The sequence below is a fragment of the Typopeltis vanoorti genome, chromosome 18 (genome assembly GCF_054136105.1).
Source record: "Typopeltis vanoorti isolate ZY-2024b chromosome 18, IOZ_Tvanoo_1.0, whole genome shotgun sequence".
NCBI classification, from domain to species: Eukaryota; Metazoa; Arthropoda; class Arachnida; order Uropygi; family Thelyphonidae; genus Typopeltis; species Typopeltis vanoorti.
In genome coordinates, this window is record NC_143566.1 from 95,477,116 (window position 1) to 96,053,831 (window position 576,716).

Below are 576,716 nucleotides of genomic sequence, written 5' to 3' on the forward strand. Positions count from 1 at the left end.
ATTTTCTATTTTTTTTTAATGTTTAGAATTTAGATTTGAATTTTCCGTTTGACTGAAAGTTACATACAGTTAAGAAAATGCTGAAAATGTCATTTATTACTTTTTTATTATTTATATATTTTTAAACTGATGTACTCAAAAAGCTTTAATAATTATGTTTTAATTTAGCAATAACCCGAGAAGAAATTATAGGCCCCGAGACGTGTCTTGGGATTAATAATCCTTCAAGTTATTATTATTATTATTACAGTAATACCAGTCTTATGACGCTTCGCTTTACGACGATCCGCTTATACGACGCTTTTCAATTATAACCAGCGCCCATTTATAACAGGGGAGGGGATGGAAAGTTCTGATGAACATCCAGAATAAAAATCACTTAATTTTATGTCTTCTCATATATTCTAAATAATAATAATAATAATAATAATAATAATAATAATAATAATAATAATAATAATAATAATAATAATAATAATAATAATAAACATATTATTACAATTTGATGAAACACGGGGGATTAAAGGAGTTTATGATATGTTCTTTGTTGTGATTATATCAGTTGCTTTAATGTCATTTTTGTTCTAGGTGTTTATCAAACATTCCAATGCAGAGTCGCTAATACGACGGATTTAGCAACAAGCTGCTCCCGTGAAACAATCGCTGCGCGTTTCCGTGAGTGTTTATTTAGAACGTTCGTTGTCATTACATCTGTTTGTGTTTCGGTGTTTCGCTGGTTGTGAATTACAAATTGTTTATACATAGTATTTTATTTTTTAGTTTATAATGTCATAGCTTTGATAAAATTCCAAGTATTGTTGCTATTGCTTCCAGCGAAAAGTCGCGTAACCTATTACATTACCTACTAAGAATAAGATGATTAAATTTGCTGACAATAGCATATCACAGAGAGGCCGTTGATAAGCTTACCTCCCACTAATGCTGTTACATTCGTTAAAAACAAAGTTAAAGTTCTTAGTCAAGTGAAAAGTGTGACACTAGTTATTACTACAGTTATCCGTAAACGTGACAATCTTATTGAAGAAATGGGAAAACTGTTGGGTTGATGTGTAAACAGGTCAATGTATTCCTTTAAGCCATGCGATTGAGAATAAATTTTTCGTTTCTGAAAATTATTCTAGATATTTCTTTTCCATAAACGAATGGTTTATTTACGTCATTTACGCACATATATGACTTCTTAAAATGTTATTTAGCCATTACATGAAAAATCGGATACTTATTAATCCAATAATTACCCTTTAATAACTTTATAATATGGTTCAATGAAGTTCCTCCCCCGTCTTTCTATCTACTAGACTCTCCAATGGAATTCCAGCGACTAGAAACCACTTCAATCGTCTCTGAATCATCACCGTGAAGGAATTCAGGTAGAACCGCATAAACTTACGCCTTATTCTGCATGTTCCACACGAAGTGTTTATACGGTTGTTGCAACACTACTGCTATTTGGAATCCTCTGAGAAAAAATTCTTTCCCTTGTTGCACAAACCAGTCCTCAGTTGCAGATATAACTTCATCATCTGTGGTAAATTTTGTTCCTTTCAAATATTTCTTTAAATTTGGGAATAACAAATAGCCAGATGGGGCCAGGTCTTGCGAATACGGTGGGCGAGGCAGATATTGAAACCCAAGTTGTGCATTGTCTGTTAAGCTTCATGAGCAGTGTGAGCAGGTGCATTGTTCTGCAAAACCAACGCCTCTTCTCAGTTTCCTGAGGCGTTTTTTTTTTTTTTTTTCAATACTCCCTTCAGTTCCTTCAGTGCTGTTGAGTAAACTGATGCTGTAAGAGTGACACCTTTTTCGAGGTACTTGGTAAGGATTATCCCATCCATATCCCAAAATACAAAGGCAAGAATCTTCCCTGCTGACTTTTGGGTTCGGAACTTCTTTGTCTGTGGAGAACCTTTGTATCTCCATTCCATTAACTATTGTATGTTCTCTGGGTCATAGTGATGAAGCCATGTTTCATAAACAGTCACAATAAGAGCCAAAATATTTGTACCTGATTTCTCAAAATGACCAAAAAATCCCTTAATAGGAAAATAGATGACAGCACACGTTTTCTCTTTTGGTCGGTATTCAAACATTTGGGGATCCACTTTGCTGAGACTTTTTGTATGTCCAGATTTTGGTGGATAATGAGCATAACGCATTCTCTGGATATCCCTATAGTCTTTGCAATGTTTATGACTGGTATTTGACTATCATCAAGGATCATGGCATGCACTGCATCGATGTTTTCATGTGTGATCGCTGTGGAAGGTCTTCCTGACCTGGGAGCATCTGTTGTCTCAGGATGTCCAGTTTTAAACTTGGCCACCCATCTGGCAATTGTTGGTTATGCTGGGAACAGTCCCCTAAAGTCACACAAAATTTGGTGAATCTGTTGGGGACTTTTCATGCAGCACGAAAAACCTGATGATTACCCACTAATCTGTGTCTTCGAATTTCTTCAAATCTTTGACATGTCTTGCTATATATCCTAAATAAAAAGAATAAATTATTACAATTTGAGGAAATATGGGTGTTAAAGGATTTTCAGATATGCTGTTCTTGTAGTGACTTTCCTCTTCTGAGATATTTCGCCCCCATACCCAACTTACCGATATCTATCGGATAGCCAATCTCCAGTCGAGCGCACTAGTGTATTATCTAAAACCATCTGGTCCACTTTAATTACCAGCTTGATACCAGCAATCTATCAAAGGATTTAGCAAAATCTAAATATACCACCGTGTATGCATCCCATTTTCCTAATTCACCTGTCTCCCTGTTATATGAAATAACTAGATTGCTAAAACCATGATTTTCCTTTAGCAAACCTATGCGTTCATCAAAGAGAATATTATTATCATCAACCTAATTCTGACTCCTGGTCATCACTACCCTCTCTAATAAATTAAACACATCCCAAGAAAAACATTGGCCTGTAATTCGAAGTCATAGTCTTATCGCCTACTTTATGAAGAGAAACAATTCTCTCCTTTTTCCACTCCTTTGGAACCTGGAAAAATCTGAGACCTGTTAAAGATGTAAAATAAAGCTGTTGTTAACTCCTTGAAATATTCCCTCAAGACACACGGAGATATATGAACATGACCTACATCCTGATTGACATCGAGTTTACTCAAATCCTCACGTATACCTCCATTCACCATCAATGTTTTTCCTCCCTCCCCACTGACCTCAAACTTTGCAGGATGTATTTTCACGAGGATGAAATACTGTTCATTTAACATCTCTGTTATATCTGCCTCAGTGGTTACCATTCACTGCAACCAGTATAACGAGTTAACGACCCTTCATATCCAAAACAAAAAACTGCCAAGCATATCTTCACTCTACATGGCTTATAATTCATTTTTCGGTGAATTGTATTTTAGACGAATTGTGATTTTTCGTTGAATTGTTGTTTTTCGATCAATTTGCGTTTCGATAAATTGTGTTTTCGATTAACTGCTGATTGGTGAATTGTCTTTCGATTAATTGCTTTTTCGATTAACTCTTGTTCGGTGAACTGATTTTCGATGATTTGTTTATTCAATGAATTGTTTTTTCAATAAATTGCCATTCGATAAATTGTCGTTCGTTAAATTGTTTTCGGTGAACTATGTGGACATCGTATTTCACCTGGTCCAGCAGCCTTTCCTCTCTTCATTTTAGCCATCATTTTCACCACTTCTCCTCTGTCAGCTCCCCCTTTCTCAGACAGCCTTCCCTTTTCCCTATTCATCAACTTCTCAAAGTACTTCTTCCTCCTGATCTGAATACATTTTGATTTTCTTAATATAATTCAATCTGCTTCACTTTGGAAATATCTTTCATTGCTTTACTGCAATATTTAGCCAACCTGTAAACCTACTAATGTCCTTCAGTCGTTTCTAATTCATCATACAAATTTTATATGCCTTTGTTTTTGCTTGCGCCACTACTTGTTGCTTCTTTCTTCTTTTATATATATAGTTCACGATCTTCACCCCCCTGAGAGGCATCCCAAATTTTCTTTGCTGCTTTCTTCCTTTGTATCGCTGCTTGTACATTTTACATTTTATTTCGACCACCAGTCTTTCCCTGTTTTCTCTTATGGAATGGAAATGCTGCCACTGCTCGTTCAAAATTCACCTTCAGGCTGGCGATGCCGGGGTGTCGTTTATTGCAGACTACTCTCTGAAACTCCACCCACCATTTGAAGTCCAAAGGATTCAAATCAAGACTTCCAGACTGCCATTATCTGATCGGGCACATCCGTCTTCAACCATTGTTGTGTGGTCCTCGCCTTCTATGCAAGGGCTGAGTCCTGTTGGAAGGTCCACTGCCTACCGTAAATAAAGTTGTTGTTCAGGGACCATACTACACATTCAAGGCATGGTGTCGTAATACACTTTGGCAGAGGTTTCAGGTTTTGGATACCCCCCTAATACGTCTTCTTTAACCAAACCATTACTAACGCAGAGTTTTGACCTCTCCGAATCCTGGGTGCTATGCAACCATCCAGGGCATATACCATGGATGGTCGCACAGCATGGTTAAACGACTCTTCATTGGTGAAAACCCCTGCCGCATAATTTGTGATGTAGGAAGTGTCCAGTAGAACGACGATAGGCTCTTACCTCCAGATCATCAGTTAATACACGTGACATCGTTCTCTGCGAAACAGTGATCTCTCATGACATCGCTTTCTGCGTTCTCACAGGATTACTGCGGAGGCGTGCCTTCACAGCCCTGGAAAGCTGTTTTTTCCCCTAACGTAGTGTAGTCGACATGTTCTTTTGTATCGTTATAATGGTTAATAGTCCGATATACAAACGTCCTACTGAATCCAAGCATTTTCAGCATGTTGAGAATAACAGATGGCTGCATTCTAACCTAACCTTGTGAAGTACTCTTACAGCTACACGGTTCTCATAATCTCTCCACTGTATGTTAACCTGTACAGCTAGACTATTTTCTCTCTCTAATGAACACGCGAATGTTGGCTGTGCACAGCGCCACTAACGGAATCGAGGTCGCGCATTTCTGTGGGCAATGCAGAAATTGTAACAGTACTTATGGCAAGGCTGGGTATAAATATTAATCAGTTATTTAGAAGCTACATGTAATTATTATTATTATTATTATTATGTGACACCTCCAGGGAGTCCAAAGACTCATTGAGGGAGAGTGTGCCAACAGCATCGAAGATTGAAATCCCTTCCAGCTACTAACCACGCTCAAACTTGCTTAACTTTTTTCGTGCGCTATTAGTGGCAGAGGCTCTGCCAATCATAATAGGCATTGTATGCGATGGGGCATGTAGGTAATCAATTACTTCCTGGCTGGGTTATTACTGGGAGGAAAATACAAAATACGTATACTCAAACGACTAGAAAATCTACTCGCCACAAGACAGTAGATTTTTCCAGCCTGCGAATATATAAATAGATAAATAGATTTATTGGAAATTAATGATTAAGTGACAAACTTGTTTCTAGGATCTTAACTACATCGATTTTCAGGTACCCATTATTTAGTGTGTGTGTGTGTGTGTGTGTGGGTATGAGAAAATACGAAACTCCCCTCATCGCAGTCGGAATTTATATCCTTTATTCCTTATAGAATGATATGTAGTGAAGCATCTCGCAGGTCATTCTTCATTATTATTATTATTTGACACCTCCAGGGAGTCCAAGGACTCATCGAGGGAGAGCACCTACTCTACAACTCTATCTCCACTACTCAATCCGCTAACTGACCGCAATTACACCAACGCCATCTACCGCCAATCAACACCACTACTATTTCAACAGACACTCACAAACATCCATGTCCATGGCAGGATTCGAACCCACAGCCTTTTGGCTGGAGAGCAAATACGCTAACCACTCGGCCAGCAACCTGAAAATTTCATACATTCTCAGGAATGTATGAAATTCTTATCTTTCTTTATGTGTGTGTGTGTACGTATCAGAAGAGTATCTTTTTTTTTTGTTCATAACCTCCTCGACATTACAGCATCTCTTTTTAGCTTGTTTCTATCCATCATGAGCAACATTTCCCCACCTATTTTGCATTTTACTCTTTTCTGTAAACCTTCAACATCCATAAAACAATAATCATATGATGCACTATATACAACAATGTTTCAGTTGCCGTTTAATGATTCACAGCTGTTTGTGATATGCTTATTTTTATCTGCCAATATAGCTCAGATATGGGAATTTTGAAAATAAGGTAATAAAACGTGAAAACGAATCTTTCGAGGGAAGGCAGTGGAACAAGGAAGAGAGCATTAGCATATTTTGCTTTCTCATTCAATCACTAGATGGAATCATGTAAATTTAATATGGCCACATCATCGGTTGCAAGACAACAGCATGATTCAAAACAAGTTGATATCTAGTGGCTTGCAGTGTAATCTATTTTTGGTGTGTTCAGGATACCGCACTTGTAAGAAGTCCATTGCTAGTTGGTAGAACTGTATGGAGTAAAACAGGTGTGAATTGCTGACGTTTGTCTGTAACTTTTTCACTCTATGAAAAATCCACTAGTGATCTGTCATTTAGAATTTCTTGCTCTGCGATATCGCTTCATCCTGGATGGCCAAATGGTAAGCGTATTGGCTCTCTTACCCATAGGTTGCGAGTTCGAATGCTGCATGGGTGGATGTTTGGGGTTGTCTTTAGGTTGGAGGTGTTTCATCGAGTAGTTTATTGGAGACATGAAAATAAAAAAATCGAAAAAAGTTTCATGTTTGGTCTATAGCAGGGCTTCCAGATTATGTAATGTAACGATCTTAAAGTAACGTCAATTCTTTCTCCCTTTCTTAAGTGTTAATTTTCTAACATTACTTTTAAAACTTACACACTTATAAGTTTGGGTATGTTTCAAATTCTATGTACCTTAATAAATATCTCCTTTCTACTGTAAATTGTATTTTAATTCTGATTCCATTGCATTCTCTATATTATGCCTATATTTTTATTTATTTATTATTCCAAATTCATTCACTTTGTAATCCCATTGTTTTTATTGCATTTAGATCTCGAATTTTTTTAAATTATTTTTTTCTTCTGCCTATCCACTAGATTCTGTAAATTGCATCTTCTCAACCTTTCATTATATTCAACATTCCAGAGATCAGAAAGTCAGTCACCTCTGGACCCTTTCCAACATCTCTTCGTCCTTTTGAAAACCATGTGACCAAATTTGGGTGCAGTATTCCATGTGGCATAATCAAAGGCTTATACAATGGAACAAGAGAATCTCCTTACTTCTACAAGTCAGCATCCTCTGCATCATTCCCAGAATTCTTTGTGTTGTCCTCACAATTTTGGCAATGTGTCCCCTAAATTTTAGATCTTTATCCGCTATCACCCCAAGATCCCTTATTTCCTCCACCTCCAAAAATATATCCCCACCATGCATAAATTCTACATTCCGTCTGTTTCCCAAATTTTAAAACCTTACATTTTGCAACACTGAACTTGCATCCCCATTTCCGTGCCCATTCACACAATTTATTCAAGTCTTCTTGTAAGGTGACATCTTCTGTACTCTTCATAGTTTATCACAACTTTGCATCATCTGCAAACAACTGAATATCCTCATTCAAATCTTTGCTAATATCATTAACATACAAGTTAAACAGCAATGGCTCTAAAATTCACTCTAGTTTGACTATTAACTTTTCATGTAGTAATCTATGAAAAGCCTTTGTGAAACTAAGTATACTACTGTTTATCCCTCTCCTCTGTTCAAGGAAGCCGTCACCTTATTGTAATAAGTAATCGGATTACTAAAACATGACCTCCCCTTAGCAAATTCATGCTGTCCATCAAAGACAATACCATTGCTGTCAACCCAATTCTGAATCCTAGTTCTCACCAACTTGTTCAACAACTTAACCACAATACTTGACACACAGATAGGCCTATAATTTTAAATTTAACTTTTACTTTTTAATATAAAAGAATATGTGAAATAAGCATATTCACTCCCAATTTTGTTTTAAATAGTAGTACTTAATCGGGCAAAAAAAGGCAAATGAATAAATAAATAATTCATGACGTAAGCAGATTTTTTTTTTAAAATATAAAATGATTGAATTCCCATATTTGTATGGGAATCAATATAAACATCCTGAAATCAATATAAACATATTCCATCAGTTAATTCTTTGAGAGATCACTCGTAGAGTGATAATCAAGCATATTTTCATGGGCATTGAACTTAAAAGTCATTTTATACCTAAAAGATGAGTTGAAGAAATAATACTTATAATGATAAAAAAGTGAGAACTCTGTGTGTGCGTGTATGTGTTCAGGAAATAAGCAAATATATTTATATATCACAGTAGATAATTTCTCTGTATAATGCAGCTGAAATAATTTCTTACTAGCAAGGTTGCTGAGGTCCTTATTGTGCAGTTGATCTATCAGCCCATTCACAGTACTAACACAAGTTTATAACTTTCCCTGCTTGGGAGTCACATAAAAAAAATTCAGATGTTCTATATAACCTTCCCTGGGTGGGAGTCACATAAAAAAAATTCAGATGTTCTATACTGATAATGTTAGCTTCCACACCGTAAACTCTATTACTGTAATAGCAAATAGTTTTATTTCACTCTTTTGAAGATTTAACTAGGTGTGTATCTAGTTAAATGTGTACTCAAAAGCACACATGAGCTTAACCAATAAATTGTAATTTTGTCCAACAGTTTCCATATGGAAAATATGCCAATCATCATGTAATCTAAGATGGAACTTGTTTTTCTATCAAACTCTTTTTTTCTTTTTTTTTTCCTTTTAAGCACTTTGAGGCCCCCCAATAAGCAGGCTGAGTTTCATCAAGCAACGACAATAACAAAACATCTGTGTGTCCACAGTGGAAATAAAATCCACAACCATCTGGTTGGATAGTGGGTATTTTATTCACTTTGTCAACAAGGCTCACTAGTCTCAAAGTTGCTTATTTAACTTTTAAACTTGCTAGCTTTTTTTTTTTTTTTTTTTTTGGCTGAACCAGAACAATGAGTTAGGTGTTAAAATTATTGGAAATCATCACTGTGAAATGGATAAAAATAACTAATATTTTTATTTCTTGGATTCTAGTAATTATACATAACACCATTCTGGCATGCAGTGCTTGTTATATAACAGTTTTATGATCTTAGCTCTTCCACATTAATGGAATGAGATACTCATTCTGAAATATCTGTTATACTAGATAATTAGAAGTGTTAAATAGCTACTTTATTTCATTTACTGTGCTAATGTGTTTTTATAATGTCAAAATCACAAGTGCCACTTGTGATTTTGACATTATAAAAACTAATAGAATGAACCTCAATGAATCTTTATCAATAGTCATCCTGTGTTCTTTGCCAGTGATAGAACACATTCTTTTGAACACATTCATACAATTCATATGTAAACAAACCCACTCGCCTATGTACTTTGTTGCAAAACATTGTCATAGTATACATAAACGAATGAATTTATGTTTCCACTTATACGTCAGTCCACAAACATCAATACAGTAAGACAATTGATCATTCAAGGTCAAATGTCGCAACAGTGAAGTTTCACACTTATGTTTGCATACGTTCAGTAGTGAGACCAACTGTAAAAATTAAACAAATAAATTGGATATAGTTCCTAATTTATTCTCATAAAATTTTAATGATCAACAAGTTTCCTTTAAGCTATAATAAGTGACTCTGGTTTCCTTGATTTCTACTTCTCCAACACAGAAAATTTCCTCATATTTTTGATATATTTAAAAGATATTGCAGTAACATTTAGTACTCTCATGTGAAAAGCTTTCCATATCTTTATCCTTTTTTTGTTTTGCCATACATGAAAACAAGTAACTACAATTGCATTTTATTATTAAATTTTATTTCATATAAAGACTTTTTACACACACACACATGTATGTATTTATGTATGTATTTATATATATATATATACACACACACACACATACTGTATATATACAATGTTTTGAGAACTGAAAGTGACATAGCTATTTAAATAATAAAAAAACAACAACTAATAAGCACTAATACAATTAACGTGTTTTTACAGAACATCAGCTGTCAGCCAAAATATATCCTTTTCTTTCCTCCTTGTCCCAACTGAAAAGAAACAAAATACTTTCAAAAATATATATATATTAAAAACTTTAAAAATATGAAAATTTGCAAAATACTCTATAGGGTGAATTTTGATAATACATATGCATTCACTGTTAACAAATGCTTTAAGCCAAGACAAAAAATTCTAATATTACAGTAGGTCACAATAAGTTACACAGTATCTTGCTTTCCTTTTAGCTAGGTATAATTATAGTCCATTACAGTTAAACTCCAAAGTAGCTCTTGCCAAATCCAAAGTTTATGTTGGTAAACTAATCAGAGATCAGAACCAGTGAATGTTTTTTGAAAGAGTGGATGAACAGTCTTTTAAGCTATATAAAACAATGCCTGCAGTGGGAACTTTAAGTTGTCCGAACATTCACTGATATAATGTAATGTCAATCTGCAGCAGACAACTGAAGTTCCAGGTGTAATTCAAAAATTCTTGGGTTAATACTTAAATTCAATTTCCTGGTTTTGAATTTCTACATTACTCTATATAAAAAGTTGCATGTTTTCAAAATTGACTTCTCAATCCCATGATTAGAACGTTAAAATATTTTTGATCTATTAGTCAGTCAGTTACATCACTTATATATATTTATAAGCATCACAAGTTGCTTAATGATTAACAAACATGATTATTTACAAAAGACTCTGAAATTACAAATGTTCAGCATAGTGAAACAAAAATAGAGCACTTATTCTAAACCACTACCTGTCAGGATAGATAAAAGACTTAAAATTTACAGAATTAGATTATGATAGATATTACACAGCAAAGATTAACAATGAAGCATGCATGCGATGTTGTAAGAGATCATCCTTCTTATTATCTCAGCCATACGGCTGGTGGCAGTAGCTATATGCTACCATACCGAGGGAGATGATTATGAGCAAGGTAGTTTCCCGTTGTCTTCCTTGCCATGGTATATTTTATGACTATAGCCATGTGTGTTCACGGGGCTGGTTTGCCTGTTTTGAGGGATGAAAAACCCAAGTTACCAGGAGAAAAAAATCCTCCACCACCGTATAAGACTGGTTAACTCGCTTTTAGCCGAAAGAGACCAGATAAAGATTCCTCATGTCACTGAAGGGAATCGAACCCAAGTCTTTCCAACCAAAGGGCTTTGTCTATACTGAGCTACGGAGGCTCCAAGAGATCATGTACCATTAGTTAATTTCTTGACACTTGCCATTCAACCATATTTCCTTTCATCATCATCATCTCTTCTCATCCATCCATCCATCCTAGGATATGGTGAGTCCCACCTACTGAGGAGGTTTACAACTAATTAGTACAGCTGGGTCATACTCATTGCTGCATCCTGTAAGGGCAGTGTTAATGACTGTAGTCCATGAGTGTTCATGGGACCAATTTGCCTGTTCTGGGGATAAAAACTCCAAGTTTCCAGGTGAAAAAATCTCCTACCTCCATATGAGGCCGGCTAACTCACCTTTCATCAAGAGACCAGATAAAGAATCCTCATGTCACTGACAGGAATTGAACCCAGGTCTTTCCAACCAAAGGGCTTCGTCTATATTATTATTACCCGACTGAGCTATTGGAGGATTTAATATTTCCTTTGCCTTCTTATATTTCAGAGTTATTTCTTTATTTAATTAACTATATTTACTTAGATCTTTATCTTATTATTATCATGATGATGATTATTACCCTAAGACCCCCATGGAGTCAAAGACTCATAGAGGAGGATCTTTTGTCATACACACAGTTCATCATACTGCATCTAAAACATATTTAAATGTTTAACATATTCAAATGGCAGATGATATAGATGATGATGGTAGTAAAGGTTTGATATAGTGGGGACAGTTGTAAAGTAGGTGTCCTCCCCTTGATGAGTCTTCAGACTCCTTGGAGGCATCACAAAATAATAATAATAATAATAAAATAACATTTTGCAACATTGAACATCCACACTCTCGTGCCCATTCACTCAATCTATTTGTGTCTCTTCTTGTAAGGCCACCACATCTGCTCTACTCTTCATAGTTCCTCCCAACTTTGCATCATCTACAAACAACTGAATATCCTCATCCAAATCTTCCCCAATATCATTAACATTCAGGTTAAACAGAAATGGCCCTAAAACATATCCCTCGGGCACACCACTAGTGACTTTCCTCTTCTGGGATATTGCTCCACCATACACAACTTGCTGATAGCTATCAGATAGCCAATCTGATCCAATGCGCTAATGTAATATCCAACTTCATCTGCTCTAGTTTAACTATCAACTTATAATGTGGTAATCTATCAAAAGACTTTGCAAAATCCAAGTATACTACTGCATACCCTCTCCTCTGCCAATGATGCCATCACCTTACTGTAATAAGTAAGCAGATCTGTAATAATTATTTATTTATAATAAGTACTTACTTATTGTAATAAGTAATCAAATGCTGAAACATTTGCCATAATTAATGACCTTACACAACTTGTTCAGATGCCAACCAGAATACCAGATAACCCAAACCACTCCCCAAACACCCTAGATCTCTTCCTCACCAATGACCCCTCCAAATACAGTGAAAGTAGTGAGTCCCATGAGCAATTCTGACACAATCTAGTGCTCATCTCCTCCCCAATGTAACAATGCTTACACAGACACTCCCATACAAGAGTATTTTGGCATTATAACAGTGCCAAGTGGGACAGCCTCTGCAACTTCTGTGCCATATTCCCATGGTTCGACTATTGCTTCTGGCCTTCCAACCAAACATATGCACAAACTTATTCCCAAAGTAATCCTCACTGACATGAAAACATACATTCCACACAGTACTCTGAACTGCCATTCCCTAACGAAATCCTGGTTCTCCAAAAGATGTGCCAAGGCTGTACAGATGAAACACCAGACATACCACAACTGGCTGAAATCAAGAACCCCATCCTCCTTTAAAGCTTATACCGAAGCCCAAAATAGATGCAAAAAAAAACAATCAATGCTTCCAAAACAGAGTTCGAAAGAGCAAAAAGCAGGAAACTAGCAGCCTGTAAAAACAGCAGCCGAGCTTTTCGGTCTCTCGCCAAAGCAATTGAACATAAATTCTACCCAACACTATTCCTGCCCTTGTCATACCCAGATGGCTCTATTGCATCATCACCCACAGAAAAAAGCCAATCTTCTGGCTTCACACTCTGCTTCCAATGCATGCATAACTAACAATGGTAAATGTCCCCCCAACCATTCCAGACACCCAACATACAATGCCCCCTATCCTTTTGCCAGGATGAGATCAAAAAAATACTGTCCAAATTAGACACAAAAACGTCTCCTGGCCTTGATGGTATTCCTCCAATTGTCCTGAAAGTTTGCGCACCAGAACTGACTCCTATCCTATGTCGCCTATATATACTCTCTTACTCTACTGGAATTTATCAAGAAACTGGAAATTGGCCTATATTCAGCCCATTCCCAAGAAGTTGACAAGTCACTGCCATCCAACTACCGCCCTATTTCGCTTACCTCAGTCCTGTCAAAAGTAATGGAAAAAATCATCAATTCCCAACTCCTACACTACCTTGAAGATACCCACCTAATAAATGCTCGCCAGTATGGATTCCGTCGCTGCCGATCAACAGGAGATCTGCTCACATATGACACCCATCTCTGGACAAATGCCATGGAGAAGTTTGGTGAATCTCAAGTGGTTGCACTTGATATCTCCAAAGCCTTTGACCGGGTCTGGCACAAACGCTAAGAAAAACCACCAAACTTGGATTGCCAGCTTTCTGTCTGGATGCACACTGTGTGTGCATCCAGACAGAAAGCTGGACACACCTATCCTCTATCCTCCTCCTCCCTATCCTCTGATCATTCAATTAATGCTGGGGTTCCATAAGGTTCTGTCCTCTCACCAACCCTCTTCTTACTATATATCAACGATCTACTTCAATTGACCTCCAACCCAATACACAGTTTTGCAGATGACAGCACACTATACTCCTTGCTTGCATTTGATAAACCTTACCCTACACAACATAAACCACCACCACCACCCTCAATTCCGATCTCCAAGCCATCCTACAATGGGGTTCGGATAACCTCATCAATTTCAATGCTAATAAAACCCAGTTTTGTACTATTTCCCATAAAAAAGAACCATTTTTTCCTAGTATCTTTTTTGATGATACCCAAATTTCCTGACAGTTTGAGATCTCTCTTCTTGGAATTATCCTCACATCAAACCTCTCCTGGCATAAACATATCACAACCATTGCATCCTCAGCTTCAAAAAAGCTAGGATTTCTCTTTTGCTCAAGACGTTACTTCACTCCTGAACAGCTGTTAACATTATACAAATCACAAATCTGCCCAGATATTGAATACTGCTCCCACATATGGGGCCCGTAAAAGCTCTCTGAAAATTCTTGACTCATACAGAGGAGAGAAATTAGACTTATTAACAGCTCATCTCTTACCAACTCTCTTTCCCCACTTTCACACAGATGTATGGTTTCTCCAGTATGTATATTCTACAAATATTTCCATGGGAAATGCTCATCTGAAATAACATCTATAATTCCTCCACTCAGTTCTAAGCTTGTTGGAACACATGCAACCTGCTCAACATCCCTTCACAGTACACCTAGAAACAAAGAGAACAAGTTTCCTTTCCTCCTACTTCATCTCTGCAACTACTGCACTGTGGAACAGTTTCCCACCTGCTATGTTTCCCAAGGAATACAATTTACAGTCATTTAAAATCAAATGTAAACAAGTTCTTCCTTTCCCAACCCATTACTCATACATGCTACTAATGTACTATAGGTTGATCAACCAACCTCTTGTGTATGAGCACTCATCGTCGTCGTCCGGTAGCATCCTCTAGCAAGAGGGATGCAGCAGATGAGCAGCTCTTCTCCATTTCTCTCTGTCTGTTGCTTCCATCATTCTTAAACCAGTCCATTCCACGATGTCATTAAACCACTCTCTAGTTGGTCTTCCACGTCTTCTCTTCCCATCGACTTTCCCTTGTAATATAGTTCTTGTCAGGTGTCCCAAAGAACCACTCAGAAGATGTCCTGCAAATCTAGTCTTTCTTTGCATAATATTCTTTAACAGCGTTCTTTCCATCCCAACTCGTCTTAAAACTTCTTGATTTGATATTCTTTCTGTATAGCTAGTCTTTTCCATCGTTCTATAACACCACATTTCCAATGCATTAATTCTTTCCATATCTCTCTTTCTTAGTGTCCATGACTCACTTCCATAACTTGCAATACTCCAACCTGTTGCTTTAACTATTCCAATTTTAATGCCTATTTTAGTGTTCTTGTTTATTAAAATTCTCTTCATTTCCATAAATGCCGATTTAGCTTTGCCTATTCTATTTCTAATGTCCAACTCTGAAGTTCCTTTCTCTGAGATCCAGCTACCTAAATATTGAAATCTTTCCACTTCTTCTAAAATCTTTCGTTCACATCATATTTTTACATTATCTCCTATTTTTCTACCCATTATCATTATCTTGGTCTTTTTTGTGTTAATTCTTAGTCCATACTCTTTACAAGAGTTTTCAATTCTTTGAATAATTTGTTGTAACCCATTTTCACTTTCTGCCATCAATACTACATCATCCACATATCTTAAGTTATTAATGATTCTTCCGTTTATTTTTTATTCCTTCTTCTACATCTTCAAGTGCCTCTCTAAACATTTATTCACTATAAAAGTTAAACAATAATGGTGATAACGTGCATCCTTGTCTGACTCCTCTCTCTCTCCACCGGGAATTCTCCTGTTTCCTCTCCATTTACACATACTGACGCTATTTGTGACCAATATAATCTCTTTAAAATTTCCAAGTCATAAGAGTCAATATGAGTATTTTCTAGAATGTCAAAAAGCCTTTCATGTTTCACTGTATCAAATGTCTTTTCAAAATCTAGAAATCGCCAAAACAACTTTCCACCATGGTTTAGTGTTTTCTTCCCAATAATTCTTAGACAAGTTATAGCCTCTCTACTTCCTCTGTTGGTTCTGAATCCAAACTGTTCCTCATTCATTTCTTTTTCTATTTTATATTTAATTCTCTCTAAAATTATTTGCACCAGAATTTTTGCTGTGTGAGTTATAAGACTTATCGTTCTAAAGTTGTTACAGTCTAAAACTCCCATCTTTTTTGGAATGGGGATAAAAATTGATCTTCGAAACTAATCTGGTAATTCTTGTCCTTCATAAATTCCATTAATAATTTGCCATAACACTTCCATACCTTTTTCACCTATATTCCTTATAAGTTCTATCTGTATACCATCTATTCCAGGGGATTTTCCTTCTTTCAGCTTTTGAATTGCTAGATTCAATTCCTCTCTCATGATGCACAGTTTCTGCCCATTATATTCATTCCTTTGATTTTCTCCTCTTTCCCTGTCTTCATAAAGTTTACTTACATATTCTTCCCATCACTGTAATATCTTCTCTTTTTCTATCAGAATTTCACCTCTTTCATTCTTGATTGCTCCAGTCCTTAGCATCTTTCTCCTTCCTGTCATCATATTAATGTTTTTATAAACACCTTTTATGTCCTTTCTTTCTGCCTTTGCTGTTGTATCTTTACTTATTTCATCTAACCATTCTTCCTTTTTCCTTCTTATCTCTCTTTGTATCCCTCTACTCAAGTCTTTATACTGCTTTTTTTTTCTCCTCTGTTTTACTATTAACTAACGTTCTTCTTTGTGTTATTTTCTGTCATCCATGGTTTCTTTCTTTTCTCTCTTTCCTCCTCTTTTTTAGCTAAATGTAATTCTGTAGCAGTAATTATGCTTTCCTTCAGAATCTTCCATTTTTCATTTGCATCATCATTTTCTTGTATATTTCTCTTGTTCATTTCTTCCTCTACTTTCTTTGAGAATTCATTTGCCATACTTGGTATCTTCAACTGCTCCATGTTCCATGATTTGTTCCATTTCCCTGTAGTTACCTTTTGTAGATTAATCCTTATCTTAGTTGACAACAATATGTGATCTGTATCACAGTCTGCTCCTGGATATGTTGTCACATCTTTTATTTGTATGAGCACTACATTAAAAAAAAAAATTAGTAAAACACGACCTCCCTTTATCAAATCCATGCGGTCTGTCAAAGATAATACCATTGTTTTCAACCCAATTCTGGACCCTGGTTCTCACCAGCCTCTCCAACACTCTAACCACAAGAACTGACACACACACACACATACACACAGATAGGCCTATGATTTGATGCTTGAGTTCTGTACAATCTTCCCTTCCTTCTGCGTCTTTGGAACTTGACCTGGTGCATACACATTAAACAAATGTGTCAAGGCAGATGCCAACTCCCTGAAACATTCCTTCAAAAATACGTGGATCCCACAGTCTTATTAACATCAAGTTTGCTTAATTCCCCATATAACTCTTGCTCACTTACAGTCAGTCTCTCCCCATCAACTGCTTTCAAGCTCTGCATGATGTCACATCCACAAGAATGAAAGACCTTTATGAACTGGTCATGAACTATATCCTCTGCAGCAGTTGTAGTTATACTATTTTCTCCAATCTTCAATCAGTGTCATCCTACCATAATCATTCATTTTTTTTTTTTTTTTTTTTTCCTGGCTACTTATCGAAAGAACACGCTAGGATTTGTTTTGGCTTTATTAGCTAACTGCTGCTCATACTGAACTTTTGCTACCCTTAGAACAGTCACCCTCTTTGCCTGTTCTATGTAATCCTCATGGAATTCATCATCATCATCATCAAATTCCTGCCATGTACCCTCAAGGGGTGTACAAGATATGATAGTACTACATGAAAAAATTACATCATTATTAACTTCCTATCTACAATTTTCCTCCAAATCAGTCTGTTACTTGTCAAAACTCCAACATTATCAGATCTTATATTTCTATCATCTAAGGCACTTTGTACCGTATCAATCCACCTATATCTTGGTCTTCCTCTGGGTCGTTTTCCTGCCAACCTGGCAAAGAACACTTGTTTTGCTAATCTTTCCTCTCCCATTCTATTTAAGTGACCATAACACCTGAGATTAGCTCTGCTAACGCATTCCTGGATGCTGACAATGCCAAGTTCTTTCCTAATATCCTCATTTTTAATATGATATTGCTATTGATGCCATCTGTTCACGCCTCTAATCTTTCTCAGGACTCAGAGAGCTGGGTCAGAAGTAAAACATTTGACCAAAGACTAGAGACTGCAGATATCAGATCCATAAGTTAAAACTGGTTTGAACACCGTCTTGTATACAGCTAATTTAGTGTTCCGACTAATTTCTCTCTTATTCCATATGAATTTATTCAATTGACTTCCCACCATACTAGCTTTGCTGATTCTGTTGTCTATTTCTTCACTAAAAATCTTCACTAAAAATCGTGCCTAAGTAGCTGAAACGTTTTACTTGTTCCACAGGTTCTCCATTCACAACACAGTCGACATTTTCAATGATTCTGCCTATTTTCATTGTCTTTGTCTTTTTATTGCTGACCTTCATACCATATCTATTACAACAGTTATTCAATTTAGTCAGAGAATCTTGCAGACTTGTAGCGGATTTATTTAAAAGTAAAACATCATCCGCATAAAGCAAAAGAGCTGACATTAAGATCTCCAATTTTGATATCATGTTTAATACCACTTTCCTTCATAATGTGATCCATATAGATAATGAATAACAGAGGGGATAATGTACATCTTTGTCTCACACCAGATTTAACATTAAACCATCTTCCTATACTTCCTTCAATTCTAACTGCTGACTTACAACTCAAATAAAGACTAAGTATTGCTTGATATAATGCCTCATTGACATCATATAACTGTAGCATATTGAATAGCTTCTCTCTTGGCACTTTGTCATATGCCTTTTCCAGATCGACAAAACTTAAATACAGATCTGAATCCAGCTTGTTCTTCACCCAGCTTTTCTTCCACAATTCTTCTCAACTATTTCTCAAGTATACTTGCATAGATCTTGCCAGGAACACTCAGTAGGGAAATACCTCTGTAATTCTCACATTCAGCTTTATTTCCCTTTTTATATATGGGCACTATGAGAGCTCTACTCCAATCATCAGGAATTCGTCCCTCTGAGGCTTTCTGAACTATGCAGTGCAGCCACTGTAAGACTTTTATACCACCATACTTCAGCATTTCTGGTCGAATATCATCTACTCCTGCTGCCTTTCCACATTTCAAGCCTTTGACGGCTTTTTCTACCTCAAGTATGGATATGTATTCCTGACTGCATGCCTGGTCAGTGTTTTTTACCACTGTGCTGTCATCACTACTTGTTTCATTTAGCATTTTTTCAAAGTAATTACTCCATACTTCAAGGATATCTTTTTCCCCTGTTTTCATGTCACCTTTATCATCTCTATCTCCTTTTACAGCACTCTTTCCTCCATTCCTAAGCTTCTTCAACAACCTCCGGAATATTTTGCCACCTTCTTGATATTTATTTTCTATATTCTTGCCAAAGTCCTTCCATGACTTTTGTTTAGCTAGTTTTACAGAGTGTTTCGCTTTCTTACATTTGTCTCTGTATTCTCTAAGAGCAAAAGCTGACTTATTTGCCAGGAACTTTTGATATGCTTTCTTCTTTAACTTCCTGTGTCCACCAGGGAGTTCTGATTTTTTTTATCCTTGCAGACAACCTCACCACATGCCTCTCTGGCAGAATCAGTCAATGTTTTCTTCAGCGTTTGCCACTGAATCTCCAAGGTTTGATTCCTGTTCTCAAAATCTTTAATTTTTTTTTTCAATAATCTTTCTGTATTTTAGTCTACAGTTCACATCTGAGAGCTGCTCAACTTTTATTTGCTTTAAAACTTTCTTACATGTTATTCTTTTCAATATGTAATTCAATTTTATCCTGCTCAAGACTAAATAGTGATCACTTCCAATTTCAAATCCTCTGTACACTCTGGTGTCCTGCACCAGAGAGAAAACATCACTATCAACAATAACATAATCAATGAGACTTTTCTTATTCCTTGCCTCTTCTCTCCATGTGAATTTGTGCACATTTTTATGTTGGAACATGGTGTTAGTAATAACCAGTCCATGTCCTGAGCAGAAATTCAACAGATATTTGCCATTATTATTAGCTTTGCTCTTCTCTCCAAATTTTCCCAAAATATTTTTGTATGTCTCACAATCATTTCCTACTCTGCTATTTAGATCCCCAACAAGGACCAACTTTTCATTTTTCATTGTGTCAGTTGCTTTTTCTAAAGCCTCAAAAAATTCCTCCAGTTCTACCTTAGTAGAACCTTCTGTGGGACCATAGGCACAAATAAGTCTCATTGTCCAGTTCCCCATTCTCATATTTGCCCACATTACTCTACTTGAGACTGACTGCCATTCAAGAAGATTAGCCTCGTATTTTGTGTTGAATACTATGGCTACTCCTTCTTTTCCTTGATTGTCATTGCCTGAATATAACATTTTGTATTTATTGCTCAGAAAGATCTCAATAGTTTTTGTCTTTTTTGTTTCAGTCACCCCTATTATGTCGATGTGGTACTTATCTAATTCCTCAGCTAGCTCCATTTCTTTGCCATTCAGGCTTCTTATGTTGATAGTACCGATCTTTAACTCTGGTGATGTTGAGTTGGGGTTTGTTTTCAGATTTGTTCCAGTAGCTGACTTTTTGCTGTTCGCCCTGGTTCCCCTGGCGAAAACAACGGGGTCCTTGTTTAACCGGGCGACACCCCAGCCGGCATGAAATTTTGTCATGTTGTACCATCATTTTTTATTTTGGTCATGGAACTGATTATTACAATTCTTCTTATGTTGGTTCCATAATGCCTTTTTCCTCTGTATCGCATGCTTAATCTCTTCAGTCATCATTTCACACCTATGTTATTTAACCTTGTGACCCTTGGAATACACTTAGACATTGCTTCTACTAGATAGTTAGTTCTTGAATATCCCCCAATCTGCATTGATCTCTTTTCCAGCTAACTCCTCCTTTCATGCTACACCTGCAAGCTGTCTCCTGAGCTCCTCATAATTACCTGCCTTGTAGTTCCACATATACTCTTTCTTCACAGAGGTCCTCATATCAACTGGAGGGTGATTTGACATCTCATTAATAATATCATCCTCTGATGAGATGATCAAATGCAAGGCCCTCAACCATGTCATTACCTACATGGTTGAGGGCCTCTACCTGGAGGTGAGGAAATGCAAATCCAAACTACAGCTGGCAAAATAGCTTCAAACTTCACTTGTGAATTAACAGTCATACAAGCAGCTTTCAAGTATTATCTTTCTAATCCCATAGTAAACATTACAGAAGGAATAACCATCTACAGTGACTCAAAATCTGCACGAGGCATAAACAAATGGAAAAACAAAACTCACACAGGAATTTCATGAAAAAATAAAAAATTTAAATTTGAAAAATAAGAACTGTATGCTGCAATGGATACCAGCCCATGTAAATATTGAAGACAATGAGAGAGCAGACAGACTAGCGCCAAAGAAGCAGCATACTTACCTCAGAAATTAGACCCATTATCACTAACTGATGCTAAATCTGTTGCATAAAAAAGATTGGTTAAACAAACTATCAAGATGGAGAATGAAATCAGCGAAATTAATGAAAATAGAATAATAACCACAATCATCACCACACTAAGGAGGGAACATTTTAAAGGCATGAAAATTCATCTGGAGTACCAGAAGCTATGAAATATGTAAGAACTATCCAGGAGTCAAACTATTACCTGCCCATATCTATTATTGTCCAGCAATTGCTGCTATTCTACAAAAAATTAACAATAACCCTATAGAAAAGCTGCTCTGCGAACGTTCAACAGATTGCCAACACAGTTCTACAGGCCCACGATCATATCTGGAAGCTCTTCGACAGACTTGACAACAACAACAACAATCTCGTCATCCCAGTTTATATTGCCATAATTAAAATCACCTAGAACAATCATCCTTTTCTTATTTGCTTGGTTTTAATTAATTTGATTATACATTTCATGGTCACTACCATCCACATTACCAGGTCTATAACAACATCCAACTAAGTATATCATTCTATTCACCTCTATCTCACACCATACTGCCTCAAAACATCGGCTACTATTCGGCTCTTGTATCTCTACTTTGTATGGACATAACTCTTACTCTATCATCAATAGCACTCTCCCCTCCCTTTTTACCCTTTCTATCTCTGTGAAATACATCATACCCTTCCATCTCTATTCCTGTCAGGATGTTATCCTCATCCAACCATTCTCACTTATTCAAACAATTCTTGGATGAAGAGACTCAGTTAATGGAACCATTTCATTTGCCTTGTTTCTTAACTTCTAGCATTTGTACACTAACATAACAGCCCATTCCTGGATCTATAACAAGTTTCCCTGACATCACTTATTAGATGTGATTTCTCCATATTAAACTCGAGCCATTTCTTTTTTTTTTCCCTTATTCATCTTAGAACATTCTTAAAATCCAACTATTTTCCCTCGATCTCAGGTCAACCCCTTCAATTTTTGTTTACGCACACACATTCATGTCCTCTCGGAGAATCATCCTTTCTCATGCTGTGTTCCCCTGCCCAACCTGAGCCTCCCAGTTTCCCTGTTTGTCTTGCACACATGTTCTCTCATTCTCTATACTCATGCTACCCACTTTTTCATTCATAACTACCACTTCAATCTCACCTTTTTTTTTTTTACTCTCCCGCTCTTTCACATCATGTCTTACTTGATCAGATTCATTTTCAGCACTCGTTTCTCTACCTTCCAGCAATAGCAGCAGTCTTTCCAAATGACTCAATACCAAAAGCACTCAAATGCAGTCCATCACTCTTATACAGTTCAATTCGTTCATCAAACTCATTTCACACATTAACAAACTGCACTCCTTTCTCCTTATACATTTCTGCTAAGACATGTATAAGGAGAAAGATACACTCTTCACTCACCACATTTCATCATACCTGTCATACCTGGGCAACACACTGATTATCATTCCTATCACACAATTTTCTTTTATTTCTTCTCAACAACCTCCTGATATCCAATCTTATGTGTTACTTGTTCCCAATTGTCATTTGTCCCCTAAAAACTCTTTTGCTCACTTATTCCTCATATCCAACACCTCAATCCCTCTATTCCTTTTTACCTGCAGGAAAACTGAATAGAATGATTGTATCTTCTTGTTTACCACATCTCTAATAATCGACTTCCTGTATAATGCCACTCATGGTTCTTTTGTTACCTCTTTCATATCGATATCATTCATTTCTATCATTTTCACTCTTCCATGCATATCTTGAATTCTCTTAATTTCATTCCACATCCGTTTCATCTCTTGCCTCATCTTAACCAACTCAGCTGTCAAATCTTGCATCACATTTTTGCTCTCATTCACTCTCTCAATTTTATTGCCAGCCATACACGTTCGTTCGCTGTCAACAGCGCATGCCACCTTACCTTTAATTGCCCTCTGTTTTTCAACTTCTGCTACATTTGAATTGCTCATTCGCTTTTTACCAATTTTCTACTGCTCTTTTACACTGTCCCTATTTGCTATCAAATGAGCACTCATCATTATCGTGGTATTCTTGCTATTAATTTCAGTCACCAATACATTACCACTCAACAAATCCTCATTCCGATCACTCCTCTCACACAACCTCCTTCCATCCACCTGAAATATCCATAATTTACCTACACAATCAAATGAATGCATATTGCACATCTCAGTCATTTCACGAAATGACTGAAATCTTCCTGCAAAAACAAAGCTGCCACCATCTTTCCTTTGCTGGTTACTATACTCCTGCTCTAAGTTTAATGATTTTGTAAACAATCTTAAACAAGCCCACACACACTAGAAACACTGCAAGCAAACAGCTTTTACAACAACTCTTACTCATAATACACACTTATTTACAATTAATTATTCCAAAAAACTTATCTGAAATGGGAGCCTTCTTTGCATAAACCTTAAAAGGAAACACCACCTGGTGCCTTGATATCCTGAATGCCTCCAGTTAATCTATCTGTAATATCATATCTATCCTACTCACATCTTTCACTGCTTTATATCCACCTCAATGATGCACACACTTGCAAAGTGATCACTCAGTAATTCAACTATTTTTCCTTCTATCACCTCCCTACCATTGGTATTCATTCAACTTATTTTTCTACACTCATTTTTTGAAATGAGTAATGAAAAGTGAAAGAACTCTTTTGGGATTTGGTTGGTTCTACTAATTTCTTCTCATAATCTAATTTTGCCTTTCCCACCATGCTAGTCATACTTCTTGCCTCTGTATTGTACTGCCCACGAAGCTGATGACCTTTCTCCTTATGCCTTCCACAATATTTTACTTCTTTTGTTACTTTTTGTAAATTCTGCTTAATGATGCTATTCATCCATTTAGCACCCACCTGATTTACAATCTTAACCTTAAGTATGCTATCCGATACTGCTTTCATTAAATATCCTTAGCACTCACCTGATTTACCATCTTAACCTTGGGTATGCTATCTGATACTGCTTTCATTAAATACCCCTTAAGTATTTCCCATGAATGTATGTACACCATTTGACATCTTTCTATAGTCGTTTCTTATGCCATGGAAAACCTCCTAAGTTTTTCATAATCATCAGCTTCATAGTTCCACATATAGCCATTCTTAGTTGAAAAGTCTTCATATTTAAGGCATTTCCAAGTTCCCAATCCAAGGCAAAGTGATTAGCTTAGTAATGGACAAATTTTCTGACACTGTCACTAGATCAACTACACTCAAACGTCTGGTACCTTCCATCAAATACTGTTTAAGGTAATCATCTCTCAATACTATATATTCCATTTCTTCCCCCTACCTCATGTCTTGTCCTCCTTTAAATTTATGTCCCCATGACTGAAGTCCTCCGTAATGATGAATATTTCTTTTTGTTCCCCTAGCCTATTCCAGAACCAACTATATATATTTTATTCTCACAAAAGATAGTTTCATATGTAGTGGCTCTCTCAATTTTACTTGTCTTTGGTTTTTTAATTTTTTATGTGACACCTACAGTACATTACATTAGTTCTATGGACAAACTAATTTTTTTTTTACTATTTTTAGATTGTTTAAAATTTATTTACATAATCTGGAAATCTTGCTCTATACCAAACATGGGACTTGTCACAGACGTCTTTGTATGTTAAGGGGTTAATGATTTCGTTTTGTATACAATTCCCTAAATAACGAACATGAATTTCATTGTTTTTTATGCGTTCTACATGTTTTTGTAATGTACTGTCAAATTGTTTCAAAAATTTTCCATTATTATTTGTATAGAAAGCATCTGAATTTCCTCTGAACGCTAGGTTTTCTTTTGCAAGAAATTTAGTAACCGATATCATGCATTTTAGAACATGCATCCAGTGTTCTTGTTCTTTTTTGAGTAATTTTAGCTGAATGTTGATCAATTGTAGTTTCATTTTTAAATGCTTTTCCAAATCAATCCATTTTTCAAAATTATTAAAATGTTCTTGAGATTTTTCATGGTGCTGAAGAACTTGGGACATATATTTCCAATCATTATTTCCTTCCGAAATTAAGCTCATAGTTGGAATATTAGAAAATAATTTGCAGCAGAAACAAAATACTACATTTTTTGAATTTGAGTAAATTAACTAAGATCTTTTAATGGTTTCTCCATTACTCAAAATCCTATTATAATGCTATACATGAAAACTTCTATTATGTTCATCACGTGAAAAAAGTCTCTTTTGATTCAGAAGGAGGATCTCATTTTCTAATATATCAATTATTGAATTGGACAAGTTTGGCCATAAAGCTGGATCATCAAAAAGCTCTTAATTTAGTGTTGAGGTATTTGTATTTGAAGTCGAAGCTATTGATTGTTTCTCAAGAGCCTGATTATCATCTAAACACAAATTCGAATTTTCAGACTCATTGTCAGTGGGAGAATCCACAGGAACGTCGCTATCACCGATTCTTTCTGATAATTTCAAAAATTTCCGCAATTGATTTTCTTGCTGAGCTCAAATAACTTCTCGTTCTGCTTGTCTTTTCTCAATTTTCTCAATGAAATTGGATCTAAATGTTTCTGTCCCAGGGATTATCAAAATAAAAATAATTATTTGGAGCTTATATAATTAGAGTAAAATATAATTATCTTTATAAATATGTATATATAAATTTAATATTTTTTAAATATATGATATATCCAATTTAATTTTTTTTTTCATTTTTTCTGATTCCAGTATAATTGTAACATAAGCTCTGTAAGTTTTCCACCCTTTTACTTTTCCGCCTGCGGCATTCACCCATTCTGCCCCTGCTTCGCACCGGGCTTGCCTTTGATCTAAAAAAGTCAAATGATAAATGCAGAGAATCCACAAATTGTCTCAAGAGAGTGCATGTTGAAGTACCTCATAACAAAGACGATTCAAACTTTCAGCGTAATTCAAAATTTTTGGGAGGAAGGAGAAACATATATGGGAAATATATGAGTTTTGAATTACTTCAACCTTAGCATCTTGTCTGTCTTGCTCCCACTGACGAGACCTCAATAAAGGTCAAAACCAGCTTGGGTAGTGTGCTTTGTATTATGGGATAGTAAGGGAAGTGAAATAAAATAATCAGCCTCTATATACAAGTAGCTTAATCGTGAAGAAACTTCATGTGCAAACTTTGTTTGCTTACACTTGGATAAAGAATTACACCAAGAATATAATTTCTTGGCATCTTTTAACTTACAGCACTAGGGATGTTGCATAACACTGACATGTAAGAAAAATTAAATGATGGAATAACAACTTACATTGGAAGCATTATTTAATATCAGCAAAATTTTGGCCACTTACAACCATTCTCAATGCTCATTTATTTTATCTCTTGATAAAATAAATCAGAATAACATTTGAAATTAAAGCGTGTGTTATAATGCATGATATTAACTGTAAGAGGAGAGAGGTTTATCTATAAACTATTAGAATTTATGGGAACAAAATAATTAACAAAAAATAAATAACTTGGCACAATAATGAGGAATATTGTTAAGGATAACTTCCAATAATTGGGAAAACCTTATGTAGTCATTTTCATAATTTTTGGGAGGAAGTTTGGCAGGTAGATATGGGCTTCACAGTTTTCATTAATAGTCTTCCTAATAAGAAATAACTTGATGCAAAAATTTTTGTTTTTATTATTATTATTTTCCTGACTCCCATTTATTATTTTCCCCCATGAAGTCACCGGACTCATTATGGGAGGTCAATATTAGTGAACACAAAGTCTATCATATCACTTCTTAAACTCATCCTTAATCTGCATGTTCACCATCAGGAGCGAATGCTGATCTTGAAATTCACGCTTGCTCTTGTTATCATTCAGGGAGTGAGAGGTGTGATTGAAGTCAGATTAGAGGAATAATGAATTACTGACCATTTAAAATTATATATTTAGAAATTCATGTACATTTAATCATACAAATACAACATTTATTTTACAAATGATATTCTGTCTTTTTCAATTTAGCTACTTGAATACAAATTCTACTATACGGTTCTTCTTTATGAACTGGTCAATAACATCATTATAAAAAGTGGGTTGTAACTTAATTTTCCCAAGCAACACACACACTTGCAAAGGCTGGCTGAAGCTCACTGGCTAGAGCTACTTTGACTGCGTATGGCCTGTGTTTAAGCAACAGAGTGAGATGACATGAAATGGCTATGCATGCGCATGAAATCACAGTGCTGCTGCGAGGACCTGGAAGCTCCTACAACCGAGCAAGCAAAGGTAGCTTTGACTAGACAAGCAAGCATCGGCCTTTAATGCACAATGCAAAGCTCAATTATTGCCGCATAAGTTTAAGATGTCTTCTGTCTACAAAAATAAAAGCCTAAATGGAATGCTTATAAATGCATGCATTTATTAACAAATAAATATTACTTCTTTCTCAATTAATGAGCTTGCGCAGCAAGCATGGAAAATTCGATCCTGCTCACCACCTCAGGCAATGCATTCCATGCTACTGCCAGTCTTCATGCAAAAAACTGCTCCTTACTCTTTTACTCACCACCTCCTTTTGCAACTTACAGGGATGGCCTCTTATCTTTGTTCCTTTCCCTTTTACCATATGAAAAATCTCCTCGGTGTTAATACAACAATAGCCCTTCAACAGCTTAAATGTCTCAATCATATTCCCCCCCCCCCATTTGCACAAAGAACTTGTACAATGTTGATTATCCTCATAATCAACATTGAGCAGTCCTGACATCATTTTTGTTATTCGTCACTGCCATCTCCAATGTTACTTCATCAACTTCAAATCCTGGAGACCAGATCTGAGCACAGATCTGGATGTAGTCTGATCAAAGCTTCATACAATGGGACAGCACATTTTTATCTCTCATGGTCAATGTTCTCCTGAACATTGCCGCAATTCTCTGAGAAGTCTTCAAAACCTTTGCAAAATGACCTCAGAACTATAAATCTTTATCCATTATCATCCCAAAATCCCTTACTTCCTCCACTTCTTCCAATACAACTCTATCGAGTGAGTATGAAGCACACCATCTGTGGATCCCAAATATTAAAACCTTACATTTAGTTGCATTAAACTAACATTTTCATGCCTTTGTCTACTCTTCCAGTTATTCAAATCCTCTTAAAGAGCCAAAACATCAGCACTACTACTCATAACTCTTCAAATCCCAGAGATTTCAAAACCTAAGCTTCACATCATCTGCAAACAACTGAACATCTCCCTGTAGTTCTGCATAAAGATTTAACAGCAATGGTCCCAGGACTGAACACCCTGTGGAACTGCACTTGTAACCTTCCTACTCCCTGATAATGCTCCCCTATATACAACTCTCTGATATCTATCAGACAGCCAGTCATCAATCCAATTCACTAACCTGATATCCAAACCCACATAATGCAACATAAAAATCAACTTGTCATGTGGCACGCTGTCAAATGCCTTACCAAATCCTTGCTCTTGTTACTCTATTGTAAACGATAACTAGATTACTAACAAGAGCATCCTTTTAACAAATGCATGTTGGCCAGTAAAAATAACATTACTCTCATCTGCCCAATTCTGTATATGAGTTTTTACCAATTTCTCCCAAATCTTAACTACAGAGGAAATAAAAATAGGCCTAGAGTTTGATGCTTCCACTCTACCACCACCCTTATGCAATGGTACTATCTTATTCTTCTTCCACTCTCCAGGAACTTGCCTTATTGCAAGACTTTCATTAAACAGCCAAATCAACTGTACAGTCAGTTCCATAGCACATTTCTTTAATTCCATCTAGTCTGCCTGCCTTATTGACATTTAGCATACTCATTATTCAGAATACGTCCTCTTCGTTCACTTCTAACACTTCACCACTCGTTATCCTTCTAGGAATAAAGCCTGTAGTACCAGGATGGAACACCCTAATAAAGTGATCATTAAATAGCTCAACTATATCATCTGCTTGGTCATCTGATTCCCATCTCCACCCAAAAAGATAAACCATCCACTATCATTTTCCCTCCTGCTCACCTCATAGCCAAAAAACTCCTTGAATTGCAATGCTGGTCTCCTCTTATATTCTAAATTTTCACTCCTTACAATACTAGTCACTTTCCTAGCCTGAGCCTCATATTCCTCATACAACTGTTCTCCATGTCTCTCTCTTTATATGGCTTCCATAGTCTCTTTTTCCTTCTGCAATTTTCCCCTTTTATTCGTGTTGTCATCCATTTGATTCCAAATTGCTTTTCATTTTTCACTCGAGGTATACAATCTGTCATTGCTGTCAACAGTTTTTTCTTAATTTTCTCCCATGCACTAATGATCCCTTTTCCTTCAAATTCTTTCATCCATTGTACTGCTGCAAACAGGTTTCTAAGTTGATAGTCACCTGCCTTATAATTCTAACACATAACTTCCTATTCATCCTCCAAGTCATGACTACATGATCACTGTCACCAACATGTCATTTCAGTCACAATCAGATTCTCTGATGCTATGACCAAATCCAGAACTCTCGATCCTTGTGTTCCCTCCACCAAATGCTGCCTAACCATAATGATCATTTGCTTTGCACTTATCAAACCAATTTGCCTAAACATTTCCTGCTCATCACTATCTATATTCCCTGGTCTGTAGGGAATATAGATAGTGATGAGCCTCAATCTACTGAAGTCACACTTCCCCCCTGATATATTTGAACTATTCAAATTCACAATACATGCAGGATATTTCACATGGAAAGGGAAAATATACAAACAAATTGATGGGACAGCCATGGGCACCCCCCTTTCTCCCCCTAGCCAACTTTTACATAGAACACCTGGAAAAACAAGCAATCAATACAGCCACTCTCAAACCAACACTTTGGCTACGCTATGTTGATGATGTGCTTGCTATTTGGCCACATGGCCCTGAGACATTGAAAACATTCTTAGCACATTTAAATAGCCAACATACAAAAATCCACTTTACTATGGAACTGGAAGCCAACAACTGTCTGCCCTTCCTGGATACACTCATCACACGTCTCCCAGATGGTTCCTTATCATTTTCAGTTTTTAGAAAACCCACACATACAGGCAGATACTTACACAAACAATCACACCACCATCCTTCTCAACAATATGGCATATTAAAAATGCTAACCCATAGAGCGAGAGCAATCTGTTCCAATGACAAGGCTCTTACTGATGAACTGACTCACTTACGCCACACCTTCTTGGCCAACGGCTACAATCCACATAAAATAAACAAAATACTAAACACTCCTAAGAAACCCCTCCCACCATCCACCACAGAGAACTACAACAAAACAGTCACCATCCCTTACATTAAAGGCACATCCAAAAAGATCTCAAGAATTCTCAATAAACATAAACTACGCACTACATTCAGACCATGTAGCAAATTAGCCACCCTCATCCGCTCACCCAAGGACAGCATTCCTCCTTTATCACATCCAGGAGTCTACCAAGTACCCTGCTCATGCAATCAAGCCTACTACAGTCAAACAGGAAGAACTGTGAATATCCGCATCAGCGAACATAAACGATACATCTGGAATTATCATTATGGGAAGTCGGGCCTAGCAGACCATGCTCTGGATACCCCTGCACATAGGATCAACTGGAAAAACACAAAAGTACTACACAGAAACCCATATAAATCAGAGAGATTGTTCTTAGAGGCGACAGAAGCCCTAAAACACACTCCAAATCTCAACAAATATGGCTGTATTAACTTGCCGAAGATCTGGGAGACAGTCATATTAAGAAAAAACTAGCACTTTTCTAGGACTCTAGTAATACATGATAGGTTTTTTTTTTTTTTTTTTTTTTCAAGATAGAGGGCACCAAAATCAGGACTTTAGTCTTTGTGTTGCTGCTACAATTTTGTTTAAGTACACCATGTTGTTTTAGTCTCGCGTATTGTGACAAACAGTGTTTTTGTGCTCTGAAGATGCTGGTTATAATACCAGCAAAATATCAGCATCAAGTTAATAAATTAATTATTTACTTAGTTTCTGTGTTCTATTATACCGTTAAAATAATAAACAACATGTTCGACGAACACATAAGTCTGTCCACACGTTTATCATAATTGTTCTTGAATTCATTCACACTGTTTGCACATGCAATATCCAATGGCATTCCATTCCAATCACACACCACTCTATGACAGAAAATTTCGTCCCCTTCTTAGCAGCACTCATTCTCAGCTTCCAAGGAAGCCTTCTTGTCCTTTCATAAAATAAAAAAAATTCCATCTTCTGAAAACCTGTATGACCCATTCAGAAGTTTGTTAGTCTCAAAAATATATCACTCCTCTTTCTCCTGTTTGTCAGTGTCTGAAGTTTATAAATTCTCAATCTGTCTTCATAATCAGTATTAAACAATCCTGATATCATTTTTAACACTCTCCTTTGAACTGTCTCGACTTTATCAGAATCACAATGTAAACCATGAGACCAAACCTGTGCATAATAATCCAAGTAAGTCCATGTATCGTCAAGACCTTGTAAAGCGGCAAAATGACATCCTTATCTTTATATGTCAAAGTCTGTTTCAGCGTTGCAATGATCTTTTGAGTTGTATTTGGAATCTTTACTACATGGCTTCAACTTCCTATCTAATAACAATCCAAGATCCCTAGCCTGATCAGTTTCTTTTAATCATGGCAAAGTGCATGATATAATTGCTACACATGGAGACAATACTCAGATCGTAAAATCATAACTAAATACCACAATTATACAAAAAAAAAAAAAAAAATTCAATGTCAATTCAAATAGTGCAAACTTAAAAACTAGTATTATCATGAAATAAACACACCAATATCTTTCCTTATTACTAATACTTATCTTTTTTTCAACAGTTCATGTCACTTCATCTTTGCACACTAGCAGCACCTTCCATCACTCAATGAATTCTCTATCTAGTAAAGGGTGGCTGGCCAGACTTGACCTATCAGACTCATAAGCAAAGCAAGATATAACCTTGATGTTCTTCTAAATGAATCTGATTAGACCGACCAGTCTACCCATTACAAGAAATGCCACACAAGCACAGAATTCTATATACTCTAGGATACGAAATCCTTAATAGAGCCTAGAAATGAAATTTAATTTTCCAAACTGGATGGAAAGAAACTTAGAAATTAATCTAGAAAAGTAGCCTTGCTAGTTTTTCCAAACACACACACCCTTGACATATAGAATGGAAATTCTAGAAGATTCATGTAGAGGAGGAGTTGGATGATTGTCATAATTAATAATTACTCTGTCAATTAGTTTTGTGCACTGTAGCCATTGGCAATGACGGCAGCTCTGATAAAGGACACTTCATTATTCAAAAAGAATCAGTTGAACATAAAATGTGTGCACAATGTACCAAGATTTTAATAATTAGTATGGTTATTATTACCAACACCAGACCTCCATGGAGTCAAAAGACTTATCGTGGGCGGAAAACAACATTACAAACAACGCCCATCAAACTGTGCCTTAAACTCACTCAGTGTATCTGCATTCACCACAATGTCAGGCAAAGCATTACACTGACCAACCATTCTCCATGCAGAACCTACTTTTTATGACCCTGCTCATACCCTCCTTATACAACTTCCAGTTATGCCCCCTTTTTCTACCCCTAACTTAATACATCAATTCTGAGCTGGATGATGATGTGACACAGTACTGATATTCTTTTCAGTATGTGTTATGTTTCTGTATACAGAAAACTGCAGACTGTCATTAAGTTGTCGCAAGATAAGAATATCTAGAAATTGGAGGCCAAGGTTGTCTTCTACTTCCATGATAAATTTCATTCTAGGTTGGACTGAATCAGTTTTTTTCAGAAATTTAATAAGTTCAGACAAGGAACTCTTCCTTGTCTGAACTCTTCGCAGCAAATACATCATTAACATATCAAAGCCAGATGGAAGGCTTTAGGAGAAAAGATGTTAAGAATATGTTGTTTGAAACATTCCATTTAGTAGTTGGCCAAGGTCAGAGAAATAGGAGACAGACCTATTGCAGTTCTTTCAGTATATTTTTAAATTTTTTTTGGAAAGAAAAATAATCTTTGTTTATAGCAAAGTTTAATTTTACAATGACAGAAGGAAAATCATGACATAATAATCCTAATGTATCTCTTCCATCTCCAAGAGCTAAAACACCAAACTAATTAACAAAGTAGTTAATATTATACTTGCCAAGAAAACATATTCTTATTTAATCTTTTATCCAAGTGCAGCATCCAATCCTTCTCTAGAAGAAACTTCTAGAATTCTAGAACTTTAGCTATCTTTTCAGAAGTACCATAGATATAGGGAATGGGAATAGTTTTGTTATGATCTGCTATGTCAGTTGCAGGAAGGACAGGATAGACATGCACTATTTTGTGTATATTTTATGAGAGTTGTAGCCATTAGCTAAAAAAAGGGTTACATACATCACTGAGTTCTATGGCAAAAGATGTGTTATTAACACATTTATGCCAGCAGTATTTGGCACATGTTGCACTGACTGTGGGAACTTGCTTTCCATATGTATGTCCCTTCTACAGTGGACAGGTGAATTTTCACAAAGATGATATGGTATGTTAGTTGCTGCTTAACAGTATAATTTTATATGTGAAATTAGCATTTGTGAACTTTTTTTAATCATATCGAAAATCTCAAATGGAATTTGAACTGATTTCAAGTAAACGAATTTAAACTGAGGGATAACAAAATAGAAAAAAAATTTATTATTTGAATGTGCAACTAGTTTTGTCTTAGAATACTTCATCAGGTGTGTAACATGAAAAGAGAAAATGAAAAATATACATTACAAGAGAACATCAGCTATAAAAGTTACAAACAGATTGCTGACATTTGAAGGCATTCTGGATATCATAGTAACAATTGGAGTAGTTATAGCTTAGGCTAGTATTAAGATGAACCAGACTGAGGACAATTTCTGTCAATTCAATATTTTTTTCTCTCTTTCTCTCTCTCTCTCGAGCTCATCATAGCATCTAAAGTTTGCTGATTTATTCCAGATCACTGGGTGAGTGATAGTCTTCATCGTCAGGCTTAGCGGAATTAAGAATGCAATTAGAGAGCAATAGATTTCCACTAAATATGTTTTAAGCTGTCATGTTTAGGTTTTCTTGTACGAAGTAAGGAGTGAAAGAATGTGGATTTTATATTTTTTAAGAATTTTGGCTAACTTTGGTGAAATGGAGATGATATACAGAAGAGATATAAAACCTTTTCCATCATTACTGTCTTCAATACACTGAGCAGGTGGATTAAAGAGCAACTTATGAAAGTCTGGTTCTTCTGAAAGGTTGTTAGAAGAAACTTTAATTCTTTGGTAATCTCTTCACCGAGGAAGGAACAAGCACATTTATTTAGTGTAGAAATGATGCCAAGCCTTTGGAGCAGATAATGATGAGATTGTATATGAGGATATCTGTGGATTTTCTATGAATAGAGATCTTTAGTTTTTTCTGACACAGGTATAAGTTTGACATCCAGGAACAGGAGAGAGTTCAGGAAGACATTTAGCAAATTAGGACTATGGATCCAAATTAGGTCAGAAGTGACAAAAGAAACGTTGGCTGAGTTAGCATATCCATTCCCCTGCCAAAAGGCTGCGAGTTCAAATCCTGCCATGGGAATGGATGTTTAGAGTTGTAGAGTAGGAGCTCCTCCCTCGATGAGTCTTTGGACTCCTTGGAGGTGTCATGTAATAATAATAATGTTTGTGAATGTATCTGCCTATATGAGTGGGTTTCCTCTATACTGAAAAAGCACATTACAATTAGGCAGGCAAGTGATCGAGGCATCAGAAAAGAAACACAAGGATTCTTAAATGTGAGCATTTTAAATTTAAAAAATATGAAGTATTTAAAGATTTGTTTAAAGATTTGGTTCAATTGAGAAAAAGTCTTCTTCATAGAAGTTGATTATTATAGGAAAAGTGATAGCTAAATTATATCAACTATTAAACATAATACAAACTAAGGGTATGTATTTATAACTCAGTTAAAATTTTTACTCTACCTTAGAGTCTCAAGATATTTTAGTGCTGTTTGAAATGAACTCAGACTGTAACCTTCTTCACCTAGTTTAAACCTAAAAAAAAAAAAAAAGATATTCATGTTCACAAAATCTTATTTAATTATTGAAAATTGCCAATTACACTTTAAACATGAAAAATGTTTTTTTTTTTTACATATTTTTTTCATACCTTATGTTTCTTCAAAAAGTATACAAATCATTTTAAGAAAGGATTATACATTTCATTACAAAATTACTGGCACTGTGTTTGATTTTAGTCATTATACTATTATTTTTGTTTACCTACTGCCAGGAGTAGAACGAATAACGGTGAATATAAAATCACAGAAGAAGCAAAAATGAATGCATATGAAGACATATGAAGTCAATTTTCAAATAAAAAGTTGAACAGATTGCTATACATCATGGTTTTTTTTAAATAACATTCAGGCTAAAAGAAAGTGAATGAATTAAGAAAAATCCTTTTCCAGCTGACTATATTAATAGCTAGAATTTGCCTAATATCCTAATCAAACTATATGGAAGTATATAAAACTATATAAACTAGGATGGTGTTTAAGAAAACTGAAATGTGGAAGTATTAGCTGGAGTTAGATCATATTATCCTGAAATGCTTAAAACTTTTATTTCTGCATCTTTAAGCATTTCAGGATAATATGATCTAACTCCAGCTAATACTGGAGTTAGATCATATTATCCTGAAATTAGCCATCTTTGAAAGCTTCTCATGGCTTTCATTTTATAATACAGTGACAGCTGAATTGGATAAAGGTAATGGGTTTACTATTGCTGGATTTTGCAAAAGCAAAACTTGTGCCATATAAATTTATTCAAATGGCTCCTGTCTCTACCAATTTCATTTATATTCTGTTATCTACTTCCATGGTTAAATTGTGTCAATTGTTTCATATTCTTACTATTAAGTGTGTCATTGATGTTTGTTCTTACTCATTATATGGATATATTATCCTTTATTTTCTCCTGTTTTTCATCACTTATCTTTTTAATGGATATCACATTTTCATGCTAAATTTATAACAGTCGTTATTTATTATTATTATTATTTTCTTGGCCATCTCCAGGGAGTCAAAGACCCATTGGAGAAGCCCATACTAACTAATATTAACACAATACCTATCATACTTCTCCTTGAACTCATTCACTAATGAGCCATTCACGACTAACTCTGATAACCTTCAACTCACAGTAAAAAATCTATTCCTCATACTCTTGGTAATCACACTCTTATTTATCTCCTTGATTCATTTCCACCTCAGGATGTTCTCTCACATCCTGTTATGTATTGAAAAAATACATAACAGGATGTATATACATCCTGTTATGCGTTTTTAATAACATATATGTTTCTTTCCATCATTTCCCCTCTTTTCTGCCTATTACCTATCATTTCCCCTCTTTTCTGCCTTCATAATCCGCAGACCTTCAATCTGTCCTTATAGGGAGAATTCCATAAATTACAAGCTTTGTCATTTATCACTGCATCCTTTCCACCATCTTCACATCCACAGTGAAACTAGGCAACCAGATCTGTGTGAAGTAATCTAAATGTGGCCTTATTAAAGCCTTCAAAAAGAAAAATATTAACCTCCCATCCTTCATCAATGTATTCAGCACCCAAGTAATCTGAAGAGCTGTGTTTGACTACTTTGTAGTATGCCCTCTAAACTTCACCTTCTGTATGCAATCACACCCAAATCTCTGGCCTAATTAATTTTCTTTTGCCCATTTCCATCAATGTAGTATTCAATTTATGATAATTTCTTCCCAAAATGCATGACCTCACCTTTTCAGCACTAAACTGGTATCCACCTCTTTAAGTTATTTTACAGGATCTCTATATCATTAACTATCACTCTTCCTAACTAAACATTCACCGTAAACCACAGTAATTAAATTTTTAATAAGTAAAGATTTTGTCCTAAGTCTGGCCGTCCACTAATGGAAGATGAAATAAATCCTCCATACACCTTAGCACCTCCGTAGTGCAATTGGAAGAATGACTACATTGCACCTTTCAATTGGAAAAGGCCTAAGTTTGATTCTCGTCATGATGGGAGGAATCTTTATATGGAGGCAGTAGGGTTTTTTCTCCAGGAAACTCGGGTTTTTCCTCCCGCATACAGACAAATAGGCCCTTCAGAACACATGCAATTTACAGACAAAAAAAACACTAGCTGTGGTGTTGGCCAATAGATGGCGCTGTTGTTGATGATTGGTAGTAGAGGTTCGGTCTACTACCTGCGATGAGGCTTCGGACTCCTTGGAGGTTTCACGAATAATAATAATAATAATAAATGTATTAGCACGAGGTTATAAGTTTGCTATTTTGCCTAAATGTATTCCATATCTAGATTCCATGCACAACATTGAAAGACACATCGGCCAAAGACTTCATTTCGAAATAGCCAAAGTAATCTATAATGCCAAACCTTTGGACTTCAACATCCCACCATCAGAACTGAAAGCTCTAAACTCCTTAAAACGAAATAAAAACATATTTATCACCAGAGCTGACAAGCGAAATACCACTATTGTCTTAGATACTAATTCATATGACTGGAAAATGAATTTATTACTTCGAGATTGAAATAAATACACCCAAGTTGATTATGATCCTACAAAAAGACAGTTCAAAAAACTTAAGTTACTCAACGAAACCACTTCCTTAGATCAAGAAACTATAAAAAATCTCAGAACATACCATGCTAGGACTCCTAGAATATATGGTTCACATAAACTATGCAAAACTAACATTCCACTCAGACCCACTGTGGATTCTATAAGCAGCCCGACTTACACATTATCAAGATTTTTTTCTAACTTTCTCCATCCTCTCACAGGTCATTCAGCTTCATCAATTAAAAATTCCACAGAGTTTCACACAAAAATAAAAGGCATTCAATTGTCAGAAACAGACATGCTAATTAGCTTTGACACTGTCTCCCTCTTCAATAATATGCCCCATTAGGAGAAAATAGAATTGTTAACTCAAAAATTCCATCTGATATTGTGGAATTATTCAAATTTGTTATTACATCCAGATACTTCACATGGAAAGAAAAAAATTATAAGCAAGAGGAAGGAACTGCAATGCGCTCTCCCTTATAACTAAACTTAGCCAACCTTTTTCTGGAACACTTTGAAGAAAACATTTTCACACTTGAACCAAAACCAAAAATTTCGCTACGATATGTTGATGACGTCTTTGCAGTCTGGAGTCATTCTGAACAAGAATTAAACTCATTTTTAGATAAGATCAACAATTTTCATCCTTACATGAAATTCACACTAGAAAAAGATATCATCACAAGGTATCTCCTTTCTTGTTTTACACATCCAACAAAAACAGGATGGTTCCATCTCCACTTTTGTCTATCGTAAACCAATGTTTTCGTGTCATTACATCCATAATTCATCGGTTCACCATCCATCTCAAAAATATGGTATCATAAAATCATTAGCATCCAGAGCAAACAAATATTGTTGCTCTGAAGAATCTTTAAACCAAAAAAAGGAAATCATCAAAACACAGCATACTAAATGAGTACAATCCAAAAGCATTAAAAAAATCATCAGCCACTTCCCTACGCATCAACCTAGACAAGAACAAGCCAGTAGGACTCCCATACCATATGTCAAAGGTATCTCTGAATGTCTGTCAAAAATTATGAAGAAATACAAACTTGCTTCTACCTATAAACCAATCAACCAGATCTACAATTTGCTACCTTCTCCTAAAGACAAACTCTCACCTTTGATGCTATCTTGTATTTACGAAGTTCCATGTTCTTGTAAGATCTCTTACTATGGACAAACAGGAAAATCCATTAGTAAACGCATCTCTGAACATCAAAAACCATATACGTATTATCAACCCACACAAATCTGGTCTCACACAACATGGAGTTGAAAACCCAAACCATAGGATTCAACGGAAAAACACCAAACTTCTACATAGATCCTAATATAAACATCAGAATTCATATAAAGAAAGTGCTGAAGCCCTACATCACAGACCAATTTAAACTGTAATGACATTCTTACTATCCCTAAAATCTGGGACATTGTCATCCTCAATTGTATAAAATAAATTTACGTATGTTATTTTTTATTTTACTGTAATTCTAATTATATTGGATTTTATCAGATATACAGGTATCTCTCGATTAATGTGGTTAATTAATCCTTCGATGTTACCGCGTATATCAAAATCGCATTAATCAAATCTAATAACGAATGGTAAAAATTACAATTTGTCCATGATCGATTACTGTATTAATAATTTGTTTTGTTTTATATGGTACTCTTTTAGGAAAAGATAAAAAATGAATGCAAAATAAATGTTTACTAAATACTTGCACCTACATTATTTACTGCAAATTTTGTATCAAAAGAAGTTATCAAGAGTCGTTTGAACAGTTTAGTTTTTTTCTTATTGACATAAATTCTATGATAACAAGCAAAATGACTCTCCAGACCTTGGCAAACAAGCAATAAAACATAAAGAAAAAACACGGCAAATATAATACATGATGGTACAAATTAAGAGGGGGGGGGGTAATGAGAGGAGACCTCCACATAGCCTTTCAAGGAATGCGGAGAACCGACCAGGGCTTCTGACCTAATGTCCAATCCTCACCTTCTCGTGGTGCACCCTGTTGGGTATCTACCCGGATACTGAACGAACGAGGATGGGCTGGCAATTTGGGATTTAGCTGACTAAATTGTATTCTTATTGGCTTAAACCAATATAGAAAATGATGGTACAACAAGACAAAATTTCATGCCGGCTGGGGCATTGCCTGGTTAAACAAGGCCCCCATTGTTTTCGCCAGGGAACCAGGGGGAACAGTGAAAAGTCAGCTACTAGAACAAATCTGAAAGCACACCCCAACTTAACATCACCAGAGTTAAAGATCAGTACTATCAACATAAGAAGCCTGAATGGCAAAGAAATGGAGCTAGCTGAAGAATTAGATACCAGATCGACATAATAGGGGTGACTGAAACAACAACAACAAAAAAAAAACTGGTAAGATCTTTCTGAGCAATAAATACAAAATGTTATATTCAGGCAATGACAATCAAGGAAAAGAAGGAGTAGCCATAGTATTCAACACAAAATACGAGGCTAATCTTCTTGAATGGCAGGCAGTCTCAAGTAGAGTGATGTGGGCAAATATGATAAAGATGATGATTGATGATAGCTGATGAGTTGCAGCCAAGGAGTATAGAAGTTGAACTGCAGGATAGAGAAAAGGGCACATCTGAGGCTGTTTGGTGTGAGAGAGAGTCTAGCAGAACAAAATATACAATTGGGTGCTGCTATAGACCAGGTGATGGAATAGATGGTGGGGATAGTATGCATAGGCAAATAGAAGAAATGAGTGGAAGGAGGGTAATTATTATGGGTGATTTCAATTATGGTAACATTGACTGGAAAGAGGAGAGGGCACACGAGAGGAAGGAATTGGATTTTATGCAGTTATTAAGGGACAACTATCTGCGACAGCATGTAGTGGAAAATACCAGGGAGCAGAGAGTGCTTGACCTAGTAATTGCATCTGAGAATGTTGCTGTAACGAACATGACCATGTTGCCACCAATTGGTGAGTGATCATAAGGTCATGACTTGGGAGGTGGCTAAAGGAGTGGAATTTACAATTAAGACAGGGTACATGTGGAATTACTGGGCTGGTAAGTATGACAAGCTTAGGAGTGTGCTTGGCTCAGTGCCATGGCATGTAAAACTGCAAGGGCTGGATGTTGATAGTGCATGGGAGGTGGTTAAGAAGTGTTTGCAGGAGGCAATGGTTGACTGTATACCAAGAGTCCGAATAATAAATCAAGTAGGGGTTAAATGGATGAATAATACTATTAAGCTTGAGCTGCAAAAAAAGAAACAATTGTGGAGAAAATTTAAGGAGAAAGGTAACCAGTAGGCACAGGAACAGTATAAAGCTCAGCCCAGGATGGTAACAAGGGTTGTAAGAAAAGCAAAAGCGGATTGCGAAAGAAAATTGGCCATGCAGGCTAAAGAGAATCCCAAACAGTTTTTTCAATATGTTGCAAGTAAAAGGAAAAATGTTCATGGCAGAATGATTTTAAAAAATGCTGAGGGTAGGGAGGTAACCGAATCAGTCGACATAGTGGAATTACTGAGCGAGCACTTTGCAAGAGTATATCATCCAGGTGGTGACATTGCAGGAATGGAAGAATCATCAGCTTATACTGGAATTGTGATGAATGAAGTAGAGGTAACTAGTCTATTACAGAACCTCAATGTCAATACATCTGTGGGATTGGATGGTATACCAGCTCGTGTCGTACGTGAAGCTGCTAAAGAACTGTCAGTGCGCTTGACCATTTTGTTTAATTTGAGCCTCAGGTCTGGGTCAGTCGCAAGGGGTTGGAAAGAGGGGAAAATAGTTCTGCTGTATAAAGATGGTTTCAAGGCTGCTGTTGAAAATTACCGGCCAATCAGCATAACAGGAATCATTATCAAGGTCTTGGAGAAAATAGTTAAGAGGAAAATACAAGATTGGATAGATGAAAATGGGATACTGTATCGGGGACAGCATGGTTTTGTGAAGGGTAGGTCATGCCTCAGCAACTTGCTCACGTATTATAACACAGTGACGGCTGAACTGGATAAGGGTAATGGGTTTACAGTGATTCTACTGGACCTTGCTAAGGCCTTTGACAGGATACCACACGGAATTCTAATCAGTAAATTGCAGCATATGGGGATGGATATAGGGTTGGTGAGATGGATAGGAGGGTGGTTGACGGAGAGATATCAGAGAGTGGTTTACTCAGGAGTAGAGTCCACAAGATGGCCCATGTCTAGTGGTGTGCCACAAGGATCTGTTCTTGGACCACTGCTGTTTAATTTGTTCATTAATGATATAGGAAAAGATCTGAGGGGAACAGTTCATTTGTTTGCAGATGATGCAAAGTTGGGTAGGGCAATAGTGAATGCAAATGATGTCAAAATTTTGCAAGATGATTTGGATAGATTGGAGGTCTGGGCTAAGGAGAATGGATGTCGATTTAATGTGGCAAAATGTAAGGTTATACATTTTGGGGTGAAAAGATTAGCAGCAGTTTACTGCATTGGTGGGACTGTACTCCAGGAAATTGATGACACACGAGATTTAGGAGTGTTGGTGGATAAGGAGTTGAAGTTTAGGGGGGGCACATTGCAAAAGTGGCCAAATCAACTCATCAAATCACTTGGTTGCTGAAGAATCCGTTGACAAGCAGAGATAAGCAGGTTATTGTTCCTCTGTATTGAGCCTTAATAAGATCCTATCTCGAATACTGTGCCCAGATTTGGTCACCTAGGTTTCTTCATGATGGGGAGGAGGTTGAGAGGATCCAGAGGCGAGTGACCAAGATGATAGCAGGTCTATGGAATGAACCTTACGAGAACAGTTTGAGGATTTGAGGGTTGCAAAAATTGGTTGATAGGCGGAGGAGGGGAGATATGATTGAGACATTCAAATTACTGAAGGGTTTCTATAAGATTAATCCAGAAGATATTTTTGAGAACAGGGCTGGTTGTGGGAGGACTAGGGGACATCCATGGAAACTGGGCAAAAGTGTGGTTACTAAGGGTGTTAGAGCTGGGTTCTTTACTTTTAAAGTGGTGAATGAGTGGAATGGGATGCCAGAGTCTGTGGTGGATGCTGTGACAGTGAATGAGTTTAAGGCGAGGTATGATAGATACTGTATGAATGTCGAATAGTTGTGATGAATATGATTTGGGGCCTCCCTCAATGAGTCTAAGGGTTCCCTGGAGTTACCCGTAATAATAATAATAATAATATCAGAATGGGGAATTGGACAATGAGACTTACTTTTGCCTACAGTCACACATAAGGTTCTACTAAGGTAGAAGTGGAGGATTGTTTTGATGCTTTAGAAAAAGAAACTGACACAATGAAAAAGGAAAAGTTGTTCCTTGTTGGGGATCTAAATAGCAGAGTAGGAAATGATTGTCAGCCATACAAAAATATTTTGGGAAAATTTGGAGTAAAGAGCAAAGCTAATAATATGGCAAATACCTGTTGGATTTCTGCTCAGGACACGGAATGGTTATTACTAACACCATGTTTCAACATAAAAATGTGCACAAATTCACATGGAGAGACGAGGCAAGGAATAAAAAAAGTTTCATTGACTATGTTATCGTTGATAGTGATGTTTTCTTCCTGGTGCAGGACACCAGAGTGTACAGAGGATTTGAAATTGGAAGTGATCACTATTTAGTCTTGAGCAGGATAAAATTGAATTTCATATTGAAAAGAATAACATGTAAGAAAGTTTTAAAGCGAATAAAAGTTGAGCAGCTCTCAGATGTGAACTGTAGACTAACATATACAAAGATTATTGAAGAAACAAAGAAAGAGTTTGAGAACAGGAACCAAACCTTGGAGATTCAGTGGCACACCTTGAAGAAAACCTTGATTGATTCAACCAGAGAGGCATGTGGTGAGGTTGTCTGCAAGGATAGAAAAATCAGAACTCCATGGTGGACACAGGAAGTTAAAGTGGCAGTGAAGGAAAAGAAGAAAACATAACAAAAGTTCCTGGCAAATAAGTCAGCTTTTGCTCTTAGAGAATATAGAGACAAATGTAAGAAAGAGAAACACTGTAAAACTAGTTAAACAAAAGTCATGGGAGGACTTTGCCAAGAACATAGAAAATAAATATCAAGAAGGTGGCAAAATATTCTGGAGGTTGTTGAAGAAGCTTAGAAATGGAGGAAAGAGTGCTATAAAAGGAGTTAGAGATGATAAAGGTGACATGAAAACAGGAGAAAAATATATCCTTGAAGTATGGAGTAATTACTTCGAGAAATTGCTAAATGAAACAAGCAGTGATAGCACAGTGGTAAAAAATACTCAACAGGCATATAGTCAGGAATACATATCCATATTTGAAGTAGAAAAAGCCATCAAAGGCTTGAAATGTGGAAAGGCACCAGGAGTAGATGATATTTTGATCAGAAATGTTTAAGTATGGTGGTATACAAGTCTTACAGTGGCTGCACTGCATAGTTCAGAAGGCATGGACAGAGGGACGAATTCCCGATGATTGGAGTAGAGCTCTAATACTACCCCAACAAGTAAAACATTTCATCTACTTAGGCACGATTTTTTGTGAAGATGGTAAATTAAATATAGAAATAGATAACAGAATCACAAAGCTGGTATGGTTGGAAGTCAATTGAATAAATTCATATGGAATAAGAGAGAAATTAGCCAGAACACTAAGTTAGATGTATACAAGACAGTGTTCAAACCAGTTTTAACTTATGGATGTGAGAGCTGGGTCAGAAGTAAAACACTTGACCAAAGACTAGAGACCGCAGGTAAGAGAGTCCTGAGAAAGATTAGAGGCGTAAATAGATAGCATCAATGGCAATATCATATTAAAAATGAGGATATTACGAAAGAACTTGATGTTGTCAGCATCCAGGAATGCGTTAGCAGAGCTAATCTCAGGTGGTATGGTCACTTAAACAGAATGGGTGAGGAAAGATTAGCAAAACAAGTGTTCTTTGCCTGGTTGGCAGGAAAATGACCCAGAGGAAGACCAAGATATAGGTTGATTGATATGGTACAAAGTGCCTTAGACGATAGAAATATAAGATCTGATAATGTTGGAGTTTTGACAAGTAACAGACTGATTTGGAGGAAAATTGTAGATAGGAAGTTAGTAATGATGTAAATTTTTCATGTAGTACTATCATATCCTGTACACCCCTTGAGGGTACATGGCAGGAATTTGATGATGATGATGATGATGACAAATTAAGTGGATATTAAATCCAACATTAATTCATAGCCGAATGTAGAAACTACAAGAGTTTCATGCCGAATATATAGAAACTCAAAGTTTCGGCAGATGCCAGCATAAGCAAACTTATGGGCAACTCGTAGTAAAGGTGGATTAAGATCCAGATCACTTTCCTTAGTATTTTCCATAATGTAAAGCACATCTCCTAGAGGACATGTATGATAAATAAGCCTTTGGCTCTCTATTTCAGTAATACATGATGGTTTATTTATTTTCAGTTACAATCTAGAAATTACTGAACAAAAAATAAAAAAAAAACAACTAAACTATACTATACTGACATCAAAGGCCATGGTATCTCTCAGATACAATTTATTGTCAATATCACAAACCTTTACATAACATGTGTTAAACCAAACTGCAAAAAACAGTGCGGAATATCATAACATATGAATGCATAGCTATTTATGACCTCCAAGCTATACACTGAATTGTGTAAGAATATTTATATTAAACATTTTGCATGTACCTGTCAGATCAGCTGCGAGCTCCACAGGGTTAAAAGCGCGTTAATCAAAACTCTTGCCGCAACTAATTTTGCCACATTAAGCAAGGGATACTTGTATTTTAATTTAATTCTATAACACGCTACTACACACATAGTGGGATTCCATTGTAATTGCGGTCTAACTGTTTGTTATTCCTAGTACTGTTTGCAATAACTGTACTGATGATGTCCTAAGATACTTAAGATGAAATATTTACTTATTATAAATGTAATTACTGTGGTTTACGTGTGAATGTTTAGTTATGAATACTCCACAGGTTTCAAAATAGAATAGAGTATTCACTCTTCTTAGTTTTTCATCACTGCCAAACAAATAGGTATTTTCCTTTAAATCATTTCCTATATCACTGATGTAGAAAGAGCAGTGGCCTGAGTAGAGAGCTCTTCAGTATGCTATGAGTTATCCATCTGCTATCTTCTGAATTCATCTTCTTCATAGACTACTCTTTAATGCCTGTCCATCAGCAACTCTTACATATATCACCAGCTTCATATCTGCCCTCCATTTGTTCCAATTTATATAACAGCATTCCTTGTGTTACCTGTCAAAAGCCTTAGCAAAGTTGCAGTGTCATTATGTAGCCATTTCCTTTATTATTATTATGGGCTACTCCATGGAGTGTTTAGACTTACTGAGAGAGGCCCTAAACATCATGCCGACATTCACACAATATCTATTATACTTTGCTTTGAATTCATTCAGAGTCATGGCACCCATGGACTCTGGAAACCTATTCCACTCATTCACCAACATCCAAGCCAAAATTCTAGTCCTGACATCCCTGATAACTACAAGCTTGCTCAGTTTCCAAGGATGGCCTCTAGTTCTCCCATGGCCAGACCTGTTTTGAAAAATTTTCTATGTATTAATCTTGTAAAAATCCTTCAGTAATTTGTATGTCTCAATCATATCACCCGTTTTTCACTTGTCAACCAATTTCTGTGAGTCACAAATCTTCAACCTGTCTTCATAATGTTCATTCCATAGACCTGATACCATCGTGGTCACTTGCCTCTGTATCATCTCCACATCAAAGAAACCCAAGAAACCCAGGTGACCAGTTCTGCATGTAGTAGTTAAGATTGGATCTTACCAAGACTATAAAGATAATCTATTTGTCTCTGCTCATTAGGGTATTCTTCAGTAACCAAGTAATCCAATGAACTGCTTAGCCACTTTTGCAATATGCCCTCTAAACTTTAACTTGCTATCTGCTAACATCCACAAATCCCTGGCTTCATCGATTTATTTAACCATGGAAGTAGATAAAAGAATATAAATAAGATTAGTAGAGCCAGGAGCCATTTGAGTAAATTTATATGGTACAAGTTAGAATTATATAGGATGATATTCAAACCTTTAACATATGGATCTAATAGTGGAGTTGCATAAGGATCAAAAGCAGATAACTGCAAGATCTTCACATAGCCTAAAGTAATGGAAGAGCTTGGTACAAGATAATGAATTATAATTTTGAGAAGTGGTGAAACAAGAAAAGGTTACTACCAAATATGGATATATGTGGAAGTATAAAGCAGGTAATTATAGGTAGCTCTATAGTCAGTTAGCATCAGTCAGTTAAGCAAGGGATACCTGTATTTTAATTTAATTCTATAACACGCTACTACACACACAGTGTGTAGTAGCGTGTTATAGAATATGTTGGGTAGATGAGCTATAGAATATGTTGGGTAGATGTCAGTATGTTGGGTAGATGAGCTGAGCAGAAAAGATGTTGACAGTGCATGGAAATTCAGAAAAAAAAAAAAAAAAAAATCAGCTAACGCCTTTTTATTCCCGTATACGGGAGTAGGCGAGGCCATTTAGCCCTATCTAACTTTTGGAGACTGAGTGGGCAGTTCAATCTCCACTGGTACCCAATCAGAGACACATTGCCCAAGGCTATCACTAATTAAGCGGTACGCAGTGAAGAGAGACGGCTCAAATGTGCTGCCATCTCGTGGTCCCTAACCCTAACACAATATATTTATGTTTGAAATAATGTGGGTTCTACGGTCGATTTTCTTGAGTTTACAGGACGAAAAACCCGAGTTTCCGGGAGGAAAAACCTGCTTGCCTGTGCCAGAGATCGACTAACTCGGGAACCGGTCGAAAAAAGGCTTAGAAAAATTTCCTCTAGTCGCCGACTAGACTCGAAACCAAGTCTTCCTTCGTGCAGCCAAGCGCGGCGGTTTGCAAACGCCACATCCGCTGAGCTACACAGGATTGCATGGAAATTCACAAGGCAGTATCTGACACAAGCAATATAACTGCATACTAAGAATTATGCGAGTAAATAGAGTAGGAGTAAAACTGATGAACAGTGAAATCAAGTAAGCTGTGTTGGAAAAGGAAATGTTTTGGAGGAGATACAAGACAGTTGGTGTGGATCCAATCCATGAAGAGTATAAAGTGCAAATTAAGAAGGTGACAAGTATGGTAAAGAAAGAAAAGGCACAGAATGAGAGGAGATTGGCTGGTCAGCCCAAGTTAACTAAAGGGAATTTTTCAGCTTTATGGCAAGCAAGAGAAAGAATAAATATGGCAGGCTGACACAGGTGGATAGTCATAGCAGCAGAATAACAGTTGCAAAGGAATATAGTGGAATTATTGAACAAGCACTTTATCAGTGTATATTATACTGGTGTAAATGATGCAGTGCAATATATGGAAGGGAAGCAAGTATTAGGAGAAATGGAAGTGAAAGAAGGTGTATCAGGTGTTGATTGGGTTAGATGTTAATAGAGCTGTGGGAATGAATGGCATATCACCATGTATTCTTAAGGAATGTGCAAAACAGTTAGCTATGCCCTTGACCTAGTTATTTAATGGAAGTCTTCATCTAAAAATTGGTGAAGAATTCATCATAAAATATTAATATCAGAATCACTTATGTTTAATATTTTTATTTATAAATTTTTTTGGCTAATTGTTTTATAGCCATTGTCAATACAGTTATAGGAAAACTCTAGAAAGAACCACAATTTAATTGAAAGAACGTGATATTATGTGCACTATGGGCTGCAAGAGAATAGCTCCATCTGCATTAATAGATAATTAAAATAAATTACAATAAATTAATTTAGTTAATTATTTTTAAATATACACAAAATTTAATTACAATTAAGGAACTCATGAATGGTATTAGTTAATATAACTTCCCAAAATTGAGAAAGGTTTTAGGCATTCACTTTTGTTCAGATTTCAGTTGTGAATGTGCTTCACAGCTTTCTTTGTAGAGTCTTTCCAGAAGGAAATAACCTTTGTAACAATTTGGTTTTGTTCCACTGAATCCTGTGCTCTGTGCACATAATATCACATGCTTTCAATTAAATTTGTGTTCATTTTAGAGTTTTCCTATAACTGTATTCACAATGGCTATGAAACTTAGCCAAAAAAATTTACAAATAAAAATAATTTAAACGAAAGTGATTCCAGTGTTAATATTTTATGATGAATAATGAAAGTCTTGTAGTGGGTGGGGTTACTAAGGAGTATAAAGAAGGTAAAATAGTGCCACTCCACAAGCATGGCTCTAGGACAGAAGTTTCAAATTATACACCAGTCTGTATAACTGCAGTTGTGGTCAAGGTGTTGGAGAGATTAGTTAGGAATAAAATACAGATCGGAGTTGATGGACATAGCATTCTTTATGATGGTCAGCATGGATCCGTAAAGGGTAGATCATGTTTTAGAAATTTACTTGCATTTTATGATAAGGTAATGAGTGTTAGATGAGGGAAAATCATATACAGTGATATTCTTGGACTTTTCAAAAACATTTGATAGATTACCACATAAGTTGGTGTGCAAGCTGCAGAGGATGGAAATAGATAGTATACTGATTAGATGGATTGGCTCTTTGAATGATACCAGCAAGTTATGTAGGATGGAGCAGTGTTCTCAAAAAAGGAGGGTAACCAGTGGAATTCCCCAGGGTTCTGTTCTTGGACCCCTGCTGTTTAACTTGTTTGTAAATGATATATGCACTGACTGGGGATCTTCAGTTGTTTGATGATGCAAAGTTGGGGAGAATTATAAGTAGCATTGGCGATGCTAATTTCCCTCAGGAAGATTTGAATAGACTTTACTTGGACAAAGGAGTGGGGTTGTAGATTTTAATATTAATAAGTGCAAGATGTTGCATTTTGGAGTGCAGAAATATAAGGCTGTGTACTATATTGATGGTGCCATACTGTGGGAAGTGGATGAGATTTGAGATTTGGTTAACAGTAGACTGAAGTTTAGAGGACATATTGCAAGTGTTGCGAAAACTGCACATCGCAGTGATGCTATAATAAGAAGTACTCTTACATGTAGGGATAAGTGGTTGTGCCACTGTATAAAGCACTGGTCAGACCACACTTGGACTATTATGCTCAAAATCTGGTCACTTGGTTTTCAGTGTGATGTGATAAAATTGGAGAGGATCCAGAGACAAGTGACTAAGACAATATCAGGCCTATGGAATGGAGAGAGGTTGAAGAAATGTGATTGCGGTTTGGTGGATGGGAGGAAAAGAGGTAATATTAACAACACAAGAATGTGTGTTGTTAATACAAGGAGTGTTAAGGATATTAAGATTCAATATGATATGTTGTCAGTTGAATGAACCTCCCATGATGAGTCAGCCAACTCCATGGAAGGTGTAATAATATTATTATTATTATTAGTGACACCTCCAAGGAGTCCGAAGACTTATTGCGGGAGGACACCCACTGTACAACTCTCCATCTCCACCACTACCGAACCGCTACTACCAATCAATTACATCGGTGCCATCTACTGCCCACAACCACCACAAGTATTTTTTTTTAATGTTGGGCCCACATACGAGAGGTTGGCTGTTCAACCTATAGTACTTTAGTACCATATATGGGTAGCGGGATGGGAGAGGAGGAACTTGTTAACATTCGATTTAAAAGCCTGTATATTGTATTCCTTGGGAAATACATCAGGGGGGAGATTGTTCCACAGTACAGCAGTAGCAGGGATGAAGGAGGAGGAAAAGAAACTTGTTCTGTGGGTTTCGAGGTGTACTGTGAAGGGATGTTGGGAGGTGACTATACGTGTTCCAATGGGTTTAGTAGAGAGTGGGAGAATTATTGATGTTGTTTCAGATGAGCATTTTCCATGAAAATATTTGTAGAATATAGAAATTGCAGAGACTAAGCGTCTATGTGAGAGTGGGGGGGGGATGAGTCAGTAAGAGATGGATCATTTTTTATCAGTCTAATTGCTCTCCTCTGCATTAAGGCAAGCATTTTGAGGGAGCTTTTAGGAGCCCCACTCCAAATGTGAGAACAGTATTCGACTGGGTGGATTTGCGATTTGTATAAGGTTAACAGTTGTTTTGAAGTGAAGTAGCGTCTTGAGCGAAATAGAAAGCCTAGTTTTTTGGAAGCTGAGGATGCAATGGTTGTGATGTGTTTATGCCAGGAGAGGCCTGATGTCATGGTAATTCCGAGAAGAGAGATTTCATCTTTTTCATCTGGGAATTTGAGTGTAATCAAAAATAATACTGGGAGAAAAAGGTTCTTTTTTGTGTGAAATAAGACAGAACTGGGTTTTACTAGCGTTGAAGTTGACGAGGTTATCTGAGCCCCATCGGAGGATATTTTGAAGGTCTGCATTAAGGGAAGTTGTGGTTGATGTTCTGTGGGTTGAAGTGAGTTGTACAGGGTGAGGTTTATCAAATGTAAGGGAGGAGTGCAATGTGCTGTCATCTGCAAAACTGTGTATTGGGTTGGAGGTCAACTGAAGTAGGTCATTGATGTACAGAAGGAAGAGGGTCGGTGAGAGAACTGAACCTTGTGGGACCCCGGCATTTCTTGGATAGTGGGAGGATAGGGAGCCATCTAACATCACACATAGTGTGCATCTAGACAGATAGTTGGAAATCCATCTGCAGAAGTCCTGAGACAGTCCAAATGATGGGAGTTTGCTTAATAAGCCTTTGTGCCAGACCCGGTCAAAGGCTGTAGAAATATCAAGTGCAACTACTTGGGATTCGCCAAATTTTTCCATGGCATATGTCCACAGATGGGTAATATATGTCAGCAGGTCACCTGTTGATCGGCATCAGCGGAATCCATACTGGTGGTCATTTAATAGCTGGGTGCCTTCAAGGTATAGTAGGAGTTGAGGATTAATGGTTTTCTCCATCACTTTAGATAGGATTGAGGTGAGTGAGATAGGGTGGTAGTTAGATGGCAGCGATTTGTCACTCTTTTTGGGAATGGGTTGAATACAGGCCAATTTCCAGGCTTTGGGATATATATATATACCGGTGGAGTAGGAGAGTGTGTTTAGACAGCATAGAATATGAGTCAGTTCTGCTGCATAGACTTTCAGGACAATTGGAGGAATGCCATCAGGGCCGGGGGCTTTTTTTGTGTCTAATTTTGACAACAGGTTTATGATCTCTTTCTGGCAAAAGGATACAGGGGGCATTGTGTGTTGGGCAGTTGGAATGACTGGGGGGACACTTGCCATTGTCGGTCATGCGTGCATTGGAGGCAAAGTGTGAGGCCAGGAGATTACCTTTTTTTGTGGGTGATGTTGCTATTGAGCCATTTGGGTATGATAGTGGGGGGGGGGGATGTTGATGTAGTGGATATGCAAGGGTCTGTGGAGAATGGCTTTGATCGCTGGGGTCTTGCACATTTCATATGCAGTGCCTGTATACTGGTATCCTTGGTGGCTGCTAGTAGCGTCACTTGGTTTTTGCACTAGTTTAGTTTGTTTGTAGTCTATGGTCCAGCTATTGTCTCCATTCTGGTGTTTTTTTCCTAGCTGTTTTCGAAGTTGGTGTCTTTGTTCCCTTTGTTCAAAGGTTAAGTCAGGTCGAGCACGTACAACGATTGGGGGGCTACTGTCCTTTAGCTTGCTATTTATCGGCGTTATTAATTTTGACGAGACGTGGATAATTCGTTCCGTCCTTTCTTCTGTTTACGGGACCAAATCAGTGACATTTGATGATGTTTCCGGGATCGAAGTTGCATTCGCATGCTAGTTTGCTAACTTTTTCTTTTAGAGATTTACCGTTTTCCTCCGGGAAGTTCAAAATAACTGCATTGAGTCTCCTGTTTTCGGCTTCGAGCGACAAGTGTACTGTTGATGTGATTAAATCACAGACTTCGTTAGCGGGTACAGATGCACTTGTGATCGGCCACTGATCATCGAATATCTCGAGCTTTGTTTCCAACTTTCGGATTTTGGACAAGAAAGTATTGATCATGTTACTGAGGTGTTGTTCAAGATCTTCGACTCATTTGCCTATGTTTAGCAGCTGTTTAACGGAGGGGAGGCATATTGAACAGAAAAAAGGCTGGTTCAGTTCGATAAGTAACTTGAGCACTGAATCCTCTACTTTCGTACAGGAAGTATGTAGCCAGTTGCGGCAGAAGTCGCACGATATGCCTTTTTTCCTTTCGGTAATTTCAGTTTCGTGCGGCACTTCATATTGTCTTTCAGTTTGTTGGCTATCGGCTGCGCTACGCTGACGGGACTTGAAGTAATTTTTCGTTGCTGGCTTTGTTAGCGCCATCTTTATTTTGCATGGTTGGCATATCGGGCACTTTCACGTGGCTGTTTTTTTTGAATAATAACTAATATGAAGTACTATGGGTACTTACGAGTTGTGTAGAAGTAGCTGGCTCCTTGGTACTCTCTGTATTCCGTTTACTGGTTGTTTTGCACAAAAGAGATACTTGCAATTGCGCTAAAACTCGGGAGCACAAGTTTAACAAAACTTATTCACAGGCGCCGCCTAACGGAAAGTATTTTTTGTCTGAAAATTGCGTGTGTTCTGAAGAGCCGATTTGTCTGTGTGAGGGATGAAAAACCCTGCTACCTCTGTATGAGACCATAATGATATTGATAATGATGATAATTTTTTGCTGGGGTATTTCCCAGTTAAACACTGCTCTTGGTATTTTTGTCAGAACCACGATAAAAAATTCAACTACTGAAACAAACTCAAATGAATTGAAGATATTTACCATCAACATAAGAAACTTCAGTGGAAAAGAGGCGGAGGCAGTGCAAGAATTTTTACAAAAATACCGTGTTGATATATTTAGGTGTTACTGAGACAAACAAGATTAAAGCAGTGAGAGATATAAACAGCAACTACGTGATGCTGCGCTCAGGCAATAATGACAAGGAAAAGGAAGGAAGAGTTTTAGTGTTAAATATTAAACATAACTTTGAATGGGGTATTTCAAGTACACCGATGTGGGCAGATTTCAAAATGGGAAACTGGACAATGAAGCTTATTTCTATCTATGGTATCAAAGAATGCTCTACAAGGGAAGAAATATATTTTTTTTTTCAGTTATTAGAGAGGGTATCCAACGAAAAGGAAATGAAGACTTAAACAGAAGAGTAGGGAACGAATGCAAAAATACAGAAATATTTGAGGAAAATTTGGAAAAAAGAGTAAAGCTAATAAATAGTAATGGTAAGCATTACTATTACAATGGTGCTGCATCTCAGTTTAGGAGTTGAGCTAGTCATTAAAAACAACATGTTTTGACATAAAAATTGATACGGAGTGAGTATGCAAGAAATAAGTTGAAAGTTTATTTTTCACTAAGTTAGACTATAATAAATTTAGTTTAATCCTTTATCTCAGTGAGAGCAAGCCAAACTTTGTTTGCTCTCACTGGGATAAAGGATTAAACTAAATTTATTATATGCAAGAAATAAGTCTTATTGACTGTATTATTATTGAAAGCGATACCATCATACTGGTCTAGGCTACAAGCATATACAGGGGATCTGAAGCAAAGAGTGACTGTTATTTAGGTTTGAGTAGGATTGGATAAAAATGAGATCACATAAAAAGAATTAGCTTGTATATACATAAAAAATCATGTGTGAAAAGAATCAAAGTCATTTAGCTTTCCAAAGCTTATAACATTCACTTCATCAGCAGCTCCTGCATAATTCTATGGTATGATTAAATCATTCACCAATACTATTATTAATATGATTATCCTAAGACCCCCATGGAGCCAAGGACTCATCTAGGAGATCCCTTTGACACACACACACACACATCTCATCATACAGTGCTTCAAATACATTCAAATTCTCTGCGGACACCACATTTTCAGGCAATACATTCTAATCACTCACAACTCTCCATGCAAAAAAACCTGTTTCTCACTCCCTTGCTCACACCCTCTTTATACAGCTTCCAGGGATGACCTCTTGTTCTTTCCTGATCTCTCACCAATTTATGAAAACCTCTTCAATGTTAACCCTATAACAGCCCCTTAACAAATTGTACTTATCCACTAAACTCTATAAATTGCATCTTCTCAACTTTTCTTCATATTCAACATTCCAGAGATCAGAAACTACCTTAGTCAATTGCCTCTGGATTCTTTCCAACATCTCTTCATCCTTTTGAAAACCAGATGACCAAATCTGTCCATAGCAGTCCATATGTGGTCTAATCAAAGCCAGAACCGGCTAACTTCTATAAGCCACTGTCCACCGCATTATTCCCAGAATTTGTTGTGTTGTCCTCACAATTTTGGCAATTCCTTTAAATTTTAGATCCTTATCCACCATCACCCAAGATCTTTTATTTCCATCTCCTACAATATTCTCCAACAAGAATAAATTGTATATCCCATCTTTTAAATTTTGGTAAAATTAAATTTGGTATTTAATTTTCCAAAATTAAATACCAAATTTTAAAACTACATTTTGCAACACTGAATTGGCATCCCCTTCCTGTGCCTGTTTACTCAGTTTATTCAAGTCTTGTAAGGCCACAACATAGTTCATCCCAACTGTGCATTATCTGTAAACATTGAACATCCCCATTCAAGTCTTCTCCAATATCATTAACACATATGTTAAACAGCAATGACCCTAAAACAGACCTGAAGCACAACACTAGTGACTTCCTTCTTCTGGGATATTGCTTCCCCATACACATCTTGCTGACATCTATCAGATAGTCATTCTCCAATCCAATGAACCAGGTCTAATATCTAACCCCATCCACTTCAGTTTGACCATCAACTTATCATGCAGTAATCTATCAAAAGCCTTTGTGAAATCTAAGTACACTACTGTGTATCTATCTGTCTTGCCCAATGCATCTGTGACCTTACTGTAATAAGTAAGTAGATTACTAAAACATGATCTTCCTTTAGAAAATCTATGCTGTCTATCAAAGATAATACAACTGTTGTCAACCCAATTCTGGATCCCACCAGCCTTTCAACTATCAAGACTATTAACTCATCTATCAAAAGCCTTTGTAAATTCTAAGTACACTACTATGTATCCATCTCCCTTGTTCATTGCAGATGTCACCTCATTGTAATAAGTAGATTACTAACACCTGACCTTCATTTAGAAAATCTGTGCTGTCCATCAAAAATAATACCATTGTTGTCAATCCAATTCTGGATCCTTGTTCTCATCAGATTAGCATTCCAGAGATCCAGCCTCTCCAACACTTTAAGCACTATACTGATATGCAGATTGGCCTATAATTTGATTCTTGAGTTCTGTCACCTTTCTTATAAAGCAGTACAATCATGCCTTCTTCTACTCCTTTGGAACTTGACCTAATGTAGGACTCATATTAAATATTCTCGTAGACAGGCTTATACATTGGTTATGCATTATTAAAACACTTAAGGAATTGAACAACGTAGTTAAGGATATAAATTAAATTATACTTTAATAAATATTTTCCGATATTTCGGCAATGTCACATTGCCATCTTCTAAAGGAACTTACAAAAAAAGCACGTGCACGTAGGCACTACAAACACAGTAACTGGGAATGAAGAGATGAAGCTATTGTTCTCCTAAAAGTCCTGATGGTGCCCTCTAGCGGGCTAAGTAGGTGTTCTTGGCCGTTGGGCTGAAGGTCTGCTGATGTAAGCCTCCCAAATTTGGGGCAGTCGCATACAACCAAATTTGTTGAGGTTTGGAGAATTTCTTAGGGCTGAGGCTGATTCCATAAATAGTCTTTCGTATTTGTATTTGCTACGGTGTATTACTGTAGCTTTCTTCCACCGTATTCTGTGGAATATTCATATTAAATATTTTACTTAATCACATATACTCATGTGTATATGCATATACACATATAAAGTGCTGCTGATGACAGCAGGGGAATTAAGTCCACATAATGTAGACCTCAAAGAGGGGAAATAGTGAAAATGGTTATGAAGCTGTGTGATTGAAACTTGGAGGTTGAGAGGAAGACATATTTAGTTGGATGTCTATAGGCCTGGGAATGTGGAAGATGGTGATGAAGAAATGCATAAACAATTTGGATTAGGGAACATAGGAAGGGTAATTATTATGAATAATTTTAATTATAACAGTATAGATTGGAATGAAGAGATGGCATTTGGAAATAAGGAAAATGAATTTCTTGAGTTCTTGAGAGATAACTATCTCATGCAACATGTGAAGGAGCGCACTTGAGGATCAAGAGTTCTAGATCTAATCATTTCATCAAAGGATGCAATTGTGAGAGCGGTTTCACACTTTCTTCCAGTTGGTGAAAGTGATCATGAAGTGATCACCTTGGTTGTGGCTATCATATCCAGACATTTATGAGGAAAAGATATATGTGAATTTATAAGGCTGGTGATTATGACAAGCTTAGGAGGCAGCTTGGAGCTATAACATGGAATGGGGAGCTGAGCGGTAAGGAAATAAATGATGCATCGCATCATTTATTTCCTTATTAATTAACAAAATACATAACAGCATAAATTTAGGGACACAAAAACACACGTGTTGAACAGATTATTTTATTAATTAATTTATTAATGTAATATGTTAATTAATTAAAAAACAAATTAATTAATTAATTTTATTAATTGACATAACTTCCCTTTTCACCAATGTCCCAATCAATGACATGATCTTGCTCCTACAGAACATATTTCCACATGACATCACGGCCCTCTTTGCCCACGTACTCTGCTCCGGATATTTCGTGTGGCAAAACAATTTTTACCTTCATAAAGAAGGTACAGCCATGGGCTCACCACTTTCTCCCCCAATAGCTAACTTTTATATGGAAGACTTTGAGCAACGTGCTCTAGAGACAGCATGTCTAAAGCCCAAAATTTGGCTCAGATACGTCGACGATATTTTCGCCATTTGGCCCCACGGCCGTGAAGCTCTAAATACTTTCCTTAGCCACCTAAACAAACAACACAAACGTATCCAATTCACCATTGAAATGGAAAAAAACAACTCTCTTCCTTTCCTAGACACACTTGTCACACGCCTTCCCTCTGGCTGTCTCTCCTTCTCAGTTTACCGCAAACCTACACACACACACACACAGGCCAATACATACACAAAAATTCTTACCACCACCCAACACAAAAACTAGGTGTCATAAGCACCCTTAAACACAGAGCCCCAACTACCTGTTCTAATGAACAGGCTCTAAACCAGGAATACAAAATCATCAACCAAACATTTATCAAAAAAGGATACAGTAAAAAAACTATTCACAAGATTCTCCATAAAGATACCAGTAAGAACAAAAAAGATTTCAAGAATGCTATTGCCATTCCTTATGTTAGAGGCATTTCTGAAAAAACAGACAGAACACTTTGCAAATACAACATTAAAACCACCTTTAAACCCCCAAACAAGTTAAGACACCTACTCAGTTCTTCTAAAGATCCTCTTTCACACCTAGCCCACCCAGGGGTATACAAAATACAATGCGCATGCAACATACCATACATAGGGGAAACAGGGCGAACCATCCCAATCGGACAAGACGAACACAAACAACAAATTAAATACCTCCATTTTGGTAAAACCAGCCTTTCTGACCATGCACTCCAAACATACTACAGAATTGAATGGAAAAATACCAAGTCCCTACACTGCACCAAAACCTGGTTTGAGAGAAAATTTAAAGAGTCATGTGAAATGCTCAAACACAACCCAAATCTCAACAAAAATGATGGCCTAACCATTTCAAGAATGTGGAGGACCCATCTACAACCTGTATAACAACCTAAACTAGCCATAGAAAAGATCCCACTACAAGAAGACAACCTGGTGAAGTGTTTGTAACATTCAACAGCAACTGAAAGAAATCATATTATAACAATCAGAACTGTACAAATCCAGAATATTAATACATGAGGACTTTAACAGTTTATTGTAGTTGTATTTATTTATTTTATTTTATTTACTTATTTATTTTATTTATTTTTTATTTATTTATTTTTTATCACTAGAGGTCAGGCTAGGGAAAAGGATTAACTAACTACGTAGATTCAGTTTACCGGTATACAGGGCATGAGCATGTAGCTTGGTTCCTTATACACTTGTATTCTTCTGATGATGACCTCGATACAGGGGTCGAAATGTCAAGTTTTATTTTATTAGTAATTAATAAAATAATCTGTTCAACACGTGTGTTTTTGTGTCCCTAAATTTACAAATATGAGTGCTGATTACCGTGTAACCTCAGATTGTATATAGAGTGCATATACAATCCATTAAGCCTCTAACATGATATCCTCACAGCACTTAAGTCTCTACACACGGATATTGGGATGGGCTTAACTTGGAGCTATAACATGGAATGAGGAGTTCAGCGGTAAGGAAATAAATGCTGCATTAGAACTGACAAAGAAATACATAACAGCATCAATGCGTGAATGTAGTCCAAAGGCCAAAAGACTGAACAAGGTAGGTGTAAAATGGATGAATGTGGAGGTTAAGCATGAAATCTGGATGTTTGCAGATGATGCAAAATTGGGGAGAGCAATGTAGAGTCAAGTGGATGTTATGGCTTACAAGAGGACTTGAATAGATTGCATGAATGGGCAGGTAAGTGTAGCAGTTCAGTGTTGCATAGTGTAAGGTTTGAGATTTGGTAAGCAACAATGGGAATTGAAGTATACCCTTGATGGGGAACGTTAAAGGAAGTAGAGGAGATGAGAGATCTAGGAGTGATGGTGGACAATGACCTGAAATTCAAGGGCCACATTGCACAAGTTGTGAAGATGTCGTATCGGATAATGGCAATGATGCGGAGGACTCTGACATGCAGAAATAGAGGTTATGACCATTGTATAAGATCTTGATCAGGCCTCATATGGATTGCACAGATTTGGTCGCTGGGGTTTCATGGTGACGAGGATATGTTGGAAAGTGTCTAGAGAAGATTCACAAAGGTGGTCAGCGGTCTTTGGAATGTGGAGTATGAGGGCAGATTGAAAAAATGTTAGTTGCAGAGCCTTGTGAATAGGAGGAAGAGGGGGGGGGATATGATTGAGACATATGACCTATTCAGGGGTTGTTATCAGGTTGACATGGAAGAGTTTTTTCATAAAATAGGAGAGGGGCATAGAACAAGAGGCCATCACTGGAGGCTGTATAAAGAGGGTGTGAGCAGAGGAGTAAGGAATAGGTTCTTTACATGGAGAGTGGTTGGTGAGTGGAATGCATTGCCTGAGTTTGTTGTGAATGTAGACACATTGAATTAGTTTAAAGCACGGATGGATGAGCATTGTGGGCAATAGTGTGTACTTTCGATGATGGGTCTCTGACTAAATGGAGGTCATATGTTAATAATAATAATAAGATACTCATTTCACTCATACACAAGACTCATATTAAATCATTAATTTTACTATGCTGACCACCACAGATATATGGTATCCATAAATTCATAAATTAAATACTTTCATCGGGAGTTAATAGTATGGATAGTCCTACTTACCACCATACTCAACTGTTAGCAAAATCATTGTTCCCTTCCTCATAGAAAACTCCTGTTTTATAAAAAATTAAATTTATTTCAAAATTAGTTTTAAAACCTTCACCCTCAAAATTTCAGACATCATGACTGGATTTGACATTACCTCTGTTTACTAATGTACCACTTAATAGAACCTTGATTTTATTAAGTCTCATTCTTGACAATCAATGATTGCAATTCTCCATTCTTACTGGTTAGTTTATATGGAAGGGAAAAACGTGCAAGCAACTATATGAGACTGGTGCACTCTTTCCTTTTACATAAGTGTTAATGTATAGACAAGTATACTGTGTAAAACAGAGACCACGGTCCATGATATAACCACACTCAAATCTTTAGTTGGATGCACTTTTTAAAGATGTGGTTGTTATTTGGTACATATTTATATGAATTTTTAGAGCATTTAAAGTTAAATCAAAAAATTCTCTTCACTACAGAGAAGAATCAAATAAACATATCAATAAATAAATAAAAGAAACAAATAATCTCATATGGTAAAAGAGCGTTCGGCCAAACTGGCTATTCCTATGACTAGGCTATATAATTTGAACCTCAGAACAGGGAAGATTCTACAGGAATGGAAAGAATATATGGTAATCCTGCTGCACAAGGGTCACGCAAAGACTGAAATTATTGATCTATCCATATCTCTGGAGTGGTAGTGAAGATTTTGGAAAAGTTTATTTTCCAAAATCTTCACTATATTTCTGCATAAGTTGAGTCTTAATCAACTTATGCAGAGTTGACAGAATTTATACTTCACAATGAGCAGCAAGGGGAAGGAGCATTTTGAGCAACTTACTCACATTCAGTAATAATGTTATTGTTGAATTATACAAAGGAAATAGATACACCATGATATTTTTTTTGACTTTCTAAGGTTTTTGACAGAACAATATAAGACAGTTGCATAAACTGGAGAATATGGATTGGATTATAAAATATTAGCATGGATAAGAGAATGACTGACTCAATGATCGATATCAAAATGTAATATATATGGAATGTAAGTGTAAAATTTAAGATAACTAGTGGTGTACCGCAAGGATCAGTCCTTGTTTCATTGTTATTCAATCTTTATATTAATGACATTGGGAAAGATTTGACAGGAGACATACAACTATTTGCTGACAATGTAAAAATAGGGAGGTTAAAAGGGAGGCCAGCCTGGTTGGATCTGCTCTCCAGCCAAAAGGCTGCAGGTTCGAATCCTGCTGTGGGCATGGATGTTTGCAATTATCTGTGGAAATACTAGTGGTAGTGGTCGGTGATAGAAGGTGTTGGTGTAGTTACAGTCAGTTGGTGGGTTGAGTGAGAAAGAGTTGTAGAGTAGATGCCCTACTTCGATGAGTCTTTGGACTCCCTGAAGGTGTCTAATAATAATAAATAATAATAATAAAATCAGGAATGACGCTGATATGCAGTACTCTTGCAGAATAATTTGAATAGGCTGGAATTGTGGGCATGTGAAAATGATGTCAGTTTAATGTTAGTAAAGTCATGCACTTTGAAATGGTGAGATATCCATTGTCATTATATTAGTCATGCACTTTGATATGGTGAGATATCCAGTGTCATTATATTGGTGGAATTATGCAAGAAGAAACTGATCAGGCTAGGGATCTTGGAATTTTAACATATAGAAAGTTGAAGTTCAAGGTCCATATAGCAAAAATTATAAATATAATAATAATAATAATTATTATTATTATTATTATTAGGTGACACCTCCAGGGAGTCCAAAGACTCATCGAGGGAGAGTGTGCCAACAGCATCGAATGACTGACCAGTTCCAAATACTAACTGTGCTCAAACTTGCTTAACTTTATCCGTGAGCCATTAGTAGCAGAGGCTCTACTAATCGACCAACCCTTCAGAGGATAATTGCAATGTTGAAATGAACTTTGACATGTAAAGATAAGAAAGTCATTTTGCCTCTTTATAAGGCTCTGATAAGACCACACTTGGATTATTGTGTGCAGGTCTGGAACTTTCTTTTTAATCAGCTGACCTTCTAATGGCTCAAAAAATTCCTTTACTCTTCCCTACTACTCCAGAATGTGCTGTGGGATCATAGGCACATATTCTAACTGTCCAATTTTCCATTTTGAAATTTGAACACTGTTCTACTTGAAACTGGCTCCCATTCAAGAAGTTTACCTTCATGTTTAGTGTTTAAGAATATAGCTTGCCTAAGTAAATCATCTTATTATTTAAAAGAATCTAATATGATAGGTATTATTTCTAGGAAAATTACCATGTTACTCCTCTAAAAATAAACTATTATTTTAATTTTCATTTAAATTAAGGGGATATTAAATCCGACATTGTTTTAAAACCGAATACGAAACTCAAAGATTGGAATCAGAGAGTTTCAAAAACTTTCTGAAACTCTCTGATTCCAATCTTTGAGTTTCGTATTCGGTTTTAAAACAATGTGGGATTTAATATCCCCTTAATTTAAATGATGTTTATATTGCCGAAATGAAGTCTATTGGCTCTTTATATTTAAGTAACTATTATTTTAATTCTACTATTATTTACTATTAAAAAACTTAATAAATAAATAATTACTTAAGTATAAAGAGCTAATAAGCTTCATTTCGGCAATGAAAACATTACTTAAATTAAGGGGATATTAAATCCCAATAGTTTTAAAACCGAATAAGAAACTCAAAGATTGGAATCAGAGAGTTTCTTGCCGAATATAGTAAACTATATAAAGTATCGGCGACACTAGCGTTAGCAAATGCAAGTGATCCTAGTACATAGTACAATACCAGGCGACTCGTAGCAAAGGTGGTAAAGTTCTGATCACTATTCTTAGGTATTTTCCATAATGTAAAAACACATTTCCTAGGAAATGTATGCTGTTATTACATTATGGAGGGAGGTCACTACCCAGACCGGTTTCAGCCTTTTTTGAGGCTTCATCAGTGAGTAGCTAGACCTAATACCAAAGTGTATAGTGAAAAGAACTTATATACTCTGCAAACGAGTTATCCAAACAGGTGCAACCATTAAGTTACTTAAGTATAAAGAGCTAATAAGCTTCATTTCGGCAATGAAAACATTACTTAAATTAAGGGGATATTAAATCCCACATAGTTTTGAAACCGAATAAGAAACTCAAAGATTGGAATCAGAGAGTTTCTGGCCGAATATAGTAAACTATATAAAGTATCGGCGACACTAGCGTTATAATTACTAATTAAATAATTATTTAATATTAAATAATTACTATTATTTTTTAGAAATGTGACGAAAACTCAATAAATGTTCACTGACCCTACATAATCTCCGAGAGTTGGAAGCTCCACAACATAAAAATTAGGTCATGACTCTGACCAATAGGAGACAACACAAATACCAAAAACAGAAACACCTAATAGACATGACATAGCACCACTTCCCCATGAGTTCTGAAGATGACAGTTGTCAAAACGGCTCACACCCCATCACTCCCACCCCTGACTTTATCCCTTAAATCCCTCCTCTTCCCCCCAAAAATAATTTCTGTCTTCAGATCCTTCTCTCACCCCCCTCCCAAAATGCTCTCTACCCATCCTTAATAATAATAATAATATTATACTAATATTAAAAAACCCAGGTTTTTTCAAATAAATCCCCACATTCCCCCCTCCCCCTTTCTTTAATAGCTTAACAGCATATGAAGGCACATCACCAGAATAAGGAGACAGAAAACAACTTCCAAAAGATATGTCCAAAATTTTTCCTATATTTATTCTTCCTATATTAGTTTTATAACACTTCTGTAATGCCCTAGAATTATGGGTAAAGAGCCATTTACATTGTAAAAAAAGGGTCACTCCTAAACAAAAGTAGGCTATATTAGCCATTAAAATAATACAATCTAATATGGTTCAGTTTTCTTAGCATCAGCAACAATACCACCCAAAGTACTTTTCTAATTTTTCTGGATCATCAAATTTCTAGTTATCTGATGAAAATAATTTGGCCTTATACAACCACCTAACATCCAAGCCAACTAGTAACAATATATCCAAGAACAATCTAACAACAAATATCCAACAAAAATTCAAGATAACTAGTAACAATACTTAAAAAAAAAATTATATAGTTGGTTAAGGTAGAACTCAAGATCATCTCTGGAAGCATGCTAAGGATGTGGTTAGGAAACATGTGAGATCCAGGTTCTTTTCACAATGTGTGTAGAATGGGCTACCATTTGATTATCTGATAAAGGAGAGATATATATGAGTGACTAAAGAAGTACTGTCTCAGTAAGTCCTTGGAGTCCCTGGAGGAAAATGCATATTAATAATAATTATTATAATTATACTTTTAGTTTTAATATATCTGCATTATCTAATAGTGAAATAAACATACAGAGGAGAATAAATAAAATAAAAAACATGAATAAAAGAATAATTTTATTCATGATTTTGTTTTTAATTTTAATTTAATTTTATAAATAAGCAATCTTAATTTTACTATTAATCAAATAAGCTTTGGACTAACAATGTCATATGGTGTTAATTTCATTTCTAACTGTGTAACTTACCTTTCCTCAACCAACTGTTCCATAGCTTGACATTCAGACATCATCTGGGGCAATCCTGTCTGGATTAAGATAAAACTCAGTACCGGCAAAAGCTCATCAGCCCCTCTAGTAAATGAGATATGAATACTGACAATAAAAAATATCTGATTAATCATACATAAATAAACATTTTTTATTTTTGTAATCATATGCACAATTATATTATCTTCTTCTTTAGCCTATTTAATATTGAATGCTAGATATAGGCCTTCCCTTAGCTTTCTAATTGTTCCTGTTCATGCTCACCATCTCACATCAAACTTTTGTAGATCATCCCCCAATTTTTTCTCTCTCTCTCTCTTTTTCTATATGGATTCCATCCACAAAAGGTTTATTTATAAGCTCTAGTATAATTTTATACTATTGGTAGGCTAAGCATTTTTTCTATTTATATTGGTTTTATATATATATATATATATATGTAGAAAGTATTTTTACCTTGGGTATAATTATGTTAAAGATACCAAGCAATTTTACACCTGGTTTTACTCCATTTTTCCCAAGTAAGCAAATAAACAAAAATGTCAAGTTTGCGCCTGCAAGTGATGCAAGACTAGCTGATCCTACAGGTAGTGCAAGACCAAGGCAACTCGTGGTAAAGGTGGTACAAGCTCTGATCACTAATCTTAATATTTACCCTTAATGCCAAAACACATCTCCAAGAAGGGGATGTATGATGTTTTGTATTAAAGGCAAGGGGGAACTACCGAGACCGGTTTCGACCTTTTTTGAGGTTTCATCAGTGGGAGCTAGGCTAGAAATACCAAGATTTAGTAATACAGAGCTTGTAAGTATTTTACCAAAACAAGTTACCATAAGTTGGCCCCTTGCCTTTAATACAAAACATCATACATCCCCTTCTTGGAGATGTGTTTTGGCATTAAGGGTGAATATTAAGATTAGTGATCGGAGCTTGTTCCACCTCTACCACGAGTTTCCTTGGTCTTGCACTACCTGTAGGATCAGCTAGTCTTGCATCACTTGCAGGTGCAAACTTGACATTTTTGTTTGTTTGCTTACTTGGGAAAAATGGTGTAAAACCAGGTTTAAAATTGCTTGGTATCTTTAACATATATATATATATATGTAGAGGTTCGGTGTAGTGGTGGAGACAGAGAGTTGTACAATAGGTGTCCTACCACGATGAGCCTTCGGACTCCTTGGAGGTGTCATGAATAATAATAATAATAATAATATATATATATGGAGGCATAGGGCTTACCACTTTATCCTCAATGCAGTGGCAGTTAAGTGAATAGAAAATCCTCGACACCGCAAGGTAAGAGGAGGGAAGGAATAATAATAAGTATATATATCTACTCTATACTATAAAATGATAAGCTGAAATTGGAAATGGATGTGACGTCGGCTTGAAATGGATGTAGGCTGTAACGTTTTTGTGTAACATTTTTTGTAATGTTTTATGTAACATTTTTGTGTAATGTTTTTATCAAGTTATTTGAAATTTGAAACTCAGGAGCTACCCTGAGTGTCGAGTCATCGGAATTCAAGGAGAACCAGCCTACCGGTCCAGAACACAGGTGGGTTGGGCGCCGTAAGTGCCGGGGGGGGGGGGGAGCCCCCTAGTGTATGTATACATATATATATATATATATATATGCACGGAGGTTCATTTACTCGGTTGTTAAACATATTTTTTAAAAGAATTGAATGACATAAACCGAGAGAAAAGGAAAAAGGTTTAATAGTATCACACGACTAGAGCTCGCTTTGGGACACGGAGCTCATTCTCTTCTTGACGACCCAGATGAACTTCGTAAAGAAATCAATTTTCTTAGATCTACTTTCAGACTAAATGGTTATTCTCAAAAAATTACTAAAAAATTCCTTTTTAATCCTCCTAGTTGCCATACTGAAGAAATGAATAATGTTAAAGGCAATATATCTATACCATACATAAGCACAGTTTCTCAAAAAATATAACATTAGAACTTTATTTACTCCGCTTCCTAAGATCCGCTCTCTAGTGAGCTGTCCAAAGCCTAGCCATCACAATCTAAAATATCCTGGTGTGTATAAGATATGGTGTGACTGTGACATTCCTTACTTTGGCCAGACGGATAAGTCTATTGAATTGCGTATGGAGGAGCACAGGAGGGACATCACTTACAAGAGAACACGTGCCAGTGCTTTATCCAGCCATATCCATTTTTCAGCCGATTCTGATGATGAAAACCATAGTCATACAATCCTTTGGGATAGATCTAACAACATTTTCCGTTGCCATGACGAATTGGAGAAAAAAATTGTAGAATCTAGAGAAATCATCCTCAACCCTGTACATTTAAATAATAATTTAAGCTATAACCTCCTAGACTGTCATTCTGCTGTGATTAAATACTGGTGCTCACAAGATGCTATATGCACGCACTTACCCAACAATGTGGCCAACAAAGGAACAGCTTTGAATACGTTAACTACAACGTTTTCACGTTGAATATGTATAGTGAATTTCCTGTGCTGTTCACAGTTTTTATCTTCAATGTTTAATGTTTTTTCTTTTCTTTTATAAAAACACCTGAAGAAGGCTGTAAAAAGCTGAAACTAGTCATGTGATACTATTAAACCTATTTCCTTTTCTCTCGGTTTATGTCATTCAATTCTTTAAAAAAAAAAAAATATATATATATATATGTTAAAGATACCAAGTTATTTTAAATATAAACCTGGTTTTTTACTCCATTTCCCAAGTAAGCAAACAGACAAGTCAGTCAAGTTTGCACCTGCAAGTGTTGCAAGTCTAGCTGACCCTGCACATAGTGCAAGTCCAAGGCAACTCGTGGTAAAGGTAGAATAAGCTCTGATCACTATTCTTAATATTTACCCTTAATGCAAAGCACATCTCCTGGAGGAGATGTACGATGCTATGTATTAAAGGCAAGGGGCCACTACCCAGACCGGTTTCGACCTTTATTGATGTCTCATCAATGGGAGCTAGGGTTGATGAGACAAACAGGGAAATGGGAAAGCTCAGCGTAGACAGGGGAACAGAGTGTGAGAAAGGTTGATGCTCCAAGAGGATGTGAATGTGTGTGTGTGTGTTAAGAAAAAGGGAAGAGGGGTGACCTGCGATCAAGGAAAATAGTTGGATTTGAAGAAGGTTCTAAGGTGAATAAGGAAAAAAAGAAATGGCTCAAGTTAAGTATGGAGAAGTCACATCTAATAAGTGGTGTCAGGGAAACTTGTTATAGATCCATGATTGAGCTGTTATGTTAGTGTACAAATGCTAGAAGTTAAGAAAGAAGGCAAATGAAATGGTTGCATTTATTGAGTCTGTTCACCCAAGAATTGTTGGAATACGTGAGACATGGTTGGATGAGGATAACATCCTGACAGGAATAGAGATGAAAGGGTATGATGTGTTTCATGAAGATAGAAAGGGTAAAAAGGAAGGAGGGAGTGCTATTGATGATAGAGTAAGAGTTATGTCCATACAAGGTAGAGATGCAAGAGCCAAATAGTAGCCGATGTTTTGAGGCAGTATGGTGTGAGATAGAGGTGAATAGAATGATATACTTAGTTGGATGTTGTTATAGACTTGGTAATGTAAATGAAACGTATAATCAAATTAGCTAAGCAAATAAGATGAGTTTATCAAGTTTTTGAGAGACAACTACCTCAGTAATTATGAAATAGAGGGTATGCAAGGATTGAGGGTCTTGGATATGATCATCTCATCAGAGTATGTAATTATAAATGAGGTGTCAAATCACCCTCGAACTGGTGAGAGTGACCATGAAGTGATTATCTGAGTGGTTGCCAGCAGTATGAGGACCTCTATGAAGAAAGAGTATGTGGGGCTACAAGACTGGTGATTATGAGAAGCTCAGGAAAACAGCTTGCAGGAGTAGCAAGGAATGAGTTGTCTGGAAGGGAGATCAATGTTGTTTGGGTGATATTCAAGAACTATCTAGTAGTATTCCAAGAATCAGAAGGTTAAATAAAGTAGGTGTGAAATGGATGAATGAAGAGATTAAACATGCAATACAGAGGAAAAAGGCATTGTGGAGGCAAAATAAGAGGAGTGGTAATAATCAATTCCATGAGGATTACAAAGAACAGGCAAGGCGGGTGACTTCATTGGTAAGGGTAGCAAAAGTTCAGTATAAAAGTTCAATATGCAGCCATAAATAAAAAAAAGGATGAATATGGAAGGATGACATTGATCGGAGAAAATGGTAAAAGTATAAGAACTGCTGCAAACGATATAGTTGAGATAGTTCAGGAACAATTCATAAAAGTCTTTCATTTCATTTTGATTCTTTTCATTCCTGTGAATGTGACATCATTGAGAGTTCAAGAGCAGTTGATGATGAGGAGATTGATTGTAAGTGTGCAAAAGGTATATGAGGAACTGAGGAAATTTATTGTAAATAAGGCTGTGGGACTTGATAATATTTCACTAGGTATTTTGAAGGAATGTGCCATGGAGTTGGCATCTGCCTTGATTTTTTTTTAATGTGAATCTTGCCATGGGACAACTTCCAAAGGAGGGAAAGGAAGGCAAGATTGTACTAATTCATAGGGAAGTGACAGAACTCAAGCATCAAATTATAGGCCATCTGTGTATTAGTTTCTGTGGTTAAAGTGTTGGAAGGCAGATGTTGTAAAGACTCCAGAGGTAACTGACTAAGGTAGTTTTCTGATCTCTGAAATGGTGAATATGAAGAAAGGTTGAGAAGATGCAATTTACAGAGTCTAATGGACAGGAGGAAGAGGGGTGATATGATAGAGATGTACAAGCTGGTAAGGGGTTGTTAAAGGATCAGTGTTGAAGAGATTTTTCATAAAATGGTGGAAGATCAGGGGAGAACAAGAGGGTTTGAAGAAGGGAGTGAGAGACAGGTTTTTTGCATACAGAGTTGTGAATGATTGGAATGCATTGCCTGAGAGTGTGTGATTTGTGCAGAGAATTGGAATGTGTTTAAGGCACGATATGATGAGCTGTGTTTATGACAAAGGGACCTTCTAGATGAGTATTTGATTGCATGGGGTCTTAGGATAAAATAATAATAATAATTAATCTCTATCTATACAGAAGTGCATTGTGTAGTGTCTGACCACAGATGCGAGACCCTTCGATAATTCTGTTCATGGCAGATGAAGGCACATTCATTCCAATAATAGGGTAATCAGTAATAAGTGTTTATTATTATATGTCAGAAAATTTTAAGTATAAAGTACGTGATTTCGCGTGTTGGTGATGAATTCGTACATTGTCTTATTTCTTTCTCCCCTTCAATATGAATTGAATTGTTGGCATTGTGCCAGCCAGGGTCCTCGCATGTGTGGTTGGACAGTAATACCTTGCTATGTGCCCTGCCCTTTGAATTTCAGATCACAGTTTGCCATCTTCCCAAATTCCAAATCTTAATCACCTCATGGAGAGCAGTTCCACACACACAGTACTTATATTTCTGCACCTCAAAGAGAAAACCAACTTCTCTAACACCTTAAACATAACCCCAGGTACACAGACTGTCCTATAATTTGGAACCTTAGTCTTATTCTCCCACCCTCTCTCTCTCTCTCTCTTTGTGAAATGGAACAATTTTACTCTTTCCACTCCTTTGAAATTTACCCTGTTGCAAGACTCGTTTTAAACAGGGTATGGCTGGAATGTTACTGCAGCAGAAGGAACAGAAGAACTATTAAATAAGCACCTTCTCACATTATTTAATACTTGTGAAAATAGCATTACATGTACAACAAATACAAGAAAAGGAAGATATAATTATGAGAATAGAAATTAAAAAGACAAGGGATTTGAAACATTACATAAAATTGATGTTAATATGTGTATGATTGAAGAAGATACCTGTTATATATACACAAAGATTGAGCTTCCATGCCTTCTACATAAGTTTGCTTATGCATCTCAACAACAAATCACTATTACGGCAGTCCCCCCCTGTCCACAGGTTCACTATCCACGGTTTCAGTCATCCTTGGTCAAGCTCAGTCCGAAAATATCAAATCTAAAATTCCATAAAAAAACAATTTATAATTACATCAACAATGTGGATATTAAAAATCCAACATTATTTCAGAGACGAATATTTGCAGAAACCATGAAAGTTTCGTAAGCTGATTTGAGAGCTTATGAAAATACAATCCTTGGTATTTCTCAGTTGCTTTAACTTGCATTACTTGACTTAAGTAGCTAAAGCAACTCAGGGATGCTAAGGATTGTATTCTTGTAAGCTCTCAGAACAAATTATGAAACTTTCCTACAAGCATTCTGCTTTGAAATAATGTTGGATCTAATATCCACTTTGCCTATGTAATTTTACATCACTGAAATGAAGCCATTATGACTCCTTCTTTTAGTAATAGACAATTCATAAGTTTTGAATTGTGTGCCATTCTGAGTAGTTCTCGGTTATCAGATCGAATGTCATGTTTATTGCCGTGCTTGTGTTCAAGTAACCCTTATTTTACCTAATAATGACCCCATTTTACTCAATAATCGCGCAAGAGTAGCGATGCTGGCAATTCAGATATGCCAAAGAGAAGCCTCAAGTGCTTCCTTTTTTAAGTGAAAAAGGTGAAAGTTCTTGACTTCATAAAATACTAAATAAATAACAATAATAAAAAACATATGCTGAGGTTGCTAAGATTCCATTCACATTCAGATAACTTTTATTACAATATGTTTTATAATTATTCTATTTTATTATTAGTTGTTGTGGTTAATCTCTTACTGTGCCTAATTTCTACATTAAACTTTATCATAAGTATATATGTATAGGCTAAAAACATACTATATATAGGGTTTGATACTATCTGTGGGGTGTCTTGGAATGTCCCCCCCCCCCCATGGATAAGACTCATTGTGGGAGGTACCCACTATTACACACAAAGCTCATCAAACTATGCCTTAAATAGATTCAATATGTTTATATTCTCACCACACTAAGGCAATGCATTTCACTCACCAACTACTCTCTCCATTCAAAGAACCATCTCCTAGTGTTAAATTCTGAATGAAAGGAATTATAATATAATAGTGTTTCATTCAGGATTTAACACAGTCATCCATTCCCTGAGCCAAATTTGCTCATCAGACAAATAGTAAATTATTCACTTTACTGATATATATTCCATAATTATAAAATGATTGTGTGTTCTAGTAGTGTTAGTTATTTATCCTGTACTAATTCTTTGTAGAGTATATATATATATCCTATGTAAACTATGCACGGAAACTCGGAACTTAGTCTGTTTATGTAAACTATTGTGAAGGACATAGCCAATATAGCAGAAATTAAGTGCTGTATGAAATTACGAAGTTATCCGCCAGCACACATTTTGGCGCTAGTTACTATGCTGAACTAACGAAGATTCATGAAGCAGATTTTGGTGCAAAGAAGGAAGAAGGAGACATGCGCTGTTGAATAAGCGGAAATACGAGGCACGAAGGAGACAACCAGGGTTAAAAAGACAAAGGAGCTCTGTTTTTTCTTACTCTTTCACGGGCTCTTGTTCGTATCGTGATTCTAATTCCCTCATCTTGTAATTGTGAAAGACGAGAAGCATGACAGGGATTGCAAAGGAAACCTGAAGGATAGACAATTTTAGAGCGAAGCAAGCATGAATTCCTGAGCCAACAAGAGCATTAGGGTGAATCTCGATCCTATCGAACTAAAGTGACCTAAGAGAGAAAGCTATTGAGAATCAAGGAAGTGTTTTCCAGAACACGTGATAATAGGCAAAGTATATCAACCATCCCAGTAAGGAAATCCTTTCTATGTCTTTTGTGAATGTAATTATAATAAAGGAGAAGTGTATTGCCTTAATGACAGTTCAAGTTTGAATGTGTGACATCTTGAAGCTTGTTCCAAGAGAACGTGATATAAGTTAGAAACTGACTTACTAAGATTTACTGTAATAGATTGAGAGGACTTTAGAATTCCTTGGTGTGTATTTAGCGATAAGTGCTTTATATATCATGAACGGCTAAGCAGAGTTGACAATTGAAGTATATTGAACAGATAACTTTTGTCTAAAGGTGTGCTTAGAAGCTTATAACTCTAAGAAGGGTAGAAATCTATACATTAAGAATTTAATCGTGCTGAGTATATTCTACTGTGAAGTTACTATTGTCTTAATAAGAACTTCTTTATTTCATGATCATTTTAATTATATTTAGATCTTCTTTGATTAATGTAAATTCATGTATTAGTGTATTAAATGTTTTTATTTAAATTGAATCTTGTGCTTGCCTGAGTTCATTTCATTGCACCACTCATTTTAACACTTCGGATCTAAGTGAGAACTCTATTTAATGTGAAAGTAAGGAAAGATTAGAGAACCACGACTGCTATATAACTTAATGGTAATTTGATTAAGGAAAGTTCTGTCTTAATTAGATTACTGTAGCATTGCACTTGCTGATGATTGATTCCTTAACATTATTCTTACAATCATGGACACAGAGTGGTGCAGTTAAATATAAATTTTCTTTGTGTTCATAAATGGAATCAATCAGCAGAAAAAATTAGGGAATTACCAACTTCGTCGATAACCTCCCTTATTGTTTTAACTCTTGTACAGTATTACCCATATAGAGATTAGGCCTAGACTGTCTTGTGACTGAATACCAAAAATAAATTGGGAAAATTTATTTTTCCAAATAAATTTTCTAGGCAAAAAAGAAAACTGCACTAGGCAAAAAAGAAAACACAACGAAGAAGAAAGACATCACAACACTAGATCTCTCATGTCCTCTACTCTGCTCATATCCTCCTTATACAGTTTCCAGGAATGACCTCATTCTATAAAGAATTGTTTCAATGTTAACCTGATAACAACCTCTGATTAATTATGTGTCTCAATCATATTTCTACTCTCTCCTCCTCCTATTAACGTGGCTTTGTAATTTACATTCTTTCAATCCATCTTCCTACTCCACATTCCAAACACTACTTGTGAATCTTCTCTGGAAACTTTCTAACTTATCCTAGTCACCATCAAAACTGGATGACCAAATCTATATACAATGATCCATGTGAGGCATGATCAAGACCTTATACAATGGCATCATAAAGTCATTATTTCTTCATGTCAAAGACCTCCACATCATAGCCATTATGCAATGTGATGCCTTTACAACTTGCACAATGTGGATCCTAAATTTCAGGTCTTTTAGGTCTAAATTTCTTTTTGACCACCACTCCCAGATCTGTAATAATTTCTTCTACTTCCTTAAAAGTTTCCCCACCAAGTGTACACTTTGTATACCATCGGATGCAAAGATACGTATCAGAAAGTTGTATATGGGGGTACGAAATCCCGTAAGAGGAAGGTCACTAGCGGTGTACCGCAGGGTTCAGTTTTGAGATCACTGTTGTTTATTTTGTATATCAATGATACTGGTATGGGTTTAACTAGTGATATGCAGCTGTTTGTAAATGATATGAAATTGGGGAGAGAGAGATGCAAAGTCAAGCATATGTTATGGCCTGCAGCAGGAACTGAATAGATTGCATGAATGGGCAGGTAAGCGGAACTGTCAGTTCAATGTTGCAAAGTGTAAGGTTTTGAAATATGGTAAGCAACGATGGAATGCAAAGTATACACTTGGGGGGGGGGAACTTTAAAGGAGGTAGAGGACATGAGAGATCTAAGAGTGGTAGTGGTGGACAAGGATCGGAAATTCAGGAGCTACACTACACAAGTTGTGAAGGCATGACATTGGATAATGGCAATGATGTGGAGGACCCTGACTGCAGAAATAGAGAGGTTATGATGCCATCGTATAATGACTTGATCAGGCCTCATATGGATTATTGTGTGCAGATCTGGTTTGCTGGGTTTACATGTTGACAATGATATGTTGGAAAGAGTACAGAGAAGATCCACAAAGGTTGTCAGTGGTTTTTGGAATGTGGAGTACAAGGACAGATTGAGAGATTAATTGAGAGTAAATTTCAAAGCCTCGTGAATAGGATTAGGAGGAAGAGGTGGAGGATATGAGAGAGAGATATAAGCTAGTTGGGGATTGTTATCAGCTTGACATGGAAGAAATTTTTCATAGAATGAGAGATGGGGGGGGGATAGAACAAGAGGCCATTGCTGGAAGGTATGAGAGTGTGAGCAGGGAGTGAGAGGGAGTGAGGAACAGGTTCTTTGCATGAAGAGTGGTTGGTAAGTGGAATGCATTGCCTGAGTATGTTGCGAACATGGACACAATGAATCATTTTAAGGCACAGTTGGATAAGCATTGTGTGCAATAGTGTGTACCTCCCATAATGAGTCTCTAACTCCATGGAAGTTGGGTGTTAATAATAATAAAAATAAATATCTTTTGGTTAGTTCCCACATTTTATTATATAAAAATGAATATGAAATACTTTCAAAATTGCTATGAATTTTCTTCTACTCATTCTACTAAAGAAATTAAATGTTGCTTATAAGTTAAGGATATAATAATTTGATTGATACCAGGTAAGATAGAAACTTAAAGACTTTCAAAAATTACCTGAGATTTTATGATAATATGATGTTTGGCATGGGAGTTGACTTGGCTTGCACAACTTAAAAGAGAAGACTAGCCCAGGAGTCCATAAGGACACTTATGGACTCCTGGGCTAGTCTTCCTTTTCCTAAACCTAAAACCACTTTAATAAGTGGTTTTAGGTTTCAGTGGTCTGGCTGCTATTTTTAACCATTGGTTCTCATCAGATACCAAATGAGAACCAAATGTTTAAACCACCCTAGTTTCAAAAACTTGGAATGGGCAACCTTAGAAAGGATTCTGTCCAGTAGATGTAAACTAATCAGTGCCCAAAAGGGCCACTGTCTGGAATCTGGAAAACTTTACCAGAAAACCAAGCTGAGATCAAGCAATTCAATTTGTTCAAGTTGCAAACTTCTAGTAACTCTTGAGTGACCTAAAAGGATACTCTCTCAAGGAGCTCAAAAACTGGATCGCTTATGAATCTCTGAGCTTTGTTTAATTACTGATCTGAACTTCATCCTGGCACAACCTGAGGCAAGTACCATCACTGCATCAAAGCTTCACTCAGCAAAACGGCAGACACTACCAGAGTGCATGGCCTACAGTTCTTTTTGGAGATCAAGCAGAAAGTTTAAGAGAGCAAGAACTCATCAGATAAATTCAATAATTCAAAGCCCATTCAATAACACCTGAAAATGGAATCAAGACCAAGCTATTCAATTTGTTCAAATTGACAACTACCAAACTCTTTAGTTCCTGAGTGATCTCTAAAATGCTACTTTCTGAAGTAACTACAAAACTGGATTTCTTATGTACCTTTGTGATCCATTCGATCACTGATCCAAATTTTGGCATAGCATAACCTGAGATCAGTACCAACACCACATCAGGCTTTCGGTTGGAGAAGCGGCAGAGCAACTGCTAGAATGTACAAGCCTATTGTTCTTTCTGGAGACCAGGCAGGAAGCTTAAAAGAGCAAGAACCCACATTTAATGCTGCCGGAAAACTGACCCGAGACCATGCAGAAACCTAAAAAGGGGTCAACGCTCTCTGTTCAATACCACAGCAATCCTATGTCAGAAAGTTATATTATTCATAAGTGAACTCTCATCTCAGTAGGTACATAAATAAATTATTGACATAGAGCTAAGAGGCTTCAATCTGGCAAGGTAAATTATAGATTATAAGGATATTATTAATCCATTGATGTTATAACCTTTTACAAGTTCTACGTTAAAAAAAGTTTTAAAACGTTTGCAGTTTCTATCTTGTCTAGCTATCATTAAAGCCTCTTAGGCTTTTTATTTCAATAATGTTACTAATTTTAATTTAGGAAACAATTAAAAAAAAAAATCAAACTCACAATAATTGTTTTCCCAAAACGTCATCATCTTGCCAAACTTTTTCTCCACACAGCTTCTGAGATATGTGAACTAATAAATAAACAATAAAATTAAAAAAAAAAAAAAAATATATATATATATATATATATCGGCATTCATATTTACTTGGCAGATAATGTTATAGTATCTCAGCATTAAACTTTATTCTTTTTTATTCTCGGTATTATAGTCATTCAAACTAATATATTTTTCATAACATTATCTACCGAGTAAATATGAACGTCGATATCAATTCTCCTGATGACGATGATTTAAATTTGCTCATCAAAGAATATCAGAAGAATCTCAGGACCATTGGATTATTCATCAACAGACTAGTCTTTCTTAAAAGATGCAAGTGCCATTCAGTCATTCCCCATTTCTTAATTTTAAGGAATCTATTAAAACAGCTAGAGCTCAAAGAATTTACCACAGAGCTAAACTGGAGCTTTTATCTGAACGTATTGTTGACACCAAACATAGTCTAGCTTCTTATTTCTCTAAGAAGACTTCCCTAGAAATCTGTTTAAATAATTCTCTGGACACTTCAACTTGGAACAATTTAAAAGACATTAGTATTCTAAAGGCTTCAAAAGCCCAGAACACAAATAAAATTAATCTCATCAGAAAATTTGATGCTCTAAAATGTATACAGGATTTTAGGTCTCTCATCCCATCATACTTCTACCTATTTAAAAAAAGTTGTCATAAATGATTCTTCCCATTCCCTTTCATCAGCAGAAGAAACTGTACTTGCTAAAGGTCTCAATTTTGTTATCGCTCCTACTTCCATACCTAAAGAACTATTCCTAATTAAGATAGAAAAAGTAGCATCCTCGCTTACAAATCAAGAAGCAAACCTTCTACATATGGAAGCTATATTCACCATAAATCATGCAAGATCCCCAACTGACAACATTTCTCATTCTGAAAGATCAGCTATTAAAATCTTAAAGAAAAATAATGATATTATAATTCTTCCTGAGACAAAGGGAATGCTACTGTCATCTTAGACAAAACTGAATATCATAACAAAATTTTGGAACTACTAGAAACTGACACTTACTCTGAACTAAATAGTGACCCTACAAGAGAATTGCACAATAGAACCAACAATTTACTGAAAACCACCTCAGAGTTACCAAGAAACAATCGTCTTTCCCTCAGATCGATTCATCCGCTAATCCCACGATTATATGGACTCCCAAAGATCCTAAAATTGAACTCTCCACTTAGATCAATTGTTGAAGGTATAAACTCCTCTACTTACAACCTATCTAAATACCTCGCATCTTTCTTGAAAAACCTATCTGGTGATTCCTTCTCTCATATAAAAAATTCAGCTGATTTCGTGTCCAAAATCAAAGATGTCAAACTCAACAAATCAGATTTAATGGCAAGTTTCGATATAGTTTCTCTTCACGAATGTACCTACTCAAGAGGTCCTCCTCCATCTTCTCCAGAACAAACTATCCAAGAAATTCTTTTTCTTACTCTCTGACTGTGTAAATTTAGGATACTTCAAATTCGAAAATAAGATTTATAAACAGAACTCGGGATTGGCTATGGGCAGTCCGCTCTCTTCAATTCTTGCTGATATATTCCTTAAGGACTTCGAAGAAAAGGCGATTAATTCCTCAACACTGAAATCCAAAATCTGGTACCATTATATAGATGATGTATTCCTCATTTGGGAACACGGTTTAAACAACCTCAATATTTTTCTAGACCATCTCAACAAGTTTCATGAGAAAATCAATTTCACCTATGAACTGGAATCCAACAACTGTCATCCCTTTTTGGACTTAAAACTCACAAGATGCACTGAAAATATCAAAATCTCTATTTTTAGAAAACCCATACACACAGCCCTTCATGCTTCTTCCCATCACCACCCTCTGCAAAAATTTGTTATTATTTCAACCCTGGCACATCGATCCAGATCTTTATTAACAGACGAAACAGAGATTGAAAATGAACTTAGTTTACTAAAAAGGACTTTTGTTAACAATGGTTTCTCTCTTAAGAAGATTGATAAATTTATCTCTCACTGTCGTTCACCTACTACTGAAGATTCTTCTTCCCCAAGAGCATTTATATCTTTGCCATACATCAGCTCTCTCTCCCCAAAACTGGCAAAAATTCTTAAGAAATTCAACATTAGAACTTGTTTCACTACATTTCCAAAACTTCGCTCCATACTAAGTAGACCTAAAGTAAAACATCTCCCTCTTTGGTATCCAGGAGTCTACAAGATCATGCCCCCACAAAAGTTTGGAATCATTTTGGCGCTTGGACTGATCAGGCTTGTTCCTTCTTTATGAGGAGGAGGAACTGAACAAAAAACTTAATTTCCTCAGAACTACAGTTCAACTGAATGGCTATTTACAAAAAACTATTAACAAATTCCTATTTAATCCAGTTCCTCACCATCAGCTCCATCTCTCTCAAATTGGCTAAGGTTCTTCGAAAGTACAACACATGGACTTTAATCACACCTCTACAGAAACTCCGCTCCTTACTAAGCAGACCTAAACCTGGGCATAACAATCTCAAGTATCCTGGTGTGTACCAGATTTGGTACAGTTGTGATAAGCCATACTTTTGCCAGACAGAGCTATGCATCGAGGAATATCAGAGAGAGAGAGACATAGGTTACAGGAGAATGCAAGTCGGTGCTCTGTCTAGCCATGTTCTGTTTTCCGCAAATTCTAATGAAGAGAACCACACCCTTCCAGTACTATGGGACAAGTCTACTAATATTTTCCATTGTTCCAATGAATCAGAGAGAAGAATAGTAGAATCTAAAGAAATCATTCTCAATCCTGTACATCTCAATAACAACCTAAGTTATAACCTGTCTGACTGTCACTGTGCTGCTACACAATATTGGTGTACATGAGATTGTGAGCACATGCATACACCCAACAATGAAGTCAGAGAGCTAATGTTTTTAAATACACAAATGTTAACGCATTAACGTTGAAATGCATATGCTAACCTTTTTTGTACTGCTTAGAGTTATTTCCTTTATGGTTCTGATTGGTCGTTTCTTTTATTTTTTTTTGCACCTGAAGAAGTCTGTTAAAGATGAAACAACTAGTCGTGCAATTAAAATTTGTTTTATTTCTTATGTCGGTTTCCCAGTCATTTAATCCTAAAACACACACACACACACACATATATATATAGAGAGAGATTATCTATTAACATTTTATTATTATTATTTTGTGACACCTCCAAGGAGTCCAAAGATTCATTGAGGAGGGCACCTACTCAACAACTCTCCATCTCCACCACTTAATCCACCAAACCACCATCATTTTAATATACAAGAAGGCCATAATTAAAGAGGAGGTGTTCAGAGGAGCCCTGTAGCAAAAAATGTTTGATGAAATTCAACCAAACTTATCTAAGTACATTCTGTAACACGAGGTTCTGATTTACAGAAAAAAAAGTACAAAATTCTGCCACTAGGTGACATTTGGTGCTATTAGCATGTGGTTTGGGATTAATTAAACAGTAATGGCTAGAAGAGACATAAATTTTTTTTTTTTTCGTGTTTGTATAACTTATAAATGTGGTTCAAAATATTCTTCTTTCACATGTTCTAAGAACTGCAATCTGTGACATTTTCTGCAGTGGAATGCAACAGATCTGCACTGATTTACCTCACACGCTGTGTTATTCTGTCTTTCAAAGTTGCTAAATCAGGAACATGTCCCTACAACCAAAAGTCACAAGGATTGAGATCAAGCAAACAAGGTGGTAATACAGTGGGAAAAGCACGAACAATCGCTCTGTGTTCTATGAAGTTTGCGTAACATTTGCTGTACCAACAATCCAATGTGAGATGGTGCTCCATCCTGCATGAATATGGTAGAGTCAAGGCATCTTTGCTGCTGCAGTTGTGGAACAACTATGTTGCACAGCATCACTCAATACCTAACAAAAAGATGGTAAAAGTCACTGATCTTGCTGGGTGAAGTTCTTGGAAAGAGTATGGACCGATAATAAGCAATGCACTGAAACTGCACCACAGTGTGACTTCAAGTGAGTGTAAAGGGGTCTGTGGAACATGAGGGTTATTCATAGCCCAAATGCAGTAATTGTGTGAATTAACACTACAGTTCAGATAAAAATGTGCCTTGTCACTCCCCAAGATCTTTCACACCATACAACATCCACCTCCATTCAAGCTGAGAATGTCAGTGCAAACTACAGTTGAGTTTCTGTATTACAGCAAAGCTTAGTATCAGAGATCTTGTAGGAGAAAAAACCTCAAGCATTTTCCACACAGTTGAGTATGGAATGTCCAGTTGCCTTATTGATTTGATACTGAGTACTACTGGACCCTTATGCATTATTTATTCCTTGTTTCATGACAGCAGTTGCAACTTCATCAACTTGTTGAGGAATAAAAGATTTCACTGCTAAAGATCTGGTATTTTCAAATTGTAAAATCATTTTTCTAAGATTTGTTATTGTTATCGGTCCTTTTCTACTATCCTTCAAATGGCAGACTTGTTGAAGTGTAGCATTAGCATTACTGCATTGTTGATAATAAATCTTGACTAGCAATGTACATCTGGTTCGATGAGATCCATAGCACATCAGCCTTATCAGAATGACGTGAATCTGTTTCACTTTTCCTTATATCCACCAACTCGTCAGTAGAAACAGTGAGATTATGCAAATATCGCATGCATATACAGAAATCTCTCGATTAATGCGCTCTTTAAAACAGGTGCATTAATTGAAAATGCACTAATCAAATATAATAACCTATGGGAAAAAGTATAATTCGTTCCTCAAATTTCTTTTTTGACCCTTAATTGTTTTTTTTAATAAAAGAATTACGGTATGTCTCAGGGCCTAGTTAAAGGAAAACCATGAAGCTGAAAGACCATAGAACATATTCAGAATATGAATTTATTATTCTACTTCTTAACAAAGAATTCTGCTAACGTAGTGTGGCGGACAGTCTGTTTTTTTCTTCTTTTTTTTCCCTATAGAACTGACTCTATGGCCCTATTGTCTCTTCTAGTACTTCTGCAAATTTTACTGCTTCTCTCTTTATCGGGGTCAGCCTCTAAGCATTGTGGCTTAAAAAATTTCTGTGAAATCTCTTTGGGCTTGTCAGTGATTAAATTTTCTTCATATTCTTCAAGATCTTCCCGCTGTGCATCTAAATTTAGCAGGACGGAATCACTCAATTTCTCAGAATGAGATTTAATTAACTTAGATTCATCTGAAAAGCCTCTAAAATCATTTGCACAATGTGGAAGAATCTGCTTCCAAACAGCTTGCATATTGCTAGCAGTAATTTCATTTGACTTTGCGATTTTATAATCAGGCTGAGATTTCTCTGATTTGGCCAGAAAAGTCTTGGAAGGCATTCACTTTCAAGAAAAGCCAGTTTCATTGACATTAAATATTTGTTGGTCACAATAGTCCCCTTCTTCCATAATTTTCTTCAAAATCACTGGATAATTTGCGGCCACCTCCTTATCTGCACTTGCAGCTTTGCCTGTGATTAGAACATTATATAGGCTATTGCTCTTTTTTGAAATGCTCAAATCACCCAGCACTAACGTGGAATTCTTCTTATTTTCCATCATTAATAGCCCTTTCTTTCAAAAGGCTACAAACAGATTTAATCCTTTCGATTTAGTGCTTAGCGGAATCCGTTTTTGGTTACAATCTTCAATTCATGTAGAAAGAAGTCTCTCTAATTCAATCATTATAATACTTTGATTTCGAGTGCATGCATGATGAATTTGAAGCAGCCTTAATTTTCTCTTTGTATTCAGCAGCTTTGCTTAAATTTGTTCTTATAGTTGATTTATCCATTTTTCTGTTCTTGTCCTATCTTTACTATGGACTCGCTTGTTAATTCTTCATTTTTTTTTATTATTTCAAGTTTTTCTTCCAATGAGATTTTTTTTCGAATCATTTTCACACTTCCACGTTTTTGCTCACTAATTCTTTTACTCACGATGAAAGGTTGGGAAAATACTTTAAAATAAAACAAAGTAAGGAAAACAGTTGCAAAGGAGGCACGAGATATGATCAGCAAAATGCTATGTAAAGCAGACGACATAAATTTTGGCAAGAAATTTGGAGAACATAGTGTACATGGAAATAGTGTAGTATGCGATTAAAAAATAACTTTATAAAATGTTTTAAATCAGTAACTAAACTATTTCATCCTGGTGAGTGATTTTTTAAAATAGTTAGCCATAAAAAATGTATAGAGAGAAAATTTTTAAAATCTGTAACGTTTATTTTTAAGATGTATGTATACATCTTAAAAATAAAGGTGCACTAATCGAATTTGGGTATCAAAAAAAAAATGACGCACTAATCGAAAATGCACTAATTGGAGGCGCATTAATCGAGGGATTGCTGTAGCACCAAATGTCCCTTGGTGGAAGAATTGTGTATTGTTTTGTAAATAAAAGACGCATGTTCCAGAGTGTTCTCACACCAAGTTTTGTTGAATTTTGTCAATACATTTTTCGCTACAGGGCTCTGAACACCCCTCTTTAATTATTGCAACTCTGTTTATCAAAATAATAATATATTAAAGTTAATTTCAATCTTGAAGGATTTTTAGTAAATTTGAAGTGGCTGAAGAAGATAAAGGGTCACACTGTTAAAATTGATGAAAATGACTTTTTTTATGAAAAAGTAAAATGGTTACTGTTCCACTATATCAGGCCACATAACGATGCTGTGTACATTTTTAGTTTTTCAGGGATATAATGATATCTCAGAAACAGTCTAAAGAGACTAAGGCAGTGTAGGTTTTTGGAATGTATGAAGACAAACTGAAGTAGAACAACAAACATAATGATTTTATGATAATATCACCTAAGAAATTTATCCAAACACCATGTTCCACACTCAAATATCTCACAGCAACATTCAATCTACAAATTAGACAAAATCAGCACACATTTAAATATAAAATTTGCTTATCTTGCTGCAGCCAACATGATGACTGGTGTTTAAATCAACATGAAAACAAAGATGGAATGTCAAATTTACTTTTGGTAGGGATTTATTGTTGGAGGTGGAAGAAATAAGAGATCTTCAGGTGATGATGGTAGTTCATCATCAAATTCCTGACATGTACCCTCAGAAAGGTGTATAGGATATGATAGTACTATATGAAAAATTTACATTATTACAAACTTCCTATCTACAATTTTCTTCCAAATCGTTACCTGTCAAGACTCCAAAATTATCAGCTTTCATATTTCTATCTTCTAGGCACTTTTTATCATATCAATCCACCTCTCTCGTGCTATTCCTCAGCATCTTTTTCCTGCCAACCTGAAAAGATTAGCAAAACATTTGTTTTGCTAATCTTTCCTCTTTCATTCTGCTTGAGTGACTATACCACCTTGAGATAGCTCTGCTACCACGTTCCTGGATGCTAACAATGTCAAGTTCTTTCCTAATATTCTCATTTTTAATATGATATTGCCATTAATGCCATCTTCACATCCCTAATCTTTTTCAGACCTCTCATATCTGCAGTCTCTAGTCTTTAGTCAAGTGTTTTACTTCTAACCCATCTCTCAAATCCATAAGTTAAAAGTGGTTTGAACACTGTCTTGTATACAGTTAATTTAGTGTTTTGACTAATTTCTCTCTTATTCCATATAAATTTATTCAGCTGACTTCTTAACATACCAGCTTTATTGATTCTGTTGTCTATTTCCATGTTTAATTTATCATCTTCACTAAAAATTGTACCTAAGTAGCTGAAATGTTTTATAGGTTCTCCATTCACAATGCAGTTGATATTTTCAGTGTTTCTGCCTATTTTCATTGTTTTTGTCTTGTTACTGCTGACCTTCACACCACATCTATTATAACAGTTATTCAATTTAGTCAGGGAATCTTGCAGACTTGTAGCGGATTAATTTAGAAGTATAACATCATCTGCATAAAGCTGACATTAACATCTCCAATTCTGATATCAGGTTTAATACCACTTTCCTTCATAATGTGATCCATACAGATGAATGAATAACAGAGGGGATAATGTACATCCTTATCTGACACCAGATTTAACATTAAACCACCTTCCTGTACTTCCTTCAATTCTAACTGCTGACTTACAACTCAAATAAAGACTAAGGAACTAAAATTTAGAGGATGCATTGCCAATTTTGGCAATGCATCCTCTAATGTTTATCTCTATCATCCTCTATGCTTCCTATAATGCTGTGCATTATGGAAAGGGTCACTACCCAGGCAGGTTTTGACCCAGAAGTGAACAAAGGTTGAAGTAATGCAGAAGTCATATTTCCATATACAAGTAGCCACAAGGTGTGTGACTGAATGATAATGAACGTGTCATAGCAACTCTAAAAGTGGACGAGATGTCAATATGCCTGAATCTACGTCAGAAGGTGAAGTTGCATCAGATTTTAGTGATTTGAAAACATCTACAAGGAATATAGGTGTTACATCAAAAATGCATTCCCCTCAACAGAGCAGCCATTCAGCAAATGCTTGAAATTTCTTTAACAGAGTAAAAGAAAAAAATAATGAAGGAGAAGAAATGTTTAATTCAAGTTCGCATTATTACTAAAATACTCTTGATTAGAGATAGATGTTGAAAGTTTTTCCACTTGGTTTTACTATAAGTTAAAGATGCCAAGAAATTATATTCTTGGTTTAATCCTTTATCCAAGTAATGACTACTGCATTACTTCAACCTTGGTCTGGCTGCCACTGATGAGACCTCAATAAAGGTCAAAACTAATCTGGATAGTGACCCTTCCCATAATGCATAGTATTATACATGTCCATAACGATATGTGTTTTGCATTATGGGATTCTAAGGGAAGTATAATGTAAAGTTATTAGCGTCTATATACGAGTTGACCAGTTGTGAAGTTACTTTATGTGCAAACTTTGTTTGCTTACACTTGGATAAAGGATTAAACCAAGAATATAATTTCTTGGCACATTTAATTCATTCTCCGTATTGCATGATGCTTTATTGCTTCAATCCAATCAGAATTACCATAATTAAAATCACCCACAACGATCACCCTTCTCTTGCTTGCTAAGTCAATTTGCATATACATTTCTTTCTCTGCATACTCTTCATAGCCCCTGGCCTATTGCAGCATCCAGTTTAATCTCATTTTACCAATTACTACTTTGCACCATAAAATTTCAAAACCACTGCTACTATTTTCCCCTTGAATTTTCACCAGCCAACTTGGAAGCCTACTAAAGGATTGCCATTAAATTAGATCCAGTACACTATCCAGCAGGTGGTCTGCAGAATAACCACTTTAAAGTTGTATCCTAGAAAAGAAGAAATATTAGGTTTCTCCATGGTGGCGATATAATCTGAAAACATCACTCATATAGGATGGAAGAAATGAGGTAAAATAAACCAGGTCTCTGCCACAGAACCCAAGCATGGTTTCTAGCAACTTCAAGCTTCAAATAAACAAAATGGTAATCTCATTCCTGTTGGCTGATTGATATATATCCAGCTGCCAGTGGCAGCTCATCTATAAGGGATACAGGGCTGCATTGAATGCAGCTCCAGAATTGCGTATACTAGCCAGTACTACTCGCTAGTATACCCAACGCTGGCATTGCATTCAATGCAGCCCTTATGGACGAGCCACCACTGCCAGCTGCTAACAGGCTCAACTAATGTAAAGTTGTAGGTAGAGGGGCTGATTGTTGCAGATTTCACTAAAGTTCATTGCGCTTTGAATGGGACAGAACATCAGTGTTTTAGACTTCTGAGCATCAGCCCTAGGCTCTGCAATTGTGCAATCTATCTTGGCTATACTGAGAAAAATACTATCTCCCTTTTAAACTCTTGACCTCATTTACTTACAAATCACTCACAACCAACTGTTACAACTCATTAAACCAATTTACCACTCTACAAGGGAAAAAAAATATAGTCATCCTGCCCTTACTACCTGCATTTACATATATGTTTCCATCATATCCTCTATTTTATGTCAGCTAAATTTTGTAATCCACAAACCTTCAGTCTCTTCTCCTAGAGAGCATTCCATAAAAAATCACCATTTGATAACTTGCTTCTGTATCCTCCTCAGAATACGAAACCATCCAGACAGCCCATCAGTCCAGACATGGCTGTAATTTCCTTATCTAGACATGTTCATCAATATTCTTGTAGTCCAATGACCGCTTTTAACCATTATACGTGTTATATTGGCAGTCCATTTAAATCATCCTGCAGGATTTTCATACATACTTCATTAACTCTCTATGACTCTTTTGTTCTGTACTGTTCACCTCATGCTATGAGCTATTCCAAACTTTTGTAATTTTTCTTTAAATGTTAATTTCTTTTCAGTTCAATTTTCCAAATAGTGAGATCATTTTCTAACTGCACACAGATAAGCAGGAAGAGATGGTGAGACATCTGCTATCACCAGTGATCTCAAACAAATTGTTTGCAAGCCTATGAATATACTAGATAACTGTTAATAAACACTTCCCAAATACTCTAGATCTCTTCCTCACTTGTAACTCTCCTAAGTATACTGTGGGTGTTATCTGTTCTCTGTGCATTTCGGATTCACAATCCAGTGTGGATTTATTCTCTTGAGGAACAACATTCACACCACCACTCTTATCCATGTGTTGTCCGTCATTATGAAAATGACTTTTGTGACTTTTACATCTCATTTCCTTAGTTGGATTATTGTTTCAGTCTTTTAATCCAAACATTTGCATTTAGCATGTCACTGAAGCAATTCTTATATTGGTATGGAAACATTTTTCATATTTTAAATTTCTGTACTCTGAGATGTCTGCCAGGGATTTCTGCAACTGACTTTCATCAAAATCTTCATCTTCCTTTTCTGTTTATATAGCAGCCCAAAATCCCTGCAAGCAAACTATTAGTACCACCAAAACTAATTTGAAAGGACTAAAAGCAGGAAACTTGAATCATGTTTGATTGGCAGTTATGCTTTCTAGTCTCTTATTATTGGCCATAACTTTTATTCAACCCTGCTTCCACTTCTTTTGTACTCAAATATTTTGCAGCATTGCTATCCACTGGAAAAGCTAATCTCTTGACTTCTTACTTTTTTTTAAATTCTTACAGAGACAATCTTGATAAATGTTCTCCAACCATTCAATGTTTACCTTCCATTTTTTGTCAGAAAGAGATCAGAGGTGTGTTCCTCAGCACAAGGTTCAAGCAGAAAAAAAAAAAAAGGAAACAAAACAAAAAGTTCAGTGCAGTAGTGACCATAACAATCATAGATATTTAACAAAAATAAATGTTCTCGGTATTCTGTGTTGAACGGTAAATGTAATAATACATATTCACTGTACATATATATATAAAAAAAAAAAACATATATTCAGATAACCCTCGCATAACGTGGATGTTAGGTTCCACAAAAATGCCGCATTATGCAAGACTCAGATCACATAGAAAAAGTACGGTTAGGTTCTGAAATCTTTTTTTTTTTAAGATTATATAAACAATGACATATCCAACAAAAATATATTTTTATTTAATTCAGGTAATTCATGTAAGTTAAGAAAACATATAAACTATGAAACAAATACATAGTATAAAATTATAAACTGTATGTAAACTTCATTGTACATAATATATAAATGTTTTAGGCAAAATAAAATAAATGTATATTTTAATCGTCATCACTCTCTTCAAAACTAACATTTTGTAGATGTTCTTTATTTACGAGTGGCTGGACGTTGTCATCACTTGAAATCTCTTGGACATCATTAGTATAATTCTCATTGCATACTCTGGCTGGTTTAATACCATGTTTACCACTATGCTGCAATTTTTTATTAAGTTCATAATACGGAGCTAAACAAATATCCAATTGTAATTAAGGGGGTACAAAATCCCTTGTTGTTCAACTGCCAGTAAGCAAAACTCTAAAATTGAGAACTACGAATCTATGAGTTTCATATATACCGAAAAAAACTATCGGCGAATCCAAGTGTAAATGACCACTTGGTAGTACAACACCAAGGCAACTCGAAGCAAAGGTGGAGCAAGATCCCTCACTATGGTTTGTTTCGTGAATTTTCCACAGCACTCCATTGAGAGATCGATATCCATAAAATAACTTTCCTGCCAAGTCCAATCCTTCTGCTAATTTCTTTAAACTAATTCTTTAACAGATTCATCACAATCAGAATCTTCGGCAGAACTTTCCTCGCCATTTGGTTTGACGTCATCTATTAATTGTACCAGTTCCTCCTCATTTAAATATATTTCCCCATCAATTAATTCACTATTGAAGAGATTGAAGCACTTATGAAGAAGTTCGCGAAGGTTGAGTCTCATGTGCTGATCGAAACTGAATGTATCTTTAGTCTTGTTCAATTGTTACCTTGGCAGTTTACAGCGGGTGGGTTTATCCCTATTAACAAACGCGTATATCGCAAAAGTGCTCTAAGTGACCATTACTATAAAAATAAATTTTTTTACATAAAAAAGCATTACATATTGTATGTAACTCAACAAAAAATAAAGTGCTCAGCTTGAGATTAACACACTTATGATTTTTAATACGCTTTCCTGGCAGAAAATGAAGACAATTTTCTACAATAAATACTTTATACGGTAATGCCATTAAATTATTAAGATAATTTAATGGCAATCCTAAAGGTTATTTCCCCTAATATAAATTCACTACTTAGAACTACATGCACGATATGGGCAGACGCAAATTTAACGAAGATAAAATTTGATTTTTAAGTCACATGTTGAAAAATATATGAAAAGATAAAGAGTTACAACAGTTTACAGACCATCTTATATCGAAACCGCATTGTGTAAGTACCGTGTTCAACAAGGGTTATTACAATTTGTAGACCGCGTTATATCGAAACCACGCTGTATAAGTACCATGTTATAAGAGAGTTACCTATATATGTGTGTGTGTGTGTGTGTGTGTTGTGTGTATGATGAATTATTGACTCGGTTGAAATACATATTGTGAAAAGAGTTGAAAGACTTAAACCGAGAGTTAGGTAAAAGGGGGTTTAATAGTAAAACACGACTAGTTTCGGCTTATAACAGCCTTCATCAGGTGACATTATAAAAGAAAAAACACTAAACACTGAAGGTTAAAAATACTATGAACAACATAGAGAGTCTCTATACATAATTAGTATGAAAATGTTTTAGTTGTATTTAAAGGCTGTTCTTTCGTTTGTTGAATTGTTAGGAGAGTGCATGCTTGCAGCATCACGTGAATGCCAGTACATGATTACAGCTGAATGACTATCTGGGAGATTGTAGCTCAAGTTATTATTTAGATGTTCAGGGTTGAGGATGATTTCCCTAGATTTTTCTCTCCAATTCATCATGGCAATGAAAGATGTTAGTAGATCTGTCCCAGCAGACTGTATGACTTGGGGTTTCATCATTACGATTAGCCGAGGAAAGGATATGGCTTGATAAGGCACTGGCCCGCTGTCTCTTGTAAGCAATGTCCCTCATTTGTTCCTCCATGTGTAATTCAATAGATTTGTCTGCCTAGCCAAAATAAGGAATATCACAATCACACCAAATTTTGTACATGCCAGGAAATTTAAGATGATGATGACATGGTTTTGGGTGGCTTATTAAGGAACGGAATTTTGGAAGTGGAGTAAACAAAGTTCTGATATTGTATTTTTTAGATCCTTGGCTAATTTTTTGTGAAATTGAACTTATGTAAGGAATAGATATATTGCCTTTAAAAGTATTTATTTCTTCTATGTGATGACTAGGAGGATTAAGAAGGAATTTTTCAATAATTCTTTTAGAATATCCCTTACGTATGAAAGTAGTTTTGAGATAGTTGATTTCTTTTTGAAGTTCATTTGGGTCATCAAGAAGAGAGCGAGCTCAATGTTCCAAGGTAGAAATTATTCCAAGTTTTTGGGGAGGGAAGTGATGGGACTGACTATGAAGATATCTGTTGGTATGTGTAGGCTTTCTATACATTGAAATTTTAAGTTTACCAGAAGACTGGGTCAGTTTCACATCTAGGAAAGGCAGGGAACTATCAGTTTCAAGCTCTGCTGTGAACTTTATACTTGGGTGACGACGACTATTGAGATGTTCCAGGAAATTCATTAAGGAATCATGTCCATGGCTCCAAATGAGGAAAAAGTCATCCATATAACGTTTCCAAACTTTAGGTGTTAAAGCAAAGGAAGATTAACCTTGGCTTCAAAATCCTCCAAATAAATATTTGCAAGAACAGGGGATAAAGGATTACCCATCGCAAGACCATGATTCTGCTTGTATATAGTATCTTGGAATCTAAAGTAACCGGACTTGATGCAATGGGTAAGTAAGGCCAACATTACATTTTTTTGGATAACTTGTCCTTGATTACTTTTATGACTTTATCTGTTGGGATATTAGTGAACAAGGAAATTATGTCAAAGCTAGCTATGATTTCATCTTCATTAACTGTCACATCCTTAACTGTATGAAGCAAAGTCTGCTGAGTTATTGATAAAGGATGAGGACTTGCCTGAAAAACATGAGGTATTTTGCAAGATGTTTAGAAAGTTTGTACATAAGAGAATCAATACCTTCCACAATGGGACACAGTGGGATGTTTTCCTTATGGATTTTTGGAGCTCCATATATGCGCGGAATAAGAGGATGGAGAGAGCGTAGAGACAGGCGAACATTTCGAGATACGACTTCTATTGAATTACACATGGAGGAATACATGAGGGACATTGCTTACAAGAGACAGCTAGCCAATGCCTTATCAACCTCGGCTAATCCTAATGATGAAACCCCAAGTACAGTAGGCTGGGACAGATCTACTAACATCTTTCATTGCCACGATGAATTGGAGAGAAAAATCTTAGAATCTAGGGAAATCATCCTCAACATCTAAATAATAACTTGAGCTACAACCTCCCAGATAGTCATTCAGCTGTAATCATGTACTGGCATTCACATGATGCTGCAAGCACACACTCTCCTAACAATGCAACAAATGAAAGAACAGCCTTTAAATACAACTACGTTTTCATACTAATTATGTATAGAGACTCTCTATGTTGTTCATAGTTTTTTTAACCTTCAGTGTTTAGTGTTTTTTCTTTTATAATGTCACCTGATGAAGGCTGTTATAAGCCGAAACTAGTCGTCATCATCATCATCATCATCAAATTCCTGCCATGTACCCTCAAGGGGTGTACAGGATATGACAGTACTACATGAAAAAATTACATCATTACTAACTTCCTATCTACAATTTTCCTCCAAATCAGTCTGTTACTTGTCAAGACTCCAACATTATCAGATCTTATATTTCTATCGTCTAAGGCACTTTGTACCGTATCAATCCACCTATATCTTGGTCTTCCTCTGGGTCGTTTTCCTGCCAACCTGGCAGAGAACACTTGTTTTGCTAATCTTTCCTCTCCCATTCTATTTAAGTGACCATACCATCTGAGATTAGCTCTGCTAACGCATTCCTGGATGCTGACAATGTCAAGTTCTTTCCTAATATCCTCATTTTTAATATGATATTGCCATTGATGCCATCTGTTCACGCCTCTAATCTTTCTCAGGACTCTCATATCTGCGGTCTCTAGTCTTTGGTCAAGTGTTTAACTTCTGACCCAGCTCTCAGATCCATAAGTTAAAATTGGTTTGAACACAGTCTTGTATACAGCTAATTTAGTGTTCCGACTAATTTCTTTCTTATTCCATATGAATTTATTCAATTGACTTCCCACGATACCAGCTTTGCTGATTCTGTTGTCTATTTCTATATTTAATTTACCATCTTCAGTAAAAATTGTGCCTAAGTAGCTGAAATGTTTTACTTGTTCCACAGGTTCTCCATTCACAACACAGTTGACATTTTCAATGATTCTGCCTATTTTCATCGTCTTTGTCTTTTTATTGCTGATCTTCATACCATATCTATTACAACAGCTATTCAATTTAGTCAGAGAATCTTGCAGACTTGTAGCGGATTTATTTAGAAGTATAACATCATCTGCATAAAACAAAGAGCTGACATTAACATCTCCAATTTTGATATCAGGTTTAATACCACATTCCTTCATAATGTGATCCATATAGATAATGAATAACAGAGGGGATAATGTACATCTTTGTCTCACACCAGATTTAACATTAAACCATCTTCCTGTACTTCCTTCAATTCTAACTGCTGAATCACAACTCAAATAAAGACTAAGTATTGCTTGATATAATGCCCCACTGACACCATATAACTGCAGCATATTGAATAGCTTCTCTCTTGGCACCTTGTCATATGCCTTTTCCAAATCGACAAAACTTAAATACAGATCTTTCTTATATTCCCATGCTTTCTCGACTATTTGTCGTAAAGTGAAGATCTGATTCTGACAGCCTCTATTTGGCCTGAATCCAGCTTGTTCTTCACCAAGCTTTTCTTCCACAATTCTTCTCAACCGTTTCTCAAGTATACTTGCATAGATCTTGCCAGGAACACTCAGTAGGGAAATACCTCTGTAATTCTCACATTCAGTTTTATTTCCCTTTTTATATATGGGTACTATGAGAGCTCTACTCCAATCATCGGGAATTCGTCCCTCTGTCCAGGCTTTCTGAACTATGCAGTGCAGCCACTGTAAGACTCTTATACCACCATACTTCAGCATTTCTGGTCGTATATCATCTACTCCTGAAATTGGAAGTGATCACTATTTAGTCTTGAGCAGGATAAAATTGAATTTCATATTGAAAAGAATAACATGTAAGAAAGCCTTTCCACATTTCAAGCTTTTGATGGCTTTTTCTACTTCATGTATGGATATGTATTCCTGACTGCATGCCTGGTCAGTGTTTTTTATCACTGTGCTGTCATCACTGCTTGTTTCATTTAGCAGTTTTTCAAAGTAATTACTCCATACTTCAAGGATATCTTTTTCTCCTGTTTTCATTTCACCTTTATCATCTCTAATTCCTTTTACAGCACTCTTTCCTCCATTCCTAAGCTTCTTCAACAACCTCCAGAATATTTTGCCACCTTCTTGATATTTATTTTCTATATTCTTGCCAAAGTCCTCCCATGACTTTTGTTTAGCTAGTTTTACACACTGTTTAGCTTTCTTACATTTGTCTCTGTATTCTGTAAGAGTAAAAGCTGACTTATTTGCCAGGAACTTTTGATATGCTTTCTTCTTTTCCTTCACTGCCTCTTTAACTTCCTGTGTCCACCAGGGAGTTCTGATTTTTTTATCTTTGCACACAACCTCACCACATGCCTCTCTGGCAGAATCAATCAAATGTTTCCTTCAGAGTTTGCCACTGAATCTCCAAGGTTTGGTTCCTGTTCTCAAACTCTTTCATTTTCTTTTCAATAATATTTCTGTATTTTAGTCTACAGTTCACATCTGAGAGCTGCTCAACTTTTATTCGCTTTAAAACTTTCTTACATGTTATTCTTTTCAATATGAAATTCAATTTTATCCTGCTCAAGACTAAATAGTGATCACTTCCAATTTCAAATCCTCTCTACACTCTGGTGTCCTGCACCAGGGAGAAAACATCACTATCAACAATAACATAGTCAATGAGACTTTTCTTATTCCTAGCCTCTTCTCTCCATGTGAATTTGTGCACATTTTTATGTTGGAACATGGTGTTAGTAATAACCAGTCCATGTCCTGAGCAGAAATCCAACAGATATTTGCATTATTATTAGCTTTGCTCTTTTCTCCAAATTTTCCCAAAATATTTTTGTATGTCTCACAATCATTTCCTACTCTACTATTTAGATCCCCAACAAGGACAAACTTTTCCTTTTTCATTGTGTCAGTTGCTTTTTCTAAAGCCTCAAAAAATTCCTCCACTTCTACCTTAGTAGAACCTTCTGTGGGACCATAGGCACAAATAAGTCTCATTGTCCAGTTCCCCATTCTCATATTTGCCCACATTACTCTACTTGAGACTGACTGCCATTCAAGAAGATTAGCCTCGTATTTTGTGTTGAATACTATGGCTACTCCTTCTTTTCCTTGACTAGCCGAAACTAGTCGTGTTTTACTATTAAACCCCATTTTACCTAACTCTCAGTTTAAGTCATTCAACTCTTTTCACAATATATATATATATATATATATATATATATATATATATATATATATATATATATATATATATATATATTAAGGATACCAAGTAATTTTATAAACTTGGTTTTTTTGTAAAAAGTGTCACACACACACATATATATATATTATTTATCAAAAACGAATGTACTCAGTATTTTGTATACTGAATTTATGTGATCAAAAAAAAGGTAATAATGTTTCAATTGTATATATATATGTAAATACACTGTATAATAATAAACTTTGATATACTGAAAAAAATTACCATTCAGGACCCGAAAATGTTTATAAGGGAAGAGTATTAAAGAAGCTATCAAACAGTATCAAAGGACCTTATAAGATGAGTGTTGTGACTCCATGGAGTGACAAGCCTCATCTTGTAAGGTCCTTTGATACTGTTTGATAGCAGCTTTGAACTTTACAACTACCTCTCAATAGTTTAAATGTCTCAATCATATCACCTCTCCTTCTTTTATCTACCAAACTTTGCACTCCACATTTCTTCAATCTATCTTTATAACTAACATTATACAGTTCTGCTATCATTAGCTATCTGCCTCTGTACTCTTTCCAAGGTTAATTTACCCTTTTTAAATCCTGGGAACCAAATCTGAGCATAGCAGTCCAAGTGTGGTCTGATCAGGACTTTACACAATGGAATCACAACTCTTCTATCTCTGCTGTTCAGTGTCCTCCTCGGTATTGCACAGCAATAATCTAAGTTATCTTCAACACCTTTGCAATATATCCTCTAAACTTCAGATTTTTATCAATCATTATCTCAAGATCCTTTGCCTCCCCCACTTCCTCCAATATAGTTCCTCAAACAGAGTATGCAGCTTCCCATTGATGTATCCCTTTACATTAAGCTGAATTAAATTGCATACCCATTCATCTGGCCATCTGTCCAGCTTATTCAAATCTTCCTGAAGGACTCCTATCTGCAATATTCCCAACTTCACATCATCTGCAAACAACTGAATATCCCACTGCAATCCATTGACAATGTCACTGATATAAAGGTTAAACAATATAGGTCCCAGTACTGAACCCTGTGGAATACCACTTGTAACCATTTTGCTTCTTTGACACTGTTCATTTATACAATTCTTTGACAGCCAATCTCCAATTCAATTCACTAACCTTACAACAAAAACCATGTGCTCTTAAATATCAACTTATCATGTGGCACCTCATGCCTTTACCTCATCAACCACTCTTGTTACCTCATTATAAAAGGCAAACAGATTACTAAAAGAAGAGTGCTGCTTAAACAAAACCATGCTGACCCTCACAGATAACATTATCCCAATCTGCCCAATGCTGTATATGATCTCTCACTAATTACATATAAGGAGAGGAGCTCTCCACTCTACTCCTTATATATATATATATATATATATACAGGGTGTTCGGGATAAATTTGACAGTTTCGTAAGGAAAAAGAAAATCTTCTTTGTATCTATTAAATTTAATGAATTGACAAAAAAACATTACAGGCAGAGTTAATTACAATACTATCAACAAGATTTACTCAAAATAACCACCATTAGCATCGATCACAGCTTCAATTCTGCTTCGGAACCTCGAACAAGCTGATGCTACAGTCTCCCTGGGAAGGGCCGCAAAAACTGTTTTAATTTTATCCATTAACTGGGCTTTTGTATTACTGGAAGTGCGATTGGTGTCTTTTTCAACTGCGCCCCATACAAAATAATCCATGGGGTTAAGGTCTGGGGAGTTTGGAGGCCAAACATTTGGACTGGTGAAGTCGTAGAAATTTTCAGACAACCATTTTTGACTTTTCCCAGAGGTGTGGCAAGGGGCCGAATCCTGCTGCCATACATACGGCCTACCATTGGCTACCCTTGTTATCCAGGGCTTGACTACAGTTAGCAACTCCACGAACAAAGCCCGAATTCCAATGCCAGGGTTCTTCAACACCTGTTCCTGCAGATTTGCGAGGAATTCTGCTGTACGAACGCAATCAGATCGTCTGCTAGGGATCTTTCTTCTTGCTACATCCTCGTAGTCACCATTGCAAGTCTCTAGTTCATGCCTGATTGTTTTTACTGTATTCAGGGAGCATTGGGCAGCAGTCGTAATATCCTTATTTTGATGGCGGGCACGAATCATCATGATACAAGTTATTCTCTTCCATGATTCAGGTGGGTTCCAGCTATCCATCCTTTCTGACATCTTGTATATGAATGAAGAAGGGTCCAAACTTTTAAATGAAGAGAAGTGTGTGTTAATACATGTAACTTACGGAAAAATATAATTAATTATAAATATGTCAAATTTATCCCGAACACCCTGTATATATATCTATATATATCTTTAATATCTTTTTCATCTGCAGTTCCCTTTTGATATTGTTTGTCATCCACTTTGCATCAAATTGTGTTATGTTTTTCATTTGCAGTATACAACTTGCCACTGCTGATAATAAATATTTCTTCACCAGTTCCCAATCACTGATGATATTGAGGGAGGCAGCATCAGAGTGCATACCCAGGTCAGGAGGATAAACTGAATAGGGATTGAGTGCATGACTAGCAATATAAAGAAAGCATTGTGGGAGGAATATAAACAACAAGGTGATCAGCATTCCCATGAGTAATATAAAGCACAAGCAAGAAAGGTAACTAGTATGGTAAGGAAGGTTAAATCAGATTTTGAGAGAAAATTAGCTAAGCAGGCCAAAGCAAATCCAAGAGTTTTTTTTTTTTTACTATACAGCAAGTAAGAGAAAGAATAATTACGAAAAGATAACTTTACTCAGTGCTGATGGTAGGAAAGAGACAGAAGCAGAAGAAATAGTTCAGTTACTAAGTGACCACTTTGCAAAGGTATATCATCCAGGTGGTGACTTTTATAGTTACTGAGGTGAAAGAGACTGATGTGAGCATTGAGGTAGATAAACTGGAGGTACTCAGTAAACTTGAAAAATATCAATGTGAATACAGCAGTGGACCTGGATGGTAAGTCAGCTCATGTGCTACAAGAATGTGCTAGTGAACTGGCAGTGCCTCTGATGAGGTTGTTTAATTTAAGTCTCAGCTGTTGCAATGCTCCAAGGGAGTGGAAAGTGGGTAAGATAGTTCCATTCCATAAAGGTGGCTCCAGACTAGAAGTAGCAAATTACAGACTAATTAGTATTTTTGGAGTGGTGGTTACAGTATTGGAAAAGTTGGTTACAAGTAAAATTCAGGAATGGGTGGATAGGAATATGATACTCTATAGGGGGCAGCATGACTTTGTAAAAGGTAGGTCCTGCCTCAATCAAAATTTTTTACTTTGATAGAGACAGAGCATGCATTTTAAAAGAAATTTTTAGTTCATTAAATGTGGTCTGATCAGGGCTTTACACAATGGAATAACAACTCTTTTATCTCTGCAGGTCAGCACCCTTCTCAGCATTGCAGCAATCCTCTGGGTTACCTTCACCATTTTTGCAATATGTTTCCTGAATTTCAGGTTTCTATCAACCATCACTCCCGGATCCCTCACCTTCTTCAGTACAGTTCCTCAAGCAGAGTATGTAGTCTCCCATCAATGTATCCCAAACTGATACACCCATTCATTTACCCATCTGTCTAGTTTATTCAAATCCTCTTGCAGGCCTCGCATCTAAATTATTACCATTACTAATAACCATTGACAATGTCATTGATATAAAGGTTAAACTATACAGGTACCAGTACTGGGACCTGACTTGTAACATTCTGCCTCCTATCAGACAGCCTATCCTGAATCCAGTTCACTAACCCGACATCTAAACCCATGTACTTCAACTTAAATGTCAGCTTATCATGTGGTACCCTGTCAAATGCCTTTGTACAATCCAAAAAAATGCCAGAATATGCCTTTCCCTCATCAACTTCTCTTGTCACTTTATTATAAAAGGCAATCATATTACTAAAGCTAGAGTGCCCCCCCCCCCCTAACAAATCCATGTTGACTCTCACAGATAACATTACCCTCATTTGCCTAATGCTGTATATCTCATTAATTTCTCTATGATCTTAAAAGACAACTACTGATGAAACACAAATTGGTCTATAATTTGACATTTCCAGTCTATTACCACCCTTATACAATGGCACTATCTTACCCTCCTTCCACTCCTTGGGTATCTTTCCTTTCTCCAGACTTTTATTGAAAAGCCAGGTCAAAGGAGCTGTCGTTCTTTAGAACAATCTTTAAACCCGTGGAGAAATCTCGTCCAGTCCAATTTCTTTACTGACATCCAGAATACTCAGTATTTGAAACACACTCTCTTCTTGCATTTCTAAACCTCAATCCTGGTCTATCCCTCTAGCATCAAAACCTACTTCTCTGGGATGAAATACTTCAATAAAGTGTTCTTTGAACAACTCCACTGCATCCTTTGCCTAAGTCACTATAGTTCCATTTTTATCCAACAATGTCATTCTTCCACAATTATTTCTACATTTACTGGCCACATAGCGAAAAAATTCATTAGGATTTTCTCTTTTCATATTCCAGTTTTTCCTTCCTTACCACATTCCTAGCTGGAGTCTTATATTCTTCATTCTTACCTGCTGTCCTGCCATCTCTCCATCTCTGGTTCCAGCACTCTCTTGCATTTTTTTTTTTCATTTCCTCTCTTTTACTGGTTTAGCTATTCTGTCCACTTCCATTATTCCCATAACTCTGTTATGTTCGCCCTTGAAACTTAGATGTTGTTATTATTACTGCACAGGCATCTCCATGGAGTCCTAAGATTCACTGTGGGAGACTCAAAAACACAATATTTATTACACCTCTACTTGAAACCATTAAGAGACAAAGCAGTCAAACAACTGACTCAGGCAACCCATTTCATTCATTCATTCACCACTCCTCAAGCAAAAAATCTAGTCCTCACACTCCCCTAACCACAATTTTACTCAACTTCCAGGGATGACCTCTTGTTCTTCCCCCCTAACCAACTGCTGAAACATTTCCCCTTTATCAATCCTATAAAACCCTTTAAGTAACTTAAATGTTTCTATCATATCCTCCCCCCCATTTTTTTTTTTTACCTATCAACCAACTTTTGCAATCCACAAACCCTCAATTTATCCTCATAGGGAGCATTCTACAGAGCACTTACCATCTTGGTCACTTACCTCTGGATCCTCTACACCAATTCCTCATCCTCAAGAAACCCAGGTGACCAGACCTGAGCACAGTAATCTAGATATGGTCGAATCAAAGCTTTATAAAGATATCTTTAAAGATATAAAGATGCATTTTGGAGTTCAGAAACATAGGGCTGTATACTATATCGGTGCAATACTGCAGGAAGTGGATGAGATCACAGATTTGGGAGTGATGGTTGAGAGTAGACTGAAGTTTCTAAGGCATATTGCTAGTGTTGCAATGATAAGAAGTACTCTAACATGTAGGGATAAGGAAGTGGTTGTGCCACTGTATAAAACAATGGTCAGACCGCACTTGGACTATTGTGCTCAGATCTGGTCACTTGGTTTTCAATGTGATGATGTGGAAACATTGCAGAGGATCCAGAGGTGAGTGACTAAGACAACATCGGGACTTTGGAATGCTGGCTATGGAGAGGGGTTGAAGAAATGTGGATTGCAGAGTTTAGTGGATAGGAGGAAGAGAGGCGATATGATAGAGACATTTAAGTCAGTGAGAGGATTAATCAGATTTTTTTCAGATTAATCCAGAGGGATTAATCTGATAAAAATCTGATTAATAAAAAGAGTAAAAGGTGAGAGGAAAAGAACCAGAGGTCATCCCTGGAAGTTATGTAAAAGTGTGGTGAAGAGGGATGTGAGGAGTAGATTTTTTACATGGAGAATTGTAAGTGAATTGAATGCATTACCAGAATGTGTTGTTAATGCAAGGAATGTTAAGCATTTTAAGATTCTTTATGATAAATATGTTGTCAGTTGAATGAACCTACCAAGATGAGTCTGCCGACTCCATGGAGGGTGCAATAATAATAATAATAATAAATGATAACTCTCTTTTCTCTGCTTATTAGTGTGGTCTTCAATAACCAAGTAATCCTGTGAGTTACTCTGGCCACTTTAGCAATATGCCCTCTAAACTTCAGCTCTCCATCTACTACTACCTACCTCCCAATCTCTGGCTTCATCAATTTCCTGGAGTACAGTTTCATCCATGAGATACATAGCTTGTAAGCAAGCTGTCTATATCACCTTCATTAAATATTATCCAACCCAACTTTGCATCATCAGCAAAGAACTGAATATCTGCTTTGAAATTATTTCCTATATCATTTATCTACAAATTAAACAATCATGATCCAAGGACAGAGTCCTGTGGTATATAACTAGTTGCCTTCTCCTCCTCTGTATGCTACTTTTATGGTATCTGTCCATCAACCACCAATCCTGTCTGATGCCTTTGCAGGATCCAGCAGCAGCATCGTGTAGCCATTCCTTTTATCCAACTCAGTTAGCACTCTATAAAAAGTTAGATTGCTAAGGCATGACTGACTCTTCACAACACCTTGCTTCCCCCTCATAGCATATCATATTCTTATCCACCCATTCCTGAATTCTCTTTTTGACTAACTTTTCGAGTACTTTTACCACCACTCCTGAGACACTGACTTGTCTTTAATTGATACTACAAACTTAAATCCTCCTTTATGCAAAAGAATTAATTTGCCCTCTTTCCACTCTCTTGGGGCTCTGCCAGAGATGAGATGTAAATCAAACAGTCTAGGCAAAAGCATTGCCAATTCCCCCTGCACATTCTCATAAAACACGAGCTGATATCCCATCCAATCGCACAGCTGTATTTTCATTCAGATTCTGTAATATACTATGTGCTTCCAATTCTTCAGTTGTGCTCACATCAGTCCATGTTACTTCTGTCATATCTTCATTTGGATGATATATGCTTGCAAAATGATCACTCAATAGCTCAACAATTTCATCTGCCTCCATTACTTCTCTACTATCTGCACTCATTAAAGTCATTCTTTCTCCACTTGCCACAAAATTAAAAAAACTTTTGAATTTCCTTTTGCCTGTTCATCTGATTTTGCGTTCCTTACCATCCTTTCTTGCCTAATCCTTGTACTATTCATGAGTTAGCTAGTCGACTTTCTCCATGTATACCTTGCACAACATTTTCTTTGTTTGCAGTCCATGGTTAGCAATAGTACTCATCCATCTAGCACCTACATGATTTACCCTCCTGACCATGGATATACATGTGACATTACTTCCTCCAGATATCTCTTAACTATCCTTCATGTACTGTGAACATACTTCTCTTGCAGATCTTTATGCCATTGTGCTGCTTCAAGCTGCCTTCTAAATGTATCATAATCACCTGCTTAGTAGTTCCACGTATACCTCTTTTTAACTGGAATTTCCACGTTTTGCTGCTTCCCAAGTCAAGACCATATGATCTCTTTCCCTAATCGGAGGCATTGTAACCACCTTAGTTATGGACAGGTTCTCTAATCCTATAACAAGATCCAACACTCTTGCACTGTGAGTCCTCTCCGTCACATTCTGCCTTTAGATAATTCTCAGTAAGTATAAATTCCATTTCCTTCCTGCCATGTGATCTTTTCTCCTTCCAATCTATGTCTCTGAAGTTGAAGTTCCCCATAATAATTACTCAACTCTTGCATTCATTTTACTAATCTGCTGATGCATGTCTTCCACATCATTCCTGGTGCCCGTGGCCTATAACAGCAATCAGTAGTATATATTTTGTTCCATTGGCCTCAATCTCACATCTCACACCTGATTGACTGAGAAAAGAAATGCCATCTGCATGAGTGATCCCTACTCTTGTTGGCTGCAATTCATCTGCTGTCATCAGCAGCATCCCACCCCTTGTATGGTCTACTCTATCCTCCGTGTAACTACATCATCTGCTGCTAGCCAAGTCTCACTGATACCTATAATGTTTGGCTAGATTGCACAAACCACTGCCAAAAACTCCCCCCTCTTGTTTCTGATACTTCTGGCATTAGTATATAGAAACTGCAGCATCCCTAATCTCATCTAAACTGCCTTAATATCTTTAGTTTTCCTGACTTTGTGCTTCCACACTCTCAGTGAACAAAGATCTCTCTAGACACCTAACTGAATTCCATTTAAGTGCAGTCTATCAGTATTGTACAAATCTTTATGCCTATCAAACTCAGTCCATAAATCCACAAACTCTACATCATTCCTTCTGCACAATGTGTATTGATTCATTAGCTATCATCGTTCTCCATAGCAATACTAATATTATTAATGTTTGCACAAGGGAAACAAATTTTGTAGTGCTTTTGTGAAGTATTCCCCTTATCATAGACTCACTGTAAAAAACATTATCTCCTGACACTCTTTCTCTCCTTTGTTCTTGCAATTTTCTTTTTGGCTTCAGACTTCTTGCTTTTTTTCTGTTCTCAGTTCGACTAATCTCTTACTGTTTCTGCAGCATTGCACTTTGTCCTGTGAAGGAATACATGAAAGCAAGCTATTTCTCTGTTCGTATCTTCTACATTCTCTTGAACTTTCGGCACTGCAACTTTTGCATATGCCATCTTACTGCTACTTTCAGTCACCTCATTTATATTCTCTTTCACATTTCTTTTATCATCATTTAAACCTAGAACTCTATTCATTCCAGTACTTTTGTTTTCATGGCTTTCAGTACTAATTTCCTTTACTTCTCTCGCTTCTGGCAAGTCTCGCATTTTTGGCTCGTGAAACATCTGTGACACACACTCTCTCTCTCTCCACTGTCACTATCATACCATAATCCATTTTCTTGTGGCAGTGAATACATAACGCGCACACTACATTTCCCAAAATCCCCCCCTTGTCAAACTCCCCAACCATGTCTTGGCTGCCATTGTTTTCATTTGCATTAGTGCCATGAATAACACAGTTTATCTATCATACATAGTATATAAATATATCAAAAATAAACACACTCATACACAACACTACAGTCACTAATTATTAAAATATTATTAAAGAAATATTAAAACAATGACTTATCTTTGAACTTGCTATCACGCATTCTGTCCAGTATGTGCCACCTGGCAATATCATCTTCAGCATGAGAGAGGTATTTCACTACTTAAAAGTTACATGACATTATTATTATTATTATTATTATTATACTTCCATAGAGACAAGGACTCATCACAGAGGCCACTCTAAACTACATGATCCACTATCTACACTACACAATCCACTGTACTTATACCATCTCTACTACATACTACACAGTATTTGTATTTGTTATCTGCATGCATTCTCTGGCCAGTTTGTCTGTTTTATGAAAAGAAAATCACCTGATATCTTGTAATCTATATAATGAGAGTTGAATCCAGATCTCTATCCATCAAAGGGCATATGCCCAATTGTGCTCTACCAAGAGGTCAATATTATATTTAGTTTTTAATCAGTCTCATTGGCCTCGCACGAGGGTAATCTGAAAAGTTCTCGGCCTAACAATGAAAAAACGAATTTATAATTTCAAAATTATTTTTATTTTTCAACATAATCTCCCTTAAGAATAATACATTTATTCCAGTGATGCTCAAGTGCCATTATCCAGTCCCTGTAGTGGTTCTCAGTAAGATCTGCAAAATACCCCTCTACAGCTGCAATCACCTGTTGATTCCAAGAAAAATGCTGACCAGCGAGGAAGAGATATGAGTCAGAGGGAGCCAAATCTGGTGAATAAGTGGATGTTCCAACAATTCATAGTGCAGATCCCTTAATTTTCCCATTGGCAACTTTTGTGGGCAGGCGCATTGTCCTGATAAAAGATGATTTTTTTCTTCTGCAAACTGGGTCTTTTCTCAAGTCTAGTCAGTTAAAAGATCAGAATAATATTCCCTGGTTATTGTTTTACCCTTTTCAAGATAATTAATAAACAAAATGCCTTTGGAATCCCAAAACACTGATACCATGATATTTCCTGCTGATAGAACCAACTTTCTTCTTTGGCATGGAACAACCAGCTTCTGTCCGTTGTTTTGTCTGCTGCTTGGATTCCGCTGTTTGGTTGATATATCTAAGCAAAATGAGCACTCATTAGCTTCCAACACTCGAGTACCATCTGTATTCAATAAAGTTATTCTTTCACATTCATTCTTTCTTTTGCTTGTGGCAAAACGATAAAATTCTTTTAGATTGCCTTTAGCTTGCATGGCCAATTTCTTCTCATACTCCGATTTAGCTTTCCACACAACTAGTTACTTTTATGGCCTGAGCTTTATATATTTCATAATCCCTCTCACTCTTATTCTCATGATATTCTTTCCACATTATCTTCTTCTTGTGGATCTCTTGCTTAATAAGGTTGCCCATCCATTTCATTCCCAACTTATATATTTTTTGAACCTAGGGATATATTCAGATACTGCCTCATTTAAGCACTTTGGAAAAATTCCCATAATTGCTGACACTTATCTCATTCAGTAACTCATACCATGGGAGCAAAGATAGTATTCTCCTAAGTTGATCATAATTTCCAGCTTTGTAGTTCAGCATGTAACCTGATTTAACTGGAATATCAATATAATTAGATACTTCCCAAGAAAGCATAGCATGATCACTGTCACCAACTGGTGGTAAAATAGCGATATTCTTAACAGAGACTCCTTCTGACACTATGAGCAAAACAAACACTCTTTGACCTCGAGTTCCTTCTTTCACATGATGCTTGAGAAAGTTGTCTTGCAACAATTCAATAAATTCCCTTTCTTTCTTATCATGAGATTTCTCTTCTACCCAATCAATGTTTGGAAAATTAAAGTCACCCATAATGATAACTCGTTTGGTACCCATAAGGCTAAACTGGCGATGCATTTCTTCAAACTCAAACTCACTGCTATGTGGGACATTGTTACCATCATTGTTTTCCTGTGTTTCTACCCTAACTGGACTTAAGTCATCTGATATCATCAGTAGTGCTCCTCCTTGATTCCATTTACCATATCTGATTCTGATAGCCAGGTTTCACTAATGCCACCAATCTTAGGCCATATTGTATTCAAAAAAGCAATGAACTCAACCCCTTTGTTTCTGATGCTCCTTGCATTTATATATAGACATAATAAATTAGCACCTAGACTATTCTTATAATTAGATATGCAATCTATTTGGGTCTTGTTCTAGAATTTTCTCTTTTCCCTCCTCAGACATACTTAAAAGGTTCAAACCCAAAGCATATTTTCCCACCACTTCGTCACATACATAACCATGTTCGAAAACATTCATATCTTTATCATATTTGCATACTATAGCTAAATTTTCACACACATGATTTAGTTTCTAGTTTCCCTGACTCTCTGCATTAGGTCTCATACCAAGAAGTAATTTCTCCAGGCTGCTGATGCCAAATGAATTCAAGTGCAAGTCATTCCTCTTATACAAATCTTTTCTGCCATCAAACACACTCCACACATCTAAAATCTCGCATATATTTCTTCTATACAGCCTGCACATGAAATCATTTGCTATCACCACCCTTTTTCTTAACTCGGTACTGTCATATCTGGGTAGCAATCCCACAATTTTTACTCTCACATTTCTTTCTTGCTTCTTCCAATAGATCTTTCTTATCTTCTCTCATACTATATTTGTCACTATTTAAATTATTAGTACCTACCAGAACTACCATCTCTTTTACTTTTCTTTTTTGATTTTCAATTACATTTGATATATTTTTAATTTTTGTCCCTGGGAAACTAAAAGTGGTGACTCCCACAGTACTTTCCTGCCTGTTCTTGTTCTGATCCTTTATCTTATCCTGTCTAAGTTTAGTCAAACATTGTCCCACCTTTTCCAATTCACTGGTCAATTTTGTAATAATTTCTTTCAATCGAGATATTTCTAATGTCAACTTAACCTCAGATAAATTATCATCATCACTGCAGCAGTACTTTTGTTCATCAGGACAAATGCTCTCCTCAGTAGAAAAACTTGAGCTTTAGACACTGCCTTGTTGTGACGAGTTTTTGGCACCATTTTGAAGAGTAGTAAAAACTAATAATATTTCTGCAATTATGTTATAAAATGCTGTAGTACAATAATTGCACTAAAACTAAAAACTACAATAATATACTAAACATACACAATTAAATCTAAGAAAACACTTAATAAATCAACAAAAATCACAGATCTTTCAGGAGCTTTCTAACAGCACAATAATAAACATCTATAATATCTATAATAGCAAAAACATTTTACTGTTGAAACTTACCCAAAGTTCTAAATTTAGAAAACAGTGACTGAAGATACAGACTCCGTAACTGATGAATAGTACCTGTAATGGTCTGAATGTTAACATCATAAAATACTAGAGGAATTCCAAATGTTTCTGGACCTGCAGTATGAAACTTTCTCATTGCATTTTCTAAATACAGTTCAGACTTCATGTTTGATAATCTGTTGAAAATAAAAAATAAAAAAAAGTGAAAAAAAAATCAACAAAAAATATGGAAGTTCTGATGTAAGGAGAACCCAATGAATCCAACTTTATTTGAGTATGCTGATATATATCTTAGATTTCATGATTATATGTTTTATTCAAACAATTGAAGTTGGTCACTAGAGAACAATTATAAGAGGGCTGTTGTTTGAAGTTCTCTAGCAAGGTAAGTCAACTTTTGATTAATGTTTGTTGACATTTTGTAGATTTTTAGTTGAATTTCATTTTCTGATAGTTGGAACTGATAGGCAATACTTGATTGATTTCAAGATGGTCTGCTAGATTAATTTGTGTGTGTGTTCTTTTGTTTGTAGTGAATAAGACAATGGTTGTAAGAGTGAAGCTGTTGCATCAGCCACTAAAGGAATGACTGTAAAGTAGATTTTTGTTTGACTTCTAACAAGGGGTGTTTAAGGGTCAAAGCTGTGTAACTGGGAGGAGACCTCTACGTAGTCTTTTAAGGAATATGGAGAACCAACCAGGGCTTCTGACCTAATGTTCAATCCTCACATTCTCAGGGTGCACCCTGTTAGGTATCTCCTGGATAGTGAATGAACAAGGATGGGATGGCAATTTGGGATTTAGCTGACCAAATTGTATTCTTATTGGTTTAAACCACAAAATAAAATGTGGTACAACATGACAGAATTTCATGCTGGCTGGGGCATCACCCAGTTAAACAAGGCTCCCGTTGTTTTTGTCAGAGAACCAGGGTGAACAGTGAAAAGTCAGGTACTGGAATTTAGGCATTCAGCTATTGAACTCAGGTATTAGGCAGCTGGAGTAGATGATATTTGACCAGAAATGCTCAAGTATGGAGGTATAACAGTCTTACAGTGGCTGCACTGCATAGTTCAGAAGGCCTGGACAGAGGGACAAATTCCAGATGATTGGATTGGAGTTCTTATAGTACCCATATATAAAAAGGGAAATAAAACTGAATGTGAGAATTGCAGAGCTATTTCCCAAATGAGTGTTCCTGGTAAGATTTATGCAAGTATACTTGACAAACGGTTGAGAAGGATTGTGGAAGGGTCAAATAGAGGCTGTCAAGATCAGATTTTCACTTTATGACAAATAGTTGCGAAATCATGGAAATATAATAAAGATCTGTATTTAAGTTTTGTTGATCTGGAAAAGGCATATGACACGATGCCAAGAGAAAAGCTATTCAAAACACTATAGTTGCATGCAGCGCAGGCAACTGGCCTTTTTCTGGTGTGTGCTATTAATGTTTGGCGCCTTTCCAAAAATTTTTTTTTGAATAAAGTGTGAATAAAACGAACAGGAAATGAAAAACAAATGAATACCACTTCACATGGATTAGTTCTGCTTATACAAATTTTTTTTACAAGGAACTCAACAATTAATCATAAGTTGATTTCTGATACATCAAGAAATAAAGAATTATTTTAGGTATATTTTCGTAAATTTTAATAAAAAATTACAGTGATATAATCGGGTCCAGGATACAATTTGAGAAGTTATTTGTTCATTTCCAGGAAGATCTGAAGGGACCCGAACGGAAGACGATGTACATTCATAATTATGTGTACCATTCTGTACCATTCGTTGTTCGTTTAAACTCTTATCTCATATTTTTTGACATCTTTTAGGCACCTTTTCTTCTGTGGCACCTGTGTATATTGCAAACTTCATACACGCCATCAGCCAGCCCTCGTTGCATGGCAATGGGGCATTATATCAAGCAATACTAATCTTTATTTGAGTTGTAAGTCAGCAGTTAGAATTGAAGGAAGTACAGGAAGAAGTTTAATGTTAAATCTGGTGTCAGACAAGGATGTACATTATTCCCTCTGTTATTCATTATCTATATCGATCACATTATGAAGGAAAGTGGTGTTAATGTCAGGTCTTTACTTTATGCATATGATGTTATACTTCTAAATAAATCCATTACAAGTCTGCAAGATTCACTGACTAAATTGAATAATTGTTGTAATAGATATGGTATGAAGGTCAGCAATAAAAAGACAAAGACAATGAAAATAGGCAGAATCGTTGAAAATATCAACTGCATTGTGAATGGAGAACCTATAGAACAAGTAACACATTTCAGCTGCTTTAGGTACGATTTTTAGTGAAGATGGTAAATTAAATATGGAAATAGACAACAGAATCAACAAAGCTGGTATGGTAGGAAGTCAACTGAATAAATTTATATGGAATAAGAGAAATTAGCTGTATACAAGACAATTTTCTTATGGATCTGAGAGCTGGGTTAGAAATAAAACACTTAACCAAAGACTAGTGATCGCAGATATTAGAGTCCTGAGAAAGATTAGGGGCATGAAAAGATGGCATCAATGGCAATATCATATTAAAAATGCAGATATCAGGAAAGAACTTGACATTGTTAGCATCCAAGAATGTGTTAGTAGAGGTAATGGTCAGGTGGTGTGGTCACTTAAACAAAATGGAAGAGGAAAGATTAGCAAAACAAGTGTTCTCTGCCAGGTTGGCAGGAAAAAGACCCAGAGGAAGACCAAGATATAGGTGGATTGATATGGTAAAAAGTGTTCCTGGATGATAGAAATATAAGATCTGATAATGTTGGAGTCTTGACAAGTAACAGACTGATTTGGAGGAAAATTGTAGATAGGAAGTTAGTAATGATATAAATTTTTCATGTAGTACTATCATATCCTGTACACCCCTTGAGGGTACATGTCAGGAATTTGATTTTGATGATGTCTTCTAGCAACATGAGATGAATTTGGGTTAATGTCTGGCAATATTTTATAGATATATTAGCTGATTTTCATTTTGTGATAGATGGGATTAATCAAATATACAATGTTTGACTGAGACTAAAATTATTCACTAGGTTTGTTTGTGTTTGTTTGTGTTTGTGTGTGTGTTTGTGTGCACATGTGCATACAGAGGAAGTGTGGTGCATAAGCATGTGAGCAGTAGTAGCAAGAAGAAATTTGAGCAGAAGACCATGAGTTCCTGGTACAAAAATGCGTGTGACTGGCAGGCATGACAGCAAGCTGGAATGATAATGAGAAAGATATAGAAGACTTGAATGATGAGTTGGTCAAGATAAGGCAAGTGATGTGAAGAATGTGCAAAGGAAACAATGAGATTTAATGACATCAGAAAGTTGAATGGAAGAGGTCAGAAGAATTAGATGAAGGATAGCCATTAGAAAGAGGTAATGAATGATTCAAGATTCATGTTGAAGGTTGATCAACCTTCCTCCCAACTTTTGGGAGGAACATTGATAAACGCAATCTTAAGACTCAAGCAGGGTGAATGAAGTTTTGAATATGATGAGTAAGCAAGCGAGAGAGAGAGAGAGAGAGAGAGAGAGAAGAGGGTAGTGGTTATAGGAACAAATTATATGGTTGGACAGAAGGAGAGTACGAGACTGGACATCAGACCTCATTGAGGAGGTAAAACAATGTGAAAGAAAATGTAGTTTGCAATGTAGTCAAGGTATGACAGTGATGAACTAAGATGGCATGCAAAGATCGTGAATGGTTTGTTGAAAGAGTTGTTTGAGAATCTGTGGGATAATTTCAGAACTGAAAGAACTGTATAAGAGCAGCTTGTACTCAATTTGGTGTGAGTCAGCTGGATAGGCTATTACTGAATGAGACAGAGAGATGACATAAGTAAAGAGATCTGAGAAAGTAAGAGGTGATGTGGAAGAATATCAGAGACGAAAAATCTCTGCCAATAATCCTATGACATATCTTGGCCGCTTTTGCATATATTCTCTGAACTTCAACACTAACATCGCAAAAATCCTTATCTTCATCAATTTCCTGGAGTACAGTTTCATCTGTGTGGCACAGCTTGTAATCTTTTCATTCCAAAATGAATAACCTCACTTTTTCATATTAAATTGACATTAAATTATCTTTTGCCCATATCATCAGTCTATTTCAGTATACAGGTAATGGACAAAAAAATGGAAACACTGAGCTATCGAGACATGTTATCAGTAGTTGCAATACAGCATCTATGATGCACCAAACACAGATGCAATTGATATGCAAACATACTCTTGATATTCCTACGTGTGTAAAAAGGCAAACAGAGGCCTGCTGCCATTTACTGCATGTTAGAATGGAATCCAGAGAGGACCTCAGTGACTTTGAAAGGAATGTGATTGCTGGGCCAAGCTGGCAGATGCATCTGTCACCAGAACAACTGAAATTGCACATGTTAGTTGAGAAACAGTCACTACGGTTATGTTAGCAAGGCAGTCAAAAGGACAAACATCATCAGCAAAATGCCATAGTGGACAAAAGTGCTTACTGCAAGAGAGGGACATTCGAGCATTAGTGCGCTGTACTACGAAAAACAAGCAGGCTACTGCTGAGCAACTGTGTGAAATTCAACACGCATTGTGAAAAACCCATTTCAACAAAAAACTCTGTGCCAGGAATTACACCAGTGGCAGCTCATGACTTGAAATCGTGGGGATGCTGCAACTTTCGAAATATATATACACACTGTAAGTACACTGTATACGTGTTTGGATAAAATATCAAAATTATGGTAAAAATTTAAAAAAAAATTAAACATGGAAAAATATTGTTTATTATCGATAAAATTATACAGTTTAGTATAATTCAAAATTACTTAAAAATAAAATCCATTCCTTTAATTGTAATTAAAGGAATGGATTTACAATTTTTGGACATTACAATTAAATCCTTTAATTGTAATGTCCAAATATTTAAAGAGACGGAGTAAACACGATAAGCACTACGAACACTCTACTACTGGCACAAACTACATATAAACAACGGTAGAACTGCGTGAAGGACAGTGCCCCATTACATTAATATGTCGCATCTCACTATGATGTGCATATGCTTGCGCGCATAGCAAATTACACTGTGGTAAACAATGCTGCTAGCGTCCTTCGTCCTCCTAAGTGCTACAAGATGGATTTTTATTATTTTTTATACAAAAAAAGAGAATTGTATAGGATTGTTGATGATAAAATTAAATATGACAGGCAAATATAAATAAATTAATAAATATATTTATATATCGAGAAAAATTGGCGGTGCTGCAGTTCTGCAGTGCCTATGCACGAGCCACCCCTGAATTACACAGAGTTAGATATAATGGTTGGGTTGCCTTACAGAGGCCTTTGATCACTCCACTGACGAATATCAATGCATCCATGGTGCAAAGATCACAAGCAGTGGACTACACAACAGTTGAGGGATGTGATATGTTCCATGAACCTATGTTCACACTTTTTGCTGCAAACGGACAAATATGTGTGTGGCATCAGCTGAAAGAAGCTTACTTTGTTTCCAATTGTGAAAAGTTTTGGGTTCTATAATCTGGGGTGCATTTTCATGGCATGGTTGGGTCCACTTGTATTAGAAGGCAAACTGGATGTTGCACATTATCTTTCAATTATAAGTGATCATCTTCATTCTGTGTTGCCACACTTTTCTCCTACACAGCCAGCCAAGTTTCAACAGGATAATGCTCCCATTCATCAAGCAAATGTGATCACCCAGTGATTTGCGGAACATGATGATGAGGTTTTCTATCTGCCATGGACGTCCCAATCACCAGACTTAAATCCTATAGAACATTTATGGAACATTTTGGAGCAAGCTCTCATGTAATGTTTCCCCACCAACAAAGAAGAAAGGAGAATTGATCCAGTTTCTGTTGAACGAATGGTGCAAAATTCCTCCTGTTAAGTTCCAAGTCTCTCCCACCATGCACCCTTTCACAGTCTCTATTCTGTCTTCCTATGTGCCCGTTCAAGTCTCCTCCGACAATCACCATCTCATTTTCTTCCAATTCCCTCATTTCTTCATCTAACATGTTCCAGAACTCATCTTTTTCCTCTGCTGTACAACCAACTTGCGGGGTATATACACATAATACGACCACCTGCTCTTCTCCAAGACCCAATTTCATTCGCATGATCCTGTCGTCCCCAACATCTTGTATTGAATACCTCTATTTGATTTTGTCACTTGAGAAAGTGTGTTCCCAAAATTTTGGTCATTCTTTGGCCTATATCCATCCTATATATCCTGCCTTTGTATTTTCACACTCTCACTGAACAAGGCTTTCAAGTCCTTCCATCCATAGGTCTATAAATGTTTGGTTCTGTAAAGGCCCCCACATAGGCAGAGAATTTCTTTCATATGGTCCTCTTCATTTTCCTGATTTATGACCATTACACTTTTAACAGTATCACATTACTAACATTATCTTGTAGAAGGTTTTTGTCTTGGTTACAAAGTATATTTTACTTGGCAAGAAGTTATATTCCTGTTTTTAAATAATAAATTTAAAGATTATATTCCTGTTTTAATTTTTTCCCAAGAATAAACAAACAAAATTTGCATGTGAAGTAGCTTCACAACTAGTGTACTTGTATGTGTAGAGGTTGTCAACTTCACATCAATTGCATCAGTCTGGGTAGCGACCTCTTCCATAATTTTTGAAATATGGGATACTGATGCAAATGATGTAAAGTCAAAAGCATCTATATATAAGTAGACTACTCCTAAAGATACTTCACATGCAAATATCATTTGTTTACAGTTGGATAAAGGATTAAAACAATAATATAATTCTTTGTCAAGTATCATACATTATCACTAATCTAACTTCTGTCAATATTTTCTATTCAACTATCATATATTTTACTGTTTTCACACAACTGGCACTCACTCTAAAAACACATGCTACGAATTCACTTCCTATTCTTGCTTTCCTACACCAAAACTTTCACCTTCTGCAATAAATACATCTCACCCAGACATACGCTGCACGTAACAAAATCTCGAGCATTAAATTTTCCTAAGAAAAATGCATTGGCTGTCATTGTTCTATTATGCACTGATGACATACTGACAGTATGTACTTTAATACAAAATAGACAACAATTTCTTAAATCTAAACAAATTAATTGACTATTTTGACTTACATGCTGGTAACTCATTATGGGGTTTAATGGAATAAATAAACAACACATTTAATCACTCCTATATTTCCTTTCAAACATCCTCTCCAAGCAAACATTAATTGTCAAGCTTGGCTGCCCAGAAGAAATCTCTTTAACAATCAACTCCTCTCTCTCTCTCTCTCTCTCTATAAATTACACAGAAACAGTAGCATAATAATCACTAGTCGACAAGAGTAATTCTACTGTGGTCATCAATGCCAGTGAATATAATCAGAAAATGAATATCTTGCTGGGAGACGGCACTACTTACAAACCACTAGATTATGATCCCACTAATTCTCAAAATAAAACATTAAAAAAGCTTCTTAAAAATGTCACATCTTGGACTCCTAAAATAGTTAAAAACCTCAAACCATTTAGTTCCCCACCCCCATATATATGGACTGCCCAAAATTCATAAACTTAGTAACCTTCTCTACCCCATATTAGATGCTACTGACTATCACTCTTTTAAGTTAGCCAAAAGCCAAACAGTTAACTAAACCTTTAACCCTACTTACAGGTCATTCTTCTTCTTATATTAAAAATTCCAATCATTTCAAATCATCATCTTCATCAAATTCCTGACATGTACCCACAAGTGGTGTACAGGATATGATAGTACTACATGAAAAATTTACATCATTACTAACTTCCTATCTACAATTTTCCTCCAAAATCAGTCTGTTACTTGTCAAGATTCCAACATTATCAGATCTCATATTTCTATCGTCTAAGGCACTTTGTACCGTATCAAAACAAATGTTCTCTGCCAGGTTGGCAGAGAACATTAGTTTTGCTAATCTTTCCTCGCTCATTCTGTTTAAGTGACCATACCACCTGAGATTAGCTCTGCTAACGCATTCCTCAATGCTGACAATGTAAAGTTCTTCCCCAATATCCTCATTTTTAATATGATATTGCCAATGATGCCATCTGTTCATTCCCCTAATCTTTCTCAGGACTCTCATATCTGCGGTCTCTAGTCTTTGGTCAAGTGTTTTACTTCTGACCCAGCTCTCAGATCCATAAGTTAAAACTGGTTTGAACACTGTCTTGTACACAGCTAATTTAGTGTTCCGACTAATTTCACTCTTATTCCGTATGAATTTATTCGATTGACTTCCCACCATACCAGCTTTGCTGATTCTGTTGTCTATTTCCATATTTAATTTGCCATCTTCAGTAAAAATCGTGCCTAAGTAGCTGAAATGTTTTACTTGTTCCACAGGTTCCCTGTTCACAACACAGTTGACATTTTCAACATTTCTACCTATTTTCATTGTCTTTGTCTTTTTAATGCTGACCTTCATACCATATCTATTACAACAGTTATTCAATTTAGTCAGAGAATCTTGCAGACTTGTAGTGGATTTATTTAGAAGTATAACATCGTCTGCATAAAGCAAAGAGCTGACATTACACCACGTTCCTTCATAATGTGATCCATATAGATAATGAATAACAGAGGGGATAATGTACATCCTTCTCTCACACCAGATTTAACATTAAACCATCTCCCTGTACTTCCTTCAATTCTTACTGCTGACTTACAACTCAAATAAAGACTAAGTATTACTTGATATAATGCCCCATTGACACCATATAACTGTAGCGTATTGAATAGCTTCTCTCTTGGCACCTTGTCATATGCCTTTTCCAGATCAACAAAACTTAAATACAAATCTTTGTTATATTCCCATGCTTTCTCAACTATTTGACATAAAGTGAATATCTGATCCTGACAAAATGCAAGTAGTCCTAGTACATCCTAGAAACCCTCTGATTCCAATCTTTGAGTTTCTTATTCAGTTTTAAAACAATGTGGGATTTAATATCCCCTTAATTTAAATAATGTTTATATCGCTGAAATGAAGCTGGCTTTTTATATTTAAGTAACTTAATGGTTGCACCTTTTTGACAACTCGTATAGCAGAGTATATAAGTTCTTTTCGCTATACCCTTTGGTATCTATTTGGTCTAGCTACTCACTGATGAAGCCTCAAAAAATGCTGAAACCGGTCTGGGTAGTGATCTCCCACCATAATGTAAGAACAGCATACATTTCCTAGGAAATGTGTTTTTACATTATGGAAAATACCAAGAATATCGATCAGAACTTTACCACCTTTGCTGCGAGTTGTCCGAGATTGTATAAAGGTGGTAAAGTTCTGATCGATATTCTTGGTACTAGGACTACCTGCATTAGCTCACGCTAGTAATCGCCGATATTTTATAGTTTACTATATTCTGCATGAAACTCTCTCATTCCAATCATTAAGTTTTTTATTCGGTTTTAAAACAATGTGGGATTTAATATCCCCTTAATTTAAATAACCTCCAGAATATTTTGCCACCTTCTTGATATTTCTTTTCTATGTTCTTGCCAAAGTCCTCACATGACTTTTGTTTAGCTAGTGTTACACAGTGTTTCATTTTCTTACATTTGTCTCTGTATTCTCTAAGAGCAAAAAGCTGACTTATTTGCCAGGAACTTTTGATATTCTTTCTTCTTTTCCTTCACGGTCTCTTTAACTTCCTGTGTTCACCATGGAGTTCTGATTCTTCTATCCTTGCAGACAACCTCACCACATGCCTCTCTGGCTGAATCAATCAGGGTTTTCTTCAAGGCTTGCCACTGAATCTGCACGGTTTTGTTTCTGTTCTCAAACTCTTTCATTTTTTCTACAATAATCTTTGTGTATTTTAGTCGACAGTTCACATCTGAGAGCTGCTCAACTTTTATTCGCTTTAAAACTTTCTTACATGTTATTCTTCTCAATATGAAATTCAATTTTATCCTGCTCAAGACTAAATAGTGATCGCTTCCAATTTCAAATCCTCTGTACACTCTGGTGTCCTGCACCAGGGAGAAAATATCACTATCAACAATAACATAATAATAATATTATTACCCAGGTAAGATAGTACAACACCATATTCAGTCCTGAAGATATTTTCAGGTGCAAACTTTGCTTGCACTCACTTGGATAAAGGATTAAACCAAATTTATTATAGTCTAACCAAGTGAAAAATAAACTTTCAACAACAATAACATAGTCAATGAGACTTTTCTTATTCCTTGTCTCTTCTCTCCATGTGAATTTGTGCACATTTTTATGTTGGAACATGGTGTTAGTAATAACCAATTCATGTCCTGAGCGGAAATCCAACAGGTATTTGCTGTTATTATTAGCTTTGCTCTTTTCTCCAAATTTTCCCAAAATATTTTTGTATATCTGACAATCATTTCCTAGTCTCTTATTTAGATCCCCAACAAGGACCAACTTTTCCTTTTTCATTGTGTCAGTTGCTTTTTCAAAAGCATCAAAAAATTCCTCCATGTCTACCTTAGTAGAACCTTGTGTGGGACCATAGGCACAAATAAGTCTCATTGTCCAATTCCCCATTCTGATATTTGTCCACATCACTCTACTTGAGATTGCCTGCCATCCTAGGAGATTAGCCTCGTATTTTGTGTTGAATACTATGGCTACTCCTTCTTTTCCTTGATTGTCATTGCCTGAATATAACATTCTGTATTTATTGCTCTGAAAGATCTCATCAGTTTTGGTCTTTTTTGTTTCAGTCATCCCTATTATGTTGATCTGGTACTTATCTAATTCCTCAGCTAGCTCCATTTCTTTGCCATTCAGGCTTCTTACGTTGATAGTACCGATCTTTAACTCTGGTGATGTTGAGTTTGGGTTTGTTTTCAGATTTGTTCCAGTAGCTGACTTTTTGCTGTTTGACCTGGTTCCCTGGCGAAAACAACGGGGTCCTTGTTTAACCAGGCAATGCCCCAGCCGGCATGAAATTTTGTCATGTTGTACAATCATTTTCTATATTCATTTAAGTCAATAAGAATACAATTTGGTCAGCTAAATTCCAAATTGCCACCCCATCCTCGTTTGTTCAGTATCCAGATAGATACCCAACAGGGTGCACCACGAGAAGGTGAGGATTGGACATTAGGTCAGAAGCCCTGGTCGGTTCTCCGCATTCCTTTAAAGGCTATGTGGAGGTCTCCTCTCAGTTGTACAGCTTTGACCCTTAAGCACCCCATCATTTCAAATCTTTAATCCAAAATTTAGTTTTAAACAATAATGATATCAGGATTAGCTTTGAAGTCACATCCCTTTTTACCAATATCCCTCTTTCTGAAAATTTAAATTTGTTAAAAAATGTTTTCTCCACAGACATAATTGATCTTTTTAATTTTACTATTCATTCTGGCTACTTGGAAGATACTATTTATAAACAAATTGAGGTCACTGATATGAGCTGTCCCTTCGCCCCCCCCCCCCCACAGCTATTTATTATATGGAGCATTTTGAAAAACTTGCTCTTAATACTGGGTAGTGACTTTTGCTATTCTCAAATCTTCTATCTGATTAAGATACATTGATGATATGTTCTCTATTTGGCCACATGGCTCAAACACGTTCCTCTCCTTCTCCTTCCTCTTCCATCCCAACAGACAGTATCCCAGATTCCAGTTCACAATAGAAAAAGAAAATAATGATAGACTACCTTTTCTAAATACTCTAATCACAAGTCTTCCCAATGCAAACTTTCATTTTCAGTTTACAGAAACCCACCCACACAGGTAGATACACAAACTTTCATCCCCAATTTAAACAATATGATGTTATCAAAACCCTTGTTAACACGTTCAAGTTGGGAAGGTCAAGTTGCATGTTTATCTCTGACAGGATTTCTCCTTATCTTTTGTGTGCCACTTCCCTGTTGTGTAGGTGGGCTGATCTGATGCAAAGTTTTCACGCTGTATTAGTTGCAAGCCTTTTGGTAGAATTTTACTGCCACTTTCTTGTGTGCTTCTCCTGTATCGGGTGGCCTCACTGACACAAAGTTTATATGGCATGTTTATTTCAACTCTTTCGTTAGAATTTTATTTGAGGTTGGCATTTGTAATCTGTCTTAATGATATCAAAAATTTCAAATGCAATCAAACAAACATTTATTTCATGTAATTGAAAATTTGGACAAATGTTAGGTCAATTGTTTTTACTTAGATGCTGTGTTCTGCAGTACAACAAATGGTTTTGCTTGAGTCTATGGAGCATAGTTTCTGTGGGAGGAGAAATGTTTCATTAGGTAGCCATTTTTATACCAGTGGTCTCTAATTTGCACTATTTATTGACAAATATATTACACAGACTGCAAATGTCTCTGTACCTTATTCAGTGATACAACAAAACTACTACTTTTTCTTGTAGCTGTTAGTGAATTATATTTATAATAAATTTAGTTTAATTCTTTATCCAAGTGTAAGCAAACAAAGTTTGTGCCTGAAGTATCTTCAGGCCTGAGGCAACTCATGGTAAAGGTGGACCAAGCTCTCATCACTCCTTGTCATAGTATCTCCCATACTGCAAAACACATCTTGAACCCGGTCTGGGCCACTACCCAGACAGGGTTCGACCTTTATTGAGATCTCGTCAGTGGGAACCTGACCCAGAGGTGGTGATACCAAGGTGGAAGCAATGGAGAAGTCATATATATTTACCTATACAAGTTGCCAAAAGGTGTCTCACCTTATTATTAAATTACTCTGGGTTTAGAGAAAGATGTTGGAAGTTTTTTTCACCTGGTTAGACTATAATAAATTTAGCTTAATCCTTTATCCCAGTGTAAGTAAACAAAGTTTGTGCCTGAAGTATCTTCAGGACTGAGGCAATTCGTGCAGCTTTGGGGCACCTTTTCCACAAGTTGCCTCAGTCCTGAAGATACATCAGCCGCAAACTTTGTTTGCTTACACTTGGATAAATGATTAAACTAAATTTATTATAGTCTAACCAAGTGAAAAAACTTCCAACATCTTTTTCTAAATCCAGAGTAATTTAATAATAAGGTGAGACACCTTCTGGCAACTCGTATAAGTAAATATGACTTCTCCATTGCTTTCACCTTGGTATCACAACCTCTGGGTCTGGCTCCCACTGACGAGACTTCAATAAAGGTCATAACCGGTCTGGGTAGTTACGCTTCCCTTACTGCAGAGCATTATACATGTCAGCAAGGAGATGTGCTCATTATGGGAGATACTAAGACAAGGAGTGATGAGAGCTCGGTCTACCTTTACCACCAGTTGCCTCAGTCCAGAAGATACTTCAGGTGCAAACTTTGTTTGCTTACCTAGTGGGCTGTTAGCGATTTATATTTCGCAAACAAATCCCTTTCCATCTATTTGTAAGTATTTTTTTTTTTAAATTATGTCCATCATAAATGCAAATATGAAAGTATAGAGTTTATAAAATCATATATTCTTCACTCCACCCCGAGATACTTATAACACAAACACACATATAATATTACGGATGCAAATACTCATTTATTCATACTCCATTTTACAGTACTGAAAGTAATTTTATTCATGCCTAATCTTTCCCTTCTTTATATTTGCTATTCTTTACATCTTTTAGTAAATTAAGTATAGTAACTAATAATGAAATATATCATTCCCTTTAATTATTGTGTTTTAATATATTCTGAAAAGAACATTCCTTTTCACCTATCCCCCCCCCCTCTCCTTAATGTGAGATTAGTTACAATTGAAGAAACCATTATGAAAAGTCCGACAACATGTGCAGGAATGAAATTGCTGGTAAATCATCTTCCTTTGACAGATGATTGGATTCGTAGCATGCGATCTGCAATCGCCTTGACCTGACTGTTAATAGAGCCTCAAATCTCTGTTCTACCAAGGCTGATTTTACTGCTGAACTCTCTTTTAAATTTATCAGACTTTCCTGTCCAATGGCTACAATGCCAAAAAGTTCAACAAATTAATTGTTCCTCCTATCCCTCACAACATGCTGACTATAGTCATGCTATCACTGTTCCTTATATCCAGGGCACCTCAGATAAAACAGCCAGAACTCTAAAAAAGTACAATCTCTGCAAGCCTTTAAAAACCTTATCTAAAGCTGACTATCCACATCTGCTCTCCCAAGGATCCTCTACCTCCTTTATTGGTTCCAGGTGTTTACAATGTTCCTTGTTCCTGCATCTTATGGTCAAACTGGGAGATCTGCTAACATCTGCTTAAAAGAACATAAAAAATATATCTGTCCCCATAAATGTCAGTCTGGGCTTGCTGACCATTCCTTGGATACTTAGAATGGGATTCAACCAAAAAATAAAAATTGGAAAGACTTTTTTTTAGAATCAGCAGCAGAATTAAAAACCAGCCTAATCTTGAATAAATATAGTTGTATAAAATGATTTGGGAAAATTGAATTCTCAGGCTTCCCTGCCAAACACAGCTAAGGCTAGCCAAAAGCACCCATAGAAAGCCCCCTCCTCCCCATAGGAGTTTAGGCTTTCAGTCTAATCTTTTTTGCAATTTTGATATTGTTTCCCTGATAATGTCTCAATGACTGCAATGAAATATAGGAGTCATTAAAAGAATTTAAACTTTAAACTATCTTTTAAAAAGGTAATAGAGATGACCTTAAAAACTATAGAGGTATCAGTATACTAAATTCCTGTACTTCTTACATATAGAATAATCTTAAATAGCAAACTAATGAAATATTCCAAAAACTTTATTTTAGAAGTACAGAATAGATTTAGAAAAGGATGATCATGTATAGACCCCAGCCTTTTGCCTAAAATTAATAATAGAGAAAAGAAGAGAATACAATTTATAAACACATATTGCATTTATTGACTTTGAAAAAGCATTTGACAAAGTTAAAAGAAACATATTACTTAACATATTAAAAGAAAGACAAATACCAAATAATATCCTAAAAGCTATCACAAGTACATATGAAAATAATCAAATACAAATAAGATTAAATCACGAGCTATCATATACGAGAGAGATAAACCAAGGGGTCCAACAGGGATATCCTCTGATATCCTCTCTCAGCAACTCTTTTTAATATTTACTTAAATGAAATAATAATAAAATGGAATAAAAATTTACATCAAGGAATTAAACTTTCTCCTACAGTGAACTTAAACACTCTCCTTTTTGCCGATGACCAAATAATAATTACAAATTCTGAAGATAACTTACAGAAAGCTATTTTAGATCTAAATGAGATAGTCAAAGATTATGGTATGATAATAACAACAGAAAAATCAAAAACTATGGCTCTTAAAGGACAAGATCCAGCAAGAACTAAAATAGTAATAGATAACAAGATCTTAGAACAGGTGAATTCATTTAACTACCTAGGATGTATGATCACAGATGAAAATGAAAAAAATATAAACGTAAAAATTGCAAAATATTTAAAAATAACAGGTGTAATTAACTCTATATTTAAACCAAACCTAGTTCAAAAACAAACCAGACTAAAAGTACAATACATTAGCCCTACCAGTCTTAATGTATGGAAGCAAAATCTGGACAATAAAACAAAAAAGACAAACAAAGATTAATAACAGCAGAAATGAAGTTTATGAGAAAAAATGCACAGTATACCCTATTTGATCACAAAAGAAACAAAGAAATTATGAAAGAATTAAACCAAGAACCAGTAATAGAAAAAATTAAAAAATATAAACATAAATGGATGGAACACATTCAAAGAATGAAAATAGAAAGATTACCAAAATAAGCCTTAAAGTACAAGCCATTAGGAAAAAGAAAACCAGGACGGACGTACTCTTAAACGATGACTTCTAAGGCTGGAACAAGCCATACTAGGCCTAAATCCTTTTTACGCATAATGATGATTAAACATGCTGTTTAATTATTTATATGTGCTGTATTTATTCCATTAAAGCCCATAATTAGTAACTAAATCAATCTGTCACACATACTCATAATAAAACAAAATACCACAAATGAACCTAATATTATTAATTAAAATATGAAAAATTTACTTAGCTTTCTATACTGATCTAAACATTAAACAGTACATGTCACCCTCCCCATGATACCCCTTATAATCCTCTCTAACTTTGTTTTAGCAAATATTATTGCCCATATATATCATAATATATGGACAATAATATACAACTTAAGTTATTCTTGCTTAACATACAAGTTAAGCAAGAATAGCATAAGAATAGAACTGTGTGGTAACCTGTTGGTCATCCTCCAACAGGTTACCACACATCATCCTCAACTCACCACTCCCATACATTACTTCCTCTGATACCTGTCATTCAGCTATTCTCCTATCCATATCACAAGCCTATTTTGCATTCCTGAGTTTGTATAACTGTTATGGACTAAATGATTAATGAGGGCATTATTTATGTATAATGCCCAGCCATTATGAATAATGACAAACAAAATCAGGCACTGTAATAAATTTCACATTGTTTATCATAATTTATCACATCGACAGGTCAATATGAATACTGCTCTCATCTGGTCAGGCAAAATGATAATAATGGTACCTTTTTTGGCAGTATTAGAAGTGGTAGGGGCTGGGGAGGAGAGATTCTTCGGATTTCTTTTTGTCGGGAGATGTGAAGGGAACTATGCCCAGGTCACTCAAATTTTTACAAAATCAGCGTATTTGACAATGATAGAAAAAGTGAAAGAGTCAAAAACCAAAGTGGCTTGGCCCATAACATATAAACATCATATACGGATATTGTAATACTTTTTTTTGTAAGTTTTATTTTTTGAAAATCAAATTGCTCAAAAGGAATGTAGCTTTATTCATAATGTCTGGTCAATTTAATAAATTAATCAATATTTATCAGGCTGCATGGCCATTTTGGTCATTATTTATAATGGCCAGCATTATAAATGACCTATGAATAATGACCTATTAGTCACTTGGCCCATAACATAACGACTTCCAGCATAGAATCATGTCAAATGCCTTGGCAAAATCCAGAAGTATCATTTTATATCCATTTATTTATCAAAATCTGCTGTTTCACTGTTATAAATGCTACCCAATAGAGGAGTTATATAATTCAGGAATTATTAAATGAAAACCTACCTTTAGCAAAGACATGCTGTCCTCTATAGAGGATGAAAATGCTATCTTCCCACTACTGGATGTGAGTCCTAATTAGCTTCTCCTACCTTTTTAATGACTAATCCTGAGATACTAACTGATCTTTAATTGGCTGCTTCAGTCCTAGTTCAACCCTTGTTTAATGAAATTCTCCTGCCCTCCTTCCACTATTAGAAATTATGTTAATGCTGTTATCATAAGAGAGACTTCAAGGAAACTGGGACACACTGGAGGCCACACATTACCTACACCAGCTGTCATATGTGCTTTCTTTCTAAAAACTGAGAAATGAAGACTATCCCTGGTTGACAAAATAATAGGAGATCTAAAAAATCAATCTGTTCTCTGCTAACTCAAGAGTGAACTGGACATAATGGTGAAAAGTGTTGATCTTATTGATGAACTCCTGTAGAATTGTACAGGATCCATGACAAACCACATAAACATTAGGACACTATTCAGTATCCATTGTTGAAGTCATTCCATGAAGAAGTTAGCTAGTGTGAGAGAAAGAGGACTACTCATTGATGTACCTTCACTAACTAACTACTTCATGGAACAATTTGAAGAATGGATACTGAATAGCATCCTTCTTAAACCATCCTCATGATACAGATATGTTGATGATGATTTCATAGTTTGGCATGGACCCTCCACACTTTTCACCATCATATGCAATTCACTCTTGAGTTAGAAGAGAACAATCGGATTGATTTTTTAGAGATCTCCTATTACTTTATCGACCAGATAGTAGCTTTCATTTCTCAGTTTTTAGAAAGAAAACACATACTGGAATTTACATTCATCCTCTTTCACACCATCAAAATTGCCAAAAATATGGCACAATTAAGACTCAGATACATTGAACATACTCTCTTTAATCCACTGAAATGCTGCTCTTCCAAGAAATAAATCACATTAAGTCCACCTTCCTTACTAATAGCTTTCCTGATTCATGTGTCAATAAGATAATTCATAATTATAGAGTTTTCCTGTCACCTACCTCTCATTGTGACAGTGATACAGAGGTGGTCTGTTTCGTGCCACCATTCTCTATGTTGAAGGTTTATTAGACACATTCACAAGAATATAATAATTTTATTATTTATTACTGCAAATATTTTGACCAGAAACTAACTACTCATCATCAGTGCATCAGAATAATCACAAGGTGAAGCTAGAACAAAGAATGCTAATCCTATTTACAGAGCTGAGCTATGTGCAATGCCACCTAGTGGGCAGTTACAATAAAATAACAATAAAACCCAAATTTAAAATTAACTAATTTGAAAAATAATTAAATGAAATTAGATAATGAAATGACACACATTATTATATTAAATTAAATGTAAAAAATAATTAATTTTTCTGAATCTGTACAGAGTCCCTACCCATATATTGCAGGCATCTCTGAGATGACTGCTAAGATCATTAAAAGATACAACTTAGTTCCTACATTTTTCCCTATTAACAAAATTTCTTCTTGGTTACCATCCACAAAAGATAAATAGCCCTCTCTCTCTCTCTCTCTCTCCTGGTGATTACCAAGTTCATGTGTGAGTGCCTCCATTCATACTTTGGGTAAACTAATTTGAAAAATAATTAAATGAAATTAGATAATGAAATGACACACAGTATTATATTAAATTAAATGTAAAAAAGAATTAATTTTTCTGAACCTGTACAGAGCCCTACCCATACATTGCAGGCATCTCCGAGACAAGTTGTGTATGGGGATGTGATATCCAGGAAAAGGAAAGTCACTAGTGGAGTGCCTCAGGGGTCTGTTTTAGGGCCATTACTGTTTAACTTGTATATTAATGATATTGGCGAAGATTTGGATGGAGATATTCAGTTGTTTGCAGAATGCAAAGGTGGGACGAACCATAAAGAATAGTGAAGATGTTGTGGCCTTCCAAGAAGACTTGGATAAATTGAGTGATTGGGCAGGGAAATGGGGATGTGAGTTCAATGTTGCAAAATGTAAGGTTTCAAATTTGGAAAACAAAGAGGGGATGCAGAATTTATGCTTGGTGAGAATATATTGTTGGAAGTAGAGGAAATAAGAGATCTGGGGGTGATAGTGGATAAGGATCTAAAATTTAGGGGACACATTGCCAAAATTGTGAAGACAACACAAAGACTTCTGGGAATGATGTGGAGGACACTGACGTGTAGAAGTAGGGAGATTCTTGTTCCATTGTATAAGGCTTACATTAGCCCACACATGGACTATTGTGCCCAGATTTGGTCACCTGGTTTTAAGAAGGATGAAGAGATGTTGGAAAAGGTCCAAAGGCGACTGACTAAGGTAGTTTCTGACCTCTGGAATGTCGAGTATGAGGAAAGATTGAAAAGATGTAATTTACAGAGTCTAGTGGAGAGAAGGAAGAGGGGAGATATGATAGAGACCTACAAGTTGGTAAGGGGTTGTTATAGGATCAATGGTGAGAAGTTCTACAGAGAATAGTGAGAGATCAGGGGAGAACCAGAGGTTGTCCCTGGAAACTGTATAAAGAGGGTGTGAGTGGGGGAGTGAGAGGCAGGTTTTTTTCTTACAGAGTTGTGAATGATTGGAATGCCTTGCCTGAGAGTGTGGTGTCTGCAAGGAGTTTGAGTGTGTTTAAGACACGGTATGATGAGCTGTGTGTGTGTGATAAAAGGACCTCCCAGACGAGTCTTTTACTCCATGAGATCTTGGGGTAATAATAATAATAATAAACAGGACATTCTGTTGAAAAATGACTACACCAATCTTATATTAACAACAATAAACCTGATTATTCTGGCCTTCTTCAGCATGGAGTGGACATTGACCACAATAACCTATGGTCCAAGACTTGCATTTTACATCAGTGAAGGTTTAGATTTGAGTAGTTATTTAAAGAGAGTGCTGAGGCACTTATATCCCATCCAAATTTAAATCAGAATGACTGTCTCTCTATTGTCAAGATTTGGGAGAATCTCATCCTCATAAATGGCAAACAATAGTGCATCCCCCCAATAATTAATTTAAAAAAAATTACTTTAATAAAATGCTGTCATTTCATTATCTAATTCAATTTAATTTTATTTCAAATCAGTCCTGAAGATACTTCAAGTGCAAATTTTGTTTGCTTACACTTGGATAAAGGAATAAACTAAATTTATTATAGTCTAACCAAGTGGAAAATAAACTTCCAACATCTTTCTCTAAATCCAGAGTAATCTAATAATAAGATGGTACACCTTTTGGCCACTCGTATAGGTAAATATGACCTCTCCATTGCTTCTGCCTTAGCATCACCACCTCTAGGTCTGGCTCCCACCGACGAGATCTCAATAAAGGTCGAAACCGGTCTGGGTAGTGGCCCTTCCCTTAATGCATAGCATTATACATGTCAGCAAGGAGATGTGCTTTGCATTATGTAAGATACTGAGATAAGGAGTGATGAGAGCATGGTCCACCTTTACCACGAGTTGCTTCAGTCCTGAAGATACTTCAGGCACAAACTTTGTTTGCTTATACTTGGATAAAGGATTAAACTAAATTTATTATTTCAAATCACTTAATTTTAAGTTTGGGCTTTATTGTTATCTTATTTTATTGTAACCATTCACCAGATGGCATCTGGCCCTATTTAGAATTAACATTTTTTGTTCTAGCATCACTTTGTAATTATGCTAATACATATCAAAATATTTGCAGTAATAAAATAATAAAATTATTATATTCTTGTGAATACATGTGTGTAATAAATGTTATAAGTCACAAATGCCATAAAAAATTATGTTAAAGGTGTCTCCAAAGGTATTTTATTTTATTTATTTTTTGATACTGATTCTATATATGAGAGGCAGAAAGACCTATAAACACATCAATGGCATTGTAAGTTTTTCTACTTGATTATACTATAAATTAAAGATACCAAGAGATTATTATATTCTTGGTTTAATCCTTTATCCAAGTGTAAGCAAACAACTTTGTGCCTGAACTATGAAATCATTAGCTTCTTTTACGAGTTGCCCCAGTCCTGAAAATAGTTCAGGTGCAAACTTGTTTGCTTACACTTGGATAAAGGATTAAGCCAATAATATAATTTCTTGGCATCTTTAATTTATAGTATAACCAAGTGGAACAGTTTACAACAACTATCTCTAATTCAAAGTATTTTAATAATAAGGTGTGACACCTTTTGGCTACTCGTATATGAAAATATGACTTCTGCATTACTTCAACTTTGGTATTATCCTCTGATGACCTCTGAGTCTGGTTCCCACTGATGTGATTTTACATTAAGATGGTTGCTGCACAGGGAGATCACCTCTGAGTCTGGTTCCCACTGATGTGCTTTGATATTGAGATGGTTGCTGCATATGGATATGAGAGGCTCTGCTTGGGGGGAGGGGTTTGCCTGTCTCTGAGTAGGCCATTGCTGGGTGGTGAGCCTGCCATTGGGCAGAGTCAGTGCTGAGGATTCCTCTCCGTGGTAGGGTGGGCCTGTCACTGAGTGGAACCACTGCTGAGTACAATGATCGGAGAGGTGACCTCTATAATGTATCTAGAAGGAGAACTGGTCAAAAAGAGATCCAGAGTATTTGGAGAGGGAAGAGGGTTATCAGGAATTCGAGTGGATAGATGTATGATTTGTGTTAGGTCATTATTTATAGCAAAGAATTCTGCTTCTTGTCCTGCTTAGTTGGCGGTGTTGGAGTAGGGGAGGCAGTTGGAATTGTGGACATTGAGGTTGCCCAGGAAGATGATCTCACTATTTGGATTGCAGGTGGCCGAGTTTCATGGAAAGGAACGTGCTTGGAGACAGTAAACACCTATCAGTGTTTGAAGAGTGGTAAATACAACAAATGAATATTACTAAATAGGGCAAGGAAACCTTGAACCAGAGAAGGTCAAAAGCAGGGGATTCTAAATTAATCATTCTCTGGCAGACTGTGTCAGATTTCACAAAGACACAGGGCCAAACTACTTAGATTTGTTGGCCTATCAACAAGATATATACTTTTCTAGGTGCTAAAGATAAACTTCCACCTTTAGCCCACCCTGGAGTGTATGAAATTCCTTGCCAGTATGAATTATCATAATTTGGTCAAAGATATTTGTGTTAGATCAATATGGGTTGAATAGGGGACGAAGGCTTTTATACCAGTGAAAATAATTTCTGTGACTCATTTGCAGCAGGTGTTAGGGTCAGGTGAGTGGAAGCAGTAGACTATGTTAAGTTCCACTGACCAATTTTAAATAGAAATGATGAACTTAAATTATCCCTCTTATGGGAAATAGTTCTCCATAAATTCCAGAATTAATTTAAATTAATATTTTATTTAAACTTTTTTTTTTTTAAACAAAATCTCTTCTTAAAGTTAATTTTGACCATGATGCTCTACATCATGCACATGAAGTTTGTACATTTCATTGTTGAATATACTGGTTTCTGTTCTTGTTGTTTAATTTGAAAGTCATACAGAATATGCCCTTGAAACTAGGATGAAAATTTTATACCAATAAAATATATACATAAGTTAAATCAGTCTTATGTTTATAAATTATCATTAAGAACACATGAAGTGTTCTTAACTTGACATAGTACTTAACTTAATGAATTTAATAATGTATGTTAGCCAGCCTGGTTGGCTGAGTGGTTAGGATATCTGCTCTCCTGACAAAAGGCTGCAGGGTCAAATCCTGCCACGGGCATGGATGTTTGTGATTGTCTGTGAAAATACTAGTGGTGATGGGCAGCAGATGGCATTAGTGTAGTTGCAGTTCATTGGTGGATTGAGTGGTGGAGACAGAGAACTGTAGAGTAGGTGCCCTCCTTCGATGAGTCTGTGGTCTCACTGGAGGTGTCAGGTAATAATAATATGTTTAACTTTTATTCATTCCAGAATTAGCTTCAGGATGGTGTGCTAGAGTATGCTAAAGATATGAGAAAGTCTGTCATGTCTACAAAATTGAGGGTGTTCTCAGGCCTGCATGTTTTGCAAAATAATAATGACCCCAGGATTCTGTGAAGTATCAGCTTGTAACAAAATTGCACAAATTATCAGTCATTTATATAAAATACTGAAATAAGATTGTACATAAATAAGTAATATATTCATATATGCATGAATCAGCATACCTGAATAATATAAAGAGAGACTCCCATAGGAATTCCAGAAGGTAACACAATACTGTCTGATAGCACACACTCTCAAAATTACTCGTAAAATCATCATATACTTGTTGCAACATCTCTAATAAAGTTTCAGATAAACAACGAATATCTTTCACAATATCCTTCAGAATATCTTGTATATGTTTGTGCTTAATGTTTCTGTCAGAAAAAACCACATTACTTTGTTGGGCATCATAAAGCTGAGGCTCTTCACTGCTGGGTAATGATGATAATTTTGAATCTTGAAAATGACTAGAGATTTCATCACTCTTATAAAATGAATGTGTCTCATCTTTGTTACCTTCAACAATAATGAGAAAGAAAAAAAAAAGCTAAGGTTTATTTTCAATAATAATAAAAAAATATATAACTATATTCATCTATATATAAAAAAATAGTAAACATATAGATAGATACCAATGATTTTGCTTTATTTAATTGGGCATTGTTTCAGTTTATTTAACATAGCATATAAGTAAGCTAGTAAAACATCATCATCATACCGCGCGGTTAGCCTAGTGGCTTTGCGCTTCGCAACCATATGACTGGGGAAGGAGTGTCCCAAGTTCGATTCCTGTTGTAGACGTGAGGAATTTGAGGATCTTCCTCAGGCATAGCCAAGTTAGCCGGTCTTGGGCACGGTCAGTAGGGTTTTTTTCCGCCAGTTTATCTGGCGTTTTTCATCCCGCAAACAGGCAAACCGGCCCCGTGAACATACACCTCTACAATCAAAAATATATCCCCCCCCCCCAGCGGCAGACCAGGCGACGGGTCGGTTGGGAGTAGTACTAACAAGTAGTCGCATCTAAGTAACACGCGGACCCTGCATAGGAAGCAGGAATAACGCGAAGAAGAAGAAGAAGAAGAAGTAAAACATCATCATCATCATAACACTAATTAAGGGTATAGACAATATTGGTCTGTTCCGGTCTCATTATCCATCCAATATCTTTTTTTGAGGTCTACCCTGCCTTTCAATTGGCTTATATATTAGTATTTGTTTAGGATGTCAGGTGTTGGCCATTTGGTTAACATGTTCAATCCATTTTTGTTTATAGCTGTTTAGTTTTTCTTTTATTTTGTTTTTAAAACATGATCTCCCTATAACAAACCCATGCGGATAACCACAGAAAATATTGCTGTTATCAACCCATTTCTGTATCCTACTTCTCATCACAACTTCAGATATACAGATTAGCCTATAATTTGAAGCTACAGCCTTATCATCACCTTTACGCAGTGGAACATTTTACCCTCCTTCCATTCCTTTGGAACCTGTGCTGTTGTAAAACTCTTAAGAGTTTTACAATGATTAAGACGAGTGGTGATATGTCATCAAATCCTATCACCTTATTGACATCAAGGTTATTTATTTCCTTGACTACTTCCTGCTCACTCACAATTAAGCCATCCTCTCCTATGTGATCTACATTTAAGTTCCTCATGATTCCACTCTGATCAGGATAAAACATCCTTATAAATTGATCACTGAATACCTCAACAATGTCTTTTGCAGCAGTTACCATTCTACCATTTTCATTCATTAACATCATCTTACTGTGAGCATTCTTCCTTCTATTTGCTACATACCTAAAAAACTCCTTAGGTTTTTTCTTTGCCTGAGTTGCCAATTTCTGCTCATATTGCACTTTTGTTTTCCTTACTAACCGAGTCACTCTCCTGGCTTGTTCTTTATAATCTTCATGTAACTGATTATTACCTTCCTCCAAAGTACCTTCTTTTTCCAGATTTCATGCTTAAGCCCCTCAATTTATCCATTTTACACCTACCTTATTCAGCCTTTTGCCCTTTGGAATACATTCACACATTGTTGCTGTTATGTATTTCTTTGTCAATTCCCAAGCAGCATTTATTTTTTTACCGCTCAACTCCTTATTCCGTGCTATAGCTCCAAGCTGGCTCCTAAGATTGTCATAATCGCCAGCCTTACAATTTCACATATATCCTTTCCTCACAGAAGTCGCATATGGCTAGCCACAACCCAGGTGATCACTCTCACCAACTGGAGAAAGTGCAAAAATCCCATCATTAGGTGGGAGATGAATGTCATCACCCGGTGTGAGACTACGGTACTGCTTACTTGATTTTTGAAGTGGCATGAAAAAGTTCCATGTTTGGCCTCTAGAATGGGTTTCTGGAATATGTAAAAAATAAATAAAAACAATAGAAAAAATTCTCAGCTCACCCACAGTATGAATGTGCTATAGGCTTATTATTATTATTATTACGTAACACCTCCAGAGAGTCCAAAGACACATTGAGGGAGGGCACCTACTCTACAACTCTGCCTCCACCACTCAATCCACCAATGACAACAAACCGAAACTACTATTATCACCATCTACACCAATTCCATTTACAGCCCATCATTACCACTAGTACTTTCATAGACAATCACAAACATTCATGCTCATGGCAAGATTTGAACCCACAGTCTTTTTTTTGGAGAGCGGATATGCTGACCACTTGGCCAACCAGGCCAGCAAATAAACCTTTTGTGGTTGGGAGCCTCATAAAAAAAATAAAAATAATAAATAAATAAAAGCAAAATTACCACTCTGAAGTCCGCAATTAATTTTCAGACTCTTAAATTAAGTTTCCACTTTATTTGAAACATGTCTGTGGGCTGTGTTGTTTCTTTTTTTTTTTTTTTTTTTTTTTTTTTTGCATTTTTTTTTTTTTACTTTTATTAAGTGGATTATACAGGGTTATTCAGAAGTCCATAAAACATTTTAAAACATTCACCACTGATAAATTTGCACAACAGATACTATATTTTTTTACTCTAAAATAAAGGTAAACTGCCCAATTTTTTTTACATACCTCACAAATGCTCAATGTATCCACCTTTCCTGATGTGGCAGACATCTAGTCGATAATGCATTTTGTTCCACATGTGTTCGAAAATGTCATGGTCAATCAGTGTAAGAGCCATGACACCGATCGACTGAAGTTCCATGAGATTAGCAGGGAGTGGAAGTACATAAAAAAAAGTATCCTTCACAAATCCCCACAAGAAAGAGTCACATGGGGGTTAAATCCAATGACCAGGGTGGCATCACATTAATGCATCACCTGTTCAATGTTGTGGCAAGATTTCGTTGAGGTACCTTCACACTTCAATGTGGTAATGAGTCGGACAGCTGTCTTATTGAAAGATGTAATCATCACTGTCTTCATTAAGCTGTGGAATAAGCCAGTTCTCCAACATATTCATGTATGTCATCCCTGTGATGGTGGGTTCTGAGAAGAAAAATGGCCCATACACCTTCAAAATTGTGCAAAAGGCACTGCGATTTGCACAATTGGGATTTTCAGTCCTAAAGATTCACACATTGTGCTGATTCATCTCCCCCCCCCCACTCACAAAAAGTTGCTTAGTCGCTAAAGATGAGTGACTTCGCAAAACTGTCAACTTTAAACCTCTTCTGTACAGAAATTAAGATGCACTTCTTTGTCATTATAATGCTGAAGGCCTGATGCAGCTGAAGCTTGAAGGGTTTAATCTTTAGTCTCCTATGAAGAATTTCCCACACTGTTGGTTGCGAGAGCCCTTCTAAACTTGCACGTGTAGTGGACTTCTGTGGGCTGCATGCATAGGCTTCTCTAACATGATCCACAGTTTCTTTATTTGGCTGTGGACATCCTGGCCAAGAAGTGGTGCACAGGCAGCCTTCATCCTGGAATTTCTCATACCACTTCTTGATACTGTTGTGCACAGGTGGTTCCATCTGGAATTCTGCTTGAAATCGTCACTGCACTGTCAGAACAAATGCGGTTCTTGTATATTCTAATACACAAAATGACTTCTCACACTTACTCAGGGCCATCTTTACTACTTTTGCCTCCTAGCAGCAAACCACGGCAACTACACACAGGCGGTTTCCTCAAACAAACTTGAAGAGTTTGTCATTCTTTTGTTTTTAAAACTTACCACTATCTGTTACATAGTTTACTTGTGGCAAATGTTTAAAATGCTTCACACACTTCTGAATAACCCTTAACCTAAGTCTGATGAGGCTTAACTGGTATCAAAATTTTTTCCTTAAGATGAACAAGCTGATTATCTGCTTACAGAAACAGAGATATAGATATACAATACATTTAGGAATATCAAAATAAATTTTCAATTTTCTTATTTTTCTTAATTCTGTTTACGCTTATTCCAGATTAGCTTTCCTGAAATAGCATCATGATCTTCTGAAAATATTAAATAAAGATTTAAGAGATTAACAGGTATTACTGAGTGAGTCATCAGCAAGTAACTGTATGTCCGATGTCAAATCTTTCCTTGAGGCAAACCCAGAGGGGGGGCCCTTCCCCCACAAGGAAAAAATAAAAAAGAACACTGGAAAAATTTCCAAAAATCTTTTCCTAATTAAAATTCATTTTTTTAAATTTATGTTGTGTCATGTCTTCTATTTCTATACTACTTATGAATTAGCGATCATTGTAGATGCTCAGTCATAGGTCATATGTGATGCGCAGTGTGTATTCTCAAATCGTCTACTCAACCCTTCCCCCAAGATTAAACCCTGTGCTACTTCCCCCTCCCCTCCCATACACCACTTTTTGATATCTGTCATTCAGCCATCCTCTTATCCATGTCAATAGTTTATATGCAGTACATTTTTGAATGCCAAAATAAGTTTTCAATTTTCTTATTTTTCTTTATTCTGTTTAAACTTATTACCAGATTAGCTTACCTGAAATAGCATCATGATCTTCTGAAATTATTAAATAAACATTTATGGAGTAATTACTTTGAAAAATTGCTAAATGAAACAAGCAGTGATAGCACAGTGGTAAAAAACACTCAACAGTCAGGAATACATATCCATACTTGAAGTAGAAAAAGCCATCAAAGGCTTGAAATGTGGAAAGGCAGCAGGAGTAGATGATATTCGACCAGAAATGCTGAACTATGGTGGCATAAAAGACTTGCGGTGGCTGCACTGCATAGTTCAGAAAGCCTGGATAGAGGAACGAATTCCCGAAAATACACAAAGATTATCGCAGAAAAAATGAAAGAGTTTGAGAACAGGAACCAAACCTTGGAGATTCAGTGACAAGCCTTGAAGAAAACCCTGATTGATTCCGCCAGAGAGGCATGTGGTGAGGTTGTCTGCAAAGATGAAAAAATCAGGACTCCATGGTGGACACAAGAGGTAGTGAAGGAAAAGAAGAAATCACATCAAAAGTTCCTGGCAAATGTTAGCTTTTGCTCTTAGAGAATACAGAGACAAATGTAAGAAAGCGAAACACTGTGTAAAACTAGCTAAACAAAAGTCATGGGAGAACTTGGGCAAGAACATATAAAATAAATATCAAGAAGGTGGTAAGATATTCTGAAGGTTGTTGAAGAAGCTTAGAAATGGAGGAAAGAGCTGCTGTAAAAGGAGTTAGAGATGATAAAGTTTACATGAAAACAGGAGAAAAATATATTCTTGAAGTATGGAGTAATTACTTCGAGAAATTGCTAAATGAAACAAGCAGTGATAGCACAGTGGTAAAAAGCACCCAACAGGCATACACTCAGGAATACATATCCATACTTGAAGTAGAAAAAACCATCAAAGGCTCGAAATGTGGAAAGGCAGCAGGAGTAGATGATATTCAACCAGAAATACTGAACTATGGTGGTATAAAAGTCTTACAGTGGCTGCACTGCATAGTTCAGAAAGCCTGGAGAGAGAGACGAATTCCTGATGATTGGAGTAGAGCTCTAATAGTGCCCATATATAAAAAGGGAAATAAAACCGAATGCAAGAATTACAGAGGTATTTCTCTACTGAGTGTTCCTGGTAAGATATATGCAAGTATACTTGAGAAACAGTTGAGAAGAATTGTGGAAGAAAAGGCTTGGTGAAGAACAAACTGGATTCAGGCCAAATAGAGGCTGTCAGGATCAGATCTTCACTTTACGACAAATAGTCGAGAAAGCATGGGAACATAACAAAGATCTATATTTAAGTTTTGCTGATCTGAAAGTCATATGACAAGGTTCCAAGAGAGAAGCTATTCAATATGCTACAGTTATATGGTGTCAATGGGACATTATATCAAGCAATACTTAGTCTGTATTTGAGTTGTAAGTCAGCAGTTAGAATTGAAGGAAGTACAGGAAGATGGTTTAATGTTAAATCTGGTGTGAGACAAAGATGTACATTATCCCCTCTGTTATTCATTATCTATATGGATCACATTATGAAGGAAAGTGGTATTAAGCATGATATCAGAATTGGAGATGTTAATGTCAGCTCTTTGCTTTATGCGGATGATGTTATACTTCTAAATAAATCCGCTACAAGTTTGCAAGATTCCCTGACTAAATTGGATAACTGTTGTAATAGATATGGTATGAAGGTCAGCATTAAAAAGACAAAGACAATGAAAATAGGTAGAATTGTTGAAAATGTCAACTGTGTTGTGAACGGGGAACCACCTGTGGAACAAGTAAAACATTTCAGCTACTTAGGCACAATTTTTAGTGAAGATGGTAAATTAAATATGGATATAGACAACAGAATCAACAAAGCTGGTATGGTAGGAAGTCAAATGAACAAATTCATATGGAATAAGAGAGAAATTAGTCAGAACACTAAATTAGCTGTATAAAAGACAGTGTTCAAACCAGTTTTAACTTATGGATCTGAGAGCTGGGTCAGAAGTAAAACACTTGACCGAAGACTAGAGACTGCAGATATCAGAGTCCTGAGAAAGATTAGAGGCGTGAACAGATGGCATCAATGGCAATATCATATTAAAAATGAGGATATTAGGAAAGAACATGACATTGTCAGCATCCAGAAATGCATTAGCAGAGCTAATTTCAGGTGGTATGGTCACTTAAACAGAATGGGCAAGGAAAGATTAGCAAAACAAGTGTTCTCTGCCAAGTTGGCAGGAAAACGACCCAGAGGAAGACTAAGATATAGGGGATTGATACGGTACAATGTGCCTTAGACAATAGAAATATAAGATCTGATAATGATAATATTGGAGTCTTGACAAGAAATAGACTGATTTGGAGGAAAATTGTAGATAGAAAGTTAGTAATGGTGTAAATTTTTCATGTGGTACTATCATATCCTGTAGACCCCTTGAGGGTACATGTCAGGAATTTGATGATGATGATGACATCGGTTCCAAACTGATGGTACGCATACCCCTGGGGGTACATGCTAGGCCATTCAGGGGTACCCAAAAAATAATCAGTAATGGCAGAAAAATAAGTAAAGTAAACAAAATGCAAAACGTTAGTTATGGAACAATAAAGGTTAAGTTTTAATCACTGCTAATGGAGACACTTCAAAACTAGCTCACATTAGCAAATGATGATTGGTGAGGGCATGGCTATGAACCCCTCTCCCAAACCACTCTTCTACCAATCATTATGCACAGCTCATGCGTTCACCCATCCTACTTTCCAGAACAATAGCATGTTACTAAGAAATGACCTTTGTGATAACGAACCTTCCATTGACCTCCATTTGCGACAACTAGAACTTCTCCAAAAATATAAATACATCTATAGCCAGACTGTTTGATCAGTTCAGTTATTGAGTGAGTATAAGTAAGTTCGTTGTCTTTAATTGTGATTCTTTTCAAGTAGTTTTTTATTTAATGTTTAACGTAGTTTCGATTATTATTGTCAGTGATTTTTCAGCATGTCAGTTATGGATCAGTGGTTGAAAACAGGAAGGGTTAAAAAACTAAAACTTGATGTGGATTATAACCCGTCGCCAAGTGCTTCTCAACACGTGTCTGCAGCTATGAGTACACCCACACTGGGAGATAGTAAAAAGGCATGTGCCTGAGGTACTACCCAGAAGAAAAGGAAATACTGTGAAGAGTATATAAAATATGGGTTTTTCATTTGTAGGGGATGGTGACTGTCCTAACCCTTTGTGTGTTGTGTGTTGGGAAGTATCATCTCTACTCATGTGACATTTAGAAACTAAACATCCTATGTATAAAAACAAATACATTATTTTCAGTGCTTAGAAAAAGTATCCAAATGTAACTTCATACATGACGTCAGGAAAGAAAGACAATGAGAATGCAGTTGGGGCTTCCTACTGTATTGCTTATCACATAACTAAATGTGGTAAAAACCACACCATAGTAGAAGATTTAATTTCTCCTTGTATTAAGGATGCCATTTTTTTGTATGTTTGGGGAAGAACGCCGGCAAAATTGATACTATATCTTTTTCAAACAATACAATGTCTCGAAGAATTCAGGATATGTCTGATGATGTTGAAGCTGCAGTAGTAGATAGAATTAAAAAAGTAAATTCTTTTCCATCCAGGTTGATGAAAGTGTAGCGATTTAAATGATGAAATTATTTAAATATAGTGATGAAAGTGATTTATCTATTTTGCTCGTCATTGTAAGGTACTTGACAGAAAATGAAATTGAAGAAACCTGTTGTGTTTTTACCCATTGACAGAGCATACCGCAAGCGAAGATATTTTAATGTGATCATGGTTATTTCATTGAAAAGGACATTAATTGGTCAAATTGTTGTGGTGTATACACTGACGGAGTTAAGTCCATGTCAGGTTGTTTTATAGGTCTACATGGCTGAGTTAAAGAAGTAGCTCCCCATGTATCATGGAATCACTGCTGCATTCATAAACAAACTCTTGCATCCAAGCCTCTTCCTAGTGAACTGAAAGACATTCTTGATGAGGCTGTAAAAGTTGTAAATTTTATTAAGTCACAACCACAAAACTCCAGATTGTTTAAAGTGCTGTGTGAAGAAATGAACAGCCTTCATAGCACATTACTTTTGCATATGGAGATAAGGTGGCTGGCTATCTCGTGGTAAAGTACTTAAACAGCTATGATAAATTTAGTTTAACCCTTTATCGTTTCCATCTTGCTCCAAAGTCTTGCATATTTATCAGAATATTTTTCTAGAAATAAACAAACTCAACTTGGGACTTCAAAACAACTCAATCACTATATTCAAGGTAACCGACAAAATTAAGTAAATAATTAAAAAAACTGGACTTTCGGAAAGCATGTATTGAAAAAGTTCAGCCTGAGGTTTTTGAAACTCTGCAAAACTTCTTATCTGAGAATGACTTGCACCTATCCAAAAACATAAAATAGATTATTTTAAGTCACTTGGAAGGTCTCAAAGTGTTCTTTTATAATTACTTCCCTCAACATGGAAAAGAAAACAATTGGATTGCACATTCCTTCAATGAAGAATTCTTCAGAAGCTAAACTATCAATCAATGAAAAAGAGCAGTTAATCGAACTTTCAACCGACTGGTCTTTAAATTATGATTTTTCAAGGAGAGCATCTTATTACCTTCTGGGTAGATGTCAGTGAGGAATACAAACAGCTCAGTGAGAAGGCTCTCAAATACAGGTTTCTGGAAGTCCAGATTTAAGACTGTATCTTACACCTTTTGAGCCTGATTTCAAGAAATTAAGTGTACCAAAGTGAGCTCAATGATCTCACCAACAATGTTTCAATCGGCTAGTGATCTGTATACCAATTATTACATACTTTTCAGATAAAACAAATAAATATTATCATCATCATCATCATCAAATTCCTGCCATGTACCCTCAAGGGGGTGTACAGGATATGACAGTACTACATGAAAAAATTACATCATTACTAACTTCCTATCTACAATTTTCCTCCAAATCAGTCTGTTACTTGTCAAGACGCCAACATTATCAGATCTCATATTTCTATCGTCTAAGGCACTTTCTACCGTATCAATCCACCTATATCTTGGTCTTCCTCTGAGTCGTTTTCCTGTCAAACTGGCAGAGAACACTTGTTTTGCTAATCTTTCTCTCCCATTCTATTTAAGTGACCATACCACCTGAGATTAGCTCTGCTAACGCATTCCTGGATGCTGACAATGTCAAGTTCTTTCCTAATATCCTCGTTTTTAATATGATATTGCCATTGATGCCATCTGTTCACGCCTCTAATCTTTCTCAGGACTCTCATATCTGCGGTCTCTAGTCTTTGGTGAAGTGTTTTACATCTGACCCAGCTTTCAGATCCATAAGTTAAAACTGGTTTGAACACTGTCTTGTATACAGCTAATTTAGTGTTCCGACTAATCTCTCTCTTATTCCATATGAATTTATTCAATTGACTTCCCAACATACCAGCTTTGCTGATTCTGTTGTCTATTTCTATATTTAATTTACAATTTTTAGTAAAAATCATGCTCAAGTAGCTGAAATGTTTTACTTATTCCACAGGTTCTCCATTCACAACACAGTTGACATTTCCAATGATTCTGCCTATTTTCATTGTCTTTGTCTTTTTATTGCTGACCTTCATACCATATCTATTACAACAGCTATTCAATTTAGTCAGAGAATCTTGCAGACTTGTAGCGGATTTATTTAGAAGTATAACATCATCCGCATAAAGCAAAGAGCTGACATTAACATCTCCAATTTTGATATCAGGTTTAATACCACTTTCCTTCATAATGTGATCCATATAGATAATGAATAACAGAGGGGATAATGTACATCCTTGTCTCACACCAGATTTAACATTAAACCATCTTCCTGTACTTCCTTCAATTCTAACTGCTGACTGACAACTCAAATAAAGACTAAGTATTGCTTGATATAATGCCCCATTGACACCATATAACTGCAACGTATTGAATAGCTTCTCTCTTGGCACCTTATCATATGCCTTTTCCAAATCGACAAAACTTAAATACAGATCTTTGTTATATTCCCTTGTTTTCTCGACTATCTGTCGTAAAGTGAAAATCTGATCCTGACAGCTTCTATTTGGCCTGAATCCAGCTTGTTCTTCACCAAGCTTTTCTTCCACAATTCTTCTCAACCGTTTCTCAAGTATACTTGCATAGATCTTGCCAGGAACACTCAGTAGGGAAATACCTCTGTAATTCTCACATTCAGTTTTATTTCCCTTTTTATATATGGGTACTATGAGAGCTCTACTCCAATCATCGGGAATTCGTCCATCTGTCCAGGCTTTCTGAACTATGCAGTGCAGCCACTGTAAGACTTTTATACCACCATACTTCAGCATTTCTGGTTGAATATCATCTACGCCTGCTGCCTTTCCACATTTCAAGCCTTTGATGGCTTTTTCTACTTCAAGTATGGATATGTATTCTTGACTGCATGCCTGGTCAGTGTTTTTTATCACTGTGCTGTCATCACTGCTTGTTTCATTTAGCAGTTTTTCAAAGTAATTACTCCATACTTCAAGGATATCTTTTTCTCCTGTTTTCATGTCACCTTTATCATCTCTAACTCCTTTTACAGCACTCTTTCCTCCATTCCTAAGTTTCTTCAACAACCTCCAGAATATTTTGCCACCTTCTTGATATTTATTTTCTATATTCTTGCCAAAGTCCTCCCATGACTTTTGTTTAGCTAGTTTTACACACTGTTTAGCTTTCTTACATTTGTCTCTGTATTCTTTAAGAGTAGCAGCTGACTTATTTGCCAGGAACTTTTGATATGCTTTCTTCTTTTCCTTCACTGCCTCTTTAACTTCCTGTGTCCACCAGGGAGTTCTGATTTTTTTATCCTTGCGCACAACCTCACCACATGCCTCTCTGGCAGAATCAATCAATGTTTTCTTCAGAGTTTGCCACTGAATCTCCAAGGTTTGATTCCTGTTCTCAAACTCTTTCATTTTCTTTTCAATAATCTTTCTGTATTTTAGTCTACAGTTCACATCTGAGAGCTGCTCAACTTTTATTTGCTTTAAAACTTTCTTACATGTTATTCTTTTCAATATGAAATTCAATTTTATCCTGCTCAAGACTAAATAGTGATCACTTCCAATTTCAAATCCTCTGTACACTCTGGTGTTCTGCACCAGGGAGAAAACATCACTATCAACAATAACATAGTCAATGAGACTTTTCTTATTCCTAGCCTCTTCTCTCCATGTGAATTTGTGCACATTTTTATGTTGGAACATGGTGTTAGTAATAACCAGTCCATGTCCTGAGCAGAAATCCAACAGATATTTGCCATTATTGTTAGCTTTGCTCTTTTCTCCAAATTTTCCCAAAATATTTTTGTATGTCTCACAATCATTTCCTACTCTGCTATTTAGATCCCCAACAAGGACCAACTTTTCCTTTTTCATTGTGTTAGTTGCTTTTTCTAAAGCCTCAAAAAATTCCTCCACTTCTACCTTAGTAGAACCTTCTGTGGGACCATAGGCACAAATAAGTCTCATTGCCCAGTTCCCCATTCTCATATTTGCCCACATTACTCTACTTGAGACTGACTGCCATTCAAGAAGATTAGCCTCGTATTTTGTATTGAATATTATGGCTACTCCTTCTTTTCCTTGATTGTCATTGCCTGAATATAACATTTTGTATTTATTGCTCAGAAAGATCTCACTAATTTTGGTCTTTCTTGTTTTAGTCACCCCTATTATGTTGATCTGGTACTTATCTAATACCTCAGCTAGCTCCATTTCTTTGCCATTCAGGCTTCTTACGTTGATAGTACCGATCTTTAACTCTGGTGATGTTGAGTTGGGGTTTGTTTTCAGATTTGTTCCAGTAGCTGACTTTTTGCTGTTCGCCCTGGTTCCCTGGCGAAAACAACGGGGGCCTTGTTTAACCGGGTGACGCCCCAGCCAGCATGAAATTTTGTCATGTTGTACCATCATTTTTTTATTTTGGTTTAACCAATAAGAATACAATTTGGTCGGCTAAATCCCAAATTGCCAGCCCATCCTCGTTCGTTCAGTATCAAAGTAGATACCCAACAGGGTGCACCACGAGAAGGTGAGGATTCGACATTAGGTCAGAAGCCCTGGTCGGTTGTCCGCATTCCTTTAAAGGCTATGTCGAGGTCTCCTCTCAGTTATACAGCTTTGACCCTAAAGCACCCCAATAAATATTATTAATAATAATAAATCAAAAGTTTGTTAAATATTTGATCATCATTATCAATATTTAACATGAAGCTATACTTATTTCTTTGTTACGAATATTGTAAAATTAAATCTGTGGTTTGTACTTTTAGTGTAGTAATGTTTCTTTCCCAACTCATTATTTCCACTATTTTACATTAAGATAGGCACTGAACAAAAGTGGAAGCTTTTAAAAACAGCTATTTTAAAAACAAGGTGTACTAATTTATAGAAATGGGTTTAAAAGGTATATGTCGTCATCCAGTAGCATCCTCTAGCAAGAGAGTTGTAGTAGATGAGCAGCTCTTCTCCATTTCTCTTTGTTTGTTGCCAGCGTCATTCTTAAACCAGTCCATTCCACGATGTCTCTGAACCACTCTCTATTTGGTCTTCCATGTCTTCTCTTCCCCTCACCCTTGTAATATAGTTCTTGTCAGGTGTCCCGAAGAACCTCTCAGAAGATGTCCTGCAAATCTGGTCTTTCTTTGCATAATATTTTTGAGCAGTGTTCTTCCCATCTCAACCCTTCTTAAAACTTCTTGATTTGATAATCTCTCAGTATAGCTAATCTTTTCCATCTTTTTATAACACCACATTTCCAATGCGTTAATTCTTTCCATATCTCTCTTTCTGAGTGTTCATGACTCACTTCCATAACTTGAAATACTCCAAACTGTTGCTTTAACTATTCCAACTCTAACACCTATTTTAATATAATAAAAGGGGTACACAAGTGGAAAAAGGTTGGGAACCACTGGTTTAAGAGATTAACAGGTATGGGTTAGTCATCAGCAAATAACTGTATGTCCCATGTCAAATCCTTCATTGAGGCACACCACTGGTTACCTTGACTCTTTCAGATACCCCCCACCACCACCACACACACACTACCTTTTGATATCTGTCATTCAGCCATTCCTCTTATCCATGCCAATGGTTTATAATCAAATCCTATATTCTCTAATTTATGCAACAATATTCCATGCTGTATTCTGTCAAAAGCCTTAGCAAAATTAAAAAAAAAAAAAAGTATCATGGTGTATCCATTCTCCTTGTCTAACTCAGTGGTAACATTATTATAGAATGTGAGCAAGTTGCTAAAACATGACCTTCCCTTAGTAAAACCCATGCTGTTCATTGCAAAGTAGAGATTCTCTGTCTACCCAGTTCTGTATGCGAATCTTACCCAAACTTTCCAAATCTTCACCACCACCACCACTCTTAAGATACTGTTTGGTCAATAGTTATGGACACTCCTATGGAATCTTCCCTGTTCTGAGACTCAAATTATATAGCTTGGTCAAGAGAATAGCCAGTTCAGCTGAATACTCTTTTAGCATCTGTTCTGATACCCCATCAGTTATTATTACTGCAGAATTCTTATTTACTTTGTGCAAAAGCTCTAGTATTTCCTCCTCATATGCTGGAGTGGTAGCGGTGAGTTCAATGTTGTATATAAGAAGTTGATAACTTTTAACAATGGCTGCTCATTAGTTGTACAAACCCTTCTGCATCAGTCACCCACATACCATATGCATTAAGTAGAGTTCATCATCATCATCATCATCAGCATGCATATCAAGGATTTAGACCTAGCATGGCCTGCTCTGGCCTAAGAAGTCATCGTTGAATCGTTTAAGAGGAAGTCTTGGTTTTCTTTTTCCTAATGGCTTGTATTTTAAGGCTTGTTTTGGTATTCTTTCTGTTTTCATTCTTTGAACGTGTTCCATCCATTTATGTTTATATTTTTTAATTTTTTCTATTACTGGTTCCTGGTTTAATTCTTTCATAATTTCTTCATTTCTTTTGTAGAGTTATTAAGTAGAGTTATTCTTTCAAATTCTTTCTTTCTTTTACTTGCAGCATAATGATAGAATTCTTTTGGGTTGTCATTAACTAGAATAGCCAGTTTCTTTTCATACTCAGACTTAGCTTTCCATACAATGCTTGTGACTCTTCTAGCCTGCTGCTTATGATTATCATAACAGACATCATCCTTATGCACACGATATTCTTTCCACATCATCTCTTTCTTATGAATCTCTTGTTTAATTAGACTATAATCCATTTCACTCCTACTCTACTTTCACTCCTACTCAAACTCTAGGGACACATTCTGATGTCACATCATTTTAAGTATTTTTTAAATATTTCCCATGAACTGTCAATATCCTTCCCATCCAATCATCCAATAACTGACACCATGATAGAACCCAGCATACCCCCCCCCCTCACGTTGTCATAATTTCCTGCTTTTTGTAGTTCAGCATGTAATCTTTTCTGAATGAAACATTCACAGGTACTTCCCAAGTGGGTACTGTATGATCACTTTCACCAACTAGAGGCAGATTAGTTACGTCTTTACCTGAACTCCCCCCCCCCCACACACACACTACTAACACACTTTGACCTCTAGTTCCTTCTATCAAATGCTTCTTGAGGAAGTTGTCTCGCAACAGCTCAATAAATTCAGTTCATTCTTCTAATGTGATTTCACAGCTATCCATTCAATGTTCAGATAATAAAAGTCCCCCATATCATTACTCTTTATGCACCGATTGCATTTATTTGCTGATACCTTTCTTTGTCACTAGCAACTGATCCATGTGTTGAGGCTTACGTACTGTGAGGACATCATGTTGGAGGCTTAATGGAATATACTCTAATCCAAAGTATTTTAATAATAAGGTGTGACACCTTTTGGCACTCATATTGGAAAATATGACTTCTGCATTACTTTAAACTTGGTATCTCACCTCCGGGTCTGGCTCCCACTGATGAGACCTCAATAAAGGTCGAAACTGGTCTGGGTAGTGACCCTTCCCATAATGCATAGCATTATACATGTCTGCAAGGAGATGAGCTTTGCATTATGGGATACTAAGGCAGGTGATGTAAAGTCATATCACCTTAGCCACGAGTTGCCCCAGTCCTGAAAGATACTTAAGGTGCAAACTTTGTTTGCTTACACTTTATTATTATTATTCAGGCCTCCATGGAGTCAAAAGACTCATCGCAGGAGGTCCTTCCTAGAAAACACAAAGTCTATCAAGACTTATTGCAGTAGGTCCCTTCTAGGAAACACAAAGTCTATCATACTACTCATTAAACTCACTGTTCTCGCTCTCACCACACTATAAGGCAATGCATTCCATAGTTCAACCACCCTTCATGCAAAAAAACCACCCCTCACCCTCTTGCTCACAGTCTCCTTCCATAACTTCCAGGGATCGCCTCTTGTCATCACTCCTTCCCACTGTTCAACCAAGTGAAAGAACTCCCCAGTATCAACCCTGTAACAACCTCTCAACAGTTTAAAAGTCTCAATCGTATCGCCACTCCTTCTATTCGCCAGACTCTGCAGTCCACATTCCCGCAGCCGATCCTCATAATTAACATTGTTCACTCCTGAAACCATCTTTGTTATCTGCCTTTGTACCCTTTCCACAGTTAATTTATCCCCTTCAAATCCTGGGGACCAAATCTGGGAACAATAGTCTAAGTGTGGTCTGATCAGGATCTTATACAACGGAATGATAACTCTTTTATCTCTGCAGGTCAGCTTCCTTCTTATTATTGCAGCAATCCTCTGTGTTACCTTCACCACCTTTGCAATATGTCTCCTGAATTTCAGGTTTCTATCAATCATCAATCCCAGATCTCTTATCTCCGCTACTTCCTCCAATATAGCTCCTCCAATAGAGGAGCTATATGCGTCGTCCCAAACCTCAAGACTTTAAATTTTGCTGCATTAAACTGACACCCCTAGTCATTTGCCTATCTGTCTGGCTTATTCAAATCCTCTTGCAGTGCTTCCACATCTGCACTATTACTAATAATCCTTCCCAGCTTCACATCATCTGCAAACAACTGAATATCCCCCCCTGCAATCCACTGACAATGTCATTGATATAAATGTTAAGCAATACAGGTCCCAGTACTGAGCCCTGTGGAACCCCACTTATAATCCTCTGCCTCCTTGAAAATGCCCCACCGTACACAACTCTCTGACACCTATTGAACAGCCAATCTTGAGTCCAGTTGACCAACCTGACATCCAAACCCATGTGCTGCAGCTTAAATATCAGTTTATCATGTGGCAACCGGTCAAATGCCTTCGCTAAGTCCAAGAAAATGGCAGTATATGCTTTTTCCTCATCTACTGCTCTTGTAACTTTATTATAAAAGGCTAGCATATTACTAAAACAAGAGCACCCTTAACAAATCTATGTTGACTCTCACAGATAACATTACCCTCATCTGCCCCAATGCTGTATACAGTCCCTCACTAATTTCTCCAAGATCTTAACAACTACTGATGACACACAAACTGGCCTATAATTAAGACACTTTCAGTCTGCTACCGCCCTTATGCAATGGCACTATCTTACCTTCCTTCCTTCCATTCCCTGGGCACCTTTTCTGTAGCCAGACTTTCATTGAAAACCCAGGTCAAAGGAGCTGTCAGTTCTTTAGCACATTTTCTCAAAACTCTTGGTGAAATACCATCCAACTTTACTGACATCCAGAGTACTCAGTATTTGGAACACACTCTCCACCTGCACCTCTAAACCTCGAACCTGCCCTATCCCTCTAGTATTAAAATTTACTCCTCAAGGATGAAATACTCCAATAAAGTGTTCATTGAATAATTCCACTATGTCCTCTGGATCAGTCACACTATTTCCATTTTTATCCCACAATGTCATTCTTCCACAATCATTTCTTCTCCTACTGGCCACATAGCTAAAAAATTCCCTAGGATTTTCTTTGGATCTTAGGGCCAATCTCTTCTCATATTCCAGTTTTGCCTTTCTTACCATACTAGTCACTCTCCTGGCCTGTGTCTTATATTCTTCATGCATCTGCTCTTCACCTGTCTCCTTATATCTCTTCCATAGCTTCTTCTTCACATGCAGTTCCTGTTTAATACTGTTTATCATCAACTTTATTCCAAATTGTGTTCTCTTCTTCACTTGTGGAATACAGTTTACTATTGCTGCTAACAAATATTGCTTCACAATTTCCCAAGCACTAATGACATCCCGGCCTTCCAATTCCTCCTCAAGTTGATGTCTAAGACTATTATAATCACCTGCCTTATAATTCCACATACGTTCCCATCTCTTTGATACTCCTGCATGTCTATTCATCTTCCAAGTCAAAACCATATGGTCACTGTCTCCAACTGGTGGGAGAGATGCCATCTCAGTTATTATCAACTCTTCTGATGCCATGACCAAATCCAAAACTCTTGTTCTCTCTATTACATGTTACCTAAAACATTTGTTCCTCAAGAATTCTAGAAATTCCATTCCCTTATCGCTACATGCATCTCCCCAATTTATACTGCTGTAGTTAAAATCTCCCATAATAATCATTCTTCTTGCACTTTCCAAGCTCAACTGTCTAAACATCTCCTGGTCCCCACCCTCTGTGCTCCTTGGTTTGTAGCAACAAACTAAATATCCCGTCTTGCCCACCTCTACCTCACACCATATGCTTTCAAAATCATTATTGTTACTGTCTTCCAAAGCCTCCACTCTTAGAGGACATAAGTCATCACTTATCATAAGCAGTACTCCACCACCACACTTTCCCTTCCTATCCTGTCGAAAAACACTGCACCCTGCTACTTCTGTTCCTGTTATTATATCCTCTTCTGTCAATCAGGTTTCTGTGATCTCAATCTTTGGCCAGGCTGATGCTATCAGCACCACCAATTCCTCTCCTTTATTCCAGATACTCCTGGCATTAGTGTAAAGCATAAAAATGCCACTGTTTCTATATCCAACATTATCCCCTCTAGACTCCACTGAGCTCAGCGTTACCTGATGTCGTACCCCTTCTCCCAAGTACCCATTCCCACAAAAGGCCATCTCTGCTACCATCCACCCTGGGCATTCTAGTTTCTCCTGCATTGACACACCGACTCGTTCAGAACAGCAATCTCTCCAGATGCCTACGTCCTTCCTCATTCAAATGCAGGCGGTCTCTCGCACACAATTCCTTTCTGTCCTCAAATGTCCTTCAAGCATCCACATATTCCAATCCTCTCTTCTGACACATTCTAGGATAATGGATTAAACCAAGTATATAATTTCTTGGTATCTTTAATTTTTAATGGAATATATACAGCACTTAGAAAGGATTAAAACTGATTCTAATACTTCCAATATTTCATCTCAGTCACTGAGACATCTTCAGGGATTACAAAAAAAAACTAATGTAATGCGCACTTAAATACAACACGGTACTAAGCCAAACATATGGGTGACTCTAAAGTCCTATCTATTATAAAGATAGGACTTTATCTTTATATTTAGGACTTTACTATAAAGGCGATTGGTGGCTTAGAATGTAGAATGTAAGGTGGGATCTCTGATAACTAATGTTTCCAAATTTTTGGAAGTTTAATGCAACCATATTTATTTAGATTTGGTTGATTTCTGAGTGCTGCTGCAGATTCTAAAAATAGTCTTTCCTTTTTGAATTTACTGTGATGGAGCATGGTTGTTGTTTTTTTAGGAGATCCTGTGGGTTGTATCCAGTGGTGTGTTGGTAAATTTTTAACAACTGGCTCGCTTTATGTTTAACAACCGACTCGCTTTATGAAAAATTTGATTCTTCACAAAGTTCTATTGTATCTTCAGATGATCTTTGTTTCTGCTTCTTCAATTTTTGTCCTTTTAATGTTTAAGAAGTTTCGTTCTATTTCATTTTTTCAACTAATGGCTATCCATTTTTTCGACCGCAAAACTCTAACCCTGATTAAAATTATTTTAATTATTAAAAAAATAAATAAAAAATAAAAATAAAAACATATATTAAAGAAAATTTTCCTATATTACCTACAACTTACCTATTATCAAATGAAATCCTGAACAAAAAAAAATGTAACACTAATATCACTCGTAGTCGATCAAATGACCAGAGACTATAGCCGTCGCGACGAATTTTTGTATTCATCGATAGTGCACCAATGTTGCATTTCCAAGAACTTAATGTTGCAAGTTCTTGGAAATTTGCTGAAAAATAAGGCATTATTGTTTATTCAAATACCCAGTTTGGGAGTGTTTTGATAACGTGTCTGTGTTTTAATGAATACAGACATTGTTTAGTAAATAAAATCGTTTCCAAATTCCCGTTCATAAATTGAGTTTGTGTTTTGTGAATTCTCCTTTATGCATTTATTTTTGATAATAATAATAATAATAATAATATATGTAAGTGTTTATTATGCAATTTCAAAATATTTACGAGAAAAAGTATATACCACCATTCATCATCTATCCTTTCATAAAAGAATTTTAATAACTGGCTCGCCCGACTTAAAAACATTAACAACCGGCTCGCTAAATTTGAAAAATTTTAACAACCGGGTCACACGAGCCGGTCCCAATGCACCACTGGTTGTATCCAAAACATGGTCTGCCAGGCCAGACTGACTATAGTCATGATTGCAGATATGATTTGTGTTCTTCTAAGCAGATGGTTGCTGGGCTACCTGTCTATCCAAAGCATAGTATGCCAGCTTGCAGGAACAGGTTACTTTATAAACTCCAGCCACTGAGAGAGGAGGGAGCTGATATTTAGTAGAACAGATAAGGGTAGCAAGTTTGTGGTGGGGATTAAATGATGTGTGAAGGTTGTACTTTTTTTGGCTATTTTTTCTGATATGCCATGGATGTAGGGTATAGTGATGGCATTTCTGAACTCCTTCTGAAGAGATGGCTGGGGAAGGAACTGATTATTTTTTTAATACTGCAATCGCTGTAGCCATTGGAGAGGAAGGTGTTGTGTATGTGGTCAAGTTTGGTTGAAAGGGCAGGTCCACTGGAACAAAGATTGTGGGCTCTCTTGGTCAGAGTTTTAATAATGTCACATTGTTGAGCGAGGTGGTGGTGGGAGAGTTTATGAATGTATCTGCCTCTGTGCATAAGTTTTCTATGTGAAGGAAAGTTTACCATTAGAAAGGCATGTAACTAAGGTGTCTAGGAAGGGTAAAGTATTGTTATTTTTTCCTTTTTTCATCGTAAACTGGATTCTTGGATGTAGGCTGTTGAGGTGACTGAGGCAGGAGTCTAATGTGTCTGGGTCATGAGACCAAATAAAGAACACATCATCTAAGTATCTTAGCCAGATAGAAGGTTTGAGAGGGGCTGAGTATATAGCTCATTTTTCAAAATATTCCATATAAAAATTGGCAAGAGGGGTGAGAAGGGGGGGGACCTATGGCAATTCCCTCTATCTGTTTGTAAATTTCACTCTTCCAAGAAAAATAATCAGAATTGATGGCAAAGGAAAAGAGATTTATGTCAGAAGGAAAAATTTTTTAAGAGTGTTAAGGTGTCACTTAAGGGAATATTGGTAAACAGTGAGGTGATATGTCAAAGCTTACCAATATGTCTATTTTTTTTTTTTAAAGTTAGATTTTCTATCAGGGTTTGAAAATGGGTAGAGTTTTTTATATAATATGTGGTAAGTCCAGAAAGGGGGGTTCAGAGAGTTAGCCAGCTGCTTTGACAGTTTGTAGCACAGTGCGTTAGCGGCATCTACTATAAGTCAGGGGGGAATTAGGTTTGTGGATTTTTGGTAAACTGCATATTCAGGGAGACGAGAAAAGAAAGGTTCGAGTTTTTTTGTAATGTCCAGAGGTCAGAAGGATACTTTTAAAGTATCCTGTAACTTGTGTTTTTGTGGGATCGTATTCTAGTGGAATGTAGGTAGTGCGATCTTGGAGGATAATCTCCATTTTTCGATTATATTCCGTGGCATTAAGGACTCTCATCTAGTTCCTTACTCACGCAGATATTGTTACACATGCTTGATAGATCTGAACTGGATGAGCACAGAATAGTTCTCACTTAATCATTTCCATAATAATAACCATTCCCATCATTAACACAGTATATTGCTGCACATATTGTCACCTGATTTTCAAAAGGATGATGTTGGAGAGGTTCCAGATGTAATTGACCAAAATAATTTCTGATCTCTGGAGTGTTAAATATGAAGAAAGGCTGAGACAATGCAATTTGAAGTCTAGTGGATAGGAGGAAGAGGAATGACACAATAGAGATGTACAAGTTGGTTGTTATAGGATTAAAGTTGAAGATGTTTTTGTTCCTCTTGTATTGCTCCTCATGTTCTCCCCCAGTCTTCATAAAGGGAGACTGGGGGAAAACAAGAGGAGCTGTATAAAGGCAGGTGTGGGCCAAGGAAATAAAAAGCAGGTTTTTTTGCATGGAGAGTTTTGAATGATTGGAATCCATTGCCTGAGAGTGTGGTGTCTGTAGAAAATTTGAATGTTTAAATCATGGTATTATAAAAGGGACCTCCTAGATGAATGACACGATGTCTGTAACTCCATGTGGTCTTAGAATATTAATAATATTAATGATAATAACAATAATAAATATTTCTTCACAAGTTCTCAAGCACTGATGATATCTTGCCCTTCCAATTCATCCATCCATCAAACTACCTATAAGCTGATTTCTAAAACTTTGAAAGTTTATTTTTCACTTGGTTAGAGTATAATAAATTTAGTTTAATCCTTTATCCAAGTGTGAGCAAACAAAGTTTGCGCCTGAAAGTATCTTCAGGACTGGATTAAGGTGGTACAACACCAGGGCAACTCATTGCAAAGGTGGAGCAAGCTACCAACACTTCTATCTCAGTATCTCCTATAATGCAAAACACATATCCTTGCGGATATGTCTAATGTTATGCATTAAGGGAAGGGCCGCTACCCAGACTAGTTTCGACCTTTATTGAGGTCTCTTCAGTGGGAGCCAGGCCCAAGTGGAGATATCAGGCAGAAGCATTAGCAGGTCATCTCTACCTATAGGAATTGACAATTGGTGTGCCACCCTTTTTTAATAATTTACTCTGGATTTAGAGAAAGATGTTGAAAGTTTATTTTTCACTTGGTTAGAGTATAATAAATTTAGTTTAATCCTTTATCCAAGTGTGAGCAAACAAAGTTTGTGCCTGAAAGTATATTCAGGACTGGGTTAAGGTGGTACAACACCAGGGCAACTCGTTGCAAAGGTGGAGCAAGATACCAACACTCCTATCTCGGTATCTCCTATAATGCAAAACACATCTACTTGCGGATATGTCTAATGTTATGCATTAAGGAAGGGCCGCTACCCAGACTAGTTTCGACCTTTATTGAGGTCTCTTCAGTGGGAGCCAGACCCAGAAGTGGAGATACCAGGCAGAAGCAATGGTGAGCTTTCTCCACCTTTGCAATGATATCTCCACTTGGGCCTGGCTCCCACTGAAGAGACCTCAATAAGGTGGATTCCAGTAGCAGAATAGACGAACCAAAGAGAGAGCTTCATTCCTGCCGCCCAGAACCTCTTCGTGTGGACAATATTACAGCTCGGATTCAGATCATGCAAACGTATGAGAGAGCTCCAGGCTCACCTTCTACAGAAGTACCTCGGCATTGGTAAGACCTTTTCTCTTATTATTGGCTCTTTTACCCATTCCTTCTGGTGTCTCTTCGCTTGTTGTGAGGGACACCGGGCGTTTCCCCGACTTCGCCCCCTTTGCTCCCACCCCTTCTACAGCCAGTAGTTAGGTTTTCCCCCAACAATGCCGTTCTTTTGCATCGAGGTCAAGCGGCTCCCAGATGAGCGGACGTTAGTGAAAGCTCTGATTGATACAGTAGGGGCAGAAAACATATACGGTTTCACACCGTACTCAAAAGAAAGATTCCAAATTGTAGTAAAAAATGACCAAACAAGAAGCAAATTATTGGAGGGTTTTCCCTGTGCGGGACAAACGTTTAAACCTTATTTAATAGGGAGTTTACGAAAAACGTTAAGAATAACTAGATTCCCTTGGAATAACTGGAGAACGAAGACAACGTCAAGAAATTTTTTAGCCAATGGGGCGATATTATTAATATCAAAGCATTTGAACATCCAGATTACAAAGGCTGGAAAACAGGCGATGTTGAAGTACAGATGGATATGAAAAAGGAAGTTCCCAACTTCATTTTAGTGGGCCAAACAAGGATCATGGTCAACTACCCGGGTGTTAAAAGATTATGTTTCCGATGTGACTCTGAGGGTCACCTAGGGGCAGAAAGCCCAAAACTACAGTGCAGAAATTGCAAATCAACAAAGCACAAAATAGTAAACTGCACAGAAGCTTGTCTTAAATGTGGGGACTTGAACCATAAAGTGGACACGTGCTCGCACAGAACACTCTCAGAAGCAGATGGAGGGACCATAATACCGATCAGGGCTATACCCCTCGGTAAACCTGAGGTATCATCAGGGAGCGATTTTCCAGAGCTCCGGCAACAGACTGAAAAGGAAACAGCAGAAAACACAACCTCCATGAAACACGTAACGGGTAAGACACCCAGGGCAACCCGCCACATCAAAGAAATAACAGCCAACTTCGAAACCTGCAGCAAAGAGGAAGAAGTTGTAACAACCAGCGCCCCAACAAAGCGCACAAGAGAGGCAGAAACAGAAGAGGCAAAAAAGGCTAAACAAAGCAGCCTACTCTCGTCAGAAGATGAAATGGACAACATCCAAACTACAAGCCAACGCGAAGGCACCCAGCCCCTTGAGGAGGTGGTAACAAAGACAGGAAAACTATCCCCAGTAGCGGACCAACTTGCAGAACCCCATTCACATATCTGCAGCACGGACATTTATAGCGTCACAGAAATGGAATTTCAAAACGACCTCGTTATGGATATTCCAAACAGCTCCGATAGTGAATCACAGGTGGACCATGTAGAGCAACAAACAGACAACACCCCCCCTTCCTCCAAACACCAACATGGATTTTAAAATTGCCACTTTAAACACCAGAGGTTTACGCAACCCCTTCGCACAAAGCACTGTCTGGAAACTAATGTTAAGGTACAAAATTAATATCCTCCTGATTCAAGAAACCCATTTTTATAAGCACTGGGACGTGGAGAACTTCTCGAGAAGCTACCCAGTCACCAGCTACTGGTGCTTTGGGGATGCTCACTCGCAAGGGGTGGGGATACTAATTCGCCCCCCAATCGTGGGGGAGTTCTTCAACGTCCAGAAGGACGCCATGGGACGTCTAATAACGGTGGACTGGAAGTACGGTGGCCGTACCATCCGGCTTGCTGCAGTATACGCCCCAAACAGCCCACACCACAGAAGCGGTTTCTTCTCTGCCCTTGAAAACTACCTCTTGGGAGCAGAATACCTAATAGTAGCCGGGGACTGGAATTGTGTGGAAGACACACGTTTGGACAAAGTAGGCGGGAACGCAAACTCCAGAACCGCCGCTCTAAAAAGATGCTGTGTAAATTTTGATCTCATCGATGTCTGGAGGAGGAATAACCCATCGAAGGTAGAAACAACGTGCTGCCGCGGCCAGATATCGACGAGACTAGATAGGGTGTATGTGTCCCAAAACTTGGAACAGTATGTTCAAAGGACACGTCACACCACAGCACACAACATGTCAACAGACCACAAATTAGTCATTTTAAAAATTACACTCCCAGAGGTTATGGAAACAGCTAGAGGTCCTTGGAGGCTTCCGCCTACCTTTCCCAGTCTTTTTAGTGACCAGCTACAGAAACTCTGTGATGAATGGACAAACACCAACTGGGACTGGGAAAACTGGCTGCACTTTAAGTGGCAGGCTAAGGAACTGTTTCAAAAATGTGGGCGCGAAAGGGTCTACCAACAACGTAAATGGCTGAGGGATCTCTACAGGGAACTCGGCTGGTACCGGTCAAGTGAACGGAGCGGAGTTCCCTGCGGACATCTTATCAGACAGGTAGAAATAGAGCTGCGGCAGAGTAGAGTCGATGACCTCGACTTTCGCACGAGACTCTATCTCAGAAATTTGGAAACACCCTCCGCCACATTCTACAATTAACAACGGATGGCAGCAAATGATGAAAGAACAATTTTACCAGATCGAGGAGAAAGGCCAGATTCTAAATTCAACCCATGAAATACTCCGTCATTTTCACCAGCAGTATCTTGGCATCTTCGCTGACCAGCAGGGCACGGATGACTTCAGTGAGTGGGACGTCAAACGTTTTCCCAAGCATCTTAGCACCCTGCATGACAGGCCAATAACTGCAGCTGAAATAAAAACTACATGCAAAATGGTGAAGACAAAAAAGACCCAAGGGCCAAATGGACTGGGGATAGAATTCTATAGATCTATCTGGGACCTTGTACTGCCAGCACTAGTAAAGATCTTTAACGAATTCCTCACTTCGGGAAACATCCCCGAGGAATTCGCTAAGAGCTATACAATCTTTATCCCCAAAAAAGACCGAGATCGGACCTTGTCAAATAACTGGCGTCCTATCTCCTTAACTAACCTAGACTATAAACTTTTCGCAAAAATTATCTATACACGCATTAAGGGCGGAATAGAAAACATAATAACAAGTTCACAGGTCTATGGAATCCCAGGTAGATCTATGGAATTTAATCTCTTCCTGCTAAGAGACCTAGTCAGACTGGCCAAGGAAAAAAAATACCCCCTGGCACTTCTCTCCACTGACCTGGAAAAAGTGTTCGACAGCGTCACAAAATGCACACCCAGAGGGGGGAGCAGCCCCCCCCCCCCCAAAAAAAAAAGAAAAAGGAAAAAACACTACAAAATTTTCCAAAAATCATTTCCTAATTAAAATTAAATTTTTTTTTATTTATTTTGTGTCATGTCTTCTATTTCTATACTACTTATGAATTAGTGATCATTGCAGATGCTCAGTCATAGGTCATATGCAATGCGTAGTGTGTATTCTCAAATCGGCTACTCAACCTGCCCCCCCCCCCCCAAGATTAAATCCTGAGTGCACTACTGATCTTCGCTCTCTGTTTTCTTCCTTACAACTTCAAGCATGAACCTTAGATTTCTTGCCACTTGATTCACACTGCCTCTCAAGTCATTCGTGCCCACCATCACAATCATCTCATCCACCATTTCACCTTACTTAATTTCCATAGTTGCACTATCTATCATTCCTTCAGGTAAACACTCCTCTGGCATTCTAACTATGGATCATCTAGTCTCCATGCATCACACCTCTTACCATTTCTTCCTTGCTTACCTGCATCCCTCACTCACTCTCTCTGCCCTCTGACACTATCTTTCCTTAATCCCCCACTTACCTGTTGTTCTGTCATCTCTCCATTCCTGGTTCCTGCACTGCCTTGCTTTTTTCTCATTCCTTCTCTTTTACTGGTTCTCTTATTCTCTCACCTTCTATCATTCCCATAACTCTCTCTCACTAGTATACTCCGATTCACTTCACATTCATTGTTTCCACTCTCCTAATCTCTTCTTTCATACTTCTTAACTTGTTCCTGATATATTCCACTTCTTTCAGCACATCTGTCTCTCTCTCTGCAAGCTAATTACTCTCACTCTACATTCATCCTCCCAATCAACAACATCTTTGAAAACTTCATGATCTTTCAAACCTAGTACACTCCCCACTTGTGTATTTTCATTCATATTCAACCTGTTTTCCTCACCCTCGACCATGCTACTCATCTCTCTCTCTCAGTCAGTAATCACCTGTTTCTGGTAATGCTATTATGCTAATTTCTAAATCACAAAGTTCTCATTTTCTACATTTTATACAGACATGCACTCTGCACTCCTCCCTCTCTCTCTCACCTGCCACATCTCTAACTGCCAGGATGCACACCTGCCATAAGCACTGCATACCACAAAACATTTTGCACAGCATACTGTAGTATGCTGTGCAAAATGTAGTCCTTAAATGGAGATGAACTTGGTGACAAGCCATTGGCAAACTGAATTGTGGCTGCTGGCATTATTCAAACACTGCACAAAGAATACTACAAACTATACTGAAATATTATGTTCAAATATTAAGTACAAATTCTCCAACTGCAAACTACCTACAGACTATATGCTCTCTCTCTCTCTAGCTTAGATTTCCTGTAAAGTTAAAGTAAAAAAAAAGTAATAAATTATAACAAAAACATATTTTTTTCACTCCTCTCTCGTAACATGTCTGACTATAACCTCAGCCTCTAATGGTTTGTTTCCTTGTTCTAATTTCTAATTTTAATATTTTATTGGAATGTCACTTTTGTTGCATTTCACATACAGTTTCTTTCAAAGTGGAATAACAATTTTCTCTAAAATTTTTTAAAATATTTTTTAATCTTTTTGAAAGTAAAATAGCAAACTTAGATCTGTTTGGATTTTTGTAAGCTTTTGCTAACATTATTAGCACCAAGCAATATTTCTTACAAAATAACTGCGAATGGTGCAAATTCAAAATTAATTTAATTTTAAGCCAAAGATCATGATTTTCTCTGCTCTTTATCTCAGGATCTTCTGTTGTTTTGCTCTAGTGCATCTTCATTATCATCATCTAACTATTCTAGTACATCTTGTATCATGTCTAATTAAATCTAATTATTTTAACAGCATTTAGTCAGCATTCCCATCATCGGTATTCCCTCTCATTTTTCCGACCCACATGTACATGAAAAACTTTTTGTATGCAACTTTTCAGTGTCAGACTCAACATCTGTGGCAGCCTGTGCTCACAATAGTGAAAGTCATAAGCATCACCCTTTTTTTACAATAATATTTGCATTGTCATTTATACATTTGTTTAGCCACTCAAATTTAAACAAACTTCCAGTTCTTTTCCATTATAATTTTGATAGATAGTGACATTCTGTGGACTTATGCAAACAACAATGGATTTTTCTAACTATGCAGATTTAAGCAAATTAATTTAATGCTCACAATTTTACAGGTTATAGATAGATGAAAAAAAAAGGGCAACAAAACATTCTGTCTTTGAAGTTATAATATAAAGCCAGTTTCTACACTCTCCCCATTTGAAACAATTTAGGTGTAAAATGAAATAATCAAATTTTCAGCCATGTACATCCAATGGAAAATCACAATTATTAATTTGAATCATGCTGTGGGTTGCTAGAAATATTTGCATGCCATTAGAAGAATGTAATGACCATTTCCCAGGATCATCATATTCTTCCACACTCATATCTGATATCCTACATCCAATAAGCATAATAAAGCTTCAGATGTTTCTTCTGTCTCATAAAATTTGCTGATTTCATGAATGCAATTTTCTTTATCTTTTAATGGGCAGGCAAGAGCTGCATTTATTGTTTCTGAGTTGTGAATTTCATATGAACAACTGTCTTTTTCATTCTCATTGTTTTCATGAGTAATTAAATCTTCATCTAGTAAAAAAAAAGTTGGAATTTTACATAACCTGTTGAAATTGAGGATAGGATGAGAATAACTTTCTTGCTCATTTTCAATTTTATGATCAATAATTAAATCTCCATAAAATAAAGAATTTGTAGTGTCCTTAAACGTGTGGACAGACTTATGTGTTCGTCGAACATGTTGTTTATTATTTTAACGGTATAATAGAACACAGAAACTAAGTAAATAATTAATTTATTAACTTGATGCTGATATTTCGCTGGTATTATAACCAGCATCTTCAGAGCACAAAAACACTGTTTGTCACAATACGTGAGACTAAAACAACATGGTGTACTTAAACAAAATTGTAGCAGCAACACAAAGACTTTGAAAACATTCTTAGCACATTTAAATAGCCAACATCCAAAAATCCACTTTACTATGGAACTGGAAGCCAACAACTGTCTGCCCTTCCTGGATACACTCATCACACGTCTCCCAGATGGTTCCTTATCATTTTCAGTTTTCAGAAAACCCACACATACAGGCAGATACTTACACAAACAATCACACCATCATCCTTCTCAACAATATGGCATATTAAAAATGCTAACCCATAGAGCGAGAGCAATCTGTTCAAATGACAAGGCTCTTACTGCTGAACTGACTCACTTACGCCACACCTTCTTGGCCAACGGCTACAATCCACAAAAAATAAACAAAATATTAAACACTCCTAAGAAACCCCTCCCACCATCCACCACAGAGAACTACAACAAAACAGTCACCATCCCTTACATTAAAGGCACATCTGAAAAGATCTCAAGAATTCTCAATAAACATAAACTACGCACTACATTCAGACCATGTAGCAAATTAGTCACCCTCATCCGCTCACCCAAGGACATCATTCCTCCTTTATCATATCCAGGAGTCTACTAAGTACCCTGCTCATGCAATCAAGCCTACTACGGTCAAACAGGAAGAACTGTGAATATCCGCATCAGCGAACATAAACGATACGTCCGGAAATATCATTATGGGAAGTCGGGCCTAGCAGACCATGCTCTGGATACCCCTGCACACAGGATCAACTGGAAAAACACAAAAGTACTACACAGAAACCCATATAAATCAGAGAGATTATTCTTAGAGGCGACAGAAACCCTAGAACACACTCCAAATCTCAACAAATATGGCTGTATTAACTTGCCGAAGATCTGGGAGACAGTCATATTAAGAAAAAACTAGCACTTTTCTAGGACTCTAGTAATATATGATAGCGTTTTTTTTTTTTTTTTTTTTTTTTTTTTTTTTTTTTTTTTTCAGATAGAGGGCGCCAAATCAGGACTCTAGTCTTTGTGTTGCTGCTACAATTTTGTTTAAGTACACCATGTTGTTTTAGTCTCGCATATTGTGACAAACAGTGTTTTTGTGCTCTGAAGATGCTGGTTATAATACCAGCGAAATATCAGCATCAAGTTAATAAATTAATTATTTACTTAGTTTCTGTGTTCTATTATACCGTTAAAATAATAAACAACAATTTGTAGTGTCCTGTTCATGAATTTTATGTAAGTCATACTTGAGAGATGACTATCACTTTCATTATTTCAGTTGTAGAAAGTGTTTTCATTTGGTTGCAAATTAAATTAAGCTTACCAAGAAATTATATTCTTGTTTAATCCTTTATCCAAGTATAAGCAAATCAACTTTTTTTGCCCGAAGCATCTTCATGACTAGGCTACTTGTATATAGGAATGTGAGATTAAAGATACCGAGAAATTATATACTTGGTTTAATCCATTATCCAAGTGTAGGCGAACAAGTTTGCACCTGAACTATTTTTCAGGATATGGCAATTCGTATATAGAAGCTTATAACTTCACATCACTTGCCTTGGTATCCCATAATGCCAAGCACACATCCTTACAGGTATGTATAATGCTATACATTATCGGAAGGATCACTACCTAGACCAGTTTCATCCTTTATTAAGGTCTCGTCGGTGGGAGCCAGACCCAAGCAGAACACAGAATGTTGCTGACTTGATGGGTGAAGCATAAATGCTTTTCATATCCCCCTTTGTCTGCGGGGGAGTTCTTTGAGTGGAGAGTTATTGAGCGTTAAGCTTACCCAGGAAGGGCAGTGAGATTAGCAGTGGTCAGCTGAGCATAAAATTGACTTGGGTCTTTTGTATTTGTAGAATTCTGTTTCATTGTAGTCTGAAGCTTGCTTGATCAGTGGGTTTGGATGACTGTTTGTCTTGGTGAAGAACTTTGCTGCTAGATTATGGAGGAGGGATGCGATGAAGGGAGTATTGACTTCTCGGTGAATCTGGGAGTTTCTGATAAACCGTGGGGGCATCCAGAATCATTCTCAGGCATTTGTTCTGTATCCTCTGCAGTTTTTGAATATTTATATTCAAGGTGTGGCTCCATGTAGGAGATGCGTAAGTGATGACTGGGCATATTACCATCTTGTATATGAGTAGTTTGTTCTGGATATCCAGTTTACTTCTTCTGTTGATCATGAAGTAGAACTGGGCAATTGCTTTGGATGTCTTTGAGCCTATGTGTTTTATATGATTGGTGAATTGGAGTTTTTTGTCAAGCATGACACCGAGCTATTTGACTTCATTCTGCCATGGGATCTTGACACCTAGCAGGTGTATGTGTTCCTTGATCTTAAACTTCTTTTTGGTGAACAGGATGGCTGAACTCTTCAGTGGGTTTGTTTGGATCATCCAGTCCATCAGCCATTTCTCTAATGTGTGAATACTGTTTTGGAGTCTTTTGATAGCTAGTTTGAGACTGAGAGATCTTGCTAATAAAGTGGTATCATCCGCATATAATGCTGTGATTGTTGAACTTGGATTTTGTGGAATATCAGCTATGTAAATAGAAAACAGCAGGGGAGCCAGAAGAGAACCCTGCGGCAAACCTGCCAGGATCTTGCGTCTGGCTCATACGTTTATTTTTACTTGCATGAATCTGTCTTTAAGGTAATATGTATGACTTTAAAAATCATAGATATGTAATATCTATGATTTTTATTAGATTAGTTGGCATGTTAAATTTGATGAGTTTGTAGAGAAGACCCTGGTGCCACACCTTGTCAAAAGCCTTCACAGCATCTATAAAGACCGCAGCAGTGTGGTGGTTCCAGTTGAAACCTGTGATGATAAATTCAACCAGTCGGTGTATCTGATGTGTGGTGCTATGGTTTTTTCTGAATCTGAACTGCTCATTAGGGATAATACCTAGTTTATCTGTTGCTGATTGAAGCCTTGTAAGGATGACTTTTTCTGCAACCTTACCTAGGCTGGACAGTAGGCTGATAGTCTGTAGCTTTCAGGGAGTTGAGGGTTTTTTCCAATATTTTGGATTGGTGTGATGTCAGTCGTTTTCCATGCTAAGGGAAAATATTTGAATCTGATTATTGCATTGATAATATTGACTAGGTGCACAATGGCTTTTCTGGGGAGTAATTCGATTGTTTTGTTTGTGATTCCATCTGAAACTGGAACCTTGTTGTTATTCAAGTGGGTTATGATATTTATAACTTCTGCTGGAGAGGTGAGTTCTGCCTTCTCCTTTTATTCTGTTATAACCTGCCTGACTCTGTGAATCTTGTAGATTAGACTGATGTTTAAATTCTTGTAAGAGGGGTTACACTGAGTTTCCAAATTGTCAACCAAAGCTTCTGCTTTTTCTTGGTCAGTGTGAGCTGCTCCTTTCTTGGTCTGAATTGGGGGTATGAGTTGCCTTTTAGTGCAGAGGGTTCTCAAGAATTTCCAGATGGAGTTATCCTCTGGGTTCAGATTGTTCAGTTTGGTTTCCCAATCTTGATTTCGATGTTTTTGTAGAGCTTCCTGGACTTGTCTATTTAAATCATTCAGAGTTGTTTTATCTTGTGGGGCTTTTGTGTTATGGTACCTCTTTCTGGCTCTGTTTTTCAGCCTGATCAGGTCCATAATTTCCTCAGGGATCCGACCACTGGAATGAAAAACTGTGGTTTGTGCGACTGAAGTTAGTGATTTTTTAATTTGGTAAGTGAGGTTGTTGACAGCTATATCTATCTCCTCTTTGTTATGGATAATGGATGTTGGGTCAATGTAGTCTGAGAGAGTTTTGGAGAGCTTTTCCCATGATATAAAGGAGCGTGGAGGAGAGAATTGTTCTTGTGTATACTGAGCTTGAGCAGAATGGGGTTGTGATCAGATGATAATTCGTTTAGCGTTTCCAGTTGGTATTGGTATCTGATGTTTCTAAGGACTGTGATGTCCAGTACGTCTGATCTTCCATTTGGACTGTGATGAGTGGGCTCTGTGGGTCTGGCTATAACAACAGAATTTTGCATTGAGTAATAGTTTAGGATGAAATCTCCAGCCATGATGATGGAGTCTGTGGAGCCAAGAATGGAATCCAAGTCAGATATCAGTAATGGAATTCTGGGTGGGTTGTATACTGCATAGATTTTGATACTGCCAGCATTGTTTGTATGGACTTCAAAGTCTGTTATCTCTAGGTTCTTGGTTTGTGGATTGGTCAGTACATTGTGGCTTATATAGTTTTTAATGAATATGGTTGTGCCTTCTCCACTGGCAGTGAGTCTGTCTGTTTTGTACGTTGCGTAGTTATGTAATTTAGGGTTATTAGCTGGTCTGAGATGTGATTCATTTACTAGAATTATATCAAGAGCATATCTGTGAGTGAACTCTTGTAATTCAAGGATTTTGTTGTTCAATCCATTTGCATTCCATGCAGTTATGGTAAGGGATTAAGGAGTTAAGCTTATATTTCCTATTGCTCATGATTGAGGGCTGTCAGAATGGAATGGGTACCTTGAAGGAATTTCTTCATGGAGGATGGTGTAGGATTTGTTTTGCTGAATTCCTGAAGCATGTTAGCTAGTGAGGCAGTTAGAAATGATGTAAGGTTGGAGTTTGTAAATTCGTTGGAGGAAGTATTCTTGGATCGTGCAGCCTCGGCATATGTTTTGGTCCTGGTTTTAGGCTGATTTTCCTTTCTGAGCTGTCAAGGTGGAGATTATTTGAACTGGATAGCGATCTGTACAGTTGCCCAGGGTGTCACTGCTGGGTGATGGATGAGCGGTTTTGGGAGGCCCGCAGTTCTTTGGGTGTGCTATGCATCCTTTATAGTTGGCGGGGTGAGGACCTCCGCAGTTTGCACACTTAGCTGGCGTAGATCTTGGCTTGGTGCATATGATGGCCTTCACCAGATTTTAAGAACCTGAAGTTGGCCCAGCATAGCTGTCCAGCAGAGTGTCAGCAGGACAGTGCCTTTTGGCACTGTCCTGCTGACGCTCTCTTTCTTAAAGGTTCCATTAGTAATTCTGAGGCCACAGACAGCAGTCAGCTCATATATTTTCTTCTGGGTGTTATCAATCTCCACGAGTACTAAAGGCATTGGCCTTTTATCAGACCTGAGCATCCTACTTACTTTGATTGGGGTCAGGCTTTGGTTGCTTAAATCAGCTGAGATTTCTTCTGGAGTGATTCCTTCTGCGACTCCTTCTGTGGTCTTTTCATTCAGTAAAGCAAATGTATGGTAAGGAAGATTTTTGGTGTCTAGTAGCCTTGTCATCTGCCTGTAGTCAGTGATGGTGGCTGGTTGGATTTTGACTCCCTCATCTAAGTTTTTTGCTCAGGAGTATGATGTTTTGCTCCCTGAGGGCTGATATGACAGAAATCCATTTCTCCTTGTCCCAGAGAATAACTGGGGGGACCTTCTCCGAGTTTTTCAGAAGCATCCTGTGTGGGTGAGTCATCCTCCATAAGATCGGCTGCTGTTCTTCTCCATTTGTTGGAGTGCTCTTCTTGTGAGTTGTTATGACGGGGGATTTTAGATAGTGGAACAGTTATGAATTCCCCTTGGGTTTCTTCATCCTCTACTTCTGGATCATTTGTTTGGGCGTACAGGTTAAATTAACCCAGCCAGTCAGTCTCAAACTTTGCCATGATAAGTTTTAAAACTTCTAATGACTCCTCCTTGTTTAGAGTCTTAATCTGTTCCCTGATACCTTCCATACCAATCGGGAGTCTCCTGGAGTTATATAAGGGCTACGAAAAAAAAAAAACCTCAACAACATGGGACAGTGAGCCTACGATTCAGTTGCTTTTAGTAATTAATCAACAATGGCGATCAGGCCTATTGAATCACCCAATTACAGTCCACTTACCTGTGATGTTAACTTGCTGTTCTTGTATATAATTTAAAAACTATAATCGCATCTTTGCTAGTTAATCTAGCAGCTACACTACAAAACCAGACTTTCACATCATACTTGCATTACCGTAGTAGTCGACTTTAAATATCCTCGATCATTTACCTCCTGATCACATCACATCACATCACTCACTCCCAGTGATACCAAGGGTTGAAGTAATGCAGAAGTCATATTCCCATATACGAGTTGCCAAAAGGTGTCACACTTTATCATTAAAATACTCTGGATTAGAGATAGTTGTTGGAAGTTTTTCCACTTGGTTATACTATAAATTAAAAATACCAAAAAATTTGCTCCAGTCCTGAAAATTAGTTCAGGTGCAAACTTATTAGTTCAGGTGCAAACTACACTTGGATAATGGATTAAACCAAGTATAACCAAGTGCAAATAGAAACACTTCCAACAACTATCTCTAATCCAGAGTATTTTAGTAATAAGGTATGACACCTTTTGGCAACTTGTATATGAAAATATGACTTCTGCATTACTTCAACCTTGGTATCACCTTAGGATCTGGTTCCCACTGATGAGACCTCAATAAAGGTCGAAACTGGTTTGGGTAGTGACCCTTCCCATAATGCACAGTATTATACATACCCATAAAGATATGTCCTTTGTATTATGGGATACTAAGGCAAGTGATGTGAAGTGAGCGCAGTTAGTAGTTGGAAGGGGATTAATCGTTCGATGCTGTTGGCACACTCTACCTCGATGAGTCTTTGGACTACCTGGAGGTGTCACATAATAATAATAATAATAATAATAATAATAATATACAAGTTGCCACAGTCCTGAAAAATAGTTCACGTGCAAACTTGTTTGCCTACACTTGGATAATGGATTAAACCAAATATATAATTTCTTGGTATCTTTAATTTATAGTTATAACCAAGTGGAAAAACTTCCAACAGGAATGTGAGATGTTAGTATATGGGGATGTGAGTTTAATATAGCAAAGTGTGAAGTTTTAAAATTTGGGAAGCATAGATAGGATGCAGAGTATAGGATTGGTGGAGATATTTTAGAAGAGGTGGAGGAGATGAAGATCTGAGAGTGATGGTGGATAGCGACTTGAAATTTTGTGGACATTTTGCTAAAATTGTGAGGACAACACAACAGATTATGGGAATGATGTGGAGAACAATGACTTGTAGAAGTAAAGATGTTATGATTCCATTGTACAAGGCTTTGATCAAATTGCATATGGATTACTGTGCACAGATTTGGTTGCCTGGTTTTCAATAGGATGTTGAGTTGTTGGAGAGGGTTCAAAGAGACTGACTAAGTCGATTTCTGGTCTCTGGAATGTGAAATATGAAAACAGATTGAGAGAATGCAAATTACAGAGACTTAATGGATAGAAGGAAGAGGGAAAACATGATCAAGACATAAGTTGGTAGGGGTAATTACTTGATTAACGTGAATGAGATTTTTCATAGAATATCTGGAGACAGGTGAAGAACAAGACGCCATCCCCCAGAAGCTGTATAAGATAGGTGTGAGCAAGGGGGATGAGGAGTACATTTTTGCATAGTGTGTGGTTGGTGATTGGAATGTATTGCCTGAGAGTGCATTTAAGTCATGTTATTATGAGCTGTGCATGTGAGAGTGGAACTTCCCATGGAGGTCTGCTGATAATCATCATCATAATAATAACATAGAGGCTGATGATTTCATCAATTGCCTTAGTATCCCGTAATGCAAAGCACACATCCTTGTAGACATGCATTATAAGAAGGGTCACTACCCAGAGTAGTTTTGACCTTTATTGGGTCTCTTTAGTGGGAGCTGGACTAAGAAGAGATACCTAGGTTGAATTAATGCAGAAATCATATATTTCATATTATTATTAATGTTATTATTAAAGGGACTACTAAGGCAGATTTGAGGTCATCAGCCTCTAAGAGTTTTTTAATTTAGTCATAAATTAAATTAAACTTGACAAGAAATTATATCTTGTTTAATCCTTTATCCAAGTGTAAGCAAACAAAGTTTGCTTACACTTGGCATCTTCATGAGTGGGCTAAGCTTGGCGAGTTTAATTTAATTTATAACCAAGTGAAAAAAATCTTTAATCCACAGAATTTCAAATAAGGTGGCAGACCTTTTTATGATTGGTATATGATTTCATCATATACCAATCATAAAAATATATGAATTTCGAAATATATGACTTCTGCATTAATTCAATTTAGGTATGTCTTCTGGATTTGGCTCCCAGATGCATTAGAGATACCAAGCCGAAACAGTCTAGGTAGCGACCCTTTCCATAATGCATAGTATTATACACACCTGACAGGATGCGTTCTTTGCATTATGGGATAATAATAATGTGAAGTTATCAGCCTCTATATACAGGGTGTTCGGGATAAATTTGACAGTTTCGTAAGGAAAAAGAAAATCTTCTTTGTATCTATTAAATTTAATGAATTGACAAAAAAACATTACAGGCAGAGTTAATTACAATACTATCAACAAGATTTACTCAAAATAACCACCATTAGCATCGATCACAGCTTCAATTCTGCTTCGGAACCTCGAACAAGCTGATGCTACAGTCTCCCTGGGAAGGGCCGCAAAAACTGTTTTAATTTTATCCATTAACTGGGCTTTTGTATTACTGGAAGTGCGATTGGTGTCTTTTTCAACTGCGCCCCATACAAAATAATCCATGGGGTTAAGGTCTGGGGAGTTTGGAGGCCAAACATTTGGACTGGTGAAGTCGTAGAAATTTTCAGACAACCATTTTTGACTTTTCCCAGAGGTGTGGCAAGGGGCCGAATCCTGCTGCCATACATACGGCCTACCATTGGCTACCCTTGTTATCCAGGGCTTGACTACAGTTAGCAACTCCACGAACAAAGCCCAAATTCCAATGCCAGGGTTCTTCAACACCTGTTCCTGCAGATTTGCGAGGAATTCTGCTGTACGAACGCAATCAGATCGTCTGCTAGGGATCTTTCTTCTTGCTACATCCTCGTAGTCACCATTGCAAGTCTCTAGTTCATGCCTGATTGTTTTTACTGTATTCAGGGAGCATTGGGCAGCAGTCGTAATATCCTTATTTTGATGGCGGGCACGAATCATCATGATACAAGTTATTCTCTTCCATGATTCAGGTGGGTTCCAGCTATCCATCCTTTCTGACATCTTGTATATGAATGAAGAAGGGTCCAAACTTTTAAATGAAGAGAAGTGTGTGTTAATACATGTAACTTACGGAAAAATATAATTAATTATAAATATGTCAAATTTATCCCGAACACCCTGTATAAGTAGCCTAGTCATGAAGATACTTCATGAAAAACTTTAATTTAATTATTGGCAAGTTTCATTTAATTATTTTCAGTTTTTAAAAATTTAAGCAGACTGCCTTTATAAAGATTTTCTATTTCTTTTTCCTTTTCAGCTTTCCTGTTTTACTAGCTCCACTTTCATATTTTTTATTTATCACAATATCAACATGTATATTTTAGTCATGTTATTATTAGCTGTACATGTGAGAGTGGAACTTCCCATGATGAGTCTCTTTCTATGGAGGTCCTGATAATCATCATCATAATAATAATATAGAGGCTGATGACTTCATCATGTACTCATTCAAAGTATCGATGCAATATTGATGAAAATATATTTTCATAAAGAAATATAAATTAAAGAAAATTAAAAAAATTGAAAACTTGTTTTTGATATAAAGGGTCCCTATTTGCTCAGGTATGAGTATGATACTGGCATCATCTCCCTATATCCTTCACATGCAAACCAAATTGCACATGAAATATCTTTATGACTAATTAATTTGTATGTATTGACTTCACATTAATTTGTGAAGTCTTCTGTACACAGTGGAAGCAGATATCAATGTTCCTGTGGCTGACACAAGGTCAGATCACAAGCAGATAATAGTATATACACTCACCCACTGAGGTTGTAACCTCAGTGGGTGAGTGTATATACTATTTTAAATTGGCCTTCTTTTACATTATCTCTGGGATGCTGGACTGTTGGAATTGGTTCCACAGTCTGTGAACTATGGAATGACTCAATGGCTTGCCACCTGAATTCATCAGTTAAATTATGTTTTGTAGCCATATCCAAGAACTTTGCCATCATGAAATGTCTTGTTCCGCTTCAGTCCCAAAACACTCCAAAATGTTAGCTTTTTATGCTGTGGCTCATTTGCATATATAGCACTGACAGTGCCACTCATCTGTATACAATAACTACACTCAGCATCACTTTTACAGAATGTACTGACTTTCATGTTATTTTCCTTTTCTCCCTGAGGTATCATGATTTTTCTCTTTGTTCCTTAATTTATGAAAGCCAGTGCATCTATAATGTAATTCATAAATAGTAATTTTTAAGAAAGAGTTGGCACCTCTGAAATAACTGTTATAATATGCTTCTATGCAGACCTATTTGCCTATACTTGGTTTGAACAGAGATGTAAGCAATAAGTAAAATGTGATCTACTGTAATTAAACAAACAAAAAAAAAGTCTAAAATAAAGTCATTAATTTACAAATAATTGAGCATCAGTTAGATGCTTCCATACACAGTGAAGAACAATGAGACACTGCACTCTTTAATTGGAAAAGACCTGCGATCAATTCTTGTCATGATGAGAGGTATCTTTACATGAACTTTTTCAATTGAAGGAGGTGAGTTAGCCAATATCATACAGTGGTAGTAGGTTTTTTCCTCAACGAAACTATTTTTTTAATCTTGTATGTAGATAAACTGGGCAGAGAACATACATAATTAAAAGAACAAAAATACTTACTAATATAAAGAGCCAAACAAAAGGCTTCAGTTCGGTGATGCAAAATTATATCAGTAAATGGATATTAGATCCATTTCAAAGCTGAATGTAGAAACTATGAAAGTTTCATAAAAATAAGTTGACCAGAGAGCTTACAGGAATACACTCACCAGAATTCAGGAGTTGCCTTAGTGCAGACTACTTAGAAAACATAAATGCTGCCCAAGTGTCTATATATTTTCTTTCTATTAGTCCATTTTGATAAGTATATATAAATTAGTAAATACTTTACACACTGACCGAGAGTTCGCTTACGAAAAATACACCTCTCCAACATTTCAAGAGTTTTTGCTCTCTTTAGATTTCTGCCTGGTCTCTGAGGAGAATCAACCAGTTCGAAACAGATGTCAGGTCAGTGAAACCTTATCAAAATAGACTAATAGAAACCTTATCAAAATAGACTAATAGAAAGTGAATATAGAGACGCTTGAGCATTTATGTTTTCTAAGTAGCCCATGCTAAGGCAACTCTTGAATGCCAGTGAGCGTATTCCCATAAGCTCTCTTGTCAACTTATTTTTACAATTGAGCCGATGTAGAAACTTTCATAGTTTCTACATCGGCTCATTATATAAATAAAGTGGATCTAATATCCACTTTACTTATATAATAAAGACAAAAATACTATTAGTGGATGTAGATAATGGCATAACGTAAAGATGGAGGATTGATTATTGCTGCCAATGGGACTCTCTGGAGGTGTTATGTAATAACAAAAATATAATAGTAATCTGAATTGTTTCTCGACTTTCTTGCTAATTAAATGCTAAATTTAATAAGAAACAATGCCACCTGAATTTCTATTTACAACTTTTAATTTAATAGGATATTGCAATATTTTTGTTATTTCAGAAGAAAAAAAAAAGCAGAGCATACTACACAGAAGCATAATAACACAAATGTGATTACTTATGGGAATTTTTGTTATATTTTCCCAAGTTACCTTTCATTTGAGTGTTTTCGTCATCTGTGGAATTTTTTTGCCATTCTGCCCACAAGTCACCTGGAAGCATTATAGTAAGACTTGAATGCATATTTAGGACTTCTTGAAGTCTCGTTTTGATTGTTAGTAATTCATCTGTTAGCCATTTTGCTAAAGGATAATCAGCAGTTCTGAAAATATAGGCCAATTTAAAATTAACAATAAAGAATGCAGAAATGTAAAATGAAGCTAAAATATAAAATTAAAAAAAATTATAAATTAACAAAGTATATAAGAATATCATTAACAGTATAAAACAAACTGAAATTGTAAAAAATGAAATGAAAAAATATAATTTTTTAAATATTTTTTTTCATAGATTAGTCACCTGGATGGGAAACTAGTTGTCTGATAAATATCAACAAGTTGTATATGGAGGAATAACATCCCAGAAGAGAAAAAAAAAAGTCATTAGTGGTGTGCCGCAAGAGTCTATTGTACAGCTGTTGGTTTTTAATTTGCATGTAAATGATATAGGAAAGGGCTTCAATGGTGATATACTGTTGTTTCCAGATGATGTGAAACTGTGAAGAACAATGAGGAATAAAATGGTTGTGGCCTTACAAGAGAGCTTCAGCAGAGTGAGTGAATGGTCAAATGAGTAGGCTACTAGGTTTACATAGCAAAGGTGAAGGTTTTGAAATCACTTCAATATCGGAATACCATAAGTAGGCATAATAATAACAAACTATAAAAATGCAGGAAAACTCATTAAAACTTATTTATTAGTAGAATTTTTGCCTAAATGTCATAGGCATCTTCAGTACAAAATTACAGGCCAGCAATCAAACAATAATAGACAATTCTAAAAAAGCACCATCTTAGTAGCTAATGTAATATAACTATAATGGTCAATAATTTCCTAACTTAAAAAATAAATAAAAACAAAAATAAATTATTATTGTTATTACACTTGGTTGTCAACTTACGACCGACTTCCGTTCTGGCTGACAGGTCATAAGGCGATCTGGTTGAATACTGTTAATAAATATATGTCAGCCATATATTTATTAACAGTATTCTTTAACTTTTCTGATCTTTTTATCATCTTTATAATTTATTTTTATAATCTTTTAAATTTATAATTATGTATATTGTACATAATGTGAAAAATAATACTGTACATAAAAAAAACACAAAAATACAATCTAAAATGAATGTAAAAATTAATACAAATGAAATTTACAAAATCAATTTTTAATCTTTGCTTGTGCTAGGTTGTGGATCGTCAGGGTCATGTTCTTGGGTTGGAGTAGGAGATGTTCTCTTGATGAGGAACATGCTGAGTTTTGTTTGAACAGTTTGTTTCTTTTTTTCTTCATATATCTCACGATAACAACGAACAGTATCTTGAATGATACGGTCAACCTTTGTGAATTGTTCGACATTAAGGTCCATTGCTTCGAAACTGGTGAGAGCTTTATTCAGTTGCAAAAAAGAATCTGATAAACTCTTTGCAGTGAATTTCTTTTCTGGCTCATCTTCTTCCGTCTCGCTTTTTCTTCTGACACTTTCTGTGCTTCCAATTCAATCAATTCTTCAATCCAAAAGTTCTTTTATTTCACAATATAGCAAATCCTCTACGTCTTCTATTTCACAATCTCATTTAAGATTTTTTGCAAGTTTAACTATTTTTTCTGTAATCACCAGTTCCTCTCCTTTTTCAAATCCTTCAAATGTATTCGCATAACATTTTAGACACTTTTTCCAAATTCCCGACATACAATTCTTTGTTACACATTCCCATGCGGTCGAAATATTCTTGATACACCGAAGAATGTTGTACTGCTTCCAAAAGTCTCGCAAAGATAAATCAGCATCAGAATCTATCACTTCGATGGCTTGTGCGAATGTCGTTCTGAGGTAGTGAGCCTTGAATGCTGAAATAGCACCCTGATCCATGGATTGAATGAGAGCGGTTGTGTTAAGTGGCATAAAAACCACTCTAACATCATGTTGAAGGTCATCCAGATGAGGAGGGCGGCCAGTGGCATTGTCATTAATCAATAAAATCTTGAAAGGGATACCTCTCTCTGCACAATATTCACGAGCCTCGGAATAAAGCAGTTCATGAACCAGTCTTCGAACAGTGCTTGAGTTATCCAAGCTTTAGGGTTTGAACAGTAGTAAATGGGCAGTGCGTGCTTGTTGATGCATGAGGGTTTTCTGAATGATAAATGAGAAAAGGCTTCAGCTTAAAACCCATGGCATTCCCACCAAGCAACAAAGTCAACCGATCCTTAAAAGCTTTGAATCCTGGCATCCTTTTTTGCTTCTTGGTGTATGTACGTACAATTAGGCATGCGTTTCCATTGCAAGCCAGTTTCATCTACGTTACATATATGTTCCGGTAGATAACCTTCTTCTTTGATTAAAGAGTCGAAACTATCAATGAATTTTTGGGCTTCATCTTCATCTGCATTTCCTGCTTCTCCTGTGACGCATATATTATGCAAAGCAAATCTTTTTTTAAAATGCTTAAACCATCCAGTACTAACCTAAAAATCTTTTGCATAATCATCTCCGGCATGTGATTTTAAACTCTGAAACAGACTTCTAGCCTTCGCTTGCACTGTGCAAAGGCTCATGGGTGAATTTTTCTGTATTAAATCTTCCATCCACATAAACAACAATTTCTCCATTTCATGGATGGGTCCCTGTCGTTGTTTAGTTAAAATTGTAGACTTCATAGGTGCAGAACCTTTCACAGCTTCCCGAATTCTTTCTTTGTCCTTAAGTATCGTTGATACCGTGGAATGTGATAACTTCAAGTCACGTGCTATCATATTCACTTTCTTTCTGCCTTCATACTTCTGGATAACTTTCATTTTAACTTTAAATCAATAGTTTTCCTTGACTTCCTAGCTGTAGATGAAGGCATTTTCCTTTTACTAGAAATTTCATGGGTAATATTTCAGTAGAATTTTAATTAATACACCACATGCAACAGATGCTTGAAAGCAACTGGGTGTATGTGAGAGATAGTGATCATACACAAGTTATCGTACGATAACTATCGTATCCCATAGTTATCGTAAGCGCAGCTGCCTGATTTATTATTAATTTATTCTTTTTTTTTTTTTTTTTTTTTTGTGGTCATAAGTGCGGATGGTCATAAGTCGACAACCAGGTGTATTATTATTGACATCTGCCCTCCATGGAGTCAGAGACTCAATATGGGAGGTGAACACTATCACACACAAAACTCATCTAACTGTACCTTAAACTGATTCAATGTATGTACATTCACGACACACTCAGGCAATGCATTCCACTTGCCAACCACTCTCCATGCAAAAAAAAAAAAACAACTCACTCTTCTGCTCACACCCTCCTGTATAAGGATATAGTTTCCAGGGGTGACCTCTTGTTCTATCCCCTCCCCTTTCCCATTCTCTGAAAAATCTCTTCCATGTCAACCTGATAACAACCCCTGACTAGCTTATATGTCAATCATAATCCCCTTCCTCCTATTTACAGGGTTTTGCAATTAACATTCTCTCTATCTGTCTTTGTACTCCATTTTCCAAAGAACACTGACCACCTTCGTGAATCTTCTCTAGATGCTTTTTAACAAATCCTCATCTCCATGAAAACCCAATGACCAAATCTGTGCACAATAATACATATGTGGTCTCATCAAGGCCTAATACAATGACATCATAACCTCTTTATTTCTGCATGTCAAGGTCCTCCACATCATTGCCATTATCTGATATGATGTCTTCACAACTTGTGCAATGTAGTCCCTGAATTTCAGGTCCTTGTCCACCACCACTCCCAGATCGCTTTTCTCCTCTATCTCCTTTAAAGTTTCCCCAAGTGTATACTTTGCATTCCATTGGCTGTTCACCAAATTTCGAAACCTTACACTTTGCAATATTGAACTGACAGTTCTGTAACTGTTGCCAACTCAAACAATCTATTCAAGTCCTCCAGTAAAGTCTCATCTGCTTGACTCTGCATTGTTCTCCCTAATTTTACATCATCTGCAAACAGTTGCATATCACCAATTAAACCAATCCCAATATCATTAATATACAAATTGAACAATGGCCCCAATACAGAACCCTGCAGCACACACAACTAGGGGATTTCCTCATTTGGGATACTGCACCCTCATATACAACTTTCTGATATCTATCTGACAGCCAGTCACCAATCCAACTCAACAGTCTGTTATCCACTCCCTTTCATTTCAGTTTATTTAAGACCTTCTTTTGGGGCAGTCTGTCAAAAGCTTTTGCAAAATCTAAGTATATGACTGTATATGTGTCTCTCTTATCCAACATGTTTGTCACCTTGTTATAACACCTTGTTATAAATTGCCAGCCCATTCTCGTTTGTTCAGTATCCAGATAGATACCCAACAGGGTGCACCACGAGAAGGTGAGGACTGGACATTAGGTGAGAAGCCCTGGTAGGTTCTCTGCATTCCTTTAAAGGCTATGTGGAGGTCTCCTCTCAGTTATGCAGCTTTGACCCTTAAGCACCCCCTGTACATCCCTTGAGGGTATATATCAGGAATTTGATGATGATGATGATGATAATCAAAACAAAGTAAAATAATATGGTGATACACATTTTTACTTCTTCTCTATGGGAAATAAATGACTTTTGCATTAATTTAATCTCAGTATCTAGGGTCTGACTCCCACTAATGAGACCTCAGTAACGGCTGAAACTGGTATTATTATTATTATTGTTCCGGGCAACTCCAAGGAGTCGACAGACTCATCGATGGAGGCCCTAATATCATGTCAAGAACAACTATTCGACATTGACACAGTATCTATCATACCCTGCCTTGAACTCATTCACGGTCGTAGCACCCACAACAGACTCTGGAAGCTTATTCTACTCATTCACCACTCTCCAAGTAAAAAACCTAGCTCTAACACCCTTGTCAACCACGCTCTTGCCCAGCTTCCATGCATGGCCCCTAGTCCTCCCACCACCAGTCATATTTTCAAAAATATCTTCTGGATCAATCTTATAAAAACCCTTCAGTAATTTGAATGTCTCAATCATATCACCCCTCCTTCGCCTATCGTCCAATTTCTGCAACCCACAAATCTTCAACCTATTCTCATAAGGTTCATTCCACAGACCTGCTATCATCTTGGTCACTCGTCTCTGGACCCTCTCCACTTCCTCCCCATCACGAAGAAACCCTGGTGCCCATAGCTGGGCACAGAAGTCCAGATGAGGTCTTATCAAGGCTCGATACAGAGGAACAACAACTTGTTCGTCTCTGCATGTTAAAGTATTTTTCAGAAGCCAAGTGATTTGATGAGCTGATTTAGTCACTTTTGCAATGTGCCCCCTAAACTTCAATTCCCTATCCACCAACACTCCCAAATCACTGGCTTCATCAATCTCCTGGAGTACGGTTCCACCAATGCGATATACTGCTGCTTATATCGCATTGGTGGAATAATCTAAAGAGAATCCTAAAAAACTGTTTAGGATTCTCTTTAGCCTGCATGGCCAATGTTCTTTTGTAATCCTTTTTTGCTTTTCTTACCACACTCGTTACCCTTCTGGCCTGCGCTTTATACCGTTCATGTGCCTGCCGGTCACCTTTCTCCTTAAATTCCCTCCGTAGTTGTTTCTTTTTTTGCAGCTCAAGCTGTGTATGGGTAGTGATCCTTCCTCACGCACTTTTAAAAGAAAGTGTGTTTTACATTATGGGATAGTAATGCAACTGATGTAAAGTTATCAGCCTCTAAATACAGGTAGCCTAGTTGTGAAGATATTTTGTGCACAAACTTTGTTTGCTTACATTTGGATAAAGGATTAAACAAGAATATAATTTATTCGTGCACAGATCTGGTTGTTTAGGTATTTTAAGAATCAGAGAGTGGTGGGATAACAGCAGCAAAACATGTTATTTAAGAGATTTTACAAGATTGATGGAAAATAATTTTTTTTTTCTTTTCTCTTTTTTTTGAGTCAGTGACTGGAGAGAACAACAGATTACACCTAGAAGTTGCATAGGAGTGTGGTTGGTATAGGTGTGACAACTTGATTTTGCTTGTAGTGGTAAATGTGTAGAATAGACTGCCAAAGGTGTTTGTCAGAGCTCTGCTAGTGAAAGAGTTTAAAAAAAAAAAGCACAACAGACATTGTGTGAATAATGGTGAATGTGGCATCCTGTGAAGAGCTTTCAGGCATTTTGGAGATGCCCAAAATCTAAAGTAATTCTACTGAATATATATGAAAACAAAGTATACACATTATTCAAGAACGCAGAAAAATGCAATTGAAGAACAAAATCCTTAACAAAATATTTGAACCCAAGCAGGATTAAACTAGAGAAATAGAGAAGAATACATAATACAGAATTGAGAAATAATATAATGATTACGACATATTTAAATTACTAAGACAAAAAAGCTATGGTCGGTTGAAAATGCTGTGAGGGCTAAGAATGACAGATGCATGGCTGAAGAGGCTGGAAAAAAAGATGCTCAACTGGATTGCAAAATTAGAGAAAGTGAGAGGACAGATCATGAAAACAACATATGAAAGTAGTTAAGGGGTAGTGTTCATTACATCATTATTCACTACAAAGATGCATAAGAGATAAATACAGTATAATTCATTTACAAATTATGCTGTGCATGCTTCAGAGAGGGAGAGAGAAAGTGCTTTTCAGAAATCTTAGCGATTAAAGCAGACATATAGACAGGTTTGGATATTTGGCTGTTTTGTTATTGTTGTTTTGAATTATAGATGAAGCAACTAAGTCTATGAGACCAATACATTATGTTCATTAATTAGTGTGTGTGTGGTCTTCTGGCCAGTTTTCTCTTTTGATGAAAAACTTAAGTTTCTAGGAGGAAAAAACCATGCCACCTCTATACATAGACAGTGGCACTTATTCATCTTAGGTTTAGTGGCATCAATCACAATACCACAGTAACACAATAAGTATTTAGCTGCTAATATTTCATTATATTTCAAAGCAGTATCTTTAAAGCACAAACAAACAATTTGTTGTAGTTCATAGGCATGCAGTCAGGTAATAGCAGAAACAATTCAAAATTGTAATTGACATAAGAAAAAGAATTATTGTCTGATTTTGGCATCAATTATTATTGAATAAAAAAGTTTCACATCTGTTAAGTTGAGGATGGCTTTAATACTGCCTCTGCCTCCCAAACTTTTACAAATTAATGCAGCCATCCTTGTTAAGGTTTAGAGAGTATGTGATTGCTATTGTTAACTCCAAAACTCATCACTCTGACTTATAACATCTATGTAGCACTATAGTTTTTCTTCCACCTAATCCTGTGTGATAGTGTCTGAAGCATGGTTTATCAGTCTAATCATAATAATAATAATAATAGCAGCAAATATACTTCTTATATTCTCCAAGGCAGATGTTAATCTTCCTGTCTATAATAGGCCCTACACATAAGCAAACAAAGTTTGCACATGAAGTATCTTCATTGCTAGACTACTTGCATATAATATAAAGGCTGTTGGATTCACATCTCAATCAGTATCCCGTAGCACAGTTCCTTTCAGATGTGTATAAGTAAAATACACTATCTAACTAAAAAAACTTTCTACAACCATCTCTGATCTAGAGTATTTTAATAATATGGTGTTACATTTTATTACCACTTGCATTTGATTTAACCTTAGTATCATTTTGGGCCTATTTCCTACTGATGAAACCTCAATAAAGATCTCCCTGAGTTAAGTCTGGCTCCCACCAATGACATCTTGAAATTTCAGCAAGATAATTATTTAGTGTTTTATTTATTTATTTTTAAACCAGTGCTAGTGGTAGTTTTTTCTCCCTCTCCCACTAGCATGGGATTATCTAAGTAAATATTAATAAGATTGCTGGTAGTAGAGTTAATATCTGCATTATGGAATTACTTTTGGCTGTATCACAGCCACAATAATTTTATAGTAGCTCAGCTATATCATTTGCTGATGGTATATAGAATTGTTTCTATATCAAGAGATTATTTTAGAGAAAGGTTGCTACCTGAAATTCCGGTAGCAACCTTGGAACATATTGCAAAAGTGGTGAAGGTAACCCAGAGGATTGTTGCAATACTGGGAAGGACGCTGACCTGCAGAGATAAAAGAGTTATTGTTCCATATATTGTTCTCAAATTTGGTCCCCAGGATTTGAAGGGGATAAATTAACTGTGGAAAACAGATGAGGATAACGAAGATGGTATCAGGACTGTACAATGTTAGTTATAGGGATTGGCTGAGGGAATGTGGACTACAGAGTTTGGTGGATAGAAGAAGGAGAGGTGATGTGATTGAGACTTTTAAACTGTTGAGAGGTGGTTACAGGGTTGACACTGGGGAGTTCTTTCACTTGGTGGAACAGTGGGAAGGAGTGATGACAAGAGGCCACCCCTGGAAGTTACGAAAGGAAACTGTTTGCAAGAGGGTGAGGAGTGGTTTCTTTGCATGGAAGGTGGTTGAACCGTGGAATGCATTGCCTGATAGAGTGGTGAGCAAGAATGGTCAATGAGTTCAAGGAGTGGTATGATAGACTGTTTCCTATGATGAGTCTTTTGACTCCTAGATAATAATAATAATAATAAAATGCAAGTTTTTAGTGCTTTTTTTTCCTGAGGTAATGGTACTAATTTCTCCAAGGGTGCAAACTCTAGGAATTGAAATTCCAAGATATGAAGAGGTGAAACAAGTGACTAAGATTTTACAAGAGACAGTAGAGCCTAGCAAGATTTATTCTTTTATGCAGTATGGCAGAGTTTTCTTTATTCTTTTATGCAGTATGACATACAAAAGGGATTTGGGGGATTTTTCCAAGCGAAAATCCCAAACGGTTTTCTGGTGACGTCACCTTCACAATGAACATGAAGAGGCCCATATCAAAATTTGCCCCACATCAATACAACTGAGTCATGGTGAACTATTCCAGGGTGCAGAAACAGTGCCTGCCTCTGTGCAGTTTATATGATCACTTTGATGGCAACTACCCCAAGGCTAAATGTTTTAACTGTATGAAAATTAGACATATTACTAATAAGTGTCTTCTTCTTCTTCTTCATCATCAGAAATGCAAATGTTCTGAACACCACATTAATACTTGTCCATTTAAAACTTTTGCCAAAAGAGTGCGAGTGCTGGTAGAGCCTATTAGAACAGCATGTATATTAGAGAGGAATAAAGAAAAGTTCCCTGATCTTCCAATTTAGTCTAATAAAAATGACACTGTTAAACAAACTATACTTAGCAAAATCACAAAACGCATGCAACATTATAAGCCAGAAATTAGCCCCAAAATTCCAGAACAGCAGGAGCCACTTTCCCTGTCAAATACAGATACAAGACCAAATGCAAAGAAATGAAACTGTTCATGATGAATGTTTTTTTCGACTGCTATATTACAACATAAGATGACAGAAAAATTGGGTTTAATAGGTTGGAGATTTTGATATAAACTATTGGCCTACTAGTTTCACCACCCCAGCTGGTGGCTTCTTCTGGGCCAGATAAATCTACACATAACAGCTTAAAAATCAGCTTAAGTTATGAATTAATACATAACTGAAATATCAAATTCATAGGAACAGTTACACAAATGCGTGGAGCATGGATGTTAGTAAAAGTTCCTTGGAACTTGAAAATGAAGGGAAATTACCTTTATTGGACATATTAATTACAAAACAAACAGATGACAGCATTGGTCTTAATGTATACTGCAAGCTGACCCACACAGGTGTTACATGTATTTCACCTCATCACACCATATTTGACAAAAATTAAGCATTATGCATATGCTAAAAAACAGGGCAACCCCTATCATAAGAGAGGACAGAGTATTAACAGACGAATTATATTTTATTCTCCAAACATTAACAAACAATGGATATCCAAAATAAATAACAAAAAGAATACTTTTCTCTAACCCTTCTCAACACAAATCAAAAATCCAAGAAACTCATCACAGGATTTCTATTTCCATTCCTTTTGATGGCACACTTTTCACAAAAAATTGCCAACCTGCTAAGGCCTCACGACATTGGAGTTGCCTTCAAACCAATAAAGACAATACTCAACATGTTACATTCACCTAAAGACAAGAATCCTTTCAATAAACACCCTGGAGTTTACAACATTCCTTTTTCTTGTAGCCTGAATTACATTGGACAAACTTCTAGAAGTCTAGAAATAAGACAAAAGGAGCACATCGGAGATGTAAACAAAAACAGAGAGAACAATTCTGGTTTAGCTTTCCATTTTTTCAACATTAACCACAACGCTGAATGGGATAAAACTACTATGGCATACATAGAAGAGGACTACAACTCCTGCAACATAAAAGAAGCAGCTCACAAGGCCCTGAACAGAAACCAAGGGATGATTCTTTGTGATATCTGGAAATCACTCATAAGAGCTCTCAACACATCAGAGATCAACTTCACAGCCAATTATAGGACGCACCTGCTTAACAATGACTGGCCAAGAGCTAACATTCAGGCTCCATGCATTTATGTAACGGTTCCTATGAATTTGATATATTTTCATCTTTCAGTTATATATTAATTCGGAACTTAAGCTCGTTTTTGTTTTTAAGCTGTTATGTGTAGATTTATCTGGCCCAGAAGAGGCCACCAGCTAATGTGGCGAAACTAGTAGGCTACTAGTTTGTATCAAAATCTCCAAACCTATTAAACCCAATTTTTCTCATCTTATGAAATGAATCTGTTATACAAGGAGAGATCTGAGAACAGGAAAGGAAAAAGTAAATAAGACATCTAACAGTATCTAGACAAGCTCATCAAATAGAAAAGATGAATTAATAAAAAAAAAATGAGGATAAATAGAGGAAATTACAAAACAAACATTAGCATGAAACAAAATCAAAAAGGAGAAGAAATGAGAAAACAATGTAAAAATGGAGATGGTTGTGGATCATCAAATGAAGATTTCTCAGGCTTAGAGGAGTTTATAGGCTATGAGGAATCATCTCATGCTGAAAAAAGGGAAAGAGAGGGATACAATTAAAGAAAAGATGCAAAGTTTTCTCAGTATGATGACCATCTATACAAAAAAAAAACAAAAAAACTAGCTTCCAAATCAAGAACAGTAGCCATGAAACTGACATACTGGTAAGCAAATGAAAAAAAAAAAAAAATTGAAGACTTCATCTGATTCATTCAAAAATCTAAAAGTTAAAGATTACCAGTCACTTCCTAATCATATCATTTCCTTTATACCTTACCTCATAAATGTAAGGGAATTCTGCAGTCCAGTTAAACATGAAGCTATACGGAAATGTACTCTATGCCATAATATCAGGTTTTTGTTTCTCCACTACATACTTGTTGAAAGTTTTTCCACTGGTTATACTATAAATTAAAGATGCCAAGAAATTACATTCTTGGTTTAATCCTTTATCCAAGTGTACACAAACAAAGTTTATGTCTGAAGTAACTTCACGATAGGCAACTCGTATACAGAAGCTAATGGCTTCACAACACTTGCCTTAGTATCCCATAATGCAAAGCACATATCTTTACAGACATGTATAATGCTATGCATTATGGGAAGTGACTCTTCCTATAATAACCGGATGTGGAGAGTCACTACCTAGTGACTCTCCGCATCCGGTTTCAACCTTTACCGAGGTCTCATCAATGGGAGCAAGACCCAGAAGTGATACCAAGGTTGAAGTAGCCTCTATATACGAGTTGTCCAGACATGAATTTACTCTGCATGCAAACTTTGTTTGCTTATCACTTGGATAATGGATTAAACAAAGAATATAATTTCTTGGCATCTTTAATTTATAGTATAAACAAGTAGGAAATCTTATAACATCTATCTCTAATACAGAGTATTTTAATAATTAGGTGTGACACCTTTTGGCTACTTGTATATAGAAATATGACTTCTGCATTCTTTCAACACAGCATAGTATCAGCAGAGAATTTGAATGAGATTAAGGGATGGTATGATGACTTATGTATATGATAAAAGGTCCTCCTAGATGAGTCTGTGACTCCATGTGGTTTTAGGATAATAATAGTAATAATTCCTGAAGATACTGTCAGCCATAAAGACAGTGTGACATGTCAGAATAACATACAGTTTTAATAAATGAAAAATAAACAAGTCAAACCCAGTTAATTATCAAAGATGATATAAACTACTCATAGCAAAAGACTTAAAAAGACATCCGATTCTTTTTTATTCTTCCCGTTCTAATTAAACTTTTTAATTCTTTTCTCTTTATAGATCACATATTGAGTCAATTTGTAGCATGGCATACCATTATCATTCCAAAACCTAATAGAGATCATACATTAATCAACAGCTGGAAGCCTATTTCTCTATCTTATATTGACTACAAGATATTTTATCACATGATCAATAAAGACAAAAAGTAGGAATGAGATACATAATCAAAAGCACACCAGTGAGTTAAAGTTCTAGGCTTAGAGTAGAATTTAATCTACTTTTGTAATTTGTTTTTGTCTACTACTAATGTGTTTTTGCTACATAATCTACTTTGCCTAGTTAATGTAGTAAAGCAGTCAATGGCAGTACTCCTGGTGGATCTTACTCAAGCATTTGATAATGTCCAGCATCCCTTTTTGTTCCACATCCTCTAGCAAACTGGTGCAGGCAAATGGTTGGTATTTATCATTAAATGAGCCTATGGCAATACAACTGCTCCCTCCCCCACCTCCTAGTTACTGGGTTCCAATCAAACCCAGTAAAAATTCAAAAAGGAGTCAAGAAAGAATCTTAGTCCACTGCTCTTTGCTTTGCCTCTTGATCCTTTTCAGGAGGGTGTTTTATACCATCCTTATCTCCCTCTTCGTTTTTCCATGTTTAAATTTTAAGACTAAGAAATGTCTTAAAACTCATTACCAGATCAATATACTCATCAATAAGACCATGAAAGGTTCTTACCGTAAAGTTATCAATATTACTTCTTTTGCAATACCTGGATCTGACATAAGACTTTTTTTCAGTTCATCTGGCCACTTCTGCAGAATTAACAAAAATAAATAAATAAAACTCATTTATAGGCAGGAATTTTCATTATTTTGATCAAAGAAAATATATTAATTTCTGAAAAATAATGCAATGTACAAGAACAGAGATGCATCTCACATTAATTCATATCATGAGAACAAATCATTTGAGAGCAGCAGCATGGGTTTGTTAGGAGGAGATCTTGCTTCACTAACTTAATTACATTATTATTATTATTATTACGGGATACTACATGTATACTACGGGATACTATCCAACATTTGCACAATATCTATCATACTTCGCTTTGAACTCATTCACAGTCATGGCACCCACAACAGACTGTGGCAAACTATTCTGATCTCGCCACTCTCAGTTTCCAAGGATGGCCCTAGTTCTCCCACCACTCTTTCACCTCAAAATACATAACTTTACACTTTGCCGTATTAAATGACATCCATTCTTCTTTCCCCAGTCTACCAATCTATACAAATCATCCTGCGAAATTCTGACATCATCTGAACCGTTCTGAAATATTCCCTCTCAATTAATCTCATTAAAACCTTTCACTAATTTGTATACCTCAATCATATCACCCCCTTTCCACCTATCAATCAGTTTCTGTAACCCACAAATCTTCAACTTGTTCTCGTAAGGTTCATTCTATGGACTGAACCTTACGATCCATCTGCTACTATCTTGGTCACTCGCCTCTGGATCCTCTCCACTTCCTCCTCCTCATCACCAAGAAACCCTGGTGCCCAGATCTGCATACAGTTGTCAAGATGGGGTCTTATCAAGGCCCAATAAAGAGGAACAATAGTCTGCTTGTCTCTGTTCGTCAAAGTATTCTTCAGTAACCAAGTGATCTGATGAGTTGCTTTAGTCACTTTTGCTATGTGCCCCCTAATTTTAACTCTCTATCCATTAACACTCCCAAGTCTCTGGCTTTGTCAATTTCCTGAAGTACAGTTCCACCAATGTGGTATACAGTGGCAATCTTTTCACCCCAAAATGCATAACTTTACACTTTGCTATTAAAATGATATCCATTCTTCTTTCCCCAGTCTACTAATCTATACAAATCATCCTGAAAAAAAAAATGATGAAATTTCTTTCATCTGAATTAACTATTACTCTACCCAACTTTGCATCATCGGCAAATAACTGAACAGTTCCTCCAGATCCTTTCCTTTATCGCTAATGTACAAATTAAACCTAGAACAGAACCCTGTGGCACACCACTAGTTACAGGCCTTCTTTTGGACTCTACTCCTGAATAAACTACACTCTGATATCTCTCTATCAACCACTCACTTATCCATCCCACCAACCCTATATCCATCCTCATGTGCTGCAGTTTACTGATTTTACTGATTAGAATTCCATGTGGTATCCTGTCAAAAGCCTTTGCAAAGTCCAGCAGTATCACTATAAATCCATTAACTTTATCTAACTCAGCTGTCACTGTATTATAAAACATGGGCAAGTTACTGAGGCATGATCTACCCTTCACAAAACCATGCTGTTCCCCTATACAGTACCAGTTTCTATCTATCCATTTCTGTATTTTGCTCTTGACCAACTTCTATAATCCTTTAAATTAAGGATACCAAAAAATTATATACTTGGTTTAATCCTTTATTCAAGTCTAAGCACACAAAGTTTGCACATGAGTTATTTTCAGGACTAAGGCAACTCGTATATAGAAGCTAATTTTCGTTTATGAAAATATGACTTCTGCATTACTTCAACCTTAGTATCACCTCTGGAGGTCTGGCTTCCGCTGATGAGACCTCAATAAAGGTCTCATCAGTGGAAGCCAGACCCCCAAAGGCCTGGGTAGTGACCCTTTCCATAATGCATAGCATTATACATACCCGTAATGATATGTGCTTTGCATTATGGGATACTAAGGCAGGTGATGTGAAGTTATAAGCTTCTATATAAGAGTTGCCCCAGTCCTGAAAAATAGTTCAGGTGCAAACTTATTTGCCTACACTTGGATAATGGATTAAACCAAGTATATAATTTCTTGATATCTTTAATTTATAGTATAACCAAGTGGAAAAACTTCCAACTACTATCTCTAATCTAGAGTATTTTAATAATAAGGAGGGACACATTTTGACTGCTTGTATATAAAAAGTAATGCAAAAATAATGCAGTAATTGCAGTTCAACCTTAGTATCACCTCTGGGGATATGGCTCCAATATGAGACCTCAATAAAGATTGAAAGCAGCTTAAGTATAAAGAGCTAATAAGCTTCATTTCGGCAATGAAAACATTACTTAAATTAAGGGGATATTAAATCCCACATAGTTTTAAAACCGAAAAAGAAACTCAAAGATTGGAATCAGAGAGTTTCTTGCCGAATATAGTAAACTATAAAGTATCGGCAACACTAGCGTTAGCCAATGCAAGTGATCCTAGTACGTAGTACAATACCGGGCAACTCATTGCAAAGGTGGGGGAAGTTCAGATCACTATTCTTAGGTATTTTCCATAATGTAAAAACACATTTCCTAGGAAATGTATGCTGTCATTACATTATGGAGGGAGGTCACTACCCAGACCGGTTTCAGCCTTTTTTGAGGCTTCATCAGTGAGTAGCTCTCTAATTCCAATCTTTGAGTTTCTTTTTCGGTTTTAAAACTATGTGGGATTTAATATCCCCTTAATTTAAGTAATTGAAAGCAGCATTCTAGGAGATCAAATTTATCACTAAATTATGTAGATCACCAACATTATGTAATATTCACCAAAGGGAGAAAAATTCCGTGTATTCTTGCTATGAGAGGTTTTTAAATAGTGTCATCCTCTTAATTCAATGTGGTCTTATAGTCAATTGCAGGGATGACTGGAGAGCAATCCCAGGCAGAGAAAGCCAACTCAAGGCAGTTAACCCAGATGGGGCTAACCACCTGGGTATCAGTCATCTTCGCATTTTAGTTTCAATTGGTCTTCTGATTGTTCATCTATATGAGATTGGCTAAAAAGGTAAACTGACAGCTCTAGGCTATAATGAAGATATAAAAGATCTGAGGCCTTTTCTCTATCTCTCATGCTATCTATCTGTCTTTCTTTCTCCTAATACCCTCAGGCTCTCTTGCACCCCTATACTAACTACTCCAGGCCTATGATGAGCAACCCTTTACTTTTTCACCTCAATAAAGGTCGAAAATGGTCTGGTAGTGGCCCTTCCCATAATGCATTATGGGAAGCATTATACATGTCTGCAAGGATATGTGTTTTGCATTATGGGATACTAAGGTAAGTGATGTGAAGTCATTAGCTTCTATATACCAGTTGCCCCGGTCCTGAAGATATTTTCAGGTGCAAACTTTGTTTGCTTACACTTGGATAAAGGATTAAACTAAATTTATTATAGTCTAACCAAGTGCAAAATAAACTTCCAACATCTTTTTATAGCTTAATACTCAAGCATTTCTGAGTGATTATCATCCATTCCAGCTGCCTTTTTGCATTTTAAGATTTTGATGGTAGAAGACTGTTCAAATAAACAAGCAGTGACAGAACCATACTAGAAAATTTTCAAGAGAAATGCAAAGAGAAGTGCATATCAATGATTGAGGTATAAAAAGCCATTGATATGTACTCCTCTTTGCATTTCTCTTGAAAATTTCTAGTACAGTTCTGTCACTGTTTGTTTATTTCAACAGTCTTTCAAAGTAATTACTCCAGACATCCAGACATTTTTCATGCCACCATTATCATCTTTGATTCCTTTTACAGTACTCTTTCTTCCATTTCTAGGTTTCTTAAATAGCCTCCAGAACACTTTGCCACACTTAGTGCCTCCGTACGGCAATTGGAAGAACGACAATACATTACACCCTTCAATTGGAATAGCCTAAGTTCAATTCTCGTCATGACAGAAGGAATCTTTATGTGGACTTTTTTCAATTGAAGGTAAGTTAGCCGATCTCATACGGAGGTAGCAGGGTTTTTTTCTCCCGGAAACTCAAGTTTTTCATCCTGCATACAGACAAATCGGCCCTTCAGAACACACTCAGTTACAGACAAAAATACTAGTTGTGGTGGTGGGCGGTAGATGCCGTTGATGGAAACAATTGGTAGTAGAGGTTTGGTGTAGTGGTGGAGACAGTTGTATAGTAGGTGTCCTCCCGCAATGAGTCTTCGGACTCCTTGGAGGTGTCACAAATAATAATAATATTAATTCCTGATATTTATTTTCTATATTCTTACCAGTCTTCCCACGACTTTTTGTTTAGCTACTTTCACACATAGCTTAGCTCTCTTACATTTTCCTCTGTGTTCTTTTAGGGTATTGGTTAACTTATTTGCTAGGAACTTTTGGTATGCTTTCCTCTTTTCCAGGACTGCTTCTTTAACTTCTTGTGTCCACCATAGCATTCTTATTTTTCTATCTTTGCAGACAACTTCATCACATACCTCCCTAGCTTAATAAATCAATGTCTTCTTCAGAGTTTCCTACTGAGATTTCAAAGTTTCGTTCATGTTTTCTTCAATAATGTTCTTTTAATTAAGTCTACAATTTACTTGTAAGAACTATTCAACTTTAATTACTTTTAAAACTTTCTTACATATTGTTCTTTTTAATGTGATATCCATTTTAATCCTGCTTAGTACTAATAATCACTTCCAATTTCAAATCCTCTGTACACTCTTTTCTTGAACGAGCATGATGATATCACCATCAACAATGACATAGCCAATGAGGATTTTGTTATTTCTTGTGTCTTCTCTCCATGTGAACTTGTGCACATATTTATGTTGAAACATGGTGTTAGTAATGACTAGTCTGTATCCTGAGTAGAAGTCCAGTAAATACTTACCTACAGAGGACAGTGAGCTCTCTATGGGGTGCAGTGTCTCAAAAAGAGAAAAGTTACCAAGTTGGATAGCACAGGATTCAGTTTGTGGGTGATGCCTGAGAGAAGATATTCATTTTTTTTTATATCTGATTCACACATGAAAGGCCAGATACCCTATAGCACATTAGTTCCATGTGCAGACAAGAGGAATAGAAAAAAGGAAGAATCTGTTCATGTTTTGCTTGAAAAGCTGAGGGTTGTAATCTATGGGAAAGGCAGAGTGGTGGAGACTGTTCCAAAGGACAGACATAGATGGAATGAAAGAGAAGGCAGTGAAGTTAGTTCGGTGAGTTTCAATATTGACTGTAAAAGAGTGTTGGGTAGCAGTGCCTCTTGTTTTAATGATTTTAGAGGAGAATGAGGGAATAATAGTAGCCAATTCAGCAGAGTACATCCATGAAAGTATCTGCAGAAGAGGCACACGGCAGAAACTGAATGTTTATAAGAGAGGGATTGAAGTCGTATGTGTGAGAGAGAGGGATCGTTAATTAGCAGGAGTGCCATCTTCTCGACAGAATCAAGCGATTTTAGAGAGGATTTTGGTACATCACCCCAAATATAGGAACAATATTCAATGGCTTGGTGGATTTGGGCTCTGTATAGAGTTAGCAGGAGTGAAGTAATGTCTTGTGCGAAAAAGTACACCCAGTGTTTCGGCAGCTGCAGAAGTCATATGGTTGTACCAGGAAAGATCTAAAGTGCAAGTCAGTCCATGAAGAGAGATCTGATCATGCTTGAATATCTCAGTTTTACTGAAGGTAAGGGGGAAGCATGTGAGCTGTTTCTTGCAAGAGATCAGACAGGACTGAATTTTGGTGACACTGAAGTTTACAAGGTTGTCCTTGCCCCACTGAGATATAGCTAGAAGATCTGAATTCAGGTTTGCTGGTTATAATAGATCTTGAGGATTCTAAATACTTGAGCACTACAAGGTTCGTTGAATGAAAAAGAGAAATAGGGTGTACTGTCATTAGCAAAGCTATGGATAGGATTTGAAGTCTAAAATAGCAAGTCATTTATATTCAAAAGGAAGAGAGTGGGTGAAAGAACAGAACCACGAGATGCTTCTGCATTGGTGGGGAAATCTGAGGAGAGTAAACTGTCCACTATAACACATAGTGAACAATCAGTGAGAAAGATGGCAATCCAGTTGCAGAGCGAGGAAGGCAGGCCATAGGATGGCAGTTTGCTAAGCAGGCCCCTATGCCAAATCTAATTGAATGCCTTTGAAATGTCGAGGGCAATCACCTGAGTTTCTCCAAAATTTCTCCACAGCTTGAGTCCAGAGGAGAGTGCTGAAAGGAAGAAGATCAGCTGTAGATCGCAAGTGATGAAATCCATATTGCTGGTCACTGATTTGCTGGTGTGACTCTAGGTGGTTCAAGAGTTAGTTGTTGATGACCTTCTCTATAGCTTTAGAGAGAAGAGAAATGAGACCAACTGAATAGTAGTCGGTTGACTTTTATCACCTTGCTTTGAGATGGGTTGGATGTGGACCTATTTCCATGTTGTAGGTAGATAACAGTTGAACAGGATATTTTGAAGCGGTGATGCAGGTTCTGGGTCACAATTTTTTAACACAATAGGTGGGATACCATTAAGACCAGATGTCCTGTTTGTGTCCAGGTTATTTAGGATTCTTCAGATTTCTTTTTGTTAGAAGATTATGGGTGACATGAAAGGTACTGTTCTTGGTAGAGTGGAGGGAACTTTTCCCCAGTCTTCAATGCAGGAACTGGAAGAGAAAAGTGATGCCAGTAAGCTAGCCTTGTCTTTAGGTGAGGTAACTACAGTACCATCTGGATGTGAGAATGCTGGAAACCTGGGTGGGCAGGAGTTGTGCCCAATGGACTTGGCAAGGAACTAGGAGTGAATGCCAATTGGGCAGGAGGCAAGTTTGCCATATTTAGCCCTTTCAAAGTCTGACTTGGACTTAGTGATGATTCTTTTACAACTGTTGCGAGCTGCAGTGTAGGTAGAGTGGGTAGCTGGAATTTTGGTCTTGAGCTATTCATGGTAAGCAGAGGTTTTTTATTTTACACAGTTATCACACTCTTTTGAGAACCAAGACTTGGATGGTGACTGAGTATTTGAAGTAGCATGAAGGATGAAAGCCTTCGTTCCTGTGAGGATGACTTTTGTTATTCGGTTTGAGCAGGTGTTTGGATCAGAGAAGCTGAAGTAGTACTTGGACCATGAGAAGGAGGAACAGAAGTCAAGGAGGTCCTCCCAGTTGGCACTCTTATAGTGCCAAAAACATGAGACTATGAACTGGTGAATGAAGGTAGTTCTGTGGCAAAAAAGACTTGTATGAGGTTGTGGTCTGAGTTACCAAAAGGAGAACCAACAACCAAAGTACCTGGAAGGGGAACTTATTAGGATGAGGTCAAGTGTGTTGGCAATTTGAAGGGGGAGGGGTTGTCAGGTATTCTGATCGGAAGACTGATGATCTGAGACAGGTCATTGCTGATAGAAAACGCATAAGCATTTCCAGTTTCACCAATCAGCCTGCTGATCGGTGAAACTGGAGAAGGCGAGCCCATATGAGTTGTGGATATTGAAATCCCCAAGATGGATGACCTCACTAGTGGAGTATTCCCACTGCAGAAAGTTGAGCTTTAAAGAGAGATAGTTGAAGAGGTCACAGTGGTTGATGGAGTTTGTAAAGTGACGGAGGGAGTATTTGAAAAGATCAGGTTGGTTTGGTAGAGAAATTTTGAGCCAAATGTGGTGGAAAGAGTTGTGTAATGTGTAATTTGGGCAGTTGAGATGGACAGTGGTTATTGCGGCTGCTAGTTGGGGTTCTGGTAGGAATGGTACTTCTGGTTTAGATGATAGTAGGTGGTGTGCACATTGTTTATACTGCTGTTAAGGCCACAGATATTGGTGAAGTGGATGTGGAAACTTTTTTTTGGTAAGAATTAATATTGGTGGGTTGTTTTATTGGATTTCTGTTGTTTTTTTATGATTCTTTTGGTTGATTTGTAATGTTTTTTATGATTGGTTTTTAGATGTTTTTTTATATTTGGATTTCTTTTTTGTTTTTTGATGTTTTTTTAACTATTTTTTGTGGAAGAATTTTTGTGATCTGCAGTTAAATAGCATTTCTTTGGGTTGTGGTCCATTATATTTGATTAGGAAGAGATAAAGAGAAAGTGGGGCAAACAGTGCGATGCGACAGACTTGCAGACATACTACTCACACAGAGGGAACTCGGTCTTCTGTCCATATGTGGCCTTGACTTTCTTATCAATTTTCTAATTACTCGGTAACACTTCAGAAGTTTTTTGGCAACATTTGAGAAATTATAATTGCAAACAAAATATCTTCTGGAATTCAGCCAATGAAAAACACCATATAACCACTTACATACACCATATGATAATCAAACAAAGGAAACTTATTAGAGTTTCCTACTTACAGGCATATAAATTTTATATATATATATATTGTTGTGCAGAATAGAATTACTTTGGTATTTGTAAAGAACTACACAAATGACATCCCATTAATTAGAGATAAATATAACAAGGAAGAAAATAACTGCAAACAATCATAAAATGATGTGTTTCAAAATAGCATTCTTGTCAGTTACACTTCTTATTACACAGCAATTGTACTGTAGACATAATTTTGTTTTGCTTAGTTCTGCTACTGAAATTAAAAGATATGATGCCAAAATTTAGCAGAGATCTTAAACGGAAAATTTTAAAAAATTCCATCTGGTCAGAAAGGAATTACTGTCATTGTTTTGAATTTTCCAGCAATAATTCTGCCATTTCAAATGAGGTATCTAATCTTCTTCCACTTGGTGAGATTGACCATGATATGATCACCATGTGGGGACCAGCCATACTTCTCTGAGGAAAAGATACATATATGTGGAACTACAAGGCAAGTGATTATGCAAACCTTGGCCTGGAGCTATAGTATGGAATGAGTAGTTAAGTTAAAAAGAGATAAATGCTGCTGGGAGTAAATACTGATCTAGATCTATTTAACAGTATTAATTTCTGTATGTAATTCGAAGGTCAAAAGGCTAAACAAGATAATTTCTAATTTCTTGGTAACACTTCAGATAAACAGGATAGATGTAAAATGGATAGAAATATAAAAATGGGGAGATAAGAAAGCAATCTGGAAGAAGAAGAAAAAAAAAGCATTATGAAGGTGACACAAGATGAATAATGGTAATAATCAATTGCATGGGAAGCACAAAGCAGATGACTCAGTTGGTAAGAATAGCAAAAGTGCAGTATGAGCAGAAAAAAGCTAATTACGTCAAGAAGAATCCTAGAGAATTCTGGTAAGTAGAAGAAAGAATGATTATGGTAAGATGATGTTAATGGGTGAAAATGATGCTACAGAGGATACAATTGAGGTATTCCATGTTAGGCCATATTACCCTCATAAGCATGAGAAGCTTAAATGTAGAAGGAATGGGAAAGATAGAGACTGATCAGGAGCAAGTAGGAGGAATTAAGTAAAGTTGATATCAATAAGGCAATAGGACTGCATGTTTTAAGGGAATGTTCCAGAGGGTTAACAACAGCTTTGACATACTTTTTTAACATGAGTCTTGCAAAAGGGCAAATCCCAAGGAGTAGAAAGAGAGTAAAAAATTGTTCCATTTCACGATGGTGATGATGAGACAGGCTACAAATTATAGATGTCTGGAGTTGTAGTTAAGGTGTTAGTGAGGACTATGATGCTGAATTTGGTGCATAATTAGGTGTGTCAGTGTGATATACTTAGATTTTTTCAAGGCCTTTGATAAAATGCCACACAAAATTTTTGTAACTAAATTGGAATGACTAGAGTTAGAAACCAGATGAGTGAGTTAGGTGACTGGTTATCAAAGGGATATTGGAAAGTTGTGTTTGGAGAAGTATCCCAAAGGGGGAGAGTGATGCATCTTTGTTTAACTTGTATGTTAATGATATTGGAAGAGGTTTAATTGGAGATATGCAGTTAGCAGATGATGAAAAAGCTGGGGAGAACTATGAGAAATGAAGCAGATGTGACCTAACAGGAGGATATGAAATGACTATAAGTGGGCATGTGAGTGAAAAATGTTGCAAAGCATGAGGTTTTGCAATTTAGCAGACAAGGATAGGATGTAAAATATACAGTTGGGGGAAATTTTGAAGAAGGTGGAAAAGATATGAGAGATCTGGGAGTGATAGTGGACAGGGACTGGAAGTTTAGGGGATCACATCACTTAAGCTGAGAATTCATCATAGTCATCACATCAGATTATGGCAATGATGAGGAAAACTTTGATATGCTGAAGTAAAGAGGTTATGATTTTCCACTGATGAATTATTGTGCACAGATTTGACTACCTGGTTTTCATGGGGTGAAGATATATTAGAAAGGATCCAGAGTGATTGACTAAAGTAGCTTCAGGTCTTTGGAATGTGGAGTATGAAGAAATATGGAGAGAATGCCATTTATAGAACCTCCTGAATAGGAGGAGGGGAAGGGAGGGGACGTGACTGAGACATAAGTTAATGTGGAAAAGATTTTTTCAGATCGGGGAGAGAGGGGGGGGGAGAGAGAGAGAACAACAGGCCATTCCTGGAAGATGTAAGGAGGACATGTGCAAGGAAATGTGGAGAAGGTTCTTTGCATAGAGAGCAGTTAACAAGTGGAATGTATTGCCTGAGAGTGTGAGGAGGGGAAGATTCTCTTGTAACGAGGCTTTTGACTCCACAGAAGTCCAATATTATTAATAATAATACCAAGAAAACATAATTTTGTCATGCTCTCACCCAGCACATTCTTTTAGTTCATGGAATCACTATACAATATTCTTACTCTCTCTCTCTCTTTCTCTGAACCTTTCATACTTGTTTTCCCTTTTATCTTTTTTTTTTTCTGTACTCATCCCATGCACTGTCCCATGGATGACTCCATGCAAATGCCCTATTTATCTCATTATGGCTACCTCTTTAATCTCCTGAATCTTCCATCATTTCTTTTATGCTATCATTGGTATTTTGTTCACTATTGATTACTTTTCAAATGCAATCGCATTGATATTCTTTCTGATGTTCACATTTTGTTTCAAAATAGGTACGTAAGCTGTCATGTTTGTAGAAATGAAAGACAAAAACTATGTACAATAACTTGAATAATTATGTTCCATTGTCAATGTACTGAAGATACCTTAGATACTAAGGCAAAATTTTACATCTATTAAAATTATTCTAAGTAAGTTTTAGTTTCTGTCTACAATTTCCAAACACTCACATTTTTGTGTCTTTTATGGATACGATTGCTTTTTTCTCATTATTATTATAACTTCTGGCACTTATTTTTGGAAACTTTGATATTCTCTCTGCTATTCTTGCTTTCCATCCATAAATCTTCCTTTATCTTCAGTAACAAAAGCATTTCTCACACAAACATATCATTAAATCTGCAATGTTAAACTTTCAAAATAATGATATGATATGATAGTCATCTGATATAATGACTGTCTTGTCTCTCATTGTTCTGTTCTACATCATATAACTGATATATATTAGTGCCATATAAATGCACCATGTTCAAACAACATACAACAATATGATATAAGCTAACACACAATTCAAATATACCAATAAAAAAAAAAAATACAAATGAACACAGTCTCATTATTATTTCAGAAACATTAGTTATCTTTCTCCAGCAAGCTAAATGGCAAACCATAAGCAAAACATGGTAATAAAAGTCAGTAAAACAGTGAGGTATTTAAATATTAACGATCTATAGTCTATGATCATGTATGCTTACCTTTTTATCTTCATAATGTAGAATTTTGGCATACAGTTGATGTTTTTCTTTTGCAGTGTACTTACTGTTTTCTCCGAAATCTGAAAATGTTCTAAATGCACAATGTGAAAAAAGGTGTGAGAAATTAATGTAAGAGCATATGTAAAAAATCTGATTTATAGAAAGAAAATAATATAATTGTGAAGTATAATGCATTAAATTCTGCAATTAATCTTGTGATTCCATGGAGACTTTGAAATAATACTTTCTTTCTTTCCTAATCCTCTTCTTCTACCTTTTACAGTACCAAGGTTTTTTATCCTTACAATTACAACTGTCTCAAGGATAAGGTGGCTGGCCTTATGCCTTCTGGTGTGCATATGTCTGTAGATGTGTGTGTTCACAGAGCCAGATTGCCTGTTCAGGGGGGAATCAAAAATCCGAGTTTCCGGGTGCAAAAACCCCCTACCTCTGTATGAGACCAGATAACTCAAAAAAAAAAAAAAGAAAAAAAAAGAAAGAGATAAGATAAAGGTTCCTCATGTCACTGATGGAAATCAAATCCAGGTCTTTCTGACCAAAAGGTTTTGTCTATAATGACTGAACTACAGCCTCGGAAATAATACTATTAATATCAAATATTTTGTGTGAGATATCAGAAGCATTTTCCCTCCCCTGTTTTTAGGAGTATCTGAAAAGGCTGAAAATATCAGTTTAATGTGGCTAAATGTAAAGTCCTCTGTAATGTAAGTTAAATGTAAGATACTCTACTCCTCCAGGTTGGGGGGGGGGGGGGTTTGCATAAGGCTGGTTACCTTACCAAGTAAAAAATGTCTACAATTCAGATGCTTCAACTAGAAAATTCATCAGAGAGAAACAACGAAAAATGACAAAGGATAAAGACAAATGAATAGGAATCTTGGACATTTGAAAAGTAGGCCACATGGAATGTATGAAGCACAACAAAGGAATTAGAATTAGCAAAACAACGAAAAACTAAAAATATTAATATAGCCATGATAACAAAAACAAAAAAAAGAAATTAAAGGGAACAAAAGCTATAGCTATAGATGAGAGCAGTATCAAAGAAGCAGAAGGTTACAAGTGGGAGTTCCACAGGACTCAGTACTGGGACTTATATTGTTTAACTTTTATATCAATGACATTGTCAATGGATGTCAAGGGGATATGCAATTGTTTGCAGATGATGTAAGGCTGGGAAGGATTATTATTAATAGTGCAAATGTGGCAGTTCTTCAAGAGAATTTGAATAAAATGGACAGATGGGCAAATGAATGGGTATGCAAGTTTAATTCAGCTAAATGTAAAGTCTTTAAGTTTGTAATGCATCAATGAGAGGCTGCATACTCTCTTGGAGGAACTGTACTGGAAGAAGTGGGGTAGGCAAGGGATCTTGGGGTGATGACTGATAGAAACCTGAGATTCAGAGAACACATTGTTGCAAAGGTGGTGAAGGTAACCCAGAGGATTGCTACAATGCTGAGAAGAACAATGACCTGCAAAGATAAAAGAGTTGTCATTCCATTGTATAAAACCCTGATCAAACCACACCTGAACTACTGTAATCAAATTTGGTCCCCAGTATTTGAAGGGAATAAATTAACAGTGGAAAGAGTGCGTGCAGAGGAGGACAACAAAGATGATATCAGGAGTGTACAGTGTTGGTAATGAGGATAGGCTGAGGGATCAAAAATAGGTTGTGGACTGCAAAGTTTGGTAGATAGAAGAAGGAGAGGTGATATGATTGAGACATTTAAACTGTTGAGAGGAAATTACAGGGTTGACAGTGGGGAGTTCTTTTGTTTGGTGGAACAAAGGGAAGGGGCAAGGACAAGGGGCCAAATCTGGAAGTTGTCAAAGGAAATCATGAGCAAGAGGGTGAGGTGTGGTTTCTTTGCATAGAGGGTGGTTGAACCGTGGAATGCATTGTCTGATATAGTTGTGAGAGCATGAATGGTGAATGAGTTCGAGGAGTGATATGATAGACTTCGTGTTTTCTACAGTGGGCCTCACACAATGTATCTTGTGACTCCATGGAGGTCCTGAATCATCATCATAATAATAAATTTTGGTTGTAACTTTAGATGATCATAAGTTAGGGAGTACCTATATAGAATGTTGCAAAGTACTTTTCATTTTTAATCTAGTTATATATTAAATCATGTAATGTAACATTTGTAAAGCCTTGTAACTTCTGTATGAGTATTTCTGATTAAATATCATCTGTTCCAATTACCTTTTCACACTTCAGGTTTCTAAGGCTTTTTCTATGACAATCAGGAGTACTCAATAATATCTGTCATTATTTATCTCATTTAACAATCTTTCAAAGTAATTTACTCTATATTCCCAATATCTTCAGTTTTTATGTCATTTTAATCAACATATTCCTTTTACTCTCCTCCATTTCTAAACTTTTCAACAGTCTCCAGAACATTTTGCTACCTTTGTGATATTTATTATTATTATTATTATGTGACACCTCCAAGGAGTCCATAGACTCATTGAGGGAGGGCACCTACTCTACAACTGTACACCACTTAATCCACCAACTACAGCAAACCGCTGCTACCATAATTTCCTACACCAACACCATCTACTGCCCACCACCACCACCACCATTATTTATGTTCTATATTCTTAAGTCCTCCCATGACTTTTGTTTAGCTACTTTTACACAATGCTTAGCTTTCTTCCATTTTTTTTTCTGTATTCTCTCAGGGCATCAGCTACTTGCTAGGAAATTTCAATATGCTTTCATCTTCTCCAGGATTGAGTTCACCATAAAATTCGGATATTTCTGTTCTTGCAAACAAGCACAACATATCTCCCTAGCTGAATCAATTAGTATTTTCTTCACAGTTTGTCACTGAAATTCCAAGGTCTGATTCTTGTTTTCAATAATCATTTTCATTTTTTCTCCAATAATGTTTGTATATTTGAGTCTACAGTTCACCTCTCAAAGACACTCAACTATGATTCATTTTAAAACTTTCTTAGATATTTTTAATATGATATTAATTTTTATCTTGCTCAATTTCAGATTCCCCAGTAGCGAAAAACTGACCGTACTTCTTGTGTATCTTCTTTTCATGTGAATTTGAGCATATCTTTATGGTTGAACATGGTGTTAGTGATAACTAGTCCATGTCCTGAACAGAAATCCAGCAAGTCCCATCATTATTAGATTGATACTTTTTTCCAGATTTTTCAAAAACATTTCTATATATTTGGTATTCATTTCACACTGAGTTGTTTAGATCTTTAACAAAGACCAAGCTGCCTTCTCTAATGACTTGAAAAATTCCTCCACAGGCACAATAAATGTCATCATCTAACTCTTTATCTTCAAATTATTATAAGTAGTAGCAGTATCTTCCTCAGATAACCTCAGTAGAAGCTTTGAGGAAAACAACAGATACACCACCTGAACAAACAAACAAACAAATTTATTAAAAATGAATGTACTCAGCAATTAGTATACTGAATTTTTGTTGTGAAAAAATGTAACAATAATGTTTTCCTAATATATACATATCTTCTTCAAATAACTTCAGCAAAAGCTTTGAGGAAGACAATAGATACTCCACCCAAACAACAAACAAATTTATCAAAAACAAATATACTCAGTAATTTCTATGCTGAATTTTTGTTGTGATAAAAAATGTAACAATAGTGTTTTAATAATATATCTGTAAATATGCTGTATACTAACAAACTTTAATCTTGATATTGAATTATTATTATCATTATTATTAAATTATATGTGTAAAATAAATAATATATAAAAATGGGATTTCAATAAAAAATTATTGAAATATAAATTCAAATGATAAAATGCAGAAAAAAATTATGTATACTCATAAAATTATTCCATACCAATATCATTAAAATGAAAAAGATCTCTCTTAGCACTGTTAAAAATACAAAGCAATTTTAAACCTGGTTTTACTCCATTTCCCAAGTAAGCAAACAGACAAACAAGTCAAGTTTGCGCCTGCAAGTGATGCAAGTCTAGCTGATCCTACAGGTAGTGCAAGACCAAGACAACTCGTGGTAAAGGTGGCATAAGCTCTGATCACTAATCTTAATATTTACCCTTAATACCAAAACACATCTCCAAGAAGGGGATGCATGATGCTTTGTATAAAAGGCAAGGGGCCACTATCCAGACCGGTTTCGACCTTTATTGAGGTCTCATCAGTGGGAACTAGGCTAGAAATACCAAGATTTAGTAATACAGAGCTTATAAGTATTTTACCAGAACAAGTTGCCATAAGGAGATATAAATGTAGAAAGTATTTTATCTTGGGTATAATAAATGTTAAAAATACCAAGCAATTTTAAACCTGGTTTTACTCCATTTCCCAATTAAGCAAACAGACAAACAAGCACCTGCAAGTGATGTAAGTCTAGCTGATCCTACAGGTAGTGCAAGACCAAGGCAACTCGTGGTAAAGGTGGCATAAGCACTGATCACTAATCTTAATATTTACCCTTAATGCCAAAACACATCTCCAAGAAGGGGATGCATGATGTTTTGTATTAAAGGCAAGGGGCCACTACCCAGACCGGTTTTGACCTTTATTGAGGTCTCATCAGTGGGAGCTAGGCTAGAAATACCAAGATTTAGTAATACAGAGCTTATAAGTATTTTACCAGAACAAGTTGCCATAAGGTGTTTTAAACTTATTAAATAAAAATCTCTGGAGGAGATATAAATGTAGAAAGTATTTTACCTTGGGTATAATAAATGTTAAAAATACCAAGCAATTTTAAACCTGGTTTCATTTCCCAAGTAAGCAAACAGACAAACAAGTCAAGTTTGCACCTGCAAGTGATGCAAGGTCTTGCACTACCTGTAGGATCAGCTAGACTTGCATCACTTGCAGGCGCAAACTTGACTTGTTTGTCTGTTTGCTTACTTGGGAAATGAAACCAGGTTTAAAATTGCTTGGTATTTTTAACATTTATTATACCCAAGGTAAAATACTTTCTACATTTATATCTCCTCCAGAGATTTTTATTTAATAAGTTTAAAACACCTTATGGCAACTTGTTCTGGTAAAATACTTATAAGCTCTGTATTACTAAATCTTGGTATTTCTAGCCTAGTTCCCACTGATGAGACCTCAATAAAGGTCGAAACCGGTCTGGGTAGTGGCCCCTTGCCTTTTATACAAAACATCATGCATCCCCTTCTTGGAGATGTGTTTTGGCATTAAGGGTAAATATTAAGATTAGTGATCAGAGCTTATGCCACCTTTACCACGAGTTGCCTTGGTCTTGCACTACCTATAGGATCAGCTAGACTTGCATCACTTGCAGGCGCAAACTTGACTTGCTTGTCTGTTTGCTTACTTGGGAAATGGAGTAAAACCAGGTTTAAAATTGCTTGGTATTTTTAACATTTATTATACCCAAGGTAAAATACTTTCTCTCTTAGCACATTAAATGAACCAAAAATTAAAGATGCCAAGAAATTATATTCTTGGTTTCATCCTTTATTCAAGTGTAAGCAAAGTTTGCACGCAAAGAAACTTCATGACTGGGCTACTTGTATATAAAGGCTAATGACTCCACATCAGTTGCCTTAGTACACCATAATGGAAGGTGCATATCCTTAAGGACAAGTATAATGCTATGCATTATGGGAAGGGCCACTATTCAGACCAGGTTTGACCTTTATCGAGGTTTCATCAGTGGGAGCTGGACTCAGAAGAGATACCAAGGTACAGACACAGAACGTTACCGGTTTGATGGGTAAAGCATGCATGCTCTTCATATTCCCCAGTGTCTGAGAGGGAAGTTCTTTGAGTGGAGAGTTATTGAGCTTTAAGCTAACCCTGGAAGGGCAGTGAGATTAGCTATGTTCAGCTGAGCATAGAATTGACTTGGGCCTTTTGTATTTTTAGAATTCTGCTTCATTGTAGTCTGAAGTTTGCTTGATCAATGGGTTTGGATGATTGCTTGTCTTGGTGAAGAACGTTTCTGCTAGATCATGAAGGATTGATGTGATGTAGGGAACATTGACTTCTATGTGAATCTGGGAGTTTCTAATGAACCATGGGGTGTCCAGAATCATTCTCCGGCATTTATTCTGTATCCTCTGCAGTTTTTGAATGTCTGTATCCGAGGTATGGCTCCATGCAAGAGATGCGTAAGTGATGACTGGGCATATTAACATCCTGTATATGAGTAGTTTGTTCCAAGTATCCAGTTTGCTTCTTCTGTTGATCATGAGGTAGAGTTGCTGATTACTATGGATGTCTTCGAGTTTATGTGTTTTATGTGACTGGTGAATTGAAGTTTTTTGTCAAGCATCAAGCCGAGATATTTGACTTCAGTCTGCCATGGAATCTTGACTCCTAGCAGCTGTATGTCCTCCTTGGTCTGGACCTTCTTTTTGGATAATAGTATGGCTGAACTCTTCTGGGGGTTTGCTTCGATCCTCCAGTCCATCAGCCACTTCTCCAATGCATGAATACTACTTTGGAATTTTCTGATATCCAGTTTGGGGCTAAGAGATCTTGCTAATCATTATCATCTGCATATAACGTAGTGATTGTTGAACTTGGGTTTTGAGGGATATTAGCTATGTAGATAGAAAACAGCAGGGGGGGCCAGAAGCCAGACACCTGCTAGGATCTTGCATCTTACCCCAAATCTATATCCCCATACAGACCAAGAAAGGAACTGCTCACATAGATAAAGTTGAAGCTCTAATTGACAGCTTGGAAACTCAATGTAACCCCCTCTTATGAAAATCTGAACATCAACCTTATCCACAAGATTCACCGCCGAGTCAAGCAGGTCTTAAGACAACAAAAGGGCAACTCAGAACCTATCGCACTCACTTCTCCAGCAGAAGTTACAATATCATAACCCATCTGAACAACAACAACAAGGCTCCAGGTCAAGATGGAATCACAAACAGAATAATCAAACTACTCCCCACTCATCTAGTCAACATAATCAATGCCATCCTCAGATTCAAGCATTTTCCCATAACTTGGAAGAAGGCAGATATCACACCAATCAAAAAGATTGGAAAGAACTCTCAACTCCCCGAAAGCTACAGACCTATCAGTCTTCCATCCAGCCTTGAAAAGGTTGCGGAAAAAGTGATCCTTACAAGGTTTCAATCATTACTAAATCACTTAAGGAATTGACAATGTAGATACAAATATAAATTAAATTACACTTTAATAAATATTTCCGCTATTTTGGCAACGTCACGTTGCCATCTTCAAAAGGCACGTGCATGTAGGCACTACAACACAGTAACTGAGAATGAAGTGATGAAGCTATTGTTCTCAAGCTATTGTCCTTAAGTGATTTAGTAATGCATAACCAATGTATAAGCCTGTCTATGAGAATTACCATCATCCACAGAGATGCGATCGCACGGAAGGCCCAGCAACACGGTAAAATGAAGTTGAAGTTGTCTAGACAATTAAATCGTCTAACTTTCCTAAAATGCTGCCGGGATAATCAAGTAATCCCGAATTGTGTAAAATTCAAGAACCGTTTTGTTTCACAAAAAGCTGTCCGTATATATAACCATGCCAGCTACGCTTTGCTGCGGGAACAAATCGCCGCTACGCAGTTTCTCTTAGCAGACATTAACAAAGCTATTCGTGCGTTTGAAGAAGAGCTTACATGCACTTTATATCACGAGCTTTGGTCAATTTTACATGACGTCTCATGTACCGCTGCAGACAAAGAATTTGAAAAAATACAAGGTCGACATGAAAAAATTCGAAAAATTAAAAAAGAACTCAACAGTCAATCAAAAACTTCCTACCAACACCGCAATCAACCTTTCTTCAGTCACCCTGAAGCCTGAAGCACTCAACACGCTTTCACGTGGCTACAACTTCGCCATTGCTCCCAGAAAAATACCTAGTGAGGATATTATGATCCAGATCGAACGCAGAATCCACCACCTTCCAAATCAAATCGCCAACAGTGTAAGACTGGATGTAGCTTGTGTCCTCTCCAAAGCAAGACCACCAAAAACCAGCATATCCAACAAGGAATTTAAAGCTCTGCAGGAAATGAGGAATAATAAAGAAATAGTTATCACCAAAACAGATAAGGGAAATGCAACTGTAGTACTTAACCAAAAGGACTACACAGGTAAGCTTAATGCTCTTCTATTAGATCGGGCTACTTACCTCCCTATCGAATACAATCCCACCAACTCACAAATCAGAAAACTTCACAGGCTCCTTAAGAAAGTAATTTCTTGGCCTGTAGCAGTTACCAACAGATTAAAGCCGTTTAACTCTATACCCCCCCCCCCCCGTATTTATGGACTCCCAAAAATACATAAAGAAAATGTGCCATTACGTCCCATAGTGGATGGCATTGATTCCCCCATATACAAATTAGCTAAACATTTGGCCAAAGCACTCACACACACTATACTGGCAACACACCATCACACACAAAAAACTCAGCCCACTTCAAAGCCAGCATAGAAAACCTTACACTCCAACATACTGATATAATGGTCAGCCTTGACGTCTCCTCCTTATTCACAAATGTCCCACTCAAGGAAACTTCTGAGCTAATCCAAGCTAAATTTTCTCCCAATATCAAGATATCTCAGCCCTATTTCAGTTCACAATGAACTCAGGCTATTTCGTTTGGCAGGGAAAATTCTACAAACAAATAGAGGGGACAGCCATGGGTTCACTACTCTCCCCACCCTTGGCCAATTTCTTTATGGAGACCTTTGAAGCCTTAGCCTCTGCCCCACAAAAACTAACCATATGGCTTTGCTACACTGATGATGTGTTCTCTACTTGGCCAAATGGCTCTGATACACTCCTCTCCTTCTTAACACACTTAAACAAACAATCAACACCCCAGAATCTCTCCCTGGAAAAAGAGGAAAACAACAGCTTCCCTTTCCTAGACACACTAGTCAGCCATCAGCCTGATGTTTATAGAAAATCCACCCATACAAGCAGGTACAATCACCAACAATCCCCCTCCCCTCACAACAACATGGAGTGGTGAAAACACTATACAACAGGGCTAAACTAATCTGTTCTAACAATATGGCCCTAAACATTGAACTAAATCACATCCTCAACACTTTCTCAGTCAATGGCCATCCCCCCCCAAAAAATCCAAAAAATATTGAAAGCTACAAACCACGACCCCCCCCTCCACAACAAGGATTATTCTAAATCCATCACCATTCCCTACATCCGAGGCACCTCAGAAAAAATTACCAGAATCTTAAAAAAACATGACTTGACCTCCTGTTACAGACCATACAGAAAACTAGCATCCCTTATCTACTCCACTAAAGACCAACCACTTCCCCTAGACCTACCTGGTGTATACCAGGTCCCTTGCAGCTGTAAACTGTCTTACTTTGGCCAAACAGGCAGGACAGCAAATATCAGAATTTTGGAACACAAGGACTACATCTGTTTTCAAAAGTACAGCCATTCTGGTCTTGTAGACCATGTTCTGGATACACGCCACAGAATACGGTGGAAGAAAGCTACAGTAATACACCGTAGCAAATACAAATTCAAAAGACTATTTATGGAATCAGCCTCAGCCCTAAGAAACTCTCCAAACCTCAACAAATTTGGTTGTATGAAACCGCCCAAAATTTGGGAGCACTACATCAGCAGATCTTCAGCCCAACAGCCAAGAACACCTACTTAGCCTGCTAGAGGGCACCATCAGGACTTTCAGGAGAACAATAGCTTCATCACTTCATTCTCAGTTACTGAGTTGTAGTGTCTATGTGCACGTGCCTTTTTTATAAGTTCCTTTTGAAGATGGCAATGTGACGTTGCCGAAATATCGGAAATATTTATTAAAGTGTAATTTAATTTATATTCGTATCTACGTTGTCAATTCCTTAAGTGATTTAGTAATGCATAACCAATGTATAAGCCTGTCTACAAGAAGGCTTCAATCAGCAAGAGATAAATTAGGTATTATTCCAAATGAGCAGTTCAAATTCAGAAAATACTACAGTACTGTACAACAAATACACTGAATGGTCAAATATATCACAACAGATTTCAACTGGAATCTCCACACAACTGAGGTCTTTATAGATGCTGTGAAGGCTTTTGATAAGGTGGCATCAGAGTCTTCTGTACACACTCATCAAATTCAATATACCAATTAATTTAATAAAAATAATTGACACATACCTCAAAGAAAGTGGCCCCAGTCCAGCATGCACGTTTGAAAGAGAAGGATGGTGAGAAAGAAAGCCGAAAAAATGTTAAAAAATCAGGAAAAAAGAAAACGAGCAATTTGAAAACCATAACGGATGTTAAAAGGGACAAAAGTGAGGCGAGCGTGGAGGAAAGAAACGAAATTGAGAGAACGAATTAAAGTAGAAATGGTGTGACGCAGAAATCGCAAGTGAAAAAAATCGAAAGAATAAATGATAGTGAAAAAAGAATGAATGATGGCGAAGGTTGGATGCATGTTGGACTGAAAGTACTGAAACAAAGAAAGATGAATGAGAGTAAAAGTGAGAAGAATGATAGCGAAAGTTAAACGCATGTTAGTCTGAAAGTACGGAAACAAAGAAAGATAAATGAGAGTGAAAGTGAGAAGAATGATAATGAAAGTTGGACGTATGTTGGACCGAAAGTACAGAAACAAAGAAGGATGCATGAGAGGGAAAGTGAGAAGAGGGGGGGTCGAGAGTTAGAAAGTTAGAAAGATTTAATGATAGAGAGAATGTATTGCAAGATTCGGAAAGTGAATTGGATTGGATGAGGCAAGAAATGAAATGGATGCGGAATGAAATTAAGAGAATTCAGGTCAAAACTATTAAAATAAATCATGATGGCATGAAAGAGATAACGAAAGATGAGCGAGTGGCTTTGTATGGTGACTCCATTATTAAAGGTGTGCTAGAGGATAAAATGCACAAGATATGTTTTCCAGGCAGTAAAATGAGTAGAGTGATTGAGGCATTAGATATGAGGCGGGAGCGAGCAAAAGAGTTAATTGCATTAATTGGTACAAATGATTTGAGAGAGAACAAAGAGCATGTCAGAATGAATGTCAGGAGGCTGCTTGGAAAGATAAAAGAGAATAGTGTGACAGGAAGGGTAGTCTGTGTGTTGCCAAGGTATGATTGTGGTGAAATGAGGCGGAGAGCAAGGATTATGAATGATATTCTGGCTGAAATGTGTGAGGAGATGGGAGTACAATTTGTTAATGTGTGGGATGAGTTTGAGGGATGAAGTGAGCTGTATGGGAGCGATAGACTGTATTTGAGTGGTTAAGGTGTGAGTCGCTTGGAGAGACTGCTGCTGGAAGGTAGAGAAGTGAATAGAGAGAATGAATCAGATCGAGAGGAGAGTGATGTGGAAGAGCAGGAGAGTAAGACAGGAGAGATTGAAGAAGTGGAAATGACTGGGAAAGTGAGTGGTATGAGTATAGAAAATGAGAGAATGAGTGTGCAAGAGGAGCAGGGAAACAGGGAGGCTCAGGGTGGACAGGGGTACACAGCGTGAGAAAGGTGGATGCTCCAAGAGGAGTTGAGAGCATGTGTAGGAAAGAAATAGGATGACCAGGGATCAAAAGGAAACAGATGAAATTGAAAAGGATTCTAAAATGAAGAAGCAGAAAGGGAAATGGCCCCAGTCCAGCATGGAGAGATCACATCGAGTGAGTGGTATCAGTGGAACTAGCTGCAGATCCAGAAATGAGCTGTCGTGTTTGTATACCAATGCTAGAAGTATAAGAAACAAGGCGGACGAAATGGTTGCACTAAATGCGTCTGTTCACCCAAAGATTGTCAGAATAAGTGAGACATGGTTAGATGAGGACGACATCCTGACAGGAATAAAGATGGAAGGGTATGACATGTTTCGTGAGGATAGAAGGGGTAAAAAGGGAGGGGGAGTGCTATTGATGATAGAGAAAGAGTTATGTCCATACAAGGTAGAGATGCAAGAGGGAAATAGGGACAGTGGTTTTGAGGCAGTATGGTGTGAGATAGAGGTGAATAGAATCCAATACTTGGTGGGATGTTGTTATAGACCTGGTAATGTGGATGGTGGTGATAGTGAAATGTATAGTCAAATAAGCCAAGCAAATAAGAAAAGGGTGATCATTATGGGTGATTTTAATTATGGCAATATAGACTAGAATAAAGAGATAACAACTGGAAGTAAAGAAAATGAGTTTCTTGAGTTTTTGAGGGATAACTACCTCAGACAGTATGTAACAGAGGGCACACGAGGATTAAGGGTCTTGGATTTGGTCATCTCATCAGAGGATGTAATTATGAATGAGGTGTCAAATCATCTACCAATTGGTGAAAGTGACCATGAGGTGATTACCTGGGTGGTTGCCAGCAGTGCAAGGACTCCTGTGAAAAAAGGGTATATGTGGAACTACAAGGGGGGGGGGGGGGATGATTATGAAGAGCTCAGGAGACAGCTTGAGGGTGTAGTGTGGAATGAGGAGTTAGCTGGAAAAGAGATCAATGCAGCTTGGGGGATTTTCAAAAACTATTTAGTAGATGCAATGTCTAAATGAATTCAAAGGGTGAGAAGGTTAAATAAGGTAGGTGTGAGATGGATGAATAAAGAGATTAAGCATGCGATACATAGAAAAAGGGCACTGTGGAGGCAGCATAAGAGAAGTAGAAGTAACCAATTTCATGAGGTCTACAAAGACCAGGCAAGGAGGGTGACTTGGTTGGTGAGAGTAGCTGAACAGAGGTATGAACAGCAGTTAGCTAATGAAGCCAAAAAGAATCCTAGGGAGTTCTCTCGATATGTAGCCAGCAAAAGAAAGAATGATTATGGAAGGATGACATTGATTGGAGGAAATGGTATAAAGATAGCTGTTGCAGAATGTGTGGTGGAGATACTTAATGAGCAGTTCATAAAGATCTTTCAATCTTGTGAATGTGATTTCATGGAGAGATTGAGAGCAGTTGATGATGGAGAGGAGAGACTGACTGTAAGTGAGCAAGAGGTGTTTGGGGAGTTGAGTAAACTAGATGTAAATAATGCTATGGGACTTGATAATATATCACTGCGTATTCTGAAGAAATGTGCCAGAGAGTTGACACCTGCCTTGACATATTTTTTAATACGAGTCTTGCACTTGGTCAAGTTCCTAAAGAGTGGAAGGAGGGCAAGATTGTGCCATTTCATAAAGGAGGTGATCGAACTCAAGCATCAAACTATAGGCCTATCTGTGTGTCAGTTGTTGTGGTTAAGTTGTTGGAGAAGCTTGTGAGAACTAGGATCCAGAGTTAGGTTGACAACAATGGTATAATCTTTGATGGACAGCATGGATTTGCTAAAGGGAAGTCACGTTTTAGTAATCTACTTACTTATTACAATAAAGTGACTGCTTCCTTAGACAGAGGAGAAGGATACACAGTAATATACTTGGGTTTCACAAAGGCTTTTGATAGAGTACCTCATGATAAGTTGACAGTCAAACTAGAACAGATGGGGTTTGATATTAGATTAGTGTATTGGATTGGAGACTGGCTATCTGATAGGTATCAACAAGTTGTGTATGGGGGTGCGATATCCAGGAAAAGGAAAGTCACTAGTGGAGTGCCTCAGGGGTCTGTTTTAGGGCCATTACTATTTAACTTGTATATTAATGATATTGGCAAAGATTTGGATGGAGATATTCAGTTGCTTGCAAATGATGCAAAGTTGGGACGAACCATAAAGAGTAGTGAAGATGTTGTGGCTTTGCAAGAAGACTTGAATAAATTGAGTGATTGGGCAAGCAAATGGGGATGTGAGTTCAATGTTGCAAAATGTAAGGTTTTAAAATTTGAAAAACAAAGATGGGATGCAGAATTTATGCTTGCTGAGAATATATTGTTGGAGGTAGAGGAAATAAGAGATCTGGGGGTGATAGTGGATAAGGATCTAAAATTTAGGGGACACATTGCCAAAATTGTGAAGACAACACAAAGACTTCTGGGAATGATGCAGAGGACACTGAAGTGTAGAAGTAGGGAGATTCTTGTTCCATTGTATAAGGCTTTGATTAGACCACACATGGACTATTGTGCCCAAATTTGGTCACCGGGTTTTCAGAAGGATGAAGAGATGTTGGAAAGGGTCTAAAGGCGACTGACCAAGATAGTTTCTGACCTCTGGAATGCTGAGTATGAGGAAAGACTGAGAAGATGTAATTTGCAGAGTCTGGTGGAGAGAAGGAAGAGGGGAGATATGAAAGAGACCTACAAGTTGGTAAGGGGTTGTTATAAGATCAATGGTGGAGAAGTTCTACGGAGAATAATGGGAGATCAGGGGAGAACCAGAGGTCATCCCGGGAAACTGTATAAAGAGGGTGTGAGTAGGGGAGTGAGAGGCAGGTTTTTGTCGTGCAGAGTTGTGAATGATTGGAATGCCTTGCCTGAGAGTGTGGTGTCTGCAAAGAGTTTGAGTGTGTTTAAAACATGGTATGATGAGATGTGTGTGTGATAAAAGGACCTCCCAGATGAGTCTTTGACTCCATGAGGTCTTGGGAAATAATAATAATAATAATAATAATAAGTCATTAGCCTCTATATATGTGCCTTGCATTATGGGATACTAAAGCAATTGATAAGAAGTCATTAGCCTCTATATATAAGTGGCCCAGTTGTAAAGTTACTTCAAGCACAAACTTTCTTTGCTTTCTTAAATAAATATATATAAACATATAATATATAAAAACATAAATAAATAAATTAATTTATAGTACTGTATAAGCAAGTGAAAAACTTTCAACAAATTAAATGAACCAATGTAAATATTTATATGAAAAAAATGTAAAACAGATTACTATTATTATTATTATTATTATTATTATTATTAATATTTATGCATATTTATATATAACATTATTTACTCAACATTCTGTACTGAATATATATTTGGTGAACAGAAAATGTGATATTATTATATTTTAATTGTATATTTATAAATATTATGTAAATATCATGAAAATAATAAACTTTATCATTGGGAGAAAAAAATTATTTACTATATGTTTTGTAATAAACAGAAAATATGATGTGTTAATTGTAGCTCAGTGGATGTGGCGTTTACACACCACGGCGATTGGCCACACGAAGGAAGACTTGGTTTCGAGTCTAGTCGGCGACTAGAGGAAATTTTTCTAAGTCTTTTTTCGACCGGTTCCCGAGTTAGTCGATCTCTGGCATGGGCAAGCAGGTTTTTCCTCCCGGAAACTCAGGTTTTTCGTCCCGTAGACTCAAGAAAATCGACCGTAGAACCCACACTATTTCAGACATTAAATAAATTGTCTTAGGGTTAGAGACCATGAGATGGCGGCACATTTGAGCCGTCTCTCTCTTCACTGTGTACCGCTTAATTAGTGATAGCCTTGGGCCATCTATCTCTGATTGGTACCAGTGGAGATTGAACTGCCCACTCAGTCTCCAAAAGTTAGATGGGGCTAAATGGCCTCGCCTACTCCCGTATACGGAATAAAAAGGCGTTAGCTGGTTTTTTTTATTTTTTTTTTATTATATACTCTGTATGATCATATTTTATTTATTTATTTTTTATTAGGATTTCTAATTAAGAAAACAGTTGAATTTATAGAATTTAATTATACAGATGAAAGAATAATAGAAATCACACTTAAAAACAAACTCCAAACTTAAAATCAGGATCATCCAAATATATGCTCCCACCTTGTTCCACACTAATGAAGAGATAGAAGCATTTTATGCCTCATTGTAGCACACTCTAGACAAAAAAAGAAATACTAATCAAAACTTTACTATAGTAATGGGCGATTTTAATGCCCAAGTAGGTCTGCCCTCCCCCCAAATAGACACAATAGGACCATACATATATGGTACAAGCAGCAACTCAGGAATGGCTCTTACAGAATTCTCTATCAGTAACAAGCTTTACATTATGAATAGAGTTTTTATAATACATATACATAGCATATATTATATACTGTGTAATAATAAAGAAATAGTCCAAGATACCTCAGTACTAAATCAAGTAAAAATAGGAAGCATCCACCAACTGGTGAGAGCCAAAATTAAAATAAATCCCAAATTTGAAAGAATAAAATGGCTAAACTACAAAAAATCAAGAAGTTTTGACTAAAACCTATTGAAAACAAAAAGAAGGATTACGAAGAAAAACTCAATCAAAAACTAAACTTAATAAACATATTTGAAGAAAACATAAATAAAATAAGCAAAAACCTAATGAAAGTAATAATCTCAGCAGCCAACAAGTTCAAAAGCAACAAACAACAAAGAGACCATAAACTTTCAGAAGAAACCTTACAACTACTAAAAAAGAGACGAAATATGAAATGACAAAAACTTAACTTCTAAAATAGAATATGCAGAACCATGCAAAACAATAAGGAAAAAGATGAGAAATGAAATAAGAGCTAATGACACTACAAAAATAAAAGAAACAATTGAAAACAATAAAAATACTAAGAAACCATTTATCAGTTGGTAAAAGTCAAATAACTGCAATAAAAGATAAGAATGGAAACTACAATAAGGAACCTAGAACAAATCCCAAACAGACTAGAAGAATTTTATAAAAACACTAAGTGATTCTTCAATAGATAAATCATGTTAATAACTCTTAAATAACACTTCCCCATCACATATGGAATTCATCCCTCCATTCACCTCAGATGAAATAAAACAAGCATTAAAACAATGAAAAATGGAAAATGTCCTGGTGAAGACCTAATTCACATAGAATTAATTAAATGGGGAGGAAACAACATAATTCACCATATCACAAACTTACTAAATCTATGCCTAGACAAATGAAAAATACCAGAAAGCTGGAAAAATGCCACTCTGATACTGTTATTTAAAAAAGAAGACAAAGAAGAAGTAAAGAACTATAGAGCAATTAGTATTCTCTCTAATCTGTATAAAATTCTCACAAAAGCAATAACAAACAGGTTAACCATTCTTCTAGAATCAAATCAACCTGCAGAACAAGCAGGATTCCGTTAAGGCTTTAACATAAGAATTGAATTGATCATATTCATGCAGCAAAAAAACAAATAATAGAAAAAGCAGAAGAAAACCAATTGCCTCTCTGTTTAGCCTTTACTGATTATGAAAAAACATTTGATTCCATCAAAACTAATGCAATAATCAAAACACTCCAGAATCAAAAAGTTCCTGGAGAATATATGGACCTCCTCCAGGAAATATACCACACTGCAACAGCAACAATCCAACTTCACACAAGTAGCAATAAAATATCAATTGAAAAAGGTGTTCGACAAGGAGACTATCACCCAAAATCTTTACAGGAGTCCTTCAAGAAATATTTAATAATATAAACTGGACAAACCTTGGTATAAAAATTAATAACAGAAACTTAGCACACCTAAGATATGCAGATGATATCATAATTTTTGCAAACACTCCAGAAGACCTTAATATAATGATAGAAGACCTATATCATGAAAGCAGAAAAGTTGGTCTAAATATAAACAGAGAAAAAAACTAAAATCATGTTTAATCATTTTGTAACACTAAAAAACATAATAGAAAACAATTTCTTGGAAAGAGTCTCTTCATATACATATTTAGGTCATCTCATTGATCTAAACTAGGGGTCTTCAACGCATGGCCCACGGAGCTCTTTGGCGTGGCCAGCTGGCCATTTTGAAAAAATAACTACCTACCATTAAAACGTGATTAAATAAAAAATAATTTCAATAATGCTCGCAGTCACTAAGCAATACTGCGGTATTTAGAATTGTAAGATGCTTTCCAGATGCACAAGGAACGCTGTGCATTAGGATTTTATCCTAACACATGCTGTGCATGTGCTAGGATAAAATCCTATAAAAATAAATATTAAATAGACATGCTTCTTCAGCCATCTAATGGTGCCAAGCGGTACTTAAGTACTAGTACTAATGTTGCAGGTAGATGGCTAAAGTAGTAGTTCGTTTGAGTGCACTGTCTAGTGCCTTCCAGATACATCTCGAAGGTTCTCAATACTTCGTTATTTTCATATAAATACAAGAGGATTTCATCCACAGTCAGTCAGTCAGTCGTGAACAGTGTGATATTCGTGTATAAGCGCACACACAGGTTCATCGTGTCAGCCATAGCCTACCGTGGTTTTATATTGCCCAACTTTTTTCATTAGTGTGAGACATATTCAATGGATAAAAACTGTTATACAGCATTTTGGATCATTTTTGGGTTCACCTTCTATCACTATGGCATGTACGAGTAAAAAGCGAAAATCAAGTGATTTGTGTTGGGTTTTTAATGAAAAGTGGATCAATTTGTACGTTTTTTGTGCCAATGAGTTAAAGTAAGTTATGTAATAGCTGAAAAAATTGCTAAAAAATCAAAAGTCTTCTTGGACGGTGATTAGCCAGTGTGTTTAATTTGTCATGAGTCAGTGGCAGTATCAAAAGAATACAATATAAAACGACACTATGAGACAAAGCATGCGTCCAATTTCAATCACCTTCCAGGGCGGCTTCGTGTGGACAAAGTGAACCGTCTCCAAATTGATTTAAAATGCCAGAAGGGTAAGTTTAAAAGGCAGAGGGAAGAGAGCGAAGCATGCGTTAAAGTAAGTTATGTAATAGCTGAAAAAATTGCTAAAAACTCAAAAGCCTTCTTGGACAGCAAGTTTGTGAAAGAGTGTCTCATCGCAGCAGGGGATATTCTGTGTCCAAATAATAAGGATTCCCTAATCTTTGCCGGCATGCTTTGAAGATATGTACTTTGGTAGGAAACATTTATGTGAGCAGTTCTTCTCCAGAATGAAGCATGTAAAGTCCAAGAAGAACTCAGATTATGGACCAACATCTCAAAAATACTCTGGGCATAGCAACTTCCAACACTGATGCCAACATCGACAAGCTGGTCAAGGAAAATCATTGCCAAGTTGCCCACTGACATTGTAAAAAATGAATGTTTTCTTCATTAAGTTATCTTTTTTCAAGTACTGATTGTATTTACTTATCATGAACCCAACTCCTACCTACACTCTTAAAGCTGAGTTTGTTTATTTTTATAGACTTTTAAGTAAAGTATTAAATGCACAGTGTACCGTGGGCCTCATTGAAATGAGGCTTGTGGGCTTCGTTGAAATTTTTAATGCGGCCTGCACTGTCTGAAAGGTTGAAGACCCCTGATCTAAACTGTGGACTCCAAAAGGAAATAAATAGGAGAGTTCAAGTTGCCTGGAGTGCATTCAGAAAACTGAAAAGCATTTTTGAAAACAATGATGTCCCACTCTGTTTAAAAATTATTATTATTATTATTATTATTATTATTCAGGCCTCCATGGAGTCAAAAGACTCATCGTGGGAAGTCCTTCCTAAGAAACACAAAGTCTATCAAGACTCATCGAGGGAAGGGTCCCCCCTAAGAAACAAAAAGTCTATCATACCACTCCTTGAACTCACCACTCCATCAGGCAATGCATTCCATGGTTCAAACACCCTCCATGCAAAGAAACCACTCCTCACCCTCTTGCTCACAGTTTCCTTTCGTAACTTCCAGGGATGCCATTTAAAAGGAAGACATTTAACCAGTGTATACTTCCAGTCATCACATATGGTTGTGAAACTTGGTCGCTAGCAAAAGCAGTGAAAAATAAACTAGCAACAACTCAAAGAAAAATGAAGAGGTTGATGCTAGGCATCACATTAAAAGTAAATTTTTTAACTGCAATAAAAGATAAGAATGGAACTACAATAAGGAACCAAGAACAAATCCTAAACAGACTAAAGAATTTAAAAACTAAATAAATTACAGACTAAATCACTATAAAGGACTCTATAGTGATTCTTCAATTAAGAAGCAAAACACCTGGATAAGAAGCCAGACTCGTATCACTGATATCATTCTTCACCACAAGCGCCTAAAAAGGAAATGGGCTGGACATGTATTCAGAAGAGAAGATGAGCAATGGAACACCATACTAACGAACTGGATTACAGCCTGGTTAGCCAAGTGGTTAGCATATCCGCTCTCCAGCCAAAAGGATGTGAGTTCGAATCCCGCTGTGGGCATGGATGTTTGTGATTGTCTGTGAAAATACTAGTGGTGGTGGACAGTAGATGGCATTGGTGTAGATGATGCAGTTGGTGGATAACGGGTGGATGAGGTTTAGTAGTGGAGACAGAGAATTGTAGAGTAGGTGCCCTCCCTCGATGAGTCTTGGACTCCCTGGAAGTTTCAAATAATAATAATAATTCCAAAAGAAGGGAAATGAGGCCGAGGATGTCCTAAAAGAAGGTGGAGTGATGAATTGTCAAATTTTGTTGGGAAAAATTGGTCAATCATTGCCAAGAACAGAGAAAGGTGTTAGGAACTGGAGGAGGCCTTCATCCAGCAGTAGACAGAAAATGGCTGAAAAGAAGAAGAACCTCCATGGAGTCAACAGACTTAATCGTGGGAGGTCCACCCAACTACCAACATGTCTATCATATTGAGCTTTAGAAATTATTTACATTACCTGCACTCACAATGCACTTAGTCAATGCATTCCACTCACTAACAATTCTCCATGTAAAAAATCTGCTCCTAACGCCCTTTTTCACCACACCTTCATATAACTTCCAGGGATGGCCTCTTGTTCTTCCCATCTTAATATCCACTCTTTTTATAATTTCTTCTGTATTAATCTGATAGAATCCCTTAACTAACTTGAAGGTCTCTATCATATCTCCTCTTTTCCTCCTATCAATCAATCGTAATCCACATTCTCTCAAATGCCAATACTTCAGAGTCTGGATATCACTTTGGTTATTCGTCTTTGAATCCTCTCTAGTGTTTCCATAACACAATGAAAACTAGGTGACCAAATCTGGGCACAATACGCCATATATGATCTGACCAATGCTTTATATAGAGGCACCACCTCCCTATCCCTACATATCAATGCCCTTTTTATCATAGCACCTATACAATGTGCAGTCTTTGCAACATGTGTGATGTGGCCTCGAACTTCAGTCCACTGTACACCATCCCCTCCAAGATCCTGAATCTCATCCACTTCCTGAAGTCAAACTCCACCAATACAATATGTAGCCTTATGTCTCTGTATCCAAAGTGCAACCCCTTGCATTTATTAACATTAAAACTGCAACCCCACTCATTTGTCCAAGCTAAAAGTCTATTCAAATCTTTTTCACATCAGCACTACTCCTGATTATTCTACCTAACTTTGCATTATCGACAAACATTTGAAGATCCCCAGTCAATCCACATCACATACCATTAACAAACAGTTAAACAGTAGGGGCCCGAGAACAGAACCCTGATCCCATCTCCAATCCATTTGACCAATATACTATCTATTCCTATCTGCTGCAGCTTGTACACAAATTTATCAAATGGTAATCTATTGAATGCTTTTGCAAAGTCCAAGAATATCACTGTATATGATTCTCCCTTATCCAACACATTTGTTACCTTATCATAACACATACGGAGATTGCTAAAACAAGACCTGCCTTATAGTTCCACATATAGACCTTGATAACAACTGTTTCTTGTTTGATTACTATCAAAATCAATATCTCATGATCACTTTCACCAATTTTTCCAACCCCAAATTCATACACTTTGATCACAACTGCATATATACAGACTAGTCTATAATTGGAAACTTCTGTTCTCAAATCATGCTTGTGGAGAGGTATTATTTTGCCTTCTTTCCAGTGCTTAGAAATCTCCCCCACTGCAAGATTTTCATTAAACAACTAAGACAAGAGCATGGGCAACTCTTCTGCACATTCTTTAAAAATATGTGGTGATATATGTCATCCACTTTCACAACCTTATTAACATCTAACCTGAGCAACATTTGATACACCTCTGATTCTTTTCACCTTTAATTCTCTTAATTCTTGCCCCCCCCTTCTAGATGGGGGGCAAGAATTCACACCACTATGATATACACTGATGAAGTGTTTCTTAAATAATTCCACAATAACTTTGCTACTATAACTATCCACAATTGTTAAATTGTCATAATTATTTTTCCTCTTGCTTGCTACATAGTAGAAAAATTCTCTCAGATTGTCTTTGACCTGACTGGCCGATCTCTTCTCATATTCTACTTTTTCTTTTTTAACCATGCTCATCACTTTTCTGGCCTGCACTTTATATTTTTCATTCATCGGTTCACAGCAAATTCTTGTATTTTCTCCATAACAATTTCTTTTGTAACACTGCTTGCTTGTTTTCACCATTCATATTATCTCACTCCTACTATATTTATTTGCTTAACTCTTGGTATGCAGTTATGCATTGCTTGTGTTAGATACTGCTTTATTATTTCTCATTCACTGTCAATATATTATCTACACAATTCATCAACCCAATGTATTGATGCTAGTTTACTATGGAGCCTCTAATAATCACCTGCCTTATAGTTCCACATACAGACCTTGATAACAACTGTTTCTTGTTTGATTACTATCCAAATCAATATCTCATGATCACTTTCAACAACAGGTGGCAACATTGATACCTCATTCACAACTGCATCCTGCGAGGATATCACCAAATCTAATACTGATAAACCTCGTTTTACTTCCATCATATGCTGCTTTAGATAATTATCTTGCAGAAACTAAACAAATTGACTCTCCTTGTAACTATGCACTATCTCTTCTTTCCAATCCATATTCCTATAATTAAAATATTATTATTATTATTATTCAGGCCTCCATGGAGTCAAAAGAGTCATCGTGGGAGGTCCTTCCTAAGAACATAAAGTCTGTTAAGACTCATCAAGGGGAGGTCCCCCCCCCCTAAGAAACACAAAGTCTATCATACCACTCCTTAAACTCATTGACCGTTCTCGCTCTCACCACTCCATCAGGCAATGCATTCCACGGTTCAACCATCCTCCATACAAAGAAACCACTCCTCACCCTCTTGCTCACAGTTTCCTTTCGTAACTTCCAGGGATGGCCTCTTGTCATCACTCCTTCCCGCTGTTCAACCAAGTGAAAGAACTCTTCAGTGTCAACCCTGTAACCACCTCTCAACAGTTTAAAAGTCTCAATCGTATCACCTCTCCTTCTTCTATCTACCAAACTCTGCAGTCCACATTCTCTCAGACAATCCTCATAACCAAAATTGTATAGTCCTGAAACCATCTTTGTACCCTTTCCACAGTTAATTTATCCCTTTCAAATCCTGGGGACCAAATCTGAGAACAACAGTCTAAGTGTGGTCTGATCAGAGACTTATACAACGGAATGATAACCCTTTTATTCTGCAGGTCAGTGTCCTTCTCATAATTGCAGCAATCCTCTGTGTTACCTTCAACACCTTTGCAATATGTCCCCTAAATTTCAGGTTTCTATCAATCATCAACCCCAGATCTCTTGTCTCCCCCACTTCCTCCAGTATAATTCCTCCCACAGAGTATGCAGCATCCCATCGATGTTTTCCAAACCTCAAGACCTTACATTTTGCTGCATTAAACTGACACCCCCCATTCATTTGCCCATCTATCTAGCTTATTCAAATCCTCTTGCAGGGCTACCACATCTGCACTATTACTAATAATCCTTCCCAGCTTCGCATCATCTGTAAACAACTGAATATCCCCTTGCAATCCACTGGCACTGTCATTGATATAAAGGTTAAACAATATAGGTCCTAGTACTGAGCCCTGTGGGACCCCACTTGTAACCCTCTGCCTCCTTGAAACTGCTCCACCATACACAACTCTCTGATACCTATCAGACAGCCAATCCTGACTCCAGTTGACCAATCTGACATCCAGACCCATGTGCTGCAACTTAAATATCAGTTTATCATGTGGCACCTTGTCAAATGCCTTCGCTAAGTCTAAGAAAATTGCAGTATATGCCTTTCCCACATCTAATGTTCTTGTAACTTTATTATAAAAGGTTAGTATATTGCTAAAACAAGAGTGCCCATTCACAAATCTATGTTGACTCTCACAGATAACATTACCTTCATCTGCCCAATGCTGTATACGGTCCCTCACTACTTTCTCCACAGATCTTAACAACTATTGATGACACACAAACTGGACTATAATTAGACACTTCCAGTCTGTACCAGGTTTATGCAATGGCACTATCTTACCTTCCTTCCATTCCCTGGGCACCTTTGCCGAAGCCAGACTTTCATTGAAAAGTCAGGTTAAAGGCACTGTCAGTTCCCTAGCACATTCTCTCAAAACTCATGGTGAAATACCATCCAGTCCCAAAGCTTTACTGACATCCAGAGTACTCAGTATCTGAAACACACTCTCCTCCTGTACCTCTAAACCTCGAACCTGCCCTATCCCTCTAGCATTAAAACTGACTCCTCTAGGATGAAATACTCCAATATAGTGTTCATTGAACAATTCTGCTATGTCCTCTGCATCAGTCACTCTATTCTCATTTTTATCCCACAGTCATTTCTCCTCTTACTGGCCACATAGCTAAAAAATTCCCTAGGATTTTCTTTGGATCTTAGGGCCAATCTCCTCTCATATTCCAGTTTCGCTTTCCTTACCACACTAGTCACTCTTCTGGCCTGTGTCTTATATTCTTCATGCATCCTCTCTTCACCTGTCTCCTTATATATCTTCCATAGCTTCTTTTTCGCATGCAATTCCTGTTTAATATTGTTCGTCATCCACTTTACTCCAAATTGTGTCCTCTTCTTCACTCGTGGTATACAACTTACCATTGCTGCTAACAAATATTCTTTCACAATTTCCCACGCACTAATGATATCCCAGCCTTCCAATTCCTCCCTCCATGAAACTTCCCAAAGTTAGCGTCTAAGACTATTATAATCACCTGCTTTATAATTCCACATATGTTCCCATCTCTTTGATACTCCTGCATGTCTATTCATTTTCCAAGTCAAAACCATATGGTCACTCTATGCAACTTTTGGGAGAGATGTCATCTCAGTTATTATCAACTCTTCTGATGCTATAACCAAATCCAAAACTCTTGAACCTCTTGTTCCCTCTGTTACATGTTGCCTAAGACATTTGTCCCTCAAGAATTCTAGAAATTCCATTCCCCTATTGCTACATGCATCTTCCTCTCTGCAATTTATACTACTGTAGTTAAAAAGTTAAATTTCCCATTAGGATCATCTTCCTTTTACTTTCCCAACTGATTTGTCTAAACACATTTCCCAATCAATACTCTCCAAATTCCGTGGCCTATAACAGCATCATATTAGATATACTATTCTACTGATCTCAACTTCACACCAAATGGCTTCAAAATTTTCACACATACTACTATTTTCCACTTTGACTCATGAAGGACACAATTCCTCTGCTACCATTAACAATATCTTCCTCCTCTATCCATTCTTCATCCTTCTATCCATTCAGAAAATTTCATATCCTACCATTTCAAGTTCTGAGAGTATATCATCCTCATTTAACCAAGTTTCACTTATTCCAATTATCTTTGGGCATACTGACTCAATCAATGCTACAAACTCAGCCCTTTTATTTCTGATACTCTATACATTAGTATATAAGCAAAAAAATTCTCCACTCTTTGAGGCCATCCCATCAACAATTACTTTTTAATCTTTCTACTATAGTGCACTTCTCTTTTCATCCTGACCATCCCCATTTCTCTGATCCTGACTATGATTTTCATTTATATTCTTATCATCCCCCACTGATTTTACACTACATCACTTTTCTCTGCTATAGTCACTTACTCATTTTGTCAAACTTTGAAAAAATAAAATAAACTTGAACACTAAATCATATTTCTTTACGTAACTCTGAACTATAATAGTAATTGTAGCTCAGTAGAAGTTGTGTTTGCACTCAGCGCTAAATCGCCCAAAGAAAGACGACTTTGAGTTCAAGTCGAGTCGCCAACTACAGGAACTTTTACTAAGCCTATTAAGGATCGACTGAGGGAATGTGGACTGCAGAGTTTGGTAGATAGAAGGAGAGGTGATATGATTGAGACTTTTAAGCTGTTGAGAGGTAGTTACAGGGTTGACACTGGGGAGTTCTTTCACTTGGTGGAACAGTGGGAAGGAACGATGACAAGGGGCCATCCCTGGAAGTTACAAAAGGAAGCTGTGAGCAAGAGGGTGAGGAGTGGTTTCTTTGCATGGAGGGTGGTTGAACCATGGAATGCATTGCCTGATAGAGTGGTGAGAGCAAGAACGGTCAATGAGTTCAAAGAGTGGTATGATAGACTGTGTTTCCTAGGAATAATAATAATAATGATCATTATGGTATTATTTTCGGTATCAGAACGTAAATTTAAGGCCTGAAATTCTTATCGACCACCCTAATCTTAACAACAATGATGGTCTAAAAATTCCAAGAATATCAAAGGCACATATTCTACTCACATAACCTTTCTGCCAAAGAGTTAATTATAAATACGACTGTAGGTAATTCTGGATCTCAACTCGAATATAACAACTCCCATGTTAAATTAGGACATCACTTTTGCTCTAATAAAACTATCTATATGAAATTGTTCTCTGATGTTGTCATAAATAGAATATAGCTTTGATGTAGTTATTATTATTATTATGTGATACCTCCAGGGAGTCCAAAGACTCATTGAGGGAGAGTGTGCCAACAGCATCGAGCGATTGAAACCCTTCCAACAACTAACCACGCTCAAACTTGCTTAACTTTTTGCTAAGCCATTAGTAGCAGAGGCTCTACCAAATGACCAACCTTTACTGCCTTTGATGTAGTAATTTTTATTTATTTAATTAATTTATTTTTATTTTTTTCACTAGAGGTCAAGCCAGCAGAATAACCATTGATCAAATCATTGTGTCTTTGGCATGCTGTGTGAAATGTAATATAGCTTGTAACGGTATGTATGTGTGTGTGTGTACTCCAGATGATGACTTTAATATGAAGGCTGAAACGTCGGGAAATTAAAATTATTATTTTTAACATGGTTGTAGTCTCCATAATTTGTCTGAAATGTTGATCATCTTAACACTAAAAAAAAGGATAATAATACAGCAATTATCCTGCTACATCAATTTCACATTATGCATATTATAATGATATTAATTAGAATCTATTCTTCAGTCACATGAAAGAAAATTTGGTATTATTGCTTAAATTTTATGTTATGTGTGTGTGTGTGTGTAATTTATTTGAGACATAGTGAAGTATTAAAAAAAATTACCTGACATTTCCAAGAAGTCACTGTGGGAGGGTATTCTACTCTCCACAACACAGCTTACTGTCTATCATACTCAATCCTCCAACTACATAAATTAAACATGCCAAGAAATTATATTCTTGGTTTAATCCTTTATTCAAGTGTAAGCAAACAAAGTTTGTGTGTGAAGTAACTTCATGACTGGGCATGTATATAGAGGCTAATGACTTCACATCACTTGCTTTAGCATCCCATAATGCAAAGCACATCCTTATGGACATGTATAATTCTATGCATTATGAGAAGGACCACTACCCAGACTGGTTTCAACCTTTATTGAGGTCTCAGCAGTGGGAGCCAGACTCAAGAGTGATACCAAGGTTAAGTAATGCAGAAGTTATATCATTCCACATACCATTCAACCTTGGTATCATTTGTGTGTCTGGCTCCCACTAATGAGAACTCAATAAAAGTCGAAACCAGTCTGGGTAGTCGCTTGACATAATGCATAGCATTACATGTCCATAAGGATATGTGCTTTGCATTATGGGATACTAAGGAAAGTGATGTGAAGTCATTAGCTTCTATATACGAGTTGCCCAGTCCTGAAATTACTTCAGGCACAAACTTTGTTTGCTTACACTTGGATAAAATCATTGATTAAACCAATAATATAATTCCTTGACATCTTTAATTTATAGTATAACCAAGTGGAAAAACTTTTAACATTTAACCTCCAACTATACTATTACCATCAACACACGATTCTGTCTATTGCCTGCCACCACGATGGTCAATAATATTTTTTGTCTCTAAATGATGTGTTCTGATGGATGATTTGTATGTAAAAAAACTTGGGGATGAAATGTGCTTATATTATTCTACTTGAAATGTCCTGCCAATCAAGAAGTTTATCTTTGTTTAATGTTGAATGATATGGCTACTCTTTGCTTTCCCTGATCACTTTTGCTCAAATATAACACAGTTATTATTTAGCAGGATTTCACCTTTTAGTCTTCTGTGTCTCGGTAAAGCCAGTTATATAAGTTGACATGGACAACTTACATTTTTTTCATTCTAAAATGCATAACTTTGCACGTGTTTCACAATAAAGTGGCATCCGTTATTCTTTTCTCATTTGAATCATTCTGCAGGCTTTTTACATCCCCTGATTAACTATTATGGTACCCAATCTTTTTTTTTTAAGATTACACGGTAGTCAGCATTCATGGTTAAGATTTAGGAATTTACAAAATCTAATGTACAAGTAACCTACCCTACATAGGGGAAACAAGATGCACAGGAAACAGGAGTATTAGTTTATATTATATAAACTAATATGGTATATGTTTGGAGGCCTATCAGGCACTCCAAACATACCATAGAATTGACTGGAAAGGCACCAAGTCCCTACAGCGCAGCAAAACCTGGTTTGAGAGAAAATTTAAAGAAGCCTGTGAAATGCTAAAACACAATCCAAACTCGAACAAAAATGATGGACTAATCATTCCAAGAATGTGGAGGACCCATTTGCAACACTTATAGCAACTAGAACAAACTCAGAAGGAAATCTCTATACAAGAGGACTTTAGAAATGTTTAATGTAGTGCAGTTTTTAACTTATTTTTATATTTACATTTTTTAAAACCTTTATTTTATTTTATTATTTTTAATATTATTATTTTTTTTTCTTTTCCCACTCACTGTCGGTGCCAGGTTATTTTGCACCCTAGGCAAAGTTTACAAGTGCACCCCTTATTTCATAAACTAAAATGTTTCTAATTGACATTAAACAAAATAAAATTGTCTTTCAGGTTAAATTAATGGGGCTTTTTTAATTTACTTTTTTAATTAATTTGAAAATTCTCTGTTACAATTCATTTACAAAAAAAAGTTACTGAAAATACTGAAATTTAATATTTTAAAATGTTAACGTTTTAAAATATTTATCTTAACTGAATTTTAAATAGCGGTACGTTCAAATCATTTAGGTAAGGAACAAAAAAGAACCAAGAGTTAAATAGTAAATAGTGTGATGTGTGAAGGATATGGAAAAAGAATCGATACCTAAATTATATATCACTATTTAATTTTGATATTTTAGTAAAGTATGAATAAAGCATAGCTCGAAGTTTTGCACCCCTTCATGGCTTGGCACTAGGCGGCTGCCTAGTTTGCCTAAATGGTAGCGCCAGCCCTGTTCCCACTAGAAGTCAGGCTAGATAAAAGATTAATAAGCAGCTTAGATTCGTTTTACCTTTGTAAAGTGCAGTAGCATGTAGCATGTTTCTTATACATATGCATGTTTTTGATGATGAACTCAATACAGAGGTCGAAACATCAAATGTTACTTTCCTAATATTAAGTAAAGTAATTATTTTAATATGTTTGTTGTGTCTCCATAAATTCTTAACCATGAGTATTACCCAATTTCTCATCATTGGCAGACGATTGAATATTTCTTTTAAAATAATTTCCTCTGTCACAAAAATACATATTACATTAGCAGCGGTCCAAGTACTGAACCCTCTAGCACAGCATTTCTCAACCTTTCTAAGCTCAAGGACCAGTAAAATGCCTAAAACAATTCTATGGACCACTAAGTTATGTAATTTTTTAAAAAAATATATGTGAGGATTACCAACATTTTGGAAAAAACTGTGCCTTTTATAACATAATAAATCTATGTTTGAATACATATGGAAACATAATTAAGTTGGAAGTAAACGATTAAAAGTGTATCATCACTGAACAAAGTTTTAATTTTTATTAAACAAATAATTGTATCAGTTTCTGATTTGCTGTGGACAAATGAATGGGTATATCAGCGTCATTGAGCTGATAAACCCCCATTCATCTGCCTACAGCAACTTTTATATTATGGGGAACGTCAGCACCGTCCTGCTGAAACCTTCATTCATCTGCACACAGCGACAGCAATTTTTATATTTTATATGTTATCAATATTCATCTGCCCATACTCATGAAGCTAGCCCTACAACAACTTTTATCTTCACTCACTCTCTGATTCAACCTGCGACATGTAAACTGTTCCATTCGCTAAGTGTGTTGTGAGACAAGGAGAAAATGTTGTTCTTATCTTACTCCATTTATCATAATACTGAATACGAACTTGACATCCATGGATTCCATCATGGATGTCATCCCTTGTCCTGTCCAAACCATCCCTTGCATATACCCAAAAATTTCGCTCAGAACATCCCAAAGCCATTAATGCCCCCCCCCCCCCCCCATCCACACACACACACGCATGCACTTCCAGCCGAGATACAAATCACCTTATTTCCCTCACGAGTTTTCTATGACTAGCAAAAAAATTTAAGACAATCCTGTTATGTGAGGTCCTTTTCGATATCAGTCCAACCCACGATGGCAGCCGCAAAGTGCCATTCATGTGGTCGGGCGCATTTTCCTGGCAGCGACTGTATGCCGTATATACCGTACGCATGCGCTTTTTACTAATCGTAAATAAGTAAATAAGTAAAATATGTAAAAATTAATTTTTACTAATTTTACGTAAATCTGGCAGATTCATTAATCGTGTAGTGGTTTTATTTATATCCATCCTGTGTGGTGCTTGTATTCGTTACAGTGTGATGTGTTTCTGTACAATCCATGACCGTACGGATGTTGTTGTCTGCATGCGACGGATTCAATGTGCTCGGCCGCATATTCCCGCAAGCTACCGTACGAGATAGAACTTCGCTAAATGAGATGTGGGCAGATATCCTCCTCACCAGGAGAGCTAAGCCTCACCTTGACGTGACTTTGCATAACTTTCGTTTCATCCCCGATTTTGTCCGATTTTGGAAATGGATTAATTCCAAAACCAGTAAACTGTAGTCCAAATAAATAATATAATTATATTACTACTTACTTTTAATGAGATGGTTCAGCTTCTCAGCCTTTTCAGAGTTGCTGGATATCTGACTCAATATGGTTAACTTTCAGTCGAAAATCGAAACACACACACACTAAGATGATTTCTGTATTTTAATTTTATTTGAAGGAGCAATGAAAATCCTTTCTCACAAAGATAGTTGTAGAAAACTGCATGATGATTTTCAGTGCTGCTTCAGATAATTCGGGAAATTCACTTCCCACTGAAGGCGAGATCCCGAATCGAGCCAAAACAAGATCATGGAATTGCATTTTAAGCCCACTGTCACTTGAAAGCTCAATTAATTGTTCTTTTTTGAATAACGAAAGGTCATTCTCGTGACTATAAGCCTGAAATAGATCTCAAACCCACAGAAATTTCTTATAAAAGTTATTCGGAAAATATGTTTCAAAATTGTTTTGGAGTTTTGAGGTGGTCACAAACCCTTTCCAGAAACTCAGAATCAACAAAAAAAAGATAATTTTCCACTAAAAAGGATTACAATGTTGGAAAAGGTGCAAATTATGTGTTTTACATAATTAATTCGCAACACCAGTTTTTTTTTTTTCTCTCGAATGCCTTTATTTTCATGTAGGCATCAAGAACAGTTAAAAATTTTCAATGAAGGAAGAGATTTAGTTCATTTAGTTTTGAAAAAAATATCTGAAAGATAGGATAGTGTTGATAACCATGCTTCGTCAACAAGGAGTGATGCAAAATTAGAATTACGTTCATTTATAAACAATAAAATTTCGTGCCTTAATTGAAATGATCTTGTTAGTAATTTGTCCCCTGGAAAGCCAGCAAATTTCAGAATGAAGCAAAAGTTGTATATATTCACTGCCCATTTCATCGCAGAGTACTGAAAATAACCTGTTATTTAACGGTCGAGCCTTAATAAAATTAACTAGCTTTACAGAGTTGTATAGCACAGTTTCAAATTCTGGTGGCATTCCTTTGGAGGCCAAACTTTCCCTGTGTATGAAACAATATAGCCGATTCATATCCAGAGCTACTTTGACCATAGAAACAACCCCCACTATGCCTACCTGTAAGGGCGTGAGCTCCATCCGAACAGAAGCCCATGTATTTTTCCCACTGGATTCCTTTGTGTATTATGCAATTATTGAGAGTGTGAAATATTTCTTCTCCAGTTGTTCACGATGACAAAGTTCTACAAAACAGAATATCGTCATGAACGTTGTTATCATGCACATATCTTACATAGCATATTAACTGTGCATCATCTGTAACATCAGTAGTCTCATTTATTTGTAATGCATAATAAGGGCTCTTCTTAACTCTTTCAATTAACTGAGATTCTACGTCACCTGCCATATCATTAATTCTGCAACCTACAGTGTCATTGAAAGAGGAGTCAAATCATTTCAGTAACTTGTTACCAAATAGTTTTTAGCATTTCTTTTTTATAGCTGGAAGTAGTAAATTTTCTCTGATAAAATGAGGTTTCCTGTTTTCGCTATGTGCAAACTTAAGAGATAGGATGCTTCCAGTGACTTGCTATTAATCGAACCCATGGCCAAAACTACATCATTCCCATGATTTAATGTCCCTAAGCATCACTGAAAAAATTCAATTGGCTTATTTTTAACATCACAACGTTTAGTTTCTAAATATCATCGGAGTTTCGCAGCTTTTAGGCACTTGTTCGACAACACTTCATAACAGAAAACACATTGAGGTTTCTGTTCACTTTTATCTCCACACCAAGTAAAGCCGAATTCCAAATATGAACTGTTATATTTCCTACTGTATTTTTTCTTTAAATTGCTTGTTTCTTCTACTTTAATAGTGTCAGATTTACTCGCTGTCATTATTGTGTATGACAATTAGGGTTAGCATCATCTGTTTCATTTGCTCTTCTTTTCAAAGTCCTAGTTCTAAGCCACTTTTCCATTATTAAAAAAGTTTCCGAAAAATATATAAATATATAAATACTGGGGTTAACTCACGACATGCTTTGCCCAAGTATCATTTAGCACTTCTGAAGGTATACTGAGCTTGGTTGAAGGAGGAAAAACCTTCAGTAATAAAAATCAATAAACAACAAGCAATTGGTTGAAATATGGATAACACATGTTCACTTCAAATCTGATAAAACAACAAGGGGAGGCAGAAGCAATAAAACTATATTGTTGTTCACTTCACCTGCCTTATTATTCGTCATTCTGCTGCCCAATTACTGTAGTGACAGAATAATGAATAATAAAAAGAGGGGTGAAGTGAACAACAATATAGTTTTATTGCTTCCACATTTGAATATTTTGATGCTATTTGTTGTTGATTTTTTTAAGTCTCCATTTGATTTCAATAATTTTTACTTACTTATTCAATTTTAATTTGTTTGGATAACTAAAAAATATATATTTATTTAATTAATTTAAGTCTGCCTGCAGACACCTTTCCCATCGTCACGGACCACAGGTCGAGAAACACTGCTCTAGCACACTGCTAGTCACCTGCCTTCTGCTTCTCTATATATTTCTCTTTGTTATCTATCTCTTAGTCACCATCTTACAGTGATGCTGGAACAGCATCACTGTAAGATATTTCTGTATCTTACAATCTAAAGGATCATGAATCCTCTGCTTCAGGTGTGGAGAGGAAGTAACTAACATCAGATGAGCATATAAATGTAGAAAGTATTTTTACCTTGGGTATAAATATGTTAAAGATATGTTAAAGATACCAAGTATAATTTTAAACCTGGTTTTACTCCATTTCCCAAGTAAGCAGGCGCAAACTTGACTTTTAGTCTGTTTGCTTACTTGGGAAATGGAGTAAAACCAGGTTTAAAATTATACTTGGTATCTTTAACATATCTTTAACATATTTATACCCAAGGTAAAAATACTTTCTACATTTATATCTCCTCCAGAGATTTTTATTTAATAAGGTTAAAACACCTTATGGTAACCTGTTTTGGCGAAATACTTACAAGCTCTGTACTACTAAATCTTGGTATTTCTAATTCTAGCCTAGCTCCCACTGACGAGACCTCAATAAAGGTCGAAACCGGTCTGGGTAGTGGCCCCTTGCCTTTAATACAAAACATCATACATCCCCTTCTTGGAGATGTGTTTTGGCATTAGGGGTAAATATTAAGATTAGTGATCGGAGCTTGTTCCACCTTTGCCACGAGTTGCCCTGGTCCTGCACTACCTGTGGGATCAGTTAGACTTGCATCAATTGCAGGTGCAAACTTGACTTTTAGTCTGTTTGTTTACTTGGGAAATGGAGTAAAACCAGGTTTAAAATTATACTTGGTATCTTTAACATATCTTTAACATATTTATACCCAAGGTAAAAATACTTTCTACATTTATATCTCCTCCAGAGATTTTTATTTAATAAGGTTAAAACACCTTATGGTAACTTGTTTTGGCGAAATACTTACAAGCTCTGTACTACTAAATCTTGGTATTTCTAATTCTAGCCTAGCTCCCACTGACAAGACCTCAATAAAGGTCGAAACCGGTCTGGGTAGTGGCCCCTTGCCTTTAATACAAAACATCATACATCCCCTTCTTGGAGATGTGTTTTGGCATTAGGGGTAAATATTAAGATTAGTGATCGGAGCTTGTTCCACCTTTGCCACGAGTTGCCCTGGTCCTGCACTACCTGTGGGATCAGTTAGACTTGCATCAATTGCAGGCGCAAACTTGACTTTTAGTCTGTTTGCTTACTTGGGAAATGGAGTAAAACCAGGTTTAAAATTATACTTGGTATCTTTAACATATCTTTAACATATCAGATGAGCATATTTATGAAGTTGACAAAAATCTTCACCTTATTAAACAAAAGGAATTACAAGATTTTCTTAAGAATTAGAATTTATGTAAGCTACAATCTGAACGCCTTGGATCAATAATAATTTTTTGTCTTCAACAATGGTTGTATTTAGCATATAAGGAAAGAAAATTTTGTTTTTTTAGAAATGTAAAGAAAATCCTAACTTGATATCGGCTTTTAAATTTGTGTGTATGTTTAATAGCCTTTTTTATTTTATTTTATTTTAAACATGATGTAGCTGAATTATTTTTTAATCACTGAACAATATTTTTGGGTGTTGTCAATTAGTGCCTAAAAACATGTGATGTTAGTTTTAAATTCAAGCTGACAAGCATCATAAGTAGTTATTTGATTTCTTTTCTTACCTTACTGCTTTGTCTAAAGCTTGCTGCCTTCTTTTGTTTTCTTGTTTCATATACTTTATTTAAGTTAAGATATAATATAAACTAATACTCTATTAATAGCAGATAAAAAAAAAAATATATATATATATATATACCACAGCCTTCAACATCATGTCTATCAATCACCCTATTTTTTTATAAATTAAACAAATGTTAAATATTGTTCTTAACTTCATTTTTTAATCATTCCATTTTTCATATCTGAGATCTCTAAAGATCTATTGTTTTAATGTCAATTCTGCCATGAAAGGAAGGATTCACATTTGTATTCATACCATAAGCATATTATGTGCAGATGTTTCAATAGTAAATAAATGAGAACTCTTCTTAGAACATCGTTCTTTCAAACACACACACACATACACACACAAAAAAAATAATAATAAAATAAAATAAACAAACAATACATTATTAACAATAAGAAATTACATTATGTGATGAAGCGAAAATTCATCAAACACAGGAATGCATAGATGGAAATGGGGGGGGGGACATGGTTTTGTGAAGGGTAGGTCATACCTCAGTATCTTGCTCACGTTTTATAATACAGTGACTGAATTGGATAAAGATAATCGGTTTACAGTGATACTTCTGGACTTTGCAAAGGCCTTTGACAGAACATCATATGGAATTCCAATCAGTAAACTGAAGCACAAGGGAATGGATATAGGATTGTGAGATGGATAGGAGGGTAGTTGATGGAGAGATATCAGAGAGCAGTTTATTCAGAAGTAGAGTCCAATATAAGGTCTGTGACTAGTGGCATACTGCAGGGTTCTATTCTTGGACTACTACTGTTTAATTTGTTCAATAATGATATAGGAAAGGACCTGAGAGGAACTGTTTCTGTTCTTTGCTGATGATGCAAAGTTGGGTAGAGCAATAGTTAATATACAGATGATGTCAAAATTTTGCAGGATGATTTGGATAGATTGGCAAACTGGACAAAGGATGTCAGTTTAATGTGGGAAAGTGTAAGGTTATGCATTTTGGAGTGAAAAGATTACCAACTGTATACAACATGGATCTGCACGGTTAGCCAAGTGGCTTTGCGCTTCGCAACCATATGCCTGGGGAAGGAGTGTCCTGGGTTCGATTCCCGTCGACGACATGAGGAGCTTAAGGATCTTCCTCAGCCATAGCCAAGTTAGCCAGTCTTGGTAGTGGACAGTAGGGTTTTTTCCACCAGTTTATCTGGGGTTTTTCATCCCACAAGCAGGCAAACCGGACCCGTGAACACACAGGCTACAATCATAAAAAATATGGCAAGGAAGGCAACGGGAAACCACCTTGCATCACTATCTCCCTAGTAATCAGCTGCAATCTTCTCAATGAGAGGAAGTCACAGGATCAGAGATACCACATGGGTGAAACTGTGCTCCAGGAAATTGACAAAGCCAGATACTTGGCAGTGCTAGTGGATAGGGAGTTAAAGTTTAGAGGGCACATAGAAAAAGTGGCTAAAGCACCTCATCAGATCACTTGGTTACTGAAGAATACTTTGACGAGCAGAGACAAGCAGATGACTGTTCCTCTTTATCGAGCCTTGATAAGACCCATCTTGACTACTGCATGCAGATCTGGGCACCAGGATTTTTTGGTGATGAGGAGGAGGTGGAGAGGATCCAGAGATGAGTGATTATGATGGTAGCAGATCAATGGAATGAACCTTAGGAGAACAGGTTGAAGATTTGTGGGTTACAGAAACTGGTTGATAGGTGGAAAAGGGGTGATATGATTGAGACATACAAATTACTGAGGGGTTTTAACAAGATTAATTCAGAGGAAATTTTTCAGAACAGGCGTGCTTGGTGGACTGCAAAATAAACTGCAAAAATTGTTTAACTAAGGATTTTCAATGACTGTTTTCAGTTCTCAAACATCATTCTTGATACATCAGTACAGAGAGAGAGAATGGGAAGGAAAAAATAAATAAAATGAAGATCCACACAGGTATAAATAATGAAATTCAAATTTTTTTTTTTTAATGATTGCACATTTGATTTAACAAATGATTTTATTAAAAACAATTTCTGTTTTTAACAAAATATACTAATTAGTTATTTACTCAACAAAAATAAACAATATTTTGCTAAAATGCAATGAAATGAGTTTTAATCATGATTTATATAAATAAAACACTTAAACTTTGAAGATTACTTGTTTTTTAGAAGGAATATGGAGATTTAATGGATAAAGCATGAGACAATATTCTAGTGACAGTAACTACATCACACCGACGTAACTTCACGAAACAAGAACAATGCACACTATTTGATGTGCAGATAATGAGGACTTTCTCTGAAATAAGGGATGGTTTTTGTTTCATTTAACCTGGTTTAAAAGAGGACCTTACAAGATTCCTGGAAGAGCTGGGTGAATTTACATGAAATATAATGAAGAAAGGACATCAATTTTTTTTTTTTGTTGTTGTTTTGTTAGGTGGCCAGAGCTTAGGTGGCTAATCCAGACTGGCTTTTCCTTCTTTTTTGAGGAGTTTGAAGCTCATGTGCTCCTTCATTTGGAATTCAGCAGAATGGCCAGTTTGTCTATACTATTTAAGGGAACAGAAGCAAGGGATCATGTACATTTCTAAGAGTGACCATATGACATAACTTCACGAAACAAGAACAATGCACACTATGTGATGTGCAGATAATGAGGACTTTCCTTGAAATAAGGGATGTTTTTAAGATAAAAAGCCAAATGCCTATTTTTTTGTTTTTTCTGGCGAAGTTAATTAATTTAATTAACTTCGCCAGAAAAAAAAAAGTAGCTGTTTGGCTTTTTATCTTAGTTATAATATATGGGCACACCTTTCTAGCATTCGTATAGTGAAAGTATATAAGTTCTTTTCACTTAAACTTTGATATCATCCAGGTCTACCTACTCACTGATGAGACCTCAAAAAAGGTTGAAACTGGTCTGGGTAGTGACCTCTCCTCATAATGTAAGGCAGTAGTACATTTCCTAGGAGCTGTGTTTTACATTATGAGAAAATATCACGGATAGTGAGGTAGCTTGCGCCACCTTTACTTCGAGTTGCCTTGGTGTTGTACTACCAAGAGTGTTCACTTATGCTTGGATTTGCCGATAGTTCTTCGGCATGAAACTCTTAGATTGCAGTTTTCGATCTTAGAGTTTCGCATACTGGCTGTAAAATAATAAGGGATTTTTATCCCCTTAATTTAAGGGATGTTTTTGTTTCATTTAACCTGGTTTAAAAGAGGAGCTTACAAGATTCCTGGAAGAGCTGGGTGAATTTACATGAGGTGTAATGAAGAAAGGCTGTCCATTTTTTTTTTGTTGTTGTTTTGTTTGGTGGCCAGAGCTTAGGTGGCTAATCCAGATTGGCTTTTCCTTCATTGAGGAACTTGAAGCCCATGTGCTCCTTCATGTGGATTTCAGCAGAATGGTCAGTTTGCCTATAATATTTAAGGGAACAGAAGCAAGGGATTATGTACATTTCTAAGAGTGACCATAAGTAGATTTTGGAGCTCACTTTTACACTAAGACAAATTCTATTTTGTGATAAATATCACATGTGAAATGAGAATACTGCCTGAGAAGGTCTTGTGCTACTGCAAACTCCGATTTGAAGTAGCACACAAATTGCATTGGTCATACAACATACAAATGCACAAAATTTATGTTCACACTGCTCAAACCATCTACAGTAATTATATTTGTTACAAGCAAAATATGTGAAGCAGGCTTGATCTCAAAAATTAACACTTTCTGTCATTCAAACAATGAAATATTGGTAAGTTTTGATGATATCATTGTTTATCACTATTTTCTGAAGGTTTTCCTGGAATTAAAAAAAAAAAATTCTATTTGATATAATTAAACTTTATTTGAGTTAGTGAAACATATGAAGGAAAAATATATTTGCACACTTAAGGCAATGCCATGCTTTCCTTCACTTTACATGTAACTTTTATGTTATCCAGTTTGAAAAATTATCTATATGGATCACATTATGAAAGAAAATGATATTAAATCTGATATCTAAATTGGCAATGTTAATTAGCTCTTTATTTTATGCAGATAATGAGGAGGAAGGTTACTAGTGGTGTACTGCAGGTCGGTTTTGGGACCTTCATTGTTCAACTTCGATGTTAATGATATTGGGATGGGTATAACTAATGATATGCAACTGTTTGCAGATGATGCAAAACTGGGGTAGAGCAATACAGAGTCAAGCGGATGTTATGGCCTCACAAGAGGACTTGAATAGATTGCATGAACGGATAGGTAAGTAGAACTGTCAATTCAATGTTGCAAAGTGTAAGGTTTTGAGATTTGGTAAGCACCGATGAGATTTGAAGTACACACTTGGTGAGGAAACTTTAAAGGAAGTAGAGGAGATGACAGATCTAGGAGTGATGGTGGGCAAGGAATTGAAATTCAGGGTCCACATTACACAAGTTGTTAAGACGTCACACTGAATAATGGCAATGATGCAGAGAACCCTGACATGCAGAAATCGAGAGGCTATGATGCCATTGTATAAGACCTAGATCAAGCTTCATATGTATTATTATGCACATATTTGGTAGCCAGGTTTTCATGGTGACGAAGATATGCTGGAAAGGATCCAGAGAAGATTAACAAAGGTTGTCAGTGATCTTTGGAGTACGAGGACAGATTGAGAGAATGTAAGTTGCAAAGCCTCATGAATAGGAGGAAGAGGGGGAACATGATTAAGACATATAAGCTAGTCAGGGGTTGTTATCAGGTTGACATCGAAGAGATTATTCACAGAATGGGAGAGGAGTAGAAAAAAAGCCACTGGAAACTGTATAAGGAGGATGTGAAGAGTAGATCCTTTGCACAGAGAGAAGTTGATTAGTGGAATAGATTGTCTGAGTGTGTTCTGAATGTAGACACATTGGATCAGTTTAAAGCACAGTAGGATAATGTGTTATGTGCAATAGTGTGTATTTCCCATGATATGAGTTTCTGACTCCATGAAGGTCATATGCTAATAATAATAATAATGATGATGTTACACTTTGAATAAATCCAGCAGAAGTCTGCAAGAATCCTTGACTAAATTGAATAACAGCTGAAATAAATTTGGTAAGAAAATCAATGAAAGAAAATGAAAAGAAAAAGACAATGAAAATAAGCAGAAACATCTGGGTTTGAGGTTATATGGTGAGTGGTCGGTGTAATTTAGCGCTCGTGTAAAATTGGTGATTTTTGGTGTTTTTTGTGTGTGTTTTTCCTTAGAAAATTCGTTTTATAGTATATTAGAATGATTTTCGTGTTTTTAGAGTATTTTGTGTGTCTTTATAAGATATTTTATTGGGGCTGTCGCCGCTAGAGGGATTCGTAGTGTGTAGTGTTCGTGAAAGCTCTGGATAAGATAAGTATTATTTTCAGTTATAGTTGATAAATTTATTTAATAATGCGTAGTTTTGTTTGCCTTGCGTCTCTTAGTGCATCTTTTTGTGTGTTTTTGGTGTGTTATAATTTATAATTTGATAAAATACGTTGCAAGTAAGTATGGCTCCAGTCGAAGGAAAATGGCAGCCAGTAATGATGGTTCGCCATCTTTATGAAAGAACGATAGTATTAAAGAGATGATTCAGTGTACTAGCTGCGAAATGTACGCTTTGCGGAGTGCGGTCGGAGTGTGGTAAGATAATAATAAAGGAGTGAGTGTGTGTAGAAAATGTAGGGAGAAGGAGAAATTGAAGAGTATTTCGGATCGTGAGTGTGATATTCTTGTCAAACTTCAGAATGAAGAAAATAGGGATATGACAAGAAACGGCGAGGTTGTACCAGAGAATTGTGAGAGTGTGAATGATAGTATTAATGGTTTTACTGAGAATAAAAAAGATGAGATAGACACAATGAGTGAGATTGCGTTCTTGAATGGTGCAATACAAAGGGCAAAACAGCAGCTAGAGTGTATGAGCAAAAGTCGACTGAATGAACCAGCCAATAATAAAAAGTATGACAGGAAAAATAGACGTATGAGTGTGAACATGAACAAAATGAAGGATAGAGTGCTGTATGGAGACTCGTTAGTACGAGGTGCGATAGTAGAGGATTTGACAAAATCGTACCAACCTGGTGCGACCATTAAGGATGTAACTGAGTCTATTAGAGAGCAAAAGGAAAGGGTGAAAGAAATGATTGTTGTGGCAGGTACGAATGATTTGAAAGGAGACAAAATGGAAATGATAGAAGACATGAATGAATTGTTTGAGGTAGCAAAAGAAAAGAGTGAGAGAGTTAGAATGATTAGTCTTTTGCCACGGTATGACAGTGAAATGTTTAAAAGGAGGGCCATAATTGCGAATGACTTTATGCGTGGGTTATGTATGACGAGTGGTGTGGAATTTGTGGACGTGTGGAGTGAGTTCGATGGGTGAAAGGATCTATATAAGATGGATGGCTTGCATTTGAATGGTTACGGTGTAAGAAGACTTGAGAAAGTGTTGCTGAATGTGGTGGATGTGCAAATTCAGGGAAACTAGATTTATTAGAGGGGGGGGAGTTGAATGTAAGAATGAATATAATATGCCCGAGCAAATAAGGACAACAAATCAGAGTGGGTTAGTTAATATAAGGCATCAAGGTAGGGTTGGGGCTAATGGGGGTCTTAAATTCATGTACACTAATGCTAGGAGTATTAGGAACAAGAAGGAAGAGTTTTTGGCCATGGCTGGCACTTCCAGACCACAGGTTATTGGTATTAGTGAAACATGGCTGACTGTAGATGATATAGCTAGTGGGATTGAATGTGATGGGTATAGTGTGTTCAGGAATGACAGGGAGAATAAAATGGGGGGAGGAGTATTGTTGATGATAGCTGATGAGCTGCAGCCAAGGAGAATAGAAGATGAATTGCAGGATAGAGAAAAGAGCACATTTGAGGCCATTTGGTGTGAGATTGTGGCTAGCAGAACTAAATATACAATTGGGTGCTGCTATAGACCAGGTGATGGATAAGATGGTGATGACAGTATGCACAAGCAAATAGAAGAAATGAGTGGAAGGAGGGTGATTATTATGGGAGATTTCAACTATGGTCGCATTGATTGGAGTGAGGAGAGGACACACGGGAGGAAGGAATTGGATTTTATGCAGTTATTAAGGGATAACTATCTGCGACAGCATGTAATGAAAAATACTAGTGGTCAGAGAGTGCTTGACCTAGTAATTACATCTGAGGATTTGGCTGTAACAAATATGACCACATTGCCACCAATCGGTGAGAGTGATCATAGGGTCTTGACTTGGGAGGTGGCTAAAGGTGTAGAATTTTGATTGGTTCAGTGCCATGGCATGTACAACTGCAAGGACTAGAAGTCAATAGTGCATGGGAGGTAGTTAAGAAGTGTTTGCATGAAGCAATGGCTGACTGTATACCTAGAGTCCGAATAATAAATCAACTAGGGGTTAAATGGATGAATAACACCATTAAGCTTGAGCTGCAAAAAAAGAAACAACTATGGAGGAAATTTAAGGAGAAAGGTGACCAGCAGGCACATGAACGGTATAAAGTGCAGGCCAGAAGGGTAACGAGTGTGGTAAGAAAAGCAAAAAAGGATTATGAAAGAACATTGGCCCTGCAGGCTAAAGAGAATCCTAAACAGTTTTTTAGATATGTAGCAAGTAAAAGGAAAAATGTACATGGCAGAATGATTTTAAAGAATGCCGATGGTAGGGAGGTAACTGAATCAGTTGATATAGTTGAGTTACTGAGTGAGCACTTTGCAAGAATATATCATCCAGGTAGTGACATTGCAGAAACGAAGGTACCAGTAGATTATACGGGAATTGTGGTGAATGAAGTGGAGGTGAGTAGTCTATTGCATAACCTCAATGTCAATACATCTGTGGGATTGGATGGTATACCAGCTTGTGTTGTACGAGAAGCAGCTAAAGAATTGTCAGTACCCTTGACCATTTTGTTTAATTTGAGTCTCGGGTCTGTGTTAGTCCCGAGGGGGTGGAAAGAGGGGAAAATAGTTCCACTGCATAAAGGTGGTTCCAAGACTGCTGTTGTAAATTACCGACCGATTAGCATATCAGGAATCATTGTCAAGGGCTTAGAGAAATTAATCAAGAAAAGAATACAGGATTGGATAGATGAAAATGGGATATTGTATGGGGGACAACATGGTTTTGTGAAGGGTAGATCATGCCTCAGTAACTTGCTCACGTTTTATAACACAGTGACGGCTGAACTGGATAGGGGTAATGGGTTTACAGTAATACTATTGGACCTTGCCAAGGCTTTTGATAGGATACCACATAGAATCCTAATCAGTAAACTGGAGCAGATGGGGATAGATATAGGGGCGGTGAGATGGATAGGAGGGTGGTTGAAGGAGAGATACCAGAGAGTGGTTTATTCAGGAGTGGAGTCTAAAAGATGGCTTGTGACTAGTGGAGTGCCACAGGGCTCTGTTCTTGGAGCACTGCTTTTCAATTTTTTTATCAATGATATAGGAAAGGATTTGAGAGGAAGTGTCCACTTGTTTGCTGATGATGCAAAGTTGGGGTAGAGCAATTATGAGTGCACAGGATGTCAAAATTTTACAGGATGATTTGAACAGTTTGGAGGACTGCTGGGGTAGGAAAAATGGATGCCAATTTAATGTGCCAAAGTGTAAGGTTATGCACTTTGGGGTGAAAAGAATAGCAGCAGTATATCGCATTGGTGGAACCGTACTCCAGGTGATTGATGAGGCCAGGGATTTGGGAGTGTTGGTGGATAGGGAATTGAAGTTTAGGGGGCACATTGCAAAAGTGACTAAAACAGCTCACCAAATCACTTGGCTTCTGAAAAATACTTTACCATGCAAAGACAAACAAGTTGTTGTTCCTCTGTATCGAGCCTTGATAAGACCCCATCTGGACTACTGTGCCCAGTTATGGGCACCAGAGTTTCTTCGTGATGGGGAGGAAGTGGAGAGGATCCAGAGACGAGTGACCAAGATGATAGAAGGTCTGTGGAATGAACCTTATGAGAATAGGTTGAAGATTTGTGGGTTGCAGAAATTGGTCGATAGGCGAAGGAGGGATAATATGATTGAGACATTCAAATTACTGAAGGGTTTCTACAAGATTGATCTAGAAGATATTTTTGAAAATATGACTGGTGGTGGGAGGACTAGGGGCCATGCATGGAAGCTGGGCAAGAGCATGGTCAACAAGGGTGTTAGAGATAGGTTTTTTACTTGGAGAGTGGTGAATGAGTAGAATAAGCTTCCAGAGTCTGTTGTGGGTGCTACGACCGTGAATTAGTTCAAGGCAAGGTATGATAGATACTGTGTGAATGTCAAATAGTTGTTCTTGACATGATGTTAGGGCCTCCCTCAATGAGTCTGTCGACTCCTTGGAGTTGCCTGGAACAACAATAATAATAATAACACTGAAAACATCGACTGTATCTTGAATGGTGAACCTATAGAACAAGTAAAACATTTCAGCTATTTAGGCACAATTTTTAGTGATGATGACAAAATAAACATGGGAATAGACAACAGAATTAGTAAAGCTGGTATGGTAGGAAATCAGCTGATGAAAGATTTAAATGGAATAAGCAAGAAATTAGTCAAAACACTAAATTAGTTGTATACAAGACAGTGTTCAAACCAATTTAACTTATGGATCTGAGAGTTTCATTAGAAATAAAACACTTGATCAAAGACTGAATACCACAGATATGAGAGTTCTGAGAAAGATTGGTGGAGTGAACAGATGGCACCACTGGCAGTACTGTATTAAAAATAGGGATATTAGGAAAGAACTTAACATTGTTAGCATTAGGAATGTGTTAGCAGAGCTAATCTCACATAGTATGAATGAGTGACGAATGATTAGCAAAACAAGTGATCTTTGACAGTTTTGCCATATGGCAGAAAAAGAACCAGAAGACAACCAGGATGTAGATGGTTTGATGCAGTAAAAAAGGCCTTAAAAGACAGAAATATAAGATCTGATAATGTTGGAGTCTTGACAGATAACAGATTAATTTGGAGGAAAATTGTAGATAGGAAGTTAGTAATGGTGTAACTTTTACATGTCGTACTTTCATAATTATGCTATACACTCCCTAAGGGAGTGTATATTCCCTATCAGGAATCTGAATGATGAGCTTGATAAATAGCTTTCCTACTTTTTTCCTACTCAATCATGATGCTAGTATAGGTTTGTGGATGATATGTTTGGCATCAATTATCCATAGAAAATAAACTCCAAATTCACTACTGAATGTGGCATTTATCACTATTCCAAATTCACTACTGAATTCAGGTTGCCACTGCAAGACAAACAAACAAACAAATCGATGGACATTCATCTCTGAAAATCTACCTTTACTGGTACTTGACAAGAATTCAAATCATCCCCAAGACCAAATATTAAGAATAATTAAAACTATTGGTCCACAAAGTAACAATATTTGCTACTCATATTCCTTGCTGGCCCAAGATCAGATCCAGAATGAACTTGCCTTCAATAAATTTAAGTGATCCTTGTTAGGGGAAAAAAAAACATTAAAAAAGGGCATTTAAATCATCCAATTTTTGAGGGTATCTGCCAAACAGCAGTGCCATACATCAAGGAGCAAGTTGCTGAAAATATTATTATTATTATTACGTAGGCAACTCCATGGAGTCTATAAACTCATATAAACTATCCAATATTCAATCAATATCTATTATGCTTTGCTTGAACTCATTCACTGTCATGGCACCCACAACAGAATCTGACAAATTTTTTTCCTCATTCACCACTCTTAAAGCAAAAAATATCGTCCTCACACCTTTGCTAACCATAGTTTTGCTCGATTCCTAAGAATGACCCCTAGTTCTCCAATCACCAAACGTGGTCTGAAAAATTTCCTCTCTGTCAATCCTGTAAAAAAAAACTTGCCTCAATCATATCATCCCTTAAGCCTATCAATAAATTTAAAGATTAAAGTTAAAGAATTGTAACCACAAATTTTAACTTATCCTCATAATGTACATTCCATAGACTCACCAACTTGGATACTCATCTCTGAATCCTCTCGCATCCTCTTCCTCAACCTCAGGAAACCCAGATTAGTGACCAGATCTGTGCACAGTAGTCAAGATAGGGTCTAATCAAACAAGAGATATAATAACCTGTAATCTCTGTTTGTGAAGGTGTTTTTTACTAACATGGTAACATTAAACTAACATCTGTTCTCCATTTCCCATACTTCCAGCCCATTTAAATCATCACACACCCTAAAAAAAAAAAAAGTTTGAGTTCTACACTTCCTTCTTTATACTCCAAAATACATTTCTAATCCAATAATATGAAGTGAAGGTGAGTTAGCTGATCTCATATGGAGGTAGCAGGGTTTTTTTCTCCCAGAAACTCAGGTTTTTCTTCCCGCATACAGACAAATCGGCCCTTCAGAACACATGCAATTTACAAACAAAATAATACTAGTGGTAGAGATGCGGAGAGCTGTAGAGTAGGAGTCCTCCCTCGATGAGTCTTTGGGCTCCTTGGAGGTGTCACAAAATAATGACAGACATCAGAAGAATTGATATTTGAAATTTTTAATTTTATGTAGGAGTTTGATGCTTGAATAATAGATAAAAAATGAAATGATGAACCTCAGAACAATTGATTTTCACATGTTAGGTCAAAGTTTAGAAAGATCAGATAACTGAATAGTCAGATATTCGAAGTCAGTGCTATGTACTTTAATTATTATTATTCTTATTAACATCTGACCTCCAAGGAGTCAGACTCATCATGGAAGGTACACACTATAACACACAAAGTTCATCCACCTGCACCTTAAACTGATTCAATGTGTCTACATACTCAAGCAATGCATTCCAATCATCAACCACTCTAAATGTAAAGAAGCAATTCCTCACTCCTCTGCTCACACCTTATACCGGTTCTAGGAATGGCCTCTTGTTTTATTCTCCCTCCCCCTCTCCCATTCTATAAACAATCTCTTCCATGTCAACCTGATAACAACCCCTAACTAGCTTATATGTCTCGATCATAATCCCTCTTCTCCTCCTATTCAATGGCATCACAGCCTTCTTATTTCTGTATGTTAAGATCCTCTGCATCATTGCCTATCCAATGTGAAGTCTTCGCAATTTGTGCCATGTGGCCCCTGAATTTAAGGTCCTTGTCTACCACCATTCCCAGATTTCTCTTCTCCTCTAACTCCTTTAAAGTTTCTCCACCAAGTGTGTACTTTGCATCCCATTGGTTGTTTATGTTCACCAATTTCAAAACCTTACAATTTGCAACATTGATCTAACAGTTACACTTACTTGTCCATTCATGCAATCTATTCAAGTCATTCTGCAACGCCATAACATCTGCTTGACTCTGCATTGTTCTATTTTGCATAATATTCAAAAAGCTGCATATGACCAGTTTTTTTTTTTTTTTTTTATGTTGAGCATATACACAGGAGGTTGGTTGGTCAACCTATAGTACATTAGTACCGTGTATGGGTAGTGGGTTGGGAAAGGAGGAATTTGTTTACATCTGATTTCAATTACTTTAAATTGTATTCCTTGGGAAACACAACAGGAGTGCAGCAGTTGCAGGGATGAAGGAAGAGGAAAAGAAACTTGTTCTGTCTGTTTCTAGGTGTACTGTGAAGGGATGTTGTGCAGCAGCTGCACGTGTTCCAATGAGCTTTGTACTGAGCGGAGGAATTATTGATGTTATTTCGGATGAGCATTTCCCATGGAAATATTTGTAGAATATATAAGGGGGACCAGAAAGTAATCAATTATTTTTAATAGGTCATTTTTAGCCGATTGTTTTTTCTTAAATAGCACATAAATTATTAAATTTGATTTTTATTTAAATATTAGCATTACTTTTCTATTTAAAAGATCTGTTTTTTTTAAATTTCAGATTATTATTTTTTAATATGGCGGACTTTAAAGTTGAAGAGCACCATTTATGTCACTGTATGCTGTTTTTGTTTCACCAAGGAAAGAATGCTACTGAGGCTGCCAAAATCATTTGCTCAACTTACGGAGACGTATTGAAGGTTAACAAATGTCAGCGATGGTTAAGGAGATTTGCAGAAAAAAATTTTGATCTCTCTGATCGTCCTCGATCTGGAAGACCTCTTACTCTAGATGACGATGCTCTTAAGACTCTTGATGAATCAAATCCAAAACAAACCATACAAGAATTAGCAGAGAAACTTAATTCATCATGGTCAACTGTCCAAGAGCACTTACATAAGAGTGGCAAGGTTCTTAAACAGGGTATATGGGTACCGCATGAACTGTCAGAAAACAATAAACACAGAGACAGGCGATTTGCAATTCATTGTTGACCAGACAACAAAATGACCCCATTTTGGAAAGAGTCGTAACTGGTGACGAAAAATGGGTGCTGTATAAGAATAATAAATGCAAAAAACAGTGGCTTTCTCCAAATCAAACTCCAATTTCAACACCTAAAGATGGACTCCATCCACAAAAGGTTCTGTTGAACGTTTAGTGGGATATTCATGGAATTATTCATTACAAACTCATGGAACAAGGTAAGACTATCACAGCAGCCATCTACTGTGAACAATTAGAGTGACTACATCAAGCATTGTTAATAAAACGTCCTGCGCTTATCAATCGAAAAGGGTAATTTTGCAGCAAGATAATGCAAAACCACATTCTGCAAGAATGACTCAGGAAAAAATTAGGCAGTTAGGATGGGAACTTCTACCACATCTTCCATATTCGCTGGATATTGCCCCTAGTGACTATCACTTATTCAGGTCCTTAGAACACAGCATAAGAAATAAAATCTTCCATTCGCAAGATGATGTCCAAAGGAGTTTGATATCATTTTTTTGCCTCCAAAGAAATAAACTTTTTTTTCCTTTAGAGGTAGGATGGCTTGAAGCTCAAAGTTGAGGGTAGTGGTTGTTGATGTTCTGTAGGTTGAGGTGAGTTGTGAAGGGTAAGGCTTATCAAATGCAAGCGAAGAGTGTAGTGTGCTGTCATGTGCAAACCTGTGTATTGGGTTGGAAGTCAATTGCAGTAGGTCATTGATATAGCAGGAAGAGGATTAGTGAGAGGACAGAACCTTGTGGGACCCCAGCATTAATTGAGTGGTGAGAGGATAGGGAGCTGTCCACCATCACAAACAGTGTGCATCCAGACAGAAAGCTGGCGATCCAACTACAGAAGTCCTAGGTCAGACCGAATGATGGTAGTTTGCCTAGTAGGCCTTTGTGCCAGACCCAGTCAAAGGCTTTGGAGATATCTAGTGCAACCACTTGAGATTCGCCAAACCTCTCCATAGCATTTGTCCGGAGATGGATGACGTATGTGAGTAGATCTCCTGTTGGTCAGCAATGGCGGAATCCATACTGGCAGTCATTGATTTGGTGAATGTCTTCAAGATAGTGTAGGAGTTGGGAATTGATGATTTTTTCCATTACTTTTGACAGGACTGAGGTAAGCGAGATAGGGCAGTAATTGGATGGCAGTGATTTGTCATCCTTCTTGGGAATGGGCTGAATATAGGCCAATTTCCAGTTTGTGGGGTAGATTCCAGAGTAAGAGAGTATATATAGGTGACGTAGGATAGCAGTCAGTTCTGGAGCACAAACTTTCAAAACAATTGGGGGAATGCCATCGGGGCCAGGAGAAGTTTTTGTGTCTAATTTGGACAGTATTTTTCTGATCTCATCCAGGCAAAAGGATAAAGGAGGCATTGTATGTTGGGTGTCTGAAATGGTTGGGGGACATTTACCATCGTCAGTTATGTATGCATTTGAAGCAAAGTATGGCTTTTCATCACCCATAGAAAAAGCCAGAAGATTGGCTTTTTCTATGGGTGATGATGCAGTAGAGCCATCTGGGTATAATAGGGGTGGGAATAGTGTTGGACAGAAGTTACGGCCAATTGCTTTGGCATGAGACCAAAAGGCTTGGATGTCATTTGGACAGGCTGCTAGTTTCCTGCTTTTTGCTCTTTCGAACTCTGTTTTGGAAGAGGTGATTGTTATTTTGCATCTATTACGGGCTTCAGTATAAGCTTTGAAGGAGGATGAGGTTCTTGATTTTAGCCAGTTGTGGTATGTTTGGTGTTTCATCTCTACAGCCTTGGCACATCTTTTGGAGAACCCAGGGTTTCGTTAGGAAATGGCAGTTTAGTGTGGAATGTATGTATTCATGCCAGTGAGGATTACTTTGGTAATAAGCTTGGTGCATATGTTTGAGTTGGAAGGCAGGAAGCAATAGTCAAACCATAGGAATGCAGCATAGAAGTTGCAGAGGCTGTCCCACTTGGCACTGTTACAGTGCTAAACTACTCTTGTATGGGGGTGTCTGTGTAAATGTTGCATGGGGGAAGAGATGAGCACTATGGTGTGGTCAGAATTGCCCGGGTGGGGGCTCACTACTTTCACCATGTATTTGAATGGGTCATTGGTGAAGAAGAGATCTAGGGTGTTTGGGGAGTGGTTTGGGTTATCTGGTATTCTGGTTGGCATCTGGACAAATTGTGTAGGGTCATTAGTGATGGCAAATGTTTCAGCATCTCTGCCTGCAAGATCTGTATAACTGGAGGAGTTGTGGACATTAAAATCTCCTAGGAGAATGATTTCGCTGTTGGGAAAGTGGGATTGGAGAAGGTTGATTTTTAGGGAGAGGAAATTAAAGAGCTCAGGGTGGTTGGTTGTGTTTGGGGAGTGATAGAGACAGCAGATGAATTGAACTGAGTGGGGAAAGGATATTTTCAACCAAAGAAGGTCAAAGTTAGGTGATTCTAGGTTGCGTGCTCTCTAGCAAGGTATGTCAGAGCAGACACCACCCTTAGGACGAAAGTTGTTAAAGAGTGAGTAGTTTGGAAGGTTGAGATAAGTGGTGCTGGGGGGGGGAGGAGGTGAGATTTGAGTCGCTGCCAGAAAGAGTAGGTGGGGGGTTTGGTGGACTACAGGTGGTAGTGGACACTATTCAGGTTGGAGTTTAGACCATGGATGTTGGTGAAGTGGATGTGTAGGGTTTTGTCAGTCATATGTTGGATAACATGGGTCTTGCACATTTCCTATGCGGTGCTTGCATGCTGGTCTCCATGGTGGCTGCTAGTGGCATCACTTGGTTTTTTCACCAGTTTATCTTGTCTGTAGTCGATGGTCCAACTGTTGTCACCATTTTGATGTTTTTCTTCAAAGCTGGCATCTTAGTTCCCTTTGTGCATGATAAGTCTGGTTGCACATGTATGCGCGACTGGGGACAGGTGTCTTTGAACTTGTTGTTGATCGCTGTTATTATTTTTGATGTGCTTGTCGGATTGTCGCAAATCACTTTTACTAGGCGCGACAAGTTCGTTCTGTCCTTCCTTTTATTTATAGGCCCGAAACGATGGCACCTGATGATATTCTTAGGATCGCATTCTTCAGCTAGTTTGTTGATGATTTTCCATTTTCCGTCGGGCAGTTCAAAATGATGGCGTTGAGTTTTTTGTGTTTAGTCTCCATCAAGTCGTTTACCATTGATGCGATTAGATCACAAAGTTCTTCCACTGGCAAAGCAGAGCTTGCTTTGTGCTGGTTTTCAATTTGTTCTAGTTTAGCTTCGACTGCACGTATTTTGGAGGCAAAAGTTTAATTTAAAGCATTGATGTGCTGTTCGAGGTTTTTGACATGTTTACCTATATTCAGAAGTTGTTTTACCCAAGGGAGGCACAGCGAACAGAAGAACGGCTGGTTAAGTTGAATAAGTAGCTTTTGCACAGCTTTGTCTATTTTCGCGCAGGAAGAGGCAACAGAACTCGCAGAATATGCCCTTTTTTATGTCTGACACCAGTTTTGCAGCAGTGGCACATAATAGGTTTGTTGGCAGCGATCGATGGCACCGTGTTGGCGAGACACATGGTGCTCATTCGCCGTTGGCTTTTGATGCCACCATCTTTGCTGCATACGGTAGGCATCGTGAGCACTTACACTTGGCTGATTTAGAATTGGAAGGATAGCTGATTTAATACACTATAAGTACTTACAGGTTGTATTGGAGTATTCCGCTGCTCAGTACCCGCTGTTAAGGTTTCCATTTGATGGTTAATTTCGAAAAAACACTCGCAATAACGGTAAACTGGGGAGCACAAGTTTAGAGTAGCTTATTCACCCCGTTAAACCAATTCTAATATTATTGATATACAAACTGAACAACAATGAGTCCAGAAATGACCTCTGCAGAACACTACTAGTGGCCCTCCTCTTTTGGGATACTGCACCCCCATATACAACTTTATGATACCTATATGAGAGCCAGTCACTTATTCAACTCAGAAGTCTGTCATCAAATCCCATTCAATTCATTTAATAGCTTATCACGTGGCAATCGATCAAAAACTTTTGCAAAATCTAATATACCACAACATTTGCCACCATGTTATAGTAAATAAGTTAATTTAATAAAACATGATCTCCTTTAACAAACCCAGTTGATAACCTCAGAGAATACTGCTGTTATCAACCCATTTCTGTATTCTATTTCTTACCAATGTGTCTAGTACCTACACAACTCCAGATATATATGAAGGGATACCCAAACACAATCAGAATTAAAAAAAAAAAAAAATATTATAGTTTATAATACCATATTCTAATCTCCTTCAAAGTACTCTCCATGTGAGTCATTGCACTTGTCCCAACATTTTTTCCACTGCTGGAAACAGTTCTGGAAACTGATCAACTGAATACTGTTTATGGTCTCCAGCGACTTTTCTTTCACTTCATCCACATCAATGAATTGCTACTCTTTCATGGTTTTCTTTATCCTTGGGAATAAAAAAGTCACATGAAGAGAGATCGGGTAAGTAGTGAGGGTGGGGAACAGCTGCCATGTTGTCTTTCATCAAGAACTGTTGGACAAACAAGGCTGTGTGAGCTGGGGCATTGTCATTGTGTAGCAACTAATCTCTGCTACTCCACATTTCTGGACTTTTTGTTTTTGTTGCAAACTATCATGCAGTCTTCTCAAAACGTTGAGATAAAAATGTTGGTTCACTGTCTGTCCAGGAGGAACAAATTGTTTATGTACAATTCCATTCACATCAAAAAAAAAAAAAAAAGCAACATTGTCTTGACGTTTGATCGAACCTGACATGCCTTCTTGGGTCTTGGTGAATCTGCATGTTTCCATTGGCTTCACCTTGTTTTGCTTCTGGATCATAACCGTAACACCTAGTCTCATCCCCGGTTACAATATTTGAAAGTTCTGATCATTAAGAACTTGCTCCCTCAAATCAGTGAAAACATTCACACGTTTTTTTTTTTTGTTTGTTTTTTTTAATCCTCTCTGAGCAAACGAGGCACAAATTTAGTGGACACACTAAATTTTATTTGTTAAAATTCACCTGCATGAATTCTATGACAAATCTGTCTCTGCAGAAATTTGTTCAATGGTCTTTCAATGATCTTCATTGACTGCCTGGCAAATCTTTTGATGTTTACATAATTTCTACATGGTTAGCCAGATCGTGGTTAGTCTTGAACTGATATGTCCCCATTTTTGAAATGAGAATACCACTCATAGACTTGCATTTTACCTAAAGTGTCACCCTTAAAGGCTTGCGGAAGCATAAGAATAGCTTCAACTGCAGTTTTACCCAAAAGAAACAAAATTTCATGCACACTCTCTGTTCCTTGTGGTCAACCATCACAAAATCACTAAACTTGCTTATAAGCACTAACAAAAAAGCAGCCAGAACCATGAACCAGTTCACATAGGATGACACCACTTGCCTGACTGGCATGGAAAACTGCACACTCACAATGCCTAATGGCATCATCCGTAACTAGAAAATGTGCATGTAGCAAGTTCAGATTCCAGTTATTTTGGGGTACCCGCCATCGTACATTGGTCTATAATTTGTAGCCACAGCTTTATGCAGTGGAACAATTTTACCTTCTTTCCACTGTCTTGGAACCCATACTGCTGCAAGACTATTATTAAATAGGCATGCCAATGCTACTGCCAATTCCCTGAAACATTCCCTTAAGATGTGTGGTGATATGTCATCAAATCCTATCATCTTATTGACATCAAGGTTATTTATTTCCTCAAATACTTCCTGCTCACTCACAATTAAGCCATCCTCTCCTATGCCCTCTACACTTAAGTTTCTCATTATTTCACCCTGATGAAGATGAAACACTCTCATTAATTCATAAATTGATCACTGACTATCTCAAGAATGGCTTCTGCAGCAGTTAGTGCATGTGTGTGTGGGGGGGGGGGTAATATATTAAAACTGAGTAATAAGGGGGAATATATTAAATAGGGATAATATATTAAGAGAATGATATATTTGATTATTAGATACTATAGTTGATTTACTAAAAGATGTAAAGAATAGCAAATATAAAGAAGAGAAAGAATAGGCATGAATACCAATACTTTCAGTACTGTAAATGGATTATGAATGGATAATATATGTGTGCTTGTGTTATAAGTATCTTGGGTGGAGTGAAGAATATGTGATCGTATAGACTATAGACTTTCATATTTGCATTTATGATGGACATAATTAAAAAAAAAACAACTTATGAATAGATGGAGAAGGATTTGATTGCAAAATATAAATCACTAACCAATAAGAAACAGACTGTATTCATTGCTATCTCAGAAAAGAACTATAGGGAGGGGCTTATCCTATGATCAACTAATGCTTATCAGGTGATTCGTGTGGGTATGGCAGGAAGACATGGGTTGACGGGGGAGCAAAGTATCTTGTACAATTTATTGTGCGTCCAGTGCTGAAGAATGGCTTCTTATTGCACCACGATAATGCAAGGCCACATATTGCTGGTTGTGTAGTGGACGTTTTGCAGAAGAACAACACAGATATCCTACCACACCCTCCATGCAATCCTGATCTCACACCGTGTGATTTCTGGCTGTTTACTCAGCTCAAGAAACCACTAAGAGGCCGCCATTTCGAAAGCAACAAAGCATGTGTAAAAGAGCTGCAGAGGTGGTTTTGAAAGAACTCTCAAAAAACGCGATGTGTTTAAGAAGTGGATGCAACGTTGGGACAAATGAATCGCGTCTCATGGTAGTTACTTCGAAAAAGACCATGTAAATGATGACGATTAAAGATAATCTGTTTTCTGTATAAATATAGTCTTATTACTTATTGAACAGCCTACGTATTTAATGTCATTAAGATAGATCACAAATGCTAACTTCAAATAAAATTCTATCGAAAGAGTTACAACTAAAATACTGTATAAACTTTATGTCAGTGAACCTACCCGCCAAACACATAAACAGCACACAAATGGTAATGAGAAGTCCCATGGGTACAAGAAATGTACGAAACACTTCCCGATGTGAACATGTTAACATCATCTTACTATAATCGTTCTTATTTTACTTGCCACATATCTAAAAATCTTTGTAGGGTTTTTCTTCGTCTAATTTGCCAATTTCTGCTCCTACTGCACTTTTGTTGTCCTTACTAACTGAGTCACTCTTCTGGCTTGTTCTTTATACTCATCATTCCTCTGATTATTATCATTATTTCTCTTGTACTGCCACCAAAGTGTCTTCTTCCATTTTTCATACTTCATCCCCTCATTCATTCATTTTACACCTACCTTATTCAGCCTTTTGACCTTTGGAATACATTCAGATGTTGTTGCTGTTATGTGTTTCTTTGTCAGTTCCCAAGCAGCATTTATTTTATTGCCACTCAATTCCTCATTCCATACTATAGTTCCAAGCTGTCTCCTAAGCTTGTCGTAATCACTAGCTTTGTACGTCTACATATATCCTTTCCCCACAGAAGTATGCATGTGGCCAGCCCAGGTGATCACTTCATGATCACTCTCACCAACTGGAAGAAAGTGTGAAACCCCACTCGCAATCACATCCTTGGATGAAATGATCAGATCTAAAACTCTCGATCTTCTTGGGCCCTACTTTATGCGCTGCCTGAGATGGTTATCCCTCAAGAACTCACAAAATTCATTTTCCTTATTCCCAAATGATATCTCTTCATTCTAATCTATGCTGCCATAATTAAAATTGCCCATAATAATTACCCTTCCTATGTTCACTAACCCTAGTTGTTTATACATTTCGTCATCACCACCCTTCACACTCCCTGGCCTATAGCTACACTCAACTAAATATGTCTTCCTATGAACCTCTACTTCACACCACACTGCCTCATAACTATTGGCCAATATTTTACTCCTTTATGTCTACCTTATGTGGATATAATTCTCCTGCTATCATCAGCAACACTTTCCCTCCCTTCTTATCCTTTCAAAAAAACACTGCACCCTTCCATTTCTATTCCCATTAGAATATCATCTGCATTCAACCATACTTCACTTATTTCAACGATTTTGGGAGGAATAACTCAATCACCGAAACCATTTCATTACCCTTATTCTGATATTTCAGGCATTTGTAAATAAATACAGCAGTTGGCTTTTAGGTCTATAACAGTCCTGCCCAAGCCACTTTTTGGTTGTGATTTTCCCACCACACCTGCCCTTGACCTTTATCACAGCTTACTATATATATCTGCTCAATCTCAACTTCACTACCCACATTCCAATCTATTCCATTTCAATGCTGATCATCCACTCTATACATACATTCTACTTCCAATGGAAACTACTGTTTCCATTGCGAAGCACTTCCATTTCAATACCACTCTCGTGATCTTTCACTTCATCCCATACTTCTGATCTCTTGCTTGCATCGCACTACACTAGCAAGAGTTTCTTCAGTGCACTCACTCCAAAGTCATTCAAATGCAAGCCATCATGTCTGTATAGTTCCATTCTTCCCTCACATACATGACATTGATCCACTAACTGTACTCCCTTCTCCTCACACAGCTCTGTTAGCATACCATATGTGATTCTGGCTCTCCATCTCAACTCTTCATTGTCATATCTCGGTAACACAGTGAGAACTTTTCCCACTATACTGTTATCTTTCACTAATCTCAATAACCTCCCAATATCTGCCTTTACATTCTCCTCATGTCCACTGAAATCATTTGTCCCCACAACCACTACTGAATCTCTTGCTCATTTCCTCATCATGTCTAAAGCATGAATCATCTTACCTATTCTCCCTCCTGGATAGCAGACCTTATGGACTCTCTCTCTCTCTCATTAACCAATCCTCTAACAATGGAATCTCCATAAATTGCTATTTTCGAATCACTTGTCCCTTTTTACTTTCATTCTCTTCTTTTGTACATTTTCATTTGTTTCCATTAAATGTCTAATATCACTCCATATATTCCTCGTTTCATTTTTCATTTTGAATAACTGATTCATCAAATCTTGCATTCTGACAATTTCACTCTCTGTCACTCCTGTAGTCGCGCCACGTCTCAATCTGCCACATCTTACTTTGTTTCCTCATTAATACTTCCTTTTGTACATTCTTGCACAAAATAATACATTCGTGCACTCTTTCACTCCCTTAATCTCACTAGCTTTCATTTATGCTATCTTCCATTTCTTAAGTCTGTTTCACATTTATTAACTTTTATCTATCAAAATACTGCACTTCCTACCAATCCATACTTTCTCTTGTCTCCTGTTCAATGTCCACAAACAAATCTCTCATATTTCACCATGCATACATATTACACTCACAACATCGAACCATTTTTGAAAAGTCTACATCGTTAACAGCACTTGATTTTCGCATTGCATGCCTAGTCATACCTGCATGGTTGACCTCGTGAGTTACCTCCATGGTGTTCTGTTCAAAGAAAGCAAGATTCAAAATTTCAAGTAAGAACGTCAGTAACAATCCCACAAGGCCAAAAATTATGCAGAACAACTAAGTTATCAAAAATAAACAATACTATACTTAAATTCAAGCAATATTGCCATAAGATAATAGAGACACGAAAATGGAAGTAAATAAAGTGAAAGCACTGATAGTTCAAAGAATAAACCCACAAGGATGGCAAAAAACAGAAATTTTCTAGGAACTTCATTTGTATTTTTTCTGGAGCAGAGGTCAAGATTTTTAAGGAAGGTGATTAAGTTTAGGATACCAGATGCTTAATAATAATTAGTGAATTTATTAAGTAGTCTTGGTTTATCATTCCAAGATTTTGCAAAGTCATTTGACAAATCACCACATGATAAATTGGTTTGAGGTTAAAGAAGATAGGAATTTTATAGTGCCCTGTGTGGCAAGTGATTAAGAAGAGAGAAGAAACTTCCATTTTCTTGTTTCCATTATCTTATGGCAATATTGGCTGACTTACATTATTGGCAATATTGCTTGAATTTTATTATTATCATTATTAGCTCCTCACATTGGTGATGGGAAACAAACCCAGGACACTCCTTTCCCAGGCATATGGTTGTGAAGCACATTGCCACTAGGCTAACTGCGCAGACATAAGTAGTATCTATGATAGTAATGTTTATTTGTGATAACTTAGTGTAGTAATGTTTATTTGTGATAACTTAGTGTAGTAATGTTTATTTGTGATAACTAAGTGTTTGTGGGATTTTTGGCCTTGGGGAATTGTTACTGACTTTCTTAATTGAAATAATGATGTTTTCTTGAACAGCTAGAGGTTAAAATGATTGGGGGGGAAAAAAAACTGATTGTTATTTGGATATGATATAAGCTTTCTGTTTTTACCATTTAGATATGATGCAAGTTTCCCAATTTTTGTTCTTTGTGAATCTGTTTTGGATATGTTGATAATTTGGATGCAACTATTTCAAGCTTTAATGTAGGCAGAGAAGGAAGACTAAGATTTCAATGAAGCAAGTAACAAAATGCTCGAGTCTTCTCTTAAAAAGATTTGGAATACTTCTTAGAGAACCAGCACATAATAAGTTCAAATAAGACACAGATAAGAGTTTAAAGCACAATTACGCACATTTCCATACTGGAAACATCGAAAGAATGGTTTCAATAATATCTTCAATGCAAATCTTTAGATCAAAAGATAGGAAACAATAATCCAAACAAATGTGAAAATCATCTTACTTACTTATAATACCACATAAAACCAGAAGGAGAGTAGCTGTGTGATTGTTACTCCATTGGAGGAAAAAAAACATACTAGGTTGTGATGTGAATAGCCTGGAGAACAAACAACATGCACAGTATACATAGAAAGATCACTGGTGATGGAGAGTGTGTGAAGAGTGGTTTGGATTATCTGGTATTCTACCAGGCATGTGAACAAAATGCATAATATAGTTACCGCAAATGTCTTAGCATCTCTCTGTCTGTTCCAACAGCATCACTGTAATTGATAAAGAATAGTTAGATGGAATTGTGAATAACACTGATGTGTCTTGTGACTCAATTAAGGTCGTGAATAATAATAGCTTCACTAGTGGTAAAGTTGGACTAGAGAAAATCAACATTTACAGAAAGGAAATCAAGAAGTTCAGAATAGTTGGTGGCATCAGAAAATGACAAAGACAAAAATTTAAATATAAAGTAGAGGATTATTCGGATAACTTGAATCCAGTTAGTGTTGAGATCTATGATTGTAATACTAGTAACAGTTCTTCAGGTGGCAGTGAGTTTGAGGCCATCTGGTGTGAGATAAAATCTAACAAGATCAAATACATAATGAAGTAATCTTGCAGATGTGGTGGACTGGTGGCCAGTGATGAAGAAATGCATCACCAAATAAAGATGATAGGTGTAAAAAGAGTTAATCATATTAGGGAACTTTATTATCCAAAAATTGATGTAGCAGTAAAATCTCATGAAAAGAATGAAACTGAATTTATTGAGCTGTTGCAAGACAACTTCCTCAAGCAACACGTAACAGAAGGAATTTGAGGTCAAAGAGTGTTAGATTTGATTATAATGTCAGGGAGTGTTTCAGTTAAACATGTAACTATTCTGACTCTGGTTGGTGACAGTGATCATGCAGTACTCATTTGGGAAGTGACTAGGTTTATGAATGTTTCTTTCGGCAAAGGTTATATTCTGAACTACAAAGCAGGAAATTATGACCACCTGAGGAGTATACTGAGTTCAGTGCAAATGTATTGGTTGCTGGATGGGAAAAATATCGACAGTGCATGGGAAGCATTTAAAAAATACTTAAATGATGCAATATCAGAATGTGTGTCCGGAGAGTTCGAAGAATAAATGGGAGTCATGGATGTATAATCTTATCAAGCAAGAGATTCATAAGAAAAGGGTGATATGGAAGGAATACCATGTACATAACGATGATGTGCATAATGAAAATTATAAGCAGCAGGCCAGAAGAGTCACAACTGTTGTACGGACAGCTAAGTTTGAGTATGAAAAGAAACTGACTCTCCAAGCCAAAGATAATCCAAAAGAATTCTATTCGATATGCTGCAAGTAAAAGAAAGAATGAATGTGAAAGAGCAGCTCTAATGAATGCAGATGGTGTGACAGATGCAGAAGATGTTTGTTGTTCAACTAATGAGTGCCCAATAATAATATATTTTGGTTTACCGATCAAGTGTTGATCAATTTTATTAACTGAACCAACTAGTTTCGCCACACTTATCTGTTGGCATCTTCAGGGCTTACATACAGGTTTAAACAATCTTACAATTATGCATAACTGCAACCTGACAAGAATAACTGTAAAAAACTGACTAGAATAATTACAAATAAAATAGTATCGAATGTGAGTGAAACACGTATTGCGTGTACAAGATCAGCTAGCTGTTGCTGAGGAACTTTCTGTAGTTTGTATTAACGTTCATTTCTTCCGTTTTTAAGGTTCTGATTAGGGTTTTCCATATCTCTGGGAGTATTAGGCCTTGATTTCTGTTAAGGTTGACAGCAGAATGGGCGACTGTGGCTGCCTCTTTGAAAATTCTTGAATGGAAATCTTCCTCTAAGTAAGGGGAACAGCTTTTGTCCCACTCGATGACATGGTTAGTTGTGGAGAAATGAGACGATAGGCCAGAAATGTCCTGTCTGTTGTTTTTGACATAGCCAATGTGATCCTTTTGCCTGATTTCGAGGCTTCTCGAAGTCTGTCCGATGTAGCTAGAGCCACATGAGCATAGAATATTATAAACTCCAGCATATTTGTAGAAAGGATGGTTGTCTTTTGGAGATCTTAGTAGTTTACTAATAGATTCTATTGGTTTGAATGTTACTCTTATTTTATGTTGTTTGAGGAGATTGGCGAGCTTGTTGGAGATGCCACTTACAAACGGAATTGCAATCGTTTTTATATATTGAATATCTTCTTGTTCTCTTTGTGGTGGTTCGGAGAAAAGGATTTTATTGACTAGTCTTCTTGGATATCCGTTCAAGTACAAATTGTTGGAAATAAATTTTAACTCATCTTGAAGGGTCTTGTTGTCCGTTGTGATGCGAATTGCTCTATTCTTTAACATGTGTACAATGCTGAGTTTATGTGAGATGTGGTGGGAGGAGTTGAAATGTAGGTAGCGACTTGTATTGGTCGGTTTTCTGTACACCGATAGATTTATACTGCCATCAATTTGTTTTTTGATTAAGATGTCTAAAAACGTTAGTTGTTTTTCTCTTTCAAGCTCCAGAGTGAATTTAATAGAATGATGGAAGGCATTGATCTTTTTGAGGAAATCATATATGTCATCTTTGTTATTGTTCCATACGATGAAGATATCGTCCACATATCTAAACCAAATTTTAGGTTTAGGAAAAATTTGCGATAAGATTTTGTTTTCTAAGTCTTCCATAAAGAGGTCAGCACATGAAGGTGAGAGTGGGCTCCCCATTGCCAAGCCTGTTAATTGTTGATGGATCTTATTTTTCCAAGAAAAGTAGTTGGAGTTTAGGCAGTGAGCAAACAATGAGGTTATATCTTGTGGGAACAAGGTACTTAAGATGTCAATGACCTCTACTATAGGAACATTTGTAAAGAGAGAGGTGACATCTAAGCTGGCTAGAAGATCATTATCCTATTATAGCTTAGATGTCACCTCTCTCTTTACAAACGTTCCTGTAGTAGAGGTCATTGACATCTTGAGTACCTTGTTCCCAGAAGATATAACCTCATTGTTTGCTCACTGCCCAAACTCCAACTACTTTTCTTGGAAAAATAAGATCTATCAACAATTAACAGGATTGGAAATGGGGAGCCCACTCTCATCTTCATGTGCTGACCTCTTTATGGAAGACTTAGAAAACAAAATCTTATCGCAAATTTTTCCTAAACCTAAAATTTGGTTTAGATATGTGGACGATATCTTCATCGTATGGAACAATAACAAAGATGACATATATGATTTCCTCAAAAAGATCAATGCCTTCCATCATTCTATTAAATTCACTCTGGAACTTGAAAGAGAAAAACAACTACCGTTTTTAGACATCTTAATCAAAAACAAATTGATGGCAGTATAAATCTATCGGTGTACAGAAAACCGACCAATACAAGTCGCTACCTACATTTCCACTCCTCCCACCACATCTCACATAAACTCAGCATTGTACACATGTTAAAGAATAGAGCAATTCGCATCACAAACGGACAACAAGACCCTTCAAGATGAGTTAAAATTTATTTCCAACAATTTGTACTTGAACGGATATCCAAGAAGACTAGTCAATAAAATCCTTTTCTCCGAACCACCACAAAGAGAACAAGAAGATATTCAATATATAAAAACGATTGCAATTCCGTCTGTAAGTGGCATCTCCAACAAGCTCACCAATCTTCTCAACCAACATAAAATAAGAGTAACATTCAAACCAATAGAATCTATTAGTAAACTACTAAGATCTCCAAAAGACAACCATCCTTTCTACAAATATGCTGGAGTTTATAATATTCCATGCTCATGTGGCTCTAGCTACATCGGACAGACTTCGAGAAGCCTCGAAATCAGGCAAAAGGAGCATATTGGCTATGTCAAAAACAACAGACAGGACATTTCTGGCCTATCGTCTCATTTCTCTACAACTAACCATGTCATCGAGTGGGATAAAAGCTGTTCCCCTTACACAGAGGAAGATTTCCATTCAAGAATTTTCAAAGAGGCAGCCACAGTCGCCCATTCTGCTGTCAACCTTAACAGAAATCAAGGCCTAATACTCCCAGAGATATGGAAAACCCTAATCAGAACCTTAAAAACAGAAGAAATGAACTTTAATACAAACTACAGAAAGTTCCTCAGCAACAGCTAGCTGATCTTGTACACGCGATACGTGTTTCACTCACTTTCGATACTATTTTATTTGTAATCATTCTAGTCAGTTTTTTACAGTTATTCTTGTCAGGTTGCAGTTACGCATAATTGTGAAATTGTTTAAACCTCTATGTAAGCCCTGAAGATGCCAACAGATAAGTGTGGTGAAACTAGTTGGTTCAGTTAATAAAACTGATCAACACTTGATCGGTAAACCAAAAAATATTATTATTTACTAATTTATGATCAAGAAAATAACCTTCATAATGAGTGCCCATTTTGCTAAAAGCTATCAACCTAGTGTATGCAACATTGAGTTGACTGCTACCTCTTCACTGAATGAAGAAACTCAGGTGTAAGAGGAGAAGAATTCAGCAATAGGGACTGACAGAATATCAGCACATCATGTTGGAGGCTTAATGGATTTTTTACAACACTCAAAAAGAATTAAAATAGAATTTAATACTTCCTATATTTCGTCCTAGTCACTAGGACATCTATGGGGATTACAAAAACAATTAATGTAACATATACACAAATAACAAACAATACTAAGCCCAACCATGTGGGTGACACTAAAGTCCTATCTAGGTAGCGCCCTCTAAGGGCAGTAGTAGGTGGCCTGGAATGTAAGGTGGGAACTCTGGTAATGAGTGTTTCCCAAATCTTCGGAAGCTTAATGCAACCATATTTATTGAGATTTGGTTGGTTTTTGAGAGCTGCTGCTGCTTTTAAGAAAAGTCTCTCTTTCTTGAATTTGCTATGGTGGAGCATGGTGGTTTTCTTCCATGATAACCTGTGGGTGGTGTCCAAAACATGGTCAGCCAAGCCTGAATGGCCATAGTTGTGTTTGAAGATGTAAGACTTGTGTTCCTCTAGACGGATGGATGCTGATCTGCCTGTCTATCCAAAGTACGCCAGCTTACAGGAACAGGGTACTTTGTAAACTCCAGGCAGAGAGAGAGGAGGGAGCTGATCTTTCGTAGAATGGATAAGGGTAGCCAGTTTGCGGGGGTTTTTATATGCTGTGTGTAGATTGTACTGTTTTAGTATCTTGGCTATTTTTTCGGATGTGCCACGGATGTAGGGTATGGTGATGGCATTTTTAAATTCTTGTTGACGAGAAGGACGGGGAATGGGGGAGGAGTTGATTATTTTTTTGATACTGTGATCGCTGTAGCCATTGGAGAGGAAAGTACTGTGTATGTGGTTAAGCTCAGTAGTGAGGGCGGTTCCGCTGGAACAAAGATTGTGGGCTCTCTTGGTAAGAGTTTTAATAATGCCATATTGTTGAGAGGGGTGGTGGTGGGAGAGTTTGTGAATGTATCTGCCTGTGTGTGTGGGTTTTCTGTATACGGTGAAGGTAAGTGTATCATTAGGCAGGCGTGTGACTAAGGTGTCTAGGAAGGGTAAACAATTGTTCTTTTCCTTTTCCATAGTGAACTGGATTCTTGGATGTAGACTATTGAGATGACTGAGGAAGGAGTCTAACGTGTCTGGGCCATGAGGCCCAATAGAGAACACATCATCTACATATCTTAGCCAGATAGAAGGTTTGAGTAGGGTTGAGTCTATGGCTCGTTTTTTGAAATCTTCCATATAGAAATTGGCAAGGGGGGGGGGGGGTGAGAGGGGGGAACCCATGGCAGTTCCCTCTATCTGCTTGTAGATTTTGTTGTTCCAAGAGAAATACCCAGAGTTAATTGCAAAGGAAAAGAGATCTATGATGTCAAAGGGAAAAACGTTTTCCAAGAGAGATAAGGTGTCAATTAAGGGAATATTGGTAAACAAAGAGGAGATATCAAAGCTTACCAATATGTCTGTCTTCTTCAAGGTTAAATTTTCTGTGAGGGCTTTAAAGTGGGTCGAGTTTTTTATATAGGAAGGGGACCTTCTGGTGAGGGGGATCAGAGAGTTGGCCAGCTGTTTAGATAGTCTATAGCAAGGTGCATTGGTAGCATCTACTATAGGCCTGAGTGGGGAATTGGGTTTGTGGATTTTTGGTAAACCGTATATTCAGGGGGGGGGGGCGGGAGCGGAAAGGTTTAAGTTTTTTCGTGACATCAGGGGGCCAGGAAGATACTTTTTTGAGTAAAATTTTTAGTTTCTTAACTTGTGTTTTTGTGAGGTCGTGTTCTAGGGGGATGTAAGTAGCGCATTCGCAGAGGATAATGTTCATTTTACGATTGATTTTACGATGTACCAGTGAATATAATCGTAAAATGAACATTATCCTCCACGATCGTGCTACCTACATCCCGCTAGAACACGACCCCACAAAAACACAAGTTAAGAAACTAAAAATTTTACTCAAAAAAGTATCTTCCTGGCCCCCTGATGTCACGAAAAAACTTAAACCTTTCCACTCCCGTCCCCCCCCGAATATACGGTTTACCAAAAATCCACAAACTCAATTCCCCACTCAGGCCTATAGTAGATGCTACCAATGCACCTTGCTATAGACTATCTAAACAGCTGGCCAACTCTCTGATCCCCCTCACCAGAAGGTCCCCTTCCTATATAAAAAACTCGACCCACTTTAAAGCCCTCACAGAAAATTTAACCTTGAAGAAGACAGACATATTGGTAAGCTTTGATATCTCCTCTTTGTTTACCAATATTCCCTTAATTGACACCTTATCTCTCTTAGAAAACGTTTTTCCCTTTGACATCTCAGATCTCTTTTCCTTTGCCATTAACTCTGGGTATTTCTCTTGGAACAACAAAATCTACAAGCAGATAGAGGGAACTGCCATGGGTTCCCCCCTCTCACCCCCCCTTGCCAATTTCTATATGGAAGATTTCAAAAAACGAGCCATAGACTCAGCCCTACTCAAACCTTCTATCTGGCTAAGATATGTAGATGATGTGTTCTCTATTGGGCCTCATGGCCCAGACACGTTAGACTCCTTCCTCAGTCATCTCAATAGTCTACATCCAAGAATCCAGTTCACTATGGAAAAGGAAAAGAACAATTGTTTACCCTTCCTAGACACCTTAGTCACACGCCTGCCTAATGATACACTTACCTTCACCGTATACAGAAAACCCACACACACAGGCAGATACATTCACAAACTCTCCCACCACCACCCCTCTCAACAATATGGCATTATTAAAACTCTTACCAAGAGAGCCCACAATCTTTGTTCCAGCAGAACCGCCCTCACTACTGAGCTTAACCACATACACAGTACTTTCCTCTCCAATGGCTACAGCGATCACAGTATCAAAAAAATAATCAACTCCTTCCCCATTCCCCGTCCTTCTCGTCAACAAGAATTTAAAAATGCCATCACCATACCCTACATCCGTGGCACATCCGAAAAAATAGCCAAGATACTAAAACAGTACAATCTACACACAGCATATAAAAACCCCCGCAAACTGGCTACCCTTATCCATTCTACGAAAGATCAGCTCCCTCCTCTCTCTCTGCCTGGAGTTTACAAAGTACCCTGTTCCTGTAAGCTGGCGTACTTTGGACAGACAGGAAGATCAGCATCCATCCGTCTAGAGGAACACAAGTCTTACATCTTCAAACACAACTATGGCCATTCAGGCTTGGCTGACCATGTTTTGGACACCACCCACAGGTTATCATGGAAGAAAACCACCATGCTCCACCATAGCAAATTCAAGAAAGAGAGACTTTTCTTAGAAGCAGCAGCAGCTCTCAAAAACCAACCAAATCTCAATAAATATGGTTGCATTAAGCTTCCGAAGATTTGGGAAACACTCATCACCAGAGTTCCCACCTTACATTCCAGGCCACCTACTACTGCACTTAGAGGGCGCTCTACTTAGATAGGACTTTAGTGTCACCCACGTGGTTGGGCTTAGTATTGTTTGTTATTTGTGTATATGTTACATTAATTGTTTTTGTAATCCCCGTAGATGTCCTAGTGACTAGGACGAAATATAGGAAGTATTAAATTCTATTTTAATTCTTTTTGAGTGTTGTAAAAAATCCATTAAGCCTCCAACATGAAGCACATGAGCTACTAGAGTGTTCAGCTGAACTGGCTATTCCTTTAACCAGGTGATATATAATTTGAGTCTTCTCAGAATAGGTAAGATCCACAGGAATGGAAAGAATATCAGCACAGGTGCTAAAAGAGTGTTCAGTTGAATTGGCTATTCCATTAACCATGCTATATAATTTGAGTCTTAGAACAGGGGAAGATTCCACAGGAATGGAAAGAATGTATTAATCCCATTGCACAGGGGTGGTGCAAAGACCAATGTATACAACTATTCATCAATTAGTATCTCATGAATGGTGTGAAAAATTTTGGAAAAATTGGTTATGGCTTACGTTCAGAAATGAGTTGATAGAGAATCTGTACTTAGTAAAGAAAGCATGGGTTTACTAAGGGAAGGTCATGTTTTAACAACTTGCTCACATTCTGTGGTAATGTTGCCATTGAGTTGGACAAGAGGAATGGATGCATCATGAGACTTTTGGATTACAGAATATTAGTGTGGATAAGACAAAGGCTGACTGATATATCAAAAAGTGGTATACAAGGGATTGAGTCTGCAAGATTTAAGGTAACCAGCCAGTGGTGTACCACAAAGATCAGTCCTTTGTCCACTGTTATTCAATCTGTACAACAGTAACGTTGGAAGGATTTGACAGATTGACATATAGCTATTTCCTGATGATTCAAAGATAGGGTATTCAGGAATGCGGTGCATGTGCAGTACTTGAAGAATGATATGAGTAAGCTGGAATTGTGGGTATGGAAAAATGGATGACAGTTCAATGTCCGTAAATGTAAAGTCATTCACTTTGGCATGATTAGATGTACAGTGTCATGTTATATTGGTGGTATTATGCTAGGAGAAACTGTGATTTGGCTAGAGATCTTGGAGTGTTAGTGGACAGGAAAGTAAAGTTCAGAGGCCATGTAGCAAAGATTGCAAATACAACTCAAAAGATAATTACAATGCTGAAACGAACTTTCATGAGCAAAGATAAGGATGTCATTTAGCCTCTTTGCAGGGCCCTCATGGGACCTCACTTCTTGGACTATTCTGCATGGTCTGGTCTCCTGGTAACTGTTCAGATTCTGATACAAAAGTACAGCAGAATGATATCAGAATTGTGGAATACTGATTATGAAGACAGATTGAGAATGTGCAGACTGCAGTGTAGATTAGCAAATGGGAGAAAGAGCGATGTTATGATTGAGACTACAAACTACTGAAAGGATCATACAGGATTTCAGATGATGAAATTTTTTATTTTATGGAGGATGGGGAAAGGACAAGAGGACATCCTTGGAAGCTGAGAATGAATACCACTGAGAAGTGGACAAGATCTAGATTTTTGTCTCATAGAGTGGTGAGTGAATGGCAATGATGGCCATTGAATGTTGTGTGTACAAGTGTGAATGAATTCAAGAACAAGTATGACAGCAAATGTATGTAGTATGTGGCCTTCCTCGATGAGTCCCTGACTCCCTGGAGGTCTCTCTTAATAATAATAATAAGTTGGACACTCCCTGACATATTCATCTCAAAGATGTTACCTCTCTTTGAGAGAAAAAATGTCACTGAGTGTGTAAATGGGAAAAGTGACATGAGTGGTGATCAAAGAAAGTAAAAGTTGGGCTTAAGAAAAGCAGGTGTGGTATGGTAGACTGGATAAGAAATGAATAGCAGTGGAGATGAAACATTAATCAAACTAAGGCCATGTATTTGTGAATTGGAAAATGCCTTTTTTACACATGTAATTTATTTTGCTTTGTTTTGTGATTTTTGCTGAAGTTACTTTGAAATTGAGGGGGATAGAATACATAGCAAGTAATGGATTCCTTAGTAAGCCATACAAAACTCAAGAACTTCCATAATCATTCTTTCTTTTGCTAGCTACATATCGAAAGAACTCCTTAGGATTCTTTTTCGCTTCATTAGCTAACTGCTGTTCATACCTCTCTTTAGCTACCCACACTAACCAAGTCACCTGCCTTAACTGGTCTTTGTAGTCCTCATGGAATTGGTTATTTCCACTTCTCTTATGCTGCCTCCATAATGCCCTTTTTCTCTGTATCGCATGATTAATCTCTTTATTCATCCATTTCACACAATCTTATTTAACCTTCTCACCCTTGGAATACATTTAGACATTGCATCTACTAGATAGTTTTTGAAAAATCCCCCAAACTGAATTGATTTCTTTTCCAGCTAACTCCTCATTCCATGCTACACCAGCAAGCTGTCTCCTGAGATCTTCATAATCACCAAAAAGTACAACAGTCCTCTGCATTCTAAACACTTACCTCTAGTTCAACCTCTGCATACAGTAGTGAACATCATATCAAAAAGGTTTAGCCTTTATACAATTACCCCTAAAATATACAAACATGATTCCTTCCTAGGAATTTTTTGAGGCTTTAGAAAAAGCAACTGACACAATGAAAAATGAAAAGTTGGTCCTTGTTGGGGATCTAAATAGTAGAGTAGGAAATGATTGTGAGACATACAAAAATATTTTGGGAAAATTTGGAGAAAAGAGCAAAGCTAATAATAATGGCAAATATCTGTTGGATTTCTGCTCAGGACATGGACTGGTTATTACTAATACCATGTTCCAACATAAAAATGTTCACAAATTCACATGGAGAGAAGAGGCTAGGAATAAGAAAAGTCTCATTGACTATGTTATTGTTGATAGTGATGTTTTCTCCCTGGTGCAGGACGCCAGAGTGTACAGAGGATTTGAAATTGGAAGTGATCACTATTTAGTCTTGAGCAGGATAAAATTGAATTTCATATTGAAAAAAATAACATGTAAGAAAGTTTTAAAGCAAATAAAAGTTGAGCAGCTCTCAGATGTGAACTGTAGGCTAAAATACACAAAGATTATTGAAGAAAAAATGAAAGAGTTTGAGAACAGGAATCAAACCTTGGAGATTCAGTGGCAAACTCTGAAGAAAACATTGATTGATTCTGCCAGAGAGGCATGTGGTGAGGTTACCTGTAAGGATAAAAAAATCAGAACTCCCTGGTGGACACAGGAAGTTAAAGAGGCAGTGAAGGAAAAGAAGAAAGCATACCAAAAGTTCCTGTCAAATAAGTCAGCTTGTGCTCTCAGAGAATATAGAAACAAATGCAAGAATGCTAAACACTGTGTAAAACTAGCTAAACAAAAGTCATGGGAGGACTTTGGCAAGAATATAGAAAATAAATATCAAGAAGGTGGCAAAATATTCTGGAGGTTGTTGAAGAAGCTTAAGAATGGAGGAAAGAGTGCTGTAAAAGGAATTAGAGATGATAAAGGTGACATGAAAACGGGAGAAAAAGATATCCTTGAAGTATTGAGTAAATACTTTGAAAAACTGCTAAATGAAACAAGCAGTGATGACAGCACCATGGTAAAAAACACTGACCAGGCATGCAGTCAGGAATACATATCCATACCAGAAGTAGAAAAAGCCATCAAAGGCTTGAAATGTGGAAAGGCAGCAGGAGTAGATGATATTCGACCAGAAATGCTGAAGTATGGTGGTATAAGAGTCTTACCATGGCTGCACTGCATAGTTCAGAAAGCCTGGACAGAGGGATGAATTCCCGATGATTGGAGTACAGCTCTCATAGTACCCATATATAAAAAGGGAAATAAAACTGCATGTGAGAATTACAGAGGTATTTCCCTACTGAGTGTTCCTGGCAAGATCTATGCAAGTATACTTGAGAAACGGTTGAGAAGAATTGTGGAAGAAAAGCTTGGTGAAGAACAAGCTAGATTCAGGCCAAATAGAGGCTGTCTGGATCAGATCTTCACTTTACGACAAATAGTCGAGAAAGCATGCAAATATAACAAAGATCTGTATTTAAGTTTTGTCGATCTGGAAAAGGCATATGACAAGGTGCCAAGAGAGAAGCTATTCAATACGCTGCAGTTATATGGTGTCAATGGGGCATTATATCAAGCAATACTTAGTCTTTATTTGAGTTGTAAGTCAGCAGTTAGAATTGAAGGAAGTACAGGAAGATGGTTTAATGTTAAATCTGGTGTGAGACAAGGATGTACATTATCCCCTCTGTTATTCATTATCTATATGGATCACATTATGAAGGAAAGTGGTATTAAACATGATATCAAAATTGGAGATGTTAATGTCAGCTCTTTTGTGTACAAGACAGTGTTCAAACCAGTTTTAACTTATGGATCTGAGAGCTGGGTCAGAAGTAAAACACTTGACCAAAGACTAGAGACCACAGATATGAGAGTCCTGAGAAAGATTATAGGCGTGAACAGATGGCATCAATGGCAATATCATATTAAAAATGAGGATATTAGGAAAGAACTTGACATTGTCAGCATCCAGGAATGCGTTAGCAGAGCTAATCTTAGGTGGTATGGTCACTTAAATAGAATGGGAGAGAAAGATTAGCAAAACAAGTCTTCTCTGCCAGGTTGGCAGCAAAACGACCCAGAGGAAGACCAAGATATAGGTGGATTGATACGGTACAAAGTGCTTTAGACGATAGAAATATAAGATCTGATAATGTTGGAGTCTTGACAAGTAACAGACTGATTTGGAGGAAAATTGTAGATAGGAAATTAATAATGATGTAATTTTTTTCATGTAGTACTATCATATCCTGTACACCCCTTGAGGGTACATGGCAGGAATTTGATGATGATGATGATGATGATGATGATTCCTTCCTAAAACCTATAGCAGATACTACAGATTCCCCATGCTATAAATGAACAAAAGAAAGTTAGCTGGCTCTCTAACCCCCACACTGGTCATAACTGCTTGTATTAAAAAACACTATTCAATATTCGAATACTCTATCCTGTATTAAGAATTTAACGTTAAATAATACAGATATTTTGGTTAGTTTATATCACCTCACTGTTCACCAATATTCCCTTAAATATCGCCTTATCACTTATAAAGAATTTTCCTCCTGATATTAATGATCTGTTTTCTTTTGCTATCCATTCTGGATATTTCTCTTGGAAGTACAAAATTAGTAAACAGATAGAAGGTACCTCCATGAGTTTTCCTCTCTCTCATCCCCCTTGACTCAACCCACATCAAACCTTCTATCTGGTTAAGATATGTGGATGCATTCTCCATTTGGCCTCATGGCCAGATATATTAGACTCTTTTCTCTCTCACCTCAATAGACTTCACCCTAGAATCCAGTAATCAGTATATTTATGGCTAAACTAATAATAGTTTAGCCTTTCTAGATATCTTGGTAACATGCTTACCCAATGATGTGACTTGTCCTTTTCAGTATACAGGAAGCCCACCCACACAGGTAGATATATTCACTTTCCCATCATCACCCACTCACGCTCTCAACAATATGGTATCATTAAAACACTAACCAATAGAGCCTATAAATTTTGTTCCAATGAGTCCACCCTTACAACAGAACTTAATCATATACACTACACCTTCTTATCTACAGTTCCCATAGTATCAAAAAAATAAAATAATACATAAATAAATCCTTCTGGCAATCCTCGACCTTCTCTTCAAAAAAATTTAGCAATGTTATATTCATCCCCTATATCTGCAGCATCTCAGAAAAAATAGCTAGAGTCTTAAAGAAATGCAATCTCTGCATGGCTTTCAAGTCCCAATGTAAGCTTGCTAACTTTATTTGTTCTACTAAAGATCATCTCCCTCCTCTCTCTCTCTCAGTGTGCCTGGAGTATATAAATACCGTGTTCCTGAAAGTTTGCTTAATATGGACAGACAGGAAGATCAGCCAACATCCATATGGAAGAATACAAAAAATACATTAGCAGTCATGACTATGGTCAATGGCACTGCTACTAGCAACAGCAGCAGCTGTGTGCGTGTGTGTGTGTGTGTGTGGCTTTTAGTTTTTTATACTGTACAAAACAATTTATAAATGAAAGAATATTAACTCTTTCTTCAATAAATTACTATTTTTTTCATTAAATGACACAACAGAAATCTTTGTTCTCCAACCAGAGTTTTAAATGGGCTCCTTACTTATTAATTTATTTATTTTTATAAAACTCAGTACTTTCATTGGCCTACTAAGTTTTCATCCTCTTCCATATTGAAAGGTTCTGTGATACTACCAGTACATACGAGTGGACAGACTTATGTGTTCGTCGTACATGTTGTTTATTTCTTAACGGTATATATTAGAACACAGAAAATAAGTAAATAATTAATTTATTAACTTATTGCTGATATTTCGCTGGTGATATAACGCATCTTCAGAGCACAAACCACAGTTTGTCACAATACGTGAGACTATAACAACATAGTGTAATCAATGGACAAGTTAAACAAAATTGTAGCAGTAACACAAAGAATAGAGTCCTGATTTTTGGTGCCCTCTATCTAAAAAAAAAAAAAAATTGCAGCTATCACATAAGACTAGAGTCCTAAACAGAGAAAAAAACTGGTACTAGTTTTTTCTTAAGATGACTGTCTCCCAGATTTTAGGCAAATTTATACAGCCATATTTGTTGAGATTTGGAGTGTGTTTCAGGGCTTCTGTTGCCTCTAAGAACAATCTCTCCGACTTGTAAGAGCTTCTGTGCAGTACTTTTGTGTTCTTCCAGTTGATCCTGTGTGCAGGGGTATCCAGAGCATGGTCTGCTAGGCCCAACTTGCCATAGTGATAATGCCGGACGTATCTTTTGTGTTCACTGATGCGGACGTTCACAGTTCTTCCTGTTCGACCGTAGTAGGCTTGATTACATGAGCAGGGTACTTCGTAGACTCCTGGATGTAGTAGAAGAGGAATGCTGTCCTTGGGTGAGCAGATAAGGGTTGCTAATTTGCCACACGGTCTGAATGTGGTGTGTAGTTCACCTTTATTAAGAATTCTTGCAATCTTTTCAGATGTGCCTTTAATGTATGGGATGGTGACTGTTTTGTTGTAGTTCTCTGTGGTAGATAGTGGGAGGGGTTTCTTAGGGGGTGTTTAGTATTTTGTTTATCTTATGGGGATTATAGCCACCGGCCAAGAAGGTGTGGCATAAGTGAGCCAGTTCAGCAGCAAGAGCATTGTCATTGGAACAGATTGCTCTCGCTCTGTGGGTTAGCATTTTTAAAATGCCATATTGTTGAGAAGGGTGATTGTTTGTGTAAATATCTCCCTGTATGTGTGGGTTTTCTAAAAACCTAAAATGATAAGGAACCATCTGGAAGACGTGTGATAAGTGTATCCAGGAAGGGCAGACAGTTATTAACTTCCAGTTCCATTGTAAAGTGGATTTTTGGATGTTGGCTATTTAAATGCGCTAAGAATGTTTCCAATGTCTCTAGGCCATGTGGCCAAATAGCAAGCACCGATACAAAGTTAATAACGGAAAAAAACTCACGTACAAAGATTATTTAATAGTATAATTTTTGCCTGTGTGTCACAGGCATCTTCAGTACATTAAGCTCAAATTAAACAATAACTGACAATTCCAAAAAGCGCCACCTAAGTAGCTGGTGTAAGATAACTAAAAAGGTCAATAACTTTCCTAAAAAAAAAAAAATTAAAAAAATAATATATAAAAAAAAAATTTTTAAATCAATACAATAAAAAGTTAGGAAAGATTAGCTGATTTGTAAAGTACTATCTCCCATAAAGGGGATAGACGTAAGCCATCGGATCTGTTTAAGTTAGGAGAATGAAGTAGAGTTTCACATGCTTCTTTATAAAGGCATTCCATGAGAAACTGACTTTTGTGAAGAACTCTTGTCTTTCTCCAATGAACTCTATGTCTAGTGAAGATGGCATGTTCTGCAAGTCCAGACTTTTCAGGTTTAAAGTATTCAATATAAGATTGGTGTTCTTCTAGCCGAATAGAGGCATCACTGATGCCTTGTACATAAGGGACAGTGAACGTATAGCAAAAGTTTTAAAACCACTGAATATTTTTGTTGCCTTTCGACCGTTTAGAAAAATCTCCACCTTTTTCACTTCTCCTAAGGACAAGCTTCCACATCTTAATCATCCAAGTGTCTACCAGATTCCATGTTCTTGTGGATTATCTTATTTCGGACAAACGAGAAGATCTGCCTCTATTCGGCTAGAAGAACACCAATCTTATATTGAATACTTTAAACCTGAAAAGTCTGGACTTGCAGAATATGCCATCTTCACTAGACACAGAGTTCATTGGAGAAAGACAAGAGTTCTTTACAAAAGTCAGTTTCTCATGGAACGCCTTTATAAAGAAACATATGAAACTCTACTTCACTCTCCTAACTTAAACAGATCCGACGGCTTACGCCTATCCCCTTTATGGGAGATAGTACTTTATAAATCAGCTAATCTTTCCTAACTTTTTATTGTATTGATTTTTTTTTTTTTTTTAGGAAAGTTATTGACCTTTTTAGTTATCTTACACCAGCTACTTAGGTGGCACTTTTTGGAATTGTCAGTTATTGTTTAATTTGAGCTTAATGTACTGAAGATGCCTATGACACACAGGTGAAAATTATACTATTAAATAATCTTTGTACGTGAGTTTTTTCCATTATTAATTTTGTATCAATATGTCTACTCACCGTATACCTCTTTTAAAACTTAAATAGCAAGCACACCATTAAGAAATAAACAACACATACCAGTATATACATTGTACTAATGTTTCATTAAAAGGAATACAATTTTCTGCTTTTCTTTGGCTACTGCTAAATTTTCTGCTAAACGACGTTGCAGCTGTAGATGCTATAAAATACAATTTTACAAAAAATTATCAGAAATGTATTTCTTAAATTCTTTCACTGATTATTATTATTATTTCTTTTAGTTCTATATAATTTTATAGGTAAAGAACTAACAAACTAAATACAAAAAATGAATATTCCTTGATTTGCTGATTTAAAAAAAAAAAAAAAAAGTTTATTTTATATGCTTATTTAGACTTAGGGTCGGTTATAATCATTACTTGAAGATTTAATGGCTTAGCAACACAAGAGATAAAAGAAGTATTAATCAATACTTCCAATATTTTGGCAAAGTCAAATTGCCATCAGCAGGAAACACAGAGCAATGATATGTGTATGCAGGCACTAACATTGGGTAAATGAGGTTGAAGTTGAGCCTAGAGTACTAAAATGGCACCCTGTGGGCCAAATTGGGCAGTCTTGGCTATTGGGCCAAAGATCTCAGGCACTTCCTGAGATCTTTGGGTCAGATTTATGTGCTGACTCATTTTTGCTGAGGTTCGGATAATTTCTCAGTGCTGAGGAAGATTTAAGGAATAGACTTTCATATCTGTATTTGCTGGGGCAGAGTAGAGTGGCCTTCTTCCAGCATATCCTGTGGTGGGTGTCCAAAGCATGCTTCAGCAAGTCCAGAATGGCAGTAATGGGGGAACTGGATATAGTCCATTATTATAGTTTAACATCTGACCTCCATGGAGTTAGAGACTCATCATGGAAGGTATACACTGTCACACACAAAGCTCATCCAACCATACCTTAAACTGATTCAATGTGTTTACATTCATAACATATTCAGGCAATGCATTCCACTCAGCAACCATTCTCCATGTAAAGATCCTTCGCCTTACTTCTCTGCTCACACACTCCTTATACACTTTCCAGGGATGGACTCTTCTTTTATCTCTCTCTCTCCCAATCTATGAAAAATTTCTGCCATGTGAACCTGATGACAACCCCTGAATAACTTATATGTCTCAATCGTATTCCTCTCCTTCTCTTATTCATGACGCTTTGCAATTCCCGTTCTCTCAATCTGTCCATGTACTCCACATTCCAAAGACCACTGACCACCTTTGTGAATATTCTCTGGACCTTTTCTAACATATCTTCATCACCATGAAAACCTGGTGACCAAATCTGTGCACAATAATCCATATGAGGCCTGATCAAGGCCTTACACAATGGCATCATAACCTCTTTATTTCTGCATGTCAAGGTCTTTCACATCATTGCCATTATCTGAAGTGATGTCTTCAAAACTTGTGCAATGTAGTAGTGGAGCACAAGGACCTGAATTTCAGGTTCTTGTGCTCCACCACCAGATCTCTCATCTCCTCTACATCCTTTAAAGTTTCCCCACCAAGTGTATACTTTGCATCCCATTGGTTGTTTACCAAATTTCAAACTTTACAATTTGCAACATTGATCTAACAGTTCCACTTACCTGTCCATTCATACAATCTATTCAAGTTCTGTAAGGCCATAACATCTGCTTGACTCTGCATTGTTCTACCCAATTTTGCATAATCTTTGAACAGCTGCATATCACCAGATAAACCCATCCTAATATCATTAGCATACAAATTGAACAACAATGGTCCCTAAACTGACTACAGTGATCAGTTTAGGGATAATCCCACCCATTTCAATTTCTTTAACAGTTTGTTGTGCATCAAAAGCTTTTGCAAAATCTAAGTATACCACTGTATATGCATCTCTCATGTCCAAGATATCTGTTACCTTGTCATAGTACAATAGAGAACAAATCAATATGAACACTCACATTTTAAAGAAAAATTTTAATTTCGCAAGAAAATAAGTACGAAAATTAAACTCGAACTTGACCTAATAATTTATATGTGCTCCTCTGTTCCTAATAAGTTCATTAATTCTCTTAGGCATGGACACATTTTTCTAATTTCTGCATCTTGAAACCCTACTTTTATAATGGATTATATTAAGTTATCCATTGTATCACAATTTAATTTTCCAAGTCTTTTTTGCTATGGCCTACAAATGTTTGACTGGGTTAATGTCAGGAGAGATACCTGGCCACTGAAGCAATTTGATATTATTTCTGAGGAACTCTTTCACTTTTTTTCAAGTGCACCATGAGATCCTGTTGGAATATGAGTTCTTTGTCATTCCGGATCTGTGGGATCACTCTTTTCTCCAATATTTTTATGTATTGGTCACTTTTCATCATATCATCAACAGGCACAAGTGATCCTGTACTGGCAAGACAGCCCCAGAACATCTTTTTAGTTGGGTGTTTAGGAGCTTGTTGAAGGCGAGCAGGAGAAGTCTTCTCAGTCACTGATTTGAGAACATAGGATACGTGCTCTCCTTGGATATAGAAATGACTCTCATCTGAGAATATGACCTTCTTCCACTTCTCAATAGTCCAATCTTTGTACACTTTTGCCCACTGGAGCCTATTTTTTTGGATAGCATTTGGCAACAATTGTTTCTTTTTTTTTTGTCTGTGGGTAGTCCTCCCTGCTTCCAACAATCTGCGATGGACTGTCATATCAGAAACATTAATCCCACAAGCTACCAAGTCTCTATTTAAATCTACAGCAGACAATCTTGGATTCGTTTTGCTTTTCCTAACTAGTAAACGATCTTGAGTAAGAGTAGTTTTCCTTTTTCGTCCACATTTTCCTATTCTGTCAGGAGAAAAGGTACCTGTCTCCCTAATCTCTTTAAAATTGCCAACACCACACTCATTGGCAATTTGACTTTGAGTCATGGATGTGTGCATTCTTGGAGATGTATCCATTTTATAGCTACACAAAATGAATAAAACGCTACAATGTCAACTTGCTTACACTATTAAAAATGCACAATACTATTAATAAATATCACAGAGACAGTTAAGCATGCAGCACTCAACCAAAATAGTAAACTAAAACCAAAATCATTGTGAACTAAACTTCCAAACCAAAATTTGAATTAATCTGAACAAACCAAAATTCGGCTTGTTCGAATTAATTTGTTTGCTACTGTACATAAGTTAGTAAAACATGATCTCCCTACTGCTGTTATCAACCCATTTCTGTACCTTGTGATGAAGGTACTCATCAGTACCTTCATCACAACTCCAAATATACACATTGGCCTATAACTTGTAGCCACAGCCTCATCACAACCTTTATGCAGTGAAACAATTTTACCTTTTTTCCACTCTCTTGGAACCTATGCCGTTGTAAGACTCATTAAACAGACATGCCAATGCTACTGCAAATTCCCTTAAGACGTATGGTAAATGTCATCAAATCCTATCGCCTTATTGACATCAAGTTTATTAATTTCCTCATATACCTCCTGCTCACCCACAATTAAGCCATCCTCTCCTATGTCCTCTACGCTTGAATTTCTCATGATTTCACTCTGATGAAGATGAAACACCCCTATAATTTGATCTGAATACTTGATGTTTCTGCTGCTGTTACCATTCTACCGTTTTCATCCATTAACATCATCTTACCATAATTATTCTTACTTCTACATGCCACATAATTGAGAAACTGTTTAGGATTTTTGTAATGAGGGTTGCATAAGCCACATGACAGCACGCCCAACCTAAATGGGCATGTGACACCACTGGTAGAAAGGATTCAGAAATGAGTGATTAAGGTAGTGACAGGTCTGTGAAATGCTCCTTAAGAAGATATGTTCAGAGTAACCATAGCAAAGTTATTGTGGGATTATTTAATGAACACTTCATTAGTGTATATCATACTGGTGTGAATGATGCTGTGCAACATGTAGAAGGGAGGCAAGTATTAGGGGAATTAAAGGTGGAAGAATTAGAAGTGTATCAAGTGTTACTCAAGTTAGATGTTCATAAGGCTATGGAAATGGATGACATAACACTACATATTTTTAAGGAATGTGCAAAAGAGATAACTATGCCCTTGACCTAGTTATTTAATAAAAGTTATACTGTGGGGAATGTTTCTAAGGAATGGAAAGAAGGCAAAATAGTCATTACATAGTCATATAAAGTCATTATATATATAGTCATATACAGTCATTAAAATAGTCCCTAATCATTTGTTCCAACACTTTAACCACCTCTCTTTTAGGATAGTAATTATTATTTTATTAAAAGAGACCTCCAGGAAGTCAGTAACTCATTTGAGGGAGGCCATACTATTTGCATCAGCTGCCATACCTATTCTTGAATTCATGCCTGCTTGCACACACACACAACATCCAATGACAATCCATTCCAATCACGAGCCACTCTATGAGAGAAAAATCTTGGCCTCACCCCATTCTTAACAAGATTCATTGTCAACTTACAAGGATGCCTTCACATCCTTGTAAGTTGACATTCTGTATAATGTTTTCAGAAGTTTTTAACTCTTCATATCACCCCTCTTTCTCCTGTTTGCTAATGTCTGCAGCCTACAAATTCTCAATCTTTCTTCATAATCAGTATTTAACAATCGCAATATCATTTTTGGACATTCTCCTTTGCACTCACTCCAATGTATCAGAATCACCACAGAAACCAGGAGACTAGATGTGTGCAATAATCCAAGTGAGATTTCATCAAGGCCTTGTGAAGATGCAAATGATTTCCTTATCTTTACATGTCAAAGTTCATCATCGGATAATGGTAATGATGTGGAGGACCTTGGCATGCAGAAGCAAAGAAGTTATGATACCATTGTATAAGGACCTGATCAGGACTCATATGGATTATTGTGCACGGATTAGGTTTTCATGGTGATGGAGATATGTTAGAGGGAGGGTTCAGAGAAGATTCACAAAGGTGGTCAGTGGTCTTTGGAATGTGTAGTACGATGACAGAGTGAGAGAATGTAAATTGCTTAGCTTCATGAATAGGAGGAGGAGAGATATGATTGAGACCTATAATAAGCTGGTAAGGGGTTGTTATCAGGTTGACATAGAGGAGATTTTTCATAGAATGGGAGAGGGATGTAGAACAAGAGTCCATCACTGGAAATTGTTAGGGGTGAAGTGAGGAGCAGGTCCTTTGCATTGGGAGTGGTTGGCGAGTGGAATTCATTGCCTGAGTGAATGTAGACACACTGAATCAGTTTAAGACCCAGTTGGATTAGCATTGTGTGCGATAGTGTGTACCCCCATGATGAGTCTCTGACTCCATAGAAATCAGATGTTAAAAATAATAATTACAATTATTCTCTGAGTTGTATTTACAATTTTTGCTATATGTCCCTTGAACTTCAACTTCCTGTCTACTAAAACTCCAAGATCCCTAGCTTGATCAGTTTCTTCTAGCATAATCCTGCCAATATATTACAACTTGTTGGAAGTTTTTCCATTTGGTTATGCTATAAATTAAAGATCACTTCTAGATTTGGCTCCCACTGATGAGACCTCAATAAAGGTCGAAACAGGTCTGGGTAGTGATCCTTCCCATAATGCATAGCATTAAACATGTCTGTAAGGATACGTGCTTTGCATTACAGGATACTAAGGCAATTGATGTGAAGTCATTAGGCTTCTATATGCGAGTTGCCAAGTCCTGAAATTACTTCAGATGCAAACTTTGGTTGCCTTACACTTGGATAAAGGATTAAACCCAGAAAAAATTTCTTGGCATCTTTAATTTATATTACAACATTGGATATTTAATCACACCAAAGTGACCTTACATTTATTAGCATTTATAACTAACAGCCATTTTCACATGCCAACAATTCTAGCCTATTCAAATATAGATAGGCTAATCAGGAGAGTACTCCTGATTATCCTACCTATCTTTACATCATCAGCAAATAACTGTATGTCGCATGTCAAATCCTTCCCAATGTCATTAATATACAGACTGAATAACAATGGACCAAGGACTTGAAGACCATTACTGGTTACCTTGAATCTTGAAGATTCACACCCCCCCATACAAAACTTTTTAATATCTATTAGTCAGCCATTCTCTTATTCATGTCAATAGTCCATAAATTAATCCCCTATTTTCCAATTTATTATTATTATTACGTAACACCTTCAGGGAGTCCAACAACTCATTGAGGGAGGACACCTACTCTACAACTCTCTGTTTCCACCAATCTACCACTAGCAACTACCTTCATCATCTACACCGATGCCATCTACCACCGACCACCATCCCTAGTATTTTCACAGACAATCACAAACATCCATGCCCACGGTGGGATTCGAACCCGCAACCTTTTGGCTGGAGAGCGGATACTCTAATCACTCATCCAATCAGTCATCCATGCTGTATTCTGTCAAAAAACTTAACAAAATCCAAAAGTATCATGGAGTATCCATTCCCCTTATCTAACTCAGTGGTAACATTATTAAAGAATGTGAGCAAGTTGCTAAGGACTTGAAGCACATTACTGGTTGCCCTTCCCATGCTATTCATAGCAAAGTAGAATTCTCTGGCAACCCATTTCTGAATGCGAGTCCTAACTAACGTTTCCGAAATCAATCTTCACCACCACTCCTGAGATACTGATTGGTCGACAGTTTGATACATCAGTCTTTGCACCACCCTTGTGCAACAGGATTATCATACATTCTTTCCACTGCTGTGGAATCTTCCCTGTTCTGAGATTCCAATTACATAGCCTTATCAAAGGAATACCTAGTTCAGCTGAACACTCTTTCAGCATCTATACTGATATCACATCTGAATATTGCAGAATAAGATTCTGCAATATTCAGTTTTTGCAACAGCTCTAGTACTTCCAACTCATACACACGAGATTCTTCATAGTGAAGAGGTAGTGGCGAGTTCAATGTTGCATATACCAGGTTGACAGCTTTTAGCAAAATGGCTACTCATTAATTGAACAATCACTTCTGCATCACTCATCCACATACCATCTGCATTCAGTAATTCTTTCAAATTCCTTTTTTCTTTCTTTTACTTGCAGCATAATGATAGAATTCTTTTGGGTTGTCTTTAACTTAACCAGCAAGTTAAAGAGTTTCTTTTCGTACTCAAACTTAGCTTTCTGTATAACATTTGTGACTCTTCTTGCCTGCTGCTTATAATTATTATAACTGACATCGTCCTTATGCACACGGTATTCCTTCCACATCATCTTTTCCTTTCAAATTTCTTGCTTGATTAGATTACACATCCAACCCTATTTATATCTTCGAAATCTAGGGACACATTCTGATATCACATCATTTAGGTATTTTTTAAACACTTCCCACACACTGTTAGCATCTTCCCCATCCAACAACTGATACTATGTGCCGAACCCAGCATACCCCTCTCGTTATCATAATTTCCTGTTTTGTAGTTCAGCATCTTTTTCTGAATGGAACGTTCATAAATTTAGCCTCCCAAGTGAGTACTGATAATTATCAGTAGTTGTGATTATAATCACTGTCACTAACCGAAAGCAGAATAGTTATGTCTTTAACTGAAACCCTCCCCCTCTATTTGACACTATAATCAGATCTAACACTCGGATCATGAGTTCCTTCTGTACATGCTGCTTAAGGAAGTTGTAAATATAACCCATAATCGGGCGATAATTTGTTACATCTCTCTTGGAAACTCCTGGCAGACCCTGTCACATCAATCATTGCATTAACACCACTAAATGATACACTCTCATAAAGTAATTACTCAGTAATTTATTTCTTGAGCTTTCCACATCTCCTTATCATATCCATTTGTTAAAATTATCCTTCCACCATCATTCTTCCTTTTAATCACTACACAGCAAAGAACTCTTTTGAATTTCTTTTGGCTTGGAAAATCTCCTCTAATAATATGTTTTTTCCTTCTCTAGATTGTATGTATTTTCTCAAATCATCTGCTAACTTAACTTGTTAGGGTTTTGATGTGCTTTCTTCATCTTTTTTTTTTAGAACTCCATCTCTAACCTCTTGAGTCCACCACGAAGTTCTGGAATTCTCTCACATCGTCTGCTGACTTACTTGCTACGATCTTTTGATACGCTTTCTTCTTTTCCCCTTGAGTTCACCGTGAAGTTTTGATTTTTCTATCCTTGCAAACAACTTCACCATATTTCACTGGCTGAATCAATGTTTTCTTCAGAGTTTGCCATCAACTTCCAAGGTTTTGTTTTTGTTTTCAAATTCATTCATTTTTTTAAATAATATTTATACATTTGAATGTACTGTTTACTCTGAAAATGATATTTATTTTTATCCTGCTGAAAATTAGATAGTAAAGTAATCGCATCCTATTTCAAATCTAATGTATATTCATGAGTCTAGAACCAGTGTGAAGATATTCCTATCAAGTCACACATAAGCAATAAGCTATTTCTTAGTTATTATATCTTGACTCCATGTGAATATATGCATATCTTTATGATGAAGATAGCATTAGTAATGACTAGTCCATATCCTGAACAGAAAACTAGCAGACATTTACCATTATTAGTAACTTTTCCAAATATTCCTAAAACCATTTCTATGTGTCTGGTATTCATTTCACACACATACTGCTATTTAAATCTCCAAGAAAGAACAGATTTTTCTAATCTCAACTGCTTTTTCTGATGTCTTAAAAAATTTCTCCACTTCATTCTTAAGAAATTTCTAGTTCTTAAGAATAAAGTACAAATAAGTCCCATTGTTTAATTTCCCATTTTGATATTTGCAGACAGCACTCTATTTAAAACTGCCTGCTGTTCAAAAAGTTAATTCCCATGTTTATTTTTAACTGCTGTAGCTACTTCTTGAGTTTCCTGATCACCACTGACCAATTTTTTTTTTTTATCCCACACGCGAGAAGTATAATAACCTATAGCACATGCTTGCCGTGTTTGTGAGGTGCAGATAAGGGTTGAGAAAGAAGAAACCTACTGACATTCTTAAAGAGTAGTAGGTTCAAATTGTTGAGAAACACATCATGGGGAATTGCATTCCAGAGGACAGAGGTAGCTGGAATAAATAAAGAAGAGAAGAAACAAGTTTGACGAGTTTGCAGTTGTACTGCAAAGGGCTGTTGGACAGCTACTGCTCTTATTTTAACAGGCCTAACAGCAAGTGGAGGAATGATGTTTGCTGATTCACTGGAGTAGTGATCATGGAGGTACCTGTAGAAGAGAGACAGAACTGAAACACTGCATCTGTAAGATGGAGGTTGAAGTGAACCTGTGAGGGAAGGATCACCTATGAGCAGGATTCCTCTCCTCTGGATGGCATCAAGAATTTTTAAAGCCAGTTTTAGGTGCACCACCCCAAATGTGTGAACAGTATTCTAAGGATGGGTAGATTTGGGATTTGTATAGGGCTAGTAACTGGGTATAAAATATCTTCTTGAGTGGAAAAAAATGCCTCATTTTTAAGATGCTGAGATGCTATTGACATGATGTGTTTATGCCAAGAGAGGCTGAAGGTTAACGATATATGTATTACTGAGGATGAGCAAAGGTGAGCTGAGATCCCTTTTGTGAGCAAAAAGGCAGGTCTACATTTTGGTGTCAGTGAAAGTCACTAGGTCATCCTTGTCCCACTGAAGGATGGTATGGAGATCAGTGTTTAAGGCACTGGTTGCAAATAATCTTGATGCAAAGGATGTTTGGGAATTACATGGTTTATCAAACGAGTAAGATGAATGAAGAGTGCTATTGTCAGCAAAGTTATGGATAGGATTTGTAGTGAATGAGAGTAGGTTATTTATGTTTAAGAAAAAGAGAGAGTAGGCAAGAGAACAGAGCCCTGAGGCACTGATGACAAACACAAACAAAAGCCTTGGAGATGTCAAGAGTGAAGCACGCATTTCTCCAAACTTTTTCCATGGCACATGTCCAGTGGTGATTGATGCAGACTAAGATATCAGCCATGGATATGGATTGGCAGAATCCATACTGGTGATTGTTGATTAACTGGTGAGCTTCTAGGCAGTGAAGAAGTTGACCATTGATAACTTTCTCCATTACTTTGGAGGGGATTGAGGTGATGGCAATTGGTCAGTAGTTGGATGGTAGTCTTCTGTCTCCCTTTTTGGAATGGGTTGGATATATGTTAGTTTCCATGAGATAGGATAGGTGCCAGCTGAGTACAGAAGATTGAAGAGATGATAGAGCACAGGTGTCAGCACTGGGGCACAACATTTGAGTACAATAGGAGAGATGCCGAATTAGTAAATGAGTATTTAGGCTTAGGTGATGGTTTACATTCATGTTGCACTTTAATGGAATAATTTACCATAGTTGTGGCAGTGGATGTATTTTTTGTGTTCTTCTAGGCATATGTAAGGATCTCTGCCACCACCACCACTATGGTCAAACATGTCTAGCAGACCATGCCTTGGATACCTTACACAGAATCAGAGGGAAGAAACTTACAAACTTTAAAGACTCTTTTTAGAATCTGTAGCAGCCTAATCTTAATAAAAAAAACAGCCTAATCTTAATAAATATGGTTATATTAAACTTCCCAAATTTGGGAAACTTTAGCCAACAGCACCCATAGAGGGTGCCTTTCATAGTAATTTATTATAATCTCATTTCTTCCACTTATGTTTCTTGTGTGTTTTTATGTGTGTTACTGAAATTTTAACATTGTATTCCTGAAGATGTCTCTGTGTCTTTGTAAAGGTTTGTGACAATGATTAAACATCATCATCACCAAATTCCTGACATGTACCCTCAAGGGGTGTATAGGATATGATAGTACTACATGAAAAATTTATATCATTACTAACTTGCTAACAACAATTTTCCTCCAAATCAGTCTGTTATCTGTCAAGACTCCAACATTATCAGATGTTATATTTCTATCTTCTAAGGCACTTTTTACTGCATCAATCCACCTATATCTTGGTCTTCTTCTAGGTCTTTTTTCCTGTCAACCAGACAGAGAACACTTGTTTTGCTAATCTTTCCTCTCCTATTCTGTTCAAATGACCATACCACTTGAGATTAGCTCTGCTAATGCATTCCTGGATGCTGACAATGTCAAGTTCTTTCCTAATATCCTCGTTTTTAATATGATATTGCCATTGATCATTTTTCTGATCGTTAACCATCTGTTCATGCCTCTAATCTTTATCAGGACTCTTATATCTATGGTCTCTAGTCTTTGGTCAAGTGTTTTACTTCTGACCCAGCTTTCAGATCCATAAGTTAAAATTATTTTGAACACTGTCTTGTATACAGATAAATGAGTGGATAGGCTTACAGATAATTGTATACAGATAATTTAGTGTTTTGACTAATTTCTCTCTTATTCCATATAAATTTATTCAATTGATTTCTTACCATATCAACTTTGTTGATTCTGTTGTCTATTTCCACATTTAATTTAGTATCTTCACTAAAAATTGTGCCTAAGTAGCTGAAATGTTTTACTTGTTTTATAGGTTCTCAATTCAAAATGCAGTTGATATTTTAATGTTTCTGCCTATTTTCATTGTCTTTGTCTTTTTAATGCTGACCTTCATACCATATCTATTACAACAGTTATTCAATTTAGTCAGAGAATCGTGCAGACTTGTAGCAGATTTATTTAGAAGTATAACATTGTCTGCACAAAGCAAAGAGCTGAGATTAACATCTCCAATTTTGATATCAGGTTTAATACCACTTTCCTTCATAATGTGATCCATATAGATAATGAATAACTGAGGGGATAATGTACATCCTTGTCTGACATGAGATTTAACATTAAACCATCTTCCTGTACTTCCTTCAATTCTAACTGCTGACTTACAACTCAAATAAAGACTAAGTGTTCCTTGATATAATGCCCCATTGACACCACATAACCGTAACATTTTGAATAGCTTCTCTCTTGGTACATTGTCATATGCCTTTTCCAGATATACAAAACTTGAATACAGATCTTTGTTATATTTCCGTGATTTCTCAACTATTTGTCGTAAAGTTAAAATCTGATCCTGACAGCCTCTATTTGGTTTGAATCCAGCTTGCTCTTCACCAACCTTCCCTTCCCTTCCACAATCCTTCTCAACTGTTTCTCAAGTATACTTGTGTAAATCTTACCAGGAACATTCAGTAGAGAAATACCTCTGTAATTCTCACATTCAGTTTTATTTCCCTTTTTATATATGGGTAGCATGAGAGCTCTACTCCAATCATCTGGAATTCATCGCTCTGTTCAGACTTTCTGAATTATGCAGTGCAGCCACTGTAAGACTTTTATACCGCCATACTTGAGCATTTCTGGTCGAATATCATCTACTCCTGCTGCCTTTCCACATTTCAGGCCTTTGATGGCTTTTTCCTATTTCAAGTATGGATATGTATTTCTGACTGCATCCCTGTAGTGTTTTTTACCACTGTGCAATCACTGCCTGTTTCATTTAGCAATTTTTTGAAGTAATTACTCCATACTTCAAGGATATCTTTTTCTCCGGTTTTCATGTCACCTTTATTATTATTATTATCCAGGCCTCCATGGAGTCAAAAGACTCATCGTTGGAGGTCGTTCTTAGGAAACACAAAGTTTATCATGCCACTCCTTGAACTCATTGACCGTTCTTGCTCTAACCACTTTTTCAGGCAATGCATTCCATGGTTCAACCACCCTCCACGTAGAAGAAACCACTCCTCACCCTCTTGCTCACAGCTTCTTTTCGTAACTTCCAGGGATGACCCCTTGTCATTGCTCCTTCCCACAGTTCCACCAAGTGAAAGAACTCCCCAATGTCTACCCAATTGAACTGCCTCTCAACAGTTTAAAAGTCTCAATCATATCACCTCTCCATCTTTTATCCACCATACTCTGCAGTCCACATTGTCTCAGTCAATCCTCATAACTGACATTGCACAGTCCCAAAACCATCTTTGTTATCCGCCGTTGGACCCTTTCCACAGTTAATTTATCCCATTCAAATCCTGGGGACCAAATTTGAGAACAATAGTTTAAGTGTGGTCTGATTAGGGTCTTATACAATGGAATGATAACTCTTTTATCTCTGCAGGTCAGAATCCTTCTCAGTATTGCAGCAATTCTCTGGGTTACCTTCACCATCTTTGCAATATGCTCCCTGAATTTCGGTTTTCTATCAATCATCACCCCCAGATCTCCCCCTACTTCCTCCAGTATAGCTCCTCCAATCAAGTATGATCCTCCCATTCGATGGATTCCAAACTTCAGGATTTTACATTTTGCTGCATTAAACCAACACCCCATTCATTTGCCCATCTGTCTAGTTTATTCAAATCCTCTTGCAAGGCTGCCACATCTGCGCTATTACTGATAACCCTTCCCAGCTCCACATCATCTGCAAACAACTGACTATCCCCCTTGCAATCCACTGACAATGTCATTGATATAAAGGTTGAACAATACAGGTCCCAGTACTGAGCCCTGTGGAGCCTCACTTGTAAACTTCTACTTCCTTGATATTGCACCACCATACACAACTCTCTGATGCTTGTCAGACAGCCAATCCTGAATCCATTTGATTAACTCGACATTTAAACCCATGTGCTGCAACTTAAATATCAACTTATCATGTGGCACCCTGTCAAATGCCTTGGCAAAATCCAAAAAAAATGGCAGTATATACCTTTCCCTCATCAACTGCTCTTGTCATTTTATTATAAAAGGCAATCATATTACTAAAACAAGAGCATCCCTTAACAAATCCATGTTGATTCTCACAGATAACATTACCCTTATCTGCCTGATGACAAACTGGCCTATAATTAGACACTTCCAGTCTGCTACAGCCCTTGTGCAGTGGCACTATCTTACCTTCCTTCCATTCCTTGGGTCCCCTTCCCACAGTCAGACTTTTATTGAAGAGACAGGTCAACTGTCAGTTCTTTAGCACATTCTCTCAAAACCCATGGTGAAATACCATCCAGTCCCACAGCTTTACTGGTATCCAGAGTACTCAGTATTTGGAACACTCTCTAATTCCTTTTACAGCACTCTTTCCTTCATTTCTGAGCTTCTTCAACAACCTCCAGAATATCTTACCACCTTCTTGATATTTATTTTCTATGTTCTTACCAAAGTCTTCCCATGACTTTTGTTTAACTAGTTTTACGCAGTGTTTAGCTTTCTCATATTTGTCTTTGTATTCTCTAAGAGCACAAGCTGACTTATTTGCCAGGAATATTGGATATGCTTTCTTCTTTTCCTTCACTGCCTCTTTAACTTCCTATCTCCACTATGGAGTTCTGATTTTTCTATCCTTGCAGACAACCTCATGCCTCTCTGGCTGAATCAATCATTGTTTTCTTCAGGGCTTGCCACTGAATCTCCAATGTTTGGTTCTTGTTCTCAAACTCTTTCATTTTTTCTTGAATAATGTTTGTGTATTTTAATCTACGGTTCACATCTGAGAGCTGCTCAATTTTATTCACTTTAAAGCTTTCTTAGATGTTCTTCTTTTCAATGAAATTCAATTTTATTCTGCTCAAGACTAAATGGTAATCACTTTCAATTTCAAATCCTCTGTATACTCTGGCATCTTGCACCAGGGAGAAAACATCACTATGAACAATAACATAGTAAATGAGATTTTTCTTATTTCTTGCCTCTTCTCTCCATGTGATTAAACAATGATTAAACCTGTTGTTTAATTATTTCTCTTTATGCTGTAAATTATTCCATTAAAGTGCAACATGAAGGAGAGATACCATCAGGACTTTTTGTGTTCAGGTTGTCTAATATTCTTCTTATATCCTTCTGCCAAAATGCCACAGAGATATATGGTGGTCAGCTGTTGGTATGGATTTGTCATCTATGCGGGAGTTAGAGGAAAAGAGTGATGTTATAGGGTCAGCTTTTTCTTTGGGTGCTGTAACAATGGTGCCATCTGGATGGGTGAGAGGTGGGAGTGCAGGTGAGCAGAAGTTACATCCAATTTCTTTTGCAAGGGACAAGAAACGACTACTGTTTGGACAAAAGATAAGTTTTCTGCTATTGGCCTTTATGAAGTTAGATTTGGATTTGCTGATAGTTGATTTACATTTATTGCATGCTTTTGTATAGGCTGAGTATGAAGCTTGATGCAAGCCATTTGCAGTAAGCTAAGTTTTTTCTTTGATCACTTTCATACATTTTCTGTTGAATCAGGGCTTGGAAAGTGGATGGGAATTTTGGATGGAATGAGGGATGAATTTGTATTATTGTACTAAAAACTTGTGCTCATTAACACCTATACTATAATACCTTTTCTCTGTTTCCTACTTGACAAACAAACCTATAGTCAGACATTCAAAAAAAGAGAGGGAGGGTTGATTGGATCCAGTGAATGCTCTTCAGCTCTCGAAATCATGGTAAACTTCTTCACTACACAGAGGTACACCAATTAATCAGTGACCAGCAATATGGAGTCAAGAAAAAGATGTTGTTAAATCTGGAATGAAAGGTTCAATTTATTATTGAGCATTTCATTCAGGATTTAACTAGGATCTAAAAACTCTATAAAAAGGAAATGCTTGTACATAGGTGTAAGTGAAAACTTTAATGTATTAATATTTTATTAACGGAATTTTGTAAGTGATAAATTGTAAACTGTCTTAGAAATAACATTCCAGAGTCTAAAAGGTCTTAGTGAAAGTTACTTTAGAAGGAGAAAGTTTAAGCCAAGTCCACTTTAGCCTAATCGGCTTTTCAACATAACCCTGGGGCATCGCAATGCGAAGTCCAAGACATGTGTACGGCACCCACGTGATGGGGTGCATTTCGGGGAGAAGCGTAGGGGAGTGTGCAAAAAAAAAGAGTTAGGTGTGACGAACAACCAGTGACGTAGTTAGGAGAACGAACTAGGGATATATAAGGATTTGACAGCGAATATAGCGCTCTCTTAGTCCTCTGTTCTTCGTGGTGTCTCTCTCCTTCAAAAGTGGGTTCCAATGGAAGCAGTTCATGGTGAAGACTAGAAGGAAGGTCAATGATGGCTACAAAGTCAGGTAGCGATCCGCTTCAAGTGTAGCAACGGCACAGCCAGGCAGCCAGCGGAGACCACAGCCTTATGCCAAGGCTGTGGCATAAGGCTGGAATGATGGTCACGACAACCATGTTAAGAATAATTACTTTCCCATAGTAGATGATTAATTCTGTTATTACCAACCAGTGATAACAGTGATTACTCATTTATCACTGGTTTTTTTGTCATTTATCACTTGTGGTTGGTTGTTTTCAAAATCACTCATTCAATGATGAGAAATGTAAATTTGTCCATTGGCTGTTTAAATTTTGCCACTGTTTCAATCAACAACAGCAGCAAGCAACCAGATATAAGTGATATCAGGAGCAACAACTGCCTTCAATGAACAGTCATGTGATCAACCTTTCAAACCATGCCCTGAACAGTGATGAACTCCCACTACTTAGTAAAGGCCTAAACTCTGTTGTGACACCCAACACAGTTAACAAACAGGATTTTATATGCCATACTGAAAGAAGCATAAGATTTCTCCCAACTATCATAGCTGATAAAATGTAATTAGAAACCTCTTACATTTTAAACAATCTAAAGCAAAAACTAGCAACTTTGCCAAAGCAGAATTAGCAGCTGTGAAATCTTTAAGCAAGTCAGGACACCATAATTAATAGAGCCAATAAAGGCAGTGCCACAATAACTTATTGTGGCACTTATTGTATAACTTACCTTTAAAAAATGAATCAATAAGTCTCTATTGACTTTTCAGCACCTAACAACTTGTGAAATACAACCCAACTAATCAGATTAAAAAGAAAACAGAGGAATTACTTAAACCAGTCACTTCTTAGTCCACAGATACAGTTAAAAAACTACTTCCGCACTACACCTGATCCTGAGAATTTACAGTTTGCCTAGGATTAATAAGCAGAACATACAGCTTTGGCCAACAGTTGAAGGTATCAAAACACCCAATTATCATCTAGCCAAGAAAGTAGTGTCAACAATCAAGGAGTTGGTAGGTCATTCTCCCTCCTATATATATATATATATGTTAAAAATACCAAGCTATTTTAAACCTGGTTTTACTCCATTTCCCAAGTAAGCAAACAGACAAACAAGTCAAGTTTGCACCTGCAAGTGTTGCAAGTCTAGCTGACCCTGCAAGTAGTGCAAGACCAAGGCAACTCATGGTAAAAGAAGAATAAGCTCTGATCACTAATCTTAATATTTATCCTTAATGCAAAGCACATCTCCTGGAGGAGATGTATGATGCTTTGTATTAAAGGCAAGGGGCCACTACCCAGACTGGTTTCAACCTTTATTGAGGTCTCATCAGTGGGAGCCATAGAAATAGCCAGGCTAGAAATACCAAGATTTTAGTAATACAGAGCTTATAAGTATTTTACCAGAACAAGTTACCATAAGGTGTTTTAACCTTATTAAATAAAAATTTCAGGAGGAGATATAAATGTAGAAAGTATTTTACCTTGGGTATAAAAAATGTTAATAGGTTAAAACACCTTATGGTAACTTGTTCTGGTAAAATACTTATAAGCTCTGTATTACTAAAATCTTGGTATTTCTAGCCCGGCTCCCACTGATGAGACCTCAATAAAGGTTGAAATCGATCTGGGTAGGGCCCCCCTTGCCTTTAATACAAAGCATCATACATCTCCTCCAGGAGATGTGCTTTGCATTAAGGGTAAATATTAAGATTAGTGATCAGAGCTTATTCTACTTTTACCATGAGTTGCTTTGGTCTTGCACTACGTGCAGGGTCAGCTAGACTTGCAACACTTGCAGGTGCAAACTTGACTTGTTTGTCTGTTTGCTTACTTGGGAAATGGAGTAAAACCAGGTTTAAAATAGCTTGTTATTTTTAACATTTATTATACCCAAGGTAAAATACTTTCTACACACACACACACACACACACACACACACACACACACACACACACACACACACACACACACACACACACACACACACACACACACACAAACTCTTTGTTAACAAATTTAAGGGTATCACACTAGATAAGTGATTTATTAGTCAGTTTTGATGTCTCTGCCCTTTTGACAAATGTCCCAATCAATGATATAATACTTCTTTTACAGGACAAATCCAGCCCAATATCATGGTGCTCTTTGGCCATGTACTATTTTTCTGGCTATTTTGTGTGGAAAAATGCTTTTTATCTGCAAAAAGAAAGCATAGCCATGGGCTTGCCATCCCCCCCCCCCATTGCTAACTTTTATATGGAAGATTTTGAGCAACATGCTCTAGAGTCCCTTACTTTAAAACCCAAAGTCTGGCTTGGGCATGTTGATGATGTTTTCGTTATCTGGCTTCATGGCTGCCAGACATTAGACACTTTTCTCAGCCACCTAAACAACATAAATGCATACAACTCAAAACTGAAATTGAAAGTCAGAACACACTTCCATTTCTAGATATACTTGTCAAACGTCTCCTCGTTGTTTAGCATAAGCCTACACATACTGGCGAACATATACAAATAAACTGTTATCACCACCCAACATAAAAACTAGGTGTCATTAATCCACTAAAAAACAGAGCTTTAAAGATTCACTCCAATGAGAAAGCACTAAAGCATGAATTAATATCAGCAATATCTTCCTAAGAAATGGCTATAGCAAAAAATACTATTAATAAAATTCTTCAAAAGACTGCACCTAATAAAAAATAAACTAGATAACAATAAAACTGGAGCCATTCCATATATTAACGGGATATCAGATAAAATAAACAGAATACTACAGAAATACAACCTTAATGCTGCCTTTAAATTAAAAGTGGCATTAAGGTTGTATTTCTTCAAAAATGAAGAACTTAAGCATTAAAGTTGTAAATCAACCTTAATGCTTAAGTTCTTCATTTTTGCAGAAATGCTTAAGTTCTTCAATTCTTCCAAGGATCCACTTCCTCCACTGGTCCACCCTAGGGCATAGGTAGTCAGGGTGCCTGTAACCTCCCTTATACAGATGAAACTGGATACACAATTCCTATCTGGAAAAAGGAACTTAAAATGAAAAAAGAACATTAAATTTAATAACTATGGAAAATCAGGCCTTTCTGATCATGCCCTGGATACTCTACATAGAACTAACTGGAAAGGCACCTGTTCATTATATAACAGATGGGTATGAGAACAATTTAAAGAGGTCTGTGATATTCTAATCAACCACCCTAATCTTAACAATAATTATGGTCTAAATCTCCCAAGAATATGGATGGCACATATTTTACCCACATAACCTTTTGTTCCTAAGAGTCCATTTTCTTATTCTTTCCTTGCGGTGTTGAGGATTTTTCTACATTTAACCACCACCATATCGAGGATAAGGTGGTTAGTCCCATGCCTCCCGGTGTGTCCTATGTCTGTAGATGTGTGTTCACAGGCCGGTTTGCCTGTTCTGAAAAATGGGATGAAAAATCTGAGTTTCCAGGTAAAAATACCCTCTACTCCATATGAGACCAGCTAACTCACCATTAATCGAAAGAGACCACACTGATGGGAATCGAACCCAGGTCTTTCTGAACAAAGGGCTTCGTCTATACTGACTGAGCTACGGAGGCTCAAGAGTTCATTATAAATTATAATTAGGACTGTAGTAATCCTGGATCTTTGCCTTAATATAGCAAACACTTATGTTAAATTATTGATTAGGCCTCCACTATTGGCTATATTAAAAGTATTAATATGAATTTGTTCTCTGACGATGTTATATTATAAATAGGATATGGTTTTTGATGCATTTTTTTTCACTAGAAGTCAGGCCAGTAGCACAGCAGTAAATAGCATGTAATGAGGTCCTGGACTGAAGTGGAACAGATGTTTCTTGACCTCACCCAATGTTCCAGTTCATTCCACACATGTTCAATATGGTTGAGATCAGGAAGCAAGTCAAGTGTGGTGATGTTCATGTCCACGAACCATGCAGTTACAGCAGCAGCCTTACGACATAATGTAAGTGTCTTGCTGATAGAGACAATGGTCAGTTTCATAGAAACAGTACAAAGCAGAAAGTATGCCATTGTTGAATGCTCAGATACCTCTCAGAGTTTAGTGTTTGTGGCACCACACACAGAGGTCCAAGGCCAAACCAGGAAAAACAGGACCATACCATCATACCACCACCTCCGAATTTCATGGTTGAAGTTACTCAAGTTGGGCTAGTTAAGTAATTAGTATCTACTGCAATTACAATCTCATCTTTTTTCTTCTCTGTCTTTAAATTTCTTGCATTATATTTTTAATTTTTGCTCTTTGAAAACCTTTGCTGACATGAGGAGCTTAGGATCTTTCTCAGACAAAGCCAAGTTAGCCAGTCTTGGGCTGCAGGGTTTTTCTCCCCAGTTTATTTGGGATTTTTCATCCCGTAAGCAGGCAAACCAACCAGAAGGCATATGGCTAACCACTTTATCCTTCAGTATGGTTGCGGTTAAATAAATAGAAAACCCTCGACATTGAAAGGTAAAAGAGGGAAAAAGGAATATCGCTATCATAAACCAGTATGTTTTATGATAGCATCACCATACCAAATAACATCCTTCTTTTGACAAACAGCATTACTTACCAGATTTTCATTACTTACTGACTTATCTGATTCCATGCTTTGGTTTTTGTTTTGCTGATTAATTTTCTTTCCACCCATGTTCATTTAAATGCCTCTCAACTTTCTGTAATTCCTGCATCGTCACTCTGATAATCTGCTTTAATTTTCACTAATTAATTACTTAATCACTACAATTTTATTATTGTTTTAGAATTCATTGTTATTATTATTATTCTGAATATTAATTGATTTTTGTTTGATGTTATTAATTGATAATAAGTTTGATTTCAGAATCACGTACTACTAATAAAATTTTTCTGCTTAAATAGGTGTCATTAATTATACTGCTATGTTCATCATTACCCATGATGAACATAGCAGTATAAATTTTTAAATAGCATATAGTTTGGCTTTTTTATCATATAATTGCACTTCGTTTTTTCATACTGGATACAAGTATCCTTCAATAGACTTTGTTGTTGGAATTTTATTTATTTGTGTTTTTATTACCTGTTTGTTGCTACTGCTTCTGCTTTTTGAAAATGGCATCAGTAAAGAAGCACACAGCAGCAGCATGGAAATCTTCGGCACAAAGATGAAGTTCTGCCCTGGATGGATTTTTACCAGTGGATGTGTTGTGAAAATTGCTTCATGTATGCACAGACAAAATGTGAAAGACTTGAGGACTGTTAGAGTGAACAAAAAGAAGGAAAGCATTAATGTATGTGAAAAGTGTATTGATAGGTTAGAGTATTTAGAAATGGCAACTAGAGTCAGGACCACAGCAATTGAAGAGCTTAGGCAAGAGTTGTGAAATGAAGCATCTGGAAGATGAGATTAAACCTAAAGAAGAGATTAGCTTATGGGAATGAGAAGAAGGAAGTTAGTATTACAAAGAAAGAATCAAAAGAGATATAAAATCTTATATCACTGTATGGGGGACTTGATCATTAGATGTGTGATGATGACTAATGAAGTACACAAAACATGCTTTCCTGGTGAAACAATGAAACAATAATTGATACTCTGCAGAGAAGAAATGAGTGGTTATCAGAATAAGTGGTAGTTGTGGGCACAAATGATTTAGTTGGTGAATTGGGAAGTTTGTTAGCATGTTGCCCAGATATGACAATGGCGAATTGAGAAGGAGAGTGGAGAAAATAAACAGCAAGATGGCTGAGTTGTGTTAGGCAAAGAGGATTCAGTTTGTGAATCTGTAGAGTGAATTTGAAGGAAATGGAATGCTTTAACGTTGATGAACTGCATTTGAATGGGTTTGGTGTCAGGCATTTAGAAAAGCTATTGTTTGCCGAGAAGACACAGAATCCAGAAGTCAATGTAGCTAATGATCAAACAGTAATTGTGAAACAGGACAGCACAGCTAAATGGGTTGTATGACAGAAGGAAGATGGATACAAGCTTGAATAGTTATGTGTTGCAGTAGCACAAGATGATGGAATGCATAAAGGTAAGGGTGAGACAGGTATTAATGGGAATCAGAGTCGGCATCAGGAAAACTCCCATTTTCCTGATGCCGACTGATGAGAAAATGACCAAACTGAAGAGAGAGGCGTGGTATAGCAGCTACAGTAGAGAATGTTGGTGCTAGTAGAATGCCTCAAAGACACAGGGATGGTTAAGTTTGTATACAAATGTAAGGAGTATTCGAAATAAGAGTGCTGAGTTTGTTGCATTGATTAAGTCAGTATCCCAAAGATAACCGGTATAAGCGAAACTTGCTTGTCTAAGTTTCATGCACAGATTTTGAATCTGTGTGGTGTGAACTTGAAATTAACAGGCTAGTATATCAGACAGTATACTGTTATAGGCCAGGGAATGTAGAGAATACTGATTGTGAAATGTTCAGAAAAAATTGGTTGGTCATGTAAAAAAAAGGTGATCCTGATGGGAGACTTTAATTAAAGGAGTATAGAATGGATGAAGTAGATAATGTATGGGCACAAGGAGAGAGTTCGTTGAATTTCTGAGGGATAAATATCTTAAACAGCATGTCACAAAGCAAATAGCAGCTTTGTGTTTTGGATTTGGTGATAACTTTGCAAGATATAGTTGTTAATGAGGTATTAACACTGCCATCAGTTGGTAAGAGTGATCATGAGGTAATTGTTTGGGAAGAAGTTGATGAAACAAGAAAAAGTTACTGCCAGAAAATGACATATGTGGAATTATAAGATGATTATGAAAGCTCTGTAATCAACTAGCATCAATATGTTGGATAGATGAGCTGTGCAGAAAAGATGTTGAAAGTGCATGAAAATTCATAAGTGACACAAGCGATGTATAACTGAATACAAGGTTAAGCAAGGAAATAGAGTAGGAGTGAAATAGATGAACAGTGAAATCAAGCAAGCTGTATCAGAAAAGAAAACGCTAAGGAGGAGAGATAAGACAGTTGCTGGTGATCCGATCCATGAAGAACATAAAGTGCAGGCTTTATACGCTTCATGTGGCAAGCATGATAAAGAAAGAAAAGGTGCAGTATAAGGAGATTGGCTGGTCAGGCCAAGGTTAATTCAAGGGAATTCTTCAACTATATGGCAAGCAAGAGGAAGAATAATCATGGCAGGTTGATACTGGTAAATAGTCATGGCAGCAGAGTGACTATAGCAGAGGATATAGTGGAATTATTGAATCAGCGTATATCATACTGGTATAAATGGTGCCATACAATATATAGAGAGAGGGGAGACAAGTATTAGGAGAACTGGAAGTGAAAGAATCAGAGGTGTGTCTCGTGGTGTCATATCACCACATATTATTAAGGAATGTGCACAACAGTTAGCTATGCTCTTGACCTGGTTATTTAATGAAATGCTTGCAAGTTCCAAAGTTACTAATGTTGTAAGGTTCCTAAGAAGAAGAAAGAAGGCAAAATAGTACCACTCCAAAAGCATGGTGCTAGGACAGAAATTTCCAATTATAGAGCAGTCTGTATAACTGCAGTTGTGGTCAAGGTGTTGGAGAAATTGGTTAGGAATAGAATGCAAGACTGGGGTTGATGAACGTAGAATTCTTCATGATGGATTTGTAAAGGGTAGGTCTTATTTTGGCAATTTACTTGCATTTTATGATAAGGTAATGAGTGTGTTAGATGAGGGAAAATCATATACAGTGATATTCTTGGACCTTGCAAAAGCAAAGTTGTATATGATGCAGCAGTGTCTCAAAAAAGGAAATTAACCAGTGGTGTACCCAGGGTTCTGTCCTTGGACCTCCATGCTGTTTAACTTGTTTGTAAATGATATATCAATGTGGACTGACTAGGGATCTGCAGTTTTTCTGGTGATGCAAAGTTGGGAAGAAATATAAGTTGTACTGCTGATATTAATTCCCTTCAGGAAGATTTGAATAGACTTTTGACTTGGACAAAGGAGTGGGATTGTAGTTTTACTATTAATAAGTTCTGCATTTTGGAGTGTGGAAATATGAGGTGTACTATATTGATGGTGTTGTACTGCAGGAATTAAGATTTGGGAGTGATGACTGACAATAAATGGAAGTTCAGAGAGCCTGTTGCAAATGTTGCAAAGACTGCACATTGTAGTACCGCTATGATAAGAAGTACTCTAACATGTTTGGATAAGGAGATGGTTGTGCCACTGTATAAAGCACTGGTCAAACCACATTTAGACTACTGTGCTCAGATTTGGTTTTCAGTGTGATGTAGAGACATTGGAGAGGATCCACAGGTGAGTGACTAAGACAATATCAAGACTTTGGAATGGTGGCTATGGAGAGAGGTTGAAGAAATGTAGATTGCAGAGTTTGGTGGATAGGAGGAAGAGAGGTGATACAATAGAGACGTTTAAGTTGGTGAGAGGATTTTATCAAATTAATCCAGAGGGGATTATAAAAAGAGTAGAAGGCTAGAGAGGAATAACCATAGGCCATCTTTAGAAGTTATATAAGAGTGTGGTGAAAGAGGGGTGTGAGGAGTACATTTTTTTACATGGAAAACTGTTAGTGAATGGAATGCATTACCAGAATAGGTTGTTAAAGCAGGCAGTGTTAAGGATTTTAAGATTCAGTATGATAAATATGTTATTGGGAGGTGGGAGGCTCAGTGCAATGAACCTCCCACAATGAGTCTGCCAACTCCATGGAGGGTGTAATAATAATAATAATATGGATTCTCTGACTGCCCTGTTACTTCTGGGATAGCCTGTATATCAATGATTTTAGGAATTGCTTGAAGGCTATTTGGTTTTTGATGGAACTGTGTTAAAGTTTCTGAGATGAAAAATCCTCCTACCTCCATATGACACTAGACTTGGTTTGAAGATGAATAGGAATATCCATTTGGTTCCACACGATGCTAAGTGAGAAGGGCAATAGTAAACAAAGCTAGCATAAAGTTCCTGCAGGAAGATTTGGTTAGAACAGAATGGAATGCGTTAAGCAATCGATATGGAATTCTGGTATAAAAAATATTCAGAAATGCATTTATAATTGATAAGATTGCAAATTGTATTACACTGATAGGCAGGACTTAATAAATATACTTGTCCACTCACACATGGTGAGGAGATTTTTTCAACTGGGAAGCAGAATGGACAAAAACAGGTATGTTTTATTTAATGACATAACATTATAAACAAAATATTTTCAACTTTAAGAAAACACAGAAGGATTTCTAGAATGCACGACAAATAATGCTGCCATGATAACTTCTTATGGACATGGCATATCTCCTTTACCAATGCACAGTGTTCTTGTTCACTGTGATTAATTATACCCCCCCCCCCATTGGTAACAGTTTTATGTAGATGTGATTGCACAATTACCTACCTCCACATTATCCTGCATAAGGGATTTTTGTATGATGAATACAATAAAATTTTTTTTTAAAAAATACATTTCATGGTTCCAACTTACAGAATCTTATGACAATATCCTGCAATTATTATTATTATACAGTATCTCCATGGAGTCTGTAGACTGATCATGGCTGACCCAAAATAACTCTTATACACTCAAAACCTATCGTACCTCTCCTTAAATTCATTCACTCTCAAGGAACTCACAACTAATTCTGGTAATCCGTTTCACTTCTTTACCACTAACCACACAAAAAAATCTGTCCACACATCCTACTAACCACACCCTTACAAAACTTCCTTGGAGACTCCTAGTGCTCTGATTATTTGTCATATATTGAAAAATTTCCTTTTACATCGATTTTATAAACTCCCTTTAGCATTTTAAAAGTTTCTATGATATCTCCTCGTGACTGTCTATCAACTAAACTTCGTAACCCACACACCTTCAACCTTTCCTCATAGGGAACATTTCACAGACCTGTCACCAGCTGAGTCACTTGTCTCTGAATCACCTCTACCCATCTGGTCCCCAAGAAACCCAGATGACCAAATCTGTGCATGATATGCCCTCTGAACTTCAACTCTCTGTCCTCCATTATCCCCAAGTCCCTAGTCTCATCAATTTCCTGTAATCCAGTACCATGAATGTGATATACTGTGTACAACCTTTTCAACAAGTATATAATCTTAAATTTTGCAACATTAAATTGACAATTGTTATCCTTTGCTAATTTATTTAAATCATCCTGCAGGTTATCAACATCACCTTTATCAACTATTGTTCTCCCAAGTTTTGCATCATGAGAAAACAACTGAATATCCTAGCTATACCTTATAGGAGACATGCCCGCTATGAAAGCGTCCATATATTCACCTCCTATTGGTCCATTTTGATAAAGTTTCACTGGCCTGATAGCTATTTCAAACTGGTTCGTTTTCATCAGAGACCAGGCAGAAACCTTAAGAACTCTGCCTGGTCTCTGAACTCTGCTATGACATCAAACTGGTTGGCTTTCGTCAGTTTGAAACAGTTGTCAGGCCAGTGAAACTTTATCAAAATGGACCAATAGGAGGCGAATATATGGACACTGTCATAGCGGGCATGTCTCCTATAAGGTCCGGCTAGGGCAACTCATAAATACCGGCGATGTAAGCTCTCTGGTCAAATTTCATAAGAAACTTTTATAGTTTCTGTATTCGGCTTTGAAATAATGCTGGATTTAATATCCACTTGATTTTTATAATTTTTGCATCACTGAAGTGAAGCCTTTTGGCTCTTTATTTTAGTAAAACTGAATATCCCCCTGAAACTTTCCCTATATTGTTTATATACAAATTAAAGAGTAGTGGCTCTAGTACAGAACTCTGAGGTACTCCACTAGTCATCCTCATTCTCCAAGATTCCACTCCGCCATAAATGAACTGTCAATTCTTTGTTTAAGTGTGCAAGTATAGTGAGCAATTAATAAGTGGTATTTTTCTGGAAATATGCATCATATAAAAGGCAATTGTATTAATATAAATTAATGTAATGAATTACATTTTCCAAAAATTAATGCTGTTTTTACTGTTCTTCCTATTCTTTTCATTTATGAATATATTATGGACTTTTTTTTCTAACAGTCATTTCTCACACAAAGTAAATCTACATACAATACAACACCACTAATCACTATATTATTGAGTTGTTTATTAAGTTATTCGGACATATAATTAATAAAATGATGGGTGAGTGCATATGTGTGTATGGGAAGGAAGTCTGGTGAGTAGCATTTTGTATAATTTACTGAACCATGTAAATTGAACCACTGTGCTATTGAAGTATATCCCCTCAACCTAAAACTGTTCTTCCTATTCTTTTCATTTATGAATATATTATGGACTTTTTTTCTAACAGTCATTTCTCACACAAAGTAAATCTACATACAATACAACACCACTAATCACTATATTATTGAGTTGTTTATTAAGTTATTCGGACATATAATTAATAAAATGATGGGTGAGTGCATATGTGTGTATGTGTATATGAGAAGGAAGTCTGGTGAGTAGCATTTTGCATAATTTACTGAACCATGGTGAGCCACTGTGCTATTGAAGTATATCCCCTCAACCTAATCCTGTCCACTGCCACTTTCAGATTAGTAGTGTTATCAATAAATGGTAGAGAATTCACAACCAAGAAATCCAAGATCACAACAAGTCTAAGGAATATTCACTATGAAGACAGATTAAGAGTTTGTGGAGGGTCCACAGTTTGCCACTTTGGTAAACAAGTGAAAAAAAGGGTATATGAAGATGCAGAAGAAAATGCTCAATACATTGAGAGAAAATAATGAGTAACTCATGAAACCATCTAGTCATCATATCATTAGCGAGAGTGTGAGGACCAGAATTTTTGCCCTTGGTGAGCTGTGAATGAGTGGAGCAGGAAGCGCACTCTCAGTAAATGCATTTATGATATGCACTATGTGAGTCAGTCAAATCTCCTATGATGAATCCTAGGATGGACCAAATTACCCAAACAATAATTAATATACTATACTATCAATTTAAAACTTTTTTTAAAAAAATATCCAGTGATAAAATGATATTAAACTGCAAGATAACTGTTCAACATGTTTTTTTTTCTCTCCAGAGTAGTCTACATACCAGATCTGCTTTTGATGAACCATCTTTAGCTCTTGCAATACGTGACTTAAATACATGGCAAACTCTATTGTTTTCTATTAGAACCTCTTCGATAGGTGTTAGCCTGCAAAAAATGTAGTATAGTTACAAAAGTCACAATAGCATTAACAATTACTACAAAATTTATAAGTAAAGCAGGTTATTTTCTTTAATAATTAAATCCTAATTCAAGCATAGGACACAATGCAAACTGTTTATTAACAACTTAATGCAGAATCTTTCCAATGAAGTCAGAATTATTAGCTTAAAGAAGCCTTGAAAATTAGAAGCATATTTGACAGTGATAACTGACATATCAGAAATACGTGTTGCAAAGTTTTATTACTAGTTTTCTTAGTGTATGTATATCACTAATGGACAAGTGACAGAAAGATTTCCAGAAGCATGCTGTTGTTCTTGACATTTCCAAAGGACTTGGCAGTTGTGTATAGAAGAAAGTGGGTAAGCGGTCAAACAGAAGAGAGCCCTGAAGCAGTCTTGCATTGGCTACCCAGTTGCAGAGGAAAGTGGAACCAAAGAATGGCAGGCTGAGCAGGCAATGCAAGACTGCTTCAGGGCTCTCTTCTGTTTGACTGCTTACCCACTTTCTCCTATACACAAGTGACCTATAATCCTACTTGAAGTTTTGTTCATAACAGCACACTGCATTCCTTCTACTCATTCTATTTTGTTATTTAACTTGCATCTTTGCTAAAAACTGTGCTTTAAGTAGCCAATATTTTACTTTTTCTATATATATATATATTTTTTTTATTTTTTATTTTTTCATATTTATATATACTGACTATAACCGAGACTAGAATAACAATTAAATTTATTCAATTAAATATATTGAATAAATTTAATTGTTATTCTAGTCTCGGTTATAGTCAGTATATATAAATACGAACATATCCCAATTCTGAGTTAATACTACAACAAATTGTTTTATATATATATATATATATACACACACATACACACACACATATATATATATACATCATGTATGATGTATATATATGATATGTGTATATATATATATATATATGTATGATGAATTATTGACTTGGTTGAAATACGTATTGTGAAAAGAGTTGAATGACTTAAACCGAGAGTTAGGTAAAAGGGGGTTTAATAGTAAAACACAACTAGTTTCGGCTTATAACAGCCTTCATCAGGTGACATTATAAAAGAAAAAACACTAAACACTGAAGGTTAAAAAAACTATGAACAACATAGAGAGTCTCTATACATAATTAGTATAAAAACGTTGTAGTTGTATTTAAAGCTGTTCTTTCGTTTGTTGCATTGATAGGAGAGCGCATGCTTGCAGCATCACGTGAACGGCGGTGCATGATTACAGCTGAATGACTATCTGGGAGGTTGTAGCTCAAGTTATTATTTAGATGTTCAGGGTTGAGGTTGATTTCCCTGGTTACTTTAGATTCCATGATACTATATACAAGCAAAATCATGGTCCGGCGATGGGTAATCCTTTATCCCCTGTTCTTGTAAATATTTACTTGGAGGATTTTGAAGCTAAGGCTATCTCTTCCTTTGCTTTAACACCTAAAGTTTGGAAACGTTATGGATGATGTTTTCCTCATTTGGAGCCATGGACATGATTCTCTAATGGATTTCCTGAAACATCTCAATAGTCGACATCCAAGTACAAAGTTCACAGCAGAGCTTGAAACTGATGGTTCCCTGCCTTTCCTGGATGTGAAACTGACCCGGTCTTCTGGTAAACTTAAAATTTCAATATATAGAAAGCCTACACATACCAACAGATATCTTCATAGTCAGTCCCATCACTTCTCTCCCTAAAAACTTGGAATAATTTCTACCTTGGGACATAGAGCTCACTCTCTTCTTGATGACCCAAATGAACTTCAAAAAGAAATAAACTATCTCAAAACTACTTTCGTACTTAAGGGATATTCTAAAAGAATTATTGAAAATTTCCTTCTTAATCCTCCTAGTCATCACATAGAAGAAATAAATACATTTAAAGGCAACATATCTATTCCTTACATAAGTTCCGTTTCACAAAAATTAGCCAAGGTTCTAAAAAAATACAATATCAGAACTTTGTTCACTCCACTTCCAAAAATCCGTTTCTTAATAAGTCACCCAAAACCATGTCATCGTCATCTTAAATTTCCTGGTGTGTACAAAATTTGGTGTGATTGTGATATTCCTTATTTTGGCCAGACAGACAAATCTATTGAATTACGCATGGAGGAACACATAAGGGACATTGCTAAAAAAAACAGCCATTGCCTTATCAAGCCATAAGCTACTAACATCTTTCATTGCCATGATGAATTGGAGAGAAAAATCGTAGATTCTAGGGAAATCATCCTCAACCCTGAACATCTAAATAATAACTTGAGCTACAACCTCCCAGATAGTCATTCAGTGTAATCATGTACTGGCGTTCATGTGATGCTGCAAGCACGCACTCTCCTAACAATGCAACAAATGAAAGAACAGCTTTAAATACAACTACAACGTTTTCATAGTAATTATGTATAGAGACTCTCTATGTTGTTCATAGTTTTTTTAACCCTCAGTGTTTAGTGTTTTTTCTATTATAATGTCACCTGATGAATTAAACCCCCTTTTATCTAACTCTCAGTTTAAGTCATTCAACTCTTTTCACAATATGTATATATATATATATATATATATATATATATAATATTCAACACATGTTGAAAGCAGGAAAATGAAAAGATGAGTGTTAATGATGAAAGGTGTGAAATAGTGAATAAAATAAGAATGAGAGTAAGAAAGAAGTGGTTGAAAGTAATGTGATTGAAAAGGTGGGATAAAGAGAGAACCAGTCCTCTTATGCAGACTTCATAAGACAAAAGTGAGCTTGAGTGCCTCGAGAAGCTTCTGGCATAGCATGGAGGAGAATAAAAAGAAATGTAAGTGGGAACAGCATAAAAGAGCAAGAAACTGAGAATAAGCAGAGAGTATTGCATGGAGATTCTGTGACAAGACTTTTTTTTTTTTTTAATATATATCTGATCCACACACAAAAGGCCACAAGACCTATAGCATATTAGTTCCATGTGTGGGCAAGAGGAATAGAAGAGATTTTTTTTTTTGGAAAATTATGGAGACAACTACCGTGTTTGAGTAAAACTTTAGTTTAATATAAACCAAAATCAACACTCAACGTTTCAACCTTCATATCAAGGTCATCTTCTGGAGCATATACACTATATACAGAGAAACAAGCTGCACTGCAATCTACATGATTTGTTAAAGTTACTGACCAACCATTACAACAATATTGGCCTGACCTCTGGTGAACAAACAAACAAACAAAAAAAGTTTACTACATCAATGCTAGAGTCCTATTATTATTATTATTATTATCATTATCATCTATTGGTTACAAAATTACACTGGGCTGGAGAGCAACATGTTTATACATATATATATATTAAAACATGAAACTTATTAAACTAAAGTTTAACTAAATTATAAAACTATAAAACTATATAACTAAATAAATTATAAATAATAATAAATAAATAATAATATCAATTATATAACTAAAGTTAAACTAAATTATTAAACTGATTCCATGAACAATCTTTTGTATTTAAATTTATAGCAGTGTAATAACGCGGCTTTCTTCCAGCATATTCTGTGGCGGGTATCCAGAGCATGATCTGCAAGTCCAGAGTGGCTGTATTGGTGAAACCAGATGTAGTCTTTGTGTTCCGATATCCTGACATTAGCTGTCCTGCCTGTTTGGACAAAGTAGGACAGTTTACAGCTGCAAGGGACCTGGTATACTCCCAGTAGGTCTAGCAGAAGTGGCTGGTCCTTGATGGAGCAGATAAGGGATGCCAATTTCTTATATGGTTTGTAACAGGAAGTCAGGTCATATTTTTTTAAGATTTTGATTAACTTTTCAGAGATACCCCGGATATAGGGAATGGTGATGGATTTGGTAATATTTTTTGGGGGTTGTAGCCATTGGCTAAGAAAGTGTTAAGGATGTGGTTTAGTTCAGTGGTTAGGGCATTGTCATCTGAACAGATTAATTTTGCCCTGTTATATAGTGTTTTTATAATCACATATTATTGTGAGGGGAGGTGGTGGAATTGCTGGTGAAATTACAGAAAACCTATCAGTATGGGTAGGTTTTCTGTAAACAGAGAAAGACAATGATCCATGATCCATCAGGCTGGCAAGTGATTAGAGTGTCTAGGAAAGGGAGACTATTGTTTTCTTCTTCTTCCAAGGTGAACTGGATTCTGGGGTGTTGGTTGTTTAAGTGTGTTAAGAAGGAGTGGAGTGCATCTGAGCCATGTGGCCGTATTGATGATGTGTTCGCTATATGGCCACATGGCTCAGATAGCCAAATGGTGGGTTTTTGTAGGGCTGAGTTTAAGCTTTCTCTTCAAAAGTCTCTATCTGTTTGTAGAATTTTCCATGCCAAATGAAATAGCCTGAGTTCATTGCAAACTGAAATAGGGCTGAGATATTGGGAGGAAATTTGGTTTAGATGAGCTCTAAGGTTTCCTTGAGTGGGACATTTGTGAACAGGGGGAGAGACATCAAAACTGACCATTACGTCAGTGGGTTGGAGTGAGAGGTTTTCTATATTGGCTTTGAAGTGGGCTGAGTTTTTTATGTGTGATGGTGTGTTGCCAGTATAGTGTGTGAGCGCTTTGGCTAAATGTTTGGCTAATTTGTATGTGGGGGAATCAATGACACCCACTATGGGATGTAATGGCACATTTTGTTTATGTATTTTTGGAAGTCCATATATTCGGGGGGGGGGGGTCATAGAGTTAAAACGTTTTAGTTTGTTAGTAACTTCCACAGGCCAAGAAGTGACTTTCTTAAGGAGCCTTTGGAGTGTTCTAATTTGTTGGGAGCTGATGGGATCATATTCAATAGGGAGGTAGGCAGCCCGTCTAACAATAAAGCATTAAGCTTACCTGTATAGTCAGTTTGGTTCAGAACCACAGTGGCATTTCCCTTATCCACTTTGGTGATTACTATTTCTTTGTTTTTCTTCATTTCCTGTAGAGCTTTATATTCTCCTTTGGATAGGTTGGTTTTTGGTGGTCTTGCTTTGGTGAGAACGCCGGCTACATCCAGTCTGATATTGCTGGAGATATGGTTTGAAAGTTATATGATAGAATCTCTGTGGATGATAGTAATTCTTGTAGATATGCTTATACGTTGGTAACACATGACTATTAAATTATTTCAAGAATTTACAATGCATACTGGAATATTAATTTATTATAATCAGTTTTTTTCTCTCTTCTGCCTCATTTGCTCTTTGTAGCACCTGCATGCACGCGTCATAGTTGTATGTTCCCACGAAGATGGTAATGTGACATTGCCGAAATATAGGAAATATTTATTAAAGTTTCTTTTAATTAATATTGTCCCATTAAATTAAATGGGACATTTTAGGTTTGGCTGAAACCAATTGGACAGGAGAAGGAGTTATAAATCTAAATTCAGCAGCAGAGAGGACAATATACATAGAGAAGGAGTTGCCATTTTAGTGAATAATAGCCTACAAAATGCAGTCATGGCCATAGAACCACATGACCCAAAAATGATCGCTATCAGATTAAAAGGTAAAGAAAAAAATGTTCACTTTACAATTATTCAAATCTACGGGCCCGACCAGTCACATGATGATGAAGAAATCGATACCTTTTATGATAAGTTGCAAGATCTAATAGATAAGACCAATAAGAAAGATATATTAATAGTGATGGGAGATTTTAATGCCAAAATTGGGAAGTTCACCCCAGGCATGGAGGATGTTATGGGCAGGTTCGGAGTTGATAACAGAAATGAAAGAGGTGAAAGAATTTTAGAATTTTGTAAAGCAAATAATCTATTTATCTGTAACACCCTTTTTTTTCCATAGACCTTCCCACAAATACACATGGACCTCACCAGATGGTACAACAAAGAACTGTATTGATTACATTCTAATCAAACGCAACTGGAAATCATCAGTGCAAAATGTTAGAACTTTAAAAACTCCAAACTTCGACACTGACCATGAACTGCTAGTAGCAAAAATTAAACTAAAATTCAAGTATCGTAAATCACGAGCTCCTATCAACAAAGTGGATCTGTCAAAACTGAAAGAGAAATCTATGCAAGATAATCAGACACTAATAGGAAATGAGTCTAGAAGATTATCCTATGACAATATAGAAAACACATGGAATCAAGGTAAAAAAATTGTTACAAGTACTGCAAGAAACATACTTGGTACAACATCAAGACCAAATCATGAATGGATAACCCCTGAAATTCTAAATATTTTAGAAGAAAAAAGAACAACAAAGCATATATTAAATAAAAAAATACAGAAGAAAATAAACAACATTATAAGAATCTTAAAAACAAAATTGATAAAATGTGCATATCTGCCAAAAATAACTGGTTGGAGGAAAAAACAAAACTCTGCGAAGAAGCTAATAAAAGAAATGATAATAAAATGGTATACGAAATTATCAAAGAATTAATTAAGATCTATAAAGATAACCCATTAACAATGAAAGATAACAATCTAGAAACTAGGTCAATACAAAATATTAAAATAATTTGGAAGGACTACTATCAAACATTATTTCAAAAAGAACAGGAGGAGGAAAGTATAACAGAAAAGATGATATATGAAAAGGCACCACCCATAACTCCAGCAGAAATTATAAATGCAATAAACCAAATGAAACTTTCAAAAGTTACAGGTAAAGATGAAATATCTATAGAACTATGGAAATATGGTGGCAAGGAAGCCATTAATTTCTTAATGAATTTATTTAATCAAATTCTTTATATTGAAGTAATTCCAACTGACTGGAAAACAGGAATTATTATACCAATTCACAAAAAAAGGAGACAAAAGAATATGTGAAAATTACAGACCCATAAGTTATAGTTATAAACTATTCATTCGAATTATACAAAAGAGAACACAGGTGCTTACAGAAAAAATCATAGAGGAAAACCAAGCAGGATTCAGGCCACATAGATCCACCATAGACCATATCTTCACCACTAATAATATAGCAGAAAAATATTGGGAATACAACCTGCCCATATACTATTGTTTTATAGATTTTAAGCAAGCCTTTGATTCAGTTAATAGAAACAAATTAATTACTATCCTAAAAAACGTAAAAATGGATTCTGATATTTTAACATTTATTACAAATTATTATGGAGATACCAAAGCTTTTATTAAAACAAACAACATTAAAACCAAGAATTTCAGAGTCAAGAAAGGTGTAATGCAGGGATGCCCTCTCTCACCCCAACTCTTTATCCTCTTCCTAGAAGGAGTCTGTAAAACCATAGCCAATGAACCAGGTGTAAAAATCAATGGTAACAACATTCTTCTTCTTCTGGTTCCCATCTGCCATATGGCCGGGGGAGGTAGCTATTTGCTACCATTCTAGGGAGAGATGATTATGAGCAAGGTGGTTTCCCGTTGCCTTCCTTGCCGTAAGTATTTATGACTGTAACCTGTGTGTTCACGGGGCTGGTTTGCCTGCTTGCGGGATGAAAAACCCCAGATAAACTGGCGGAAAAAACCCTGCTGCCCACGCCCAAGACTGGCTAACTTGGCTATGGCTGAGGAAGATCCTTAAGCTCCTCACGTCATGGACGGGAATCGAACCTAGGCCACTCCTTCCCCAGGCATATGGTTGCGAAGCGCAAAGCCACTAGGCTAACCGCACGGACTGGTAACAACATTAATCACATAAAATATGTGGATGATATCATTATTTTAGCAGATTCTAAACCACAGCTAGAAAAAACTATAAATATTTTAAATGACTCTTGTAAAACTTATGGTATGAAAATAAATCTTCATAAAACAAAAATAATGAAGATAGGTAGAGAAGAAGAAAATATTTCTATAAATCTTGAAAATCACCTGCTGGAACAAGTTAACAAATATGTTTATCTTGGCAGTCTTATATCTAGTAACCTCAACAATATGGAAACAGTAAAACACAGGCTAAACCTAGGTTGGACCAACACGAATAAACTAAACAAAATATGGAAAAATAAAAAAAAATCCCAACGAGTCTAAAATTAAAATTATATAAAACAATTATTATCCCAATGGCTACCTACTTATGCTTCAGAAGCCTGGAGATTAACTCAACAACCAATCAAGAAACTTCAAGCATTTGAAATGAAATGCCTCAGAAAAATTAAAAACACCCACTGGATGCAACACAAGACTAACGATCAAGTCAGAACAGATTTAGACTTCCCAGATAATATAATAGACACAATCATTAAGCATCAACTGAGATGGTTTGGTCATATTCAGAGATTTTCCCTCATAGACTCCCATATTTAGCTCTGAATGAATATATCGGAGGAAAAAGACCTAGAGGCAGACCAAGAAGTACTTGGATAAAGTTGCTGAAAGAACATTCACATCTACCCAGCTATAGAGTCATGATTGAGATGTCTAAAGATCATGGAGAACCTTTCTTTAGTGGACTCGACCCGTTACCAATCGGATGAGATGAGAGAGAGAATTAATATTCCAGTATATGTTGTAAATTCCTGAAATAATTTAATAGTCATGTGTTACCAACGTATATGCCTATCTACAAGAATATGGCATGGTATGTTGGTTCTGACAAATGCACAAGTGCCACCCTTGTGGCAGAAAGAGCTGTATAATGTGTAGTTTGGGCAGTTGAGATGTACAATAGCAGCTGTTGAGGTTGCCAGTTGGGGTTCTGAAAGGAATAGTAGTTCTGGTTTAGATGACAACAGGTGGTGGTTGTGCACATCGTTTATATTGCTGATTAGGCCACAGTTGTTGATCAAATGGATGGGAATTTTTTTTTTTTTTTTTTAAGAATTAGTGTTGGTGGGTTGCTTGGTTTGATTTCCATTGTCTTTTATGCTTTTTTTAGTTGGATTTTTGTTTGTTTTTTTTAACTATTTTGTATGGAAGAATTTTTGAGATCCACAGTAGAAATGCATTTCTTTTGGTTGTGGTTCATTGTGTTTGGTGAGGAAGAGATAAAAAGGAAGTGGGGCATGCAGTGAGAGGTGACAGACTCACAAACATTATGCCTACATAGAGGGGAGTCAGTCTCCAGTCCACATGTGGCCTCGACAGTTCCCCTTGCAGCCACAGTATTTCGTCTCCCTCTAGTCATGAACTGGCAAAATACATGGTTGCAGGATTTGTCACTAGCTGATTGGGAAACCTCAAGGTTTGTTACTACCTGGTTCAGTCCGTCCCATTAACTAACCAGCGGCTAGCCTGTGGCACTGTTAAAAATGGGGGAGGGTCTGGGTCCCCCACAGTGAGATTGGTATGTCATTGAGGGTATCACTCTCACTGCATGTGAAAAGGGTGGGGGGGTGTCACAGAAACCAAAATCCCTGCTCTGGTGACCAAACATGGCTACAGCCACTTCAGGTCTCTAATAAGCAAGGTGGTAGTATTTCACCAGGTGATGAAAGACATCCATTACCTAGAGGTCTAGTTGGCATTTCCTCCAAATAGGGAAGATATACATTTGCAGCAGCACTGTTCGCCAGAGCTCCATTTACGGAAACAGGATATACTGCTAGAAAGCAGAGATGACTTGACTGCAATAGGCTATATATTGCCTATCAACAGCCTTTAAGTAGCCCAATGAGAACATCGGGAAAGCAGGTTTCCTAGGTGAAGAGATCAAGGATCTCAGTAAAGTCCTTAGTATGCAGACAGGTGAAGTACAAGAGTTCATTAATTTGGCAGGTACAAATGTTTTGAAAGGCATGAAATACATAATAAGAGAAAATATGAAAGAGTTGCTGGAAGAAGCAAAAAAGAATTCATTCCTATCATACCATGTCAGAAAGGCATGATACGAACAAACTAAGGAGAAGAAGATGAGGAAGAGTCATGATTATGAATGAGTCAATAAGAAGACTGTGCAGAAGGTATGGTGTGCAATTTATAGATATATGAAGTGAATATGATTGATGAATGGACATGTATATTATTATTATTCTAAGACACCATGGAATCAAAGGAAGTCCCTTTGTCATACACGCCAAACATCATCATACCATGCCTTAAACACATTCAAATTCTCTGTAAACACCATGCTCCCAGGCAATTCATTCAATCACCAACCACTCTCCATACAAAAAACCTGCATCTCATTCTCTTGCTCACATCCTTGATATACAGCTTCCAGGGATGACCTCTTGTTCTCTCCCCCATCTCCCACTATTTTATGAAAAACCTCTTCAATTAATCCTACAACAATCCCTTACCAACTTATACATCTCTATCATATCACCCCTTTTCCTCCTATTCACTAAACTTCAACTTACATTGTCTCAACCTTTCTTCATATTCAGCCTTCCAGAGATCAGAAACTATTTTGGCCAATCACCTCTGGACCCTAGGCTAACCATGCTGGCCTGGTTGGCCGAGTGCTTAGCATATCACTTTCCAGCCAAAAGGTTGTGGGTTCAAATTCCGCCATGGGCATGGATGTTTGTGATTGTCTGTTGTGAAAATACTAGTGGTGGTGGTGGTGGGCAGTAGATTGCATTGGGGTAGATGATGCTGTTAGCTGTAGTTGGTGGATTGAGTGGTGGAGACGGAGAGTTGTAGGACAGGTACCCTTCCGCAATGAGTCTGAGACTCCCTGGAGGTGTCAAGTAATAATAATAATAATAATAATTAACATATCTTCAGACTTTTGAAACCAGGTAACCAATTCTGTGCATAGTAGCCCATATGTGGTCTAATCAGAGCCTTATACAATGGAACCAGAATCTTGTTAATTCTACAAGTCAATGTCCTCTGCATCACTGCCAGAATTTGTGTTGTCCTCACAATTTTGGCAATATGTCCTCTAAATTTTAGATCTTTATCCACCATCACCCAAAAATCTCTTATTTCCTCTACCTCCAACAATATATCCCCACCAAGCATATATTCTACATCTCATCTTTGTTCCCCAAATTTTAAAACCTTACATTTTGCAACATTGAACTGTCATACCCGCATCTGTGCACATTGACTCAATTTGTTCAAGCCTCTTGTAAGGCCATAACATGTGCTCTACTCCTCATAGTTCTTCCCAACTTTGCATCATCTGCAAACAACTGTATATCCCCATTCAAATCTTCACCAATATTATTAACATATAGGTTAAACAGCAATGTCCCTAAAACAGACCCTTAAGGTATACCGTAGTGATTTTCCTCTTCTGGGATAATCCCTCCCCCTCCGTACACAACTTACTGATATCTATCAGACAGCCAATCCAATGAGCACTAGTTTAATATCCAACTCCATCTGCTCTAGTTTGACTATCAACTTATCATGCAGTAATCTATCACAAGCCTTTGCAAAATCTAAGTATACTACTGTGTACCCATTTCCGTTGTCCAAAGAAGCTGTCACCTTATCGCAATAAGTAAGTAGATTACTAAAACATGACCTCCCTTTAGCAAATCTGTGCTGTTTATCAAAGATATCACCATTGTCAATCCAATTCTGGATCCTGGTTCTCACCAGCCTTTCCAACACTTTAACCACAATGCCTGACAAACACACAGATCGGCCTATAACATGATGCTTGAGTTATGCCACCTCCCTTATGAAGGAGTAAAATCTTGCCTTTCTTCACTGGGTCAAGATCCACTTCTTTGGATCTTGACTCAATGTAAGACTCATATTAAACAAATATGCCAAGGCAGATGTCAATGCTCTAGCACATTCCTTTTTAAAATACAAGGTGATATATCATCAAGTCCCACTATATGACTCATGGATTACATTTGAATAGTTCAGTGACAGGCTAGAAGTGCAAAATCACGGAAACTAGAGGTGTTGATGGGATCCAGTCAGGTGTGTATCCAGTCATTCCCAGGACAAATGAATGTGAGAACATAAATAAAAATGATCGTGTAGTGCTGAGTGCAGTTTGCTAGGTTTTGAAACTGAATTATGTTACTACCATTCAAATACTAGGGGACTGCACAGAAAGATGTGGATGCCATTCGTTAATAGATTAGCACAAAAGTGTAGGCCAAGTAATTATTAAAGGAGACTCAACTATGGACATATTAATTAGAGAGGAAAGTGTGGATGGCAAAATGGAAATGGAATTTACTCACTTACCAAGGGATAATTACCTGAAACTGCATGTAATAGAGGAAAGACATAGGTTTCGAAAGTATTAGATCTGATAATAGGATAAGAAGATGTATCTCTAAAAGGTATCCACTTTGTGTCTGATAGGGATAAGTCAGCATGCAGTCTTTTCCTGGGAAGTTGCCATTCATGGGGAATTCTCAGTCAAGAAGGGTGTATGTAGAACTACAAAGCTAGTGATTATGACAAACTGAAAAACTTAGAAGGCAGCTTAGAGCAGTGCCATAGTATAAGAAACTAATGGTCAGGAGTTATTTTAGAGAATCAATATCGTGGAAGTTAAATAGATGAACAGCATTATAAAGCAAGAGCTGCCAAAAAAGAAAACACTGTAGAGGGAATATAAAGAAAAAGGCGCAAAGTATGCCTATAAGCAATGCAAAGTGCAGGCAAGTGAGATGGCTAAATTAGAAGAGAGGCAATTAGCTAAGGCAGCCAAAGGAAATCTTAGAGGTTTCTTTGCTATGTAGCAAGAGAAAGAATGAGTATGGAAGGAGTGCCAATGGTAGGAAAATCAATGAAGCAGAAGAAATAGTTAAGATACTAAATGATCACTTTCAAGGATGAAATTATTGCAGTTGCCAATGGGACAGATGAAGACTGATGTGAGACCTGATGCAGACAAACTGAAAATATGCTTAAGATGCTCAGCATATTGAAAAACATCAAAGAATGATTATGCTTCCATAATCATTCTTCCTTCTACTGGCCATATATCAAAAGAAAAAAAAAACTTACTAAGATTTCTTTCAGCCTCATTTGCTAACTGTTGCTCATGCCACACTTTTGCTATCCTTAGCAAGTCACCTTCCTTGCTTGCTCTTTGTACTTCTTGTTTAACTGATTATCTCCAACCATCTTCTGCCACCTCCACAATGCCTTTTTCTTCCAGACTGCATACTTCACCTTTTCAGTCATCCAATTTACACCTACCTTATTTAATCTCCTGACCTTTAGAATACACACAATCACTGCCTCTACCAGATACTTCCTGAATAGAGACCAAGCAGCACTGATTTCCTTCCCATGCAATTCCTCATTCCATGATATCATTGCAAGCTGCCTCCTAAGTTTGTCATAACCACCCGACTTATAGTTCAACGTATAACTCTTTCTCACAAAAATCCTAATATGGCTGGCCACCACCCAAATGAGCACTTCATTTACAACAATATCTTCTGATGAGATAATCAAATCAAACACCCACGATCCATGTGTGGCCTCTGTTATGTACTTCTGAGGGTAGTTATCCCTTAAAAACTCAAGAAATTCATTCACTTTGGTTCCTGATACTGTCGCTTCATTCCAGTCTATATTACCAGAATTGAAATCACCCATAATGATCATCCTTACTTATTAGCAAGATCAATTTGTCAAAACATTTCCTTCTTGCTGCTTTCTACATTACCAGGTCTATAGCAACACCCTACTAAACATTTCGTCCTATCCACCTCCACTTCATACTATACTGCTTCAAAACCACTGTCAGTATTTGCTCCTCACATTTCCAATCTAGATGAGCACAACTCCTCTGCCATCATCAATAACACTCCTCCTCTCTTTTTGCTTTGTCTTCACCAAAAACTATTATTATTATTATTATTATTACGGGCAACTCCAGGGAGTCATTGGACTCATCAAGGGAGGCCCCAAATTATATTCATCACAACTATTTGACATTCATAAAGTATCTATCATACCTCGCCTTAAACTCATTCACTATCACAGCATCCACCACAGACTCAGGGAGCGCATTCCACTCATTCACTACTCTAAAAGTAAAGAACCCAGCTCTAACACCTTTACTAACCACACTTTTGCCCAGTTTCCATGGATGTCCCCTAGTCCTCCCACAACCAGCCCTGTTCTCAAAAATATCTTCTGAATTAATTTTATAGAAACCCTTCAGTAATTTGAATGTCTCAATCATATCTCCTCTCCTCCGCCTATCAACCAATTTTTGCAACCCACAAATCCTCAACCTGTTCTCATATGGTTCATTCCACAGAACTGCTATCATCTTGGTCACTCGCCTCTGGATCCTCTCCACCTCCTCCCCATCAAGAAGAAACCTAGGTGACCAAATCTGAGCAGTAGTCTAGATGGGATCTTATCAAGGCTCGATACAGAGGAACAATAACCTGCTTGTCTCTGCTTGTCATCGTATTCTTCAGCAACCAAGTGATTTGATGAGCTGTTTTGGTCACTTTTGCAATGTGTCCCCTAAATTTCTAAACATTTCGTCCTATCCACCTCCACTTCATACTATACTGCTTCAAAACCACTGTCAGTATTTGCTCCTCACATTTCCAATCTAGATGAGCACAACTCCTCTGCCATCATCAATAACACTCCTCCTCTCTTTTTGCTTTGTCTTCACCAAAAACTATTATTATTATTATTATTATTACGGGCAACTCCAGGGAGTCATTGGACTCATCAAGGGAGGCCCCAAATTATATTCATCACAACTATTTGACATTCATAAAGTATCTATCATACCTCGCCTTAAACTCATTCACTATCACAGCATCCACCACAGACTCAGGGAGCGCATTCCACTCATTCACTACTCTAAAAGTAAAGAACCCAGCTCTAACACCTTTACTAACCACACTTTTGCCCAGTTTCCATGGATGTCCCCTAGTCCTCCCACAACCAGCCCTGTTCTCAAAAATATCTTCTGAATTAATTTTATAGAAACCCTTCAGTAATTTGAATGTCTCAATCATATCTCCTCTCCTCCGCCTATCAACCAATTTTTGCAACCCACAAATCCTCAACCTGTTCTCATATGGTTCATTCCACAGAACTGCTATCATCTTGGTCACTCGCCTCTGGATCCTCTCCACCTCCTCCCCATCAAGAAGAAACCTAGGTGACCAAATCTGAGCACAGTAGTCTAGATGGGATCTTATCAAGGCTCGATACAGAGGAACAATAACCTGCTTGTCTCTGCTTGTCATCGTATTCTTCAGCAACCAAGTGATTTGATGAGCTGTTTTGGTCACTTTTGCAATGTGTCCCCTAAATTTCAATTCCTTATCTACCAACACTCCTAAATCTCGTGCCTCATCAATTTCCTGGAGCACGGTTCCACCAATGCAGTAAACTGCCGCCAATCTTTTCACCCCAAAATGCATAACCTTACATTTTGCCACATTAAACTGACATCCATTCTCCTTAGCCCAGACCTCCAATCTATCCAAATCATCCTGCAAAATTTTGACGTCATCTGCATTCACTATTGCCCTACCCAACTTCGCATCATCCGCAAACAAATGAACTGTTCCTCTTAGATCATTTCCTATATCATTTATGAACAAATTAAACAGCAGTGGTCCAAGAACAGATCCTTGTGGCACACCACTAGTCACAGGCCGTCTTGTGGACTCTACTCCCGAGTAAACCACTCTCTGATATCTCTCCGTCAACCACCCTCCTATCCATCTCACCAACCCTATGTCCATTCCCATATGCTGCAATTTACTGATTAGAATTCCATATGGAATCCTGTCAAAGGCCTTGGCAAGGTCCAGTAGAATCACCGTAAACCCATTACCCTTATCCAGTTCAGCCATCACTGTGTTATAATACGTGAGCAAGTTACTGAGGCATGACCTACCCTTCACAAAACCATGCTGTCCCCGATACAGTATCCCATTTTCTTCTATCCAATCTTGTATTTTCCTCTTGACTATTTTCTCTAAAACCTTGACAATGATTCCTGATATGCTAATCGGTCGGTAATTTACTACAGCAGTCTTGGAACCACCTTTATGCAGTGGAACTATTTTCCCCTCTTTCCACCCGCTCGGGACTAACCCAGACACGAGTCTCAAATTAAACAAAATGGTCAAGGGTACTGACAATTCTTTAGCTGCTTCTCGTACAACACGAGCTGGTATACCATCCAATCCCACAGATGTATTGACATTGAGGTTATGCAATAGACTACTCACCTCCACTTCATTAACCACAATTCCCGTATAATCTACTGGTTTATTCGTTTCTGCAATGTCACCACCTGGATGATATACTTTTGCAAAGTGCTCACTCAGTAACTCAACTATCTCAACTGATTCAGTTACCTCCCTACCATCGGCATTCTTTAAAATCAATCTGCCATGTACATTTTTCCTTTTACTTGCTACATATCTAAAAAACTGTTTAGGATTCTCTTTAGCCTGCATGGCCAATGTTCTTTCGTAATCCTTTTTTGCTTTTCTTACCACACTCGTCACCCTTCTGGCCTGTGCTTTATACCGTTCATGTGCCTGCCGGTCACCCTTCTCCTTAAATTCCCTCCATAGTTGTTTCTTTTTTTGCAACTCAAGCTTAATGGTGTTATTCATCCATTTGACCCCTACTTGATTTATTATTCGGACACTAGGTATACAGTCAGCCATTGCTTCATGCAAGCACTTCTTAACTACCTCCCATGCACTATCAACTTCTAGTCCTTGCAGTTGTACATGCCATGGCACTGAACCAATCAAACTCCTAAGCTTGTCATACTTTCCAGCCCGATAATTCCACATGTACCCTGTCTTAATTGAAAATTCTACTCCTTTAGCCACCTCCCAAGTTAAGACCCTATGATCACTCTCACCGATTGGTGGCAATGTGGTCATATTTGTTACAGCCAAATCCTCAGATGTAATTACTAGGTCAAGCACTCTCTGACCCCTAGTATTTTCCATTACATGCTGTCGCAGATAGTTATCCATTAATAACCGCATAAAATCCAGTTCCTTCCTCCCGTGTGTCCTCTCCTCACTCCAATCAATGCGACCATGGTTGAAATCTCCCATAATAATCACCCTCCTTCCACCCATTTCTTCTATTTGCTTGTGCATACTGTCACCACCATCTTTTCCATCACCTGGTCTATAGCAGCACCCAATTGTATATTTAGTTCTGCTAGCCAATCTCACACCAAATGGCCTCAAATGTGCTCTTTTCTCTATCCTGCAATTCAACTTCTATTCTCCTTGGCTGGAGCTCATCAGCTATCATCAACAATACTCCTCCCCCCATTTTATTCTCTCTGTCATTCCTGAACACACTATACCCATCACATTCAATCCCACTAGTTATATCATCTACAGTCAGCCATGTTTCACTAATACCTATAACCTGTGGTCTGGAAGTGCCAACCATGGCCAAAAACTCTTCCTTCTTGTTCCTAATACTCCTAGTATTAGTGTACATGAATTTAAGACCCCCATTAGCCCCAACCATACCTTGATGCCTTATATTAACTATCCCACTCAGATTTGTTGTCCTTATTTGCTCTGGCATATTATATTCATTCTTACATTCAACTGCCTCCATAAGGACTGTATCTCTACTCCCCCCCCCCCCTAACAAATCTAGTTTCCCTGAATTTGCACATCCACTACATTCAGCAACACTTTCTCAAGTCTTCTTACACCGTAACCATTCAAATGCAAGCCATCCATCTTATATAGATCCTTTCGCCCATCAAACTCACTCCACACATCCACAAATTCCACACCACTCGTCATACATAACCCACGCATAAAGTCATTTGCAATTATAGCCCTCCTTTTAAACATTTCACTGTCATACCGTGGCAAAAGACTAATCATTCTAACTCTCTCACTCTTTTCTTTTGCTACCTCAAACAATTCATTCAGGTCTTCTATCATTTCCATTTTATCTCCTTTCAAATCATTCGTACCTGCCACAACAATCATTTCTTTCCTTTTGCTCTCTAATAGATGCAGTTACGTCCTTTATGGTCGCACCAGGTTGGTACGATTTTGTCAACTATATATATATATATCCCTCCATCTCTATTCCTGCCAGAATGTCATCCTCGTTCAACCATGTCTCACTTATACCAACAATTTTTGGGCAAATGAACTCTATCAATGCTACAATTTCATTCCCTTGTTTCAAATATTTCTAGTATTTGTAAACATACACACTGACTCATTTCTGTTTTTATAATAAGGTCCCACTAACCCCACTTCTCGGACATGATTCCTCTATACTCTCCCCTGTCCATTCCTGTCTATCATCACTGAAATTACATCCCTCCCCAGACCTAAATGTCATCCCCCACATCCTTGACTGTCTTAATCTTTTCTTGTGCACTCACCCATATACTCCTGAAACCATCATCTACACTTTTCATGCAGTGTCTCCCTGACCTCCCTTTTCTGTCAACCCTTTTCTCTGTTCAATCTGCCTTCCTTCTCGCTTATTCTCTTCACTAGCACCACTTACTTGCCTATCTTACTTTTCTGCTTCCTCAAGTCTTACATTCACTTCTTCTCTCTTGCAGCAACAGTTTCTCCAACTGACTCACACCAAATCCATTCAAATGTAGCCCATCTCTTTTTATACAGCTCTATCTACTCCTCAAACTCATCCCACACATCACAAAATAAACTCCTTTCTTCTTACACAACTCTTCTAGCATACCACTGATAATCTTCGCTCACCTTCTCAACTCATCCACCATTATTATACCTGGGCAACACACTGACTACCTTACCTACCACACTGTTTTCTTTCACTCTCCTTAACAGCCTCGTGACATCCCTCCTTACATTCCTGTTGTTACCAGTCAAATCATTTGTGGCAACTACCACTACCAACTCTTTTCCTTGCATACTCCTCTTATACAATGCTTCAACTACCCTGCTCATTCTACCTCCCGGAAAACAGCCCTTGTGCGCCTTTTCACTTACCACACCTCTTATCATTGAATCTTCATACAATGCCACTCTCAAATCATTTGCATTTTTCTTTCAATCTTTTGTCCTATTCTTCCTCATCATATTATGTACATTCTTGAATTATAACTGCTTATTTACAACTTAAGTATAGTCACATATGTTGCTCTATATCAATGTTTCCTAAAATTGTATTCAGCAGGATTAATATCAGTCCTAAAAATTATTACAGTTCTTCTGAAAATAAACTTTAAATGTGGCACATGGACTCTTGACAGAAAAAAATCATGCTATAAATAATAAATGAACAAAATGTGTAATATAATAACATGCATATATACAGGGCCGGTGGAAGTGGGCATGCAGAGCATGCGGGCGCCGCTACGATGGTGGCGCCGGGGCATGGGTCATAAGTTCATTTTTAAGAAACAAAATTTTTATCATAAAAACAAAAAAATTCTTAGAATGATCAATATGAAAATAAATAAGGCCGGATACACTGAATAAAATTATTTAAAAAATTGTATATTGCCGGCTGTTTACAATTTTGCAGCGAGAGCAGGCTAAATGCTTGCCTCCAGAATCTAAAGTGAAACAGTGAACGGTTTTTATGCGCAGAAACGAATTTTCGTACAAAACATTTGTTGCTACGTAACCAGTCATATGGTACTACATAATCAGAGTGTTGCCCAGCTAAGACAGTAATGAGATGAGATGGAGAGCAAAGATTGAGAAAGATATGTTAGTGGACATGTGTGAGGAGAAAGGAGTGAAGTTTGTTAAAGTATGGAATGAATTTGAAGCAAATAATTATGGTGTAAATAACTGTTAACTTAATTTCTTTTAGAATCCAGGAAATTATTAAGCTGAAACCAAATAAAAAAATATATATTTATTGAAACTAAATAAAACTATATTATTTATTATTATTATTATTATTAACATCGGATCTCTGTGGAGTCAGAGACTCATCTTGGAGGTATGCAATGTTGCACACAATGCTCATCGAATCGTGCCTTAAATTGACCTGTATAAGGGTGATGAACTGCATTTGAATGGTTTCAGTATGAGTCATTTGGAAAGACTGCTGGAAGAGAGAGTAATGAGTGCAGAGAATTAATCTGAACAAGAAGCAATATGAAAGAGCAAGAGAGTAAGGGATGAGAGATTGAAGTGGTACTTTTGAATAAAGAAGTGGGCAGTATGAGTGTAGAGAATGACAGAACAAGCGTGCAAGACAAAAAGGGAAACAAGAAGATTCAGGGTGAACACGGGAACACAGTGTGAGAAAGACTGATGCACCAGGAGGAAATAAATACGTATGTACACAAAACACACAAAAAAAGGGAAGGGAATGACCTGGGATCTAGGAAAAACAGCTGCACTTCAAGAAGGTTCTGGGATGAATAAGGAGAAAAAAAGAAATGTCTCAAGTATGGAGAAGTCACATCTAATAAGTGGTATCGGTGAAACTTGTGTGAAACTTCACTAGTGATGTATCTCAAGGATCTGTTTTAGGGCCATTGTTGTTTAACCTGCATGTTAATGATATTGGGGACAATTTGGATGGGGATATACAGTTGTTTGCAGATGATGAAAAAGTTAAGACAAACCATGAGGAACAGAGCAGATATTCTGACCTTACAGGAACACTTGAATAGATTGAGTGAATGGGCATAGGAGTAGGAATACCAGTTCAATGTTGCAAAATGCAAAGTTTTAAAATTTGAGAAACAAAGATAGAATGCAGAATTTATGCTTGGTGAGGATATACTGTTGGAGGTGGAGGAACTAAACTAAGAGATCTTGGAATGATGATCGATAATGATCTAAAATATAGAAGACACATTGCCAAAACTGTGAGGTCAATAGAACAAATTCTGGCAATGATGTGGAGGACACTGACTTACAGAAGTAAGAAGATTCCGGTTTCATTGTATAAGGTCTTGATTATGCCACATATGGTCTACAGTGCACAGATTTGTTCACTTGGTTTTTAAAAGGATGAAGAAATATTGGAAAGGGTCCAGAGGCAATTGACTAAGGTAGTTTCTGATCTTTGGCATGTTGAATATGAAGAAAAGTTGAGAAGATGCAGTTTACAGAGTCGAGGAAGAGAGGTGATATGATAGAGATTTACATGTTGGCATGGGGCTAGCGTTGAAGAGGTTTTTCATAAAATGGTAGGAGATGGATTTGAATTAAAGAAATATGGTATATTATACAATACTTCTTTAATTTGCAGTTCTAAAAGAACAGTATAAATTTATGTCCGTTGTATATCATTGGTTTCTGTCCAATCAGGAAGCTGACATTGACACCGGCTGTATCTATTAACTTTTCACCTGCATCGTAAGTTGACAAATGTTCATCACTTCTGTGCCCCTTCCTCTCTGTAAATGGAGGTGGACAAGTTGATTGAGTGAAGTTTTTAAGTTATTTTTGATCTCAATGGTACAGAGTGAACATATTTGGTTTATTATGAAGATTTCAGGGAAGTGATTCAATTTAAGCTAATGTAAGATTTCAAAATTTAAACATTAATTTTGGATTTTAATTTTTATAATTTCATAATCTTCTAATTCTTGCATTTTTACTTTTTCCTGTTGTCATTTTGTGTGCTTCATGTTTGGAGTGCTACTTGTTTATGTTCTATGCAATTTCTTTCCATTCCTCTGTTCTCTTTCCTGTGAAGTCTTTTCCCCCCCCACCCTGCAGTTTATTTTGTTCTGTTTCTGATGAATTCTTTTATTTTTTGCAAATTCTTTTGACCCATTTCTAATGATATCCATTGTCTTGTTTTTGGAAATTTCTTTTTTGTGGTATTTATCCTAATTTCTTTATTACTCACGATTTCCTTTTTTATATTTTTTGCAACTCCCTTGTGTTATAACTTCCTTTATTTCTCTCGACTTCTGTTCTACTTCAAGCAGTTTCCTTTGTTATATTGTTTGGGATTTCTTTTGGGTAATCTTATGATGTCTTCGATTTAAAATATCCTTTCTCATGTGCTTTACAAAATTTTTTCTGATTTTTTCCTTGCATATATCTTTTATTTCTCACAATTACTTCTGTTCTATTTCTGATGATTTTCTTTGTTCTGTTTCACATGCTTTTCTGTGTTATATGTTTAGAAATTTCTTTTCTGTTAATATGTTATTGAGCATAGCACAGGAATGTAGCATTGCAACACGGGGCTTACAGATAAGACTTTTTATTTTGGTAAATATCAGTAACTTCAGTAATAATAATAATTATTATTATACAGGTATCTCTGTGGAGTCAAAGGACTCATTGCAGGAGACCCATGCTAACAATATCTCTTACCTCCCTTTAAATGTATTCACAATCAAGGCACTCACAACTACCTCTGGCAATAATTCCACTCTTCAAGCAAAAATGTAGTCAATCTACACTTACTACAAATACTCTTAGAAAACTTACAAAAGTGACCCCCTATCATTAGTCATGTATTGAAAAAATTTATTTTTTGTCAATCTTACAGAGTTCCTTCAGTAACATATGTTACTATAATGTCTACCTTTCTTGCATGTGAACTAAACTGCAATCACACACTATCAATCTCCTAATAGGGAGCATTCCACAGCCGTGTCACTCATCTCCAAATCCACCACTTCCTAGTTCCCCAAGAAATCCATATGACCAAAGCTGAGCATAATAGTCAAAATGTGGCCAAATCTCTGATACAGAGGGATAACAACCTCCTGACAATTAATCCTCTCCAAAAACTCATGGAATCCCTCAGATTACTCAACAGTGAGTGACCTGAAGGATCATTTAACTCAGTGGTAGTTTCACTCAGTGACAGGCCCACCCCGCCTCCAAGAACTCTCAGTGATGGTTCTTCCCAATGGTAGGCTCACCCCATCACTGAGTAGAGCCACTCATATCTTAGGGAAGCAACCACTTCAGCACAAAAGCACATCAGTGGGAGCCAGACCTAGAAGTGATACCAAGGTTGAAGTAATGCAAAAGTCATATTTCCTATTACAAGTAGTCAAAAGGTGTCACACGTTATTACTGAAATATACTGGATTAGAGATAGATGTTGAAAGTTTTTTCACTTTGCTATACTCCAAATTAAAGATGTCAAGAAATTATATTCTTGTTTCATCCTTTATCCAAGTGTAAGCAAACGAAGTTTGCGCATGAAGTCACTTCATGACTGGGCCACTTGTATAGAGGCTAATGACTTCACATCAACTGCCTTAGTATTCCATAAAGCAAAGCACATATCCTTATGGACTACTTTTGACTACTTGTATGTGGAAATATGGCTTTTGCATTACTTTAACCTTGGCATCACTTCTGGGTCTGGCTCCTGCCGATGAAACCTCAATAAAGGTCAAAACCAGTCTGGATAGTGGCCCTTCCCATAATGCTTAGGATTATACATATCTATAAGGATATATGCTTTGCATTATGGGATACTAAGGAAACTGATGTCAAGTCATTAACCTCTATATAGAAGTAGTCCAGTCACGAAGTGACTTCACGTGCAAACTTTGTTTGCTTATGGTTGGATAAAGGATGAAACAAAGAATATAATTTCCTGGCATCTTTAACGTATAGTATAATCAAATGAAAAAATTTTCAGCTTCCTATCCATTGATTCCTGAATTTTGCCTTTAACCAACTTTTCCAATAATCAATAGCCCTGAGATGCTAATTTGTCTCTAGTTTGCTGCTCCTGTCTTGGATCCACCTTTATTTAATGAAACTATCTTACCTTCTTTCTGCTGTCTTTTAATCTTCCCAGAGCTGAGACCAATTAAACAACTACCTGAGAGGCACTGCAAGGTCTCTTTCACATTCTCACAGCACATGGGCCTACATGCAGTACATGCCCACTGCTGTATTTGCATTGACATTTTTCATTATGCTGAGAAGTAGTCCACCTAAATTCTCAGATCAGCATCTGCAAAGTCTCCAAACTCAATGATAAATCCTTGAAAAGTGATCACTTAGTAGCTCAACTATTTCTTCTGTTTTTATTAGTTTCCTAACATCAGTAAAGTTATCCTTCCATAATCATTTGTCCTCTTTCTTGTTACATAGTGAAAAAACCTTGAAATCAGCTTAGCAAATTTTCTCTCATAATGTGATATGGCCTTCCTTACTATACTCAATCAGTTACCCTTCTTGCCTGCACTTTGTATTTCTCATGAGCGATCACCTTTTTCTTTACATTCCCTACACAATGTTTTCTTTTACTGCAGCTCTTGCTTTATATCGCTGCTCATCCATTTAACTCCTATTCACTTATCCTCTTGACTCTGTATTCATTTCTGATACTGTCTCTCTTGAATAGTTCCCGACTACTTCCCAGGCACTACTGACATTCTTTTCTTGTAGCTTTTTAAGAGATGGAACTGCTCTAAGCTGCCATCTTAGTCTGTCGTAATCATCAGCTTTATGGCTCACACATACACCCTTTCTTGACTGAGAATTCCACTTGTTGAGCAACCTCAAAGGGCAAGATTTATGGTAACTTTTCCCGATCGAAGAGTTGCTACTGTGATTATGGATAGATCATCTGATGCTATTACCAGATCCAACACTCTCAGACTCTGGTTCCCTTCATCACATGCTGTTTCAGGTAATCATCCCTTGGTAACTGTATAAATTCTCTTTCCATCTTGCTATGTGCTCTCTCCTCTTTCCAATCTATATGTTCCCATACTTGAAATCTCCATGATAACTGCTCAGCCTACATGTGCTAATCTGCTGATGCATGGCATCCACATCTTACTCTGGACCCCAAGCCTATAGCAGCAGCAACCATCAATATATTTGGTTATATTAGCCACTATCTCACACCAGACAGCTGCAAATGAGCCATTTCCTTTGGATATAAAATCCTTCTTAACTTCTATTTTTGTTGATTGAAGTTCTTCAGCTATCATCAGTAGTGCTCAACTCATGCCCTATTTCCTCTATCTTCTCTGAAAATACAAAATCTCTCACATTACATTCCTGTAACCACATCAATCTCTGTCAATCAAGTCTTGCTGATGCCAATAATTTTTCAAGTCGAGCAGACCAATGCCAAAACTTCTCCCCTTTATTCATGATACTTCTGGCATCATGTACATGCATTTCAACATCCCTCTAGGTCCACAGTTATACTGGTATAATGTAATTACCAACCATTCAGATTTGAAAACTGGAAAACTGCACCCTGTGTTTACTGTCATTTCTGCATGCACACTCATTTGTCATATGGATGGATAGAAATGTGCTTGATTGCATCCCCCTAATATCTCTAGTTTCCCTGATTTTGCACTTACAATCTCTCACTAAACCACACTTTCTCCAAACAATAACTAATAACCAAAATCAAATGCATTCCATCAGGTATATAAGACCTTTTGTCCATTATATTCTCTTCATATATCCATAAACTGCACACCATTCCTCATGCATGATCTTCTCATTGACTTATTAGCAATCATGATCCTCTCACACAAAGGCAGCAGACACAGTATTTACTTACTTTCTTACTCTCTTCATTTTCACTTCTCTGAACAACTCTTTCATTTCCTCTCTCAGTGCATATTTCTCACTTTTCAAATCATCTGTGCCTATCAAAACAAATCCACTCTTTCACTTCTTCCTTCTGTAAAATGGCAGTTTCACTAACATTCTTGATGTTCACATCCTGGTTTCATCAAGTTCACATTAACTAAACCGCTTATTATTATTGTATGGATCTCCATACAATATCTTCTACTTACCCACACATTCTCTTTTTCTTTCATTTACCCTCCTGCTGTGTACATAACAATCGTTTCTCCAGTCGCTCAACTTTGTGTTTTTTTGTGTTTACTTTCAGCCACTTCTTTCATACTCGTATTCATATTTTGTACAATATCATTCACTCCTTCCACTACATTCTCTACAACAATATCACTGTCTTGCTTACATTACATCATTATTCTGCTTTGACATGACTTGTATTTACTTATGAAACATTTCCGAGACTCTCTCTCTCTCCCCACTCTTGCTTTCATTCCACAAACTGTTAACTCTCAGTAATAAATACATTGAACACATACAACATCACACTAAATCCCCTATATAAACATTACTGAGTATTGAAGTTTTGCCCACCATTTTTCTTGTACACACTGCTATCACGAAGATTGCATTTTAAATGATACTGCATAATAAGATTCACAATTAAAGAGACACACTCAAATACAAGGCCAAAAATAAAGAAAATATCTCCACTAATCATTATTTACTGAAGACATATCTTAACAACATATGTAGCACTGCTATTACAAAAGGACCATTATTGGTACTGTTTTATTTATTTTATGCTGTGTAATTGAGTGTCCGTGTTTATTTATGAATTTTAATATGCAATATTGTTCAAAAAGTGTTTTACATGGTGCCAATGCATACAGTGATAATGGTGGTTAAGGCTTCCTTATTCACTGAGTTTAGCATGAGGGTATTTTGAACGATGCAGCATATATTCAGCCACATAGCCAAGAGTGAATGGTTATGAAATGAAAGCAAGAGAGAGAGGGAGAGAGAGAGAGTGCCAGAAATGTTCTGTGTACAAGTGCAAGAAATGCTAGTCATGTCAAAAGCAGAGGAATGAAGTAATTAATATTAATTAATTAATCGAAGTGTTGTAGAGAATATAGTGGAAAGAGTGAATCTTGGAGAGGACACTAGAATTGTCCTTAAAAGCAGCTGTCATACACACGTTGTTCAGATAAGTCCTTATTTTCAGTAAATATTGGTGTTATTTTTAAACATTAATGGTGGTATTTTATTTATTTTTTTTGACTGTATTGTTTAATACAAACTATTATTATGCAATATTGTTTCAAGCGTGTTCTATATTTATAGTCTGCACAGTTAGCCTAGTGGTTATGTGCTTCGCAACCATATGCCTGGGAAAGGAGTGTCCTGGGTTCGATTCTTGTCGCCAATGTGAGGAGCTTAAGGATCTTTCTCAGACATAGCCAAGTTAGCCGGTCTTGGGTGTGGACAGCAGGGTTTTTCTCTCCAGTTTATCTGGGGTTTTTCCTCCCGCAAGCAGGCAAACCGGCCCCGTGAACACACGGATTACAGTCAGGAATACTTAAGACCCAGCCATAGGCCTGATTTGTCAGGCCTATGCCGGTCCTGGATAAAATTTGGGGGGACTGAGATGGTGCCGTACTTCTCCGTAAAAGGGGCCTCACGGCCATTATATCATCATATGAATAAATAAAAATCTATATTTATAGCACCAATACATACAAGAAAAATGGTGGTCAAGACATTGGTGTTTTGCAGGATTAAGTGCAATATAGCATGTCTTTAACGTATTCATTGCCTGAGTGAATGATTTGTGGTACAAGAGTGAGAATGAAGAGAATCTGTGTCAGAAATGTTTCATGAGCAAATGCAAGAAATGTTAGTCATGTCAGGAGTGGAAGAATGAATTGACTGATATTAATGATAAAGCAGGAAGTGTTGTAGACAATGTAGCAAAGGCAGTGAGTGACAGTGTCCAAAATACAAATAAGAGTTTGAAGGAAGGAAGAAAGTAATAATGTGGATAACGAGATGCCAGTACAGAAAGAAATAGGCATGCTTACATGACATGCTCACAGGACAAAATAAGAGCTCAAGCAACCAGAGAAATGATTGGCATGTGGTACAGTAGAAGGGAGAAAAAAACAAAGGGTAAATGAGAAAAGCATAAAGTGCAAGAAACTGGGAGAAAAAGAGAAAGTACTGTATGGGGTATTTGATGATAAGAGGTCTTCTTAAATGAGAAAGTGATGAAAGCACATTTCCTAGGTGCAAAGATCAATGATGCTAATGAAGCTGTCAATTTGCAGAAGGAATTTATTAGTTGTTAGTTGGCAACATCAAATGATTTGAAAGGGGAGAAATATGCAATGACAGAAGATATGAAAGAGCTGTTGGAAGAAGCAAAAATGAAGAGTAAGAAAGTAAAGATTGTGAGTCTGCTGCTTCAGTATAATAGGACAGAATTGAGAAGAAGGACTAATGAGTCAATGAGAAGATTGTGCAGGAGGAATGCCATGCATAGATGTATGGACTGAATATATGTCAGACAAAAGTACTTATTTATTACTGATGGACTGCATTTGAATGGTTTTGGAGTAAGATGTCTGGAAAGAGTGTTGTTCAGTGAGACATTAGAAGTGCAAAATCTGCCTGAAAAACTAAATACTAGGTGGAGGGGATGCACTGGGGTGTAGATTCACTCCCCCCCCAGCCAAATGAGTGGTGCATATGTGTGGAAATGACTGTGCAATGCCAATCAGGGTTCAAATCAGAATGGGTACGTAATGACTTTATGCTAGGATAACTGTGAGTCTGAGGGATATTTAAATGCATGTACACAAATGGCAGAAGTATCAGAAATAAAGGAGAGGATTTTGGGGCATTAGCCAGCTCAACTCGGCCAAAAATTATAGGTATCAGAGAAAGATGTAGTTGACAGAAAATGATATAGTTAAAGATAGAGTATAAAGCATATTGTATTTTCAGGGAGTATAGCACAGTAAATAGAGCATTACAGATAATAGCTGAAAAGCTTCCACCAAAATAGAAGTTAAGAAGGAGGATTTTAGGTCTGGAGGAGATGGTACATTTGAGGCTATCTAATGCAACATAGAGGTAGGACAAAATATATTGCTGGCTGCTGCTATAGATCATGGGGCCTAAAGGAGGATGTGGCTATGCATTGACAGATTAGTACAATGAGTGCATGCTGAGCAATTATTATGGGGGACTTTAAGTACAGGGACATAGAGTGAATGAAGGGAAAAAAGGGGGCAACAGGTAAGACAGAAGTGGAATTTATATAGTTACTGAAGGATAATTACCTGAAACAGATAAGTTAAGTGATAAGTTAAGTGGATGAGTAGAGATATAGCTGATAAAAAAAAGTGCAGCTAATATAAAGAAAAGATGATCAACATACTCATGAGCAGCACAAAGTGCAGGCAAGAAGGATGACTAACATAGCAAGAAAGGCAAAATTAGACAGATTATGAGAAAAAAATTAGCTAAGCAGGTCAAATTAAATACAAAAGTGTTGCTATGTAGTGAATAGAAGGTGATTATGGAAGGAAAACTTTAATCAGCACTTATGGTAGGAAGGTGAAAGAAGCAGAAGAAACAGTTGAGTTACTAACCAATTTCTTCACAAGGGTGTTTATTCTAGGAGCAAATTTTGCAGTTGCAGATATGACAGAGATTGATGAGAGAATTGAGGTAGACACTGGAGATCCTCACAATATTGAAAAATATCAACATGGATATAGCAGTGGAAGTAGATGGCACATCAGCCCATGCTGATATGCAAATCTGAAAGAGAACTGGCAGTGTCTCTGACAAAGTTGTTTAATCTAAGTCTCAGGATAGTGGGGGTGGCTGAAAGACAGACACCAGAGAGTACAGGGTGTTTCAAATAAAAGTACCCTTATTCAGAGCAATCCTAGAGGAAAGCCAGCAGATGAAATACTCTCAAACTTGATACCCATAACCAGATTGTGTGGAAGAGATTTGACAATAAAAAAAAATTGTTCAAAAATTGACTGATAGGAGACATATGGAGCTGTGAATGAGAAAAGATAATGAATTTTGCATACCACAAGCTGTAAAGGAGTGAGACAAGCGAGGAGATAGGTGAGAATCAACCTTGGAACAGCCTATGGGGTGATGTAACTCATTTTCATGTTTTGTAGAACAGCAAACACTCAGAACTGTCATATCTGGGCTACAGAGAACGTCTGTGCATTTCAACAAGTTCCCTTACATTTGCTAAAAGTCACAGTATGAATAGAATTTATGGCCAAGTTTGTTATTGAGTCATTTTGCTTCAAAGAAATCCATCAAACTGAACCTGTGACTTGAATGGTCACAGCTGTGCATTATCAGAACATGCTGAACAGTTTCATCATCCTGCAAATGCAACAAAGAGGGTGCCTGAACATAATAGTGTTGCTGCAAGGTGGAGCACCTCCCCACATAGGATATGAAGTTTAACAATTATTACATCAATATTTTAGAGGACAGAGTAATCTGCCTATGAAATTTTCTATGAAATATATTCATAGAAATGAACATGTTCCCATGTTCACTAGACCTTAACCCCTGCAAACTCTGACTTGGAGTTACCTCAAAAAGCATAGTGTATCAGAGCAAAGTTCTTCACCTGGCAGATTTGAAAGACAAAATTACACATCATGTGCAAAACCTTTAGACAAATCAGTTGCATTTCATTGTAAACAATGCTGTATGGTAGTATCAGCTACTGGTTCTGCACAAAAGCCAACACATTGGATGTCACCTCCATCGATCATCTGGATCTCTGTGACATCTCCTTCCAGCATGTCAGCTCTATGTAATATGTTTTTTGTATCACACTGCTTTATGAAATGAGCAAAATAAACAACACTGAATAACTTTTTTTGTCGTTGACTCTGAATCATTTCATAATCACAATACCATCTGGCTCGCATCAAGTTCTCTCTTACAGATTACTCTGAATAGAGATACTTTAATTTGAAACACCCTGTAGTATACTGTGGAGTGAAATCTAGGAGAATGAGGAAGACCAATGGAGTGCTTCATAGCTCTGTATACAGATAAATGTGATGTAAATATCCTGCAATGTAAATAAATTGGTATTGTAGGCAAAGAATAATAGTAGCAGTCAATTTAATGTTACAAAATGTAAGATTATGCACTTTGGGATGAAAAGATCACATACTGTGTGTCACAATGATGGTGCAAGATTGCAGGAAATAGATGAGGTTAGGGATTTGAGGATAATAATGGTGGATAGAGAGCTGAAGTTCAGAGAGCATATTGCAAAAGTTGGCAAAATAGCTCAAAGGATTACTTGGAAATAGGGATAAGGAGATTATTATCTCTTCTTATAAGGTTATGATATGCAAGAGAATTAGTTAATTGCACATATTTGGTTACTGATTTCTTGGGAATAAATAGGTAGTGATGGAGCGGATCCAGAGGGAGTATCAAAACTGGTGATGATAGAAACTTATAAGTTACTAAAAGGGCTCTATAAGACTGACAAAAGAAATTTTTCAATATGTGATGAAGAGGAGAGAGAACTAGAATCACCTGAAGAGTGAAGTGCTGTTAGTAAGAGTGTGCAGACTAGACTTTTTTTCCTCACAGTTTGGTTTAATGGAATGACTATATCAGAAAAGTAGTCGACAAGAGAAAAGGCATGCACTAACTTTTTTTTTTTTTTTTGATTCTACAAATGCATTTGACAGGGTGACACATGACAAGTTGATATTTAAGTTGAAATGTATGGGCTTAGATGTTAGGTTAGTAAAATGGATTGAAAATTGGCAGGCTGATAAATATCAGAGTTGTGTGCAGGACAGTATCGAGCAAAGTTCTAAAATGCTCAGCACTAGAACAATTACTGTTTAATCTTTATATGAATAATACTGTCAATGGATTGTAAGGGGAATATTTAGTTGTTTGCAGATGATGTGAAGCTAGAGAGGGTTATTAGTGATAATGCCAATGTGGCCCTTCAGGAGGATTTGAATAAGCAGAGGATAAGTGAGCAAATGAACTGGGGTACCAGTTTAATGCAAATTAAATAAGGCATTCCAATTTTGGATCCATAGATGGAAAACTGCATATATTCTTATTGGAACTGTACTACAGGAAATAGATGAGGCAAGGGATTTTTGCTTGACTATTAACAGAAAAAATCTTAAGTTTAGGAGACATATCATGAAAGTAATCCAGAAGACTGCTGCAAATGAGAAGATATTGACCAGCATGGATTAAATGGTGGAGACAGAGAGTTGTAGAGTAGGGTGCTCTCCCTCAATGAGTTCTTGGAGGTGTCACATAATAATAATCCTCCTCCTCCTCCTATTTTTTCTTAGGCCCTAGTGGCCCATTATGTTCATATTAGGCATGGCCTATTATGATTTGAAACCACAACTGCTTCGAGGATAAGGTGGTTAGCCCTATGCCTCCCAGTGTGTCCTATGTCTGTAGATACGTGTGTTCATGGGGCCAATTTGCCTGTTCTGGGAGGAAAAATGCGAGTTTCCAGGTGAAAAAATCCTCTACCTCCGTATGAGACTGGATAACTCACCTTTAGTCAAAAGAGACCAGATAAAGGTTCCTCATGCCACTGACAGGAATCGAACCCAGGTCTTTCTGACCAAAGGGCTTTGTCTATCTATACTGACTGAGCTACAGAGGCTCACATAATAATAATAATAATAATAATAGATAAAGGAGTGGTAATCCATTGTATAAAAACTAATCGGACTGCATCTGGATTACTGTGCTCAGATCTGGTCAACAAGATTTGAAGGGAATGAAGTAACTTTGGAGAGGTTACAAAGGCAGATAATGAAAATGATGTTAGCACATATGGTACAACGATGGGAATGAACAAAGACAACAGACCATTCCTGAAAGTAGCAAAAGGAAGTGGTAAATATGAGGTTGAGAAGTGGCATTTTTTTTGCTTGGAGGATGTTGGGTCACATAATACATGCCTGATGGAGTGTTGAGAGTTATTATGAACAAAGTTTAAGGAATTATGATTGATCTTGTGTTGTCTAAGATAGGCTTCCTAAAATGAGTCTTGTGACTCCATGAAGGTTCATGATAATAATAATAATAGAGTTTGGGCTCATTTTCAAATATCTAAAAATCACCATTTTATTTTCTCTTTTGATTTTTTTATAGGCAGAAAGATGTCGTATTACTTGCAAATTTAAGAGTGATTTACAAAATTCAACTTATTAATTTGAAAAGAATATGAAAAGAAAATTAGTAAGCTATGCTTACCTACATGTAGGCATAATACTATTCAATGATTCTGTTCTTAGGCTATCATCAACTAAAGATTTTGATATGTAACTATGAGCAGAAGCATCAGAAACAAGAAAACTGTTTCCATCATAATTCACAAGTTTCATGTGATCATTTTCATATTTATTAGTTGTACTTTTCTTCAATAAGTGGGGAGAGAGCTTTGAAACACGGTTTCCATCTTGTTTTTCTACAAAATACATGCTGATTTATACCATAGTATTTACAAAATATTTATAAACTGTAATTACAATGTGTAAATAGAATTATTCGATTTTCATAGACAGAGAAAAAAAAATTTTTTCTTTTTGAAGTGAAATTAAATTGGTTATATAGAATGAAAATATGAGAAACAGAAATTGCAAATTTTCAAGAATAGCATACATATGTAAAATTATTCAAGCTATTACTATTGATATCCAGTTAAAAATTTCTTTTAACCTACCAAGAATATTGCATGAAAGGAAAGTCAAAAGTTCTGACTGAATTTCATAACTTGATAATTATGAAAATAGCAATTGTTTATAATAAATTTCAGTCTTCTAATATATTAATTTATAATGTTAACTACAAGAATAGCAGGTTGCACGCCTTCATCGAGTCTGAACAATTCAGAGAAGATGCATACTACCCATTATTCACACAATGCCTACCATAACTCTTCTTAAACTCATTCACTGACAAAACACAACCACCTCTGCAGGAATTCCACTTATTCACCACTCTCCAAGCAAAAAAATAAAATACTTGCTTAAGCACATTTTGACAACTTCCATAAAAGAATCCTTCTTGCATCTAGTCTTGTCATGCATTTAAAAATATCTTCTACAGCAATCCTATAAAATCCTTTTAGTAGAGTATATGTTTCTATTATATCTGTTCTTTTCTACCACTTACCTAAACTCTGTAATTCACACAATCTCAATCCTCCTTACAGTACATTCCACAGACCCCACACTGATCACTTGTTCTAAATCACTTTTTTACTCCAAGAAACTCATGTGATCAAATGTGTGTGCAGTAGTTCAGCTGTTGCCATATCAAAACCTAATAAACATGGCTAATAATCTCTTTACTTCTAGCTGTCTATGTTTCTTCAACACTGAAGTGATTCTTTCAGTTAAATTATACTAGACACGAAATTCTATTCTTGTTTTAATCCTTTACCAAACATAAGCAAAGAAAGTTTGCTTGCCAGATAAGCTGTTTAGAATGGGTAGAAACTTTTGCCTAGTATTTAAGAGCAATCAGCCTTCAGAACACATGCAATTTACAGACAAAAAATACTGTTGGTGGTGGTGGGCAGTAGATGGAATGGCATAGATGATGATGGTAATAGCAGTTCAGTGTAGTGGGTGGATAAAATGGTGGAGACAGAGAGTTGTAGAGTAGGTGCCTTCCCTCAATGAGTCTTTGGACTCTTTAGAGGTGTCATGAAATAATAATAATAATAATAATAACAACATGATGATGTAAGAAGATGCAGATACTGGGAGTCTCAGCCTTGCAGTGAAGTTGCAAGTTCTTGATGAACCATGGGGCATCAAATACCAAGCATAAACATTTGTTCTGAACAGATTCAAGTTTCTGGATGTTGGAAGTTAATGTGGGAGTCCAGGCTGATGATTCATATGTCAGGATTGGTTTGTAGCTGATTTGTAAAGGAGCAGTTTATTTGCTGCGCTTAACTGACTATGATGGTTAATCAATGGATAGAGTTGGGCAATTACTTTACTGGTTTTGGAGTAGACACAAGTAGTATGGGATTCAAAACTAAACCCTTTATCACACTATTCCCAGGTATTTAGCTTCTAGTTACCATGGAATGGGAGTATTATCAAACATAAGCACTGTACCAATGGAAATGCTCGTCTTCTCCTAAATAAAACTGCAAGACTTTCATTCTCATTAACATCTACTGAAAACAGCTACAATGGCTTTCATAAATTAAGGAACAAAGAGAAAAATTGCAATAACTTGGGTGGAAAAGGAAAAAAACATATGAAAGTCAAGTATGTTATGTAAAAAGTGATGTTGAATCTGAGTGGTGCTGTCAATGGTATATGCAAATGAGCAACAGTGTAAACCCAAGCATTTTGAAATAGTTTTCCATTTGGCATCTGTAATGAAAACAAGTCATTTTATGATAGCAAAATTCTTGGACATCGATCATTTAATTGAATCAGTTAAATGATTGATGCAAGGCATCATTTAACTGATGAATTCAGGTGACAAGCCATCGTAAGACTAGAGGCTAGTCAAAGTCAGGTGGAAGTAGCCAGATGGTTGCATGTGTGGTTCCAATCAATTTCAATAGTGACAAACAGCATCCCAAAGGAAGTGAAGGAAGGCCACTGGCTACAACCACAGTGGGTGATATCTCAGATTATCTGTTCACCGAAACAGGAGTACTACCTTGAATCAGCTATGATCTAATTTTACATTATTATTATTATTATGAGCAACTCCAAGTAGTCCATAGATTCATTGAAGGAGGCCCTAAACATCATGTCAAGAACTATTCAGAATTTCCATAGTATCTCTCATACTTTGCTTTGAACTCATTCACAGTCATGGCACCCACAACGGACTCTTGCAACCTATTCCACTCATTCACCATTCTCCAAGCAATAAATCTAGTTCTAACACCCTAGCTAACTACACTCTTATTCAGTCTCCATGGATGGCCCTTAGTTCTCCCACCACCACACTTGTTCTGAAAAATTTCCTCTCAATTAATCTTGTAAAAACCCATACATTGGCTACAGGAACATTGGCATCTGCTTCTACTCTATGTAGAAGATCTCATGATGGTAGTCTGTACATTAGGTTACTGATAGTTTACATGGCCCTAGCCCCACATCGTAGGAGAGAATGTTTGAAATGAGCCAGGCTCCATGTCAACTGGAACCAAGACCAATGGGAGTCAATACTGTTTACAGAAAAGTCCCAATTTGTTCTACAAAAAATCCATACCAGGCATGCTTGAAATATGAGAGAAGAACTAGGGACATGTTATCATCCCACTAATAACTGTGAAAGGGACACTGGAGATAGTGTGATGGTTTGGGGAGGCATTTTGTTGAGTGGATGCACTGATCTGTATGCTTCCTGGTGGAAAACAATCCTACAACTTATAGAGATGAGGTCCTAGACCCCTTATGTTCATCTGCATGTCAGTGCAATAGGGAAGAGATCTTTCCTAAAAGATGATAATCCTTGTCCTCATCAAGCGAAGTGCATGGACCAATATCTTCAAGAAGAGACTATTATGCATGTGGACTGGCCAGAACAGGTCTCCTGACCTTAATCCTATTAAGCATGTCAGGAATGCCCTAGGTACACATGTTGCTGCTCTCAACCCCCTCCCCCACATAAACAAAAAAATCCTGAAGTACTTAGAAGAGCTTTGTAGCAGCAATTGTTGTTTTTAGTGTTGCAAGCACTATTGCTGTGAGAGTGACCACATTCCTTATTAAGGCACTTTAACAATCTAATTTCAACCTCTTGTTTTTTGACTATTGTCTTTATATACTCATTTGTTATTGAAATAAACTATGTATTTATAATTTTTGTGGGTGTTTCTTTCATATCTCATATCATACTGCTCTTCACTGAATTGCATAAATATTCATTATACAGTTTTTGAGTTATCATGATTTTTCTATTTGCTCCTTAAATTTATGGAAATAAGTGCAGCTGTGGACTGATCAATCAAGTAGGTATTCCAGCATCATCTGTATAAAATGCCATGATAGATAATTGAGATTGTAAGGGGAATGTTAACCATGTAAATGTGACTAGTAGAAGAACAAAAGGAGTCTTATGGAATACTAGATATAATTCCACATACAGATATGTGGCCTTGTAATTTAACTTGGAATTTTCTGCCATTTAGGTAGGACCTAATAAACTGAATTAAGTGATTGGAAAATGAGTTGCTAAAAATGTACACAGAAGGCTATTATGCCCAACTTTATCAAAAGCTTTGGCTACGTTGAGAAAAATGGCACATGTATGCTGTTAGCAATTGAATCCCACTGTGATGTACTCAACAATTCTTTGGATTTGCAGTACTGTGCAATGACCTGAAACCAAACTAAGATGTTAGCTTTGTCTGATACTATTTACAATCATTAGGATCACTTTCTCAAATATTTTCTCAAGACAAAAAACGAGACTAACAGGATAGTATTCTAAAGATATTGGAAAGCTTTTCCTTGTTTGCTTTCCTTTGGTGTACCTACATACATGTGCATATCATATCCCTGTGCCTATAAAAATGCCTTCGTGTAAAGCAAAACATTAGCAATAGTTGAACATAAAGGTATTTAATTATTACCACAAGAGGTGTTTCTTCCGTGAAGAAAAAACATGAGTGTTAATCAATTTGTAAGCATACCATTCAATTTAGCTATTCAATTTCTATTCTCAGAAACTGGGCACATAGTTAACCACTGACCATCATAATAAATAGCAAGCTATGGCACTTTTTTGTTACAGTTCCCTTAAATTTGCAAGATTATTTATAGAATCTTGTAAGCCCATTTTCTACCAATCCACAAGATTCTGTGTAAATTTCTTGCACTTGGGAGATAATCATCCAAAAGCATAGCATAGTATGTTAATTAATTAATAGGCCAATTCTTAACAATTAATTATATATATCTATTTTTTTTTCTGGGAAAGAGGGAAACAAGTGAGAGAGAGACATTAGTTATGGAAATAATTTTTAAATTTTCAGCAGACTGGTGTTATGACTGAGAAATATTAGCTTTAAAGGAATCCTAACATACTTCTCAGTATGTCCTCATTTGCATAATTCTGTATAAATTTAAAGCTTGTGAGTCATTCAAGATACAGGCAATGATATAGTTACAGGGATAGAATGCAAGGGGTATTGTATTTTCAGAGAAGACAGAAGGAATAGGACAGGTGTGTGTGTGTGTGTGTGTGTGTGTGTGTGTGTGTGTGTGTGTGTGTGTGTGTGTGTGTGTGTGTGTGTGTGTGTGTGTGTGTGTGTTGCTGATGATGATAGCTGAATAACTTCAACCAATAAAAATAGAAGTTAAAGAGGATTTTAGGTCTGAGGGAACCAGTTCATTTGAGGATATCTAGTATGAGACAGTGGCTCATAGGACAAAATATATTGTTTGATTGCTGTTATAGACCTAGAAGTCCACAGGAAGATGTGGATTCATATTCCACATCATCAGAAGATTAACACAAGTGTAGGCCACACAATTATTATGAGAGACTTCAACTATGGAAACATAGATTGGAGAAAGAAAGGAATGCAGGGCAAGATGAAAATGGAATTTATACAATTATTAAGGGATACCTGAAATGGCATGTCATGGAGGTGACTAGAGGTGAGAGTGCTGGACCTGGTAATAGTATCTGAAGATGTTTAGAAGGTTATCCTTGCTCCACCAAATAACAGTAAGATCAGAGTTTAAGGCATTGGCTAAGGAAATCCTATATATATATATAATGTTAAAGATACCAAGCTATTTTAAACCTGGTTTTACTCCATTTCCCAAGTAAGCAAACAGACAAACAAGTCAAGTTTGCGCTTGCAAGTGTTGCAAGTCTAGCTGACCCTGCACTACGTGCAGGGTCAGCTAGACTTGCAACACTTGCAGGCGCAAACTTTATTTGTTTGTCTGTTTGCTTACTTGGGAAATGGAGTAAAACCAGGTTTAAAATAGCTTGGTATCTTTAACATTTATTATACCAAAGGTAAAATACTTTCTACACACACACACACACACACACACACACACACACACACACACACACACACACACACACACACACACACACACACACACACACACATATATTATAATATATAAAATTTTATATATATATAGATATATAAAATTTATCCTATGGATAGACTTGAGGCCAGTGCAAAAAAGTGTCACTAATGTATAGGAGGAAAAGAATGGGTGAAAATACAACATTCCAGGATATTCAAACTGTGGTGGTGAAATCTGAGGAGAGGACGCTATCTACCAGGATGAATAAACAGCCAGAGAGGATGATGGCAACACAAATATATAGTATCTCAGATCAACCTGAGAACTGTATGCAGCTCTTTATCATGGAATTGAAAAAGAAGCCAAACTATAAGATGATAGTCTGCTTAGAGTAAGCTCGACTTCTGTGAAAAATGTTAAATGCAATGGTGTAAGTTTTTTCAAACCCATTTAGTTGATTAGAAGAATATTAAATTATTATATATATATATATATATATATATATATATATATATATATATATAGCAAGAACAGTGCCTAATAAGATATTTAAGATATCATCATCATCATTCTCAGCCATTGTCGACCCACTGCTAGATGAAGGCCTTTTCAAGATTATTCCAAAATTGTCTGTTCATGGCTCTCCTTTTCCATGTCACTCCTGCAAATCTGATGATATCATCAATCCACCATGATTTAGGTCGGTCGTGGTCGTTTTATCTCTCATGGAATCCAATCCAGTACTTCTTTTGTCCATCGTTGATCTTGTCTTCAAGCAATATGCCCAGCCCATTGCCACTTCAGCTGTTTCACTCTTCCTATGATGTCAAAGACTTTGTTTTGGTTTCTTATCGATGTATTCCTTTTGTGATACAAAGCATACTTCTTTCCATACTAAATTGTGTTGTTCTTAATTTCTGAATTTCCTTTGCATTTAGTCTCCATGTTTCACAGCCATATGTTAATATAGGAAGAATACACGGGTTAAAAACTTTTCTCTTCAGGCATAATGGTAGTTGGCTTCTGAATATTGAATGTAATTTTCCAAATGCTTTCCATCAAAACATTGTGCGCCTTTTAATTTCATCCATGATATTTTGCTCCATTGATATCTCTTGTCCTAAGTATATGTAATGATCTACTTGTGTAATTTTCTCATTATTGATTTTTATTATTTCTGGTTGGACATAGCTATTGAGCATAACTTGGGTCTTCTTTAGGTTTATCTTTAGGCCAGCTGTTTTGCTAGCAATTTAGAGTTCATGGATGTGAGTCTGTAATTCATGCACAGTTGAAGTAAAGATAACTATGTCATCTGCAAAATGTAAATGGCTTAAATATCTTCCATTTATCTTGAGACCTTTCCCTTCCCAATCAAGAAGTGTGAATATTTCTTCTAGGCACACTGTGAATAATTTGGAGATATTGTGTCACCCTGTCTTATACCTTTTTGTATTTCCGCAGTAGAGATGTTCCCACTGAAATGAATTGCTGCTGTAGCATTGGTGTATGCTGATTTGATGGTCCGGATATATGGCTCCTCCACCTGTTGGTTTTGTAATGCTTTAAGGATTGCACAAGTTTTAAGTGAATCAAAGGCTTTTTCATAGTCAATAAAACCAAGACATAGTGATAATTGATATTCATTACACTGTTCAATAATCTGCTGTACAACTTGAATATGGTCCATTGTACTAAAGCCCCCTTCGAAAGCCTGCCCGTTCTTTTGGTTGTGCTAGGTCTAGAGTTGCACAAAGCCTATGAGTAAAGACTTTTGTAAACACTTTGTAAACCACTGATAGTAGACTGATAGGTCGGTAGTTCATCAAGTCTTCTACTTCACCTTTTTTTTTTATGCATCAGAATTAGGGTAGCCTTCTTCCATATTCTTGGTATATCATTTTTATTCAGGCATAAAGTAAATAGTTTTGCTAAAAGTTTGTAGATTATTTCTCCACCTGTTTTTAGAAGTTCAGTTATAACTTCATCCTCACCTGCAGCTTTCCCATTTTGCAAGCTTTGGATGCTCCACATAACTTCTAGTAGAACCTGTGGTACTTCAGCTGTTTTATAGTTGTCTTCTTCATTTTATTCATCATCCTGATATATTATTATTATTATTATTCAGGCCTCCATGGAGTCGAAAGACTCATCGAGGGAGGTCCTTCCTAAGAACATAAAATCTGTCAAGACTCATCGAGGGGAGGTCCCCCCCCCCCTAAGAAACACAAAGTCTATCATACCACTCCTTAAACTCATTGACCGTTCTCGCTCTCACCACTCCATCAGGCAATGCATTCCACGGTTCAATCACCCTCCATGCAAAGAAACCACTCCTCACCCTCTTGTTCACAGTTTCCTTTTGCAACTTCCAGGGATGGCCTCTTGTCATCACTCCTTCCCGCTGTTCAACCAAGCGAAAGAACTCCCCAGTGTCAACCCTGTAACTACCTCTCAACAGTTTAAAAGTCTCAATCATATCACCTCTCCTTCTTCTATTCACCAAACTCTGCAGTCTACATACCCTCAGCCGATCCTCGTAACTATCCTTGTACAGTCCTGAAACGATTTTCTTATTTTTTCTGTGATATGTTTTCTGATCGTTTTGCACAATTCAGTATATTGTAATTTATTCTGTAGGTTAATTGATTGTTTCATTTCTCTTCTTTTATTCATAAGCCGTTTTGTTTCTTCAGAAATTTTGTCTTGTTTCTGTTCTGTGGTACCAGCTATTTCAAGTGAGCATTGTAAAAGGTAATGATGGCATTACTTTCTGATAGATAAGCATTGTCATCTATAATAAGATATTTAAATCTATTGTTTAGTTTGTGTTGGAATATATCTTTTTTAATGTTCAGTTTGTGTACATCTATACTTTGATCTTCAAAACATTTTTCTTCTGTCTTTTTGGCAGTTTATTTGGATTTTGTTGTGTTCCTCATGATTGTCATTTCCAATGTTGAAAGTTTTTATAACAGAGCAATCTTGAAAGATGTTTTCCTTATTGCTGAGGATAAAGTCCATTTCACTAGTTTTTCCATTTGGACTTTTCCATGTTCATTTCCTATGTGATTTTTTCTTGAAAAAGGAATTCATGATATACAAGTTTTCTTTTTCTGCAAATTCTATTTAACCTTTATCATCTCTCATGCCATATCCAAAATTTCCCATTCAGCTTTCATCTGAATGTTGTATACCAATTCTAGTATTAAAGTCTCCCATTACAATTCTAAAATGATGATTTCCTTTACTGTAGAGTTGGGATACATTATGATAGAAGGCAAAAGTTTATTTTTCGCTTGGTTAGACTATAATAAATTTAGTTTAATCCTTTATCCAAGTGTGAGCAAACAAAGTTTGCACCTGAAAGTGTCTTCAGGACTGGGGTAAGGTAGTATAACACTGGGTAACTCGTTGCAAAGGTGGAGCAAGCTAACATCACTCCTATCTCAGTATCTCCCATAATGCAAAACACATCTCCTTGCGGATATGTATAATGTTATGCATTAAGGGAAGGGTCACTACCCAGACTAGTTTCGACCTTTATTGAGGTCTCCCCAGTGGGAGCCAGGCCCAAGTGGAGATACCAGGCAGAAGCATTAGCAAGGTCATCTCTACCTATAGGAGTTGCCAAACGGTGTGCCACCTTTTTATTAAATTACTCTGGATTTAGAGAAAGATATTGAAAGTTTATTTTTCACTTGGTTAGACTATAATAAATTTAGTTTAATCCTTTATCCAAGTGTCCTCCACCTTTGCAATGAGTTGCCTGATGTTGTACTACCTTACCCTAGTCTGAAGATACTTTCAGGTGCAAACTTTGTTTGCTCACACTTAGGATTAAACTAAATTTATTACGATAGAAGGCTTCAATTTCTTCATCAGTATGATTTATATTGTTAGTGCATAGACTTGGATGATCTTAAGAGTGTATCTTTTTAAAATTTGAACAATAATACTTGCTATTCGATCAGAAACGCTGTCAAATTCAATTATGCTGTTCTTCAATTTTTTTGTTGATCATGAATCCGACTCCACCGATTCTTTCCTTATCTTGGCCTCTATAATAGACTATGTCTGTTTTTTAATGAAGAATTTCTTCACCATTATGCCTAACTTCACATAGTCCAAGAATACCCCATTTTAGTTGCTTTAGCTCTTCAGTTAGTTCATCTAGGACTCTGAGCAGTGAAGTCATGCTTCACTGCTCAGAGTCCTACAGTTTAATGTTCCAAGGTCTAGTTTCCAATGGCAGCATGATCTGGTTACCAGGGGATTCTTAGCACCCTCTACCTTCATGTTTAACTATCTGCTGCTGTAGATAGTAACAATCTGGCTTCTGGGGAATGAGGGCCATTTTATTTCTGTCGGATTCATCTTGTAAGGTTAGGCCATAAATTCACCACGCTGGCCAAGTGTGGGTTGGTGAATGGCAATATTTTCCCATGGGATCGCCAGTCTCAAAACCACTGGTCCACGGCTCTTTATTCAACATATTCAGGCACCCATTGATATCTGCCCTGATATCAATGGGTACCTAGGGAATGCACTCGGTAGCCGATGGGAACCCCAAGATTTAGATTTAAGATATATATATTTAGATTTAAGATATATATATATATATATATATATATATATATAAGAAAAAAATTATCTCACTTTTTCTGTGCAATAATAAAGCTTCTGTTCTTTCTAAGCAATCTCTGGATACAGCCAACACCTTCTGAATGCTTTTAAGGTCATCTGAATTCTCAGGTAAACCTGAATTGAGAGCAAATATTTGCATCATAAGTGATATGAAAGTATTACAAAGAACATAACCGATTTAGAATTTCCATAATATTATGAAGCAGAGACTGTCTTACATGTTTTTATATTTTAATTATCAGTAAAATATATATTTCAAAAAATCATATACTAATCTAAGAAGAATGCTGCTTCCCCCCCCCCCTACAGAAACCATGTCTTACAACACTGTATCCTGATCAAAAAGATTAGCAACAGACTTTTTTTTTTTTGCACTTTTACATAAAACTGAATAGACAGATTATAAACTATACCAAGAGTTGCTAGTCTGCAGGTTTTTATCATGTAAATATAAAGTAAAATTAAAAAAAAGTAAAGTAAGCAGAATTTGGCTGGCACAAATGATTTGAAAGATGACAAATCTACAATGAGAGAAGATATGAAAGAGTTGATAATGTAAGCGAAAAATGAAGAGCAGGAAAGTAAAGATTGTGAGTCTGTTGTATCAGTATGATAGGACAGAACTTAGAAGGGCCATGATTGCCAATGGATCAATGAGAAGATTGTGCAGGAGAAACAGTGTAAAGTTTATTGATGTATGGAGTAAGTTTGATGGACAAAAGGATATGCCTGACAGACTGTATTTAAATGATTTGGAGTTAGATGTTTGGAGAAAGTGTTGTTTAGTGAGAGCATGATAGCACAAAACCAGAGAAATTAGAGATATGATGGAGACAGAAATCAAACACATTTCTGGCCATCACCTCTGATAGATGAGCATAATTACAGTAATGATTATGTAATGCCAAATGGGATTTCACAGGTTTCTGATTTGAATGGACTGGAAATGACATTACAAAAGAGTAACAAAGGGATATAGAAATGCATGTGTACACAAATGCAAGAAGTATCAAGAATAAGGGTGAGGAATTTTTGGCATTGGTCAGCTCGACTTAGCCAAAAATTATAAGCATCAATGAGACCTGGTTGACTAAAAATGATATAGTTACAGGGTTAGAATGTAAAGGTTATTGTATTTTCAGGGAGGATAGAGGAAGAGGATGGGAGGTAGAGTATTGGTGAATGATAGCTGAAGAACAACGAGCAAAATTAGAAGTTAACCACATAACCGTTCATGATATGTATATACGTCCAGATTACCATGGATGTGAGGTGCATATTAAAATTGTAATACCATGGATATTACATTGAAATATATGATGGATACGAAGTGTAGAGGAGTGATGTATTTTATCCATATTGAGGCGATGTGGTTAAAAAGGATTTTAGGCCTGAGGGAAATGGTTCCTTTGAGGCTGTTGGTGTAAGATAGATAGAGGCAAATAGCACAAAATACATTATTTGGTGCTATATAGACCAGGAGGTCCACAAGATGTAGATAACATGCAACAGCAGATTAGCACAATAAGCTGAACAATTATTATGCGAGACTAACTATGGGGACATCGACTGGAGGGGGGAAAGGGGCCATGGCAAGATGGAAGTTAGATTTATACAGTTGCTAAAGGATAATAATTATTATTATGATGAATCAGGTCTCCATGGAGTCATAAGGCTCATCATGGGAGGTGCTTCCTAGAAAACACAAAGCCTATCATACCACTCCTTGAACTCATTGACCGTTCTCGCTCTTACCACTCTATCAGGCAATGCATTTCATGGTTCAACCACCCTCCATGCAAACAAACCACTCCTCACCCTCTTCCTCACAGCTTCCTTTCATAACTTGCAGGGGGTGGCCATTTGTCCTAGCTCTTTCCCCCTATTCCACCAAGTTAAAAGAATTCTCAGTGTCAATTCTGTAACTACCACTGAACAGTTTAAAAGTCTTGATCATATCACCTCTCCTTCTTCTATCTACCAAACTCTGCAGTCCACATTCCCTCAACCAATCCTCATAATTAACACTGTATAGTTTTGAAACCATCTTTGTTATCTGCCTCTGTACCTTTCCACAGTTAATTTATCCCTTTCAATTTCAAATCATGGGGAACAAATATGAGAACAATTGTCCAAGTATGGTCTGATCAGCGCTTTATACAATGAGATGACAACTCTTTTATTGCTGTAGGTCAGCATCCTTCTCAGTATTGCAGCAATCCTCTGGGTTACCTTCACCACCTTTGCAATATATTTCCTGAATTTCAGGTTTCTATCAATCACCATCCCCCAAATCTCTTGTTTCCCCTACTTCCTCCAGTACAGTTACTCCAACAGAGTATGCAGCCTCCCATTGATGTATCCCAAACTTCAAGACTTTACATTTTATTTATTTATTTAACGCCCCCATTTATTTGCCAATCTGTCCAGTTTATTCAAATCCTCTTGCATATACCATTAAAAGTTTTTCCATTTTGGCAATACGATTTTCACATTTATAACTGTAGTATTAACTAGAGAAGCATGCTAAACTTTAACTTTGTTTTTACCAAATGTAACAACAGTAGTGCAGAGAAAGTTTAGCCTATGGCATGTATCAGTATTTGATAAACCATTGTCACTAATTTAATCATTTTGATTTTAGGATATCTTGATTTTGGACATCTAATTGTAATGTGTCTTCTCCTTTTCACTGGAAGCAACAGCACTCTTACATCTGCCATTATTAACAACAATAAAATAAAATAATATTTATAAACAGCTTATAATTTACAGGTAAACACCCAAAGAGAGAGAGAGAGAGAGAGAGAAAGAGAGATGCAGCAAGAAATCACATTGTAAACAAACAGTTCATGAAAACTCTGCATTAATTGATTCACAAAAATGTCATGTCACTAAAACCATTGTATTAGTGAATGCAGTGTCATACAAATGGGTATTTGTCATAATTGAAAAATGTCATATGAGCAGATCTTCCTAAAGTGAAATGGCACAAGGTGGAGGATTGAATATGAATTACATTAGTATTAATACAGTAATAATCAAATTTGAATCATACACAGGGAACAATTTCAGAAGATACTAACCCAGTGGTTCCCAAACTGTGCACTGCAGTGCCGCAAAATATTCCAATATTTACACTGAAATAACCGCACCAACTGTTAGGTAGGCCTATATTCTGATTTTGGGTTCTGTGGAATACACTAAGGGTGCCGTGAACCGAAAAAGTTTGGGAACAACTGTACTGTACTGTACTAATCTATTCAGTAAGTTGCATTTTGAAGCTTACACAGTTACAAGTAAGAGTGCTATTTCTCAAATGCTGCTGTGACTGATCTTATTCCTGATATGCCAGAATTAAAGAAACCATCAAATTTCTGGCAAGATTTATTTATTATTATTATTATTATTTTACTGCATCTCCATGGAGTCTGGAGACTCAAATCAACCATCACACACAAATCCTATCATACCTCTCCTTGAATCCATTCACTGTCAGGGAGCTCACAACCAATTCTAGCAATCCATTCACTCACTCACCACTCTCCACTCAAAAAATCTGGTCCACACACCCCCTACTAATCACATTCTTACACAACTTCCACAGATGGCGCCTAGTTCTCTATCTGTCATATATTGAAAATTTTCACTTGCATCAATTTTATAAAACCCCTTTAATATCTTAAAGTGTCTATCTTGTCCTGTTTTCCACCTATCAACTAGTAGTCAAATGTAGCCAAATCATAGCCATATTTTCAACATCCAAGTAATTTGTTGAACTATTTTACCAACTTTTGCAATATGCCCTCTGAATTTCAATTCTTTGTTCATCATTATCGCCAAGTCCCTAGCCTCATCAATTTCCTGAAATCCAATACCATCAATATGATACATCATATGGAACCTTTTTACCCCGAAGTGCATAACCTTATATTTTGCAATATTAAATTGACAATCATTATCCTTTGCCCACAATGCCAATTTATTTAAATCATCCTGCAGGATATCAACTATTGCTCTCCCCAGTTTTGCATCATCAGCAAACAACTGAACGTCCCCTTTTAAATCTTTCTCTATGTCATTGATGTACAAATTAATGAGTAGTGGCCCTAGTACTGAACCCTGAGGTACTCCACTAGTCACCATCATTCTCCTAGACTCCACTCCACCATATACTACTCTCTGGTGTCTGTCTGTCACCATCCCCCTACCCATGCTACTAGATCCATATCCATTCCCATTTGCTCCAGTTTTTTGTAATAGTTTTCCATGTGGTATTCTGCCTTGGCAAAGTCAAGCAGTATCATGGTGTAGTCATTACCTTTACCAATTCTGCTGTCACTTTATTATAAAATGTGAATAATTTCACATTTGTAAAGGGTAGGTCCTAAGACAGGACCTACCCTTTACAAAGCTATGCTGTCCACTATAGAGTATTGCATCCCTATCCATTCACTGTTGTTGTTTTACCTTTCACAAACTTTTCCAAAACTTTAACAACCAATCCCGATATATTAATTCATCTGTAGTTTGCTACCTCTATCTTCAAGCCACTTTTATGCAATGGTACTAACTTATCCTCTTTGCACTCCCTTGGAACACTGCCAGAGATGAGACTTAGATTGAACAACTTTGTCAGAGGCAATGCCAATTTTCTTGCATATTCACGTAGTACATGGGATGATATGCCATCCAGTCCCACTGCTGTGTTCACATTCATATTTTTTAATATGCTGAACACCTGTTATTCATCTACCTCAATGTTGATATGCATTTCTGTAACATCTGTAACATCAGCAACCGTAAACATTGCAAAATTATCACTCAGCAACTGAACTATTTCTTTTGGTTCAGTCACTTTCCTACCATGAGCATTGTTTAAAATCATTCTACCAAAGATATTTTTCCTCTTACTTGCTACATAACAAAAAAACTCTTTTAGGTTTACTTTGGCCTGTTTGGCTAATTCTCTCTTATTGTCTGATTTGGCCTTCTTTACCATACTAGTCACCCTTCTTGCTTGCACTTTATATACTGCTCATGATTATGCTGACCACTTTTTTTCTTTATATTTCCCCCACAATGTTTTCTTTTTTTGCAACTCTTCCTTTATATTCCTACTCATCCACCTAATTGTAATTTTTCAGCAATCATCAGCAATATTCCATCTCCTGTTTTGTTCCATCTATCCTCCCTGAAAATACAATACAATACCCTTTACATTGTATTATGTAACTGTATCATTTTTAGTTGAGCTGACTAATGTCAAAAACTCCTCACCCTTATTCCTGATACCAAAAAGTTCTCTGCCTAACAATGAAAAAACGAATTTATAATTTCAAAATTATTTCTTTTTTTCAACAATCTCCCTTAAGACTAATACATTGATTCCAGCGATGCTCCATCACCATTATCCCGTCTTTGTAGTGGTTCTCAGTAAGATCTGCAAAATACCCCTCTACAGCTGAAATCACCTCTTGATTCGAAGAAAAATGCTTGCCAGCAAGGCAGAGCTTTAGTTTAGGGAAGAGATAGAAGTCAGAGGGAGCCAAATCTGGGGAATAGGGTGGATGTTCCAACAATTCATTGTCCTGATGAAAGATGATTTTTTCTTCTGCAAACTGGGTCTTTTCTCAAGAATTTTTTTATTTAGTCTGGTTAAAAGATCAGAATAATACTTCCCGGTTATTGTTTTACCCTTTTCAAGATAATTAATAAACAAAATGCCTTTAGCATCCCAAAACACCGATGCCATGACCTTTCCTGCTGATGGAAATGATTTTGTCTTCTTTAGCGCTGAACAACTGGCTTCTGTCCACTGTTTTGACTGCTGTCTGGTTTCTGGTGTGTAATAGTGAATCCAAGTCTCATCCATAGTAATAAACCGATGCACAAAATCAGTTATATTCTTGTTAAAATGCTCCAAGCATTGTTCAGAGATTTTCATTCGAGTGTGTTTTTGATCTGCTGTGAGCAAGCACAGCACCCATCTTGAGCAAAGCTTTTTCATTTGAAATTCTTCACGCAAAATATATCCTACACGTTCTTTTGAAATGCTTATAGTCTCAGCAATTTCATGCACTTTGACATTCAATTCACTCATTCAATACCAAATCTTGCCTTGATCAATGATTTCTGGTGTTACACTTTTTGGCCATCCTTCATGTGGATCATCTTCAAGGCTGGTACGGCCACATTTAAACTCAGCAGCCTATTTCTTAATTGTCAAAAACGAAGGAGAAGAGTGCCCATAAACTTTTATGAACTTCAAATGAATTTCTTTTGATGCAAACTTTCTTTTAACAAAGAATTTTATAACCCCACGATACTCAATTTTATCCATTTCCAGGGATATACAGACAACACTTTTGCTTCCGACAGCTGTATAAAACACAGTAATTGATAGAATGACTTGCAATTTCACATGGATACTTATGACAGATGTTCCAACTCAGAAAAAAAAAATCATGCTGATAGTGTTGCCATCTATGGTCGAGGCCAAGAACTTTTCAGACCACCCTCATATCTTTTGCCCATACTGACAGTCTATTTAAATCATCCTGCAAGCTCTCCACATTACCTTGATACACTACTACTACTCTAACCAATTTTGCACCATCAGCAAACAGCTGTCAGGTTATTTCCTGTCAGGTTAGCTGTCATTTCCTGTCAGGTTATTTCCTATATCATTTATGTATAAATTAAACAGTAGTGGTCCTAGCACTGAACCTTGTGACACACCACTAGTCACCTGTTTTCACCTTGATTCTCTCTCTTCACATACGAGGGTTGTTTGAAAAGTTTGATAAAAAAATAAGTCAAACACATTTTTTGGATAAAATCATCTTTATTTATCAACATAGTCTCCACCGAGGTCTACACATTTGGTCTAGCGAGTTTCCAATTTTTTCATCCTATCTAAAAAGTAGGTAGTGCACAATTTGTCAAATTGTGCAAAATAGTCATAGACAGCCTTGATGATATCCTTGTTCTAAGAAAAAATTTTTTTCCCACCGAGGAAAATTTTTAAGTTTGTGAACAAGAAAAAGTCACACGGGGCCAAGTCCGAAGAATATGGTGGATGTGGAACCAATTCGAACCTCGATTCGTGTAATTTTGCCATTTCTATGGCTGATGTGTGGGACGGTGCATTGTCTTGATGAAAGAGCACTTTTTTGTGCACCAATCTTGGCCATTTTTTCTTTGGTTCTTTTAAACAGTCCAACAATGATGCATAATAGTCATGTTATTGTCTTACCCCTTTTCCAAATAGTACTATCATGATAATTCCTTGGGAATCCCAAAAAATAGTGGCCATCACCTTCCCAGCTGATGAAATGGTCTTCGCTTTTTTTGGTGCCCTTTCACCAGGGATTGTCCACGGTTTTGACTGCTGCTTGGAATTAGGTGTGTAATGGTGGATCCAAGTTTTGTCTACAGTCATGAATCGATGCAAAAAAATCCTGTGAAATGCAATTAAACATCACCAAACACTGCATTGAAATGTCTTTTCACATGCATTTTTGATCGACAGTCAACAATCATGGCATCCATCGCACACACATATTTTTCATGTCCAATTTTTCATGCAGGATATTATACACCCTTTCAGTTGAGATGCCTACAATCTCGGCAATCTCACGCACTTTTACTCAGTGGTCTTCCATAATGATACATGGATTTTGTCAATCATTTCCTTCGTAGTGACCTCAGTCGGGTGTCCAGAGTGCACTTCATATTTGATGGACTTCTTACAACTATGTTTAAACTCGGCTAAAAAAATCAGCTGAGTTTAAACATAGTTGTAAGAAGTCCATCAAATATGAAGTGCACTCTGGACACCCGACTGAGGTCACTACGAAGGAAATGATTGACAAAATCCATGTATCATTATGGAAGACCACTGAGTAAAAGTGCGTGAGATTGCCGAGATTGTAGGCATCTCAACTGAAAGGGTGTATAATATCCTGCATGAAAAATTGGACATGAAAAATATGTGTGTGCGATGGATGCCATGATTGTTGACTCATTTATCCAAAAATAAATAGTCTTTAATGATGGTGCAGAATCCCATGAACTGCATCTAACTCAGGTTTCATCTGCACAGCCATCGACTTCTTCAAATAAAAGTGTTTTATCACTGCATAAAACTCGTTTTTTTCCATTTTTATGAAAAATGCAAACACGATCATTTTAAATGTTTGCCAAATGAGAACACGCATCGCACGTGTCTAAAATTTTGCCAGGGATCATGAAAAAGATTATACGTGCCGACACTGGTATGAATGAATGAATTGTGTTGCCATCTATTGGAAATTTACAAAACTTTTCAAACAACCCTTGTACCACATATCTGTCCAGCAGCCACCCTCTTATCCACATAACCAGTGTCTTATCCATTCCCATTTGTTGTAATTTGAATAAAAGAGTTCCATGTGGTATTCTGTCAAATGCCTTTGCAAAATCCAGCAGAATCATCACACAGCCATTTCATATTCTTATCATATTCACAGTACCATATTCTTATCCACCTATTCATGAATTCTCATTTTGACCAATTTTTCCAGTAATTTTACCACCATGCCTGAGATATTGATTGGTCTATAATTTGCTACTGCAGTCTTAGAGCCTCTCATATGTATGGGAATTATTTTGCCTATTTCCACTCCCTTGGAACTGTACCAGAGCCGAGACTCAGAGCCTAGTCAGAGGTATTACCAGTTCCCTTGCACATTCCTTTATTCAACTCAACTGTTACTCTATTATAAAAAAGTTAGTAAATAACTAAGGCATGACTAACCCTTCATAAAGTCATGTTGCCCCCTCATCCTATCCTAGTTTACGCTCACACGTAGACACACACTTTTTACCATGTAGGCATTCAGAATAGAAACTCCTACAGAATAGGTAGGAGTTTCTACACACAGCTACAGGTTAACACACAACTTAACACACAGCTACAGGTTACTCCTTATTCCAGGAGTGTCATAAGACACTCCTGGAATAAGGTGTAACCTGTAGCTGTGTGTTAACAGGGCCAGTTTGCCTGATCTAGGGGTCAAATTAAAGAGCCTAGTCAGAGGCATTGCCAGTTCCCTTGCTCATTCCCTCAGAATGTGAGCTGATATTTCATCTAATCCAACAGCTGTATTATTCACAATGAGATTCTGTAATATTCCAAGAACCTCCAATTAACCCACCCCTGTTCCCACATCAGTCTCTGTTACATATGTCACAGCATTAACCAATTTTTTTAACCAGCATTAGTATGATATATCCTTGCAATGTGGTCACTCAGCAACTCAATTATTTTATCTGCTTCTGTCCCCTTGTAACCATCAGCACTCATTAAGGTTATTCTTCCTCTTACTTGCAAAAGAATTCTACTTTAATTTACTCCGTCAGAGCTCTACTCCAATCATCTAGAATGTAATCTAAAGACTATGTGTTCTGAATTATGCAATGTAGCCGCTTTAAACTTTTATACCTTTTTGACCATAAACGAATGCTCAGAATGACATCTGAGCATTCCTTTTTGGGAAAATATCTACTCCAGCTGTCTTTTCACATTTCAGATTTTTGATGACATAATCTACTTCATCTACTGATATGTGTATATATATATCTTATGTTTATCCCACCCATGAAAGATTTATTTGTTAACAAATTAGTTGGCTAAATCCCAGCAATTCAATACCTGCACCATTAAGTCTATCATCATGTACATGATATTGTTTCCATCTTTCAAACAATACTGAAGATAGTCGCAGTGCATTTAAAAAATTCCATAAGTAAAGAAATATTTATATGTATATAATTCATGTTTACTGATTTCAACATCAACCTAATGTATAAATTAAAATATGTATAAATTTCTTTTCTTACTTATGAGACAATGAGCATGAAAGAACATACAATGGTTTTGGTTTTCAGTTTTAAAAATTGTGAAATTTTTAAAACTGAAATTTTAAAACAATAAAATTTCAGTCACTACATAATTTCCCAGGGACTGCTAAGTGCATGGTTTGCCAGAGTGGTTGGCAGAGTGGTTAATGTACCTGTTTCACACTCAACATGCTGTAGGTTCACATCCTGCAATGGAAATGGATGTATTGTGATTGTCTTTAGGTGTCAGATGACTTTTGTACTCAGCATGAAACCACTGCCCTGCATATTAGCAGCCTGAAGTATCTTGAGAAAGTTCCATGTTTGATCTCTGTGCAGTTACCTTACTAGGTAAAAAATGAATTTTTAAAAACATACAAAAACATTACAAAAATTAATAATAGAAAAAAAAATTCTTAGCCCACCCATGATACTAAAGTACTATAGGTCTACAATTGTTTATTGGCAGGAGTCATAAAAAAATTCAATTATGCAAATTATCAATAAAATAACAACAAAAGATACTGTATAATCAGCATGCTTTGCAAATGTCATTTGGATGATAATAGACAACATTTCAATCTTAACTTGAACAGCAGAGTAAACTGCCTTTCTAAGGGTAAAGTGTTGACCTAGTCTTCTTCTTCTTCTTAAGAGAATGGAGAAGTTCTTGTTAGAGTAAAAAACTGAATATACACAGATCTTATATGATTACAGACACTTTATTTCATTGTAGATATAACATTTCACTTAAAGATACCTGAGTTGGACGCTACTAACTAAAAGTTTTAAAAGAGGTGAGTAGACATATCGATACAAAATTAATAACGGAAAACTCACGTACAAAGATTATTTAATAGTATAATTTTCGCCTGTGTGTCACAGGCATCTTCAGTACATTTTAAGCTCAAATTAAACAATAACTGACAATTCCAAAAAGCACCACCTAAGTAGCTGGTGTAAGATAACTAAAAAGGTCAATAAATTTCCTAACAAAAAAAAAAAAAATGTATACAATAAAAAGTTAGGAAAGATTAGCTGATTTATAAAGTAGTATCTCCCATAAAGGGGATAGATGTAAGCCATCTGATCTGTTTAAGTTAGGAGAATGAAGTAAAGTTTCACATGTTTCTTTATAAAGGCGTTCCACGAGGAGCCACCTTTTGTGAAGGACTCTTGTCTTTCTCCAATGAACTCTATGTCTAGTGAAGATGGCATGTTCTGCAAGTCCAGACTTTTCAGGTTTAAAGTATTCAATATAAGATTGGTGTTCTTCTAGTTGAATAGAGGCAGATCTTCCTGTTTGTCCGAAATAAGATAATCCACAAGAGCACGGAATCTGGTAGACACCTGGATAATTAAGATGTGGAAGCTTGTCCTTAGGAGAAGTGAGAAAGGTGTAGATTTTTCTAAACAGTCGAAAGGCAACAAAAATATTCAGTGGTTTTAAAACTTTTGCTATACGTTCATTAATACCTTGTACATAAAGGATAGGAATGCACGTTATTTCTTCTGTATTTGAAGAGGAAGACATATTAAAACTACTCAAAGCTCTTTTAATGAAGCAATTCTTATAACCATTAGATAGAAAGGAAGAAGTTATATATTGCAGTTCTTTCTTCTTCTTATTATTATTATTAAACAAGACCTCATGGAGTCAAAGACTCATCTAGGAGGTCCTTTTATCTCACACACATCTCATCATACCGTGTCTTAAACACATTCAAACTCCTTGCAAACACCACACTCTCAGGCAAGGCATTCCAATCACTCACAACTCTGCATGAAAAAAATCTGCCTCACACTCCCCTACTCACACACCCTCTTTATACAGTTTCCAGGGATGACCTCTGGTTCTCCCCTGATCTCCCACTATTCTCTGTAGAACTTCTCCACCACTGATCCTATAACAACCCCTTACCAACTTGTAGTCTCTATCATATCTCCCCTCTTCCTTCTCTCCACTAGACTCTGCAAATTACATCTTCTCAATCTTTCCTCATACTCGACATTCCAGAGGTCAGAAACTACCTTAGTCAGTCGGCTTTGGACCCTTTCCAACATCTCTTCATCCTTCTGAAAACCAGGTGACCAAATCTGGGCACAATAGTCCATGTGTGGCCTAATCAAAGCCTTATACAATGGAACAAGAATCTCCCTACTTCTACACGTCAGTGTCCTCCGCATCATCCCCAGAAGTCTTTGTGTTGTCTTCACAATTTTGGTAATGTGTCCCCTAAATTTTAGATCCTTATCCACTATCACCCCCAGATCTCTTATTTCCTCTACTTCCAATAATATATTCTCACCAAGCATAAATTCTGCATCCCATCTTTGTTTCCCAAATTTTAAAACCTTACATTTTGCAACATTGAACTCACATCCCCATTTGCTTGCCCAATCACTCAATTTATTCAAGTCTTCTTGCAAGGCCACAACATCTTCACTACTCTTTATGGTTCGTCCCAACTTTGCATCATCTGCAAACAACTGAATATCTCCATCCAAATCTTCGCCAATATCATTAATATACAAGTTAAATAGTAATGGTCCTAAAACAGACCCCTGAGGCACTCCACTAGTGACTTTCCTTTTCCTGGATATTGCACCCCCATACACAACTTGTTGATACCTATCAGATAGCCAGTCTCCAATCCAATGCACTAATCTAATATCCAACCCCATCTGCTCTAGTTTGACTGTCAACTTATCATGAGGTACTCTATCAAAAGCTTTTGCGAAATCCGAGTATATTACTGTGTATCCTTCTCCTCTGTCCAAGGAAGCAGTCACTTTATTGTAATAAGTAGATTACTAAAACATGACCTCCCTTTAGCAAATGCATGCTGTCCATCAAAGATTATACCATTGTTGTCAACACAACTCTGGATCCTAGTTGTCACAAGCTTCTCCAACAACTTAACCACAACACCTGACACACAGATAGGCCTATAGTTTAATGCTTGAGTTCGATCACCTCCTTTATGAAGTGGCACAATCTTGCCCTACTTCCACTCTTTAGGGACTTGACCAAGTGCAAGACTCGTATTAAAAAAATATGTCAAGGCAGGTGTCAACTCTCTGGCACATTCCTTCAGAATACGTGGTGATATATTATCAAGTCCCACAGCCTTATTTATATCTAGTTTACTGAACTCCCCAAACACCTCTTGCTCACTTACAGTCAGTCTCTCCTCCCCATCATCAGCTGCTCTCAATCTCTCCATGAAGTCATGGAGAGATTGAGATCTTTATGAACTGCTCATTAAGTATCTCCACCACACATTCTGCAACAGCTGTCTTTATACCATTTCCTCCAATCAATGTCATCCTTCCATAATCATTCTTTCTTTTGCTGGCTACATATCGAAAGAACTCCCTAGGATTATTTTTGGCTTCATTAGCTAACTGCTGTTCATACCTCTCTTTAGCTACTCTCACCAACCAAACCAGCCTCCTTGCCTGGTCTTTGTAGACCTCATGAAATTGGTTACTTCCACTTCTCTTATGCTGCCTCCACAATGCCCTTTTTCTCTGTATTGCATGCTTAATCTCTTTATTCATCCATCTTACACCTACCTTATTTAACCTTCTCACCCATGGTATGCATTTAGACATTGCATCTACTAAGTAGTTTTCGAAAATCCCCCAAACTGCATTGATCTCTTTTCCAGCTAACTCCTCATTCCATGCTACACCTGCAAGCTGTCTCCTGAGCTCTTCATAATCACCCCCCTTGTAGTTCCACATATACCCTTTTTTCACAGGGGTCCTTGCACTGCCTGGCAACCACCCAGGTAATCACCTCATGGTCACTTTCACCAACTGGTGGATGATTTGACACCTCATTGATAATTACATCCTCCGATGAGGTGACCAAATCCAAGACTCTTAATCCTCGTGTGCCCTCTGTTACATACTGTCTAAGGTAGTTGTCCCTCAAAAACTCAAGAAACTCATTTTCTTTACTTCCAGTTGCTATCTCTTCATTCCAGTCTATATTGCCATAATTAAAATCACCCATAATAGTCACCCTTTTCTTATTTGCTTGGCTTATTTGACTATACATTTCACTATCACCACCTTCCACATTACGAGGTCTATAACAACATCCCACCAAGTATTTGATTCTATTCATCTCTATCTCACACCATACTGCCTTAAAACCACTGGCCCTATTTCCCTCTTGCATCTCTGCCTTGTATGGACATAACTCTTTCTCTATCATCAACAGCACTCCCCCTCCCTTTTTACCCCTTCTATCCTCCCAAAACACATCATACCTTTCCATCTCTATTACTGTCAGGATATCGTCCTCATCTAACCATGTCTCACTTATTCCGACAATCTCTGGGTGCACAGACGCAATTAGTGCAACCATTTCATCTGCCTTGTTTCTTATACTTCTAGCATTGGTATACAAACACAACAACTCATTTCTGGATCTACAGCTAGTTCCACTGATACCACTCACTCGATGAGATCTCTCCATGCTGGACTGGGGCCGTTTCCCTTTCTGCCTCTTCATTTTAGAACCCTTTGTAATTCCATCTGTTTCCTCTTGATCCCTGATCATCCCATTACTTTCCTGCCTACACATGCTCTCACCTCCTCTTGGAGCATCCACCTTTCTCACGCTGTGTACCCCTGTCCACCCTGAGCCTTCCCGTTTCCCTGCTCCTCTTGCACACACATTCTCTCATTTTCTATACTCATACCACTCACTTCCCCATTCATTTCCACTTTTTCAATCTCTCCTGTCTTACTCTCCTGCTCTTCCACATCACTCCCCTCTCGATCTGATTCATTCTCTGTATTCACTTCTCTACTTTCCAGCAGCAGCAGTCACTCCATGCGACTCACACCATAACCACTCAAATGCAGTCCATTGCTCCCATACAGCTCACTTCGTCCCTCAAACTCATTCCACACATTAACAAACTGTACTCCCATCTCCTCACACATTTCAGCCAGAATATCATTCATAATCCTTGCTCTCCGCCTCATTTCACCACAATCATACCTAGGCAACACACTGACTACCCTTCCTGTCAGACTATTCTCTTTTATCTTTCCAAGCAGTCTCCTGACATTCATTTTGACATGCTCTTTGTTCTCTCTCAAATCATTTGTACCAATTAATACAATTAACTCTTTTGCTTGCTCCCACCTCATATTCAATGCTTCAATCACTCTACTCATTTTACCGCCTGGAAAACATACCTTGTGCATTTTATCCTCTAGCACACCTTTAATAATGGCGTCGCCATACAACGCCACTCACTCATCTTTCGTTAACTTTTTCATGCCATCATGATTTATTTTAATAGTTTTCACCTGAATTGTCTTAATTTCATTCCGCATCCATTTCATTTCTTGCTTCATCCAATCCAATTCACCTTCCGAACCTCGCGACACATTCTCTCTATCATTAAATCTTTCTAACTTTCAACCCTCTCTTCTCACTTTCCCTCTCATTCATCCTTCTTTGTTTCCGTACTTTCGGTCCACCATACGTCCAACTTTCACTATCATTCTTCTCACTTTCACTCTCATTTATCTTTCTTTGTTTCCGTACTTTCGAACTAACATGCGTTTAACTTTTGCTATCATTCTTCTCGTTTTTACTGTCATTCATCTTTCTTTGGTTCAGTACTTTCGTTCCAACATGCATCCAACTTTCGCCATCATTCATTCTTTTTCCACTATCATTCATTCTTTCGATTCTTTTTACTTGCGATTTCTGCATCACGCCATTTCTACTTTCATTCGTTCTCTCAATTTCGTTTCTTTCCGCCTCACTTACGTCCCTTTTAACATCCGTTACGGTTGTCAAATCGCTCTTTTTCTTTTTCCTAATTTTTTAACATTTTTTCGCCTCTCTTTCTCACCATCCTCTTTCAAACGTGCACTCGCGACACAATCGGTACTAGAACTTTCTGTCATCAATTTCATATTCGCATTCATCAATTCCTCGTTCAGGTCACACCTCGCACACACCCTTCTTCCATCCGCACTAAACATCCACAAATCATTTATGTAATCGAAGGAATACATATAACAGACCTCACACTTAACGAAACGACTGAAATCTAAATTAAAATCATAGAATGACAATGCTGCCGCCATTTTTTTTTTTTTTCTCTGCAGGTTACTAGGTCTAATAATAACGATTTCGTATTTAGTTTAGGCAAGAAAAAACCCCCACACTAATAATATCGGTAGCGTACAACGTTTACAGCCGCTCTTACTTAAACAATTACGCATATATACTTAATTATTCCTAGTAAAACTTATCTGAATCAGGAGCTCTTCAAATCACTTCCGTACCGCTTGGCCCAGGCACGATGAACTAATGTTTTAATAGTTCCTGCCTTTTGACTGGGATGGTGATGAGATTCAGCATGGATATAATGGCCTGTATGAGTCTTATTTCTATAGACTGAGAAATGCAGGTTACCATCTGGTTGACGAAGAATTAGAAGATCCAAAAATTCTAACTGCATATTTGATTCTACTTCTAGGGTAAACTGGATCCTAGGATGAAGTGTATTTAACTTAGTGAGAAACTGTTGAAGTTCATCAGAAGAGACATTCCATACAGCAAAAATGTCATCGACATATCTGAACCAATGAGTAGGTCTGGGAGAAATGTGAAAGATACATTGTTCAAAATGTTCCATAAAGAAATTGGAGATAGCAGGAGAAAGAGGATTGCCCATTGCTGTTAATCTGTTAATGCCAAATGCATTAACAGATTAATATTCCTTAAATGATGTAAGATGGCTCAGGTTATTCCTACCTGTTGTAAAATAAAAGAAGTTTTTAGGTCCCCAAAAGCTCATCGGATCTACTTAAAAGATAGTAAGTCTCTTTTAAATAATCAGCTACACAAAGCTAAAAAATCTCTTGCCCTCTTTAAATAGAGAAATTATGGACATCAAAAACGCTCTAGAATCTGTTTTAAATTGTTGAAATTTTTAATTCTATAGTGCCCATATCTTCGAATTCTTACTGAAAGGTCTTTAATGATTCTCGTGACAAGCTAAAATGCAAATTTGAATCACTAGTCAGCCTACCTGGATCCAGTAATAATGCTATTGATATAGATAAAGTAGTTATAAATGTTTCCGGACATCCACTAACAGACTGTGAACATTTTGTTTTATCAAAAGCATTTTATTCAGCCGTTACGCCGAATAAGGTCCCCCTGATGGATTTTTTTTCATAACATAGACAGAGGTATTCGATCCTTATCCCAAAAAACAGCCAACAGGTTATGTTTTGAATGTGTGAAAATTCTTTTTAATGCCAAGCCTCCTCGTCCTAATCTTTCTTACTCTGAGTTTAAAGCACTGAAATCACTGAAGAACAACCACAATTTAATTATTACGAAAGCTGACAAAGGGAAGGATGTAGTGATTCAAGATAGGAAGGAATATGAGAGAAAAATGTCTTTATTACTTTGCGACTATTCAACTTATAGGCCTCTTACATCGGATCCTACCGGGAGTCAATTGAAGAGAATTAATTCTCTTATAGATAATGTATCTACATGGAATGAAGATCAAAAGAAAAAACTTAAAACCTTCTTCAGTTGTCCACCTAGACTGTATGGTCTTCCAAAAGTTCATAAACCAGGCATTCCGTGGAGACCAGTCGTAGATAGTATAGGTTTCCCCACTTACAAAATCTCAAAATTTTTATCAAATTTACTCTCCTCTTCAACTAGAAGAACTGATATTATATAAAAAATACTTTGGATTTCAAAAATAAAATTTCAGATCTTCATTTGGACATTTCTGATATCATGATCAGTTCAGATGTTGTTTCTTTATTTACAAATGTGCCACTTTCTGAAAGCATTGAATTACTGCAAAAGGAATTTCCTTCAGACATTGTAAAATTATTTGATTTTGTAATACATTCTGGTTATTTTTCTTTTAAAAATAAGTTGTATCAATAAAGTGAAGGAACAGCAATGGGTAATCCTCTTTCTCCTGCTATCTCCAATTTCTTTATGGAACATTTTGAACAACGTATCTTTCACAACATTTCTCCCAGACCTACTCATTGGTTCAGATATGTTGATGACATTTTTGTTGTATGGAATGGCTCTTCTGATGAACCTCAACAGTTTCTCACTAAGTTAAACGCACTTCATCCTAGGATCCAGTTTACCCTAGAAGTAGAATCAAATAAGCAGTTAGCCTTTTTAGATCTTCTATTTCTTCATCAACCAGATGGTAACCTACATTTCTCAGTCTATAGAAAGAAGACTCGTACAGACCATTATATCCATGCTGAATCTCATCACCATCCCAATCAAAAGGCAGGAACTATTAAAACACTGGTTCATCGGGCCCACTCCTTTTGTTCTTTAGACGATCTTTTACAGAAAGAACTGCAATATATAACTTCTTCCTTTTATCTAATGGTTATAAGAATTGCTTCATTAAAAGAGCTTTGAGTAGTTTTAATATGTCTTCCTCTTCAAATACAGAAGAAATAACACGCATTCCTATCCCTTATGTACAAGGCATTAGTGAACGTATAGCAAAAGTTTTAAAACCACTGAATATTTTTGTTGCCTTTCGACCGTTTAGAAAAATCTACACCTTTCTCACTTCTCCTAAGGACAAGCTTCCACATCTTAATTATCCAGGTGTCTACCAGATTCCGTGCTCTTGTGGATTATCTTATTTCGGACAAACAGGAAGATCTGCCTCTATTCAGCTAGAAGAACACCAATCTTATATTGAATACTTTAAACCTGAAAAGTCTGGACATGCAGAACATGCCATCTTCACTAGACATAGAGTTCATTGGAGAAAGACAAGAGTCCTTCACAAAAGGTGGTTCCTCGTGGAACGCCTTTATAAAGAAACATGTGAAACTTTACTTCATTCTCCTAACTTAAACAAATCAGACGGCTTACGTCTATCCCCTTTATGGGAGATACTACTTTATAAATCAGCTAATCTTTCCTAACTTTTTATTGTATACATTTTTTTTTTTTTTGTTAGGAAATTTATTGACCTTTTTAGTTATCTTACACCAGCTACTTAGGTGGTGCTTTTTGGAATTGTCAGTTATTGTTTAATTTGAGCTTAAAATGTACTGAAGATGCCTGTGACACACAGGCGAAAATTATACTATTAAATAATCTTTGTACGTGCTTCGTCTGTTATTAATTTTGTATCGCTACAAAGTAAAGAAAATAAACTGGAATTGCACTTGACCAAAAGTTGTTGTCTTTGTTTCCAGGAAATATTGAGAAATGCAAATTAATGCCTTTCCTACCTTTGAAATAATATAAACCAACAACTGCTGTGCCACTCACTCGTTAGGATTCCCACATAAAATTTATTTCTGTAAATTCTAGCTCTCTTTCTCTATTAACACTGATCAAGCTGGAACAGAAGCTGAGGTACCTGCTTAAGCAATGATCTAATGCAAATCATTCATCCAGCATCCAGAATACCGTGTAATCCTCTCCAATTACTCACCAAAGTAGATTTTTTTCTTAATCAGTTCTCCTTCCAAGTATACTGCTGAGATCGCCTTTCCTCTAGGTAACTCACATCATAATGTTATGCAAGATTCATCTCAGGTGTAATGATCTTATTTCAGCTAATCTCAACTTCATATTCTTTGGCTTTACAACAAAGGCAAGTAGGATAATCTAATGTTGATAATGGAATGAGGTTAAGGAATGTAAATTACAGAGTTTAGTGGATAGGAGGAAAATAGGTGATATGATAATAATAATAATTATTATTAGTAGTAGTAGTAGTAGCATCCTAAGATCTCGGAGTCACACTCATCTAAACAGTCCCTTTCCACACACACACAGCTCATCATACTGCACCTTAAACACATACAAATACTCTGCAGACACCACACTTTCGGCCAGTGCATTCAAATCATTCACAATTCTCCATGCAAAAAACCAGCTTCTCAATACCTTGCTCACACCCTCCTTATACAGCTTTCAGGGATGACTTTTGTTCGCCCCTAATCCGCCATAATTTTATGAAAAACGTCATCAAGGTTTCTCATCCTATAACCCCTTACTAACTTGTACATCTGTATCATATCATCCCTCTTATTCCTATCAACTAGACTCTGCAAATTGCATCATCTCAACTTTTCTTCCTATTCAACATTCCCGAGATCAGAAACTATTTTGGACAATCATCTCTGGACTGTCTCCAACATCTTTTCATCCTTTTGAAAACCAGGTGACCGAATCTGTGCACAGTAGTCTATATGTCACCTAATCAAAGCCTTATACAATGGAACCAGAATCTCCTTACTTCTACAAGCCAGTATTCTCTACATCATTCCCAGAATTCATTTTCCTTACAATTTTGGCAATATGTCCTCTAAATTTCAGATCAGATCAGATCCACGATCACCCCCAAGATTTCTTATTTCCTCCACCTCCAACAATATATCCCCGTAAATTCTACAACCTATCTTTGCTTTCCAAATTTTAAAACCTTACATTTTGCAACATTGATCTGGTATCCCCCACACCCATGCCGATTCACTCAGTCTATTCAAGTCTTCTTGTAAGGCCACAACATCTGCTCTACTCCTCATACTTCATCCCAACTTTGTCTCATCTGCAAACAGCTGTATATATCCCAATCAAATCTTCCCCAATATCATTAACATACAGGTTAAACAGCAATAGCCCTAAAACAGATCCCTGAGGCACACCACTAGTGACTTTCCACTTCTTGGATATTGTTTCCCCATACACAACTTGTCGATACCTATCAGGCAGCCAATCTCAAACCCAATGCACTAGTCTAATATCCAACACCGTCCACTCTAGTTTAGCAATCAACTTATAATCTTTCTAACACTTTAATCACCACACCGGACACACAAACTGGCCTATAATTTGATGCTTAAATTATGTCATCACCTTTATGAAGCAGTATAATATTGCCTTTATTCCACTACTTTTAAAGATGACTCAATGTAATGCATATTAAACAAATATGGCAAGGCAGATGTCAACTCCCTGACAGCTTCCATCAAAATACATGGTGATATATCATCAGAACTCATAGACTTATTAATATCAAATTTGCTTAATTCCCCATATATCTCTTCCTCACTAACAGTCAGTCTCTCCTCATCCACTGCTCTCAAACTCTCCATGATATCACATTCACAAGGATGAAAGACCTTTATGAACTGCTCATTATATATCTCAACTATATCTTCTGCAATTGTCCTTATACCATTTTCTCTTATTAATGCCATGCTACCATAATCGTTCTTATTTTTGCTGGGTTCATATCAAAAGAACTCCCCAGTATTTTTTTTTGCTTCATTAGCTAACTGGTGCTCATCCTGAACTTTTGCTCCCCTTACCAACTGAGTCACCCTCTTGTTCTGTCCTTTGTATTCCTCATGGAATTGATTATTACCACTCCTCTTATGTTGCTTCCATAATGCCTTTTTCTTTGCATTGCATGCTTAATCTCTTCATTCATCTATTTCACAGATATCTTATTTAATCTCCTTGCCTTTGGAATACATTTAAACATTGCTTCTACTGGATAGTTTTTGAATATCATCCAACTACTGATCTCCTTTCCACCCAACACATTTCATGCTGTCTCCAAGCTGTCTCCTGAGCTTCTCATAATCACCAGTCTTGTAGTTTCACATATACCCTTTCCTCACAGAAGTCCTCACACTGCTGGCAACAACTCAGCTAATAACTTCATGGTCACTTTCACCAATTGGAGGGTGATTAGACACCTCATTTATAACATCAGCTTCTAATGAGATGATCAAATCCAAGATTCTCAATTCTCGTGTACCCTCTGTTATATACTGCCTCAGGTAATTGTCCTCAAAAACTCAAGAAACTCATTTTCTTTACATCCAGTTGCTATCTCATCATCCCAATGTATATTGCCATAATTAAAATCACCCATAATTTCCATAATGATCATCCTTTTTCCATTTGCTTGGATAATTTGCTTATACATTTCCTGGTCACTACCCTCCAGATTACCAGGAGTATAGCAACATCCAACGAAGTATTTCATTCCATTCAAAACATTATCACTATATCCCCTCTTGCATCTCTACCTTCTATGGACATAACTCTTTTTTTAATCAATAGCACTCCACCTCCTTTTTACCCTTTTTATCTTCATGCAACTCATCATACCCTTCCATCTCTACTCCTGTCAGGATGTCATCCTTATCCAACCATGTCTCACTTATTTCAACAGTATCAGAAACAACGAAAATGGAATGGTTACCAGGAGTATAGCAACATCCAACGAAGTATTTCATTCCATTCAAAACATTATCACTATATCCCCTCTTGCATCTCTACCTTCTATGGACATAACTCTTTTTTTAATCAATAGCACTCCACCTCCTTTTTACCCTTTTTATCTTCATGCAACTCATCATACCCTTCCATCTCTACTCCTGTCAGGATGTCATCCTTATCCAACCATGTCTCACTTATTTCAACAGTATCAGAAACAACGAAAATGGAATGGTTGCATTTATTGAGTTTGCTTACCCAAAATGTGTAAGCAAACTCAATCAATGCAGCCATTCCATTTTCCTTGTTCCTGATTTTAGGTCTGGCTCCCACTGAGAAGACCTCAATAAAGGTCGTAACCGGTATGGATAGTGGCCCTTATATATCCCAATCAAATCTTCCCCAATATCATTAACATACAGGTTAAACAGCAATAGCCCTAAAACAGATCCCTGAGGCACACCACTAGTGACTTTCCACTTCTTGGATATTGTTTCCCCATACACAACTTGTCGATACCTATCAGGCAGCCAATCTCAAACCCAATGCACTAGTCTAATATCCAACACCGTCCACTCTAGTTTAGCAATCAACTTATAATCTTTCTAACACTTTAATCACCACACCGGACACACAAACTGGCCTATAATTTGATGCTTAAATTATGTCATCACCTTTATGAAGCAGTATAATATTGCCTTTATTCCACTACTTTTAAAGATGACTCAATGTAATGCATATTAAACAAATATGGCAAGGCAGATGTCAACTCCCTGACAGCTTCCATCAAAATACATGGTGATATATCATCAGAACTCATAGACTTATTAATATCAAATTTGCTTAATTCCCCATATATCTCTTCCTCACTAACAGTCAGTCTCTCCTCATCCACTGCTCTCAAACTCTCCATGATATCACATTCACAAGGATGAAAGACCTTTATGAACTGCTCATTATATATCTCAACTATATCTTCTGCAATTGTCCTTATACCATTTTCTCTTATTAATGCCATGCTACCATAATCGTTCTTATTTTTGCTGGGTTCATATCAAAAGAACTCCCCAGTATTTTTTTTTGCTTCATTAGCTAACTGGTGCTCATCCTGAACTTTTGCTCCCCTTACCAACTGAGTCACCCTCTTGTTCTGTCCTTTGTATTCCTCATGGAATTGATTATTACCACTCCTCTTATGTTGCTTCCATAATGCCTTTTTCTTTGCATTGCATGCTTAATCTCTTCATTCATCTATTTCACAGATATCTTATTTAATCTCCTTGCCTTTGGAATACATTTAAACATTGCTTCTACTGGATAGTTTTTGAATATCATCCAACTACTGATCTCCTTTCCACCCAACACATTTCATGCTGTCTCCAAGCTGTCTCCTGAGCTTCTCATAATCACCAGTCTTGTAGTTTCACATATACCCTTTCCTCACAGAAGTCCTCACACTGCTGGCAACAACTCAGCTAATAACTTCATGGTCACTTTCACCAATTGGAGGGTGATTAGACACCTCATTTATAACATCAGCTTCTAATGAGATGATCAAATCCAAGATTCTCAATTCTCGTGTACCCTCTGTTATATACTGCCTCAGGTAATTGTCCTCAAAAACTCAAGAAACTCATTTTCTTTACATCCAGTTGCTATCTCATCATCCCAATGTATATTGCCATAATTAAAATCACCCATAATTTCCATAATGATCATCCTTTTTCCATTTGCTTGGATAATTTGCTTATACATTTCCTGGTCACTACCCTCCAGATTACCAGGAGTATAGCAACATCCAACGAAGTATTTCATTCCATTCAAAACATTATCACTATATCCCCTCTTGCATCTCTACCTTCTATGGACATAACTCTTTTTTTAATCAATAGCACTCCACCTCCTTTTTACCCTTTTTATCTTCATGCAACTCATCATACCCTTCCATCTCTACTCCTGTCAGGATGTCATCCTTATCCAACCATGTCTCACTTATTTCAACAGTATCAGAAACAACGAAAATGGAATGGTTGCATTTATTGAGTTTGCTTACCCAAAATGTGTAAGCAAACTCAATCAATGCAGCCATTCCATTTTCCTTGTTCCTGATTTTAGGTCTGGCTCCCACTGAGAAGACCTCAATAAAGGTCGTAACCGGTATGGATAGTGGCCCTTGCCTTAGGGGAAAATACTAAGGAAAGTGATCGGATCTTACTCCACCTTTACCATGAGTTGCCTCAGACTTGCATTACGTGCAGGTGCAAACTTGACTTACTTGTCTGTTTGCTTACTTGGGAAAAAGGATTAAAACCTAGCTTATAAAATTGTTTGGTATGTAAAAAACTTTCTACAGATAATATTACTCTCATCTGCCCAACGCTGTATATGGTCCCTCACTAATTTCTCTAAGACCTTAACAACTACTGCTGACAAACAAACTGGCCTATAATTAGACACTTCCAGTCTACTACCACCATTATTCAATGTCACTATCTTACCTTCCCTCCATTGAAAAGCCAGGTCAATGGAGCTGTCAGTTCTTTAGCACATTCTCTCAAAACTCATGGTGAAATACCATCCAGTCCGACAGCTTTACTGACATCCAGAATAGTATTTGGAACACACTCTCCTCTTGCACCTCTAAACCTGCCCTATCCCTCTAGTATTAAAACCTATTTCTCCAGGATAAAATACTCCAATAAAGTGTTCATTGAACAACTCCACTATGTCCTCTGCATTATTCACTCTATTCCCTTTTTTATCCCACAATATCATTCTTACACAATCATTTCTCCTCCTACTGGCCATAGCTAAAAAATTCCCTAGGATTTTCTTTGGATCTTAATGCCAATCTCTTCTCATATTCCAGTTTTGCCTTCCTCACCATACTAGTCACTCCCCTGGCCTGAGTCTTATATTCTTCATGCATCTGCTCTCCACCCCTCTGCTTTTATCTCTTCCATAATCTCTTTTTCACCTGCAGTTTCTATTTGATATTGTTTGTCATCCACTTTACACCAAATTGTGTTCACTTCTTCATTCGTGGAATACTGCTTACTATTGCTGCTAACAAATATCCCTTCACAATTTCCCAAACACTAATGATATCTCACCCTTCCAATTCATCCCTCCATGGAACTGTCCCAAGTTGATATCTAAGACTATTATAATCACCCACCTTATAATTCCACATACGTTGACTTTTCTTTGATACTCCTACATGTCTATTCATCTTCCAAGTCAAAACCACATGGTCACTCTCTCCAACTGGAGGGAGAGAGGTCATCTCAGTTATTATCAGTCCTTCTGATGCTATGACCAAATCCAAAACTCTTGAACCTCTTGTTCCTTCTATTACACGTTGCTTAAGACATTTGTCCCTCAATGGGAATGGAATTTCTAGAAATTCCATTCCCTTATTACTACTACTACATGCATTTTCCTCTTCCCAGCTTATACTGCTGTAGTTAAAATCTCCCATAACAATCATTCTTCTTGTACTTTCCAAGCTCAACTGCCTAAACATCTACTCCCCACCCTCTGTGCTCCTTGGCTTGTAGCAGCCCCACTAAATATCCTGTCTTGCCCACCTCTACCTCACACCATATGCTTTCAAAATTATTGGTGTCACTGCCTTCTAAAGCATCCACCCTTAGAGGACATAAGGCATCAGTTATCATAAGCAGCACTCCACCACCACGTTTTCACTTCCTATCCTGCTGAAAAATGCTGTACCCTGCTACTTCTATTCCTGTTATTATATCATTTTCTGTCTCAGAGATCCCAAAAATCTTTGGCCAGGCTGATGCTATCAGCGCCACCAATTCATCTCCTTTATTCCTGATACTCCTGGCATTAATATAAAGCATAAACATGTCACTGTTTCTATACCTATCATTATCCCCTCCAGACCCCAAGTAATTACTTGTAATTATTTACAAGAATTAAACATCAATGGTATAATCTCTATTTTACAATACTACCTGATAGATTATTCTTTGAGTCTTGGGTAGAATTCTGAATTGCATTGTATCACCAGTAAAAATTGTTTTGAATGATATCTGGTTCTGGCTATATTTCAATTGTGTGAATAAAGCAGTAATAATAATTAGGATGCTGTTTTCCACTGTTCAGATCCAAATACTTGTACTGCCAGTTAAAATAATGAATGGAATGAAGAGACTTTCTTTTCCCTACTCTATTCAAATTCCTCACCTAGTATTTAAATTTTGGCTTTCTAACATTGGCAGTCCAAGAAACAACATCACATATTACAAGTTGCATGAGACAAAAATTCCAGCTTCATTCTCAGCAACAATGAAATCTCTAATTGTAACAGATGCAAAGCAACCAATGTAAATCTGATTTCAAAAGAGTTAAATGCAGAAAAGTCATATCTTCTTGTTCAATACAAAGACCACTGATAGAGATAGGTGCTACTTTTGTAATCTCCCTGCCATTCTGAGAGAGACTGATTTTCAGTCTCTATCAGAATGGCATCTAAGAAGTGATCTTTATCTTTTCTTTATCTAAGATAAAGATCACTTCCTGGCATTGTTCTTCTCTTCCAACTTCTGCTTAATGACCACAGAAAATTACTTCCAATCATACAAGGAAAATGGCCTGCATGCCTCCTATAGCCCTTTGCCAGGACATTTTGAACAATCATCATTGTCAAAATCATCATTAAATTACTGATATTTACCCACAGATTATGATAGTATTACATAAAAAACTAACATGATTACTAACTTAATATCAACAGTTTTCACTAAATTAATCTGTTGTTTGTTAAGACTCCAATATTACAAATTTGATACATTCCCTTTTCAGGATGCAGTTGATATTTTCAGTTTTTTCTGCTATTTTCATTATCATTGCCTTTTTATTGCTGATTTTCATAACAAATTTATTATACAAGCCATTCAATTTCATTAAGGAATCCTGAAAAATGTATGGGATTTATTTAGGAGTATAACTAGGAGTATAATTTGGTGTTTATTTCATTTTGTATAACGATTCAACGGCCGTGAGCTCCTTTTACGGTGTTGGATCCTACTTGTTCTTAATCTATACTTTGGATCCGACATGATTACAATTACGATGTTCTTATCCAAAAAAATAGTTGCTAGTTGATTTCTAATTCAAATATAGAGAAAATTTATATTTAAAGACTGCGCCACTCTATATCTGAATTAGTTCAAGAATTGAAGAAAAATCAACCTTCAACTATTTCTCCTTAAAATATATACTGGCCGAGTATATTTGACTTATTTAATTTACCCGCTTTGGTTCGAATATTTTATGAATGGTGCAGTAAAAGAGATTCAGGCAAAATACAACATTAGATAAACAAAAACAAACATTTAATTTTAAAATCACAAATTTTACACTTAAGTTTGAATCAGTAATTAAGATATTACAAACATTTTAACTCCTCAGGTAAATTCAATCATTCAACTCATACAATGGTAAATCTGTTGTCTCTATAATACAGTCTTCTCACAGTTCCTTAAGTTCCAAATACAATAAAATTTTCAGTAACACTTCTCCACAAACAATCACTTTTAATTTTACACTTTGGCTAATTCTCCACAATAGTTACTGTTAGTATCAGGGAATTCTAAGATGAAACTCACACACTTCTCTGTACAGAAATATTAAGGTTGGAATAATCTTACCGATAATCTTTTCTTCTTCATTTACTTATACGTAAACACTTTTTATAACTGTAAACACTTTGAACAGTAAATGGCACTCATTAAAATAATTCTTCTAAGCAATAACTGAATTAATCATCGGTCACAATACACATAAACAAACGTTGTTGTATAAAGTACTACCGATCACTCATGAAATAAAGCAATACAATAATTCCTTAACTTTAGGTTTTATAAGCACAGTTGTTCATTCCTCTGGCATTCAATTAATTCTTTAGGCACTATAATTCCAAACATAGCTAACGGTAAACTCCAATTTCACACCCTGTACTATTCTCTAGTAACTTTGTACTTTGCTTCAAGGTTCTGTGTGTCCTTGAAAGGTCGGCCCTGAAATTAAATCTCAATTCAAGTATTGCTAGTCCATTTAGTAGTCACTCAGCTGTCTTCCGTAGCTATATTTGTTATTCTACAACTTATTAGCTAACCGCCTCTCGACTAGTAGACTTTATTTAGCTGCTTGAGAGACTTGCCGACTCGCTATTATCACGCTGTGATTCCCGAATGCTTCGATTCCAACCTAATGCCAATCTCTCTCTTATAAATCTCTAATTCTCCTAATTCATTAATAATTCCAGCATTCGTCGCTTATATATCTGTTTTTCCCCCTAAATGGCTCACGTGATTTCTTTCTAAAACTCTTGTCAATAAACCTCACGTGGTGTTCCAAAACGTGCTCACTCACTTACATACGTTTCCATGACAACAAAACAAAATATAATAAAATTGAGCTATTGCATAACGTTAAACTTCTACAAACAGGAATAAATAGATAATATTTACATTTCAATAAATGCGCAGTTAAAATATTGAATATAAATTCTTATAATATTAACATAGTAATAATTAAAATAGCTTAATAATATTTAATACCGTCTTATCACTATTAATACATATATCTTTGATTAAATAATTAGATATTAGACAAAATTAAAGTTGTTATATGAATATTAAATTGTAAAATAAGTTGTTTACATTAAATAATATTTACAATTTTGTAGCTATTGTGATGGAAGATCATGTTGGATTCTGAAGCAAATAATAATTACTTTAATCTTTACATAATCAGAATCCAACAACGGGAAGATACAGCACCATCTCAGCCCCCCCCATTTTTATCCGGGCTAGGGACCAGCATAGCTGACAAATCAGACCTATGGCTGGAGGGACCATCTTAAGTATTCTTGACCGTAATCTGTGTGTGTTCACAGGGCAGGTTTGCCTGTTCTGGGGGATGAAAAATCCAATTTTCCAGGTGAAAAAACTCCCCAATACATGAGATCAGCTAGCTCACCTTTCACCAAAAGAGACCAGATAAAGGCTCCTCACATCATGGACAGGAATCAAACCCAGGTCTTTCCGACCAAAGGGCTTCATCTATACTGACCAAGCTACAGAGGCTACAATTTGATGGTGAAGGTACTGGAGAGATTGGTGAGAAGTAGGATACAGAAATGGGTTGATAATAGCAATATTCTCTGTGGTTATCAGCATAGGTTTGTTAAAGGGAGATCATGTTTCACTAACTTATGTACTATAACAAGGTGACAAATACCTTGGACAGGGGAGATGCATATTATTACTATTACTATTATTACGGGCAACTCCAGGGAGTCATTAGACTCATCGAGGGAGGCCCCAAATCATATTCATCACAACTATTTGACATTCATACAGTATCTATCATACCTCGCCTTAAACTCATTCACTGTCACAGCATCCACCACAGACTCAGGGAGCGCATTCCACTCATTCACTACTCTAAAAGTAAAGAACCCAGCTCTAACACCTTTACTAACCACACTTTTGCCCAGTTTCCATGGATGTCCCCTAGTCCTCCCACAACCAGCCCTGTTCTCAAAAATATCTTCTGAATTAATTTTATAGAAACCCTTCAGTAATTTGAATGTCTCAATCATATCTCCCCTCCTCCGCCTATCAACCAATTTTTGCAACCCACAAATCCTCAACCTGTTCTCATACGGTTCATTCCACAGACCTGCTATCATCTTGGTCACTCGCCTCTGGATCCTCTCCACCTCCTCCCCATCAAGAAGAAACCTAGGTGACCAAATCTGAGCACAGTAGTCCAGATGGGGTCTTATCAGAGCTCGATACAGAGGAACAATAACCTGCTTGTCTCTGCTTGTCAACGTATTCTTCAGCAACCAAGTGATTTGATGAGCTAATTTGGCCACTTTTGCAATGTGTCCCCTAAATTTCAATTCCTTATCTACCAACACTCCTAAATCTCGTGCCTCATCAATTTCCTGGAGCACGGTTCCACCAATGCAGTAAACTGCCGCCAATCTTTTCACCCCAAAATGCATAACCTTACATTTTGCCACATTAAACTGACATCCAATCTCCTTAGCCCAGACCTCCAATCTATCCAAATCATCCTGCAAAATTTTGACGTCATCTGCATTCACTATTGCCCTACCCAACTTTGCATCATCCGCAAACAAATGAACTGTTCTTCTCAGATCCTTTCCTATATCATTTATGAACAAATTAAACAGCAATGGTCCAAGAACAGATCCTTGTGGCACACCACTAGTCACAGGCCGTCTTGTGGACTCTACTCCTGAGTAAACCACTCTCTGATATCTCTCCGTCAACCACCCTCCTATCCATCTCACCAACCCTATGTCCATTCCCTTATGCTGCAATTTACTGATTAGAATTCCATGTGGTATTCCTGTCAAAGGCCTTGGCAAGGTCCAGTAGAATCACCGTAAACCCATTACCCTTATCCCGTTCAGCCGTCACTGTGTTATAATACGTGAGCAAGTTACTGAGGCATGACCTACCCTTCACAAAACCATGCTGTCCCCGATACAGTATCCCATTTTCTTCTATCCAATCTTGTATTTTCCTCTTGACTATTTTCTCTAAGACCTTGATAATGATTCCTGTTATGCTGATTGGCCGGTAATTTTCAACAGCAGCCTTGGAACCACCTTTGTGCAGTGGAACTATTTTCCCCTCTTTCCACCCCCTTGGGACTGACCCAGTCCTGAGGCTCAAATTAAACAAAATGGTCAAGGGCACTGACAATTCTTTGGCCGCTTCACTTACGACACGAGCTGGTATACCATCCAATCCCACAGATGTATTGACATTGAGGTTCTGTAATAAACTAGTTACCTCTACTTCATTCATCACAATTCCAGTATAAGCTGTTGGTTCTTCCATTCCTGCAAAGTCACCACCTGGATGATATACTCTTGCAAAGTGCTCGCTCAGTAATTCCACAATATCGACTGATTCGGTTACCTCCCTACCCTCAGCATTTTTTAAGATCATTCTACCATGAGCATTTTTCCTTTTACTTGCAACATATTGAAAAAACTGTTTGGGATTCTCTTTAGCCTGCGTGGCCAATTTCCTTTCGTAATCTGCTTTTGCTTTTCTTACCACCCTTGTTACCATCCTGGCCTGAGCTTTATACTGTTCCTGCGCCTGATGGTCACCCTTCTCCTTAAATTCCCTCCACAATTGTTTCTTTTTTTGCAGCTCAAGCTTAATAGTGTTATTCATCCATTTAACCCCTACTTGATTTATTATTCGGACTCTTGGTATACAGTCAACCATTGCCTCCTGCAAACAGTTCTTAACCACCTCCCATGCACTATCAACATCCAGCCCTTGCAGTTTTACATGCCATGGCATTGAGCCAAGCACACACCTAAGCTTGTCATACTTACCAGCCCGGTAATTCCACATGTACCCTGTCTTAATTGTAAATTCGACTCCTTTAGCCACCTCCCAAGTCATGACCTTATGGTCACTCTCACCAATTGGTGGCAACATGGTCATGTTCGTTACAGCCACATTCTCGGTTGCAATTACTAGGTCCAGCACTCTCTGCCCCCTGGTAATTTCCAATACATGTTGCCGTAGATAGTCGTCCCTTAATAACCGCATAAAATGAAATTCCTTCCTCCCATGTGCCCTCTCCTCTTTCCAGTCAATGTTACCATAATTGAAATCACCCATAATAAATACCCTCATTCCACTCATTTCTACTATTTGCTTATGCATACTATCCCCACCATCCACTCCAACACCCGGTCTATAGCAGCACCCAATTGTATATTTTGTTCTGCTGGATTCTATCTCACACCAAACAGCCTCAAATGTGCTTTTTTCCCCATCATGCAGTTCAACTTCTATACTCCTTGGCTGAAGATCATCAGCTATCATCAATAACACTCCTCCCCCCTTTTTATTCACCCTGTCACTCCTGAACACGCTATACCCGTCGCATTCAATCCCACTAGCTTTATCATCTTCTGTCAGCCATGTTTCACTAATACCGACAACCTGTGGCCTGGAAGTGCCAACCATGGCAAAAAACTCTTCCTTCTTGTTCCTAATACTCCTGGCATTAGTGTACATGAATCGCAGAAGCCCATTTGTCCCATCCTTACTTTGATGCCTTATATTAACTATCCCATTCTGATTTGTTGTCCGTCGTACTCGCTCGGGCATAATATACTCATTCATACACTTAACTGCCCCCCTAAAGTCTGCATATCTACTCCCCCCCTCTTAATAAATCTAGTTTCCCTGAGTCTGTACATCCACTTCCACATCATTCATCAACACTCTTTCAAGTCTCCGTACACCAACTCCATTCAAATGCAATCCATCCATCTTATATAAGTCCTTTCGCCCATCGAACTCATTCCACACATCCACAAATTCCACACCACTCTCCATGCATAACCCACGCATAAAGTCATTGGCAATTATGGCCCTCCTTCTAAACACTTCACTGTCATACCGCGGTAAGATACTCACCATCCTAACTCTCTCACTCTTCTCTTTTGCTACCTCAAACAATTCCCTCACATCCTCTATCATTTCCATTTTGTCCTCTTTCAAATCATTCGTTCCTGCCACGATTATCATCTCTTTCACTCTCTGTTTTTGCAGTCGAATAGATTCGCTGACGTCCTTTATGTTCGCACCCGGCTGGTATGACTTCATTAAACTCTCAATTATTACGCCTCCAAATAGCGAATCCCCATACAGCACTCGCTCCTTCATTTTATTGACGTTTGCGAACATTCTATTATTTGCCGTCACAGACTTCCGCCGGTTATTTGTCGGTACGTTCAACACACATTTTTCCATACGCTCCAGTTGTCTTTTAGCTCTGTGTATGGCACCATTCAATGGGCAATTTCGCTACTCGCATTTATCTCACCATTTTCATTATCGATCAAATCATCCATTCTTTCTGTGTTTCTTCCTTCATTTACATTTTCGGCGACGCTCTCACACCTATCTGGCACTACCACGCAATTCACTAGCACACCGCCATTTTCAACATTCTGACTATCGTTCACGATATCGCTCTCGACACACGCTTGAAGTCCTCATTCTCTTTACACTTTTTACACATATTAACTCCACTATCACTTTCTAACCAGACTCCCACCGCTCTTCGCAAGGCATACATCTCACAGACAGCACATTGCATAAATTCGTTTACATCAAACTCTTAAACAAACATGGCGATCTGGCCACCATTTTTTTCTTTATCGGTGCCATGTGTACGCTATCTTTTCTTAAAAATAATAATTAAAATAACAGAAAACACGCAAAAATTGTACAGACACACCAAGAAACAAAAAGCAAACAATACTACTTAAAATTCTGGTAAAATATCTAATGTTAACACAAAATAATACTAATCTTTTCAGGAGCTCTCGACAAGCCGACGATCTAATCAGTGCGACACCAAGTGCGACAACATGCCACATGTTTCAAATAAATTGAAACAGATGGATTGGATAACAGACTTCTGAGATGGATCAGTGACTGGCTATCAGATAGGTATCAGAAAAATTGTATATGGGGGTGTAGTATCCTCTAAGAGGAAGGTCACTGGTGTACTGCAGGGATACACCTGCAGTTGCTGTTTTGGGACCATTGTTGTTCAATTTGTATGTTAATGATATTGGGATGGGTTTTACTAGTAATATGCAACTGTTTGCAGAATATGCAAAACTGGGGAGAGTAATGCAGAGTCAAATAGGAGTTATAGCCCTACAAGAGAACTTGAATAGATTGAATGAATGGGCAAGTAAGTGCAACACACTTCAATGTTGCAAAGTGTAAGGTTTTGAGATCTGGTAAGCAATGATGGGATGCAAGGTATGCACTTGGTGGGAAAACTTTAAACGAAGTACAGGAGATGAGAGATCTAGAAGTGATGGTGGTTAAGGACCTGAAATTCAGGGGCCACATTGCACAAGTTGGGAAGACATCACATCAGATAATAGCAATGATGCAGAGGACCCTGACATGCAGAAATAGAAAGGTTATGATGCCATTGTATAAGGCCTTGATCAAGCCTCATGTATTATTATGAACAGATTTGGTCACTGGGTTTTCATGGCAATGAGGATATATTAGAAAGGGTCCGGAGAAGAATCACAAAGGTAGTCAGTGGTCTTTGGAATGTGGAGTATGAGGTCATTCATACTGGTGAATAGGAGGAAGAGGGGGGAAGATATGATTGAGACATATAAACAAGCTAGTTAGGGATTGTTATCAGGTTGACTTGAAATTTTTCATCAAAAGGGGGGGGGTGTAAAACAATAGACAATCACTGAAAACTGTATAAGGAGGGACAGATGAAACTGTATGAGCAGAGACGTGGGTTCTTTGTATGGAGTGTTGTTGATGAGTGGAATGCATTGCCTGAGTGTGTTGTGAATGTATACACATTGAATCAGTTTAAAGCAGAGTTGGAGGAGATTGTGTGAAATAGTATGTATCTTCCATGATGAGTCTCTGCCTCCATGGAGGTCAGATGTTAAATATAATGATAACATCATCTGCTATCAAATAAACTGCTTAGATTAACAGCTCCAATTTTGATACCAGGTTTAATGTCACATTCTTTCATAATGTGATCCTTATAGATAATGAACAACAGTGGAGATAAGGTGCACTTTTGTCTTACACCTGATTTAAAATCAAACTATCTTATTGTACCTCCTTTGATTCTAACCAGTGAATATTATAACTCAAATATAGACCATATATCAAACTATATAAATTAGATATCAAATAGACTTTTGACTCTGACGATATTCTCCAAATTGTGAGACATGTTCCAGAAGAATTAACAGCTGTCTTTACCATCTCTACACTCTCTTATGCTCAGAAGGAATCTATCCTACACAGCATGGAAGCATATTCATATCCAGTCTATGAGAAAAGTTTCACAAAAACTAATGACCTGCTGCCTCAATTCAGCACTATCTAAAATAATACAGGTCCTCAGCCATCAACTTCTTAATAACCTGGAGACCAATCAGTTAATCAATGCTATTCAGGATCCAAGCAGTCATGTTTGCCTATATTATTCTGGACATGGTCAGCAAACTGCTATTTTATGGTATGTCTTCTGCCCTTTTATAACTGGGTAATCACTTCTTCCTGGTTGCTCACTGTCTGTGTGGACATTCTCTCTCTCTCTCTTCAGATTTCAGTACTAATGCAGGTGTGCTTCTGCTCTGTTATATTACCCAGCTTCTTTCTCCCATACATAAATGACCATCTCTCACTGACCTCAAACTCTTTCTCCTAGTTTTGCTGATGACAACAGACTCTATTCCTCATACTAATTCAATAAATTATGCAGTGTTCAAACATCCCAAGCTTCAAGGTCTCATAAAACCATGTCCTAAACACCAATCTACATACCATCCTTCAATAAGGAGCGTATGCAGTAAGATAATTCAGAAATAAGGGAAATGAAATTGTTGCAATGATTGAATTTATGTGCTCAAAATAGCTTTTTTTAAGCAGTTTTAATATTTCATCTGCTCATCTTGTTTTTGGGTGGTCTTGTCTTCTCTTTCCAGTTGGGATCCATTCTGTTACTTTTCTGGTCCATCTATTGTCTGTTCCTCTAGTGAGATGTCCTGTCCATCTCCATTTTTTTTTTTTTAGGATTCTAGTAGTCTTATGTGATAGCTACAATTTTTTTTTTTTTTTTTTTTTTCAGATAGAGGGCAGCAAAAATCAGGACTCTAGTCTTTGTGTTGCTGCTACAATTTTGTTTAACTAGTCTGTTGATTACACCACGTTGTTATAGTCTTACGTATTGTGACAAACTGTGTTTTTATGCTCTGAAGATGCTGGTTATAACACCAGCAAAATATCAGCAATAAGTTAATAAATTAAATTATTTACTTAGTTTCTGTGTTCTAATATATACCGTTAAAAAATAAACAACATGACTATGCACTTATTTTAACTAGAGTTAGCAGACTTCTTGAGATAAATATTATTATAGTTAAAATTTTGTCCTGTTACTGAAGGATCTGGAAAAGAAAAGCAGAAATCTGGTGGTATAATGTGTACTATGAGCATTCTGAAGTGGATGATCTAAAAAAAAAAAAAAATGGCATTGCCTGTTTTAACATTTGCAATATATACTGAAAAATAGGTGAATTTGGCCTTCTCTGAAGTTCATGAAGTGAGCAGGTTTTCTAAACATCAGTTTTATATATATATACAACACACACACACACACACACACACACACACACACACACACACACACACACACACACACACACACACAAAGGAAGGGAAAAAAAAGGAAAATGAGAAGATAAATAGAAGATATAAGTCATGAGTCTGAACTGACTGAACATCACAGTATATTCTAAAGATGGGCTATGAATGGGTTTGGTACTGCAACATGGATTTTGTAAAAAGTGTTTCTGATTTTGAAAATTTATTAAGTTGTCAAAAGAATGAGTGGTTGGCTCACAACAGTCAACTGAACTAGCTATGCCACAATGGAATTTCACCTTACGGATCATTGCTAGCAAAATGAGACACTATCTGCTTGACTCTGTAGGCCAGTGGTTCCCAACCTTTTTCCACTTGTGTATCTCTTTTAAACCCATTTCTATAAATTGTACCCCTTGTTTTTAAAATAGCTGTTTTTAAATACTGACATTTATTGTTCCATAACTAACATTTTGCATTTTGTTTACTTTACTTGTTTCTCTGCCATTACTGATTATTTTTCGTGTACCACTGGTTGGGAACCGATGCTGTAGGCCAATACCAAAGTAGCATATTTTTCAACTGTTGGGGGTCATGTTCCCATAAAAAAGAAAAAATTAAATAAGATATTCATCAAATATTTGACAATGCTCTAACAGAAGTCATATTAAAAGAGGTGGTTTGTGATAATCATCATCATTTATTTATATAACAAAAATTCATGAAGATAGTCTATTAGATGAAACTCAACGAAATTGCTCTATTTTGTGCCAAATGGTAAATGTCAGATAGTTCAGAAGCCTCATCTTCAAAAAGAAGTTTGCTTATGTACTGCAAAAACTATTTTCTTGGCCTTCCTCTAATAGTTGGCTTATATATAGCAACAACACTGAACATAGGTGAAGGTGAATGTCTAAGTTGGTGTCCCAACCATCTCAGTTCACTTTTTCAAATTGTTTCTATTAGAGATCTTTGCTGCCTTTCTTTCTAGTATACACATGGCAAGATCTTCGTGATCTTGCCATGTATATACTAGTATTGTTCAAAGGCATGTTGTCCAAAAGCTGTTGATGATATTAACTGCTCATTGAGTAGTGATGTTCCATGTCTGGGCACCATATTTACATATGGTGCCCAAAATGGTGGTTTTGTACAGACAAGTTTTGGTATATCGTGATGCGATTGGATTTTCAGATATTCGAGATTAAAGAGCTTTGTGTTATATTTTCATTATGTCAATTAGAGTATCAATGTAGGACCCAAGGTATTGATTATTTGAATGACAAGGTACTGATAGCTATTTGACTTATTCAAGAATATGATCATTTATTTGAAATTATAATAACAGAATTAACTCAGGTAAAAATAGGCTAGGTCGTAATTTATTATGTCTATACACAAATGCCAGGAGCATTAGAAACAAAGGGGTTGAGTTTGTTGCTTTATTGAATACGATGTGACCTAAGATTACTGGCATTAGTGAAACCTGGCTATCAGAATCAGATATGGTAAGTGGGATTGAGTGTAACGGATATACTATTTTTAGGAATGACAGAAGAGACAGGAGTGGAGGAGGAGGAGTGCTACTAATGATATCAGATGACTTAAGTCCAGTTAGGGTAGAAATACAAGAAAACAATGATGGTAACAATGTCCCATGTAGTGATGGGTTTGAGTCTATCTGGTGTGAAGTGAGGGTGTTGCCACAGACCTGGCAGTTCAGTTGTAGGGGACAAAGAAATGCATTGCCAATTTAGCTTTATGGGTACCAAGCGAATGATCATTATGGGTGACTTTAATTTTCCAAACATTGATTGGGTAGAAGAGAAATATCATGATAAGAAAGAACAGGAATTTATTGAATTGTTGCGAGACAATTTCTCAAGCAACATGTGAAAGAAGGAACTCTAGGTCAAAGAGTGCTGGATTTGTTCATAGCATCAGAAGGGATCTCTGTCAAAAATATGGCTATTTTACCACCAATTGATGACAGTGATCATGCTGTTCTTTCTTGAGAAGTATCTACTTGTATTGAAGCTCCGATTAAAACAGTCTACATGCTGAACTACAAAGCTGGAAATTATGATCAACTTAGAAGAATACTATTTTTGGTTCCATGGTATCAGTTACTGAATGGAAAAAATGTCAGCAATGCATGGGAATCTTTGAAAACGTGCTTGAATGAGGTGGTATCTCAATGTATCCCTAGTGTTTGAAGAATAAATAGGTTGGGGGTGAAATGGATGTGTAGCCTTATTAAGCAAGAGATCCACAAGAAGAAGATGATGTGGGAAGAATATCATGAGAATAAGAGTGAGAGGAGTTATGAAATATATACAGCTCAGGCCAGAAAAGTAACAAGTATTGTGAGAAAAGCTAAAACTGAGTTTGAAAAAGAATAACTTTATTGAATGCAGATGGTACACGAGTGTCGGAAGCTAAGGAGATTGTTCAGTTAATGAGTGCTCACTTTGCTAAGATATATCAACCAGGTGCATGTAGCATGGTGCCCAGTGCTACTGCTACCTTGGATGAAGAGTTAGAGGTTCATGAAAATGAAGTTGAAGAGCTGTTGTATAACCTGGATAAAAATTTGTCAATAGGGACATATAGAATATCAGCCCGTTTGCTAAAGGAATGTTCAGCTGAAATGGTTAAGCCTTTCACACATTTGTATAACTTGAGTCTCAGCTCCGGAATGATACCACAGGAATGGAAGGAATGTATGATAGTTCCATTGCACAAGGATGGTGCAAAAACTGATGTGTCTAACCACCGACCTAGTAGTATTTCTGATGTGGTAGCAAAGATTTTAGAGAAGTTGGTAAGAACTTGCATACAGAAATGGCTAGACAAGCATTCTGTACTCTGCAGGAAACAGCATGGGTTTAGCAATTTGCTCATATTTTATAACAATGTTATGGCCGAGTTGGATAAAGGGAATGGATACACTATGATAATGTTGAATTTTTCTAAGGCATTTGATAGGATACCACACAATAGGCTGTTGCGTAAACTGGAGAATATGGGATTGGAACATAATCTATTGACTTGGATCAGGGGATGGTTGAGAGACATATATCAAAAAGTGGTATACAGTGGGTGTGAAGCTGTCAGATTTAAGGTAACCAGTGGTGTACCCCAGGGTTCAGTCCTTGAGCCATTATTGCTCAATCTATACATTAATGACATCAATCAGGGTCTATCGTCAGATCTGCAATTGTTTGCTGATGATGCGAAGATAGGCAGGGCAATCAGGGATGCGCAAAATAGTGTTAAAAGTTTCAGCCACTAATACCGATTCGAGGGCGTTCTTGATATCAACAATTTCTCTATTTAATATGGTGAGCGATTTTTTTGCTTCATGTAGCGGATAATTTAGAAGTGACCTACTGGCCTTTAAATAAATCTGATGAGCTCTTTGAGACTTAAAAACTTCTTTTAATTTACATCAGGTAGGAATAACCTGAGCTATCTTACAGTGCTTTAGGAATGTTATTCTGTTAATGCATTTAGCCTTCTTTACTAATACTTTTACAAATTTACTCACTTCTTCAACTAGAAGAACTGCTACTTATATTAAAAAATTCTTTATATTTCAAAAATAAAATTTCAGATCTTCATTTGGACGCTTCGGATATTACGATTCGTCTAGATGTTGTTTCATTATTTACCAAAGTTTCTTTATCTGACACCATTGAATTACTTCTACAAGAATTTCCTTCAGACATTGTTAAAAATATTTGATTTTGTAATGCATTCTGGTTATTTTTCCTTTAAAAACAAGTTATATCAACAAATCGAAGGAACAGCAATGGACAATCCTATTTCTCCTACTATTGTCAACTTCTATATGGAGCACTGTGAACAATGTATTTTTGACAATATTTCAGAGATCTACTCATTGGTTCAGATATGTAGATAACATCTTTGCTATCTGGAATGGTTCTTCTGATGAATTACAACGGTTTCTCTTTAAATTACATGCACTTCATCCAAGGATCCAGTTCACCCTAGAAGTAGAAGTAAATAAACAGTTAGCCTTTTTAGAACTTTTAATTCTTCGCCAACCAGAAGGTAACCTACATTTCTCAGTCTGTAGGAAGGAGACTCATACAGGCCATTATATCCATGCTGAATCTCATCACCATCCTAGTCAAAAGGCGGGAATTATTAAAACACTGGCACATCGGGCCCACACCTTTTGTTCTTCAGAGGAGCTATTACAGAAAGAATTGCAATATATTATTTCCTCTTTTCTATCTAATGGACATAAGAATTCTTTCATCAAAAGTGCTTTAAGTAGTTTGATATATTTCCTCTTCAAATTCAGAAGAAATAACACATATACCTAACCCTTATGTGCAAGGCATTAGTGAAAGCATAGTGAAAGTTTTAAAACCACCAAATATTTTTGTTGCCTTTCAATCCATCAGAAAAATGCTACCTTTTTCGCTTCTCTAAAGGACAAGCTTCCACATCTAAATCATCCAAGTGTCTACCAAATTCCTTGCTCTTGTGGGTTATCTTATTTCGGCCAAATGGGAAGATCTGCTTTTATTTGGATAGAAGAACACAAGTCGTACATTCAATACCTTGAACCCGAACAGTCTGGACCTGCAGAGCATGCCATCAACACAAGATAGAGTTCATTGGAACAAGACAAGAGTCCTTCACAAAAGTCGGTTCCTCATGGAACGGCTTTATACAAAAACATGTGCAACTTTACTTCACTCTCCCAACTTAAACAGATCCAATGGTTTATGTCTATTTCCAATTATGGGAGATAGTACTATTTAAATCAGCTAATCTTTCCTAACTTTTTAATTGTATATATATGTGTGTGTGTATGTTCTTTTTTTTTTTAAATAAGTTAGGAAACTTAATGACATATTTTAGTTATCTTACATGAGCTACTTAGGTGGTGCCCTTCGGAATTTTCAGTTATTGTTTAATTAGCCTTTTTACATGTACTGAAGATGCCTGTGAAAATTCTACCAATAAATAATATTTTACGTGAGTTAATTCCGTTATTATAATTTCAAGTAATATGTCTATCTACTCATTTCTTTACTGACACAAGTATGGTCATCTACATCATCTACATCAGTGCTTCCCAAACTTCTGGATGTCAGGACCCCCTTTGGAAAAATTAAAATATTTCACGGCCCCCTCGAAAAAAATCATAATATAGACATACAGTAACAGGGACTGATGGACTATCAGCATGTGCGCTAAAAGAGTGTTCAGCTGAATTGATCATTCCTTTGACCAGGATGTTTAATATGAGTCTCAGAACAGGGAAGATTCCACAGGAATGGAAGGAATGTATGGTAAATCCATTGCATAAGGGTGGTGCAAAGACCGATGTATCAAACTATTGAGCAATTAGTATCTCAGGAGTGGTGGTGAAGATTTTAGAAAAATTAGTTAGGGCCCACATTCAGAAATAGGTTGATAGTGAATCTCTACTTTGCAATGAACAACATGGGTTTACTAAAGGAGGGTCATGTTTTAGCAACTTGCTCACATTCTATGATAATGTTACCATTGAACTAGACAAGGGGAATGGATTCACCATGATACTTTTGGATTTTGCTAAGGCTTTTGACAGAATACAACATCACAGACTGCTGCATAAATTGGAGAAAATGGGTTTGGGTTATACAACATTAGCATGGATAAGAGGATGGCTGACTGACAGATATCAAAAAGTGGTATACAGGGGATCTGAGTCTGCAAGGTTTAAGGTAACAAATGGTGTACCACAAGGATCAGTGCTTGGTCCACTGTTATTCAATCTGTACATTAATGATATTGGGAAGGATTTGACAAGTGACATACAGTTATTTGCTGATGCAAAGATAGGCAGGGTAATCACGAATGCTGCTGATATGCAGTCCTTGCAGAATGATTTGAATAAGCTGGAATTGTGGGCATGGGAAAATGGGTGTCAGTTCAATGTCAGTAAATGTAAAGTCATTCACTTCGGCATGATTACCTATCCGATGTCGTATTATATTGGTGGGATTAGGCTAGAAGAAACTGATGAGGCTAGGGATCTTGGAGTGTTAATAGATAGGAAGTTGAAGTTCAGGGGCCATGTGGCAAAGATTGCAAATACAACTCGAAAGATAATTGCAATGCTCAAACAAATGTTCACGTGTAAAGATAACGATGTTATTTTACCTCTTTACAAGGCCTTGACCTCACTTAAGACTATTGTACGCAGGTCTGATCTCCTGGTTTCCGATGTGATTCTGATATATTGGAGAGAGTACAAAGGCGAGTGTTAAAAATGATATCAGGATTGTAGAATACTGATTATGAAGACAGGTTGAGAATTTGTAGATTGCAGACACTAGCAAATAGGAGAAAGAGGGGTGATATGATTGAGACTTACAAACTGCTGAAAGGGTCATACAGGATTTCAATTGATGGGATTTTTCAATTTATGGAGGGTGGAGAAAGGACAAGAGGGCATCCTTGGAAGCTGAGAATGAAGGCTGCCAAAAAGGGTGTAAGGGCTAGATTTTTCTCCCAGAGGGTGGTGTGTGATTGGAATGGATTGCCATTGGATGTTGTGAGTGCAAGCAGTGTGAATGAATTCAAGAATAAGTATGATAGCTGGTGTGTGTGTGTAGTATGTGGCCTCCCTCGATGAGTCTCTGACTCCCTGGAGGTCTCTCTTAATAATAATAATAATAATAATATATTATTATAACATTTATTGTATTTATATTCAATACAAAACATACACAGCGAATATTGCCAAAATCAAATGCAAATATTACATTTTTAGCCATACACATTTGACATGACATATTATCTTATATTTTTATATAGATAGATCTATTGTTATTATACATTTTTCAGTACAAGTACATGAAACATAAAACGATTAGCAATAAAGAAAGAATTAAAAACATAAAAGAAGTTTAATAACAATTTAATGTGTTAGATGTGTTTCAATACTGCTACACAAAAAGTCAATATCAGGTGAAATATTTGAAACTGCAATTCTTAGATTTCTGCTTTGAAATGAAACTTATATGAATAAGCATATATTTACTAATATTCATTAAGTGCCGAAATACGCAGGAAGCAAAATTTGTGAGCCAGCACTAATGTGCGATTTTTTTTTCCATTAAAATATAAAAAATAACAAAAAAGAAATAATAAAAATTAAATATGTTTCTTTTAAGATTAAAAAAAAATCTACTTAGTCTTAAAACATTTTCAATTTGTTTTCATTATTTCACTGCTCCCCTCAACAAAACCTACAGCCCCAAGGGGGGCCACGGCCCACAGTTTGGGAAGTGCTGAGCTACATCATCATCTGTAAAAGAGACTGCTTATGTGGGTTTGTCCTGCTGAATCTTTGAGCATGACTCCATATCCATTTCCTGTGAGTCTGAATTCATAATCAAAGGTAATGATAAAATGGCTCTCCCTTAAGAACTCCAGCAGAAATGGGAATGCTCTTGGTCATTTCTTTCTTTCCATTAACCTCTTGCATGGTAATTCTAGTATGGTTCTGCTATTGTTTTGATTATTTTCAAGGGCATGCCATAATATCTGAGAATTCTGAACATCCTTTATCTATTGATTGAACTGAAGGTTTCTGAGAAATCTAAGTTTAAGATTAAGGAAAGGTTTTTATCTCTTGCTTATTCTAGCAACCCTCTAAGGAGGTGGGTGTGTTCGATAGTGCTTCTGTTTTCCATGAAACCTGCTTGATTTTTGAATAAAAGAGATGTTACATATGGTTCAATTTGGTTTAGAAGCATTCTGTTATTAATTCAGTATGGCAAAAAGTGGTGTGAGTCCTCTGTAATTTTCTGGGTTATTCAGATTGCCTTTTTTGGGTACTGGTGTTATTAGGTCTTCTCTCTATTGTGATGGAATGTTGGATGTTGTAGAGCTGTATTACAGATATTTAATGTTTATTATTTAATAATCTGCTGTTATACCATCCAATCCAGGTGCTTTCTCATTCTTTTGGGTTTTTTGTGCAGATTCAATCTTGCATTATAATTATGATAATAATAATAATACAAATAATATGACACCCCCCCCCCCCGAAGGAACATGGCCTTGTCGTGGCGGTGGAGCTTGTGTGCTACAGTGACGTTGAGAGCTATTCTGGCAGTAGCATAGCTGTCAGCAGGGCCACTCTTGTCAGACAGGTCTCAATTGAGGAGCCAGACTAACAGTGTTCCACCTCTCCCCATCTTAATAGTGAAAAGTAAGAAGAAATCCATACCATATCAGTCGATGCCCGGGTCATCAAGGATTACATGCTGGGGATCCTGGGCATCAGGTGACAAGTGGGCTACAGGACCCAGCTGGGTCCTGTAGCCCACCACTTGTCACCTGAAGACTCCTTGCTGGGCAATCAGGGCAGGAAGCTGAAAAGCTACTGAAAGAAACCAAATGTAAAAAATGGACTGTAGAAGAAAACAGAGAAGTTATGAAATGTTTTTACAGATCAACACCAGAAAAATGAGGTTTTAGAAAGTGTATGCATTTAATTTGGAAACAAAAAGTCCAAGAATCTGCAATAACAGAACAAAGACTTATGGACCAAAAGAATTTCTACCATAACAAAATATTTACTGAACTTGAGCTGTAAGAGTTATGTAATAAACCAACAACTCCAGTAACAGCAAATCATCAGGAGGTAGGATTTTAACTCATAAGCATCAAGTTGACGATATACGTCAGAATGTTTTGACAGAAGTGCAGTGTAAAATGAAGTCAGGGATATTGAAACATATGAATTCCATAAATGATTGGATAAGACTATCACCATTAAAAGCTTTACATAAATCTAAGAGGAGCTAAAAACAGCTCCTCTTAGATGCAAATATTGTGATTAAAAGCATCACAGTATAAAGGAAACAAATCAGCTCCTACACAGCATAGCCTATATCATTACGGTGAAGCTTGGTTGCAAACCACATGAACAAAAGTCGAGAATGAAACAATCTACACAATGGAAAATCTGGTCGGAACGAAAATTCAACAAACTTTGAGCTGATCTGAGCAATTTAAAGAATTTTAAAGAAGGATGGCTGAAAAATAATAACATCAAAAAAACAAACAGATTAACACATATAATTTGGCCAACAAAACAATTGCTGAAGTTACCGAAGAGCTAAAACAAAGAATTATAGTGACCACAGAAAATTAAAAGATATGAAGCAAGAATAAACCAATATGTACAAAATATGCAATTTCGACAGAACCAACATCAATTCTTTCAGTCTCTCCAGAGAAATACAAATGCAAACAATCATTCCCCAGAAAAAGAAGAAACACTCAAATTTTGGAAGTCAATCTGGGATAATCCTATTGAACACAATAAAGATGCTTCATGGATTAAGGAAATAGAATCAGAAATGAAACAAAAACAAATACAAAAGGCATTATCACTAAAGAGATGGTCAGTGTACAAGCTAGAAAATTAAAAAACTGGAGTGCACCTGGCAAAGATGAACTACATGGATTTTGGTTAAAGCATCTAACTAGTCTACATGATTGAATGGCAGAACAATGTAACTATTTGTTGCAGTCAGGTCACATGCTTCTCTTCATGAAAGATAAGGATAAGGATGCATACCCAAGTAACTATCGTCCAATAACATGCCTACGAACTATGCTAAGCTGTTCACTGCAATCATAGCAAATTCCAAATACCACTACTTATCAGATTTATCCGATTAAACAAAAAAATGAAATTTTCAAAAATCTACAGGAAAAAAAGACCAGATCCTTATTAATAAAATAATTCTCAGAAACTTAAAAAGACGAAAAACTAACTTAAGCAGGGCATGGATAGACTACAAGAAAGCTTTCAATTCCCTCTCACATTCCTGGATCCCAAAATTCCAAATATTTGGAATTAGCAAAAACAGAAATAAGTTTGTTTCTGGCTGCTGCTATGAAATCATGGAAAATAACTTTGATAGTCGATAATGAATGATTTGGAGATATTAGCATTAAACATGGGATTTTCCAAGGTGATTTCTTGTCACCATTGCTCTTCAACATTTCTTTGATACCTTTGTCTATGATTTTGAAGAAAACAAAACTTGGATATGAAATTTTGAAATATAACATTAAAATCTCCCATCTGTTGTATATGGATGACTTGAAGTTGTATGGAAAATTGGCTTAGCAAATAGATGCTTTACTGAACACGGTTCGTATTTTCAGTCAGGACATCAAAGTGGAATTCGGTTTAGATAAATGTGCAATTTTACCTATTAAACGAGGAAAAATTAATAACACTAGCAGTTTTAATTTTGATCAAGAGAAATATATAAAAGCAATTTCAACTGATGAACAATATAAATACCTAGGAATATTAGAAGCCAGTGATATTTTCCACTCGAAAGTTAAACAATAGACAGCAGCAGAATACACCAAAAGAGTTAGAAATATTCTGAAATATGGATTAAACACAATTACAGCAATGAATTCTTGCCTATATACCAGTGATCCAATACACAGTGGCACAATAGATTGGACAAAAGAAGACCTGGACAAATTGGACTGCAAAACTAGAAAATTAATGACTATGCATCATGCATTACATCCACGAAGTGATATTGACTGGTTGTACCTACTAAGGAGAATAGGTGGATGGGGTCTGCTGCAAGTGAGACAGACTGTGGAAGAAGAAGAATAAATGAGCTTAAAAAGTTACACTGACAATAGCTCTGAGCAAATGCTTCAAGCAATTACACAAGAGGGCCTTTTAAAAGCAACAGGAAACAAATCAGATTACAGAAAAGCAAAATAACCAACATGTGCACTGAAAAAATAAACCTTTGCATGGACAATATCTCTGGGGAAAAATTGATGTGAACAAGACGTGGCAATGGCTACAATATGGATATATTAAAAAAGAAACAGAAGGATTTATTCTAGCAGCTCAAGAACAGGCATTATAAACTAATGCAAAGAGGGCAAAAATTTTGAACATCAATAATAACAGCAAATGCAGATTATGCAATCAGAAAGATGAGACTGTAGAACACCTAATCAGTGCCTGTAGCAAGACAGCTCAAACTGACTATAAATACCGCCATGATCAAGTGGCCAAAATAATTCATTGGCATGTATGCAAAAAATGAGGGCAAAACTTGATGTGAATAAGACGTGGCAATAGCTACAATATGGATATATTAAAAAAGAAACAGAAAAAAAAAATCTCTCGGGGGGGGGGACCTGTAACCCCTAAAGAGCACATTCCCTGGGTGGTGGATAAGAGAGCCCACCATATGTGCATGTGCGTGTGTATGGTGGGGTGGTCCGAATATACTGAATAAGGACTCATGGACCAACAGGGCCATAAGGGGCAATCATCTTGATTGTAAGGGAGTGGCACTCCCATGGACCCCTAGCTGGACCTATCCTCTTCTTCTTCTACTTTAGGAAGATCACTTTAATTATTCCTATAAGGCCTTATTAGCCAACTCTTCTTATTTTATGACCCTTATGCTATTAGAGTACTCGAGGGCCATGGGGTCTTTTCATTTCTCACCTTACAACTATGCCCTCTCTATAAACCTTACTATAATTCTACTATAATCTACTCTTTTCCCCTTCAATATACCCTATTCCTCCTATGAGTTTAAACTTGGAAGAAGGCTAGTTCAGAAGCCTTAAGGTAGCAGCCCTACCACTGAACTATTCCATCGTCAGGCTAGTCCCCTGACATGGAGAACATAATTAATACCATGATGTAAATTTTTATTCCATTTTATTATTATTTCATTTAAGTAAATATTAAAAAGAGTTGCTGAGAGGGGGACATCCCAGTTGGAACCCTGGCGGATACAACTATGCCCTTTGTATAAACCTTACTATAATTCTACTATAATCTACTCTTTCCCCCTTCAATATACCCTATTTCTCCTATGGGTTTAAATTTGTAAGAAGGCGAGTTCAGAAGTCTCAAGGTAGCAGCCCTACCACTGAACTATTCCATTGTCAGGCTAGTCCCCTAACATGGAGAACATAATTCTACTTGTAAGCTGACAGAAAAAGATAATCGGATTGAACTATGGAAAACGATCCTGGGATGGAAAAGGTAAAACAAAAATGGAAATGATAAAATATAATACACATAGCAAACTGGAATGTAAGAGGAATAGCATATAAAGAAATAGACCAACTATTAAATGAAAGAAATTTTAAAATAGCAGTAATCACTGAAACAAAAAAGAAATTTAAAGGAACTATGAGAACTGAAAATTTTAATGTGATATACACTGGAGACCAAAGAGCACAGAGACTAAAGAGCACAAGCGGAGTCATGATTTGGATTCATAACTCCCTTTCAAAACAATTAAAACATTATAAATTATGGAATGAAAGAATAATAGAAGCTAGAATAAAAATAGATAGAGGCTATTTAACAATAATTGGTTTATATGCCTCATAAGAAGGAAGAGAACAAGATAATATTGATTTTTATAATCAGCTACAAAATATATATAATAAAATAAAAAAAATGATTACGTAATTTTAGTAGGAGACTTAAATGCAAGAATTGGAAACACGAAAATTAATAATAATATAGGAATACATGGAGAACATACTCTAAACAGGAACAGTAAAAAATTGATTGACTTTGTAGTTTACAATAACCTAAAAATAATGAATTCCTTCTATAAACATAAAGACATACATATATATATACTTGGGCAGCAAGAGGTTGGAAATCAATATTAGATTATTTTAACCTAAATGAAAAGACATCAAAGTTTTCGTTAGATGTTAGAGTTCAAAGAGGATATGAAATAAGCAGTGACCACTTCCTTGTTAAAATAAAATTAAGATTACCACCTAAATGGCTACAAGTAACAAGAACAGAAAGAAAATTTGAAACAGTTGTTTATAAAACTAGACTACTGAATGACAAAAATGTACAATGGCTATATGAACAAAGAATTAACCAATATCTAGATAAAATAAAACAAAATGAAGAAATTGAATGGCTTAATATAAAAATTACACTAAATGCAGCAGCAAACGAAAGCTTAGGAAAGACCAAAAAATTCAATAAAAAGAAAAAACTGAAGATCTGGGATGATACAATCAAAGAAATAATCAAAAAGAAAAAAGAAGCCTATCACAAATGGTTAAGCAGTAAAAGATTAGAAGATGAAAGAGAATATAAAAGAATAAGAGCCATAGCTAAAAGAGAAGTCAGAAAAAGACATAGAGAATCATGGAACAAATTTGTTTCTAATTTAGAACATGATTTATATAAAATAAGACCCAATGTATATAAGATTTTGAAACACTTAAAGGCAGATACCAAAGAAAACATAAAATTAAACACCGAATTGAAATTAGAAGAATTTCTAAATTACTACACAGAATTGTGGACAGACAAATATTTTAAAAAAGATAACTGGCAAACAATTAACGAAAATGAAAAGGAAATTATTATTATTATTATTATTATTATTATTCAGGCCTCCATGGAGTCAAAAGACTCATCGTGGGAGGTCCTTCCTAAGAACATAAAGTCTGTCAAGACTCATCGAGGGGAGGCCCCTGCACTAAGAAACACAAAGTCTATCATACCACTCCTTAAACTCATTGACCGTTCTCGCTCTCACCACTCCATCAGGCAATGCATTCCATGGTTCAACCACCCTCCACGCAAAGAAACCACTCCTCACCCTCTTGCTCAGAGTTTCCTTTCGTAACTTCCAGGGATGGCCTCTTGTCATCACTCCTTCCTGCTGTTCAACCAAGCAAAAGAACTTCCCAGTGTCAACACTGTAACCACCTCTCAACAGTTTAAAAGTCTCAATCATATCACCTCTCCTTCTTCAATCCACCAAGCTCTGCAGTCCACATTCCCTCAGCCGATCCTGTAACTCTATCCATAACTATCCTTGTACAGTCCTGAAACCATCTTTGTATCCTTTCCACAGTTAATTTATCCCCTTGAAATCCTGGGGACCAAATCTGAGAACAATAGTCCAAGTGTGGTCTGATCGGAGACTTATACAACGAAATGATAACCCTCTTATCTCTGCAGGTCAGTGTCCTTCTCATAATTGAAGCAATCCTCTGTGTTACCTTCACCACCTTTGCAATGTGTCCCCTAAACTTCAGGTTTCTATCAATCATCAACCCCAGATCTCTTGTCTCCCCTACTTCCTCCAGTATAACTCCTCCCATAGAGTATGCAGCATCCCATCAATGTTTCCCAAACCTCAAGACCTTACATTTTGCTGCATTAAAACTGACACCCCCATACATTTGCCCATCTATCTAGCTTATTCAAATCCTCTTGCTGGGCTTCCACATTTGCACTATTACTAATAATCCTTCCCAGTTTCGCATCATCTGCAAACAACTGAATATCCTCTTGTAATCCGCTGGCAATGTCATTGATATAAAGGTTAAACAATATAGGTCCTAGTACTGAGCCCTGTGGGACCCCACTTGTAGCCCTCTGCCTCCTTGAAACTGCTCCACCATACACAACTCTCTGATACCTGTCAGACAGCCAATCCTGACTCCAGTTGACCAATCTGACATCCAGACCCATGTGCTGCAACTTAAATATCAGCTTATCATGTGGCACCCTGTCAAATGCCTTTGATAAGTCTAAGAAAATTGCAGTATATGCCTTTCCCTCATCTAATTTTTTATAACTTTATTATAAAAGGCTAGCATATTGCTAAAACAAGAGCGCCCTTTCACAAATTCATGTTGTCTCTCACAGATAACATTACCCTCATCTGCCCAATGCTGTATACGGTCCACTACTTTCTCCAAGATCTTAACAACTATTGATGACACACAAACTGGACTATAATTAGACACTTCCAGTCTGTACCACCCTTATGCAATGGCACTATCTTACATTCCTTCCATTCCCTGGGCACCTTTGCCGAAGCCAGACTTTCATTGAAAAGCCAGGTTAAAGGCACTGTCAGTTTCCTAGCACATTCTCTCAAAACTTGTGGTGAAATACCATCCAGTCCCAAAGGTTTACTGACATCCAGAGTACTCAGTATCTGAAACACACTCTCCTCCTGTACCTCTAAACCTCGAACCAGCCCTATCCCTCTAGCATTAAAACTGACTGCTCTAGGATGAAATACTCCAATAAAGTGTTCATTGAACAATTCCAGTATGTCCTCTGCATCAGTCACTCTATTCCCATTTTTATCCCAAAATATTATTCTTTCACAGTCATTTCTCCTTTTACTGGCCACATAGCTAAAAAATTCCCTAGGATTTTCTTTGGATCTTAGGGCCAATCTCCTCTCATATTCTAGTTTCGCTTTCCTTACCACACTAGTCACTCTTCTGGCCTGTGTCTTATATTCTTCATGCATCCTCTCTTCACCTGTCTCCTTATATCACTTCCATAGCTTCTTTTTCGCATGCAATTCCTGTTTAATATTGTTTGTCATCCACTTTACTCCAAATTGTGTCCTCTTCTTCACTCGTGGTATACAACTTACCATTGCTGCTAACAAATATTCTTTCACAATTTCCCACACACTAATTATATCCCGGCCTTCCAATTCCTCCCTCCATGAAACTTCCCGAAGTTGACGTCTAAGACTATTATAATCACCTGCTTTATACCACATAATTCCACATAAGTTCCCATCTCTTTGATACTCCTGCATGTCTATTCATTTTCCAAGTCAAAACCATATGGTCACTCTCTCCAACTGGTGGGAGAGATGTCATCTCAGTTATTATCAACTCTTCTGATGTTATAACCAAATCCAAAACTCTTGAACCTCTTGTGCCCTCTGTTACATGTTGCCTAAGACATTTACCCCTCAAGAATTCTAGAAATTCCATTCCCCTATTGCTACATGCATCTTCCTCTCTCCAATTTATACTACTGTAGTTAAAATCTCCCATAACAATCATTCTTCTTGCACTTGCCAAACTTAGCTGTCTAAACATCTCCTGGTCCCCATCCTCTGTGCTCCTGGGTCTGTAGCAACACCCCACTAAATATTTTGTCTTGCCTACCTCTACCTCACACCATATGCTCTCAAAATCATTTGTCTCACTTCCTTCCAAAGACTCCACTCTTAGAGGACATAGGTCATCACTGATCATAAGCAGTACCCTACCATTACGCTTTCCCCTCCTATCCTGACGAAAAATGCTATACCCAGTGACTTCCTGTTATTAGATCCCCTTCTGTCCACCACATCTCAGTGATCCCAATAATTTTTGGCCAGGCTGATGCTATCTGTGCCACCAATTCCTCTCCCTTATTCCGGATACTCCTGGCATTAGTATAAAGCACATAAATGCCATAACTAAAGAAGAATTAGAAATCAGTCTGAAAGAAACAAGAAATTGAAAATCACCTGGAGAAGATAAGCTAGGTTCAGAACTATATAAATACGCAGGAACAAGACTCAAAGAAAGACTCTTATTATTTTTAAATAAAATTTATTGAACTGGTATCTCCCAACAGAATGGAAAAAAGCAATTATGATTCCTATCTTTAAAAAAGGTAATAGAGATGACCCTAAAAACTATAGAGGTATAGTATACTAAATTCCTGTTACAAAATATATAGCAGAATATTAAATAGCAAACTAATGAAATATTCCGAAAACTTTATTTTAGAAGTACAGAATGGATTTAGAAAAGGACGATCATGTATAGACTCAGCATTTTGCATGAAATTAATAACAGAGAAAAGAAAAGAATACAATTTAGAAACACATATTGCATTTATTGACTTTGAAAAAGCATTTGACAAAGTTAAAAGAAACATATTATTTAACATATTAAAAGAAAGACAAATACCAAATAATATCCTAAAAGCTATCACAAGTATATATGAAAATAATCAAATACAAACAAGATTAAATCACGAGCTATTATATACAAGAGAGATAAACCAAAGGGTCCGACCGGGTTGTCCCCTCTCAGCAACTCTTTTTATTATTTACTTAAATGAAATAATAATAAAATGGAACAAAAATTTACATCAAGGTATTAAACTTTCTCCTACAGTGAGCTTAAACTTCTCCTTTTTGCTGACGACCAAATAATAATTACAAATTCTGAAGATAACTTACAGAAACCTATTTTAGATCTAAATGAGATAGCCAAAGAATATGTCATAATAATATCAACAGAAAAATCAAAAACTTGGCCTTTAAAGGACACGATCCAGCAAGAACTAAAATAGTAATAGATAACAAGATCTTAGAACAGGTGAATTCATTTAACTACCTAGGATGTATGATCACATATGAAAATGAAAAAGATATAAATGTAAAAATTGCAAAATATTTAAAAATAACAGGTGTAATTAACTCTATATTTAACCCAAACCAGAGTACTAAAAGTATACAATACATTAGCCCTACCAGTCTCAATGTATGGAAGCAAAATCTGGACAATAAAACATGAAGACAAACTAAGATTAACAACATTATGTTGGAGGTTTAATGGATTTTTTACAACACTCAAAAAGAATTAAAATAGAATTTAATACTTCCTATATTTCGTCCTAGTCACTAGGACATCTACGGGGATTACAAAGACAATTAATGTAACATGCACACAAAAACTTACAATACTAAGCCCAACCACGTGGGTGACACTAAAGTCCTATCTAGGTGGAGCGACCTCTAAGGGCAGTAGTAGGCGGCCTGGAATGTAAGGTGGGACCTCTGGTGATGACTGTTTCCCAAATCTTCGGAAGCTTAATGCAACCGTATTTGTTAAGATTTGGTTGGTTTCTGAGAGCTGCTGCTGCTGCTTCTAAGAAAAGTCTCTCTTACTTGAATTTGCTGTGGTGGAGCATGGTGGTTTTCTTCCATGATACTCTGTGGGTGGTGTCCAAAACATGGTCAGCCAAGCCTGAATGGCCATAGTTGTGTTTAACGATGTACGACTTGTGTTCCTCCAGGCGGATGGATGCTGATCTGCCTGTCTGTCCAAAGTACGCAAGCTTACAGGAACAGGGTACTTTGTAAACTCCAGGCAGAGAGAGAGGAGGGGGCTGATCTTTCGTAGAACGGATAAGGGTAGCCAATTTGCAGTAGGGCTTATATGCTGTGTGTAGATTGTACTGTTTTAGTATCTTGGCTATTTTTTCGGATGTGCCACGGATGTAGGGTATGGTGATGGCATTTTTAAATTCTTGTTGACGAGAAGGATGGGGAATGGGGGAGGAGTTGATTATTTTTTTGATACTGTGATCGCTAAAAAAAAAAAAAAAATGCCATCACCATACCCTACATCCGTGGCACTTCGGAAAAAATAGCCAAGATACTAAAAAAGTATAACCTACACAGCATATAAACCCTACCGCAAACTGGCTACCCTTATCCGTTCTACGAAAGATCAGCTCCCTCCTCTCTCTCTGCCTGGAGTTTACAAAGTACCCTGTTCCTGTAAGCTTGCGTACCTTGGACAGACAGGCAGATCAGCATCCATCCGCCTGGAGGAACACAAGTCGTACATCGTTAAACACAACTATGGCCATTCAGGCTTGGCTGACCATGTTTTGGACACCACCATGCTCCACCACAGCAAATTCAAGAAAGAGAGACTTTTCTTAGAAGCAGCAGCAGCAGCTCTCAGAAACCAACCAAATCTTAACAAATACGGTTGCATTAAGCTTCCGAAGATTTGGGAAACAGTCATCACCAGAGGTCCCACCTTACATTCCAGGCCGCCTACTACTGCCCTTAGAGGGCGCTCCACCTAGATAGGACTTTAGTGTCACCCACGTGGTTGGGCTTAGTATTGTAAGTTTTTGTGTGCATGTTACATTAATTGTCTTTGTAATCCCCGTAGATGTCCTAGTGACTAGGACGAAATATAGGAAGTATTAAATTCTATTTTAATTCTTTTTGAGTGTTGTAAAAAATCCATTAAACCTCCAACATAATGTCTTCACAGCACTTAAGCCTCTACACAAGAATTCTAATCATCCATGGAGAAGAGTTAGCACGCAAATCCAAGCAATACGGTAAGTCAAAACTACGACTATCTAGACAACTAAATAGGCTGGCTTTTTTAAAAAGATGTCGGGATACAAGAGTGATACCGAAATGTGTCAAAATGAAGATCAATTTCCGTTCCAAAAAAGCACTCCGGATATACAAACGTGCCAGCCTAGCATTACTACGCGAGCAAATCGCCTCTACTCGTGCCGCCCTCGCAGTGACGAACGCCGCCATTGGCTCCTTACATGCGGAGCTCTCCACTGTTCTTAACCCTGAACTTTGGTCAATTCTCTCTGACATTTCGGAAACTTCCGCACAGAGAGAATTTCAGAAAATAAAAAACAAACACATCAAGAAATACAACAACCTGGTTAAAGACAAACCACAAATTCAACCGCTCCAGACAGTAATAAACCTCTCGTCCAAAAGGCTCAACGATGATGCCGTCAGCGCCCTTTGCCTCGGCCGTAATTTTGTCGTCGCCCCGAAAGAAGTGCCGGTGCTCGATGTAATGGTTAACGTCGAACGGGGGATCGGTCGCTTACCGTCGGAGGTAGCCAACAACATCAGACTCGACGTAGCCAACATCCTCGTTCACTCCTTGCCTCCAAAAAGTAACTTATCTTATTCCCAACGCATGGCTCTCCAGAAACTACGCAAAGAAAAAAGTATCGTCATCACCAGAGCGGATAAAGGTAATGCCACAGTTGTCCTTAATACCAGCGAATACAATCGTAAAATGAACATTATCCTCCGCGATCGCGCTACCTACATCCCGCTAGAACACGACCCCACAAAAACGCAAGTTAAGAAATTAAAAATCTTACTTAAAAAAGTAACCTCCTGGCCCCCTGACGTCACGAAAAAGCTTAAACCTTTCCGCTCCCGTCCCCCCCGAATATACGGTTTACCAAAAATCCACAAACCTAATTCCCCACTCAGGCCTATAGTAGATGCCACCAATGCACCTTGTTACAGACTGTCTAAACAGTTGGCCAACTCTCTGTCCCCCCTCACCGGAAATTCAGCTTCCTATATAAAAAACTCGACCCACTTTAAAGCCCTCACAGAAAATTTAACCTTGAATAATACAGACATATTAGTAAGCTTTGATATCTCCTCCTTGTTTACCAATATTCCCTTAACTGACACTTTATCTCTCTTAGAAAACGTTTTTCCCTCTGACATCTTAGATCTCTATTCCTTCGCCATCAACTCTGGGTATTTCTCTTGGAATAACAAAATCTACAAGCAGATAGAGGGAACCGCCATGGGTTCCCCCCTCTCACCCCCCTTGCCAATTTCTATATGGAAGATTTCGAAAAACGAGCCATAGACTCAGCCCCACTCAAACCTTCTATCTGGCTAAGATATGTAGATGATGTGTTCTCTATTTGGCCTCATGGCCCAGACACGTTAGACTCCTTCCTCGGTCATCTCAATAGCCTACATCCAAGAATCCAGTTTACTATGGAAAAGGAAAAGAACAATTGTTTACCCTTGCTAGACACCTTAGTCACGTGCCTGCCTAATGATACACTTGCCTTCACTGTATACAGAAAACCCACACACACAGGCAGATACATTCACAAACTCTCCCACCACCACCCCTCACAACAATATGGCATCATTAAAACCCTTACCAAGAGAGCCCACAATCTTTGTTCCAGTGGAACTGCCCTCACAACTGAGCTTAACCACATACACAGAACTTTCCTCTCCAATGGCTACAGCGAACACAGCATCAGAAAAATAATCAATTCCTCCCCCATTCCCCGTCCCTCTCGTCAACAAGATTTTAAAAATGCCATCACCATACCCTACATCCGTGGCACTTCGGAAAAAATAGCCAAGATACTAAAAAAGTATAACCTGCACACAGCATATAAGCCCTACCGCAAACTGGCTACCCTTATCCGTTCTACGAAAGATCAGCTCCCTTCTCTCTCTCTGCCTGGAGTTTACAAAGTACCCTGTTCCTGTAAGCTTGCGTACTTTGGACAGACAGGCAGATCAGCATCCATCCGCCTGGAGGAACACAAGTCGTACATCGTTAAACACAACTATGGCCATTCAGGCTTGGCTGACCATGTTTTGGACACCACCCACAGAGTATCATGGAAGAAAACCACCATGCTCCACCACAGCAAATTCAAGAAAGAGAGACTTTTCTTAGAAGCAGCAGCAGCAGCTCTCAGAAACCAACCAAATCTTAACAAATACGGTTGCATTAAGCTTCCGAAGATTTGGGAAACAGTCATCACCAGAGGTCCCACCTTACATTCCAGGCCGCCTACTACTGCCCTTAGAGGTCGCTCCACCTAGACAGGACTTTAGTGTCACCCACGTGGTTGGGCTTAGTATTGTAAGTTTTTGTGTGCATGTTACATTAATTGTCTTTGTAATCCCCGTAGATGTCCTAGTGACCAGGACGAAATATAGGAAGTATTAAATTCTATTTTAATTCTTTTTGAGTGTTGTAAAAAATCCATTAAACCTCAAACATAATGTCTTCACAGCACTTAAGCCTCTACACAAGATTAACAACAGCAGAAATGAAGTTTATGAGAAAAACTGCAAAGTGTCGTGACGTTCTATTTTCATGTTATGTTCTAAATCCACCATCTTGCTAAAAGTCACTTTCATAAAATAAAGGAAAACTAATTGCAAATTAATCACTGATCTAAGGGTAGAGAAATTTCTATTATACTGCGCCACTCTATCCTTAGATAAGTCTATATGAATTAGTAAGATTAATTCAAAATTAGTTAGCAGTCTTTTCACTCATTCAGGCCGATGGTATTTATTTTCTTTCCTTCTGGGATTCCCGCTAGATCCGAATTTTTGTGAACGGTGCAGTAAAAAGAAATTCAGGCAAACACAATATTTAAATTAACAAACAAAATATTTAATATATGGTTATATAACAAAATACATGTATTCCACTTTTAAATATGATAACTCAGTCAAGCTAGTACATCAGGTCAAGTCATTCACAATAAATCAATCTTTCAAACTTTCACATACAATTTCACAGTTTCAGAATCACAAAGTTCCTATACTCAACTTATTACAATAGAAATTCTTATATAAACAGTTTCCTTGTGTCTCTCAGCTACACTCTACGATTAACTCATAACAGGCACTAACCACGGTAGATGTCATTTCAATGTCTATAGTTCAACTCTCAGTCTCGATGGTAAGCTACAGTTAATGTTACATACAGCGCAACGGAACTAATACTTAAATCTTCATACACTGAAATAAACTAATGTGACTGTCCTTACCAGAAATAATCTTCAGTACTTCCAATATTTTGTGAGCACACTTTCAATTTGTATTTATCATACTTGCGAAGCACATTTATAAAAATTCTCCAAGGTTATAACTAAGCCTTATTAATCACGCTTCAAAACTCCAGATAAAAACTATAAGGTACATTAATTATTCTTATTTTTCATTCATCAACTAGTTTAACTCCGTACAATTCCTTTTTTCGTAGAATAGAAATAAGTCGTAATTGTAGACTGACTGGATTTATTCAGAATTCTTCTTTGAATGTCCAGTTCTCTAATTATCCGATTACGGCAATAATTTCCTTTATTACTACGGCTGACTTTGCTTTCAGCCAACTATAAGATTCACTTATGAAAAAAATATCTACTCAATTCTTCCCTAAGAACCTTTTAATTACATCTACTTCTTTAGTTTACTTCCTTGCTACCTTATAGTTCCAAAGTTCCGTTCCGACTCTCACTTACAACTACGTATCTATTTTCTCTCTCTTCTCTACAAACGCTCCCTTCACACGCGCCCGTTTATTTTCACGCGTCTCCATGACAACCGATAGACATAAACATTCTCGCGAATGTTACATTACGCTATACAACTACATTGAGTTATTACATAACATTAAGCTTTCACAAAAGGAATAAATAGAATGATCGCATTTCAATAAATGCGCAGTTAAACTACAAATATAAGTTCTTACAATATTGACATAACAATAAATAAAACAGCTTAATAACATTTAATACAGAATCTATTTACCATTAACACATTTCTTTGATTAAGCAATTAAATATTTGACATAATTAAGGTAGTTATATAATATCAATTATAATTTATGTTATTTACATTAAATAATATCTACAAATATAGTTCTTATGACGGAAAGTCATGTTGGATTCTGAATCAAACAACATTTATTCTATTTTCTACATAATTAGAATCCAACAAAGGCTTACTCTTCCTTTGAAAAATTTTTCCTTAAAGAAAAATTTTTCACTCTAAACCTTTAGGTGGTGGAATCAGATTTCTACTACCCCCTTTTTTTTTTTTTTTGTCTTAGGTTATACCTTGTTTGGATGAAACTCCGTCCTGTGTTTTCTACAACGCATGTACTATCTTCTACAACTTCTCGGTCTTTACTTAGATTCTTACTGTCATTACATTTGACTGTAGTATAACTTCTATTTTGGTGACTGATTCTTCTGGTTTTCCTTCTGTAATTATTTAAGTCCTTATAATTGTCTCCTCTTCTCATATTCTTAGTTCTGATATGCAAAGCTGATATCTCAGTAAAATTAATCTCAGCTGGTAATTGATTCTCAGTACAAATCTCTTGCTCAGAATCAGATACTTGAAGTTTTGATGTCAAGTCAGTGTCAAGTTGAATAACAGGCTGATCAAGTATAGTAGAGCTTAAATCAGTATTTTTCACAGCTTGTTTGTCTATAGATGATTGCATCTTATCAGGTTGTTCTTCTTGATTAGGCACACAAAATCTTCTTGTTAGTTGCCTTGTTCCTGTGCACTCAGAGGTATAGTTTCTTTTAACACGTATTCTTCTATTCAATATGGATATTTGACCTGTGGAAAAGTCACAAGAGAAGTGATGCTTCTCCATAAAATTTGTTCCTAATATTATGCGAGCATTTAAGCTAGGAGAGAAAGGGACTATCAATAGATCTTGATATACACAGAGGTTGATGTCAGGTATATAAATTTGTGCACGAACTTTTTCATATGCTGTAGATCTCGAATTAGAAAGAGTGGAAATTCTTACAGGTCTCCTTAAATTGGTGACATCTTTCCATAATTTATCTCTTAACTTTAGGAAATAATGCTTACTGATGATTGAGGCATTACAACCTGTGTCAAATAGAATGTTACAATTATGACCTTTGACACATCCTGTAACCTTCATCATTAACTCTCTTGATCTAGGGAAATTTTGAGCTTTATTATATGTTCTGTTAGAAATATGTCCAAAATTAGAGTTTCTTCTGCTGTTAGAGTAGTTTCTTTTATTAAAGTAGCAATTCCTAGCGATGTGACCAATCTTGTTGCAATTAAAACATTTGGGAGGATCTCCATCATCTCTGAGAAATTTTCTCCTTGTCTGAGCTTGAGGATCAATGGGAATTTGCTGTCGAACATTCTCCAGGGCTTCCACTACTCTATCCAATTTAGCCAATATTGGTTTGTTTTGCTTCTCAACCTCCAGTTTGAGAACTTTACTAATATGTTCTGCTGTGGGATTGAAATTTTCTTGAAATCCTACAGTCATTTCTGTCAATTTTTTCATTACTTCATCTAATTTATTCTTCATTGGCTGTTGCAATTTTTCTACTTCCTGGTGAACAATGTCTTTTACTTCCTTGAATAATTTCTTGTTGGTTTGTTCTTTTGTGTCAGACATACAGTTTTGATCAATAGGATTCTCTCTAATGATTTTCCTTTCATCTTCTTTCTTTCTGCTCTCTTTTGAGGATTTATTTACTCCTATGGAACAATCAGTTGTTTCTACTATGTTTACAAGGCCAATATTAGATGAAAGGCAAAGGTCTCCAATCATCTGTTCCTTTTCCTTGACAGCTATAAGACATTCCTCTAGTGAGGTTATCTTCTTCTTATAGGCTGTCTCCCTCAGTTCTTGTCTGACACCTTGTCTAAATTGTTGATAAACTGCCCAATCCAAATGAGGTTTGTCTTCATTGGATACATTTAAACTTTCAGAGAGAGTTAGTAATCGATTGTAGAAGTCACCAACACATTCTTTGTCCTTTTGTACAATCCTCTGTAGCTTCCACAAATTTGGTCCAACACTCCTCCGTTTACAAAATTGAGATAGCAAGACTTCCTTAAACTTCTTGTATTCAAATGTTTCCTTAAGTATAGGAGATGAAAAAAAATATGTCTTAGCTTTACCAGTTAGTTTGTTTCTAAGTAGCACCAACAATTGAAAGTCTGTCCAACCTGCTGTTTCTCTGAGTTTCTCAACATAAGTAAAAAAAGATAATACATCATCAGAGTCTTCTCCTGAAAATTGGGGAATTACTTGTTGGGGATTCATACTTCTAAAAAATTCACTGTTTTCCATCTCTGAATTTGAAGTAACAGCCATTATGATAATTGGAGTATCAATTCAAATAATATAATCCTTTAATTTAAAAAAAAAAACTTTATCTTTGCCTGATTTCTGATTACAACCAGTTCGTTGTGATTTATTCAATTTACTTTCTAAATTTTCAGGGAGCAATTCACAATTATTATTACCAAGTTAAATTAAATCTGTTAATTTACAGCTGTTAAATTACTTTCTATCAATTAAATCACATCCTGCCGACTGCGCCATTTGTCGTGACGTTCTATTTTCATGTTATGTTCTAAATCCGCCATCTTGCTAAAAGTCACTTTCATAAAATAAAGGAAAACTAATTGCAAATTAATCACTGATCTAAGGGTAGAGAAATTTCTATTATACTGCGCCACTCTATCCTTAGATAAGTCTATATGAATTAGTAAGATTAATTCAAAATTAGTTAGCAGTCTTTTCACTCATTCAGGCCGATGGTATTTATTTTCTTTCCTTCTGGGATTCCCGCTAGATCCGAATTTTTGTGAACGGTGCAGTAAAAAGAAATTCAGGCAAACACAATATTTAAATTAACAAACAAAACATTTAATATATGGTTATATAACAAAATACATGTATTCCACTTTTAAATATGATAACTCAGTCAAGCTAGTACATCAGGTCAAGTCATTCACAATAAATCAATCTTTCAAACTTTCACATACAATTTCACAGTTTCAGAATCACAAAGTTCCTATACTCAACTTATTACAATAGAAATTCTTATATTATTATTATTATTATTATTATTATTACGGGCAACTCCAGGGAGTCATTAGACTCATCGAGGGAGGCCCCAAATCATTTTCATCACAACTATTCGACATTCATACAGTATCTATCATACCTCGCCTTAAACTCATTCACTGTCACAGCATCCACCACAGACTCAGGGAGCGCATTCCACTCATTCACTACTCTAAAAGTAAAGAACCCAGCTCTAACACCTTTACTAACCACACTTTTGCCCAGTTTCCATGGATGTCCCCTAGTCCTCCCACAACCAGCCCTGTTCTCAAAAATATCTTCTGAATTAATTTTATAGAAACCCTTCAGTAATTTGAATGTCTCAATCATATCTCCCCTCCTCCGCCTATCAACCAATTTTTGCAACCCACAAATCCTCAACCTGTTCTCATACGGTTCATTCCACAGACCTGCTATCATCTTGGTCACTCGCCTCTGGATCCTCTCCACCTCCTCCCCATCAAGAAGAAACCTAGGTGACCAAATCTGAGCACAGTAGTCGAGATGAGGTCTTATCAAGGCTCGATACAGAGGAATATAAACAGTTTCCTTGTGTCTCTCAGCTACACTCTACGATTAACTCATAACAGGCACTAACCACGGTAGATGTCATTTCAATGTCTATAGTTCAACTCTCAGTCTCGATGGTAAGCTACAGTTAATGTTACATACAGCGCAACGGAACTAATACTTAAATCTTCATACACTGAAATAAACTAATGTGACTGTCCTTACCAGAAATAATCTTCAGTACTTCCAATATTTTGTGAGCACACTTTCAATTTGTATTTATCATACTTGCGAAGCACATTTATAAAAATTCTCCAAGGTTATAACTAAGCCTTATTAATCACGCTTCAAAACTCCAGATAAAAACTATAAGGTACATTAATTATTCTTATTTTTCATTCATCAACTAGTTTAACTCCGTACAATTCCTTTTTTCGTAGAATAGAAATAAGTCGTAATTGTAGACTGACTGGATTTATTCAGAATTCTTCTTTGAATGTCCAGTTCTCTAATTATCCGATTACGGCAATAATTTCCTTTATTACTACGGCTGACTTTGCTTTCAGCCAACTATAAGATTCACTTATGAAAAAAATATTTACTCAATTCTTCCCTAAGAACCTTTTAATTACATCTACTTCTTTAGTTTACTTCCTTGCTACCTTATAGTTCCAAAGTTCCGTTCCGACTCTCACTTACAACTACGTATCTATTTTCTCTCTCTTCTCTACAAACGCTCCCTTCACACGCGCCCGTTTATTTTCACGCGTCTCCATGACAACCGATAGACGTAAACATTCTCGCGAATGTTACATTACGCTATACAACTACACTGAGTTATTACATAACATTAAGCTTTCACAAAAGGAATAAATAGAATGATCGCATTTCAATAAATGCGCAGTTAAACTACAAATATAAGTTCTTACAATATTGACATAACAATAAATAAAACAGCTTAATAACATTTAATACAGAATCTATTTACCATTAACACATTTCTTTGATTAAGCAATTAAATATTTGACATAATTAAGGTAGTTATATAATATCAATTATAATTTATGTTATTTACATTAAATAATATCTACAAATATAGTTCTTATGACGGAAAGTCATGTTGGATTCTGAATCAAACAACATTTATTCTATTTTCTACATAATTAGAATCCAACAAAAGTATACCCTAATTTGATCACAAAAGAAATGAAGAAATTATGAAAGAATTAAACCAAGAACCAGTAATAGAAAAAATTTAAAAATATAAACATAAATGGATCGAACACATTCAAAGAATGAAAACAGAAAGATTACCAAAACAAGCCTTAAAGTACAAACCATTAGGAAAAAAAAAAAAACCAGGACGTCCTCTTAAATGATTCAACGACGACTTCTAAGGCCGGAACAGGCCATGCTAGGCCTAAATCCTTGATACGCATGATGATGATGATGTATGCAAAAAATATGGCTTTCCTACTTCTAATAACTGGTGGCAGCATAAAATAGAGAGAGTACTGGAAAACGAAACAGCAAAAATTCTCTATGACTTTAGAATACAAACTGATCAGCATTTGGAACACAATAGACCTGACATCACAATTATTGAACATCGACAGGTTTGGATTATCGATATCACAGTACCCACTGATAACAACATTAACAACAAAGAACTAGAAAAAATTACTAAATATTGAGATCTGGCGATCGAAGTTGGCCAGCTGCGACTTAAACACACCAAAGTTATCCCAATAGTTATCAGTGCACTTTGTGCAATTTCAAAGAAGCTATCCAACTATTTGCAGCAATTAAACATCAATGAAGTAACCCCATACGATCTATAAAAAACAGAATTACTTGGAACAGTCCATATTTTACAACGCTACCTGACAGACTATTCTTAGATTCTTGGGTAGAATTTGAATTGTTCTATATCACCTGTCAAATTGTTGTTTAAATGATTTCTTGTTTTGACTGTGTATCAATTATGTGAATGAATGAATGAATAAATAAATAAATAAATAAATAAATAATAATAAACAGGACATGAAAAATTTTGTGCTGGCTCACCAGTCATGCAAATATCTCACACATCAGATAGTATCCTGATGTACTCTACCACAGTTGCTTAATATATAATAGTAGCATGTTTATTTCTGGATCTGGTCAGTTTATAAGCTTTTGTTAATGTTATGGCTAATTTTGACTCTGTATAACTATCAATGTTAAAGAAGATATGTTATCTACTTATGTATTAGTGTGGTTATAAGTCCGTGAAGGAAAAATTCATGCATTTTATAAGTGATGCAAGACTATTTATCTTTTTTTTTTAACAATACCATTTTTCACTATGTTTTTGTTTGGAACACTTATAATATGTCTTTAATTGCTTTTATGGAAAGAAGCAAACAAATTCTTCTCAGTTATTATAAGTAAACATTGAAAATTTCACTACCATAAAAATTCTCAATAATATAAAACCCTTAGGTCTCTATATATATCACTATACATTAATGCATTTCTGAATTCTGATTAGCTCCGAAACATTGTTAGATGGACTAGTGATACAGAACTTTTAAACAGAACTAGTGATATCATATGATACAGTGACAACTCAGGAAACAATAGAAATTTTTAGATTAGAATCAATAAAATGAAATATTTTGAGAAAATAAATATATGCAGCGCCTATTTACATAAGAGCTGCATTCTGCAAACTCAATAAGTGGAATTTAACATTATTATTATTATTATTACATAACACCTCCAGGGAGTCCAAAGACTCATCAAGGGAGGGCACCTATTCTACAACACTCCGTCTCCGCCATTCCACTAACTACCTTCATCATCTACAACAACGCCATCTACCGCTGAACACCACCGCTAGTATTTTCAGAGACAATCACAAACATCCATGCCCACAGTGGGATTCGAACCCACAGCCTTTTGGCTGGCATGCTAACCACTCGGCCAACCAGGCTGGCAATATTATACCTTGTGCCTGCCAGGGACATTCTCACTCATTAATCACACTCTGTTGCTCATGTGTTTATGGTACATGTATGTGGTAGTGTTTTAAAGTTCTTTCTGTTAGTTTCATTCACAGAATTCACACACAAATTAGATTTCGATATGTGATTGTTAATGCAGTGTAATGTAATACTATGAGAAAATGGGGGAGAAAAATATTTCATTTAACTGTTAGACTTTTCTTATGAAATTATCAAATGATAATTCATATTTATCTTTTGAATATGAATTCAAATTCAAATTGAATTCAATTTCTAATTCATATTTCAAATTTCAAAAATTCATATGAAAAGTTTCATATTCATCTCTAGATTAATTTTGGAGCATTTATATTCCCTTTTTTCCACTAGCAGTCATGACTGTATTCCAGCACAGCACATGCAAACACTAAAAATATCATCATCATCATCATCAAATTCCTGACATGTACCCTCAAGGGGTGTACAGAATATGATAGTATTACATGAAAAATTTACATAATTACTAACTTCCTATCTACAATTTTCCTCCAAATCAGTTTATTACTTGTCAAGACTCCAATTATCATCTCCAATATTATCACTAAAAATATATAGAATTCAAACAGTAAAACTATACAGCACCAATTTATGCACAAAAGCAATAAAATATGCAAGAATAAAACACTCTAAGTACAACTTGTTTGCGTTCAAAGTGAGACTGACGAAGGTGTACACATGTATCTTGTGTCCTCTGCCTTCCTGCAGACTACCATTAGTAATTTGCTGGTTAAGTAAAATTTTGGTAATACCCCAATTTCCTAGCCATTTCTTATCTTTAAGACAATTTGTGTGAGCCCAAATTTATGTAAGTTAATGACTGCCTACACTTTTTTTCAACTTTTAATGAAAAGTTTTAATATCCACTATTAATGGTCAAATTCTGCATACATCAATGAGTAGTTGAAAGTTTATTTTTTACTTGGTCAGACTATATTAAATTTAGTTTAATCCTTTATCCAAGTGTGTGCAAATAAAGTTTGCGCCTGAAAGTATCTTCAGGACTGGGGTAAAGTGGTACAACACCGGGCGACTCCTTGCAAAGGTGGAGCAAGCTACCAACACTACTATCTCAGTATCCCCTTAATGCATAACAATATACATATCTGCAAGGAGATGTGTTTTGTATTATGGGAGATACTGAGATAGTAGTGTTGGTATCTTGCTCCACCTTTGCAAGGAGTCGCCCGGTGTTGTACCACTTTACCCCAGTCCTGAAGATACTTTCAGGTGCAAACTTTGTTTGCACACACTTAGATAAAGGATTAAACTAAATTTAATATACCATCTATGAGTAAGAAATATGCTAACTACTGCTGGCTGCATATCTATTTTAGGTTGCCCTTTCATGGTTACTAAGTAGAACATTTGAGCACTCTATACGATAAAATAATGTGTGCTAATACTCACCTCTCATTGGTTATATTTCATTATGAAAAAATCAATGATAATTGAAAAAACCATATTTAATGACCCACATTCCTCCAATAGACGTGATAAGTAAGATAAACATACAAAAAACTATTTAGAGAATTGGCATTGCATAAATAAACCTCACAATTGAACATGCACTGAAATTTCTCTTCTGTTTTTTTTTTTCACTTGTCAACTAAAAATTCTCATTATATCATTGCAGACAAGCAGACAATACATTTTTCAAGCCCTGATTATAAACATATTAAAAAAGCTGTATTTTTTACATGGAATATTAATGTCAAACAAAATGGTCTGATTATTTCATTTATATCAATTTGATGTGTAAAAATTGTAGAAAGAAACCATTATACATTAATATTATGCATATCTTTATATTAATTTGTTGATGCAAGCTGCTTTCTCAGCTGTCAGAAATGGATAGCAGTTTATATGACTGATTAATGATGAAGGAACAAAAAACAAAATTAACTGTTCTATTAATGGCAAGCAAAACATTAGAAATGCAGAACTGGCATTACTGTATTGCTAATGTTTTATCTGTTTCTTTGAATTTTTTCTTCTGCATATTTGTACTTGATAAAGTCCTTTATAGAAAAGATGATTAATGTGTGGAATGAGTTTGAGGGATGAAGTGAGCTGTATGGGAGCGATGGACTGCATTTGAGTGGTTATGGTGTGAGTCGCTTGGAGAGACTGCTGCTGGAAGGTAGAGAAGTGAATAGAGAGAATGAATCAAATCGAGAGGGGAGTGATGTGAAAGAGCAGGAGAGTAAGACAGGAGAGATTGAAGAAGTGGAAATACGTCCAACTTTCACTATCATTCTTCTCACTTTCACTCTCATTTATCTTTCTTTGTTTCCGTAATTTCGGACTAACATGCGTCCAATTTTCACTATCATTCTTCTCACTTTTACTGTCATTCGTCTTTCTTTGTTTCAGTACTTTCGGTCCAACACGCGTCCAACTTTCGCCATCATTCATTCTTTTTTCGCTATCATTTATTCTTTCGATTTTTTTCACTTGCGATTTCTGCATCACACCATTTCTACTTTCATTCGTTCTCTAAATTTCGTTTCTTTCCGCCTCACTTTCATCCCTTTTAACATCCGTTACAGTTTTCAAATTGCTCTTTTTCTTTTTTCCTGATTTTTTAACATTTTTTCGGCTCTCTTTCTCACCATCCTTCTCTTTCAAATGTGCACTCACAACACAATTGGTACTAACACTTTCTGTCATCAATTTCATATTTGCATTCATCAGTTCCTTGTTCAGGTCACACTTCGCACACACCCTTCTTCCATCCACACTAAACATCCACAAATCATTTATGTAATCGAAGGCATACATATAACAGACCTCACACTTAACGAAACGACTGAAATCTAAATTCAAATCATGGAATGACAATGCCGCCGCCATTTTTTTTTTTTTTCCTCTGCAGGTTACTAGGTCTAATAATAACGATTTCGTATTTAGTTTAGGCAAGAAAAAAACCCCACACTAATAATACCGGTAGCGAACAATGTTTACAGCCGCTCTTCCTCAAACAATTACGCATATATACTTAATTATTCCTAGTAAAACTTATATGAATCAGGAGCTCTTCAAATCGTGTCCGCAGTGCTTGACTCCAAATGCTGTTATAGACCTGGTAATGTGGATGGTGGCGATAGTGAAATGTATAGTCAAATAAGCCAAGCAAATAAGAAAAGGGTGATCATTATGGGTGATTTTAATTATGGCAATATAGACTGGAATGAAGAGATAGCAACTGGAAGTAAAGAAAATGAGTTTCTTGAGTTTTTGAGGGATAACTACCTCAGACAGTATGTAACAGAGGGCACACGAGGATTAAGGGTCTTGGATTTGGTCATCTCATTGGAGGATGTAATTATAAATGAGGTGTCAAATCATCCACCAATTGGTGAAAGTGACCATGAGGTGATTACCTGGGTGGTTGCCAGCAGTGCAAGGACTCCTGTGAAAAAAGGGTATATGTGGAACTACAAGGGGGGTGATTATGAAGAGCTCAGGAGACAGCTTGCAGGTGCAAGGAGGGTGACTTGGTTGGTGAGAGTAGCTAAAGAGAGGTATGAATAGCAGTTAGCTAATGAAGCCAAAAAGAATCCTAGGGAGTTCTTTCGATATGTAGCCAGCAAAAGAAAGAATGATTATGGAAGGATGACATTGATTGGAGGAAATGGTATAAAGACAGCTATTGCAGAATGTGTAGTGGAGATACTTAATGAGCAGTTCATAAAGATCTTTCAATCTTGTGAATGTGACTTCATGGAGAGATTGAGAGCAGCTGATGATGGGGAGGAGAGACTGACTGTAAGTGAGCAAGAGGTGTTTGGGGAGTTCAGTAAACTAGATATAAATAAGGCTGTGGGACTTGATAATATGTCACCACGTATTCTGAAGGAATGTGCCAGAGAGTTGACACCTGCCTTGACATATTTTTTTAATACAAGTCTTGCACTTGGTCAAGTTCCTAAAGAGTGGAAAGAGGGCAAGATTGTGCCACTTCATAAAGGAGGTGATCGAACTCAAACATCAAACTATGGGCCTATCTCTGTGTCAGGTGTTGTGGTTAAGTTGTTGGAGAAGCTTGTGAGAACTAGGATCCAGAGTTGGATTGACAACAATTGTATAATCTTTGATGGACAGCATGGATTTGCTAAAGCGAGGTCATGTTTTAGTAATCTACTTACTTATTACAATAAAGTGACTGCTTCCTTGGACAGAGGAGAAGGATACACAGTAATATACTTGGATTTCGCAAAAGCTTTTGATAGAGTACCTCATGATAAGTTGACAGTCAAACTAGAGCAGATGGGGTTGGATATTAGATTAGTGCATTGGATTGGAGACTGGCTATCTGATAGGTATCAACAGGTTGTGTATGGGGTGTGATATCCAGGAAAAGGAAAGTCACTAGTGGAGTGCCTCAGGGGTCTGTTTTAGGACCATTACTATTTAACTTGTATATTAATGATATTGGCGAAGATTTCGATGGAGATATTCAGTTGTTTGCAGATGATGCAAAGTTGGGACAAACCATAAAGAGTAGTGAAGATGTTGTGGCCTTGCAAGAAGACTTGAATAAATTGAGTGATTGGGCAAGTAAATGGGGATGTGAGTTCAATGTTGCAAAATGTAAGGTTTTAAAATTTGGAAAACAAAGATGGGATGCAGAATTTATGCTTGGTGAGAATATATTGTTGGAAGTAGAGGAAATAAGAGATCTGGGGGTGATAGTGGATAAGGATCTAAAATTTAGGGGACACATCGCCAAAATTGTGAAGACAACACAAAGACTTCTGGGGATGATGCAGAGGACACTGACGTGTAGAAGTAGTGAGATTCTTGTTCCATTGTATAAGGCTTTGATTAGGCCACACATGGACTATTGTGCCCAGATTTGGTCACCAGGTTTTCAGAAGGATGAAGAGATGTTGGAAAGAGTCCAAAGGTGACTGACTAAGGTAGTTTCTGACCTCTGGAATGTCGAGTATGAGGAAAGATTGAGAAGATGTAATTTGCAGAGTCTAGTGGAGAGAAGGAAGAGGGGAGATATGATAGAGACCTACAAGTTGGTAAGGCTTTGTTATAAGATCAATGGTGGAGAAGTTCTACAGAGAATAGTGGGAGATCAGGGGAGAACCAGAGGTCATCCCTGGAAACTGTATAAAGAGGGTGTGAGTAGGGGAGTGAGAGGGAGGTTTTTTTCGTGCAGAGTTGTGAATGATTGGAATGCCTTGCCTGAGAGTGTGGTGTCTGCAACGAGTTTGAGTGTGTTTAAGACATGGTATGATGAGATGTGTGTGTGATAAAAGGACTTCCCAGATGAGTCTTTGACTCCATGAGGTCTTGTTTAATAATAATAAAAACTAGATGCGTCGTTAAATTTAATTATAACAATTAATTCTGTTTTTTGTTTCTTTATTATTATGTGCATAGTTATATTTAATGGCACAGTAATAGACAGTGAGGTAGAATAATTAAAAAAAAAAACAGCATGGATTTCAAAGCTATGTAAATTCTTGGATTTAAAGATCACTGTAAATCATATTTGTTTAATCACTCATACTTTAATCATGGAAACACAAAAATATTTTCATTGCAATTAAACTAGTGACAAGGCAACTAGAGTTTTTGTTGTTGTTTTTTCCTTTACAAAAGAATGTATGTGCATACCCATGGATATATATTGTGACTGCTGAAAGATTTTATTTTAAAAAATTCCAACTTAGTACAGATTTTAAAATCCCTTATTTTTATTTAAAATTATGCATATTTAACTAATTTTCCATATAATGAAATGCTGTATGAATGACACTTATCTAGTTGGCCTATGAAAACCAACCAAATATCTAAAAAATAAATTATACTTAAAAGAAATAATATCCTTGTTTTTATCCTTTATCGAAACATGAGCAAACAAATGCTTACAAATTAAGTAACATCGTGACTGGCTACTCATATATAGAGGTATATAATTTTATATGAAATTGCTCTAGTATCTCATAATGCATAGCACACTCTCTTTGGTCAAAAATTCTATAACAGAATTTTTGACCAAATGTTGCATTATTTACTAAAATGCATCCAACAAGTTAATATCGAATTACATGCAGGTGAAGTACCCATATAACATGTGATGAAATTATTATTATTATTATCCCAAGACCCTCCATGAAGTCAAATACTCATAGTGGGAGGTCCCTTGATCATTCCCACAGCTAATCATAACATGACTCAAATACATTCAAATTAGATAATTTAAACTGAAATATATATTGATTTTTAATTGACCAGTAATTAAAAAATCAATACATATTTCAGTTTAAATTATCTATTTGAGTGACCAAATATAGCTTAACAATGATACATTCAAATTCTCTGCAGACACAGCAGTCTCAGGCAATGCATCCCAATCAATTACAACTCTCCATACAAAAAACCTGCTGTTCACTCCCTTGCTCACACTTGCCAGGGATGACTTCTTGTTCTCCTTCCCATTTCCTACCATTTTATGAAAAACCACTTCAGTGTTAATCTAATAACAACTCCTTATTAACTTGTACAACTTGCATGTCTCTATCATATCACCCCCTCTTCCTCCTATTAATTAGACTCTGCAAATTGCGTCTTCTCAACTTTCTTCATACTCAATATTCCAGAGACCAAAAACTACCATAGTCAATTGTCTCTAGACCCTTTCCAATATCTCTTCATCCTTTTGAAAACCAGGTGACCAAATATTTGCACATAATAGTCCATATGTCACCTAATAAAAGCCTTACAATGGAACCTGAATCTCCTTACTTCCACAAGTCAGTTTCTCCACATCATTGTTAGAATTAGTTGTTTTGTCTTCACATTTTTGGCAATGTGTCCTCTAAATTTCAGATCCTTATCCATCATCATCCCAACATCTCTTATTTCCTCCACCTCTAACAATGTATTCCACAACAGTGAATCCTACATCCCATCTTTGTGCCTTCATAGCAAAATTGGAAAAACAATGATACATTACACCCTTCGATTAGAAAAGGCCCGAGTTCAATTTGCATTTTGACAAGAGGAATCTTTATATGGGCTTTTTCAATTGAAGGTGAGTCAGTCAATCTCATACAAGCATAGCAGGGTTTTTTCCCCTACTGGAAACTCAGGTTTTTCATCCACATACAGGCAAATTGGCAATCAGAACACACCAAATTTACACACAAAAAATACCATCATTGGTGGTGATGGTCAGTAGATGGTGTTCATGGTAGTGTGTGTAGTGGGAAAGTTAAGCAGTACATGAGACTGTGTGTAACAGAGTGGAGGAGAGTGCCCTCCTGTGATGAGTCCTTAGACTTTTTGAAGGTGTCACATAATAATAATAATAATAATAATAATAATAACAATAATATAATTTTGCAACATTGAACTAGTATCTCCACTCCTGTGCCAATTCACACAGTCTATTCAAGTCATCTTGTAAGGCCACAACATCTGCTTTACTCCTCATAGTTCTTCCCAGCATTGTATCATTTGTGAATAACTGAATATCCCCTTTTCAATCTTTCCCAATATCAATAACATACAAGTTATTATTATTATTATTACGGGTATCTCCATGGAGTCAGTAGACTCATCGCGGGAGACCCAAACTAGCAAAACAATATCTGTCATATCTCTTCTTGAATTCATTTACAGACGAAGAGCTCACAACTAAGTCAGGCAATGAATTCCACTCATTCACCACCCTCCAGGCAAAAAACCTTGTTCTGACACCTTTGTTAACCACACTCTTCTTTAATTTCCAGAGATGACCTCTTGTTCTTCCATCACTATCACACAGCTGAAACATTTCCCCTGCATCAATCCTATAAAAACCTTTTAGTAATTTGAATGTTTCTATCATATCCCCTCTTCTTCGCCTATCAACCAATCTCTGCAATCCACAAGTTTATCTCTGGATGTCAGTGTGTTCCTCAACAACTAAGTAATCCTATGTGCAATCTTGGACACCTTAGCAATGTGTCCTCTGAACTTCATCTCCCTATCTACCAATACCCCTAAGTCCCTAGCCTCATCAATCTCTTGGAGTACCTTTCCATCGATGTAGTACACAGCTGGTAATCTTTTAATCCCAAAATGCATGACTTTACACTTTTCCACATTGAACTGACATCCATTTTCTTTTGCCCATTTTACCAGCTTATTTAAATCCTCCTGCAAACTTTCAACATCAGCTTGATTTTTTATTGCACTACACAACTTTGCATCATCAGCAAACAACTGAATATCTCCCTTTAAGCCGTTTCCTATATCATTTATATACAAATTAAACAACATTGGCCCAAGCACAGAGCCCTGAGGCACACCACTGGTCACCTGCCTCATTCTGGACTCGGCTCCTCCATACACCACCTTATGGTATCTCTCCCTGAGCCATTCTCCTATCCATATCACCAATTTAATATCCATTCCCATCTGCTCCAATTTGCGTAACAGTGTTCTATGGGGTATCCTGTCAAAAGCCTTAGCAAAATCCAGAAGTACCACTGTGTAGCCAGTTCCTTTGTCCAACTCAGATGTTATTCTATTATGAATAGTTAATAGATTGCTAAGGCAGGATCTACCTTTAACAAAACCATGTTGGCCTCTATAGAGTATCATATCCTGATCCACCCATTCTTGAATTTTGTCTTTAACCAACTTTTCCAATACTTTTACCACTACTCCTGAGATGGTGATTGGTCTGTAATTCAATACTGCAGTTTTAGAGCCACCCTTATGCAAAGGAACCACTTTGCCTAACTTCCACTCCCTAGGGACCATACCAGAGTTCAAACTTAAGTTAAATATCCAGGTGAGAGGGGTTGACAATTCATTTGCACATTCACGCAACACCCGAGCTGATATTCCATCTAAGCCTACCGCAGTGTTTGCATTTAAGTTTTGCAATATATTTAATACCTCTGATTCTTTAGCTTCAATTCTCACATTAGGTATTGCTGTAGGTATAGAGATATCCTCACTTGGGTGATAGACTTTTGAAAAGTGATCACTCAGTAACTCGACTATTACATCTGATTTTGTCACCTCAATACCATCAGCACCCACTAAGGTTATCCTTCCGAAGTCATTCTTCCTCTTACTTGCCACATAGCGGAAGAACTCTTTGGGATTACCCTTGATCTCTTTGGCTAAGGTCTTCTCATAATCTGATTTAGCTTTTCTTACTATGCTGGTAACCTTCCTAGCTTGAGCCTTGTACTGCTCATGGGTGTCCTGATCGCCTTTCTCCTTGTAAATTCTCCATAACATTTTCTTTTTTTGCAGTTCAAGCTTGATACTACTGCTCATCCATCTAATGCCTGCCTTGTTTGACCTCCTAACCATGGGGACACAATCTGATATTGCTTTCCTCAGATACCCGCTGATTTTATCCCAAGCACTGCTAACATCTTTCCCTTGCAATATGTTCTGCCATGGGATGGCTGCAAGCTCACTCCGAAGCTTGTTATAATTGCCTAACCTGTAGTTCCGTACATACCCCTTCTTAATAGAAAAATCCACAGATTTTGCAACCTCCCAAGTCAATACCACATGATCGCTTTCACCAACTGGAGGTAACGAGGACACCTTACTTATGCATATAACCTCTGAACCAATAACCAGGTCCAACACTCTCACACCACGTGTCCCTTCAGTTACGTGCTGTTTCAAGTAATTATCTCGTAGAAGATGTATGAATCCCATTTCCTTTTTGCTACGTGATATTTCCTCCTTCCAATTGATATCACCGTAATTAAAATCCCCCATAATAATCACCAAGCCTTCACTCATTGCACTAAGTTGCTGATGCATGAATTCAATATCTCCCCCCGTACTCCCTGGCCTATAGCAGCATCCAACTGTATATTTGGTTGCGTTGGTCACTATTTCGCACCAGACTGCCTCAAATGAACTCTCATTCACATGTCTATCATCATGATATACTACTTTCTTTGGCTGCAACACATCAGCTATCATCAATCAACAGTACTCCTCCTCCTGTTCTATCTTCTCTATCCTCCCTGAAAATACTGTACCCATCACATTCAATTCCAGTGATCACATCTTCTGCTGACAGCCAAGTTTCACTAATGCCTACAACTTTTGGTGAGATTTCACTGATTAATGCCAAAAATTCTTCTCTCTTATTTCGAATGCTTCTAGCATTGGTATACAAAAATTGCAGATTCCCTCTAGATCTTGTACCGGCTTTAGAACTGATATATAAGTCACTAACTACCGTAGTCCTATGCCGATTTTTATCCCCTCTCTTCTGCAATTTATTCAGCCTATAAGGATCAATAAATACAAAGTTAAACAGTAATTACTCTAAAACAGACCCCTGAGGCACACTACTAGCAACTTTCCTCTTCTGGGATATTGCTCCCCTATACACAACTTGCTGATACCTATCAGATGGCCAAATAGTTTGTTATGTTGTCATCTACCCAGTGGATATCTTCAAAAAAAAAGTTAAAAATGTCATAAGAAACACTTTCAATGTGTAGTTTCAAAAAACACACATACACAATATAACTTTGCATTATATATCTGCAAGATTTAAGATAACTAGTGGTGTACCATAAGGATCAGTCCTTGATCCACTGTTATTCAATCTGTACATTAATGAGATTGGGAAGGATTTTTCCAGTATAACTCAAAAGATAATTGCAATGTTGAAACAAACATGTAAAGATAAGGATGCCATTTTTGCCACTTTACAAGGCCTTGATAAGACCTCCCTTGGACTATTGTGTGCAGGTCTGGTCTCCTGGTTTCCATTGTGATTCTGATATAGTGGAGAGAGTGTTAAAAATGATATCAGAATTGTGGAATACTGATTAATGAAGAGAGATAGAGAATTTCTAGACAGCAGACATTAGCAAACAGGAGAAAGAGGGGGTGATATGATTGAGACTTACAAACTTCTGAAAGGGTCACACAGGATTTCAGTTGATGGAATTTTTCATTTTATGGAAAGTAGGGAAAGGACAAGAGGACATCCTTAGAAGATGAGAATGAATGCCGCTAAGAAGGGAATGAGAGCTAGATTTTTCTCCCATAGGGTTGTGCATGACTGGAATGAAATGATGAGGTCCCTTCCTGGAGGTCTCTTTAATGATCTAAATAGAAAAATTTTTACTCAGTGTGTTTCTAAATGTTTTACTCACTGGAAGTGATTCTTATTGTATTAGCTATTCTGAGAATATCAACAACACACTAAGATGAAATATAGTAAGCAAATCCATGGTGAATGAAAAACTGTGTGTGTGTGTGTGTGTACTGTGGCACTTCATATTTTTGAACAAAAGAAAAAAAAAAGTGTTAATTCTACAAAGAATTAGTACTAATTGCAAGACATCTGAATTTTTTTTTAAATTTTCGTTATAATTATACCTTTTTGGTAAACTTCATCTAGCAGATAACTACTGAAAGACTGGATGCTCTCCAAATATTTTGTATATGCTGCCTGTAAAAGAGAGAGACTAATATAGAAATGACAAAACATTTCTAATCAAATATAAAATAATGAATGTTTTGAAGCAGGTGAAATGTAAAATTATATCTAACAAAAAAGATTTTGTTAGATATAATGAAATTATCTTAATTATTAGATTATAATTATTAGACATAATTAGAAATGATTAAATAAAATCTGAATAATTAGAAAAAAAATTAGAAATATTAGTAAATATTTCTATTAGAAATAATTATCAAATATAAAATGAAATTTGGGCTACTTCATACTCACTCTGTCTGTGGAGTTATACTGGAAGAAGTGGAGGTAGCAAGAGATCATAGGGGTGATTGTAGATAGAAACTTGAAGTTCAAAGGATATATTACAGTTGTGAAGATATCTCAGAAAACTGCTGCAATACTGAGCAAGACACTGATCATGAGACATAAAAGGGTGGTAGTCCCATTGTATAAAGCTTTGATCAGACCACATCTGGATTTTTCTGCTCAGATCTGGTCACTGGTATTTGAAGAGGATGAAGTAATCATGTGTAGAGACATAAAAGGGTGGTAGTCCCATTGTATAAAGCTTTGATCAGACCACATCTGGATTTTTCTGCTCAGATCTGGTCACTGGTATTTGAAGAGGATGAAGTAATCATGGAGACAGTACAAAGATAACAGAAATGATATCATTACTGTACAATGTTGATTATGAGGATAAACTGAGGGCATGCAGATTGCAGAGTTTGGTGGACAGAAGACAAACGGGGAGAGGGGGGGTAATCATTCAGATGTTCAAGCCGATGAACGGTTGTTATCAGATTAACAGTGGGAAGATTTTTCACATGATAGAACAAGTGGGGAAAAAAAGAACAAGAAGCCAATCCATCTTCTTTTTCCAAATCCAAATCCTTCATTTTGCAAAAAAAAGTAGTGAGTAAAAGAATATTCTAATTACTTCTTCCTTTTCCCTGATCACCAGTGCTGTATATAACAACTTGTAGTTATTATTTAGAAGAATCTCATCTCTTTTTGTCTTCTATGGTGTTTTGATAACATCAATTAGGTTGGTGTAGTAGTTCTCTAATTCTTGCCTGTTCTACTCCTTTTCCATTGATACCTCTTATACTGATTGTGCCAATTTGGAATATTGATAGCAAGTTTGAATTGGTTCCAGTAGTTGACTTTTTTATTGTCTGCCTTGGTTCCCTGATGAAAACAGCAGGGAATGTTTAACTGGGAAATACTCCAGCTTTCATCATTTTACAAAAACATTTTCTTTTGGATCAAGTCAATATGGAATATAATTTTGTCTGATAAATTCAAAATTTCCAGCACATCCCCATTCATTCATTCATTCAGTATCCAGGTAGATATCTACTATCAGGGCCCACCAATTCATACTGACATTCATTCCCAGTCATAAATTCATGGATTAATCTTTTCAACTTGTATGTTGGCTGATGTTAGGTAGCTTTGCAGTTCCTGCATAATATATTAAGCTTTAATAATCTATTTATATGAATTCAACATGAACTGGAGGTTAAGATAATTATATTATATTATATATTATAAGTAAGAAAAATGAAAATTATAACAAAGTATGATTGGGCACCTCCCACCAGAAGACCCTAACCAAATTCTTGAAGATTATGTTTAAATTATAAAAGCAAATGATACCATAATGCAGCTTTCTTTTTACGATAACTGAAAATAATGATAACATTTGGTTTAGGCCTCATTTTTAAATGCATTATACAAAGAAATTTTACCTTGACTTATTTAATTCTTCCTCTGAGGTTAATCTTGGAAATAACCGCAACAAGGATAAGGTGGTTAGCCCTATGCCTCCAGGTGCGTCCTATGTCTGTAGATGTGTGTGTGTTCATGGGGCCAGTTTGCCTGTTCTCGGGGATGAAAAACCCGAGTTTTTGGATGAAAAAAAACCCTATACCTCCATATAAGACCAGCTAAGTCACCTTTCATTGAAAGAGACCAGATAAAGGTTCTTCACGTCACTGACGGGAATTGAACCAGGTCTTTCCAACCAAAGGGTTTCACCTATAATGACTGAGCTAAGGAGACTCTATTTTGTTACCAAAATGCTAAATTTAATATACAACTGACCCTTCAACAACACGAGGGTTAGGGGCGCCAACCCCCGTGCAGTTAAAAATTCATGTATAACTTCTGACTGCCCAAACACTTAACTACTAATACTGTTGACCAGAAGCCTTACCAATCAAACGATCAATTAATACATATTTTGTATGTTATATGTATTATATACTGTATTCTTACAATAAAGTATGCTAGAGAAAGGAAAATGTTATTAAGAAAATCACAAGGAAGAAAAAATATATTTATGGTACTGCACGATACCGTATTTATCAATACCGTAAGTTTATGTCGTCTGTTTACAAGATGAATCATCTGTCTGTCAATACCTACATCAATATTGTCTTATATGATAGAAAACACTGTAGATGTTATACATCTTACTAACACCAGACATCAAAAATGAAAATATAATGTGATAAAGAAATTCATATATATTTACAGGTATAACAATTCATGCATTGATAATGAAGCAGCAGTAATATGATTGTTTTATGGTGGCCTAGTGTAATCGATACGATTGCTTAATGGTAACCTAGTCTATACACTAAATAAATGAATCGTTATAAAATTTTTATTTTATGCTAATTAAATAAATGTAACTAATTAATTTTATGTAGTTATGATTTAATACTGCATCTTTACATTTGTTTACATTTCTCTCAACTGTGAATGGTGCCATGTATGGTCTATAAGTGTTTGTGTGCATAAGTTTTGATAAATTTTAACTCTTTATAATAGATTTGTGTATATTTTATGGTAGTAAATGATACAATAAACTAGTATCTACATTTATTTTTTGCATTCATGGCAAACTTAACTTTTGCTTAATTTTTTCGATATTTTGAGGCTATGCTGGTTGTCTGTGAGTTTTTTCAAATTGTCACAAATCTCCAACAATTTTCCAATATATTTATTGAATAAAATTTTCATATAAGTGCAGTTCATATAACTGTGAAGTTCAAACCCATGTTGTTCAAGAGTCAACTGTATAGTCATTTTAAGTATACATGGATACAACTAAAAAAATTTAAGTGTAACTAATAATCTTGTGAGATGAACATTTTGAATTTATAAACAAGTTTCACATTCAATTTTCATACATTAAAACTCTATGAACTTGTGAACTGATATACTAATACAATTTCACACCAAAATTATGAAAGTTCAAAAGATAACTTATGAAATTTAGCTGCTATGGCAAGTGAAACAATTAAAATGTTGATGTTTTTAAATTGTAAATGGTCACTTATTGCTGATATCAGATAAAATAATATCTGTGATTTTTGTGTGATTTTTAATTAGATAATCAAGTTTTACAAGGGAGGTCTGCAAGGTTCTCAGCCTCGACCATAAATGGCAACACTATCGGCAAGAGATTTTTTTTCTAAGTTGGTACATCTGTCATAAGCATCCATGTGAAATTGCAAGTCATTCTATCAAGTAGTTTATTTTATACAGCTGTATGAAGCAAAAGTGTTGCCTGTACCCTTGAAATGGATAAAATTGAGTATCATGCGGTTATAAAATTCTTTGTAAAAGAAGGTTTACATCAAAATAAATTCAATCGAATTTCTTTTGGCATTAAACTTTTCCCAAAACTAAAACTCTTCCTCGCTGGTCAGCGTTTTTCTTTGAATTAAGAGGTGATTGCAGCTGTAGAGGGGTATTCTGCAGATCTTACTGAGTACCACTACAGGGATGGGATAATGGTGCTGGTGCATCGCTGGAATAAATGTATTAGTCTTAAGAAAGATTATGTTGAAAAATAAAAATAATTTTGAAATTATAAATTCGTTTTTTCATTGTTAGGCCAAGAACTTTTCAGACCACCCTCGTATAACTTCCAAAATTTTTAAGTTTCCTGTCTATGTTCAAAGTCTGTGTTTCTGTGAAATAAATAACACAACAATAAAGCTCTGTTGTGAGTATATTTTTCACTTAGTTAGACTATAATAAGTTTAGTTTAATCCTTTATCCAAGTGTGAGCAAACAAAGTTTGTGCCTGAAAGTATCTTCAGATACTGGGGTAAGGTAGTACAACACCGGGCAACTTGTTGCAAAGGTGGAGAAAGTTCTAATCACTCCTATCTCAGTATCTCCCATAATGCAAAGCACATCTCCTTGCTGTACTTGTTGTACTACCTTACCCCAGTCCTGAAGATACTTTCAGGTGCAAACTTTGTTTGCTCACACTTGGATAAAGGATTAAACTAAACTTATTATAGTCTAACCAAGTGAAAAATAAACTCTCAATATCTTTCTCTGAATCTGGAGTAATTTAATAATAAGGTTGTACACCCTTTCTCAACTCCTATAGGTTGGGATGACCTCTCATTTCTTCTGCCTTGGTGTCTCCACTACTAGGCTTGGCTCCCACTGACAAGACCTCAATAAAGGTCAAAACCGGTGGGGGACTATTATGAGTTCACTCTCTCTTAAGGCTTTTGCCTTAAGGGAGCAATTTGAGTCTCCGGGAAAAGCGTTTTCCAGCACGGCCCGGTGAGGGGCTTTGTCGGTGAATGCTTTTCTTTGGAATATGAGCGGTTCTGCTCGGTGGTGGTGGTGGTGGGTGGAAGGCCATCACTGAGTAGAGCCAACGCTGAGATGGATGGTCTTTTGCCCACAATTGAGTGGCCTAGGGATCGTCCGAATTTTTAGAGACGGCTTTACTTATTCATAAGGTTGAAACTGGTATGGGTAGTAGCCCTTGCCTTAATACATAGCATTACACATATCCGCAAGGAGATGTGCTTTGTATTATGGGAGATACTGAGATAGGAGTGATGAGAGCTTTCTCCACCTTTGCAATGAGTTGCCCAGTGTTGTACCACTTTACCCCCGTCCTGAAAATACTTTCAAGCACAAACTTTGTTTGCACACACTTGGATAAAGGATTAAACTAAATTTATTATAGTCTGACCAAGTGAAAAATAAACTTTCAACATCTTTCTCTAAATCCAGAGTAATTTAATAAAAAGGTGGCACATCATTTGGCAGCTCCTATAGGAGGAGATGACCTTGCTAATGCTTCTGCCTGGTATCTCCACTTGGGCCTGGCTCCCACTGAAGAGACCTCAATATAGGTTGAAACTAGTTTGGGTAGTGGCCCTTCCCTTAATGCATAACATTATACATATCCGCAAGGAGATGTGTTTTGCATTATGGGAGATACTGAGATAGGAGTGTTGGTAGCTTGCTCCACCTTTGCAAGGAGTTGCACGGTGTTGTACCACTTTACCCCAGTCCTGAAGATACTTTCAGGTGCAAACTTTGTTTGCACACACTTGGATAAAGGATTAAACTAAATTTATTATAGTCTGACCAAGTGAAAAATAAACTTTCAACATTTTTCAATATACTGCTGTAGTTAAAAATCTCTCATAACAATCATTCTTCTTGCACTTTCCAAGCTCAGCTGTCTAAACATCTCCTGGTCCCCACCTTCTGTGCTCTTTTGTTTGTAGCAAAACCCCACTAAATATCCCATCTTGCCCACCTCTACCTCACACCATATGCTTTCAAAATCCTTAGTGTCACTGCCTTCCAAAGCCTCCACTCTTAGAGGATATAAGTCGTCATTTGAATAAGAAGTATTGAACAAGAAATAGTCAAGTGATGTTTGAGGAGAAGTAGTATTGAGGGGGGAAGGCTGTATACATTGAGAAGGATAAATCAAGTGAGAGTTAACTGGATGAGTAGAATCATTAAGCAGGTCTAGCACAATGTTGAGGTATAAAAGGTTATCAAGTAGGCTCATATACAAGGGAAAGCATCAGGAAAAAGAGTGACTAACACAGTAAGGCAAAATCAAATTATGAGAGAAAATTAGATGGGCATGCAAAAGGAAATCCCACAGTTCTTTCATTACCTTTCAATTAAAAGGAAGAATGATAAGAAAATAACGTTAATAAATGCTGATAGCGGGGAGGTGAGAAAAGCCTAAGAAATAGTTGAATTACTGAGCAATCAATCTGCGAGTTTGTATTATCCAGGTGGAGATACTGCAGTGATTGATGTGATGGGGGGGACTGATATAGCTGTTGAAAGTTTTTTTTTTTTTTTTTACTCAGTTACAAATTATACTCCATGAGAAAATACATTCTTGTTTAATCCTTTACCCAAGTGTAAGCAAACAAAATTTGCATGTGAAATATCTTCACAACTAGACTACTTGAATATAGAGGCTGTTTACTTCACATCAACTGCCTCACTGTCCCATAATGCACAGCACACTTCCTTTTGGACATGTATATAGCTATGTATCATGGGAAGAATCACCACTCAGACCAGGTTAGATTTTCAGTCAGAACTAGACCCAGGATGATACTGTAGAATCAATTATTATCAATATACACATCGGAAAGGAAATAAGCAGTGCATTATGAGGTGCTGAGGACTGATGTGAGGTCAAAAACATTACAAATAGTCCAATTGTGAAGATATTTATGCACAAACTTCATTTATTTACACTAGTAAACAATTAAACAAGAATATAATTTCTTATCAACTATAAGAAAATCATATACTTTGTAACCAAGTAATAAAAAAACTTTTTTACAAGTATCACTAATCCAGAGTATTTAAATAGTATAGTGATATGCTATTTTACTTCTTGTATATGGAACATATATGATTTTGACATTGATTTAACATCAGTATTTTATGGGTCCAACTCCCACTGACGAGACCTCAATAAAGGTGAATAATACCTGAAATTAAATGTTTTTGGAAGATGGGATCTCGGTGTCATTCCCTTTGGAATAATCTCTAAGAGCGAGAACTTCTCGTCATACTTGGAATTCCCTTCTCCACCTGTCCAATACTACTATTTCAAGAACTAATAGCAAAAGCAATGAAACCTCAGAAACTGGAAAATCAGGCCACTTTCTCCCTTCTTCTAAAGCCATACTGAAAATCATAACTTTCCTCTTCAGCTGTACATAATAAATATTACAAACATTACAGAAGCCAAAGAAAAACAATAATATAGTAAACCTGTGCAATTTTTGGTCCAGATGATACAAAGAAGTTAAAAAGAATTTCTTCAACTATCAAAGAAGCATGGAGGCTTGGGGTTTCAGTAAAAGTCTGCTAATTAAGCAATACAGCCTCAAAAATTCATAAAATGTTACAGAACCAATCACACATGTGCAGGCTTTCTCCAGTACTACCTTATTATAGTCTAACCAAGTGGGAAAAAAAAAAAAAAAAACTTCCAACATATCATCACCTCTCTTTCTCCTATCCATTAGACTGCAAATTGCATCATCTCAACCTTTCTTCAGAAACATTCCAGGGTCAGAAACTATTTCAGTCAATTGCCACTGGACCTTCTCTAACATATCTTCATCCTTTTGAAAACAAGATGACCAAATCTGTGCAGAGTAGGTTCATATGTGGCCTAATCAGAGCCATATATACAATGGAACTAGAATCTCCTTACTTCTACAAATCAGTGTCCTCTGCATCATCCCCAGAATTCATTCAGTTGTCCTCACAGTTTTGGCAATATATCCTCTAAATTTCAGATCCTGATCCACGATCATCCCAAGATCTCTTATTTTCTTCACCTCCAACAATATATCCCCCACAAAGAGTTAATTCTATATCCCATCTTTGCTTTCCAAATTTTAAAATCTTACATTTTGCAACATTGAACTGGCATACCCACTCCCATGCCCATTTACTCAGTCTATTCAAGTTTTCTTGTAAGGTTCAACATCTGCTCTGCTCCTGAATAGTTTGTCCGTGCCAACTTTGCCTCATGGAAACAACTGAGTATCCCCATTCAAATCTTTCCCAATATCATTAACATAAAAGTTAATCAGCAATGGCTTTAAAACAGAACAGATCCCTAAGGCACACCACTAGTAACATTCCTCTTCTGGGATATTGCTCCCCTATACACAACTTGCTGATATCTATCAGAGAATCTCCAATCTGATGCACTACTCGAATATCCAACCCCCATCCACTGTAGTTTGACTATCAACTTGTCACGTGGTAATCTATCAAAAGCCTTTGCAAAGTCTAAATATACTACCATGTATCCATCTCCCACATTCAATGCTGCTGTCACCTTATAGTAATAGTAAATAGATTACTAAAACATGACCTCCCTTTAGCAAATCTGTGCTGTCCATTGAAGATAATACCATTATTTTCAACCCAATTCTGAATTCTGATTCTCACCAGCCTTTCTAACACTTTAACTAGAACACCTGACACACAGATTGGTCTATAATTTGATACTTTACTTCAGTAACCTCCTTTATGAAGTGGTACAATCTTGCTTTCTTTCCACTCCTTTCAAAGTTGACCCAATGTAACATTCATATTAACACCCCAACTGGCCAGGACGTATATATACATCCAGATAAATCTGGATATGATTCTGTAACACCTATTGAATAATAGGTGGTGTCTGCAGAGAATCTGAGTGTGTTTAAAGCACGGTATGATGAGCTGTGTGTATGATAAAAGGACCTTCTAGATGAGTCTTTGACTCCATGGGATCTTGGGTAATAATAATAATAATAATATTGAATAATATGGATAAGAAGTGCAAGTTAGTCTCACTATTTCATCCACCTCAGCCGGTAGAGAGGTTAAACACATATGTCAAGGCAGATGTCAACTCCCTTCGCAGTTCCTTCAAAATACAAGGTGATATATCATCAGGACCCACAGCCTTATTAATACCAAGTTCGCTTAATTCTCCATATACTTCTCCTTATCATCATCCACTGCTCTCAAACTCTCCATGATATTACATTTACAAGGATGAAAGACCTTTATGAACTGCTCATTAAATATCTTAATAATGTCCTCTGCAGCAGTTGTCTTTAGACCATTTTCTCCAATCAATGGCATCTGACCATAATCATTCTTATTTTTGCTGGCTAAATGAAAGGTGTTCCCCACTGTTCCATGCTCTTAGCTCGCTGTGATGTAATCAACTGGAGAGCAATCTAAGGCAATGAATGCCAACTTAAGTGGTTAATTTGGAAAAGGACAACCAACTGAGTACCAATCGTGCCTGGATTTTTAAGGTTCCAACTGGTCTTTTCGTTATTCAACTGCATGAGATTGGTGAAAATAACAAAAGACAATCTTGGGTGCATGATATAAAGGAGCTGAGGCCTCTTTTCTTTCTCTCTCTCTCTCTTACTATTCATCTGTCTTTCTTCCTCTTAATGCTATCATGCTTCCTTGCACCCTGTACTACTCTAGATCTATAATGAATATCCCTTAACTTTTTTTTTTTCACCTCAGTAAGATCAAAACTAGTCTGGTAAGTGAAACTTTCCATAGTGCATAGCAACATACACATTCAAAAGGAAGTGTGCTGCATATTATAGGATAATGAGGCAATTGATGTGAAGTCAAAAGCCATTAAGTGCAAATAGTCTAGTCATGAAGATACTTTAAGTGCAAATTTTGTTGCCTATACTTGGTAAAGGATTAAATAAGAATGTAATTTTTTATCACGTATAATTTAGGGATTAATATGACAATAAAGGCATGTGATCTAAAATGTTTAGAATATTAAGAAATCTCTATATGAAAAGTGCAAAAGAAAAGACAGTGCTCTGAAAAGTGCTGTTTAATTTAAGTCTCAGCACTGGAATCTCAAAACAAATGTAAATGTAGCAAATTACAGACTGATTAGTATTGTAGGACCACTCCTACAAAACTAATCAGTACAAAACGAAGGTGGTGGTTAAAATATTGGTAACACTGATTAATGGCAGAATCCAGGTATGAATATATAACATGATAATCTAAACAACATGAGAATGGCTTTGGGAGGAGAAGGTCTTGTGTTAGTCATCTACTGACTTCCTATAATAAAGTGATATTTGAGTTGAATAAAAGAAATAGCTACATCATGATACTGTTAGCCTTTTTTAAAGGAATTTGAATGATACTACATGGAACCCTATTATGCAATTTGTTAAAAATAAGGATGGACATGAGTAGGTGAAATGAATAAGAGAGTGGCTGATGGACATACATCAGAGAGAAATATAGGATACAGCTGACTCAAAGAAAGGGCAGGTGACCAGCACTATGGTACAGAATTCTATGCTTGGACTGCTACTGTTCCATTTATGCATTAATAACATTGGGAATGGTTTCAAGAGTAGTATATTCAGATGTTTGCCAATGATGCTAAAATGGAGAGGACAATGGTCAAAAACGATAATGTAGAGGTTTATATTATAAGCGCCTCCGTAGCGCAATTGGAAGAACGACGGTACATTGCGCCCTTCGACTAAGTTCGATTCTTGTCGTGATGGGAGGAATCTTTATGTGGACTTTTTCAATCGAAGGTGAGTTCACCGATCTCATAAGGCAGTAGCAGGATTTTTTTCTCCCGGAAACTCGGGTTTTTCATCCCGCACACAGACAAATCAGCCCTTCAGAACACACGCAATTTACAGACAAAAAATACCAGTTGTGGTTGTGGCGATAGTTGGCGTTGATGGAGATGATTGGTAGTAGAGGTTCGGTGTAGTGGTGGAGACAATTGTATAGTGGGTATCCTCCTGCAATGGGTCTTCGGACTCCTTGGAGATACCACGAATAATAATTATATTTTAGGTGGGAAATAAATTTAATTGTCCAATGTGAGAACACCACTGCCCTTATTGGCATTTTTTATTTTCTATTTTATTTTTCTAACTTTGCACTGAAACAGTGCTACATACTATGGTCCCACAGGTAGAACCAGAAGAGGTCTAGGCCCCAACAATATTCTGTGCTACCCAACTCCAGACTTGGGGATTTGAGAAGTCATTCTCTGGCAAGTCCTCCTTATAGGGCACACAAGTAAGTCCTTATGTACCCTACAAGGCACCCAGCAAAGAGATTATCTTAAAATTAGCCCAAGAGAGTACAAAGCCTACTATAACACTGCTGACAACATACACCTTTAAAAAACACAGTTGCAGAGATTAATTTTGGTACGATGTGATGTTCTTCCTGAAGTAGCTATACCAAGTCTTGGTATTCAGCATAATGGGCAGCTTTCTCATGATGAAGGGTACTGAGTGACCACCAAGCACTCACAACTTGTACATCAATAACAACTAATTCATCTCCTCTCTTTACTACAAGATCAGGGTTCCTTAATCCAATGTCAGTCCTATACTGGGGTTCTACTGCTGTTATCCAACATTTATGCTTCCATCTATTCCCTATAACCCTCACTATTGCATTGTGTCTTCTGACACACACACACACACATATGAGCCAAAGTTTCTCTGCTCTGACAGCCTACTCTACAGTTCCCGACCACTGCTTCCTGGAGTTATACAAGCTCAATTCAGCAAAGCATTAATTCTTGTCCTATTGAATCTGTATATTCAAAACCAGGCAGGAGGTGAGTTCCATCCTTGATCCATTAATACCGAGAGGGAATGTGCTTCGATCCTCATAATGCAGCTCCATGACTGAGTGCAACATTAAAGCCCATCTCCTTTGTTCAGCCAAGGCAGTCTAATCAGTGTCCTTCCATCAAGTCCCCATCCAGAGGCATGCCAATAATCACCCTTAATACATGAAGTCCTAGAGGCAGTAAGACATATTTCTGAAGTGGAGATAGAAAATTTCTGTAATCTGGATAGACGTAATCTTGGCACTAATCATTGCAATGAGGGAATCTCAAGACCTCCATGGTTTACAGCAGCATGAAAAAATGCTAGTGGCACATAGGAAGAAGTAACCACAAATGGACTGCTGAGTGAACTGCTACATCTGTCTGGGAAGTACTGAGAGAGAGAGACTTTAACTAGGACTGACCTATGATAGAGTGTAGAAAGAAGGAAATAATTCAGAATGAAGAGCTTCTGCTGAGGTTTAAGTGGAGCTTTATAAAGAGAAGAAAGAAAGATCCTAGAGTGGATGAAAAAAGCAACAGCTTGTCAGAGAGAAGAGAACACCAAAGTATCTCCATTCCTCCAGAACCAAGATAGAATGCAAGGACATGCTGTGCAGGGTAAACTCAGAGTTCTCAACCTTCAATTTCTTGTCTTTACCTGAAGGGACAAGAGAAAATGTACTTGACTTTATCACACTGTCGTTTAAGCCTTGAACTTGAAAGAAGTCACTGCATGGTTGAGGAATTTCTGCAAGCCTTCTCTAGTAGAGCCTATGAATATAAGGTCATCAGCAAATGCCATAGCATTAACAGTGGTTGTATCAAGAGAGTAGCCAATATAGCTTGGAAGAGAGCAAAGAAACTCATGAATGACATAACTGAAGAAAATAGGGGAGAGATAGAGAGAGAAAGGGGATCACCTTGGCATACACCCTTAAGTGCTGGGATGGACATCAATTTGGAACCCAGTATGACAGTAAGGGAATTTGCAGAATAAATTGCTGATATTCAGCTGATAACAAAAAGAAAGAAGTGTGAGATAGGAAAAATGAAGACAATGACTGGAGAGAAATAAAAATTAAGGCGCAAGTGTTTTATGGTCATTCAATTGTAAAATGAGTGAAAAAATCTTGCTTTCCTGGTGACTTTTAATTAATAACGTTAGTGAGGCTATTCGAGCACAAATGCTTAGGGTGAAAGAAATGATCGTAGTGGCTGGAACGAATGATTTAAAAGGAGAAAAGGCATGAGAGAGGACATGAAAAAATTACTGGAAGTAGCAAAATAAAAGCGTGAGAGAGTTAAGACAGTGAATCTGTTGCAGCAATATAACAGAATAGGTAGAGCTGAGCAAGAGGGCTAAAATATCGAATGAGTCGATGCATAAGTTATGCAGGAAGAGTGGTGTGGATTTAGTGGATGTTTGGAGTTGAGTTCAATGGATGAAAGGACTTATACAAGAAAAATGGTTTGCATCTAAATGCATTTGGTGTTCAGAGACTGAAAAATGTGTTGTTGAATAAAGTGAAAGTGGATGGCCAGAATCAGGAAAACTAGAGCTTTTAAGTGCGGGGGGGGGGGGATGTTGAGTGGACAGACAGACATCATTTAGGCAGTTCAGTATAAGAATGTGTATAATATGCCAAAGTTAGTATCACTGGTAACAAACCAGAATGGGACAGTTAGTAAAAACCATCAGGATAGCAGTGGACCTAAGGGGATTTTGCACTTTATGCAAACTTAATGCCAAGAGCATTCGGAACAAGCAGGAGGAATTTATGGCATTAGTTGGCTCATCCTGAGCAAAGGTTGGCATTAGTGAGACATGGCTAACAGAAGATGATATAGTTAGTGGGATAGAATGTGAAGAGTATAGTGTGTTCAGGAAGGACAGAGAGAAAAGAATTTGGGGAAGGAATGTTATTGATATAGCCGATGAACTGCAACCAAAGGGAGCAGACGTTCGACTGCAGGACAGTGAAAATAGCACATTTGAGGCTATCTAGTGTTAGATTGAGGCCAGCAGAACAAAATATACAGTTGGATGCTGCTATAGATCAGGGGATGGAAAACATAATGGAGATAGTATGCATTGGTGAACAGACTCAATGAGTGGAGGACAGGTAATTATTATGGGGATTTCAACTATGGGAACATAGATTGGAAGAAGGAGAGGACGCACAGGAGGTTTGACATCTTCTAACAGAGATGCCTGAAGTCACATTACTAGTTCTCTGTAGGATGGTAATTTAAAATTCAATCTGATTGCAGCTATTGTCTGCCTGGGCAGAACCTCTGCAAAAACCTCACTGATATGAGCTATATATTCTGTGGCTAATGAAACTTGACTGAAGGCATTCCTCTTCAACAGTCCATTAAGTCTTTGTGTGTTCATAGAAGTTTCAGCATTAACAGTAACAGGATGCTTTGCATGCAGTGAACACAAAGACCAATAAGGTAGCAAAGTCTTTATTCTGGACAGACAATTATCTTTGAAATGATGTTCCTGGTTGGACTCGGATATTTTGATAGTTGGACATTGTAGGAACACTGGAAGTTGCAGAATATTCCTCTTCAGTAGCATATCACTTTTGCCTGTTCAGTATCAACTTCAGCATTAATAGATTGGGATGCTTTGCATGGCAATGAACGGCAAGCCTAGTAGTGGTAAAGTTATAAATTAAAGATGCCAAGAAATTATATTCTTGGTTTAATCCTTTATCCAAGTGTAAGCAAACAAAGTTTGCATGTGAAGTACCTTCACGAATGGGCAACTCACATATAGAAGCCAATGACTTCACATCACTTGCCTGAAAAGAATCTGACAATCTGAACAGACAAAGAGTCTCTGAGGTAATTCTTTTTATCTGATGTTCCTGCTGAACCAAGATATTTTGAAAAGCATGTTATAGAAAGAGTTAAAGTTGCAGGATTCACTGGGGGTGAGAGAATTTTTTGCTCATCGATGCATAGCAAGGCATGCTGGAATAGTAAAAGTCTTACTGAAAGTGGGACAAATATACCGTCTCCGTGTTGATAGTTGTGACGGAGTCATATTCATTCTAGAGTTCAATGCCGATCTAATAGCTGATCTTTCATCGAGGGGGGGAACTGACGTTGCTTTTAAGGCATTGCAGGGATGGTGACAGAGACATCACTACTGAATGCCCAGCGGAAGACCAGTCACAGTAGTAGTGGAGTTCAATGGTCCCTCCCTAAGTGGGAGAGAATCCTCATTCTGCTTTGTTGAACTGCTACTAACACAATGTTCCAACATAAAAATGTGCACAAATTCACATGGAGAGAAAAGGCAAGGAATAAGAAAAGTCTCATTGACTATGTTACTGTTGATAGTGATGTTTTCTCAGAGGTGCAGGACATTAGAGTGTATAAAGGATTTGAAATTGGAAGTGATCGACATTTAGTCCTCAGCAGGATAAAATTGAATTTCATATTGAAAAGAAAAACATATAAGAAAGTTTTAAAGTGAATAAAAGTTGCACAGCTCTCAGATGTGAACTATACACAAACGTTATTCAAGAAAAATGAAAGAGTTTGAGAACAGGAACCAAACCTTGGAGATTCAGTGGCAAGCTCTGAAGAAAACACTGATTGATTCAGATAGAGAGGCATGTCGTGAAGTTATCTGGAAGGATAGAAAAATCAGAACTCCATGGTGGACACAGGAAGTTAAAGAGGCAGTGAAGGAAAAGAAAAAAGCATACCAAAAGTGCCTGGCAAATAAGTCAGCTTGTGCTCTTAGAGAATACAGAGACAAATGAAAGAAAGATAAACACTGTGTAAAACTAGCTAAACAAAAGTAATGGGAAGATTCTGGTAAGAACATAGAAAACAATATCAGGAAGGTGACAAGATATTTTGGAGGCTGCTGAAAAAAAGCTCAGAAATGGAGGAAAGAGTCCTGTAAAAGGAATTAGAAATGGTAAAGGTGACATGAAAACAGGAGAAAAAGCTATCCTTGATGTATGGAGCAATTACTTCAAAAAATTGCCAAATGAAACAAGCAGTGATGACAGCACAGTAGTAAAAAACACTGACCAGGCATGCAGTCAGGAATACACGTCCATACTTGAAGTAGAAAAAGCCATCAAAAGCATGAAATGTGGAAAGGCAGCAGGAGTAGATGATATTCGACCAGAAATGCTCAAGTATGGAGGTATAAAAAGTCTTACAGTTGCTGCACTGCATAGTTCAGAAGGCCTAGACAGCGGGATGAATGCCATATATAAAAAGGTAAATAAAACTGAATGTGAGAATTACAGAGGTATTTCTCTACTGAGTGCTCCTGGTCAGATATATGCAAGTAGACTTAAGAAACGGTTGAGAAGGATTGTGGAAGAGAAGGTGGTGAAGAACAAGCTGGATTCAGGCCAAACAGAGGCTGTCAGGATCAGATTTTAACTTTACGACAAATAGCTGAGAAATCATGGGAATATAACAAAGATCTGAATTTAAGTTTTGTAGACCTTCAAAAGGCATATAACAAGGTGTCTAGAGAAAAGTTATTCAAAACGCTACAGTTATATGTGTCAATGGGGCATTATATCAAGCAATACTTAATCTTTATTTGAGTTGCAAGTCAGCAGTTAGAATTGAAGGAAATACAGGAAGATGGTTTAATATTAAATCTGGTGTCAGACAAGGATGTACATTATTCCCTGTGTTATTCATTATCTATATTATTATTATTATTATTATTATTATTCCTGATACCTCCAAGGAGTCCGAAGACTCATCGCCGGAGGATCACATTATGAAGGAAAGTGGTATTAAACCAGATATCAAAAGTGGAGATGTTAATCTCAGCTCTTTGATTTATGCAGATGATGTTACACTTCTAAATAAATCTGCTATAAGTTTGCAAGACTCCCTGACTAAATTGAATAACTGTTGTAACAGATTTGGTATGAAGGTCAGCAGTAACAAGATAAAAACAATGAAATAGGCAGAAGCATTGAAAATATCAACTGCATTGTGAATGGAGAACCTATTGAACAAGTAAAACATTTCAGCTACTTAGGCACGATTTTTAGTGAATATAGTAAATTAAATATGAAAATAGACAACAGAATCGACAAAATTATTATTATTAAATACTTAAGGAATTGACAGCGTATACTAGAAATATAAATTAAATCAAACTTTAATATATACTTTCCAATATTTCGGCAATGTCACGTTGCCATCTTCATGGGAACTGAAGATAAAGACGTGCACGCAAGTACTACACAATAGCAAATGAGAAACGAAGCGAGGAAGCTACAGTTTTCCTAAAGTCCTGATGGTGCCCCCTAGCTGGCTATATTAGGTGTTCTTGGCCTTTGGGCTGAAGTTCTCCTGATGTATGTTTCCCAAATTTGGGACAGTCTCATGCATCCAAATTTGTTGAGGTTTGGCATGTTCCTAAGGGCTGAGGCTGATTCCATGAATAGTCTGTCATATTTGAACTTGCTGCAGTGTATTACTGTGGCTTTCTTCCACCTTATAAGCCTTTCTACAAGAATCAACAAAGCTGGTATGGTAGTAAGTCAACTGAATAAATTTATATGGAAAAAGAGGGAAATTAGTCAAAACACTAAATTAGCTATATACAAGACAGTGTTCAAACCAATTTTAACTTATGGATCTGAGAGCTTGGTTAGAAGTAAAACCAGGACCGTCGCCAGGTTAGATCATGCCCTGAGGCAAACAATTAAATATCACCCATGATAGATTATAAGACCAAAATATAAGAAAATCTCCAATTGCTATTTTGTTTTTATTACAAGAGAAACATTAATGCAAATTGTTTACATAATAATATTAATTAAATGTTTGCTCCATGGAGATATCACACAATAAAAATGTTTATAAGCTATTCTAAATTTAAATTATAAGCTATGTCAGCCTTATCGATATCTATAGTTGCTAGACCAACCAATCTTTCTTTGGTCATTGCTGTTTGCAAATAATTTTTAATCAGTTTAAGCTTGGAAAAAACTTCTTTCCACACTAGCTACGGCACCTACCGCAATATGGCTGAAAGAGTATCCTTATTAAACAGCACCGTGAGGTAGGCTGCCTCTATGCTACACCCTGTCGACGGTACTGAGTAAAACACTTGACCAAAGACTAAAAACTGAAGATATGAGAGTCCTGAGAAAGATTAGGGGTTTGAATAGATAGCATCAATGGCAATATCATATTAAAAACAAAGATATTAGGAAAGAACTTGACATTGTCAGCATCCAGGAATGTGTTAGCAGAGCTAATCTCAGGTGGAATGGTCACTTAAACAGAATGGGCGAGGAAAGATTAGCAAAACAAGTGTTCTCTGCCAGGGTGGCAGGAAAAAGACCCAGAGGAAGACCAAGATATTTGGATTGATACAGTAGAAAGTGCCTTAGAAGACAGAAATATAAGATCTGATCATTTTGGAGTCGACATGTAACAGACTGATTTGGAGGAAAATTGTACATAAGTTAGTAATAATGTAAATTTTTCATGTAGAACTATCATATCCTGTACATCCCTTGAGGGTACATATCGGAATATGATGATGATAATGAAAATTCATAAGTTAATGAAACATTATCATAAACTATATTTTTTACAGAAAGAGAGAGACAATTATCCCTTTAGCGGTGGAATTTTGTTCTTAAAATGTGCATCTGCATGGGTAATTAAAATCAAGCAAAGATGAGTATACTCGTCAAATGCAGAGTAAATGCACCTACTGTAAATCTTAATTAAATTATAACAAAGTGGCAATTAGTAAAAGTTAGTTTATTTAAAAAATCAATAATTTTATTGCCCAAAAATTCATTAATATCACAAATACTATCAACCCAACCTAAAAAATATTGTTTTTATAATGTATTACTATTAACTTACATGTAAGTAATGCTCATCATGTCATGTAGAATGAAGAACTGCTAAATCACAAACATATAGCTGATGTTGTTAAATCAGTTTTGTTTTCGCCCTCACTGTTACTATTGACATTACTGGGATCGCTATTAGAAGTACTTGTCATGAACTCAGAATTTTTGGTTTTGCTTATTTTCTCTTGTACTACATTAGCCATTTCAGTTTTTATATATTTATGTGCAAAGTCCTGCTTTGTTTCTGAATACCACGGTCCTTTTCCTCTTTTCGTTTGGATATTTTGCGCCTGATAGTTTTTTCTTTTATCAGACATATTGGAATGTTAAAATTATTTTAAAAGCCAAATCCTAATAACTGTATAAAAAAAAGTATTATTAACAATCACTGCACAACTGTATTTATGTATTTTTATTCTATTACTTTAATTGGTTTACTCTTAACCAATTATTTCATTATGATCGTTTGGTCTCATTGATTAAATGAGATAATGAACGTTCACATGCAAAAATAAGGATGTCATTTTGCCTCTTTAATAAGGCCTTGATAAGACCTCACTTGGACTATTGTGCACAGGTCTGGTCTCCTGGCTTCTATTGTGATTCTGATATACTGGAGAGAGTGCAAAGGACCCTTTCAGAAGTTTGTAAGTCTCGATCATATCGTACAGGATTTCAATTGATGGAATTTTTCCATTTATGGAAGGTGGGGAAAGGACAATAGGGCATTCTTGGAAGCTAAGAATGAATGCCACTAAGAAGGAGGTGAGGACTAGATTTTTCTCTCACAGGATGGTGCATGATTGGAATGGATTCCCATTGGATGTGAGTGCAAACAATGTGAATGAATTCAAGAATAAGTATGATAGCTGGTGCACATAGTATGTGGCCTCTCTCGATGACTCCCTGGAGGTTTCTCTTAATAATAATAATAATTCTTCTTATTCTTTTTTCTCATCTGTCAGGTGATGGCTTGAGTCCCCCTATAAACAAATCTTTGCCATCTGGCCATATCTATCATCTCTCTGAAGCTCGATAATTGTAACCGTTCCTTCAAAGTTCTTTTTGGTCTAACTTTTAATTGTCTTCCTCCAATGATTCCATTCAAGATATATTTGGTAATATCCTAACCAACTTAATCGCTATTTAAGAATTATACGTATGATATCGTCTCTATTGTTTAATTCATGTTTGAATTGCTCATTTGTTTTGTGTTCTGACCAGTTAACGTCAGAATTCTTTCTGATTGAGTTTCCATGTCTCAACTCCATACATTGCCATAGGTATAATAATGGTTTTATAGAGTTTTAGCTTGAGGCTTTTAGAAATGCTGTTTTTTTTTCATATTTTGTTTAATTCATTCATATTAGAACATCCTATGTTAAGTCTGTATTTTGTGTTGTCAAGGTTGTGATTAACTGAGAAAATATGTAAATTGCTTCACTTGTTAAAGTATATGTTTTCTAAGCTTATTAAAATTTCTTTCTCATCTCTTCCTATTTTCATTGTTTTAATTTTGCTTAGATTGATTTTCATTCCAAAAGTTTTGCACTCTTCATTTAAAATGTTTATTGTCTATTCTAATTGTACCCTATATTATGCAAGAATAATAATATCGTCTGCATATTGAATGTGATTGATATTCATGCCATTTATCTGTAGACCTAGCGAGAACGGGCTACCCTGCATAACTCCTTTTTTTCTATTTTACATAGTGGTTGTGTGTTCTTAGTGGATTAAATGGTATAGACAGAGAGTTGCAGAGTAGAGTGCCCTCTCTCGATGAGTCCTTGGATGCCCTGGAGGTGTCACATAATAATAATTTCCGAATCTAATATCATAGATTTTGAGATATTTATCATTTTGTTCCTGTCAATGGAATCAAATATTTGTTTGAAGTCAATAAAAACTACAGTATATAGGTAAGTTGTATGCCTGGTACTTTTGAGCCAGGCTATTAACTGGAAAAAATATGGTCTATAGTAAACCTCCCAGGTCTGAAGCCTGCTTGATCTTCTCCTATTGTCTCATTCATTAATGGCTGGATTCTATTTTGTATAATACGTGTGAACATTTTGTAACTGTGACATTATTGGTCTGCAATTTTCACACCTTTGTTTATCTACCTTTCTGAAAATTGGTATCATGATGTCTGTCTTCCAGTCATCTGGAATTTCACCTATATATAGTATTTGGTTAAAAATTCAAACAGGAAACTGGTGACTGCATAATACTGTATAATTTTATATATTTTATTAGATAAATGCCATTTCATTACTTCATTACTCATAAAGAAAAGCTTAGGTGTTGTTGATTATTCATAATAGTGCTTCACAGTATAAACAACACTAAAAGAACATAAAATAAATTAATTTAATGAATTTATCAATATTTCACTGGTTTTCTACCCAGCATCTTGAAAGCACAAATTATAACTGTGAGAAGAACAAAGGTACTAAAATAAATCATTGGAAACAATTCAAATTGTAACTGAAACAGAACTGAAGTCCTAATATGATACCCTCTATGAGATGGATAACCATAAAGTTAATTTGGAGAATTCAGGCTATCTGGTCTCAGAATGAGTCTCCTAGATCTTTGGCAAATTAATACAACTGTACCTGTTGAGGTTGAGGGAATGGTTCGTAGCAGATGCCAATTCTAAAAATAATCTCTCAGACCTATAGCTACTTCTATGTAATACAATGTCTTCTTTCATTTAATCCTATGTAAAGGATTTGGTTGGTTGGTTGGTTGGTTGGTTGGTTTATAGTTTATTTGGCAAAAAAACTACAAAGGTCATACTGTGCCATACTAAAGGTTACAAACATTAGCATTTACAGAAAATTGTTAATAATATATCTGTACAAGAATCTAGTTTCGTAAAGCAGCATCTCTAGGTAAACAGAACTGTTGCAGAGGGCACAGCAACACACAAGGTCAGAGTTTATTAATATAAGTTAATACATAATATATGAAACACTAAGCCAAGGAATGCTGTATCTACATATATGTAAAATTATAACAGATGCCTTTATAGCAGCACAAAAATAGGCAAAAAGGGATTATTATACAATATGCATGGATGAAAATTAAATTTAGCAATGCAGTAGAAACAGAATTTAGGATACATATAAACAGAATTACTAGAAAGTACACAAATAGGTAAGATGTCCTAGAGATACATGATTATTCAAAAAATAAAGTAGTAAATAAGATGCATACACAAAATGTATGTTAAGTGATGCAGTATCTACATATAAACAAAATTACTGCAGAGGTTTCAGCAGTACATAAATAGATAACTATAGGTTAACATATGTATATACAAAGCAAGTCAAGGAAAGCAGTGTCTACATATAGTAAGATTACAACAAACATTATTATACTAATACTTAAAGAGTCAGAAAGGAATTATTATACAGCATTGATGCATAAAATTTAAGTTTAGCATTATGGTATTTACATATTAACAAAATTACAGCAGGGTGATACAAATATACAAGATCAAGGACCATGGTAATACATAATTGGTCAGATTTAACCTAATGAATAATACATAGGTATAAAAGTTAACTTTAAAAAAAAATTAAAAAATTAAAAAAAGTATTTACATATAAACAAATTTATGGTCAAATGTGTTTGTACAAATTAATTCTTTCTAAAAAATTAAAAACATCATGCAATTTGCCTGAGTCTGCTAGCATTTCCCTGCGTGTATATGGCTTGGATAAATAGGTGAAAATTTCATTCCTCTCTCGTGTACATTTTTGACAATCTACCAGAATATGATGAATAGTGAGATGTGGCTGAATAGTGAGATGAATTGATTCTGATGTGGCTGGCTGGGAATCCAGCAGAACTGAACATCGAAATTAAGGATTTTCATTTTGTGAAGCAGGTGTAGCACTTCATAAAGTACTGGATGAGGATTATACATAGGAGAGGAGATAGCCTGTAAAGAGCTCAATGAGTCTGTATAAATTATACACTTTTGGTAGCAGTTTTCTTTTATATGCATAAGTGCAAGCTGAATGGCATGTAACTCTGCTGTATAATTACTGCAGTCAGGTGGGATCTGATTTGAGATAATAATGTCAGGAAACACAGCAGCACAGCCAACAGAGATGTTAGTTCTTGAACCATCAGTATAGATGGGTAAGAAATCAACATGTGCTGCTCTGTGTGCATTAAACAATTGCAGGTTTATGGATGATGGGGTATAAGATTTTTGTAGCTATAAAGTGAGAGGTTGCAGGATGGTGTGCAAACCTGCCATGTTGGAATGCTGTTTTGTTTAGTGTAGCTAATGTTGTCAACATTTATATTAACAGATTGCAAAGTTTCTTAAATATGCATACCAAAAGGATGTATAGCAGTTTGATGTGTGTGTGATATTGAGCTTCCCAATGCAGAGAGAAGATACTATTCCATGTAGGGTGATCTGGAAGAGATTTTATTTTTAGGGCGTAATTAAGAGACAACTGTTTCCGTCGAAGTGACAGAGCCAGTTCATTTGCTTCTACATAGAGACTTGGAGTGGGTGAGGTGCGAAAGGCACCAGTAGCTATCCGTATGCCCTGATGATGGATGGAATCCAACCATCATAGGTTACTCTGTTTTGCTGAACCATAGACTTGAGACCCATAATCCAGCTTTGAACGTATAAATGCACGATAAAGATGGAGCAATGAAGCTCGATCAGCACCCCACCCAGAAGAGGATAGAGTGCGAAGGAGGTTCAAAGTTCTTTTGCACTTTTCTCTTAGTTGATGAATGTGTGCTAGAAATGAGAGTTTTCTGTCAAAAATGAGTCCTAAGAACTTGGTTTCTGTAGTTACTGGAATAACAGTAGGTCCCATTCTTAGTTCAGGATCTGGGTGATGAGTGCATTTTCGACAGAAGTGTACACAGACACTTTTTTCTGTTGAAAACTTAAACCCATTATTAAGAGCCCACAGAGAGACATAATCAATACTTGCTGAAGTTGTCTTTCAATTACCCTCATGTTACCTGAGTGACAGTAGATTGTGAAGTCATCAACATATAGCGCATTGTCTACAGTGGAGGAAGCTGTTCAATGATTGAATTGATTTTAATAGCAAAAAGGGTTACACTTAAGACAGAGCCTTGGGGAACACCTTGTTCTTGAAGATATGGTCGAGATAGCGTACTTCCCACTCTGACTTAGAAAGTTTGCCTGGACAGAAAGTTTTTAATAAATATAGGGAAGTGTCCTTTGAAACCTAGGTTATAGAGGTCTTTTAATATGCCATATCTCCAGGCTGTGTCATAAGCTTTTTCCATGTCAAAAAAAACAGAGACAAGATGTTCTCACTTCAGAAATGCATCTCTTATACAAGTTTCTAACCGAACTAAATGGTCTAAAGTTGATTGATGTCTATGGAAACCACATTGCGTATTGGAAAGAAGCTGTTGCTTTCTAAATACCAGAGAAGTCTGGCATTAACCATTTTCTCTAGTATCTTACAAAGACAGCTTGTCAGAGCAATGGGTCAATGATTATTTGCTTGTGTTGGATCTTTTCCTGGTTTTGGGATAGCAATGACAATTGACTTATGCCAAGAATTTGGAAACTCTTCCTCTGCAAGGATTCTATTGTATAATAAGAGAAGAAGATCCATAGAAGATGATGGTAGATGTCATCGGGTCCTACTGCACTAGGGTGAGATTGTAGGAAAGCTCTTTTTTAGTTCCTCCTTGACAAATGGCTGAAGAATGTTGGGTAGAAAAATTAAGCCTTTGTTTCTCTTGTTGCTCTTTCAGTATTAAAAATTCCAGAGAATATCAAGCTGTTGCTGAGATTTTAGTAAAAGTTTCTCCCAAAATATCTGCAAAAGCTTTGGGATCAGCAAGAACACTTCCATTATAGTCTAAGGTGGACAAACAATGTGTACTATATCTGCCTTTCATTTTCTGGATTTTATCCTATACAATTTTTGGACTGGTCATTTGATTAATTGATGTAGTAAATTGGATCCATGATTGTTTTTGACTCTGACGTCTTATAAAACGTGCTTTGGCTCGAGCACGCTTGAAAGTTATTAAATTTGATGTGGTGGGGTATCTACGAAATATGCTCCATGCTCTGTGTTGATCTTTTTTGGCTGCCTGACATTCTGTGTTCCACCAAGGCTTTGGATAGACTGGAAATCGAGATGATGTTTTTGGGATGGAGATTGTTGCTGCCTGGACAATGCATTCTGTTATATATTTTACAGCTTCGTTGATAGGTGTTTGACTGTTGGCATCAGCATTAAATTTTGCAAGATAAGAGAAAGTGTTCCAGTCAGCCTGATCCATTTTCCATATAGGTATCTATGTGGGTGAACATGGTTCCTGTGAAGACACTGTACAAAGAACAGGAAAGTGATCACTTCCATATATGTTCTCTTCAACGTTCCACATGAGCAGTGGAAGAATGGAAGGGGAACAGATTGTAAGATCAATTGCGGAATATGAGCGGGAAGGCATATGGAAGAAAGTATTGAGTTTATTATTTAGAAGGGAAAGGTTATTATTATCAAGAATTTTTTCAATGATTCGACCTCGTCTATTAGTGTTGGCACTACCCCATAGAATATTGTGACCGTTAAAGTTACCTTTATCTTGATCTTATCTCACAGTTGTGAGATAAGATCAAGATCAATTTCATTTAACTCAGCATTTGGTGGTAAATAAATTTAACATACTGTAATAAGGAATCCCACAGAGAAGCGAATCGCTACCACTTCCAGAGAAGTATTAAGTTGGACCTGATGGAAAGGAGTATGACTGCCCACTAGGATAGCTACTCCTCCATGAGCAGGACCATCTCCAGTTCTATCCTTACGTACAACAGTGAAATTCCTAAAGGCACAGTCCTCATTGGGTCTTAAGTAAGTTACCTGTAGGCAGAAACAGAAAGGTTTGTGTTTCTGCAACAACATCTTTATATCGTCAATATTCTGGCAGATCCCACGACAGTTCCATTGTAAAAATTTTCCTATTGTTTTGATTTTATTGGCTCATCTGGTTTTCGAGAGGTTGAAGCTTACCTTTGTAAGATTTATATTTATCCACTGTTTTAGGGAAGTATGGATGGCCAGTGTCCATCTCTGCCTCTGGTAGGTTTTTCAAAACATCAAATTTGTTAGGGTCAGTTGGTATGCTTAGTTTGCTTTCAGTGGGTATGGAGGTATCCATTTTTTCTGTGCGAGTGTCTGGTGGTTTATCTTTGAGTGGTCTCCACCATAATTTTTTTGACAGATGAGTTTTCATTAAATGGGACCATTTTTGAAGTTGTCTCTGGAGTAAGGCCATAGGTCTTGTGATTAATGCACTCAACAGAGAAGCACTTGCGATCATAAAGTTCAGATATGGTGAAATTATCAAATGGTGGAATAGACATACATCTTTGAGTTGCTGTTGGCACTTTTTTAATTGTTACTTTTTCAGCATAAGAGGATCGTAGAACAGGTGTAATGGTGGCTAGCTTTCTTTTTGCATCCTGATATGTTATGTTTTGTTCTGTTTTTATTTTTTGTATCTCTGTTTCATCTTTCCATTTCTGACATGCACGAGAGTATGCTGGATGATCTCCCTGACAGTTGACACATTTAGCTTTTTTTCACAGCAATATTTATTTTCATGTTCTTTACTACCACATCAAGCACAGGTAGTAAAACCATGACAGGCAGTTTGGGCATGTCCATATCTTTGACATTTAAAGCATCTCAGTGAGTTAGGGATGTACATTCTAACAGGACAGCTGAGATACCCTGCTTTTACAGATGTCAGAGACCTAGGTGTATCAAAAGTAAGGATGATGTTCTTGGTTGAGACCAGGCAACCATTCCTGCATATCAGGATGCGCCTCACACCCGTCATTCCTTGATCTTTAAGCTCTGAACATATCTCCTCATCAGGAACTTCAAGGAGATCCCATTCTGATATCATTCCTCTACTGGAATTGAGTGTTCTGTGAGGTGTTACTGCAATTTGTATTCCACCCATTGTCATTGCTTTCAGTAGTTTCTCAGGATGTTGTTTGCACATTGTTTCCACGAGGATATCACTAGAACACAATTTCTTGACAGTTTTGGGAGGTCCTGCCAGTCATTCTAAACCTTTTGGGATAAAGGGTGACATTTTCCAAATTGGTTTTTCACCTGTTGCATGAATGATTAAAAAGGTTGGTACATTTTTGTTAGTATCCGATATCTTTTGTTTCTTACTTCTGTTTCCATATGCTGTGTCTATATTATCAGTACTTGATTGGGACTTTGTTAGGGTCCCTGAAACATTTTGAGGATGAAGAATTCATATTTAAGGAATTTTTAATTCGGTGCCAGAGCTCCCCACCCCACCATGTAGCCACACATGGATGCCCACTACCCTGCAAGCAAAGACTGCGCTCAGGAGTGGAATGCTAGGGCTACCCTGGATGCTATACGGCACTGCAGCAGGTCTAGGATCCTGACCTTGGATCATGGAGTGAGAGACTTACTGCAACACCGTTGACCCTTGCAGGCAAGCCCACTAGCCGATTGATCCTGGCTGAACCATCCAGGACCACCCGTCTTGCCGAAGCAGGGGCCAAAGTAGTGCAAGACTACCAGGATCCCCCTTTCCAGATGTCCACGGGTCGCACCACACGGCAAACACGGCAGCAGGGCGTTGGATCCCAGTGATGGTGGTCTGGAAAAAGGATAGTGAAAAAGACTCAGGAGAAGTAGAGCAAAGAATACGGGAAGAAAAACAAAGAAAAAGAGGAAGAATGAAAGGGGCCAGTACCATCACTGGGAGGTCCCCTCTGCCACGAACAGGTGCCCCACATGGAGGGGTATGTAAAGGAGCATCCAGAGCATGAGCTGCTACTCCCAACTTACCATAGAGATGATCATGGATGAAATTTTTTTTTGAGTTTTTCAAGGCAAATGTTAAATGGCTTACCAGTCTGTCCAAAGTAGGCTAAACTGCAGGCATAAGGAACTTTATACACTCCAAGACATGCAAGAGGATGAAGTTGATTTTTAGGATAATGGTGAAGATAGCTGGTTGAATGAGTGGTTTGAAAATGACATGAAGTTCATATTTGCAGAGAACTTTAGCTATCTTTTCTGATGTATTGGTTGCAGGAAGAATGGGGGGGGGGGGGATTCAGTATTTTATCTGTTTTATACAGGTTGTAACCATTGGTTAATAGTTCTGACTAGGCATGTAAGTGTTTTGTGGATGTCATACTGTTGGGATGAGTGGCAGTGTGATTACTTATTTAAATAAACAGTGTAAACATCTTCCTGAATATGTGGGTTTTCTGTAAATGGAAAAGGGATAATAAGCCACTAGGAAAGTTTTATTTAGGATGCTGACTATTGAACTGTATCTGGGCCATGAGTTCAAAAAGAAAACATATAATCAACATAGCACCGAGACATAATTCAATTATGTCGGGGGGGGGGGGGGATTAATGAGGTCAAGGGTCTCTGCCAAAGGCACATTAATGAAAGTTAACTAATCAAGGCTGACCATGATATCAGAATCTGCGAAAGTTAAATTTTTTATTAATATTTTGCAGTACAGGGAATTTTTAATAAGAGAGGGAGTACCTGTGGGAGGGGGAGTGATTTGGATAAATATTTTGATAGTTTGTAGGTATGGCTGTCTATGCTATTGGTGAAGGAGTTATTAGATTTGTGAATTTGGGAAGTGCTGTGAGGACATTATGTTGGAGGTTTAATAGATTTTTTACAACACTCAAAAAGAATTAAATTAGAATTTAATACTTCCTATATTTCGTCCTAGTCACTAGGACATCTACGGGGATTACAAAAACAATTAATGTAACATGCACCCAAAAACTTACAATACTAAGCCCAACCAACTATGGAAAAGGGAAAAGTTTACTATGGAAAAGGAAAAGAACAATTGTTTACCCTTCCTAGACACCTTAGTCACGTGCCTGCCTAATGATACACTTGCCTTCACTGTATACAGAAAACCCACACACACAGGCAGATACATTCACAAACTCTCCCACCACCACCCCTCACAACAATATGGCATCATTAAAACCCTTACCAAGAGAGCCCACAATCTTTGTTCCAGTGGAATCGCCCTCACTACTGAGCTTAACCACATACACAGAACTTTCCTCTCCAATGGCTACAGCGAACACAGTATCAAAAAAATAATCAATTCCTTCCCCATTCCCCGTCCCTCTCGTCAACAAGATTTTAAAAATGCCATCACCATACCCTACATCCGAGGCACTTCGGAAAAAATAGCCAAGATACTAAAAAAGTATAACCTACACACAGCATATAAGCCCTACCGCAAACTTGCTACCCTTATCCGTTCTACGAAAGATCAGCTCCCTCCTCTCTCTCTGCCTGGAGTTTACAAAGTACCCTGTTCCTGTAAGCTTGTGTACTTTGGACAGACAGGCAGATCAGCATCCATCTGCCTGGAGGAACACAAGTCTTACATCTTCAAACACAACTATGGCCATTCAGGCTTGGCTGACCATGTTTTGGACACCACCCACAGAGTATCATGGAAGAAAACCACCATGCTCCACCACAGCAAATTCAAGAAAGAGAGACTTTTCTTAGAAGCAGCAGCAGCTCTCAGAAACCAACCAAATCTTAACAAATACGGTTGCATTAAGCTTCCGAAGATTTGGGAAACACTCATCACCAGAGGTCCCTCCTTACATTCCAGGCCACCTACTACCGCCCTTAGAGGGCGCTCCACCTAGATAGGACTTTAGTGTCACCCAGTTGGTTGGGCTTAGTATTGTAAGTTTTTGGGTGCATGTTACATTAATTGTTTTTGTAATCCCCGCAGATGTCCTAGTGACTAGGATGAAATATAGGAAGTATTAAATTCTAATTTAATTCTTTTTGAGTGTTGTAAAAAATCCATTAAACCTCCAACATAATGTAAGGTTACTGTTAATCCTTTTGTGCCAAGATGTCACTTTTTTTTTTTTAATTATTATTAAAAAAGCTACACCTTGCACTATTATGAATTATTTTATCTCACTGTATCTTTCTGAAGTCATTTACTACGAGTTCTGGATTGCAATATAATAATTTATTCTTTTTTTTTTCATACTAGTTGAAGAGATAGATGCCCACAGCATACATATTTATTCTGTAACAAAATATATTCTTGAGATAGATTCTCAGTAGTGTGGATAAAAATATGAGTTTTCATGAGGGCACTTCTCTTAGTAGCTTAGTCCCTGAAAATGCCTCTCTGACATTTGTTTTTATTATTATTCTATTATTATACAGTAAACCGAGATGAAGCATGATTAGAGCCTATCCTTGAGGTAAAACACAGACTTACTTCGTAATATCCATCACGATCGAGATTAAGTGCCTTGGAAACATTCTGAAATGCCCAGTTTTTTTTCTCCATATGTAAGAACAAGAAGAAAAGTTCCACATAATCATTGCATTATACTAAAACAGAAAAAACAGTCTGAGTTAATGATAATTCCAAATATTCAAGCTACTCTGCAAACACTTAAATATATCTTATTTTTATACAAATTTTTAAAAGAATTATGATGTGTTAGCTTCAAAATAAATGTATATCAAAATTAGGAATGTAAGCTGACCTGATCTTCATGGGATTACCATGATTTCATCCATTTCAGGTTGTTATACATAGTGGTAGAGTTACTGAGTGATCATTTTACAATGTTTGAGATACTGCAGAACCTTAATGCAAAGATAGCCATGGGATTAGATGGAATATCAGCTTTCAAAATTACAAAAATCAAAATTATTAGAATGTGCAAGAGAGCTTGCATGTGCAATTAAATAGCTTGGCCAGCAGTGCTGGCCAAGCTATTTAATTTAAGTCTCAGCTCTGAAAAAGTGTGAGAGGAGCAGAAAAAGGACAAAACAGTTCCATTGCATAAAGGGCCAAGACTGGGTAGCAAATTACAGACTAACAAGTATCTTGGGAGTGGTGGTTAAGATGCTGAAGAAGTTGCTAAAAGGCAGAATTCAGGAATGGGTAGATGGAATGTGATACTCTGGATTGGGTGGGGGAGGGCAGTATGGTTTTGTAAAAGGCTTTGCCTTAGTAATTTGTTCATGTTTTATAACAATTTTACATTTTATACAGTAATGCTGCTAGACTTTGCTAAGGCATTTGACAGGATATTACATGGAACTCTTAGATATTGGGATATTGCAGGATTGAATATATGAAGCTGGTGATATGGATAAGAGAGTGGCTGAGGGGAAATGACTTCAGGAAAAGATGAGTGACTAGTGGTGCACTATAGAGCTTTGTATTTCCTTTGTACAGCAATGATACAGGAAATGATTTAAAGGGAAATATCAAGTTGTTTGCCAATGATACAAAACTGGGAAGAGCAACAGTTAACAAAGATTTGGGAAGACGAGATAACAGGCTGAATTGATGAAACTGGACTACAGGAAATTGAAAAGCCAAGAATTTGGGGGTGATTACAGACAGGGAGATGAAGTTTAGAGTGATATTGCAAAGGCGGCCAAAGCAGCTTATATGGATTTTGAAGAATACTGCCACATTTGGATTACTGTAAAAAGATCTGACTTTGCCAGATTTCACTAGGAATGTGAAACTATATGAGTGTATTCACTAGGTGGATGATAATCACTAGGTGAAATATCATTCACATTCAATATGTGAATGTGAATGTATTCACTAGGTAGAATACATGGCAGGATGTAAAAGAATTTCGAATCACCTCTGAAAATTGTGTAAGAGTGTGGTTAGTGAGGGCATGTTGATGATTTTTTTTTTGCTTTGAGAGTGGTGTCTGGGTGAAATGGCTTCTTCTTCTACTACATAGTGAAAAAAAGAAACTCTTTGAAATTTCCTTTGGCCTGCTCAGCTAATTTCCTTTTATAATCTGATTTTGTTTTCCCTACCACGTTAGTCAACCTTCTTGCCTGTGTTCTATTGCTCACAGGCATGCTGATAATTTTTCTTTATATTCCTGCCATAATGCTTTCTCTTTTTTTTGTATCTCCTGCTTAATTAATTATACTACTCATCCATTTAATTTTTAAACAATTTATTCTCCTGATTCTAAGTATGCAACCTGATACTGCTTCTCACAAAGATGACCATTTCCCATCTGTTACAGACATCCTTCACTAATAGATAAACATGAACATTAACAAGTTAATGTTAATGAGAATGCTTGAGAGACACATAATCAGACTACATAAATGCGGTCTGATTATGTGTCTCTCAAGCATTCTCATTCCCATCCATCAACCCTCCATCAACAGTGGGCTGCACAAAAGAGAGAAAAAGTGTACAGGCAACATAAATTGAAGTGTCATCAGTAAACTTAACAGCACTACAAAGCATAGGCAAGAAAGTGATCAGCACAGTATGGAAGGCAATATCATAAGTGCTTCAATAGGCAACTGGAGAAGAAAAGATTTAAGTTCAATTCTTGTCATGGCAAAAGGAATTTAAAAATTCCTTTTGTCACGACAAGAATTGAACTCTAGGTATACAGACTATGGGTATACACTTTAATACTGTTTTCTTCAAATACTCCTTGACCACCTTCCATGACAGTGATGAAAGCTGATTCATCAGCTTGTCATAATCACTTTGTAATTCCACACATATCCGTTCTTAACAGAAAATTCTGCATGTCTGGGAATCAAGACTACGTCAAGATTACATTATCACTTTCTTCAAGCATAGGCAGCATAGCTAGGTTGGTTACTGTTAAGTTCTCTGATGCTATAATCAGATCCAGCACTCTTGAACCTTGTGTTTCTCCATTACATGCTGCCTCAGGTAATTATCTCTCGGCAACTGTATAAATTCCATTTCCTTCCTGTGCTGTATTCATTCCTCCTCCCAATCTATGTTTCTATAGTTCAAATCCCCAATAATAATTTATCAACCTGTACTCATCATGCTAATTTACAGAATGATAACAAAAATGATTACAGAATGTAACAGAAAGAAAGAAATGCAAGATAAGAAAAATAAGGGTTTAACCAAAAGTGAAAAAAAAAAAATTCAAGGAGTGAGTATTGTATAGCAATTCACTCATAAAAGGTGTGATCAATGAGAGTTTGACAAAATCGTGCTTTCCTACTGTGAAAATTAATGGTGTTAATGAGGCTATTAGAGCACAAAAGAGTAGGGTGAAAGAAATTATCGTAGTCACTGGAATGAATGATTTTAATCAGAGAGGACATGAAAAAATTACTGGAAGAAGCAAAACAAAAGAGTGAGAGGATTAAGATAGTGAGTCTGTTGCTGCAGTATGACAGAGTAGGTAGGGCTGAGAAGGAGGACTAAAATAGTGAATGACTCGATGCATAAGTTATGTAGGAAGAGTGGTGTGGAGTTATGGATGTGTGGAGTGAGTTCAACGGATGAAAGGATTTATACAAGAAGGATGATTTGCATCTAAATGAATTTAGTGTTCAGAGTTTCTAGTTTCCCTCAAAAATGTATTGTTGAATGAAGCAAAAGTGGAAGGTAGTTCAGTGGAAGAATGTGTATAATATCCCATTCTGGTAACAAACCAGAATGGGACATAATAAATTTAGTTTAATCCTTTATCCAAGTGTGAGCAAACAAAGTTTGCACCTGAAAGTATCTTCAGGACTGGGGTAAGGTAGTACAACACCAGGGAAACTTGTTGCAAAGGTGGAGCGAGCTACCAACACTCCTATCTCAGTATCTCCTATAATGCAAAACACATCTCCTTGCGGATATGTCTAATGTTATGCATTAAGGGAAGGGCCACTACCCAGACTAGTTTCGACCTTTATTGAGGTAGAATGGGAGTTCATATCTCATCATCATTGGCCTCTTTAGAGTCAAAAAGTTGTATACAGTTTTGATAGTAAGAGAGGAGTAGAAAAGATAGAGTAGATAGTAGTAGGTAGTTAAAGAGGCCTCAGTCGATCTACTTGGCCTTACTCGAAAGTCAGTGCCAAGCAGATCTCTGACATTTCCTCCCTCCATCCGTTCTTTTCAGCTTTCCCCGGTCAGTCACCTCTTCAGGTGTCTGTCCGAGGAAAGTGGGGAGGAGGACACACATAAATTAAAAAGCAAAGGAACTAAGACACACAGAAACAACAAAGGAGCTAGAACACGCATAAACAGAACAAAAAAAAAAAAAAGTTGGTGAATTAACAGAAAAGTACTGCAAGAACAGGGGAAGAGCCTGGCCCGAGTGATGCAGCCCGCAAGGAGCCGCACCGCCTCGCTGTAAGCCTTCGCCGCTCGGGTTCTCAGGTCTGCCCCCTCCTATGTGGATTAAGCGTGAACATACAGAAACAGAACCAAGAAACTTAGAAGGGGCTTTTTTTTTTTTATTTATTTATTTTAGATCCTATTTGCCCTGCTATTTTTTATTGCTACCTCATAGTCTTTTACCACGTTTTCCATCACTGTGAGTATGTGTACTGACTCTTCATCATTTAGTTTCCATATTCTCTTCAAGCTTTCATTCCATTTCGCTCGGTGGTAACTGACGTTCCCAAACTTGAGCCATATTTTAAGACTCTCTAGCTCACCTTCACATTGCAAAGCAGCGTCTCCTTTTTCCTGTAGAGCTGTGTGGACTTTGTTTCTTATCTCAGGTTTATCCCTAAGATAGAATAGGATTCGTTTTGTTACATTCGAGTTCTCATATAGGGGTTCTTTTCCTCCGGTGTTTGTATCTACTGGTAAAGTTCTTTTTTCAAATTCCTTCATTATCCATGGGTATCTCTTTTCCAAATCTACTCGTGTCAGCGATTTCAATGTGTCGCATAAGTGTTGTTTTTCTTCCTCTGTTAAGTCCAGGTGACCGTTCAGTTGATGGGGCTCGACCTTGGTTATATCCTTTACATAGAGTTCTCCCCATATGAGTCTATTGCTCCTCTTAAAGAACAAGAAAGTTGGCTCTCCTTTTGTGGTCATTATCTGAAATAGTTTTCGTTTTAAGAGATCCCTTAAAGTTCTTCAAAATGACAGAGCCGTTTGGGGTATTGCTTTTAACAAAGTCTGTTTCTTCCTTAGTTTCTGGATTGTTTCCTTGCTCTCTATCTTCTTCTTCTGATGAAGTTTCTTCCTCATTTTCTGTGTTGTTTCGCATTATTATTTCATTTCCTTCCTCATCTGAACTTGAGGCTTCTATTTGGCTTTCAGTGTCCTGTTTATTTCGTTTCATTTCTCCTTCTTCTTCCGGCATGATGGGTCGTTTTGTTGTACTGGTATTGATTTCCATTTCCTCTGTTTCTGTGCTGTCATTGTTGCCTTCCGATTCAATGGTGTAAGATTTCTTAGTGTTCCGTTTCTTTTTCTTCCTAATTTTCCCTTCTGCGTTCCTCCCAGTTATTGCCTGATTTCCTAATGTAGTCGTTGCGATAGCTGGTGGTTGGAGGGCTGGAAAGTCTTCTGATTCCGTCGTTTGTGGTTCGTTTACTGTTTGGCTGGTAGTTCGCGAGTCCTGTGATGTGAGTTTAGGACTGATTATTGGAATGGCTACTGCCGCAGGTGTTATGGAGCCTCCTGCTCTTTCTGCAAGTGTCCTGTTAGGACAAACGTCTATTCTATGAGAAGTGTTCCCACATTTGCGGCACGGTGACTCACATTTATCCAATATGTGTTCTGTTGATAAGCAGTTGCGGCATTTGTTGTTTTTCGGGCAGTGAGCGCTAAGGTGGCCCAAAGCGGTGCACCGAAAACATTGTTTTCTTATGCCTGGGTAATTAATTATTACTCTTGCTGAGCCTAAAAAAATCAACTTGGGGATTTCTGTTTTCATTTCAATTGAAATGCTCACTTCCCCTGATTTCCACTCTGGGATATCTGTGTCTTGTCCGATTGATACATTTCGAACAATCCCCCACTTTGAGAAAATGGTTTTAATGCTTTCCTCCACTTTCTCTAGATATTCGAGTGGAAACCTGTCAACTTTTACGGATTTTAAAATACTCCCAACTAGGAAGGGTAGGTATTTTCTTCCTTCACATTCTATGCCTTTAAGGAGCGTTTCCCTTGTCTCTATATTGTTCGTTATTATTTGGAATCTTCCCCCCCCCCCCGTAAGGGGTAAGCCCATAAATGCTTTCTGCTTTGGCGACTTTGAGAAGAGCTTTCACAAATGTCGCTTTGTCAATGTTTGGGTCAATTTCAATCCCGAGGGTACGAACTCTTGGCAAAAATTTCGACATTCTTTAAAAGCAAATACCTAACCAACGGAATAGCAAATTTCAGTCCCCGAAAGGAGATGACCTAAAACGGACTTACACCGATTTGAACGAGGCCACAAAAAATAAAATCCAACAAAAGAAAAACTAGAAGGGTTCTTACCAAACAATACTGGAATAGGAGCTCTCTCTTGGGATCTGATAACTGGCAACTGGAATATAAAAAAAGACTGGAACATGGAGCTTTCTCTCGGGGCCGCTGAAAACAGGTCTCTTCAGTGGGAGCCAGGCCCAAGTGGAGATACCAGGCAGAAGCATTAGCAGGTCATCTCTACCTATAGGAATTGCCAAATGGTGTGCCACCCTTTTTTAATAAATTACTCTGGATTTAGAGAAAGATGTTGAAAGTTTATTGTTCACTTGGTTAGAGTATAATATAATAAATTTAGTTTAATCCTTTATCCAAGTGTGAGCAAACAAAGTTTGTGCCTGAAAGTATCTTCAGGACTGGGGTAAGGTGGTACAACACCAGGGCAACTCGTTGCAAAGGTGGAGCAAGCTACCAACACTCCTATCTCAGTATCTCCTATAATGTAAAACACATCTCCTTGCGGATATGTCTAATGTTATGCATTAAGGGAAGGGCCACTACCCAGACTAGTTTCGACCTTTATTGAGGTCTCTTCAGTGGGAGTCAGGCCCAAGTGGAGATACCAGGCAGAAGCATTAGCAGGTCATCTCTACCTATAGGAATTGCCAAATGGTGTGCCACCCTTTTTTAATAAATTACTCTGGATTTAGAGAAAGACGTTGAAAGTTTATTTTTCACTTGGTTAGAGTATAATAAATTTAGTTTAATCCTTTATCCAAGTGTGAGCAAACAAAGTTTGCACCTGAAAGTATCTTCAGGACTGGGGTAAGGTGGTACAACACCAGGGCAACTCGTTGCAAAGGTGGAGCAAGCTTGGGCCTGGCTCCCACTTATTGAGTAATTTTTGTAATTATTATGGGGGAGGGATTTCAACTATGGGAACATAGACTGGAAGGAGGGGAGGACACACAAGAGGAAGGAAATGGATTTTATGTAGTTACTACAGGATAATTACCTGAGAACAGCATGTAATGGAATATACTAGGAGTTCGATCCAGTAATTGAATCAGAGAATTTGTCTATAACAAATATGTTCATGTTGCTACCAGTTGGTGAGAGTGATTATATTGTGTTGACCAAATGGAATTTTCAGTTAACACGGGGGGGGGGGGGGGGGGGGGTATATGTGGAATTAAAGGGCTGATAAGTATGACATGATTAGGAGATTACTTGGATCAGTGCCGTGCCATGCCATGTAAAACTGCAAGAGCTGGGAAGTAGTAAAGTAGTGTTTGAGAGAGGTAATGGCAGACTGCATACCTACAGTCAGGAGAGTAAATCAAGTGGAAGTTAAATGGATGAATATCATAATCAAGCTGGAGCTACAAAAAAAGAAACAGGGAATTTAAGGAGAAAAGTGACCTGCAGACAGTACAAGGCAAAGAAGGGTAACTAGTGCGGAAAGAAAGGCAAAAGCAGATTATGAAAGGAAGTTAGCAATGCAGGCTAAAAAGAATTCCAAGCAGTTCTTTCGATATGCTGCAAATGAAAGAAAGAATGTGCACAGCAGAATGTTATTAAGGAGACAGATGGCAGGGAGGTAACTGAAACAGTCAAAATAGAAGATTTACTAAGTGAACACTTCACTTAGTAAATCTACTTTGTAATAGTTTAAATTAAAGATATCAATTAATTATATACTTGGTTTAATCCTTTATCCAGGTGTAAACAAACAAAGTTTATACCTGAAATATTTTCAGCACTGGCTGGGGCAACTCGTATATAAAAACTAATGACTTCACATCACTCGCCTTAGTATCCCATAATGCAAAGCACATATCCTTACGGATATGTATAATGCTATGCATTATGGGAAGCATCACTACCTGGGACTGGTTTCAACTTTTATTGAGGTCTTGTCACTGGGAGCCAAACCCAGAAGTGATACTAAGGTTGAAGTAATCCCGAAGTCATATTTTCATATATGAGTAGCCTTATACATACCCATAAGGATATGTGCTTTGCGTTATGGGATACTAAGACAAGTGATGTGAAGTCATTAGCTTTTATATACGAGTTGCCCCAGTCCTGAAAATATTTCAGGTGCAAACTTTGTTTGCTTACACTTAGATAAAGGATTAAACCAAGTATATAATTTCTTGGTATCTTTAATTTATATTATAACTAAGTGGAAAAACTTCCAACAACTTTGCAATAATACATTATCCAAGTGGTGATATTGCAGAAATGAGAGAGCCAAAGGCTTATACAGGAACTAGAGTAAATGAAATGGATGTGAATAGCATATTACAAAACCTTAATGTGAATACAGCTGTAGGATTGGATGGTATACCAACACTAGTTTTATGTGAAGCAGCGAGAGAATTGTCAGTACCCTTGATCATATTGTTTAATCTAAGTTTCAGCTCTTGGTTAGTACTGATGGGATGGAATGAGGGGAAAACAGTTCCACTGCATAAAGGAGGCTCCAAGACTGATGTAGCAAATTACCGACTGATCAGCATATCAGGAGTTGTTGTCAAAGTATTGAAGAAGTTAGTCAAAGAGCAAGTTACTGAGTAACTCGCTCTTTTTATAATACAGAGACAGCTGAGTTGGATAAAGATAATGGGTTTACAGTGATATTGCTGGATTTTGCAAAGGCCTTTGACAGGATACTACATGAAATTCTAATTAGTAAACTCCAGCACATGAGGATGGATATAGAACTGGTGAGATGGATAGGAGGGTGGTTGATGGAGAGATATCAGAGAGTAGTTTACTCAGGAGTAGAGTCCAAAAGAAGGCCTGTGACTAGTGGTGTGCTGCAGGGTTCTGTTCTTGAACTGCTACTGTTTAATTTGTTCATTAACAAACAGGAAAGGATCTGAGAGGGAGAACTGTTCAGTTATTTTCCTATGATGAAAAGTTGAGTAGGGCAATAGTTAATCACTATCCAAATCATCCTATAAATCAACATTTATAGGATGATTTGGATAGATTGGCAGACTGGGCAAAGGAGAATTAATGTCAGTTTAATGTGGCAAAGTGTAAGAGTATGCATTTTTGGAGTGAAAAGATAATCAGCGGTATACCACATTGGTGGAACTGTACTCCAGGAAATTGATGAAGCCAGATATTTAGGAGTGTCAGTGGATAGGGAGTTAAAGTTTAGGGGGCACATAGCAAAAGTGGCTAAAGTAGCTCATTAGATCACTTGGTTACTGAAGAAACTTTGACGAGCAGACACAAGCAGGTTATTGTTCTTCTTTATAGCCTTGATAAGACCCCATGTTGACTACTGCACGTAGATCTGGGTGCCAAGTGATGGGGAGCAGGTGGAGAGGATCCAGAACCAAGTGACCAAGTTGCTAGCAGATCTATGGAATGAACTAGAACAGGTTGAAGATATGCAGGTTACAGAAACTGGTTGATAGGCAGAAAAGGTATGATATAATTGAGACATACAAATTACTGAGGGTTTTTACAAGATTGATTCAGAGGAAAGTTTTTGAAACAAGTTTGTTGGTGGAAGAACTAGGGGCCATCCATGGAAATTGAGTAAAAGTGTAGTAAGCAAGGGTGCTAGAACTAGGTTTTTTGCTTGCAGAGTAGTGAATGAGTGGAATTGCTTGCCAGAGTCTGTTATGGGTGCCATGACTATCAACGAGTTCAAAGCAAAGTATGATAAATACCGTGCAAATGTTGGATAGTTCTTGACATGATGTTTAGGGCTTCCCTCAATGAATCTAATTGGAGTTGCCCATAATAATAATAATAATTTGTTACTTCATGTCATCTACATTCTCCCTTATATCCTCTGGATTACAGCAAGCAATTACATACTTCATCCTGTTGGCCTCTATATTACACCAGATAGCCTCAAATGAACTGCCCTCTAAATCCCTGTCCCCTGATGTACTTATACTCTTTTTCATATATATATTTGGGATTCTGTGGTTATGTCATAAATATTAGTAGTTTTCATTTATTTCTTTTAATACCTTCAATTCCTCTGTTATCATTACCAAATTCTCTCTCCTCCTGTTCCTTATGTCCTTTCTAAGGAACCATATCCCTTGAATTCTTTTCCTACGACCATATCATCTCCAGTCAACCAAGTTTCACTAATGCCATTAACTTTTGGTCAAGTTGAGCCAGCCAATGCCACAAAAGTCCTCACCCTCCTTTTGAATACTTCTAGGTTTAATTTACTCAACAAGTTACTAGAGGCTGCAGTATAAATTATCTCACTTTTCTAGAAACAATCTCCAAAGGCTTCAAATGAAACCAACATCTTAAGGTCTGATATAGTTTTTACATCTGTTCATTATAGTTTAAATGCCACACACTGTTACTTCATGAGAAATCATAATTACTGTTTTCATTTATTAGCAAAAAATATAATATTTACATTATTTCAATAAATAAGTAAGTAAATAAATAAATAAATATATATATATATATATATATATACAGTATATATTGGCATCAATCAATCATAATAAACACAGCATATTTAGCACTCATACTATTTTTTCTGATGTTTGAGTCGAAAGACCTTGAATGACTCGAGAGTTAAAAGTTTACTCGGACATACTACATCGTATCTTAACAATGACCTTCAATCCAATGATGCAATGCTAATATTTAATGGGTCAGTTAAGGTCGGTTGTATTATGTATTTTATACTTGTTTAAGCAAAAATGATGGCTATTAAATAATAGTAATAGGCTGTTATTCCCAACACATTAAAATAAATAAATGATTCCTCATTCTCTTAGTATGAATACTAACATTTATTACATAACCACAGAATTCCTAATATATGAAAATTAAATGTTTCATTTCTCACTACACCTTTTATAAGTTAAAAAAAATCCACTAAATTACTATATATAATTATATTAATATATTATTATATATAATATTAAAAATGTATTTACATTATGCCCAAATAATAATGCTACAGTAAACAATCTATTACATACATGCCAAATGTCAGTAATCTACTTCGTTACTTTGGGTGTTTCACTTCTCAAAATCCAGTTTTTAAAGTCTGTTACAATCTAACTGTGATTTATGCTATTACGAGATCAATTGTGCCTATCTCTCTCTGATAAAATTATTCACCTATGCAGTAATTTCAACAAGTTAAATCGGATATGACACGCTGTATATATAATAAATAGAACCAGATTTTATTTATATTTGTAACTGTGGTTATTTCTCAGTATAAGAGTATACCTCCTATAAGATGTTTTATTTATTTATTATTTTTTAATACCATTGATGGGCCGAGAAACCTACAAACACATCAGTGACGTATTTGGGTTGCACATGATTTTTACGATAGAAGTGTATGACGTCTTCTGAAAAAAAAATCCTTACAAACCAGCAACAGAAAGCCTAGGAAGAGTAAATAGAATAGAAAAAGAGGACTACGAAACTGAAACAAAAAAAATCAAAAAAGATAATAAAAAGCAAAACAAATAACTAGTTACTAGAAATAGCTAAATTCTAAGACCGTAGAAACAATAATAGAGTACAAAATAAACAGTGCCATTGCAAAACGAAAAGTAAGAAAAAAAAAAACATAGAGGGAGATGGAACAATTATATAATAGAACTAGAAAAATATATGATCTAAGACACAGCCAAAAACCAATAAAATAATAAAATACACGAATAAAGAAATATAAGAAAAGATAAAAATACAAACAATAGATTTTAAAACATGGGAAACTTATTTTCAAAATCGAAGAAACTAGAACAGAAAATATTACCATGTCAGAACTAAAAAATACAATAAATAAGATGTAAAATAGGAAAACACCAGGAGAAGACAATATGAACATGAGACTGTACAAAAATGCAGGTGAAATTTTCAATGAAGACTACTGAGATTCTTTAACATGCTACAGACTCTTGGAAAAACAGACTGGTTATACCAATTTATAAAAAAAGAAATAAAGATGACTTCAGTAATTATAGGTGCTTTAGTCAGCTAAATGCAGGGTACAAAATATACGCATAATTATTAAAAGAGAAATTAAACAGAATTGTACAGGACAAACTACTAGAAGAACATAATGAATTCCGAAAAGGCCGATCATGCATAGAATCAATCTTAACTCTACAAATATTGAAAAGTGAAGAGAATTTCAAAAAGAAACATACGTGGCCTTCATTGATTATGAAAAAGCCTTTGAAATATACCAATCCAGCTTTTATAGTCTATTCAAGAAATAGAGACACAGAAAATAAAATAGCAGTCAAATTAGAATAAATATCAGAATGGAAAGATATCAAGAGAAGTACGGGGCCGATGTACACTATCATCTCTGCTCTTGATATGAAGTCATTAGCCTCTACATACAAGTAGCCCGGATGTGAATATATATATATAACATTATAACAATTTGGAAACAGCATAACCCATTTGGTACACAATAAAACTCACAAACAAAGATAGACACTCTATTATTTGCAGATGATCAAATCGTATTAGCCACAACAGAAGATGATCTACAGAGATCAGAACAATATAATATGAGAGTATCAAAAGTAAAAACAAAAATAATGATTTTGAAAGGAAAAAACCCAATCAGGAGTACAATAGTAGTAGATAATAAAATATTATAAAAAGTAAATCTTTCAGATGAAAAATATATAGACGTTAAATTTCGAATTTTCTTAATGTAAACGGCGTTATAAATAATACATTTAAGCTATCTTTGGTAAGAAAACACGCCCGAATTCGGCTAAATGACATTCTGTCTGCAGAGCTGTTGCCAAATTAGACGGCGCCCTGAGGCAAACAATTAAATATTGCCCCTGATGGATTATAAGACAAAAGTATAAGAAAATATCCAATTGTTATTTTGTTTTTATTACAAGAGAAACATTAATGCAAAAATGATTACATCAATATTGATTAAATGTTTGCACTACGGCGATATCGCACAATAAAACTGTTTATAAGCTCTTCTAAATTTAAATTATAAGCTTGTCCGCCTCTATCGATATAGTTGCTAGATAGACCAACCAATCCTTCTTGGGTCATTGCTGTTCGCAAATAATTTTTAATCACTCTAAGATTCGAAAAACTTCTTGCTGCACTTGCTATGCTAACAGGAATAGTTAGCGTAATTATGGTGCCTACCGCAATATGACTGAACGATCGCCTTTATTAAGCCGCGCGTTGAGGCACGCTACTTCTATGCTACACTCTGTCGACGGTACTGTCTGTCGGAAACACCTTTCTATGGAAGCAAAACATGGACCAGAAAGAAGAAGAATGAAAAACGGATTCAAAGTTCAGAAATGAAATGTCTCAGAAAAACAGCTGAATATACCAACTGGTTAGCAAATCTAAATCGAATGGACAATATCAGACGGATAAAAATACCATACGGATATAAACTAAATGGAACAAGAAGAATTGAAAGATCAAGAAAGCATTTCAAAAAAAAAAAAAATCCGCTAACACCTTTTTATTCCTGTATAGGGAGTGGGCAAAGCCCTTTTAGCCCTATATACATTAGGAGACAGAGTGGGCGGTTCAATCTTCACTTCTAGCCAATCAGTGATAACAGGCACAAGGCTATCACTAATTAAGCAGCGTGCAGTGAAGATACAGCACAACAAGTGCCGTTATCACGTGGTCCCTAACCCTAGTCGTTATGACGTGGTCTCTAACCCTATGTCTGAAATACGATCGGTTCTGCGGCCGATTTTCTTCAGTTTACGGAACGAAAAACTCGAGTTTCCAGGAGTAAAAACCTGATTGCCTGAGCCAGAGATAGATCGACTTACTCGAGGACTGGTCGAAAAAAGCTTAGTAAAAGTTCCTCTAGTCGGCGACCAGACTTGAACTCGAAATCTATCTTTGAGCGGTTTAGCACTGAGGAGTGCATTATTTTAAAAAAAATTAGCTAACGCCTTTTAATTCCCGTATATATAGAGTACACAAAGCCGTTTAGCCCTATCTAGCTTTTGGAGACTAAGTGGGCAGGTCAATCTCCACTGGTACCCAATCAGAGAAAGGTGACCCAAGGCTATCACTAATTAACCAGCAAGCAGTGAAGAGCGACGGCTAAACAAGTGCCACAATCTCGTGGTCACTAACCCTAACACTCGTATTTAATGTTTGAAATAATGTACGTTCTACGGTCGATTTTCTTGAGTTTACGGGACGAAAAAAAATTATTTTATTTTATTATTATTATTATTTATTTTAATTTTTATTATTTTTTATGAAGAGCTACCGTTTGGGAATTAACTACTGCATGACTGGTTAATCGTTTAACCACCTCATGAGGATGGCTATTGCAGAGGACAAAGTTACACGGAACAAAATAGGATAAAGAGAATTTCGATGCGTTTACAGTTGCACAGGTGATGCTGGGCAGCTGCTGCTCTTATATTAACAGGTGCAACAGAAAGTGTAAGAATGGTGAGTGCCAAATCACCGGAGCAGTCACAATGAAAGTACCTGTTGCATAATAATATATAATGGTAAATTTAGTAAAAATAATATCAAATTTGAAGGGCCTGTGTAGCTCATTAGAAAAGGCGTTTGCACACTACGGGCACTTGACCGCACGACGTAAGACGGATTCAAATCTAGTCGCCGACCAGAGAACATTTTTAAGTCTTTTTTCAACCGATCCCAGAGTTAGTCGATTTGTGGCAGTGAATAGATTTTTTTCTCCAGGACTCTCAGATTTTTCATTCCATAAACTCAAGAAAATCGACTGTAGGACCCACGCTGTTTTCAGACATTAAAACTATTGTGTTAGGATTAGGTACCACGAGACGCGGTACTTGTTAACAGTTAGTGATAACCTTGGGCAGTTGTCTCTCATTGGCAACCAGTGGAGATTGAACTATCCACTCATTCTCCAAAAGTTAGATAGACATCAAACGGCGTTGCATACTCCCTATATGGGAATAAAAAGCGTTAGCTATTTTTTTTTACAATAAATGTAGAAGTGTAGAAAACAACATAAAGAAGATTTAGGTGAGCAAACAAGAGGTATAGGAGGACTTAAATATGCCAGAATATCAATAGGGCAATTAAATTTGAAGACATATTTCCTTGCGTCGTGAATGAATATTCCAAGCAGTTAACATCAGCCTTGGCGTACCTATTTAACAATAATCTTTCAAAGAGAACGTGTAAAAAAAGTAATGAAAGTTGTGAAAAGAAAATTATGTTCCACTTCATAAAGGCGATGATAAGGCAAAGGCAACAGTTGAATTCCTTTTGAAATGTAACTGTTCCCATTGCCTTGTCACCACTTGGTGAGTTGGATAGGTGATTGGCTATCGGAAAGGAATCAGCAAGTTGTGTATGGGGGGGGGGCATTATCTCGAAAGAGGGAAGTTACTAGTGGTGTGCCTCAAGATCCGTTTTGAGAACCTTGTTATTTAATTTGTATATTAATGATATTGACGTAGGTTTAACTGGTGATATACAACTGTTTGCAAATGATACAAAACTGGGGAGAGTGAGGAGGAATCAAGGCAGACGGTGTGGCCTTACAAGAGGACTTGAATAGATTGCATGAGTTGGAAACAGTATCCCAATGTCAATTCAGTGTTGCGAAGTGTAAGGTTCTGAAATTTTGTAAGTAACAACGGGATGCGAAGTACACACATGGCTGAGAAATTTTGCAGGAAATTGGGGAGATAAGAGACCCTGGAGTGATGATAAACAAGAATTTTAAGTTTAAATGTCACATTGGACAAGTTGTGATGGCATCACATTATTTTAGCAATAAAGTCTTGATGAAGCCTCGTATGCATTATTGCGCGTAGATTTGGTCTGCTGATTTTCACGTTGACGAGGATGTATTGCAAATACTCCAGAGAAGACCCATTAAGGTCGTAATTTGTCTTTGGGATGTGGAATATGCGGAGATGTTGAGGGAAATGCGATGTAAATGGCTGCCGTGTGAATAAGAGGAAGAGTGGATACACCATTGAGACATTTATTATTATTATAACGTGACACCTCCAAAGGCTCGTTGAGGGAGGGAACCTACTCTAGGTCTCTCTCACCATCACTCAATCCATTAACAACAGCAAGCTACATCATCTACACCAACCCCATCTACTACCTACCACCGCCACTATTATTTTCACAGACAATCACAAACATCGATGCCCACGGCGGGATTAGAACTCGCAGCCTTATGGCAAAGGAGCATATACTATAACCACTCGCCCAACCAGGCAGGCATTTAAGTTGGTAAAAGGTTGTTTCCAGGTTAATATGGAAGACATGTTTCATGGAATAGGGGAAGGGGATATACATGAAAGTTTTATAAGGTGAGGTGTGAGCAGTGGCATAAGGAGTAGGCTCTTTGCATTGAGAGGGGTTGGCCAGTGGAATGGTTTGCTGACATTGTAAGAATGTAGATACATTGAATTAGTTAAAAGCAGTGAATTTTAATGGTATCGTTACCCCAGCAAGCAAAGAAAAACTGAATGAACTATTACTAGCTGACAAACTTCGACAAACCTACAGACTAAACATTAAAAACTATGAAATGATAAGACAAGATAGGCCTACGGACCAAAATGGAGGAGGGCTTCTGGCACTAATCCGAACCTTGTCATATAGTTGTTGAGTTAAACATAGTATCAGAAGGAACTGAAATACAAGTAATCCAAATACTGGAACCAAGTAAAAAGCCATTAAATATATTCAATTGTTATCAACCTCCAGAAAAACCAGGACCAAATCTTTTCAACCTATCCCATCTCATTGAAAATAACTCCATTATCTTAGGAGACATGAATAGCAAACACGTGTTATGGGGTTCTGAGGAAATAAACCCAAGAAGAGAAAGCATGAGTAATTTTTTTACATGAAACACGGCTAATAACTCTCAACAGTGAAGAACCTACTTAACTGTAGGTTCTTCACTAGTACTTCTTATGGTACAAAAGATGCCCTAGATATCATTGTGGTGCTTCCTGATCGTCCCGACAAAGCTACTTGGTCTGTTTTGGAACTAGTGGGAAACGAACATACTCCAATATTAATCAATCTGAACCCAATGACTAGAGCCACTCAAAAAAGAAAATATCATTGGAACTTCCAGAAGGCAAATTGGTAGAAATACAAGGATGAAGTAAGTAAAATGCTGAAAGGTCACATATACCATGATGACTTAGAAAAAGACTATATAACTTGTAAGAATACTATACTAAATGCAGCAAAGAAAAGTATCCCAAAGGGCTGCAGGGGAAAAGTTATTTCAAACTACACAATGGTTCACTAGGAACTTACCAGTAAAATAACTAAACGAAATGAATTATTTAACATCTTAAAAATTAGCAGCTCTCCAGAAACCAGAATTGAGTACAACAAGATAAATGCTGAAATTAAACAAAAATATAATATATTACAAAGAACTAGGTGGCAAAAATTTCGCCACAACTTAAATCCAAACACTTCAGATACCAAACTTTGGAAACTAACTGCTAATTTACAAAGAGACCTACCAAAGGCAAGTGAGACTAACACGCTACCAAATGGAAATATCAAAACTGGAGATAGGGAGATCGCAAATACCCAGGGCTTTCATTTTCAAAATATAAGCAAACGAGAGATGAATACTAGAAAAGACCATCACATATCAAAACAGGCTCGACAGCAGAAAAATGCTGTAAACTCCCCAAAATATCAAAACTAACTTTTCTGGGATCCATTTACAATCTCTGAATTGGGAGATGCCTTGGAGAGACTAGATATAAATAAATCATGTGGACCAAATAACATACAAGGAATTATGAACAAACATTTTCCTTCCCTAGCCCTAGTTTGGCTACTTCGCCTATACAACAATAGCCTAAAACAAGGAACAGTTCCGAAAGACTGGAAGACAGCCACAATCATACCAATCTTCAAGCCTAACAAACCGCAAGACCAAACAGGAAGTTATAGACTAATTTCACTGACTTCAGTTCCAGGAAAATTAATGGAAAAAATGATACCCCAAAGTTTGAATTACTATCTAAACAAAAATAGTACACTACCAAATTTTCAGGCTGCCTTTAGAAGAAATCACTCAACAATTGATTAACTTTTCTACTTAACCTAGACAATTCAAGATAACCTCCAGACCAATCCTACCAAATCCACCATTGCAGCTTTTATAGATTTTAGCAATGCCTTTGACAAGGTGTGGAGGCAGAAACTCTTTTCCAAACTTTGTCATATTGGAATAGAAGGGAAAATTCTTAACTGGATCTATGACTTTCTAAGAAATAGAACAATTCGAGTTAAAATAAATAATAACTTTTCCAAGAAAGTGAAAATAAGACAGGAACTCCCTCAAGGTAGTATTTTGAGCCCACTCCTTTTTTCCATATAATTAAATGACTTAGATAAAAATATAAATAAAGAAACAAACTATGTTTTGGTCCTATTCTCAGCTCACAACAACCTAGAAACAGCAGAAGGTCACTTAAACAAAGCCAATGAAAGTTTAGCTACATATTGTGAAAACCAAAAAATCAAAATTACCCCTACTAAATCAGAAATGTGTTTTTACTATTAGTAACTCCCTCAGAAAGTGGAGACCAAAGATTAAGCTAAACAGTCAGCTAATTACATTTAATGAAAACCCCAAATACCTTGGAGTTACTCTGGATCCATCACTAAGCTTCAATAAACATATCAAGAATGTTATAGTCAGAGCAAAATGAAGACAAATATCATGAAAGGTATCTCAGGTAAAGAGTTGGGAGCCGATGCTAAAACCTCAAAATTCACATATACCTCTATTATCCGTCCCACAATGGGATATGCTTCACCTATCTGGATGAAAACATCACAAAGCAGTTTAGACAAGGTTACAAAAATTCAGAATAATGCAGCTAAAATCATATCTGGACTAAGGAATACAATTCCTGGAAAAATAGCAGAATTAGAATCCAACCTTGTTCCTTTAAAAACTAGTTGGCAAGAAAATCTTACTAAATTTGAAGAAAAAAAAGAGCCAACCTTTCTCATTATACAACAAGTGAACTTTTTAAAAACTGGAAACCAACAAACAGAATAAAGAAAAAATCAACAATGCATGAAATCATAGAAAATAAAATTTCCTTGGATTGTCCAAATAAAATGACTTACCAGTATTTCCGCCAAATCAAGACAGGAAAAATATAGTTATCAACTCTGAAATGGGGAAACATGAGAAAAAACGCCTAGAAAACCCTGAATCTTTGAGATCATTAGTCTTTTCAAAAATAATGGATATGTACCTGACTCAATAAAGATATACACAGATGGCTCCGAAAATCCAAATGCAATTCTGGGAGTGGTCTACTCCTCTGTGGCTCTCATAATATAGTACTAAAAACAACTAACAGTATTGAATGCAACTCATACCATGCAGCCATTAACATAGCACTGCAATATTTGCACAAACAAATCCCGAAGGACTTTATATTTTTCACAGATTCCTTAGCAGTCCTTCAAGATATTAGGAACTGCTATACTAGCCATCAAGAAATACTTAGAGATATAGAAAAAACATTAATAACAAACTACATTAGGATTCCGAAATATTCTTCCAATGGATCACACCCATGTGGGATTAAAGAGAAATGAAACCGTAGATGAAGTAGCAAAAATGGCCGCAACATTAAGAGATACACAGATTTCGATCTTTTTAAAACCACCCAAAAAGAAAACATAAAAAGAACAATTCATCAGGACATGACTCACCACTAGTACTCAGCAGAAAATCCAGGAGCTACCATCAAGTTTAATCACAGTGCCACTACCATGATCTCTTGCGTCGAGACCGGCCACACAAGACCAATCAAGTTTAGCAATGGCATAAAAGTCTTCCCCAGCTGCAAAATCTGTAACATCGAGGAAGCATCACTAATGCATTTGCTAAACTCTATGAATATTTCCAAATGTGAACTCTATAACAACCCAGAAAAGGTGCTGTATAAAATATATCAACTTGACTTCTCTGACCTAGTGTAATAATATCATGGGATAAAAAAAAAAAAATAAAATAAAATAAAAAGGCACTGCCTGATGAGATTTGTATGTAAGTGCTTGCCTCCTGTGATGAGATTTCATGCGGATCGGGTGTTAATAATAATAATTAATCAACTAAGGCCTTTTATTCCTTAATAGGAGTAGGCAGTTCAATATCCACCGGTAACCAATCAGAGATAGCTGGCCCATGACAGTCACTAATTATAGCAGCCATCGATGAAGAGGCTGGCAAACAAGTGCTGCCATCTCTTGGTACCTCACCCTAACAAGACATAACACTGTCTGAAATAATGTCGGTACTACGGTCGATTTTCTTGAGTTTCCGGGAGGAAAAACCCGCTTGCCTGTGCCAGAGATCGACTAAATCGGTAAACAGTCGAAGATAGGCTTAGAAAAAGTTCCTCCAGTCAGCGACTAGACTATAACCTTGCGTCCTCTGCGGCCCAGCGCAGAGGACGCAAGCACCACTTCCACTGAGCTACACAGGCCTTAATAATAATAATAATAATTTTTTATTTAAATTGTTCTTTCAAATATTTACATATGTACAATGATCATCTATTCAGTATATTATTTTACAAGGTTCAGCACTTTGTGCTACATATAATGAAATTTAAATAGTAATGATGATAACAGTTTTTTTTATATAACAATCATAATAATAATTTACAATTATATTGTTCAGAGTTACATAAGTTGTATAATATTACATGTTGTGGTTTACTATTTTTTTTTTTTTCAAGTTTGAAAAGGTGCGATTATACAACAGTATTTAAACATATGCAATCTGAATATTATGTGTCCTTATTTTCACAAACATACGGTGTAAACTCATGATTTACTTTTAAAATAATTTTTTTTTTACATTGCATACATTTGTTACAGTTATTATATACGTTACATACATTTGTTACAATTATTATATACATTACATTCATTTGTTTACATATGATAAATTACTTACATTTGTTTACAAGTGATATTTACATTACATACATTGATTTACATATAATACATACATTGGTTTTCTTGTGATACGTACATTTACATGCATTTGATTACATATTATACATCTTGGATGAGAACTAATTTTTTTTTTTCTTTCATCCTCGAAGCTTAAATGTAAGCTTATCTGAGGATGACACCAGTTGGTTATTATGTTTTTTTTTTTTTTTTTTTTTTGCTGTGTTAGGATGCTACGGAATCTATGATTGAGAAATTGGCGCGCGCGCACCCCCCCACACACACAATAAATTGGAATCTACTGATGCGTCGCTGAACTGGAAGCCTGAGCGAATATATTGTGTTTCATTAAGTTTGTACGGTATTTTGGGTGCGTGTTTCTTGTTCGTAGTATGTCCTTAGAGCTCTTTTCAGGCTATTGTAGTTTGTAAGGTTTCTGTATTCAAAAGGTAATTTGTTTATCATCTCTGGGATGTAGAAGTTTCGCGTGGCCTTTCCGTAGTGATTATTGTATTTATATGTGATATAATTAGTAGTCTGAGGTCTTGTTATACGGTATGTATTTCTAACTGTCCTGTAGTTGGCATCGAAATAATGTTTTAGCAAGGCTGCATAGTGACATAAATGTTTTGCTGTCAGTATTTTGTTTTCTGCCATTGCAATGTTTATAAGTTCGTGATTTTCTCTTTGTTCCCAAAAGATCAGTTTTGTCATTTTGTACTGTAGCAACATTAATCTATTTAATTTGTAGGGTGCACAGAAAGCATACGTTGTTATAGCGTATCTTAGTATATTTTGGCATAGTGCTTTGTATATTAGTGTTTTTAGGCGTATGGGAACTATGTCTTTTAATCTGTAGAGTTTGCCACTTATTGTTCGGAGTTTGTTGTGTAGATGTTTTATATGGCTATTCCAGTTCATATCTGCATCGAGGTAAATTCCAAGGTATCGTGTTGTTTCAACCTGAGTGATTGTAATGGTTTTGCTGTTGTGTGTTTTTTGTGTTGGAAAGTGGATGTTGGATGGTTATATATTTGTTATCAACTGGTCGAGTCAGTGGATTTCTGAATATCATTAATTTTGTCTTTTCTGAGTTTAGGTGTATGGAGTTTTTCATGAGCTAGTCTATGATCAGATTTATGTCATGTTGCATATTTGTTTGGGTTATGCTTGCGTTATTATGGATGGATATTATTGCTGTATCGTCTGCGTATTGGAATATCTCACCTTTGAGTGGTAACTGATTAATATCGTACGTGTTGTTGAATAGAGTTGGGGAGAGTACAGCTCCCTGTGGCACTCCACAAGTTACTGGTAGCTCTATGCTTCGGTTTGATCCGATACGTGTGATATGCTTACTATTTTGGAAGTAGTTTGTAAACCACTTGTGAAGAGGCCCGTCTATTCCAACATGCCTCAGCTTTTCTAGCAAGGTTTGATGTGTGAGTGTATCGAATGCTTTGGTTAGATCTATAAAGACTACCATGGCTATTGTGTTTTTGTCTAAGGCGGTATTAATTACGTCTGTAAAGTCTTCCAAGAGAGATGTTGTTCCCTTGTTTTTCTGAAAACCATATTGTGTTTTGGGGATAATATGAAAGATCTCAGTGTATGCTGTGAGTTTCTTCAGTATGATCCGCTCCATAATTTGATTGATAATTGGTAATGTTGCTATGGGTCTGTAATTACTGATTAAATTTCTTTTTCCTTGTTTCTATATGGGTGTAATTATGGCGGTCTTTAGCATACTTGGTATCTGTCCTGTTTTAAATATTTTATTTATTAGTTTTAGTAGGATAGGACTTAAACAAGTTGCATGTTGCTTTATATCTTTAGGTCTGATACCATCTATTCCTGGGCCTTTGTTTGATTTGATTTTATGTATTGCTGAGAGAAGTTCTGCTTCTTTTATGGTTGGGAACCATAATGTCTGTTTTGATCGCGGTCCAAGTGGAGGGTCTCGTTTTGTGATTGTGGGAATATTTCTGTGAAGTTCTTGGATGGAGTCTGCAAAGTATTGATTAAAGTCATTTGCTAGTTGTTGGATAGGTTTTGCATCTTTCGTGAAGCTGTGTTTTATGGTTTCGGAAGCAGTGGTGTTGGGAACAGAATCTAGCATCTCATTAATCAGATGCCATGTTTGTTTCATGTTGTTTTGTGCGGAGGTTAGTTTGTCTCTGTAATAGCTTCTTTTTGCATTTCTGATTTGTGTTGTAAGGCGATTCCTTGTTATCATATATTCCGTTTTTAAAGTTGTGTTATTTGGATATCGCTTTAATTCTTTCCATAAAGCCTCCTTTCTGTGTATTTCTAGGATTAAGTTTTGTGTTATTCAATGATTTTGTGTTGTTTTTGATCGAATTCGGACTTTCTTTGTAGCTTTCTTATATATTTCCTCCAGTGTGAGTTTAATGTTGTTGTATGAGATATCTGATGCCAGGTGTTCCTAGTCTGTTTTTCTTATTTCGTGGTTGACTATTTCTTCGTCTATTATTGTTTTCTGTCGTTTTTCTTCTGTGGGACATTGCATGGGTATTGTCTTCGTGTGCAGTTTTAGAGCGGTGAAGTAATGGTCTGCTACTTTGCGCTTTATGACTGATGCAGTGTAACTGTTTGGTGGTGCTCGGACTTTTTTATGATCTAGACAGGGGCAGTGATAGTATTTCCGAATATTTCTTCTCTAGTACATGATGTTATTGTTGGAATTAGATTATACATGGATAGCATGTCTAGGTATTGTACAGTGTTGTTCTGGTTTTCGTTTGCAATATTTATGTTTATGTTGCCAATTATCATTAGGTGTTCGGTTGAGCATATTTCTTGGCTTGAAAGCCAGCAATTGAATTCGTGCAAAAATTTTGTCATGTTTAGGTTTGGTGGTCTGTAAATAGCATTTAGTATCATGGGATGCTGTGTTCGTGGTATTAATGATTTCGAGGCAGAGGGTTTCAGCATGCTCAAACTGATAGGCCATTTCTTTTGCTATTAATTTTTGTTTCATAAATATTAGTATTCCACCCCCTCTTCTTGTTTGGCGGCATGATCTATGTTGTTGGAAGCCTGGAATTTGGAAACCAGTCGCTTCGTCATTATTTATGGATACTTCTGTAAGAATCAATATATCAATAATATCAGTGTAATTCCTCAGATAAGCCTGTAACAATAACCAATGTTTTCGGATGCTTCTGATGTTAATATGCAAGATTGAGAGACCTCTCGCTTGTACTGTGTTTTGTTTCCATGCATCAAGAGATTCGAAAGTACAATTACTGATGTATTCTGGTGTAATTACATCTATCTGATGGTTCGCATTCATTTTTGTTGTGTTGAGATCTTCTTATTGAACTAAGTTAGAGTCTTTTGTTTCACTCTGGCAACCTGTCTATATCTTCCGAGCTTTTTATTTGTATAGACTTTGAAGTCTGTGACTTTCTCAAGAATATTTTGCCGTCTTTGATCCATAAAAATTGATACTTTTTTTCTGTTTTTTCTTTTCTTGCTTGGTTCAAAAGATTCTGATTGAAAGTTGTTAAATATTCAGATAGAAAGATTGGCGTATTGTCTTGCGATGCATTTAAATCCTTGACTACTGGTTTTTTCAGTCTGGCTTTTATGAGATTGTCTCTTGTAGCCTTGCTTGTTAGACGAACTATGACTGGTGCCGGTCGTGGCGAACCTTGTTTTCTGTTCTTCCTGGGAAACCGATTTATGGTCTGAATATCATTATGCTCTAGGGGGATGTCAATTGCATGGCCTAACTTTAGAACTACGTCTCTGAGATTTTCTGTGGATTCGGTTTCTGGAAGACCGTTTATGACAAGGTCTTCTTTATGTTGTTGTTGGTTTAAAACTTCGTATTGTTGTTTCAGGGAATTAAATTCTTGACGGAGTTCCGATGTGTCTTTTATCAATTTGTGCTGTCTCTCAGTTAATGCGTTAATGCTGGTTTTAATGTCTTTTACCGTTTGTAAGACTTCTTCGACGTTTGAATTATTAAATTTAACAAACTCTTCATATTCGCTAATTTTTTTTGTTATTTCTTTATTCTGTTTATCAAATAGTTCTTGGACAAGATCTACCAAGCTGGCTTTTATATTTTCTAAACCTTTTTCTTGTAATAAATTAACGGAACTCAAATTATAAGACTCACCGGTGTTTTGTTGTCTGTTCAGTTCATCGTCCGAGTCTGCCTCCGGCGTAATCAGTTGCGTCGTGGGTGGTGGCATTTCTTTGTTCTCCCTACAGTTTAGGCACTTCCATTCTTCTCGTTTGGCATTGGATTTGCGTTGCCAGGTTGTTTCAGAAAGTCCGGAACATGTAAAATGAAGATTCCTGTGGCATTTCCTGCAGGTTATGTAACATTCGAGGGACGGCAATTCCTTCTGACACTTGTTGCACTTCATGACTCTCCTTTCTTCCTCTGGACAGCTGCAAAGATGGTGACGTCCTTTGTTCTGTACTCGTTAGCAACCGCGGTGTACGCTTCAATTTTTTAGCACACTCAGATTTTGGATTCCACTTGGCCGATTTCGATGAATTATATGTCACTGTCTTCAGCGTGACAAGTAGAGTTTCTTTATGGCACTTTTAAATTATTATTATTATTATTATTATTATTATTACGGGCAACTCCAGGGAGTCATTAGACTCATCGAGGGAGGCCCCAAATCATTTTCATCACAACTATTCGACATTCATACAGTATCTATCATACCTCGCCTTAAACTCATTCACTGTCACAGCATCCACCACAGACTCAGGGAGCGCATTCCACTCATTCACTACTCTAAAAGTAAAGAACCCAGCTCTAACACCTTTACTAACCACACTTTTGCCCAGTTTCCATGGATGTCCCCTAGTCCTCCCACAACCAGCCCTGTTCTCAAAAATATCTTCTGAATTAATTTTATAGAAACCCTTCAGTAATTTGAATGTCTCAATCATATCTCCCCTCCTCCGCCTATCAACCAATTTTTGCAACCCACAAATCCTCAACCTGTTCTCATACGGTTCATTCCACAGACCTGCTATCATCTTGGTCACTCGCCTCTGGATCCTCTCCACCTCCTCCCCATCAAGAAGAAACCTAGGTGACCAAATCTGAGCACAGTAGTCGAGATGAGGTCTTATCAAGGCTCGATACAGAGGAACAATAACCTGCTTGTCTCTGCTTGTCAACGTATTCTTCAGCAACCAAGTGATTTGATGAGCTGATTTGGCCACTTTTGCAATGTGTCCCCTAAATTTCAATTCCTTATCCACCAACACTCCTAAATCTCGTGCCTCATCAATTTCCTGGAGCACGGTTCCACCAATGCAGTAAACTGCCTCCCATCTTTTCACCCCAAAATGCATAACCTTACATTTTGCCACATTAAATTGACATCCATTCTCCCTAGCCCAGACCTCCAATCTATCCAAATCATCCTGCAAAATTTTGACGTCATCTGCATTCACTATTGCCCTACCCAACTTCGCATCATCCGCAAACAAATGAACTGTTCCTCTCAGATCCTTTCCTATATCATTTATGAACAAATTAAACAGCAGTGGTCCAAGAACAGATCCTTGTGGTACACCACTAGTCACAGGCCGTCTAGTGGACTCTACTCCTGAGTAAACCACTCTCTGATATCTCTCCGTCAACCACCCTCCTATCCATCTCACCAACCCTATGTCCATTCCCATATGCTGCAATTTACTGATTAGAATTCCATGTGGTATCCTGTCAAAGGCCTTAGCAAGGTCCAGCAGAATCACTGTAAACCCATTACCCTTATCCAGTTCAGCCGTCACTGTGTTATAATACGTGAGCAAGTTACTGAGGCATGACCTACCCTTCACAAAACCATGCTGTCCCCGATACAGTATCCCATTTTCTTCTATCCAATCTTGTATTTTCCTCTTGACTATTTTCTCTAAGACCTTGATAATGATTCCTGTTATGCTGATTGGCCGGTAATTTTCAACAGCAGCCTTGGAACCACCTTTGTGCAGTGGAACTATTTTCCCCTCTTTCCACCCCCTTGGGACTGACCCAGTCCTGAGGCTCAAATTAAACATAATGGTCAAGGGCACTGACAATTCTTTGGCCGCTTCACGTACGACACGAGCTGGTATACCATCCAATCCCACAGATGTATTGACATTGAGGTTCTGTAATAGACTAGTTACCTCTACCTCATTCATCACATTTCCAGTATAAGCTGTTGGTTCCTCCATTTCCGCAAAGCCACCACCTGGATGATATACTCTTGCAAAGTGCTCGCTCAGTAATTCCACAACATCGACTGATTCAGTTACCTCCCTACCCTCAGCATTTTTTAAGATCATTCTACCATGAGCATTTTTCCTTTTACTTGCAACATATTGAAAAAACTGTTTGGGATTCTCTTTAGCCTGCATGGCCAATTTCCTTTCGTAATCTGCTTTTGCTTTTCTTACCACCCTTGTTACCATCCTGGCCTGAGCTTTATACTGTTCATGCACCTGATGGTCACCCTTCTCCTTAAATTCCCTCCACAATTGTTTCTTTTTTTGCAGCTCAAGCTTAATAGTGTTATTCATCCATTTAACCCCTACCTGATTTATTATTCGGACTCTTGGTATACAATCAACCATTGCCTCCTGCAAACAGTTCTTAACCACCTCCCATGCACCATCAACATCCAGCCCTTGCAGTTTTACATGCCATGGCATTGAGCCAAGCACACACCTAAGCTTGTCATACTTACCAGCCCGGTAATTCCACATATACCCTGTCTTAATTGTAAATTCGACTCCTTTAGCCACCTCCCAAGTCATGACCTTATGGTCACTCTCACCAATTGGTGGCAACATGGTCATGTTCGTTACAGCTACATTCTCAGTTGCAATTACTAGGTCCAGCAGTCTCTGCCCCCTGGTATTTTCCAATACATGTTGCCGTAGATAGTTGTCCCTTAATAACTGCATAAAATCCAATTCCTTCCTCCCATGTGCCCTCTCCTCTTTCCAGTCAATGTTACCATAATTGAAATCACCCATAATAATTACCCTCCTTCCATTCATTTCTTCTATTTGCTTATGCATACTATTCCCACCATCCACTCCATCACCCGGTCTATAGCAGCACCCAATTGTGTATTTTGTTCTGCTAGATTGTATCTCACACCAAACAGCCTCAAATGTGCTTTTTTCCCCATCCTGCAGTTCAACTTCTATACTCCTTGGCTGAAGCTCATCAGCTATGATCAATAACACTCCTCCCCCCTTTTTATTCACCCTGTCACTCCTGAACACGCTATACCCATCGCATTCAATCCCACTAGCTTTATCATCTTCTGTCAGCCATGTTTCACTAATACCGACAACCTGTGGCCTGGAAGTGCCAACCATGGCCAAAAACTCTTCCTTCTTGTTCCTAATACTCCTGGCATTAGTGTACATGAATCGCAGAAGCCCATTTGTCCCATCCCTACTTTGATTCCTTATACTAATTATCCCATTCTGATTTGTTGTCCGTCGTACTCGCCCGGGCGTAATATACTCATTCATACACTTAACTGCCCCCCCTAAAGTCTGCATATCTACTCCCCCCCCTCTTAATAAATCTAGTTTCCCTGAGTCTGTACATCCACTTCCACATCATTCATCAACACTCTTTCAAGTCTCCGTACACCAACTCCATTCAAATGTAACCCATCCATCTTATATAAGTCCTTTCGCCCATCGAACTCATTCCACACATCCACAAATTCCACACCACTCTCCATGCATAACCCACGCATAAAGTCATTGGCAATTATGGCCCTCCTTCTAAACACTTCGCTGTCATACCGCGGTAAGATACTCACCATCCTAACTCTCTCACTCTTCTCTTTTGCTACCTCAAACAACTCCCTCACATCCTCTATCATTTCCATTTTGTCCTCTTTCAAATCATTCGTTCCTGCCACTATTATCATCTCTTTCACCCTTTGTTTTTGCAGTCGAATAGATTCGCTGACGTCCTTTATGTTCGCACCCGGCTGGTACGACTTCGTTAAACTCTCAATTATTACGCCTCTTAATAGCGAATCCCCATACAGCACTCGCTCCTTCATTTTATTGACGTTTACGTACATTCTATTTTTTGCCGTCACAGACTTCCGCCGGTTATTTGTCGGTACGTTCAACACACATTTTTGCATACGCTCCAGTTGTCGTTTGGCTCTGTGTATCGCGCCATGTAAACGGGCAATTTCGCTACTCGCATTTATCTCACCATTTTCATTATCGATCAAATCATCCATTCCTTCGGTGTTTCTACCTTCATTTACACTTTCAGCGACGCTCTCACACATATCTGGCACTACCACGCAATTCTCTAGTACACCGCCATTTTCTACATTCTGACTACCGTTAACGATATCAGTCTCGATACACGAAACACGCTTGAAGTCTTCATTCTCTTTACACTTTCTACACATATTAACTCCACTATCACTTTCTAACCAGACTCCTACCGCTCTTCGCAAGGCATACATCTCACAGACAGCACATTGCATAAATTCTTTTACATCAAAACTCTTAAGCAAGCATGGCGACCTGGCCGCCATTTTTTTCTTTATCGGTGCCATGTGTACGCTATCTTTTCTTAAAAATAATAATTAAAATAACAGAAAACACGCAAAAATTGCACAGACACACCAAGAATCAAAAAGCAAACAATACTACTTAAAATTCTGGTAAAATATCTAATGTTAACACAAAATAATACTGATCTTTCCAGGAGCTCTCGACAAGCCGAAATTAAATTAAAAACAGGAGTTAGAACCACATTAAAACTATAAAACGAGACGAGCGATACGACCATGCAACCGTTCGTATGCCTACCCAGCGCCCTGTATTATTATTATTATTATTATTATTATTAAAAAATTATTATTATTATTATTATTATTATTATTATTATTATTATTATTATTATTATTATTATTAAGGCCTGTGTAGCTCAGTAGAAGTAGTGCTTGCGTCCTCTGCGCTTAATAATAATATATAAATAATATAAATTATATATAATATAAATAATATAAATTAAAATATAAATAATATAAATTTGCTTATAAATAATAATAATAATAATAATAACAATTCTTATTATTATTATCTACTTACCTACCATTCGGCGTTACAGCAAGTAACTTGTCTTCACGATCTTCTATCCTTGACTAAAATTTCCCAGCCTTTCACTTTTATAGTAGTCAAGTCTTGGATTACGTTATCAATACATCTTAATCTTGGTCTTCCTTTTTTCCTTGTTGCATTTATCTTCTCTCTAAACATTCTTCTTGGCATACGGAAATCTTCCATTCCCTCTACGTTACCTAACCATTGCAATTTCTGCTCTTTTACGTAACTAACAATTTCTTCTACTTTTAGTATTTGACTAATTTCTTTGTTGTTCCATATTTTCCATTCACTATTTTCTTCAACAGGTCCATAAATGCTTCCTATAATTTTCCTTAAATTTCCTCAGATTCTCTCGGTCTTTTCCACTAAGTTTCCACTCTTCGTTTCCATATGTAACCAGGTCTAATGAGTCTATTATATATAAGTATTTTAGTACTTCTCATGGTCCTCATGGACTCACTTTAGTAAGTACGGGCATGGCAAACCCGAGGTGCCTAATGCTCGACCATGCCTTAATTCGTGTAATATACATCTGTTATATTATCTGTAGGTTGGTCCACTCCCCTTCTTTCTTTGCTTCTTTCTTCCTTTCTTGCTCCTTACTCCCAATGTTATTAGAGTTCGAGGGCTAGGGGAGATTCTTTCCTATCATGCTATGTCATTTCGCCTATTGCAGCCACCGAAGGGAACATGCTAGCTCCAATAGGTGCTGGTCCCAAGTCCTGATAAATGGCGAGGGTTGACGTCAGGAAGGGAATCCGATCGTAAAACTTCACTGCCAGCGCTAGCTATGATCAGATGAGTCTAAAAGAAAGTGGTACAAGGGCTAGGGAGTACCCCTTAAGCGACACACAGCTATATCGCCCTACAGCTGCGAGAAGTGGACGAGGGCTACTGCATCAAGGGCGGGTGCGGTTAAAGAAGTGAGGCCAGCAAGTGGAAAGAATGTTGCGAGTGGGAACGTTGAATGTTGGAAATATGACTGGAAGGGGAAGAGAGGCAGCATACATGATGAGTAAGAGGAAGTCGGACATTTTATGTGTGCAGGAGACAAGGTGAAAGGGGGAAAAGGCAAAAAAACAAGGAGACAGGTATAAGTTGTTCTACTCTAGAGCGAATAAAGACGGAAGAAATTGTGTTGGAAATGTGGTGTGTGGCGAAATGAAAGACGACGTACTGGAAGTGGGTAGGAGGAACGACAGTATAATGCGAATGAAACTGGTTCGTGGAGAAGGACAACTGATCGTCTTATGTGCATACGTCCCACAAGTTGGCTGTACAGCAGCAGAAGAGAAAGATGAATTCTGGAACGTGCTAGATGAAGAAATGAGGGAACTGGAAGAAAAAGAGATGGTGATTGTTGGAGGAGACATGAACGGACACATAGGGAGACAGAATACGGACTGTGAAAGAGAGCATAGTGGCCATGGAGCATAAATGATGAACCAGGAAGGCGAGAGGATTTTGGGCTTTGCAGTAGCGTTTGATCTGGCAATTGTGAACTCCTTTTTTCTGTAAGAGGGAAGAGCATTTGATAACAGTCAGAAGTGGAAACAATTGTTCAAAGACTGACTACACTTTGACTAGAAGAAAACATCTTAAAAGCAGTAACAAATTGTAAGGTAATCCCAACAGATCAGGTGACGCAGCAACACGGGCTGCTGTGCACAGACATTAAAATAAAGTCAAACCTTTGGAAACCATGGGAGGAAGAAAATTAAATGGTTTCGCTTAAAAGAAGAGTATGTTAGGATCCGTTTTAGGGGGAAGGTATTAGAGAAGATTTCGGATGGACTAGAAAGTGTACAAGACTGGTGGATACATAATTCAAATATAATTCTAAGCTGCACAATTGAGGTGCTTGGTGAAACATCCTGAAAGATTAGAGAGCAGTAGGAGGGTTAGTGGTGGAATGATAATGTACAAGATGCAGTGACGGCTAAGAGGAAGGCAAAGCAGAAGTGGGACAAGTCCAGAGTGATATAGGACAAAGAGAAATACAGAGAGATAAAGCAGGAAACCAAAAGAATTGTTGCTCAGGCTAAGGCCATGGCATATCAAGACCTTTCTGATCAATTAGGAACAAAGGAAGGACTGAGAAAGCTTTATCGATTGACAAAATGTAGAAATAAGGCATCAAAGGACATTGTACATCTGAGGCAGATAAAAGACTCTGGAAGAAGGGTATTAAGGAGGTACGTGGATATAAAAAACAGATGGAGAATATACTTTGAGGGATTTTGAATGAAGCAATAGGAGCTACACCTGGTTTTTATTGATCTGGAGAAAGCGTTTGATAGCGTGCCAAGGCAAGAAGTCTGGAGGTGTTTGAGGGAGAAGAAGGTACCGGAGAAATATGTCAGGTTGGGCAAGCAGATGTACAGAAAAGTGAAGACAAGAGTTCAAATCTGCCTGGGAGAGACAGAAAGTTTTCCAGTGATAGTTAGCTTGCATCACCGGTCAGCATTAAGTCCGTTCCCATTTAATATTGTATGACATCGTGCTGTGTGCAGAATCAAGAGAAGAAGTGGCAGCCAAACTGGACATTTGGAGGAAACTATAGGAAGAGATAGGTATGAGACTGAGCAGAAGTAAGACGGAGTATATATGTTGCAAAGTGGATGGCAGCCAGGAGACAGATCTGTAGCTGGAAGGATATATCATCAGGAAGGTCAGTGACTTTAGATACTTAGGTTCAACAATGAAAGAGGATGATGAGGCTGAGAAGGATGCGGGATGCAGGATACAACAGGATGGAGGAACTGGAGAGAGATGGCTGGAGTGCTATGTGATAAGAGGGTGCCAATCAAACTAAAAGGCAAAATCTACAGGACAGTAGTGAGACCAGCTATGAAGTATGCTTTGGAAACTGTGGCCCTGAGGAAAAATAACATTAGCAGTATGGAGGTAGCGGAGATGAAAATGCTTAAGTGGATGTGCAGTGTGACCAGAAAGGATCATCTGAGAAATGACTAAGGGTAACGGTGAAAGTAACGAACTTGGGAGCAAGGATACGGGAGACAGGGTTGAGATGATTTGCTCATGTGATGAGAAGGGAGGAAGAGTATGTGGGAAGAAAGGTCATGCAGATGGATGTGGAGGGGAAATGGAAGCACGGACGACTAAAAAAGAGATGGCGGAGATGGTGGAGGTCTTGAGGATGAAGTTGAATGTGAGTTTAGCCGAAGACTTGAGGTTGTGGAGGAGACTGACCACAAACAACGACCGTTCTTAATTGGAAAAGCTGCAGTAGAAGAAGAAGTAGTTCTGCTTATTAGTTTGCTTTAATCATGTTCATATTTGCATAATATGCTTTATTGCTATAGCTGATCGAGCCTCATTCTCTACCATATTTCCTAGATACTTAATCTGGCCATTACTTCAAACATTTTCTGTTCAACTTGTATAATCTGTGGTTTTCTTTTTATTTCTGAAGTTGACATCACCATGCATTTAGTTTTATTTACATTCATCTTTAATTCCATGGAGCCTGTATAGCTGAATGGATGTGGAGTTTGCACACCACATCGCTTGTCCGCACGAACGAAGACTTCTTGGTTTCGAATCTAGTCGGCTACTAGAAGAAATGTTTCTAAGCCAGAGATCGACTATCTCGGTTCCCGAGTTAGTCGATCTCTGGCACGGGCAAGCAGTTTTTTTCTCCAGGAAACTCGAGTTTTTTGTCCCGTAAACTCAAGAAAGCCGACCGTAGAACGTACATTATTTCAGACATTAAATACGAGTGTTAGGGTTAGGGCCCACGAGATGGCAGAACTTGTTGAGTCGTCTCTCTTCCTGCGTGCCGCTTAATTAGTGATAGCCTTCGGCCAGTTATCTCTGAAGGCGTACCAGTGGAGATTGAACTGCCCACCCGGTCTCCGAAAGTTAGATAGGGCTAAACGACCTCGTCTACTCCCTATATACGGGAATAAAAAAGCGTTAGCTGATTTTTTTTAATCCCATATCATTAGTTTTTCTTTCCGGTTCATTATACACTTCAATTAACTATTTCTTAGTCCATGACCCTATGTTTATGTTGATGATATAGCCATAATCTTTAATCGCATAATGTAAATCTTTTATCGCATAATGTGAAGTATAATAAATGATGTTGTTGACAGTGCATCTCCTTCTTTTACACCCTTCTTAAATTCAAAGGGGTCACTAAATTTTTTATCTATTTTAACTTTGGCTTTTTTTTCATGGTCATTATTGCTATCTAATTAATTTAAGTGGTATCTCTAATTCTCTCATAGCCTTTTGTAGACTATCTCTGTTTAGACTGTGAGATGCTTGCTGAAAGCCTATAAATAACATACGTAGGTCTATAGCAGGCTCAAAAGATTTTTCCATCATCTTTCTGATAATGAAAAGTTGATCAATAGTACTTCTGTTTGATCTAAATCCACATTGATTTTCTCAAATTTTTCTTTTCAGTAATTTTTTTAAGCTTGTCATTATGGATTTAAGATGGATGTAAAATTTTATAAACTACATCACGTAACATAATACCTCTATAATTACTACAGTCGGATTTATCTCCTTTTTTTATAAATAGGACAGATTATGTCAACATTCCAGCTGTCTGTTATTTTTTCCGTGGTCCAAATTGTTGAAAATATTTCCTGTAGTACAAAATGTATTGAATCCCCTGCATTTTTCAGTAATTCTGCAACTATATTATCTTCTGCTGGTGCTTTCTTGTTTCTCATATTTTGTATTTTAGCTTTTATTATTATTATTATTATTATTATTATTATTATTATTATTATTATTATTATTATTATTATTATTATTATTGCTTATAATAATATATTTATAATACATATATGAGCACAAATAATAATTTTATTCGTACAGAATATTTATAATACGTACATGAATACAAATGTGCATACAGACACTTACACATACATAATATGTTTAAATTATAATCATTGTTTAAAACACATATTTAAATCACATAATAATATAAATATATAACAGATATTACATATGTTACATTTAATACTGCATAATTACCGACCGATCAGCACATCAACAGTCGTTGTCAAGGTTTTGGAGAAAGTAGTCAAGAGAAAAATGCAAGAATGGATAGATGGGAATAGAATACTGTATGGGGGGACAGCATGGTTTTGTGAAGGGCAGATCATGCCTCACTAACTTGCTTACGTTTATAAAACAGTAACGGCTGAACTGGATAAGGGTAATGGGTACACAGTGATATTGCTAGACCTTGCTAAGGCCTTTGACAAGATATCACATGGAATTGCAATCAGTAAACTGCAGCACATGGGGATGGATATAGGGTTGGTGAGATGGATTGGAGGGTGGTTGATAGAGAGAGATATTAGAGAGTAGTTTATTCAGGGGTAGAGTCCTAAAGACGGCTTGTGACTAGTAGTGTTCCACAGGGTTCTGTTCTTGGACCACTGCTGTGTAATTTGTTCTTTAACGATATTTAAGAATCTAAGAGAAACAGTTCATTTATTCGCTGATGATGCAAAGTTGGGTAGGGCCATTGTGAATGCAGATGTCAAATTTTGTAGTATGATTTGAATATATCAGAGGACTGGGCTAAGAAGAATGGATTTTAATTTAATGTGGTAAAGTGTGAGGTTATGTATTTTGGAGTGAAAAGTTTAGCATTAGTATACCACATTGGTAGAACCGGACTCCAGGAGATTGACGAATCCAGGGATTTGGGAGTGCTGATGGATAGGGAGTTGAAGTTTAGGAGACACATTGCGAAAGTGGCTAAATCAGCTCATCAAATCACTTGGTTACTGAAGAATACTTTGATGAGCAGACACAAGCCAGTTATTGTTCCTCTGTATCAAGCATTGATAAGACCCCATCTTGACTAATGTGCCCAGATCTGGGCGCCAGGGTTTCTTTTTGATTGGAAGGGAGTGAGATGATCCAGAGGCGAGTGACCAAGATGATAGCAACTCTATGGAATGAACCTTATGAGAACAGGTTAAAGATTTGTGAGTTGCAGTAATTGGTCGATAGGCAGAAAAGGGGTGATATGATTGACACATTCAAATTACTGAAGGGTTTCTAAAAGATTAATTCATAGGATATCTTTCAGAACAGGACTGGTGGTGGGGGGACTAGGGTCCATCCATGGAAACTAGATCTGGAAACTAGAAACTAGATCTAACACCATTGGTAATGTGGTTAGCAAGGGTGTTAGATCTAGGGTTTTTTACTTGGAGAGTGGTGAATGTGTGGAATATGTTTCCAGAGCCTGTTGTGGGTGCCATGAATGTGAACGAGTTCAACGCAAAGTATGATAGATACTGTGTGGATATTGAATAGTTATTCTTGACAGGATGTTTAGGGCCTCCTTCAGTGAGTCAAAGGACTCCTTCGAATTGCCCGTAATAATAATAATATAGCATTTTTAATACCACACACTTTATTATCTTTCAATTCACAATTAAAATGTTATATTTCCTTCTAAGGCCTGAAGAGCTCAGTTGAAGTGTCTGTTGCATTCTTTGCGCTAGGCCGCCCGATGATGGACTTCAAGTTCAAGACTAGTCGCTGACTAGAGAAACTTTTTTTCTAAGCCATTCTTTGACCGTTTTCTGAGATAGTCGATTCTTGAACGGGCAAGCGCGATTTTTTTCTCTAGTAAACTGAAGATAGTCGACCGTAGAAACCTCATTATTTAAGACACATATCCTATTAGGATTAGTTACAAGAGTTGGCAGCACTTATGCCCCTTCTCATTAACAGTGCCGCCTATAATTATTGATAGACCTGGTCCAGATATCAGAGCCTAAATTTGTTTATGTCGACGCTCCACAGTTGTCAGATGTCTGCTTACGTCAAATTAAAAATTTATCCATTTTCTGCACTAGAAAAGATTGTTTTTCACAGTCGTGTATAGGTAGTGCAAATAGGAATAAAATAACGCCGACCATCGACTTTTCACTTTTGGTCACTGTTGCAGTGTTACTGCTGTTTTGCCATTTCAAGTATTATATATACTCCAGAAACATTTCAGAACATTTGAGACTTCCTGTGATGAAATCGCAAATGTTTCCGAAAGGCCGATACGATTCAAGAACTGTGCAGGGACGCCAGATCTATACAATTTTCGAAAGATTTCAAGACATATTTAAATTTGTACGAATACTTAAAAATTTTAAATAAATCCTAGTTTTTTTTTTGTTTTTTTTGTTGCTGTTGTTGTTATTGTTTTTCTAACTTTCATGGCTTTTGCCAGTGTCTCAGCACGAGAATTGCAAAGGAAGAAGGTCGGGGCGCACAGAAAACTAATATTAAAAAATAGAGCGCAAGTGAAAGAACGTTGAGAAACCTTAATTTTGAGATAACTCAAAACTTCGGTAAAAATTCGTGCTTTCGTAAGAAAACCATAAGGGTCTGTGCCAAATTTCGACTAACTTCAGAAATATTTGAAGGGGAAAAAGCCACGAAAGAGATGTTCTAATCGCTGACTACTTCGGCTATAGATGCAGAAATTTCAGAAGAAGAATGAATCTAAATTTATTAAGCTTAAACAACTTCCTCAAGAAGCATGTGACAGAGGAACTAGAAGCAAAGAGTATTAGAACTGATTATAATCTCGGGTTGTTGATATCGAACATGCAGTACTCATTTGGGAAGTGGATAAGTTTATAGCGGTTCCATTCAGAAAACGTTACATACTGGACTGCAAACCAGGAAATTATGACCATGTGGGGAATACCATGGTATCAGGTATTGAATGGGAAGGATATCGGTAGTGTGGGAAGGTTTAAAAAATACTTAAATGATGCCATTTCAAAATGTGTCCCGAGAGTTCGAAGAATAAATAAAGTAGGAGTAACATGGATATGTAATTTTTACAAGCATGTGATTCGCAAGAAACGGATGATGATGAGGAAGGAATACTACGTGCATCAGAAGGATGTTCGTTGTTAAAATTATAAGCAACAGGCTGGAATATTCGCAACTGTTGTACATAAAACTAAGCCTGAGTATGAAAAGAAAATGGCTGTGCAAGCTAAAGACAACCCAGAATAATTGAATCCCTATGCGGCAAGTAGAAGATAAAAAGAATTTGAAATAATAACTCTACTAAATGCTGGTGGTATACAAGTGACTGGTACAGAAGTGATTGTTCTACTAATGAATAGCTATTTTGCTAAAAGCTATCAACCTGGTATAGGCAATGTTGAACTTTCCGCTACCTCTTCACTGTGTGAGGAAACTCATATGGATAAGGAGGAAGAGCTGTCAGAAACTGAATACGAATACTGTAATAGGAACTGATGGGATATAAGCATAGATATTTTATTGAACTTTTCACTGAGCGTGCAGAATTACACTTACGAACAATATTAGGCAGAAGACTTTACAAGAGGGCACCTGATTCTGGCACGAGGCATTCTAACGTTCATAAGCTGATGGCAGGGACAAGCCACCAATGTGCCCTGCAGAGCACGCAGAGACAGAATTTTAAAGTCTCCCGATGACAGTTCTTAATAAAGAGAGGTATTTATATCTAGCATAGCACTAAATCCCACAAAAAGAAATAGTAGCACTGGTAAAGTGAAGAGTTGCCAAAACTCCGCTTGTATTAGGCTTACAAGATCTTGGTTCTCCTTTTAGTATTGCACCTTCTTAAGATGGCTAGAGATGAATGGGCACCCAGTACCCAATACTTGCGCATCAATAACCCATACTGCTCTTTCTTTCTTTATTATCAAATCTGTATTCCTAAAGCCTAATTCTGTACGGAAGTACAGAGGTAGGCTTTAGGAATTTCTACCATAGTCTCCCAAACTTTATTTATTTTAAAAACGGTTATTCAATATGGAGACCATGGCATCATTCCTCCGTACACGGATTCTGTGTGTTCTAAAACAACACCGAGAGATGTGAGACAGTGTTTCACTGAAATACTATCTCAGCCCTAGAGATAAATACTATCTCTTGGGCTGAGATAGTATTTATCTCAGCCCTAGAGATAGATATATACCCTAAATACTATCTCAGCCCGAACGAGCTGTACGGGCCCCTAATGAGCAGAGCATTAATTCTAGTCCTAATAAGATCTACATACTCATATCCTGGTAGTAATCTGGTATAATCCGTAATCCACTGATGTTGAGGGGCGCCTTGTAAGATTCACAAAGAGAAGCGTCATCGACAGAGCCATGAAGTAGAGATGTCCATCTCTAATGCTCTGCCATAGATTACAGACGCAATAAGGTTTGGCAGTAGTGCTTCTGTAATCGTCTTGAATAATAGAATTATGGAAAGCATCCTTGAAGATGGGTGAGGAGAAAGCTTCAAGCTTTACTACCGGGTGAAACTGCAGTCGTGGAATCAACCAGCAGAGAGAAATGGAATACCGAGCCTTCCCTCCTTCACTCTAGCATGAAAAATGTCATTTGGATGTCAGGAGTTAGGCTGAGCCAAGTTCTCACCGTAGAGCGAACTGCTTTATCCATTCGGAATAGTACCCACAGGCCATGATAAGAACTAAAGTGCAGGACTTCTCTACATTAATATCAAGGCCACTGACATGAAAGAAGTTAACCGCCAGATCGTGGAGTTCCTGCAGGCCTACATCAGTGGAGGCCATGAGAAGTCGGTCGTCTGCAAAGACCATCGCGTTAAAATAGTGTGCATCAAGGGAGCAACCACTATTGTTAGGAAGAGAGCGAAGAAACTTATCAATGATGCAGTTAAAGGAAAGAGGGGAGAGAGGTTCGCTCTAGCAAACTCCCTGAAAGAAGGAATAGAGGTCACATGGGATCTGTAATGATAGAAAGGGAGCTACCAGTGTAAAGCTCTATACATAAGAAAGAAAGGGGTCTGGATACCCGGCAATAGATAGCGCTCCAAGAATACCAGGAATAGAGACGCTATTAAAGTCCTTTTGGAGGTCCACTGAGGGCCATGTAGTGAGGCCTATGGAGGCGTCGGAAATCAGAAAGAAGGGAGGAAAGGTGTATGCTTCGAAACAATCATTCGAAGGGATAGAAGCTCTTTGACGGAAGTTATGCTTAACATGTTGTTGCACTCTTAACCAAAGCTTTTGGAACTAAGGGTGAATCACGGGTGAAACTGTAATAGGTTTGTAGTCTGCTACTCTAGTGGCTGTGTTCTTCTTGGGAATAAATATAGTTGTGGAACTGCGAAGAAATGGAGGAATTGTTCGGGAGTATAATATTTTATCAATTGTTTCTTGCAATATCAGAAATGGCACCCTTCGTAGCCTAGATGCTGAGAATCCATCAGGTCCGTAGGAATATGCGTTAGATGGGAGAGCTGCTTTAATTTCTTCTGTAGACACTGGATGATATGAGAGACATCATGTCCACAAAAGTAGGTACGAATAACTGTTTTGAAAGAGCTAGCATATACACTGGAAGGGGAGGTTTGTTCACAGCTGAAGCAAATCTAGAGACCAGAGTCTCCTCTGTTATTTCTGGAGGTTTCCTTCAACAAACTGCTTATAGGCCTTGATGGCATAAGAAGAACATTAGGGGAAAACTTCTGCCATGGCTTCGTTGATGTTCCTCACACCTCCGCGAAAAGGCGAACCTCATGAGTTACTAGAATTTTTTCTTCTTCTTTGTTCCACTGAGCCTTCACAAGCTCCATTCTTATAGCAGCATTGGCCTCTGATAGATGTTTTGGAAGTGTGGTACACCCCAAGGCCAATTTCAGTAATGATCACATGATTAGAGCCAGAACAAACGAAATGTCGTAAGTTCATTTCTGCTGGAAAGTGCCAGGGCATAGATGGTAATTGAGAATGAATGCTGCCAAGAAAGGGGTAAGGGCTAGATTTGTTATCGGAAGAGTAACGATTTAAATTCAAGAACAATATGTTACCTATATGGGAATCATAAGCCTAACGCCTTTTTGTTGCTGTAGGGAGTAGGCGATGCGTTTTAGCCCTAACTTTTGGAGACTGATTGGGCAGTTCAATCGCCAATGCTAGCCAATCAGAGATAGCTAGCCCAAGGTTATCACTAATCAATCAATACACAGTGAAGGCGACTAGCAAGTGCAGCAATCTCATAGTCCCTAATCCTAACACAATATTTATAATGTATGAAACTAGTGTGAGTTCGACGGTTGATTTTCTTCAGTTTATGGGACGAAAAACCTGACTGCGCGTGCATGAAATCGATTAACTCCGGAACCGGTCGAGAAAAAGCTTAGAAAATGTTCCTCTAGTCAACAACTAGATTCGATCGCTTTCCATCGTGCGGTCAAGCGCCGTAGGGTGCAAGCGTCACTTCTACTGAGCTACACAGGTCCTTCTCTCTTTATAATAATAACAACAACTACAATAATAATAATAATAATAATAATAATAATAATAATAAAAAGAAGAAGAAGAATCTAACGTCTTTTTATTCCCGTATATAGGAAGTAGGCGGTAGTAGGAAGTAGGCGGAAGTAAAAAGTAGGAAGTTACTCTCAACTAGTACACAATCAGAGATAGCTAGCCCAAGGCTATCACTAATTAAACGGTACACAGTGAAGAAAGAGGACTCAACAAGCGCCGCCATTTCGTTGTCCCTAATCCTAACATTCATATATGTCTGAAATAGTGTGGGTTCTACGGTCGATTTTCTTGAGTTTATGGGACGAAAAAACCTGAGTTTCCCGGAGGAAAACCCGCTTGCCCGTGCCAGAGATCGACTAACTCGGGAACCGTCAAACAAAAGGCATAGAAAAATTTCTTTTAGTCGCCGAGTAGATTCGAAACCAACAAGTCTTCCTTCGTGCGCTCAAGCGTCGTGGTATGCAAACGCCACATCCACTGAGTACCCAAGTTAGCTACACTGAGCTACACATGCTAATAATAATTCCATCCCGCCATCTTAATGATGAAAAGGAAGAAGAAATCCATACCGGATCAATCGACGCTCGGGTCATCAAGGACTGCGTCAGATGTTTCGAATCTTGGGCATCAGGCGACCAGTGGGTACAGGACCCAACCCTCCTTGCTGGACAATCAGGGCAGAAAGCTGAAAAGCGACTGGAAGAAACCAATCATAAAAACTGGACTGTATAAGAAAACAGAGAAGTTATGAAAAGATTTTACAGATCAAAAGCAGAAAAACGAGGTTTCATAAATCGTATACATTTATTTTGGAAAGAAAAATTCCCAATATCTGCAATAACAGAACAAAGACTTATGGACCCAAAGAATTTCATTTTCCGTAACAAAATATTTACTGAACTTGAGCTGCAAGTGTTACATAATAAACCAACAACTCCAGTAACAGCAAATCATTAGGAGGTAGCTATATCAAACTTTGGATTTCAACTCATAAGCTTCAAGTTGACGACATACCTCAGAATGTTTTGATAGAAGTGCAGTGTAAAATGAAGTCAGGTATATTGTAACATATGAACTCCATAAATGACCATATAAGACTACCACCATTAAAAGCTTTACAAAAATGTAAGTTAAAACAGCCTCTCTTTGATGCAAATGCTAAATCAAACTTTTACAACCAACAGTATAATGGAAACAAGTCAGCCCCTATACAGCACAACCTATATAATTTCAGTGAAGGTTGGTTGCAAACCGAAGAGCAAAAGCAGAGGAAGAAACAATCTGCACCATGGAAAATCCGGCTAGAACGAAAATTCAAAAACTTCGAGCTGATCTGAGCAACTTAAAGAGTTTTAAAGAAGGACAGCTGAAAAATAATAACATCGAAAACAAACTGATTAACACATATAATTTGGCCAAAAAACAATTGCTGAAGTTTCCAAAGAGCAAAAACAGTGATTTACAGCCACTACACAGAAAATTGAAAGATATGAAGCAAGAATAAATCAATTTGTACAAAATATGCAATTTCAACAGAACCAACCAATGGTAACAAGAAATAACCAAGGTTATTTCTTGTCACCATTGCTCTTCAACATGATGTGAACAAGACGTGGCAATGGCTACAATATGGATATATTAAAAAAAAGAAACAGAAGGATTTATTCTAGCAGCTCAAGGACAAGCATTACAAACTAATGCAATGAGAGCAAAAATTTTGAACATCAATAATAACAGCAAATGCAGATTATGCAATTAGAAAGATGAGACTGTAGAACATCGAATCATTGCGTGAAGCAAAATAGCTCAAATTTACTATAAAAACCGTCATGATCAAGTGGCCAAAATAATTCATTGGCATGTATGCAAAACACATGCCTTTCCTACTTCTGATAATTGGTGGCAGCATAAAATAGAGACTGTATTGGAAAACGAAACAGCAAAAATTCTCAGGGAGTTTAGAATACAAACTGATTGGCAAACTGGAAGGCTTGTGTAGCTCGGCGGAAGTGGCGCTTGCGCCCTCTGTGCTTGGTCGCTCGAAGTCAGACTTAAGTTCAAGTCTAGTCGCCGAATGGAGGAACTTTTTCTAAGCCTTTCTTCGACCGATTCCCGAGTTAGTCGATCTCTGGCATGGGCAAGCGGTATTTTCCTCCAAGAAACTCGGGTTTTTTATCCCGTAAACTCAGGAAAATCGACCGTAGTACCCACATTATTTCAGACAGTAATATATCTATTTAGGGTCAGGTACCAAGAGATGCAGCACTTATTTGCCAGTCTCTTCATCGGCGGCTATTATAATTAGTGATAGACATGGGTCAGCTATATCTGATTGGCTACCGGTGGAGATTGAACTGCCCACTCAGTCTCCAAAAGCTAAATACGGTATAAAGGCCACGCCTACTCCCTATAAGGGAATAAAGTTTCTGCTATTGGCTTTTGATGAGAAGAGGCATATTATTTATACTGAGCCTGATTACATTTCATAGAAGGTTTCTCAGAAATCTCCCATTGCACTGGTGCTAACACAGTTTGATTCCTACTGTCTCCCCCTCTGCACAAAACATGCAAAAGGTCAAATGGCCGGCAGGCTCTACCCACAATGAAGACCAGTGTTGGATTTAATGTTTTATAGGGAGGTATGGTTCCAATCAGTGGCCAAGTGAGATACTGATACTCCTTTCCCCAATTAGTAGGTGGCTACAAGACTAAATTTTGCTAGTAGACCAACTCAGTCTACAGGACTCTTGCTGGCAGGCCCCCTAGCCCTGTGGGATTATATATTGCAAGTAGTCCATCTATGTCTACAGGATACTTTGCTGGCAGGCCTCTAGCCCTGGAGGTTTATTTATACTGCCGTCAAACAATTTCTGCTGGCAGTAGATCACCACCCTGACATGGAAAACATCAAAGAGCAGATCTAGATCTTTAATAAGGGGCAGTCCCTAGAGGTACTGAAACTCATAATAGGCAAGCTTGAATCTGACTCCCCGGGTTTTATAAAGCAGTACATTCACTCTAATGATCAAGATGGAGAGGAGGAGGAAAATGGGATATCACAAGAACTCATTACTGCTGTGTCACCAAAATCCCGCTGTCAAAACAACTCACGGGGGGGGGCATTCTAACAAAAGACGAAGAACTACAGAGGACCAGATGGATGAAGACACACCAACACCAGATGTCCAGAGGAACACCGAAAAGGTTCCACCTGTTATACTAAGGGACAAGGACAAATAGACCACTGTCACATCAGCCCTTAGGTACATGAAATCTCATATTCCTGGGCTAAAATCAAGATGAATGAGTCAAAATCCATCCAGTCTCAGGCACTGACTAGAGACTATTGACAAAACCAATGGATAAACTAAACATATTTGGTCGTTTTATAATTAAAATACAAACATATTTAATACTGACCATTTAAAAAACAAACTTACATTATAGCCTACCAGTTTCGCCAGCAAACTGTCTGGCTTTTTCAAGGCGTTTCGGAAAGACATAAAAACTAGTAAATGCAAATTGAAAGGAACATAAAAAACGTTGTAAACCAACTAGTAGCTAAGGTTACACGTTTTCCGTGACAGAGAGGACTTATTGATCTTATTTATTATCACGCATGCACGTTTGTTGCACACGTGTAATGTGATTACTGGCTAGCTGTAGTTCAGATTGATTTAGAGAGAGGATTTGGTTTTTCCACGAACTGTTTAGGATTGCACCCTGATTTCTGTTGAGGTTTCCGCCGGTTATTAACACTATTGTGGCTTCCTTGAATAAGCGATGTCTGTAGTCATCATCCAGATATGGCATGGAGCTGTTTTGCCACTCTATCGTCTAGTTAGACATACAGAAATGCTAAGCCGGAAGAGATACTTCTGTTGTGGTTTACATCACCAACATGTTCCTTTCGTCTGACCTTCAAACTCCAAGCATCAGACAAGTTTGTCCGACGTAGGCAAGGCAAAACCACAGGAACAAGGAATGTAATATACTCCTGGATATTTGCAGAAAGGCACTTTATCTTTTAGGGATCCTAAAACTTGTCTGATGCTACTGATTAGTCTGAAGACCACTGTGATGTTGTTATGTTTTGAGGATATTCATTTTGTGATAATGTGTTGGCTATTAGTGAGAGTTCAGTCTTTAAACCATCACAAGACATAAACTGAGCATTATCCACATGTTGAAATATAGGGCCAGAAAGTTTATATCAAAAGAGGAGGATATACAGACTGAACTCTCACGAATGTCATTTTTAATTGAATTTATAAATTAAAATTGCCATATGAAATTGTGAATTAATACCTATAATTGATTCATCACTCTGATGAAAATTAGATGCTTAGCAATGTAACATCATTAATGTCACAATTGTCTCTCAAGAATAGAATTAACCAGTTACTTTTCCACATGGACGTTTGACATTCTTCTTCTTCTGCAGATTTTCCCACTTAAGTCGGGTCGCTGTTTGTGGTGTGTCTCCTCCACAACTTCCTGTCTTAGGCTGTAGCCACATCCAAGTTCTTCATCCTCAAGTCTTCCTTCACCATCTCTTTTTTATCCGTCTGAGCTTCCTCTTCTCCTGCACATCCATCTGCATGACCTTTCTTCCCATATACTCTTCCTCCCTCCTCATCACATGACCAAACCATCTCAACCCTGCCTCCTGTATTCTTGCTCCAAAGTTCGTCACTTTCACCGTTACCCTTATATAGTCATTTCTCAGATGATCCTTTCTGGTCACACTGCACATCCACCTAAGCATTCTCATCTCCACTACCTCCATCCTGCTAATGTTATTTTTCCTCAGGGCCACAGTTGCCAAAGCGTACTTCATAGCTGGTCTCATTACTGTCCTGTAGATTTTGCCTTTTAGTTTGATTGGCACCCTCTTATCACATAGCACTCCAGCCATCTCTCTCCAGTTCCTTCATCCTGCTTCTATTCTGCATCCTACTTCCGTCTCAGCCTCACAATCTTCTTTCATTGTTGAACCTAAGTATCTAAAGTCACTGACCTTCCTGATAATATATCCTTCCAGCTCCAGATCTGTCTCTTGGCCGCCATCCACTTTACAACACATATACTCGGTCTTACTTCTGCTCAATCTCATACCTCTCTCTTCCAATACTTTCCTCCAACTGTCCACTTTGGCTGCCACTTCTTCTCTTGATTCTGCACACAGCACTATGTCATCTGCATATAATATAGTGCAAGGTGCGTCTTCTCTCACTTCCTCCGTCACCACCTCCATCACAATATTATACATGAACGGACTTAATGCTGACCTTTGATGCAAGCTAACTGTCACTGGAAAACTTTCTGTCTCTCTCAGGCAGGTTTGAACTCTTGTCTTCACATTTCTGTACATCTCCTGCAACAACCTGTTATATTTCTCCGGCACTTTCTTCTTCCCCAGACACCTCCAGACTTCTTGCCTTGGCACTCTATCAAACGCGTTCTCCAGATTAATAAATAACAGATATAGCTCCCGTTGCTTTTCTCGAAACTTTTCCATTATCTGTCGTACCCCAAAGATAGCATCTGTCGTCGATCGACCAGGCATGAAGCCAAATTGCCCTTTTGCAATTTCCACCTCCTTCCTCATACTTCCATCAAGAACCCTCTCTAGGATTTTCATTGTGTGGGACATCAACTTTATTCCTCTGTAATTCTTACAGTCTTGTGCATCCCCTTTACTCTTGTTGATGGGGACAAGAGTATTTTCCCTCCATTCCTTGGGTATATTTTCCTGTTGACAAACGTTTATTGACAGGTCCCACAGCAGGTCAATTCCTTCTTCCCCCAGTGCCTTCCATGCCTCCACTAGGATCCTGTCAGGGCCCACTGATTTTCCATTCTTCATCACCTTTATGGCTTCCTTCAATTCCACTCTACTGATCTTCTGCATCATCCCCTCATAAGGCTCCCCATCTTCTCTGTGAGTTCTAGCATTTTCTTCATTCAAAAGCCCTTCAAAGTATATTCTCCATCTGTTTCTTATATCCACATCCCTCCTTAATACCCTTCCTCCAGAGTCTTTGATCTGCCTCACATGTACGATTTCCTTTGATTTTTACATTATGAAATAAAAAAAAACATACCGTTTACCTTTTTTTGTGTGAATTATTACACCTTCGGAAACGTAGCAATTACAGATGACATTAATATTACTTGTTTTTTGGCTAGCAAAAATTGCATTGTTCTTTATAATTAACAATTTGAATCTGTGGTTGTGTATGACGCTACGCGCGGTGATGGTTGTAACTATCAATGTTGGGTTTGTAATTGGGAGATGATGTTTCAGTTTAGTGGTGTGTTGTAAATGTTGATAATAATCTCTTTTTTAAAAGGAAGAATTAGCTTTTCGTATGTAGAATAATCCTGGAAAGAAATATGGCTTTAAGTTTAATAGTTGCTAATTGATGACAGTTTTGAAGATGATGCAGTACGTATATTGTTTCTTTTTAGTTAGGCCTAAATTGTTGCTTTTTTTTTTTTGTAATAATAATAGTTTTAAATTTTTATTTGAATTCTGTTGTGTGTTTTTTCTACTGAAAGTTCGGTTACAGAAATTTTGATCTAATTGACATTTAAATTATACGTTATTGTTATATGAGTTTTAAGATCTGTTATGTTAATTAGAAATTTATGTTATTTCATTTAAATTACGCACGTTAAGTGGCATAACCGAGCTTAGCCGTACCATATTGTAAAGCGCTAATAAATAAATAAATAAAAATCACGCCATTTACCAATCAGTCACTTTACTGTCGGCATATTTTAAGGTCTTTGTCATAATAATAGAATAGAGTTTTAATTCGATAATAAAGAAGCGAAGGAGACATGGGATGGTTTAGGTAAAGCAACTCACTAACCATTTCTTTCAATAATAAATACTGACGAATGATATTTTGTTTCATTCGCATAAGTTAAAATAGGTGGTAACACATGAATTAAATGGGGAGACATTAGAGGCAAATACTTATCTTCATGTAACTGAAACAGATTTACATTAATGTACATGCATTGATGTAAATCTGTATTTTGGGTGTAATTCTTGTAGCATTTTTGAAATGGATTATAGCTTCAGATTAGGTGTGCTCATCACAGCAGAAATTTCATTTTGTATTTTTGCCTTAGTATATCTTATTGTCTTTTATTCAGCCAGTTTATAGCTTTTATTATTATTATTTAGGGTTGCTTAAGTGTCAAAGCCAGATAACATGGTGGAGACGTCCACATTACCTTTAAAGATTGCATTGAATTGACTGGGGGTCTCTGACCTAATGCCCACTCCTCACCTTCATGTGGTGGACCCTGTTAATAGACATTCACTGGGTACTAAACTCATGAGAATGAGCTGGACGTTTGTAACTTAGCTGATCAAATTAAACTGCAAATACATGTGATGGTACCACACAATGAGATTTTATGCGACTAGGGCATCTCCCAGTTAAACAAGCATTCCCCCCCCCCCATTGTTTTGCTGAGAAACAAGGGCAAACAATGAAATCAGCTCTTTTGGAATGAACTCAAACTCAGCATCAGAAGTATTGAAGATAGAAACCATCAATATAAGGAATATTATTGGAAAGGAAATTGAACTTGCAAAAGAACCAGAAAAAGTTTGACATGGACATAATTGATATTACTGAGATAAACACAAAAACAGGTGAGATCTTATTAAATAAGTATAGAATGTTGTATTCAAGGAAAGGAAGGAATAGCAGTAGCATTCAACACCAAACATGAAGATTAACTTCTTGATTGAAAGGCATTTTGAATTAGAGTTATGTAAGCAAACTTCAAAATGGGGAAAATGGACAATGAAAGTTATTTGTGCTTATGGTTCTGCAGAAAGTTCTCTGAAGGAAGATTTTCTTAATTAAGAAAATGGAAAAAGCAGTCCTTGTTGGAGATCTAAGCAGCAAAGTAGGAAATGATTGCTACCAAAAATACAGGAACATTTTGTGAAAATTTGGAGAAAAAGGATATGGACTAGTCATGTTCCTGGAGTTTAGGGTTATTCATTGATTCTCCAGCATCGTGTTGTTGGGAAACTTTCATTGGTGGACAGTCAGGAACACCCAATCAAAGTGCCAATAGGTGGCATAATTTTAGGACTGTCTGCCAATGAAAGTTTCCCAACAACACAATTAACGACATAGACTAGATAATAACTAAAAATATTTAGTTATTACTTACTATATTTTGCCAAAGTTAAATTGGCATCTTCAGGGATTAATACACTGGTATTCAACATGTGCATGCAGACACACTTCATGTACTTCCATCTTTGTTACTGAAGTGTGCCTGCATGCACATGTTGAATACTAGTGTATTAATCCCTGAAGATGCCAATTTAACCTTGGTGAAATATAATAAGTAATAATTAAATATTTTTAGTTATTATCTAGTCTATGTTGTTAATTTCCTTAAACAACATGATTCTGAGACCATGTTCTAACATAAAGAGCAACACAAGTTCACATGAAGATAAGACACAAGAAATAAGAAAAGTCTCATTGACATTGGTGATAGTAATATCTTCATACTGATTCAGGATACAAGATTGTACAGAGGATTTGAAATTGGAAGTTACCAGCATTTAGTATTAAGTAGCATAAAAATGAGTTTTGCATTGAAAAGAATGGTATATAAGAAAGTTTTAAAAAAAATTAAAGTTGAGCAGCTTTTACAGGTAAATTGTAGATTCTACTGCACGAATATTATTCAAGAAAAAATTAAACAGTTTGAAAACAAGAATTCTACCTTGGAGTTTCATTGACTGAAGAAAACTCAATTTCATTCTCAATTTTTTCTCAATCTCAATTTCTCAATCATTCTCAATTTCTCAATTGAGTTTCTGAAAACTCAATTTCAGAAAAAAATTCATTGATTCAGTTAGGAAAGCATGTGAAGTTGTCTGGAAGGATAGAAAAAATAACACCATATGGTGTTATTTTTTTTAAGTTAAAGAAGCAATCTGGCAGAACAAGAATGTATACTGAAAGTTCCTAGAAACGAAGTCTCCAGATATCCTAAAAGAACACAGAAAAATATAAGAGAACAAAACTATGTTTAAAAGTAGCTAAACAAAAGTCATGGGAAGATTTTAGTAAGAAGATATCAGAAGGCAGATATTCTGGAAGCTATTGAAAAAGCTTAGAAATGAAGGAAAGAGTACTGCAAAAGGAATCAGATATGATAAAGGTGAAAAGAAACTGAAGATAAGGGTATCGTAGCTGTCTAGAGTAGCAGTTTTCAACCTTTTTTTTATCTTACCACACACTAAAACTAATTACTGAAATTCTACAGCACACCATCTTTTTTTTGGCAACTATTTCAGCAAGAGCGTAACTTGCTTCTTGCACTTTTTCCAATATTGTCACAAATTTGGTCCATTTTTTTGCCTGGCAAGTTTTATTGAGTAGAAGTCTTTTGAAATATTCCACTGGTTTCTCATACAAGTGGGAGTGTTTTGATTGCAGATGTCTCTTCATCTTGTTAGGAACCATTGCTTGATTTGCCAATTTTTTGCCACATACAACACACATGGGACGTGTTATCTTCCCTTGAAATAAAGCCAAATGACAAATAATTTTCATTGTACTGGCTGACAGTGGTTTTAGATATACTAATGTTACTTATTACTTCACTGTCATCTAATTTTTGGTTTTTTAATTAGTAACTTGTCCATGTTGAATGGATCCTTATAAAAGTAAATTTAAAAAAATCGAAGTCTAAAAAAAAAAAAAAGAAAATGTTATCAGTTAAAAGAATATAAGAGTATCACTTGAAATCACTGGTCTCATAAAGTGCAGTGCTCATAGTTTTCACTCAAATTCAACACCATTGAAACACAGTGAAACAGATCTTACAGAATTGAAACCAGTGCAGCTGTGTCAGCAAGAAAAATGCTCCAAGATTTCAGTTGTTCACTGAATAAACCTGTCTCATCTTTATGCAACACTGACGCTATGAAAGCACAGTATACACTATAATTGTTGCACAACTGGAGGAACCTGTAAACACGTACAATGGTGCATATCTATAATAACTGGTGCGCAGTTTTATTGTTGACTCCTCATATATTTTGTTGATAAAATGTGCAAAAAAGAAACTTCTTTTACAACAATTATATCAAAATCCTGTGGCGCACTGTTTGAAAATCATGTCTAGATTAATTATTTTGAAAGACTGTTAAATAAAACAAGCAGGGGCAGATAGTAGGTAGAAAATTTTCAACAGGAATGCAAATTGGAATACACATCTACATGAGGTAGAAAAAGCCTGTAGAAACTTGAGATATGGAAAGGTAGTTAGAGTAGATGATATTTGACCAGAAATATTTAAGTATGGAAGTATAAAAGTTTTGCATTTGCTATACTGCATAAATTTGGGGGATCTGTCAGAAGATTAAATTTCAGATGATTGGAGTGGAACTCTAATAGTTCCCATCTATAAAAAAAAAAAAATAGGGAATAAAGCTGAATGTGAGAATTGCAGAGGAATTTCTCTACTAAGAATTCCAAGTAAAAGTGGCTGAGAAAAATTATGGAAGATAAACTTGGAAAAGAATAACAACAAATAGAGATTGTCAAGAAAGATTTTCATTTTATGAAAAATAATTGATAAATCTTGTGAATATAAGAACAATCTCTTGTAGATCTGGAAAAGGCATACGACAAGATTTCCAGAGAAAAGTTTTTCAAAATGCTACATTACTTGCCTTAGTATCCCATAATGCAAAGCACATATCCTTACACACGTGTATAATACTATGCATTATAGGAAGGGTCATTACCCAGACTGGTTTTGATCTTTATTGAGGTCCCTTCAGTGGGAGTGAAGCGATACCAAGGTTGAAGTAATGCAGAAGTCATATTTCCACATACAAATGGTCAAAAGGTGTCACACCTTATTACTAAAATACTTTGGATTAGGGATAGATGGTGAAATTTTTTAGCATAACCAAGTGGAAAAACTTTCAACATCTATCTCTAATCAAGAGTATTTTAGTAATAAGGTGTGACATCCTTTGGCTACTTGTACACTAGTGGCCAAAATTGTGGAAACCTTTTGGAAAAAGTGTATTTTTTTTTTTTTTTTTTTTGTGTAATACCATAAAATTATATATCAATGGAAAGATAATTTAATCAAGAATGTAATGCAACAAAGTTTGTTGAATTATCTGTATTCTATGAAAAGTTATAGCCAAATAACCAGAAAAAAGAAGCACAACTTGCTTAGGTTGATATGAAGTAGCTTTCTTTCATTTGAATGTAGTCAATGAGCATGAGTGGTTAGAGAGCCAATCAGGTGTCATCTTGTTTTGGCAATGAGTCAATAAGGTCACAGTAGGATTCAACTATTGATGTCATGTATTGGAGCGGAGAGGAGGACATTTGTCAGTGTGTTATGTGATTGCTATCAAGTTGGTTTTTTTTTTTGTTTGTTTGTTTGTTCTTTCATTTAGTGAGCTTGTAAAACAATAAAATTAAAGAAATGACACAAACAGTTGACTGGTCACCTAGAAAGCGATGTAAAATAGTACTATTAAGTGAATAAGGCTATAGTTATGAAGAAATTAGGAAAAAAATTGGTGGAAACTTAATTTAGAAATTTAGAAATGCAACCAAAGGTGGCATTTCTAAATTTTTGAAGAGGTATAAGGAGACTCGGTCACTACAAAGCCAGACTGGTAAAGTCAGGAAAAGGTGCACAACAGCAAGTGATGATAGAAGAATTGAGAGACTGTGCCTATGTGACAGAAGAAAATATCTGGGTGTATACAAGATGAAATGGCGCAATACATGTGAAGTTGAGTGCAAGGACTGTTCGGCACAGACTGCAGGAATTTGGTCTAAATGCTAGAATTCCATGAAAAAAGCCATTTTTACATCTCAAACAAAGGTTGAAAAGATTAAACTGGGCTAAAACCATGTTAACTGGACAGCGGAACAATGGGACAGTGTTATTTGGAGTGATGAGACCAAAATCTCCCTGTTTGGTAGTGATGGCATAAAATACGTAACGAGAAGAATCGGAGAAGATTTGCATCCTGATTGCATTACACCTACCGTGAAACCCACTTAGTGTTATGATCTAGGGTTGTATGACATCAAAAAGATGTGAGCAGAATTTGCATGATTAATGGGAATATAAATGCCCAAAAATACATAAATGAAATACTTGAGCCCAAACTAAAACCTTCCGCACGTGATCTTTTCCAAGATAATGAACCATTTATATTTCAACAGGATTCAGCACCATGTCATGTTGCTGCTGTGTGCAAAAAGTGGTTTCAAGATAATCATATTCCACTGCTGGAATGCCCTTGGAATAGCCCAGACCTTAACCCAATTGAAAATCCATGGAACCTACTAAAGAAACTTGTTAGTCAGAAGCAACCCACCAATAAAATCCAATTAATAGAAGCAATAATTCAATCTTGGTTTCACATTATAACAGCTGCAGAACTAAAAAATTTGGTTCACTCCATGGGAAGGCATTGTAAAGCTGTAATTAACGCTAAAGGTTATCCAACTAAGTATTAACTCACATTGTGAGAATTTTTGTATATCTCATTTCTTCTATATGTTTCACTTTTTTTTCTTTATAACTGCTGTTTTAATAAAAAAATCCTTCATAAAAGTTATTGCATTACATTCTTGATTAAATTATCTTTCCATTGATATATAATTTTATGGTATTACACCAAAAAAAAAAAAAATGGTATTATGGAAAAAATACACTTTTTCCAAAAGGTTTCCACAATTTTGGCCACTAGTGTATATGGAGAATGACTTCTGCATTACTTCAACCTTGTTATCACTTCTGAGTCTGACTCCCACTGATGAGACCTCAATAAAGGTTGAAACTGGTCTGTGTAGTGACCCCCCCTCCCATAATGCATTGCATTATAGAGAGTGCATAATGCACAGATGTAAAGGATGTTTTTATAAATATCTACCAGGATTACATTTGAATGAAGTTTTACTAGCCAAATTTTAGGTGATTATTGTGAGATTGGAGAGTGCATAGTGCACAGATGCTAATTCCTGGAGACAGCTCATGCCACACCGTGTCCGGCTGGCCTCACACAGAGGTCCTGAAGGTGTTTTCTATTAGAGCAACACATGACGTGGAGAAGTGACCTCCAGATGTCCTGATAAGGCATCATATTGATTCATTTTTTTTTTCAGTAGCACAATTCGTTGGTGTGAGTCCATTGATAGCTGCTATAAATCACCAGGGGAAGCCTGGTGAGTGCATATAGCACACTTGATAATTCCTGATGACGCTAACGCGATTTTTCAGGTCCGGCTTGCCTCACAGAGAGGTCCCAAAGGAGTATGCCCTAAGTGCTGCTCTTAACATGGGGAATTGCTATCCCACCCGTGCACCTACGCACACAAGCTTTTTCGTAGGGAATTCGGCTATCTCCCAACCCAAGACAAGGGATGTCAGATAGCCGAATAAATATATAGAATGACTCTAAAAGAGTATATGGAATGAAAATGGTGATGATTTAAATGAAATATATCAGTTCCAAGATAGGGATTAGGGGGATTTAGCTACTAATTTAAGTTAGTATGTAAGTTTGTATTTAAGTTAGTACTTAAGTTAGTATGTAAGCTAGTTTAAGGAAAGGAACTTGTAATGAATTGGTGAAAGCAGGATTAATCAGTCTTTCAGAGGAAATTCTTGTGGCCTGGCTAAGGCTGGTGCATGTATTGACGTGAGTGAGAGCATGAATTACACAGATCTGTAGAATTATTAATAGTGGCAATTGCATGAACTGAACAACTTTAGGTTTATGTACCAAATGTAATTAAGGACTGAACGACTTTAGGTCCTTAATTTAAGACAGGGACACATTGCCAAGAGTGTCTGAACCGATTTTATAATAGTAGAAGTTGGGGTGATGAACCTCAAGGTTGATGCAATTGTTACTGTAAGAGAGCACTGGTTTGAGTGATGGAACTCAATATTCAAGAATTCTGTAATGTAAGAGTACTAATAGGGGTGATGAACCTCAAGGTTGGTGCAATTGTATACTGTAAGAGAACACTAGAGTGAGCACTAGTTGAACTCAATATTGGTTAAATTGTGTAATTCAACAGAGCACTAAAGTGAGATATCAACCTCAAGATTGATGCAATTGCATACTATAAGAGAGCACTAGGGTAGCATAACCTGATGAAAAAGATTACAGGTTAGTTTTACCCTACTGATGACTAGTCGTTGCGATAGTAATCCTGCTCAGTACGAGAGGAACCGCAGGTTTGGACACTTGGTACATGTGCTTGGTCGAGTGACCAGTGGTGTGAAGCTACCATCCGTGGGATTATGACTGAACGCCTGTAAGTTAGAAACCCGTCTAGCCACTGTAACGATACCGTTCGTGCCTCGCACGTTAAAAGGCAGCGCTAGCCGGACTTGCTTTCGTACCGTCACGGTGCGATCGCTCTGGCGATGAGGCCACTAGAATGGAAGCATCAAGGCAGCCTTTGAGACTATGCGGCAGCTGTTTCCTACACCGCACCATTCAGGTGTGACGTGCAGGCACCAAATCGTCCGCAGACGGCCTAGGTACTGGTCTGGGTGTCGTTCTTAGAAGAGCAGCCACCATACTGCGATCTATTGAGACTCATCCTCTGACATTACATTCTTGATTAAATTTCATTCTTGGTTTCACATTATAACAGCTGCAGAACTAAAAAATTTGGTTCACTCCATGGGAAGGCATTGTAAGGCCGTAATTAACGCTAAAGGTTACCCAACTAAGTATTAACTCACATTGTGAGAATTTTTGTATATCTCATTTTTTCTATATGTTTCACTTTTTTTCTTTATAACTGCTGTTTTAATAAAAAAATCCTTCATAAAAGTTATTGCATTACATTCTTGATTAAATTAACTTTCCATTGATATATAATTTTATGGTATTACACCAAAAAAAAAAAGTGGTATTATGAGCCATAAAACCTCAAAAATACACTATTTCCAAAAGGTTTCCACAGTTTTGGCCACTAGTGTATATGGAGAATGACTTCTGCATTACTTCAACCTTGTTATCACTTCTGAGTCTGACTCCCGCTGATGAGACCTCAATAAAGGTCGAAACTGGTCTGTGTAGTGACCCCCTCCCATAATGCATTGCATTATACATATCTGTAAGGATGTGCTTTGCATTATGGGATACTAAGGGAAGTGATATGAAGTTATTAGCCTCTATGTACAAGCTGCTCAGTCATGAAGTCATGTGCAGACTTAGTTTGCTTATATTTGTATAAAGGATTAAACCAAGAATATAATTTTTTGGCATCTTTAATTTGTAATATAACCAAATGGGAAAACTTTCAATGTCATACAGTTTCAATGCATGTTACAGGAAACTGTGGGGAAGTTAAAAAAAAAAAAATATATATATATATATATATTCCAAAAAGTTGCATCGGAACCTAGTTAAGGTATAATGACAGGGGAAGTGATGGTTGCATCCTCTTTGCTAGGCTGTCTGAAGATAGACCTAAGTTCAAGTTTAGTTGCCAACTGGAGGAGTTTTTTTTCCCTAAGCCTTTGTTCGACCGGTTCCCGAGTTAGTCAATCTCTAGCACAAGACAGTGTGTTTTTTATCCTGTAAACTCAAGAAATATCAACTGAAGTACTCATAGTATTTCAGATAAAAGCATATCCTGTTAGGGCTAGGTACCAAGAGAAGGCAGCATTTCTTTGCTAGTCTCCTCATCAGTTGCTGTTTATTCATAGTTTTTGTCCAGCTATCTCTGACTGGCTACCAGTGGCGATTGAACTACCTACTGTGTTTCTAAAAGCTAGATAGGGTTAAAAGGCTTTGCCTGCTCCCTATAAGGCAATAAAATGCTTTATCTGATTTTATTTTATTTTTTTTTAAGGCAGTAGATGATCTTGTAGCCTGGGTACTGCATGGTTTGTGAAATGAGCAGGATGAGTAGAGAGTGCTATAGTCTGCAAAGCTGTGGATGGAATTAGTGGTTATTGTGTGATCATCTATGTACATGGGAAAGAGAATAGGTGACAGGAAAAGAGCATTGAAGCTTGAAGAGAGGAAACCCTGTATCATGACTCACAGAGAACAACAAGAGATAATGCTGGCTGCTCAATTGTAGAAAGTGGCAGGGACATCGAAGGATGGCAATTTGTTTACTAGGCCTCAATGCCACATACGTTCAAAAGCTTTGAAAATGTCAAGAGTGACAGCACAAGTTTCTCTGAAATTTTCCATAGTATGTGTCCAGTGTTGGATGATGTAATCTACAAAGTCATCTGTAGATCTTGAATGGCATCATACTCCTGGTCACTGATTAATTGGTGGGCCTCAAGGTGGTGGAGAACTTGGCTATTGATGATGATCTGCATTATTTTGGGGAGGACAGAGGTGATGGCAGTTGGCCAGCAGTTTAACTGTCGACTTCTATCACTGTTTTTTGAAATAGGATAGATGAGATTGCTTCCATGCATGAATAGGTACCAAATATGTATAGTAAATGATAGTGATGATGCAGGACAGATGTTAGCTCTGGGGCATAATGTTTGAGAACAGTTGGGGAGATGCCATCAGGACCAGATGACTTTTTGTTAAAATAACTATAGGAGGCATACAGTGCTTGAATTCTCCGATGCCTTATCTTTGGGTGAAGTAACAGTGGTGCCATCAGGATGAGACAGGTGGAAGTGTTTCCACGGCCTTAGCAAGTGACCAGAAGGCACGGCTTCAGTTTGAATTGTATGCGAGATTTCTGCTGGTGGCCTTTATGAAATCACGTTGTTTTGGTATAGGCAGAGTATGAAGCTGGAATTCTTGATGCAAGCCACATGCGGTAAGCTGGATTTTTTTTCTTTGACTGCTTTGGCATATTCTCGGCTTGAAAAGTGGATGTGGATTATTGATTGAATGGGGGATGGCCTTCATACCAATCAGAATAATTTTTGTGACTCATTCACAGCAGTTGTTTGGATGAGTGTCAGCAATAGTCAGATCAAGGAAAAGAGGAGTAGAAATTCTAGGGCTCATCCCGATTGGCATCCTTTGTAGTGCCAGTGGATGCAAGATTGGGATTAGTTGGAGGAGGGGCATTCTGTGAGAGAGAGAGAGAGAGATGTATAAGATTGTCTAAGTTGCCAAGAGGAGAGGTGATGTCTATAGTGTATCTTGAAGGAGAACTGGTGAAAAAGAATCCAGAGTATTTGGATAGTGAAGAGGGGTTATCAGGGATTTGAGTGGGTAGATGTACAATTTCTGTTAGGTCATTACTTATAGCAAAGATTTCTGCTTCTCATCCTGTTTGGTCAGTGGTGTTGGAGTGTGTGGGGGTGGGGGGGAAAGTGAGTTGGAATTGTAGACATTAAGATTGCCCAAGAAGATGACCTCATTATTTGGATAGCTGGATTGCAGGGGTTCAAGTTTCATGGAAAGGAATGTGAAGAGCCTGAGTGGTTATTATAGTTTGGAGGCTGGTAAATGCAACCAATGAAAGTTTGTTGGGGAAGGAATCTTTGAGCCAGAGAAGGTCAGAAGCAGGGGATTCTAAATTAGCCATTCTCTGGCAGGCTGTCAGATTTCACAAAGTGCAGGTGCCACCCTTTTGGCACTGGAGGTGGACAGTAGTAGTAGTAGATCTACTACTAGAATCCACTAGTAGTAGATCTGGGTTTCTATCAGAAATAAGATGTCTAGTCTGGAAGATATCAAATTTAGCTCTTTGCTTTATGGTGATAATGTAGTACTCCTAAGCAGATCCAGTGAAAGTCTTAAAGATTCTCTAACCAAATTGAATAACAGCTGTAACAAATTTGGCATGGAAATCAAAAATAAAGACAAAAAAAAAACCTCTGAAAATAGGCAAGAACATAGAAAACTTCAGTGCATTCTCAATGTAGAACCTATAGAACAAGAAAAATATTTCATATCTTCTTAAGCACAGTTTGTAGTGAAGATGGCAAATTAAATTTGGAAATATTATTATTATTTCCAAATTGAAATGTGACCATGAAATAATATCTATTTCATTCATTCACCACTCTCCTAACAAAAAATCTAGTCTTTCATGCCATTGCTAACCACACTCTTACCCAACTTCCAGGTATGACCTTTGTTCTGTCCCCTCTATCCAGTTGCTGAAATATTTCTTTTGTATTCATCCTATAGAATCTTTATAGGATATTAAAACCCTATAAAGTAACTTAAATGATTCTATCATATCCTCCCCTTTTTTTTTCTTGCCTATCAACCAACTTTTGCAATCCATGAACACCTCAATCTATCCTCATAGAGAACTATGAGGATAGATTCTATAGACCATTCACTATCTTGGTCGCTTGCCTTTGGATCCTCTCCACTACTTCCTCATCCTCAAGAAACCAAGAGGACCATATCTGAGCACAGTAATCCAGATGTGGTTGTATTGAGGCTTTATAAAGCAAAATGATAACTCCCTTATCTCTTCTTGTTAGTGTTTTTCAGTAACCAAGTAATCCTGTGAGCTACCCTGGCTACTTTGGAAATATGTCTTCTAAACTTTAACTTTCTATCTGCTTATTGTTATCCCCAAATCCCTGGCTTCATCAATTTCCTGGAGTACATTTCCCTCACCGTGGCAGCTTATAATTTTTGTATTCCAAAATACATAACTTTACACTTTTTTCCCATACTGTCAGCCTATTTAAATCATCCTGCAAGCAAATAGACAATAGAATAAGCAAAGCTGGTATGGTGGGGATTCTTTTGAATAAATTTATATGGAATAAGAGAAATTAGCAAAAACACCAAACTAGCAGTATACAAAGAGTGTTCAGACTAGTTTAGTTTTAAGTTATAGATGTAGAAGTTGAGAATTAAAAAAAGCACTAGATAAATCAAGAAAAATTAGGAGATTGAAGAAGTGGCATTATTGCTAGAATATTATTAAATATTGAAGATAAAGAAGTAACTCAGTCTTGTTGGCATTCAAAGAATATGTGAATGAAGCTAATTTAAGGTGGTACGCCTCTTAAACAGAATTGGAGAGGAAAGGTTAGCAAAACAAGTAATAATGAATGCTGATTACCCATTAACTATGAAAGAAAGGATTTTAATAATGAAAACATGTTTGATACCAAGATGACGGGAAAGAGAACCAGAGGAAGACCTATCTAGATCGCTTAATTCAGTTAGAAACTTCAGAAGAACAAAATGTTAGATACAAGTAGTGTAATGATGACAAGTAATAGACTAATTTGGAGGGAAATTGTTGATGGGAGAGTAATAATAAAAATGTGAACTTCATGTAGTGCTGTCATAGTAGCCTGAACACTCCTTGAGGGTACATGTCAGGAAATTGATGATTATTATCTGAGACCTCCAAGAAATCATCAGGGTAGGTTATATTTCACCCATATCAGCTGTCATACCTCCTCTTAATCCCACTCACCACTTCAAGAGACAATCTATTCCACTCACTCATCTGTTAGAGAAAAATTTAGCTCTTATCCCTATCTTAACTGTGAACAAACTTAATTTTCATGAATGCCCCTGTAGAGAGAGTGAAAAATTTCACCAGAAGACATCCTATAACATCCATTCAGAAGTTTGTAGACATCTATCACGTTAACTCCTCTTTCTGCTGTTAACCAGAGTCTGTAGTCCACATACTCGCAATCTGTCCTCATAACCTGAATTCCATTATCTCAATATAATCTTTGTAACTTTTCTGTGCATCCTTTCCACAGCTTCTTTATCTCTTTGGAACTAAGATCAAATCTACACACAGGTCCAGATGCAGCCTTATACTTCAAGGGCCTTTTAAAGAGGCAAAATGATTTCCTTATCGTTACATGCCAAGGTTAGTTTCAACATCACAGTTATTCTCTGAGATGTATTGCAATTTGTGCTATGTGACCTTATAATAGACTAATGACATTTGAACTGCAAATTCCTATCCACCATAGCATCAAAATCCATAGCTTCATCAGTTTCTTGTAGCATAACTCATCATCAGATTTCTGATATGTACCCTCAGGATACAGGATACCTATGATAGTACTACATGAAAAAGTTACACCATTGTTAACTTCCAATCAACAATTTTCCTCCAAATTAATCTATCTGTCAAGACTCCAGCATTATCAGATCTTATATTTGTCTTTTTAAGGCACTTTTTATTGTATCAATCCATTTACAACTTGATCTTCCTCTGGGTCTTTTTCCTGGTAAGGAACACTTGTTTTGCTAATCTTTCTTCTCAGATTCTATTTAAGTGACCATACCACCTAAGATTAGCCCTATGAACACATTTCTGGATAACAATGTCAAGTTCTTTCCTGTTATCCTCATTTTTAAATATGATATTGCCATTGATGCCATCTGTTCATGCACAAATCTTACCCAGGACTATCATATCTGCAGTATCTAGTCTTTGGTCAAGTGTTTTATTTCTAACCCAGCTCTCAGATCTATAAGTTAAAATTGGTTTGAACACTGTCTTGTACACAACTAATTTAGTGTTATGACTAATTTCTCTCTTATTCCATATAAATTTATTTAGTTGACTTCTTACCATGCCAGCTTCGATTTTGTTGCCTATTTCTATATTTAATTTACCATCTTCATTAAAAATTGGCTTAAGTAGCTGAAATATTTTACTTGCTCTATATGTTCTCCATTCACATTGCAGTTGATATATTAAATGCTTCTGCATATTTTCATTGTCTTGTTATTGCTGACCTTCATAACATGTCTATTATAATAGTTTTTCAATTTAGTCAGGGAATCTTGCAGACTTCTGCTAGATTTATTCAGAAATATAACATCTGCATAAAATAAAGAGCTGAGATTAACATCACCAATTTTGATATCAGATTTAATACCTCTTTCCATCATAATGTGATCCAAAAAATAACAACATCAGGGATAATATGCACTGTTCTTGCACACCTGATTTTACCTCAAACCATCTTCCACCTGCAAGTCTAACTGCTGACTTACAACTTAAGCAGAGACTATATATTGCTTGGTATAATGTCTCATTTACAGCATATAACTAGCATTTTGAAGAGCTTTCCTCTTGGTACCTTGTCATATGCCTTTTGCAGATCAACAAAACTTAAAAATCCTTGTTATATTTCCAAGATTTCTCAACTATTTGTCTTAAGGTGAAAATCTGATCGTGACAACCTCTATTTGGCTTGAATCCATCTTGTTCTTCACCAAGCTTCTCTTCCGCAACCCTATTAGCATAAAATTACTGATATAATGTGCTGATGGAAAATATCATCACACTGATGTGACTAATTTTACTCTTACTAACATGGAATTTGCAGTCATTATCATTTCCAGCCTGTTGAAATCATTCTGCAAGTGCTAGATATCAGTAGCATCCCTGCTGATTGCCCTGGCTATCTTTGTATCATCAGCAAATAATTGAACATCTCCTGTGGGATCCTTTCTAATGTCATTAATGTATAATTCTCGTAGACAGGCTTATACGTTGGTTATGCATTATTAAAACACTTAAGGAATTGAACAACGTAGTTGAGGATATAAATTAAATTATACTTTAATAAATATTTTCCGATCTTTTGGCAACGTCACTTTGCATCTTCTAAAGGAACTTACAAAAAAAGGCACGTGTACGTATGCACTACAAACACAGTAACTGGGAATGAAGAGATGAAGCTATTGTTCTCCTAAAAGTCCTGATGGTAAGTAGGTGTTCTTGGTGCCTTTTTTTGTAAGTTCCTTTAGAAGATGGCAACGTGACGTTGCCGAAATATTGGAAAATATTTATTAAAGTATAATTTAATTTATATCCTCAACTACGTTGTTCAATTCCTTAAGTGTTTTAATAATGTATAAATTGAACCACAATGTTCCAAAGACTGATCCCTGGGTACACCACTGGTCATCTTAAATCTGGCAGATTCACATCCACTGTATACTATTCACTTATCCAAGTCAGGAGTTTATATTCCAAACCCATATTCTCCAGTTTATGTAACTGGAGAATATGGGTCTGGTATCCTTTCAAATGATTTAGCAATCTCCAACAGTATCATAGTGTATCCATTCCCTTTTTACATCTCAGCTGTAATATTGTAATAAAATAAGAACAAATTTCTAAAACATGAACTTTAGTAAACCCATGCTGTTACTTGCATAGTATAGCTTATCTGTCACCCCATTTCTGTATTTAAGTTCTTACCATTTTCTCTAAAATCTTTACCACCAAATTTAAATTTTTCTATTTTAAGTATTATGATAACATATATTTTAGCTTCATATTTGTAAATTCACATATTACAGGCTTATCCATTAGATTATACATTACAGTATCGATATGTTGTCCCCTATTGTCCCCTATTTAAAATAAATCTTGGGGGATGTTTTTATATGCTCAAATAATGTTCATTTGTAGCACTACGCTCATGTTAGTCACAATTTTAGATATTCTTGATTATGCTGAGCAACATTAGTCCACCTCAGTTTATCTGTTTAAAATCCTAGAAAATGTGACTGTGTATATCAGACTATTGCTCATTTATTCATATTTCTAATATATGAGGATTTAATATTTTATTTATTATTTTTTTTAATCATATATTTAGTCCATATTGATAACTGCAAGTCATTTGTGGACCGTCTCTAGTACAATATTCGTTTCATCAACCAGCACTCTCTGACATCTTTGCAAAAGAGATATTGACATTGTGTAATCAGTTGAACTGTTTATACCCCTCTGGAAAACAAGCAGTATATAATTTTAAAAAAAACAACAAAAAAACATCCTGTCTTTCTAGTAATAGGTCTAGCGGCTTATTACGGTCTTTTCCCATCTTTTAAAATTTTTAATAATAAAATTTAAAAAAAATAGTTGTGCACAACACTTGGAGACTTCCTTATGTAGATATGCATAGGGAGATGGGACGTCATATTGTCAATCTGAACCACAGTTTTCTTGCTGGTTAGATGATTTTTTAGTTGTCTTTTCATGCAAACCATAATTTCTTTTCTTCCTGCAGAAAATCATGGTTCACACAATGAAATGTCAGTGTTTGCTAATGTTCTCTGTGAGAATCATAAGTTAACTGTACTGTTCCTTTCTTAATAGAATCAAGAATTTTTAAAGAGGTTTAACTGCACCATCCTAAATGTGAGAGCATTATTCCAAGATTGGTGGATTTGGAATTTTGTACAGAGTAACTGGATAGATAAAAGTAATGTCTTGAGTATAAAAAGAAAAAGGATGCTGCAGAAGTGATTAGCTAATCCAGAGAAGCTAAGAATAAGAGTCAGATTGAGAATAGATATCTAGTCTTGAGTTAAGTTGAGCATTGTCAAAGGTAAGGGAGAAAAAGTAAGTTATTTATTTTGTTTTATTTTATTTATTTTATTTATTTATTTTTTTTTTTTTTTGTGATTAAAACGACAAAACTGTCTCTCTTGATAGGGGTGACTAGAATGTTATCACCTTCACTCCATTGAAGGATGATTTGTAGATGAACTCAAAGCTTGAGAAGTTGAACATAAGGTTTGTCATACGAGTAAGATTAGTGGAGAGCAAAGCTGTTAATAGGGTTTCAGGTTAGGAGAGAATGTCATTTATATGTATATGAGAAAGAGGGTGGGTGAAATAACAACACTGAGGAACACTTGCATTAGCTAGAAAATCTGAAGAGAGAACAGAACACTCTTCATGATTACATATAGTAAACTATATGTAATATTAGTAAACTATATGTAATATGAGAGAAAACTGGCAATTCAGTTGCAGCGAGAGAGAGAAAGGGGAATGCAGACCATTAGATGACAATTTGCTAAGAAACCCTTGATGCTTAACCTTATCTAATGCCTTGGAAATGTTAAGTGCAACAGCATATGTATGTTATACAGATTTGTCTAGAGGTGGGTGATACAGACATTTCAAAGTGTTAGGTGTTGATTATTCACATTAGTGCTTCACGGTATAAACAACACCAAGAGATGAAAAAATAAATGAATTTATTGAACTTACGAATATTTTGCTGTTTTTAAATCCTATCTTTAGAAAAATTGTATTTGTATATTTTTGTACCTCTTTAAAATGGTTTATTCCATAGACTGGCTATCTGATGTTATACTAGACCACACCTAATGGTTAAGTTTTAGATTTTCAGGTCACATAGTGAATGATCTTGCTGTCACTGTTTTGCTAGGGTGTGCCTGCAGGGAGTGTGAGTAGTGGTATGTGGAAGGCACTGCTGAGGCAGAATTTGCAAAGGAATTTGTGAAATTCTTTGTATGTATTGCTTATTAAGGAGTCCATTATTGTGTATTCAGTGTTCTTCTTAACTTCAGTTCACCTTAAACAACTATGAAAAGTTTATCAAAAAAAGAAATAGACGTAGATTAAGGCAAACCTCCCAAAGTCTTTCAAATTTACTTTACAAATATATAGTTATAGTTCCAACCTCACTGCTATTCATTTCATTCTCCAGTCTACAAAACCATCTCTACTTTTCTTAAATTCAAATTTCACCTCCAAGCACCTCGATTTTCCCAGTTAAACTTTGGCTTTTCTTGCCTTTAGTAACATTTGTGCATAAGTCTAATTTTTAAAGGTACCTGAGGCATGACTATAAACAATAAATTACATGATAACCACAGTAATTAACTTTAATGAAATGAAAGTACAGATATTTCGTATTGAAAATAACAGTACATCATCATTCGTACAAAATAACAGTACAGGGATCTGGAGTGCATGCAGTATTTTATCTGTTTTATATGTGCTGTAACCATTGGCTGAAAAGGTGTTATAAAGCTCACTTGAACAGGTTTCAAATGGCTGTGTCATTAGAACAAATAGCCCTGACTTGGGAAGTGTTTTCAGAATGCAATACTGTTGGAATGGGTGATGATGTGATTGTTTATGTAATCATCTTCCTGTACATAGAGATTATCTGTGAATGGGAAAGGATAATGAGCCATTTGGAAGTCATTTCACCAGTGTATCTAGAAAGAGAAGACAGTTATTTTCTTTTTCTATTGTGAAATTTATTTTAAGATGTTGGCTGTTAAGATGCACTAAAAATGTGTCCAATGTGTCAGGACCAGGAGGCCAAATTGCAAAAGCACATTATCAACATAGCACAGTCTGACCATTGTTTTAAGTGTAACTGTGTTGAGTGCTTGTTTTCAAAATGTTCCATATAGAAGTTGACAGGTGGTGTGTGTGGGGGGGGGGGGGAGCATAGCAATCCCATCCAGCTGTTTGTATATTTTTCCTTTCCATATGAAATAACAAAATAAATGGTGAATTTGAATAATTTATTTATGTTTAAAGTGCAGAGAATTTTTAATAAAACAGAGTTACCTGTGAGGGAGGAAAGTGAGTTGGATAAGTGTTAGGCCAATTTGTAGATGAGGCTGGGGCTGTCTGTGTTGTCAACTAATGGAAGAAGGGTATATCAGATTTTTGAATGAATTTTGGGGACCCATATATCCTTGGTAGTTTAATATGATAGGGTTTTGATAATTTCTTTGGGCCAAGATGTAACTTTTTAAATAATTTGTACACTTTTTCTTCTTTTAAGATTGTGTAGGATCTCAAATTTGATAAGCAGAAAACTCCTTGAGATGATTATTTTTTCTTTTATAATCCATTTGGTCCATAATAACAATTGAATTTCCTTTGTCTGCTTTGGTTATAATTTTTTTTTTTTGTTCCTGTATAACTTTTTGAGTGCTGATATTTCTTTAAGCTTAATGTTACTCTTGGACGGTTTGGATTTTATCAGAATACTGGCCAAATCTAGACAAATGTCTTTAGCTACCTTGGGTGAGAGATCATAAATACCCCATTCTATACTAATCATTTCTTTCAAAACTTGTATTTTTTCTGGAGCGATGGTGAAATTATGCCCTTGATGGAATGCATTGATAGCATCTTTTGAGAGTGGCTTTGACTAAATTCACAATTGCACATTCTTTCCATAGTTGAGATCAGGAAGTCTTACGATATTGAAAAGTCTTAAATTTTTTTTACATGGCAGGGTTTTACTTTTTTAGATTCTTTAGTATCAGCATTTTCAGAGATGGCATACAAAATGGGAAGTTCTGGATTAAGAATTTCCAAAAGTTTTTGTGATGCACTGATGGCAGTGTTGATTTTAGCTAGCTCAACAATGTGAGTGCTGCTGATGTATGAATATCAGTTTCCAACTTGGGCTGCTCTTTTTGATTTTCTTTGACTAGAAATCTCTCTCTCTCCCTGTATTAGATTCACTTGCTATCTTGGTTGCTCTCTTGATGTATCATCCATTCTGAACTTTAATTCCTTTCTTGTAATGTTGATTTTCTATAGGCTGACTTTTGTAAAAGGGAGGTATCTTCCTTGGAGATTTGAACATTCACAACCCCAGCTAGCTTCTTAATTTCAGCTGCACAGATCAAGCAGTAGAAATGTTGAGACATTTGATATCACTAGCGTTTTCACGTGCCTGCTAGCATACCAGATAACTCTGACAATTCTCCAACCATTCTAAATCTCTTCCTCACTATTCCCATTTCATTTTAACTCTCATCCCTTATCCTAAGCCTTGGTTTTCTAAGAAGTATGCCAAGGATCTGCAAGAGAAGAGCCAGGTATATGATGGCCTTGTTGGCTGAGTGGTTAGTGTATCCACTCTACAGCCAAGAGGCTGCAGGTTCGAATCTGAAAACCTTAAACCCAAGAATCTTCTCTTAACACGTTCATTGCCAAGCTGAAAATTGGAATTTCGTGTGGTGACCAAATTTTTTTTATTTTTTTATTTAGTTTTTGTTGTGCTCAAAATAAGTTGAATATATTATTTATATGCTTTTATTATTATATTATGTACATAGGATTTATGTATTCTAAATATCTATTACGTGATATCGCGTGATATGTAATTCGGTCAAATAAGTTATATATTTTACAAATAAAAAACATTTAAATATAATAATTATAACTTTAATTATCAGTCTTTTATAATCACATAGAATTTTTAAAAATAACGTACAAATAGAAAAAAATAATTATCAAAAATCAACATTTATAGGGAACTTTCCAAAAAAAAAACACAAAAACAATACTCAAAATAAATAAAAACCAAACTTCAAGCACGCTAAATCAACAAATAACCAAACAAAATCATCCACGCGATAACGCGCGATCGGCCAACAGGTGAGAACTCCCACCACGCGATATCGCGTGATCGGTGATGAACGTTCTGGAGCTTGCAACTTGGAATCTAAAGACCTTATATGAAGCTGGGAAGTTAGATAACCTTATACAAGAACTTGAAGCAATGAAAATTGACATTGCTGGTATCAGTGAAGTCAAATGAACTAATAGTGGGAAAATAAACAGAAAGAGCCATTCAATTATATACTCGTGAAGACAGTCATAGGAATGGAGTAGCATTTGTACTAAAAAAATAAGATTGCACAATCCTTACTTGGATTTTGGCCCATAAGTGACAGGATAATTGCATTAAAAATTGCAGCTCAACCTTTTAATATTTTTATTGTCCAAATATATGCACCTACTTCTGGTTACCCAGATGAAGATGTACAATGTTTCTATGAAGGCATTCAAAATGCACTTAACAACACTAAATCAGATGACATAACTATCATTATGGGAGATCTAAATGCTAAAGTAGGCTCAAAAAAAAGATCTCTTCCTGCATGGGAAACCAGTGCCTGGGACATAGAAATCGAAGAGGAGAAAGATTAATACAGTTCTGTGAAGAAAACAATCTGCTAATAGCGAATACTTTATTTAGCCACACTTCTAGAAAACTTTACACATGGAAAAGTCCTGGAGACAGCTGTAGGAACCAGTTGACTATATAATGATTAAAAAAAGATTCTGGAATAACATCTTACAAGCCAAAACATACCCAGGGGCTGATATTGGATTAGACCACAACCCTGTGGTCATTAAAGCAGCAATAAAATTAAAGAAAACAACGAAACCTATAAACATAGAAAATATGATTCTGGCTCCCTGAAAAATCAAGAAATACAAGATAAATTTTTAAAGGAACTGGCACAGTCTACTGCTGTTAATGTTCCTGATTCCACCAGGTATCCTTACCCTAAAGATGAGATTGAGGATAGATTGCAGAAATTTAAAGAGGGCATAAAAAAGGCAGTAAAACAAACAATTCCCAAATTTGAGAAGATGAGCAAACCCGGGATGCTTAAGAGTCAAACCTGTATAACTGACAGGAAACCTCCACATAGCCTTTAAAGCAATGCGGAGAACTGACCAGCGCTTCTGACCTAATGTCCAATCTTCACCTTCTCATGGTGTACCCCGTTGGGTATCTACTTGGATACTGAACGAACGATGATGGGCTGGCAATTTGGGATTTAGCCGACCAAATTGTATTCTTATTGGCTTAAACCAATATACAAAATGATGGTACAACATGACAAAATTTCATGCTGGCTGGGGCGTTGCCCGGTTAAACAAGGCCCCTGTTGTTTTCGCCAAAGTGAACAGCGAAAAGTCAGCTATTGGAACAAATCTGAAAGCACACCCCAACTCAACATCACCAGAGTTAAAGATCGGTACTATCAACATAAGAAGCCTGAATGGCAAAGAAATGGAGCTAACTGAAGAATTAGATAAGTACCAGATCGACATAATAGGGGTGACTGAAACAAAAAAGGCAAAAACTGGTGAGATCTTTCTGAGCAATAAATACAAAATGTTACATTCAGGAAATGACAATCAAGGAAAAGGAGTAGCCATAGTATTCAACACAAAATACGAGACTAATCTTCTTGAATGGCAGGCAGTCTCAAGTAGAGTGTTGTGAGCAAATATGAGAATGGGGAACTGGACAATGAGACTTATTTGTGCCTATGGTCCCACAGAAGGTTCTACTAAGGTAGAAGTAGAGGAATTTTTTTATGCTTTAGAAAAAGCAACTGACACATATGAAATAGGAAAAGTTAGTCCTTGTTGGGGATCTAAATAGCAGACTAGGAAATGATTGTCAGACATACAAAATATTTTGGGAAAATTTGGAGAAAAGAGCAAAGCTAATAATAATAATGGCAAATACCTGTTTGTTTTCTGCTCAGCACATGGACTGGTTATTACTAACACCATGTTCCAACATACAAATGTGCACAAATTCACATGGAGAGAAGAGGCTAGGAATAAGAAAAGTCTCATTGACTATGTTATTGTTGATAGTGATGTTTTCTCACTGGTGCAGGACACCAGAGTGTACAGAGAATTTGAAATTGAAGTGATCACTATTTAGTCTTGAGCAGGATAAAATTGAATTTCATATTGAAAAGAATAACATGTAAGAAAGTTTTAAAGCGAATAAAAGTTGAGCAGCTCTCAGATGTGAACTGTAGACTAAAATACAGAAAGATTATTGAAAAAAAAATGAAAGATTTTGAGAACAGGAATCAAACCTTGGAGATCCAGTGGCAAACTCTGAAGAAAACCCTGATTGATTCAACCAGAGAGGCATGTGGTGAGATTGTCTGCAAGGATAGAAAAATCAGAACTCCATGGTGGACACAGGAAGTTAAAGAGGCAGTGAAGGAAAAGTAGAAAGCATATCAAAAGTTCCTGGCAAATAAGTCAGCTTTTGCTCTTAGAGAATACAGAGACAAATGTAAGAAAGCTAAACACTATGTAAAACTAGCTAAACAAAGGTCATGGGAGGGCTTTGGCAAGAACAAAGAAAATAAATATCAAGGTGGTGGTAAGATATTCTGGAGGTTGTTGAAGAAGCTTAGAAATAGAGGAAAGAGTGCTGTAAAAGGAGTTAGAGATGATAAAAGTGACATGAAAACAGGAGAAAAAGATATCCTTGAAGTATGGAGTAATTACTTTGAAAAATTGCTAAATGAAACAAGCAGTGATAGCACAGTGGTAAAAACCATTCAACAGGCATACAGTCAGGAATACATATCCATACTTGAAGTAGAAAAAACCATCAAAGGCTTGAAATGTGAAAAGTAGGAGTAGATGATATTCGACCAGAAATGCTGAAGTACAGTGGTATAAAAGTCTTACAGTGACTGCACTGCATATTTCAGAAGGCATGGACAGAGAGGCAAATTCCTGATGATTGGAGTAGAGCTCTAATAGTTCCCATATATAAAAAAGGAAATAAAACTGAATGTGAGAATTATGGAGATATTTCCCTACTGAGTGTTCCGGGCAAGATTTATGCCAGTATACTTAAGAACTGGTTGAGAAGAATTGTGGAAGAAAGGCTTGGTGAAGAACAAGCTGGATTCAGGTGAAATAGAGGCTGTCAGGATCAGATCTTCACTTTACGACAAATAGTTGAGAAATCGTGGGAATATAACAAAGATCTGTATTTAAGTTTTGTCAATCTGGAAAAGGCATATGACAAGGTTCCAAGAGAGAAGCTATTCAATACACTACAGTTATGGTGTCAATGGGGCACTATATCAAGCAATACTTAGTCTTTATTTGAGTTGCAAGTCAGCAATTAGAATTGAAGTACAGGAAGATGGTTTAATGTTGAATCTGGTATGAAACAAGGATGTACATTATCCCCTCTGTTATTCCTTATCTGTATGAATCACATTATGAAGGAAACTGGTATTAACATGATATCAGAATTGGAAATGTTAATGTGAGCTCTTTGCTTTATGCAGACGAAATTATACTTCTAAATAAATCCGCTACAAGTTTGCAAGATTCCCTGACTAAATTGAATAACTGTTGTAATAGATATGGTATGAAGGTCAGCAATAAAAAGACGAAGACAATGAAAATAGGTAGAATCGTTGAAAATGTCAACTGTGTTTTGAATGGGGAACCTGTGGAACAAGTAAAACATTTCAGCTACTTAGGCACGAGTAAAATGGCAAAGAGCTCTGTGGGCTACAGGTGGCCCACGGGTCATGCGTTGAAGACCCCTGCTGTACACGGTGGAAGCTCGTAGTTGTCATCTCCTTCCAGGAGGTTGACTGGTGGCTGACAAGACAAGAGGCTGTCTTGGTTGCTCTCTTAATGTATCACCCATTCTGAACTTTAATTCCTTTCTTGTAATGTTTATTTTCTATAGGCTGACTTTTGTAAGAGTGAGGCATCTTCTTTGGAGATTTGAACATTCACAACCCCAGCTAGCTTCTTATTTTCAGCTGCACAGATCAAGCAGTAGAAATGTTGAGACATTTGATATCACTAGTGAGTTTACACAAATTTTTCACGTGCCCGCTAGCATACCAGATAACTAACAATTCTCCAAACATTCTAAATCTCTTCCTCACTATTCCCATTTCATTTTAACTCTCATCCCTTACCCTAAGCCTTGGTTTTCTAAGAAGTTTGCCAAGGATCTGCAAATGAAGAGTCAGGTCTACAGCCAAGAGGCTGTGGGTTCAAATCCCACTGTTAGCATGGATGTTTGTGATTGTCTGTGAAAATACTAGTGGTAGTGTTGGATGGTTGATGACGTTGGTGTAGATGATAATGGTAGTTGCGGTTCATTGTAGTTGGTGGACTGAGTGGTGGAGACAAAGTTGTAGAGTAGGTGCACTCCCTTGATGAGTCTTTGGGCTCCATGCAGGTGTCAAGTAGTAATAATAATATTGCAAGTGGCTTTCATCAAAAAAAGTATGTCTTCCATTTCTTTTTATAAAAGTCTGAAATATCTGCAAGAAAACTATCAACATATCTAGAAGTGATATTGAAAGGACCAAAAGCAATTTTGGTCCTTTCAAGACATCTGTGTGATGTTCAAATGATAGTTGTGCTTTTAGGTCTGTCAGTGCTACTGGCTGTTCAACCATGTTTCTACTTCTTTTGCACTCAGGTAATTCTGTTGCATTGTTACCCACAAAAAAATTGCCTATCATTAAATTTAATCATATAAATGAAGTGGATATTAAATCCAACATTATTTCAAAGCTAAATACAGAAACTATAAAAGTTTCGGCAAAGTTTGACCAGAGAGCTGTGGGAATACACTCGCCACCATACTACGAGTTGGCCTAGCCTAAAAGATAGGAAGCACGATCGCTAGTAAGCGTCCGCATATTCGCCTCCTATTGTTTGTTTGATAAGGTTTCACTAGCCTGACAGCTGTTTCAAACTCATTGGTTTTCGTCAGAGACTAGGTAGAAACCTAAGAGAACAAAAACTTTCAGTACTAAGGAACTCAAAGCACAAGAGAGATGTATTATCCGTAAGTGAACTGTCGGTCAGTGCGTAACCTATTCACTAAAGTATTTACTACTCTTGAGAGTTCACTTATGGAAAATACATCTCTCCCACACTTCGAGTTCCTTAGTACTGAGAGTTTTTGCTCTCTCTTAGGTTTCTGCCTAGTCTCTGATGAAAACCAATGCATTTGAAACAGCTTTCAGGCTAGTGAAACCTTATCAAACAAACAATAGGAGGCGAATATATGGACGCTTACTAGCAATCGTGCTTCCTATCATTTTGACTGGGCCAACTCTTAGTATGGCGGCGAGTGTATTCCTGTAGCTCTCTGGTCAAACTTCACCAAAACCTTTATAGTTTCTAACTATATTCGGCATTGAAATAATGTTGGATTTAATATCCACCTAATTTATATAATTTTGCATCGCCGAAGTGAAGCCTTTTGGCTCTTTATTTGTATTAAATTTAATCATTTTAACCTTAGTATCATAAGGTTAGCAACATCACCCTTACTTTGAATTTTATCTGTCATGAATAGCAGAAATTAAATAATCAGTTTATAATTCACAGTGAAACATCAAAACAATGTATATATATACAGCAAGCAGCAATGCCATGAATATACAGTACATGACAACTGCAAATTAGTTGATTCATGGAATTGTCATAGTCCCTAAAATCATCAGTTTTTAGGGACTTCTGCTCATATAATTTAATGCATTATATGAGCAGAAGTGAAGCGTCATAAGATGGGGTATTAGTGTACATTTTTTATCTTATTGTGGTACCTTGCCCCTCTTTCTCATTTGACATGTCTTGCATTATATAATTTACCAAAACATCCAGTAGAACTATTTTTCAATGCGGTTCTGATAGCCTCATTAATTTCAATGCTGATGAAATTGTTGTTTTATATTGCTCACAACAACAACAAAAAAATCCCTTCCTTCCAGTCTTACTTTTGACAGCTGCTGCAAGCCCCAACCCCCATGGGGCTTGCAGGCATGGCTAACCCGCAGAGCTAAGTATGATATATTTCAAGCTTTTGGTCATACTTTTCTCTTATTCTTCCACTTATTGCTTCTACCCTCATACTAACATTCCTCCTAACGAGGGTTCTTTACTTCAAGCTTTCTATCTCTTGTCTCTCTTACTAACCCCAGGAGGAGGTCCTCCATTCTCCTCTTAGAGTATTCGAGGGCTAAGGATGTTTCCTCCTCTTTCAACTAACCACTAGTAGTGGGTAGCAGCGCTGCTAGTATTAACCTGTTGTAGTATACATGCTACTAGAGGCAGATAGCCAGAGGACTGACTTAGCTCCAACATGATAACCTTGGCCTATGAAGAATTTTTCATCTCTCTGGCCAGGATACTGCTGTAGAGAAGGCAATGGGAAACCACTCTACTATTATCCCATGATAATCTTCATGATGATGCAGACTTATAACAGTGGGGCAGCCATCAGCCCGGTACACCAAGGTGGTACCTCTAAGCACGGAGGGGAAAGGAATGTGCAACAAAGACCAAATTTGACTAGGCTGAGAAATAATGATGTCAACAAGACTAATGACAATCTCAGCCCACAAAATCACCAATCAGATCATAAAATAACTCTCAGAAAGACCTTCAAGATGGAACATCGGAGGACTCCTGCAACCTGGGAAACTAGACATAATACAGAACAAAATGGAAGACAATAAGATACTAATCTTAGGGTTGGCAGAAACTCACTGGAAAGAACGTGGTCATGTTACAACAAATAAGGGAAACAAGGTGTTTTTCTCTGGTCCAGACAATAACAGTGAAAAGGGAGTTGCCATCATTGTTAATAAAAACATAAGTAAAGCAGTAAAAGGATACAACCCACTCAGTGACAGAATCATAACAATAAGATTAAACACTAACCCAATTCCAACAACGCTAATACAAGTTTATGCACCCACATCAAATGCAGAAGATGAATTAAGTGAGAAATTCTACAAAGACCTAAATGAAACGATGGATACAATACCAAGAAAGGATATTCGAATAATTCTAGGAGACTTCAATGCTAAGGTGGGATCCAATGCACATGATGATCACTTAAATGGAAAATCATTGGAAAATATGGACTGGGAATTAGAAACGAACAAGGAGAAAAACTATTGAAGTTCTGCATTGAAAGGGAATTAGCAATCACTAACACAATGTACAAACAGCACAAGAGGAGACTACACACATGGGTAGCACCTGGGAATCGATGTAAGAATCAAATCGACTATATTTTAATCAACAGAAGATGGAGGCCACTAATCAATAACACCTAAACACTTCCAGGTGCAGACATGGATCAGACCATCAATTATTAATCTCTAATTTAAAGATCCATCTGAAAGCAAACAAGAATAGCAGCAACAAAAGATATGACTTTTCACAAATGGACAACAAATTTACGATGAACATTGAAGCAGAGCTCAAGAAACAAAAAAGCACACCTTAGGAACAAAGCATTGAATCACATTGGACACACCTAAAACAAACCATTGCAAAATCTGCAGCCAAAAACATCCCAATAAAAAAGAAGAATGGCAATCCATGGATTACAAAAGAAACCCTAGAACTAATTGAAAAAAAGGAAACAAATTAAAACAGCAGATTGGCAAAACCCAAATTACCTGATAAAGCTATTAAGAAATCTTGTCAAAAAGATAAAAATAGCTATATCCAAAACATCTGTAAAGAAATAAAGACATTTCCAACTCTAATGAAACAACAGATTTATTCAAGAAGGTTAAGGATATAACCAAAAAAATTCAGACCAAAACTTAATATAATTACAGATGCAAGATCTTAAATGGCACTCATGACATAGCCAGAAGATGGAAAGAATATTGTGCCAAGCTTTACAGGGACCCAGGAGCTATGTAAAACACAGAAACCCTCAAAAGTGAAATAGAACAAGCAATCAAAAAATTAAGGAATAACAAAGCCCCAGGTTCTGATTCAATACCAGCTGAAATGCTGAAAAACCTTGGAGAAAATGCAGTCAACTGGATACATGATTTATGCAACAAAATCTGGAAGATGGCCAAATGACTGGACTAGTTCTGCCATTATCCCAATCTACAAGAAAGTCAATCACAACAAATGTGAAAACTACTGCACCATTGCCCTTATCTCATATACCAGCAAGATTTTACTACACATTATTAAGGATAGATTACAAAGTTTTATAGACCATCAGATCTCAGAAGAACAAGCAGGATTCAGAAAAGGTCGAGGAACTAGAGATCATATATCTAACATCAGACAAATAATCGAAAAAGCAAGGGAATTCAACTTAAGCCTTAATCTATGCTTTATAGATTACTCCAAGGCCTTTGACTGTATGAGATGGGATATTTTATGGGACATCATGCAAGAATCAGGAATACCAAACCATCTAGTAACCCTCATAAAGAACTTATATCAACAAAAGCAAGCAACAATAAAAATTGAAAACTCAATGTCCCCTGCATTCCAATTTGAAAAAGATTCAAGACAAGGATGCATACTCTCACTATTACTATTCAACCTTTACAGCGAAACTATAAAGAAAAGATCTCTAGAAAAATGGAATGGAGGCATTAAATTAGGTGGTCGAACAATCACTAACCTATGATACGCAGATGACACAGTGATAATAGCAACAAATGAACAGGAATTAAAATCCATCCTAAATCAATTAGAATGGGAAAGCTTAAGCCATGGTTTATGAATAAATCAAGACAAAACCAAAATAATGTTTTTTTAACAATGCAGAAGAGATAGATGTAGAAGGAATTGAAATTGTCGACAGTTTCAATTACCTTGGAGTGATGATAACAAAAAAAGATGGATGTAAAAAAAAGAGATAAGAAGAAGAACAGCACTAGCTAAGAAAGCGATGACTGATTTAACTGAGATCTGGAAAGACAGGTACATCTCCAAAAAGACCAAAATTGAGCTTGTAGAAACCTTAGTTTATTCGATCTTCCTCTATGTTTCTGAATCTTGGACAATGATGACAGAAGAAGCATTGAGGCATTTGAGCTCTGGTGCTGGAGAAGATTGTTAAGAGTGTCTTGGACAGAAAAATGAACAAAAAGTATCCTAGAAGAACTGAATATCCATATACAACTGATAAACATAATTGACAAGAGAATAGTGCAGCATTTTGGACACATATGTAGAAGGGAAGGCAACTGCCTGGAAAAAATAATCATCCAGAGTAAACCGTGTGGGGAAAAAAAAAAGAGGAAAACCACCCTACTGGTGGATTGACCAAATATCAAGAATCACTGGACTTAAACTAGAACAAGCAATAAGAAAGCACAGGAGAGAAAGGAATGGCGAAGCATCATCAGGAAGGTCACGAGTCCTCAGACATAAGGCGATTCGAGAGAGAGATTGTTGAAGCTAGAAACTTATGAGTAATGGTGGGCAGTTACTAAAAGTTTAAATGCTACATTGCCAAGTCATCACATTGAATATAACTGCAATGCTGAAGAGAATGCCAACTTGTAGGATTCTTCCACCTTACATGGCTTACAAGACCACATCTTGATTTCTGTGCACAAATATGGTCCCCTGGGTTTCAGATCCTGCTGCAAGTAACCAAGATTTCTGGCTTGGAATTTTGCATGAGTATAAACAGAAGGAATATGGTCTTCGAAGTTTGAGAAATAGGAGGAGGAGATATTATAGAACTTTGGTTGGTGAGGGGATCTTATAGTATACATACAAGAAAAGTTTTAAATGGAATAAGCTTTCATATTGGCTATGAACAGCAAGTCAAAAGGCACCAGCCCCATGTTATGCTTATGACCCCAGTAAGATCTGACTTACACACAGTGCAAAAAAAGGTGGTAATTATGATGAGAACTGGAAGAAAAGCATCAAAGTTGAGACAAAACAGGACGACCAATTATAAAGAAGGTGATTTGCTCACCAGAGATGGAATACATCTCTGGTGAGCAAATCAAACTGTGTAAATCGCCATTGTGGAAACCTGATCCCAAGCACTGCATAGGGAATGTGGGACCCAGGTAATCCACAACGAAGTTCACAAAACCATCCAGATTCATTTGCAAATGTGGTCTCAGTTCTAACTTCCAGTCTGCAAAACCTCGCCTATTTTTCCTGACAGAAACTCAAATCTCAACTTTCCTTAAACACTTCATCTCTGCTTTCCCAATTATGCATGTTTGACTCATTTTGCCTCAGACGTAGAATTTGCACATATGTTCGCTCTGATATACCATGCCAGAGAGTATTCAACCTGGAATTTACCGATTTTGACCTCCTTTGGCTAAAAATCACCCTACTTCATTATACCAAATTCACATGCTGGCTCTACCACTCTCCTAATGCAAACAACTGCTCTGAAATCTTCAATCACTTTTCCTTAAATGTTGATTTTCTTCAATCTAACTCTCCATACAGCTAAGTCATCTTCTTCGAAGACCTCAATGTCCACAACACCAGCTGGCTACTCGCTTTTAAGTGCATAGATGAAGCAGGCAGAGAGGCTGTCTTTTTCAAACACAAACACTTGGATCAAGGATTAAACAAAAATATTTGCTTAATCTACTTGTACTTGTCAAAAATTTCTTGGCAAGTGTAATTTAATTTAATTTGTTTTTGTGAGAATTAATATAAACTGTATTGAGTGCTGATACTTTTGTAAAGCGTATCAGAAGTTATGATGTATTTATAATCAACCCAGTTTTGGGTGTACTCTTAGAACATACTTATTTTACTAAAATAAAGTGCCAAAAGGCTTTAGTTTGGCGATGTAAAATTATATGTCAGGTGGATATTAGATCCAACATTATTTCAAGCCGAATGTAAATGTAAAAATTTAATGACAGTTTCGTAAGATAAGTTGACCAGAGAGCTTACAGGAATATGTTTGCCGGCATTCACGAGTTGCCTTAGTACGGTCCATATAGAAGATATAGGCGCCACCCAAACGTCTGTATATTTGCCTTTTATTGGTCCATTTTGATAAGGTTTCACTGATCTGACAGCTGTTTTGAACTGGTTGGGTCTCCTTTGTAAAAACTGTAAAATTGTGAGTACTAAATTTTACTTCTAATTTTTTAGGAAATTACAACACAAACTATATTATTAATTATAAAACTTTAATTAATAACTATATTTCAGGAATGTTACATTCCTATCTTCAGGGATCACAAAACAGTGATATATGCATGCAGGCACTAACACTAAGTAAATGAGGCTGAAGAAAGCTAACTGAAGTCAATTTAGTCACCTAGCAGGCTAAATTGGGTTGATGTTTTTAGAATGCAAGCTTCCCAAATTTGGGGCAGTCTCATGCACCCAAATTTTGTTGAGACTTGGGAAGGGTTGCATAAGACTGCTCCAAATTTTGTAAGCTTGCATTCTAAAAACATCAGCAACGGCACAACCCAATTTAGCCTGCTGGAGGCACCTTTAGGATTCTAGGACCGACTTCAGTTGCTTTTCTTCAGTCTCATTTGCCTTACTCTTAGTGCCTACATGCATATATCATTGTTTTGGGATCCCAGAAGATGGGAATGTAACATTTCTGAAATATAGGTAGTTATTAATTAAAGTTTTATAATTAATAATATAGTTTGTTGTCATTTCCTAAAATAGAAGTATGTCTAACCAACATATAAGCCTGTCTACAAGGAGTATTAAATTAATTCACAATTAATGTGCTTAGCTATAAAAATTCATCACCTGTACTCATGCAAACTGATTGCGTGACATGTTGCACACACTAGTTACTAAATTACTCTAATTAGAGTAATTTAATAATCAGTGTATTAAGTTGGAATGGGTTAGAGTAATATTTGGAGCAAAATTACTAAATAAAATAAGTGACAAATATGATTTATCATATAATCTTTTTATAATATGTTCAAAAATTATTGACTGTAAATTAGAAATTCTGAAAGCAAACATTATGTGAATGCAAATGCAGTTACTGTGTGTGTGTGTGTGTGTGTGTGTGTTCTTCCTTCTTGACCAGCGTATGCACAGCTTAGAGGGGAACATTGGTTCCAATTACAAGTTGAATTCACTCTTTGATTTTTTAATTAATTGACTGAGAATTATAAACTTTATAGTATGTGAGAATGAGATTATTATGTGGTTAAATTCATTTTTAATTACATTTCAGGCTTTTTTTGGATAATCATTTCATATGACCAATAATGATATTATAGTACATAAAGTCTGGATGAAAGGGGGAAAAAAAAGTAGTAATGATAAAGCAGCTTATTATTTTGTGAGACTAAATCTAGTCGTTTAAAGAAAGCTAAATGTGCTAACCCAAAATTTAAAATAAGGAAATATTAGAAATGGCCCATAGTGATGATAAGCCTGAAACCACAGAAGTTCCAAATCAAAGAAAGGATGCAACTCCATCTATGGAGGAAGTAAAACTTACCAAGACTGATAATAAAGTTTTACCTTCAACTGCAGATGAAAATTTAAGGGAAAATAAGGACAAGCAGAATAGATCTAAATCAAATTTTATACCAGAGAACAGTGAAGTTAGTGTGGAAGAAAAAAGAAGTAAAACATCAGATAAAAAGCACAGTAAGGACTATTCTGTAAGAACTCGACAGGTGGAAACATCTACAAAAAAAAATTCAAGTAAACAGAGTAAAGGATTAAAGAAATCTGAAAGTGAAAAGTCGGATACCTCTGGGGATGGCTCAAGTTCTGATGAACAGAAATCGGATAAAAGACAAAGTAAACACAGAAGCTTAAAAGATGTAAATAAAAGTCCAACCAGAAATAGGAAACGGCATCATAAAAAGTCTTCTGAGAGTTCCTCGCATTCTCAGAGTAGTGATAGTTCTTCTGATAGCAGTAGCAGTGGAAGTAGTAGTAGACAGCACAGTGGAAGTGATAGTGAAGGGAGTGAAAGTGAAGAAGACAGGAGGGAAAAAAAGAGAAGGAAAAAAAGAAGTGAGAGCCATAGTAGCAAAGAAGACACTCCATCGAGCACTCAACGTAGTTTTTCCTATAGCCGCAGAAGAAGTGAAGCTAAAGACAATGGAGGACAGAAACAAGATTTAGAAGAGAAAAGTCCTGGTAGCATATCGATGGCAGAAAGTGACAGCAATATTTCAAGAGGTGTTACTGAAAGCAGGTAAGAAATTTTTTTTTTTTTTTTTCAAAAAAAGTAAGCGCATTAAGTGCAAAATTATTACTGTCTGTTGATATTCTCATAAAGATCTTCATATTTTGTTAAATGGAATGAAGTTAGCACATAGGAATGAATTATATAATAGTTTAATGACTCTGGTATTTGCAGGCATCATTGGAGAGTACAGTGTATGTGTACTCTGAAAACCATGTGTGTGTGTTGGGGGGGGGTGACTGCATACAGGAACATAAAACAAAGAACAAAGTGGAAGATTACGGTTATCTTCAACTTACGACTACTCACACTTATGACCATCCCATTAATGTTTACTGAATACAACTTTATTTTCAAACTCATGGACCAGGTTTAATTGCTTATCTTCAAGACATATTATTTTAAGAAATACTTTTGCAAAGGCTATTACTGTTTGTTGAGGAAATCCTCAGATTTTTGGAAGGGAATATATCTTGAAGATAAGCATGGAGTGAGCGGATCATATGAATGGTGTTTGGAAGAAGCTGTAGTTAATATACATTCATAGGTTCAGGATTTAACAGAGACGAAGACGAGATTTGTGATAAGATAGTGCTAGCTGAACAACTGAAGTTCAATTCGATGTTGACAATGAAGATATAGAGCATTTGTTTGAAGCTGTAGAAGACCTTATAGAGCCTTGAAGCACAGAAAGTTGCAGAAGAAGGGAGGGAAAAGGCAGAACAACAAGAAGATGAAGCTGAGTTGCCGAATTTTTTTTTGTGAAAAATTTTCAAACACCTGAACTGGTTATTAACAGCAGAATTTGCTTCTCTAATAAGGTAATTTGGTTTTGAAGAAATGGATCCAAAAATGCAGAGATTTAGCAGAGTGAGACAGAATGATATAATCTGCAGTTGCCTGCAACAGAGGATTTTATGCCAAAATAGAAAGGCAAACTGTGCAAACTAAGTTGGATGTAATGTATTTTGAAAGAAGGTGACCTTTGCTGTCACCTCTTCCCTTGAAGATGAATCTAGACATTCCACAAAGTTTGGTGAACCATCTGCAGAATGCTTTGTTGCAATTCTTGAATTTTAAGAATTAGGTGTTGATTAATTACCTAGCTTCCCTTATCTCTTATGATGAATTGTCCAATCAATAAAGCAGAACTTTGAACAATTATTCTCGCTCTGTGTGTTTCCATCTTATTTTTTGCAAGTACAGAGAAGCACCATTTACTCAACTTTCCTTATTTATTACAGTACAGTACTGTATACAGCAATTTTATGTTATAATTTGTACATTGTTATTGCATCATAAGCAAAGAGTAAAATTAGTTAAAAATATAACAGAACAGGCCTACACATTTTATCATTTATTCATGTTTAATTGTTAACATATCTTTAGCATCCTGATTTCTGACTTACAACCTTTTCAATTTGCAACGGGATCGTTGCAAGTGAACTCCATTGTAAGTTGAGGGTGGACTGTACACTTAAATCTTAAAGGTTTTCTAGGAAGGATGCTACTATCAGTAGGTGCTAGTAGGAAGCATTGGTTTTTGACCTGGAGTGCTAAGAATTATGGTTTCCCATATCTTGGGGAGATTTATTTCAACCATTTTTATCGAAGTGTTAGGTTACTTTTAAGAGCAGCTGCTATTCCAAAAGCCATGTTTGTACAGAGTGGCTCATAAGTCATGAAAGGATTTAAGCATTTAATAACTTTTTTTATTTAGTTTCATTATTTTTTTGTTACAAAACTTCAAGATTTTTTTCAATAATCAAAAAAGTTATTCACATTTTAAACTCCTTTGTGACTTATGAGCCAGCATGTAGGACAACCTAATGGTACAAGAAGCTTTATATGCCAGCCTGGTTGGCTTGAGTGGTTAGTATACTGCTCTCCAACCAACAGGCTGTGGGTTCAAATCCTGCTGTGGGCATGGATGGTTATCATTGTCTTGAGGTGGAGGTTGAATTTCATCACCCAGTGTGAAATCACCAATCTGCTTATTGGAGACCTAAAATGACTTGAAAAAGTTTGGTTTCTAGGTCACGGTTTCTAGACTATGTAAAACTAATTTTAAATAAATAAATATATATCATCATCAAATTCCTTCCATGTACCCTCAAGAGGTGTACAGGATACGATAGTACTACATAAAAAATTTACATCATTACTAACTTCTTATCTACAATTTTCTTCCAAATCAGTCTGTTACTTGTCAAGATTCCAACATTATTAGATCTTATATTTCTATCGTCTAAGGCAGTTTGTACCGTATCAATCCACCTACATCTTGTTCTTTCTCTGGGTCGTTTTCCTGCCAACCTGGCAGAAGACACTTGTTTTGCTAATCTTTCCTTGCCCATTCTGTTTAAGTGATCATACAACCTAAGATTAGCTCTTCTAACGCATTCCTGGATGCTGACAACGTCAAGTTCTTTCCTAATATCCTCGTTTTTAATATGATATTTTCATTGATGCCATCTGTTCACGCCTATAATCTTTCTCAGGACTTTCATATCTGAAGTCTATCTAGTCTTTGGTCAAGTGTTTTACCTGACCCAGCTCTCAGATCAGTAAGTTAAAACTGATTTGAACACTGTCTTGTATACAGCTAATTTAGTGTTGCGACTAATTTCTCCCTTATTCCATATGAATTTATTCAGTTGATTCCTACCATACTAGCTTTGTTGATTTTGTTGTCTATTTCCTTATTTAATTTACCATCTTCACTCAAAATCGTGCCTAAGTAGCTGAAATGTTTTACTTGTTCCACAGGTTCTCCATTCACAATGCAGTTGACATTTTCAATGATTCTGCCTATTTTCATTGTCTTTGTCTTTTTATTGCTGACCTTCATACCATATCTATTACAACAGCTATTCAATTTAGTCAGAGAATCTTGCAGACTTGTAGCGGATTTATTTAGAAGTATAACATCATCCGCATAGAGCAAAGAGCTGACATTAACATCTTCAATTTTGATATCATGTTTAATATTACTTTCCTTCATAAAGTAATCCATATAGATAATGAAAAACAGAGGAGATAATGTAAATCCTTGTCTCATACCAGATTTAACATTAAACCATATTCCAGGACTTCTTTCAATTCTATCTGCTGACTTACAACTCAAATAAAGACTAAGTATTGCTTGATATAATGACCCATTGATACCATATAACTGGCATATTGAATAGCTTCTCTCTCTTGGCACCTTCTCATATGCCTTTTCCAGATCGACAAAACTTAAATACAGATCTTTGTTATATTCCCATGATTTCTCAACTATCTGTCGTAAAGTGAAAATCTGATCCTGACAGCCTCTTGGTGAAGAACAACCTGGATTCAGGCCTCTATTTGGCCTGAATCCAGGTTGTTCTTCACCAAGCCTTTCTTCCACATTTATTCTCAACCGGTTCTCAATTATACTGGCATAAATCTTGCTTGGAACACTCAGTAGGGAAATACCTCTGTAATTCTCACATTCAGTTTCATTTCCCTTTTTATATATGGGTACTATGAGAGCTCTACTCCAATCATCAGGAATTTGTTCCTCTCTCTCCAGGTCTTCTGAACTATCCACTGTAAGAATTTTATACCTCTATACTTCAGCATTTCTGGTCGAATATCATCTACTCCTGCTGCCTTTCCACATTTCAAGCCTTTGATGGCTTTTTCTACTTCAAGTATGTATTCGTGACTGTATGCCTGTTAAGTGGTTTTTACCACTGTGCTATCACTGGTTGTTTCATTTAGCAATTTTTCGAAGTAATTGCTCCATACTTCAAGGATATCTTTTTCTCCCGTTTTCAAGTCGCCTTTATTATCTCTAACTCCTTTTACAGCACTCTTTCCTCCATATCTAAGCTTCTTCGGCAACCTCCAGAATATCTTACCACCTTCTTGATATTTATTTTCTATGTTCTTGCCAAAGTCCTCTCATGACTTGTTTAGCTAGTTTTACCCAGTGCTTTCTTATATTTGTCTCTGTATTCTCTAAGTGCACAAGCTGACTTATTTGCCAGAAACTTTTTATATGCTTTCTTCTTTTCCTTCACTGCCTCTTTAAATTCATGTGTTCACCATGGAGTTTTGATTTTTCTCTCCTTGCAGACAATATCACACATGCTTCTCTGGCTGAATCAATCAGGTTTTCTTCAAGGCTTGCCACTGAATCTCCAAGGTTTGGTTCCTGTTCTCAAACTCTTTCATTTTTTCTTCAATAATCTTTATGTATTTTAGTCTACAGTTCACATCCGAGAGCTACTCAACTTTTATTCACTTTAAAACTTTCTTACATGTTATTCTTTTCAATATGAAATTCAATTTTATCCATCCCAATACTAAATAGTGATAACTTCCAATTTTGAATCCTCTGTACACACTCTGGTGTCTTGCACCAGGGAGAAAACATCATAATCAACAATAACATAGTCAATGAGACTTTTCTTATTCCTTGCCTCTTCTCTCCATAGGAATTTGTGCACATTTTTATGTTGGAATATGGTGTTAGTAATAACCAGTTCATGTCCTGAGCAGATATCCAACGGGTATTTGCCATTATTTTTAGCTTTGCTCTTTTCTCCAAATTTTCCCCCAAATTTTTTTGTATGTCTGACAATCATTTCCTAGTCTGTTATTTAAATCCCCAACAAGGACCAACTTTTCCTTTTTCATTGTGTCAGTTGTTTTTTCTAAAGCCTCAAAAAATTTCTCCACTTCTACCTTAGTAGAATCTTGTGTGGGACCATAGGCACAAATAAGTCTCATTGTTCAATTCCCCATTCTGTTATTTTCCCACATCACTCTACTTGAGACTGCCCACCATTGAAGGAGATTAGCCTCATATTTTGTGTTGAATACTATGGCTACTCTTTCTTTTGCTTGATTGTCATTACCAGAATATAACATTTTGTATTTATTGCTCAGAAAGATCTCACCAGTTTTTGCCTTTTTTCTTTCAGTCACCTCTATTATGTCGATCTGGTACTTATCTAATTCCTCAGCTAGCTCCATTTCTTTGCCATTCAGGCTTCTTATGTTGATAGTACCGAACTTTAACTCTGGTGATGTTGAGTTGGGGGTGTGTTTTCAGATTTGTTCCATTAGCTGACTTTTCGCTGTTTGCCCTGGTTCCCTGGAGAAAACAACGGGGGTCTTGTTTAACTGTGCAACGTCTCAACCGGCATGGAATTTTGTCATGTTGTACGATCATTTTGTATTTTGGTTTAAGCCAATAAGAATACAATTTGGTCGGCTAAATTCCAAATTGCCAGCCCATCCTTGTTCGTTCAGCATCCAGGTAGATACTCAACAGTGTGCACCATGAGAAGATTAGGATTGGACATTAGGTTAGAAGCTCTGGTTGGTTCTTTACATTCCTTTAAAGGCTATGTGGAGGTCTACTCTCAGTTATACAGCTTTGACCCTCCTTCTTCTTTGAGTGCCATCTCCTATCGGATGTCGGCGACCACCTTGGCAAATTTTGAGCGATTCTCAGCTATTCTGAGCAGTTTCTCAGAGTTCATGCCAGTCCACTGTCTGATATCTGCCAGCCACGATTTTCTTCGTCTTCCTTGTCCTCTTCTTCCATTTATCTTCCCTTTTATAATCAATTGAAGTATCTTGTATTTTTCATTACGAAGTAGGTGACCAAGATATGCAGTTTTCCTTCTTTTTATGGTATCTAAAAGTTCACGTGATTTCCCCATTTGTTCCAGTACTTCCTGATTAGACGTTTTTGCTGTCCATGGATTTTTAACATTCGTCTGTATAACCACATCTCAAAGGCTTCAAGTCTTTTTATTGATGTTGTCTTCAAGGTCCAAGTTTCTGCACCGTACAGCAGTACAGACCATACATAGCATTTAACCATGCATATTCTAAGTTCTAAGTTTAAACTGCGGTTACACAGTGTTGATTTCATCAAGAGAAAATTTTTTCTTGCCATTTCAATCCTAACTTTTATTTCCATTTATGGATTGCAATCTTCATTTAACCAGCATCTGAGATATTTAAACTTTGCCACTCTTTCTATTTGTTTCCTATTTAAAGAAAGTGCTAAATTAAGAATTGGTTTCTTACTTATGACCATGAATTTAGTTTTGGTGATATTTATTTTTAATCCCATTTTTTCACTCTCTGCATTTATTAGTTCCAAAAGATTTTGAAGATCCTGAATATTGTCAGCCAGAAGAGCTGTATCATCGGCATATCGGATGTTACTGATGATTTCACCATTTACACTAATCCCTTCCTTTCTTCCTTCCAAGACTTTTTGAAATATGGCTTCTGAGTAGATGTTAAAAAGAAGAGGTGACAGCACACATCCTTACCTTACTCCTCGTTTGATGTTAATGGAGTCTGTAATAATGTCATCAACTTGAACAGATGCCTTTTGGTTCCAATATAAGTTTTCAGTGATCCTGATGTCTTTACCATCTAATCCAATTCTTTTTAATAGTACAATCAGTTTAGCATGTTGGACTTTGTCAAATGCTTTCTCGAAGTCGATGAAGCAAATGAATATTACCTTGTTTTGGTCAATACATTTTTGAAATAAGATCTGAGAACAGAAAAGGGCCTCTCTTGTTCCCAAGCCGTTTCTAAAGCCGAATTGGGTATCACTGATGGTGTCTTCGTATTTTCTGTATATTCTTTTTTGAATTATTTTCAGAAACATTTTGAGAATGTGACTCATTAGGCTGATCATTCTATAGTCATTACAAGTTTTCGCATTTACTTTTTTAGGTAGCATGATGAAGGTCGACTGTAACCAGTCTTGAGGGATTATGCCTGTATCGTAGATCTTATTAAATAACTTTACTAATATGTTAATGTTGTCACCTTCTAATAACTTTACTATTTCTGCTGGTATTCTATCTGGTCCTAGGGCTTTACCATTTTTAGCTGAGTTTAATGCACATTCTACCTCTGATTTTAGAATGCATGGACCTTCCATATGTTCATAAGTATTTTCTGGGTTCTGTCTGTTATCAGTAAAGAGTTCTATATGTTTCACCCATTCTTGTATTTTGTCATCCTTTTTGGATATAATTTCTCCCTTTTGTTTCGAAGGATACCGAATTGTTTTTTCTTATATATACCTGAGGTCTCTTTCTTCTTTTTGTGTAGATTAAAATTGTCATGTTTTTCCTGTAGAATTTCTATTTCTTTACATTTTTCATTCATCCAGATTTCTTTTGCTTTTTTTGATCTTGTGTTTAATAATTTTCTGAACCTCTGTATATTTTGTTGGATTATGATTTTTATATGATCTGCGTTGATCCATGAGAGAGAGAATTTCATCAGTCATCCAATCTTTCTTTTTTACTGCTCTATTAGGACATAAGGTATTGGTACATTTCTCTATGAATACAGATTTCAATTTGTCCCACGATTCATCAACCCTCATGATGTCATCATTCTTGATAAGTGCTAGCTCTTGATTCAGATCTTGACTCAATTTGCTTCTTATCTCTGTGTTTTTTAATTTTCCCAAATCAAACCTTTTTTGTTGATGTTTCTTAAGCATAGCTTTCAGTCTAAGTTGTAACTCTGCCACCAGTAGGTTATGATCAGAAGCAATATCTGCACTAGGAAAGGTTTTTGAACTCTTTATAGAACTTTGAAATCGTTGATTAATTAGTAAGTAATCAATTTGGTTTCTGACTATATTCCCATTATTATCCTGTGGTTATTGCCAAGTATACAATCTTCGAGGTGGTAGCTTAAACCATGTGTTTGTGATTATTAGCTCCTCTTCCTGGCAGAATTGAAAAAGACGGTCACCTCTTTCATTTCTTGTGCCCAGTCCATGTTCGCCAACTACATCTCCACTTCTACCTTTCCCAACTTTAGCATTGAAATCACCCATGACTATGTTAATATCATGCTTTTTTGTGTTTTTCATTAGTTCTTTTAATTGATCATAAAATTCTTCAATCTCGGTATCACTCTCCTGTCAGCAGTAGGGGCATAGACTTGTATAAGATTAACATCTAATGGTTGTCCTTTCAGTTTTAATAACATCATCCTATCTGACTAAGGGATGAAGCTCAACAGTGACTTATTGATATCTTTGTTTATTATTATTCCAACTCCGTTTTGATGGTTGTTTTCATAACTTCCAGAGTGATACATTGTCATGTCATTGACTTGAGTTTTGCCTGATCCTGGCCACCTAACTTCACTCATTCCTAAAATTCCAATTTCAAGTCTTTTCATTTCTTGGATAGCATTTCTTAGCTTACCTGCTTCATACAAGGTTCTGACATTCCAGGTTCCTAGTTTTACTGAGCGCACCATGTTGAGCCCGGGGATTCTTCGCATCCCTGTCCCATTTAAGGGACGTCGGTAACTCAGGGCCATTTGTGTAGATTTGCTCGCCATGGTGGTTAGTCTGTAGTTTATCCATTTGCTTTCTGCTCTGCAGTATTACAGTGCGCAGTATTACGTACACAATAAACTGTATTGCCATCTGCAATTTTATAATCACAAGCTTTACCGTCGTCATGAGACTTCAACTTTGTGTCAGTACTGACAAAGCTGCTTCCCTTTCTCAGAGGATTGAATCCTTTATTTTTCCTTGTAACCCTAGGTAGGGGCCCTAACTGGGTACTGACAGCCAGAGCCAGCTGAGCCCGGGTTGTTTATAGAGGTCTGCTCCTCTGAAGATTCTTCCGCACATTCTTCCACACATTTCAACAGTGAAATGTGCGGAAAGACCCTTAAGTACCCCATAAATATATATATAAAATAGAATATTAATAAATATAGAAAAAATCTTTATCCTATCCATGGTGTGAATGTACTATTGGTTTGAGAAAAGAAATCTTTTCAAGTTTTGGAGCCACATAAAAAATATGGCTGAAATAGAGGAAGGAAAAAGGATTAGTCTTTCTGGGAGTGGATAAGGGACAGTCAGTTTGATGTGGGGCTTTAAAGCTCTGGCTATTTTTTCTGAGGTACTTTATATCTAGAATAACAAAAGGCTTACTGTAATTAGTACATTGACAGTACAGTGAGTGAAGGAAGATTAAATATCTTACTAATTCTTTTGGAATTGTAGCCATTAGATAAGGTTTGGCAAATGTGGTTATGGTCAGTTGTGAGAGATGTTTTTTTAAGAATTGCTGTCTAGTTGATAGCTTGATGATTCTGTTACCCAGTATTTTTATATTGTGAAGTGGTTTAGGTGTTTTGTGTTATGAAGATGTGTTTTAAAAATATCTAGAAAAGTCAGACTGTTTCTTTCTATAGTCCTGAAAGATTGATTGTTGAGTTGAAGGAGGAATATATCTATTCTGTTGGAGCTGTCTGTCCATATAGATCATCATCAGTATATTTTAATCAGATAAAGGTTTAAGAGTATCTGTGTCAGGAGCATGTTTTTCAAGATATCTATGTACATATTAGCAAGAGGAAGTGGGAGGAGAACCCATACCAGTATCTTTTTATATATTTCATTAATTCAGGTTGAAGTTACCAGCATGCATTGCACAATTATACAGTTGTACAAGGGTATATTGTTTTAGGAGCTGCTCTTATAAATCAACTTAACCTCTGTAAATATTATATATGGTTGTGTAGAACTCAATATTTTAGAAACTAAATTTTAGTACTTCTGCTCAACAACCAAATCTTCTCACTTTCACCCCATAGGTAAAGCTCTTTCATCTATTGGGTGAAATCTTAAGACTGGCTTTGTCTGATCATTTAAAGTTTGTTGCATGTTTGCATGAGTTTTTATTGGACTCCTGTGATGTCTGTGAATGAAATATAAAATTAATTCATTCCTGTATGTCTTCATTCTATTAAAATGAAATGCTCCAAATGAGCATGAAAATCAGTAAAGCCTGTATGCACGCGGGCACACACACACCATAAATATATTCTTGTCAAGAATAGGCAGCAATTCCTGGTGTGGCTGCTTTTTTTAAATTAAACTTAATTACAAATATATTTATAAAAGTATAGGCAAACCTCTACTTATCAACTTTCAAGAAATGAACAGTTCTTATTTTATTTATTATTATATTATTTATTTATTTTTATTTTTTGCCTACAAACATTTGACAATGTGCAGAGATCACTGATATTTTATGATGTATAACAATAGAAAATCTTTTATTTTCTATTGTTATACATCGTTATACATTGTTATACATTTCATATGTGCCAAAATGAATGTTCTTCAGATATTGCTAATATATTCCATATTAATGTTGTATTTATTATTAAGAGAGACCTCCAGGGAGTCAGAGACTCATCGAGGGAGGCCACATACTACACACACCAGCTATCATACTTATTCTTGAATTCATTCATGCTGCTTGCACTCACAACTTTGACCATTCTAATTTTTGCTACCTTTGAAAACAAGTGTAAATGTGATATTGTCAAAGTGCTAACTGGAAAAAAAAAAGTATTCTTTGATTTCAGTAAACACTAAAATGAACATAATTAAGTGGTCAGTTATTTTATAGTCACAATAATTTAACAACAACAAAAAAAAAATCTGATTATACTTACAGTGCAGTTGTTGTTCAGTCTGTAGTCAATGTGGAGTTCTATTTCACACTTTGGAGTCAGAATTAAAATAGAAAAAACCAACACTGAATTGATTCAGGATAAAGCTAGGTCTTCTAAAAAGGTTGAAAGACCTTTTCAGAAGACATGCTCAATTTAAGGCTAGTTCTAGGTGGTTTGCTAGATTCAAGAAAAGGATAAATATGGAAAACATTTCCTCTGGAGAGTCTGCAGGTGCCAATCAGAATGAGCTACTGTTTTCATCAAAATTTTAATGTCAGTGAGACTGGCCTTTTCTGGAAAAAAGATGAGGTCACAGACTCATTGTATCCTTGGAGGAGACAAAAGTTTTAGTATTCAAAGTGTCAAAGGATCATCTAATTCTGCTACTTAGTAGGAATTATTTAGAAGACTAAAATTACTTCTGTTAGCCGATTAGTATTATTTTATATACCGTATTTTCCGATGTATAAGACGCTCCTATGTATGTATAAGATGCACCTAAGAAATTTAATACAATTTTTTGGAAAAAACCTAAAATGTTGAAATGGCAATGCCATTTTGCCGATTTTCTTGCACCCATTTTAAAACTTCGTCTCTTGTTCTGGCCACTTCACAATTTTTCCTCCTTCCGCGCGCTTTTCTTCATGCAAATTGTACAAAATATCCTTCTGACCACGCCAAGTTCTAATCATTTTTTCTGTAGGCAGAGGTCCAAAATGTCTTTCAGCTTCCCTATTCCCCATGTTCTTCTGTATATTTTACAACCTGCAATTTGTAACTTGAAGTATATGAATTTCGTCTGTTTTTTTCCATCACGAAAATCTATGGGGAAATATCAAACTGAACACAAAATATCTCAACACGTCAACTCAATACTGATAAACATCGGTAACTGATTACTCGGATAAGACATTATGAAACTTGAATAGGGACTCCCCGTTCTTAGCCAGTGACGTGCTAGAAGTCACATGAAGGTCACACATCAATTTGATTGCACCATTAACTGCCTACAAAGATGTTGGAACGTAAAAGGGAGTACGTATGACTTTGAAAAGAGGAAACAATCTTTACCTTCATTATATGAGACGCACCCCATTTTTAAGGTAAAAAAAGTGCGTCTTATACACTGGAAAATACGGTAGATATTGTTTATCATTCAAATATATGGCTTCCAGAATGATGACAAAGCAGCATTTTTTTTTTTTTTTTTTTTTTTAGATCAACTAAAAACATGGATAACATTGCACTATTCCATGAATGGTTTGTTAATCACTTTGTTCCAGCTACCAAAAAATAATCAGAAGAAATAATATAGCTGAAAGTTTATTTTTCACTTGGTTACACTATAATAAATTTAGTTTAATCCTTTATCCAAGTGTGAGCAAATAAAGTTTGCGCCAGTGTTGTACTACCTTACCCCAGTCCTGAAGATATTTTCAGGTGCAAACTTTGTTTGCTCACACTTGAATAAAGGATTAAACTAAATTTGATAACTAATAATTAAGAAATTGATAGCATACACTAGAAATATAAATTAAAGAAACTTTAATATATATAAATTCTGATATTTCGGCAAACGTCACGTTGCCATCTTCTTGGGAACTTAACACAAAGACAAGTGCACGCAAGTACTACATAACAGCAAATGAGAACCGAAGCTAGGAAGGTACCATTTTCCTAAAGTTCTGATGATGCCCCATGGCAGGCTCTATTAGTAGTTCTTGGCCTTTGGGCTGAAGTTCTTCTGATAAATGTTTCCCAAATTTGGGGCAGTCTCATGCATCCAAATTTGTTGAGGTTTGGCATGTTCCTAAGGACTGAGGCTGATTCCATGAATAGTCTTTAATATTTGAACTTGCTGCAGTGTATTACTGTGGCTTTCTTCCATCTTATTCTGTGGCGAGTATCCAGAGCATGGTCTGCAAGCCCAGAGTGGCTGTACTGATGAAATCGGATGTAATCCTTGTGTTCTGAGATTCTGATATTTGCTGTCCTGCCTGTTTGGCCAAAGTAGGACAATTTACAGCTGCAAGGAACCTGGTATACACCAGGTAGGTCTAGGGGAAGTGGTTGTTCTTTAGTGGAGCGGATAAGGGATGCCAATTTTCTATATGGTCTGTAACAAGTGGTCAAGTCATGTTTTTTTAAGATTTTGTTGATTTTTTCCGAGGTGCCTTGGATGTAGGGAATGATGATGGATTTAGAGTAATCTTTTTTTGTGAGGGGGGGGGGAAGGTGGGTTGTGGATAACTGGTTTAGATATTTTTTGGATTCTTTTAGGGGGGGATAGCCATTGGCTGAGAAAGTGTCACGGATGTGATTTAGTTCAGTGGTTAGGGCTTGATCATTTGAACAGATTATTTTTGCCCTGTTGACTAGTGTCTTAATAACTCCATATTGTTGTGAGGGAGTGTGATGGGATTGTTGGTGAATGTATCTGCCTGTATTGGTGGGTTTTCTATAAACTGAGAAAACCAAGGTGCCATCGGGTTGGCAGGTGTCTAGGAAGGGGAGGTTATTGTTTTTCTCTTTTTCCAGGGTGAACTTGATTCTAGGGTGTTGGTTGTTTAAGTGTCTTAAGAAGAGGAGTGTTTCAGAGCCATGTGGCCAAATAGCAAACACGTCATCAGTGTAGCGAAGCCATATGGTAGGTTTTTGTGGTGCTGAGTTTAAGGCTTTCTCTTCAAAAGTCTCCATAAAGAAGTTGGCCAAGGGTGGAGAAAGTGGTGAACCCATGGCTGTCCCCTCTATCTGTTTGTAGAATTTTTCCTGCCAAACGAAATAGCCTGTGTTCATTGTAAACTGAAATAGGGCTGAGATATTGGGAGGAAATTTAGCTTGGATTAGCTCTAAGGTTTCTTTGAGAGGGACATTCATGAATAAGGTGGAGATTTCAAAACTGACCATATGTCATTATGTTGGAGTATAAGGTTTTCTATACTGGCTTTGAAGTGGGCTGAGTTTTTTATGTGTGATGGTGTGTTGCCAGTATAGTGTGAGAGCGCTTTGGCTAAATGCTTGGCTAGTTTGTCAGTGGGGGAATCGATGCCATCCACTACGGGACGTAATGGCACATTTTCTTTATGTATTTTTTGGAGCCCATATATGCGCAGGGGAGGGGAGGGGGTCTAGAGTTATATGGTTTTAGTCTGTTGGTAATCTCCACAGGCCAAGAAGTGACCTTCTTAAGACATAAATTCAACTTATGAATAATGAGTTGATACATTTCAAAGAACACATAAGTTGGAGGTTTGCCTGTAATTCTTCTAAAATTTCAAAAGTTTCATAAGTTAATTATTATGACAAAAGATTATTAAGTACTAAGTTTAGTTTGTCTTGGTGTTAAGAAAGTTCTTTCTTTCAAGTAATTCATTCTTTTGTAGATATATTTACCGTATTTTTCAATAGATAACGCGCATCCCAACATTTTCATCACTCCTTGTATAGGTAATGTGCATGCGCCAACTAGCGGTAGAGTTAGGAAGTATGGACAGAGGATGGAGGAATTCTTTAAAAGCATGTGCGTTGCTAGTAGCAGTGGTCAATTATTCTGTATATCCTGTTTTAAAATATTTCATGAAGTAAATCATTATTTGTTTATATTTTGTTATTAGATCTGAATTACCCATGGAAGACAGAAGTACTTCTCAGAGAAAATCCTTTGTTTGGCCAAAGTAAGACAAGCTGCCTTACTTAGGCCAAACAGGCAGGACAGTGAATATCAGAATTTCAGAACACAAGGACCACATACAGTTTCACAAGTACAGTCATTCTGGTCTTGCAGACCATGGCTCTGGATACACGCCACAGAATATGGTGGAAGAAAGCTATGATAATATACCGTAGCAAATACAAATTTGAAAGACTATTCATGGAATCAGCCTCAGCCCTAAGAAACTCTCCAAACCTCAACAAATTTGGTTGTATGAGACTGCCCCAAATTTGGGTGGCTTACATCAGCAGACCTTAAGCCCAGCAGCCAAGAACATCTAATTAGCCCGCTAGGGGGGGCACCATCAGAACTTTTAGGAGAACAATAGCTTCATCACTTCATTCTCAGTTACTGTGTTGTAGTGCCTACGTGCACGTGCGTTTTTTGTAAGTTCCTTTTGAAGATGGCAACGTGACATTGCCGAAATATCGGAAATATTTATTAAAGTGTAATTTAATTTATATTCTTATCTACGTTGTCAATTCCTTAAGTGATTTAGTAAAAGCATATATAATTTTAAGAAAACTAATACAAACAGTATTACATATTCATTATGACTATGTAATACTGTATGTGCAGTATAAAAGCATATATACTTTTTTTTTTGCAAACTTTTTTCCCCTCTTCATAAATCAGTTTATAGCATGCAGTAGCATCTTTGGTATTCTCTTGTATGACCATAAATCTTATTGGCATTTGTTGTTGCATGTCTTTAATCAAAATCGCCAATATTTTTCCACTTTTAGTAATATATGCCTATTTTCTTCAAAGTGATCTTAGATTGCATTGGCTGAACTTTCATGTGCATAACTGCATAACACAAACTGTATCATGAAACAAATGATAAAGTTTCTGATGTGTCAGCTTACTAGAAAAGCCACCTATTATACTAAAATGAAGGGTATTATGGAACCAGCTATATTTTATAGTTAAATATAGTAAGGAACTTGGTTTCAAAAATTTACCAAAGAGGTGATGAGAATATAACCTTCAGCATTGGAATTACCTTGGTTTGCAACAAAAGACTTAAGACATGAATTCTGCCCTAGAGTCCATATGCTTGCCTTTTATTGGACAAACATAGAAGCTCCTGGGCAGAGTTTATCTTGTGATGAATTTCATCTCCCAGTATGAGACCACTGTCGCACTTGTTGGAGGCCTGAAGTGGATTGAAAAGTTCCATGTTTGATCTCTAGAGCAGGATGTATGAATTAAATAAAAATAAATAAAAAATTATAAAATTTATAAAAATGGGGGGGGATCCTTAGTTCACCCACGGTATAAATGCACTAAGGTATAGTGATAACTTTTCGTGGGTGGGAAAAACATGATGAAAAAATATGGTTAAAAAAAAAGTAATGTCAACCAAGGTAACTTCAGTGCCGAAGGTTATATTCTCATAAGCTCTCTGGTGAATTTTATAGCCAAATACAGAAACTTTGTTTCTGTATTTGGCTATAAAATGTGGTTGAATTGTAATATCCTCCATTTTTAATATTTTATTTATGTGAAACTGAACCTTTTGTCTCAATATTTTAGCCATTTATTATGTTCAAGTGGCACTTGATAGTTGGCATTGCTAGTCATAAGTTGAAGTACCACAACCACCTACATACAAATCATGTAATTCCAATCTACATAAGGGAATGACTTGCTGTACTTCCAATATTTTGTCAGAGTCAAATTGTAATCATCAGGGAACAAAATATAATGAGGCTAAAGCAAGTCAACTGAGAGTAAGCCTAAAGTTTTAAATATCACCCCCTAGTGGACTAAATTGGGCATCCTTGGCTATTAGGTTGAAGTACGGAGGAATTGTGAGCTTACCAAATTTGCTAAATTTACCAAAAAGAATATTCAAGGAAAAGTCTTGTATTTTGCAGTGGAGTAGAGTGGCTTTTCATTGTGTTCAATAGCAGGTGTCTAAAGCATGGCAAAAAGCAAGTCCTGAGTGGCTATAGTGATGGAAATGGATTTAGTCCTTCTCTTCAGTAATTCTGATGTTGGTTGTCATGTCTATTTTGCCATAGTAGGCTAATTTACAACTGCAAGGGACCTGGTAAACACCTGGCAGGTGAAGGGGGCTGTGGCTGGTCTTTTGAGTGGATAAGGAATGCTAATTTTTTATATTGTCTATAAGTGATTGAAAGGGCATGTGTTTTAAAGATTTTTGTTAGTTTTTTTGACATGTTTTGGATATATGTAATGGTGATAGCTTTAGTGTAGTCTCTGTTCTGGGGGGGGGGAGAGAGAGAGAGCGGTCAGGGGGATTTAATTTTTTGGATATGGTGGGAATTATGGTCATTAGCTACGAAGTTTTGTGGATGTGGTCAAGGTCTGTGGAGAGGACATTATCTGGACTAATTAATTTAGCCCTGTTATATAAAATTTTAATAATCTCATGTTGTTGGGAGAATGACTATGAACATATCTACTGGTGTGTGTGTGCGTGCGTGCGGGTTTTATGACATCCCAGGGATCCATCATGCTGGCACGTAATTGGTGTCTTGAAGGGGGAGACTTTTTTTTTTTTTCCCTTCTAATGTGAACTGGATCCTGGGATGTTAATTCTTTAGATGTGTTAAAAATATGTTGATAGCATCTGGACCATATGGCCAAATGGTGAACACATTATCATGTTCTTTGATTGCTGGCATAGGAAAGGTTGTAAATGTTACATACTCTAATTAATGACCTCTAGATTCCAAAAAGAACACCAATAGCCAAACTGTGGGTCTATATGGGCAGAATTTAGAGCTTTCTCTTCAAGCATTTCCACGAAGTAATTGACTGGGGAGGGTGGGGGGAAGAAAGCAAATAGTCCATTGCTGTCCAATCTATTTATTTGTTTGTAGAATTTTCCTGCCCGAACGAAATAGTCAGAGTTCATAGTGAACTTAAACAAGGGTTGAATATCAGGAAGAAATTGATCTAAAATGCCTTGAAGTTGGATATTGGTAAACAGAAGAGAGAGAGACATCAAACTGACCATAATGTCAGTGCGAGATGTTAGATTTTCTGTGGGGGGGGGGTGTTGCCATATTGGGAAAGCACTGTGGGTAAATATTTGGCTAATTTGTATGCTAGTGAATCATTAGCATATACAATTTGGTGTAATGGCACATTCTGTTTATGGATTTTAGGTAGTCTATATATATATAGACATTACTTACAAGAGACAGTGAGCCAGTGCATTATCAAGTCATATCCTTTTCTCGGCTAATCCTAATGATGAAAACCAAGTCACAAAGTCTGCTGGGAAAAATCTACTAACATCTTCCGTTGCAATGATGAACTAGAGAGAAAAATCGTGGAATCTAGAGAAATCATCTTCAATCCTGTTCATCTAAATAATAACTTGAGCTACAACCTCCCAGATAGTCATTCAGCTGTAATCATGTACTGGCGTTCATGTGATGCTGCAAGCACACACTCTCCCAACAATGCAACAAACGAAAGAACAGCTTTAAATACAACTACAACGTTTTCATGCTAATTATGTATGGAGACTCTCTATGCTGTTCATAGTCTTTTAACCTTCAATGTTTAGTGTTTTTTCTTTTTTCTTTCTTTTATAATGTCACCTGATGAAGGCTGTTACAGGCCAAAACTAGTAGTGTTTTTATATTAAAACCTTTTTACTTAAATCTCGGTTCTAGTCATTCAATTCTTCATAAAAATATGTATGTTAACCGAGTTAATGATCATTCTTTCATATATATATATATATATATATGGGGGAGGGTATCCAGGATTATATGGTTTTAGTTTATTAGTAATTTCAACAGGCCAGGAGGTGACCTTTTTAAGGAGTCTGTGAAGTGATCTGTGTATTGGTAAGGTCATAGTCTAAGGGAAAGTAGGGGTAGGTTGAGCAATCTTTATCTTTTTGGATGTACCCTTAATATATGGGATGGGAATAGTTCTCTGTTTGGTTGGAGGAGGGATGGGATGCATGGTATTATTTAATATATTTTACGGAAGTTGTAGCCATTGGCCAAAAAGCTGTTACAAAGGTCCCTGAACTCAGTTAATTTAAGACCTGGTCATTTGAACAAATAGCCCTTTCTCTGTAAGAAAGATGACCGGTTTTACACAGAATTCATTATAGGTCTGAAAGACTATTTCTGGAATCTGCATCTACTATGAAGCACTCTCCTGACTTCAACAAATATGGTTGCATTAATTTGCCATAGATGTGGAAGATGGTCATTATGAGACCAGTTAACTTACATTCATAGTTTAATCATATGCATTATTAGGCACATCGTGCACAGTCTGTACGTTGTTCTGTAAAACTGTCTGTGATTGTTGGCATAGGAGAGGTTGCAAATGTTACATATTCTAATTACTGACTTCCAGATTCTAAAAAGAACACCAGTAGATTCCTTTTTTTTATTATCTCTGCCCCCCCCCCCCTCGCCTCACTAATTCTTTTATAGATTCTGAACTGCTAGTGTGAAAAAAAAAAAAAAAAAAAATGGGGCCAACTTTGGAATTACATGATATCACTTCCTCTCCTTTCTTCAGCATCCTACATCCCCTTGATTCATACTACCTCCTTATATGGTATTATTTACAGATTCTATGGCATGTCACAGTCTCTTTCTAATTCAACAGCAATCTTTCCAATTTTTTATTATTCCTCTTACTCTGTTTCATGCAGTTCTCTTTTATCTTCAAATTTATTAGTAGGTGTCCACGAATTAGAGACCTCTGTTTCAGCAATCAAACTGTCATACTCTTTACATATTGCTCGCAGGACGCAGGACATATGTGGTGCAGAGGGTGAAGCTTGATGCTTTTCATATTCCCTGTTGTCTGTTTTGGGAGCAGTGATGGGAGAGATTTGTGAGCTATTTTAGCTCGCCCTGAGTGGGCAGAAGTGGTTATTCGTCGTTGGGTGTTAGGATGGCTTTCGGTCTTTTATGTTTCCAGTAGTCATTACCGTTATAGTTTCCGGCTTGTTGTATCAGTTGGTTTGGATAGGTAGATGTCTTCATAAAGAATTTTTCTGCTAGGGAGCGTAGTAGTGGAGAGATGTAGGGGATATTTATGTCCCGGTGGATCTGGGCGTTCCTGATGAACCACGGGGCATCCAGAATCATTCGCAGGCATTTGTTCTGTAGTCTTTGTAGCTTGAGGATGTTTGTCTTGGAGGTATGACTCCAGGCTGGGGAGGCATATATGACTGTGGGACGGATCACTGTCTTGTACAGTAGTATTTTATTTGTTGAGCTTAGTTTGCTGTGTCTGCTGATCAAGGGGTATAGCTGGGCGATAACTTTTGAAGCTTTGGTGCATATGCTCTTGATGTGGCTGTTGAAGCATAATCGCTTATCGAGAAGTATTCCTAGGTAATTTGCTTCAGTTTTCCAGGGAATTTTAGAGTTGAACAGGGTGATGTCTCCTTTGGGGGATGCTCGTCTTCTTGTGAAGAGTATCGTTGTACTTTTCTGGTGGTTTAATTGTAGTCCCCAGTCTTTAAACCATTTTTCTAGATTCAGGATGGTGTCTTGTAGTTTTTTGGTGACGAGAAGTGGTTGACGAGATCTGGCTAGAATAGCCGTGTCATCAGCATAAAAGGCGATGGTGGATGTGAGAGGATTTTGAGGGATGTCTGCCATATAGATGTTGAACAGGATCGGGGCTAGCAGTGATCCTTGAGGAACTCCAGCGAGGATTTTCCGTTGGGTTGAGACCGTTTCATTGATTTTGACTTGCATCCTCCTGTTGGAGAGGTATGATTTGATCAGGTGTATCATGTTTAGTGGAAGGTTAACGATAAGTTTGTAGAGGAGGCCTTGGTGCCAGATCTCATCGAAGGCCTTTGAGATGTCTAGGAAGACAGCTCCAGTGTGTTGATTCCAATTGAATCCTGTGGTGATGTATTCTACCAGTCTATGGATTTGATGGGTGGTGCTGTGATTTTGTTCTGAATTGTTCTTCTGGAATGATATTTAATTGGTTGACATGATCTTGGAGTCTGATGAGGATGATTTTCTCAGCTATTTTCCTTAAATTGGATAGCAGGCTGATGGGACGGTAATTTTCAGGTAGGTGTGGGTCTTTGCCTTGTTTGTGAATTGGGATGATGTCAGCTATTTTCCATGACTGGGGGAAGTGCTGCCATTTGAGGATGGAGTTTATGATGTTTGCCAGATGTGCTATGGCTTTGCATGGTAGTCCCTTGATGACTTGGTTAGTGATGCCGTCAGGACCTGGGGCTTTTTTGATCTTGAGATGGTTGATGATGCCAATTATTTCGGTAGGTGAGGTAGGCATTATAGGACTTGGATTGACATCGGGACGATTTACTGTGAACCCTGACTTTACGATGGATCTTGTATACGTGGCTGATGTTTAGGTTATCATATGCAGGAGTGCATTGTTTCTCTAGGTTTCTTGCTATGGCTTCGGCTTTGTCAGCATCTGTGTATGCAAGGTGCTGTTCTGCTTGCAGAGGGGGGGGGGGGATTTGCGCTTGATCCTGAGGTTGTTTAGGAATTTCCATATAGAATGATCTGCTGTGGAGATGGAGGTGAGCTTGTTGTCCCATTGTTGGTTCCTGTGGTTCTGGAGAGCTTCTCAGACAGATTTGTTTAATCTGTTGAGGGCTGTTTTGTCCTGGGGAGCACGAGTGTTGTGATATCTTTTTCTTTGTCTGTTTTTTTCCCTTATTAAGTCCATGATTTCTTCCGGGAGACGATTTTGTTTGTGGGTAATCGTGGATACTGTGGCTGCTGTTATGGCTTTATTGATTTGATTGGTGAAGTTCTTTATTGCCATGTCTATTTCTTCCTTGGCTTTTATATGGGGAACCGGACCAATGTGTTCTGGTAGCACTTTCTTGAGTTTCTCCCAGATGATGGAGGTTTGGGGGGGAGGTGACTGATCTTTGTTCCTTAAGTGAAGTAGGATTGGGTTGTGGTCTGATAATTCGTTTAGTGCTTGAATGCTGTGCTGGTATTTGATGTTGTGTAGAATGGCGATGTCTAGGATGTCGGCTGTGCCAGTTGGGCTGTGGTGGGTTGGTTCACTGGATCCTGTTACGACAGCGTTGTTTAATCCTGTTTAGCTGAAGAGGATACGGCCATTTGTGGTTCTGCTGTTCCAGGAGGGATGTTTGGAGTTTAAGTCCCCAGCGACGATGATGGATTCATTTGTGCCTAGTACAGCATCCAAGTCAGAAAATAGCAGGGGAGTTGTAGGTGGCGTAGATTTTGTCTTCCAGTTAAATTTGTGTGGACTTCGACACCGGTGAGTTCTAGGTTGGAGGTTTGGGGGGTGAGTATTCCATTGTGCCTGATGCAGTTTCTGATAAATATGGCTGTACCACCACCTCTGTAGTCCAGTCGGTCGTTTCTGTATAGTGTGTAGCCTCTCAGTTTTGGATTGTCTGCAGGTTCATTAATTAGGATGACGTCAGGGTTGTATCTGTGAGAGAATTCTTGAAGTTCCAGAGTCTTGTTTTTTAGGCCATTGGCGTTCCAAGCGGCGATCTGTAGTGAGTCTGGCAGTAATCTAGTTTTATTCATTAACAAGCATTGATAATATGGTTTGAGTTTCTTTTAGAAATCTTTTTGTGGAGTTTGGTGAAGGGTTTGACTTACTGAAGTCTTGAAGCATGTTTGCCAATGAGGCTGTGATGACTGTTGTCATGTTTGGAAGAATTTGGTCCTGCTGGATATATTTGGATGAGCGAGCTACTTCGGCGTATGTCCTGCTTCGACGGTGGCTTTCCAGACTGTTGGTGTTTTCCACTTGTGAGAGCTGGTATTTTGTTGTCTTTTGTTGGGTGTCAGGCAACTGGGGAGCCGTCAACTCAGGTGCCTGTGGGCAGGGTTCAGAGATCTGTTTCCTTTCGTTGTCTGTTTTATTCTTAGGGTAGTGACTGCAGCCTCTGTAGTTTGCCGGGTGGGGGCCCCCTGCAGTTCGCGCATTTGGCTGGTGAGGTCCTGGGTTTTGAGCAGGTTGCTGTGGGGTGGTTTTGCCCACATTTGAGGCATTTGTAGTCTGCTCTGCAGAGTTTCTGTGCGTGTCCGTACTTCTGACATCTGTAGCACTGGCCTGACGAGGCTCTTTTTCTTAGTGGTTCTGTTGTGATTTTCAGACCACAGATCGTTGTTAAATTGTATATGTTCTTGTGTGTGTTAGGTATCTCAACGAGTACTAGGGGCATTGGACTCTCGTCAGCCCGTAGCATTCTGCTAACTTTGACAGGTGGGAGATCGTGGAGGCAGAGGTCTTCAGTAATTTCATCTGTGCAGATGTTTTCTGTTACTCCCCTGAGTACAACTTTTAGGTTTATCTCCGACTTCAGTGAGTTAGTGTGATATTTAATATTTGACTCGTCCATGGTTTTTGTGAGGAGTCTGTAGTCACCTACTGTGGTAGGCTGGATTTTAACTCCGTCGTCTACGTTTTTTGCCCATGAATAGGCAATTTGGTGGTTTTGCATAATAGGCCTAAGGGCCGTCCAACGTTCTTTTTCCCGTAGAACAATTGGGGGAACTTTTTCGTTGTTGGGCGTGGGGAGGTCAGTGTTGGGGTATCTTCTTCCATCTCCTTGTTTATCTGAGTCTCCGCTGTTTTACGTTTTTTCCGTGCATGGGTTTCTGTATCATGTTTTGGAGTGGGAGCAGAGATTATCAGGTTCATCTTCCCTTCTTCCCCTGATGTTGAGTTGTCCCCTTCTGTGGAGTCGTCTGTCGCTGAATATAGGTTTAGAAACCCTGGCCACTCTACCTCAAATTTCTTCAACAGTTTTTTGAGGAGTTCGAGCACTAGCTTCTTATCCAACGATTGGATAAAGTCATCGGGACTTAAACTGGTCATGTTTGAAATATTCAAATATATGCTTATATGCTTACCTGAGCTGGATCTCAAGGATTTCCGTATAACGTATAAACACAAAATATAACACACTAAAGGACTATCGCGAGACCGCAATCACTAATTAACAACACAATCATCAGCTACTTGTTTACCTTCGCTTTCCGCTTATATCAAAAATCTGAATCAACACTCCGAATTATTCATAACAACTATTTAAATCACTGATCACATATATAAACACTTGGCAACCGCCATTACGCACCAGCGCCCCTCGCAAAACACCATAATACACATATTGCTCACATTTTAGAAGAGCTCATGTATAGAGGTTATATGAAAAACTTAGAAGTATCCAAGATCATCAGGAGGAGCAGTGAGCAAAAGCAACAACTCTTAGTGGAATGTGTGTGTGTGTGTGTGTGTGTGTGTATTAGATGTTTACTATTAGGATTTAAATATATATATATATATATATATATCAGTCATTATCAATCCACTACTGGATGAAGGCCACTCCAAGATTACTCCACAACTGTCTGTCATTAGCATTTCTTTTATATTTCTCATGCTGATCTGGTTTCATCAGTTCAGTGCAATTTGGTCAGTGTCATAGTGAAAGTTTGGTTGAAGACAACAACAATGAACAAAGCACTGCTAATTATATCAGAAATTTTGGTTTAGTTTTTTATCTAAGTATTTCTTTTTCAATCCATTCTTATGATACTGAGCATACATCTGTGTGTTCTAAATTGTGTTGTTTTTAGTTTTGGAGTTTTTTATATTTCATGTTTTGGAAGTTGAAAGGTTTTTTCCACTTGGTTATACTATAAATCATTATTTCTTTCTTTCTTTATGCCAAGAATATAATTTCTTGGCATAAAGATGGCAAGAAATTATATTCTTGGTTTAATCTATTATCCAAGTGTGAGCAAACAAAGTTTGCATTTGAAGTAATTTCAGGACTGGGCAACTCATATATAGAGGCTGACTTCATATCACTTGCCTTAGTACCCTATAATGCAAAGCACATATCCTTACTGACATGTATGATACTATGCATTATGGGAATATGGGGTACTAAGGCAAGTGATGTGAAGTCATTAGCCTTTATATACGAGTTGCCCAGTCCTGAAATTACTTCATGTGCAAACTTTGTTTGTTTACACTTGGATAAAGGATTAAACCAAGAATATAATTTCTTGGCTTCTTTAATTTGTTTCATGTAGTTGTGATAATTGCTTGTTGAATTCCAAATGCTTGGCCAGTCATTGTGTTTTGACTTTTTTCATGGTATTTTGAATTCACTAATATCTATTGTCATATATGTAGTGATTAACTTGTTCATTTCATAATTATTATTATTATTTTTGGTTGTACATAAGTATTGAGAGTTTTTTAAATGACAGAGCTAAATAACTAGAAGAGACCTCCACATAGCCTTTAAGAAATGTGGAAAACAACCATCTAATGCTTCTGACCTAATGTCCATTCTCACATTCTCGTGGTGCATTGATTCATTAATAAGTTTGGGACTTGCGAACCAAATTATATTCTGTATAACCTTAAAAAAAGAAAGTGATGAAACATCATGTTGGCTTAGACACTGCTTCATTAAACAAGATCCTGCTATTCTCATTAGAAAAACTTGAAGAAAATTTTCCTTCAGCTTTAGATCTGAAATTTATTCACTCTTGGATAGAACTCCCATTCTTGTGAAATTGAAGTAAGTTGTAATGGCCTTGAAGAAGTTACTGAAAATAATGCTGAGCATTTTTATAATAATGCATAGCCACTTCAAGTACTTTGAGGCCACCTACTCTATTCATTTGTAGTTGAATTTTTTTTAGGCTTGCAATTTGTTTCATTTCTCTTCATTTACTTGTTATTTCTTCATGATCTTGCTTGTTTATGAATTATTGCAAATGGATCTGGCAAATGTCATTTCATTCTGATACATCAGCATTATACATCCATGTCATCTGTATTAAAATAAATATGTGATTTAATTCAAATTGGATTTTTTTTTTTTTTTTTTTTTTTTTTTTTTTTTTTTTAAATGTTGAGCTTGTGTGCATTTATTATGTTTATTTTGGTCTATAAATTATTTCTTTCCTTTCCTTTTTTGAGTTTACTGTATTTACTCAAATATAACTCGTGATGAATATAACACTTTTTTCCCCAAAAATTAAAGCTAAAAAATCGTGGTGCGAGATATATTCAGGGATTTATCGAAACAAAGTTTTCAGGAAAAAACTGAAAATGGGTATGACTTACCAAGAATCTACTGTTTGCTATCGCTATTTCCTGCCTTGAGAAACATTTCCTTGTATGCACGATCAAAGTCATCTACCCAGATAGCGTCACCTTCTTTCCCATCATTTCAAGTAATTTACAAGACTTGACATACCTAATGAACAATCCTTCATCCATGAATGACTAATGAGAAGTGAAAGCAGAACACGAAACAAAGAGCAATAGTAGGCCAGGAGAGATAGATCAGCTATGAAGGCATGCATATGATTGGTGCTGTATTAACAAAAGATCGTGTGACCACACGACAAAGGCAAGTCGACAGTTGTTGAGTTGAAATGCTAATTTTCTTCAACCTAATTCCATAATATCTGAAACTGCCATAACAACATTCACCAATATATTTCTTAGTTCGAACATGTTCACAACAGGATGGTGTTTTGCCCATTTATTGTTTCAATGGAACTTCTCATTACCGCTGTCGCATTGTGGATGGGCTCAGCTCACACAAAGTTTCAACCCTTCAGTTGAATTTTATTGCTGCTTATTTACACGCCATTTCTGCGTCTTTCAATTCACTGTAGAATTTTATTTGAATTTAGCCTTTGTGATCTGTCTTAATGACATAGAAAATTTCAAAGGCATGAAACAACACTTATTTCATGTAATTGAAAAATTGGACAATAGTTTTTAGTTAGATACTGTGTTTGCCAGTTCCAAATATAGTTTTGCTTGAGTCTATACAGCATAATTTCTGTGAGAAGGGACGTGATTCATTAATTAGTGCCATTTTATCACAGTTAATATCTAATTGCACTATTTGTTCAGAAATATTACCGTGGGGAGCAGCTTACTGTCGCTCCGAAGCGAACATGTTTAAATTTTTTTTCATATGCGAAACTTTTGAATTAGTTTTTTTGGTAAAGTAAAATCAGGGATGCAAGTTATATTTGAGTAAATACGGTATTTGAATTTTACTCTATCATATGATGGTTACTTTCATTGTTGATAATTGAATAGTTCTGAAGTTTTTTCCTTGTTATTAAGGACACTAGTTATGTTGTTGTTGTTTTTTTCTTGAACAAAAAATGTCATGTAATGATCTGTTTTTCTGTTAGTCTGGCTCTTCTATCATTTCTTGTGGCATATTAAAAATTTTTGATTGTGCCTCTCATGTTGTTCTTATATACCAGTGCTTGCTTTAAAGCCCATCATAAAGATGACCAGGAACTTTAATGCCATTACACAAATCTCCAATTTCTTTGTCAGTGTGGCTTATTTTCTTGTATATAGACTTGGTTGACTTCGAGAATGCCTTTTATAAGATTTGAATAACACTTCAGATCTGATATACTGTCAAATTCCATGATTGTATTGAAATTTTGTTGATCAAGAACCTGCTTCATCTGATGATCCTTTCCTTGCCTGTATAGTATAACGAAGAAATCTCTTCTCCGTTACTTCTAACTTTACATAATCAAAAAATGTTATATTTTAGTAGTTTTTATTCTTCTGTAAGTTCGGTCAACTGTATTTCATTCCCGAGAGTCCTAATGTTTAATGTTGCAAGGACTAGTTTCCTGTGGAGGATTCTTATCACCTCTGCCTGCTGCCTTAGGTAGTAATAATTTTACCTTGGGAGTGAGGGCCATTTTCTTTTTGTCCAAATTCATCTTGGAAGTTTGGCCATAATTCACCACACTGATTTAATGCAGTCTGGTGAAAGGCATTATTTTAACATAGTGTTGCTAGTCCCACAACCACTGCTTCTTTATTTATTTATTGTATTTAGAGCTGCCTTGATAACCAACACTATAGTAGTTTGGATTCCTTCTATATTCTGTTTAGTGATGCATTCAGATCTTGATAGTGCAGGCATACATCAAAGAGAGAAATTATCTTGGAAGTAGTCCTACTGATTGACTTACCCTTGAATTTAGTAATATTAACTAACAATTCTATTTAGTGGCATTAGGAATTTGGTACTCTGCAATTCTCAAGACAGTTCTTCATGTTGAAATACTCAGATTTACTTAATGAAGAAATAACACAGGCCTGCGATGGAAAAGTTGTCTGAGAAGTAATAATTAATTCTTATAGATTTTTAGGTGCTGAGTTCAGAAAAGATCATAAAAAAATTCTATCACCCACTAATTTTACCCATTTTCTAATTTTATCGTTTTTGTTAGTAGTATTTGGATTTAAATTCAGCGCATTGGTATTCATTTTCATTCTCCATTATTCACAGCTAATTAGTTGTATAAGTGCTTTTTATGGTAAATAAAGAAATTTCCATGAAACTTCTCATTCTTAAGATAGGAGGAATGCAGATAAAAGTGCAGGTGGTTACTTTGAATCTGATTCACCGAGATAATGGATGATTTTCCTGTTGTCATAGACACATTTTCTTGTGTGATTCTTTAGTTGAACTTTAGTTGTTGACTACTAAGGTTATCATATTTCTGAAAGGTGTCATATTTTCCAAGTTAGTGTGAAGATTTAATTTAATGTGTTTACTTTTTTTTTAATGTTTTTATGTAGTGTCGATGTCATTCGTTAAAATTCGTTTAATTGTGTTTTAAGTGGTGTTTGTAATGGCTTCAAGCGGTTGCAAAAATTCACCTAACAAAGAGGATACACCAAATACTTTTTGTGCAAGTGGGACAGCCGAGATTGAGAGCAACATTGGATCAAGAAGGAATGGCCAGAGTCACTTTAGAACCTGGAAGTAAAAATGTGTTACATGAATCTTTGGTTGCCCAGGAAAAAATCCTTTTATCCCCACTTCACATAAAGCTGGGATTGATGAAGCAATTTGTCAAGGCTTTGTCGAAAGAAGGAGAGTGTTTTAAATACATTTGTGCAAAATTTCTGGGATTATCTACAGCAAAATTGAAAGAAGGTATTTTTATCAGTCCAGACATCAGGATACTTATGAAGGATGAACTGTTTAAAGAAAAAATGGCAACTGTTGAAAAAGAAGCGTGGAAAGCTTTGAAAGAGGTGGTGACCAAATTTTTAGCAAATCACAAGGACCCCAACCATAAAATGATTATGGAAAACATACTACAGAAATTCAAGGATTTGGGATGTTCCATGAGCTTAAAAGTACATTTTCTCAACTCTCATTTAGACTACTTTTCTGAGAATCTGGGAACTGCCTGCAAAGAGCAAGGAGAGCAATTCCACCAAGACATCAAGGAGATGGAAAGAAGGTATCAGGGCAGGTGGAATGTCAACATGATGGCGGACTATTGCTGGATGTTGCACAGAGGCGACTCAGGAAAAGAATTTCACAGAAAAAGTTCAAAATGAAGCTTTGAAGGAAAAAGAAAAAAGACATCACAATGAAATATAAAGTATGTACTAAAGATTAATCTTTAATTAAAAACATTTTTTTCCAATACTTTCATTTCAAAAATGTTTACGGAAAATTTTAAATATTTTACTTACTTAATGCTTTTTAAAGTAATATTTGTAATATTGAGATCCATTTTGTGAAAAATCCTTGCATGATAGTGAAAAATTGAAGAGATTTTTGAAATCAGCAGTCAAAAATATATCAGAAACAGTTAATAGTTAACAGACAACTTTTCATGACTCGAATTTTGCAGGCCTGTGTAATCGAAGAGATTGTTTTGCAGGTCTTTCTCTGGAGCTTTCTTCAAGAACTACTGTCTCACTAGTGTTGTCTTCTTCTCTTTAGGACTAGAAAGAATCAAGGATTCTTTCTAGCCTTTCCCTATCTTTAAAAAGGAGTACTGTCTCATCAGCATATCCCAAGTTACATGGAGAAAGAGAGAACTTTATCTGCCTTGATCCATCCAGTTATCCCTACATTTGTTCTCGAGTATGCTTGCATAAATTTGCTGTGAATACTGAGTATGGAAATTCCTTTAATTCTCATATTCAGTTTTATTTTCATTTTTATACATAGAGACTATGAACTCTACTCCAGTCATCTCAAATTCAACTTTTTGACCAAGCCTTAATTCTACTGTTATTATTTATCAAGTCAGCTGTTCCAGTTATTTTAAAAAATCTGTCAGCTGCACCATTTATGTTAAATCTCTGTAAAGAGATTGTTTTTGTACCGAGTGTTAAGTAATTTACACAAGAGTTCAATCCAATTGGAGCAAACTTTTAACTCTATTCCTTTTAGAATCCAGAAAATTATTCACTTGAGACCAAATAAAAAATATACACATTTAATTAAACTAAAACCCTATATCCATTTGTACATAAATTAATAACTATAAAACTAATTGGATCCAAGGCCTAAAATAAGTCTATACTTTAAAGATCTCATGTAATTAATCATTTCTACTAGAATGAGCATTTTATTTTCATAACAGTTTCCTACAAACAATAAATTTTCATTAGTCAGTTCTTAGGCCTTTTTTTTTGAAAATATAAAACTTCTTCACTTCCTTCCATTGGGATTTTGGAGTATAAATATTCTTACCTCACACAATTTAATGTGATGCACAAATCGTCAATTCTTTACTAAGAAAAACAGTTTTTTATTACAATTTCATAAACAACATATCTAAGTAGAGCTCTTCATGTTAAGAGCTCTTTAGTTTCAGATTTCACTAATTCCGTCACCTGTTTCTGTAGAATAATCAATATCACTGGTGTCGGTATCCTTGAGACAGAAGACAAAAACTTTCCATTTCATGTTTCTTTGAATGTTGAAATAGAACGTCTACTCAGTAATCTTTTATTTTCTATTCACATGTTGAGAGTCTCAACTCTTTCAGTTAAAGGAATTACCATGCTGTGATTCCTTTTCAAAATCTTCTATTAATATATTCTCAGTTGTCTAGTTTTCTTAAAAACTTCCTAAAACAAAATTCTCTGATCTCTGTTCTTAAACTTTTATTCCCCCCTCTCTCTCTCTCTTGTTTCTCCTGCTACCCAGGTGCCGAACACACACTCTCAATCACCCATCTCGTTAGCATGGGAACGTCCTGTAAATGGCAAGCAAGAAGTTAGGTCATAATGGCTGACATGTCTTCGTTAGCGAAAAGAGAATGTCTTTATAAAGAACGAATGAGATCATGACATTTAACAATTGTGAATTATGATAAAGAGGATTGAAATTATTATGCCTATCAGAATCTAGTAAGTGCATCAATCTTCAATCATACATGTTATGAAACAATTGTAAAAAGATTCATGATTGTAAATTATAATTATTTTTACAATACAACATAGCCACCATAAAACATTTATTCCTTTATATTTGAGCAATTCTGATCAAATATCATCTGCTCCACCTGCCTTTTCACACTTCATTGTTCAGTCTTTCAACCTCCAATATTGAAATTACTGTATTCATCATTTCTAATCATAAATTGGAGATTATTGAAAATGATTATCAGACATACTGCTATTCTTGTTATACAGCTAATGTCACTGATCTCAGCCTCCGACACAGATCATGGAAAAATTTGGAGAAATCCATGTTACAATATTTCAAAGGCATTCAATTGTGTCTGGCATCAAAGCCTAGATTCCTAGCTTCCTTACTGATTGTTCATTGAGTGTCATGATTGATGGCTTCCTATCATCAGATTTCTTTATAAATGCTCGAGTACTCCAGGATTCTGTGAATTCATTCACTTTTCCTTCTTTACATCGGCGACCTTCTCTCTTTGACTTCAAATCCTATTCACAGTTTTGCAGATGACAGTTCTCTTCATTCCTCTTTCTCATTTGAGAAATTGTAGTACTCAAATGGTAGAAACCTCAAAATATTCCAATTTCCTTTCAAGATCTGCTTTCTCTTCTTGTCACATCCAGTTTATCCTGACACAAACATATTAGATACATAGCCTCCTCAGCCTCTAAAAAAGTTTGTTTTTTCCATTCAAATCATTACTACTACTCTTCTCTTTGACCCAACCTTGGAATATTTTTCCCACATTTGGGGTGGTGCGCCAAAAACCTCCCTAAGAATTCTTGATATACAGAAGAGGGCAATCTGCTTAATAGGTGGCCATTTCTCACAGACTCCTTTCACTTTCCTATTGGTGTTCTGTTTCTGCACTGTGCCTTTTCTATAAGTATTCTCATGATCATTGCTCCTCTGAATTGGCCACTACCATTCCTCCACTTTCTTCTAACCAACTAAGAAATAGAGCAGCCACTGGCTAGAAGGACATCGTGTGGGAGTTTAATGGAGTATTAACAGCACTAGGAGAGCATCAAAAAACTAATTTTAATGCTTCCAATATTTCATCTCAGTCAACGAAACATCTTCAGGGAGTACAAATAACACTTCTAAACAAACACACACACACATGCACAAATTAATGAAACACGTGGGAGACTCTGAAGTCCTATCTATGGGCATTTGTAGGCTGCAAACTGGGACTGGCAATTGTTTCCCATGTTTTGGAAAGTTTTATGCATCCATATTTGCTTAAATTGTGTTGATTTCTGAGTGCTGCCACAGATACTAAAAACAGTTTTCCTTTTTAATTTACTATGGTGGATTTTTCCCAGAAGATCCTGTATTGGACACAACTCATAAGGCCAGATTGACCATTGTCGTGATTGCAAATGTATGATTTGTGTTCATCTAGATCAGTGTTTCTCAACCTTTTTTGGATCATGCCCGACCTCATTGTCTTAAAGATTTTGATGCCCCCCCCCCCCCCCCGCCACTAGCATAATAGTCAGCCAAATTCTGAAAAAGTATAATATAAATATGTACATGTACATTTTCTAATTGCCCCCTGTGGGGTGTATGCCCCACGTTGAGAAACACTGATCTAGATGGATAGTTACTGATCTACCAGTCTGTCTGAAGTAAGCCAACTTGCTGGAACAAGGTAATTTTATATACTCCAGACACTGAGAGAGAGAGAGAGGGGTGAGAGCTGATCTTTGGTGGAACACATAAGGTAGCAAGTTTTCAGTGGGGTTTAAAAGCTGTGTATAGGTTGTACTTTTTTAAAGACCTGGCTTTTTTTTTTTTTTTTTTTTCAATGTTCTGTAGATGTAGGGGATGGTGATGCCATTTCTGAAATCCTTCTGAAGCGATGGGGGAGGAGCCGTTTATTTTTTTTAATTCTGTAATCACTGTAGCCATTGGATAGGAAGGTGTTGTGTATATGGTTGAGTTCAGATTATAGGCTCTATTGGTTAAAATTTTAATGATGCCACATTGTTGAGAGAGGTGGCAGCAGGAAAGTTTGTGAATGTACCTGCCTGTGCGAGTGGGTTTTCTATATGCAGCGAAGGCATGTTACTAAGGTGTCTAGGAAGGGTAAACTGTTATTTTCCTTTTCCATCATAAACTGATTCTTGGATGTAGACTATTCAGGTGACTGAGGAAGGAGTCTAATGTGTCTGAGCCATGAGCCCTCTATCTGTTTGCAAATTTTGTTCTGCCAGAAATAACCAGAATTGATGGCAAAGGAAAAGATATCTAAGATATCAGAAGGAAAAACGTTATTTAAATGTTAAGGTGTCATTTAAGAGTATATTGGTAAAGAGTGAGGTGATGTCAAAGCTTACCAACATATCTATATAATTTAAAGTTAGATTTTCAATCAAGGTTTTAAAATGGGTAGAGATTTTTATATAAGATGTGATAAGTTCAGTGAGGGGTAAGAGAGTTTCCAGCTGTTTTGACAATTTGTTGATGCTCCATGCTACAAATTGTCAAAACAGTTGGCAAACTCTCTTAACAAGGATCTGCATTTTAGTTTTGTAGATCTGGAAAAGGCATTATGACAAAGTGGCAAAAGAAAGAGTATTCCAACTGCTATGGTTATGCTGGTATCCAAAACCTTAGAATGAACACTATTTCTGAAGATTACAACTGCAAATTCAGAGAAATCAGCTTGTGGCAATTTGTATAACTGAGAATTTTGAATAGAAAGCGAGTACACATTCAAATTTTTGAATAGTGTGCAAAAGTGGTCATGTAGCATTTAGTCTTTTCTCAGATTCTAGATGACACTTGATCTGGCATGAACCTGGTACTGTAATCATGAGAATGTTCTTGAAGGGATAGATACAGGTGCTGGGGTCATGGTGTGGGGAGGCATTATGCTTAATGGATGCACTGAGCTACAAGGGCTGGAAAATGGGACTATGACTGGTGAAAGAATTTGCAATGAAATTTTACAATGTCATGATCAATTGTTCCGTGGTGCTGTAAGTGAAGAATTTATTTTTATGGATGACAGTACTACACTACATCACACGAGCAGTGGAGATACTTCTGGAGACTGAGAATATTAATCGAATCTAGTGGCCAGCACGCTCGCTTGATCTTAACCCTATAGACCATGTTTGTCATGCATTGCTGCAGGAAGTTCTCCAGAAAAAAAACAAGGCATTATTCTTGTACGAAGGAGGAATGGACCAGTTTGCCTCAAGAACTTTTGAATCACTTGGTGATAAGCATGGATGTGACGTTGTGAAAGCTGCATCACAGTTTGGGGTGGCATATTCCATATTGAAATGTCTCTCCGCATAGTTTTTTGTAAGTCTCTGTAAGCACTGTACATTAATTCCTTAACTATGTCCTTAGGAAATTTTTAGGTTTTGCCAAAAACATTGCAATTTATTTTTTGCATAATATAATTTATTAGTATGCTGGCAAAAAATTTATGTCAACATTTGGCTGTAGTCATGAAAATGTTTTCATATAAAAATGTAGTTAATGCTCAACTTTTGGACACCAGTGTATATGGTATAAAAGAGAAATTATATCAAGCAGTACTTGGTCTTTATTTGAGTTTTAAGCTGGTGGTTAGAATTGAAGGAGGTTCAGGAAGATGGTTTGATGATGTTGATGAGCTGCAAGATGAGGATGTACATTGTCTCCACTGTTTTTATCATCTGTATGGAATACATTATGAAGGAAAGTGATATTAAACATGATATCAACATTGGAGATGTTAATCTCAGCTCTGTACTTTGCAGTTGATGTTTTACTTTTAAATAAATCTAGTAAAAGTCTGCAGGATTTCCTGACTAAATTGAGTAACTTGTAATAAATTTGGTATGCAAATCAACAATAAAAAGACAAAGGCAATGAAAATAGGCAGAAACCAAAAAAAAAAAAACTGCAATCTGAATGGAGAACCTCTAGAACAAAAAAAAACATTTCAGCTATTTAGGCATAATTTTTAGTGAATATGGCAAATTAAGTACAGGGGATCCTTGAGTTACATTGGAGATTCGTTCCTACGGACCGGCGTAAGGCGATTTTCGATTCAAGTCGGAATTACCATAGCCTAAGTTACTTACCTAACCTAAAACACCCTAAAGTCATACGTAAATGGTTGGTAAACCAGCCCTCGAAGATTTGAAGTGTCACCCATGCCTTTCCATCTCAATCATGAGCCTACTACATTTTTTCATAATCACAGTCGATTTCATGGGTGCCAATCCTTTCACGTGTTCAACGATGCGAACTTTATCCTTGATAATAGTCCCAACTGTGGTACGACTTAAGTTCAACGTGCAGCCGATGTTCGTTGCCGTTTCTCCCTTTTTTTGCCCTTTTAATAATGTCTAATTTCACTTCTGATGTAATAGATTTCCTTTTCTTCAACACAGTCTTTTCTTCAAATCTGTCTGTCTTACGTTTGGGAGCCATATTGAAGAAAAGAGCAAAGCTAATAATAATGGCAAATATCTGTTGGATTTCTGCTCAGGACATGGACTGGTTATTACTAACACCATGTTCCAACATAAAAATGTGCACAAATTCACATGGAGAGAAGAGGCTAGGAATAAGAAAAGTCTCATTGACTATGTTATTGTTGATTGATGTTTTCTCCCTGGTGCAGGACACCAGAGTGTACAGAGGATTTGAAATTGGAAGTGATCACTATTTAGTCTTGAGCAGGATAAAATTGAGTTTCATATTGAAAAGCATAACATGTAGGAGGGTTTTGAAGCGAATAAAAGTTGAGCGGCTCTCAGATGTCAGCTGTAGACTGAAATACACAAAGATTATTGAAGGAAAAATGAAAGCGTTTGAGAACAGGAATCAAACCTTGGAGATTCATTGGCAAACTCTGAAGAAAACATTGATTGATTCTGTCAGAGAGGCATGTGGTGAGGTTGTTTGTAAGGATAAAAAAATCAGAACTCCCTGGCAGACACAGGAGGTTAAAGAGGCAGTGAAGGAAAAGAAGAAAGCATACCAAAAGTTCCTGTCAAATAAGTCAGCTTGTGCTCTTAGAGAATATAGAGACAAATGCAAGAATGCTAAACACTGAGTAAAACTAGCTAAACAAAAGTCATGGGAGGACTTTGGCAAGAATATAGAAAATAAATATCAAGAAGGTGGCAAAATATTCTGGAGGTTGTTGAAGAAGCTTAAGAATGGAGGAAAGAGTGCTATAAAAGGAATTAGAGATGATAAAGGTGACATGAAAACGGGAGAAAAAGATATCCTTGAAGTATGGAGTAATTACTTTGAAAAACTGTTAATGAAACAAGCAGTGATGACAGCACAGTGGTAAAAAACACTGACCAGGCATGCAGTCAGGAATACATATCCATACTTGAAGTAGAGAAAGCCATCAAAGGCTTGAAATGTGGAAAGGCAGCAGGAGTAGATGATATTCGACCAGAAATGCTGAAGTATGGTGGTATAAGAGTCTTACAGTGGCTGCACTGCATAGTTCAGAAAGCCTGGACAGAGGGACGAATTCCCGATGATTGGAGTAGAGCTCTCATAGTACCCATATATAAAAAGGGAAATAAAACTGCATGTGAGAATTGCAGAGTATTTCCCTACTGAGTGTTCCTAGCAAGATCTATGCAAGTATACTTGAGAAACGGTTGAGAAGAATTGTGGAAGAAAAGCTTGGTGAAGAACAAGCTGGATTCAGGCCAAATAGAGGCTGTCAGGATCAGATCTTCACTTTACGACAAATAGTCGAGAAAGCATGGGAATATAACAAAGATCTGTATTTAAGTTTTGTCGATCTGGGTGTTCCTGGCAAGATCTATGCAAGTATACTTGAGAAACGGTTGAGAAGAATTCTGGAAGAAAAGCTTGGTGAAGAACAAGGCTTGAAATGTGGAAAGGCAGCAGGAGTAGATGATATTCGACCAGAAATGCTGAAGTATGGTGGTATAAGAGTCTTACAGTGGCTGCACTGCATAGTTCAGAAAGCCTGGACAGAGGGACGAATTCCCGATGATTGGAGTAGAGCTCTCATAGTACCCATATATAAAAAGGGAAATAAAACTGAATGTGAGAATTACAGAGTATTTCCCTACTGAGTGTTCCTGGCAAGATCTATGCAAGTATACTTGAGAAACGGTTGAGAAGAATTGTGGAAGAAAAGCTTGGTGAAGAACAAGCTGGATTCAGGCCAAATAGAGGCTGTCAGGATCAGATCTTCACTTTACGACAAATAGTCGAGAAAGCATGGGAATATAACAAAGATCTGTATTTAAGTTTTGTCGATCTGGAAAAGGCATATGACAAGGTGCCAAGAGAGAAGCTATTCAATACGCTGTAGTTATATGGTGTCAATGGGACATTATATCAAGCAATACTTAGTCTTTATTTGAGTTGTAAGTCAGCAGTCAGAATTGAAGGAAGTACAGGAAGATGGTTTAATGTTAAATCTGGTGTGAGACAAGGATGTACATTATCCCCTCTGTTATTCATTATCTATATGGATCACATTATGAAGGAAAGTGGTATTAAACATGATATCGAAATTGGAGATGTTAATGTCAGCTCTTTGCTCTATGCGGATGATGTTATACTTCTAAATAAATCCGCTACAAGTCTGCAAGATTCTCTGACTAAATTGAATAGCTCTTGTAATAGATATGGTATGAAGGTCAGCAATAAAAAGACAAAGACAATGAAAATAGGCAGAATCATTGAAAATGTCAACTGTGTTGTGAATGGAGAACCTGTGGAACAAGTAAAACATTTCAGCTATTTAGGCACGATTTTTACTGAAGATGGTAAATTAAATATAGAAATAGACAACAGAATCAGCAAAGCTGGTATGGTGGGAAGTCAATTGAATAAATTCATATGGAATAAGAGAGAAATTAGTCGCAACACTAAAGTAGCTGTATACAAGACAGTGTTCAAACCAGTTTTAACTTATGGATCTGTGAGCTGGGTCAGAAGTAAAACACTTGACCAAAGACTAGAGACTTCAGATATGAGAGTCCTGAGAAAGATTATAGGCGTGAACAGGTGGCATCAATGGCAGTATCATATTAAAAACGAGGATATTAGGAAAGAACTTGACATTGTCAGCATCCAGGAATGCGTTAGCTTAGCTAATCTCAGGTGGTATGGTCACTTAAACAGAATGGGCGAGGAAAGATTAGCAAAACAAGTGTTCTCTGCCAGGTTGGCAGGAAAACGACTGAGAGGAAGACCAAGATATAGGTGGATTGATACTGTACAAAGTGCTTTGGACGATAGAAATATAAGAGCTGATAATATTGGAGCGTTGACAAGTAACAGACTGATTTGGAGGAAAATTGTAGATAGGAAATTAATAATGATGTAATTTTTTTCATGTAGTACTATCATATCCTGTACACCCCTTGAGGGTACATGGCAGGAATTTGATGATGATGATGATAACGGCAGCTAATGTGGTATTTTGTAGGCCTGTTGGTGGCTATTTTTGGTGTGGTGTTATTTAGTTCATACTATTTCCATTAACAAAATATCAGTTCATGACACCGAACCTGTGGGAAATTTGGGATTGCTTGTTAATTGCTCTCCAGGAACCAGCTGGGTTGTGAAAATGGGGATTGACTGTGTGGATTGGTGTTAGCCAGTATTCTATATTTGTAAGTATATTACAAATATTAGAATACCATTCTTTCTTAAATCTATCTGCAATCTTTTTTCTGTAATCGATCACGAAAGGCCTTCTTTGGGATGCCTTTTCTTATTGGAGGGTGGCAACTGCTATGTTGCTAAAGGATCATTTCATGTATTTTCATCTCTAGTGGTAACAGTGAGCTGCTTTTGTTTGTTCAAACTTTTTTAAAATAAATTCCTCAGGTAGTGTCATGAAAGTAAGTGCACTATCTAGAAACAAAAAGGAAAGAAAAAAAGTGAGTTATTGGCATGACTAAAGACTTGTATAACAAAATCATAAATTCTTCTCTCATACAACTGAAGCATCTTTTGATTAAAAGTATAAACTTCTAAGCTTTATATCATTTAAATTTACAACCACCCATCTTTGATAGCTGTTTTACCAATGATTCCCTCTCAACCAAATTGCCCAAATCCATGTACAGTAGAACTCGGTCATAACGAATTCCATGGGACCGCATATATTTGTTCGTAATAACCGTTATTCGTTATATCCAAGGTCATAATTTGAGCGAATTAAAAATGTTTTCAGATTTTTCTCAGCATAGGTATATTGGGTAACATAAATACATATGTGTATGTATGCACATATGTATTTATGCACATATGCACAAATACATATGTGCATACATACATATAAAGAACAAAAATTTATTTTTAAAACTTTACATTTTTACATAAAAAATCATCAAGCGTGCTTTGCTTTGCACAAGACGCATATTTCATACGTTTGAAATTGTTCCTTATACTAAGATGCTTGAATGTGTTGTCTGAACCTACAGATCACGATTCCATAAATCTTGTTAAAATATGTAAAGCACCTTCTGCTTCACACCAGGTAACGATTTTCTCATCATTGCTATTTTCTTCCTCGGAGTCACTACTACTATTATCTTCTGGTGTGTGAGAGATTTGTTTTAAGTTGTCAGCGTCTGTCGGTAACCTGAAGTTGCGACGCTATTATCAATGTCTATAAAATTATCAATCTCTGCGCACGTTTCAAAATTGTTCAAGTTTCGCGCTTTTAACCACGTTGATAACAGTAAGTTATCCTCTTCCTCTTCTTCAGATTTGCACTCGTATTCCGCAAGACCGGCTTTCTTAAAACAGTTTTGTACCGTAGACGATGACACCAAATTCCAAGCATCGCTCATTAAACGTGTTGCGTGAAGTACACTGATCTTTGAGTCGTAAGCATAAGCATTTTCCGCAGATTTTTCTCTGCGTTCTATCAGTTTTTATACCACTTGCGAATTTCATTTTCGAAAATTGAAGATGTCATCCAGGCCTTCTTATTCGCTGTATAATCAACGGGAAGTTTCTTTATGTTTTTAAAGCATCTAGGCTTTGCTGATTTTCTAATTACAAGAAGCTTTCTTTTATTGCTACCGGTCATGTTCGCACAAACTAAAACTGTGAGTCTATTTTTGATGAGTTTTCCACCAATGCACTTTTCTTTTTTAAATTGGAAAGTTTTATCGGATGTTAAATTATAAAAAATGTTGACGAGGCAGTTCTTTTGTGGTTTAAAGTGCAAAGAACCGCTGGCTTACCTATTAGCGGACCAATTTTGAAAGTTCGAGCCGAAAAATTTGCTGTTCAACTTGGTTATAGCAATTTTAAATGCAACAATCGGTGGATTGATCGCTTTAAGAACAGAAACAATATTGTCTACGCAAAAGTAAGTGGCGAGTCTGCATTATAAATGTTCTTGTATCCATACCTTCGTTTGATGTCTGGCCATACATTCGTGATCCAGTCAGAAACAACGTTTTTGTCAATGGACAACGTCTTGCCACTTACTTTTGCGTAGACAATATTGTTTCTGTTCTTAAAGTGATCAATCCACCCATTGTTGCATTTAAAATTGCTATAAGTTGAACATCAAATTTTTCGGCTTGAACTTTCAAAATTGGTCCGCTAATAGGTAAGCCAGCGGTTCTTTGCACTTTAAACCACAAAAGAAGTGCCTTGTCAACATCACTTTTATTACACTTTTTAAGTTTTTTACACTTCGATAAATTGTTTTCGAAAGCTTTCAGAGTGAACTCGCAATTCTTCCAAATTGTTGATATTGTAGAAGGGGACAAACCATACTTCTTTGCTACTGTCAGATTTGATTGGCCACTTTCTACCTCCCGTATAATTTCTTCTTTTTCAGAAACCGATAAAATTTTCCATTTGACTTCCGACATTTTTCCACAACCAGAAAATGCGTACGTACGGAATGTCAGTAAAGGAACGATTAACGTGTATTATTCGTTCGTTATTCCCGTGAAACGAATTTGTAATAAACATGAAATACATGCATTAAATCAAATGTAATTCAAATATACCTTCAAAATTATTCATTATAAACGTGAATTCGCTGTAACAGTGATCGTTATAATTGAGTTCTGCTGTATTTGTAAAGCCGCTCATTTGTAATCACTTATCCTTGTGTTTTTTAAAATGCGAGTATAAGTTATGATGGTGTTTAAAATTTCACATTAAATTTTAAACATCACTTCACTTGAGTGTTTTAAGGTTGGTAAACAACTTAGGTCCTACAAATATTTGACTATTCTTCCCAGCTTCAGGTCATCAGCAAACAGAAAAATTTTACTCCTATAGATTTATAATATATTTGTGAATCGTATATATATATAAATATATTAAAAATCAAGGGAAAACGCTAAACTCTGAACTGATGCTGAACCCTGGGTTTCAGCATCACCTGCGTTGTGTGTGTACCACAACGCAGGTTGACAGCAACCTGTTGTTGCTGTCAACACATAGTATAGGATAATTTGACCTGCCAGATTTTAATTAACTGCCTTGTTCTGCTACTCTAGCAAGTGGTACTCTGTCCATTTGGCCAAACTAGGTGACAATATAAATGTAATACTACCATAATACACTACTGAACAGTCTACACTTACTAGCTATTTCTTTTTACGGATTGTTTCAGCAATAAAAATTCATGTTGAAAGTTTTTTGCCACTTGCTTAGACTATAATAAATTTAGATTAATCCTTTATCCAAGTGTAAGCAAATAAAGTTTGCACATGAAGTATCTTCAGGACTGGGGCAACTTATGGTAAAGGTGGTATTAGTTCTCATCACTTGCCCTAGTATCTCCCATAGCAAAGCACATCTCCTTGCAGACATGTATAATGCTATGCATTAAGGGAATGGCCACTACCCAGACCGGTTTCGACCTTTATTGAGATCTCGTCAGTGGGCACCAGACCCAGAGGTGGTGATACTAAGGTGGAAGTAATGGAGAAGTCATATTTACCTATATGAATTGCCAAAAGGTGTCTCAACTTATTATTAAGTTACTCTGGATTAGAGAGAAAGACGTTGAAAGTTTTTTTCCACAATGTTAGACTATAATAAATTTAGTTTAATTCTTTATCCAAGTGTAAGCCAAAGTTTGCCCTGAAGTATCTTCACGACTGGGGCAATTCGTGGTAAAGGTGGTAGAAGTTCTCACCTTTTGGCAACTCATATAGGTAAATATGACTTCTCCATTACTTCCACCTTGGCATCACCACCTCTGGGTCTGGCTCCCACTGATGAGACCTCAATAAAAGTCGAAACTGGTCTGGGTAGTGGCCCTTCCCTTAATGCATAGTATTATACATGTCCGCAAGAAGATATGCTTTGCATTACGGGAGATACTAAGGCAAGTGTTGAGAACTGATTCCACCTTTACCACCAGTTGCCCCAGTCCTGAAGATACTTCAATCGCAAACTTTGTTTGCTAACACTTGGATAAAGGATTAAACTAAATTTATTATAATAAAAAATCAGTCAAAAGTTATGAAACTCTCGAGATATAGCATATTGATTTGTAACTTAAATTTTTTATTATTTAATTTTTGTGAATATTTACATAAATGAAACTTTCCTTTCTAAAAAAAAACATTTTAGAATCATCAAATTCCTGCCATGTACCCTCAAGGGGGTGTACAGGATATGATAGTACTACATGAAAAATTTACATCATTACTAACATCCTATCTACAATTTTCTTCCAGATCAGTCTGTTACTTGTCAAGACTCCAATATTATCAGATTTTATATTTTCGTTTCTTTGCCATTCAGGCTTCTTATGTTGATAGTACTGATCTTTAACTCTGGTTATGTTGAGTTAGGGGTGTTTTTTCAAATTTGTTCCAGTAGCTGACTTTTCGCTGTTCACTCTGGTTCCCTGGTGAAAACAATGGGGGGCCTTGTATAACTGGGCGACGTCCCAGCCGGCATGAAATTTTGTCATGTTGTACCATTATTTTGTAATTTGGTTTAAGCCAATAAGAATTACAATTTGGTCGGCTAAATCCCAAATTGTCAGCCCATCCTCGTTCGTTCGGTATCCAGGTAGATACCCAACAGGGTGCACCACGAGAAGATGAGGATTGGACATCAGGTCAGAAGCCCTGGCTGGTTCTCCGCATTCCTTTAAAGGCTATGTGGAGGTCTCCTTTCAGTTATACAGCTTTGACCCTTAAGCACCCCTACATTTTAGAAAGGAAAGTTAAATCTATACCTATCCATCTCAGCCAAGTAGCAACAAATGAATCTTTGACATGCAAACCAGACCTTCTTTCATTAGATGTAATGAAACATGACACAAGTTTATAGGAATGTTATTATTAACATCTGACTTGCATGGAGTCAGGGACTCATCGTGGGAAGTACACACTATTGTGTACAATAGTGTGTACCTATAAACTGATTCAACATGTTTACATTCACAGCACATTCAAGCAATGTATTCCACTCACCAACCACTTCATGCAAAGAATCTGCTTCTCACTCCTCTGCACACACCCTCCATATACAGTGTTCAACATTGGCCTCTTGTTCTGCCTCCCTTCTTTCATTCTATGAAAAATCCTCTTCCATGTCAACCTGACAACAACTGACTAGCTTATGTCTCTCCATATCCTACTTGCTCTTCCACCTATTCACAAGGCTTTGCAACGTACATTCTCTCAATCTGTCTGCATACTCTACATTTCAAAAACCACTGACCTTTGGCTCTTTATTTTAATAAATACTTTACGCACTATCTGAGGGTTCACTTAC

The 576,716-nt window shown here is 36.8% G+C and overlaps 3 protein-coding genes across 8 annotated transcripts in view; 2 read left to right on the forward strand and 1 right to left on the reverse strand.

Annotated features, from left to right (window-relative positions):
• Positions 1-9,883: 9,883 nt before the first annotated feature.
• On the reverse strand, positions 9,884-463,042 carry LOC150096963 (VPS9 domain-containing protein 1-like). Of its 3 annotated transcripts, XM_090408054.1 has the most exons (18): positions 462,608-463,042; positions 451,963-452,065; positions 451,689-451,804; positions 421,877-421,949; positions 344,313-344,414; positions 333,865-334,078; positions 301,045-301,147; positions 273,069-273,131; positions 232,244-232,296; positions 197,000-197,090; positions 185,273-185,349; positions 172,304-172,473; positions 131,085-131,421; positions 107,806-107,990; positions 77,388-77,457; positions 65,502-65,627; positions 35,745-35,816; positions 9,884-10,144 (listed from the first exon to the last, which is right to left on the reverse strand). In XM_090408054.1, exons 3-18 carry the CDS (start codon positions 451,758-451,760, stop codon positions 10,099-10,101), a joined length of 1,854 nt encoding a protein of 617 aa, XP_090264180.1. In that variant the 5' UTR covers positions 451,761-451,804; positions 451,963-452,065; positions 462,608-463,042; the 3' UTR covers positions 9,884-10,098. The 3 variants fall into 3 exon arrangements, with proteins under 3 accessions (XP_090264180.1, XP_090264179.1, XP_090264181.1); XM_090408053.1 differs by lacking the exon at positions 451,963-452,065; XM_090408055.1 differs by lacking the exon at positions 451,963-452,065 and having other exon boundaries at positions 65,502-65,606; positions 462,608-463,040.
• A 36,333-nt stretch (positions 463,043-499,375) lies between these two features.
• The window catches only part of Acn (apoptotic chromatin condensation inducer acinus), a 229,813-nt gene continuing 152,472 nt past the window's right edge, over positions 499,376-576,716 (forward strand). For 3 of the 4 annotated variants that reach the window (XR_016549792.1, XR_016549793.1, XM_090407980.1), the window contains exons 1-3: positions 499,376-499,549; positions 516,237-516,482; positions 532,483-533,463. Coding sequence is in view for 2 of the 4 variants with exons in the window: in XM_090407980.1 (XP_090264106.1) it covers positions 532,664-533,463 (800 nt within the window). In the remaining 2 variants the exon portion in view is untranslated. The remainder of the gene's footprint in view (positions 499,550-516,236; positions 516,483-532,482; positions 533,464-576,716) is intronic. The other variant, XM_090407981.1, reaches the window with a different exon arrangement.
• Positions 526,998-527,459, forward strand: LOC150096965 (protein CFDP2-like). The gene has a single exon (XM_090408101.1). It carries the CDS (start codon positions 526,998-527,000, stop codon positions 527,457-527,459), a length of 462 nt encoding a protein of 153 aa, XP_090264227.1.

What these genes read in the sequence shown, in the direction of transcription:
- LOC150096965 (XM_090408101.1), top strand. Translation starts at nt 526,998, where the DNA reads ATGGAAGACAATAAGATACTAATCTTAGGGTTGGCAGAAACTCACTGG.
- LOC150096963 (XM_090408053.1), bottom strand. Translation starts at nt 451,760, where the DNA reads ATGGAGAAAAAAAACTGGGCATTTCAGAATGTTTCCAAGGCACTTAAT. An exon ending in GCTTTAGACAAAGCAGTAAG is followed by an intron (nt 197,091 to 232,243) that starts GTAAGAAAAGAA and finishes TTGTGCATTTAG; the next exon opens with AACATTTTCAGATTTCGGAG. An exon ending in TTCTAAATTTAGAACTTTGG is followed by an intron (nt 77,458 to 107,805) that starts GTAAGTTTCAAC and finishes TTTATTTATTAG; the next exon opens with TTCACATATCTCAGAAGCTG.